At 37.7% G+C, this 487,156-nt stretch overlaps 7 protein-coding genes and 3 long non-coding RNA genes across 10 annotated transcripts; 4 read left to right on the top strand and 6 right to left on the bottom strand.

The window, feature by feature from the left end:
* Positions 1-35,879: 35,879 nt before the first annotated feature.
* On the bottom strand, positions 35,880-315,954 carry LOC134663419 (neuroligin-4, X-linked-like). The gene is made up of 15 exons (XM_063519789.1): positions 315,512-315,954; positions 88,203-88,320; positions 81,458-81,650; positions 79,657-79,775; positions 78,353-78,505; positions 77,419-77,613; positions 70,277-70,412; positions 69,191-69,436; positions 68,580-68,841; positions 68,016-68,250; positions 67,498-67,635; positions 55,668-55,851; positions 44,643-44,770; positions 37,351-37,430; positions 35,880-36,033 (listed from the first exon to the last, which is right to left on the bottom strand). The coding sequence occupies exons 2-15, from the start codon at positions 88,297-88,299 to the stop codon at positions 35,950-35,952; spliced, it is 2,250 nt and encodes a 749-aa protein (XP_063375859.1). The 5' UTR covers positions 88,300-88,320; positions 315,512-315,954; the 3' UTR covers positions 35,880-35,949.
* LOC134663422 (uncharacterized) lies at positions 70,825-71,419 on the bottom strand. The gene is made up of 2 exons (XR_010098139.1): positions 71,367-71,419; positions 70,825-71,283 (listed from the first exon to the last, which is right to left on the bottom strand). It is a non-coding gene; the product is annotated as an uncharacterized LOC134663422 (long non-coding RNA).
* Positions 75,674-76,980, bottom strand: LOC134663423 (uncharacterized). The gene is made up of 2 exons (XR_010098140.1): positions 76,216-76,980; positions 75,674-76,132 (listed from the first exon to the last, which is right to left on the bottom strand). It is a non-coding gene; the product is annotated as an uncharacterized LOC134663423 (long non-coding RNA).
* Positions 244,091-247,079, bottom strand: LOC134664092 (uncharacterized). The gene is made up of 4 exons (XR_010098204.1): positions 245,675-247,079; positions 245,433-245,584; positions 244,770-245,318; positions 244,091-244,409 (listed from the first exon to the last, which is right to left on the bottom strand). It is a non-coding gene; the product is annotated as an uncharacterized LOC134664092 (long non-coding RNA).
* On the top strand, positions 295,251-297,496 carry LOC134663346 (uncharacterized). Its single transcript, XM_063519708.1, has one exon. It carries the CDS (start codon positions 295,251-295,253, stop codon positions 296,496-296,498), a length of 1,248 nt encoding a protein of 415 aa, XP_063375778.1. The 3' UTR covers positions 296,499-297,496.
* A 36,203-nt stretch (positions 315,955-352,157) lies between the features above and the next one.
* On the top strand, positions 352,158-377,019 carry LOC134663345 (uncharacterized). Its single transcript, XM_063519707.1, has 4 exons — positions 352,158-352,226; positions 375,586-375,673; positions 375,862-375,929; positions 376,710-377,019. Exons 1-4 carry the CDS (start codon positions 352,158-352,160, stop codon positions 376,932-376,934), a joined length of 450 nt encoding a protein of 149 aa, XP_063375777.1. The 3' UTR covers positions 376,935-377,019.
* Positions 377,020-389,578: 12,559 nt separating this feature from the next.
* LOC134663344 (uncharacterized) lies at positions 389,579-391,256 on the top strand. The gene has a single exon (XM_063519706.1). It carries the CDS (start codon positions 390,045-390,047, stop codon positions 391,254-391,256), a length of 1,212 nt encoding a protein of 403 aa, XP_063375776.1. The 5' UTR covers positions 389,579-390,044.
* Positions 391,257-438,403: 47,147 nt separating this feature from the next.
* LOC134664077 (uncharacterized) lies at positions 438,404-441,994 on the bottom strand. The gene is made up of 3 exons (XM_063520667.1): positions 441,886-441,994; positions 440,297-441,341; positions 438,404-438,483 (listed from the first exon to the last, which is right to left on the bottom strand). Exons 1-2 carry the CDS (start codon positions 441,992-441,994, stop codon positions 440,302-440,304), a joined length of 1,149 nt encoding a protein of 382 aa, XP_063376737.1. The 3' UTR covers positions 438,404-438,483; positions 440,297-440,301.
* Positions 441,995-455,068: 13,074 nt separating this feature from the next.
* Positions 455,069-456,788, bottom strand: LOC134664091 (uncharacterized). Its single transcript, XM_063520678.1, has 3 exons — positions 456,494-456,788; positions 455,861-455,937; positions 455,069-455,249 (listed from the first exon to the last, which is right to left on the bottom strand). Exons 1-3 carry the CDS (start codon positions 456,618-456,620, stop codon positions 455,076-455,078), a joined length of 378 nt encoding a protein of 125 aa, XP_063376748.1. The 5' UTR covers positions 456,621-456,788; the 3' UTR covers positions 455,069-455,075.
* A 3,980-nt stretch (positions 456,789-460,768) lies between these two features.
* Positions 460,769-462,061, top strand: LOC134664090 (uncharacterized). Its single transcript, XM_063520677.1, has 3 exons — positions 460,769-460,984; positions 461,296-461,466; positions 461,805-462,061. Exons 1-3 carry the CDS (start codon positions 460,799-460,801, stop codon positions 461,994-461,996), a joined length of 549 nt encoding a protein of 182 aa, XP_063376747.1. The 5' UTR covers positions 460,769-460,798; the 3' UTR covers positions 461,997-462,061.
* The last annotated feature ends 25,095 nt before the right edge of the window (positions 462,062-487,156 follow it).

The raw sequence follows: 487,156 nt of genomic DNA, 5'->3' as shown, positions 1-487,156 counted from the left end.
GGATCACCAGTAGGAGTACTGTGGATGGCTTTATCTACGTGATAAATAAGTGTCACTTTAGAACACCAAAGTATTGAAAGACAAACACTTAATATCACGCTGTCACGTAGACAAATAAGACCATGATATCCCTACAGTGTGATATTATTGATTTCTCAAACTTTAAGCAACTTTTAAAAGTATGTAGGATGTCTTAAGTCTCAAGCACGCATAATCTACAAAAACTGAGTGATATTCGTCATGTTAAAATCAGATCTAATTAAAAACGAAAGTTTGAATGCAGCACATGAATGGTGTCTAATGAGGGCAAGTCTGGCTGGCCGCCAGTTTGGCAGCCACTGGCACGCTTGGCGGCGCGAGTGTTGGAAATTGTTTGCTTTTCACTTGAAGGTGGGAAGTGTTTTGAACATAGACTCTCTCAGAACGACTCTGCATTCTGAACAAAGTCTGTGGTTTAGCTGGTATTTTTTTTTATTCCTGGCCAGTTTGCCCATAGATTGTTAGTTATATATACAGACTTATAATACTGAAGTTAGTACATCTTAACCTAGGTCTTACAGTTTTTTAGTGATTTATTTGGGGCCTTGATACACGGGATGGTAAAAAGATGTCCAGTGGCTAAAAATGGACAGTCCCATCTCTCCGCTATATCTACCAGCATGCTGTTTTTTTATTAGCCTATTGTAGCGTCCCACTGCTGGGCAAAGTCTTCTCCCCTTGATTTCCACAACTCCCGCTGTAGTGCCTTCTCCAGCCAGCCACTGATGAAGGCGTCCAAGTCGTCCCGCCATCTCCGTCTGGGCCTGCCACGTCCGCGCTTCTTTTGCGGCATCCACTTGGTGGCTATACTAGCCCATCTATCCGGATGCATGCGGCAGACATGACCCGCTGCTGTTAAAAAACTTTTGTAATCTTTGCAAATAAAATAATGTATTGCATTACCCGCGTACTCTTATCGACGTCAACGCGTACTCTTATACAATATTAGGGCTTGTACATCTCAGTCGCGTAGCATTTGAATAGTCTCGTGAGAGAAGGGCCTTACCCTACAATACAAATAAATATACTAGATGCAACTGTTTGTTCAGTAATCAGGTAGCATTAGTTGTGCTTTCTCAAAATGGCGGAGTAAGCTCCCAGTTACGCGTGTTTGCTACCCATGAATAAGGCATACAGCTAAGGTGATCCCACACATGTCACAGGAGTGTTACTTCTAAGCTATAACGTTGCAACGACTTCAACGGAACAAAGCGAGGGAGTGCCATTTTAAAACTCATATTTTTAAAGAAATTCGTCAATAATGATGGCATTATCACATTTTCTCATTGCAAATGGCATGCAGAGTTAGCTTGGACCGACTTTAGCATGTTTGGTGACGCTTGATGAGTTCTTGGTAACACTAAAAAAGTAACTCCACGGAGACCCAAGCACAAAAATTAAATAACGTTAGTTTCTATTCTGATAATAATAATACATAAGGTAATTAATAAGAGAAATGAATCCTATATTTATAAAGGTTGTCTGAAAAAGATCGCTCTTTAGCGATAAGACCGCCTTTTGTTTCATGTATTATAGTCGCACCAATAAAAGTTTGCAGCGGATATGATAGCCCACGTAGCGTAAGAGTTATTTATACGACATAATTTCATAGAAGTTTGACGTTTAAAATGGCACTACGAGGGCTATCAAAATCACTGCAGACTTTTTACGGTCTGACTATATGTATGTCTCTCTGTGAATGTTTTATTCAGGTTGTGCAATAAAGAGGATTTTTATTTTAATGTAACAATTTGTTTATATAATATTGGGTAATGTTCTTATTATATTCCGAAAGTAATCCCTTAAAACACGCAAAAGTTTATTTTTTACTGCCGTAATATAGGTGTGGCATCGCCATAACCTCCGTAGCAAAGTGCATCTTGCCTTTTAAACGCAGCTAGAGGGATACGTCTCACGTCAGGCTAATATTTATCGAACTGTACATCGCCGTAGCTGGTACAGTCGGCGTTTTATGCTAAAATATTCGTATGATTCGACATTACTAAACATCTATTGTCTGTAGAAGGAAAAGTTAGGTATACGAGTAGGTACTCTGTCTAATTCTGCACGCTACTGCATTTTGTACAGAAAAATAATGAAATTTAAAATTTTCAATACTCGACGATACTTTATCGTGAGTCATATAACTTCCTTATTTAGCCATATAACTTATAAGCTAATTTTACGGTTAAAATCACGTGTTTTTAATCATTTGTGTGACATGTTTACGGGGAAACGCACGTCCGTCGTGATCACTATTAATCATGCACTGTTAGTGCTTGAAGATGGAGACCTAGGCTTTCCCAAACATGTCGCGTGAGTGACTAAAAACACGTGATTTTAACCGTTAAATTAATTTTATTTCAGTATTTTCAGTCGAGGCATACGTTAGAAAATAAAACATGAACTTAGTTACCGTTCCGATGCAGACCACACCAGCGTTACAACAGCAGTATTGCAATAAGTAAGGTTTCACAGTAATGTCTCGTGAATGAATTCGTGCAATCCCCGATATTGCATTCTGTTTGAGTCACCTGGTCTGCCATTGTCGTTGCTTGCAGGGCTTATTGTGCAGATCTTAATGCAGTTTCCCAATAAGGTCCAATCTCCTCAAATCGCAGCAAAGCATTAAGGGGCCTACTGATTGCCAGTCCGCTGGACGATGTCGACCTGTCAGTTAAACCCAACATTTGACAGCTCCGAACAACTGCCAGGCGAACTGGTAATCTGTGGGCCCCTTTAGGTAATTTTAATTATAATTTTATTATGATGTTCAAAAGACTTCTGTTGGTTTTTTTTTAATCTATATTGCATAAATAATGATATTTCGTGCAGACATGCTGTCAGAGATGTACGACAACGCTGCAGCTGGTAACTTTATTGCAGTCTCAATCCGAATATAACCTCTGAGGTAGCAGCGTAGATTCAATTTCGGAATTAATTTTCTAATCCCGACAGCAATACGGCAACTAAAGCACCGCAATTTATCTCCTTGGATATCACGGGCCTATAATCCCGGTTTTTTGATAGGCTTGCGTGGGGACACAGATCCAACACGTAGAGGCCCCTTGGAGAGCTTTAATGTCATGTAGAACGCCTGCTGGAACCCGTTCACAGGTGCAACAATAGACACCCATGAACCGGTCCCGGTATTATTTTTATAATTTGACAGTGTCATCATCCACCACGCTCGATTTGCAGTCACAAACGGAATCTACCTTAATAATAATGCATACTTCCAGCAGTTCTACATGACACTAAAACTCTCCAAGAGGCCTATAACGTGTTGGATATATATCATCTATATCCACACGCAAACATATCAAAAGACCGGCATGTATCTCGTGAAATCCAAAGAGATACAAATATATTTACTGGTTAGACAGAGGCGTAAAGTTTGTTAAACAAAAGAATAGCACCTGTGCACATGATCTCGTGGTTAACCTCCATGAAAAGATGCCACGAACACCTGGCAATCTCAAACGTGCACTTTATTACGTAGAGCGAGGAGAGGGTCAATGTTTTGGGGATTACTGTCTGGGAATTTTGATCTCTGTGCAACTTTGTATTGTCACAGTGAAAATAACATGAGATCCCCAGTATTAAAAACAGTAGCTTGTAGATGGCGATAATCGCTGCTCCAGTAGGTATTGCAGCGCGTCATTATTGCCGACTGAAATACTGTTCAAAATGTTATAATCTAAATTCCTGACTGATTATTGACATTTGCGGCAGCAATACAGCCGGAAGGAATGTCGCGCTGCAATACTGCTGCAGCAATCCAGGTGTAGTCTGGATCCGAACGGTGGATAAACTCAATTATTCTATGTTATATTTTCAAGATAGTTGAAATTCAACTTATGACTGTTTATGTTATGTTCAAATTTCAGTTCGATAGAAGTAATAAAAAGAAGAGTTGATTGGTAAAAGTAGTTAATAGGACTCGAAGGATTAACCATAAAGTACCTACAGTTATAATGAATCATGAATTAGCGGTGTATCTTAAAGTTCGAACCGGGCAGAATGTGTTTACCTTTCTCTTAAATAAAACAACAGCATAATATTCCTTTGACCTTTATCCAATAAAACATTCCACGAAATTCATAATTCATAAAAAGGGTAAGAAGAAAGAAAACTAAGGCATCGCTACACCAAACATTGGCTTACAGACCATTAGTCGCGATTCGTGTGTAAGCGCCCTTACAATAGGGCGAGCCATGCGGAAAAGTGGGGGGTGAATGTTATGTAGGGTTAGCCTGTTTTTGTGTTTGGGAAATATTGGAAGGTGTTCAATGAAATATTCAAGGCTATTTCGTCGGGTGACAAGCAAAAGTCACTAAGTACCATCAAAAAATTAAAGTAACAATGTACTTTATTACACTTGTAACACGGTTTATTGTCCAATAATTTTAATGGTGTTAGTTAGTGACTTTTGCTTGTCACCCGACGATTTTATTGTCCTTAAACTTTTCTTATTGTCAACATGACAACTATATTTTACCTTATTAAACAAAGTACCGCAAAATAGGATGAGTAGGGACAAAACTGACATTCAAACCTCGATTAAACTTTATTTCTACATATGGAAAACAGATTTTTATACATAATAAATGTTCCGGTCGTTTGAATTTTAGTTTTTTTTTACGATTTTGTGTAGTTCCATTTCACAACTTTAAAGATAAATACGAAATTTTAGGAAATCCCAGCTCACCCCGTAGTAGGGGTGAGAAGGGATTTCCTACTAAGGTTAATTCTGAACCGTTTGTCTTTATCTGTCATTTTGATTTATGTATTTATTATTGTTGATTAACTTTAAACTCGGGTAATTCCATTCGACCCTCTCAACAAATAAGGCCTGATTCGAATTCAATCTGCCAAATTGAAAACCCTATTAATGGTACTGAAGCTAGCTGAATCAAGATTTGTTTTTCCATAATTTATTGAAAATTTGTTTAAAAATTGTTATTTATAAGTAAATTCATCATTTTCCATTTCTTCCCGCTCCTGTCGTTAGTTTTGTTGTATGCCCTCCATCATACATCCGACAGTGTTTTTTGACAGTTTCTTAGTTTGAGTCCTATCAAGAACAATGTTTATTTTGAAATATTATATTGCATATAGTTTTTGTTGTTTTAACGAACTAATTCCTTGGACACTCCACTCCATACCGTTCAATAGGTCAATACTGTGGGACTTTGTTGAATCAAGTTTTTTGGTCCGATTTCGAGGGTACTGGCTTAAGCATGCTGATTGCCTCATAAACATCGTGGATCATCTCCAAATATTATCAAAGTAATATTGGAAATCCGCATTATTAAACTAAAGCTGCGAACCGTTTCTTTTAGTGATGTTGGTGTCGATTTCTCTGTCGAAAAGTAACCAATGCCCGGTAACTGACACCACATCGACGAAATTCCTGATACGCCAGATATTTGAAGATATGTCTAGATCCTCATTGTTTCATGGATATTGCAATGAAATTACCTTTCAGTATTGGTATAATATTAGGTAACAGGTTATGTTGGAAATTAGTTATGTGCAAGTTTCTTCCATACTTATCAAGTTTTTGACAGCAATTTGGCGCCTAATTAAAAAGACGGCGGCGTTTATTTGATTTTTTTGATCATCTTAGAATTGATAAAAAAAAAAATTTTTGGTATAATAATTTTGTGATTCTGATAATTATAATGTCGTAGTGTATATATAAAGTAAGCTAGAAAATATCCAAGAAAAATCACTCTGAATTTGTCAAATTTGTTTCGAATCAGGCCTTATCTACCCTATTACCTTTTCTTAATACCAAAATCGCATAATTTGACATATGAATTTACCTGAATTTGAAGTTAAGCGACGCAATTTTAAGCGACTATCAAAATCGTTGCAGGCTTGTCTTGGTATAATTCATATGTCGGCGGCCGATCGTAAGATCAGGCATATCGTGAAATTCCTAGGCATATCGTGAAACGTGAAAATCTTTGACTGGATCCCTGAGTCAACGGAGCCCCGCTAAGCGGGGCTCCTATATCTGGGCAGTTTGCCCTTCGGGCATCTGAAGCAACCTAACGAACCTATCTTACCTTTATATTGGTTTAATGTGACTATCCTCAAAACAATACACAAGAACATTACGATCTGCCTGATCTTACGATCGGCCGCCGACACATACATTACATTTATCAACCCGATCAACGCTTGAATTTCGTGGAATTTTCTCCTTATGTTTTAAAGTTTCGTATAAGTTTATCTTCTGTGTACGGGCTTACGATTAACAATTATCTCTATTCTATTATAATAGATGTGCAAAATTTAAATCTACAAACAGTGAAATCAAATAACGTTCTCATTATCGTATTACCAAAATAATAATCGCGATTAAAATGTAATTTATTTATCTACAGTAACCCAGCACGCTTAAACTAACATTTTACTAATTATAATATTTACGTGTTTGATTAAATAACACGGTTCGCTTCAGTACCGTCATTATGTTGGCGTGATGCTAATTTGTTTGGTTAGTACTCGCTACTGCATCTAAACAAAAAACTTTAAAGTATTTTTAACCGCTCTCGGTAACATAGGTAAGTATCTCCCTTATTCATAAAACTTTATGGACCTGATTTAGTTAAATTATGTTTTATCCTATTCTTACAAATACATTAGTCAAAATGACAGATAAATATTTAAGAGTCACACGATAAGACACCACTGTCTGTCTGTCTGTCACCAAGCTGTATCTCATGAACTGTGATAGCTAGCTAGTTGAAATTGTCACAGATGACGTATTTATATTGCCACTATAACTACGAAACCCTCGGTGGGCGAGTCCGACTCGCACTTGGGGCTTATTATGTCTGTAAAACATTTTTTCTCGCTTGATTATACAAGTAAATGAGGACTGTAGGTACTTTGGTACCTATTTAATTACTCTCTTAAAAGTTATAATCGCCGAACAAGTGCCAATGGCGAAAATTTAAAAAGGCCGGACATCCCCAACGTAATTAAGCCCGGGCTGAGCCGGGATAATTCTAATATCGCCGGCAAATCCCTCTATTACCTCACAACTTTTATCAATTAGGGGTAATTAACTTGCGAGTGTTTTTAATTTGATTCCGGGATTCGCTAATTGGGATTTTGAAGGCAAACATTTTTATGAGATTAATACGCTGGAATGTTTGAATTTCGTGATTGTGTTGGTAAATGGACCCTTTTCAGGTATTTTGAAGTAAGGTTTTTATCATTTTTGTTGGTACCAGTTAATATAATTTTCATTCCAGTCTAACATAATTTTGTTATAATTTTTTTTCGTGTGTTGAAATTTGGTGAAAAGATTCCCTACTACATCCTAAAAAATGCTCTGAATTACTAATGTAAGTAACAATTCGATTTTTTATCTTACATGACACACAATTTGTGTAAACGTCTCCAGTACGTCTTTAACTTCGTCGTCTCAACCTGTTTCTATTTCCGACGAAGTTTTTACATACATTACAAGTTTAGGAAGAGTTTAACTTGTCAAGGAAATTACTTGAGCGCTCCCTTTCTCGGCGGCGGCGGCGTATAAACTATGAACGAACTTGGCGTAGTTTTGACGTGTTTGTTGTTCATATGGCAGGGTATTATAGTCCTTACATCATTGGAAGAAGGTTTTAAATGATGTTAAGTGCGTCAATGGTGCTACCGAGTTTTTGTTCGTTTTAATAGGAATATTTTCTGAGCATAGTTATAATTATTATTGTTAAGGGTAGTACTATTAGTTATTCTGTGGTGATACGTTGTGCGAGGAAGTCGCCAGCTCTTAGGTTACCAGTTAGGTATGTCAACCTGACGCTTTGTAGTTTCTGAAAATATTTTTGTTTTAATACCGGGTGTTTGGTACATCGTTTGCCAAATTAAAACGGCAGATAGGTTGAGTCATTTGCTATGTACTCATGCCTAAAAAACAAAATTGGCCATGGTTTTTTTTACTACTATGCAAGTAATCATTTGAAATTTACGAAAAACTGGCATAGAAGTGAAAAAAAAAATTACGCCAAATTAAAAATTTTTAGGCCTGAGAAGATAGCAAATGACTCAACCTATCTGCCGTTTTAATTTGGCAAACGATGTACCAAACACCCTGTATAAGCGCCTTCTTCTAAATATTGGATGCATAGTTGTGACGCAATTCAAAAGCTCTCAATACAGTGGTCTGGCTTATGGTAACATTCCATTTCTAACCGCAGCTGCACTACCGGTACTGAACGCGTCGCTGTCATTGTCAATTTCCATAGTAAAATTGACAGTAATGAAGCTGCGGTTAGAAATGGAATGTTACCATTAGAAATTTCTAATATACGTGTAATCACACGTACTGATTGGAAACGATGCGTAAAATGTACCGGAGCCATGCCTGTATTAACGGCGTTTGCTTTGTCAATGCGCCATTGTTACGGTATGAAATTCCCGTACTAATGAAAATGGTTCTAGAGGTATGTATGAAGTTCAAATGATGCAGTCACATGGGTAAAATTTTGTCGCGTTTTGGTATTATTATTCACATTGATTCGCTTGGTACAACTTGGATCAAATAGAGCCAGGGACCAATGTACTTATTTTGACTTATTCAAAATCGTCAAAATACAAAAAAAATGACGTTCGTAATGGCTTCTCACACTATGTCACGTCAAAGTCATTGTTTAGATAAAGTAAGAAATAAACCGGAGAATCATAAAGAAGTTTTAAGTCTTGTTTGATGCATGATGGTACATTTTATTGCAATGCAGTCCACAATATTCAATAGGTATACCATCAACCAAATCTACTTAAATTTGACATCCCTACTCAAATTTAGAGACTCCTGACGAAAATAACTTGGAGATCAATTCGAACGACTTTTCGACATCAAAACATTTGAATGATGTCATTTTGTTTTCATTCGCTTGTACGTCTTGCATGCGACAATCTATGTAGGTAATACGTTCGAAATGCATGCGTATACCATAACGTCCATAACTAAAAGACATCATAACTATAAATAAAACAGAATTAAATAACTAACCTATAAAACTTAAAAACTAAATCTAAAAATAAATAATTACAAACTATTCCCCTGCGGAATGGCGCCGTAGATGCTGGCAGCATTTCCTCGCTGTATTGGAATACTTATTCTTTGTGCGAGGAAGCAGCCAGCTACTATCACCAGTGGCGTCTGCTATTCTTTCGGATAATTCCTTAAATAGCGTATACGCGTTCGGACCCCACGGACCAAGGGTCTCGACGCCAAAAGGTACGAAATCGTATTCGGGAAATCGTATATTTATTTAGATATCATGTTCATGTCAAAATATATGTTCGAATTGGCTTCCCGACGAAAATAACTTGCTTTATCTACTCGGATGACGTATGAGCCACGAGACACCGATATAAATTGATGTCTCCTTTGCCCCCGGCATAGTGAAAAGAGAAGTAGAAGACATTACGCCACTGAGTTACTGTTGAGTGTTGCATATTGATATATTTCAGTACATTTGCTACCTCCAAAACAGGAAAATAAATTTATAATTTAAACGTTTACCATTTTCATACATTGTTCCCGAAAATGGCACTTAATCTTAATCTAGGACGGTTTTGTCAGAGAAAGACTGGCTTAAGTTGACATCAACGTAATTATTTAAACTATATCACTCGGTCGTTGACCTCAGAAATTGACCGAGCAAACCTTAAACCTCATGGCTGAACGACGCTCGCTACAGTTGCAGTCTCCCGATGACGCGAAGTCATATAGGCAACTCAATAGACGTATATCTAAGTCCTTGCGACATGATCTGCGTCTCTTTAATACTAACCGTATTAAAGAGACTATTGAGCGAAACCAAGGCTCCAAAGTGTTCGCAAAGGACAAGTCTATTGGGCAAAGCCAGCTGACAAAGTTGAAACGGGAAGATGGCAGCATAGCGTCGAGCAAAGCGGAGGTTTTAGGTGAGATCGAGAGGTTCTATGGACAGTTATACACTTCGATCGCAAAGCCCGTTGACAGCTTGGTACGAGATCCAAGAGCCAAGCTGTCCCGACATTATACCGAAGATATCCCGGACATCAGTCTGTACGAGATTAGGATGGCCCTGAAGCAGCTTAAGAACAACAAGGCGCCGGGCAAAGACGGAATCACTTCAGAGCTTCTGAGAGCGGGTGGAACACCGGTACTTAAAGTCCTCCAGAAGCTCTTTAATTCCGTCTTGTCCGAGGGCATAACGCCTGAAACATGGAATAGAGGCGAGGTGGTGCTGTTCTTCAAAAAAGGTGATAACAACCTATTGAAGAACTACAGACCCATCACGCTTCTGAGCCATGTCTATAAGCTGTTTTCAAGGGTCATCACGAACCATCTCAAACACAGACTTGATGACTTCCAGCCTCCCGAACAAGCCGGTTTCCGAAAAGGCTATAGTACCATAGACCACATCCATACGCTGCGGCAAGTTATACAGAAGACCGAAGAGTATAACTTGCCATTATGCTTAGCGTTTGTGGACTATGAGAAAGCCTTCGATTTGGTGGAAACATGGGCGGTGCTTGAGTCTCTTCAGCGATGCCATATTGACTATCGGTACATCGAAGTGTTGAAGTGTTTGTATAGTAACGCCACCATGTCGGTCCGAGTACAGGAGCAGAGCGATTATTGCGAGCATTGCGAAGAGGCGTAAGGCAGGGAGACGTTATCTCTCCGAAACTGTTTACTGCCGTAATGGAAGACGCCTTCAAGCTCCTGGAATGGGAAGGACTTGGCATCAACATCAACGGCGAATACATCACTCACCTTCGGTTTGCCGATGATATCGTAGTCATGGCAAAGTCGATGGAGGAACTCAGCATGATGCTCGATGACCTCAACCGAGTTTCACAACGGGTGGGCTTGAAAATGAACATGGACAAGACGAAACTTATGTCAAATGCCAATGTTGTGCCCATCCCAGTCTCTGTTGGGAACTCGGTACTCGAAGTTGTTGACTCGTACATCTACCTAGGACAAGTAGTCCAATTAGGTAGGTCCAACTTCGAGAAAGAGGTCAACCGCCGAATCCAACTCGGTTGGGCAGCGTTCGGGAAACTACGTAATGTCTTTTCGTCCGACATACCTCAGTGCCTCAAGACGAAAGTCTTTAATCAATGTGTGTTACCAGTAATGACTTACGGCTCCGAAACGTGGTCTTTCACTATCGGCCTCATCTCAAAACTCAAAGTCGCTCAACGAGCTATGGAGAGGGCTATGCTCGGAGTTTCTCTACGTGATCGAATCAGAAATGAGGAGATCCGTAGACGAACTAAAGTCACCGACATAGCCCACCGGATTAGCAAGCTGAAGTGGCAATGGGCAGGCCACATTGCACGCAGAGAAGATGGCCGACGGGGTCGAAAAGTGCTCGAGTGGAGACCACGGACTAGCAAGCGCAGCGTAGGACGTCCACCCACAAGATGGACAGACGATCTTGTTAAGGTCGCCGGAAGACGCTGGATGCGGGTCGCTTCCAACCGGCACGTATGGAGGTCCAAGGGGGAGGCCTATGTTCAGCAGTGGACGTCTTATGGCTGAGATGATGATGATGATATCACTCGGTCGACACATACCTAACGATGTTTAATTGTGCACATATATGTGGATAAGATACTACATAAAATAATACGCAAATATATGAATTCGCGTATAATTCATATATTAATTATAAGTCCCATTTTGTTAAATTATAATAAAATAACCAAAGTTGCCAAAACTCTAGATGTCCTACTTTCCTCAATCCAGTACAACTGAACAATAACATTTTTACTCCCTCGTACATAAAACCTCGTATTTTATGCTCAGAAACAGCGCGTACATCCAAATATGGAGGGTATTTCTAATAGTAATCCGCTCTTGAGAAATTCCCGCGTTATATTCCCGACTTAACGAAATATTGCACAACTTTTTAGGTAATTAGGTTTCCGCTTTTTAGCAATAAGACCGCCTGTTGTTTAACCTCTTCTTACTGTATTATTTGTATTGTTTTCTGTAATGAGGTGTGCAAATACTCTTTAGTATTTGTATTGTATTGCATTGTAATTTAGGTATATGAATATTACTAAGTTTTTTTTTTATGTTTTGTTGATGATGTGTAGTATAAGTCCGAACGGTAACTTAATCTGTAAATTTCATTCGACAGGGTAAAGAGATGTATATTTTTGTATGGGATGAACAGTGCGCCAAGCGGTATGTTTTGGAAACTCTAATTCCCATACTAAATTATACGTGTGTCACGTCACGCTATCGAATGAAATTTACACTAGGGGTATAGTGAGTAATATCAAAGAGAATAGATAGTATAGAGGGCTAATGCCAAAGTAAATTTTGTAGTCACGGTACATTTACTGCCATCTATTGACACACGATTAAAACTAAATATAAAATTGAAAGTGTATAAATTAATCAAAATATGTTTACGGATAAATGATTTTTAATTTTTATTGTTCCATGCTGACCCATGTTCTTTCACTGATATATTGTGTTAAAATTGTTAAATTAAATATCAAACGGTGTCGTCAACGTCTAGCCGAGGATAGGCCAAAGGTGTGTGCGCCCCATCTATTCGAGAATGACTTTTTCTTGATTTCCGAGGCACGTTTTTTTCTCAGACTGTAGTTATCTTATACGGGATCTCTGGTAATATTAAACGTACACCCATATTGACGGCCAAGATACACTTGCGCAGTTATTATTAAATCAAGAACATCTGCGGACTAAAATGTAAATTTTCCTTTGACTACATGACTTTATTCAGCAATATTGGATAGTGCAGAGTGCATTTCGTTGCGTTTGAGCGTTGCATTGAAATGCAGATGCGTCGTGACGGCTTTTATTCTGCAACCGCTACGTGTCTTTTTATTTGTACTTTTTACCCGACAGAGCGGAGGTGGTGTATGCTTTTAGAGAGGCTGTTTGAGTCATTTTTTGTGTACAAAAAATATGCCAATTCTGATTTAACAATTTGTCATGGTTTTCATCTTGTTTCGATACGACCTTGACGTTGATTGATGTACGCGAAATGAAATCAGCCGGCCTATTATGGATGGCTTCATCCATCTTTATCCACGTTATAAAATAACTGTCACTTTTTAACACCATGGAATAGAAAGTGTCGGACACCGTTTTATCACGCTGTCACGTAGACAAAAACGACCGTCATATCCGTACAGAATCATGTAGTCAATAAGGGCGAGCGAGAGGCCTACAGGCCTACACCACACGACTAATAAGGATTACAATGGTACAAATAAAAAACCTCAGTGTACAACCCTCAGTAGACAATTATACCCGATCACAATGAAATTTTTGAAGTAAGAATGCCACTCCAGTCCAGAAGACAAATGGAAACCCCGGTGTCGTTCAACACCTTCTTTTTGCCGAGGACAGGCGAGAAAAGCTGGATTTGTACCGAAAAAGGTACAAAATGGCCGGGAAAGGATTTCCCCGTGTTAAACGAAGCAGGTAAGTAAAATAAAAGATTTAAAGCTGCTGCTGTCTCCAGGTAATGTTTCATTTGTAATGATTTCAAGGGATTTGTGTGTAAATGTGAAAACGAGATTTTTTTTCTACATCTACACTATTAGTATAGTTTTATTAAATCCTCATTGCTAGAAATAAAGCGCATACTCGACACATTTCTTTCACTTGTTTTATTTCATTTATTATGCGGTATAGTAACGTGGAAGCATGTAGCTATTATTTATTCCTTTGGCGCACAGCTTGACAGTAAAAACCTAGGAACAGTGAAACTACAATATAAAATACAATACAAAAAAATCTATATACATAAAAACAAAATACGCATTTTATAAACATTGAATTTGGGTGACGACGTTACAGCGTGGCTCCGTCGTAGCGTCGTCGGCGTTGAACGAATTCAACCTGAACCTGTCGAAACAGGTTGCCCCGGAACCGCCGAAACACCGCACCCTTCGGCTAGATGTCCACACAGTGCGCGCTTAATGATTGAATGAATCAATCTTGAAACACGTCTAACCATTTTTCATTCAATATCCAGCAATCCATCGTGGCATTCATGGCTATTTGTGAAGTCCAGCAACTACCTACCGAATAACGTAATGCTCTATAAGCAACTTTGAACTTTGGCGTAAACATCATAAAGGACCCCGCAGCAAACATAGGGAAAAAGTGGTTTCAGTTAAATCTCACGAAATTTTAGTATGATGTTAATTTGGCTCTCCTGATTATTTTTTTGTATGGGCACAACTCTCTCAGAAGTATACTTTCAGAAATAATCAAGTATATATTTAAGTATACTTCTGAGAGAATTGTGCCCATACAAAAAAATAATCAGGAGAGCCAAATGAACATCATACAAAAATTTGGTGAGATTTAACTGAAACCACTTTTTCCCTATGTTTGCTGCGGGGTCCTTTATTGGAAGCCATTTTTCTAAAAGGAAGTGTTGTTATAAACTGAAATAAAACTGAAACTGAAAGGAAGTGTTGTTGTACATTGTCGGTGAGCGCGACGTTTTGCTACCCAATTAATAGTTTGATTGCTTTTATTACGAGCAAATGAACTCGTTCGCTGTTTTATTTCTTACTCTCACGCCATTTCGCTACATTAATGGAAAGATGCCATAAGCGACAACTTTACGACGACAAGTTTATAATACCTATGTGGTCTACCTAGCTAATAGCAGAGATATATATAACTCCGTATAAGATAAATAAAGTCTAAGAAAAAAACGTGCCTCGGATGTCAAGCAAAAGTCACTGTCGAATAGATGGCGCCATATACCTTTGGTCTATTGTCGTTTAGATGGCGTTGGCGACACCGTTTGATATTTAACAATTTTAACACGTATCAGTGAAAGAACATGGGTCATTGTGGAACAATAAAAATTAATAATCATATATCCGTAAACATATTTTAATTCATTTATACATTTTCAATTTTATTTTAAGTTTTAATCGTGTGTCGATAGATGGCAGTAAATGTACCGTGACTACAAAATTTACTTTGACAGGACCCCTCTATACTATCTATTCTTTTTGCTAATAGGTATTACAAGTTGCAAATTTTAATGACAGGTATTAGGAAGTTTGCTATATCGATGAAACTCAAAGAATCGTTGTTACTTTGATCTTCGTTAAGCATACTTTCTGCCGGATTCTAACTTTAAGATACGTCAATTAATAGATCTAGAAACGATATGGATTAGATGTGTCAGTGTCAAAAGTGACGTATTTGTTTGAAGAAACGTCACATTTGACACTGACATATATCTAATCCATATCTTTTCTAGTTCTATTAACTGACGTATCTTAAAGTTCGAATAGGGCCGTTTGACTTTCGCCATAAAACAATGCTTTAGGTTCCCCTCCCCTAGTCGCTTATTACCTTTCCCTTCTGAGCATCGATACTGACGTGCACGCGACATACGCCTACCTAATGAGTTTTATACGTTTCCTTAAGGCCGATTTAGACGATGCGAGAACTCGCATGCGAGTTTCATACCATTGCGGGTTTTGATTGGTCGGTTGAATTGGACGTAATCCACAGTCCGTAATGTAACTAAAATCGCATGCGAGTTCACGCGCCGTCTAAATCAGCCCTTATTCACAGAAATCTAAATAGATTGACGTTATTGGATCTAATTTCTGCTGTTTTTTATTGATTTTACATCGTTACGTGAAGGAAAATGTGGGAATACAAATAAACTCTCTGCGAATGGGATGAGTTTTAAATGATAATGCTATTTAGTCAAAATTTACTTGGGTTATTGGGAATTGAAGTTTTTAAATACGTAAATAGTCAATCGTATTATTTTATGTACCTAAACTATTCTTCACATAATATCATCATAAACCCTCTTTGATGCGTTCAAGACAAACGGTTATATTATTACAACATATTTCCCATATTTTCTTAAAATCTCGAATATTGTGTAATATTAATGTCGACATCGATTTAATAATGATGTTCAAATATCGAATACCTCTGAAAAATAAAGGAATTTGATTTGACCTCATTTCTAGTATACATATCAGTCGAGAGGTCAAGATGAAGTTTTATTGAGTGTGCGATTAAATGCTGGCGGCCGTAACATGCGCTCCCTGAACACATTATAGAGAGCTTATAATATTATGTATGAGTAAACAGTGTACATAATTAGGTAATACAACATTTGTAATGATTTACTCGCTTTCAGCTCGTTTCATACATTCGTATTTTAATGCCTTTCATCATGTAGCAGTTGCATAAAATACTACAATATTACGAGTTACAGGTTGTTACACCCAAACAGAGATGGGCATTAATCGATTAACTTTTTAATCGACTAATCAATCGATTAAAAAAGTTAATCGTCAAAATTAATCGGCGATTAATTTAATCGCGATTAATTTAGTCGACCTAACATACGATTGAAATTGAATTAATCTTAATATTAATCGATTAAATTTCTCGATTAACTCTCGATTGAAAGTAGACAGGTGGTCATTTTTGTATGTAACTAAAAATCAAAACTTCTTGCGTACACATTAAAAACCATTCCAGTGTTATAAATGTGCTTCAATAATATAAGATGGTTACATTGGTTACTATAATAATGCGGATAACTTAGCGCGGCATCTCTATAGTTCGTTTTTTTAGCATTAGAAAGAACTTGCAAGAAGGTAAGCGATCTTGAAATGTCTTTTAATTGAAAAACGCTTTTTAAAAATCAGTAACTATTACTTACGAAAGCAGAAGAATATAGATGATCGTATTAGATTCATAATTGTTTCATATTTGCCGTAACTTATTTTTAAAATGTGTTTTTCAATTAAAAGACACATCAAGATTGTTTACCTAATTTCTAATGCTAAAAAAAACTAACTATAGGTAAGGGTTTAGGGCTTGTAGCGCAGGTATAAAAATTAGAAAGAGAACGACGTATGTGTATGAAAGAGCAAACACATTACTTACCTCTTATCAGTTGTTTTCTATAAGGTTTCAACTTGTCAATGCAGTAATTACTTACAATGTGATTTTGGGCACATTTTTCGGGGTTTGTAATAATTTTATATTTCAAGAATTTATCATAGGAATATCACAAATAGTATACCTTTCTGATGGCAGTAAGATTTTTCCTATATCTCTTACTAGTATGTAATTATATATTTACATAAAATATGATTTAGCCTATGCAACTTCCAACACTGATTTCGCACTTTCGCAGTAAAAATCGATGCTATATTTTTTTTACCATTTTTCCTAGAATCAGGAAACAATTATGTGATACATATATTAATTTCCGGCAAAAACACAAAATCATGCATTTAAGGGTTAAACACCTGGGTAAGTTGAGAAACTAATAACACGTGGCATATAATACAGTGACATAAAATACTAAGCATACGTACTCTTTGTCGGTTTGTTTTATTGTTTACACAGGACTAGAAATTGCAAAATAGATAACAATCCGTTTATCCATAATTTGCCATTGTTATACGACCTTAAGAACTGTCAACATAACCCGAGATAAGAACAACCTTTAACAAAAAAAATTGCCTACAGAGCTTAAAATGCCATTATTATATTTTCGTCAGCCGGTCTATATAATTCGCACAATAGTAAGTACCTTTCGAGAGCAAATGCACGTGTTTGTTTAAAAAAATGATAATTTTGCTTTAGGTATGCCTATAGCGATTTCAGTATTTTATTGATAACAAAATGGGACGAACTCTAAAACATCCCTTTTCAAACAAAAACAAAATTCGAAGACGGTCGAAATTAATAGTCTCCAAGTGAACATACATAAAAATTCGTCTGTTACTTATATTATTTATAAATGTTTCAGACGAATTAAAGTCGGTTAAAAAGACCATATTTATTGCTAAAATTAATCGAGAGAAAATTAATCGAACTAATTAATCGATTAAAAAAATTAATCGCCGGTAATTAGTCGACGATTAATTTAATCGTGACAATATTAGTCGGAGCTTTTCGACTAAAATTAATTAATCGTCACTTTTAATCGTTGCTCGCGATTAAGTCGGTTAATTTTAATCGTTAATCGTCAGTCGATTACATTTTGCCCAACTCTGCACCCAAATCAGTCTAGTCCCACAGCAAAAGCTTGTTGTGTTAGTTTATGTTTAGTTCGAGCCCCAAATCTCCATTTTTGCAGACAGGGTAGTATATAATAAAATTCTAAAGCTTTAAATTAAACAGGAATACTAGTCATAAAGCAAAATAAAGTAAAGTATGGCCTCAACACCAATTACACTGAGAACTTAACGCTAAGCCGAACAAAAAACCCCCATAATTCACTTAGGCTAGTCCTCCCCTTACTAATCCTAAGGCAGCAAATTTTCAAATTATCACCTATCTTAATACCCAATCTAAAATCAACCTTAACTTTGTAAGCCTAAGGTTTAAGTTCCAGTGTTTCAGTTCTGGCGTAGGGCCAAGTGTGTTTTGGACACTACATTCAGCTTGGGCCATTGCTCGGGATTATAATGAAGTTATTGCGTTTTAGTGTTCCGGTTTCTTTTGTCTCGCGGTTCATTTGTTTTCCTTGGATTCGGTTTGCTTAAGTGGGATAGGGAAATGGGGCAAGCCGCAAGATGATTGAGGCTATTTGAATGAATGGGATATGCAGAATTTTTAGCTTTTCTTTTGTCATCATCTTCCTTGCGTTCTCCCGTCATTTTTCCACGGCTCATGGGAGCCTGCGGTCCGTTTGGCAACGTTTTACGAAAGTGACTGCCATCTGACCTTACAACCCAAAGGGGAAACTAGTTACCTTGTTGGGATTAGTCCGGTTTCCTCGCGATGTTTTCCTTCACTGTAAAGCGAATGGTAAATATCAAATGATATATCGTAGGTACATTCGTTCCGAAAAACTCATTGGTACGAGCCGGGGTTTGAACCCGCGACCTCCGGATTGCCAGTCGTACGCTCTTACCGCTGTAGCTTGTTTTTGTAATACTTCCTTATTTATATGTCGACTAAATTTAAACAAAATTTTAAGGTGAAGAGGAGATTTTTGTTAATATTTCAAATTAAATTATTTTGCGGTAGGTACAGTTCCAAAATACTTAATATTAATTCACTTGTGAGAAATGTTTCAATGGTAAATTAGACAGATTAGACTGTTAAACAATCTTAACATTCGTATGTCTCACGATAGTTTAGGGCCCCCCCACATCTGGCGTCTTTCGAGCGTCGGCGTCTACAATTCTATGGCCGACGTCGACGCAACGTCGACGCAGCGTCGACGCAACTGCGCAGCGACGTCATTTTCCATAGCGCTGGACCGACGCCGACAGACGCCGACGCTCGAAAGACGCCAGATGTGGGGGGGCCCTTAAATGTGAACTATTCAAATCTTTGATCAGCCTCAGACCAAAAGGCAAAACTAGCAATTGCAAACATAAATTCAATATTAACTGTAATAATGTCAGTAAAACAGTTACCATAAACTAATGTTTATTACCATCCCCAGCTTAAGCAAGACTGTGATTGTGGTTCCCTTGAATTAATATCCACAGCTGGTCGCATAAACTTGAGGTTCTAGATAATTACTAGAGCAAACAATCTAGTGTTTACTGCTGTATAATATTAGACGGTTTCAAATAGAATCAATACACAGATCATAGTATAAAGCCGAAACCATGAAACTTATTTAAATATTTAAACTGCCGCCAGCATCCTTGGTACAATGCCTCAGGGGCCTATTTTAGATTTAAGCTAGTTATTGATTTCGTTTAGTTGTACCACTGTATATATATTGTATGTAAATAAATGATTTAAAAAAACTGTCGATGAATTGGTAGAGCACGCAACTGAGCAGCTGGGAAGGATGAAGCTAGGGTGGAGATGTGTGTATAGTAATAAAAAGTAAGATCTCAGAGGTAGGTTACGTTTATTTTCCAGGTATTACGGTAAGTCAATATTAACGATGAAGTGAACAATAGTATATAAACGACCTACTGTTTCTACGGGTTGTTTTTGTTAAGTATGAGACGTTTTTTTAAAACTATCATCCTCGCAGAGTGTAATAATCTAATAACGGTCCATTATTCAAACATAAGACCTATTTTAGAAATTATTAAATCTCATATTTAGGTACTTCTCTAGTACCTATAATCCTATTAAATAAACTGCTATTAGGCACATTTTACATTACATACTACGCAACTATGCTTACTTTTCTATATTAAACTACAAACATTTAATACTTATACATTTTGACCGAAATAAGTAAAATAACTTAAAAAGGCATCTACGCCATATAAAAACGTCTTAAAAACTTAATAAACTTGGTCGTCTTATTAAATTCCTACTTCAATAAATTTAAATTACCTTCTTAATATAGCTTGTAATCCAGAAAACCAATAAGTCTCAACGAGTTTCATATTTTCCCAGTAACCAGGCAACGAGCCGGCAATGAGGGCCCGATTCGGATTTTGAAATAGACATCTATTAGAATCTTTTAGTCATCACCAAGATACGATAACGATATGTTTAAGATCTAACCTGTCAAATTTGACATTTTCGCGAATCTGGAAATACTCTTGAACGTTTTCCACATGATATGACTTAGAGATCCAATTCAAATCGAATAGATATCTTACTCTATCTAACTTAAAAGTGACATCGGTTGCCCGAATTGTGCTGCAAATGAGAACTAGTTGATATCTAAACTATAACGTATCAATGGATCTAGTACGTGTCGTCTCTTGTGAATATCTTGAAGTTCGAATACGGCAGTGAGTTTTTACAATTTTATTTTCTAGGACCGAAGACATTGCCGGCTTTGGTGGATTCTGGGGTAGAAAATCTTTTTAGAAGATTTGTTGCAAAAGATGTAAAAGGTATAAGAATTCGACTAATGAAAAATTTTATGTGATGAAACTTATTATCGTTACTTTTATTGAATAAAAATAGTAGTAAGGTGACATTGGGGCTATAATTATAGTAGCCTTAAAATAAATATATCTATCAAATATACTGTTTTGTTTAGTCTCTTGGTTATCCATAACATTCTACGAAACAATAATACATTAAGTACCCTTATAAAACAAAGTCCCCCGCTGCGTCTGTCTGTGTGTTTGTTTGCATGTTCGCGATAAATTCAAAAACTACTGAACGGATTTTCATGCTGTTTTCACCTATCAATAAAGTGATTATTGAGGAAGGTTTAGTGTATAATATAATTTGTTATCCCGTGCGAAGCCGGAAGGGCGGGGGGGGGGGGGGGGGGGGGGGCGTCGCTAGTAAACGATAACCACCGGACGCCGGACGGTATCGGCCTGTCAGTTTGAACAACGGACAACAAATCAACGGGCCCCTTAAGCGTTGATTGTCCAGTCAGCATCAGTAGTAGCGGATAAAACAATGCTCCAGAATTATCTAGCATTCTCCCATTCTTTTCCAAACACAATTATTTTTCAAATTTCTATTTACTGATCAGGTTTTCTCTGCTTTGTTGACTATTTAAGCTCATTTCTCACCATTAATAATGTCAGCTGCTCAAACTGCCGGTGCGACGCTAAGCCACCAAGTAATGGCCAGATTACCTTAATGACCTATTTGGATATTCTGATGAATAGCATATAGAATGAGAATATCTAATTTTCATAATATTTTGATAGATCTTTGAGATAATAAGCAAAGTGTTTTAATAAAATTAATCTAGTGAAGTTTGTTTGGTTCGTAAATTTAGTAATATAAAAATTATAAAACAAGAAGAAAAACCTTAGAAATAGTTTATCCTTTTACCTGAATACTTAGGTTTGACTTTTGTTCTGTTTCAAAGTCGGATAAAATATAACTCACCTAATGTTTTTAAGTTCAAAGAATCACAAGTCTCTGAAATGTATTTGACCAATGCCGTGAAAAATAATATTTAGTTGGACACAAATATAGCACGTGTAAAAGCTTCTGTTGATTGATACACGTGTATTACTAGAGCGGATATTATCATATAACAATATCGTACATTCGATGTTACGTATATATACACGGTGTAAGATGAAGAAACCGAATAATTTTAAGAGCGTATTCCTGATCATATTTAGAGACAAAAATGTCCTTAAGTAAAAAAAAAAACAAGTTTTTACTGTTACATAGTGTTATAGGCCTTTTTGATGGTGATGTTGCTGCTATGGGACGTAGTCTAAATATCCTTATTGATAGATGTCAAAAAGTGACAAGTAACACTTTGCAAAAAGGTTTTACGAAAAAAAAATGTAAAAATCAATTTTAAGTGACATGTTTACCAATAACATTTATTTTTTATGCACAAATACATTCAGAAAATTTAAAAAACAAAACAAAAAAAAAAAATTGTGGCGAAATTTACCTAAACTCATATTACATTAATTCCTTCTTTTGACCTCAGAAATGAGTGGTTAAAATTATTCGGTTTCCTCATGTTACACCGTGTATTATTCAGAGTTCCATCTGTGATTTTGTTTAGGTATACGAGATAGGTAGGTTGTATAAATTTTCCTCCCCATTCCGATATTTTCACAACTGTCACAAGGCACTTAATTTCCTCAAAATAAATCACCGTTTCGGTCAATACTCGGCGAACACGAGACTTGTAATACACCGTTCCAATCGTTCCTAACCAACTGAGCAACCGAAGCTTACCAGATGGGTGCGAATTTTAGATTCCTTTCTTTTGTATACACGCCTCAGGGCTGCGCATAGCGTCACCTACCGTAAAAATTGTATATGTTAATCATTTATTTATCTTTAATTAGAATAAATCGTACAGCGTATGTTTGATACGTTGGACATGACTTAAGGTAAATGTTTCGGTTTTTGAACTTTACAAGGCATTTTAACATAATTACACGTTAGTTGCAGTGAGCAGTGGTGGCCGAGTGGATATGACGCCCGACTTTCAATCCGGAGGTCGCGGATTCAAATCCTGGCTCGTACCAATGAGTTTTTCGGAACTCATGTACGAAATATCATTTGATATTTGCCACTAGCTTTTCGGTGAAGGAAAACATCGTGAGGAAACCTGCATACATCTGCGAAGAAATTCAAAAGGTGTATGTGAAGTCCCCAATCCGCATTGGGCTAGCGTGGGGACTATAGCCCAAGCCCTCTCACGCATGAGAGGAGGCCTGTGCTCAGCAGTGGGACGTATATAGGCTGAAATGATGATGATGACACGTTAGTTGAACTAAAAGTTCAATCCTTACGTGTTAACCCGTAGGTGTAATAGAGGCATTAGCTAATTCTGATATACGACGTCAATTAATGCTGCCGTTATGACTGGCATAATGAACATAGATTACCGACACAGATTATATAATACTACAGACAATACGCTTTCAAAAACGGATTATCTTCACTTAAAAGTACATATACACAGTAAGTACATAATTATATAGTAAGTGTATAGTTAGCACGGTAGTGCCCCGCCAAGACAAGCCGAGCGAAGGGCACCACAATAATACAATACATATACAATACTACACAATACAATACTTTATTGCACACCTCAATAAAAGAATACAATACAAAAGAAAACAGAAATACAAGCAGAGGTAAACAACAGGCGGTCTTATCGCTAAAAAGTGATCTCTTCCAGACCACCTTTGGGTTTGGAGACCACCTGTTTTGTATCCTCGTAACTTGGGCTTGACGCTTTGTTTAGTGAGGCGAAACTGATTCTTTCGGGTATTCTCGGCTCTATTCGGCTACGAGCAATTTTTAGGGTTGGCTCAAAAACTGATTTTCATGCGATGTATCTTCTCTTGTTTTCTTGTTTGTTTGTTGTGTGTTTGTTCTTGTTGTTGTTTGTTTGTTTGTTTGTTGTTGTTGTGTTTTCTTTTCTTGTTGAAATCTTTTGAGTTTACCTAATTTACAGTTTTTGCTTACCAATGCACTATAATAATAAAAACATGTAAAAATATAGAAAACCACGTTGTTTATGTTTCCATACTGTTGCCCCGGAAACCATATCAAATTCTTATAATAAAATCAGCCTCACAGTTAAACATTGCCCTGTTGATCTAATACAAGCCATTAATTTCTCTCGAGCTCTAACAAAAGGCGTTCTTGCAAATCACCTCCGCTCCGTACATTTTTTCGCATTTTTCACTCACTCCCGTTGCAATATTTATGGGATAAGTTAAGGAACTCGAGACTGTTGCAGATGTTCATTAGTCCATTCTAAAAGGACTTAACTCCACTTAAATTTGTATAGACATAAGCTGTTCTGGAGTTGGTTGCAATGGTTCGTAGATTTAATTTTAAAAGGACGTAAGTCTAGTCATAAATGTATGGACTTATGATGTTTTGGGGTTAGAAGTATGGGAGTCGATATGCAAAGTCCTGTTACGGTGCTGAGGATTGGATTTATTAGGTTAAAACTTAGTTAGCCCTGTAAAGTGAGTAGTGACGCTCGCTCCAAAATGAAATAAGTTTTTAAATTAAGTATCTATTTTATAAGGCGACTAGCGGCTTCCCGCAACTTCGTCTGCGTTGAGAATTAGTACTTTTATGTTACAGTTCCCTATTAAATTCCACCCTCTTTTCACCCCCTTAAAGTATGATTTACAAGATAAAAACTACCTTATGTCCTTTCCTGGTACTCAAACTATTTCTTTGCCAAATTTCATATAAATCAGTTCAGCGGTTTAAGCGTGAAGAGGTAACAGATAGAGTTACTTTCGCATTTATAATTTACGTACTTACTATTAGAAGTAGGTATTAGAACAAATAAAATTATTTTCGGAATGTAGTTATATTTATTTCGGTATATTATTTATTTATTATTCTTTATTTAAGTAGTATGGAATACATAGTTAAGACGAAAGTGTAACACGCCCCGAAACTCGCCATACAAATGTATTGCACATTTCATCATCATCATCATTTCAGCCTATATACGTCCCACTGCTGAGCACAGGCCTCCTCTCATGCGCGAGAGGGCTTGGGCTATAGTCCCCACGCTAGCCCAATGCGGATTGGGGACTTCACATACACCTTTGAATTTCTTCGCAGATGTATGCAGGTTTCCTCACGATGTTTTCCTTCACCGAAAAGCTAGTGGTAAATATCAAATGTTATTTCGTACATAAGTTCCGAAAAACTCATTGGTACGAGCCGGGATTTGAACCCGCGACCTCCGGATTGAAAGTCGGGCGTGATATCCACTCGGCCACCACTGCTCCATTGCACATTTATTTACTATATAAATGTCAGTCACTTTCTCATGCCGTTATGAATGTATATTCCCTTAGTTACAAAAAACGAAATATTATGGATATTATAAAACAACAAAGTGCAAAATGTGGAACTGTTTTAGGCACGCTACATATAAGATATAAGCTATTAAAGGTACGCTTTAAAATATTCACAAAATGCACGCTAACCAATTATAATTTCATGTTCGACTAACCATCACAATAGAACCATGTCATGCCAACCTGCACTATATTTCGAAGTCAATTTGAGCAAGTTCGATCAATATGTTAATATGACTAGGTACTATTCAAATCGGGTGGGTGTACAATACATGGAAAATTGAATTTATACGGCGCCTACTGGTAGGCGTTAAACGTACGCAAACATAAATTCGATTGTGTATCTTGACTTTACATATCAGTGACCAGAGAGATCAGGATTATCACTTCACATACCCTAACACCATTCAGTAATAGTCAGGTACTTACTACTCGTACAACTGTGGTCCAGAAGTTTCACACTTACCTAGGTAATTTAGTACAAATAAAAATGTTATTTTTAGTTTTAGGACCATTGATTTTATTTTGTTACTAGGTATTTATATTAGATAAACTAACGAAATCTCCAAAACAATATCAAATACGCAATTTGAAAGATCTGGAATAAATATTTTTTGTATGACACTGTGCTATCTCATGTAAGTAGGTACCTACCTAATTTAAATAACATTCAAACTTTAAACAAGATAAGTTACTAGCCTTGTGCAATAATAGTAGGAAGTTTTTGACACCCTATCTATCAAGCAAAAGCTAGGCAATTTTTTTATTTAACAGTTCAAGTTTTTTTATTATGTTTTTAATTATGTTTATTGACAATAGAGACGATATACTATTTAAGCCTGTCATATCTGTAGGCTGTCATATCTGGCGCCAGCGACCCGCTCTGAAGTGCAGTGTCGATGGCGTGTGAGCTCCATTTCTCATCGACGCGGCAAGAGCGGGCCGGGGGCACAGTGGGCCACACTAGCTCTTATTAGCCATTTCTACTTATAGTATAGCTATCTATTATTGTTTAATATTCATGTATATAATTATAATTGTGTTTATAATAAAATAGATATATATATATATATATATATATATATCTATCCGAATGTAACGATCCGAAAAGCTAGTGGTAAATATCAAATGATATTTCGTACGTAAGTTCCGAAAAACTCATTGGTACGAGCCAGGATTTGAATCCGCGACCTCCAGATTGAAAGTCGGTTGTCATATCTACTCGGCGACCACCGTTTGTTGGACCCTGTGGCGCTATCCGTACCTAAAACACTTCAATGTTTTATTTATGACTAAAACTTTGTAAATCCTCCAATAGCTCCATCTATCACAACATCAATCATCTCTCTAACTTAAATAAGGTCTCAGTGCAACCTAACCCTAATTGCTTATCATCTTTCTCCCTCGCATCCGTTCTATACGTATCCCGTCTCGCTCTCTCTTGGTAATCCACAAATAATATCCCGATCATAAATTAAGTGCATCCCGCTTATAAAATGGATTATTCATTGGGTGTAATTGTTCGTAGTCTGATGGGCTCATCGGGTTGGGTGCTTTTGTATTAGTAGCTACTTAGTAGATGTTGAGTATGTTGTAGTAGATTACTAGTAGCTACTTACCTACCTAGTAGATTTGTTGAGTATTTTGTAGTAGATTAAATACTAGTAGCTACTTATTCGATTTGTTGAGTATGTTGTAGTCTTAGAGGATATAACCAACGGAGACGCCATGTCTAAAATTTCGGTACAAAATAGTCTGCCGTTTTTTGCGGGGAGGGGCACATCAAATGTATAGGTACGTCATGTCAGATAAACGTCAGTCCATACATATGGTTGACATGTGGTTGACCATTGGCCGCCTATTTTCGACAGAGGGGAACGCCTGTTAATGGCGGCTCCAGGTTGTAGTAGTGGATTAGATAAGGTACCGTTCGGATTCAGACGACACCTGCACTTCTTCAGTTTTGCAGTGTAAGGGTAACATACAATTTCTGACCGCAGCTGCACTACTAGTACGAACGAATACTGTTCATTTTACTATGGAAACGCGTCGCTGTCATTGTCAATTTCCATAGTAAAATGAACAGTATTGCAGCTGCAGTTGGAAATGGAATGTCACTCTTATTGTCAATTTGCTGACTGCATTGCTGTCGCAAATGTCAAAATCTCGGCAGAGACATTGATTTTGATTGATCTTTGTGGCAGTAATGCAGTCTGTGAGCATCCGAATGGGAAGTTTATACAAAAAAATAACGAAGCATACAAAACAACAGCATTTAAAGGCAATGTCTTCTCAGATTTGATTTTATCTAGCACGACGATCTAAAACGCCTCACTACTCAAACAACTTTCAAAACTGTAGTTATTCAACTCTGGCATACGCCGTCACTTTCCTATTCAGCCATAACTTTCCTGAAAAGAAACCGCCTCAAATAGTCAACAAAATTGCCAACAAAAAAACTCTAAACCCCCTTTCTCCCGCCGAACTTTTAATACTTCCTGAAGTTAAAATTACCCCCTCGCCGGGAAAATTATACTGATCTCCATTGTTCCATATTTTTCAGGGAATATTCTTTGTTATCTTTAATTCCTGAAGTTTGAAGATAAAGTATCTTTTAGAAAGTTGTGTATCAGGGTGACTGTGGAAGTGTAAGTTAATCAAGTAGAGCAACAATGGGGGATTTAAAATTGCAGCGTTAATCAGAAACGCTGACGTAATTGCCGCTATCTATTAATGGAGATACAGCAAAGAGGCAGCGTCACTAATGGATTAGGGGGCATAGGCTCAAGAGCCCAATGTATAGGAAATGGTTACATTAGTCACCTACTTACGGCCTAGGGAAGATGACATATTATTATAAGAAACCTATATAGAAACAAGCTTATTTTTCGATCGGAATTTTCAGTTATATTATTTCTAATCCAAGGCTCTTAGGTATTGATTTAGATTTTTTTTCGTGCATTGTTTTAGTGTCGCGTCACTTCCTTCAGGAATGACATATCCTGAATCGACGTGCCAGATTTCTCCAGTGGTTCTGTGTATTGGGTTAGGTCCAAAAATAATTTAATACAAAGCCGGAAAAAGACTAAAACACAGAAATTAATAATTTTAACAAGTTGAAGAGAATAAGGTTAAATGGTGAAGAAGTTGACCTTCAGTCGAAAGAAAATACTTACCACATAGGTATTCGTCTTTAAATTTTAAGATTAGAGCTGTGAGCTGGAGCAATCTCCAACTTGTTCGGTCATCTGCCAACTCCCTTAACCTTTTGATGACACCGCCTGAAGCTTTTCTTTTATTTGGTTGATTTTTTTTTCTCGGTCATCCTCTTCTTCTCTTTTCTTCTATTGTTTTCCTTCTATGTTCGTAAGGAACGGTTTCTATTGTCTTTATTATATTTCTTTTCTCTTAGAACCCTAATATTTGATATTTTTTCCGTCCAACTAATCCCTTCCATTCTCCGCCAACACCATAGTTCGAAGTTTTCCAATCTTTTTCTTCACCTATTTGTAATAACATACAACATCGAGGATCCCAAGTGTTCTGAAAAATGTTGCTCAATCTAGATAGGCGAAGATACTTCCACTCCAATTAGGCTGAGAGCTTCTTCGTAGCCATAATAGATTCCCTCCGAATCGCTCAATTTGTCCGTAGCCTACCTCAGGTCTTGATACCTGATGTTTAAATGTAGGTTACGGTAAAATTACAATACAAATACAAATAATTTATTAAAAAAATAATTTATTGAAAAAAACATTGTACAGTGGTTGCTCTTAACTAAATACTGAGAATTGTTATTAGAGAAAAGTGGTTTAGAAATAGGATTCCCTGTGTTTCAGATTGAGAGAAATTGATTTCAATCTCAGAAACTTTACATTTAAACTGAATATTTATCTAGGCCATTTTGTTGAAGCAACGATTTTTATGACCTTAGATGACGTCACAGTCGTTTCTTTTCTGCAGTCGTTGTTTTGATGGGAAACCTGAGACAGTTGTAGACAGAACGTCCAGTGTTAAATGCAGTAATTTAGCATGACTTCCGTTGTAGCCCGGAACTCCATAAGGTGATGGTACTAGTGCTTGACATGCTAATGCCCAATGCGGTGACACCCTGCTGTCACCGCTATTGAAAGTGTCTTAAGTTTCAAGATGAATAAGATGACATATGTACTGGGACCGCGTCAAGCACCAGTAACACCAAGTAATTGGTAACATTCCATTTCTAACCACAGTTGCACTACCGGTACTGAACGCGTCGCTGTCATTGTCAATTTCCATAGTAAAATGAACAGTTTAGTAGGGCAGCTGTCGTTGGAAATGGACTGTCACCTTATGTCAAGCACGATTTCAAATATGCAGTCGCGCCGCAAACCATGCTGAAAGTTAGCAATATTATCATCACAGCAACTTCTAGAAAAATATTCTGAATTCTGTTTAAAGCTGAATTGTGTTTGTTATCTGTGTTTTGTCAACCCGAAATGTCACTGTTAACAGCTGACAGATGATATCCGTAATAGTATGATAAGCTGATTATAACGTTCGAATTGCCCTCTGGACTTGGATCGGTATTGATTGCATTACAAGTTCCCTTGAGAAATTAAACTTCCAGTGGCATTTTTATGATGTCTCGTAACTCTATTACTGTTTACGACTTTTCGTCGAAAGTCTTACTTGAGCATTTCCCAAAATTACTGTAATAACTTTTTTCTGGAACTCTTTTTACTTTTTTTTCTTAAGAATCTTTGACGTTAATGATATAAAATGTAGGTACCATCGCCTACACTGTTAACTGTACATCGGTCGACCTTAATGCCTTTTGTAATACGGTTCACCGATGTATAGTTAGGAGTGTTGCTGTTTGTACTTACTGAATTAAAATATATCAATTTTTCCTTCAATTCTCACCTTATTATGGACTTGAGACGCACTGACAACAAAGTTTTGTATAAAGATATCTGCGTTTTTTATTATGTTATATATTTTTTATATCAAAACAAATAGGTAAGCATATTACAAGCATACTTCCCTAAAGGCCGTCTATTTACTCTTGAAAAGGAAACTCCTAAAAAGGATTCCTAAAAAAATAAATTTGGAAAACGCTCACGTACTATTACTTGGAGAAGAAGTTTCAAACGGCCAAGGAATGTGGTAAATTGAATTGAACGAATACCTGAGGTGTCCGGACGTACGACATTGCTGGACGTTGAATTCTCACGATGGACCAAAAAGGCTTCATGCTGAAAACGTGTACCGCAGGGGAGACCGAGGTGAGTTGTGACAGAGGAGAGTTGTGACATTGTCGATTTTTTGGAATCTAATAACTGTTAGCTAGCGCGCAACAATGTGCGTTTGTTAGCTCGTAACTTGAACTAACAAACGCGCATTATTGCGATGTAGCTTTTAGTTAAAAGATTCCAAAAAATCGATGATGTCATAACTCTCCTCTGTCACAACTTACCTCGGTCTCCCCTAAACCCCCATAAGTATAGTCCAGTATAACACTTTAAGCTCTCGCGTTTTGTACACATATTTAATTACACAAACGGGTCTACCGCTATATAATATCATTGTTTTTAACATTAATTCCGACGTTTCAGCTGAGTTGCACCAGCTGTGGTCACGGAAAGACTCTCGACTCTTGTCTAAATATAAAAGTCCAGTTTTAAATAATTGACCTGATTATGATACGGCTCTCGCGTTTTGTACACATATTTAATTACACAAACGGGTCTACCGCGATATAATATCATTGTTTTTAACATTAATTCCGACGTTTCAGCTGAGTTGCACCAGCTGTGGTCACGGAAAGACTCTCGACTCTCGTCTAAATATAAAAGTCCAGTTTTAAATAATTGACGTGATTATGATACGTTATGACTAAAATTCTTTGGTCAATAAAAACGAAACAGAGGGTTACGCCTTACGCGTTACGCTGTCTCGAGTTTAACATTTTTTCCCCACCTAAAAAAGTGCACAGCGCCGCTAAAGAAGTTTTCACTTCAATAATAAAATTATATCGTGGTAGATCCGTTTGTGTAATTAAATATAGTCCAGTACTACAACTTAATAGTCCATGATTTCACGATTTCAGATATCAATCCTATAGTGCAACATAAAATGGTAGTAATCAAATAAAATTGAAATAAAAATGATGCGTCAAAAATGTGACAGTTACGTAGGAAGTGGCGCCCTCAATAATTTTATACAATTTTTTGTCGGATGTTATGTTTGGTTTTATCAAGGTTTTTTCTACATTTCAGAAAAATATTGTGCCTTGGAATTACGACATTAAAAATAGTCACACCACACCTGAATGAATTATATTCGAATTCATTTTGGATCATAGTTGGGATCTGTTCCATGGATTTTCTCCAAAAAAAAATACAATTTGACACTATTCGCAGACTGACAGGTAAAACCTACGCAGGCGCCATCTGTAAAATACTTCGATAGCCAATCCTATTCAAATTGACATGAGAAATAATACAAATTGTTCAGGAAAAATGGTCTTTATTAAAACCTCTTTTCATCGAGTTCACAAATACCGACATTCTATTATGTACAGATTTATTCTAAAATCGATCTATTTACAGTACCACAGTATATTAATAGTAATTATGAGTTCGAAAATTGGGAATATTACTAGAAAAAAATATCTTTAACTTTTTTCTTTATCTTTCATCCTTTCGGAATCGAACCTATTCAAATTAGTATTTTGATTCGGATTCGGAATACTGGTTTGTTACAAAATTTAAGACTTGTCACATTTTAATCCATTCACACAGAACTAAGTATTCTCGTTGAGTATTTTCTTGAATAAATTCAAGTATTAGAGAAAAATGGGAAAGTATTTTCTTGAGTAAAATTAATAACTTTTCTAATATTTCAAAAGTAAAAAAGTTAAAGATACACTTTTTACGTAAACACCATTTTAAGTAAACAATTTAACAATTCTACTAAAGAAATTGAAAGATAACAAGAGGAGTAAACTCCGAACTAAAGTTCTGACTTTCTAACGATATTTAGTAAAGTGTATAATATAATTCAACTAGGATTAAATTCGATATATCTTTAACTTAACAATAGATGTTCAATAAACCATTCAACGAAGGCGATCATCTAATTTTTTAATAGCGTCTTGCTATTCAGAGTTGCTATAAACATCTAAAATGTTAAGCTAAAAATAAAAAGTGGAGTTGAGTAAAATAAGAAAACCAACTTAACAGAAGCCTTCGTTGATTGGAGTATCAGGTTGTAACTGAGACTAAAACCGTACATTTGGTCAGAGGTAGAAGTGCTCCGCACATACGGACATATAACGTACACACACACATACACACACACACATGCACGCAACTCTCGCTCAACTGGCTCGAACATACCACAGTAAAATGATTGCAGTAAGTAAGCACATCATTTTGCAATTTTGCACGAAGGGTTCGTCCTATAACGACACAACACAAAATCAATCAATATAATCAGTCAAACTTTACTTAGCTTTTTTGAGAAGTTCACATTAAATATACAGAAGAAGGCATTTAAGCTTGCATTATGCTTTAATATTTTCTTCTCCAATGTGACACTGGCTGAATTGTTATTAGACCCAGAAACTTCTGATTTTTAGTGTTCCGTACAAAACTTTGTTCACGGGACACTTATGGGATCAGTTTGGTCTTGCTTTTAAAGTAGTTAGGTGTTCATTTTATAAGCACCTCGTGCAAAATATGTTTGGTGTCGTAATATACATGTTTCTTAGGTTTAACCAGCTACCTAGAGATAGCTAAATCAAAAAATGCTCCACAATATTTAAAATCTTAATTATATTACAAAGTTTTCTCTGACAGGTTGGTTAAACTAATCCAAATTGTACGTCGTACACTGCATAAAATTTGCAAAGTAGATGAAAACGACAATATACCTACAGACATTCTGAATGTCTAATTTTACCAAAGTTAGTTATACAATGCATCCATATTTTTACATTTTGACACTTGCTATGCTAACTTACGTACACATTCGCCAATTTTATTATTGTTAATAAAACGAAAATCACGTATGTAAGATTTTCTATTTACAACATGTTCAAATACATTTACAAATAATGCTGCTTTTACAAATAATAAATATAAGAAAAAAACGTTGATTTGTATTCAAATTCAACTGATGATCTGTATTAGAAAATTAGTGTGAGTTACATTACATTACATTTAAAATACAACTTACAAGCTAAATTCTGACTGAGATTTGAGCCATCATAGTCTACATGTCACATTATAACGCATATCTAATCATGTTACTCACTGTCATCATAATAGTTATTAATTCGTAGTTGTTTTAATATAGAAATTTCATACCATACATTACATACCAAAATCGCAAATTTGTCGAATGATTAAAATTTTATGGTATTTTATTTATACAGTGAACAGAGGTATTCTAATTTTAACTATAGGATATATAGGTATGTCCTATAGTTAAAATCCTATAATTCGAATATATAGGATATTATATTCGATCCGGAATTCCGGATTAGATGTGTATTGGATTTGTCAGTGTCAAAAGTAACATTTCTTAACACTGACAAATCCTATCTAATCCAGATCGAGTTCATATCCTATATAAAATTTGAATACGCCTGTTGGTCAAATACCATTTTGATAATCGTCAATCATCAATGCCATCCAAAAAGAAAAAATAGGAGTTACAGATCCACACGAAAATCATATGATAATTTCTTATTTTCTTTTCGATAGACGTTAACGATTAACGACTGACGATTGACATGATTTTTTGTCGTGGTTTATTTGTTCCTAGGGGTCGTCCAGCAATCATGTGATCATATTTCGTCCATTTTTAGCCCAGGATTGGTGATAAAAAATTACACGTGATATATTTTTCTTACCCCCACCCCCCCTCTAACCGATCACACGATTTCTCGATGACCCTCTACCTACTGTTCGTATTGGACTGTGAAGAGAGTAACGGACCGTCCACCTGCGCCGCCGAGCAATATCAGCACGCCGCTTCCATCTCACTTCACAATTTCATTTTCACCCCACACTTGGACACTTTTATCTCTTACTACCCTCACTCAAAATTAGGTTGCGTCTGTCAAGGACTTTAAAAAGAATCCATTTTTGCATTGAAATGTGGACTTAAAGTTGTGTTAGATAAGTTATATTTTAGAAGATCGTTATTATGAAGTTCGTGTCAGAGTTTGGGCAGCTCAAGAGATTATCTGGAATATTCATCAAAACTTCGTCCCTGTTATGTTTGCAGGCTAAATTCTCCGTTTTAGAGGTACTTTTTAACCGGCTGCACACTGTAGGTTGAGTTATTTTACGCATATTTGAAAGTTTAACGTGATATTCCTTTTCCTTATGTTTTTAAACTTTAATTAAAATCGATGGGTTACGAGTATTCATTGGTCTAAATCTTCGTTTAGGCAAAAAGTCTTAATTGAACTTACAAATCGATGTAAATTAAATTTTGATCTCATTTTACCGTTTCTCGCCGATGAATTTAACTATACATTGGTGCAAGGGAGATGCCCTATGAGTAATAACTAAATAATCACAAATCAATAACAGATACGAAAAAATTTTTTTACATACGCGTTGTTTTACTGTGATGAGGTTTGGGCAAAAACCAATTAAATTTGACCTTTGTTTTTTCCGTTTCATAATAAAAAAAGCTTTGACAACTTGTCATAAATAAAAACGCCGGGTTGTTGAAAACGGGGGATTTTTAAAATTATCTGGTTATGTTTTTTATTCGATTTCCTCTATACGAATATTCCATTCATTTGGCTAGGTGTAAAGATTTTATATGTACAGTGGCGTTCAAAAGTGCATGCATAGATGTCCTAAACATAATATACAGAATCACATATAAAAATATGCAAGCTAGGTAAAAAAATGTATTTTTTTTTATAGGAATTTAATAGCTAAGAATAAATATACAATATAATAAATAATATCAATAAGTACTTGCCCAATCTAGGTTATTCATCTAATTTAGTATTAGTCCATTAAATGTCAGTATTGTATGTATCTTCACTATTCTTCACACACAGAGAGGTACACTATAATTTCTTGATGTGCACGCATTTTTTTATAAGTTCATTTAAATTTGACTTCTGTTTTTAATTATTTTGTCACACTGACACTTTTGAAATAGTTGTCCACAAATGTCTTTAAATCCTAACTTGTCACTTGTCTTAAAAAATTTGGAATCTTCCTAAAAGTCTTCTGGACTAAGCTCTCCTGGATTTGCGTAGCGCTCATAGGAGGCCTGTGCCCAGCAGTGGGACGTATCAGACACCTTCATGGAAGGCCCTTTATCCTTTTACAATTATTCTAGATTGAGTTCTCCTGGAGTCTGTATCGGTGCGGCACGTGGATCCTCCAGGGAAGCTTCAACGTACCTTCTGGATTCTTCTAGACTAAGATCTCCTGGATTTGGATGTATTCTTGCCACAGTGGCGCTCGGACCCTGCAAAGACTCTACAGTGGTCCTATCATTCAATCTTTCTAGAACTCTTCTAGACTGAGATTTCCTGGATTTGGATGCATTTTTGCCACCGTGGCGCTCGGACACTGCAGAGACGCTACAGGAGTCCTAACATTCAATCTTTCTAGAACTCTTCTAGACTGAGATCTCTTGAATTTGGACGCGTTTTTTTGCCGGCGCGGCGCTCGGTCGCTCCTTCAGTTCGGTTTCGCTGCTGCGCTGTTGGAATTTAAACATATGTTAGTAACACAACATAATATTGCAATATAACATAATTGTATATTAAAGGAAAAATATAAAAAATTATTCGCGCTAGACTCGAAATTGAGACTTGTTCTTCATTTTACATAAAAAAATGTAGTATCGATCGCAGTCGTATACGCTTGATAAAAATTAACTAAACATAGTTTGAAATTTAAAACTCAAAAGGTTAGGGAATCAAATTGCAAGGCGCATTGCGTAGAGGCACCAAAATTTTTGATATCGCTCAGGTGCCTATTAAAGTGCCTATAATTTTCATTTATTGGCAAAGCTAATACAAGGATTATTTCAAGTAGGTATATTATTCTTTGCAATAGTTTAGAAAAGCTTTGATGTCTAGAAAAATTGTTTTATATAAATAAACAAACGATAGTCGTCATAAAATAATATTCCACGACGTCAGACAGGTCGTAAATCCGAACCATTCAATAAAGGTTTTATTACATATGCAGCGATAAAAGTATTGACATGTCGGCACACATTCAATGTTGTCAACTGTTACTCTATGTAGAAAATGCTTTGTTCTGCAACAGAAAGTTTCTAAGCAGACGAGGTGTTCAAAATTACCTTGACACGCTCTTATTCTCTTTAAAATAAAGTTGCGTCAAGATCATTTTGGACACCTCCCCGGTTAGCAACTTCTGCTGCTGCTGACTGTACACTCACACTGTTAACTGTACATCGGTGGACCTTATGCCTTTTGTAATAAGGTCCACTGATGTACAGTTAGGAGTAGTTGCTGTTTGTACGAAATGTTCAATGGAAGTCAGTTCATGCTGTGGCATAAATTTGGACTTTTTCAGCCAATAATACGCCCTATGGGTATAGCCTCCTTTCATCATTCAAAAATAAAGGCTTGTTATTGAGGACTTTACTAATAGAGTTCTAATGAATAATTATTTTCCATCGTATTTTCACGGAAACGTACGAACGTGTCTTGCTATTTCAGTCAGTGTCGATACAAAAAGTACTGAGGTTGACTAAAGTACGAGTAGCATGACAAATACGAACGTTTCCGAGAAATTACGATGGAAAACAAACATTCACTACATTTGTACCTTTATATTTCAATAGTAAATTTTCTATTTTATAGGTTCAGTGATAATGAAAGTTTAAAAACCAATTTTTTCAAATATTTTGGACTTAAATACACACGTAATGTTGAAAAAGATAAAAGATTCGTCTCTCTTTGAAATTTTTATCTCTTTCAAGCAACCCTATTTTACTTAAAATGCGATTGTTGTACAAAATCACTTGGCAGTGTAATGATATTACCTTGAGGGTGCTTTTCCTCGGGGACGGAGCTATGGGGTCGCTGTTGAGGGACCCCGTGGCGGCGCGACTGCTGCAGCTTCCTATCAACAAAATCCATACTTAATATTATAAAGATTAAAGTGTATCTGTCTGTCTGTCTGTTACCTCTTCACGCTTAAGCAGCTGAACCGATTTAGTTGAAATTTGGTAAGTACCTATAGATACAGTTTGAGTCCCGGGGAAGGACATAGGATAGTTTTTATGTCGGAAATCATCCCTGAAGAGAGTACAAAGGGGGATGGAATTGAAAGAGTTAATTGCCTAATAATTGAAGTAAGCAATGCGCGAATTGAATGATTGCTATTAGCAATACCCAGGCGCTATACCTAGCTTTAGCTGCTGTCACTAATTCCACGCAGACGAAGTCGCGGGCAAAAGCTAGTAGGTGTATAATATAAAAAGTAATTTTTAATAATTAAATCCCGAAACATAACGCACAAAGTATTGAAGAGAGCTTGAAATTTTCCTCACTACCAAAAATCTCCCAAGTGAATGAAGATCTAAGCGCATTGAATTTGAATGTAAAATACGATAACATTAACTTCAGATTCAGGTAGGTTTGGTCTTAGTTATCACATCATTTATTTTTTTTCTGATGGAATTTAAGAAATTTATCAAAATACTTAAAAAGTAAGCTATATTACGACCAACTTAGCAAATTATAAAAAAAAAACATAAAAAGTAAGCTATATTTTTTCGAAATAAAAATTGTATTAATCACATCGGCCAGAACTGCCTGCATCATTGGTTCTTTGGCAGAACGAGCTCACAGACGAGTAGCTCGCAACTTAATTATTCAAACCACGTTATTTCCATTAATATATCGGTTATTACATTACAAATATAATATGTTTCGGAGTTGCCGAGTTATATTCACTTATGAATTTATTATAAATGATAATTGATAGGGAATCTTTTACATTGTAGATCTATCCTAAGCTGTTAGAGATTATATTTGATGATAAATTGATAATATTATGTATTTATCAAATGTTGTTAATCTCCACTAAAAAAATATTTTTCTGAAATTCAATCCCTAAGTTTCTGAAACGGGTGGTTGAAAGTTTTAACGAATACACGGGCGAAGTTGTAGTCTGAGGAGAATGTGCTATAAGTACTATACCATTAAAAACATTTTATAATGTGTATGGTGACCAAATACAATTGGGTTTAAATCATGTTTTTGTTGGTTCCAATCTCGGTAGTACTGTATCATCATCTCAGCCATAAGACGTCCACTGCTGAACATAGCCTATGTTCAGTATTACTGTATAGATAATAAAAATAAAAAAAACTGCTAAAAGATACCTAACTAAAAATTTGGCCACGATCCTTCTCATACGTACGTAGACAAGAGTTTAAAATACAAATGGATAATATATAAATATCTACTAAAATATTGACAAATACACCTAGTATCAGCCGGGCTAGCACATGATTGGCGCGACCCGTCCTCTTCTTAATATATGTAGGTAGAAAAAAAGAGTAGTCTATCTCGCCGCGAGATACTGTCGCGTCAGTCATGTGCGAGGCTTACAGCCAAGAAATATTTATTTATTTATTCACCAATATCAAAACAAATCTCCTCTCAATACAAAACGCATAATCGCAAACATCGTCATTATCATGACATGAAATTGAAAACATCAAAGACATTGATAAACACGCCCAAACAACCGTCAAACGTTGAATGTATCGTTAAATCCAACTTCAAAAGGCCCGTCAAAAACCGAGGGTCTTATAAAAGATACGCGTTGGTAGGGACAGCAGGCAAAACGGGAATTTTACATTTTACAAATTTATTAATGTGGTGTTGTATCTTTAGTATCGGAGTCTTCGGTTCATTGCGCCACAGCAGTAAATAAGTAAGTAATGTGGTGGAGGTTAATAAATTTCGCTGTGGCAATTTGTTAACATCGCAATTAAGATTTGTTGGGAGGCGAATCAACCCGCGATGCAGAGTTTTTTTTTTTGAAAATAGTAACTAAGCTAGAAATGCAATTGTATGTATGTTAAATTCTAAAGTTCTTTTTCAAATAAAATTGGTTACTTAGAAAAGGGCGACAATAGCCCCTAAATATGATGATTCGTACTTATCCGCACATGTATTGGCGCGAGCGTGATATATGTACTATAATTAAAAAAACCCGGACAAGTGCGAGTCGGACTCGCCCACCGAGGGTTCCGTACTTTTTAGTATTTGTTGTTATAACGGCAACAGAAATACATCATCTGTGAAAATTTCAACTGTCTTCGTGTTCAACGGTTCGTGAGCCTGGTGACAGACGGACGGACGTATAGCGGAGTCTTAGTAATAGGGTCCCGTTTTACCCCTTGGGTACGGAACTCTAAAAAATATATTCAGATATTATTCTGATGTCAGTGTACGGTTTTGATGATTTCGTGAAATACCAGCAGTTTAGAACAGAACACTTCATGATATGATTGTTTCAGATTTAATTTTTCATGATGTGGCCTAACTACGACACAAATATTTCCCTGCTGTCTGTCCTCGGGAGATCGGGAAGGATCGATGAGCACAGACCGCAGTGTCCCGGGTTGTGGCACAACTGGTAACTATGTGGAAAATGTGATTGCAAAATGTTTTGTCTGTTTTACGATCTCAAGGGTGGTAATGATGTTATACTTTACTTTTTAAATTTTTTATAATTTATTATATTTCTATAAGTGAGAACCTATAATTGACTCTGTGATTCTATTGTAATTTCTGGATATATAGCGCTGTTGGTTTTCCATGTACTAAAATAAAAATAAAATAAATAAATATGTATAAACTACGAGTAATATTTTTAATGTCATAACAACATGACAGCCATAGGTGCATTACATTTTTGTTATAATTACTTTTCATATATTACAGTTTGATATATCGTTATTTTGAATAACGTAATAAATGCCATACTAACGTAATACATATCTAACTAACGATATACATAATGTGATTGTTGGTATAACGGTCAGAAACTCATAAGGTGTAGTTAGCATCTAGGTCACTGCCAGAGGGCGTGGCCTAGGATTAAACTTGTATGACGGTGAACGCACATGTGCGTTGCTGGCAGTGAATGCGTTACTAAATAAATCGCCACAAAAAATTGTTAACATATTTTTGCGCCCTCCTTTAATGATCCAAATTCTGAGAACGTTTTCGTCCTGCGAACGGACAAAGGTTCGGTAAAAGGGTCTCGTTTGTCCTTTGGGTACCCACAGCTCCCTAAATAACTATGCTAAGCTGTTTTAATTAATCTTTCTGAAAAGATAATGTTATTGTTACCGCAAACATTCGATGTTTGGTATTTTCCTGACAAAAAAGCAATTACAAAGATTACCTCGGTGCCTTAATGACGTTGATGGAACGGCGGTAGTTCTAATGATGTTGTTGTAATGAGGTCATTAAAGACACAAAGAGTAGTCCCGCGAGATATATTAATGTTAATGTAATTGAAGAGAACCAGAAGTCTCTTTAAAATGGGCTTTAAAGTAAACTAGAGTTAGACCAAGAAAAGTCTGCAGCGATTTTGATAGCCCACGCATTGTAACTGTTATTTATACGTCATAATTTCATAGAAGTTTGACGTTTAAAATAACACTTGCACAGCGTGGGCTATCAAAATCGCTGCAGACTTTTTTTGGTACAACTCTAGCTGGTTATTTACATAAGTGTGCATGGTCTTCACATTACACATTGTTTACACACATTTATTGCGAGTTTTAATTTTCATTTTGGACATGGTCCGAAAAAATCTGTTGTATTGTATAAATTTACCACTAAACGCAAGAGCAAATGTATGAAGTCGCATAAATACAAATCAACATGTTGTGACCCCAATGTGAAAGCCAGCCACACTTACCTGTATTGAACGTACTAATTTTCAAAAGCGCGTCGTGAGGTACCTAGTCTACTGCCTTTATTATTTATTAGCCCCTAGCCGTGTAAACAAAAACACTAAGATCTTAGTGTTGTGGTGCCCCAACTTCGACGATCGAGGCGTCTGAAGTTGAACTTTATACTCAAGGGGCTTCGCAAATGTTATCGCAGCTTGAGCACACGATAGAGACGTTGTTACGCTATTTTAGGTTTCATTTAACTTTGGCACAGACAATTATTACAAGTTTTGTTTTGTTTTATTTCAGAAATTGAGTTTCCAAAACTTAAAGCCTGAGCTGATAGTTAATATTATTTTGATCTTCATTTATTTATGAAGATAAACGCAAAGCAATCGCAAACCGGCAGGAATATTTGATAGCGTTCACGAAAGATAAATCCTTAAAAAATTTAGTAAGTTTATTACGGGCAAAGAGAATTTGAAATAGAGAGTTACTGTCATGGTAACTTATGTAGCTCCGGTACCTGAACCTGTTAGAACGCCATTTGACTTTGATCATTATTCTTTCACTGATATGTATTAACTTATAATTCTTTTTAGTTTTCTACTACTATTTACTACCTTACCTTTGGCCTACAGTGCCAGTGGCGCCATCATTTATTTTCTACTACCTATTTTATGTGTCACTGTATAAACGTAAGTAGCACGTAACTACACTAAATTTACCCCGCAGTCACACTTAGCCATATGGACCCTATTCCAGTGATATCTGAACAAATTATACGACCTCTGCTAAATCCATAAACAGAATAATAAATTAATTCCTTAAAATGTAAATTAAAACCCGACAGTTTACATTAAATAATATATTATTAAAGTAAACATATAAACGAGGGTAAGAAATATGACAGCACTAAGAAATGTGACGGAAGCGGGGACGGGTGTGATGAATGGCCGCCATCTTAATTTCGTTGAGAGCGATGTTCCTTCGTGTTCGCCAACTGCATTTATTGCCGACATACAAATAATCTTATAAGATTTATGGTTATCGTTCTATTAGAGTATTAGACAAACTGGCTTAACCTCCTCTTATCTGTGTATCATCTGCGCAAAATAATGGGGCCGGTCTGGAGCTTCCGGCGTTTCGTTTTCTATGGAAAGCACCACGGATTACGGATCAGCCGTCACAGGAAATGACATGACGCCTCGGCCCGGGCCCGGCCCGGTCTAACATGAGTCATCTTTTACCCAGCAATCGTATAAACGCTCACAAAATGAGCTTTTTCCAGCCGTAATAAGAAGGGTCCATTAAGAGAACTAAAAACGCTTAGCAGAAAAACTGAAGGCCATTTCCCCTATAAATACCTTCTTAGTCATGCTCGGAAAGTTACGACTCACGGTGATATGGAAAAAGAAATTTTCTGAACGGATTTTTCTTCATAAAACGCTAACTGGTGAAATATTAACTAAGTAATTTTTCATTTTAAACGATTTGCGCACAAAAGAGCACGTTAGGTCTTTCAGAGCGATGCTTTGAATTTTTTACTCGTTTCGATGAAAAGCTGTTTTATGTTGGTGATTGTTATCGGCAATTTTAATCATTTATACCGTCCATAGTGATATAATTGAATATAGGTACATTAAATATTCTAAATATAGGGTAAGTACCTACGTATTAAAATTATACTGTTAGGTACCTATCTATGTAGATGCACAGATATACTTACTATGTGATTTTTTGCATAGTGCCTATTAATAACGATTTAGCACAAATACAAATAACGTTTTTTTTTGTTTAGGCAAAGATCGAATTTTTTTGTCTGTGTTACGTTTATAATTTTAAAACTGTGGTTATTTTTTAAAATTACAATACCTATAAATATACTTTTGTAATTAATTAAACAACAACCAAAATTTCATTATGTAACCACTTTGCTACAAAATGTTGATAAAATAATACTCCGATATTTCTAAAATTTCCGCCTGAATTCCGAATCAACGGGGCTTTAAATTTGATCACGTAATAAAAGACAAACATTCCATCTTGTGTAAATTATGACAGAAAGAATCCCCGTCATCTATTATAGCCTCGTGCCGCCCACCGTACAAAATTATAGCCAAGCAAGTTTGAATCTTGTTATGTTTTCAATTAGGTTGAATTTCATTTGCTCGAAAATTTTACGAGACAAATGAAATGCCACCTACTTTGTTTTTAATAAAGGTTGACATTCTATCGAAAATGAGTTTACATAGTAATGTACATTGGGCGTCACGAGGATAGAGTGGGGGCGCAATGGTGGGATCATAACTCATGGCACGCCCCTTCGTTTCGTACGATGGGTCTCAACTGCCGGGCACAGGCCTCCTTCCAAGCCATTATTATATGTATTTATTTACACACCCTACACTACAGAAGGCTGATTACTGATTTAGGAACATGGTAAGGCTTTGATATAATTTTGAAAATTCAAAGAATTTTGAGCTCTTAAGCTACCTACAGACCTCCTTCTTCTACCTAGCGTTATCCCGGCCTTTGCCAGGGTCCGCTTTCCTACTTGCTTTCCTCCACTTTGCGCGCTCCTGGGCGTCGTCTCGTATGAGCCCGTTCATGCTCATAACTGCTTTCACGACATCGAGCCATCGCTTTTTTGGTCTGCCTTGGGGTCGGCCGTGGCCTACCTACAGACCTACTTATATGAGAAAATTAGACCTAAGACCTAAGTCGCCGTGGCCCGGGTGACCGATCGGTCTATAGGCATCTGCCGCTAATGCAAAGGACGCTGGTTCGATTCCCAACCTGGGAACTGGATGCCTTGACAACTTTTTCTTTCGTATATGGTTGTAATTAATTTTGAAAATGGGTGCATAGCCAACATGCCAATCGTTTACGCTCTGTAACGATCAAAACGCAACTATGTCGTACTAATATAGAAGAGTGATAGAGAGACACAAAGCGTTTCGTTGTCGCAAGCGATTGTCACCTTGGCTAGGCACCCTGTTTCCCTTGACGCAAACGCTCGGTACGCGCGTCGAGCGATGAAAGAGCCATGCCGTTATCTCTTGTTGTTATTTGCACATAAACTTTTTATTTTGTAGTCCATTTGTGGTTGCAAGTAGGAGTAGGAACGTTGCAAACATGTAGACCTTATTTTGAGTTGAATTAGGTTCAAAATTGCTATAGTCGCACCAATAAAAGTCTGCAGCGGATTTGATAGCCCACGCAGTGTAAGTGTTATGTATACGTCATAATTTCATAGAAATTTGACGTTTAAAATGACACTTGCACTGCGTGGGCTACCAAAATCGCTGCAGACTTTTTACGGTCTATCTCTAAGCTAGTTTTTCTCGGTATGAATTTAGGTGTGACATTTATTTTGTTGTAATATAAATGTTAACAATGAAACTGACCTTCTCTCCTAGGCCTCCTCGTGGCTCTTCGTCGGCCTCTCTGCAGGTAGATCCCAGCAAATACCAGTACGTTCAAGGCGAGGAGGAAACAACCGGCACCGACTGTCACACCGAGCGCCACCGTGTAGCTGTGGACAAAAGTATAAATTAATATTGCGACTATCTGACAACAAAGATATATGTAACTCCATATACTCGTAAGATACGTAGAGTCTAAGGAAAAAACCTGACAAGAAGGAATTATGCTCGAATATATGGCGCCACATATTTGGCCTATAACCGCGTAGATGGCGTTGTCGACACCGTTTGATATTTAACAATTTTAACATATTTCTGTGAAAGAATATTATTTGTCAAAATCATAAGGCGTTCTAAAAAAAACGAAAAATAGAAATAAAAAATCATTTCTTATCCATATATAAGATACATTTTTTTTAAGTTTTATACATTTTTATTTTTAGTTTTAACCCTGTTTCGACAGTAAATTTACTGTGACTACAAAATTTACTATGACAATATTATAACTCTCTATATACTCTATTTACTTTGCTGACACGTTGTGTCATACATATCAAGCCGTTGATAATTCTTTTTTATTACTTTGATACCTAATTAGAAAACCCTAATCGTATTACCAGGGATAATCCCTCGCTTAGGCCAATCTAAAGCTGCTTAGGCCAAATTATATTTTGATGAAACTAATTAATTGAGTATTGAATTAAAGAAGTACATTTATAAAACATTACATTATGTTTTTATATTCGTTGACTTATTTTTTTCATTAGGAATTTAGTCACAAAATTACAATCGCATACTTTTTTGTATAGAGCTCCCAAATCTACCCTTAAAAATTTGGGAGGAGAGAACAAGAATTTAAAATGCTGAGTTTTGTTACAAGTTTACTACGAAAGGAAAAGAATATCATTATTGCATAGTGAAGTAGGTACAAACCAAAACTTATGAAAATAAAACAACCATAAAAATATGAACGGGAATCGAAATATCCATTAAACTCCTCGTTTTCAAGTTATAGCAAAACTAAAATCGACCCTCGCCATTAAAACTTATTAATGATCCCATAAAGCACAGAACTAACAACAACCTTTTAAAACTACAAAACTTTACGATTGTTAAACAAACCATACCAAATGCAACCTTAAAACAATGAGTTAAAGTTTAATTTCAAAAGGCATTATATTTTCACTTAAGTCCTTTCAATTGAAGGGCTTGTAAATCGCTGACAAAAATTACTCCAAATCCAGACGTAAAATGAGTGCATTACGGTTTAAAATCAAATGCACATCAAAGTACTTAATTCATATTAAATTGCCTGAGAAACAATGGATGAAATCCGCAATTACAAATTAATGACACAATAATTCCAGTTGACATTACCATTTTACGCTTTCCCGTTCCTGTTTTGCTCAATTGCCTGTTGCCTCCCTGTCACACTTACGTACGAATTACAAGTGCGACGGAGAGGCAACACGTGGAACGTGGTTCGCGGTAGGCACTCTGTTAAGCTCGGTTTTCAACAGGAAGCCAACACTCTAAACCGATTAGTGACGTTAATGGCGAATATTTAAGTAATTGTGAGAAATTTACAATTAAATCATTTTCAGTTGGTTTTGAAGACGGTAATTTAACGTTACGTCTTCTGAATTGTGAAATAAGACAGTGACCTTGAGATTCTTCATACCATCATAGCTTACGGCCTGATTCAAATTCGAAGATACGTCAAAAATTTGCTAAAGATACTACATGGATCGGATATGTTCAGTGTCAAAAGTAACGACGTAGCTATCTTAAAGTTCGAATTAGATCGTTAGACATCTATATAAAATCCAAATAAAATCCTATTAAAAGTTCACATAATTTTCGAACCCACCAAAAAATACGACCGGTATAAGTGAACAGTCGAACATACGAAATTTGTTATGAATTATGCGATCGACAACACAAACACAATTCTTCCTATTCGCGATTCCCATACAATATAGATTCCACACAACTGCAGTTTACTACATTCGTGATTCCACACAGTTGCTTTTTTTACGCAATCGAGTTTCTTCCTATTCGCGATTCTACACAATATTTTTTCAACGCAATCGCAGTTTACTACATTCGTGATTCCATAGGTACAAGCGTTATTTTAACGCAATCGCAGTTTACTACATTCGTAATTGCACTCAGTTGTTAGGTTGTCAGTTGAATAGGAAGAATCTCGATTGCGTAAAAAAAGCAACTGTGTGGAATCACGAATGTAGTAAACTGCAGTTGTGTGGAATCTATATTGTATGGGAATCGCGAATAGGAAGAATTGCGTTTGTGTTGTCGATCGCATAATTCTTTGTTATTACCTACCCAAGTTGAAATGGAGATGCTTTCTGAATCAGAATTGTTTATTGCACTCATATTAGTATACACTCTAAAAAAAATTTGGTTGGCCCTATCAATATCTTGATGGCCGTAATCAAGCATCTTGATTCCATACGAGCCTAACAAGAACTTAAACACATCAAACAAGGTAATTCTGATTGCTATTACTATTGTTAGGTAACTGAACCAATTAAGATCTTGTTCAATATTTACACGAAAAATAATTATGCTAACTAATTGATCCTAGTAAGATCAACTAAGGGCTTGATAATGAAAACAAACAAGTTAGTTTAACTAAGATGTAAATCAATGTTAACATGAAGAATTACTGTATTAACTATTTGACCCAAATAAGTTCAACTAAGAACATGATTACACCGACTTATGGCGTATTAGCCTGAACTAAGATATTGGTCAATTTGAATCTTAATTGTTTAATCATTTCAACTAAGATGTAAATCAATGTTAACATGAAGAATTACTGTATTAACTATTTGACCTAAATAAGTTCAACTAAGAACATGATTACATCGACTTATGCATCTTATTAGCCTGAACTAAGATATTGTTCAATTTGAATTTTAATTGTTTAATCATTTCAACTATGAAGCTTGTTTAGTACAATACCATTCTTGTTCAATTGTACTATGACTTACTTTGTCGCATTTACTAAAACATTTCTTTCGGATCTCTCGCCGTGCTGAATAATGCTGGGGGTCACTACTTATTCGTTTAAATTTTATAAATTTAAACGAATAAAATATAACAACAAAGAAAGGGATAAAACATAATTAAACTAAATCAAGCCCGTAAAGTTTTATAAAAAGGGGGTAAATGAATAAAACAAAATATATTATAATAGGATGTTATTTATTCATTTAGAAAGTAAACGTTTTGCATTTAAATTCAAATATCAAATATCAAATATCAACATTTATTCAGCAAATAGGCCACAAGGGCACTTTTACACGTCAACATTGAATTTACATAAAAGCAAAAATAATAACATCAACAATTTTATAAATTAAAACTAACAATTCAATCTAACGTATTACAATTACTAAGAGATGTATATGGTCTCTTAATGTCGAATTACATACAAAATACAGATAAAAAAACACACACAAAAAATCTATAATATTTAGAGGTGTAAATGTCTCTAGGTGTCAGAACTATAAGATTATATAGTTTATCAAGTTATCCTTAGAGATGTATAGGGTCTCCAAGAGTCAATATCCTGTATAATTAATACATTCATTAAAAGAAAAGAAACATACGAGAACAGAATGAGGCGTCTCACTGTAATTAATTAATAAAAGTTACTAAGTATAATAGCTCGTGTTAGCTTAACAGACCAGTCTCCACAAACAGCACCCGTTCACGAGTATGACGCGTATCTCAGCCATCGCCTCCCTCAACCTTCATTCGGGAAAGTGGCGACCCGATCAACAACGCCACCGTAAGCAAAGACTTTTAAGCGAGCATGACATGTTCAAGCTACCGGCCTATATTAATATTAAAATAGTAATAAAATGTAGCTGTAAGACACGGCATTTTGTGCTCATATGTTACATAAAAAGACAGTAATATAGCTTCACATAATTACTAGCCTAAGTTGACTTAGAGATGTAAAGGTCTCTAAGTGTCAGAAACATTAAAAATATAGGTAAGTATGTACAATCAAAAATAAAAATCAAATAAATAAATATGTACTTAGAGATGTATAAGGTCTCCAAGTGTCCAAAACTAAAATTAAATTAAACAATATAATCAAGCGAGAACATCATTGTCTCATGTGTCAATTCTACTGGACACTAGCATATTTAATTCAGTGTAAAAAAAAAAACAATATTTATTTAATTCTTATTATACTAATGAAACCAATCAAGCTACCGGCTTAAAAGCATCTCTATCGTTTATAAAATCATTTACAGTGTAGTACGCCTTACATAACAAGGAGTGCTTAATGTGCGACTTAAATTTGTGAAGTGGTAAATTCACTACATCAGTGGGGACTTTGTTATAAAAACGTGTACAGTTCCCGACGAAAGACGTACTAACCTTACGGAGGCGGTGGGCGGGCACGGCAAGTTTATGTTTGTTTCTAGTGTTATAGTTATGGATATCACTGTTAACCTTGAATTCGTGGATGTTTTTCCGAACATACATAATATTCTCTAGTATGTATTGAGATGCAACGGTAAGAATGTTAACTTCTTTGAATTTCTCTCTTAGGGATACTCGAGCGCCCAGTCCATAGATGGAACGTACAGCTCGTTTTTGCAGCACAAATATTGTCTGAATATCTGCCGCTTTTCCCCACAACAGAATTCCATAAGACATAACACTATGGAAGTAACTATAGTATACCAGCCTGGCCGTCTCTACGTTTGTCAGCTGTTTGATTCTCCTCACTGCATAGGCTGCTGAACTAAGTTTTCCGGCTAGAGTGCCTATATGTGCATGCCATTGCAGTTTGGAGTCTAAAGTGACTCCCAGGAAAACAGTTCGGTCCTCAAATTCCAGCGTATCACCTTTTATTTTAATCTTGCCGTTATTTACCTGCTTGACGTTAGGTAGCGTAAACTTGATGCATTTGGTTTTCTTGGCGTTCAAAAGCAAATTGTTTGCCGTAAACCAGTTTACAATGGTAGATAGCGCGTCATTAATGCTCTCGAAGCTATTTTCCTTTCTGTCCACTTTAAATATAAGGGAAGTGTCATCTGCAAATAACACTATATCATGTCTATCTTGCACAACTTTTGGTAAGTCATTAATGTATACCAAAAACAGGAAGGGACCAAGAATTGAACCTTGAGGCACTCCGAGGGCTACCGGGGACCCCGCCGATTGAGTTCCATTAATAACTACTCGCTGAGTTCTATCCGAAAGGTACGATGAGACCAGGTCAAGGGCACTAGCTTTTATCCCATAGCGGCTTAATTTTCTCTTTAAATTTTCGTGATCAACGCAATCAAATGCCTTTGACAGATCACAGAAAATTCCAACAGCATCTTGAGCTTTTTCCCAAGCATCAAAGATGTGTTTTAGAAGTACCGCACCGGCGTCAGTAGTTGATCGACCTTTGGTGAAACCAAATTGATTGCTATCAAGCAGTTTGTTTCTGTTGAAATGTGACAATAGTTGATTCAGAATAAGTTTCTCGAACACTTTGCTTAATGCCGGTAGTATTGAAATCGGTCTAAAGTTCGTGGGATCTGTTCTCGTTCCTGATTTAAACAGAGGGATAATTTTGCTATGTTTCATAATATCTGGAAAAATTCCAGCATCAATGCATCTGTTGAAAATCTCAGCTAAGTATGGTGTAATTGACTCAATGATGGAATCTAATACTTTGACAGACAGGCCCCAAAGATCTTCTGTTTTCTTTAAATTTAAAGACCTAAAAGTCTTAAGAACTATATTCGATGAGACATACGAAAATTTGAAGATTTCTGTACATTCTGCCACATTTGTCTTCAAAATTTCTTCAGCGACGTCTGGCGATGAATTAAGGGATCTTGTTGTTTCTACCGGGATATTCGAGAAAAACCGCTCAAAATGATCTGCTACTTCACGGTCGGAACTTACTAAAGTGTCAGCAATTCGTAGGTTGTAGTGCGGATCCTTCAGTTTACGTTTTCCAGTTTCATTACTGATAACTTGCCATACAGTTTTGACTTTATCGCTGGAATTTAGGATCTTTTTCGACAAATAATCGGCTTTAGCGGCGACACACAACATTTTAAAAGATTTAGAATAATTTTTGACGTACTCTAGAAATTCCGGGCTTTTATCAGTTGCCTTTAAATCATATAAGTCGTAGAGCCGGCGTCTTTTCTCGTGAATATCCGGTGTAGCCCAGTCGCTAAATTTAGTCTTAGCCTTGCCTTGCACCTTTTTCTGAATGAAACAGGCATCAAATTCCTTTTTAATACAATTAAACAACTCGGAACTCAAACAGTCAGGGTTTTCCTGGGTACATGAAAGACAACATAATTGTTTAGTAATATTACGATTGAATAAACCTAGGCGACTTTCGGAAATCGGCCTGCACAAAGTATCTTGAGGAATTTCTTCAGTTTTCCCGCTGAAAGAAGCTTTTAGTCCACAGTGGTCAGAACTTAGGTTGTTAATAACAGATTTACTAATCGCGTCATTATTACTAAAGATGTTATCTATACATGTAGCACTGGTTGCTGTGACTCGAGTGGGTTCACAAAATAAATTGACTAAATTGAAGGATTTAAAAGTATTTAGTAACCTTCCACATAATGGCGAATTTTCTAGCAAATTAATATTGAAATCACCACATACAATTATTTTTTTATGACTTCCAAAAACACTACTAAGTACTTCATCTATGACCGATTCGAATAAGTTATAGTCTGCCGATGGGGGCCTGTACACGCATATAATTATAAATTGTTCCAATTCAACACAAGAAAGTTCTATAAGGCGTTCCACTGACATGTCAACAATGTCTTTACGCTCCTTACTTTTTAAATTATGTTTTACCATTATCAATGACCCGCCGCGATTGCAAGATCTCCTAAAAAATGAACTTACTATACTATGATTATTGAAATTAAACATAAATTCATGATCTTTAAGCCAGTGCTCAGTTATACAGAGAATGTCAATATTCGAGTACTGTATAAACAAATCAATTTCGTGTTCCTTACAGGTAAATCCTTGGATATTTTGATGAACTAAGTTCAATAAATTGGTTCACACGCACGGATCCGTGTCTAAGCATACGAGGGGTTAACACTCGTTGGTCCAATCACGTTCACACTTGTTGGTCTATCCAAGCACACTACACTCACAGTGTCACTACACGAGTTTGATTCGGATGTCACTGGTTGTTTTTTAGTCAAACAAATCACAAGATTCCACACATTTGACAGTTTAAAAACCCATTTTCACGATTAAAATTGTTGTATTTGTGAATTAAGGCTTCTCTTACCAATCTTGGTATATAGTGGCGTGCTGTCGAAATGACCTTGGGACTATGCAGCTCGATCCAGTGACTTATACCCGACTCAAGGTGACTCTGAGCAATAGCTGACTTGCGAGCGCCGTTGTTCTTGACCGCAGCGATGTGGTCTTTAATTCTGCAGGCAATAGTGCGTTTGGTATGCCCACTGTACGAACTACCACAACTGCAATCAACTTTGTACACACCAGGTTTTTCCAGAGGAATAAGTAATTGAATGAGCTTAACGCAACTGCGTGCTACAGAGACTGACTGCTCGGTCGCACGCGCCACGAGAGGGGCGCAGGCGGGGCGGAGAGCGGGTGTACAGGCGATCCTCCTACTTATCTCTTGATTGATCGGATTAACCGATTATTTAATTTAATTATTAAGAAAATCGATTTAACAAATAATTCTTAGTAGAATGGAATATTAGTTTCGTAATCAATACAATAACTTGATCATAATGGGATTGAGTGTTTTATCTTCATTGTTCTAAATATTATATGTTTAGTTGATTCAACTAGCAAATCTTATGTAAATCAACAAAGACAAAATAATCAAATAAACTATTAAAATGTTCATAACTATTAACATATTTATCTGTTTTAATTAAATTGTTAAGGATTGAATTAACCTACGTTACATAATTATGCCAACAAGTTAATAATAGATGCAAAGTATACAATTGTTAGGATTAATAACATACCTACTTTATTAGTTCAATCACAGATACACTTATTGTTTTAAGTAATCAGCTTTCTTTGAGTTATATAAGATCGTTATTGTTGTAATTAACTTAACGTCAACTAAGAGAAAACTGCTCTTAGTTGGTCTTCATTTTTTAGAGTGTACAGTTCTTAAAAACTACTCGTACAGTTCCACATGAACCCTGTAAGGGTATTATTAGCTTTAATCAATACGTGTTTAAAAATATCTGTTATTCCGTTAAATTAAAAAAAATGCTACCCACGTATAACCTATTATTTTCGGACCGCTAGGCTCAAATGGCCGACTGGGCCGGTTACGTCTACCGCATGCATCCGGAGAGGTGGGCTAGCTTAGCCACCAAGTGGATGCCGGTAGAGGGACGTGGCCGCGGCAGGCCCAAACGGAGATGGCGGGATGACCTGGACAGCTTCCTGAACAACACAATCAAATCGGGAGTCGTGGAAATAAAGGGGAGAGGCCTATGCCTAGCAATGGGACACTCAGAGGCTAGGAAAAAAGGTGTAAATAAAAAAACAATATCATTCCTCTGTCATACACAATGTGGAGTAAGCGACCTTTTTCTAATTAATGTTCCTGATAAACTCTAATAAACAGTTAATAAACAAAGAGTAATTAAAACCTGCTTATCTCCCTAAGTACATAATGGGATGTGACCCTTACGTAACCTGGTTACGTTGTGTGTGCTTATGTGGCCACTAATGCGGACGGACCTTTTGTCCGAAATCGTATACTAATGCGCCATTTCCCGTATTTTTCCTTAACTGCCATTATTCTTAGTGTGTTTAGGGTTCCGTTAAAAGACAACGGAACCTTGTAGAAGTAGTTCATAATTGTTTTTCATCGTGTTTTCTCGGAAACGTTCGTATTTGTCGGGTTCCTTCAGTCAACCTCAGTACTTTTTGTACCGAGACTGACTGAAATAGCAAGACACGTTCGTACGTTTCCGTGAAAATACGATGGAAAATAATTATGGTAGTGCATAATCTGTAGTTTCATCACGGTCAGCTATTGGTCATTTTATTTTATTTTTACCTACTTAACTACAAATGACAAAATAATAGCATAGGTTAGGTAAGCAACTACGGTTCTTGCATTGCATGCGAATACCTATGAAATGACCACTAGTTAGAGTCAGACCAAGAAAAGTTTGCAGCGGATTTGACAGCCCACGCAGTGCACGTGTTATTTTAAACGTCAAACTTCTATGAAATTATGGCGTATAAATAATACACTGCGTGGGCTATCAACTCCGCTGCAGACTTTTCTTGGTCCGACTCTATCCCATTGTTAGTATGTAAAAGTGGCTAATTACAATATTTGCTCCCTAACTAGCCAGATGTGACCTCTATGAGATCAGAAGTGACCCGTAGTAACCAGATTACAGCAATACCGCTAATGTACGGAACCTTTGTCCGCAATCGTCTGTAATGCGCCATTCCTTTCCCCATCTGCGGGGCTCTGATAGTGGTAATGGATGGCGGGGGACGTAGTCAAATAAATACAGTAGGACTCCACGGACTTTGACAGTAGGTTAATAAATAAACCTACACTACAGACTCCGTTGGTTGGGCTACTTTGAGACAATGGTTGAAGATCGGAACGTGAAAAGACCATACCTCGGCCGTCCAACAGGAAGACGTCCTATCGGAAGCCCCAGATATCGCTGGTGCGACATGGTGGAGGCAGATCTGCGCGAACTTTGAGTCAAAAATTGGCGAGAGGTCGCACAGGACCGAGAAAAGTGGCGCTGTCTTGTGTCGGAGGCCAAGTCTCATATTGGGTCGCAGAGCCAACGGAGTAAGTAAGTAAATACATATTTAAATGAATATTACCCTCCTAAAGCTGACGGTCCTATTTATAGTAATTCTTCAGTTCCATGTTTAAATTATTTTCAACTGAAACAGAGTTTGTGTTGTTTGCATTTGTTTTGTTATAACTATAATGCTAATGTCCTTATCTGTAAGCTAAAATTTCACTAGCAAATTTTAACCTATAGATTCAGTCTTACTCATCGAAAATAGAACACACGATTGAAGTGCCGTATATGGGAAATATAATATATCCCTAAGCCTGGTAAAGGGCTTTACCAGGCTGACAGTTCAAAAATGACTATCGAATGTCAGCCTTACTGATCGAAAATAGAACACATGTTTGAAGTGCTGTATATGGGAAATATATATCCCTAAGCCTGGTAAAGGGCTTTACCAGGCTGACAGTTCAAAAATGACTATCGAATGTCAGCCTTACTGATCGAAAACAGAACACACGTTTGAAGTGCCGTATGTGGAAAATAGATATCCCTAAGCCTGGTGAAGGGTTAATAAAAGTGCGTGCCCTCAGTTACTTTCCTCGTTTCACTATGGCAGCTTCCGAATGAATTAACCGGAGTTTGCAGTAACGGAATTAACGGATGAATAATGAGCGTTATTTCTCCAACAACGCTGTTTTGATGCTTTTTATCTTTCATCTACGTGAGAAATGAGTCTGAACGTAGGGTTTTAAATTTGTCGCCCAAGGGAGATATGACGCGATTTATACTGTACATTATGGTGATGTAAATTATGCTTTTGAATATTCAGTAAAGCTAACAGATTTGTGAGACAGGGGTCGAAAAACAACCAAAAAATAACGTACTTAAGCAGGTAAGTATAGTAGAACTGTGAAAATGTCGCCCGTGGTATTTCTAAACCGATACGAACTTCAATAAAAGAGCATACCTACTCCCATAGTAAAAGTCGACGATGCACTTGCAATCGTAAATATTTATAGAAAGTGAGTGAATGTGTATCCCTGGTAATTAATTATTCTTATTTAGTCGTACTTTGTGGTGAAGACAGAGAGAGCGTCGGTTTCGCAATCGGCCTCTGGACTCTCGTCGGCCTCTAAGCGAAAAAATTTCCAAGATGGTCCAAAACCTCTTACACTTTGGTACTTACCTATAATAATGCGTGTCCATGGTAGTTAACGAGTCTTCTTTCGGCGTGGGTTGCGGTGAAGGTAGTGACAGCGCCGGCCTCGGCGAGGGTGAGGGCTCGCATTCGGCCTCTGACGTCTCTTCGGCCTCTGTGCTGTCTTCGTCGTCTAGGGCTGCTGTTGTGTAGAGTTCCGGGAAGATTTCACCTGAAAGAAAATGGTTGTAAGTACGCAAGTCATACAAAATAACTATAGAAACCTAAAAAGGGGCAAGTCAGTTTAAAAAAGGGGCAAATCGCTTTCGTAACGAGGTCGAAATGTATGAATTAATTCTGAGGAAGTCTGGCAACAATGCGTCTGCACAATGACGCCATGCTATTGTGCAGTGGCACACTTTAGCGGCGAAATTACTAGACGTATGGACAGAAAGAAAGACATACAGACAGATAAACATACAAAATGACTATGAAGCCCTAAAAAAGGGGCAAGTCAATTTAAAAAAGGGGCAAGTCGCTTTCGTAACGAGGTCGAGACGTATGAATTAATTCTGCGGAAGTCTGGCAACAATGCGCGCGCACAATGACGCCTTGCTATTGTGCAGTGGCACACTTTAGTGGCGAAATTACTAGACATACGGACAGACAGACAGATAAACATACATAATGACTATGAAGCCCTAAAAAAAGAGCAAGTTGGTTTAAAAAAGGGGCAAATCGCTTTCGTAATGAGATCGAGACGTATGAATTAATTCTGCGGAAGTCTGGCAACAATGCGCGCGCACAATGACGCCGTGCTATTGTGCAGTGGCGCACTTTAGCGGCGAAATTGTTGGACGTCAACAATGAAGTTACGTAACTAGATAGATAAGGTGCAATGGGGTTATGTCGTTAATGAGGTAAAGTTCGAAAGGAGAATGGGCCTAATATTTGATAAACATGTTACAACCCCTTGAGTCTCACTGTCATAATAAAACACGAATTACTGTAACATCTCAAAACAATTTTGGGAGATTTCAAGTTTTAACGTTACCAATAATGTATAGGGATGAAAATAAAACTCTCTTTGATATGATATCATATTGTAAAACTTAAGTCAATACTAAACCGGCAATAACTGTATAAATATTTTAAATTTAAACTAAAATTTATAACTAAACTAACTGTGTGTAAAATTATTCATACTGTTATAAACATGACACCTAACAAACGTATAGAGTATATATCCGTTGTAGAGAAATCGTTGCTTGTGACTTTCGCAATCACATTCTCCACTCACCCCAAAACATCTTAACCCCAACGCACCTCACAGCCACCTAGATAGGTATCGGAAACTTTTGGTAAATATCGTAGAACAAAAGCTTGCTTTGTGCGCCATTACGGCGCGTCCACAATGGCGCGCTTTGTTTGCGTTCGTTCTTCGCGCGCTCATTACGGCGCCATTCCTGAACGGACGGAGATAATTAATATCATTCACCCTTACCATAAGACCATGGCCTGCGCTGGTGAATGATCCAAAATGACGTTTAAGGTACCATTCAGATTCAGAAAACACCAGCATTAATAGCGTAAAAGCATTAATTGCGTAGCGTAGCTGTAATAGAGTAAGCGCCATATTTAATTACACAAACGGGTCTACATAGGTACACGAGGATTTCATAGTTTTTACATTTCAAGGTAAAAACAATGAAATTATATCGCGGTAGACCCGTTTGTGTAATCACGAGTAAATATGTGTACAAAACGCGAGAGATTAAAGTGTTACATGGCGTAAGCGCCAATCGCTATTAAGCCGTTTCGTACATAGGTAGGTATGCCATTTTGAAATGAGACCAGAGCGTAACTAAAAGGCGTATTATGATTTTAATGAATGAATGAATGAATTTATAAGTAATGAATTAGATCTTGTAGTAACAATAAATACTCTTTGTATGAGTAGGATTAGCCTATGGCCTTTTGTGACAGTTGTCAATGTTTGAAGTGTTTCAGTTTAGTTTTATGTTTCTTGCGAAATAAAAGTTCTTGTGTTTTGCATGATGGAGTATTAATTAATTACCCATCCACAAAAGTACAAATACAACAATCTGGCTACGAACAACGTGTGTTAACATAAATAATAGTTAAAAGTGAATGTGTTGAATTTCGAGTGTGTAGTTTTCAGGTTATGAAAAAAACAAACGACAAACGGTAATAGGCGAATTTATAAAATCCGGAAAAAAGCCTAGATCCAAACAAAAAAGAAAGAGGAATATCGATATTGCACTGCAGAAAAACACGCAAATTATAAGATGTACTTGATTTCGAACTTGGAAGTTTTTACCGGAGGCAACTGGAATGCATACAAAGAACAACTGGAGTGTTTCTTCATTTTAAATGACATTGATGCCAGTAAGAAAACACCACTACTTATCACAAAGCTTGGAGCGAGTGTCTACGAGCTTCTTACAATTATATGCACTCCAGATTCACCAGTGACTCTTACATATGAGCAAATTTGTGAAAAATTAGAGAAACATTACCACCCTGTTAAAAATTATGCACTGGAGCAAGCTGAATTCAGAAAGAGAAACCAGAAAAAAGGCGAAAATTTAGATAAATACATACTTGAACTAAAGAAGTTGTCCAAAAATTTTAATTTTAAAAATCTCAATGAAGAGCTCAAAGAACGGCTTTTAAATAGCACTTTGTATGAAGCAGTGAAGTTTGAATTGCTTAAACACGCAGACCTACCATTGGAAAACTTATTGGAAATTGGAAAAACTGTAGAGACCGCATATAATTTAACCTACAAGAGTCAAGAAAAAGAGACCCAATCACAAATGTTCAAGATAGAAAGGGACGGAGGCTATGGTCCGCGACATGAGGAGACCAAATTTAAACCACAGGCAAGAGAAAGCGCTGGAGTTTGTTTTTGTTGCGGAAAACAGGGGCACATGAGAGCTGAATGCACTTTGCGAGGGAAATTCTGTAGCGAATGTGGTATGAAGGGTCACATTTTCAAAATGTGTAACGGAAATAAAGGTAATTGGAGGATGAAAACCTTAAATATGGCTGATGAGGTAACGACTTATAATTCAACTGTTTATGAGGAAAAGTGTGACCAGAAAAATGACACTCCAGGACCGGAGCTCTATGACATGTTTTGTATTAGTGAACAAGAGAAGATTCCATCGTCAAAGTTATGTATGAAAGTGAGTGGCAATTTGTTGGAGTTTGAAGTTGATACCGGACCAGATGTAAGCACCATTACATGTTCTAATAAGGAGCAATATTTCCCAAATTTAGAAATAAAGCGACCAATTGTAAGTTCTACAAAATTTGACCAATCAACCTCAACGCCATTGCGTGCTTTGGAAGAGTTGAGTTTTTCGTATGAAACGATAAATGTAGAAAAACAAATATTTTATATGGTAAAGGATGGATTACCAAGAATTATGGGAAAAAAATGGCTCTCTGTACTTAAACTTTGTCTTTACTATATCATATTGTGTAACATCATTCAATTCTGTAGAGATGTATGGCCTGATAGGAATAATTTAAGACGAGAATATGATTGTTATTTTTCTAGAAAAAACGAAATTACCACGGACCAGGAACCTGAAGAAATAATGAAATATAGTAATGATAGTGAACTATTTCTGTACGGGGAGAAGGTTATGGCAAGGAACTACCACAAAAATAAAAAGAAGTGGTTGCTCAGTGTCATCACAAATGTTATTGTACCCGGTGTGACTTATGAGGTCGAAGTGGAGGGGCAAAGTTGGAAAAACGGCGTACCAATCGGCTAGTAAAATGTAGCCAGCTTTTAGAACAGTTATATTTACTTAAACATTTATTAACTATGTGGGGGAGAGTGTAGTAACAATAAATACTCTTTGTATGAGTAGGATTAGCCTATGGCCTTTTGTGACAGTTGTCAATGTTTGAAGTGTTTCAGTTTAGTTTTATGTTTCTTGCGAAATAAAAGTTCTTGTGTTTTGCATGATGGAGTATTAATTAATTACTCATCCACAAAAGTACAAATACAACAGATCTGAATACGTTATTTGTCAGTGTCAAAACTGACGTTTCTGCTTGAAGAAATGTCAGTTTTGATACTGCCAGACCTAATCCATAACAAATGTAGATCTAATTCATAATCTGTTATTAAAATCAAAATACGCTTGATTGTTTGGGGACGGCTTTTTGGCGGCGGTATCGACTGGTGCGAGCGTGACGTACTGTGAGTTTACGCAGTCACTAGCCAAAACAGTCGTAATATCATGGTACAGGGCCCTTTGCCCGCATTGAGGTTTATTCGATGTGATAACAGAACAGGCCATGATGTTTGGAAGTTGGAAAAGTCAAAGTTTTGTCTCAGGGTGAGCTCACATTTAGATTAGGGAATCGAGAGTCACAGAAATAATTGCTAGTAAATTCAGACAGCTTGATGATAGCAAACTTTCATTCATTAATTTTTCTGGAAATAAAACGCCGCTCAAATTCGATACAAGCATAATTTTATCGTGTGCTTTAATTATAAGAATATTCTTAAGTTTAACCTTAGGAGTAAAAAACACAAATGATAAAAAAACTCGATCTGTGTAAAAAATTGCTGTCCCGGCACACGTCCATATGTCGTTTCTTCTTTAATTTATAAAAATATTTGGCCTATATTTGGCTTACCTATCTGACTTACCTCATGCTCATAATGCGTCTTCTCAAAATTTAATTTGCCCCTTACATCTATCACTAGATACAATACTATAATCTTAAAATCAACATCCATACGTTGTTGTATTGGTTTATTTTCGTCAAGGGATGGGAATATCCATGGAATATCCCCTGGAAGTCTCGAGTATCACTTTACTTTCACCCCGACATTAGTATCACTTACAGAGGGACATAGGGATCAGCAGATTGACAGCTATCGATACAACTGTGCAATGTGAGCAGGGTTTCTTTTGTTTATCACTTACACTGCGTAGCTACATTACTTATACGGTAATAACGGTACGGTACGGTTAAAAATAGAAAAAAGCCCCTACGCTTTTTTGGCATAATGCCAAAATTATTTTATGTCAATAATGCAATTTACATAATTTTTTAAAAGTGCTGATTCTATTCCAACCGGGCTATGGTAATAATGTTTCATTCAAAAGTTATTTCGAACATATTCTTTACTGCGTGAGAACAAGGTATTTAATGGGGTTTTCTAAAACATTTGTTACATACAGTTTACATGCCGGTGGACACCGTTTGTATCCCAACGTCGAAAAATCGCAGTTCGTAACTCGCACAACATTGACACTCCATTCGGTTGTCTCTGGCGAATTGAATTTATTATATCCGCTGATTCTGACATACACTAAGAACTAGACCCGGAAAATAAATAATAAGACATTGGCTTGTGTTGTTGTTACTTTAAGGCAAAGATAATTGTATTTAATATATACAGACCTATTTATAACTATTTAAATAGATCTAAACACTCATGAGTCAGGGGTCCGTGCTCATCACACAAATAAATTCCCATACCGGGATTTGAACCCAAGACCATCGGCTTCATAGGTTGGGTCACTACCGACTTCACTAGGCCATACCGGTCGTCATGTTACATGTTTGTTATGATATCCTTGGAAAACGAGAAGACAATTCGCCTAACTGTAAGCAATTACCGTCAACGCCGTTAATATACTATTTATTTTGCAATGTTCTCGGTGTCGATTGGCTTACCTTTTATGTAGATATATTTGTTATTAAATTTAATTAAAATTAAATTTGTTATTAAATAAATAAATACATTTAGGTACAATTTTACGGTGCTAGCTCTTCGTCTAAAACGCGACCCTTTCTGAACTGTGCTCGATTTACCGACTGAATATATGCAAATCGAGGAACGCCCCATATCCTGCTGTAACTGAATATCGCGAGTGAGATTTGAATTTCGTTTTAAGGTAATGAATAGTGAGTTTTCATGAGATAATTATCATAATAGTAGTATGAGGGTACAGTCAGCTGTATGTTGACCCAAGTATAAGTTGACAAATAATTTTTAGGGATATTTTTCTTATTCACTAGTCTTTAACAATACTTTCCAACATTTTTAAAAACATCTTTGACTAATAAATGCAGTAAATGTCACATTTTGTTTCCTCTTCGCCAGCTGAAGAAGGATTTATACGGCTACCTGCGTAATAGATGATTAAACACCGTACTTTTCTCATGAATAAGAAATTTCCTAATGTCTTTTCCGAAACGAGTCAGACCTTGACCGTCCGATAAGGAAACAATTTGAAAAAAACTTTTATTTATTTATGGCCCTTTTTATTCACGCCTATCAGGTTTGCCTTTGTCTAAGAGGCCGGTTCTGTTTTGCCAATTTGAAATGAGTTTTTATCTTATTTTGATACGCGCTTGAGTCATCGTCGGGTATTTGTAGGAACTCGAGTCGTTTCAGTCTATCTTTGAAGAATTCGACTTGTTTTTACGAGACGATCCTAAAAAACCTTTCGGGTCTTTTAAGGCCCGAGGCGAGTAGGTACTTTATGAACTCTTTTTTTAAACACTACTCAAAAGGATCCCAGCTTCCATGTAACTAAAAACTCCGTCAACAATTTCATAGGCTAAATACTTGTAGCAGCAGGCGTGGCTCACTCCGCGATTTCGTCGCTTTGCTACAGGTACCTAGCTAAAAGCACATCCGTTCGACTCCAATTTTGGGGTTTGCCATAAGCCGCGCGTGGCGCTGTGTAAAAAAACATGAGTTCTCTAAAAAGAACAAGTCTCTACAAAAGACACGATTCTCTCTGTAGTTGAAAGAACTCTAGTTTTGACTTAATAATAGGAGTCTGAAAAACATAGTCAAATTGTAAAACAGAGGTCTTAATAAGGACTCTTAACCAACACAAGCGTGAGATGTTTGACGACACGACTAAAGGATGACTCACGTTAGACCGGGCCGTGTCCGGGCCGGAGCTTCCAACGCATCGTTTTCTATGGAGATCATCACGTGATCGCTTGTCATGTCATAGAAAAGTAAGCGCCGGAACGGTCTAGGGTGAGTCATCTAGGCTTCGGTCGTAACGAAATATGATGTAAATGATTTTAAATTCTTAATACAGAATCGGTGACGTCCAAGTTCTGATATCAGTAAAATCTGGACTACAGCTATGCATTCAGTATTAGATGAGTTTCTTTACGACCTTTTTAGGGCCGATTTTCCAAAAAATCCGCTCTTATCAAATGGTTGTGTCGTAAACCTTTTACGGGCGATAAAACTTCAGGTCCTAGATTTGGTTTGAGGATTGTCGAGTCAGACTCACGTGGCGACATAAATTATATCGCGGTCGACAAACGGCTTTAAAGTTTTATGTCGAACTATCCTTTAACCGCGATTTCGTTTAGATAGAAGTCGTTAAACTGCTTACAAAGAAATGGTTATTTAAAATTGAATTCCTTACATTTAATGAATAAAATAGATTGTATAAAAACTAAATTTAATACGTTAACGCAATATTTCAAAATCAAAATCGTAATTTTCTTGTTTTCCATTCTTCAAGAAGTTCAAAATAGCTTCAAGTTGATCGTGACGTCATAATCAAGTACCGGCTAGTACGAAGTAGGAGTATGATTTTCAGTAATTGACTAACATTTTTGACTTTTGTAGTGCTTAAAATGCACGTTGCCAAATAGACATCCTCAAAACAAACCTAATCGAGTGATACCAATAAATATAAAAACTTGTAATTAATATGCATCAGCCCATGTAAATCAGCACCATCATAATTATTATCAAAATACAATAAATACTACTATTATTTAATATTTTGTTTTGTATTTTGTGCTACTACGCATATAATATGGTTTTGCAGTTAAACCAAAACGAAAACAAAACTCATTGCAATATTTGCCCAAAATGCTAGTTACCTTTTGCGGTGACCCACATACCTGAAAGTTAAATTAATTAAAAGTTACATTCTTATTACATTTGTGTTCCAACTAAGAACAAAAGTACAAAAATGTCGCGCTCACTAAAATGTATGAGATTACTTCAACATTTTAATTTTACTTCGCTCGGCTGAGACCACAAAGGCTGCATATATTTGGGAGATGGCCGGGTGGGTACTATGGCAAACGCTTAGCGGGTTGATAGCTCAGAGGGCTTAGCCAAGTGACCACAACGACAATCTTAATGTATGTTGATCACATATACCATTATGGTATATACATTACGTTATTTTAACGTTCTACTGACTATCTGGCTTTTTGATAGGCGTTTGTCGAAGAACATTTGTCTTTGATATGGCCACATGCTCGTCAATATTTTTTTTTTATTTATTCTATACTAAAATCTTAAATTGAATCGAACAGAAAAAGTGCCGTGAAACCCTATCGGGTTTGTACCGACACGACATTCGTGGATACATTTTTCATTAAACATTGTTGTGATACATAGGATAATCAAAAGTTATATAAAATTACTAAGTATATATGAATAAGTAATATTTTTTGTAGAGACTCTGGTAGTAGAGAGTCCGAGGAGTCCTCTTCCTTAAAGTTTCACTCAGTTTTATTTACTCAGGTGACTCATGATTTATATATTTATTTATTTATTGAAAACACGTATACATGACATTACAGTGTATAACTAACGCGCCATGAACATGATTAAACTATAGTCCGCTTTCATATGGTAGACCTAAAGTTTTCAGAGTCCAGAAGACCATATAACTAGACATCATCATCGGTTCCAAAAGATTGGGCAGAGGAAGACCCCTTAAATATGACGTGGATAGAGGCCCAAAAATATATCTCGACGATCCAGAACAGATTAATGACGAGATTCGAACAATGTTTATAAGATGTCACAGCGATACGACACTGATATAACAGTGTCATTGACAAACTGTGCGAATGACTAGAAGAGCCAACCCCAAATGGAATGGAAAAAGGTTAGGCAAAGAAGACGAGCTTTATTAGCAGTTTGCAAGCTATTGGAATATACCGCTCGGCTTGAGAGACCGTTCAACCCCGCCTGGATTTCATTTGACTAATAGTTTGTTGTGCCGCCATTAAAGGAAGGAAATACCGTAGTGGCAGTGAAAAGAATTCAAGTAGAGTGGAGGACTGACGTATGTTTTCCAGTTGAGTACTCCTTGGGGATTAACAATGGTTATTTTAGAGGCAAATTTGTTACTTCTCGTGTTTATATGGAGATAGGATCAAACTTTGCTGCCAAGTAACACATTTTTCTCATCTCATCTTTAGTACAGTCACCTGCAATAATATGTTACTCTTTGAAGGCCGCAAAAATATGTGACACGCTCTTATGACTCTACAAATAAGATCGTGTCAGATATTTTTGCTGCCTTCGTTGTGTAACATATTATTGCAGGTGACTGTACCTATTGCAAATTAAACCTAAAATAATACTATTGAATTATCATTAAAAATATTAACTTAGTCTTACCAGGTTTCATAAAAAAAAACTGTTTTGCATAAATATAAAAAACTTTGCATATCTAACTGAACACAAAAAATAAAGAGAACCTTGTGGTGGTCAATGTATTTCCTAGATTTACCTATTTACAAACACTTAAAGCCAAAACAAATTATAAAAACCGGGCAAGTGCGAGTCGGACTCGCGCACGAAGGGTTCCGTATCATAATGCAAAAAAAAAACAAATAAAAGCAAAAAAAAAACGGTCACCCATCCAAGTACTGACCACTCCCGACGTTGCTTAACTTTGGTCAAAAATCACGTTTGTTGTATGGGAGCCCCATTTAAATCTTTATTTTATACAGAATAAAATAAAGATTTAAATGGGATTTAAAAACAGATTTTACTATTTGTTGTTATAGCGGCAACAGAAATACATCATCTGTGAAAATTTCAACTGTCTAGCTATCACGGTTCGTGAGATACAGCCTGGTGACAGACGGACGGACGGACGGACAGCGAAGTCTTAGTAATAGGGTCCCGTTTTACCCTTTGGGTACGGAACCCTAAAAAGGCACAAATAACGTTGACGAAATACAAATTATTTCCATATTTCAATAAACATTTTCAGAAAACACAGTAGCTTCGGTTTTTATCGGTGTCCTTTTGACCGCTGAACCGTTTCGATCACAGTCAATATTTTCATTTAATTCCAAGCGATTTGTTTGGTTAAAAAGGCTTTTCACCTCTCAGTACCTACTTTGAATATAATTTAAAATAAATTATTCTTCGACCAAGTAAACATTATTGTATAGCCAATTGAAAATGTGTATTTTGGTTAAGTAAACAGCCAACATGATTTATTTACTTGAAATTATGAGAAAAGAATAAAAATACTTTACTGGGTATTATTTTTTACTCAGTACAACTACTAAGATCTGTATCCCAACAAAAACATATATAGGTAGATGTGAAACGAGAGCCAAGTTCAATATTAAGAATACGACTGTGTCGTTGTTGACTCGCCGACAAAAGAATTGAAATCTATATGGGTGCCAAGTTCTGTGCTGTGTAGAAAATCCTGAAATTATTAAGGATTTAACAAGTAGCCAAGGCTAGTTACGGTTAGTATGCAATTACCACACTTATGGAAAACCCTGCAACTAGAGGGTAAAGGAAAGGGAGGGGAGAGGGGTTTTCTGTTTGGCTTTGAAAATAACAAAAGTTCTGCAAATGTTGACTTTACAAGTCGTTTAAATCATCAGAATATCGTTTGTTTACGAGTTTCATTCCCAACTTCCACCAGAATTGTTAATAACGCAAACAACCATGATCAACGTCCGACCATTAGCAACCAAATTACTGTTATTTGGACGCTTGTAATTAATTAATTACGCTCAATTAGAGTATCTCATAACCGGTGTTTTACTAATGGGCCTGAAATCAATTAATGGGGTATTAAACGAGCGTAAATTAATCTAAGAAGCGGAAAAAGGCATAATGTCCAGTGGACTTTATGGCTTTAGTAATAAGGTTTGAAGTCAATCTTCGGTGGAAAAGGGAAAAAAGTGGACAAGGAAAATGTTGTCGATGGCGAGCAAGCAATTAGTCGGTCAATTTTGGACATATAATCGATAGCCCTAAGAATCAAGTGGATATTCTCGACGTCAATTACTTACTTGTTTGAATTACATTATGAACGACACATTGATGATCAGCTTGAATTCTTAGTAGGTACGCCTACGCCTGACAACTTAGAGGATATAAGCAACGGAGACGCTATGACTATAATTTTCGGTACAAAATAGTCTGCCGTTTTTTGCGGGGGAGGGGCACATCAAATAACGTAAACATAGCCATGTCAGATAAACGTCAGTCCATACATGTGGTTGACATGTCGTTGACCATTGGCCGCTTATTTTTGACAGAGGGAACGCCTGTTAATGACCACTCCATTTGGTTATATTATCTAAGCCTGGCAATAAGCGTTCTCGTAGGCTATAGGGGGTGTAACTGCCGGCAAGGTCGGCCTAAGAGGACATAGCGGGACGACCTGGACACATTTCTCAGCAACTGGACAGATGCTGCACTTAATCGGGAGGATTGGAAGTTTAGGGGAGAGGCCTTTGCCTAGCAGTGGGACATGTTATTAACTCGTTAAAAAAATCTAAACCAAAATATTAGGTACTTTGCTAATCCAAACAACTAAGCAAACTTTGGATTAGAAAATTAATACATTCTATTCACAATTTACTTATTATTTTCTAAAACGAATTACCTACTAATACTAATTGAAGGATCCTATTATCTGACTTTGGCATAATGACAATAAAAATAAAATCTGTCCCGCCGTCTTCGAAAAATTGGAGAAAAGAAATTCAGAATCTGCTCCCTTTTGAAGGTGGTGAAGTAAAAGTAATTATTGTGTCTTCTTACCTGCAAACATATCAGGATGTATGGAGCGGAACTGGTGATGTCTTGGCGCCGCGCCCGGCCTGTGAAGCTGCGGGATAAGATGAAGCCAAAGCGCCATCTTGTGGCCTCTGTAGTGGCTCTTTACACGAAGTTTGGAACCTAGAAGTAATTCGTTTTTAGAATATGCTATACTTAAAGAGATTTTTAGGTTTAAAATTGTGGGACTAGTCAAGGTTATTATTCTTTGAAAACAATCACCACTTCGAATTTGGACATAGTGAGATCAAGAGCTGTGGATCTGGATGACTTAAACTGCTGTGAATTCAGCTCATATCTCGGACAGGCCACTGCCTCCTCATAATGTTAGCTTGGCGTCAGATCACCAGTCTTCAGGAAAGCCGCAAAAGTAACGCCACAGCAGACTCTGATATATGAAGGGGAGCCTTGGGAGAAGTTTCGGGGAGAGCAGGATATTCCAATCTTCTAGGAGAAGTTCAAGAAAACACTGGATTATTAGTATCAAATCAAAGTGCTCTTACTTATACTTAAATACTGTTGCGAATTCAGCTCATATCTCGGCCAGGACACTGCCCCCTCATGATGTTCGCTTGGCGTCGGATCGCCAGTCTTCGCGAACGCAGCAAGCAGGGCCACAGCAGACTCTGATACTCCAACATCTCCCCGGGAGTAGTTTCGAGGGGAATATGGCATCCCGCCGACGAGGGGGAGACCGAGGAAATAGGGGAGGGTTTCGCTGCTTGTGCTGCCGAGGCGCTGGAAGAATAGGTTAAGTTAATTTGTGCTTGTGAAGATCTTCATAATTCAATAACCCTTCAACTCCCATTTGAAAATTAAAATTTAATTAGTAATTTTCAAGGGGTTTTAATTGAAATACATTTCATGCTTACAAATATAGGTACCTACTCAATCACAAAAAAATATTTGACTTTAGTAAGTTACACTCCATTTCTGAAGTTGATTTAATGTTTTTCGAAACTCTTTGAGTGCACCACCTATATTTTCATTTAGATACTTTGTGTAAATTTGTAGACAAAGAAACGAGACAACAAAGCCTGTATAAATATAATGATTTTGTAAAATACCTGTGGATAATCAGCATCTTTGCTCTGATGCGTGAAATGCGCAAAGAATGTCCTTGCCCCTCTTCTCGCGTGCAACTGTGCTACCCTCAACGCCGGGGCAGCTACTGCGGCATCGCTTAGAGATTCCAACGTAGCGTCTCTAATATTGATGGGATGCTGTATAGGCTTCTCCCAGTCGGTGTATTCGTTGCGGATGGCGGCGAAGATCTCGTTGCGATGGTAGCGGTAGACGTTGCGGACGTAGGTGCGGAGGATTCGGTTCCTAAGAAAAGTATTGCATACAAAAAGCTGAGTATAGTAGCTATGAATAGATAATTTTAATTGCGTTCTTAAGATGTGCAAGTACGGCTAGTTTGATTTCAAGGTTTCATTTGATTTAGTCTCATAAGTAATGATTCTTGATTTTAAGAGAAAATATATCATGAAAAATTATAGTGGTTGGCTTAGGCTGAAATGGCTAAGTGGACCAGATTAATATGATCTATACACGCTGAAATTTAACAAGGTTGTATTCAGATTATTTTGAACTCTTTGCCTGCTTAGCTACATATCTACTAATAACTGTACTAGTATTATGAAGATCTTAGCCTGATGACAGAAAAAATTCTCACCTGTGATCTTCCTCAAATCCATGCCTAATATCATCTTCACTAAAAAACTGATAACTCTCCGTTGTTGACACCACCACCGCCAGCGCGCAGTCCAAGAATGCATCACTAGCATGGAGGGCCCTTGTGGGGGCCTGGTTGCCATCTTTGGAGGGGACTGAGGGGGCCCAGCCAGCGAGGAAGCGGGCGCGGGGGGCCTCGACTGCGAGCAGCGCGGCGAGGGGACGGGCGCGGATGCAGGTTACCAACCTAGAGATAACATTAAATTTAACCTATTTATTTTTCACTATAGGTATTTCGGTCACGGACGGAGCGATTATTTAGGTCAGTACATAAATTAACTGGAATTACTGTCAATAGTTTGGGACTTAAGGTGAAAGGTTCAGCTTGTGTAACAGATTATTCAACAATGGTTTCTTTTTATTTAGAAAGGACATCAGCTGTGCGCCGAAGCTTAATGCTTAAATGCTCCAAAGTTTAAAATTAACAATAAACATGTCAATTAGTGGAGAGATGGGTCACACTCAGTAATTAGCCGCACGTGACTCCTGTGGACATGCCTACTCAAAGTTAAGGGTTACAAAGCCAAATTCTTTCAACACCAAAGCCAATTTCTGTTGAGGGTATTCCTTTCCTGTTTACGTTAATTATGTGATAACCATGTTGATCTCTACTCATAGATGAGAAAGCAAGGAATAACAAAATGCCTTAAGGATATTTATTTTGGACCTATACTCGTAAAAGTATGTAGGTAAATTGTTCTTGCATAGGCCAAATAAAAAAACACGTAAATGTTGGGTCGTCTAACTAAGCGGTCAAAGAAAAGGTACTGGATAGTGTAGAGAGATACTTGGAAATTGCTCCAACAATACTTACATAAGTGTCCAACACCCAAACAGGTACAGTCGCCATCAGATATATCGGAGGGGCCAAGGTGCTCACAAATATCTGAGCACGCCTCTATTGTCAAGGCGTTAGAGTGCGTGTTCAGATATTGTGAACACCTTGGACGCTGCGATATATCTGATGGCGACTGTACACGATGATGAATGTAAGCAACTTTAACAAGTTGAAAGACATGAATGTTACCAGTGTTCTGTAGAAGACTCCTCAGGAACACATCTCAGCGCTTGCGCTGTGTGTTCTCTGGCTAGTGATGCATCCGGAGCCAGCGCTGCTGGACTTAGCGCTGAACCACTCAGTAGCAGCACTCGGGATATTAACCCTGTTTAAAAAAAGAAGCAATGATGGTGGTGAGATCTAAAAGGAGCCATTAATATTTAGTCTGGATTAGACTTTAATTTGAAATGACATACTACAAAAGAATAGGTGACCAAGGTTTTCAGTGCCCTGGGCTGGAATCACTTAACACGTTCACTGCACGTGTCCCGTATAATGGGTCACGGCAAGCTTCTATTACAGTCGTAAAGTTAACAATTCAGATTGAGACAGGGACAGTTAACGTGTTAATTAGGTATGTTGTAACACGGGTGTTTTGAAAGGGGGTAAAATAAATGAATGGAAAGCTCCGGCTTGTCAAAAATAAAAACAGCCATGTTAACAAAATAAAATTAAATAAAATAAACTAAATGGAAACCTTGCTGTAGGAAAGCTAGGAGGAGAAACAATTAAACAAATTTAAATCTAACAAACTTTATTAACCTAAAGTTATAGTGTAAAAGCTCAGTGGTATAGCTGGGTCGCTTCACAGGTTCATGTTATAAGGTTTACACCAATTAATTAATTACTAAAGACTAAATTTCGAAATACCTAAGTTTTATGCACCAGAACTTTCAAAACTTTAAATTAAAATAACTATTGCTCTAAATCACATTTTAAATTTGTAGCCGAGCGCAGACGCAATTTAAAAATTAAAGATGCATCGGACCGACCTCAAAAACTGCTACCGGACCTGGAGCGGCGGGGAGTGACCTCGCCTATCCCCGGGAAGCTGACTGCTAACCTGGTTGGAGCCGGCCAGTGCAGATGACGTGGGACAGATCCCACAGCATCATTTTAAAACTTCAAATTCGAAACATCTTGAAACTTCTATAAACATCAAAAGCTTCTAGAAACATCTAGAAACATCCCGGCTCCTGCAAAGCGAGAAAAGGAAATATTAGCCGATGCCCTTTATGGCCGCTAGAGAAAAAATGAAACAATTCGAAATTTAGCTCACCGCACTGGAAGCTGTTAGGACTTCTGGCGGAGCGCTCCCTTCCCTCGAGCAGGAGTCAACTCTGTAAAGAACCAAAACTTGGTTAAGAACAAACCCACAATGTTTCGCGCCATTGTGGAATTGATCACAACTAAATTCCATTTATACTTACTCAGTGGAACACACCGAAGGACTCGAACTGCTTCCACCATTTTGACCACCATGTGGAATGTGTGGTCTTATCACAAAATAGGGCTCATGCGAGCGTGCGTCCCCGGAGGGGTCCACACATCAAAAGTGCATGTCACCTCAGAATGACCTTCTCATATGTTGAGAACAAAAGGCAAAAAAACAAAAGTAGGGTGCCAATCCCCTGAAGACACAAATTCTTCGAAAATTCTGAACTGATTATTTAGACAAATTCACTCATGAGCCTAAGAAATATATTTTTATCATTAAATCTAATAAGGTTTCATTTCAGAGCCACTTTGTAAGTCTGTAATTTATATGTTTTGTTTTACATCAAACTTATTTTCTATCTATAAAAATCATACCTAAATCATACAAAGTTTTCCTGGAGTGACAACATAAATATCTCAAGTTTTAATTATTTTTACTCATATGACAACCCCGACAACAGATAAGCATCAAAAGGTGCATCTGAATGCAACAGATTATGCAAAGAAGTGCAATCAATCGAGTTAGTTTGGGATATTGTTAAAATCGTTGAAATAAGAAAAGGAATTCAACCCAAAAATATTAATTTAAAATCTAAGAAAATGTCTACGTTACAATACCCCCCTCCCCGATTTTAAGGTTCAACGTAGGTGAACCGCTCGCTGTCCTCAGCGACTTTCATCCTAAAACAAAATTTAAAACAAAGTGAAGGCAAGAAAACTAACCTATTCAAACTGATCTAGAAAACCTAGAATCTAAACAAAAAGTCTGACGCAACTTCGAGATTCAAAACATACCAAAAATGCTCTAAAATAATCTAAAAGTAAAATCATACTAACGTTAAACAATTTAAAAATACTGCTGTTCTGACCGAACAAAAAAAATCTAAATAATAATCTCGAACCCACGTCAGTACCACGGAAGGTGAAAAAAAAACTATGCGGCCAACTGCGCTGCACATAGAAAAAAACCTCAGTCTATCCTTCCAACCCGTAAACAAACCGTTGGCCTTCTCAGTACAACGCGACAAAAGCTTGTTGTGCTGAGAAAGCCAAAAACCAACCGCCAGGACCGATGTTCAGCATTCCTAAAATAAAACTCAGCTAGACCGGGCGAAAATGAGACCCATAATAGTCCCCTAACTATAAGCCTTCAACGAAAACCTTTTTTTGTAACCCTACCGGTTGAGGACACTAAGGCCTGTCCCAACCCTTCAGGTAGACAACAATCATCAAATTAAACCCAAAAAATCCAAAACGGCCCTTTGAGTTGGTGAGGCACACCTGTCCCCCCAACTCTCCGGAATCAAAAACCAAAACAAAAAAATGGTATACCTAAACAAAAACGAGGTATATAGCAGGTGAGTGGTTTGTCGTCCTTGGCGGCACGACGACTGGTACAAGACGAGGGGTCGTGCGTCCAAGGATAACTCCCCTAAACTCTAAAACCATAAATACTAAATCGAAAAAATTTCAACCATTTGGCTGAGTTGCATTGCGGTAGCAGGCATGTAAAAGGTGGCGGAGACACCGAGTGCCGTTCCAATGCCTTCAAAAATGGCTCATTGGATCGTCAACACGATAAACAAAAGGTACCAAACCAAAAGGGGTACCGCGGTCGATATGTCCAAAAAAGCAAGAACCCAATTTAAAACAGCCCCTCAAAAATGGTAACTGCTGGGTATGAACCCCATACCGACCAAATGCGTAGCCACAAATACGCAAAATTTGCACAAAACCGTGCTCGAGTGTGGTAAGCACTCGAAACCTACTACCGAAATACAAACCCTTGGCTATGTTAAGGACTCGCTCTGACCTTAAAAGTGAGCAAGTTGTTTCGCCCCATTTATACATCACGCACTTCACCATACCGTTCATATCTCATCTGTCGCCCCTACCATACTTCACGCATTACAAATCCCGTTCTTCCATCCCCGCAACAAAATTAGTAGTGAATACAGTCAGTGCTGTTCACCACGTACCGTGCATAAAGTCGTGATTGGATATTTTACCATAATACCCAACACTCCATACGAGACAACCGTGAAGCAAAACGTTCTCGTGTAGGCGAGGCCTTGGAAAACACCACCTTCTTGAAAACCTACCAAAATTTGTTTTAAAATCCAAAACATGCCAGCCTTATTCGAAATTCCCGCCAATTCTCAAACCGAGATTACAAACTGTATTCTTGGCGAAATAAGGTCTAAATAAAGAAAACTACTTCAAATTAATATATCTCATTAAATTTGAGTACTAAAAAACCAAATCTCGTAACGTTATACACCAAAATAACTATATTGTATTTACCTAAATAAATATCAATATTTAAACAAATTACAAAATAATTTTCAAAAAACGAGCGTTTTTATAAACGCTGAACTCGTTACGAAGTAAAGCAAACATTTCTAAAATTTACGCGTTTTCGAACGTACCCTTGTGACGTTTACTCTGTGTTAAAAAAAAACAATTTCATGACTTAACCTTACTTTGCACTTTAAACTACAAAGAACAAAACTTTGGTTGCAAATACCATTTTAATTTGGAAAACTACCATCTAATATGAAACACAAGTCTTACGTTGTGTGAAGTACCGTTAAAAACTCGAATTACGGTAAATATTAAATACGCTAAATCAGCGACTCAAAACTACACAGAGTTAACCGAAAACTACCAAAAATACAGGTAAAACACTAAATCTTGAGATCAGGAATCATCTTATTTCACACGATTTTCCCTCTCCCTTCAAAATCAACGCTAAATGTCATTTCAAAGTCAAATAAACTAAACTAACCCAAAAAATGTATTGCATACCTCAAAATTTAAGTGAACTTGTTACAGATTACATCAAAACCGTGCTGAATTTGGATATTACCACTACAAAACAAAAGGCATCCAGCCATTTCTACAACTGGACTGCCGAATCACAGGAATTTCTAAATTTGAAAATGAAATCATGTCAATTGTTCTGGAACTATAAGCGCTAGCACGCCGAAGAAGAATATCTTCATTCTTTAAGAAGTTAAATGATCATGAAACACCACAAGCATCTCGCCGGACACTACTGCCAGACCAGACTTCCATACTAAACTGTTTCCCCTGCGGCTATGCGGAGAGTTCTGAAAAATAAAATGTCGACACTGCTTCCACAGCTCCCTGGACCTAGGATGTGCTCCTGATCGGCTTGACCACCCTAAATAAATGTACCTATCCATAAGCTGTGAAATTGAGTGTTGCGTTTCAACTTTATTAAACTAAATATGCTACTGCATTGAAATTTCTGGTGCTTTATGTTTACAAAAACTGTGCTGTGTATAGAGAATAAAATAAAATAATGTTAAGATAACTATTGTTTTCTTTAACACACTTGAAATGTGGTGAAATTTTTATGCCTTCCGGCTTAATTGTTAAAACATAAAAAATTACAAAATTCATTATAAAACATTTATGAAAGTGCAGTTCCATCAAATCTATGAAAATCACAAAACAACATTCTACTAAAATTCACATATTTTCCTCCTAAATATGAAATTCTAAACCAAATATAGATTACTACAAGTGATCCCAAGTGGCAAAATTGTGTACTCTTATCATATGTTACAAAATACAAAATTCTTATTTTTTCATTGAAATTTAAATGTCAAAAGTGAAACCAAACGAAATTCTAGTGTCAAAACTTCAAAATAGTATCCAAATTTATTAAAAATACAACACGTGTTATTGACATCTGTCAAGTCAGCAAAATTTCATAACCTCTAAATGTATCATACAAAATTCTATGATTTTCGAAAATAATTACATGTAAATGTGCAGAAAACAGCATAAATGTGAGCAAATGCCCATATTACGGTATGCAATACCCAAAAAATCTTTGAAATGTAACAAAATACTCTACAAAAGGTGAGTTAAACAAAATTATTTTCTGGTGCATGAAAATAAGTCTAGACTTTTCCTGCAGCAAGTAATTATTTAGAAACCTGAAAATTCTTGGGCGCCATTGTAACACGGGTGTTTTGAAAGGGGGTAAAATAAATGAATGGAAAGCTCCGGCTTGTCAAAAATAAAAACAGCCATGTTAACAAAATAAAATTAAATAAAATAAACTAAATGGAAACCTTGCTGTAGGAAAGCTAGGAGGAGAAACAATTAAACAAATTTAAATCTAACAAACTTTATTAACCTAAAGTTATAGTGTAAAAGCTCAGTGGTATAGCTGGGTCGCTTCACAGGTTCATGTTATAAGGTTTACACCAATTAATTAATTACTAAAGACTAAATTTCGAAATACCTAAGTTTTATGCACCAGAACTTTCAAAACTTTAAATTAAAATAACTATTGCTCTAAATCACATTTTAAATTTGTAGCCGAGCGCAGACGCAATTTAAAAATTAAAGATGCATCGGACCGACCTCAAAAACTGCTACCGGACCTGGAGCGGCGGGGAGTGACCTCGCCTATCCCCGGGAAGCTGACTGCTAACCTGGTTGGAGCCGGCCAGTGCAGATGACGTGGGACAGATCCCACAGCATCATTTTAAAACTTCAAATTCGAAACATCTTGAAACTTCTATAAACATCAAAAGCTTCTAGAAACATCTAGAAACATCCCGGCTCCTGCAAAGCGAGAAAAGGAAATATTAGCCGATGCCCTTTATGGCCGCTAGAGAAAAAATGAAACAATTCGAAATTTAGCTCACCGCACTGGAAGCTGTTAGGACTTCTGGCGGAGCGCTCCCTTCCCTCGAGCAGGAGTCAACTCTGTAAAGAACCAAAACTTGGTTAAGAACAAACCCACAATGTTTCGCGCCATTGTGGAATTGATCACAACTAAATTCCATTTATACTTACTCAGTGGAACACACCGAAGGACTCGAACTGCTTCCACCATTTTGACCACCATGTGGAATGTGTGGTCTTATCACAAAATAGGGCTCATGCGAGCGTGCGTCCCCGGAGGGGTCCACACATCAAAAGTGCATGTCACCTCAGAATGACCTTCTCATATGTTGAGAACAAAAGGCAAAAAAACAAAAGTAGGGTGCCAATCCCCTGAAGACACAAATTCTTCGAAAATTCTGAACTGATTATTTAGACAAATTCACTCATGAGCCTAAGAAATATATTTTTATCATTAAATCTAATAAGGTTTCATTTCAGAGCCACTTTGTAAGTCTGTAATTTATATGTTTTGTTTTACATCAAACTTATTTTCTATCTATAAAAATCATACCTAAATCATACAAAGTTTTCCTGGAGTGACAACATAAATATCTCAAGTTTTAATTATTTTTACTCATATGACAACCCCGACAACAGATAAGCATCAAAAGGTGCATCTGAATGCAACAGATTATGCAAAGAAGTGCAATCAATCGAGTTAGTTTGGGATATTGTTAAAATCGTTGAAATAAGAAAAGGAATTCAACCCAAAAATATTAATTTAAAATCTAAGAAAATGTCTACGTTACAATGTATTATTTGTCGGATGGGCTCTCGAAGTAACTTTAAGGTGATTTAATTTTAGATGTTTGTGGGCAGCTGAATAAGGAGGACAACAACAAACGTGAACATCTGTAACTGTACCCTTTTCACGCAAATAAATGATTTATGATATATTTAGGGTTCTTAGTTTTGGTTTATTCATAGATATATTTAGTTCATTAGTTATTTATTTGTGTTGTTATTCGTTTTTTTCCAAAATCATGCAATAACTTATTAAATAAAATTTAACTACACGGGTTCTAACCCGAAAATAGTTCTTTTTGACTGTGTTTAGCACAAAGAAGGCCAAAGTAATAAGTAGGTACAAAAGCAGTGCAATTCCAAAAAACTTCAGCAAATTCATTTACCAACTAGTGTTAAATTTATTTGAAGGTTTCTCAAATATTTATAATTCTTACCCTTAGAGTCTGGTAACATAAGCAATGCATTAGCCAACGCAGCGCCCGCCGAGTGTCCAGCTAACGTGACCCTCTTCGGGTCCCCACCGAACGCCGCAACGTTCCGTCGGATCCACTGCAACGCTGCCGCAACGTCGAGCAATGCTGCGCCACCCGCTTGCTGGACCTCGTCTGAAGCCCCCGTAGTTAAATAACCTGTGAAAAAGAACCAAATGAGATCCATGTAGTGCAATTTTCTAACGTGACTCTGATGGTGTTCTAAAACAGTCTTCATGATAAACTGAATACAAGAATTCCTCGTTTAAAGGGTTAGATTTGAGCCAGGCGCGGATCCAGCCCTCAAAAAAGGTTGTGGTCACAGCCACTCCAAAATCGGCCAAGTGCGAGTCGAGGGTACCTACCTTTTGACGTTCATCAAACGATAATTCTACGAAAAGTAAATCAGCGAATCGATCAACTGACTAAGACTGTGCGTACTTATACCAATGAAATTCTGCCAAAGCGTCTGCGATACAAAAATCGGCGTAATTCTACTCGGGGAATCCATAGGGCACCCTATTGGGGTTGTGGGCATGCCCACCTTGCCACAACGGTGGATCCGCGCCTGATTTGAGCAGATGTCACTGAACTGAACTGAACACTGTAAGTAAGATATTTTCTGACTAAGCTTTAGTGAAACACTTTCTTGTTTAGAAGCCTTTATGAATTCATTCACCTTGACATATTAGGTATGTGAGTCACAATAGAGGGTAAATTTATTATCATATTCCTCAAGCGATTGCTCAATTTAGATATAATGACCCTATTTTGTGTGATCTCAAATTATTGAATCTCTGGTCTATTGTTAGATAGGTTCTTAGGCCCTGGGTACTTGTTTATAGCGATGACAGCTAATTCAATTATTTCTACTCTTGAAGACATTTTTCACAGTTACCTAATAGCCCTATCCTATAGTTGACAGTGACGACGAGTAGATGCGCCCGCGCGGCCAGCACAGACCCGTCCAGTGTGTTGGGCGAGCCCCACTCGTGGGACGGGGCTCCAACCCACACCACCACCGCGTATGGCGCCTCCACGCCACGCGCGCCTGAAAAATGTGCTGGGCTAAACAAAAAGAAACTACCGCCTCTTTAATAATTTAATACACCAATTGCAACAGTATTGCAGTGCAAGAGTTTCTGCAGAGTGCATTGCTGCTAAAATGTAAATTACGCAGGAGATAGAGATTGAAATTGACATTTACTGAGCAATGCAGGAGATAGAAATGCTGCAAACAACATTGATGCAATAATACAAGTTTTGCGTAGTTTGTGGCTAGATATGTGTAAGATTGTTACCAAATATTTATTTACTTCCTTTCTTTATTTATTAAAAGACTCCGAATATATTATTTGCTCACTACTTTAAAAGTAAAACATTGTCTTACCAAGAACAACCTTGTCTAGACAAACTTTGTCTTAAGAATATTGCATTTAATAATGTATTATAAAAACGCGACTTTTCAAGTCACAACGTACGACTAAGTACTTAGTACGTATCAAGTTTGTCCGTAATAAAACCTCCAAGTTCGCAGAAAAACTTCTTGAGCACGATAAATGCAAGTTTCGAAGAGTTAGAATTTTTCGTCATAAACTGGGATTCATCTTTCTCCTTTACTTTGCAACTGAAAGTTATCATTCTTTAACTTAGAAGAAAATTATGCTAATGTTAAGCACTGGATTTGTATAAAATTATACTTTTTAAATTAAATTATTAAGGCACATAGTGATTTTCCTGGTCGTCTCAGGCTTTAGTCTTTAGCCTATCTAGTAATCACATACCGAATGAGTGAATACCTTTAATGAAATAGAGTACATCTAAGTGATAAATGAGGCGACTGGTACATGATTTATGTAGGTCCAATGTAGGTGGGAAATTAGTAGGCAATATGTACCGGGACTAATATTTCTTGGAGCTGCCTTTATTTAAGATCAATCTGTTAAATCAGCGACACTATGTCAATTTTCTAAGTATGTACTACGCTATCCAGCAATATCCGGGGCGTTCAATAGTACCCACCTGCTAGGCGGATCAATTATGTTCTTTACACGAGATTCTTTATCCATCGAAATTGCTAGGCAAACGGAGTCTGTGGGTTTTTATCTCCCTTATGACAAATTAGGTTCGACCATCTCCACCTCGGTAGCATTGCTTACCTATAAACTAAAAAAAATTATAATGAATGGTTAAACTACTTACCGCTACCGGGCACATAGATGTTGAGGTAAAGGCAGTCTTCGCTCTGATTGGCTAGCAGCGGCAGTGTGGCCTTCAACTCGGTGTATGTGCCTAGCGGCATCTTTGACAATGCTGCGGTCCTGGTAATAGAGAATGTTTATATTATTACAAAGAAGAAGAAAAAATGGTCTTTGGGGCATATAAGTCTTAGAATGACGACCACGGGCAAGAAATGGCTCTGTATGGCCTTTGACAAGGGGTCCACTTCGTAAAGGTAATATTCAAATTGCAACAGCATTTACAGTTCAACATTGCTGCAAGAATGTCAACTATGTAGGGCAACGCTGCGCTTAAATGCTATTGCAGAATCTAACCTTTGGATTATTGGGAGCCGGTGGATGCTGCGCAAGACCACCTTGAGACATCCGCCGTTTCAGAAAAGCAGAGAGCTCATGCTGGACTGTAGTTTACAGACATACAAGGCTTAATTACTTACTGTCACTTGGCAGTGCATGGGATGTAGCTCTATAACTAACTGATCGTCCAATGTATGCCTAATTAATGCTGTCAATTACCTACACATCATCTCTTCACAAAAAGATCAATAGGGAAAAATGATTTCCAAATAAAAATAAAATAGTTCCTCATCAACGCAAATGAATACTGTCTCAACAAAATACATTATTCACAAAAAAAATCTAATGAGCTAGATAATGTTCCAACAAAACGATCTTCAAACAAATAAGTTCCCTCTGTTTCTATTATAGACTATTAAGAACTCCTAAGAGTCATTCGTGCCTATTAAATTCAACGTCTTTTGAAGTATATTAGAACTACCGTTATGAAGTTTGTCGAGAACTTTTAACAGGGTGGCAGATTCTGGTGCAATAATGTGGTACGGTTTTCATCAGCAGCCGCGTCCGTGCCGCAGCAGTAACGCCGCAACAATAATGCGGTTGCAGTTGCCATCCGAACGTCACCTTAAGGGTAACATTCCATTTCTGACCGCAGCTGAACTACTAGTACGAACGCGTCGGTGTTATTGTCAATTTTCATAGTAAAATGAATGGTAGTGCTGCTGTCGTTGGAAATTGACTGTCACCTTTAGTCGAATCATGGCATCTCACGCGTCCATAAGTGCGAGCGAATTTCCTATTGAAATGATTCCTAACGCCCCTTACACTGACTGGTGCTTACGGTCAAGGTCATATCAATTAAAAATGCAAACCGTATCAATTTTTAATACAGAATAGGCCTCAGGGAGAAGCATGTTGCGGGCCATGCGTCGCGAAAGTTGGCATGATTTAATATGTCCTTGTAACTTTGGAATGGCCTATTCATGGGTATTTTCGTGGTTTTCCTAATTTATTGGCCGGTTGGGATAAATGGGGAACTTAGTGGGATTGCTTTTTGTGTTTACAAGCGTAGCGTTATCGCTTATCACATTTCTTCTGTACTTCAAAATGTAATTAAAAAAGGGAATTTTGAGTAGCAAGGTAGATTCATATTCAACCTGCCTACTTTAATGAATGAATGAATGAATGAATATTTTTATTTAGTCTAACAAATGGACATTTTTATTAGTTGAGCTTACAAAGGAGTTAGTAGATACAGGAAATTTAATGATTAGTATTTTATAACCAGGGTAGATGGGCTTCAGACGGTACGAAGATGATGATGATGCGAGGGAGTGGCAACGGGGGTGACATAGCAAGCGAGTGAGTGACCGAATAATTACTGATTAAGTGACCGAGTGACTGGGTGAATTACATTGTATGAGACAAAATAAGTGATCGAGTTAGTGACCAGGGGAGTGCCGTACTTGTTGGATATGTCGGGTGCGCGCTGCGGGCAGACGGGCGCGAAGGCGTCGGCGAGCCGGGTGCCGGGCCAGGCGGGCGCCGGCGGCGGGGGAGCCATCCGCAGCGGCGCCCCCGCGTATGGCACCCCGCGGAACACCTCCACGGGCTCCAGCCGCCGGGAGGCGGGCTCCACGATGATGCCGCGGATGGCGCCTGGAACAAAGATAATTTTTAACACTTTTATTTAATAATTTAAAAAATGGCGGATACGGCCAAACCATTATCAACGGCTTGGGAAGTTTCAAAGATGTTTAAAAGTAGTTTCACAAAAGAAAACCTTATTTTCACGTCTACTGACAACGACATTATTTAAAAACTTTGAAAAAATGATCCATAAATTTGTTAGTTATTGCTTATCATTTATGTAAGTACTTAAATAACAACAGTAACTTAATATAATATTTAATAATTTATAAACAAAGTGACTTTGTCCGCTGACCCATTGATGATGTAGGTTAAAGTTGACATTTAGGTGATGTAGGTGAAACAGGCAGAAACAGCGGCACTCGGACGACTGCCTTTTACATGATAATACACGTGACACACACACGCGTCACACGTGTGACACATTTGACACGTGTACCTTAATAATGTAATTTATTTTCCACTTTCTTAGTCCTCTGTTTGTTTTGGTCAGCCAGGGAAATTTTATTGCCACCATAGAGATGATTCACGCTAGACCGGGTTATTTCCTATGACGGCTGATCAGTGGTCACGTGGTGCTTTCCATAAAAAAAGAAGCGCCGGAAGCTCCGGCCCGGCCCCAGTCCGGTCTAGTGTGTCATATAACAAAAAAGCAACGGGTTGCACTCCGGGAGTGCCGGCAGAAGTGAAAACTCAACGACATTGTAACTCAAAATATTAATAACAGGGCCATATAGTGCAAAATGTCTGCAGCACTATGTATATTTGAGGTTAACGCCTTCTAGCGTTGTATCGGCGCATTACTTGAAACCCCTAAGCACATCACTGTGAGAGTCATCACACCAGTTTGACGGACATGTCACACATAAAATAAGTCACGCAAGCGAAGAAGTTTTCACTTCAAAAATTATATATTTTTGTAATATTTTGTGACGAAGAAGTAAAATAATAAACTCCACCGTAAACATTACAGTTCCTTCACACCGCTGTCCGCAAACTTCCTGAATCTATTTACATATATTTCCCAAAGTTTATAGGAGCCGCCTACAACGTTCTCATGCATAATACTTTGCGAAATTAATTCCAATGTGCGGGCGAGCCATTATTACACTTAAGAGCGCTTAAAACGGGTAACTTTGTATTCAATTTCCCATATGAATTGACAATTTGCATTGCTCGTGTGTATTACTATAAATATTATATTATTTTAGTTAAGGCAAATCCTTTTCTCACATAGACTATCAAATTCAGACTCCGTATACAGGTAAACCTTATAGTAATTACTAACTAATAGGCAATTAAATACTTGTATAATACCGCGCTAGAGATCGGACGTTACCGTTAGCCATACCTCGTGCCTAACTCGCCACGTTCCTGAAGGCTTATACCTGAAGGATTATTCTGAAAGCTTTTAGAATCCTACGTTCTTTAACCATTTAGCTAAGTGTTTTATTTCAAGTGTTATTTTGATTTCTTATGTTTCATTAGAAGCTTACTTTTGTGAAATAAAGAAAGGATGTGTTGTTTTGAAAAGATGTGTCCCGCTGAGTTTGTTGCCGGTCCCATATTGGGCTAAATTTTCTCAGGTCAGAGGTGTAGGGTTGGAGCCGGCCTAACTTGAGTTGAATAAAGATTTGGATCTTTTTATTCTATTTATCATTTAGTACTGAAATATAGTAGGCGCTAGTATGGTTAACGAGTCCGAATGTTTATTTCATGGCTTCATGCATTGGCAGCAGTGGTAGCAGACTAATTTAGCTGTGAAGTCAATATATCGAGGTACTACGTCCACCGCCATTAGACCATCGTTTTCCGACATATTGATAATTGTAATTTATGTAAATAGAAAACTAAACTCACTTGAAAAGAGCCGACCCACTCTCATATATAATATATCTTTTAAACTAATTTACTTGCCCCGAACAGTGTTGTATAATATAAATACCTACAATTCAAATATTGCCAAAAATTCATAAAATTTGAAAAGATTAGATGGTACCTACTTAACTTATTACTCTTGTCTGTGTATGTCTATCTTGACTGAATTTTTAGTCATCATTTTGCACAACCGATTTGACCTCAAGATATTATGGACCACCAGACATAATGTATGAACGGTTCTCGTCCATTTGATCCTAAGATGTCAATTTTCTGGGTCGATTAGTACAAGAGCACCAATGTGCTGTCACACTGGTGACCTCGCCTTGCGTGCTGTATCTACTAAGCAGACTTTCTGTATTTTCTCCCTACTAATGCTCATTAAAATAAACTCACAGCTACCCTAAACCTTATCTTTATTGCGACTTAGCCCAGAAATGGTTGAAACCCCGGCCCCCCATAAGGGTTAAAATAACCCAACGAAACGGAGCTAAAATTAAATTACTCAGCTAAATGTTCTATGCCAAATATAATCACCCCGATTCGAGACATCGCGCTTCAAAGTTAACAATTAATGCCGAAATTGTATTTGAAATTAGTCTCCTTTAAAATAAACCCGGATTTTCTGAAATAATTAAGGTGAGGATCATTCGGTAATCTCGGGATATGTGATTTTGTATGGTTTTATATTTAAGATTTTATATTTATTTTATATTTAAACCTAGATTTTAGGTAGGTACCCTAAAAGCATCCAATTAAGGATGACTCACGCTAGACCGGGCCGGGGCCGGGACGGAGCTTCTGGAGCTACGTTTTCTATGGAATCACTATCTATCACTATCTAATCTAGCGTGAGTCATCCTTTAAATATAGTCCTCTACGGCTTACAATATGGCTCACAAAAATACGTATTTAAGTATTAAAACTAGTGTTATTTTTGGTTTCATCTGAGTTTTTTCTTTCATTTATACAAATAACATGCCTTAGATCTGACCGAAAATTTTTGACCTAATCCCATCGCTACACCCTTCCCCATCGCATGCGAGTTACATTTTTAGGGTTCCGTACCCGAATTGTATCTACCTACCAGAGCCGTTAATTGTATTGTCCAAACAAGTGACGTTTTTCTAAATAATATTTGGCCCACATACCGGGTGTGGCCTGTAACATGAGCAAATAATTAAAACGTAGATTGTACTCCTCAAACGGTGACACTTTTGTTCAACAACTTTTAAAAATTATGAAGTATTTAGACTACCTATTTTTCATACAAAATAAATATTATCTTCAATGGACGCCATCGCCACGCTAAGATATCATTGTGATTGACGTTGCTTATCAAGCCTTAAACATAACGAAATTCGCAATACATTGCGTCTTTTTTTTTATTATTATGAATGGGCTTACTCATGGCCACAGACTAGCCGAGGCGTAGACGTGGCCTACGATGGAGCGAGCTCGCCCAGAAGGTGCCTGTTCACTCTTGATTTGAAGGTTGCCGGGTTATAAGAACACGGAAATATAGACGCCGGCAAGGAATTCCATTCCTTGGCAGTGCGCATAAGGAAAGTAGAAGCAAAGCGCTTCGTGCGAATTGGTGGAATATCTACCAAGTAAGGATGGAAACCGGCCGTGCGTCCGATGGTAGAATGGGGACGGTGGAATAAGCTCGTGTAGCTCTTGGGCACACTCCCCGAAGTGCAACCTGTAGAATACCCTTTAACGTGAAGTGGTGTTTTAACTTTGAATAACCTTTAAAGTGTATTAATAATTTTCAAAAGTCGCTGAACAAATGTTGATCAGTATGAGGAGTACAGCCTACAGTTAAATTTTTTGCTCATATTACAGGCCACACCCGGTATATTATTTAATCAAATAATTTGATTTGGTTCCTAGTTTCCCTTTAGGGCAAACATAATCACTTTGACCCCGGGTTCAACACAAAGCGATGTCGTTTGCCGCCGAAATCTCAGGATTTCGCTCCGTGATTGGATTGTTGGGCTTAAGAGGAAAGTGGACTACCGCTTCCTCATACAAACGTAGTCCCTATTTTCCTCTCTGAATATTAGGATATTAAAAATACTTACTTCTCTTAGTATTATCACAGTAAATTCACAAAACTGTGCAAGTAAGGCGCTTGTCTTGTATGCCTATAATATTTCCGCCATTTTTAACTTTTTCCAAAAAACTAAACGACAGAAAAATTATATCTAACTATCGAACTTAATCACAAAATGTTACTGGAATCGATTGAGACATGCGTCCTGTAGAGAAGCTCATCCGGACATACTAAAGGCGTTTTTGCCCAAAATGCTCAAAATCAGAGACATTCGCTAACTCTCGTACAAAAAATCAAACGAGGGGTGATAGTTATAGTTAACTAGCTTTTGCCCGCGGCTTCGTCTGCGTGGAATTAGTGATAGCAGCTAATCTAGGTATAGCGCCTGGATAATGTTAATTAATAGCAATCATTCAATTCGCGCATTGCTTATTTCAATTATTAGGCAATTAATTAACTCTTTCAATTTCACCCCCCTTTGCACCCTCTTCAGCAAAAACTATCCTATACCCTTCCCCGGGACTCAAACTATATCTATACCAAATTTCAACTAAATCGGTTCAAGAGGTAACAGACAGACAGACACATTTTCGCCTTTATAATATTATATATAAGTTTGGATGCATCGCATTGTGTAAAGAATGTTCGATAATAATATTAATTATCAGAGGAAAATGAGAACTACGTTTGTATAGAGAAGCGGTCACCAATTTTCCTCTAAAAGCTACCTGCGTCGGAATATAAATACATGCGGTTAGGCCGCAATTTAAATATTAATGATTTAATTACTTTATGGATTTCGCTTGAGGCCAGTATTATATATGTATATGTATGCGATAGTTTCAACTCTCTAATGCGTTAGTGAAATTTGTATTTATAAGGTGTTTTTAGGTCAAAAACAATCCGGGATTCGGGCGGGGGTTAAAGAATTTTGTTTTAATGTGCCTATATGGATTTAGAACTAAAATAAGGTTTTAACTGCCTCTAAATCTATTTTAACCAATTATAAAACCTTTTATTCTGCATACCCAATCAAGGAACAATAATGAAAGCCATTGGGCTTTGATTTAAGGCCGAGCCACACCGGCTTGCATGTGCGTGACGTGCGCGTGTGCGTGCGCTAAAATGTTGGAGCCGCACACGCACAAGTCACGCAAGCGGTGTGCCATCTCTCATAAGGATCTGTATACTACAACGCCGCACGCGCACGTGCACGCCACGCACACGCAGCCGGTGTGCACAGGCCATTATTAGTAATACCTACTAACATTTATCAATCAAAAGCTATTCAGATCACTTTTCACAATTTTCTATTATATTTACAAGGAAAATAATAACAATTCTTATCAGGCGAATTTTTTTAACCGTCACGAGCATAAATAATGGAGGCCAATTTTTATATACATACCGCTTAAGCACAGTGTCTGAAAAGTGCAAGACTTGAGTTCGGTTTTCTTCATTAAAAAGTAAAATCAATAAATAAAAAATTGTGGAAAACGGTCAAATAAATACCCTTACCCAGATTCGAACCCAGGACTTCCAGCTTATAGCAAGGAAACTACCGACTAGACTAGAAGGCCGCTATACGAGACGTAAAATTATATTTTCTATTGTCTAGCGGCTAAGTAAATACCTACATATATTTAAACTAACTTAATCCACTACTATAAGCTTTATTTATAAATGGAACATATCTAACTAGTTAAATCCCCAATTTAAACTCCATTATAAACTACGGAACTAAACAAGGAAACCTGTCTAACTATGTTAACAGTTTATTAATATGCTATTAATTCCCTTGTCGATACCTGAGGAAAGGCCGCATGCCTGACGTTTTATAATGAAGTGTGAGAGTGCCGCGGGAAGGGGGAGAGGTTAATATTGTGCGTGTTGCAGATATAATCCTGAATTGCATGAGGCCTATCGTGCCAAAGAATTTTCCACCGCATATGCTATACCTGCGTGAGTGTGCACGATGCGCGAGCTGTAGCGAGGCCCCGCCGCGACCAGGGACGCCAGCACCAGCGTCGCCCGCCAGCTCCACACGCCATGCGCCGCATATGCTATACCTGCGTGAGTGTGCACGATGCGCGAGCTGTAGCGAGGCCCCGCCGCGACCAGGGACGCCAGCACCAGCGTCGCCCGCCAGCTCCACACGCCATGCGCCGCATATGCTATACCTGCGTGAGTGTGCACGATGCGCGAGCTGTAGCGAGGCCCCGCCGCGACCAGGGACGCCAGCACCAGCGTCGCCCGCCAGCTCCACACGCCATGCGCCGCATATGCTATACCTGAGTGAGTGTGCACGATGCGCGAGCTGTAGCGAGGCCCCGCCGCGACCAGGGACGCCAGCACCAGCGTCGCTCGCCAGCTCCACACGCCATGCGCCGCATATGCTATACCTGCGTGAGTGTGCACGATGCGCGAGCTGTAGCGAGGCCCCGCCGCGACCAGGGACGCCAGCACCAGCGTCGCTCGCCAGCTCCACACGCCATGCGCCGCATATGCTATACCTGCGTGAGTGTGCACGATGCGCGAGCTGTAGCGAGGCCCCGCCGCGACCAGGGACGCCAGCACCAGCGTCGCCCGCCAGCTCCACACGCCATGCGCCGCATATGATATACCTGCGTGAGTGTGCACGATGCGCGAGCTGTAGCGAGGCCCCGCCGCGACCAGGGACGCCAGCACCAGCGTCGCCCACCAGCTCCATGCGCACTCCATGCGCCATCACGCGACGCTGGCCTGTCAACAAAAAATATACATTAGAGAAGGAAATCAACCTAACTACCATTATAGTATTGATCAAATTCATTGTAGCTCACTAAAGTGTTGTATAATAAAACACAATAAACATCCCAAACGCGTCCATTTAAATCACCGTCAAACACAATACGTTAAAAGGCACCGACATTTATTCGCAAAAACTAAACCATTTTATTTCCAATGCACGTGAAACTCACGAATTATCACGTCTATTATAGTTCGTTTTTTTTAGCATTAGAAAGAACTTGAAAGAAGGTAAGCGATCTTGGCATGTCTTTTAATTGAAAAACGCTTTTTTAAAATCAATAACTATTACTTATGAAAGCAGGAGAATATAAATGATTGTATTAGATTCATAATTGTTACGTATTTGCCGTAACTTATTTTTAAAATGTGTTTTTCATTTAAAAGACACATCAAGATTGTTTACCTAATTTCTAATGCTAAAAAAAACGAAGTATAGTCCATCGCAGTCATCTATCACGGATAGCTGTAACCGAACGAAACGATGAATAAGTAAAATGGTTGGAAATATTAAGTTCAATATATTTTGTAAAAATATTTAACAGAGTACCTAATGTTATTCCCTCGATACTTTTATTCAATTAGTGTCGAGCTTTATGGATTTTTAAACTGTTTTAAACGAGTGCGCTTTCATATTATTATACTTAATACAAAATTGATACTGATAGTTCTAATGGCCCATTTACCAACCAATAATTCTACTTTTGTATGAACTAAAGTAATACAACAATTAGACAAATTGGTGCAATAGAACTTTTTTTGTGTTTCTGGGAGACAGGAGGACCGTTTCTCAAAAGCTTGTAACTTGTAATACAAGCGAATGTCAATTTTTGTCACCTTTTGTTAGAAAGGGACTTCCACTTGTATTACAAGTTACAAGCTTTTGAGAAACGGGTCTCAGGTGTAGTCAATCACACACACGCACACACACGTACGGGTTTAAAGAGAACAAGTTTTGGTGATAGCTGTCGCTTAAAAGCGATTTCTGTTACACAAAATTATGAAAATTTTTATCTAAGTAGAATTGACTGGTTTAGGATACCTCGTGGCATTAAGTCCGCCATTTGTACTTTCTTGCATTGTGCAATAAATGTTAAATAAAATAATTTCAAGCACGACACGCAACAATGAAAAGTGGTATGATGGTATCCCTTCATATAAAACGGTTTTCCATTAAAAATAAATAACCTAGCGAAGGACGTTCGTTACCCAAAACTCATCGTTACATCCACAAAATGAGCTGCAAAACTAAAAAGTCTTACAAACATTGAACCGGCTGCATTTTCGGTTGTTTCGACATCCGTGAAGAGATGTTAGCGAAATACATATACTAAAAAGACTTGTATTTAAGTGTAGAAACTTTAAGACTGTTTTGATATAGAGGAAGATGGGCGGAGAACGGGAGGAAATGAGTTCATTATTTAGCTTGCTTTCTGTGCGTTTCCATTATGGGAAATGATTTTCACAACTGGAGCTAATAATGTCTTAATGATATGGAATATGCACTTTACTTCGTAGTGAATACTAAGGTTATTACTATACTAAGGATACTAAGTAAATGGTTCAAATTTATGTTGAAAGATTTGAAACACACATACATAATACAGGGTGATTTCGGGGTCGTGGAGCAAGAGAGCCAGACATCATACAAAATCCAAAGATGAGCCTTATGATGTTGTTAATTATTGCAATTATTGTTTATCAAGAATAATGATGATTATTTTTCAGGTGACAAGTAGGAAAAAACACTTTTGCATAAAATTTGGTGACCCTAAAATTTGGTACTCAATGGGACGTCTTGTCGCTTTCCATACAGCGTATGTCAAAAGTCATAGGGTGACTATAATTACTTAGTAGGTATAACATTAATTTTACTTGAAAAATAAGAATAATTAAAGTAATTATGTTTTAATCAAATACTACCTTGTGATAATGTGGATCATTTACAGAGTTAGAAAAAGTGGTTCTGGATCACGACCCAGAAATCACCCTGTATATAACATAAATATACGCAGTCAGACTAAATAAAATAAATAACTCATTTCTACCTACACTATTATATTTCATACCAAAATTGCAATTTCCATCAAACTTACAAAAGGAATACACTCGACCCGGCCCCAAGATTCCATTTGAAAAGCAACATTAGCGACATAACGTTACAGGGGGTCCAAAAATCCCTTTTTGTGCCTGGAGACAAATAGTCCGCGATGTCACCCGCACGCGGGTCCGGTCCTCGAAACACTTTGTCTGAAGGGTCCATTGAGTGACCCTGTTTTCTGAACGGAAATAGATGTAGGAAAGATTTTCAAAGCAATTAGTAAACTCTTTGTAGCTCATACTTTTATAACTAACACGGAACGCCCAACTTTTGGGCTTAGTCCTATTGGACCGAATTGAGAATTTCTGTAGGAGTCTTTTAGGACTCTACCAAGTTCTTTAGGCTCTAGGTATTATCAGAATCTATACTAAATAGATTGATTCAATGTAAGAAAGTGTTCAATTTTTACTAGAATTTTATCAGGGCCAGAAATTCAAATATAATTGTAGGTCTTTTTTTTTTTGCTGGGACCCAATTCGACAATCACAAACACGAGTAACTTATCCCATAGTTATAACGTGGATATCAAAAGGATATATTTAAACTAGGAATTCTAGTTTTTCGAGCCTTGTATTCGCGCTCGGTACGTAATTGGACTGACAAAGGCGTGAACAAACCAACGCTCAAAGCGCGTCGCACAAAGGAATGGTTTAAAGTCCAGCGTACACTAGCACGGTAGTTCATTAAAATATTGAGAAATTTTGAGGATTCTTGAATGCTGGGGGTCTATGATGCCGAAAGATTCCACAGCGTATTTAAACATCACAGGAAAGCAAATGAGTTAGAAAAGTTACATTGAGAAATTAAGAAACAATAAGGCTACTTATAAAATGGTCCTTTTTAGTTAAATGAAAACCAATTTGTTGTCCATCAAATTCAAATTTTTTTTTTTGTTGAGAATATATATACGGTATATTTTGTACATACTAATATTCTAACAATGACAACCAAGCAGTCAAAAATTAAGCTAAACTTACACCATATCGTGATAAGGTATGAAAATCTTATTTCAAAGTGGAATAACTGCCCATTAAAAAAAGCGTGTAATTTCATGACCTTCTTTCTCCACTAGTAAGCGTCTATCTTTTCCAGAAATTGTCAAATTGAATGGCATTTACCACGTTCGGAGACACGGAGAGGAAATAATAGGTTTCCAATGCAGCCGTAACGTTCCGATTTGAGGAGTGAAAGAACGCCCCAATCGTGTCGCTGTCACCGGAAGTGGGTGCAAGAAAATAACAGTACGAAAGTGTCGGTTACAATTCAATTCGTAGTATAATGAATTCAACAAAGATTAATGAAATGCAACTTGTACCTATAGCTTAAAAGAAGGAAATGGGAGGTGTCACTGTAAATTTATCTTCTATAAAGTGGGTTGCTTTTGTTGCCGCATTGCTGTTGTTGTAGCAACGCTGCTGCTTTCTCAAATCCCTTCACCTTTAATTTCAAAGTTACAATCGGTTGGCACTCGCAGCAGCTTGCAACGTTACTACTGCAACTGCTAGTACTGTGAATTTCCTTGATACATGTGTGCGTAGATATTATTGCAGTATTACTAATTGCTATTAGAACCTTCAATTCGTTATTCATCAGTGATATTTATCACCAGCGTCAGTAACGCTATTGCAGTCACAATCTAAATATCAATTTATTTGAAAAACTTTCCTCAGTGTCATGACAACCTACAGGTGTGCTGTTCTTGAATATCTGATTAAATTAACTGACACGCTCTCGTATCTCAGAACTCTAAATGAGCAAAAGAACGAGTTCTTCAAAACGATACAAAAGCAAAGAACTACATTCTGTTTTACTGTTCCCACAATTACTCGCTGTGATCACAAGCGTGCTCGCCACTTTACAAAACGTACTCCGCGAACATTGCTCCAGTCATTCCAGTCGCTTCATGAATCAGCCACTTGTTCAAGGCTCTCTATTTGCACAATACTGTTAGCCTCTTATAGAAATAGTTTATTCGTGGCAAAGAAATAACAGATAAAAAAAGAGGAACAAAACATTTTTTAGTTTATTTATTTATTCCTTAAATTAACATTTACAGTCAAGTTACACATGTTAAAAGGAGTGACATTAAGAGTATAAACATTGAGAGTAACATTTTACTTAATACATTACATTACATTTTACGTAATTTACGTATCACCTCAACCTCACCTCACCTCTCGAGGTCAGGCTACACTGGATGTCCTTAAAACTAGACTAGTCCATGATTGTCTAGGCAATGATAATACATGAGGACTTAGAGCTAACAATGCGGATTATACGGACATAATTCAACAGTTACAAGAAAGCTATCACGAGTCCTTGGAGCTATCAGCTTGAAAATGTTATCGTCGATTTTGATAAGTCGTCGCACGTTTTCTTAGATGAAAATTATACTAGTTTACTCTATAGACAATCTTTTGTGCAGGTTAAAAATTTTGAATTGACGTTTGAAATTAGAAATTATGCAACTAATTTGAAACTAATAGGGATAGATTTAAAAGTAAAAGATAATTAGTGTAAATGGAAAACGTGATATTTGATGACCTGGAACTGCCGATGAAGACCAGAACGGGATACCTCAATGACACGTGTTTGACGTTTGGCGATATGCCTTTTTCGTTAAGCAAGTAAGGTTCTAAGACACATTTTTCATGGGGAATTGAGGGAACTTCTCAAATCTTGATGGATTCAAATTCAGACCTTTAGATTTGAAACTAAGCGTAGCGCGAAATTTTTGAGTATATTTTATTTTATCCTTTTTGGAGCCAGCGAAAAGCTGGCTGTTTTTTATTTGTCCAGTAGTAATGTGTGCACTCCATGTGCATTTTCTATCATTTTAGGCGTATTAGGATGTTTCCCCAAGAGTGAGCTGTTTTCTTTTGTTTATATTATACATGTTTCAAGACGCAAAACTGATGATTTACTTCCACTATCCAAGCCTGACCGGCCTCACAGCTTTGATCACGCAAGTTTTCAACAACACACATACTTATAGTTCCTGTCAAAACTTGTTCAAAGGGACTTAAGGGATAGTTGCCAACTTTCTGCCCAATTCCGTAAACATTCAACCTGTGGGATTTTCTCGTGAATTTGAAAGTTCTTCGATATTATGGAAATTTACATAAATATATTTATGAAGAGATTTTTTTGTTTATCCGGAAATCGCAAACAAATATAAGTACCTCCAGGGCTGGATTGCGAAATATGGACGCTTGGAAATACTAAAGTATCACAAGCGTATTGCTGAACCTTTGAATAATGGCATCTGAAGCCTAGGTAGTAGTGAACCCTGACTAAAAACTACTGCTGACTACTGGAAGTCATATGTTTGATTTCCGGTATGGACATTTCATATTATGTGCTGAGCACTGATGATTTTCCTGAATACGTGCTTTCTAAATTATACATTCCTTTATTTAATGAATAATCTATTATGCATAATTATCATCAACCAGTGTCAACAAGCCAATTTAATTTTCCAATGAATATAAAAATAAAAGTTCTGACGTTTCATTTTAAATTGCACGATAATCTTACCTAAATCCTCAACGGATATAACTTAGCAGACTTTGAACACAATGTATTACCCACAACACGCGTCCCCGACATACGAAAACCTCAGACTCTTAATTACTTTTATCGATAAAGCAATCTAAAATAAACTTTAACAAGTACAAGATAAGATCTCTTTCAGCGTGTCCGGGCTTTTTGTTGCTACCAGAAGTTATGTCAATATGAGACTGATTCTGATTTAATAAATTTTATTTTTCCATCAAGCTTGACCAATCAGCATTAGCTGGCCCCTATTTCACCATGATGACGGGTGCGACAAGACGACAAATGACACTGTTGCTGATGTCACAGGCATCCATGGGCTACGGTTACCGCTTACCATCGGGCGGGTTGTATTCCTGTTTGCCACCATCATTGTATTATTTAAAAAAAACTTTATTATATACAAAAATAGGTGTTTCTCTTGCGAAGTTTTTGATGATGATGATGATGATGACAGTTGTCACAAGATTTATAAGAATTTTCGGTAATAATTCTTGACAAGAAATGAGTTCTCTGTCGGTTTTTAAATGTTGGTGGCAAACAAGCACACCGCCCGTCCGATGGTAAACGGTTACCGTAGCCTATGGAGGCCTGTGACGTCAGGTAACAGTAATGTCGACAATTGTCGCAACTGTCACCGTGGTGAAATAAGGGCCTCACGCTGACACTGATTAGTGCTGGTGCTGACGAAATGCTATCAGGCATTCTGCCGTATTCGAACTTCAAGATATTCACAAGAGACGACACGTACTAGATCAATTCTAGATATGTTATAGTTTAGATATCAACTAGTTCTCTTTTGCAGCGCAATTCGGGCAACCAATGTCACGTTTACGTTGGATAGCGTCAGATATCTATTAGATGTGAATTGGATCTCTAAGTCATATCCTGTGGAAATCGTTAAGAGTATCTCAAGAATCGCGCAAATGTCAAATTTGACAGGTTAGATCTTAAACATATCGTTATCGTATCTTGGTGATGTCTAAAAGATATCTAATAGATGTCTATTTCAAAATCCGAATCGGGGCCATTGTCTCATAAGATATTTCGCCTGAACTGATTGGTACGGTTGAGATGGCTAGCCTAAAAGGGACCACAGATTACCAGTTCGCCGGACGATATCCGCCTGTCAGTTGTTCGGAACTGTCACCTTATGCGATTAACTGACATGCTGATACCAGTTTGCCACTGGTAATCAGTGGGCCCCTTAACACAGCTCGAGGTCGTATCAAAATAAGATAAAAACCGTATAAAATTGTTGTAGCGATGCTACGTATTTGCCTAGGATAAATACATGTTTTTCCATACAAGATAACCGGTACAACATGACTGTCGCATTTCCAACAAAATAACATACACCAGAGTATGACACTTAGGTAAAACTATAATGTACCTTCTCAGCTGTAGGTTGGTTGGCATATCCTGCCTTCTGGTTAGCTGGTTTCGAAGAAACAAGTCTAAAGAGTATGCCACTTGAACGGAACTTGTCACCCAAATTGCGCGGAGATTGGTGAACCAAACCTGGCTTCATGCATATCAAAATGATCCTCCTAGTCTACCTAAACTGCTCAAATAGGTCACTTCCTAATTTAATTAGTATTTTAGAATCATTTTCGGAATTTTTATGAAACATAAATAAGGTTGAAATTTTGACAGGAGAACTGTCAGAGAGTAGACTATGCGTTTAGTTACCGCATCGGAAAGAAGGTATTCTGAATGAAACAAGGTAGAAAACGTACGATAAAAATATAATTATTAGTAATTATTATTAACCACTTAAAATATTACAAGTATTAATGAGCATTGATATTTTTTCGAGAGTCATATGATTTGGAAAAGGTTTAAGTTGGTTTGACGTTTGATGCGTCGATATGGATCGAAACGGAGGGCTGGGGGATTTTTCTAGAATCGACGATGGATGTGTCAGTTGGTACTGGGGCACGCTAGCATTTATACAGTTCCTAATTGAATATCGAAATAAACCGCCTCGCCCCCTTCCGCCGCCTGCCCTGGCCGGTGGAAGATTGGGATATATGTAAAGTGCGCCGTGTGTGTGTGTGTTGTGCGCGAAAAGGGCGTAGCCCACCGAGTGCTTTCCGTGCCGCCGGCGAGCGCAAGCATGGCCGACGGTCGTGTTGCTCCGAGCGCCGTTGCGCGCTCCCTGATGTGCTGAGCGTCGTGGGGACGCTGGTTTTCACCGCAGGGCGCAGTTTCCAAGGCCTGTGGACTGCGTGCCGCCTGGCGATCCCGAGGTGCTTCACACAGGCCTCCCCTTCACTTGCGTGGCCTATCGGCTCCGAGGCGCATCACGTTGGCGCCACCATCAAGCCGTAGGGCACGGCCTTGACCCGCGAGCCGTGTGTCGGACAGCCTTGCCGCGGTCCGACGACCCCAAGGTCTCATCGCGCGGGTCCTTCTTGTGGAACTCCTGAGCGCCGCGGGTTGTTCTCGCCCGGGCTTGCCAAAGCCGGAGCTTGAGGAACGCCCGTCGCCCACCGTCAGCGATCCGCCTGCTGCGTTAAATACCAGCGGGCCTGTGGATGATAGCTACGTTCGGTACCCGTGAGTGCACTAGACTTTTATCCCAGGTTTTGGCCAAAACCCCGCGTCTCGTCCTTCTCGCGATCGTAGATTAAGGTTTACTATAGTGTCATCCCATAACCGCCGACAGTTTAGAGAAACCGACTGTATTCTGAGCAGCGCCCGCCCTGAAGCGGAGTGCATTGTAGTAGTTAGCGAATTGTATTAAATTGCATGTCGTATATTTGGTTTTATCTTTTCAACATCCTATCAAGTTCCCATTAACCAGGTTAGAGCAACAAGAGGACCCTTGCACTCCAAAAGTGAAATGCTTTACTACGGATCTTATCCGAGGCATCACTTCCATTAGTCATTTAGACATCTTAAAAACCTTATTATTTCTCATACAACAACAACATCATTTTTTATACACGACAATGGCGCCCGAAAAAAAGTTTTAAATATCAACCTGGTTGCTGTGAGCTTGGGAGAGCGATAAGATAAATGTATAAAATTAGTATCAGTTAAAAAAAAAAAGAATTAAATGCAATTATTGGTCTTAAAAAAATACAATACCATTTAATTTGTAACTTTACTTGTGACAGAGTAGCAAATTTATTATTTATTGTAATTATTATTAGGCTACACTATGAATAGTTAGCATAGCGCTTAGCCACAAATTATTTTTTCTACCACGCTCCAGTCGAGAGCATAGTGGTAGTGTACTTCAATACTTCATATATCTACCGAAGTGTTATTAGCTTATAATACTTAGGTGCACACCCTGACACAAGTAAAGCAGCAATCTTACCGACATGTCGGAGGAGGAAGGGGACGAATTCCATGACACAGGTGAGAGGGAAGGCAAACCCCCCACCACTACTCGTGAATTAACAGGATTCAATCCTTCGTATGTCAATACACGACCGCGGGGTGCTGCTGCAGACGCCCACCTACCCGGCCCATCCACGCCAAAACCACTAGAGTCTATTTTACCATATTTGGGGGCTCCGGGCCTTGTCCGTCAAACCAACTCAACCTTAACAGGGGCAGTCACTACAACCCCTACGACGGGGACTACAGGCAGTACAGAACGCATCGTGCATGTATTGCGCGAGGACCATTTGCGGTCGTGGAATTTGAAATTTTCAGGTGACTCAGATGTCACCGACTTCTTCCTTAGGATTGATGACTACAGACGTAGCCGAGACACTCCGGAGCGCAAAGTGCTTAAATGTTTTGCAGATTTACTAAGCGGTAAAGCCTTAGATTACTATAGGCACATACGCGACGGAGTCTCCTCGTTGTCGGAATTGCAAGATCTTTTCAGATCGTTTTTTACATCGATAGACAATGATTATACTTTAGAAAAAACTATTCGAGAACACCGACAATCACCAGGCCAGTCATTACATTTTTACATATTGGAGATGCAAACTATGAATGCGCGGCTGACAACAAAATTATCGGAAACAACCTTACTGCAGATAATTAAACATAACATTTTGCCATCATATGGGCACCTGTTGGCTGTCGACGACTCGAATAGCATCCAAAATCTTATTGCTATAGGCAAACGTTTTGAAGCTTATTCAGGCTTACCTGGGTCTACAAATAATTCCAAAACAACAAAACAAATAAAACAAATTAACGAAATTAAAACTTATAATCAGAGAAATTTCAAGAGCAATAATACACAAAGACAGGTAAATAATAAAAACAACCAACTTACTTGTAAAAAATGTAAAAAAATCGGGACATTCATACCAACAATGCCGCACTATTCCAGGCATTGTTTGCTTTCAGTGCGGTCAGAAAAATGTGCTTACAAGCACTTGCCACAAATGTAATCCTGCCAAGGGCAGACCAGCGCCGGAAGCAGACAATGTCCAAAAAAAACTAGATAGACCAGGAGCCATCAAAACAATATCAAACACACTATATTTAGGTGCGGTGACTCCTGGTGTAAAGGCGGTTGAAGGAGATAACCGAATTTACATTGATTTTGAGGTACGAGAACGAATATATACAGGTCTAATGGACTCAGGAGCAAATTTAAGTATAATAGGGAACAATTACCATAAACATTTCTTAAATTTAGGATTTAATTTAATAAATTACACTACAACTGCGACTTGTGCAAACCGTTCTGTCGTTGAGGTCATAGGTAAAATCCTATTACCAATCAATTTCAGAGGGATGCTTTATAATATCATGTTTATGGTAATCCCAGAAGTATCTGATGACTTCATTTTTGGCATGGATTCTATATTAACACTAGAATTAATAGATATTTTTAAATTAAAAGATATTCACCTTCTAAAAAGGAAAACATCACTTAGGCCGGAGTCACTAAAAACATTATGTGCCATAGTGCCAAAACATGATCTCTCTCCTCTCGAATCAATTCAATTGGACAAAGTAATAAATGAATTTAAGTCAATCAGTACAGAGGAGCGAGGTCTGGGTAAAACATCTCTAGTAGAGCACAAGATCACAACAACGGGGCCACCAATAAAACAACGATATTATCCGCTTTCACCGGTTAAACTGAAGGCTTTAAATGACGAAGTAGACCGGATGCTTCAGCTGGGCGTGATAGCACCATCTAAATCACCATGGTCTAACCCCGTTGTTATGACCCCAAAAAAAGACGGTTCCTGGAGATTTTGTTTAGACGCCAGGAAACTTAACGACGTCACAGTCAAGGACTCATATCCTGTACCATACATTAATTCAATTTTAGATAATTTACGTGGCACACGTTATTTAAGCTCAATCGACTTGTCGGCGGCTTACTGGCAAATTTCTTTATGTGACTCCGACAACGTCGACGGCTCCGGCACGTCATGTCAAAAATGTGCATTTGTGGTACCAAACCGCGGACTATTTGAATTTAAACGCGTCCCGTTCGGTATCTCGAACGCGGGCTGTGAATTACAACGTTTGGTAGACTCTCTTTTTCACCATAAATACGGCGAGAAGATATTTGCATATTGTGACGACCTTCTCATAGCCACCAATTCGTTTGAAGAGCATATCGTTATTTTAAATGACGTTTTTCAAGCTTTAAGCAAGGCAGGTCTAACTATAAATTTTAGTAAGTGCGAATTTTGTAAATCAGAGCTTAGGTACCTTGGATACATAGTCGGTTCACAAGGTCTACTAACAGATCCACAAAAGCTAGATAGCATTAAAAATTTCCCGCGCCCAACAACCGCTAAGCAACTACGCGCATTTATAGGGCTCTGTTCTTATTACCGACGATTCGTGGCAAATTTTTCAACTATCATAGCCCCGATGACAGCTTTAATTGGCAAGAAGAAGGGTAGAGACACCGTAGACTGGACAGTGGAAGCAGAGAGGTCATTCCTAGCGCTTAAAGAAGCCCTCACCCAGGCTCCGGTGCTCGCCTGCCCTGATTTTTCCAAACCATTCCAGATCCATTCAGATGCATCAAGCGTCGGCATCGGGAGCGTACTTATTCAGGAATTGAGCGGTATAGAACACCCTGTAGCTTTTTATTCTAGGTTGCTTACGAAAACCGAACGAAATTACAGCACAACCGAACGTGAACTCCTAGCATTAGTGGACTCAATAAATCATTTTAGACCGTACATAGAAGGTAGCCGCTTTGTGGTGGTCACCGACCATATGTCGCTAAAATGGCTCAAAACGCTAAACAACCCTTCAGGTCGTTTGGCGCGATGGGCAATGCAGTTATCTTGTTTTGACTTTGAAATTAGACATAAAAAAGGCTCCATGCACGTAGTACCAGACGTTTTGTCACGTATTGAGGCAGTAATATTCGAAGGAGGTTGCAGTTCTAAAGATAATTGGTATAATAAATTATTTAAAAATGTAGAAACAAACCCAGTATTTCATAAAAACTATCAAATAAAAAATAAAGTACTATTTAGATATTCAAAACCAATATCAAATTTACAAACCGAAAATAATTGGAAAATAGTTTTGCCTAGAGAATTAATACCAGAATGCATTAAAGAAAATCATGAAAAACTAACAGTACATCCTGGCACATTTAAAACTTTATCAAAAATTAAAGAAAACTATTTTTGGAAAGGCATGTATGCAGACGTGAAAAATTATGTGGCCACGTGTGAGAAGTGTAAAGCATACAAACACTCAAATCAGCCTCCACATGGGCACATGACAAACCAGAAAAAGGTTAATAAACCTATACACACTCTATCTATCGACCTAATAGGTCCTTTAGTACAATCATATTCTGGTCACGTCTACATACTATCTATAGTTGATGTATTTATAAAATATTGTTGGATTCACCCACTTAGAACTGCAACAACTAAAACAGTAACTACATTTATAGAATCAGAAATTTTAAATAAAGAGGGAATCCCATGTGTTTTAATCTGCGACAACGCAACAATATTCCAAAGTAAACAATTTAAAGATTTTTGTGCCACACACTCAATACCAAGGATATTTTATAACGCATATTACGCACCTCAATCTAATACAGTAGAACGCTTTAATCAAACTATTGAGACCTGCCTAGCTATTTTAGTAGGACAAGACCAAAGGAACTGGTCCAAGTACCTACCGCAAATCCAGCTATCTTTGAATAGCACTATTAATATTGTAACGGGGCATACACCATTCTTGTTGGCAAAGGGGCGAGAGATGATGACGGATGGCATGCTGCATTCCATTAGGGGCGGTATTCCAAATTCGTTAGACGACCTCCAAATTTCCAACCGGTCCGACAGAGCAACTGCTCTCAACGAGATGGCAGATATCTTCCAGCGCGTCACTGATGCTTTGACCAAAGCGTACAAACAAAACGCGGTACGATATAACCTGCGCCGTAAGGAACTGCGGCTAAGCGTAGGCGATATCGTATGGAGGCGTAATTTTGTACAGTCAAATGCAGCACACTTCTTCTCCGCAAAATTGGCACCGCGCTTCCTGAAATGCAAAGTCATTAAGAAGCATTCGGATGTCGTATATGATCTTCAGGAGATAGACACGGGTAAAATTGGAAAGTATCATGTCAAGGACATAATTAAAGTCCCACAAGGTGTATGTCACACGTAACAATTTATTTTATATTATTAGGGCATACTAAGATTTAGCCCATTCTTTTTTTTCAAGCATACATGCTTCTTTGACCCAACTGGTCAACATTTGTTCCAAGCATTTCCTAGGAAATCAAATTTTATAAGTAACTACATACCCTAAGGGCCCAGGGTGACTCAATTATGGTGGATATAATACACTAAGTAGGACATGGAAAAGAAAACCAAGTTTTTTCTTTTTCAATTAATGCAAGCCCATTGGCTGCATATTGGAGTTTGATTTAAGTGCGGGTTACAAGTAGCTTCCACTATTGCTAGTATAAGTAATAAATAAAAACTACCAACTAGTAACCACATTATATTAGGGTACTAGTGGCTTTGTATTTGTAGGAATATAGGCATAGCAGAGCATGCTATAGTAAAACATAACTATTAGTATATCAATAGGTAGCATTAAATTAGGAATAGAAATACATGTAATATACTAATTAATTAGAATAAATTAGCCTAATCAAAGATAACTAATATTTTTGTTAGCATTAAAAGATATCAATTAGCCTCAAAATGAGAGTTAGCTCATTATTAACTATAGCGACTACATTATACAACTTAAGACTATTTCAAAGGAAATCTAGGTTATATTTTTTAGTTGAGTAGCAGAAACCACAGTGTGGTGGCCACACGCTGTGATTTCTAATGTGAAACGTGTGATAGTCATGATCTGACCACAGCATAGTGTTAAGAGGTATACGTCTACGTTATAGTTCTAGAACATAATATAGGTAAATTAAAGATAAATATTAAGTAGCATACGAAACAAATAAATATAGGTTTAGTGTCAAACGATAATAAATATGGAGCGCATGTATATGTCCGCATGTATAGTTAACGTCCTACTGGACCAGATGATTTTTTGGGAAAAGATTTTTTTTTTCTCCGGTTACCCCGGCTGCCTCGGTTAAGCGGCGCTTAACCTCTTTGCCGAGAGAGGGGATATTGTAGCGATGCTACGTATTTGCCTAGGATAAATACATGTTTTTCCATACAAGATAACCGGTACAACATGACTGTCGCATTTCCAACAAAATAACATACACCAGAGTATGACACTTAGGTAAAACTATAATGTACCTTCTCAGCTGTAGGTTGGTTGGCATATCCTGCCTTCTGGTTAGCTGGTTTCGAAGAAACAAGTCTAAAGAGTATGCCACTTGAACGGAACTTGTCACCCAAATTGCGCGGAGATTGGTGAACCAAACCTGGCTTCATGCATATCAAAATGATCCTCCTAGTCTACCTAAACTGCTCAAATAGGTCACTTCCTAATTTAATTAGTATTTTAGAATCATTTTCGGAATTTTTATGAAACATAAATAAGGTTGAAATTTTGACAGGAGAACTGTCAGAGAGTAGACTATGCGTTTAGTTACCGCATCGGAAAGAAGGTATTCTGAATGAAACAAGGTAGAAAACGTACGATAAAAATATAATTATTAGTAATTATTATTAACCACTTAAAATATTACAAGTATTAATGAGCATTGATATTTTTTCGAGAGTCATATGATTTGGAAAAGGTTTAAGTTGGTTTGACGTTTGATGCGTCGATATGGATCGAAACGGAGGGCTGGGGGATTTTTCTAGAATCGACGATGGATGTGTCAGTTGGTACTGGGGCACGCTAGCATTTATACAGTTCCTAATTGAATATCGAAATAAACCGCCTCGCCCCCTTCCGCCGCCTGCCCTGGCCGGTGGAAGATTGGGATATATGTAAAGTGCGCCGTGTGTGTGTGTGTTGTGCGCGAAAAGGGCGTAGCCCACCGAGTGCTTTCCGTGCCGCCGGCGAGCGCAAGCATGGCCGACGGTCGTGTTGCTCCGAGCGCCGTTGCGCGCTCCCTGATGTGCTGAGCGTCGTGGGGACGCTGGTTTTCACCGCAGGGCGCAGTTTCCAAGGCCTGTGGACTGCGTGCCGCCTGGCGATCCCGAGGTGCTTCACACAGGCCTCCCCTTCACTTGCGTGGCCTATCGGCTCCGAGGCGCATCACGTTGGCGCCACCATCAAGCCGTAGGGCACGGCCTTGACCCGCGAGCCGTGTGTCGGACAGCCTTGCCGCGGTCCGACGACCCCAAGGTCTCATCGCGCGGGTCCTTCTTGTGGAACTCCTGAGCGCCGCGGGTTGTTCTCGCCCGGGCTTGCCAAAGCCGGAGCTTGAGGAACGCCCGTCGCCCACCGTCAGCGATCCGCCTGCTGCGTTAAATACCAGCGGGCCTGTGGATGATAGCTACGTTCGGTACCCGTGAGTGCACTAGACTTTTATCCCAGGTTTTGGCCAAAACCCCGCGTCTCGTCCTTCTCGCGATCGTAGATTAAGGTTTACTATAGTGTCATCCCATAACCGCCGACAGTTTAGAGAAACCGACTGTATTCTGAGCAGCGCCCGCCCTGAAGCGGAGTGCATTGTAGTAGTTAGCGAATTGTATTAAATTGCATGTCGTATATTTGGTTTTATCTTTTCAACATCCTATCAAGTTCCCATTAACCAGGTTAGAGCAACAAGAGGACCCTTGCACTCCAAAAGTGAAATGCTTTACTACGGATCTTATCCGAGGCATCACTTCCATTAGTCATTTAGACATCTTAAAAACCTTATTATTTCTCATACAACAACAAAATTATTTTTTATATACGACATTGTTGAAACAGAATCGGCTTAGTTAGTAGGTTGTTTTCTTTGTTCTGCTTCTGTTACCACTATTTTCTATCTCTTACGGCTGATTAATTGTTATTAAAATTAAATTGGGGGTAGCATTGATTGCCGGAACGTTTAAATTCGATAAGATGTGAGAGATCTTTGTTTGTGTTGAGCCTGATTTTTTTTGTTTCAAATTATTATACAGAATTAGACAGAGTAATCTGACAGTTTGAAAAGTATATTTGTTCTGGTCAACAGGCCCTTCGCTAACGCTCGGTCAAATATATAGTTTCAACAGCATGTAAAATTTTACAACATAATATTTATAGGAAACCTCCAAACAATTGAGCAGGTTTTCCTTTTTCGATGTTTCAAAGTAAGTGCGAAAATCATCTTAAAACTGTGTCTAAGATGGAAGCCTCATTTATGTTTCGCAATCTCGTCACAATTTGGAACGATTTCTTCATTCAAGGTGTGGGGAACAATTTGTGGCGATGGACGATGGATTCTGAAAATCAAATTTGCTAAATTCGGAAACGTGGTGAATTTACCAGCTATTCTGGAACGTGACTAATAGGCCAGTCGGTGGAAATTCGATTTACGAAGTGATTTTGGTGTGTCAACAAATAATCTAGGGGAAATTATTCCATTATGTTTTTGAGTAACTCCTCTTATTCCTATAGTTATAGGAGTAGACATACTCATAATCTACTCTTGGAATAACATATTTTTTATGTCATTTGCTAGGTAAGCTTGCCTGGGTGTAAAAAAATAATGATGGGATTTGCTTTAATGAAATCCACCACAAATCTATACTATTTCGTCATTTTAACACAATGGGATGGACACATTTGACAAGATTGCGGTTTTGACAATCCTCATTCAATTTCAAAAGCCAATTATAGTAATGAACATAGGTTAGATAGGTAATATAATATTTATACTTATAGATGACAAGAGGACCAAGAGCTCTTATCAATAAAAATCAATCCTTCACAAACTATTGTATCGTGTTACCGAAAAATTCAATAAATTTCAACTCTTCCAAAAGTACAATTTTACCAGTCCCCATTGCATTGCATCGCATTGTTGCGTGGAGATGTGTATTCACAAAACATCAGACGTCAAAAACATATCCGCATATATCTCAGTCATTATTGAAAGAAGATAACATTATAACAATATTCCCTTGACAAAAATAAAAATCCTTTATTTATCCAAGATAAATCAGTCGCCGTGTCATCTGATATTCTTTTGTTTCTTTATTACTTTATATTCTTATTTCCATTCGAAACAAAAGAAACCTTGACGAGTAGGATTTTCAGGGCCTTTAGTATTTTTGTGGAGCGCTGAAGAATACTAATAAAGTTGGTAACGGCGTGATTCAAATTTAGGATTGTAATAAGAACGGGTTATGATATCTAAAGGACTGCGATTTGGTGAATAAAAAAGCTATGAAGCAGACTCTCTTCAATCTTTTTATAGGCGGCATACGAGCAGATAACTTGACGACCGGTCTGGCCTAGTGAGTAGTGACCCTGCCTATGAAGCCGATGGTGCCGGGTTCGAATCCTGATAAGGGCATCTATTTGTATGATGATACAAATACTTATAAATAAATAAATTCATTTATTCGTGACCAACTTTGGATCAATAGTGTTAGTGACAATTTTATCTTAAGGCTAATGTTAGTCTATAATATACACAATTATTTACTTACTAGCTAATTAACTACTACAATATCATTTATTTCTAATATCATATCATATCATATCATATCATTTATTCAGTAATGGTCATACATTGTCATTTATATATACAATTCACTTAATGAACTAAGGATAGTAGAATTAACTAAAAAATTTACATGTCAATTTGCATAATAAAATATGGAATGTTCATATTTTTATATAAGTAAAAAATAAATGTCAGGTCTCATTGCCCTCGTTAATAACCTCATTTAGGGTTAATAAATAAATATACTAAACTTGTTCCTGAGTCATGGTTGTTTTCTATGTATTTAAGTCTTATATATTATTATATATATCGTTGTCTGAGTAGGTACCCACAACACAACTTCGTATCGGTCCGGAAATATCGCGGGCGACAAATTGTAGTATGACAAATATGAACGCTTCAGCTATATGTTATCTATCCATTTTTTTGACTGACCCTACTAACAACCATTTCACTTTTCATTTTTAGGGTTCCGTACCCAAAGGGTAAAACGGGACCCTATTACTAAGACTTCGCTGTCCGTCCGTCCGTCCGTCCGTCTGTCTGTCACCAGGCTGTATCTCACGAACCGTGATAGCTAGACAGTTGAAATTTTCACAGATGATGTATTTCTGTTGTCGCTATAACAACAAATACTAAAAACAGAATAAAATAAAGATTAAATGGGGCTCCCATACAACAAACGTGATTTTTGACCAAAGTTAAGAAACGTCGGGCGTGGTCAGTACTTGGATGGGTGACCGTTTTTTATTGCATTTTTTTCCGTTTTTTTTTGCATTATGGTACGGAACCCTTGGTGCGCGAGTCCGACTCGCACTTGCCCGGTTTTTTTTTATATTCACCCATATCAAATGACAATAGGTGTTGAAACTATCGGATAAATGATGTAAAAATTTGATGCTGCAGTTCTAAAATCTATATTTTAAGCCCGAAAGCTCGCGTAAGCCGATCTGCGATTCGGCATGATAATAGTTGTGTAGCAAACCTAGGGGCCGATTCCGTATCAACAATTCGATAAGGTTTTCATCTTGATTTGACATTGAATCAGAGGGCCTACCGCGAACCACGTTCGACGTGTTGCCTCCCTGTTAGACTTACGTACGAATTTACAAGTGCAACAGAGAGCCAACACGTCGAACGTGTTTCGCGGTAGGCCCTCAGCGTGAGCCGCTAAAGGTAACGTTCAGATTCAGACAGCGTTACTCCTGTAGTGTTGTAGCGCGACATTACTGCTCTATGCATTGCTGGCACAAATGTAAAAATCGATCTTGGTGCCCATGCAGTATAAGCCGCTAAGACTGTTTAGTCATCACGAAATGCAACCAGGCAGGGAGTCGTCGACGAGGACGACTCCCTGTCTCGTTCGTTGTTCGTTGTTGTTGTGTGTTGTTGTTCATTGTTGTTGTTGTTGTTGTTCGTTGTGTTTGTGTGTGTGTGTCTGGAGGAGGAGGAGGAGGAGGAGTAGGAGGAGGAGTAGGAGGAGGGGGAGGAGGAGGTGAGGAGGAGGATTGGTGTGCGTGAGATAACTGATGACATGGTTCACGTTCGAATCAAAACCGTATAAAAATGCTAAAACAAAATCAACTTTCTAATAGTAGTGTAGCGTTTCAAACCAATCACATTTGTAACTTATTTCTTTTTTTATGCGTGTTGGGTGGATTTTTTCCCTGAATTCAAATTGGCAGTCAAAAATTAAAAGATATATTTTAACCCACAGCCATATAGGGAGAGGTTATATTATATATATATTTTTTTTTTTATACCACATCGGTGGCAAACAACACGCATCTACTGAATAACAGTGAATTGAACGGAAATTGTGAAAAAAGTAGACTGTAGCAACTTTAATGTTGATCCAACTAGTTGATTTTGTAAATTAGGAGTTATTCTGGCAAAAGTGTTTCAAAAAACCCTCTTGTAAAATTCTCAAGCAAAACGAATAAAATAGAATAGAAAGGCATACCACGACCAGTACACCACCAGGCGTACTCGCATATTTAGTGCGAGCGAGACGTATAAACAGTAAATTACTTAGACGTTCGCGGTATAGGTATAGACTGTCAGCAAAGACCTATGTAACTTCGTATAAGATGAATAAAGTCTAAGATAAAAACGTGCCTCGGAAATCAAGAAAAAGTCATTCTCGGATAGATGGCGTACACACCTTTAGCCTATTCTCGGCTAGATGACGTGACGACACCGTTTCATATTTAACAATTTTAACACATAGATATGAATGAACATGGGTCAAAATGATACAAAAATAATACAATTTATATATATTAATTTTTTTGATAATTTTATACGTGTTTATTTTGAGTTATAGTCGTGTGTCGATAGATGGCAGTAAATTTACAGTGACTACAACATTTAGTATGACAGGACCCCTCCATACTATCTATTCTTTTTGCTGTCAGTGACTCATGGTACGGGCACAGAAAATATGTTTTTTCCAAGCCGCAAAGTTAATTTGGCAAAGTGGAAGCAAGCAACAAATAATATTAATAATTCCGTTCACAAAAAGGGCGCAGATAAGGGCATTGAATAAATAATGTCGTCGGAAGCGACAATATGCCATTGTCTTTGTCTAGTTACTCGGTCGGCCGGCAACGAAAAGAGGCATTCCAACTTTGTAAATATGATTTTGACGCAATATTTCTCTCAGTACATCTGAGCTATAACCGCGAAAATCGAAGTTCGCAAATTGCGGGGATTTTTCTCTGTCACTCTAATTACGCCTTCATTGGAGTAAAAGAGAAAGATCCCCGCAATTTGCGAATTTCGGTTTTCGCGGTAGCCGCTCTGACTCTTACTTATTGGATAATATTTAGATGCTTAAAGAGGCCGGTTACAAGAACCAGACTTGTTGGGCTGATCAACATCACTCAGCAGTGAACTAAGCATCCATACAAAAAAAATTGCGAGCGCTTTAAATGTGCCAACCGGTTTGGTATGTACGTGTTAACGACTTTTAAATCTATCAAAAGCATACGGCATACGCACTTTAGAATGTATAGTAAAATAGGTTATAGTTAAAAAGACCTAAAATTACAGGTTCTTTTTTATTCGTTATTATAGTTTAGACACAATAAAGATATCGGCCTTTTTGGCTTCCCACTACAGAACTACAGAAATATCAAATCAATATCCGATTTGTAAAGTGTCAATGCCGCCCGATGTCGATGCCAGTTTTCATTCGGAGGGTTATTGAGCGAAAGATTCTGTACAAACAATGATCTTGTGTATTTTATTTTTAGGAAAGGAAAAGATGCTTCCAAAGTTTGCTACCGTTTGTTGACAGAACCCTTAGTGCAAATTTCATTTGATAGCGTGGTGGGTGTTAGCGTTTGCGTTAAGTCTAATTTTGTATGGAATTTTGAACAGCGCACCAAGCGGGTCGTTTTGGAAACTCATAATCCCATACAAAATGACACTTGACAAATACACGTACGTCACGTCACGCTATCGAATTAAATTCACACTATTAGGCTTACTGATGTTCCATTTTTGACCCCGTTAACGTTTCAAAAATTTTATACTTAAGTACGGTTTTCGTATAAAATTTAGATAACAAGATGTCGATGATTATCAAACATTTCTTTCTTATAATTATCATCATTTTAATTATAGAAGTTATTCAGTATACACCGATTCACAACGTACAACTGCCATTATACGTACAGCCATTGAAAAAAAAAACAGTAAATTGCGTGCTGTAATCTAGCCCAGAAAAGTCATCGTAGTGGAACAATAATATTTACGGCCACCTCTGTAATGTAATCCTAGGCCAATAATCACTAACTTCCCGCTCCAGAAACAGCATGGACCAACCTACATCCATTTAAATCAAGCTACTAAACTTAACATCGGAAATTCAGTAGTTACAGGCTATTGTCTGAATGCTCGGTTTCATCGGTGTAACATTAAGGACACAATAGCTCCTAACGATAGGCAATAGATAGCTAAGTGGTAATGGTGAATGGGATGCATAGGCGGACCATTAAATAATAAATATCATAATCAAATTGCTAGATCATCGAATTAATAGATTGAAATACCTACAGCGTCTCAATTTCTGGGTAAAAAACTTTCTTACACATAATTATACGCTTTAAGCAGTTAATTAAATGTAAAGGGTCCATTATCAGTACTAAACGGGGCTTTAATCCTATTTATTATCTAAACAAATCCGTCAACAACAAAGAAACAACATTCGTAATACGTTATAAACAACAAAATGTCCAACCGTGAAATTCGCTACGGATACAAGTGGAATGAAATGTAAAACAGGCCGGGAACATTTAAATGGCTGTTAGCACGAGTTGCGAGTTACAGTAACTCTAAATCGATTTTGTCGCGAAGAGAGACAGAATTCTAATCACCTACCGAGTTGTCTCCTTCGATATTGAGATCTTGAAAATGATATAGAATGTTTGAGTATTTGATGCGACACGACCACTACTACACCACTACCATCCTCATCATCGAATATCACCGCCGTGACACATTTCTTTAAAACAATTTTTGAACCCAAGAGACACAAAGGTAAATTAAGGAAGCAACACAAATAAAAATACTGGAATATATTATGTAGCCTACTTACTCAATAATATAGGTATAATGCTGATTTATTTTGTGATACGAAAACTTTTTCTCAGACAAACAAACATTAACTACAAACATTGATTCCAGACATCCAAACAAGGGTAAAGTAATAAGCCCAAATATCCACGACAAATATGTTGGGAAAGGAAACGCGGGGAAACTCGACACTGCCGAAGCACTACAAAACCCGGCTTCTTACGTCACTAGGCCAGAAAGTATCGAATTGCAGGAAAATTCGCGGAGCGAACAAAAGAGCAGGAAGTCGATTCTGTATCAATAATTTGATATCGTTTTGATTCGATTCGAATTTCAATTCTAATTATTTATTCGTAAAATTTGCATTTTATACGTCATTATACAATTACAGATACGTAACATAACATATATACAATAAACCGATTTTATAATTTTGCCGAAACTGAGGCGTTCAAATCCGGCCCTGCGCATGGACTTATTTACTTTTTCAATTTATAATTTCTTAAGTCTGATCTGATTTTGAGTCGTATTTATCAGGTGAGAGCAAAATGCCTTATCGTGTGCCTACCCTGAGTTTTACGCGGCCTTAATCGCTAGCGACTGCGTCAACTCACGCGCAGTGAATCTCGTTTGCACCAATGTCGAGGGAGATGCAATGAGCTAGTTTATTCAGTCGCTAGCGAATTTCTCAGTGTCAACCTCAAGGTAAGAACTACGCATTGCATTTCGTCAGTACCAATCAACGAGTAGCTAACACTGATTAGTGCTGACTAGGGTTGCCAACCGTACTATATTATATAGTATTGTACTATATTTTGGCTCTCTGTACTATATACTTTTGGAAAAATATATAGTACGATAAAATACTATATTTCTGATTAAACGTATATTACACTCATGTTTAGTATTTTATCTAAAATGTACTATATATTTTTGAAATGTACTATATTTTTGATGCCTTATTCTGGAAAATACTATATTCCACTAAAAAAAAGTTGGCAACCCTAGTGCTGACAGTCCTGCATGGTCGTGTCAAAATAAGGTGAACAAGATAAGATAAAGATAAGGTAAATAATAGTTTATTAAAGTACAACATATCAAATTGTTAAATCAGAATAGGCATATAGAAGCAGCTTAATAAGAAAATGGAGTTTGAGTTTGGGAGTCTAGTATCAGTTGAACAAAGAACAGCGATTGGCCTCACGAGCTATATTAGGTTCGAAAAAGGCCCGATGGTGTATAACTGTATACGGCAAAGTAAAAGGTACTATTGTTTATCTTTTCTCTGGTAGAATAGGAAAAAAATAGAGGTTCATAAGTTATGTATAACATGATAACATTGTGTAAGTAATGTAATGAAATAAAGTTGTTTTATATCATTGATGATCAGCTCAGAATTTAAATCATTGATGCCTGATCAGAATTTAGTTGTTTTTTTTTTTACTATTTAATCTTACTTATTTGATATTTATTTGATAGTATTTAATCCTGTTTTATACTAACTCTTTGACCTGGATTATACAAACTCAACAGTGCGGCGTATTTATCCCAAACCTGAGATCGATCCCTATTGTGACATTCCCTTTGAATAGACATAAACGGTATTGGAGCAGGTATCGGAGCCGATCTGCATGGGAATGGGAACGGTTTGGCGTTCGGTCTTGCGGGTGTTGCGGGTTAGGGATGGCGATAAGGCTGTTGTTTGGGGCTGACTATTCGAACTGAATATAATGTGTTGTGTGCTCTGTTGTTTAAAATAAGGGAAGGATGTTTTTATCTGTGAATAAAGACGAAATTATCTAGTTAAATTTAAATTTCTGTTTCCGGAAGCGAAAGCCCACCGGGTCATTATAAACGTCAAACTTCTATAAAATTATGATGTATACATAACACTTACACTGCGTGGGCTATCAAATCCGCTGCAGACTTTGTTTGGTGCAACTATATTATAATGTTCGTAATCCCAAAGTGTCGATCGAACAATTTTCAAAACTCACCTTAGTAAGAAATCCCACCTCACCTGACTACGGGGTGAGCTGGGATTTCCTGCTATTTCGTATTTATCTTTAAAGTCATGAAATGGAACTACACAAAATCATAAACAAAGTAAAATTCAAACGACCGGAACATTTATTATGGATAAAAATTAGTTTGCCACGTAAAAATAAAGTTTTGGCGAGGTTTGAATGTCAGTTTTGTCCCTACTCACCCCATTTATATTATTTATATATAACGGTACCTAAATCATAGAATAAATAATAGTACTAGGTACAGAAGACTCACTCTCTAACAAAACGCGTGGCGCTAGGTGGCGACAGCGCCACTCGCGGCTTATGGCTTTCCCCAAAATTGGGGTGGAACGGATGTACTTTTAGCTACCTGTAGCAAAGCGACGAAATAGCGGAGTGAGCCACGCCTGCCTAAATGTAATATTTCAACATGTTTGTGTACCAAATTTACCAATCTAATATTTCAATACCGAGCCGAAAGTTGTGTAATATCCAAACGACTATACATTTAGGTAATGCCAGAATAAATCTCAATCAAACTGTATCTTACTTATAATATGTGATCCGTGAGGGGAGGTTGAAAGATCGCCACAGTGTAGGGATAATGACAGTAATCTATTTTATGCTATTTGAGGTTTCTTGGGAATTAACGCTTGGGTCTCATATATCTGTGGAAATCACGGAAGTTTTGCTGTCTTATATGTATACCTTTAAACGAGCAATTCTTGTATATTATATATTTGTATATTTCAGGGATCTCGGAAACGGCTCTAACGATTTCGATGAAATTTGCTATATGGGGGGTTTTGGGGACGAAAAATCGATCTTGCTAGGTTTTATGATAAGACTTATCTCTGGGAAAACGCATTTGTTTTAGTTTTTATATGTTTTCCAAGCAAAGCTCGTTCTCTCAGATATTTAACACTTGATTATCGTTCGGCATTCTAATTCAGAATGAGGCGATTACTTGTCTTGCCTTTAACTCAAGGTGGAAGTCGCATATAGGACAGGCGGATGATGGTAAAGTCAGACCGTAAAAAGTCTGTAGCGATTTTGATAGCCCACGAAGTGCAAGTGTCATTTTAAACGTCAAACTTCTATGAAATTATGACTTATAAATAACACTTACGCTGCGTGGGCTATCAAATCCGCTGCAGACTTTTATTGGTGCGATACTTGGTGCTTTTATTGGTGATAGATACTCTTGGTGTGTATTTTACCCGGACCTGTTGATCCGCTCACTGTAATTTAGCTCGAAGATGTATTACTCGATATAAATATTAATACTCTGGTTGAAAGATCGTGGCCGCTCGGTTATCCGCCATGTTTGCTCCAATTCCTACATCTGTCAGTAGACCGCAGACATAACCGATTGGGAATACCTAGTGTAACGAGAAAAACGTAACAGCTTCGTTGTAAATTGGTATTAGAATCTTAGTTTTATATTGAGTTATTTTCTGCAAGTGTGTGCCAAGATACGACTATTCTTTTTGACGATGGTAACCAAACCACTTGGTAATTGGGCCAAAACCAGAGGGGCTGCAAGGGCGTTGCTGGCTGTTAAGATGGGATGGGATGATACAAGGGAGAAAAATGTATATTTATAATTAAGATACAGAAAATAAAAGCTAGAGCTTACTTTTGCAAGGAAATTGATACCTAAATTTGGAATGAAGTTTTTTTTCTACAGACCTTCGTATAAAAAAAATAAGGGAATAGTAAATTCTTTTTTCGGTAGATATATATGTACTTGAGTATCAACTAAAGAAAACGGAATAATCAGAATAATAATTATACTATACCACAGTTGTTACAGTTTTATTGTATTTTACACTGAAGTGACCTTTTTTTTAAAGTAATCGTATAAAAAATAATATCTAATCCTCCGTTATATAAACCTATTTTACCCAGAAGTTCACTCAATAATGGCCTATTCTGTAATTTAAAACTGCCTTACTTCCATCTTCTCATTGTGCCCGAACCACAGATTAAACTCAGTGTAGTGGAACGGGGCCATCGTAGGTTGAAATATCGGCGACCAATCGCGGAGCGCCAATAAAAATAAATTTATTTGTGTGTGTTCACTGATACTGGAATGGCCATGAAATATCGATACTGTTATGTGCACAGGAGGCACGCCATTCGAACATTCAAAATGTGATTTAAATTTGATATGAGATGACACTGGGCTGGTCATGTCTGCCGAATGCCGGACGACTTGTGGGCCAAGTTAACCACAGAGTGGGAGCCCCACGAGTCTAACCGGGGAGCCGGTAGGCCTCGTCGGCGATGGCGAGATAACTTGGACTCCTTCTTGAGAGGCTGGTTAGATATAGCACTAAATAGAGACGAGTGGAGGAAGAGGGGGAGGCCTTTGTCCATCAGTGGGACACAGTGGGCTCTAAATAATAAATGACAATAATAATGAGATTCAAAATCGCGACGCTGTGTCAGTCCACCGTTATACCACTTGAGCTACCAAGACTTAAGCGTTGACATCGAACCTTATCCTTTATAAGTGCCTTATCAATGTGATATCGTTTGCAGACGTTCGTGTTTCATACAATTTATTTAAATTTATTATTTCTGCACTTCTTAGAGTTTGAGGCCGATTTCGTTTTCATAATTTCAGGTTTTCATATCATTATGATAAAACTGAGTCATGTCATCAGGTATCTCACGTGCACCGATAAGTGCGAGCAAGATGCCCTGTGAGACCATTAAATTGTTAAAAAATAATTTACTTCCTTGTCACCGTAGCGGCGTTACAGTCAATACTGTAGAGTGAATCATAACTACGAGCCAAGTACACTACAAGTCATGTCAAATAAATATCATATCAAGATCAGAGTTTTAAAGTTGGAACGGCAGTCCCGAAGGCATGCATGATATATGAAGTTTTGTGCAGTGGATTTTATTGTTTAGATTCTAGTTTATATTGAGTTTCTGTTTGAAAATGTCAGACATACCAGCAACCATATCTGCCGTATTATCCAACTTTCCTCTCGCTTTGTCCCGGCATTTTGCCTCGGCTCATGGGAGTCTAGGCTAGGGGTCCTCTTGGCAACTAATCCCAAGAATAGGCGTAGGCTTGGAATAAATTTAAAAGTTGAAAAATTACTACTGTCTTGGGTGAGACTTGAACTCACGGCATCTGGACCGTTACTCCAGCGCTGCCATCTGAGCACCAAGACCTCATCCATAGCCAGCAAATCATTGCACCACATGGATCTAGGGGACCCTAGCGTCATCTACCGTAAGTGTTACACTTCTTAAACTTGCAAAATTGGTGTACCATTTTTTGATAACTAGTATAACATTTATTGAAACTCATATAATGTAGAGGCCCTTCGGAGCCGACATGTCCCGTTTGATAAAGGTTCCTTTTAAAATACGTAAATTAAAAAAAAAAACACTTCTTAAACGGCTACCGGAGTTCCAAGTCATATGTTAGAAATTCACCAGTTACGATGTGCCACCATTAGTTCTGAAAAACTCATTAGCCGGGATTTGAAACCGCGACCTCCGAATTTCAAGTCGCGCGCTCTTACCGCTCTTAAGGGCAGCAGCGCTTATCCAACCAAGCCATAATATTATAAGTAGATGTTTACTTAGCTATGCATGACGAAGTTATCGAGTACGTAGGCAGGCGTAGAGCGTACGGTGGCTAAGACATTTATTTAGTTGGGTTCCGGGTTCCGTACCTGAAACAAAAGATAATGAGCTTAAAAAAATATTGCAAAAAACCGGGCAAGTGCGAGTCGGACTCGCGCACGAAGGGTTCCGTACCATAATGCAAAAAAAAACAAAAAAAAGCAAAATAAAGACCGGCTCCCATCCAAGTACTGACCACACCCGACGTTGCTTAACGTTGGTCAAAAATCACGTTTGTTGTATGGGAGCCCCATTTAAATCTTTATTTTATTCTGTTTTTAGTATTTGTTGTTATAGCGGCAACAGAAATACATCATCTGTGAAAATTTCAACTCTCTAGCTATCACGGTTCGTGAGATACAGCTTGGTGACAGACGGACGGACGGACAGCGAAGTCTTCGTAATAGGGTCCCGTTTTACCCTTTGGGTACGGAACCCATTCAAATTGCATAGACAAATTGCTAATATTGCTTATATTAACAATTATATTCCCACTTTTCACATATCAAGCAGTATAAAAGATGACTCACACTAGAATGGTCCGGGTCCGGGCCTAGCCTTCTAACATTTTGTTTTCTATTACAGATGATCGGTGATCATGTGGTGCTTTTTGTAGAAAACTGGAGTGTCGGACGCCTCGGCCCGGAACCGGACCGTTCTAGCGCGTCATCCTTACTTATTACAATTTTCAGGCGTAGTACTAATTTAAAACAATTAATTAAAAAAAAAATATTTAAATTACTGTGTAGTGTGTGTGTGTGTAAAAAGGTGTAGAACACGGACTTTAAGTAGAAAAAGCGATGTGATAATTTACAGTAAGCGTTAAAAACGTCGCCGGCGCCCATTAGGACAATTATTCATCCCGTTTGGGACCCAGTTCATATTTCGCAAGTCTAGTGCTCAGTCTTGTCCGGGCACAGTAATCCGCTTAGACACAGTAGGAAGCTACGCTAAATTTAATTACAAAAACATGAAAAATAAGTTACTTACCCTATTTTCGGCTCAAGATACCGTAGACATTCACCCCCTTATTCATAGATGTTAACTAAAGTTGACAAGCCGATAATAATCATTTATATCCATCCATAGTTTATATACGTTTATAGCCATCATACCAATACGTCGGAAAGGGACAAACGATTATTATCGGCTTGTCAACTTTAGTAAACGTTTATGAATAAGGGACTCAGATTACACCAACATTACTGCAGGAGTATTGCAGCGTGACGTAAATTTACTGTCGACTGTATTGCTACCGCAAATGTCAAACATCTGATATTTGGGTCAGTATTGCAGTCGGCAATAATGTCGCGCATAGTAATGCAGTCTACATTACTACCATAAATGTCAAATTCGATTTAAATTTTACACAATTAAACAAGGTAGCAAAAGGCAATTCTTATTTCATTGTTTTGATTCAACGTTAAAAACTATGTTTATATGCGTTTATACACCCTCATGGACAAATTTAGAGGATAGCAAAAAAAAAAGTTATATTACTTATATTGAATTAACTTTAGGAGCTGTTATGTAATCCAGTAATTAAACCATTTTTTGCGTTGTTCTTTTGTCCATTAAGCCTGAAGTACTGTTTCCCTACAGGCACTAAAACCGTGGTTATTAACGACCATGGAATAATGGCCGTTGAAAAATGGCCGTCTTTGTGCGATGGACGTGATGCATGGCCTCGTTATCTTATTGAAATCTTATCGAGATTATCTTGCTTTGAATATTAACTTTATTACTGTTCTATAATCTTAGTATCACTAAGCTTTGACTTTGACCGAGTAAAAGTTGTTGAACCCGCTGTACTACATTACGATATCAGGTGCTATAATAAGCACATTATGTAATTTCCTATCTCAACTAGTTTTTACCAAGGCTCTTTGCAAAAATCTAGTTTCTAATGAAATAAGTACATGTAGTTTTCTTTCACCGAGGCCTTATGGGAAATAAGTTTTAACTAGTGAAAATATGTTTTTTTGAGGCGATTCGGAAAAATAGTTTCAACTAGGGAAAGAGCATTTTCACTAAAATGGTTTTATGAAAACATATTTAATGATTAACCATAATCATACAAATAATCGTTTATTCATTGCATCCATCATAACATAAGTTTGAAATCGTATTTTATTGGGAAATACACAAATATGGTCCCACAGTAAACTCAACAAGACGTCGTTGTGTTCTCAATTCGTTATTTTAACCCTCTTTGAAGTTACAAAGACACCTGTAGCAATCCTAACCCTCCATAGCTATGCCAGCTCCGACCTGCTCAAATAAATTTCAATTTGGCGAATTTTGCGTTTAATTTGAGATCGCAATGAGACAAGGCTCGGAATCTGGAATAATTACTGCAAAGCGAGGCTTAGTGTTCCGACTGCCGAGAACGGGCGAGACGACAACTCTCAACAACCATTATTGCACATAAAATATGTTAAACTGTCCATGGGTGATATTTCGACACATGACCCAGCCTCCCGACACTGCATAGAAAGATTACAGGAGGGTTAACTAACCTGACTGCAGTTGACTGTATATTTGTAAGATTGCTCGATATATTTCGCGCCGAAACGAGGAGCTTCAACGAGCGTACGCGTTGGCCAACACAGACTTGTACGTCTGTGTGTGTAGTAGTGTAAGGGAATAGTCACGTGACTTTTATCCTCAGTAGCATTTGTCACCCGGATACATATGAATTTTTGTTTTATTTGGCGTTTATCGTCGTACGAGTGTTATCGGCTACGTCCCTGGTTGACCACTAGGTTGTCAACTACTGGGTGGATGTCGAGATTATCGAGGTCAACCAACACTGGGCTACCAATTCACCGACACGCGCAGTCAATGGGAACATGATCCTGGCCCGCGGCTACAGAGTGGCAGTGTCAATTATTGGGCTTGTGGGCTCTAGTTCCATAATGTTTGCGTAATGATGAGAGTAGAATAAGCTTAGAAATTGTCGGTTTGTTGGGCGAGAACTAAAGGGGAATTCGATTTCGCTAAGGATCGGTTAGGATTGATTTATGAGGTTGATATAGATGACTATGAAACCCCTTTCTTTCGTTTATTTGTTTTTATTTATCCGTGTTTTATAATAATTATAAATAGAATAATATCTTATATACTGACTGACAGAGCAGAACGTAAACCTTAAAATAAAGAGTCCAGAAATTAACATTTTTAATATATCAAATGAAATACAACCGGATTACAAATAAATTCATATTCTTTATTTGTATTGATCATAAATTGTCACAGATGCGTAAGTAATAACATTATATTCTTTTCAGTTTTACTGCACAAAAATAATTGCCAATCCAAAGCAACAACTCATTCAACAAGCTCATTCAGCATAAAAATGTAAAGCAACCAAAAATGCGACAACCCTAGATCGGAACAACTCTATCCAGCCAATCACGTTTCGTTATTCAAAAGTGGAATCCATTTCGCTTTTTGGCGTGTCGTTCACCGCTTTATAGGGCACTTTTCTGATGTCGCAAAACTAGGAACATTGGTGTAATGAATCGATGCATTCGTAATAAGGGAACTAATGAAAGAGTGGTGTCGAGAAAGGTGCGGAAATAGGTAACAATTCAATCTTGATCGGAAACCCAGTTAAGGTGTATTTCGTACGAGGATTTCTGCAGCTTTTTGGAGTATTTTGGGAACTTTTACATATTGATTTTTTTGTTTATTTCTATGAAAATCCTAAAATATGAGAAGTAGATATATTATTTGCGATTAAAGAACAACTTTGCCTCCTTGTAAAACAAATAACTATTTAGGTATATTTTGTTACAATCATTTAACTAAATCAAAACGTATTATAGGTATTTCCGTTTGTTAAAGTTAAGTATTTAGAATATACCGCATCATAACACCATGTTCTAAATAATTAGGGCTACTTGTACCACTCACTAACCCAGGATTAACCGGTTAAACTTGGAGCCATCATGTTTACCAGTACAATTTGACGCTGGGTTAACAATTTAACCGCCCAGGATAGCGGAATGTAAGAAAGTTAGATCTTGACCTTGAACTCAACTCGTGGCGCCACTAATGAGAACGCCATGATGGATTAAATTACAAGAAAGATTAGTTACTACGCAACTTGCTGAAGGTCATTACCATAGACTAGGAACCTAGACCGAGTTTAGAGCAATTATTTCATGCAACCGATGATGCCAAAAATGCGGGGGTGCGCGAGACGAGGTGAGCGAAGTCCCGTGCCGTGATTGGTCCGTTCAAAGATACGGACGTCACACAAAGACACTTTCGACTCGAACATGGAGTAAAATTACCGTATGCGTGGCAGAGGGGGTAGCGCGACTATGCTCAGTCTGGAGGATGTTTTGTCTGTGGTCATTACTTACATATTTATTAGGAATATTATGTTTCCTTCCTGTTATTTATCTACGCCAAAGTATTATTATTTACTTACCTGATCTTATTATTATTAACGCAAAGGACCCAGTCGACGCTGTCCTAGGGCGATTTATATTTTCTTGTTGATTGTTTTTGTTAGATTTGCCAGGCGTGGCTCACTCCGCGATTTCGTCGCGATGTTACAAGTACATGCGGCTACACCAGTTATGGTGTCTAGCAGTAGTAGTTGCCGTGCACCGCTATGGAACGGACGCCATCTAGCGCTTCCACTTGTATCTATATCTCGTAATAGACGCGTTTTGTTAGAGTGAACCTTCTGTACAGTCGACGTCAAAGATATGTTTACACTTTTGCATCTTACTCCTTTGTAATAACTTCACGTCGACTGTACCTAGTACTATTATTTATTCTGTGGATTTGCATAAATTTACGAAATCTCAATTTAGAGGCAAAAATAAAATGTGTGTTATTTTATGTTGGGTTACGAAAATAATAGATTAGGTACCTATTATGGTTTCGTAGCTTACTGGATTTTATTTAGACCATTCGGTGAAATTCTTTTTGTTATGTGTAGGTATAGGGAACTCTACACAACAAATTTTATCGAAATCTGACGAAAAAATCGACATAAAATGAAAATCCTCTGTTCCTCTAATATGTAACTAAAACCGTTAAAGACTAAAAATTATTAAACCGTAAAAGTAGTCATATATTTTCTCAAAAGATGCCTGTGACTTACGAGTAGGCTACAGTACCTACTTACCATCAGATAGTGAGTTAAAGTAGACATACATTCAATCGCTTAACTCAATATACTTACTGAAGTGAAATGAAAATGCAAATGGTCACCGTTGATGAGCATCGAATAATTTGATTGTCCTCTCGAGTTTCAGCTGTCCGTCCGAATAACACTCCATAATTGATGGTTTAAACGCATTTATTTTTCCCCACCTGGTTTTTGGGGTTCTGTTTCTGCACGACACTAACGGATTCATAATTATATTGCTCATAACATAAGCTTTTATATAACTTAGGTACTGTACTGTGAAAATGTAGATCAAATATTATTTATTTTAAATTGTATACCGTTAATTTTCACACCATATTCATTATCAGGCTAATTTGAACGCGCACTTGATATGATTTCAATGATTGAAATATCAGTCTGATGTCATTTACGTTCAAATTGGCCTGATAGCCGATGGATCTGATGAGCAAAATTTTATACAGGAGGGAGTATATATTTTGTGACTCATGAAGATAAAAGGCGATGGCCAAGTGTGTCGCAAGTTACGCGGGGCTAGCCATATCTTTTGTTTCCTTCTAATTTCCTGGCTTTACGCCATCTTAAGGAACTGTCAGATACAATACTTAGTTCCTCATCAGCTTATGTGTGCATATTGTAAATTCCTTGACAAAACCATTATCATTGTCTCTGCTAATAGTATTCAGAATGTGACCCAATCCCCCTCGGTACAATAAGGTCTTTGTGTCGCTCCGGGACAACCGGGCCCTTTGTCAAACTTATACACAATCGAGTTGCCTTTGAGATAATGTTTTTGATGTTGGAGATTCGGACAGCGTTGTTGAAGGTTTTTGATGCTTTATTAGCTTTTCAGTTTCATGATAGATGAAATTTTGACGCTTTATAGATGTTTTTTTAAGCTTTCAGAAGTTCTTGCTTTAGGCACACAGGAATATAGTAAGAAGTGTTCAGCTCGAGCGGAATTATCAGTAATAAGCAGTACTGATAATTCCGCTACTCGATGTTAGATGTCGACTACGAAAATAATAGTCATTTTGGTACCAAAACTGATGTATCGAGTGAGCATTCCATGTACTTTTTAGGGTTCCGTAGCCAAATGGCAAAAAACGGAACCCTTATAGATTCGTCATGTCTGTCTGTCTGTCTGTCTGTCTGTCTGTCTGTCTGTCTGTCCGTCCGTATGTCACAGCCACTTTTTTCCGAAACTATAAGCACTATACTGTTAAAACTTGGTAAGTAGATGTATTCTGTGAACCGCATTAAGATTTTCATACAAAAATAGAAAAATAATAATAAATTTTTAGGGTTCCCCATACATAGAACTGAAACTCAAAATTTTTTTTTTAATCAAACCCATACGTGTGGGTATCTATGGATAGGTCTTCAAAAATGATATTGAGGTTTCTAATATCATTTTCTTCTAAACTGAAAAATTTGCGCGAGAGACAATTCCAAAGTGGTAAAATGTGTGTCCCCCCCCCCTGTAACTTCTAAACTAAGAGAATGATAAAACTAAAAAAAATATATGATGTACATCACCATGCAAACTTCTACCGAAAATTGGTTTGAATAAGATTTGGTAAGTATTAGGGTTCCGTACCCAAAGGGTAAAACGGGACCCTATTACTAAGACTTCGCTGTCCGTCCGTCCGTCCGTCCGTCCGTCCGTCCGTCCGTCCGTCCGTCCGTCTGTCACCAGGCTGTATCTCACGAACCGTGATAGCTAGACAGTTGAAATTTTCACAGATGATGTATTTCTGTTGCCGCTATAACAACAAATACTAAAAACAGAATAAAATAAAGATTTAAATGGGGCTCCCATACAACAAACGTGATTTTTGACCAAAGTTAAGCAACGTCGGGAGGGGTCAGTACTTGGATGGGTGACCGTTTTTTTTTTTTGCATTATGGTACGGAACCCTTCGTGCGCGAGTCGGACTCGCACTTGCCCGGTTTTTTTCTTTAATACGTCATAAACCGTAAACCGCAATTTTATTATGATACTTGCTGTTACGGAACCCTTCATGGGCGAGTCCGACTCGCACTTGGCCGCTTTTTTCTCTATTAGCTTTAGGTACTACTTGCGTGAACGGGACTTAATTGCGTAGGTATAATGAACCTCTAAAAACCGTACATCGTGAGTGTTGTGTGCCGACCAAGTGTCAGCCCCAGTGTGCAAAACATTCAAGCAGATAAACAAACACAAGTGCATGTAGGTTAAAAACTCGCGCAACTAGAAGAAGATGTTGCTGTCGACCGCCACTGTAACTGATAACTGATTTTACCTGGGATTAAGGTGTAGGCAAAATATTGACTTCGGTTACCGCGACAGTTACTCATGAAATAAAACTATTGAAACGGATTATATCGCGTAGGTAGGTATATTGAATTCATACTACATCCCGACGTTTCAAACCCTTTACAGCGTTCGTGGTCAACGGGTGACTGAGGAAAAACAAGTGAATTGAAGTGAGTTTTAACAAGTGAAGTTTCGTTTTCACTGAGGCGATACCGAAAATAATCTCTTTGAGATGATCCTTGACTGCGAAATAACTCGGCAGATATCTACCCAGCTTGACGATAGCCAGCATGGGTTCCGCAAAGGTCGCTCTACTACTACCAACCTTAGCAACTTTGTGGACTATGTCACGATGGCCATGGATGGTCGACGCCAGGTGGACGCAGCATATTTTGATTTTAAGAAGGCGTTTGATGTAATAGATAATGACATCCTCCTTGAAAAATTTGCAATGATAGGATTTGCTCCAAAATTGTTGTGCTTCTTTGCAAACTACCTAAGCAATCGTAGTCAATTTATCCGGTTGGCAGGCTATAGCTCTCGGCCTTATTTTACCCGCTCAGGAGTGAGCCAAGGCAGCACTCTCGGCCCAACGCAATTTCTGATTATGATAAACGATTTGCCGAAGGTCGTCAGTGCTGCCAAATGCTTATTGTTTGCGGAAGATCTAAAATTTTTTTTAGATATTAAAGGTGCTTCTGACTGTGGACGGTTGCAGGATGATATCAATGCAGTCGTAGCATGGAGTGAAGAGAATCACCTTCTTTTTAACACCACTAAATGTAAAGTCATCACATTCTCTAGGGCAAAGCACCCTATCATTGAACCGTATCGCCTGAACAGTGCTGAGCTAGAAAGAGTTTTCGATATACGAGATCTTGGGCTTATTATGGATACCCAACTCGACTTCCGAAAACACATAACTGTGACTTGTAAAACTGCGTGCAAAACTTTAGGGTTCATCATTAGAACAGCTGCCCAATTTACAAGTCTTAGGCCAGCGTTGGCGCTCTATTTTGCCTATGTTCGGAGTCGGTTGGAGTATGGAGCTATCGTGTGGGATCCGCATGAGGCAAAGTATACGCTCGTGCTTGAAAGAGTGCAGCGCAAATTTGCCAGGTTTGCCTATAAAAAGATGTTCGGCTACTATCCCTTTCTCTACCCTTCCCGCTTTGTCTTGGGCATGGTCGGCCTGGACTCTCTGGAACTCAGACGCAAAAAGCTCCTCATAGCGCATTTCCACTCTTTGTTCTGGGGTAGGGTCGACAATCCTAGTGGGGCTAGCCGCGTGGGGCTTGCTGTTCCGTTACCCAGCTTCTGTCTAATGGAAGGGGATTCGGTTTCGGGTGGCGCACGTCCTGCACGAAGGCGTAGGCGCCTACTGGCTGGCAGGCCCTGTGACGCGGACTGTACGTGCGGCGAGCGCGCCCTCCGCTCGGGCCATCGCACTTATAAATAATCTGCTGATGCAGGTCCCGGATGCCGACATCTTTGCTGACCAGTTAGGTATTTTCCTAGAAGCTGTCATACCTGTTCTCGACTCTGTGTAAATGAATTGTTATTATTATTTTTATTGACTTATTTTTATTTGTTTATGTTTTATTGACTTATTTTTATTTGTTTATGTTTTATTGACTTATTGATAGTGACATTTATTTATTCTGTGATTTCTGTGTAATTAATTGGTATATTCTGTGACTTAATTTATTTTGTGACTTTATTTTTAATTTTTATTGTATGCACAACTGTTAAATTTTAAGTTTTTTTTGTACTATACCGTGTAAGCGTTTTGGTGAAATACTGTCAGCTTATATGTGGGAAATAAATGAAATGAAATGAAATAAGTTTTAACAAGGCAAAACTCGTTTTAGTAAAAAACCGGTTTTTACGGTACCTAACAGATATATCGATACCGGCCGGTGCTGGTGGTCCCATGTTACCAACAATGGTTCATGTTTATTCTATGCGAGTGGGTTTTATCCAAATGGCCGGATTATCCCTCGCGTGTTAAGTAATGTTTCTTTTGAATTGAGGTGTTATTTTGAGTACCTACGTTGAGCCATTTCGTATAAATTACAGGGTTTTGGAGTAAATGTAAAATATTTGTAGGTATATTTTTGCGTCATTTTGTAAGATTTTTTGTTGGCGAAAGTCAAAATATATTTTAATCAAGTACCTAAGCCTACCTACCAACAAGGACTTATAAATAGTTTATAAAAAATTATTAGGTAGGTACAACAAAGGAACAAAACATAATATGATCTTATATAAGATCAGCCTAAGATCAATTTACATCACTTATTTCACCGATGAATGACAAGCATCTTAAAGTTGTAGAATCCGCCGATCGGGTTAATTAATTCTAAATAATAGCTCAGAGACGACCTTTGTGAATAGACGGAACACCGTCACAATACCTACGGAACCCCAATCATGCAGGAATTAGGACGAGACCGCAGGGTTCCAGGAGTCCGTAATTGTATGTGTAGCTAATGTTTGATTGTTTTGCTTTGATAGTTCAGATTGAGGTGTTGTTGCTGTAATATGGGTTGGCGACATATCTACGTATAAGTCATTAGTCAACTCTACCTATAATATAAATATACAATTACGTCCCGATTCGAATTTTAAGATACGTCAAATATTACGTCTAGATACGATATGGATTAGCTATGTCAGTGTCAAAAGTGACGGTTCTTCAAACAAAAATGTATTATTATAGTATAATATCGTTATTGCAAGCCATGGTATCATACAATAATAGATGTTACAATGGAAATGGGTATGGATTAGTATTTTATAGGTACGTATTAGGTAGGTTTACGATAGGTATAGATCGTTTTTTTAGCATTAGAAATTAGGTAAACAATCTTGATGTGTCTTTTAATTGAAAAACACATTTTAAAAATAAGTTACGGTAAATATGTAACAATTATGAATCTAATACGATCATTTATATTCTTCTGCTTTCATAAGTAATAGTTATTGATTTTAAAAAAGCGTTTTTAAATTAAAATACTTGTCAAGATCGCTTACCTTCTTTGAAATTCTTTCTAATGCTAAAAAAATGAACTATAACAATAGACTGGATACACATTTTTAGAACTTTAAAAAGTGCAAACTGAAATACAAGTGCTTCGATATACACGGATACGGATACGGATGACACGGGAAGCCTTATTGACTCCAGTATCACATGGTCAACAGAAGAACCTGATATCCTACCGTCAGAAATTGATCAGGCCATCAAAGCTCTCAAGTGCAGGAAATCACCGGGCAAGGATACTATTACAGCCGAAATATTGAAAAACCTAGGTCCGCGAGGCACCAAGGGCATCACCGAAATCTGTAATACCATCTGGAAAACTGGAAGATGGCCAAAAGATTGGACAGAATCGGTGTTCATACCTTTACATAAAAAAGGCTCTTCAAAAGACTGTGGCAATTACAGGACTATAGCGTTAATATCTCATGCCAGTAAGATCCCCCTGCATGTGATTAATGAACGTCTTAACTACTTTCTAAGCCGACAGATACCAAGAGAGCAGGCAGGCTTCGTGAAGGGCAGAGGAACGCGGGAACAAATACTAAACGTTCGACAAATCATAGAGAAGAGCAGGGAATTCAACAGCCCCTTGGTTCTGTGCTTTATTGACTACAAGAAAGCCTTCGACTGCGTGCAATGGGACAAACTGTGGAATGTTCTACTCGAAATGGGAGCCCCTGAGCACCTCGTTGCTTTGATCAAGAGTCTGTACGCTGAAAACCGTTCGTTCATTAGAATAGGCACTGAATGCTCCAATATGTTCCAAACAAAAAAGGGAGTGAGACAGGGGTGCATCTTGTCTCCTGCACTTTTTAACATATATGGAGAATACATGGAGATTGGGGGGAAAAGGTTATCGAATCTCCGATATGCAGACGACACCATTCTTTTGGCAACATCAATGGAAGACATGGGTGAATTATTTCAAAGACTCGAATTAGAAAGTGGCAACGTAGGTCTCGCTGTGAACAGAGCGAAAACCAAAGTGATGGTGGTGGATCGAGCCGGGAAGTTAGCAAATGTCACCTGCAACATTCCTGGCATTGATATAGTCGACCGCTATATTTACCTGGGTTCCCAAATCTGCAATGATGGCAAATGTGTGTCCGAGATAAGCAGGCGAATCGGGATGGCAAAGGATGCTATGACCCGTTTAAATAACATTTGGAAGAAAAGGGGAATTGGTATCAAAACCAAGATCAGATTGATACGAGCACTAGTATTCCCTATCTTCCTGTATGGAGTGGAAACGTGGACTATCCTGGCCAGAGAGAGAAAAAGGATTGATGCATTTGAGATGTGGTGCTGGAGACGAATGTTGCGAATACCTTGGACGGCGAGACGTACTAATGCATCAATCCTAACCCAGCTCCGAGTGAAAACTCGTCTATCCACCATATGCCAACAGCGTATACTATCATATTTCGGACACACAGTGCGCAGAGGTGATAAAAGTTTGGAAAAACTGATAGCGATTGGACACACCGAAGGCAGGAGATCACGCGGTCGTTCACCAATAAGATGGACCGATCAAGTTAAAGACTCGTCATCCTCTGCTTTCTACACGGTCGTCAGAGACGCGTTGGACAGAAACCGGTGGAGACAGATCATCCGCTCCAGATGCAACCCTGATACTGACCACGATCCTCAGACATGAGGGACCGACCAAAGAGAGAGACGGATACGGATAAAAAAACAGATATAAAAAAGTCTAGGGAACGTAATGAAATATAACCATGAGTAATGAAAGAATAAAACTACCATTTTTCTTCTACCAACATACGAAGCAATATCGCACTCTGGCATGTTGTGACAAGCCGCCATTTGATAAGGAGCTCTTGAGTTAATTTTAGACGCATTAAGGGCTTTGCCTTTGCGGAATACTCGCTTATATTATTAATCCCACTGTGACGTATGAGATGGCAAGTAGGACGCATAATGTAAGTGTGTCAAGTATATTCATGGACAAGATAGGAACGCAAAAAAAAAAGGTTTAGTTTCAAAGTTAAGTAATTTCAAAATTAATAGTTAAACTTTCCTTTTGCGTTCCCCAGAATTTGCCCATGAGTGTATTTTAGTATATTATTAGTGAAATAATCACTTAGCCTTCTTTTTATTGGTAGGAACCAAGTAACAGAAGAAGGGATCTAACCATGTTTTTGTAAATACCTAATTATTAGCCTAACCTAACCGCGTAACACGTAAAATTATTTAAGTTGCAAAATTACCTTTCGAGGATGGCATTCTCGCAGAAAAACCGTCTTTATTTGAGACAACGGGCACAATGCTGCAATTGCTGCCACAAATATCAAAATCGATGTTGCTGCCCGGATTTTTGACTTTTGTGACAGCAATGCAGTAATGTCGCGCTGCAATACTGCAGTGATTAGTCTGAATTTGCACGGTAGGTACGCTACCTTAATAATAAAATTATAAACGCACACAGTGTCTTATTTCATCCTAATTCTTGTAGATACATTTGCAATCGCCAGTAATACGTGGAAAATCTGAGACGTCAAATACAAAATGTATCAGGAAAAGGCGTTTGAATACTTTTCCCGGCGGTGGAAAAACTCGCATTGTGCAAATACGATCACATTCGCGTCATTAGTGATACAAAAGGCAAGTAATGCGTGTTTTGTTTGCTTCGTTTCTTTTATTAAAAGATTTACATGTTTTCTTTTAACGTTGACATTTTTATCGGTTTTGCGTTGACGGGTACAAAATGAATTGAATCAGTCTGAAACCGTGTCTGTAAATACTCGTGTATTACTGGAATATTATGTTATAAATATGTATAATACTAAACAAAATATTACCAAGCCCTCGAGTGGCCGAGGCCGGCATCGAACCGGCGTCTTCAGTTTACGTGGCTAACGCCATTACTTCGAATCCACCCGGTCGGGTGATAATTTGTATATATGTAGTAGTGTGGATACTTACGGCCTGATTCGAACTTTAATATACGTCAAAAATTTGCGCTAGATACGGTATGCATCGGATATATTGTCACTTTTGAAGTTTTTGTTTGAAGAAACGTCACTTTTGACACTGACATATCCGATCCATATTGTATCTAGAGTCTAGAGCTAATTTTTGACGTATGTAAAAGTTCGAATCAGGCCGTTAAAAAAGTCAAGATATTTAACCCTTTACCTACGGGCTATTGAATCGCTCCGTCACCGCCCAATACGGGCATGTTTTGGCGAGAGTCAGCGGTGAGGCATAATTTCACTTACTTGTAACTTATGAAGTATTACAGCTTCACACTTGAAACTTCACACACACTATAAGTATAATGTGTTTAATCAATAAATAATCACTTGGAGTAATAATATTTACTATTTTTTCTGCTATCAAGCAATATACCAGTCACTAAGTAATTGAAGATTTTTAAGTTACTACTCGCGGATTTCACAAGTTTACGTTTAAAAACATTAGTTTATAATATACTTAACACATATAAACACTTAAAAAACGATAATTATGAAAATAAAGCATAAATATCAATCACGAAAAACGTTGCACTAAAACAATTTGCCACTCATGGAAAATAGTGATGTGCATCTATCGACACATTTGTCGATATATCGATAACCTAGTAAATGTAAAACTGAAATTTAACAAGTTATGATTGTGGTAAAATTATTATTAGGTACAATAGTACCTAATAATGATTTCATAACATGTTAAATTCCAATATTTGAAGCAAAAACGGTAAAAAACACTAATAATAACACTCTAAACACTCCCACGCCGTACTCTCATATCGACAACAAGTCGATGAAATGTGAAAACAACACTATTGTCCGCCATATTGAATTCAATTATTTGCATCTCTGCAGTACGGGTGTCAACTCCAGTTGCCAGCAAAAAAGCGGTAATTTTAAAATTATGTTTATGTCAGAGCCATCTACCGAAATATTATGATATTTTTTTCTTTGTATCTATGCTATACACAGTGCATAATGTGACCGCTATTACCAAGCCACAAGGTCTAGTTTTGTTTAAAAAAATGTTGAACTCGACCATTACTTCGATCAACTATAGTTGACACCCGTACTGCAGCGGTGTTGCCTTACTGGCAACTCTGGTTGACACCCGTAGGTAAAGGGTTAAAAAAATGACTCATGATCCGGATCTGTTATTATGCGGGACATACCCGGGACCTAAAAACTCAACAAATAATATTGCGAGTAATTAAATAATTTAACAATAGGTACGATAATAAAATATAATAATGCCGTTTAATTATTAAATACCTATACATATTACTTTAATTAACTTAATATAATAAATAATTGACACACATAGGCATTTAATTATACAGATTTAATATTAATTCCTTTAAATTAATATATGTATTAATTGTTTTCCTTTTATTTCAATAAATAAACACTGCATTATCAATAAGTGTTAAGTACCTACACCTACATTTCATGTACCTACCTAGTTATTTACTTATTTATACCTATTCCCTTGTTAAACCAGTGGTTATGTGTCATATCGGAAGCGCCAAGGAATGAGTCAAACCCTCTCATTTTAAGAGTCACACGATCCTCCGAAAAAACGACATGTTTAGAAATATTACACTCTGAAAGTTTATTGTTTACGAAAACGGGACTTAATCGCGTATAATTAAGTTTTAAAATTACGTCTGACGTTATACGCGAATAAGTCCCGTCTTTGTAAAAATAATATGTAAAATCGTGTTTAAATTTACACATCAGTGCAATCAGTTACAATCAGTCCTTAACATGAAACTTGAAATGAGCATTTATATTATCCCATATCAAAATCAAGTAGGTAGGTACTAATAGTTATTGATGGTAAAAAATTGTATGTAAATGTAAAACTCACACTCGCTCCATTATCAGTAATATAATTTGGAGCTACCTCGGCCAGAGAATAAGCCTGGCCATCCAAAAAGAAACGCTGCCAGCCTCCTGGGCACCATAACAAACGAAGATGATCTGGGGAACATTTTTTACCTATAAGTTAATTTAAGATCTGTTAAATGTTAGTTTTAATTTTAATGTTATTTTTATTATGATTTTGTTTGTTATTGGTAAATATACTTATTAATAATAAAAACAATTAAAATAAGAAGAAAAAAAAAATAAAGAAAAAAGAATATAGCAACAAAAACTAGTACAAAGCAAAAATAAAAGTTACTTGTATATGCATGTCAAATTTAATGTTACCTATTTCAGAATGACGTTTTAAAATGATGCATAACTTATTCTGTAGAGCAGACTAAATGGCTAGGTTCATCCTGACTCTTAATAAACAATACAATAGCAGGGGTGCGCCAAAGTTCATATAAAATTGCAAATTCGATTATTGAAACTCCGAAAATGTATCTCATACAATTTTACATCCTACTGATCATTATACATTTTCATTTTAAACAATACTCATTGGAACTTCGAATTTATTATATTCATAATGTCACTCTACATAAATATCTCTATTACTAAAATTTATGCATATATTATTACTCGACATATCGATTTCGACATATTTGATTTTATTTATAGCAGCATGCTCCTGCAATAGTAAATGCTAAATAAGAAAAAAAAGACAAAAATAAACAGAAAAGTAGGTCAAATCAGGTTAAAATCCTGCCAGAAAGGTGGGTTAGGTTAGGTTAGAACTGCGACCCTCACAGAACCGAAATGCTGCCAGAAAGGTGGGTTAGGTTAGGTTAGAACTGCGACCCTCACAGAACCAAATTTCTGCCAGAATAGAGGGTTAGGTTAGGTTAGAACTGCGACCCTCACAGAACCGAAATGCTGCCAGAAAGGTGGGTTAGGTTAGGTTAGAACTGTGACCCTCACAGAACCGAAATGCTGCCAGACAGGTGGGTTAGGTTAGGTTAGAACTGCGACCCTCACAGAACCAAATTGCTGCCAGAATAGAGGATTAGGTTAGGTTAGAACTGCGACCCTCACAGAACCGAAATGCTGCCTGAATGGTGGGTTAGGTTAGGTTAGGTTAGAATTGCGAACCTCACAGAACCGAAATCCTGTGACCCTCACAGTGAGCGAGCGTAGCGAAAGCAAATGGAGCCTTAGTCTTCGAGAAATTCTTACAAACAACATTATGGGCACAGATACATTCTCACTGACAACATTATGAGTAAAAAAAAACGGAATATGTATCGTTATGAATAATGTAGGTAGTAGTACAAAAAACTATAAAAAAAATATATGAGTAACAATTTTCGGAGAAACGATGATTATGACTACAAAGCGGTATTATTAGAAATATTCGAATAATAAATTGTATATGAGCCAATATGGACCCCAATAGCAAATATATAGGTTTAATCATTAAGGAAACTACGGAGCGTTGACTTTCCAGTCCTTTGTAAAGAACTGTTACAAACTGACGTGTCCCAATACTGTGAATATTATTTATGAAACTCATACAAATTATTTAAGAAACTGTACATTTAGAAAGTGTATCAACAAATTAGCATAAACAAAATGAATTCATCACTAAACCTAACTCAATTTCATGCGATAGACCACAATATTTATTCGCACATCAAAAATGTTGACTTGTCTAGACATCGCGTCATGGTGTCAATAATGACATTATACGGTATAATGACTCTTCTCTCTACAGCCAGTGTTATCTTCGGTATCATCTCCTGGATCGTATTGCCAAAATGGCGGATATTCCGGCATTACGTGTTCATCAACCTACTTCTAACCTTCTCGTTACCCGTACTTGGTGTTCGCCTATTAACGTTCATATGGCCTGTTCTGGGTTACTTTCTATCTAAGATTTTTACACACGCCTTTTTACATTGGCTGTTAGTGACTACAGTCATGTTCTACATCGATTTTGTGAATGTGTTCAGTGGATTTGAAACAATTGAACATATTTACCTCAAAGCTAACACTTTGGGTTGGATGCTTCCAATACTACGGTCTACACTTGAATATTTTATTAAACGTTTGTATTTTGCAGTTTTTATTGCAAGTATTATTCCGTTAGTGAATTTTGTGGCGTATTTAAGAGTGTTATTTGCTTTGTATAAGAACTCTCGTGTTCGCACTCACGGTGAAGCAGGTATTTGTAAGAAGGTACTATTATCTACTTTTGCATTTGTATTTACTGGAATAACGTTCTTCTTCGTATCCTTAGCCTTAACTATTTTGTATTTAAGAGATGTAATGTCTGTATCAAATTTGAAAGTACTGTTATACACGAGCTTCACATGTTTTTGTGTTACTGGAATTTCTATAAATGTATTCTTTCTCATGTTGAAGACGCATAGACAGCTGTGGTCTGAACGTAGACGCAGGCAGAACAGTATGACTAGTAATATTATATAGGATTAAAATTTTGTTAATGCAAATAGTGAAATTATTAAACGAAAAGCTGATGCATGATTGAAATTTATCCCAAGCAATCATAATAATATTTTATTTTGTGCACTGGACACTCCAAGTTTCATTTCACTTTAAAAGGTTTTTTATTAAACAGATATCATGCAAAGTGCTTGTTTTTTTCCAACCATTACGTATATTACATTGTCACCGTTCCACAACACACGTCACTGTGAGTGACATTTACCTATAATACCTGCCGTACCTTTTCTTGAGTTGACGTTGAAATTAAGTTGAGCCTGGGATATTACTTTTGGCTTGCTCCCCAAACGTAGTAACAGGATAACGTAATGTCGTGAAACAACGTTACGCAGATAATCAGCATCAGAGAGATATTGACTCTAGAATATCTGAAGTTTAACAAAAAATACCCTTGAGTTTGACAGTTGATTAAATTATGTCAAGTGGTAACTGACATTGTCAAAAGTAAACATTTGACAATCGGAACTACCGATACCGCATGTAGACTGTATATAGTTAGAAATCAGTGCATCAATAGTACTGGATGAGACTACGGTACGCTTTTAAACTATCTTCAATACTTTAAAAGCTTCATAAAAAGATTTACAGAGTAGCTGATTGTACCATCTACTTTCACTATTAAATTCAAAGCACGTATCAATCAATTTTTCTTAGAATTTATACATCTACTACTATTAATAGCTCTGTCATCTACACTACGAGTTTGATTACCTACGAATTACGGTATTCCTTTATACTCAACCTATAAACAAGATATAATTGTAAGATCCTTACCCTAATTCGGGTCAGTAAAACATTTCAACCGGCGAACTTTTGGATTCGCTGGCCGAGCGGAAATGTCACGTTAAATTCGGTGCTCGGCACAGATTGCTTTTAATTGTCACACAATTAAAGGGGTTGACCCCCGGTTTCGGTGACAAATACAATTTGGGGGAGTTTTCTTAGAACAGCTGACGGTGGGGAAAGTTAAAGATAAAATGAGCTATTGCAATTTTTCTCACTAACTACCATACCAGGTGGGCCCTAAAGACTTCATAATTGTTAAAAGTTGTTAAAGAAAAGGTTTACCGCTTGAGGAGTAGTTACACTATAATTATGTGCTCGTGTTACAGGGACCATCCGGTATATATAGGTATATAAAGTCAAACGAACGGACATAGGTATAGTTAAACCTTCGGAGAAGCGGTGGTTCACTAATCCTCCTAATTCCATCGAAATGCAGTGTATATTTTAATGTAGGTACAGTCAAGGAATTTAAATTCCGACCCATTTCGTACTTTGTCACAGTGACAATCAATATGAAAGCCGCTAGAGACCTCATACGGTTGTCACTGTGACAAAGTACGAAATGGGTCGGAATTTAAATTCCTTGACTGTACTACTAGTATGTAGGTACTCAAAATCATTTTAGATTACAATTTTGCATTACTTGTGATAGGTATTGAATTTCGGTCCATCCCAGACGTCGTATCCGAAGTTGGGAGTTTAAGCCCGGCCTGGCACCGTGCCCGCTCGTTATTGCCACAAGCGTTAGCAGGGTTAATGCCATGCATGCTGAATTATGCGGCTGCAGTGTTGATAGCCGCATATGCTGTTTTCAACTGAATAAATATGTCCAAATCCTGTCCCACAACGCTTAACAACCGTGTGTCAGATTTGAAAACTTGTTTGAGCGTTTACAGTTGACTGATAAAGCAGTTTTGTGCTGCAACGATAGCATTTGGGAAGCGGAAAATGTAGCCAAAGGCATGCTTGCGATTCTAGAGGCCAGGATACGATGCAGGTTGCAAATCAATTTGGAATGAAACGTATGCATTAATAAATTTTGTTTTCAAAAACTAAAAAATGAATATGTGGCTGTATATAAGTAGTGTACATCGTAACTAAAAAGTAACACTTAGGGCCACTTTCACCAACCATTAACCCGGGTTTAACCGGTTAAACCTGATGTTACCATGGTTACCAATACAATTTGATACTAGGTTAACGGTTTAACCGGTTAACTCCGGGTTAGTGGGATAGTGCAAGTGGCGCTTGATTGCACACTTGACCCAATAGCCCAATAATGTTTTAGTTTCACTTACCACTCAGTGATTTATTGTCACTCAACCAATCTCGGCAAACCAACTTCATTATTAGAATATTTATTGGTAGAGCTTTGTGATAAATAAAAGACGTGCGCTCGCGTTGGTAATTTTCACGACTTAGCCTATCGATACAGGAGCGAAAGAGACAATATGAACTAACCTAACAGGTATTTAATCATTTTAAAAATAAGAAAAGTTGTTCATAGGTCCAGAAACTCGAAAACAAACTACTAACAACTACTAACTAACAAAATCGAAAATGTATTTATCAATGTTAGTACTTACAGTCAAGAACACCCTCAAAACAATAGTTTTATCGTCGCCATATTTCGGTCAACCAACCATCCAATAAGGAGATAAGACGTTATCCTACAGTACGACACTGTATTGTATAAATTGAAGACAGAACTGGCCGCGTAGCCAACATGTCACTCGCTTAAGCTCCGTAGCGATCGAAACGCAACGGTCTATCGCACTGTGTACGGTCGAAAGTATTAATTTATGACCCATTTCGTACCTATCTCGTCACAGTGACAATCGATATGAAAGTCACTAGAGACCTCATTCATACCATTGTAACTGTGACAAGGTACAAAATGGGTCAGGAACTTTTGACTATACCATTAACGGCCGGTCAGCGCTTGGGTTTGACATTGACCGTCCCAAAACTGACGCTCAATGTCAAACCCGATACATTTTGTCAGGAATGTCACGGTTAGACGTTACTGAAACACGACTTTAAGTCGCGCTTTAAAGTACAAGTTAAAATGAAAATGCCCTAATCTGGAAGAGTGATAGAGAGACAGAGCGTTTCGTTGTCGTAGCGATAGCGATTGTCACCTTGGCTAGACCGACTAGACACAAACAGCCGTCCGTAATAAACTAGCCCCGAAATGGGACGAGAACGGCCTTCAGCTCAAGTGTGGCCATTATTCTGAATGTGTTTGTGGTTGGGCGTCAATTCGACGCGCACCAAGTCATGGTTAGCAGTTATATTGAATTACCGACTTGCATTTCGATCAATTTAGGGAATAGTAACTGGATGCTCTAATAATACAGGGGAAAATCCAAGTCAAAAGAAAACGTGTAAGAAGATGTGGCTCAAAAACTTCAGGCCCTGTAGACAACATGCCAATCGTTGACGCTCCGTAGCGAACGAAACGCAACTGTCACTGTCACACTAATATGGAAGAGTAATAGAGAGACACAAAGCGATTCGATGGCGAAGCGATAGCGATTGTCACCTTGGCTAGGCCGCCAGCTGGTACAAGATGAGCACCATATCAAAAGTGAAAATAGCCCTAATGATAGCTATGGTAATTGTATGATTTCTGTACCTAACCCGCAAATGATATATACACGAAGTCAATGTATTTTTTTTTAAATAAATTAAAGTTCTCTGAAAAGAATTCGTGTCTGTAGAAAAGACTCAGGTCTAAACAAGTTGAAGATATCATAAATTTCAAATAATTTATATGAGTCTGAAAAACTGAGTCAAGTCTTAAAATAGAGGATGCGATGGATTCGAGTCTTAGCCAACACTACGTCTGTAGCAATAAACGGCGAGCAATCTGGGCTGTCGATACGGGGCAACATTAATTGGTAACACAGAGAACATACTGTATATTAATACAGTGGTTTTACTTACAACAAGTGAAGAAATAGTGAAGTTTGAAGGGGAAAATTAAGTAAAAAAAAGTAGGTACATAAAAAGATGTACCGATCGCGTTCGTAAATAGATAGGTCCATTATAATTTAATACAGTGGTTTTACTTACAAGAAGTGAAGAAATAGTGAAGTTTTAATGCGGGAAAAACGTAACAAAAAATGTACCGATCCGGTATGTATATTTTGCAGTGGTTTTGGGACTAAGTATAGTTTTCACACAACCTTGACGATCATCTGCCGTATTCGAACTTCAAGATATTCACAAGAGACGACACGTACTAAATCCATTCTAGATACGTTATAGTTTAGATATAAACTAGTTTTCTTTTGCAGCGCAATTCGGGCAACCAATGTCACTTTTAAGTTAAAATAAATAAATTAATAAAATAAAATAAAAAATAAAAATCATTTATTTTAGACCTTGGTCCATACACTTACACCAAAAAACTAACTAACTACAAACTAAATTTAACTTAAAACAAAGTTTTGTACGGAACACTAATACATAATATGGTTAAATAGAGTAAGATATCTATTAGATGTGAATTGGATCTCTAAGTCATATCCTGTGGAAATCGTTCAAGAGTAGGTATCTCCAGAATCGCGCAAACGTCAAATTTGACAGGTTAGATCTTAAACATGTCGTTATCGTATCTTGGTGATGTCTAAAAGATATCTAATAGATGTCTATGGAGGCCTATGTTCAGCAGTGGACGTCTTATGGCTGAGATGATGATGATGATGAGATGTCTATTTCAAAATCCAAATCGGGCCCTTCATTTTGTTCGCGTAACGAAGCTTCAATACACACGTTCACTATTAATTGACCCCGTGCCGTAGACGTAATTTAATTTTAATTAGGCTCTTTGTAATTAAGCAGGGTAATTGCGAATGCAATAATCGCGGTAATTAAGTGCACATGACACGGAATCGGGATAGTGTTTGCTTGTTTACCGATAGCTAATTTAGCTGATTTCTGTGTTTTACGAATGTTGCTGTGATTTTGATATAATGATACAACTTCACTTCACTTCACTTGATATAATGAACTTTCTACATCAATAATGATTGTAATGGATACTCATTATATTAAAAATCTGCGCTTTAAGAAGAAAACAAGCTTTGCAAGATAATTCAAGTAAATTATTTTTTCCAAAGCACCTCAAATTTCAACCTCCAGAAGCCGAAGTAAAGCGAGGTCTTTTAACAAAAATAATAAGTTTCACAGAACTCGCTTCACTTCGGTTGCCAAGGAATAAAGTTACAGGTGCTTAAAAAATAATCGTTTTATTGGGTCTCAACTATCAGTTTAACGTGGAAAGCGGCTTGCTACCATCACAGAATGCAGCTTTTGGGCTAAAAAGCTCCATAATTAAGTATACTAAAATCAAAGAGAATTTAAACTGGAGGAATATTGCCAACGTAAATTATGTAGTCAGTACATTTACTGCCACACAAATGATTAACACTTTCAGAACGCCATTGGCAATATTATAATGAAACGTCTGTAGGCGTAAGTGGTCTGTATGATTGTCGGAAGGGTATTCTGTACGATTAAACCTACCACAACATAAGTGCTCTGAGATACGACATATGTGCACATATTATGTGGATAGTTATTTGAGCCTTGTGCCATCACGCCCCTAGTGTATACACTACTACATACTATAGGTATACCTATAGGCGGTTATTGGTCTTGCTCGCTCGCTTTGAGTAATATTCCTTAGTTGCATTATTCATTATACATACTGTTTGGGGAGTTTGTGACTTCCAGCAATATTTAATTTTGCGTATTTTACTTGAAAAGAGAATATTCTTTGAAAATGTGTATAATATGTTTGTCTGTTTCTTTTTGCGCTCTATGACATAGTTGTTTTATGAAATGGACCCCCATTTCATCCTTTAGATATCTTGCTCGCACTTGCTAACCAATAGCCAGCAATTTGACCCATATTCATCTGTGGTAACACACGTTTGATACTGAGTCGCTACGAGCCCATTTTGAGTTAGTGCCACACGTGTGATACTAGGGCGCTCCATGAGGCCAACAAAAAGAAATTCGCATAATGTGTGATTGCGGCTTTCGTTTTTTTAGGGTTCCTTATCTCAAAAGGAATAAACGAACCCTAATATATATAACTAGGATCACTTTGTTGTTCGTCCGTCCATCCCTCCGTCCGTCTGTCAAGTTCCTTTTTCATGACTGATGATGTTTTTTTTTTGAAATGACGTAGGTAGATCAGTGGCAATTCAAAAATGAATTTTCCATTTACTCACTAGCATTCAGCCTATAGCGAGCCTGCACTACAAGCGTGACCATATTTTTTTTATTAGGCTGTTAAATTACCACAGTTTGAACTTAAAACACTATAATACACACACATAACATTTATGGAACAGCGAAAAATCACAAACGAAGTCAAACCATGTAGAATGTTCACGAAATAACGCATTACGAACGCTTTCAAGAATCGAATTAGCATTTCACTCGAGCACAAAACAGATTACGAGTACATATCGTTCAAGGGGGGTAACTAGGGGGAAGGGGGATGTTGTGAGCCAATTCGGTGGAAATCTAGGTCGAACAATGATTAGGATATAAAAGGCTGGCGCTGCTTTCCGGGGAAAATATAAGCAATACAGGCGGGTAAGCAATAATCTAGGTAACTAGTTTTTAAAAGAACCTATAGGATTCATAAAATAGAACGGATTTTTTGTCTGTCTGTATATATCTTCGTAATTTATACGTTTATGAAAGGTCTCATAAAACTACGGGAGTTTTTTTTGGTAAGTTTAGATATATTATTTTCATTTTGTATATTTTTCTCTGTAGGAATTACATGAAATTCTGGAAAATTAAAAATGCTGATATTTTATCAAGTATTTAATATCGGTTTTCAAAACAATCACGAATAAACTCATATCATGGGTTGTATTTTGACCTAAACAAAAATACTGTTTTTTGTTTCTCAAGCCTAACAGATAATACTTAACTAACGCCTCACACTGACATTATTACCAATAGTCTAAGCAGCATATTTTGAGCAAATGCTCATACTAAAATATCTTGAATGCCCGTAAAACTAACTAACCCTCTGCAAAAATTTACCAAGAAAAACCGCAAAGCACACTCAAAATGCTTTAACAAAAAACACCCGCAGTAGCTTTTCCACTATTACTTAAACCAGCAACGGCAAAGCCTTACATAATAGACCTTTTCACTTCACCTAAGACTCAGTCAAGAAAAAAAGTAAGTCAAAATAACGAGTTAGGAAGTTCACTCGTGTGTGCGCGCTTTATCTCGCCTTGCCAATCAAAATACAACTTTAGTTTGATAGTGTTACGGTCGCTTGTAAAATGGATTACACTATTAAAGATGAAATATCAAAAGGATGTAAGTTATTAGGGAATGATGGGTAGTTATGATGTTTTGAAAGAGTAGTGGAATAGTTAAGGGTAACGTTGCCTGAATTATGAAGAGGCCGTGAAACGAACGATCTTGAGTATTGGATGTCATGTTAAATTTGGTGGAAAAAAATATACGCAGGATTTGAATAACAACACGCGTACGTATCCAACTATCCTACGACTTATCTAATGTAATCTTACACGCATATAGTTTATATGTTAGCTGAAAATAGATAGGTACTTATTGGATAATTTTTATTCCACAATTCATCCTTTTGAGACTTGGCTAGGTCATTTGAGTGGAAAAACGTACCTACGTGAAATACCTATTTCACCAAAAATAGGTACATAGCGTCCGCGAAAGCTACAAATAAGTACTACCGGCGCGATTCGAACTTTAAGATATTGCGCCGTTAGACATTCACTAGATATGAAATAGTAAATATATGTGACGTTCCACGGAAAAAGGTACCTTATGGCAGCTGGCGCTTACGCTTATTATTAACGCCGCTCCAATATTCAGTCGGGGCAATGGCACCTTTTGCCGTGGAACGTCACATATCTTTACTATATCTTATCTAGTGCATCTCTATTTCATTTCCCGAATCGCGCCGTACGTCTAATCATCAGGTAAGGAAAACAAGGATAATAATATGACATACTCTTCCAGTCAACTACCAATGTGTTGATGTTGGAGGCCTAGACTCATTTTGGGTCAACGCGCCAACCAAGTAAGTAAGTAAGTCTTCCAGTCAAAATTGAAACTTATAGCTTACCGCACCTACAATACCTTTATCCCACCACACGCCCTTCATTAAATATGAACCCAGCATAATCTCGTGAATCATGGAGGCTTCTAAATTAGTTCGTTATAAATAGAGGCCTGGAGCCCTGGAGGCCGATTCCGTCTTAACGATTTGATATGGTTTTGTTATCTTATTTTGATATCACCTTGACCATGGGCACCAATCAGCGTTAAGAGCGCTCTTACAAGAAAAGTCGAAATAATGCAAAATTGATGATACTAGTCGACGAAATTCAGGACTTTGTGCTCCTTATTAGAAACAATGAGTACTTGTTCCAGTAAAAGCGTCTTCTTATCTTTTTAAATATCGTTGTAAATATTAGAAAAAGGACTTATTAAATAAGTAATGAATTTTTTTCTGATGGTCGTTTCCGAAAAACCGCGTGAAGCACTGTACGGCAAGCTTTTATTTGGAAATGTTGAGAAGTTTTCTCTGCTAAACCTGGCTATTTTGTATTACTAATACCCTGTACTTTAAGCATATCAAACGATATTTTTCCTACATACCTTTGAGAAAGAGAAAATCAAAGTAAAACGAACTCAATTTTCTCTCCGAAACAAGTGTCAATTTCTACGAAAATCTACTTAATATCGAAGTCATTTTCATACTCAAGCAATCTGCAACGTTTGCTTATACTGTTGGTATACATTAGTGTTTATGAAATTCTACTATAATTTTTTGGCAATTTTTTGAAAACTACTCTATATTACCGATGACGCGCGCTCACCAGCTCAGTGCCGCGGCAGAGCTTGCACAGGCAGGACGTGTGTCGGTCGGCTCCGCACATTTTCAACGGCGACGACGAGGTTTTTTATCATTGTGTGCGGCGGGCGCCGTGTAAAACGCTATACTGTGTGCGTGTAAACCGCAACGAGAGACTTTGATCCTAGCACTGTTTTTATAGTATTATAATTTATAATGGTGCAGTTTAATAAACTACCGGACAGGATTAAAAATATTTGAAACGACCTGACATTCTATATGTATTTATTTGACTCAAGATAGTACTCAGGGTCTGATGATGGAGCCGGAAGGTGGTCACCGGTACCAATCAACCATGCAACTAAACCACTTCGTGTTTGGGCACGTTTGATTCGTCACAACAAGATCTTTGACACAAGATAGTACTCAGGGTCTGATGATGGAGCCGAAAGGTGGTCACCGGTGCCAATCAACCATGCAACTAAACCACTTCGTGTTTGGGCTCGTTTGATTCGGCTCAACAAGATCTTTGACTTAAGATAGTACTCAGGGTCTGATGATGGAGCCGGAAGGTGGTCACCGGTACCAATCAACCATGCAACTAAACCACTTCGTATTTAGGCTCGTTTTATTCGTCTTAACAAGATCTTTGACACAAGATAGTACTCAGGGTCTGATGATGGAGCCGGAATTTGGTCACCGGTACTAATCAACCATGCAACTAAACCATTTCGTGTTTGGGCTCGTTTGATTTGTCTCAACAAGATCTTTGACACAAGATGGTACTCAGGGTCTGATGATGGAGCCGGAAGGTGGTCACCGGTACCAATCAACCATGCAACAAAACCACTTCGTGTTTGGGCTCGTTTGATTCGTCTCAACAAGATCTTTGACACAAGATAGTACTCAGGGTCTGATGATGGAGCCGGAATGTGGTCACCGGTACTAATCAACCATGCAACTAAACCAATTCGTGTTTGGGCTCGTTTGATTCGTCTCAACAAGATCTTTGACACAAGATAGTACTCAGGGTCTGATGATGGAGCTGGAAGGTGGTCACCGGTACCAATCAACCATGCAACTAAACCACTTCGTGTTTAGGCTCGTTTTATTCGGCTCAACAAGATCTTTGACTTAAGATAGTACTCAGGGTCTGATGATGGAGCCGGAAGGTGGTCACCAGTACCAATCAACCATGCAACTAAACCACTTCGTGTTTAGGCTCGTTTTATTCGTCTCAACAAGATCTTTGACACAAGATAGTACTCAGGGTCTGATGATGGAGCCGGAATGTGGTCACCGGTACTAATCAACCATGCAACTAAACCACTTCGTGTTTAGGCTCGTTTTATTCGTCTTAACAAGATCTTTGACACAAGATAGTACTCAGGGTCTGATGATGGAGCTGGAAGGTGGTCACCGGTACCAATCAACCATGCAACTAAACCACTTCGTGTTTAGGCTCGTTTTATTCGTCTCAACAAGATCTTTGACACAAGATAGTACTCAGGGTCTGATGATGGAGCCGGAAGGTGGTCACCGGTACCAATCAACCATGCAACTAAACCACTTCGTGTTTAGGCTCGTTTTATTCGTCTCAACAAGATCTTTGACACAAGATAGTACTCAGGGTCTGATGATGGAGCCGGAAGGTGGTCACCGGTACCAATCAACCATGCAACTAAACCACTTCGTGTTTAGGCTCGTTTTATTCGTCTTAACAAGATCTTTGACACAAGATAGTACTCAGGGTCTGATGATGGAGCCGGAATTTGGTCACCGGTACTAATCAACCATGCAACTAAACCATTTCGTGTTTGGGCTCGTTTGATTCGTCTCAACAAGATCTTTGACACAAGATAATACTCAGGGTCTGATGATGGAGCCGGAAGGTGGTCACCGGTACCAATCAACCATGCAACAAAACCACTTCGTGTTTGGGCTCGTTTGATTCGTCTCAACAAGATCTTTGACACAAGATAGTACTCAGGGTCTGATGATGGAGCCGGAATGTGGTCACCGGTACCAATCAACCATGCAACTAAACCACTTCGTGTTTAGGCTCGTTTTATTCGTCTCAACAAGATCTTTGACACAAGATAGTACTCAGGGTCTGATGATGGAGCCGGAAGGTGGTCACCGGTACCAATCAACCGTGCAATGAAACCACTTCGTGTTTAGGCTCGTTTTATTCGTCTCAACAAGATCTTTGACACAAGATAGTACTCAGGGTCTGATGATGGAGCCGGAAGGTGGTCACCGGTACCAAACAACCATACAACTAAACCACTTCGTGTTTGGGCTAGTTTGATTAGTCTCAACAAGATCTTTGACACTGAAGATACACAAGGTTTGATTATGGAACTGAAAGGTGGCCATGGGTACCAGTCTATCATGTAACTGAACTACTTCGTGTTTAGGCACGTTTTATTCATCTCAACAAGATCTTTGACACAAGAAAGTACTCAGGATCTGATGATGGAGCTCGAAGGTGGCGACGCGACGGGTACCTGTCTATCACATAACTGAACCACTTCGTGTTTGGGCTCCGTGTTTGGGCTTCGTGTTTGGTTTATCACCTAGTGTCAAAGATCTTGTTGAGACGAATCAAACGAGCCTAAACACGAAGTGGTTTAGTTGCATGGTTGATTGGTACCGGTGACCACCTTCCAGCTCCATCATCAGACTCTGAGTATCACCTAGTGTCAAAGATCTTGTTGAGACTAATCAAACGAGCCTAAAAATGAAGTGGTTTAGTTGCATGGTTGATTGGTACCGGTGACCACCTTCCGGCTCCATCATCAGACTCTGAGTATCACCTAGTGTCAAAGATCTTGTTGAGACTAGTCAAACGAGCCTAAACATGAAGTGGTTTAGTTGCATGGTTGATTGGTACCGGTAACCAACTTCCAGCTCCATCATCAGACTCTGAGTATCACCTATATAGTGTCAAAGATCTTGTTGAGATGAATAAAACGAGCCTAAACACGATGTTGTTTAGTTGTATGGTTGATTGGTAATGGTGACCACCTTCCAGCTCCATCATCAGACCCTGAGTACTGTCTTGTGTCAAAGATCTTGTTGAGACGAATCAAACGAGCCTAAACACGAAGTGGTTTAGTTGCATGGTTGATTGGTACCGGTGACCACCTTCCAGCTCCATCATCAGACTCTGAGTATCACCTAGTGTCAAAGATCTTGTTGAGACTAATCAAACGAGCCTAAACATGAAGTGGTTTAGTTGCATGGTTGATTGGTACCGGTGACCACCTTCCGGCTCCATCATCAGACTCTGAGTATCACCTAGTGTCAAAGATCTTGTTGAGACTAGTCAAACGAGCCTAAACATGAAGTGGTTTAGTTGCATGGTTGATTGGTACCGGTAACCAACTTCCAGCTCCATCATCAGACTCTGAGTATCACCTATATAGTGTCAAAGATCTTGTTGAGATGAATAAAACGAGCCTAAACACGATGTTGTTTAGTTGTATGGTTGATTGGTAATGGTGACCACCTTCCAGCTCCATCATCAGACCCTGAGTACTGTCTTGTGTCAAAGATCTTGTTGAGACGAATCAAACGAGCCCAAACACGAAATTGTTTAGTTACATGAGAGACTGGTACCCGTGACCACCTTCCAGCTCCATCATCAGACCCTGTGTATCTTCAGTGTCAAAGATCTTGTTTAGACGAATCAAACGAGCCCAAACACGAAGTGGTTTAGTTACATGATAGACTGGTACCCGTGGCCACCTTCCAGCTCCATCATCAGACCCTGTGTATCTTCAGTTTCTTGTAACTTGTTTCTTGTAAATAAGCGAGTACCTATAATTTCTTTCGAGTAATATACGTTCATAAGTACGAGTATGGGGCTATTCATAAATTACGTCGTTTCAAATGGGAGGAGGGGGGGAGGGGGTCATGGACATCGGATGATAGTAGCATGACGTAGGAGGAAACAGAGTCATCCGAAGCATGATTTTTGGATGATTTGAGGGATGGGGGGGTCAAAAATAGACGACGTAATTTATGAACAGCCCCTATGTACATTTGCACTGCATTTAGTATTTTCGTACTTACCAAATAACAGTTTTAGGACTTTATAAGTTAAGTACAGTTAGTGTTGTTATGGTTGATTTCAATATGCTTCGCGAAGGATCAAGAATGTTTAATCCATCATTGTAGTGCGAGTGTGGTAGAAGGGATCGGAATACTGAGCTCGCACGGCCTGCCGCAGCGCGTAAAATACCTAAACTCGCTCAACCCCGAAATGTAATAGCACTCTTAAGGGCTTACTCTGATTAGTGCTGATGAAATAAAACCAGGAGTCGTGAATTGAAATACAGCAGCAACATCGATTTTGACATTTCTGGCAGTAATACTGCTGTCGACATAAAACGACAAAAAGGTAAAGACAAGTAATCGAGACATTAGATTTATGTTAAATTTGACATTTGTGTTCCATGATCATCGGTACCATCTTGCATCTGCTACCGACTGCAATGCAGCGCGACATTACCTACACTGCCGACTGAATTGCCACCAAAAATGTCAAAATCGATGCTCGGGCTTTTACATTTGCACCAGCAATGAAATGCACGTGCGATGCACTGTTAAATCGTGTCAAAGTCGTATCAAAACAAGATGAAAATCATATCAAATTTCTAGAGCACAATTGGATCCCTGAGCGAATGCGCGAATCCTTTTGTGTTTGTATCTCAAAGTGTTCTTTAGAAAGTGTGCTAACCTAGGGAAGTAATTTTGGTAGAACTTTGTTACTTAGAGTAGTTTATTGTTACTGTGTCGTGTTACTAAATTAGTAAAGTTTTTGACAGGACACGTATAATTGTATAGACAGGTTATCTGATGAGTTTATTAATACTGAGGACGACGCCAACAGGCAATCTTGAACATTGACATTGGACATTGGTTTACTGGTAAAGAATACCTTGAGTCAGTAACTCTGCCATTTGTAACTGTGTACTTCTTGTGAAATAAAGCTTAAACAAATAAATAAATATTACAATACATATGATCCTATTTTCCTGCACTAGTGCGTAAAATAACACTTTTCGTGCGATGTCTAAAGTTTAAAGGGCCATACCTATGTACTGTAAAACGTTGTACAATACACGTGCGAATAGGTAATTCGCCACTCGTTTCGAATTTCCTCTTTTCCGCACTTGTATCGTAAATAACTATTCTGTACCTGTAAGAAAACCTCCTAGCTCATTCCACAGTCTCTTTCGTCATTCTATTTTTTCTTTTATTTCATAAACGTCTGGTTTGTTTAATAAAGTTCAGGTTATAGTGGTTATGTTACAGATGTTCATAAATATGGAATATCCAGAGAGTTAGGGATACAATGTAGAAAGTTTACTGTTACGGCAGTTCTCAGTTTCGAGTAGGTAAATTAGGTCTTAAGGTACCGTTCGGATACACACTCCACCAGCATTATTGCTGTAGAAACGAGGCGCGACATTGTTGACTTGATTGATGCAGCAAATTACAAAGTTCTGAGCATCAACATTGTTTTGACATTTGCAACAGCAATGCGATCTGAAATGGAAAGGCGTCTTAAAGGATACAACGTAGAAATTTTACTGTTACGGCAGTTCTAAGTTTCACGCAAGTAAATTTGACTCGGTATTAGATAAGCTCCAGGTAACTTGACTTAGCATCACTTCACTTACTAGCTTCAGTATTGCAGCGCGGCATCACTGCCGATTTCATTGCTGCCACAAATGTAGTGGTAGTAGGGCAGTAACATGAATTTTAATATTTGTGTCAGTAACGTCACGCTAGAATACTGCTGCACTAGCGGTGTGAATTATGGACTCGTAACACCCATATCTATTAGACTACGACCGCCTCTACCACCAGGCAAACCGTGATATAAGTAAGATTTTGGCAAAAATTTCATTTTTTGTACAAGCTTTTATAGCGACTGTACTTTTCTTACGACAGACAACTTTACTAATACTCATCGAGACAATTCTAAAAACCCCTAACACAATTAGGTTGAGTTGTTTCATCACAGAGTTCCTATGGCCACCTCCTGTCTCCATCATCAGACCAGCTCGATGGTACCATAATATTGCATTGTCATCTGATTTATACATGCATGAAAAATTTCAGCTCAATCGGAAACCGGGAAGTGGATCAAATTTAACTTGCGAGATTTGATTACAGGCAACGGTCAGGTGAAACTAAATAAAAGCTTGTAAAAACAGGAATTAAACTCCTAAACTGACATTAAATTCTCAATTTCCTCGCCTCATTTTCAATCAGGATCGTAACCTAATTTCTCGTTATTGGCTGTAACGCCATTTAATGATGATTGAAATTCTAGAAACCTGAGATAAACGGATGATTAAATCCATTTACGAACTGTTGGAGGCCTTCGCTTTATACAGGGTGATTATGTCATGTCTGGCCATACTCTGAAGGGTGAATATGTAGGTCATACTGAACAGCTTTTAATATAGAGCCAACCACTAAATCGTAAAAAATCGTGTTTGTAAGACATAATAGGCATCCATATTGAACAAACACTGACTGCACCGTGAAAACCCAACACCAAACATAAACGCATATCGTTAAAGCAACACGCTCAATTATTCACATAGCGAGAATATAACGAGCGTAAAACAAACACTTTACGGTTACCCTTCGCCTAGGACCGCGTAGGAACGAAAAGTCGTAACGTGAGACATGAGAATCCGTTCATTGCAAGTGAGTGTCGAGATTTCGGCTGCCGGAGTATAATGAACTAGAGAGTATGCTGGCTGAAAACTTTTTTGAGAGGGAGATCTTTAGGACACGCAGGATAGGCCTTTCATTGACGTTAATGCCTTATTTAAGTACTTATTTAGGTACCTTATTCGGACTCGGACTACACCGCCATAACTGCATCAGTATTGCAGCGTGACATTACTGCCGACTGCAATACTGTCAGAAGGAACTGGACCACTGTGGTGTGAGGGCTGAAGGAATTATATAGCCAACTTACCAGTCTCACCACTTGTGCTTCAACGTCTACAACGACGAAATCACGGAGTGAGCCACGCCTGGTAAGAGTGGGGTAAGATCATCTGATAGGACAGAATAGGGGTTAAATAAATTGCGGTGCGAATCAATGATACTCTCAGAATAAGTAGCATAATGCTGGGCCGTGACTGCGCCTAGAGAGATGATGAACCTTTTTTATTAAATTAATTTACTTTTACTCGCTAGGCGATCTCAATAACGCCCCTCTACAAACATACGTCCTTTCACTTCAAGCGAATCAAGATTTCGGTCTTTGTTTAACCGAAATCCCCGATAGGGTTGAGAATATCGAATCACGGAATTCCGTAACGCAATTTCCGGATTGGACTTGTTGGAGGCTGATATGGGATTAGGAAGCAATATGTGATAAACAGAAATCTACGAGTTGAGTGTGAGTTTGAGGTTAAGATCAACTTTAATGAGGTGCCGTAAAACTACCTAACTATACTAGCACTGTTCTTCAACACCTTACGAGTATGACGCAATTAAAAAATAAACCAGTTGTTATCGCTACGGCAACAACGCTATCTTCGCTACAAGCAGTGATGTATAGAAATACAGCCCTGGGGGCCGTTTCTCAAAAACTTTAAATAGCGCAAAAGCCGCTAACATCGCTAGACGAATTAAGAGGGTTTTAGACGCGGGAAAGGACATAGGATAGTTTTTTATAATCATTATCAATCATCTTTCCACGCAGACAAAGTTGTTAATAATAACTAATACTAACACTAACACCTAGAGAGACTCTCGCTGGGTGGTTGGATCAAGGGTCAGATGCAGAAAGCGGTAATTTTGGACACGGCGCGTATAGTAAGTACGTCGGTTCCTCACTCTGCGGCCCTGACCACCGGCAGCTTGGGCCCTGCCCCGCTGACAGCGGCACCCTAGGTTAGGTTTTTTATAATGTGTTTATATGTAATTTTTATTGTTTTTTATGTGCTTTTGTATTTTACTTTTATATTCATATTATAAACAACCTAACTTAAGACGAAAAATAAATAAAAGGGACTAATTACTAATAAGTACTATGAAGTATAAGTTCGTTTAACTTGCAGATGGCCTGCGTTAATTTTTCTACATTGAAGAACAAAAGAAAGTCCGTCATCGCCAACTTTTTAATGAAATTACTCACAAACTGCGCAAGTGCTAAAAGATTTTAATATTTTTAATTCGCTAAAGGATATTTTAATAGTCACCTCTTCGTACTTGGCTGTATTTTTGCTGAAATGTCCAATTAAGTTAGCAAAGTTTTTCTTGATTTATGGTACCTAGTCGAGGGGTCCAGTGTACAGGTTATGAAAGTTTAGTTTCTCGGGACCCATACACAAAATAATATTAAATATTCGATCCACTGGAATAACTTCCAAATGAAAAGGAAAACATCGTGAGAAAGGTGCAATAGTGCCTTGAAACCGCGAATGCGCAAGATTTCACTTTTCGAACAAATTTAATTTGGAAATCTTTCGCTCGCTTATCAACAGGTATTAGAACGAGCACTTAAACACTAACTTTGCCACATGTAAGTAAAACAAATAACTACCTATCTATGTCAATTTATTAAAATCTAATCTTACCAGTTGAAACCACGTTTATTTTCTACATAGTTTTTCATAAAGATGTATGACATACCTGTGAACAAAAAACACACATTAACCATCGAATTAATTGGGTGATTCCACTTTTCAACGATATAAACTGCGATCACAAAAAAAAATCTTTAAATTTATTAAAAAATATTTACCAGTTGGTTTTTTTTTACTTATTCCTACAGATTTACAGAAACAGTATCTAGAATTATTATATAAAGCAATACGGAAATCGTCATAATAAGGAGAAACATCCTATATTCATTCGTTTAAAAAATGGCTTCCATCAAATTTTTGATGACGTCGCCAATGTCATATTAGAACAATGAACTAAAGTGCTTTTAGAAAAGTGATAGCTGGACGTGACAAATAGCTACGATGGATAGCCGGGTGATGACTAAAGAATGGTTTTAAACATGTTCCAAGATTAACTTCATTAGCTGCACACTTTTAAGTTAATAATAAAAAAAAAAAACTCCCATCTGCTGAACTTTTTGAATTTATCGCGAACAAACACACAAAACAGACAGACGTGGCAGGGGAATTATTTACAAGGTGTAGTGATACGAAGAATAAAATCCTTGATTGCGAAAAACTCTTCGCCTTCAAGAACGCTCCTAAACATAAATAAGAAAAATTACAGTTACCCACTGAGAACATTCCAAAATAAATGCTAGCCTTAAGAAAGCCGGGTCAACCCCGGCTTTCAACTAAAATTAAGTACTTAACATTATCCTAAACAAAAACTTAAACATAACTTAATCCTAAGCTACAAGGTACGAGTGACATTCTTAATTAAAATTCAGCTTTTGGAATTTTTAATTTAAATGGCTAAGGCCCGATTCAACTCGTTTTGATGAATGGTAACGCTGTTTATTATGTAGGTACACATAAAATGCTTAAAGCTAGATTCCAAGCGTGACTTTATTAATAAGTAACTAGTAAAATTTTATTAATATCACAGAATAAATAATAGTACTATGTACAGAAGACTCACTCTCTAACAAAACGCGCCTGTCACGATCAGCACAGATATGGCCGCTAGGTGGCGACAGCGCCACGCGCGGCTTATGGCAAAAGGACGTACTTTTAGCTACCTGTAGCAAAGCGACGAAATCGCGAAGTGAGCCACGCCTGCTAATATTTCAAACGTAAAATTTATAGTCATATTTTTACTTCTGTACGAACCACACCACAAAAACATGCACGCGTATTTTAAATGTAGGTATCAATTAACACCCGCAAACAAGCTTATATGCAGGGGATTAGTAGGTATTATTATAATATAATATCGTTATTGCAAACCATGGTATACTACAATAATAGATGTTACAATGGAAATGGGTACACTGGATAGTATCTTATAAGTATAGATCATTTTTTAGCATTAGAAAAAAGGTGAACAATCTTGATGTGTCTTTTAATGGAAAAACACATTTTAAAAATAAGTTACGGCAAATATGTAACAATTATGAAACTAATACGATTATTTATATTCTTCTGCTTTCATAAGTAATAGTTACTGATTTTTAAAAAGCGTTTTTCAATTAAAAGACATGTCAAGATCGCTTACCTTCTTTCAAGTTCTTTCTAATGCTAAAAAATGAACTATAGGTTAACCTCTAGCCGCCCATACGTCAAACCTTGCCAAGCAAAATTAAATTTTATTTTGTCAACACAAAGTTCAAATTAGAATGGAACAGGAGACCTTTTTATAGGTCTATGGTCGGCTAGAGGGTATGGCAATTATCCTTAAAACTAAATACATTCAGTGATCTCTGCAGCTTACTGTACATAAAACCCGCTTAAAACAATCACGTGTTTTTGATACATACTAAAGCCATCGCTTATACATCAGCGGTCGGCAACCAGCGAACCTCTCGCTTGCGGCCCGCGAACCTCCCTGGCTATTTTTATGTAGTACTGGCGATCGACAATGTCTGCTAAAGTCACAAATATTACCAAAGTGCGGCGTCATCTTCGTTAACTACTATGTGGCCCTTGGCTGCTAAAAGGTTGACGACCGCTGGCTTACACCAAACCAAGGCGCTCATAATATCTGAACACGCCTATATTGTCAAGGCGCTAGAGCGCGTGTTCAGATATTTTTGCGCACCTCGGTCACTCTGATGGCGACTGTACATAAAACCCGCATAACGTTGTGTGTGTGTTTGTGTTTTCGATACATATTAAAGGCACCGCCAACGACAAAGTCACCATATTGGAATGCATAGGAGCCAAGCAATTTAATCGCCACAGGACTTCAGCAAAAGGCTTTGACACAAAAGCGGAATTTTACGAAATAAGAACGCATTTTGTCGCTCAGCCGCTGGTTCGAGACACGGATTAAGGTCAAGCGAGCACGTTTCGGAGTTAATCCCATCGCTTAACCCAAACCAGCATCTCTGTGATCTTTGATTCAAAATATTTTACGTAACTTGCTAGGTTTTACATAAACTGGTGGTCATAGGCCGTTGGATATAAGTCAGAAGCCAGCAACAAAAGGCGATGGCTAAATATTTGAGGACCCGAATCGCGTCTAATTGAATTTTCGCTGAAAAAATAGAAGATTCACCCAAAAAGAGCTTAAGTATATAGAAGCCCAATAAAAATCATGTCTTTTGTGAGCTTTCGAAGAGCAACTTTAAAAACGGCGTAAAATCCTAGTAACTTCTATACATAGAGATGCTTTCTTTTGTGGGATCGAGCGTCTTTTGTCATTATTTCGATTGTTTATCGGGCGGGATGCCTCAAAAATTTATTTTAGATTTTGACATTCCCTTTTTGAATTTGATTTGGGAATAAAGGAACGTTTTCATGGGGAATTGAAAGGAAGTAGGACAATAGAAATAAGGAACAAATCACATTATTTTATTAAATATTTAATCCAGTGACTCTGTCGCCTTTTGTAAGGAGGTTTGTTGGCGTGTGGCGGTAAATAGTTCTGATATTTTTCAGATAAATAATCCAAGTTTGTGATTACGACCGCCGAATGAAACTTTGTCAAAATCTAAAAAACCGCGTAAATTTAGATTTCAGATTTAGGAGATTTAAATAACCCTGAAACTAGTTTTTAAAAGACGTTTTTAAAGTACAATATTTTTTCTACAAATCGAGACTATCGGCGTGATTCGGGAAATGAATTAGAGATGCACTAGATATGAAATAGTAAAGATATGTGACGTTCCACGGCAAAAGGTACCATGCCCCGGCTGAATATTGGACCGGCGTTAATAATAGCGTAATCGCCAGCTGCCATAAGGTACCTTTTGCCGTGGAACGTCACATATCTTTACTATTTCATGTTTAGTGCATCTCTAATTCATTTCCCGAATCGCGCCGTATAATTTTCTCTGTAGATCTAATAGTTTCCGAGATAAAGCCTTTCAAACTTTATTATTTTATTAAATTGAATTCGTAGGCTAGTAAAATTGGCGGCAAAATAGATAAATACCATCAGAGATAATGATACCTCTAAAGGATGACTCACGTTAGACCGGGCCGTGTCCGGGACGGAGCTTCCGGCGCATCGTTTCCTATGCAAAGCAGCACGTGATCGTCTGTCATGTCATAGAAAAGTAAGCGCCGGGAGCTCCGGTCCGGACACGGCCCGGTCTAACGTGAGTCATCCTTTAAATCGGGTAAAAACCGGGCAAGTGCGAGTCGGACTCGCGCACGAAGGGTTCCGTACCATAATGCAAAAAAAAAACAAAAAAAAGCAAAAAAAAAAACGGTCACCCATCCAAGTACTGACCCCTCCCGACGTTGCTTAACTTTGATCAAAAATCACGTGTGTTGTATGGGAGCCCCATTTAAATCTTTCTTTTATTCTGTTCTTAGTATTTGTTGTTATAGCGGCAACAGAAATACATCATCTGTGAAAATTTCAACTGTCTAGCTATCACGGTTCGTGAGATACAGCCTGGTGACAGACGGACGGACGGACGGACGGACGGACGGACGGACGGACGGACGGACAGCGAAGTCTTAGTAATAGGGTCCCGTTTTACCCTTTGGGTACGGAACCCTAAAAATCATGTCTAGTGACGGATTACCATTGTAACAATCAAGCGATGATCATCAAGGTTGTACAGTCACCTGCAATAATATGTTACTCTTCGAAAGCACCAGAAATATGTGACACGCTCTTATGACTCTACAAATAAGATCGTGTCAGATATTTTTGCGGCCTTCGTTGTGTAACATATTATTGCAGGTGACTGTACCAATACCATAACAAATTGTTAAATTCTAATGAAAGAGAGACGAGCACGTGAGAGAAAGAAACCACCTAACAGAATGTTTGTATAGACTGGATACTCCGTTCCGTTTGCTTGCATTGCTCCAGAGTGTATTTTCAAACTCAATTGTTCTTTATTGACTTTGTCCCTCTATAGCATCTCGAGATAATTCCTCTCGAGCGATTCAAGTATTTAACTGACAGAGCTGCGAGGATGCTTTTCGATAATCCATTATAAAGACTTGAAAATTATTCGCAATGGCCCAAAAATTCTTTTTGATGATCATTACAAGGGTATACAATATTTGAAATAATTTAATACGTATATACATATTAACTACTTCCCGAATTAGGAATATGATTTATGATTATGAACATTATTTGTTTGTTATTTTATTATTATATAACACTTACATAAATAGGAACTTACTTACAGATATTACTAAAATCATAGCCCGTCGTCAATATATACTTACAGAAAATAAATTCGAGTACATATAAAATGTTACCGGACGCGTACGGACGCAGAAAACAGTGTTGTTCTGCCAGTTCCCAATGTTCTATTTCATGGAACAAAATGCGGGCTCCAGGAAAATTGATCCTATTCGATGTGCGTTGTTCCATAGGATAAAAGGAAAAACTCTGTTTCTAGGGAACGTCGGGTATGTGATCAGAATGAAATGAATGTATTGGTTTTTAGTCCGAGAATTACTTTGAAAATGTAAAAGGGGGAGATTTTTTTAATTCTATCCCGTCGTCCAAGGATAATAGTGGAATAATTTGAAAGAATAAATATTGTATTGCGTTCTACTAACATGTTCACAAAAAATAGATCAATTTGAGCAGCAGCCTCTGGAAGACCTAGATGCTAAGCGACATATCCGCAAGACGACTTTGGACAACTCCGCTGTGCATCGTGTGACCGCCTCTTAATAACAAAGTTTGGGTTTACGAGCTACTATAGAGCGTTATGTAGGACAAAAATTGTTGATAGGGTCACCATTTCCGGATACGGCAAGGAAGAGAGACCGACAGACGTCTAAGGCCCATTATGTATGAACTTCCCAAATGAACAAAAAAGTACATGTTTGTTAAGGTAATACTTACTATAATATCAGCATCCTGAACACTAGTGCAAATAGACGAGGAAAAATTATTGGACACTTAATGCGACACTACCACTGCGAAACTACCATGGAGAGGAGGCGGATAGGACGCAAGCGGAGTAGAGAGAAACCCAGACGTATCTTTAGAACAAGTAAAAGTAGGGGTAGTGTATGTCGTATCAAAAAGTTAAAGAGTTGACGCAAGATAGGGAAAGCTGGAAGATACTCCACCGACAAGAGAATAACTCTTAAGTTAACGATGATGACGAAATATCAGCGTGTTAAGAATTGTTTTTCTTCTAGATAATATAATTATCTAACGGTAATTACAGTAACCATGACAATGACTGACACTAAAAAGTTGATTCCGCCTGCTCCACATTATTGAGGTAAATTTTTCCTTTGCTTCTTCAGTCTCAAAGAAATGGAACGCTAAAGCTCCAAATGCTTCGATGGCGTAAAATTATAATTATTAAGGAAAAGTGCTTTTGGACAATTTATTTTAACTCGAAGTGAGGATACTTGGGAGGTGACTTCCTTCCGTTTTTCCTTTAATGCGTTTGAGGAATGAAAACGTCTAATAATAATTTGAATTTTATATTTATTAGTAGCAGTTTTTTGCATTAAGATGATACAAAAAACACTGACCGTGATATTTTCATGGGTACTGAAAGCAATATAAACATAACTTTAATTTAAACCTACAATAAAAACAAGAAACCGAACTATCCCGAATCCCTTATTGTTCGCAGCGAAATTGAAAAAGTATTCACCGACTCACAAAGATACCTGCGACCCAACTATTCCCTTCCACCCGGGTACTGGGGTTACCAGGTATTCCCCGTTATGCAGGACAGCCTCATTCAAAATTTAGGACTATGGGTTAAAATATGTCAATATTTACGGACACACAGATTGACCTAGCTCCAAACTAAGCAATGTTTGTACTACACGTGACTATATTACTTAAATAGATTAATATATACTTCTTTGTGGGATTAAGTAGGCAAGAAAAGAAATGGAAAGAAATATATTAAAATTTGTATGATACTGGAAAAATAGCTTAAATGCACACTGGCGCCGCAACCAGATGCCACGCCAATTTATTTAATAATGATGTTAGGTTTTGGTACTTATGGTCGAATTTAATGACAATAAATCACCATGAATTTAATCCGATGAATTTAGAGACATGGACAAGCTGATAATCACCGTGAAGTGAAATCCCGTCAAAATCATTTAGTAATTTTGAAAGAGACATTTATATTTTTCTTCGGTCTACCGGTTGACCACGTGATGTGATTTTTGAAATTATCGGTTGTTTTCTTACATGCAACAAAAAGTCAGGACGTTTGGTCACCCTACAGGGTACACGGGTTACCCGGGTAAAGGGTATAGTCATAGTTAAATCCTTTCTGTCGTGACCTTAATTTTTGTCCGGGTCGCCGTTTCTGCGTTACCTGATAGTGGTTGAGTGGGGCCGAAACCAAGTGGAATTCAATCCTTGATAATATTATTATTGAGGGATTCTGTCTAATTTTAAATGGGTACAATTTCAAGTACCTTTGTGTCAGTCTCTATATTTATGCACAATTTCAGTGTCATCTGTTATTTTTAAACTAGTGGGGGGGATTAAGTGCAGTGAGTATGCACTTTTGCCTCAGACGACGCCCATTGGCACAATTACTCCTGATAGCTGATTATAATGACCTAGCTTAGAAATATACATAAAAGGTCAAGTTTGGTATCATTTTCATATCAATTAGGGACAAAGGAATCCATTTATGAAATAATGATCCCATCAAAAACATAAATGTAAAAAAGGAGAGCCAAGTTCAATACAAAAATTATGCTTGGCTGTGGGGTTCGCCGCAAAAAGAATGGAGATTTAAATGAGTGCCAAGTTCTATGCAAAATCCAAATATGTATTTATAGGAACAAAATAACATTATAAACAAGTATTAAACTCTATTTCTTTGCTTTATTGGATACCTATAACAATTGCTGTTATTTAAAAAAAATGCGAGATCTTAAAGCAGGTTAGATTTGACTTGGCCAGTTTTCATTACATCAATCATTTTATAAAGTTATTCAACATATATATTTTGTAATTCTGATAAAAACTGGCCAAGCCAAATCTAACCTACTTTAAGATATCACATTTTTTTTAAATAACAGCAATTGTTATAGGTATCCAATAAAGCAAAGAAATAGAGTTTAATACTTGTTTATAATGTTATTTTGTTCCTATAAATACATATGTGGATTTTGCATAGAACTTGGCACTCATTTAAATCTCCATTCTTTTTGCGGCGAACCCCACAGCCAAGCATAATTTTTGTATTGAACTTGGCTCTCCTTTTTTACATTTATGTTTTTGATGGGATATCAATACTTTTTGTAAAGAAAACTAGGCAGGTATTGAGATTTAATGTTTTTTCTTGTGTTTCCGCTGCATGTTTTTTACTTCTGTTCTTTGTATTAATTATGTGGTGCCACGCGCCGCCAACGACACACCGTGGGCCGGTTGTTTAGCGCGTATTACAGGTTTTTTGTATGGGGACCCCCCCTATTTTTTAACTTTTTTTATTTTTAGATTTTTTCCTACGCTTACACACAATTACCGAGCTGGATTCCAAATTTCATCCTTCTAGGTCATCTGGAAGTAGGTTAGGTTTAGGTACTATATGTCAGTCACAATAAAAAAGAAATTTGTATGGGAACCCCCCCTATTTATTAACTTTTTTTTGTTTTTAGATTTTTTCCTACGCTTACACACAATAACCGAGCTGGATTCCCAATTTCATCCTTCTAGGTCATCTGGAAGTAGGTTAGGTTTAGGTACCGTAACATCGGGGTACTTTAGCTCATGGGGGTTACTTTGTCCCAAAACGAAAAAAAGATTGAACTTCCCGTCACGCTGCACGTCAGGACCTATCGATGTATTTCGCGCTATTCATCGATAGATGACCGTATGGGGCGGTGGGTAGAAACAGTTTCACGTTAACAACGCTGATTGGTCAGTCCATAATTTCGGTCACAAGTTGTTACCTATAAACTACGCGATTCTATAATGTGCAAACTTTTTCTCGAAACAAAGAAAGCAAATAAGTTTAAGTGTTTGATTGTTATTAATCGTAACAGATATGTATCTAGGATCCTAATGTGATATAAATCATAGAATTTAAGACATTATTGTGAGAAGTATATGTTATTGAAAATCAAAGTATTCTTTGGCTATCGTTTTCGGGTTTCTTTGACCCATGGGAAAACATTTCCTTCAGAGAGAACAGCGACGCAGATATAGTCTCGCTTCATCTACTGAAGCTCTCATAACGGCACGAGATCAATCTGCTAACTAAGAAGACAATTTACTATTGACGCAGTTTATAAATCGCGATCCCAGGAACAGCAGCCAGTGGTTCGTCCTGTGCTGGAGCACTGGATGAACCACAGGCTCAGGTTTCAAAGACAGATTCTCTAGATTGTAATGGAATTAATGAAAACAAAGATAAAGAACATCTGCCGCATAAGTTTAATATCTTATAAAATGATTATCAATTTTTAAGACTGATTAGTTACAGTCGACTGTTAACTAGGTGCCTACCTAGTAAAATAATTCTATAGGAAAACTAATTTTTCATATGATAATTATAGTTATAGGTAGACGTTAACTATTTCTAATGATTATGATCGATAAGTTTAGAAGGTTTTTCTGATTGTTTTGGCAAAGTTTTTATTAAAAAAACCATGTTTAATAGATTTATTACTTTGTGTTGATTAGTTTGCTTTTTTAGTGTAATAAAAACAAATGAATCTTACTACTATGTCCTTATTTGATATACATGTGTATTGTGTAATAAATTTAAACAGCTTTCTTTGCGCTTTTATTGCAAACCGTTACGTTGTACTCAATGAAATATCGATGGCCAAAGAAACCCGCTTGAAAGCGCAACTTTAGCTCAAACTTTGCGAAAAATTAAAAAATATTTAGAGGTTGATTTATTAAGTTTTACGTATGTGCATGAGTTGATTATATCCACAATTAAATACCTATGACTACAAAAGTGTCATAATGCGATTAAAATTGAAGTGCTCAAACGAGAAGTAAAAAGTATCTTGATTTTGGGACAAAGTACCCCGATGTTACGGTACTTATATGTCAAATGTAAAAAATGGTTTTTTTGTATGGGGACCCCCCCTATTTTATAACTTTTTTTAATTTTTAGATTTTTTCCTACGCTTTCACACAATAACTGAGCTGGATTCCAAATTTCATCCTTCTAGGTCATCTGGAAGTAGGTTAGGTTTAGGTACTATAGGTATGTCAGTCAGTCTTAAAATTTACGACTTTTTGACCTTCATATCTTTATAACCGTTTGAGCTAGCTTCATGAAATTTGGGCTTCTAGATGTCCTTATGGATATAATTAAACACACGTAGTTTTATGTGTTTACGTTAAAGATGTTTTGAGTTATAGAAGGGTCAAAAGTGGCACCAAGTGGTTCGTGTAATATTACACTTGGCGCTGGCTAGCCAGTTCCTTTGCTTGAACTTGGCTTGACACGCTGCCGCGTGTCTAGATTCTACCTTTTCGTATAAAAATTGGATTTGTTCACTAAAAATGGAAGTTTCATAGTAGGTATTTGTCCACTAAGTATTTTGCAATTTACTAAATTATTTTAACAAAGGAATTACAATGAAACCTGGATAAGTGGGATCTCAAGGGACAAGCAAATTTGTCTCACTTAAAGAGGTTTTCCACTTACACAGGCTCCCAGTTAGCCAGGTACAAATAAATTTCTGTCTCATTTACAGAGGGTCCCATTAATAGAGGTGAGAATAGAGGATATATCTCAGTTATAGAGGTGGTTAATAAGGTATTTTGTAATTATCTTTAAATGTATAGGTAAAATAATCCTTGTCCCTAAATATTTTTTAAGTCGGTTTAAATATTTCTTTGAATTTATTTTGAATGATTTTCCAAAAAATACAATTTTTCAATTAAATTTGATACGGACTTCATTGCGTCTTAGAAATTTATTACATGAAAATTTGTTTATTCTTGTTACTTATCAAGATTTCAGCTTTCGTTTCGATAGTTTTAACTACATAAAGTAACTAAATGAAACTTAATGTCGTTTAGAGACGATTAGAGGATTGGATAGACTAAGAGTTAGTAAGAATACGGAAATAGATCAATAAAGTACAAGTTAGAGAGGTCATAGATTAACGTTATCTCAGATACAGAGGTAATTCGTATAAAATTCTAAAAAAAACAATTAGGAAAATGTAATCTTATAAATATAGTCTCAGTTAAAGAGGTAAAATACACTCACTATCTCAATTATAGAGGTAAATGTGACTATAAAATCACAACAACTAATCCCAGTTATAGAGGTTCGTTTTTTCTCACTAACAGAGGTAATTCAGTGCTAAAGTGTCGGGACCGCACCATGAGTCCCAGCTATAGAGGTTTCTCACTTATCCAGGTCCCACTTAACCAGGTTTCACTGTATATACCAAATCGATAATATTAAGCAATATAAGCAATTTCTTACCTAAAGTAAAATAAATTAAAGTTATCTAAGTCAGGAACCACATCAAGCCCCGCACTATTCAGGACTGATGAAATAATATTAGTGGTCGATTCGCAATGCAAATAAGGACATATGAGGTCCTCGGCTGATAACCCTCGGATATTATGCGGCGGCTTGGGTTACGATGCGGGATTAGGAAATTGTGAGGAATATATATGTGTAAATGTTTCAACCAAGAAAGCGACGGGTTTTGATCTATCTAAATGCCAGTGTTTAATCCCCAAAAAAAGTCCCAAAAGTGAGCTTTCTTCATCCATCAATATCACTTTTGACACTCACAGATTATAATCATAACAAATCCAGATCAAATATATACCTTCAGCCAGAATACGCATCGTAGTCCCATACTTAAAAGCTTTAAGGATTTGTGTTGTACAATAGAATTTGAAAATTATGTCCATCTCTGTCCCCAGTAAACATCTTTTTATTATCTGCCCACATAACCGCAAAGCAAAGGTAATTGAAATAGAAACTAAACCGATCCTTTCACAAGCCTTTGCGCCCGAAACTTGTCAAGCCTTCTGTAGCACAAAGCTCTTGTATGAAACAAAATAAATTAAATCAACGGACCTTTGATGGGCAGTTAGATCAATACGCGGCACAAAAGGGCCAATTTGGCAATGTGTGGCCGGCCGTTACCTGAGATGTGATTCCAATAGCTGACAGGTCACAAAACTACTATTCTGATACTTTTATCTTATAGCTATATTTATTTTATGTTTTACCTGTTTTTAGATACATCTATGCCTCTACCTAATGATTAGACAATTACCTGCGATGGAGGTCATAAAAGGGATAAAGTGTAAGTAAAACCATTATTTTGGGTCATATACCTATTATGGGGGTTTAAATATGTACCCCGTCCCCACGGGAAACTAAGCGACAGCTGACGTCCACAAGTCTTCATTACATATATAGCCCTTAACTATTACTTTACTATTAATGTAAAGGAAATCTGTTCTTGTACAATTTAAACATTTATTATAAATTTGATGTTACGTTCTATCTAATTCACTAATTCAACAATTAATTCGTCAACCTAATTTAATGTTATCATTCCACTTCAAATGTTTTAATGTAATAAACTTAAGAGCAGTACCAGATAAAATAATAACCGTTTATTACAGCTGTTTAAAACTAAAGAAATGTTCCAGGATTTCCACATTTTCACATTTTTATTCAGAAAACGGTTGCCAAAGTGAGATTTCGTCGACGCAGTTTGAAAATAGACATGCGCTGAAAATCGTCGCAAAATCTCTGCATTTTCTATTATTCTAGCATATTTCAGACTCGGATGTGCCGCGTGGACCGACTTTGAATACTAACGGTTATTAGAATTGGGTCTAGTGAAGCAAATATTGAGGCCAATTCTATTTTAACGATTTGGTCTGACCATATTCAAAGTTGAATAGATGGCAGCACCATCTCTCTCCCGGATTATCTCTCTCTATCGGGACGAAAGCTATGAGATATTTTGATTTTTAGTTATACCGGTGACGGCCCCTGCTCAAAAGACACACACACACACACACACACATATTGATGTGCTTGAGATATAGAAGTGCCCCCTGCGGCATATTTGCTGAATAAATGTTAGAGTTTAGAGTTTAAATATTCTAGTTTTAAAGTGAAAACCATTATCAAATTGTTTAATCAGAATAGGCTTTGTTTGCCAGATTGTAATAACAAGATATTTGAAACGGTATTTTGTTTTGTTATTGAATTCTGTAAATAGTTGTTTGATTTTATTTTTTTTATTCAATTAAGCTTTGTCAAATGGATTCTATCAAGTTGATGTTGAGAATTTCATCAAATATATAAATAGTTGAGAATTTCATCTTATTTGGCCTTGTGTGTTGCATTTTGTCACCTAGCACCCATAGTATAGTATGTCAAAGGACTGTCTCATTTCAAATATAGACAGAAATAATTATACTATCTTTGTCTTACACTAGTACTTTTGGACAAATTGGTCAATTGACCAACTTTACATACAAGCTTTGCTCTCTGTGAATAATGTCCCCTAATATACATATATTTATTTTATTTATTTATTATACCGATCTCAATGTATTTCCGTTAGTGGATTTACGCAAGATAACATCAGTCCAAGGCATAAATAGGGCCAATCATAGGTACACAAAATAAATACACAGATCGGCCTCCATTAGCCAGAAGGCAATCAATAGCTCTGTACCGCCATTATACAAACCCAGTTAACTATACTATCAGGTTACATTGGAGGCGGATATAATCCTAAATCACTGGCTATTGGTGTGGACCATGTGTGGACAGGACATACAGTTGTAGGTTTTGGTAAGAAATCTGATGTATGGAGTCAGCACTCTTTCCTTACTTATAATTATCTATGGCTCTAGTAAACTTCCTCAGTTTACCCTCAACCAAAAACAAACCTCCATCTTAAGCAGGTAATCGATAACAAGCATAAGTCGCAACTTGTCAAGTATCAGAAGAACCGAACACACGACTTGAGAAGTTGCAAACTGGAATCCTCCCGGGGAAAGTTTGGAAAGTCGATCCGGCCGGGGTCAGAAAATCCTCCCAATGGCTTACACAGACATATGTATCAACAGACGGTGCATGTGTGATTTTTTTCTGTCATCATTGTACGAAATTGCTGGGCAAGACACATGGCTTCATAATGTAGGAAATAAGACTATTTCCTAAAATAACTAATACTAACTAATTTAGTTGTTTTGCATGTTCTTATATTGTACTTTTCTTTATTGTTATCATGTGATGTCAGGTCCATGTATGTTGTGGGTATGAATAAAAATGTATCTATCTAAGTATCTATGTAACTTAAATGCATTTGGCAATTTTATTTTGAACTATTTGAAAAATACTTTTGTTATTTTGAACTTTGTCTATTAAGAATGGTCACTGGCAAAAATAGTATTTTCTTTTCATTTACTACCTACCTTAAAAATTGAGATTTTAATTTAAATTTCCATTTACCTACTTTTAATAGTCACACTAAATCCGCAACCAAAAAGCCGCTCGTATACAATCGAACTTACGCATTCATATTTAAGAGCTCATCAACGTGCATACTAGCGCCACTGCTAAATAATCGTGATTACTTAAATTTAACGAAATATATTTAAAAAGTGGGCCTCTACGTACTACATATGTTTTGTATTTAAAGGGGCCCACTGATTAACAGTCCGCCGGATGGTATCGGCCTGTCAGTTGTTCGGAACTGTCAAAATTTTGTTCTAACTGACAGGCCGTCCGGCGGACTGTTAATCAGTGGGCCCCTTAAGTACCTACCTTTTTAATACATCAAACATATTTGTATCGATATTTACGGATCTAGTTAGCTACATGTCTGCGGTTCCCGTAAGCCTGCCGGACCAGCTGCGCCATGGATCTTAATTACAGGACAGTGATAAAACTAAAACTACTTTCAGAGCGGATTGAAGTTTTTCTTAAGTTTGCGGAATAACGTAGGAAACGTGAAACTTGGATATTTTTACTGATTTAAATGCAGAGTTTAGTTTTCACCTGTATTTAGTAGCTTAAATAAACCAGATTAACTTTCTTGAGATAAAACAAGATGTTTAAATTATTTTTGTCTCTGAACTTTAATACCTCCTAAGACCCTGCGTACAAATTTTTCTACATGTACTTTTACAGTGTAGGTAACTAAAAAGTAGTTGTTTTATTTCAAGTAACTAAGAAGTAGTTGGTAGAAGAAGAATACAGAATATTATGGTACATATTTTTTTTTTCATTGTTCGCTTTAAAATTTGATTTCAAGTCGAGCATTAGCCATGTTCAAAAATATTTACCTTAACCGTCGTAAGATAATAGGGCCGTATTCAAAAGCACAATCTGGACAGTCCGGATTTCCTGATCGTCGGCCAAGACGGCCCAATTACGGAGCTATCTCCGCGCAGTCGGGTGAGCGGACGTGAGAAGCATAACTGAGGTGAATCGATTGTGTATATATTTAGTTATAGTACTTAGTTAGTAAGAAAAAATTGCATGTTTCTTCAAGAGAAATATGCGCATCAAAAATGATTTTTGCAAATAAATATCTTTTATCTTTGAGTTCGATTGCAAACTGGCAAACTGGTCATGTTATTTGTAACCGCCATTCCGTTCTTCTGTCTGCCACTGTTTTGAGCTCCTGATACCTACGTCAATACGTTGATTTTCTATTTTGGCCTGGTCCAATTATGCACGTCTCGGTCTCTTCCTCTACCTCTCTTGTTTTCTTTTCTTCCTTCAATTATACACTTTATGTATTTAAGTATCGTGCCGTAAAAATAATGCTCAATGAAATCTAACGAGAGAAAATAACTAATTAGAACAGTCATCATCAAAATTAACGGATCAGACTTCGCATAAAAGCATTCTCAGTTTACAAAAAGAAATAATTATGTAGAACAATTAGACTGAAAGAGATACTTTTGAACGCGATACGCTTTATACAATAAAATCAGAGTTTGTTGATTCCATTAACCTTTGCCCAATTTTACCCAGGCTTAAATCCAAGCGGCTTAAGTTATACCAACATTCCTCTGATTTGAGCTAGGTTAAGAGGAAAGGGGACGGCCGCTTCGCCATACAAACGCAATCCTCATTTTCCTCTCTGGATATTCAAAAATTGCCATAACAGAAAATATTTTTGCATAATTTGATGTATATTGACCACAGCTATGCCCCTACGTTTGACTTTTTTAGATTATTTTATTATTGTAAAAATTAGGAGCGAATACCAGATTTCATACAAAAATAACTCTTATTATCATCATCAACATCATCATCATCTGTATCATCATATCAGCTAGAGGACGTCCACTGCTGGACTATAGGCCTTCCCCAAAGAGTGTCACAATGACCGGTCTGGCGCCACCCGCATCCAGCGGACTCCCGCGACCTTTAACCGCGACCTAGTCATCAGTCCACCTTGTGAGGGGTCTACCCATGCTGCGCCTTCCGGTACGTGGTCTAACTCTTATATTACCTAAATAATAATCAAAAATTAAACAAAAGGGCTGCTGCGGTTGATATGCAACCAATTGTGTCAATATTTTCAATAATTTTAATACCCAGAGAGGAAAATGAGGACTGATGAGGAGGAGGAGGAGGCGGTGGGTCCTCCACTTTCGTCTTAACTATCGTTACGGCTTACGGCTTTATCAGATCTCTACAGAATAGCAAGATGGCTCCGTTGAACCCATTTGCGCACATTTTTAAGCTCGGATTTTCTTTTCATCCAAGTTATCTCTTTCTTTGGACGCTTTCCTTGAATTTAGAATTAATTTCACGGTCATTGAGCAACACACGAGTTTTTTCTCCACTTTTCCTACTTTGAGAGGAAACTTTCATTTAAAAGATAACACAGTACGGAGTTTAATGTATTTCTACGTAGGATAACCATTCTACGTATCCTTTGAATAATTCTCTAGTATTACTCGTATTTCAAGATGGTAAAACAAAATGACTCGTATAATTTGACCATAGTTTTGTATATTAAGTAAATTGTGTAACAGTAAATAGTCATATATGAATTTCCGGTGGATTGCCACGTTACCAGGGTAACTTAAATTAATGTAAAAGTTACATTACGGCCCGCCCAAAAAAATAGCTTTGAATATTTCGGTTATAAAAGATGCATTTCTATGTGCATACGAAATTTGGTTGTAAGCGCTCCTAATCTAGAAATACTACAGGCTCTTTACTTTTACAACCCCAGAAAGAACAATTTGCAAAGAGGTTTTTCTGGAACGGCGTATCGATCTTCGATTATGACAAGCGGAATTTTACGGCCCCGGAACGGGCGCCGTATGGCGAACGAGCGGCGTAAAACACACGTGAGCCATCTTCATCTTCGTTCACGAAACGTTTCATTCTGCCTGTCGGCGCGATTCGGGAAATGTATTAGATATTAACTAGATACGATACACATAGTAAAGATATGTGACGTCCCACGAAAAAAGGTACCTTATGGCGGTTGGCGCTTACGCTATTATTAACGCCGCACCAAAATTATTGCGGCGCTATGCGACGTAAACGCCGGCCGCCATAAGGTACCTTTTTCCGTGGAACGTCACATATCTTCACTATTTCATATCTAGTGAATCTCTAATTCATTTCCCGAATCGCGGCGCCAGCCGCCATAAGGTACGTTTTGCAGTGGAACGTCACGTATCTTTACTATTTCATAACTATCTAGTGAGTCTCTAATTCATTTCCCGAATCGAGCCGTGTATAATGTTGTGTTTCACTTAAGGTAGTTCATGATCTCTCAGTCTCACTGACTGAGCGAGATGGATGTGCGTATTGTGCGTGCTCGGGACCGACAGAAAATTAAAATTAATTAGGTTTTATAGGCGAAAAGTGTAATGTATATTGAAATAAAAATTATAAGTCGTAATACCTAAATATATAAGTATGAATCCACATCTATTGCGAGGCACGCAATCTAATATGTAAGTACCTACATCATTCCCTGAATGTTAAGATTTAACGCTAAACAAGAAAACAATGCAAGCAATCGTTCTTCCATTAGTTTCATTGACACTTGTCACAGTTACATTACAATTTGTCGTACCTACTCTTGAATATTTGATACCATCTTGACGGCAACATGAATCAAAGCTGACATCAAACGAAATAACTATAGGTGCCATTTAAAAGGACTCTTGAAACTCTTTAAATGAATCCTACCATTCCCACATCCAATGGTAGAGAGTTCAATATCCAACTAGAAAGAACTATTTCGCGAAAACTCAATTTCACTTTCTACGAAAAGCAATTTCCATTGACGTTTATTGATACGAATATAATTTGTTTCCTGCAAAAAATATTTTCATTAAATTATGTGGCGGCCAATTCTGTTTTAAAAATGTAACATGATTTTCATAATGTTTTGATACGACCTTGACCGTGAGCAGTGAGCAGCTTTGGTGACTCTCGATGATTGATGCTGATGAAATGCCCCCATACAGCGGTTGTAGCATGGTCGCATTTTAATCGCCTGTCACCATGCCTATCACATTCTAACAAGTATGTAAGTGCGAAAGTGACAGGCATAGTGACAGGCGATAAAAATCCTACCATGCTACCGCCGCATGAGACGTCTCACAAGGTATTTGATAAATTATGTCGCTGGTACATTATTAATGCGCGTGAGATACTGATTGATAATAATGATAATACGCAACACGACGACGGTAAAATTGTTGAGTTTCAGTTCTAAGTATGGGGAACCCCCAAAATTTATTGTTTTTTTTTTCTATTTTCGTGTATAAATCTTAATGCGGTCCACAGAATACATCTACTTACCAAGTTTCAACAGTATAGTTCTTATAGTTTCGGAAAAAAGTGGCTGTGACATACGGACGGACAAACAGACAGACAGACATACATGACGAATCCATAAGGGTTCCGTTTTTTGCCATTTGGCTACGGAACCCTAAAAACCATACTGACCATGACGGTTTAGTGATAGGTCGGCAGATATAGTGATCCTGTCTAGAAAGAAAGTCCTGGGTTCGAATCGTGGTAAAGGCATTTATTCGTGTGCTTATCACAGGTCATCTATTTAATTATATAATATTATCGAAGTGTAGTACCCACAACCCAAGCCTTATTAAGCTTAATGTAGTACTATGGCTACATACTAAAAGTTGAAGGCGGTATCCGGATCTTAACAATATTCACTTATGGGAAAGTATGTACTACTGTGGGACTAGGTCGATTTGTGTAAGATGGCCCATAATATAAATAAATAGATATTATATTAACTATATTATCGGTTATTATCTTTTCGGTGAAGGAAAAGATCGTGAGGAAACCGGACTAATCCCAATAAGGCCTAGTTTACGCTCTGGGTTGGAAGGTCAGATGGCAGTCGCTTTCGTAAAAACTAGTGCCTACGTCAAAGTCATAGGATTAGTTGTCAAGCGGACTCCCAGGCTCCCATGAGCCGTGGCAAAATGCCGGGATAACGCGAGGAAGAAGAAGATATCAAATCGTTAAAGCAGAATTAGCCTCTTGGTCGATACAAAACGGAAATCTAAAGCGAAATTTATGGGTATAGCGGTAATCCAATCACGACTTAGCTCCCGAGTTTACAAAAACAACCTGGCCAATCCGGCTCGAGGCAGTTTCTGAAAAACGAAAATTAATCGACGGAAGTAATGGAAAACAAGTTTGGGGTCAAAAATAAAAACTATATTATAGGCAGGTACTTAGACAATCTTACGCCTACGTCAAATCATGAGATTAGTTGTCAAGCGGACCCCAGGCTCTCATGAGCTGTGGCGAAATGCCGGGATAACGCGATAAAGAAGAAGGAGAGACTTAGACAATCTTACTGAATTATTTGATATAACTTGTGAAATTGGAAATATCCACCCGGGGTAAATACTCCATTTGGAATATCACAATAGGGAGTATTACTGCAATGTTCTGCCGCCAGAGTGCAGCACTAATTTGTTTAGTAAACCATAGAGTAACTTATACATACTAGGCCTTAAACCGTTTTTTGACAAGTTTTCACTATGACATATGATACCGCGAAACGCGAAAATCGAAATTTCTTTATCTGCCTCTCTATAGATCGAATAGGGAAGAGTAATAGAGAGGCAGAAACCGAACTTTCGATTATCGTATTTCACGGTAGGCCATATGATTGTCCTAATGATGCCCTTTACGCGGAGTTTTGCGTAATATCCCCTATTGAATGATTAATGATGCTTTATTTTGAGATTTTTCTTATGAAATAAATTGACATCACCTATGAGGGTGATATTATAAACAGAGAAAGGAGTGGAAATCGCATATAAACTGACAGCATTTATGCCCCTGTATAAGGATTTTGGCATTTATGTTTATCATTTGCATAACTTAAAACAGATAAAATAAACATACTAGTGCTCGACATGCTAATGGCCAATAAGATGACTAGCTGTCACCTATTGACAACGACTCAAGTTTCAAGATAACATGTACTGGGACCGCGTCGAGCACCCAGACTACTACCCCCTATTCCCTGGACTAGACGAGTCTAGGGAATGCTCCCGGTACTGAGTTTGTATGGCGAGAACCGGTAATTCCCAGTTCCGGTACTGTATTTGTATAGCAAACCAGTATCGAGGACACTCCCTAACCAGTACGTTTACCTTATCTTAAGTTTTATAAAGAGATATGAAGTCAACCGCTAGTTTGCCTGATGTAACGCTGACGGTAATCCCCGGGCAGGTTTCGCTTGTCCCCGGGCATCTCCGGTTCGAGATAATCCGGCAGGACTCAGGAGGTTAGGAGGTCGTAAATCATAGATATTTAGTGCCAAGTCTTTTTGTTATTATTTAGTTAGCCTCAATCTTGAAGAATAATAACTCCAAGGAAATCCGAGAAAATACTTGAGTTACGAAGAATAGTAATGACTACAAATGAATCTCCGAAAGGAAAAATGGTTTTCGTAATGTATAATATAATTTTTGAATAGATTTTTCCAACCCGGATTATATCTACGGCAAAGTGCCATTCTATGGGACTTGCTAACTATGTAAACAAAAGTCACTAGTAAATTCATCATTCAGAGACGATTTCAATATGACGGGTTTTTTACGTAGTTAGCAAGTTCCATGGAATGATTAGTGATAATTATAATATTTATGTATGTAAATATATTATATAACAACAGTGATAATTAGATTTTTCCATTATCTAAATAAGTATTTTTACTAAACAGTTTTTCATCTCTCCTGTTCGGAAAGTTCACCTTTCATAGGCTGATAGCCGGGTGGAAAATTTCATTTCCCACCCTAGGGTGGAAAGTAATTTTTTTTTTAATTTTTACTTCGAGTAACAGCATATTATTTACTTAAAAGCTCTCATATTAGCTTTCGCATGACTGAAATTGGCGCCGTTTACATTTTGATCGAAAAACAATCGAAAACCATAGATAATCCGATCTTAAATTGGGATGTATCTGAAACGGCCTTAATGTATACGCACCTTAAAAAAAGTTAAACTGAATGAATGAATGTAATGTAATGATAATATTACCAATAATTAACCTACATTTCTTGTGTTTGACTTTCCTCATAGTCGAAATGAAAAGTAGAGTGTTTAACTCGGGTAAAAGTAACCATCTCACCGTCGAACTATTGGCGCTCTCTCTTCGTTCGAGCGCCAAAATATCTCGGGTGAAACGGATCACTTTCCACCCTTGGTTAACAATCTACTATTGTTAAATAGATACCGACAGACCGAACACAGCCTAAACCTAAAGCCTCTGTAGATCTAGAGAGTTTTTATTTAACACCTATGGGGATTAAAATAAGATTTACATTTTAAGACTAGTACCGAGTTGAAGGTGTTGTTTGTGTTGGTATTTAGGTACAGTCATCATCAGATATATCGGAGCGGCCAAGGTATTCATAATATCTGAACACGCACTCTAACGCCTGCACAATAGAGGCGTGTTCAAATATTTGTGAGCGCATCGACCGCTCCTGTACAGTTCTCAGCTGTGTTTAGTCGTGAAGGCAAGTTTAAAGCCAGCTCGCAGTAACTGCGGCCAGCCATATAAACCAGGGGTGTAACCTCGGCTTTACGACGCACATAAGATACGGAGCTTGCAGATAGTGTAGACACCCTTTACTAAAACGCCGCTCAAACTTAAACTAAAAAAATATTTAGCAAATAGCTTACAAAGGCACTCTTACACGTTAAGATTCAATTTACATACAAACTTTTAAATACAGCAATGAATGGCCCCATAGTAAAAATTGTTACCTACTGATTTTTTTTTACTATTTTTTTACATGACCTGCATCATTCCCAGGGTATGTTCAGACAACACAATCACCTGCGTTTACTCGGTATAGAAGCCCATTACGTTCCCTTATGTAAACTGAGCCTCATTTTCCTAAGAAATAATTTTCTATAGCAGGTTGCTTTTAATCGAGCGTTAATTTACCCCGCACCTCGTCTCGCCTACTTTAATACTTAACTAGGGCACGCTGCGCAAACAAACTTACTGCACGCATCCGAGCGGCATTTAGATTATATTAATTTGATTTTGCTTTGATATTAATTCGACTATTTCATCATCATTGGCCTGTCACTTCAATAAGATGATGGTTTAAACAGCGTCTATATTAAGACTGCATCGAGCAAAATCAGCGAAAAAGGCAGTCACCGTTTAGTCGCTAGCGTTCACATCTCTTGATAAAAAAAATTATAATAAATGTCATTATTATCCCAAAGAGTGTGTTTACAACGAATCATCCTTTAAAATCTGAAATATTTTACAATATAATAAATACACTTATGCAAAGTTGTACCTAAAACGAGATGAACGAGTGTCAGCGTTTAGTAAAATTTGTATAAAAAAATCGATGCTCATGCTATAAAATCGAGTGATTTCGAAAGCCAGATAACTGGACTACAACGAATCAGGCTTTTCCTATTTTTCCTCTTAAAGGCTACAGAGAAATTCAATCGTAAACGTAAACTTTCGTAAAATTTCCATACATCCGCCATATCTGTCAAATTCTCCTTTCAATCAGATGCCCGCTGGGCTTGGTTCAAAGCGGACGCGTACCAGGATCTCCCAGTTTGACAGTTTGAAATTCATATCCGTATACGAATGATGATACCAGTGAAAAACTGTGTTCAAAATAAATAGGGTAAATAAATAACGTCACACGGAGATCTAGAGTCATAAAAATTTCGACATCTTTTTATTCACAAGTCATAATACTTAAAAAATATAACAAATTATTTAATAAAATATATGAATACAACCAAATCAGTGTAATTAGCTTCTTCCTAATTCACTTAAAATGAAAAAAGTTTGAAGATTTGTTATTTCTTATTGGAATAAATTTTCATTGTGCTGGTATTCATGTTACGTCATTTTAAAAACATATATGACATAATGTCAATATACTAGATAAACAATTTATCAACAAAATTCTTCACATTTTAGCCTAAGCAATATAAATTATTAAAATTTTATTTATGAAGACGGAGCAATGTTGTTCACATAACTTCAGCAATAAAATTCTTAGTTTCAACTAGTTCTGTTGCTATTCTAAGAGCTATCACGAGCTCTGAAAGTTAATTCAATGATATATCATCAAGAAATTGAAATCAAGACTCGACCTGCAGTCTCAGCGAGTTTTTGTGGCTATATTATCAGTTGAAAGAACGATATTTAAAGCCAATACCAGCAGTGGTCTGTTTTACGAGTACCTATATTGGTTTCATGTGACGATGTTTATATAAATGTATCTATCAAACAACAACGTGCTTTTATTTCATTGATATTCGGTGCAAAACGATAACTCAGTAACGAAATAAAATTATGAGAAATGCCTTTGGTTTATTTCAGTGAACGTTTATGTTTATGAGGTCGTTTATAGGTAAGGTCTTATGTCTTATCAGCGTGGCTTTGGCCTTTGGACATTTTTGTAATGCTTTGTAATAAGATAGGTGAGGTATCTACTTATATCCCTAATTGTAATAACCTTTTTTGAAATGAATTACAATTTAATTATTTAAATAAAAAAGTGATCCACAATAATATACATCCGTTCGGTCCGCTAAAATAATATAAGTGCCCTTCATAATATTAAGTAGGTATATTTAAGATTAACAATCAGTAAACATCATTAATTACAAATTGGGTGAGATATTTCCGACATAAAACCTAAAGGTAAAAGTACAATTTGCTAAGTAAACTGTCAATTTACATTAATTATTATAATAGATAGACTCTTAGAGGTCAGCTTACTGAAGATTATGAACAACATATAGGTACTTTCTAAATAAAATACAATTTGTTTTTCCATGACTCATGTAGGCCTTATTTTACTAGACCATTTAAATTAAAGATGAAATTAATTCATGATAAAAGGTAATAAGGCCCGGTAATATTCTCTGTTATTCTTGAACTTGTACTATGACTCAGACACTGACACTGACAGTGCAAGTAACAAGGCCCGGCTCCGAACCAACATGGTATGGTTTTTTTATAAAACGTGTATTTTTCAAAAGCGCCGGAATATTATTATAACTATTTTGGTATATGAAGAAACATGAACAAATGAGAAATCTATATTGAATTGAATTGGTAATAATATCCTGATTATTTATAAAACTATTTCAGTTAAAATAAAGGTGGGCCTTATATGCCTCACCTAACCCTATTCGTTCACATTTAGATCCTATAGCTATATTTGGTCACTTTGGCCGTCACTATCTATTTGATACCGATTGTACTAACAATTAAAAGTACAGCTCATATGTACTTTTTCCTGTACTGAAACTTATAAGGTATGCCCACCAAATACGCTCATAAGAACGATATATTCGATAGATATAGGCTATGAACTATCTAATGATATACAGGGTGTAATCGTTAAGTGTAGCCAGGCTATAATTCCGTAAATATAACAGATATCAGAAAACTTCAAATTGATATCAAAAGTGCGTTACCCAATGAGTAAAATTACATTAATAACTTTTTTTAAATAAAAACAGAAATATCCCAGACATTAACTCTACTCTAAGACATTAACTCACAAACCCTCCCATACATTTAGTACGACGACTCACCCTTCAAAGAACGTTGGTGTCGTAAGAGATAAAACTGCTTGAGATTCATTATTTGCGATGATAAACTGTAATAAAAACTGTGATAATAAATCTATTATTTCATAAACGGTAGTTTTATTATTTTATTACAGTGAGGGGTGAGTCGTCGTACTAAATGTATGGGAGGGTTTGACGTTAATGTTTGGGATATTTCTGCTTTTATTTAAAAAAGTTATTAGGAATCATCCATTAATTACGTCACATTAATTTCTAGGTTTTTTGACCCCTCCCCCCTCCTTGTCACACTTGGTCACATTTTGCAACTCCCTCCCCATCTGGTGTGACGTCACATTTTAGGTAATTTTGTTTTCAACGAAATGGGCAGTACTAACTCGGCATTATTTAAAAAAAAAATATTTTTGGTAAAATAAATATATATAATTTTATAACACAAAACCAATTAGGAACGAAAATTACCTACATACTTCCAAAACCTCATTATTTAAATGTACTGCGAATAAAAAAATATAAATTAATTTTCGGTTACTGATGAATAGTGATGAAGTTAAAGTGATGTCACAGTGTTTGTGACTCCCCCTCCCCATGTCACAACATGTCACATTTTCTTGACCCCCTCCCCCCCCAAACGTGTGACGTAATTAATGGATGACCCCTTAATGTAATTTTACTCATTGGGTAACGCACTTTCGATAACAATTTGAAGTTTTCTGATATCTGTTATATTTACGAAATTATAGCCTGGCTACACTTAACGATTACGCCCTGTATAAGTTACTTCGGGACGCGTCATGGTCATGGCCCAGAACCCATACTATCCGGGACACAGTTCTTTAATATTATGTGGGGCTAAAAAGGCCCTCTGTCAGTGCAGGTGACAAGGCCCGGTCCCGGGCCTTATTGAACGTATGAGATGGAATAGTAAATTTAAATATTTTAATATAGGTAATTATGAGTTTTTTGATTTCCCGATAAGTTTTAAGTAAGCATCACTTACTGACTTACAAAAGTCAAAAAAAAAAAAGCTTCAGTCTTTGGCCCATCGGCGGAAAGTCGCCAGCCTGTCGGTATTCTACAGGCTGCACTTCGGGGAGTGTGCCCAAGAGCTACACGAGCTTATACCACCGTCCCCATTCTACCATCGGACTTTTAGACGCACGGCCGGTTTCCATCCTTACATGGTAGATATTCCACCAATTCGCACGAAGCGCTTTGCTTCTACTTTCCTTATGCGAACTGCCAAGGAATGGAATTCCCTGCCGGCGTCTATATTTCCGTGTGTGTTCTTATAACCCGGCAACCTTCAAATCAAGAGTGAACAGGCACCTTCTGGGCAAGCTCGCTCCATCGTAGGCCACGTCTACGCCTCGGCTAGTCTGTGGCCATGAGTAAGCCCATTCATAATAAAAAAAAAAAAAAGTATAAGCGTAGTATACCTGCATTCTATTAGATGTTTTTAAAGCCTTATTATCAATAGAGCTTTAAAAATTAAGTTATAAGTAAAATATAATAAGCGTGTTTACTTGTAAAAAATATGTTACAAGACCTGTATATAACTAATGAAGGGATAATTTTAGATATAAGTAGTTCACTTCGAGTAGGTAAAATAGACGATTTCTTATATCTTTAATAATAAAACTCCTAGTTTTAATTTGGTCTATGTCTACAAACCGCATACCTACCATCGCACACCACCACACTGTTAACTGACAGTTCGTAAACCTTATTACAAAAGGTATAAGGTCTACCGATGGACAGTTAAGAGCGTCGCCGTTTGTACCTATCTTAATACAAAAGTCAACAACGAAAATAAATAATTACCTAATACGTCACATACCTATGACATGACATGAACAAACAAGGAAAGCTATATATAAAAAGTGTTTTTTCTCTGTCTTCTCACAAAGGAAAGTTTGACAGTTTTAATTCCTCAAAGGAGGTCAGTAATTAACACTAAACTCGAAACAGCACCTTTAAAAAAACATTAGGGGTCACTGACCTGTCCCAGTAAATTGAGGTAGTGTGCGTGAGCTGCGTTTGTGTGTGAAATGGGGTAATTTGACAGAATCTGAAAATGTACCCTCCTCTACGCCCTCTTAAGAGTGCGGCACTTCCGCAAATGACTATTAAGCCCAATGCGAGAGCGGCAGCACCGCATAGCTGGCAGGAGAATGCCGTGCTCGGTGACGAAGGTTCGACTATTTACTTTCACCTAATATAGCGTGTATTTTTGAAACGACCGCATAATCTAAAAGTTAGGTTATAATGTTTTTGGCAAAATGGCCCCTGGAAATAAACTTTTTAACAACTAATCCAAAGAGGTCCTAATTTTCCAATATTGGTGCATTTGGAATATACACCATATAATACCCTGTAGCGTTTTCATTAGAAGATGTGATTAGAGAGTTCTTCGGGAGACTTAAATTGTCGTTTCGAAGTAATTTCGGGCTATTTCTTGGAGCATTGGAATTAAAAATATAATTAAATTTGCATATTACTGAGCGCTGTGTTAATTTGGAATTTTCAGTGGATTAGAAAATGCTAGCAGGACTCGAGAAATGCTAAATAATGTTGAATATATCGTAAAGTATCAATTTAATGTATCAGCAAACTTTGGAATGGAAGGATCGGAATATTTATGGAAGTTTAGGGATACTATTTTTGTTCCATTAGGATCAAAAGAGAAAGATTCTGAAAACAAGTATAGTGTAAAACTTTGAATAAAATGGCTCAGAAAACAAATCATTTAAAAGCAATTATTCCAAAATCTGACACAACTCAAACGATTTACCAAAATTTGAATCAATCCCGCTATGATAAATTGTATCCAATTTATAAACGATATAGCTTTCTCGATTCCAATTCTTGCTTCCCCTAATCTTCAACAAAAATCTCATTTGGCATTGTGATACAGATGTGATACGGCAGATCAAAGGAGGCAATAACAAATTCTGTCCGATCAAAGTAGACTTAAGTATAACCTCTCCATCGTATTTTTGGAAGAACATTTCAAATCATTATATTTAATTCGGTTTTCAAAGTGTTTTGTTTTTGTACTATTTAGATATTGGAGTGCTTTTAGCAAATATTGGATTTTAGAAGACAAAATTTAACGTCAAGCAGGGTAGGGAGTGGCGCTCTCTTGTGTCAGAGGTAACAATATACATTTTTCATTTTCGTTTTCAACTTACAAACAAAACATAATAGCGATCACTATAGTTGTGTTTGCTCAGAGCAAAAAAAAGGTCAACCACTGCGTTGCATGAACAAGAGATTTCCTTTAGCAGGATTGGTCCTTAGGACCCAAGGATGGATTTAAGAAGTGGAGCCACCCAGATTTTGGATGCAGGTGGGGGGGTGGGGGGGGGGAGGGTGGTTTAAGCGTCTGCGACGTTTGAGGTTAATAATTATTTATGTTTAGGTTCTAAGTCAAGTTTAGTATAATTTTCAACAAAATCAAAGATGTAGACATAGATTTCATCGAAATCGGTTCAGCGTTTATTGATTTCCCATACAATCCTACACCTTACCTTTAATTTTTAATGTATTTTTTTTGAATAAAAACTATCCTATGTTCTTCCCTGGGACTCAAACGATCTCTAATACCAAATTTTATCTAAATCGGTTCAGCGGTTATTGAATCCCCATACAAATTTTCTCCTCCCTTTTCATATCCTTAAGGGATGATTATTGAGATTAAAAGTATGCTATGTTATTTCCTGGGACTCAAACTATCTCTGTACCAAATTTTTACTAAATTGGTTTAGCAGTTTAAGCGTGAAGAGGAATTTAAAAAAAAGTTTTTTTTTTCATATTTGATGTGTTTTTACTTCGGAATGGGGTCATTATGATATCAGAAATGAATTCGGCACCCCCGATTTATACGGAAACGATACCAAACTTGACTTAGTAGCTTAAATGATACAGATATCAAGATCAAGTTGAGATTTACAATTAAAAATTTACATCAAAAATCTCGGAGGCTCCACTTCTTGAATCCATCCCTGGGTCCTAAGGACCAATCCTGCCAAAGGAAATCTCTTGTTCATGCAACGCCGTATATTAGCTCCAGCGCCATCCGCTACTAGTACCTATATGGGAAAAGCATCGGTAATTGAGTTTGTTGATGGCGGAACTCCCCACCTGTTATAAATTAACTAATAAAATTTTAATCATATATATGGTACAAAAACAAGTCAAAAAACAATAAATAAAAATAACTTAAAATTAAACTTAAACTAAAATACAAACTATTCTAAAATAAAATAAAACTAATCTAAACTAAATCTAAAAAAGGCCCCTGTGGCAAGGTCCCCAAGATGCTGGCTGCGTTACCCCGCTGAACTGCCAGACTAAAGCGTTGAGCGAGGTAACTGCCAGCTCTCGGGTCCCCAGTTGCGTCCCTGAGTCTCTTTGAAAGGTTTCCAAAGAGACTCAAGGCGCCAGGACCCCACGGACCCAGGGTCTCGACGCCGAAAGGAACGAAAATGTATTCGGCGCCGAGACCGCGATACTTCCCAACCTTTGCGTTTTCGGCCGCCTCCGCAGCAGCTGCCGCCCTCGCAGAGGTTCCGTGGAGATGTGACGGGGCCAGCGTGTCTACGCAGGTTGCGTCCCACACTAGCACCCGCCCCATACTCCACGGAATCAAGGACATCCCGTCAGGTCTCTTGCCGTCACTTCTCAATATGCCGGTCGGCTCCAATAGAGCAGGCACATTGACCGACGCAAGAGACCGACGGATGATGTCGTTAAGGGCGGCATGCCTGGAGAAGCGGCCCGCGCTCCGCTGGCAGGAGAGACCGTGGTGGCCTAACTCGTCTACGTCCGCACCGCAGGGGCAACGATGAGGGGCACACACCGGGATACCCAAACGGAGGCAAATCGAGAGCCGGAGTTGTTACATTACATTACCTGTTATTACATTTTCGCCCATGACATCTGATATCTACCTTAGTTCTCAGAATTTCAGACTGTTATTCTATTTTGGTAGGGAAATTCTATTTTCGAAGTAAAACTGGTATGATATTCGAGCCATGAGCTTACTGAAACCAATAGCTCAACATCATCCTATTTTTTTAAGCCAGGCTTTACAACTACAGGTAGTCAATGAAAATATTCAGTATTTTGCTTTCGCAATATAGGGGTGTGCTGTCGTTTCTAACCCCAGGGGTATTTGAACAGTAGGAAAATGTAATATGATACTTATTGAATAAAACCAGACCATATTTTCTTATTTTGTACGGGTTGCTATGACAACTATACTATTAGTCAAAGAACATTAATAAAACGACAGAAATAAGAATATCTTACATGATTCGCTTATCTTCAGACTCAGGTAAATCCATTTATCAGATTATGCGATTTTCGTATTAATAAACGGTAAAAGGGTACATATTTGCTGGGAGATTCGAACCTGAGTTAGAACTTAAGCGACACACACAAGCTGAACACTACTAGTTCAGACGTACAATGAGCATAATATGGTCGCAATTTCAGTGTAAAAACTTCGCATAAGATAGTTTCATGAGGCTTTGGCAGTAATACTAGCAGCCTTTGTAGCCAAAACGCTTGCATCCTAGCAAACGAGCTGATTGCTCGCACACAGCTCTCTAATTAGTAAAATGCTCTGTCTGGCTCTGGGGAGTCGCTAAATATTACTTGAACGTTGCTTAGCAACACGGTTATAATTAGAATTGCATGTTAGATATAAATTAACCTAAGTAACAGGTGCTTTAAACTGCCACAAGCTGCAGTCCCTGCATGCGTAATTAAAACATTTAAGATCAATAAACTATAGTGAGACATATAAATAGAAGCCAATTTTATTGTAACTCTATTTCTGGTCTTGACTCTGAGGCCTGTTCGAATAGTAATTTGCTATTAATATGATCTGCGTGTCTTTAACCAGAAATGTCACTGTTGAAGTGTTGACAGCTGACTGATCATATTCATTACAAACTGATTACTTAACTATCGGAATAGGCCTCTTCGGTATCAACGACAATGACGATGCCTTTGTAAATTATATCTTTTATTTATTTCTTTCCAAATAATACTTATAAAATGTTTCTTAAAATTATCAAAGGTCTAACCTGAACATTAGTCGATAATTTGCAAATAAACTCACTCGAATTCCGAAATAGGATTCGGTCTCCGAAATTACCATAATTTAATGATGTTCCTTAAAGCAGAAAATCCGAATTCTTAAAATTACGTAAATATCGGAATTTCTTTGCTTCTATTTTACTTTAGGAATATTTGAAATATGCTAAGCGCTCGTCAAGGTAGCTTTAAAAAGGGAGGCCCTTGTGGATTCGTACAAAGAGGGGCTTCGGCGTTGACAGCTCTCGCGCCGACTGAAAAGTTAAATTGTTTGCTGGCACATGTAGCTTTTGGAGGTGGAATTGCTAGTAGGTAAAGTAGGGTTATTTGGAACAATTTTGAAGAAGATTCGTGACGGGAACAGTGTTTAAAATTAGTTGCATGACTCCATTGTTCCGAAAGTAGGAGCACGCTTGACAGCTTATAAAAATACTTATTTTACTCTTCCGACAGTATGTACTAACATCTTCATAATAGGTACTAAATTATGTTTACACTTTTGCACCTGTAGCCAACAACCACTAAACGAAAAACCAAAACAAAAAAAATCGACCTCCCCCCAAAATGAAATATTGAAATTCTCTAAAGTTCCATAGATTTAACTGCGTTTGAACATCAATATCAGTCTTGCACAAAACGATATATACAGTGTGGATGTCTTATACGGGCGATAAATTAAATCGGACATAGTATTCATTAGTGTAATCACGAAGTAAAAGGTTTTTTTAAGTTGCAGTTCATTACGACCCCATAATTAATTTTTTTTAAATTTCTCAGCAGCAATGTACTGTAAACATGGTTGCGGTACCGAAAAGTCAAATGTTCATTAGCAATACAACAATAGCATTTACAAACTTACCTATCTGGAGGAATATTCACAATACATGTTAGCATTACACTGCGTTTAATGTTTTGTAGTTATTTTGGTAGATAAAAGTACTACTAGGCGTGTTAAAAGATATTAAATCTTATTTATTTATTATGTTTATCAACAAGAAACTGACTTCATTTTAATTAGTCACGATGACAGCACTTGACGTGATTATTTCTAATCTGAGCAATAGACAAAGCACCTTTGACAGCACACCTTTTTTGAAAATTCATTTAATATCAGTATCTCATAAGTGATTATTGTGTATTTATTTCGTATTTAATTTGCCTGATTTTTTATACCAGGATGGCGGAAAATAAGCATACGGCCCGCCTAATAGTTGTACAGTTATTACCTACCAAAATTATTTCGAGAATTAACTAAACCGTTTAAACACCACAAAACTTGGTACATTGTGTGAAAACGTGGCAAACTCTTTGGTGGAGTTGCAAGTTTCTTATTTTATCTCAACTCTGATTTGACAATGTCAGTCTTTCGATTCAAAAGTAATCGTATGGTATAAAAATGCCTCGTTTATGCGTTTAACAACTTTTACTGCTCCTGAATTAATGGACATGATTTTAATTTACGGTGAAACACTACAAAATGGTCATCGAGCGCTAGCTGTGTACAGAGAGCGTTCCCTCATCGGGTTGTACTAAGAAACGCTCGAGTAATTATTGTAAACGCGATACAGCGAGCTCGCGAAGGATTGCCCGTAACTGAAAGGGTGGAGGGGGCAAAACTAAACTCAGGTTTCTCAGAATTTGTATTGTTGTAAATTGTGTTTTTTAGTTTTCTCTTTTAGTTGGTTTTCTTTAGGTAAGTATTTCAGCAACTTCAGTACATTTCAGTTGTAATTTCAATGGGTCGTTATTAAAATAAATAATTGCTTTAATAAGATTTTTTGATGTAATTTGATTTTAAACTAGGTAGTAATTTCGTCAGATAAAAAACATCATACTTATTTATTATTTACCCACTCATGACAGTTAATGACATTACATACGCAATAGGAGTTTTTGAAAGTAACTGTCAACGAGCGTTTAACGTGAGTGTTTGCATTACATTGCTGGCTGAATTATTTTGTATGGACAAAATTACTGTTGCAACTTTAATTAAGTAAATGTTATTTAATTACCTTTACTTTATCCTATACTAACCACCGTTAAGAGATTCGCCCGTATTAGACTTCCACACTGTATACCTGTTGTAGTGCCTTTGAAGTGAAGTTTAATTGATCAAGGGTCCCTTTGCTGTCTGTTCGATCGAATGGGATTGTCCGTCGTTTTGCGGTAACCACAGGGAAAGCTGCGGGGCAGTTTTAGATTGAATCTCGGCCTCATAGTCCGTCAAAGATAGGGTAACATTCCATTTCCAACGACAGCTGCAATACTGTTCATTTTACTATGGAAATTGATAAAGACAGCGACGCGTTCAATACTGGTAGTGCAGATGCGGTTAGAAATGGAATGTTACCATCATAGACTTATAAGGCATAGATTCCTAGTTCGTACACCCCCAGTGAAGCCATTTCAAGTGCGACGTCACGTCACACTCGTATCATCGTATTCGAACGGCCCTCGCAGTACTCGAAGTCAAATCGGTTTGTGTACACCTACCGTTTAAAAATCAAAAACTACAGGAAAGATGGTTGTTTGTACAGTGAATGGGTGTCACAACACATCATATAATATAAAAAAAACGCCTGATATTACATTTCACGCGTAAGTATCGAGATTAATGTGATATTTTTACATAATCGTAAATACAAAAATCCAAATTTTCGTCAGCCGCCATTTCTTCTAAATGTTGCCAGTGTAGTGAATATGTTTTCCTCCAAATGGGACATGACGTCTACATTCTAAAATAAATACGCTCAATTAAATTGCATTGTATAATTATAGAAAATTATAATTAAGTTAATTATTTAGGTAAGTATTTACTTTTTCCTTATTTTTATTTTGTGTCATGTTCGTTTCAGTTTTCTGACTGATCTACTTCTATCTGCGAGATGGAAGGAAATAAATAGACTAAATCGGAATGACGCAATATGAGAACATTGGAAACGGACTAAACACAGTCGAATATGCTCTGTCCTATTTAAATTTATTCTTATTATTTTATGCACATTTGTTAAATAAATAAAAATAGTAAAAACTTATCAGCTATTTATTTAATCCTTATTTCACAAAGTACAGAAATGCAACAAATCCCAAAATAAACAAACATCTTTTGCTAAAAAATCGAATCTACACACTTCCAAATTATTAATAACCAAGTGTGGATGTTGTTAAAATTCCTCTACTTTGAGAGAAGTAAATGAATACTGGCAACACATTTTGTATATATGTGTGTGTTTGGTGAGCGTAAAACACGAGCGTCCCACGCACACATCTATCGTGTTTCGGCTTCACTTTTGGCAGGTTAGCCGTATGGGGACTATCTGTCTATGCGTTATTAGTTTAAGGTTACCATAAGTTTTGTGACAGTGCAGTACTGTCAGCAACGTTAATATACCATGGAAATTGATTATGGTCACTTTGGAACTTACTCAAGTGGCAAAGATTTATTTACAATACAACGACCTACATATAATAACTACCTATTAAGCTCTAATTTAAGTTCATTTTTTGTTGTAGTTTCCCTCTTTTATTGTATGATTGTATTTTGTAATCTGTGTTGAAGTGCGTGTTGTCACTCGTCTAGTTTTAGTTTAGATGTAGATTAGTTTTAAGTCAGGTACCCACTGAAAATCAGCGTCATGGCTTGCCGTGGCATTATGCTGAGTGGGGATCCTGTTTTGCATCTAAGTATACCTCGTTTTTTTTAGCATTAGAAATTAGGTAAACAATCTTGACGTGTCTTTTAATTGAAAAACACATTTTAAAAATAAGTTACGGCAAATATGTAACAAATATGAATCTAATACGATCATTTATATTCTTCTGATTTCATAAGTAGTACTTATTGATTTTTAAAAAGCGTTTTTCAATTAAAAGACATGTCAAGATCGCTTACCTTCTTTGAAGTTCTTTCTAATGCTAAAAAAAACGAACTATAGTTTATGTAACTTGTTCTGTGTGTTATTCTATACCCAGATGTTAAATAAATGTATTTCTTCTTCTTCTATCATATTTAGGTCGTTGTATTGTAAATAACTACCTATTAAATAAAAGTCTGACTAGAGCTCAAAAATTACCTCATTAGAATTGTTCCGGGCAACTAAACCACATTGCGCGCTTTTACATATAGAATTTTCAGTCCTGACTTTTATCTACAGTATGGGGTCTACCTACAGTATGGGGTTCTTCAAAAAAGGAGTGTACAGGTTTTTAAAAGGTCGGCAACGCGCATGTAACGCCTCTGGAGTTGCAGGCGTCCATAGGCTACGGTGACTGCTTACCATCGGGCGGGCCGTATGCTTGTTTGCCACCGATGTGGTATTAAAAAAAACTTTCATACTTAGACCAATCACTACTTTTTTGATAGCGGAAAATGGTGTATCTGTTTGGGTATTAATATTACTTTCAAATAAGTATCAGTCATACCTATGTGTAGCTTAACTTCAAACTCGGGTAAATCCATTCAACCCTCTCAGCAAATATCTACTTACCTTATTACCTTTTCTTATTACCATAATATGACACATACATTCAGGTACCCGAGTTTGAAGTCATACATCCCGTTGCTGATAAAATAAACATGCTTTCACTAGCAAAACTGAAGACATGAATTCGGAAGTAGTTTTCTAAAGTACCTCCTGCAAATCAATACCGTTGACAAACGAGCATTGTATTTCAAGTTCGACACCCGTCTCCGATTCAGGATTATATAATATCCAAGTGTCCGTCTGTCCATCCATCACGGTAAGCCTCGTTAGCTACGGTTTAATCGAGTTTTTTTCTGTTGGAGTGGGAATGATAAATGATATGATTTATTGTCGGTAGACAAAGGGCAGTCGAGGAGCGATGACGCGGAACGGCGGATTGTCACAGGTACAAACTTTATGATACAATGTTATCATCTATCGTCTCATGCATCACTTATTTAGTTACACAAACGGTAGACCGCGGTATAATTTCATTGTTTTTACTTTAAATTCCAACGTTTCAGTTGAGTTGCACCAGCTCACGGAAAGACCGTCCCAGCAAATGTCAACGGAGATAAGTATAAATAAAACAACACGAAACTACCCGAAATTAGTTTATACCTATAAAAATGTTTATGCACCACTGTCACACTAAAGGTACCGTTTGGATTTAGACTACACCAGAATTATTACCGAAGTGTAGCGCGACATTATTGCTGCCGCAAATGTCAATAGTCTTGACATCAACATATAGGTTGAAATTTTCACCACCGTTCATACTGTATGTAGTGACTTTATAGGTCATACTGAACAACTTTTATCATGGGACCTGTAGTACTCACACACACAGGGAGACAAGTATATGGCACGTTACGTCACCAGTAGCTAGGATCGACACGTCCGCTCTCACCAACGGCTCTCACATTACTGTCGCCCCACCCCCACCACCCGTGAACTAACCGAGACTACGTCATCCCTACTATAGCTCAATAGCACAAACACTACAGGACCAATGTCGGAATCGAGAAAAAAAAAATTGGCTGTCCCTTTTAAATCAGCGGCATCAAATCAATTCGGCCGGAATGTATGAAACAGGCAAATTATTTTTTTGTTCCACAGCCATAAAGTTGTTCAGTCAACTATAAAGTAACTATACGTACGTAGAATATGAATATCGCACTGCAATACTCCTGCAGTAATGTAGCCGACTGCAAGACAATAATAAAAAGTGAAACGAAAACGTACAGAGCTGTCCTGCAGTTTGGCAGAAGAAAAAAGTTGTAAAACAGTATTTATTTCTCCTCAATGTTTTTTTTAGCTAAATAAAAACGGAGACTACGTTTGTATGGAAAGACGATAGTCTACGTATTTCTGTTAGCACAAAAGCCATCTTTGATGTCGTCCGGAGACTAGACAGTTACTTTACGGGTATAATAAAGTGACACAGTGGACAATGGAGACATTAAGAAAGGGACATTTTTCTCGAGGTGTCTAGAAAGTATCGGTTTACCTTTGTGAAATATCGGTATAAAGCAGTTAAAGTTATGAAGTTTTTAGGACGATAATACTGTGATATTCAAACGTATAAACATACTTCTAATTATAATATCTGGCGCAGTCAGTAGGAGGGCGTTTTTTAAAATAAATATCGGAAACCTGATTCTCACACATTCTGGTGTTTTTGGGTTCTTTCAACTCAGAATCACTAGCATATTCAATTCTGATCATAAAATAAAATGTCCTAAAAATTTGTATGAAAATTGTACGTTCCACTACGTCACGCACATACAAGTGAAAAAAAAATTTCATACTAAAACATGACGTAATGGAATGGACATTTTGGGAAATTTTTTTTAATGGCGAGATGGAGAATGCTGTCGATTCTGAGTAGAATGAGCCCAAGAAGATCCAGATTTGAAAGTACCAGGTTTTCAATATTTATTTTAGAAAACGCCCATGATCGTGATACATTCAATTGCCAGGAAAATTACGTATTTTTTTATCTACTTATTATTCCTGATAAGAAGGAATCCATGCCTTAACATAATAAAAACCTTTTACCCATAGATCACGGCAACTTTGTTTAACTATTCTGCCTAAAAGCCACTATCGTTGCCGTCTTTGTGTATTTATGGGCCTTTTAACGAGTGATCCATTCTGCCGGTATTCAGGTCACTGATGTCGTAAAAAACGGGAATTATTTTATATTCCTACTTTTTTGCGCGGTGATAAAGGGAATTATTTTTCCCTGAAGCTACTATTATTTTTGCTAATTAAATTTATTGCGCGTCTTGAAACCTGGTAATTAATTTCATTAAGTCAATCGCAGAAGTATGGGTATCTCATTCTTCTTGAAAATGCTTCCATCAATGATGATTTCACTAATATCAACACAGTTGTGCTTGTAAAGTACCTATGACGTTGTTTGGTAGTTCCTTTGATAGCTGGTCAACCCAGTCACATTTACAAACAGCCACGATTGATTGCCGAGTTTTGACAAAAGAATGGTTAACAGTGTTTCAAGATTAGTTCTATATTATCTGCACACCTCCACGTTATTTACGAAAACCCAAAAAGAAAATCCAGACGATTTCGCCATCTTGACGATCAAACGGAAATCCGTGCTAACAAAACTAGGGTATCGTCTTGGGTCGTCCCATTCGTTTTTCTTCAAGTTCTTAAAGTAGTCCTATTCTGATTTCGTCACGCATTCTACATTGAAAGCCACCGACGATTGTGACGAATGTAGAATGGGTGACGAAAGCAGAATAGGACTAATTTAAGAACTTGACGAAAAACGAATGGGACGACCCAAAACGATACCAAAACTAGAGCTTTGACTTGATGACTAGAGTGTAAATACTAAATAGAGCCCTTAAACACCTTAAAAATGGGGCCTACAAAAAGCTTTTACCTTGCCTAGTCTGAATCAGAAGTACCGTCCGATGAATCCATGAATTTCTTTAAACATGTTTCCAAAAGACGTCAAACATACCTATAAGTAAAAAACAAAATATTACAGTTAAATAAACTTTGCTCCCGAGCGAAACACAAAATGCCTCATTTTCAGCTAATGGTTATTGGTTCTGTATCCAAAGGGTGAAAATGGGACCCTATTACTATAACTCCACCGTCCGTCTGTCTGTCACCAGGCTATATCTCATGAACCGTGATAGCCAGACAGTTGAAATTTTCACAGATGATGTATTTCTGTTGCTGCTATAACAACAAATACTAAAAAGTACGGAACCCTCGGTGGGCGAGTCCGACTCGAACTAGTCCGGTTTTTTATTTCCACTATGAGCATAAAGGAACATTCCCGTAGGCACTGTTAACACTCCGTTCCACAGATAGTAAGCTTACGTGTAACATTAATAACCGCCGACCCGGCGATAAATTCCGCCCAACATATTTCAAACCTGCCGCGAAATAACGCGGGCGGAAATGTAAACAGACCCTTTACAGAGTATAATAGATAGTGAGTACTATAACTTCTGGACCATTTTGAAAAAAAAAAACCAACTATGAATGATTTAATAAAAGTTCAGCGACACAGTTCATTCTCATCTCATAGAGGTACACTGATCATTACAACTCTTAACCATGTATAAATTGCTGCATGTCACCCAAAGGTCCGACCTCTTGTCACCAGGACTTGACCCTGAAGTTTCTGAAGAATGGTTTAGCCAGTGTCTCTGTTTTAAATACTTCGATTATTATATTTGTATTTTACAAAAGGAACATAAGAGATTTGGATATGTAGTGAAAAATGTACAGCACTTTTCCCCATGACAATTTCAGTTTAAGGTTCACATTATGTAAATCTGGCCTATCATAACAAAACCTAGTTTTCCCCATGGAAGGTCAGGTCAATTCATAATTGCTATCGTAAAATGTGTGGCTATTTTGGATAGTAATTTTAAACTAAAACATGGTTAAATAATCTGAGATAAACTACTTCGTTTTATAAACTATGCCCACTCAATTACTACCTCTACCCTTGTACTTAAAGTAGAGGCTTCTACTCTGATTTAGTTATATTTTGGATCGGTTATGTACGTTAACTTGAAAACTAATTTCGAATGCTTGTAAGGATGAAAAATGTAAAAATAGTTAATAGCTTTTTGGCGGCAGGTTAGTGCCTTTTCAATAAATGGATGACGGCGCGATTCGGGAAATGAATTAGACATTCACTAGATATGAAATAGAAACGATATGTGACGTTCCACTGCAAAAGGTATCTTATAGCCACAATAATATTGGAGCGGCGTTAATAATAGCGTAAGCGCCTACCGCCATAGGATACTTTTCACCGTGGAACGTCACATATTGTTACTATTTCATGTCTAGTGAATATCTAATTCATTTCCCGAATCGCGCCGTGAGTTATACATGGTTTTACTGCTGTTACACGTGGTTAAGTAAAGTACGTCCTACGTTTCATATCAACGCGATAAATGTGATAAAAATAACTTCTCGCGTTTATATATCCAATAATTACTCGTAATTTCATCTTTCCTCAAAACAACACGAGAAAATTTTATACTTAAACACGTAATCAAGTAGAAAATTAAATTATAAGGAACATTTTCCAACAAAGTTTAATATCTCTTTGAGTTTTAAACTCAGTGGGCTTATTTCATTTTCTCTCTTCATATTAAATAATTTGTTTTAAACATAATTCCATGTATAAGGCAGGTATATTAAGCTGAGAGCATGTTTGCTTTTGCTTATTAATTCAAATTTTGATAACAGGTACCTACAATATATGTATTATTCAAATGTACTTACCTTCTAAAAACTTTCTCTTCTTCCTCGCGTTATCCCGGCATTTTGCCACGGCTCATGGGAGTCCGCTTGACAACTAACCCCAAGAATTGATGTAGGCACTAGTTTTTACGAAAGCGATTGCCATCTGACCTTTCAACCCAGAGGGGAAACTAGGCCTTGTTGGAGTTAGTCCGATTTCCTCACGATGTTTTCCTTCACCAAAAAACGCTTAAAGAATTTTAAAATTTAAAATCAAACGCGTATATTTTCTTGTATTTTTAACAAATTGTATGTATAGAAGTTCAGTTAATATTATTGTTAATATGATTGTCAAGCGGACCCCAGGCTCCCATGAGCCGTAGCAAAATGCCGGAACAACGCGAGGAAGATGATGACGAAAAATTTACGAATTAAATACCTGTGGTATATATAAAACATCACAAATGTATCGAAGCAGATATAAAACATCTAAATCTAAACATCAAACTATTTTTTTTCGTCAGACCGCGCTATGCATATGAGCTAATCGAGTCATTTTAGTATCTAGAATAAAAAACCCAGCATAACCAATAGTGGCCTGCTGACCGCTGTCGTTACGTGAATACTTTCATAGAGCGTTCCGTCCCTTCCACTCAATTACTTGTTGCCCTTTGTAGCGAATACAGATGTGCTCAGTTTACCTCACTGTAAACCACTGTACACCCTTATTGTGACGAGTTAAGGTTCATTATAGTGCGGATTTTGAGCGGTCAGGCAGTTGGGTGAGGGTTATTAGGTACAAACTGTAACCTTGAGTGAAACATATGAGGGCATTGACATAGATATCTCAGGACTGGCCTTACAGGCAATAATAATGAGGCATGACAGGGGCCAGTACAGCGGTGTGACACTGCTACAACGCGATTGGTTGATGAGTTCGCATAACCCACGCGATTGGTTGACGAGTTCGCATCACGCGCGCTATTGGTCGCAACTAGTTACGTTAGACTGCACGATTGGCTGGTATTCGTGAGTCACACCGCTAAACTAGTACCAGTTTTAGTGCCCGCAAGGCCAGTCCATAGATATATACGTTAATGTATGAGGGTAGTTAGCAATGATTATTTCTCTGGGAAACCGTTCTGTCCTGCCCGTGGAGGGTTTTAAGAAATTATGAACAAATGTGTATCGTGTAACTATATTCGATATTGTACCCAAAATGTATATGTAGGTAATAGTGAACTTATACTTTTTACATGTTTCCATGAAAACTGACGACTTGTGAGTGCAACCCCAATATATCCCCACATTTTAAGCGCTTGATTCAAGATTAAAAACACAGACTAGAATATTTTAATACAAACATTAAGATTAAAATAATCAAAAATCGTAATTCCTGGCTTTTACAGAGGAAAGTGGTCTACCACTTTCTTGGCTAGTACAGTCAGCCAAGAAAGTGGTCTACCACCTACATTTATTTTTTAGTTGGTTATTGACAAGTCATTTTACACAACACACATTGGTTATACCTACATAATAATATTTCTTACCAAAATAATATAATGTATATATAGAATAGAATAGAATATTATAGGACATTTTTACACAAATTGACTAAGCCCCACTGCTTAAGAAGGCTTACCGTGATATATTGATTTCCATTCGTCTCGGTTTTGAGCAATATCCGGCCCTTCGTTGAGATATGTGTCCGGTCATCCCGCTATCTCCGCCTGGGCCTACCCTGCTCCTTGCCCCTCTTGCGGCACCCATACGTAGCTATTTTGGCCCACCTAGAGCCTACTCAAGGTACCAGGCAGGTAGGTAGGTGCTAAAGTACCTATTCGTTATGTTAATATTTAAAACGCTGAGCCAACTACCGTTATTTTTATTTAGACTTTATGATTATTATTATAAGGCACACAATAAAACAAAAACAACCAGTTCATAGCAAAGTAAATGTAATTGGAATTGGAAATATTGAAGGGCTCGGATTACGAAGTTTCTTAGATTAGAAATCTCTTAAATGCCGAAGTTATTTTTAATATCGAAGAAGCTTTAGTAAATTACTTTGAAGTTATTAGATTAACACTGAAAAAAAAATCATAAATAATTTAGTGTTTTGATATATACCTACATTACTTAGAACATACTTAAATATGAAGGTAACAAATAAAACCTGTAGATATTAAACTAAAATAACAAAAAAAAAGATTAACACGAATATCCCTTCTTTCCCATTTCGAACTGAAATTTTTTAATGTGGTGACTTCGGCAACGGGACATGTCACTGTCAATTTCATTAATAACATGAGTGACGAATCGTCTTACGGTTCGAGCACCATTTTGACAGTCACGCCTCGTGATTAATCCTTTGTTTTTAGGGTTCCGTACCGCAAAAGGAAAAAACGGAACCAATACGGATACAAAATATATATTTACTATTATCTTCCACTGAACTTTGTTTTCGTTCACACTGCAACCCCTGACGCTTAAACAAACCTATTCTAATAAAAATGCGATTACGTATTACACAATAGCGTTCAGAAAACAATCGTCACGCCCCGGGCAACGCGTACAAGGAGAGAATAGTGACACGAGTACAAAATGTTGCCAGTTTTTCTGTAATTCTTTACACGCAGATAAATTGTTCAACATAAATCGATAACGATTGACAGTAGGAACCGGATGCACAAAGGTGGGGGGGGGGGAGTTTATAACTTAAGTATATAATTTGAATACTACATGTATAAGGTGTATATAATTAGGATCTTTGAGACACAGTAATTGGACTAGTCCAATTTCGAACAATTTAAATTCAAAATCTCGAACGCATTTGATTGCGCGACGGTCCGCGCGTTAGAAAACCTGCTTCAAATAAAATCTGGCGGTGGGACTAGCTAAGGTTGGTCTGTGTATAATATTTATTTATTTTATTTTTTGGTTGAAATTAAAATGCAAATAAACAAATAGACAAAATTTAAGGCAGTCGATCAAACTTTAGTAGCGCTACAAAAGGTAGTTAGTTTCTCACTAAATGCGGTATTGAAATCTGTATTTTCACGTGTTTTATAGTACCTAAACATAGCAACTCTAGCGCTAGAGGTTACTTATTTACAAATCCGTTCCAGAGATTGTGGCGGGCCCATTACACTGTACACATATTGGAACTGCGATCTCATGGTTTTTTCATGCAAATCCGAGGAATAAGGATTGTTTACCAACGATTCGCTCGAACGAAGCTATAGGAAAGCCATTATGGTGTTTGGTTTGAGAATAATATGTTGTAAAATATGCAGGCTTGCGGGCATTTCAGTACAGATTTTGTATTTGATAAAATTGAAATGTGTTTTAACGAGGAACCTAATATATATGTGGAGATATAAGGTTGCAAATATAGGTAAAAAAAAGTGTGTGGACTTGTGTAGTCTTCTCACAATCATTGATACATGTTTGAAAGGTTTAAGAGAGCCGTACAAAGTAACAAATGTTACCATTAAGTATCATGTACCAGCTTCGTTCTATATTTTAACCAAAAACAAAAAAGCATCAAACGTTCCTAAAGTCAATGCATCCTTCCATCTGTCTAAATAATATATATTGATAAAAAATAAATAAGAAAGATAAATAAAGAAAATAAATAAATAAATATTATAGGACATTCTTTACACAGATTGACCGAGTCCCACAGTAAGCTGAAGAAGGCTTGTGTTGTGGGTACTCAGACAACGATATATATAAATAATATATAAATACTTAAATACATAAGAAAACAACCATGACCCAGGAACAAATATCTGTATCACACAAATAAATGCCCTTACTGGGATTCGAACCCAGGACCATCGGCTTCACAGGCAAGCAATATTGGATACATATTTACTGCATAAATACGAAGTTATTATGTATTCTGTAGCATTCATTTATATAACTGTTACTTTAACATTCCTGACCCAAAACACTTATTTTCGGGATCCTTATCTGGATATCCAGTATGTCTAGTTCTAACAAGCGAGAAAACGTTATTAGATACCACTAAATTTCTAGGATTAAGTCAATACAACATGCTCAGAAACGCGAATAATAAAATACTGGATCTGTTATTCTGTAATACTCATTGCAAGATTACTCAACCTGAGATCGAGCTTTCTAATGTAGACAGGCACCACCCTCCTATTCAATTTTCGTTAGACTTTTCGACATCAAACGCATTCCCAAAGGTGCAAGTACCAAAATTTAATTACCATAGGGCTAATTATACAATCATATCCGATGAACTTAATAAAATCAATTGGGAATCTGAACTTTCTCATCTAAGCCCGGATGACGCTGTTGACCGTTTTTACATTCTCCTATTCGACATAATTGATAACAACGTACCGTTAGTAAATAATAAGTCATCTAAATACCCTACATGGTTTTCTCCGGCATTAAAAAACACCCTTAAAAGAAAACGAAAAATATGGCACCGTTGGAAAGTTTATGGCTCCTTAGCTGATTATTCTGAGTACTGCCTTCTCAGAGCTCGTTGTAAAAAATTGTTATCGCACTGTTTTAATGTTTATATTTCTAATACCGAGAAGTCTTTACGTAATAACATAAAACCGTTCTGGTCATACATAAAATCATTAAAAAGTCACTCATCTGAGTACCCACCCCAGATGCTCCATAATGACAAGATATCGGATTCTCCGGAAGAAATGGTGGAAATGTTCTCGGACTTCTTTAAATCGGTGTTCGAACCATGTCTCTCAATTGATTACGATGACCTTGAAAAAATACCCTTTTCTGAATCGGCCGTACAAGTAGCCGACGTAATATTAACTAAATCTAATATCCTTAAAAAGATCAAAACTATTGACGCCAATAAGGGCGCTGGGCCAGACAGAATCCATCCCTATCTTATAAAAAATACGGCTCATTCCTTACTTAGCCCCTTACACATAATTTTTAACAAATGTCTTTTGGCGGGCACGTTTCCACAGCGTTGGAAAGTTTCTTATGTAACTCCCATACATAAATCGGGCTCTAAAACACAGGTTTCAAATTATAGACCCATCTCGGTTCAATCTTGTATCCCTAAACTCTTCGAGGGTCTCGTACATGACATTGTCTACCCTTCCGTTGAAAGTACTCTTCTACCTGAGCAACATGGATTAATGAAAAATAAGTCCACTGTCACAAACTTGCTGCTTTACAGTAATTACTTGTTCAAGTCTATGGATGCGAGGCAGCAAGTGGATGTCATATATACCGATTTTCGCAAAGCTTTTGACAAAGTTGACCATCTGCTCTTACTGAAAAAGCTAGCCTTCAATGGTATTCGTGGTAACCTCCTTCGTTGGTTTATATCCTACCTATCCAATAGAACTCAAATCATTGTTGTTAATGGCTTTAAGTCGAGGGAAACTGACGTCACATCCGGTGTAATACAGGGATCAATATTAGGACCACTGTTGTATGTTATTTTTATTAATGACATCTTGCATTGCTTTCAGAATAGTAGCTTTGTTTTGTTTGCTGATGACCTCAAAATTTACAAAGCCATCAAAAATGAAAATGATTCCACCATGCTCCAAAGTGATTTAAACTCATTTCTCAACTATTGTCAGCGTAACAAACTGCAACTTGCTGTAGACAAATGTATGCAAATAACCTTTACTAAGAACCACAAAAACATTGTCAAGTCCGAGTATAGTATTGGAAATACCAAAATAAAGAAGGTAAATCAATGTCGTGACCTGGGCGTATTATATGACGATAAACTGCATTTTAATGTTCATGTTGATAATATTGTCTCCAAAGCTATGCGTATGTTAGGATTTGTATTACGTTTAACAAAACCTTTTAAGACTGCCTCGTCCTACCTAAAGCTCTATAAGGCACTTGTAAGGCCATATCTCGAGTACGCCTCCGTAATATGGAACCCCAAATATAACAAATATTCCAAAGCTATTGAAATGGTGCAAAAGCGGTTCCTGAGGTCAATGCACCGTAGACTAACAGGTAAAAAAATGTCCTACATTGCTCTTCTTAAAAAATATAACCTTCCAACTCTTGAAGCTCGGCGTAAAATGGCTGACGCGACAACGCTATTTAATATTTGTTCGGGCTGTTATAAAAGTTCTGAACTTCTTGAGGAACTTCACTTTAGAGTCCCTACACGTAGCGCGCGCTCATTGCGATCCCTCGCCTCTTTTGCCGTCCCGCTGTCCTCGAGCCACGCTGGCGCTCGCGCACCTTTGCACCGTATTTGTGATGAGTACAATAAATTGTGGGTTTCAGTCGACATCTTTAATAATAGTAAACTGCAATTTAAGAAAAAAATACTGAAATTGGCAATGGATAATTAATAAGAGATCTACCTTCTTACTTTAATGCATGAGTGAACATAGGAATACTACATACTTATAGTACCTATTGTACAATAGTCGTGTTAGTCGTTACTGTTTTTTTTTACTGTGTCTCTTCCTCTCTTAGTAACCACCATTCTGTTTGATAAGCTTAGCGTCTATGTAGTGTTAGTAAATTAACAATTGTATTTAGTACCTTAAGAGTAGTTAAGTGTAGTATATTTCTGTTATATATGTTTTAGTGAGAGCTGTTAAGGAAATAAGTGAATGTCCTTAGTGTGTCTCTGTAAACTTATCTCCTGCTCACTTATTTCTGTTTGCTTTCCAAATAAATAAATAAAAATAAAAAATAAAAAATAAACACGTCACATTGTGACTAGCACATGACATCTACGTTAACGTTTAATTTTCAAGACACATTTCGCTCCTTGAGAAACAAAATAATATGTGTCTGAAAATTCGACTTTTCAAAAATGGAACAACGTCACGTCAACATGTGAATGGTTTTTAATTTTGTATAGTGACACTATGTTTCTCAAGGAGCGATTTGTCTGGATCGAGTGGAAACACATATTATGAATTCCGAGCAGTCTTGTAGAACCTGTTTCCACTGTCACTGTTATTCGTGCGGGGAATTGTTTCTCAAGCTTACCTTGCACATGTCTTGGCTATACCAGTTTATGGCATCGTCAACTGGGGAAAATTCGGAGTTCGGGGTATTTTAATGAAGAAATTGACAATCAGTACTTAAATTGAAAAAGTAGACTGACTGAGCAGCTCGAAAATATTTTTATGAGATGAAGTAGAACCAAGTTACTTTAAGTCATAAATAGAAATAATAAAATGATAATGATGAATGATAAATCCTGTACTCAGGCGAGTGCAGGCCGGTCGGCAGAACAATAGGATAAGGAATTTTTTTTATATATTTACCGCTCAGTGCAGTAGTGTCGGTTGTTGTAATTTAAATGATAGATTAAATTGAGCATGTTATGAATATGTAAGTAGTTTCTTAAGTTGTTGTTAAAAGATATTTTATTGTTGTACAAAATCTACCGCGGATGGAGTATCGAGACAAACCTTACTGGTTTAACGATACTTTTGTAATTAAGCTTAGATATTGTGTTGTAATTACCTGAAAAAAAAAAAGATTGGTATCATCCCTAACCTTGCAACTTAAACCATCAGGCAATCCCAGCGTCTGCTTTTACAGCTTACATATACATAACAACCGTAAAAACAGTTAATTTGTTATTTATTACGTTAAAATAAGGTAAACAATTGACCTACCTACCTATTTATTAGCACAATACTCGTTTGTTATCTCGATATTAATCTTGTACTGGTATTGGTACTACGAGTATGATAGATAGATAGATAGATAGATAGATAGATAGATAGATTTATTGGTACTGATCATACACTGTCAACATGGGTTAATATTTACAATTTACAATGAGATTCAAGTGAATTACAATTAATGATTTCATAGTAGGTATATAAAAATTTCAATTAGATATCAATTCAAAAAATAATAATACAATAGCAAATCAAGTCCGTACAATAAAAATTACAATAAATTAAAATTAAAACAATAAATTTATAATAATAATAATGTCAATTATGTATTTGTATAGGTATTTTTATTCATCAAAGAACTCGTTTACTGTGTAGTAAGCCTTCATTAGACAATATATTTTCAGCTTGTTTATAAATTGGCGTTCGGTAGCAACGTCTTTAATTGCCTCAGGAATCTTATTATAGACTTTAGCACCCATTATCTTGATAGACTTGCCGGTTTTCTGTAGCCTGTGTGCGGGGACAGCCAGCCCAGGTTTCCTCCTTGCGGAGTAGCTCCTTACTATGGGGAATTCATCTGGGTTCCTTCTCACGTACTTACCCACCTCAAAAATATAGAGTGAAGGCACTGTCAAGACTCTGAGGTGAATGAAGAGCTGTCTGGCTGTCTCATCCGGAGGAACTCCGCATATTAGGCGGATCACTTTCTTTTGCAGCAGAAATGGCCTGTCCCTGTCAGCTGCTAAGCCCCATAAGTCTATGCCTCTGGTGAGGTGCGTGTGGAAGTAGGAATAGTATGCCGTTATTAGGTTTCGCTGTGTTAGCGTCCGCTTTAGACGGGATATAGCATAGTAGGCGGAGTTCAGTTTCATGCATAAGGCGTCTATGTGCTCTCCCCATTGTAAACCTTTATCAAACGTGAAACCGACATAACGACCATGGTGCATAGGTTCAATTCGATCACCATTTATGTGACGAGTGCTTGGTAAGTGTTTACAATACCAGCCCAAGAGTTTGCGTGAAATTCATTCCACACTTCCTGGGGCTATGTTTTGGCTAAAAGAGCCTTAGCGCCATACAACTGATATGTAAATACGTCGTTTTTACCCTTGCAAGGTACAGCTAACAACAAAGCGCTCACTTGACGTAATGAATGCCCGGGAACTAAAATGTGAGATGCATGTTCCATTGTTGTGGAGCTGGTTCCTGCAAACTTACCGTTTGGACCTACGAGTATATTGAAATATCCCGTGAAACTTACGGCCCGATTCTAACTTTAAGAAACGTCAAAATCGTCAAATATTACGACAAGATACGATATAAGTAGATTAGATATGTCAGTGTCAAAACTGGCGTTTTTGTTTGAAAAACTTTTGAGACTGACATATGTAATCCATATCGTATCTGGTCGTAATATTTGACGTATCTTAAAGTTCGAATCGGGCAGTTAGACATAATATTAAAAAAATAATATCGCGCAACATGTTTATCTTCGGAACGAAAAGCATTATCAAAATCCGTTCATGTTGGCTAACCGGAGCAAATACAGGCAGAGCAGCCGGGCTAGCACATGATTGTCGCGACAGTATCTCGCCGCGAGATAGACTACCCGTCCCTCTTTAATTAATACAGTTAGAAAAAGACGGGTAGTCTATCTCGCGGCGAGATATTGTCGCGACAATCATGTGCAGATTACTGGAAAACATATCAAATTATTATACGAAAATATTTTTGATGTGTGTTACATCAAGTAGAAACACTAATACATAACATAAATCATAAACTAAAATGAATGTCATATGTATAAGTATGAAAGAAAAAGGCCTTCAGTGCTCAGGGAAAATGTTTTTTAGGGTTCCGTACCCAAAGGGTAAAACGGGACCCTATTACTAAGACTTCGCTGTCCGTCCGTCCGTCCGTCCGTCCGTCCGTCCGTCCGTCCGTCCGTCCGTCCGTCTGTCACCAGACTGTATCTCACGAACCGTGATAGCTAGACAGTTGAAATTTTCACAGATGATGTATTTCTGTTACCGCTATAACAACAAATAGTAAAAACAGAATAAAATAAAGATTTAAATGGGGCTCCCATACAACAAACGTGATTTTTGACCAAAGTTAAGCAACGTCGGGAGTGGTCAGTACTTGGATGGGTGACCGTTTTTGTTTTTGCTTTTTTTCTTTTGCATTATGATACGGAACCCTTCGTGCGCGAGTCCGACTCGCGCTTGCCCGGTTTTTTTTGTTATTAATATTGAGGGCAATGCCATCTCTCTCGTAATTCCGCAATTACCTGAGTTGATTCCGATAGGAGGTACGAACCATATGGTCTACCTTAGAGTTGGCCAAAGGCGCCTTAATCCTTTAAGAGACTGCGTATAGTGGATAAAAATCTACCCAAACCATGACTCAGGTGGAGTGGTTGAGGCATCTGCCGCAAATACAGAAGACGTTGGTTCATTCCCAGCCCTGGGCACTGGGAGGCCTTGGTCACTTTTAATTTCGTATATGACATTAAGTATAGTTTAATATTCCTTTTTAAATTACTCTTCAAAAATTTTGATCATATCATTAAGAGGCGGTTCTTTGCAACTAGCGAAGCTGTACTTATCTGTAGCAACCCATTCTGTCAGCAATGACTCGTCTAATGGTTAGCGCCGATCGTTCGGACCCCTGATATATGGACCCCCAGACGGAACCCTCGGGGGGTCGAGATGAGACTCATTCACATGGGAATAAAGTCTTGGTATGCGCGTAATGTGCGGATTGTTACTTAGAAGAAACGAACAGGAAAAGTGGTTTTAGCATTTTGCGTATGCATTTTAAACATTTTTAATGATCTTACAGAAACAAGTAGGTAGGTATCTTAAAGGTAAGTACGTGGATAAAAATATGCTTTACTCATAAACAATATAAAGTATAAAGTTGACAGACAAGACAAAATATTTCGTTAATTTTTTTAGTCCCAAAAAAAGGTAAACTTGACACAAAATAACTTAACCTAATTTCAAAATTAGTAACCCTTAATATTTACTCATAAGCAGTCATAAGTATTAATTTTAACAACGCACCACATAGAATCGTAAGGAGGCCCTGGCCTGGGCCGCAATCACCATCAAATAATTTATTCAGCTAACAGCGCCCGGGGGTAGCCTTGGTGACGTCGACACAGTGCACTGCATGATAAGCTACACAAGTATTGTGTTCCGGGAAGTGAGAGATTATTGGAAAATGTTGTAGAAATTAAAAGTTTAAAATTATAAACGGAAATTGATGTCTGACAACTAGGCTAGACCGGTCACCCGGTGACCGGTTGGCCTAGTAGACCAATGGCCGATCGGCATTTCTTGTTGCAACGATCACAGACGTAGGGGCCCACTGATTAACAGTCCGCCGGACGGTATCGGCCTGTCAGTTGTTCGGAACTGTCAAAATTTTGTTCTAACTGACAGGCCGATACCGTCCGGCGGACTGTTAATCAGTGGGCCCATGGGTGGTACAGCAGCTTTGCGAATTCGTTCTTGCTTAAGTTGGTCCAACTAAAGTTAACAAATAAAATGTCAAAACAAATACATTTTCCAAAATGGCGGTGGTTCCTCTAGGTCCCCAAGCGTCTGGATATGAAAACGGGACCTTTTATTATATACATACCAAATTTAAGGACTGCCCTAGAGATTTCTAGCTTTGTCCTCGTATGACTGTCCTAGTGCGAGACGACGTCATCACCAAGCTTAAATGGAGTTGGGCGGGACATGTTGCTAGGCAGAGTGATGGCAGGTGGACCAAAATATTGACGGATTGGTGGCCGCTTTCGGATGAAAGACTAGACGCTTTTTTCCTTCCGTTCTTTCGTTGGGTGGACGACATTCGGAAAATCGCAGGGCAGACCAGCCCAGGACCGGGGTAAGTGGCGTACACGAAGAGAGGCCTATTCAGCAGTGGGCGACTGAAGGCTAGAATGATGATGATGATTGTGCTATTTTCTTACGCACTGTTCAAAGTCTAAGATAGGACCAAACATAGACTTGGTAAGATTACTCGTAGCGGGCTGAAGCTTAACAACACCGATGACAATAGACGCACCAACGCATACGCATGTACATGTACGTTCAAAAGTGCATGGAGATGTTTCAACCGTAATATTAAGGCATTACGGTCGACATCTACCCATGCACTTTTAAACGCCACTGTACATACAACAATCGCACGCACCTTTGTTCAAAGAACGCTCAAAGACAAAGGCACGCACTCGTCACCTTAAAAACAAAAGCGTAATCAGGCCCTGTGTGTGTGGAATGAGGCCCTCGGCTGCCCTCGTGGCCTTTTGTCACACACTAACACTTTGACTCGAAAACGGAAAAAAGAGAGATGTGGTGTAAAACCGAACCTTAAAATAGTTCCTGCATCTTAGGGAGTTATTCCAGCTGTCCAATATTATTTTGATCAAAGTATTTGCGTTTCATATTTTGCATAAAAAGAGAACTACATGAAATTAAATGCAGCAAGTTTTCTAGTTAATATTAAAATATCGTCAAATTTAAGACCCTCTTTATATTTTCCTCCCGCCCGTCTCACACACTAATTGAATTGAATTTACAACGATAAATTATAAGTGAAGTAATACTCATTACATCTAAAAGCTTTAACCTTCTGAATAGTATCGAAATTTCAACGTTTTTGGCCTAACGGGACCGACAATTGTCTCTTCATCTCTATCGCTCTTGATTCGAGCGATAGAGAGGCAGATAACGAATCGATGTACGCGGTAGGCCTCCGTCTTACCACTTTATCTCAACATCAGGATAATGGGAAACCTTTTGGCCCTGATTCGGATGTCGCGACATTGTCATTACAGCTAAACACTCGGCGTAGCTATTACCCCCCTCTCCCCTCGCACAGACATATAACCTCGTAAGGCCCAACGTCCTATTTTTAGGACTGAGAAATGTAGTCCTTCCGGCCCAAGAAACTATATTAATTTATCAATTAGCGGCCCAGAGTCCTAAAATTAGGTCATTCACTTCTGACACGTACCGATCCTTAATCCTTCCTTCAGCTAATAATATGCCAATTTCAGATTTTATAGCAAGTAGAAGGTCTGGGCCGCTATTATAAGTACCTAAAATTAGGCCGTTGGGTAGATATGATAAACGTCCTAAAAATAGCTTGGGCCTTACGAGGTTAAGACAGACAGTTCACATTATTTACAATAGACTTTTTTTACGTTACACCTGCAATGAGCAGACGAATTTCCCGATTGTAAGCAATTGCCGCAACTTCTTTGAACACGTGTCTCGAAGAGACGGAACATCCATATAACGGCTAGTTGTGCAAAGAAGAGTGGGAGGTAACAGTGCTAGAGGAAAATCGCCAATGAGATGGACCGAGCAAATCAAATGTCGTTAAACTAGCCGCTCAAAAATCTACATAATGGCCACGACTACTCTGTCAAGAGTGTAACGAAGAAGAAGAAGAAGCAATTACTGTCGCACCTGGAACTCCAGAGGAGATGCGTGAGTTGCTGGCCTTTGTGATGAGATGACAGCTCCTTTCTTGATGATTTGAAGGTCGTATCGGCATAAGAAATACCGCAGGCTACAGTTTAGTTGTACGCGGCAGGAAGTTTTTGGTTGACTATGTCTGTTAATTTTCATGAAGGTTAATAAGGCTTTACACCTATTCTCGACTTTATCTGTTTGCATAGTAAAATATTTAAGCCCTGTATACATTAGGCAACTTAATTACTAGGATTGGTTAAATCTCTGGTCTTAAGGATATAGATTTAGTTTTTAGATTTCTTTATTTCAAGATGAAAATTAACCTATAAATTTGCTAATTCATCAAAATTATGTTTATCATTTCAACATGCTCGATATAAAAACTATAATTATTTAGTATAAATACAATTAATGAAAAATAATAATAGGTAGGTACACTTGATAAAATGAGAGTTATACTTTCTAAGAAAGTTATAAGTACAATCAAAGGTATAATTAATGCTTGTGTTAGTTAAAACAACTTAGTTCAACAAGAAGGCTAACCTGTCAATAAGTCTTTGCAACAATTTGATACCCAAATGCAAGATATATAGCTAGTAAATGGAATCCCCAATGATAAACAGAACAACTGCTACTAAATTCATTTCTCCCCCTTAATCACTCAAATAAACCAAACAACTTACAGCATCAGCAAAATATGTTTCCCTTCACAAACAATCCGAAACATTAATAAGCGACTGTCATTGGCCAAATGATTTATCTGTTTTGCCGACTCTGTGTCCACATTCGATCCGCGTCGAGAAGTTTTACGAGTCAGCGATTCTGCTGACGAGAATATTGCCCCCCTCCCCCCTTTACTTCTAACTTCACCCCCTCTATTACGGAATCATCTAAACATCAACCGGCTTATATCTTTTATTCCCATAAATGAAATGAAAAAGATGGCGGACTCGAAACACCTCGAAATATAAAAAGCTTCTGATTTGTGAAAGATAAATGTTTTTTCCGAGTTAACTTCGTACATTAATATTCAGTGGATATAACTTTTCTTGGTAATATGATTTGTTATTTATATTGGCGCGGTCGGTGGGATCGGAGCTATTCTAAAATTTTAATTCAAATATACATATAAGCCGAAATATAAAAAGTCAAATGACAATTACTCAATTTTTTAAATCCTCGTGCCATCATTAAGTCTTCAGCCGACCTAAGATGTTAACAATTATATTTTCACCACACCAGCTCGGAAAGAATTACTTTGCACTTCAAAAACGAATAGCAAAGTTGCATTTTGTCCACATGTAAGGCAAAGTAATCAAATGCAAATTTTGAGTTGTTTTCTTATGTTTGCTGGTAGAATTGACTTTCAAATCATGATTTTGGATGATAAATATTTAATAACATTCATTTGGATTTGATTTTGTTTGATATTTAACATTTAATATTTGCTTCGGGTTGGTGTGGTTAAAAATTTTGTGTTTCACTCGGGGGCAAATTTTGTTTAACCCTCGTGCTTTGAAACCCTCGCAACGCTCAAGATTCCATTTTTCGAATCGTTTAATTTTGGAATCTTTCGCTTGCTCGGGTATCAATATTAGCACGAGCGGTTAAACAATAACTTTGCCCCCGAGTGAAACAAATAACTATTGTTGTAATCGTGCCCTTTACTTTACATACGTATTTATGTAAGTGCAAAAGTGACAATACGTTTTAATCGATCGGCGATGCAAGTGAAACCATCATATTTACTCGTAAGTGCGAAACTGACATATTAATTGATAGACTATGAAAAACTTCATAATTTCACATGGTTATTGAAACCTTTTTTGACCGTGATTTTATTTACTTATACATATCTTCTTCAAAAAGCTTTATTATGACTTAATCAGTTTGTATAAGAACGTCCTAAGTACTATTTTAACCTCGACGTCCCACGTTTTTAATACTAATAGGTACCTACCTACAAACTACCTTCAACTATGTCATTTTATAATGAAACGGAGTTCGGTTATAAAATAAAATAAATTCAATTTATTTTACTAATTTTTCTTATATTTTGGTGGGCTGCTAGAGATTAAAGGATCACGTTAGACCAGGCCGTGTTCGGGCCGGAGGTTCCGAACCTTAATTTCCTATGACATGACAGGCGATCACGATCCCTTCCCATAGCCTCGTGCCGCCCACCATACAAAATTATAGCCAAGGAAGTTAGAAGATTCTAACAAAACAATACAATAAGATTATTGTATTTTCAATTAGGTTGAATTTCATTTGTTCGGAAATAATACGAGACAAATGAAATGCTACCTACTTAGTTTTTAATTAAGGTTGACATTCAATCAAAACTGAGTGTACATCCTAATGTACATTGGGCGGCACGAGGATAGAAAACGATGCGCCGGAAGCTCCGGTCCGGACACGGCCCGATGTAACGTGAGTCATACTTAAATCAGCATGTTTAATCAAGTCGGACCGACTTAGAACATGTTTACACTAGTCCGGCTTAGCAGTGGGATTACACAACGTCATAATGTAGCATTGCGTCCACTATACACGAATACTATCGTTAACTAACATTGACTTGGTAATGTAAACTAGCTAGCCATTGATATAACAGCGGTGTTTACACGATCGAAGCTGTTACATGTATGATACGAAATGAACTAAAATACTTTTTACTGTAATATTGGTAGGTATATTTATTTATAAGTGGGGTGTTAAGTTCAGCGGCTGTGACTTTTGCATCGACCAGCATTGATCTATTGTGACGGCCCTTCAAAGTTCTTTACTAATGCCCGTTGCATCCACAAAATTCCAGATTCTTTGGGCCGTAATGTTCTGTACCCCATAGGGGTGCAATACGTGCCGAACTTAGTGGACATTACTTACATTACTTTTCTGACATTAGTGGTCCATAGGAACAGAAAATGTGTATTTGCATCTCCTCTGACTATTGATAGGTATACAAAAGATGGTAACTACATTGTTGTTAAGTAGCAATAAATGTTTAGGTGTGTTTGTGAATGTTTATACATTAAATTTGTGATAACCCAGATGTAATAATGATAGGCAAACTTTTGTATTACACTTATTTATTCCAATCCAGCAAAATTAAAAAAGTCGTACGTAGGCCATGGTGTTTTTTGCTAAAATAGCTTTAAAAATGCTGCACATATTTTCATACTCTTTGAAAGGTGCCTTTAAGATTTATTGGCCCCGGTTAATAAGTCGTGTAAAATGTTGTTTTATCTACCAGCTTTCTTTCCTATCCCCAACGCAACAAATGATGAGCCTTCATTCAGCCAGGAAATCATAGACAGAATCAGAAAACAATAACTCCTCCAAATAATAAGCAATCAGGGATGTGTTCCAAACGCTTGATCGATATATTTACCTATATCGATATAATGTAGAGTACTCAAAATTATTAAAATTTGTAAATAAATAACAAGCGGTCTTATCGCTAAAGAGCGATCTCTTCCAGATAATTTTGGAGTAGTTGTAAAATTTACAACTACTCCAAAATTATATGGCAACTAGCATTTAATGCGAAAAGTGCAATAAAAACAATGAAAAGTTAATATACCTAGTTAATAGTTTGTTTTTAATAAAATAAATAAGTAATCATATTTTGTCCATATTATCTGCTTGAATAACTTTTTTCACAGTCACGAACTATCATAACTTTTATTTTTATTAAAAGTTTTGATAATTCAATAATTCCGGTTTCTGCTAATAATGTATGGAATTAGTCACGTGGCTTTCCGTAGCAGCATTAGTCATCCCAATAGTACATTTTAAAAATTATGACCATGCGAATTTCGAACCTGTACAGTCGCCATCAGATATATCGGAGCGGTCAAGGTGCTCACAAATATCTGAACATGCCTCTATTGTCAAGGCGTTAGAGCGCGTGTTCAGATATTTTTGAGCACCTCGGCAGCTCCGATATATCTGATGGCGACTGTACCTATGTTTAAGCGTTGAGGACGGTGACGCGATCGGAACAGAAACCAACATATTGATGGTAGCGTCCATTAGAACATCCCGTCCGGGAAATAAATTAACCGCCGGCTATCCGGCGTCCGGATGATGGATGTTGCGCGGATGCGGTCCGGAAAAATGTGTTGGTGGCTTTACCCGTGTTTGAGGTAGGTTTTTAACAATGTAAAATGAATGGATTTAAGTACCTAGAGGAAGACGTACTCCCGATTCAAACTTTATGGATCTAGAAGTCGTCAATTATGTATTTGCGGCACTTGCAATTGAAACTCTCGGTCCTTGGTCGTCAGACACCAAAAAACTAGTTAAAGAAATTTCTACCAAACTGGTCTGGGTGTCTGGCGACCTACGAGCTGCCCCTTTTTTTGCACAAAAACTCAGCCTCGCTGTGCAGAGGGGGAACGCGGCCAGCGTCCTGGGAACAATGCCTCAGGCTAATTTAGGGCTAGATTTATGATTAATTTATTTTGTTATTTTAGTTGTAATACCTATTGAGCAAAAAACTTCAATTACTAGATATAGAAACAATATGGATTACATATGTTAGTGTCAAAAGTGACATTTCTTTAAATATAAACGTCACTTTTGACACTATTTGTTTTTGATCCTGTTTACTGAAAGTAGTGTGTTTGTGCCGCTTTTGGATCAGAACTTTTCCGCCAGAGGGCGACAGTATGTATGCGCAAGGTAGTGACAATTTAGTTCACCCTACTCCCCGCTAGATGGCGCCACTGTCTATGCGCAACGTTAATTCCAAAGGTCTCCGCTAGATGGCGCCACTGGTTAGTTCACCCTACTCCCCGCTAGATGGCGCCACTGTGTATGCGCAGCGTTAGTTCCAAAGGTCTCCGCTAGATGGCGCCACTGGTTAGTTCACCCTACTCCCCGCTAGAGGCGCCACTGTCTATGCGCAACGTTAGTTCCGAAAATATCCGCCAGCCCCGCCGGAGGGCGACAGTATGTATGCGCCGCTGGTTAGTTCACTCTACTCCCCGCTAGAGGCGCCACTGTGTATGCGTAACGTTAGTTCCAAAAATCCCCGCCAGCCCTGCCTGGGGGCGACAGTATGTATGCGCAACGTTAGTTCCAAAAATCACCACCAGCCCTGCGTGGGGGCGACAGTATGTATGCGCAACGTTAGTTCCAAAAATCACCACCAGCCCTGCGTGGGGGCGACAGTATGTATGCGCAACGTTAGTTCCAAAAATCCCCACCAGCCCTGCGTGGGGGCGACAGTATGTATGCGCAACGTTAGTTCCAAAAATCCTCACCAGCCCTGCCTGGGGGCGACAGTATGTATGCGCAAGGTTAGTTCTAAAAATCCCCACCAGCCCTGCCTGGGGGCGACAGTATGTATGCGCAACGTTAGTTCTAAAATTCTCCCGCCAGAGGGCGACAGTATGTATGCGCAACGTTAGTTCTAAAAATCTCCACCAGCCCTGCCTGGGGGCGACAGTATGTATGCGTAACGTTAGTTCCAAAAATATCCGCCAGCCCTGCCTGAGGGCGACAGTATGTATGCGTAACGTTAGTTCCAAAATTATCCGCCAGCCCTGCCTGGGGGCGACAGTATGTATGCGCAACGTTAGTTCTAAAAATCCCCACCAGCCCCGCCTGGGGGCGACAGTATGTATGCGCAACGTTAGTTCCTAAAATCCCCACCAGCCCTGCCTGGGGGCGACAGTATGTATGCGCAACGTTAGTTCCTAAAATTTCCGCCAGCCCCGCTGGAGGGTGACAGTATGTATGCGCAAGGTTAGTTCTAAAAAGCCCCCGCCAGAGGGCGACAGTATGTATGCGCAACGTTAGTTCCAAAAATCCCCACCAGCCCTGCCTGAGGGCGACAGTATGTATGCGCAACGTTAGTTCTAAAATTCTCCTGCCAGAGGGCGACAGTATGTATGCGCAACGTTAGTTTCAAAACCATCCGCTATGAAATGAATAGATGTCTCCACTTTGTATGTGAGTTGTTGAATCGCTTAAATGAATAGATATCCCTAGTGGCGCCTTCGTCGGTGGACACCGCTAGTTAGTTCCAAAAATCCCCGCCAGGCCCGCCAGAGGGCAACAGTATGTATGCGCAACGTTAGTTCCAAAAATCCCCGCTAGCCCCGCCTGAGGGCGACAGTATGTATGCGCAACGTTAGTTCTAAACTTTCCCCGCCAGAGGGCGACTGTATGTATGCGCAACGTTAGTTCTAAAACCATCCGCTATGATATGTATAGATGAGCAGCCGTCTGAGTATTTCTAAAAAAGTCCGCAGAGTCAGAGGGGGTTCATGGTAAGTTAATTAATCTTGGTCAAGCAAATCTAGTCAGTAGAAAAAGGCGGCAAATTTGAAAAATCGTGGGCTACCAACACTACGTTTGAATAGTTCGAAAATCGTGTGTCATTTATATCTTATCTGTGGAACTGTTTTGTTTACATTTCATCGCTGTTCGATGTACATTCCTGCCTTTTGTTCGTTTCCTAGGGTTACCATACTTTAGTTTGCTTTACATTGCTTCTGACATATCCGGCTTGACAGACTATCGATTCGCTTAACAATATAGATGTCGCTAGTGGCGCCTCGTCAGTGGACACCGCTCGTTAGTTCCAAAAACATCCGCTATGAAATTGCAAAAAGGCCCATAATGTTTGTTTTAAAATATGAGACATATATCGGCGTTTTTTTTTTAATACCACGTCAGTGGCAAACAAGCAGACGACCCCGCCTGGCAGTAAGCAGTCACCGTAGCCTATGAACGCCTGCGAATTCTATAGTTTACACGGATGCACTTTTATTTGCGGTTGGTTTTGTCGCTTGTGCTTATCAAATGTATGGAGTTTGTAGTTTACCAACCGTAAAGGGGTTTTTCTTTTATTATACCACATTGGTGGCAAATAAGCATACAGTCCGTCTGATGGTAAGTTGTTACCGTAGCCTTTGGACGCCTGCAACTCCAGGGTGGATACAAGCGCGCTGCCGACTGCCCAAAGATTCAATAACTTTGTTTTAAAATATGAGGCTTATATCGGCGTTTTTTTTAATACCACGTCAGTGGCAAACAAGCAGACGACCCCACCTGACAGTAAGCAGTCACCGTAGCCCATGGACGCCTGCGAATTCAATAGTTTACACGGATGCACTTTTATTTGCGGTTGGTTTTGTCGCTTGTGCTTATCAAATGTATGGAGTTTGTAGTTTACCAACTGTAAAGGGGTTTTTCTTTTATTATACCACATTGGTGGCAAATAAGCATACAGTCCGTCTGATGGTAAGTTGTTACCGTAGCCTTTGGACGCCTGCAACTCCAGGGTGGATACAAGCGCGCTGCCGACTGCCCAAAGATTCAATAACTTTGTTTTAAAATATGAGGCTTATATCGGCGTTTTTTTTAATACCACGTCAGTGGCAAACAAGCAGACGACCTCGCCTGACAGTAAGCAGTCACCGTAGCCCATGGACGCCTGCGAATTCTATTGTTACCACGGATGCATTTTTATTTGCGGTTGGTTTTGTCGCTTGTGCTTATCAAATGTATGGAGTTTGTAGTTTACCGACCGCAAAAAGATCTAGATTTTTTTTTTTATATACTACGTCGGTGGCAAACAAGCATCCGGCTCACCTGATGGTAAGCAGCCACCGTAGCCTTTGGACGCTTGCAAGTTCAGACTTTTGAAACCTATACATCATCATCATCATCATCATCATTATTATCATTAGACCCTCAGGAAAACGTCGACAGGGGACACCTCCGGCCCCCCTGCTCATGTAGTATTTAGGGTTTCTAGCACACTTATTTACGGTTGATTTTGTCTCTTTTGGTTATCAAATGTAGTTTGTAGTTTGCAGACTGCAAAAAGGCCCAGATTTTTTTTTTTTAATAATACGTCGGTGGCAAACAAGCATCCGGCTCACTTGATGGTAAGCAGTCAACGTAGCCTATGGATGCCTGCAACTTTAGAGTTGTTACATGCGCGTTGCCGACTGCAAAAAGGTTCAATAAGTTTTTTTCTTTTTTTATATACCACGTCGGTGGCAAACAAGCACACGGCCCGTCTGGTAGTGAGCAGTCACCGTAGCCTATGGACGCCTGCAATTTCGAGATGTTACATGCGCGTTGCCGATCGTTGAGATGTAGACCGTGACGTTCGAAAACAAAAAGTCGTATGTGACTGTAAACTTCCATTCACCGTAGAATTTGACAGATAGAGAGAGTTTGAATTAAGTATTGTAACCTTAGTCAGATAATGAAGCTTATTTGAAAGATTATTAACTCTAAGTACTAGAAATAAAGTAGATTTTACTAATGCTGTAATTCTGTAATGCGACATGGTCATGAAACTCGTGCGATGTTGGGGGTATACTCTTCAATCTTTTCAATCGGAATGGTCAGAGGTCAGAGTTCAGAGGTCAGAAAGTCCGTGAGGGACAGAACATACGCAAAGTGAAGAAATTGAAAACACGTTTTAATATACCTGACAACATATCAAGCATAACCTACGTAACTTGGTCGGGTTATTTGTTACCTAACATAAACCATACTAAATTCACTGTGGGGAACTAAAAAAAAAATGTGAGAATGTGACAAGGACAAACAATAATAACGCTTTCTCTGCTACTCCTACTGAAAGATTACATAAGACTATCTCGTTTGGTCATTTCCCCCTCCCCCTCCCCCTCCCCCCCCAGTTCCAATTATAATATCATAAATGAGATCACAATACCTGCAACCTGTAACTGACGCATACGCTTTCTAAAATTAATTAAAAAATCAGAAAATAACAATGGAGTACGTCATTGAACTCGTTGCGAGGCTTTGGTTTAGTAACAAGGGGTTAGGGTACAATTATAAATGTGGAGATAGCGAAGAAACAAATATTGCATTCATCTCATCAATCGAGGCGCTGGCACCTGACGTGGACATTTACAAGTGGGAGGCGGCCCGGATCGATCTCAAGAAGCTGATCAAAGAACTTCTGGAGGAGAGGAGCATCCTTCAGTTACACTCGGGATACCATGCGGAGGGGCTTTTGCTGGAGGTGCTAAGAAAACACAACATTAGATCATTCCTCTCCGTGCCTCTTAAACAGAAAACTTTAATCTGGAAAGACGCGGGGGTGTGGTTCGTAGAGGTGACCAACCCGAAAATCATCAAGAGAACTTATGTGTTTTTTGACTTCGAATAAGTGTACGTCGGTGTATGTCTGAAATAAAAAAATGTTTAAAAGTGAATGACTATTTATTTATTTACCAATCATTTAGATATTTTATAATGTTCCCAATGCGAGTACAAAAAAAATGCAAAAGCTGGTTTTTCAAAATTCGTTGTTAAGGGGGCTCCTTGGCGCTAATGACATTCGATCTGAATCCTTTAGTTTTCTAATGTTTTTAAAGTGAGAACTTCTTTAGCGGCGTTGGGCACTTTCTGAGACAGCGATCACGTGATCGTAACGTTTAGATGGCCACTCAAATAGATGGCAATTAAATCAATAAAGAAAAACTCAATGACATTACATGAAAAAGGTTCTAATCTTGTACGGGTTGAAATACGAGGATCTCACAGTTACATTCAAACTTTATATCACTCAAATATAATTCAATAAAGCTACATCTTGATGAAATCGCTAATAAAAGTGAACTCTAGTAATGGTGAATAAAACTCAAAATATCATGATCAAATATATTTAGATGCGAGATCTGCAAGGTAACTTTACAATTTCTATTCGAATTTTAAAGAATTAACTGTACAAATTTGAATTTTAAACAAGCTCACTGACCAGCAATTTCGGACTAAAGTTTTTCAATAGAAAGGAGGATACATAGTGCTGCAGACATTTTGGCCTAGTCATTGAGTTTTCACTTCTGTCGGCACTCCCGGAGTGCAATCCGTTGTTTTTTTGTAGCTATAATAGCAACGACTTTTAGCAATATAGTATACCATATTTACTTCAAAGTTCATTGTCTTCGAGATATTCGACATCAAGTTGAACAATTTTAGGCCAACAACCTGGTTTTCAGGCCATAGCTTTTGTGTTAATTATTTTAAAATTTACATCTCTGACCAGTTTTTAGAGACGTCAAAGACAAACCCAAATATGCAGATTTCGTACATGTAAGATCCTTCACAGCAATCCAGCTACGAAAAAAGTGTTATTTTTAGACAATGTTTAAAAAAATCATAAAAAAATAAGTATTCATTAGTTTCAAAATCCGGTAGACAAGAATGGAGATTAAAGATTGAAGAATCGGTAGCCATTTGTCTTATAATTCTATCTGAAGTGTAAATGTAGAAGTAACGGCTCAAACCTTGTCAAATATCGATGAAAACCGCGGGGAGCCCCTTAAGGTGAGGTTGTGTAGAGCAATGTTTCAGAGTTACTAAGCGTGTGTCATCATCGTCGTTAAAAATATATCAAGTTCGATTTCAAACAAAAACAAGACCTAACCTAATCAAAGCAAGTGCTATACCATCTACATATTATGCATAGTAGGTTCTGCCATCTTGTGGGTCCCATTGGAAGTATAAACGTCACATTTACGTCTCGCGCCAAAAATCAGATGGCTCCTATGCTGTATAGTTCATGCATGCTCCCTATTGTCAGTTCAGTACGGTGGCGCTTAAGCAATGTCAATGTGAAAACAAATCCGTTTAAAATTACAAGGAGGGATTTCATATCATCGCTAAGTAGGCGAAAGTGTGTCTGTCTGTCTGTTTGTCTGTTACCTCTTCACGCTTAAGCCGCTGAACCGATTTAGTTGAAATTTGGTATAGAGATATTTCGAGTCCTGGGGAAAATCAGGGATATCATTCCTGAAGAGAGTGCAAAGGCGGGTGGAATTGAAAGGGTTAATGGCATTGCCTAATAATTGAAGTAAGCAATGAGCATATTGAATGATTGCTATTAGCATTATCCAGGCGCTATACCTACTTTAGCTGCTGTCACTAATTCCACGCAGACGAAGTCGCGGGCAAAAGCTAGTATTTCAATATTTTCGCTAGGATTTTTTGATTGTTTAGTACAAAAATCAACTTTACTTAAATGTAATAAGGTTGACATCTGTTGCGGGGTAGCAGAACTTCTGTGATTGTAGCTCAACTATGCGACGCTAGATGGGCTACTCGTATCTTCAAAAATAAAAATCGTAGATGCAATTTCGACATAATTTCCTTTACTGTAAAGTTCAAATTATTGTAATGGGCTAGGGCTCATAGGATAATCTCTTTCGAAATAAGAAAATATGGTCAATCATCCTTTAGATAGCGTTGCGTTTGTAGTAGTGTGCATGTTGACGACATAGGTTTCCAGACCGCAGGGAAGCATCATATATTTGTTAATGCCTGGAAGATTGAGGCCTGTCTGCCCATGCTGATGCTAGCTCTGAGCTTATTGAATTGCCTTTCTTGGAACTCTTCAACGTACTTTCGGTCATTGGTTCATTTGTCTTAAGAGTTTGGTAAAATGACATTCGGTGTATATGTTCAGTGGGCATGCTAAGGGTTATATTTGCAAAAACCCAGGTGTTGAGTTTGGTTAATGCTTGAGAGCTCCATGTGCATTTGGCCTGTTTGTTATTTTTGTTAACAGAATGGGTATGGTACTACGCGTATCATAGAGCATTGACTGAATATAATAAACAAATATGGGAGGCAAAAATAAGATAATGGAGAAGGTTCCGTCTAGACAGGGCAATCGTACGGGGTGCCTCCTGATATTGCCCAAACTCATAAAGGAGCATGAACTTACATAATACTCTCCAAGACACCAACCAACTATCTCGGTCTCCTTAAACACTAGATGGCACATTTATGAACACGGAAGAGGAACTTGCTCAGAGACACCCACTTCCCCGGTTCATACTCAACCAGTAATAAACACAGCTTTGCGCCCATAGGAATCCTCGAATCCACAGTGGCACGCAATATCGACTGGAATATAGCAAGAAACATCTTTAGACCAAACTTTTTGATTTAAATCAGCGGCGCTTTTACAGCAATCTGCATCTGGCCATAATATTCAGAGCAAGTTTCGCGTGGTGAATCGTACCAGATAATTGGACTCGGGTCAAGGTAAACTTCATAGCAAAAGCAGGGAAAAAGGACTACTGACAGCCTATATCCGTCAGTCCATTATTAGTCTAACATCGTTTCTACCCAAAACTTCTTCTTCCACACGATATCCAACCTAATGCAAAGAGCTCTAAAGACAATATTCAAATGGTGGCAAGCAGTGCGTCTGCATAATATGGACACTAAACAGGCCAAATGCACATGGAGCTCTCAAGCATTAACCAAACTCAACACCTGGGTTTTTGCAAATATAACCCTTAGCATGCCCACTGAACATATACACCGAATGTCATTTTACCAAACTCTTAAGACAAATGAACCAATGACCGAAAATACGTTGAAGAGTTCCAAGAAAGGCAATTCAATAAGCTCAGAGCTAGCATCAGCATGGGCAGACAGGCCTCAATCTTCCAGGCATTAACAAATATATGATGCTTCCCTGCGGTCTGGAAACCTATGTCGTCAACATGCACACTACTACAAACGCAACGCTATCTAAAGGATGATTGACCATATTTTCTTATTTCGAAAGAGATTATCCTATGAGCCCTAGCCCATTACAATAATTTGAACTTTACAGTAAAGGAAATTATGTCGAAATTGCATCTACGATTTTTATTTTTGAAGATACGAGTAGCCCATCTAGCGTCGCATAGTTGAGCTACAATCACAGAAGTTCTGCTACCCCGCAACAGATGTCAACCTTATTACATTTAAGTAAAGTTGATTTTTGTACTAAACAATCAAAAAATCCTAGCGAAAATATTGAAATACTAGCTTTTGCCCGCGACTTCGTCTGCGTGGAATTAGTGACAGCAGCTAAAGTAGGTATAGCGCCTGGATAATGCTAATAGCAATCATTCAATATGCTCATTGCTTACTTCAATTATTAGGCAATGCCATTAACCCTTTCAATTCCACCCGCCTTTGCACTCTCTTCAGGAATGATATCCCTGATTTTCCCCAGGACTCGAACTATCTCTATACCAAATTTCAACTAAATCGGTTCAGCGGCTTAAGCGTGAAGAGGTAACAGACAAACAGACAGACAGACACACTTTCGCCTACTTAGCGATGATATGAAATCCCTCCTTGTAATTTTAAACGGATTTGTTTTCACATTGACATTGCTTAAGCGCCACCGTACTGAACTGACAATAGGGAGCATGCATGAACTATACAGCATAGGAGCCATCTGATTTTTGGCGCGAGACGTAAATGTGACGTTTATACTTCCAATGGGACCCACAAGATGGCAGAACCTACTATGCATAATATGTAGATGGTATAGCACTTGCTTTGATTAGGTTAGGTCTTGTTTTTGTTTGAAATCGAACTTGATATATTTTTAACGACGATGATGACACACGCTTAGTAACTCTGAAACATTGCTCTACACAACCTCACCTTAAGGGGCTCCCCGCGGTTTTCATCGATATTTGACAAGGTTTGAGCCGTTACTTCTACATTTACACTTCAGATAGAATTATAAGACAAATGGCTACCGATTCTTCAATCTTTAATCTCCATTCTTGTCTACCGGATTTTGAAACTAATGAATACTTATTTTTTATGATTTTTTTAAACATTGTCTAAAAATAACACTTTTTTCGTAGCTGGATTGCTGTGAAGGATCTTACATGTACGAAATCTGCATATTTGGGTTTGTCTTTGACGTCTCTAAAAACTGGTCAGAGATGTAAATTTTAAAATAATTAACACAAAAGCTATGGCCTGAAAACCAGGTTGTTGGCCTAAAATTGTTCAACTTGATGTCGAATATCTCGAAGACAATGAACTTTGAAGTAAATATGGTATACTATATTGCTAAAAGTCGTTGCTATTATAGCTACAAAAAAACAACGGATTGCACTCCGGGAGTGCCGACAGAAGTGAAAACTCAATGACTAGGCCAAAATGTCTGCAGCACTATGTATCCTCCTTTCTATTGAAAAACTTTAGTCCGAAATTGCTGGTCAGTGAGCTTGTTTAAAATTCAAATTTGTACAGTTAATTCTTTAAAATTCGAATAGAAATTGTAAAGTTACCTTGCAGATCTCGCATCTAAATATATTTGATCATGATATTTTGAGTTTTATTCACCATTACTAGAGTTCACTTTTATTAGCGATTTCATCAAGATGTAGCTTTATTGAATTATATTTGAGTGATATAAAGTTTGAATGTAACTGTGAGATCCTCGTATTTCAACCCGTACAAGATTAGAACCTTTTTCATGTAATGTCATTGAGTTTTTCTTTATTGATTTAATTGCCATCTATTTGAGTGGCCATCTAAACGTTACGATCACGTGATCGCTGTCTCAGAAAGTGCCCAACGCCGCTAAAGAAGTTCTCACTTTAAAAACATTAGAAAACTAAAGGATTCAGATCGAATGTCATTAGCGCCAAGGAGCCCCCTTAACAACGAATTTTGAAAAACCAGCTTTTGCATTTTTTTTGTACTCGCATTGGGAACATTATAAAATATCTAAATGATTGGTAAATAAATAAATAGTCATTCACTTTTAAACATTTTTTTATTTCAGACATACACCGACGTACACTTATTCGAAGTCAAAAAACACATAAGTTCTCTTGATGATTTTCGGGTTGGTCACCTCTACGAACCACACCCCCGCGTCTTTCCAGATTAAAGTTTTCTGTTTAAGAGGCACGGAGAGGAATGATCTAATGTTGTGTTTTCTTAGCACCTCCAGCAAAAGCCCCTCCGCATGGTATCCCGAGTGTAACTGAAGGATGCTCCTCTCCTCCAGAAGTTCTTTGATCAGCTTCTTGAGATCGATCCGGGCCGCCTCCCACTTGTAAATGTCCACGTCAGGTGCCAGCGCCTCGATTGATGAGATGAATGCAATATTTGTTTCTTCGCTATCTCCACATTTATAATTGTACCCTAACCCCTTGTTACTAAACCAAAGCCTCGCAACGAGTTCAATGACGTACTCCATTGTTATTTTCTGATTTTTTAATTAATTTTAGAAAGCGTATGCGTCAGTTACAGGTTGCAGGTATTGTGATCTCATTTATGATATTATAATTGGAACTGGGGGGGGGAGGGGGAGGGGGAGGGGGAAATGACCAAACGAGATAGTCTTATGTAATCTTTCAGTAGGAGTAGCAGAGAAAGCGTTATTATTGTTTGTCCTTGTCACATTCTCACATTTTTTTTTTTAGTTCCCCACAGTGAATTTAGTATGGTTTATGTTAGGTAACAAATAACCCGACCAAGTTACGTAGGTTATGCTTGATATGTTGTCAGGTATATTAAAACGTGTTTTCAATTTCTTCACTTTGCGTATGTTCTGTCCCTCACGGACTTTCTGACCTCTGAACTCTGACCTCTGACCATTCCGATTGAAAAGATTGAAGAGTATACCCCCAACATCGCACGAGTTTCATGACCATGTCGCATTACAGAATTACAGCATTAGTAAAATCTACTTTATTTCTAGTACTTAGAGTTAATAATCTTTCAAATAAGCTTCATTATCTGACTAAGGTTACAATACTTAATTCAAACTCTCTCTATCTGTCAAATTCTACGGTGAATGGAAGTTTACAGTCACATACGACTTTTTGTTTTCGAACGTCACGGTCTACATCTCAACGATCGGCAACGCGCATGTAACATCTCGAAATTGCAGGCGTCCATAGGCTACGGTGACTGCTCACTACCAGACGGGCCGTGTGCTTGTTTGCCACCGACGTGGTATATAAAAAAAGAAAAAAACTTATTGAACCTTTTTGCAGTCGGCAACGCGCATGTAACAACTCTAAAGTTGCAGGCATCCATAGGCTACGTTGACTGCTTACCATCAAGTGAGCCGGATGCTTGTTTGCCACCGACGTATTATTAAAAAAAAAAAATCTGGGCCTTTTTGCAGTCTGCAAACTACAAACTACATTTGATAACCAAAAGAGACAAAATCAACCGTAAATAAGTGTGCTAGAAACCCTAAATACTACATGAGCAGGGGGGCCGGAGGTGTCCCCTGTCGACGTTTTCCTGAGGGTCTAATGATAATAATGATGATGATGATGATGATGATGTATAGGTTTCAAAAGTCTGAACTTGCAAGCGTCCAAAGGCTACGGTGGCTGCTTACCATCAGGTGAGCCGGATGCTTGTTTGCCACCGACGTAGTATATAAAAAAAAAAATCTAGATCTTTTTGCGGTCGGTAAACTACAAACTCCATACATTTGATAAGCACAAGCGACAAAACCAACCGCAAATAAAAATGCATCCGTGGTAACAATAGAATTCGCAGGCGTCCATGGGCTACGGTGACTGCTTACTGTCAGGCGAGGTCGTCTGCTTGTTTGCCACTGACGTGGTATTAAAAAAAACGCCGATATAAGCCTCATATTTTAAAACAAAGTTATTGAATCTTTGGGCAGTCGGCAGCGCGCTTGTATCCACCCTGGAGTTGCAGGCGTCCAAAGGCTACGGTAACAACTTACCATCAGACGGACTGTATGCTTATTTGCCACCAATGTGGTATAATAAAAGAAAAACTCCTTTACAGTTGGTAAACTACAAACTCCATACATTTGATAAGCACAAGCGACAAAACCAACCGCAAATAAAAGTGCATCCGTGTAAACTATTGAATTCGCAGGCGTCCATGGGCTACGGTGACTGCTTACTGTCAGGTGGGGTCGTCTGCTTGTTTGCCACTGACGTGGTATTAAAAAAAACGCCGATATAAGCCTCATATTTTAAAACAAAGTTATTGAATCTTTGGGCAGTCGGCAGCGCGCTTGTATCCACCCTGGAGTTGCAGGCGTCCAAAGGCTACGGTAACAACTTACCATCAGACGGACTGTATGCTTATTTGCCACCAATGTGGTATAATAAAAGAAAAACCCCTTTACGGTTGGTAAACTACAAACTCCATACATTTGATAAGCACAAGCGACAAAACCAACCGCAAATAAAAGTGCATCCGTGTAAACTATAGAATTCGCAGGCGTTCATAGGCTACGGTGACTGCTTACTGCCAGGCGGGGTCGTCTGCTTGTTTGCCACTGACGTGGTATTAAAAAAAAAACGCCGATATATGTCTCATATTTTAAAACAAACATTATGGGCCTTTTTGCAATTTCATAGCGGATGTTTTTGGAACTAACGAGCGGTGTCCACTGACGAGGCGCCACTAGCGACATCTATATTGTTAAGCGAATCGATAGTCTGTCAAGCCGGATATGTCAGAAGCAATGTAAAGCAAACTAAAGTATGGTAACCCTAGGAAACGAACAAAAGGCAGGAATGTACATCGAACAGCGATGAAATGTAAACAAAACAGTTCCACAGATAAGATATAAATGACACACGATTTTCGAACTATTCAAACGTAGTGTTGGTAGCCCACGATTTTTCAAATTTGCCGCCTTTTTCTACTGACTAGATTTGCTTGACCAAGATTAATTAACTTACCATGAACCCCCTCTGACTCTGCGGACTTTTTTAGAAATACTCAGACGGCTGCTCATCTATACATATCATAGCGGATGGTTTTAGAACTAACGTTGCGCATACATACAGTCGCCCTCTGGCGGGGAAAGTTTAGAACTAACGTTGCGCATACATACTGTCGCCCTCAGGCGGGGCTAGCGGGGATTTTTGGAACTAACGTTGCGCATACATACTGTTGCCCTCTGGCGGGCCTGGCGGGGATTTTTGGAACTAACTAGCGGTGTCCACCGACGAAGGCGCCACTAGGGATATCTATTCATTTAAGCGATTCAACAACTCACATACAAAGTGGAGACATCTATTCATTTCATAGCGGATGGTTTTGAAACTAACGTTGCGCATACATACTGTCGCCCTCTGGCAGGAGAATTTTAGAACTAACGTTGCGCATACATACTGTCGCCCTCAGGCAGGGCTGGTGGGGATTTTTGGAACTAACGTTGCGCATACATACTGTCGCCCTCTGGCGGGAGCTTTTTAGAACTAACCTTGCGCATACATACTGTCACCCTCCAGCGGGGCTGGCGGAAATTTTAGGAACTAACGTTGCGCATACATACTGTCGCCCCCAGGCAGGGCTGGTGGGGATTTTAGGAACTAACGTTGCGCATACATACTGTCGCCCCCAGGCGGGGCTGGTGGGGATTTTTAGAACTAACGTTGCGCATACATACTGTCGCCCCCAGGCAGGGCTGGCGGATAATTTTGGAACTAACGTTACGCATACATACTGTCGCCCTCAGGCAGGGCTGGCGGATATTTTTGGAACTAACGTTACGCATACATACTGTCGCCCCCAGGCAGGGCTGGTGGAGATTTTTAGAACTAACGTTGCGCATACATACTGTCGCCCTCTAGCGGGAGAATTTTAGAACTAACGTTGCGCATACATACTGTCGCCCCCACGCAGGGCTGGTGGGGATTTTTGGAACTAACGTTGCGCATACATACTGTCGCCCCCAGGCAGGGCTGGTGAGGATTTTTGGAACTAACGTTGCGCATACATACTGTCGCCCCCAGGCAGGGCTGGTGAGGATTTTTGGAACTAACGTTGCGCATACATACTGTCGCCCCCACGCAGGGCTGGTGGGGATTTTTGGAACTAACGTTGCGCATACATACTGTCGCCCCCACGCAGGGCTGGTGGTGATTTTTGGAACTAACGTTGCGCATACATACTGTCGCCCCCACGCAGGGCTGGTGGTGATTTTTGGAACTAACGTTGCGCATACATACTGTCGCCCCCAGGCAGGGCTGGCGGGGATTTTTGGAACTAACGTTACGCATACACAGTGGCGCCTCTAGCGGGGAGTAGAGTGAACTAACCAGCGGCGCATACATACTGTCGCCCTCCGGCGGGGCTGGCGGATATTTTCGGAACTAACGTTGCGCACAGACAGTGGCGCCTCTAGCGGGGAGTAGGGTGAACTAACCAGTGGCGCCATCTAGCGGCGACCTTTGGAACTAACGCTGCGCATACACAGTGGCGCCATCTAGCGGGGAGTAGAGTGAACTAACCAGTGGCGCCATCTAGCGGAGACCTTTGGAACTAACGTTGCGCATAGACAGTGGCGCCATCTAGCGGGGAGTAGGGTGAACTAAATTGTCACTACCTTGCGCATACATACTGTCGCCCTCTGGCGGAAAAGTTCTGATCCAAAAGCGGCACAAACACACTACTACTGAAATAAATGTTTTTTTTTAAGAAGACCTTTGTAACCTTCGAGCAACACCGGCTTCCGACACGTCGGAAGGGAGGGGCCCAAGCGATATCTCGCCGTACAAATCTTTCTGCCATTTTTCGCGGGGGGAAAGGTGCACACAGTCGCATTTCTCACACACTTACATACAAAATCCAATCTGTAATGATGACACAAATACATAGAAAATGACACACGTCAAAGACAAATCTTGCAAACCTCGATCTCTTTTTGTGTACGGACGAGTGACTAGTGTCACAACACGCACACTAACACATTTTCGTTGAAGTATGTCATTGTATTCTGAGATATGTGAAGTCGGATTTGTCGCTCGACCGATCCGCAATTTGTACTGAGCGAGCAAAATCGATAAATCCAACAATTACTTGAGACTAAAATATAATAATTGTATTTGAATGTAATTTAACGTATGATATGTAAAAAAAAAATATTACATGTGAAATGTAACACTTTCTTTTTGTAAATTTGATGTCCCCGACCTCTTTTTATAACAAAAAACCGAGCTAACAGCCATTTTTGTGCAGCAGTGTTCACGCGCGCGTCTGGACTCGGTCTAGTGAAAAATCCAAGTGCAACAAGTACCCGCGCTAGATTAAATTGACGCGCTAATCTTGTACCTCGGCAGAGGGGAAATAGTGCGAATGCCGCCTCCCTTCCGTGTTGCTCGAAGTTTGTAACTTTAACATATTTTGGCTTCAACTTAACCCCTAAACGAATGGGTATCACACGAGTTTAATTCAGAAGAGCTATTAATATCATTTCCCTGGCCCTGACCCGAGCGAATGATCGAAACCCAATTACGGGTCGGTGCCACGGAAAAATGACGAGCGACCATCGAGATAAAATGGCCACTGAGGAAACACATTTTATTTTATATAAATGTTTTTGATTTGGATGCTGTAGGCGATTTAATCCGTTGGATTAAATAAATGTATAGTAGGTACACTTCCATGAACGAGTACATATCTAGGTAATTTTAATGTTCTTTATTTTACTACACCTAGTAGCTTGTGTAAATATTTAAACGCCTATACACTCTTTTTTTTACACTTGCGCGTAGTTTTTAAAAAAGCGACTTAAATTCACATGAAATTAGTTCAGAATTTTTGATTCATTTCATTAACAGCATTAAAATGACTCAAAACTTAAGCACAATTTTTCTTATAGTAGGTATGCTTTATTTGTTCGCATCTTTTCTGTAGACAAGTTTCTTTAAACGTTCCCTTATATATATCACCATAACCAGAGTTTTTAACATTTATTGTATTGTCCACAGAAGTGACCTTTTTCTAAAATGTGTTTGGGACAATTAACTCGTTACGTTTTAAACTCACCAAGATCAGACTCAGATCGCCAGATCCTTTCAAGATTTGCACAAGCGCGTCCCGGTAATTGGGAAACAACCGTTTTGCCAAGCCGTCGTTACTTCAAGGGCACTCAGTCCTCTCACGATTATCAAATCGTAACGAGGAATTTCCTCGAGAACCCTAAATTGTCAGTGTCTATTCAAAGCTTTCAGGTTTCTTAGGCCGATTCTGTTTTCTCAATGGTATTGGCCGGTCGAAGTATTTTACAGATGGCGCCAGCTTAGATTTTTCCTGTTAATCCTAGGACTTGTTGGGTTGTATAATCTGGAGGACCTTGCTTAATCTCTAAAAATAAAACTGGAGACAGATAAAGCATATGCTGGCGCTATCAATAAAAACCTGACAGGTGGCTAACCCCGTTTCATAAAGTAACTAATATTGATCTCATTTTGATTTGACCTTGAATTTTATCACCAGGCATCTCACGCGAACCAATCATTGCGAGCGCTACGCCTTATGAGACGACACAAAGACCTTATTAATCTATTTCGTCAACGTGAGAAAATTAAATACATATGTATTGTATGTTAGTCTGTAAGGCCTTGTTGCCTGATTTAAAATGAAGAAACAAATAAAAAAATCCGGGCAAGTGCGAGTCGGACTCGCGCACGAAGGGTTCCGTACCATAATGCAAAAAAAAACAAAAAAAAAAAACAAAAAAAAAAACGGTCACCCATCCAAGTACTGACCACTCCCGACGTTGCTTAACTTTGGTCAAAAATCACGTTTGTTGTATGGGAGCCCCATTTAAATCTTTATTTTATTCTGTTTTTAGTATTTGTTGTTATAGCGGCAACAGAAATACATCATCTGTAAAAAATTTCAACTTTCTAGCTATCACGGTTCGTGAGATACAGCCTGGTGACAGACGGACGGACGGACGGACAGCGAAGTCTTAGTAATAGGGTCCCGTTTTACCCTTTGGGTACGGAACTCTAATAAGGTGACATTCGGATGCTAACTTCAGCTGCATAAATGCTGCATTACTGTTATGACGTATCTGCACTTATTAAAGTATATAAATAGCAGCAGTAATGTCGAAAAATATAAAGTTCGGGTCTCTATTGTTTCCCAAATAGTTTTAAGCCATAATGTATTGTTTGTCCGAATTTTCGTTAGTCATAATTGGTTTTTCTCAGAAACGCGTAACTTTTCAGGATTGCCATAAAACAAACCTAACCTAACCTAACCTATCTATAGAATAACCTTACGAAAATCCCGAAAAGTTAACGGTTTCAGTTTTATGACTAACGATAATATGACAAACGTCACATTATGACTTAAAACTTTATGGGAAACAAAACCCCATAAAGTTCATATCAAATAGTGAAATTTGAATCAGCCTCCGGATCTCCAGAAATTACCTTTCTTTGTGATAAGATTTTCATCAAACTTCCGATGCCTTCAAAAGGAATAGAAAATATTGAACAAGTGCTTTTCCTGTTGTCGTGTCAGTCAGAAGTGCTCTTTTGTATAACTTGAGATTGTTCCTGTATCAATATCAAGAACTGTCAATTTTCTTTTAATGTAATACAACAAAATGATGTTTTAAAAATCGTAAACGAAATGATTTTTATTAACGGTATCTGTTTTATATTTTTACAATTCTTTTGACAAAAACCCAAACTCTACTGAAAAAAAATCTGGTAAAAATATAATTCGTAGTATTAGTCTCATTTAAATACACGATGTTACAAAAATAGTGGGGTTCCGTATATCTGGTTCCGTACCTGAAACAAAAAATAATCATTTAGAAATTGCAAAACGTGTGACAATTCAGGATCAAAATACTAAGCACTTAAGCAGCAGGAGAGGCAAAGTACAAAAAGACTGAGTCTTTGTTATCGGAGGTTCAGATCCACTTCGGGTCGTCGCGCCACAGCAGTAAGATACAGGCTAATTCGAGTTTTAAATAGTTATTACATTTATTTCCAATATAATACTGTCCTGTCAGTATCAAAAGTGACATATCTTCAACGAAACACGTCGATCACTTTTGACACTGACATTTCAGTATCATATTGGAAACAGATCTAATAACTAAAACTCGAATTGTAGCCTGTAAGTGTACGCAGGCGCTAAATTGCATGACCACTTTATGAGTACAAGCAAACTAATGTATATTAAGAGGGGGGAATACTACAAACTACGTACTGGTCCATACAAAAAGATAAAAATAAATAAAAAAACCGGGCAAGTGCGAGTCGGACTCGCGCACGAAGGGTTCCGTACCATAATGCAAAAAAAAAAAAACAAAAAAAAGCAAAAAAAACGGTCACCCATCCAAGTACTGACCCCTCCCGACGTTGCTTAACTTTGGTCAAAAATCACGTTTGTTGTATGGGAGCCCCATTTAAATCTTTATTTTATTCTGTTTTTAGTATTTGTTGTTATAGCTATCACGGTTCGTGAGATACAGCCTGGTGACAGACGGACGGACGGACGGACGGACGGACAGCGAAGTCTTAGTAATAGGGTCCCGTTTTACCCTTTGGGTACGGAACCCTAAAAACTTCTAAATATTTTTCATTCACACAATGAAAGTCTAGGTTTATAGGTTTTTCAAAAAGTGTTTTTTTTTTATATTTCGAAAGCGTACCTAACCAATAAACCTAGAATACGAGTATATTATGCTGAAGCAATCGACAGCAAAATCAAAGTGATATGATAAGATTTAGTTAGTGGAAATCGTTTTCTCGTGAAATGGAAATTTCATCAAAAAAATACGTAAATGTTGTCAGTACGAGTAGCTATTCTTTATTCCCTCTTAATTAAACAAACTTACACAAACCAAGTTGGCCTTAGTAACTGTAGGGATTTATATAGGTACCTAAACAAACCTCAAGGGTTTAAGGCCCATTTTCCAACATCTTTAACAAGCCAACCCTTCTCCAGTCGGACATTTATTTTCCGCTCCACGTTTTCATTGACGAAAATTTACACGAGCATGAAGCTTGGCCCATTTTCAAAGGGTATACTATAACTTATTCACGTGCAGACCGCTCGGACTAGTTCATAATAAAGACTGCTAGTTCCCAGGATGCTCCAATATCTTTGTCCAATGTCAGTGCGTCTCACTCTCTCATTAAAGCAAAATGTGTAATTGTGAGACGAAATACACATTGGACAAAGAAATTGGATAGGTGGAAAACCACCCTTACACAGGTGATTGTTAAATCAAATGAATGTTGTGTCAAAAAATTGTGTAATAATATGTGAATTTAGATGATCTTTGCGTCTGGAAGGGCGCGGGATGGGTTGTTTGACTAAGTTCTAAGTTGCGATATGGTTAAATTTAGTTTAAATTGGAAGTCAATTTTAACGCAATGTATTAATTTAATGATTGGAAATATTTAGGTATAAGTTTTAATTTCTAATAGGATTTAAAAAAATTGATCATATTAATATATTTTCGAAAAAGACGTGACGTGACGTTCCTTGGAAGTGCGGATTTTAAAAAATATGACATTAATTAAATCGCGGTACAAAGTTCGCCAGGACCGCTAGCGGAATCGGAATCCAAAATGGAAATGTATACTTAAAAACCAATCTGCAGATTTGCTAGAGTTACACCACGAAAAGTCTGCAGCGATTTCGATAGCCCACGCAGAGTGCTGCTTATACGTCATAATTTCTTTGACGTTTGACGAAGTTTGACGTTTAAAATAACACTAGCACTTCGTATACTAATAACACTAGCACTACGAGCACCACTTTCTACAGTTAAAATTTTAATAGTCTTTATTATTCATGTCTATGGTAGCTACAGTAACCGTGTATACACTCGTAAATTAATGGATGGCGGGTAATGAAGTAATGAGGACGGAGTCTTGAATACTTCATCTTCATGTACATACATGTATGTTTGGGGAAGTGAGATGTTTTGATATGTGGGGAAAGGGTCGTTGGGTAGTTGATGCTATAAAACTTAAAGGCCAATATTTGTCGTAGGTATTTGTGTGTGTGTGTGTGAAGGGGGAGGCCTATGTTCAGCAGTGGACGTCTTATGGCTGAGAAGATGATGATGATGATGATTTGTGTTTTGGGATTTTAATTACAGATAGTACTAACAGGTACCTGTAAAATAAGAGATTAAATAGTGTTAAGTAAATGGGTTGATAAAACTGAGTGTTAATGCGCCCTGCACTGTATAGGTTCTTGTGGGCTTGGTTTTCGCAACTTGACGTCATATTATTGCGCCTATTTTGCGTGGTGGGTTGGCGGCACTATTCTTACCAACCCAACTCTACCAAGAAGCCTAGCAGACCCTTGACGTTGCCGACGACTTTTGGGGGAGACCCCGATATTCTGCCACCCCTGGGCATTCGAGAATGACGTGGGTGGCTGTCTCCTCTGCCTCCCTGCATGCTCTGCAGAGGGGGCTATCTGTAACTAAGTATATCTATTCTGTAAATTTTCTTCATAAAATAAATGACCCTCTCTTCCGTATTACTGCCACAATTATGACGATCTATCTGTCACCCACTTTATATCAAGAACTTTATGTTACTGCGCTCGTAAACAATACAAAAGGTAACCACTGTCCATATCCCAGTCGATATAGTCTACATTTTTATATACGTCAAAAAAGCGATCGAAAATAAAATTCCATTCAATAAAATAATACAGTAGCATCGTTTGTACCGCCCGAAGAGTCCTCAGGCCTCAGTTTCAAATCAAATATTGGACCAATCTTTTCCGATTTGCATTTTAATTTTGTCGGTTGAAATTTTTGAATAGTTATCAGACTCTCCTGTTTGGAATTGGCTCTGGGAAATGGTAATTCGGCTTTGAGACTTGAATTGTAAGATTTATTTGGATTGGTTAGAAATGTGGAAGACATCGAGTCTAAAATTATCACTGCAAATACAGAGACTTAACATCTTGTCTTGAGATAAAGAAAGTTTTAGTAGTACTTAGTAATATTTTAAATGCGAAAGTAACTGCACCTATATGTCTGTCTGTTACCTCTTCACGTTTAAACAACTAAACCGATTTAGATGAAATTGGGTATTGAGATATTTTGAGACCCGAGCAAGGACATAAGATAGGTTGTAATCAATCATCATCATCATTATTCCAAGCTGACAAAATCGCAAGCAGAAACTGTGCTATTTAAGTATACTTTTTCATATTATTTTCTTCGAATTTATTCAAATAAACAACTCTCCTCTTGATTTCAACAAAACAGTTTGCGACTTTACACGGTTGTCAACATTAGCTGCTTATCGTGAAGTATAGAGTTATCAAACATCAAAGAAACATGACACTCCTCGAGAGAGCGGCACGTGTTTGTGTCATACGAGTAATATACATATCGTCGGCCTAAGTCGCAAACCTCGTAACTCCCCCGGAGGAGTTACGAGGTTTGCGACTTTAAGTATTGTTGTTCAAGGTAGCAATTACTAATTTCCTTGAAATGGAGTTTTGCAACTTAGGTCGACGATATGTCTTACACTACTTCACATTTCATAAATTTATGTGTGCGTAAAACGAGTAGCTACCTACACACATAAGCAAATATTCTATAAACAAATCATACGATTTTAAGCAAACATGCTATTTGCTGAGAAAAGTGGCGCTATCTTGTGTCGGAAGCCAACTGCCGTATTCGAACTTCAAGATATTCACAAGAGACGACACGTACTAGATTCATTCTAGATACGTTATAGTTTAGATATCAACTAGTTCTCTTTTGCAGCGCAATTCGGGCAACCCAATGTCACTTTTACGTTAGATAGAGTAAGATATCTATTAGAAGTGAATTAGATCTCTATGTCATATCCTGTGGAAATCGTTCAAGAGTATCTCCAGAATCGCGTAAATGTCAAATATGACAGGTCAGATCTTAAACATATCGTTATCGTATCTTGGTGATCTCTAAAAGATATCTAATGGATGTCTATTTCAAAATCCGAATCGGGCCCCAAGTCTCATTTTGGGTCGCTGAGTCAACGGAGTAAGTAAATATGTATGGTATATGTATATATGTATGAGATTGCTACCTACTGGTAGCCAAACCAGTTGGCAGATTCATTATAAGTAATTATTTTCATTGCAAATTAAAAATAATCGCCGATCAACTCAATTAAGTTTTTACCACCGGCATCTCATTACATTACGTACGAAACCAATTACTGCGTTATGGCTAATTAAGCTACGAGATACTCCGAATATTACTGATATTCATTAATGAGATGAAGTTTACAATTATTGGTTCAAGAGGCCAATCTGAACTTACATTCTGATGTCAAAATGATATTATTTTGTTGTCATTCTCCCGTGCGTTTCGCTCTCGTCAATACATATACGAGAATACGAACAAGTAGGTACGAGCGGAATGCATGCGCCAAACGATATTGAAATGGCGTCATTTTGATATCAAAATATATATTCGAATTGGCCTTGCTTAACGTTTTTATGCAAATAGTCGGAAATGTTGGAATGCTTTTATAAAAATGTGTAAAATTTGGGCACCATTAAAAATATTAATAATTCTGCAGTTTGTGCTTCCACATTTGCTTTTTCAATGCCTATTTGAGTTACAAATATTTTCATAACCCACTAGTTTATTTATGTGTATGTAACTCAATTATTAAAAAGTTATTACTAAGAAAAACCTACTTATTAAAATAGCCGCGCATTCTTTCCGCAATGTAGCGAAACACACCTATTGGTCACTACGAGCAGAGAACCCGTCTAATCGGTTGTATCTGATGGGCAGTGAATGTTTTGAACTCACTAGGGGAGAAATACATATACGTAGTTTTTAAGTGCACTGTTAAAAAAGTGGCTGTGACATATACGGACAGACATGACGAATCTATAAGGGTCCCGTTTTTTGCCATTTGGCTACGGAACCCTAAAAAGATGTTATGATGCTTAAATAAGTAATTTTTGCGTAATAAATAAAAATATACAAACGAATTACGTCCCCGTACCCCACTTTAATATTAGCGACAAGAGCTTACATATTTTAAAACTTATTTTTTTATATTTAAATACCTATTGCATTTATACAATTTTATTATCGTCCTTCCAATCGTATGACAACAGAACGTTCTGGTTGATAATTAATAATTTAATTATCATTAACAATCCGAATCCCAGTTAACAAAGGGTAAATGAGCCGGTATTTGGACACCCGCGATTCCGACATTTTATTTATTAATCAAATTTACATCTTACAAAACCAACTTTTGGAAATTGCCGTTTGTTCCGACTTCAATGGGATCGGAACGGTCTTAATATCTTTGCCTTGAAATAATCGGAGACATTATATAAATGAAAAAGCATTTATTTGTTATGGAATACCTACCTAATTTTGAAAGGCTATCGTCAAATTATTGCAACATTTAGGATTAGGTACCTAAGAATAAGGTTAGAAGAATTGTCCGAAATATTTTAGAGAAACTTTTTTCATATAGATACGTAATAATTGTTGTGCGTTAGATGTGTGAAAATCTAGAAAAGATATAGTGGAAAAAAAGAAAAATGGTGAGGGAGCGGTATAATTTTTCTAGAAAACTTTCCAATGTAGGTAGAAGCCAAGGATAAAATTACAGTTATGTAAGGAAAACTCGACGGCCATAATTGTGTTCGTAATCCGCGGGGAGACGAGGGTTCATGGACGACGGAAGCGTATCCCGTTTTATTTGCGATACAGAAGTAAATAAGAAAACAAGGTCACAAGAATTGTCCAAAATTTACAATACCTACAAAACTAATCGTGAAACATTAACGCAGATTCCTAGTAGCCTAGGGTGACTGGTACTTATTGGCCACTACATAGTAATTGGCCACTCTTTAGTCTTTACAATAAGACTACTTTTGGCTTATTTCTTTCTGATGTGTTATGAAAGGCCAGTTACTATAAGTATGTAGTGGCCAATGACTATAGCAGTCACCCTATGTCTGGTTTAAGGACCCCTGTTCATACTGTTTCTTTTATTTATATGTATAAGTATCGTTGTACGTATGCCTGCAGACTTAACTGTATGCTCCCACTGTTAAACCCATTTTTTTTTTCATGTAACCATTTCATTCAACTACCAAAGTATAATTAAAATTAATTACTATGTTCAACTAATAATATTTACAATTATATTTTAATGTGAGCGATTTCACGCAGCATATGCTGTCAAAATGAGATATTTTTTTAAATAAATATGACACTATACACTGAATGATAATGTTGAAAAAACATTAACTCATCTGTTCGGATTCCAACGTAATATTTTTATCAATAGGAACGGCTTGCCTCTCGCTTTACTAATTAAGGCAGGTCAAGTTACCACGCGAACAAAATTTTCGATATATCCATTTTTCCGGCGTACCTATCTATAGCTAAACACTGATTTAAACTTTCACGATATTTACACATTATTAAATTGTACTACGGGACTTAATCGCGTATAATAGTCTTCGAAACGTCGGAGGTAAATCTTTTATAACTTAAATACTCGATTAAGTCCCATTGTACAATTTAATAATACCTATATCCACTCCCTAAAACACTCAGGCTCACTTTAATTCCTCCTAAAAGTAGCTGTATGTAAAGAATGAAACCACTTCAAAATTGTTTCTCCATATAACATCCATTTTTTAATAAACTTGCGATAAGTTCGCCTTTGTACACATTTACTGTATTCTCTCTGTGTTATGTACTTGTTTTGTGCAATAAAGTGTTTACTATTGTACTACTACTACTTACAAATTTTTCTCTCTAAACCAAAGTAAACAGGCAACAGTCTGCCCATTCATCACCACTAAGAGACAAGGTTCCAGAGGAACATAACAACCCTTTCGGATTAACGGGGGCTCCAGGGAGATGTAACTCTTTAATTTATCGTGTCACGTAGCTGGTGGGAAGCCGGACGCCATACAAAAGGATAGTGCACCAACAATATCCTAAAGAAATACACCATCTTGAAGGAGCAAGCAGCTAACTAGCTGTATAAAGGCTAAGGGCTCGATTCAAACTTTAGGATACGTCAAATATTACGGCTAGATACGATATGAATTAGGTCAGTGTCAATCAATCAATCTTTGGGTAATATGGCTCCATCGATACTGTCGATGATTTCGCCAACGTCAAAGTGGATCCCACGTGGGATCGAATTAATATTATTTGTAATAAATAAACTTTAGCCAGTGTACGGTATAAAACTATCAAATTATGGCCTCTAGGGCTCTAGCCAGCCACGGTTAGAGGTAGAAATACCAAATGCTCGTAGAGCACGACGTTGTTCGGTATTAGGGTTATGAGCTCTTGTAAGGTGATAGCTGGACTTTACAAGGACCCTCGTGGGCTACCCGGCGTTGACGCCAGAATGGTGGTTAAACGCGTTTCATGATTAATTTTTCATTATCTGCACACTTCCACATTAATTTACTGCATAATACGCTATCAATATTACACTTTAAACAACATTAATGAGCAAAAACAAATACAAACAAAAAACATATCGAATCCATATCGTATCGAGCCGTAATATTTGACGTATCTTAAAGTTCAAATCGGGCAGTAAGACTTACGCAAAATTTTGCAATGGTTCTTTAAAATCAGAAGACAAACTTTAGTAGTGAATCTGCCATTACATTTAAAATTAATTACAGAAAGTTACGCGAAAAAGTAGTTCTAAAAGTTGTTAAAATTAAATTAAATGGAGTCTAATGGAGATAATAACTTTTCCCAGAGTTCTTGTACGTGGGCAAAGCGGGCATGTTCCACCTTGGCTGCAGTAAGTATCTGAAAAACATTAACCAGGTAACTGGCTAAAGTTGCTAGAAGTTACAGTCTTTTATGAGTCTTTCAGTGAGTATTTTATTTAATACAATAAATAAAATATTACTGGATATTTTCGGGGCGATGAGGTTGATGCGGACTTGCGCGATCTTTAAGCCGATAACTGGCGGGAGATTGCGCGGGATCGAGACAACTGGCGCTTACTCGTGTCGGAGGCCAAGACTCATTTTGGATCGCTGCGCCATTAAGTAGTAGTAGTAGTATTACTGGATATTTGTTTGTCAAAAAATGTGTTGCTTGCTATGGATTTATAGTTAAAAAGTGTTAGCTTCTGTCTAAAGAAAATTACAGACAAAAGTTGGTACAGAATTGTACTTATATGAAAACGTAAAATCATTATATGCTAATATTTTCAGTATTCACGAGTAAAAGGCTCAATTCTCTACAGTAAACTCAAAGTAAGAAGAAATAAATGTACTTAGTTTCGATTTAAGCCGTGAAGTCTACACATTAGGGTAAAGTCTTAAAACTATATAAGGCTTATAAATATTCAAGTCATTGCCAACACTGAATCTAGCACGTTTAGCCAGCTAATCTCTGTGCATTATTTAGACGCAGACTTGTGCCTAAGTTTTAGGCATAACTTTGCGACTTTACAACGACTTAAAGCTTACAGCTTGGTACATTGGTAAGTACAATATACCGGGTGTGGCCTGTAACACGAGCAAATAATTAAAACATAGATTTTACTCCTCAAACGAAGATACATTTTTTCAACAACTTTTAAAAATTATGAAGTATTTAGACTCCCTTTTTTTCATACAAAATAAATATTATCTTCAATGAACGCCATCGCCACGCCATATCATTGTGATTGATGTTGCTTGTCACGCCTTAAACATAACACAATTCGCAATACATTGCGTCTTAGTATAAACTTTAAAGTATATTAAAAATCAAACCACAAGTTATTTTTAAAAGTCCCTGAACAAATGTTGGTCAGTATGAGGAGAACAGCCTACAATTCAATTTTTTGTTCATATTACAGGCCACACCCGGTATACAATCGCAGTCACAGACCCAAAATAAGCGTCCAAACATTTATCCTCACGGCGAAAATGTTTGAATACTGAGATGTTATGTTATATTATAACAATGGGCTATACGAATGGACGTACTGTATCTCTTGTATACCTATGATATAGCTCTAAGTTGATATGTACATACGAGCCAGCACAAGAATTATACTTAATTGTCAAAATGTTTTTAATAATATCGCGCCAGCTTTTGTGAATAATTCTATATATAAGAGAAAAAACGGTTTTGAATTAAGCAGTTCGTAGTAATCCATAAACACAGCCCAATAAGGCCTATTAAAAATCAACTCAACTGGTGAGTTAAATTTTATAACGCGCGCAAACTCGTAATATTTCTCTTTTTCCTCATCTCACTTAATTCCGTTATTTTCCCATTTGTAAACAATATAATATTCATTTGTAAATTTCACAATACGCCATGACGCGTCAGTGGAAAGCCGTGGGTGTGACGTGTGAGTTTACCTGAACACAAAGCGTTAAGGGCCTTTCAAAAGAGCTTGAATTTTTGTGCTTTTGATTAGAATATTTACTCTTTTCATGTCAGAAGCTCTGTATTAGAAGAGCCACGTGTAGATTTAAAATCTATTTAGAATCAGCCGTCAAAATTCTATTTTAGCTACAGACAGCAGCAGAAGTTACTAAGCGGGCGAGTTGTTTAAAATCATCTTGGTACGCTCTTATTCGCTTGCTTATAAAGTCGCGTCAAGATCATTTTGAATACCTCGCCCGCTTAGCAACTTTTGCTGGTGACTGTATATAAATTTGGTTTGATATTAGATTTGATCAAATATATTAGCCACAAACCGAAATAGACGTAAATTCTTTTCCACCTTTCTTCTTTATTAGCAAAGACATCGATGTCTCACTTTCAAAAGATGTCTATGCTTTTGAATGATTTATAGACGAACTTTTGTAATCAAAAGCTACAAGTTAAGTTAGTTAAAGTACCTACCTAATGTACTTTATTCAATTTTGTCGTTCAATCGACCGAAAAATTTCTTCCTATTTCGTGTGCTAGATGAATTGTATACTACATATTATATTTATAATTATTATACTTCTCTCTGCCGATAAATAAAAACCTATTTACCTACTTTTTAGCGCCATTTTTGAGTTGCAATTTTAAAACTGTGGGACAACACACAGTGAATCCCGAATAGGGTAAACCCTCCAGTGAATGAACACCCCCCAGTGAATGAACAAAATCACGTTTTTCGTCTAAAATAAGAAATATAGCAATTTCTTCCACTTGTCTTATTTTTTTTCTTATTAACAACTCTATTTCCTATGCAATGACAACCCGTAATAAATTTATTTTCGACAAGTTAGGATGTGACTGGCGTTTGAAGTTTACGTGTTTCTGGATTTGAAGTTTTGTATGAAAATATTAGATCCCAGATAAGAACAGTGTACGTTTGGAGCAACATATGAAGTGCTTATTTAATTTTTACCAGTACAAAGTTTAGTTATTTGTTTAGATTAAGAGTTGAACCTTCTATTTATGTACAATTTGTCGGCGTATTATGCGATTAAGTCTTTTTTTTTATAGTTCCATTACTGGCTCATCAAATGTTCTAAAACCAGTAAATGAACAGTGTGTTCATTTACTGGTGTCGCGTAAATTTCATTTTTTTTCCCAAATGTATATGTAAACGCAATCGTATTGAGCTTGTTTTTTGTGATTCTGCATAGGAAACGATTCTGATTCATTTAGCCAGTATTGGAACAAACCAAATTTCTATAGTCCATTTACTAGATTTGTCATGCCTATGTATGAACAATACAAAATTTGGCTCGTTCATTCATTGGATTTCTACTAATTCTATGTATGAACAGTGTAACCACGAACAATGCAGAGACAAGTTTATTATTTTAAGCATTATTTGGTGAGCATGACCCCTTTTCATCAAAATATGCACGTTGGTTCTTGTTTTAATGGTTGATTTTATTTTTTCCTATTAATATGTAACGGGTTTGTATGTTATTGGTGAATAACCATCATTTTATTACATTCTAATCGATTCGAAGTCAATATGGAGGGATAAAAAGATATAAACGCTATCGCTATACCTATTAAAATAGAGCTGGAAACGGTGTATTATGTGATAAAAATGATTTTATTATGCTAATTAAAAAGAGTTAAATAATGTTCATTCACTGGGTTTTTCGGTGTTCATTCACTAGTTTTTATGTTCATTCATTAGGTTTTTGGGTAGTTTTTGGTAAATTCTGGTATAACTCAAAAACTATGAAAGTAATTAAAAATCGCAGATATTACTTTCTTATTTATTAAATGAGGATTGATTAAATTGCAGTTAATTATTCCAATTATTAATGAATGCTGAGCAATGATTTTTCAAACTTGGATAATTGCTTAAGTGTTCATTCACTGGTGGTCTTACCCTACGATATTGCCTATTTTTTGGCATCATCCAAATGGCACAACAGTAATCTGTGTGTCAGTTACGTTACATAGGCACAGAATAAATAATAGTACTAAGTACAGAAGACTCACTCTCTAACAAAACGCGTCTGTTACGATCAGCACAGATATGACCGCTAGGTGGCGACAGCGCCACGCGCGGCTTATGGCAAACCCCAAAATTGGTGTGGAACGGATGTACTTTTAGCTACCTGTAGCAAAGCGACGAAATCGCGGAGTGAGATACGCCTGAAATAGGTAAGTACTGACAGACAAAGCACAGCTGGAACTATTACGGATAATACTTGAAATATGAAACGTAATTTATTTAAAAAGTTGTCAATTCCACTAAGAATTAAATTCTGATAACTTGCTGCCTAAGGGGAAAAACTGATAACTTACTGCCTAAAGGGAAAAAATAGAAAAGTACTTAACTACTTCTACGCACGAAGTCACAAGCATAAGCTATATCTAGCTATAAAATAGCCAAATTCTACGGTCCATTAGGACCGATGACTGGGCTTTAATGCGGCAAAACTTGTAGGGTAGCCGGGGGAAGACAGGCCCTTCGGGGAGTTTTTGCTACACGCCGGATTTGCGTGAAGGTGTGCCGCATTTGTAGCTTGTCAGCCTTTAAAGGGTTTGGCAACGTGGTGTTTTGAAATATGCCTCTTGGTCATTTTTTATAACAATCAAGCCAGAGCGGCTACCGCGAAAACCGAAATTCGCAAATTGCGGGGATCTTTCTCTTTTACTCCATCCTCGTAATTAGAGTGACAGAGAATAATCCCCGCAATTTGCGAACTTCGATTTTCGCGGTTAAGCCCAGATTTGACAAAAACTTATAATCTGCTAGCATCGCATTATTTTGCTATTATGTCTGTTACGCGACTCGCCCTGGCTTCGCACGGGTTACTCCTAATTATACACCTAAACCATTCTCAAGAATCAGTCCGTTGATAGGTGAAAGTTGCATAAAAATGTTGAGTTTATCCCGAACATACATAAGTACATACAGACAGACGCGGTGGGGGACTTTGTTTTACAAAATTTATATTATATAAGTTCAAGTACAGTGAAGTCAGCATCAATCTGCGCCCTCGAATATTTTTTCATATCGAGGTACCTGTCCCGACATGTCGAGTTCTCTGAAGTTTTTTTTTCTATGTGTATAGAGACATATCTCATCGTTAAGCAGTCCGAGAAATCAAGAATAGAGAAAAACTTTTTAATCATAGTCTGATACGCTACTTTTCATGTTGATTGTACTACCTGCACTGGAGTCAAAAAGTTGAAATTTTTTTAATGTGTCTATTGGTTTAATAAAAAGAAACTACAATACAATACCTATTTATTCATACCAATCCCAATGAGAACACTAAGTGCGTATTTAATAGTGCCTACAGGAATATTCTATTCAGTATTCCCAACGAGCAAACTGCTATCATTGCTGGCGATAACCTTTGCATATCTAAAGCATGTTGCTTTGTAGAAGGAATATGTAATACATTGAAGCAATATCACGGTTTTCTATTCGGAATAAACTCTTTAGTTCATACAATGAACTTGATAGCAAGCGGTTTAAATTGGCTCATTTACTACTCGAAAACATTTTATATGTAAATTATTTTGTATCAATAATGAAGCCTACGAAAATACATTGAAATAACATGTTTTTCGTTTACAATGTAAAATAAGTATTCATAAAAATGGTGTCATGTAAACTCACATAAATTATTCATTGCGACGTCATGGGTCCGGTTTGCTTTAACTTTTCAAATAGTGTTGCCTTTTCTAGTTAATAAATAGCCTTTTAAATTGCTACATTTAAAAGATCAAACTAAAACTTAATTAAATACTCTGGTACTTAATTAAAGACACTTTCAACCGTTTTTTCGGTTTCCTTCCGTTTCGATCACAAGTTTCACTTCGCTTTTTCTCAACTCTACACATCTGTTCCAAACCCCTAAGCTTAAAAAGCGGCCGTATACCAAACAACCTCTAATCAATATTCACTCTAAACGAGACTGAAGTAACTTAAGTGTGAAACTCGGAATTCTCGGCAGGGCATTTTGTTAGCGGCCAGCTTACGGAGGCAAGACGCACGACGCCCCGGAGGGCACTTTTCGAGGCTGCACTCGCATCCAGAGTAAGATTGCTTTTCTACTATTTCTGTTTCTTTGCATATTTTGTTTATGTGTTTATTATTTCTTTTGAAGTTGTTTCGGAGTATGAAATTGTGTATTCAGATGAAAGAAAGTCGGGATCATTATAAAAGCAATCCTAAAAATCTGATTTCTAGTGTTTATTTGTCAGTAAACAACCAGTCAATTATTTTATATTGGTTCAGCTTTTGCAGTCGCTTTTGTAATAATAATTAAAGCAACATAATTTAAAATGAGGCTTTTTGCGGTAGTTGCAATTTAAACAAAAAAACATTCGTTTATTCAATTCCATTTAAACTTGCTGTTATTGCGTTATAAGTCAAAAACTGAAATTAAATTCATTATTTACAGTCATCCTCCATCCAAAACCTTTCAGAAGCTTTAACAAGTTTCACGAAAACATACGAAATGTTCCGGTTATTTCATTGTACAATTACCCATATGAAAATTAATTGGTGAATGGTAGGTATTGTTTAAAATAAAACCATTTCTGCCATCGTGCGTCATTATCCATTATTTTATTATGTCACACTAACGAAAAGCAGCTATTTATAATCAATTTTTGCGATATAAAGCAAAACTATGTGCCCTCAATTAAAGAGAAAAGTCACTGCATCTATTACTTGAGTTTATGTAGAATCCTGGTCACGGCACCAATTGTAACTGCTGCGGCATAGTGGCAACAACAGTTGTAAAAAAAGGGTTGACACAAAATGTGATGTGTATGTAGACACATATAATATGCTTGTGTTTGTCCGGAGTTCTACTGCAATTTTTTTAATTAACGTTCAATACAACTGCCACTTACTTTTAAATGTAAGAAAGCAAACACAACCTAAGAAACTCCACGTGTCTATAGACTCATTTAAAACTGAAATGCAATATGAGTGATGTTGTCAAACTGACTTTAAATCGTTTGAAAAACAATTGCCAAGCCTTAACAATTATTATACTCATATCAGGTGTTAACCAAAAAAATACAAAATTATGGTATCACGCAATACTAATCCGAGCGAGCCTCGAGCAGTCATGCTATCGCCGCGTAAAGTTAATGCTCCGAAGACACCTGTTCGCCTGTCGCACGCGAGCACAGCACGCGACCAGGCGCCATTCGAGATAGTTTATTGAGAATTTTGCATCTGAAATGTCACTAAAACAGCAGTAGGTAGCAGTTTTAAACAATTTTTATTTCGTTAAATTAATTTTTAGAAAAGTGTCTGGGCTCATGAAATTACACTGTATATGCTAAAAGATGAAGCTATTTTTATTTATCCACAGAAGATTATAATTCCGACACTTCCTTAATTCATACTACAACATATAAATAATAATAAATAAATAAATAAATAAATAAATATTATAGGACATTCTTACACAGATTGACTAAGTCCCACAGTAAGCTCAAGGCAATATGGCTTGTAAAATTGACACGAAATGATTATAAACTATTTAATCAGAATAATAATTTATCATGATATGGCAAGTTCTTAGTAAATTATCTCGAATACCGCCCTATGCTTTTACGAGTTCAGCGAGGCGGCTAAACACGTCAGTCATTATAAAAGTTGCGGTTGTTTGTTTCCTTTCCGACTATTTACACGCTCCATTTTATTTTTTGGCCAGTTTTCACACTATAGTATATGTACATACAGTCAGCAACAATAGTAGCTAAGCGGGCGAGGTGTTTAAAATGATCTTGACACCACTTTATTGTTAAGAGAATAAGAGCACGTCAAGGTAGTTTTGAACACCTCGCCCGCTTAGCAACTTCTGCTGCTAACAGTATATGTATACTATAGGTATTAACGGCGGTATTAATTAAACTGAGAGTAATCCGGTACGAAGGATTACTTAATTTCGTTGCTACGTAACCAATTAATTCGTCATTAAGAATATTGCGTGTTGCTCAAATTTATTTGCCCTAATGCCCTTATCGGGATTCGAACCCAGGACCATCAGCTTCGCAGGCAGGGTCACTACCCACTAGGCCCGACCGGTCGTCACTTCTGTTCTTCACTTCACCAACCCAAGCCCTAAGTTCACTTATTGGTTATTAGGTACTACTTATACGGATAGTCTATTTATTCGTTTATACCTAGGGAGTTTATGCCCAACATTTACATACTGTATGTTATTAATTATGTTAATATTGTCGTGTCCACACCTTGCCTCGACTCACTACATAGAGTCCGTCTAAGCTAACTTCGCACCGACTTGAACGGAACAAAGTGAAATAGTGTCATTATAAACGTGATATTTTCGTAGAAAATAGACATTAACGATAACAATAATATACTACCTATGTCATTGCAAATTTTTTATTTTATTTATTGAACACAATGTAAGCTTACAGTTATAGACCAAATCACTTACACGCTAGAAAAACAGATACATTGTCAAAATAGTAACAATTAAAAACATACAAAAATATAAAAACATGCGCATAAAAATGTCATACAAATTAAAATTATAATTTTACGTACACTCTAAGAAAACAAGAAATTAAAATCAGAAATAGGGTAAAACAATAAAAATAAAGTAAATTTAATGTCAAATCAGATTACAATACATGTTACCAGCAATGTCACATGCCACATGCTGAGTTAGTTTGGTCCGACTTTAGAAGAAAAAGAAGAAGAAGAATAAAGACATCCCATAAAGCACACATACACAGGACAATAACATGAAAGAAATAAGATAAAGAGAAAATAATATGTAGAACAGGAAAGCAATATAAAATTATGTACACATTAAATTACGCACTTGGGTCCAGCAATGTGTGCAGTAGCGATAAGATCCCGTCTCAGCATATTGTTCCAATTTGCAAACGAGGGGCAAATACTATAGTAAAATTAGCATGAAAAGGTTTTCGTCATAATTTAAAACAGTGTTTCTTAACCTGTGGTCCGCGGACCCCTGGGGGTCCGCGAGTATATGTACGGGGGTCCGCCGCAGTCTCACCTATTCTCACCGGTCTGAAGTATATTGCTGGTTTTTAGGGTTCCGTACCCAAAGAGTTAAACGGGACCCTCTTACTACACTGTTAAAAATATTCAGGGAATTTTACATAATTTTAGGGCAACTTTCGTTGCCCTAACTTTTCTGTATTTTTACATAATTATGTAATTTTACAAGGCGTATGTAATTTTACATATCGACCTGATTTCATTATTATGTAATTTTACATTTATGTAATTTTACATAATCAAACAAATTGACGGTTATGTAAAATTACATTTATGTAATTTTACATAATCATACTGTCAGATATGTAAAAATCTCACTTATGTAATTTTACATAATCTGTAAAATCTCATTTATGTAATTTTACATATCCGTAAAATTTCACTTACGTACTTTTACATTTTTTTCGGTAATATTACAAGGTAATTGTATGTTTTGTTACAAATTTCGTATGTATAAATACATAAAGTTTGTGTATTAGTAATGATTTTTATGTATGATTACATTTTATTCAGTAATATTACCGAATTATTATGTATTTTGTTACAGATTTCATGTGTGAAGAAAATGTTTGTTACTGACATTAATTATAGTTAGTTTTTTTAGCATTAGAAAGAACTTGCAAGAAGTTAAGCGATCTTGACATGTCTTTTAATTGAAAAACGCTTTTTAAAAATCAAAAACTATTACTTATGACTTCCTTCTTTAGGATTTATTTTAATAAAAATATACCTTTGTATAAATTCTAATGTGTTTTGACAGTCCACTGGATATTCCATATTCAAGTTGCAGTAAGCCGCCATCAATAGTTGTAACGACGTAGGCAGAATCTGTTTCGCTAACAATCGTTTTTTCTACCAGCAAGTAATATAATTATATTTTCATTATCTGTGGACAAAAAACATAATGGTTAAAACAGGTAATATAATAGGCCCCCAAATTTAATACTTCCTCCTCAAATAAGATAATTTATCGTATTACGTTAAGTGGCACTACTAGTGAGTAAGGGTACAAGTCTCGGGCAGCGCAGTTTTAAAAGGGTGTAAGTTCCATGCCCCTTTTACAACTAAGCTGCGCGACACTTGTACCCTTTTTCACTAGGGCCACAGGTTTATTCAATACATTTACGTTTTAACACTGTATGTTTCATATAGATTATATTATGATTAATTATAAATTATATGAAACATACAGTGTTATGCTTCGCAGGTAAGGCATTTTATCATTGTAATAATAATTAAGTCTCACCTAAAAATACAATGTTAGGCGCAGCTATTTCGGATAGCTCTGCAACTTGAACCCTGGTTAATGGTTCCTGGAAAAGAAAAAGTTAATAAGATTAGTAAATGGAACTACTATATTTAGGATGGTACCTCATCTGGAAGAAAATGGATTATGAATTATATCTTGGGTATTGCTCTCCCTCTATGTGACGGATGATCAAAATAGCGTGGGCCTATGTTGCACCAAACCTGAGTTCCACTAGGTACAGCCAGGGTTCAGCATCAGCTCTATCTTGTCAACTTCAAGCGTCAAATTTTTAAATTGACATCATACTGCAAAATAAATGTGGTTTGAGTCAGCACATTAATGCTTAACAGTAGGTATCCAATTATAGTCTATTCTACAATACACTACATTCTACAATTACACAAAAAATATTTCATTACGAAAAGTCAAATTAATTTAGATTTACTCACCTTTTTCAATTATATTTTTTAAAGTTGGGTCCATTATTGGAACAGCTTTCTTGATTGTTTGGTCTACTGACCAAATTTTAATAACGGGCATGTTTTACTGTAAGAGAATAACACAATTTATTAGTGTTGGTGACTATTTAATTAACCTACACAATCAAGCATGTACTAATATCGTTTTAAATTTAGATGTACTTAGCTAATAAATACTTACATTTTTTTAATGGCATACGACGAAAGCGGCTGCTCCAAGATTTTGTAGATCAGGTCTGATCCACCCTGGACGTGGACAGGACACGATATCAACTGGACTTTGTAAAGGACGCCGAGGAAACCGTTACAAAAAAGGTGAACCGCGAACCCTTTCTGGAAGTACATAACGTTTTGAGGTCTAATGCAGATTTCACTAGATATTCGATGCAAGAAAGTAAAGGTATATCTAATACTTATATTTACCTGTTTTCTTGTATGCTATCTCCAATTTATTTACACGTTTACACAAGTACTACGTTCTACGCACAGCGAGTGAGCGAGCGCCATTTTGATGTGAACTCATGAACTGCGCAGCGCACAGCGCAGCTACGGGGGGGGTGCGCCTGACTAGCGATCGCGTGATCCATGTAGCTCGCGCGCCATTGGCGCGCGTTATAATATTGATCCGTGATTGGGTGTGTGCTAGTGCCGCACAAAATTCGTCCAATCCGCGAGTGCTAACGGATATGAATTCATATTTGAAGATTTATAGTTTATTTTTCGAAATTAATAATTAGGTACACAATTTTACCAATAATTGCTGACATTGGTACATATAAATAACATCGTAAGTTTTGTTGCTTCCAACTTTGATGCTGTAATTCACATTAAGGGGTTCCCTGGAGCCAATGAATGACCTATCTGAATCCCTTAGTTTTCTAATTTCTTTTTGGAGCTTATCATACGGTAAAGTTGAAAAGAATTTATGTACGAAATAGGTATCATTTGATATTTACCAATCGCTTTTCGGTGAAGAGGAAAACATGGTGAGGAAACCGGACTAATTCCAACAAGTTTCCTAGTTTCCCCTCTGGGTTAGAAGGTCAGATGGCAGTCGCTTCTGTAAAAACTAGTGCCTACGCCAATTCCCGGGATTAGTTGCCAAGCAGTTCCCAGGCTCCCATGAGCTGTGGCAAAAAGCTGGGATAGCGCGAGGAAGATTTATTATCATAGGGTAAAGTGCCCTATTACCAGCCACCTGCATTAATCGTTGAATAACTTTTATAATATGTCCAAAACTACACGGAATGTTTGTAAGTATACACGGTGTAATATGAGGAAACCGAATAGCTTTAACCACGCATTTCTGAGGTCAAAAGAAAGAAAAAATGTAAGATGAGTTTAGGTTATACTTCACCAAAAAAAAAATTTTTGTTGTTGTTTTGTTTTTTCAATTTCTTGAATGTACATGTACATAAAAATAAATGTTATTTGATGTTGATTGGTAAACTTTTCACTTAAAATTGATTTTTACATTTTTTTTTCGTAAAACCTACTTTTTGCAAAGCGTTACTTGTCACTTTTTGATATCTATCAAGAAGGATATTTTAGACTACGTCCCATAGCAGCAACATCACCATCAAAAAGGTCTTTTACACTGTGTAACAATAAAAACTTGTTTTTTTTTAATTAATATTATCTCTGAAACTAGGCGAATTTCAAAAAAGTTTATAGGACATTTTTGTCTCTAAATATGATCAGGAATACGCAGTTAAAATTATTCGGTTTAAAATATTTCGGTTTCCTCATGTTACACGGTGTATTTGTCCGCGATTATCTCGCGTTTAGCTGAACCGATTTTGATGTGGTTTTCAGAAAAGTGTTTGTTACATTCGGGAGAAGGTATTAGTATACATAGAGCTGAGCTGATGCTGAACCCTGGCCGTACCTAGTGGAACCAGAAAAGACAAAACTGTGGAAAAATACAATTGGACAGCGCGGCAATGCCGCCAGCCTTCTTGGCACCCTGCCCAAAGGCACAGAGCTGGAGCCAGGTTTTTATTTATAATTTTAGTTTATATTGTAGTTAGTTGTAGTTTTATGTAGTTTTTAATTACATGTAGTTAATAATTTTTTGTAACATATTTGCTGTGACTTAATTTTTTAATAAAAAGAGACGTCATGATCGATTACCTTTTTTCTAATTGGGGCATTTTACCCTATCCCATATTTACTTAAAAATTAATTGGGAGGAAAACTAACTTTTTATCCCGCCAGGTGGTGGTGGCGAATTAGCGACTTTACCTCGCTTTGACATAAAAACTGTCAAACCACATACATTTTTTGTAAGTTATTCTATTCTTGTAAAATTTTCTCAAAAATGCCTATGTCTGATATGAATATTTGACATATTTATTTTTAGAGACGTCAAAGACGAACCCAAATAAATAGGTACCTACCTAGATATGTATGTAGATTTCGTATTAAGTAACTAAGTATTTCTATCTTTACATAATATGAATGAATCTATTTATCTTTAAGTAGGTATTAGTAGTAACGATGTGGTGTGAGCACAAACCGATTTTGCCTAAAATTAATTAGGTAAGTACAGTCACCTGCAATAATATGTTACTCTTCGAAGGCCGCAATAATATGTGACACGCTCGTATGGCTCTACAGATAAGGTCGTGTCAGATATTTTTGCGGCCTTTGAAGAGTAACATATTATTGCAGGTGACTGTACCTACTTACTAAGTAAGTACCTAAGTACCTTCTTAATTTCGACCGCACGGGCGGCATTCTCAGCAGGTTAAAACTTGTTCACGGAATTGTATTAGGGTATTCCACCTGTCCAGTTTCTGTTTCTTTGTCCAATGTGTGTTTTGTCTTTTGACATTTTGCTTGAGAGAGAGAGTGAGATGCCATGACATTGGACAAACATATCATTGGACACATTACCGCACCGCACCAAGGTCATTGCGACGCACCCATAAGTAAGACCTTGACAACAACCTTGACAATGTCCTTGGTGCGGTGCGGTAATGTGTTAGCACTGTTAGCAGCTTTATGGTAACATTCCATTTCTAACCGCAGCTGCACTACCGGTACTGAACGCGTCGCTGTCATTGTCAATTTCCATAGTAAAATTGACAGTAATGCAGCTGCGGTTAGAAATGGAATGTTACCATTAGGCATTAAGTAGTTTGTGTTCTATTATATGTATGTAGGTAAAGGATAACTCACGCTCACGTTAGACCGGGCCGCATCCGGGCCGGAGCTTCCGGCGCTTAGGTACGTTTCTATGACATGACAGGCGAACACGGGATGCATTCCATAGAAAACGATGCGCCGGAAGCTCCGGCCCGGGCACGGCCCGGTCTAACGTGAGTCACCCTTAATGGGTACTCGTATGTTACCAGACGAACTCGCGGGCAAGAGCTAGGAATTCATAAATGTGAAAAAAACCGGACAAGTGCGAGTGGGACTCGCCCACCGAGGGTTCCGTACTTTTTAGTACTTATTCTCTTTATTTATTTTTCTTCTTAAGTTAGGTTAATTATAATATGAATATAAAAGTAAAATATAAAAACACTTACAAAATAATAAAAAAAAGTTATAAACACACAGTACTTATTTATTGTTATCACTCACACTTAATAATGAGAGAGTGAGATGCACTGACATTGGACAAAGAAATTGAATGCAAATTTGACAGGTGGAATACCACCCTAAGGGCCCCTTGCACCATTCCACTAACCCGGGGTTAACCGGTTAAATCTGGAGTTACCTTGGTTACCAGTAGGTACAATTTGACACTGGATTAACGGTTTAACCGGTTAACCTCGGATTAGTGGGACGGTGCAAGTGGCGCTAAGTTAGTTAAGTAGTAGTTTGGTATTTTTACTTTTATGCTGTTTAACTTGTTTGAAATAAAATAAATAAAAATGTAATGTAAAGACACACATTGAAATAGTAAATTTGCAGAAAATTAAAGAAATATTGGAAAATTTCATTGTATTGTTTTTAATTTTACTGGCATTTTTCTGAATATTGCATAATAGATAAGTAAATTTACATAAAAAAAAATTCACGAAAGTAGGTAAAATCACGACACTTTTATGTAAAGTTCCCCGCGGTACGCGTGTTGTTTGCTGTTGGTGCTGTTGTTGATGTGTTGTTGTTGGTAATGTTGTTGTTGCTGTTGTAATTGTGTAGTAGTTTGTTTTCCAAAGGGAAAAAGAAATAAAGTTGTACTTTTGCTAGGACAAAAAGATCCGCTTGCGAGCACTTCATTCCTGCAGCTCGGCCTTCGGCCTCGCGTGTTTGGGAAATCGAAAAGGACGCTCCGGGCCTTCGGCCCTACGCGGAGCTCGGCCTTCGACCTTCGCTCTGCCGTGTCACGCCTAACTCCGTTAACTCGAGTTACATGAGTTACGAATAACCAGTCTAAATCGTCTTAAAAACCATTAAATATATATCTTCTATAAGAAAATTTTGAAAATCTTCATTATTTACTGAGAAAAGCATATGGCTAACTCATGTAACTTCATTTTTTTGCCGATGGCGTCAGGCACAACTCAGTTAACTTAAGTTGTATGACTGACACAACCAAAATATCAACATCGTTTCTTAAGTTACCGGAGTTAGGCATGACTGGCCGAGCGCTTGATTTATACGACAACAATATTCCTATAGTAATACGTGTCACGTCTGATCACGCGAATGTCATGTAACTTGACTTACATGACTTCGTGTGACCACTATAGTATGGAAGAGTTGATCATGCGGAAACATTTAATTCGAATAAAATGAAAACTATTCAATTATGCGAAACAAAAATTAAAGGGCCCAGTCTGTGACCATATTTCCTACATGTAGATTAGATAAAATAAAAAAATTACGACGAACCGTCAACGATAACAGCATTTGAATCTTTAAAACTTTAAACGTAATTATCTCGAAACTCGACTTTTAAAGTTACATGAGATGCGCGTGACACGGCAGCGCTGGGTTTCGAAGCTCAGCGCCGCGTTAAAAACTGCCAGGGTCCCTCTATGACATTTGGTCGAGCACCACCTAGGTCTGACCGTTTGGCCGGCCCGTCCAACATTTTTCTGACCGGAAGCGGTAGACCAAAAGTCGGAATTTTCTGGAGATCACGAGACCGCCCTCTATATGAAACTGTCAAAGTCTAACACACCACGAACCTCCTTCTGGGAGAACAATTGTGTCATCAGTCAGTCGTATTGCAGCTTTATATAATATAGAAAAATACGTAGATAATAAAATTATTTTTGTCCCTGACATTCCATGTAATTTTACAGATTTTATGTAAAAGTCCATTGTCTTAGTGATTACTATACAATACATATTGAATATGTAAAAAAAAACATATTCACGGCCTCCTTAGCCTATTAGTTGATAGTGACCCTGCCTATAAAGCAGGACGTCCCGGGTTTGCATCCTGGTCAGAGCATTTATTTGTGTGTCTATTATCACGTAATATATTTGTTCATCAGGAGTTATGGATGTTGCCTATGTATTCAAGAATGTATCGATTATACATTTATACCTAAAGTGCCCACAACACAATCCTTATTGAGCTTACTGTGGGACTAGGTTAATTTGTGTAAAATTGTCCTATATATTATTTATTTATTTTACCAGTAAATTTACAGAAAATATGTAGGTATACCATTAAGAAGATATTGGTAAATTTCATTATATTGTTTGTAATATTACTGACATGTTTCGGAATATTACATAAGACTTAAGTAAATTTACATAAAAATGTATTTTTCAAAAGAAATAATAAATTTGCGAGATTTTTATGTAAAATACCCGTTCCAATTGTTAAAAATCAAGTGTAGTATTACAGATATTTATGTAAACGGGCATTTCTTAGTGACTATTACATATGTATCGTGTAAAAAGACCCATTTGAACAGGAAGTTTACAGAAAATTTATAAAATTAAAAAAATGTTGGGAAATTTCATTATGTTTTTTGTAATTTTTCTGATATTTTTCGGAATATTACATAAGAAGTAAGTAAATTGTAATAAAAATGTGTTTCTCAATAAAAAATGGTAAAATTACGAGATTTTTATGTCAAATTCCCGATTTAATTGTTAAAAACACATTAAAAAAGTATTTGTCCCAAAAGTTCCATGTAATTTTACAGATTTTATGTAAACGTTCATCTCTTAGTAATTATTACATATTTATTATGTAAAAATACCATTTAAACAGTAATTTCTACAGAATATATATGTAAAATGAAGAAATGTTGGGAAACTTCATAATGTTTTTTGTGATTTTAATGACATTTTTTGGAATTTTACATAAGACGTGAGTAACTTTACACAAAAATGTAATTTTCACAAAATTAGGTAAAATTATGAGATTTTTATGTAAAATACCCATTTTAATTGATATAAACACATAAAAAAATGTATTTGTCCCAAACATTCCATGTAATTTTACAGATTTTATGTAAACTTCTATCTCTTAGTGATTATTATATATTTATTATGTAAAGCGACACATTTAAACAGTAAATTTACAGAAAATATGTAAAATTAAAGAATTTTTTGGAAATTTTATATTATTGTTTGTAATTTTCCTGACATTATTCCGAATATTACATTACACGTAAGTAAATTTACACAAATATGTAATTTGAAAAAAAATTTGTAAAATTACGAGATGTTTATGTAAAATTCTCTTTTTAATTGTTAAAAACACATAAAAAAAAGTATTTGTCCCAAACATTCCATGTAATTTTACAGATGTTATGTAAACTTCCATCTCTTAGTGATTATTACATATATGTTATGTAAAAAGACCATTTAAACAGTAAATTGAACAGAATATATGTAAAATTAAAGAAATGTTGGGAAATTTCATAATGTTTTTTTGTAATTTTACTGATATCTTACGGAATATTACATAAGACGTAAGTCAATTTACATAAAAATGTATTTTTCACGAAAATAGGTAATATTGCGAGATTTCTAAGTAAAATTCCCTCTTCAATCGTAAAAAATACATACCAAAATGTATTTATCCCGAACATTCCATGTAATTTTACAGATTTTATGTAAATATTCATGGCTTAGTGATTATTACATAATTTTTATGTAAAACTACATAAAAATTATTGATTTTACCGAAAAAATGAAAAATTTACGAGAATTACGTAAAATGTCATATTTTTCCGTAAATTTCCCAGATTTTTCGGGAATTTTACAGGATTATGTAATTTTTTTGCATGTAAAATTACATAATTTTTAACAGTGTAAGACTTCGCTGTCCGTCCGTCCGTCCGTCTGTCACCAGGCTGTATCTCACGAACCGTGATAGCTAGACAGTTGAAATTTTCACATATGATGTATTTCTGTTGCCGCTATAACAACAAATACTAAAAACAGAATAAAATAAAGATTTAAATGGGGCTCCCATACAACAAACGTGATTTTCGTGATTTTTGACCAAAGTTAAGCAACGTCGGGAGTGGTCAGTACTTGGATGGGTGACCGTTTTTTTTTGTTTTTTTTTGCATTATGCTACTGAACCCTTCGTGCGCGATTCCGACTCGCACTTGCCCGGTTTTTTTTATTAAGGGGTCCTTGGACTTGTGCTTTATTTCCTAGAGGTCCGTGGATAGAAAAAGGTTAAGAACCGCTGATTTAAAAGAATACCTTTTGTTGATTGAAACCTAACTTTGTATTATTCCCCTATTTTCCCATCACTAAGAAAGTAGGTACATCACTAAGGGCTTATTTAGACGGCGAGCGAACTCGCATGAGATTTTAGTTACATTGCGGGCTGTTCAACCGACCGATTAAAACCCGCAATGTAATGAAACTCGCATGCGAGTTCTTGCATCGTATTTATATGAGCCCTAACGCACATGTCGGCTACACGGCAGTATCTGGCAGCGATTGCGGAACTAAATAACTCCCGCGACTGCCAGAATAATTCATTAGTCGGACTCGGACCGGCCGCCTGCCACGGACAATACCGGGGACAACTACAATTATAGGTAGGCATATAGACAGACTGGCGTTTGGCTGAGAAAACGCTGGTTTATTCTTGGATGGAGATGATTAGCGAGTTCTTTGCTTCAAACTATTCGTCTTGTCATTCGCATCGTTTTTTATGAAAACATAAACGAGCAGAGGAATCGCAATGATTGTTGCTCATGGACACCTATAACACCAGAGGGGTTGCAAGTGCGTTTTCAGCATTTAAGATGGGAGTACACTGATTTGTTTGAAAGTTTAAGGTCGTGTGGGAATGTGTAGGTACATGGCATAGCAGGCATGCACTACTACAGCATGCATGGTAGAGAGGTGAAGTATAGAGATAGATAGTCTAAACTGGTTGAAATCATGCGACACTGATCTTTCGTTAGGTTATGTAATAAAAAATAAATAATATTAAATGTAGTACGTACTCGAGTCAAAACATATCAAAGTCCGAGCTATAACCGAGAAAATCTAAATTCGTAAACTTCCAGCAACTATCTTTATCACTCTCATTACGCCTTCATTGGAGTAACAGAGACAGATGCCCGTGCGAACTTCGATGTTCGTGGTAGGCCCTCAGGTATGCCTATTTTATTAAAATATACCTACGTTTTCAATTACAAATACCTACAGCAGCTAGAATCGCTGCCAAAATTAAAGCAAATTAGAAAAGCAGTAGAAATTACAGTCCTCCAACTTCCATCCATAAATTGTGAACTACGCGCGTTTGTTACCAAAGTGGCCGCGCTGTTCAACGCTACAACAATACCTGAAACTGCGAACAGTTTGATAAACTAATTAACAACTGGACAGGCCAAATAAATTGCGTTCGCCGGCAAATTGAGCCCGCTGTCGGTACAACTTCTGTTACTATAATTGAATCTGTTAAATGATTATTCTCATTTTTGTGTCGAGCTGGCTTTGAATGAAGAAATTAACAAAATAATATTATTCTTTGTATTTATTTCATGTTTTATGCGCGAATGATTACGATATTTTTTAAGTGAGAGTTTAAATTGTTTAAATACAGTTTTCAAGCATTTGAGTTCTAGTTATTTCAAAGGTAGCTTTTAAAAGAATTGTTTATTTCATGTTAAATTTTATGCAGACATTGCGAATTACAGCATATTTTATTTTATTTATTAGGCTAGGTACCAAGTGAATTCGTTGCTTTAAAACCAAAGGTTTATTAATTTAATATAAATGAACAATAATTTTATTGATTTATTTATGTAAAACCTAGGTAGCAAGTTGTTATATTTTCGTAAAGCTGGGTTCAGAAAATATAACCATCAATACAATAAAAAACAGTGTCATATACACACTTTTTCACTGTAAAGGGCTACCTTATTCCAACTCTAGCATATTTTTATAGTACAGTCACCATCAGATATATGGAGCGGCCGAGGTGGTCAAAATATCTGAACACGCACTCTAACGTCTTGACAATAAAGGTGTGTTCAGAGATTTGTGAGCACCTTGGCCGCTCTGATAATATCAGAGCAATAATCAGAGCAAATATATTATATATGTGAATGCGACCGTCAGTCAGATATATTACTCTTCGAAGGCCGCAAAAATATGTAACACGCTGACGCTCTTATGGTTCTACAAATAAGATCATGTCTGATATTTTTGCGCCCTTCGTTGTGTAACATATTATTGCAGGTGACTGTACCTACTGAAGTATATAAAGCCCCTAATGGCTTATTTCCCCCGCGGCCCGCTTACAAAGAAGCGCACTTAGGTAGCTTCGGAGATGGAATTACAATTGGGAGTGTACGAGGTTTTTTATGTAGTGTGTGCTCGAGAGCAAAGAAAATGGGTCACTTGGTACAGAAGTTGGGTTGGTTGGTTGGTTGTTGGTGGCTGGTTGGTTGATGAACGCAGCAAAGATGATGATGAACGCAGCAAAGATGATAATGAACGCTGTCTTAACCAAATATTACCTTAAAGGATGACTTACGCTAGACCGTGCCGTGCCCGGGCCGAGGCGACCGACATGTCATTATCTATGACGGCTGATCGGTGATCACGTGTTGCTTTCCATAGAAAACGAAGCGCCGGAAGCTACGGCCCGGCCCCGGCCCGTGTGTGAGCGTGAGTCAACCTTAAGGCTTCTGTTGTGGGAACTAGACGACGATACATATAATAAATCATCATCATCATCACCTCAGCTATAAGACGTCCACTGCCGAACATAGGCCTCCCCCTTGGATCTTCATACGTGCCAGTTGGAAGCGACCCGCATCCAGCCCAGCGTCTTCCGGCGACCTTAACAAGGTCGTCTGTCCATCTTGTGGGTGGACATCCTACGCTGCGCTTGCTAGTCCGGGGTTATATAATAAATAGATAAAGATAAATACTTAACTGCATTGAAAACATCTAAGATAACTCAAGAACAATCACAAATATTTATCCAATGATAAACACACAAGCAAATGCCGTTACCAGGATTCGAACCCGGGACCTCTTGCTTCGGAGGCAGGGCCCCAATCATACTAGAACACCGATAACATCAACAAAAACATTGATTAAACTTTGAAACTTTATTCCTATCAAAATATACCATTTATATTGCCGATGAAACTCCGAAACCACAAGCAAACCCCCAATCTTGAAACTCTTCCATTGCAACATTACAATCCCATTGTCCAAAGACAACTAAACAATTGAAACTCAACAACTTTTAAACTCATCAACGAGCGCCATTGCGGCGACCGGTACCGGTACCGGTATAACGGTACCGGTACAATGTACCGGAATAGTTCAGTGTTAATGGACGCGACGGGGTTAACGAGTTTCTAGCTCCTTTATTAAAACTGGATGCTATTCTCGTAGCTTTTATAATAATTTCAGAGAAACCGATATTGACTAGCACGTTATCGTAATATTTTTGGTTTAAATTGAAACCGATATTGTTTTATTATAAGTAAAATTCACTATACTGAGGTCAATTTTAATTTTACATTTTGTTATGATTTTGCACGCAGAAAATAATATTTTATTTTATTTAAATAAATGAATATAAATATATATATTTATTTATTTGCATGTGATATGAAAACGTTTTTCCACTTCTGAATATTTTCCATATTTTTAGTAGGTATGTTAATGACTCGATGAAAAACTAGGTTTAAAGGTTTTAGTTTTCAAAATTAAGCGAACGACATCAAAATCAAAATGATATGTTAAGATTTAGTAAGTGAAAAACGTTTTCTCCTGAAATGAAAATTTATGAAAAAAGTACTTACCTTTTGTCAGTAAATAGCTATGGGCCCGATTTGGATTTTGAAATAGACATCTATTAGACATCTTTTAGACATCACCAAGATACGATAACGATATTTTTAAGATCTAACCTGTCATATTTGACATTTGCGCGATTCTAGGGATACTCTTGAACGATTTCCACAGGATATGACTTAGAGATCCAATTCACATGTAAGAGATATCTTACTCTATCTAACGTAAAAGTGACATTGGTTGCCCAAATTGCGCTGCAAAAGAGAACTAGTTGATATCTAAACTATAATGTATCTAGAATGGATCTAGTACGTTTTAATAACAAAACTTCCGTGAGACACAGACATATTAAATATATTAAGAACGGGTCACTCACGTATTTTAAGTCGAAAAACGCTCGACATGTTTCACTCCGTACCACCCCTCCTGCCTAGCCGAGTCATCGGGCGCGGAGAGCTGCGGCCCGCAGTCTGCGCCGGTCCGTCACCGTAAACGCAAGCTCCTGATGACACTCCTCGGTACGGAGTGAAACATGTCGAGCGTTTTTCGACTTAAAATACGTGAGTGACCCGTTCTTAATATATTTAATATGGATCTAGTACGTGTCGTATCTTGTGAATATCTTGAAGTTAGAATACGGCAGTATACTTTCCTTTTACTGAAGAACAATCGATCGGGCCGGTGTTCTGAAAGGTCGCAAGTTCGAGCCTTCACAAAACGACTGCGTACTTTCAACAAGGTCATCTTATACTGGTCTCTCATCTCTCTTAAGCCTTAACGGTTAAGAATTACAGGCTTGGACTCTTTTAATCGCTAACTTGGCGTCCGCTTCAGATTTATTCATTAAAATTGTTCAGTAACTCTTGCATAACTTTTTATACGCAAAGTTTTGTTCAAGACGTTGACAAGTTTTAGATCTTGACTAGATCTAGACTAGATATAGATTCTAGATTAACAGGGGACTTAGCCAAGATGTTGTCCTTCCGGATCGTTTGCACCAACTGGGAAAGGGAGGCTGAAGATCGCGACCACTGGAGGAAAACCCTGGGTGAAGGGGTAGTTGCACACGATGAAGAGTGGTTTAGCCTTCCTCACACCAGGCAAGAACTGATACACCAGCGCACCGCTCTCCCGCCTTCGTCACCAGGCACGGCATTCTCCTGCCAGCTATGCGGTTGCGGCTGCCGCTCTCGCATTGGAATTAATAGTCATTTGCGGAAGTGCCGCACTATTAATATAGACGCTGTTTAAACCATCATCTTATTGATGTGACAGGCCAATGATGAGCCAAGATGATAATTTTTGATTTAAAACGCTAATAGAAACTTAAATAATGCATCAATTTTGCCAACACTACTCCCAGTAAACTACTAAACAACGTTTATATCTAATGCATTCTTATTACTCTGCCGTCGAGTCTTAGTTGTTCAATTATTACTGTTCCGCTCTCGAGACACGACTCCAAAGGCGACTTATTGCCTACAGAGGCATTCGGACTTTAATAAATCTGACACGTCGGAGGTCAATCTTAAAACTTAAATACGCGATTAAGTCCCGTTGTGCGATTTAATAATGTTTAAAAATCGTGGAAGTTTAAATCAGTGTTTTATAAATCTGATCATGAAATAAGTAGTTATACCGGGTGTGGCCTGTAGCACGAGCAAATAATTAAAACATAGATTGTACTCCTCAAACGGTGACACTTTTGTTCAACAACTTTAAAAATTAACTACTATTAATAAACTATTTAGACTCCCTATTATTCATACAAAATAAATATTATCTTCAATGGACGCCATCGCCACGCCATTATCATTATCACTGACGTTGCTTGTCATGCCTTAAACATAACAAAATTTGCAATACATTACGTCTTAGAACAAACTTTAAAGTGTATTAAAAATCAAACCAAAAGTTATTTTTAAAAGTCGCTGAACAAATGTTGGTCAGTATAAGGAGTACAGCTTACGGTTTAATTTTTTGCTCATATTACAGGCCACACCCGGTATACCGACACTGACACTGACTAACATCTTATGCCAAGGGTCAAAAATCTCGTAAAGAGCAACAAGTTCAGGATAATGAGGCATTTCAAATAAATAAATAATACCTCAGCCAATAATAGTCACCTTCTACCATTAGAGTGACATTCCATTTCCAACTGCAGCTGCAATACTGTTCATTTTACTATGGAAGCGCGTCGCTGTCATTGTCAATTGCCATAGAAAATGAACAGTATTGCAGCTGCAGTTGGAAATGGAATGTCCCTTTTATGAGGAAATGTGGACAGATGTTTCGTAGGATTTTTTTTAACCAGGGCAAGTTTGATAATTATAGTAGACAATGTTAACAAATAATACTATATGGAAAAATTGGAAAATAATATTTCAACATTTTACATAATACATAAGGTGGTTGTTACGGTGCTCGACGCGGTCTCAGTACATGTCATCTTGACTAGAGATGCAACGGATAGTTGTTTGGCCGGATACCGGATACCGGATATCCGGCCTGGACACTGGCCGAATATCCGGTATCCGGCCGCCGGATATTCGGCCGGCGGAACTATACCTACATTTCGGTTTTTCAGATGCGCATTCTGCAGGTTGGACCTGTTTCCTAGTAAACGTTCGCGCGGACTCATTTCTAGGTTCGAAATGAGTGTGCGTGCAAGTCAGTGGTATGATTAAATTGTTTTAAAATAATAAACAAGTACGATTATGACCGTGTCTGTTTCTTAAATCCAATTTGTTTACTCCGAAATCAAGCAATGTTACTATCCGGTATCCGGCCGGATAGTAAAATGATGGCCGGATAGGCCGGATACCGGATAGTAACCGGATATCCGGTGCATCTCTAATCTTGACACTTAAGTCATAGTCAATAGAGGTGACAGCAGGGTGTTATTTATTGGGCATTAGCATGTCGAGCACTAGTACCACCACCTTAGTTTAAGCATAATAAAATTTGTCTGTCATGTTTCTTTTGCTATTGGTGAAATATTTGTATTATATTGCATGAAAGCAAAGTAAGTTACTTATATCAAAGGCCCCCCTAGCGTCTTTACCTATAAGCATGAACGAGATGCTCAGCGACTTGTCAAATCAATATCCGACATTTAAAGTTTAGAGGTCTCCCCAATGTTGTACCTAGAATTGACCCTGCCGGGGGCAGTTGTATTATTCTAAGTTTGCCTTTTTCTACCACAATCTGATTATTCGCGTTCCTTTATTACTCGCTGCAACTTAGAATTGCTCCGCAAATTGATTTAAATTAAAATGTCCGCCTGTTTTCTGCAATAACCGTTGCACAAGTTTTCTTAGCGAGCGTTGACAGTTCACAATGTTCTCAAATAAAGGTTCTGGAAGTATCGCTGCTGAATTTTAATTGGATACTTTTGTAGTGCCAAGGACTTTTGTGTATTGTTAAGCAAATATTGTCTTCTTGTCAAACTTATCCCTGATGTTTTTAAAATGAAACTTAATACAAACGGAACGCGGAATAGCAAATACAAATCCGAACCCCTAGTGTAAATTTAATTCGATAGCGTGACGAGCGTTCGCGTCTGCGTATCTGCCCGATTCGAAATTTAAGATACGTCAATTAATAGATCTAAAAACGATATAATAATATTATGGATTAGATGTGTCAGTGTCAAAAGTTACGTTTTTGTTTGAAGAAACGTCACATTTGACACTGACATATCAAATCCATATCGTTTCTAGATCTATTACAGTTAGACCGTAAAAAGTCTGCAGCGATTTTGATAGCCCACGCAGTGCAAGTGTCATTTTAAACGTCAAACTTCTATGAAATTATGACGTATACATAACACTTACACTGCGTGGGCTATCAAATCCGCTGCAGTCTTTTATTGGTGCGACTATAATTGACGTGTCATACACAAAACACATACATAGGGCATGATGTCACGATCCTCAGCATTGAGGGAACGACTGATGATGATGATAATTGACGTATCTTAAAGTTTGAATTGGGCCATGAGTACATTTTTATGGGATTTTGGAAACTCAAAATCCTATATAAAATGAGACTTAACGCAAATGCGTACGTCACGATATCGAATGAAATTTACACTAGGGGTACCGAACGGCACCTTAATAGAAGTATCAGTTAACCAATTATTTCGAAGTGTAATAGTACATTATTGTCGAGGCTCGGAAGTAGCTACTTGCAGGCTGAGGATTCGTTTTAAACGGACGACCTTGGGAGTCCGTTTAATTGAATCCGAAGCCAGCAAGTAGCCTTCCAGCCGAGTCATATATAGTGCTTTTCTCAATAATGGTGCAAGAAATATAAATATCATAGAAATATTTTACAAAACCAACGTTCTTACGTATATATTTTCACAGAAAAAAGCCCTTGCCGCCTTTTTATTTTTTTAATAAAAAAATAGAAGTGTATTTTTCTGCCGAAAATACGCCAACCTATTTGAGACAACTAAATAGTCGCGGTACTAATCATCTGTTTGGCTGTTTAATGGGCCTGTGCCTTCATTTAATATGGCCATATCAAATTTTAAAAAGTTTGGAACTCGACAAATAATGGAATTTGTATGCAACATTGCAGTCCCAAAAGCGAGACTGCAATGTTTTTAACTTTTTAATTTTTGAGTGACCATAAACTACGCGCTTCGCGACCTATTTTTTAGACGGCAAAGTCGACCTTGCCGTCCATTTTTGAGAAAAATAATTATCCCTCTCACCTGAACTTTAGCGGAATAATTATTTTACACGAGTAAAACTTTAGGGTGTTACTTGGAAAGAGTTTGTTAGATTTTGTGGGAAACCAGGCCCTTGAAACTCAAAATAAATCTTTTGAAGCATAATTTATGCCGATATTATGATGGTAGCAGCTAAATTACATTTTTATTAAATTTAAAGCTTTTTTACCGCAAAGCAAAACTTTGATCTTAAGCAGGCCCCTGACGAGCCTTCCAAATGGATGCCGTTACAATGGATTCATCCAAATAGACGGCATCCCAATATTAAACATTGTACGTTTTTGACATTCACGGACCGATTTTGGATTGCAGCCACGCTATTTGGACTGTTGGAAGGCTCGTCAGTGGCCAATTTAGTAATGCAAAATGCAACTTCTTTTCAAAAACTGTATCATTTTGTTTCAAAATATAGATACCTACGTTTAGTTAAACATAATAGGTAGGTATTTAACGTACCGTATCAGCACCTATATCAATAGTTATAGATTATGTGAAAAGTTTTATCCTATCTCCCATGATTAAAATAGGTAACAAAAATAATCATTATAAAAACGCAATTTGGTGATACGTAATTGCTTCAACTTCAACATTTAATAGTATTGTTCATTTCAATCTCATTATCTAAATAATTAGTACAAGTTAATTATACATAAATTATTTTACTGTGTTTTCCGGACTAATAATTGGCAGGACTGATAATTATGTATAATAAAATAAACAGCAGCTCATGTATAATGTAAATAAAAAAAAAACTTTCTACTACCATAGAGTAATAGAAGTAAAGAAAGATTTGTAACTGCGTACATCAGTTTTTTTACCAAAACGCGAGTTATTTCGTAGTCGATATCTTCTGCAATTTCAATTACTTATAACTCCAAAGAGAACATTCAACTGCAGTTATAACTCCAAAGAGAAGTCACAACCGAAAGATTTAAATTCCAACGGACATCAATTAACTAGAAAAACAAATCCACAGCTTAGCACGGTTAAGCTAGCGCACAATGCCTTTTTGCCGATCGAGCAGTCAATGTTGACCCGCAAACAAGGAGGCACAGAAGTGCTCAGCGGGAACGGTTGTGTGGCCTCCAGATTACGTGCGGCTCATTGGCTCTGTATACTCTGTATACAGTTGCGTTGGTTCAAAGAAGTGGCAAAAGGCAAACTAAAATTGTATAATAGATATCGTTTTTTGAGCTAATAGATGCTGTATAGATTTATTTATTTGATAATACAGATCACATTATAAATTGCAGGCAAATCAATCTACAAGAATTCATATTATGATCGTCAAAACAAGGATGGTACAAGGATATAATCAATAAAATATGAAATTAAAAATTAAATAATTACAGAATGATAAGATTTCAAAATAATGTCATAATAGTATCTGTGGTGGATCATCAAAATCTATACATCATTCATAAAGTCACTAACAGAATACAACGGTTTATCCAACAGAAAAATCTCTTAATCGGCGTTTGAATGCTTGATCACACAATTCACACAGTTCATTTCTTACAACAGCCGGAAGTCGTTCATAATGGGTAGGTCCTTATGACACGAGGGTTTTTCTGTGCTAGGAGGGCCATACGGCGAGGAACCGTTCTTAGCCGTCCCGTGGAATGGACGTTTATACCCTCAACGTAAACCCGTTTTAATTCAATTGTATTGTTTCTCACGTACATTATGATTTCAAAAATATACATATAAAGAAATAAAAGTGCGTCATAATGTGATATTCTACGAACAGATTACTGCACGAGTGTCTAGTAATCACTCCAGCCAAAATGCGTAATATAGTTATGTACATAGAAAATACCTAACCTAACTCAGCAACAAACTTTTAATAATAAACACACAAATATTACCCTTCCCGTACTAGGATTCGAACCCCGGACAGGTTCCTGTTGTTCCGGTCTCAAATGCGTAAATATTAAGAAGAAATACCTAAATAGAAGCACCAAAGTCTGAACAAAACTGCACAGAACCTAAGCTAAAGAGCCCATTAATTCCCCGTCGATCCAACCCAAACTGTTGCTTACCAAAGCTGCGTGAGCTTTCGAAAAGCTCGATATTAACGAGCTTAGTGTTAACTCTTTAGTCTCACCTCGAGCTTTGCACCGTAAGCTCGGCAGTGGCGACGCAACGGTAGCGATCAATCTCATTTGCGCCACCTGATGCTGTCGACTACAGAATATGTACAACCTGCTAGCGTAAACATCCCAATAATCGACATGTTAAGTTCCAATATTCAACACCGTGCTGTCAACTTTATTGCTATGATATTATGATTGAAAATGTCGATTATTGGAGCAGTGTCGGGCACTGGAGCCTCTACTTTATAATGTGACGTATAATGAAGGGTATATATATGACGACCCTTACCGTTTTTTTTCTGATATGTGTTAGATACATTATAAAGTGAAATAGATGTCATACACTAAAGAAAAAAGTGGCCAAGACAACCGCTGACCACTAGACCACTCGGCTCAGTGGCAGTGTGACTATTTAGAAACACAAATCAAAAAATATTTAATAAAATAATTAGATTTGTTCCCTGGTTGTGTTTGATCCATTGACTTCCACTGAATACATAATTATGTACCTACTTCTAGCACCCGATCTCTAATATGGGATTAGAACGAAATACATCTTCAAGATAATGTTTGACGTTACAAAAACTTTCTTGACCAACTTTCGTATTGGAAACTAACAGAATTTACCAGCAACACCTTCTTACAAGTTATGTCTAAGTTTGTGCTAGTTTGGTAGTCTAATCCTGAGAGCACTTGTTTCAATTTGAGCTGATGCGAGCTAAGCTGTTCTAGTACTCAACTAGGTGGCTGCACCGGCGTTTAGTGATGTGATATTGCTGAGAATTTTCCCAAGACGAGGAATTTCCCGGTAAGATTACCCACTCGAAGTAATTGGGTAATATTGAATTTGTGTACGTACGTTAATGTACAATACATTAACTTTATCATCATCATCATTATTCTTAAGAGTCTAGCTCTTGTCGGTGGAGTACTCGTAGTCGCCATTCCGTTTTTCTCTCTGCCACTGTTTTGAGCTCTTGATAAGTCACTACGTGAATTTTTTCTTTGGCCTGGTCAATATTTGCACGTCTCGGTCTTCCTCTGCCTCTCTGTTTTTCTATTCTACCTTCTATTATAGACTTTATGTAGGTATCGTGACGTATCAGGTGCCCCAACATGTTTCCCCTTCTGTTTTCAATTGTTCTTTAGCAGAGATCTTTTCTCACCTACTAAATTTAAGGCTACCGTATTGGTTTTCTTCTCTTTCCAGCTTACACCTTCCATGCTTCTCCATGTCCACATTTCAAAAGCGCTCAATCTGTCTCTATCACGCTGAGTTAATGTCCACTGTTAATGTACATTAACTTAGTTTAAAAGTCACTCTTACAGACTCAACATTTCTGCATGACTTGTAAGTAAACGAAATTTAACATGTGTCATTTTATAAAGAAAATTTCGGAAGTTTCCATTAAATTTAGCAACATTTTTGGGAAACTGAGATGCTAGCGAGAGCGTTATCATGAACATTGTCCAGGTTTATAATACGTACCTAATATAATTATATACCTGAAGATAGGCAGTCCATTGACTATATTCTTCTATTTCATTTGGAGTAAATATGCGTTAAATTGCATAAAATTTCGCCAAATTTACTTAATAAGGCAAGTTAAAATAAATGCTTACATAGATTTCAGCTAGTTTGCTAGTTGAATCCTGCTATTAAGCAGAGAGCAGTAGCTTCTATTTAGACTGTTGTAGCAAGCTCTGATGATATACGGCTTACAGCAATCCGGCTGCCCTAAGCAGAAAACAAGTAACTCGAAAATTTTCAAAAACGTTTTTTTTGGATTTTCGGAATCTACAATTTCAGGCGCATCTTTTACCAAAAAAATAATAGTAAAATAATGCGTAGTTTTTAAAATATTCAAGTTTTTAAAATCCAAGTATCTTTTTAAGACCCTGTCTTCTACGCTAAATTCAAGTATATGTCCCGTTTCTACGCTAAATTCAAGTAACTAAACAGAGATACTTGTAATTCATATAGATCACCGAGATACTTGAGTTTAGCGTAGATGTTCGTAACTGCGAATCGGTTTATTACAATGGTAAAACAAGTATCTCCCAACAGAATCTGCAATTTAGGTTAGAAATTAGTAACATAGTTATATAGAAAGTACTTTGTTTAAAGACATACAAAGAAAACAAATTTGCTTAGCAATATTCGTGTCAAAGGTGAAGGGTCTGTGAGATTTAAGTTTAAACAAAAACCGGGCAAGTGCGAGTCGGACTCGCGCACGAAGGGTTCCGTACCATAATGCAAAAAAAAAAAACAAAAAAAAAGCAATAAAAACGGTCACCCATCCAAGTACTGACCCCTCCCGACGTTGCTTAACTTTGGTCAAAAATCACGTTTGTTGTATGGGAGCCCCATTTAAATCTTTATTTTATTCTGTTTTTAGTATTTGTTGTTATAGCGGCAACAGAAATACATCATCTGTGAAAATTTCAACTGTCTAGCTATCACGGTTCGTGAGATACAGCCTGGTGACAGACGGACGGACGGACGGACGGACGGACGGACAGCGAAGTCTTAGTAATAGGGTCCCGTTTTACCCTTTGGGTACGGAACCCTAAAAAGTACAGTAATGAAAACAGAACACTAGAATACGCCAAAGAAAGAGGAAATCATAATTATGCCGTATCCGTGCCAAAGGTTTTGGAACAAAATAGAAACAAACAACAACTGACTGGATTCAATTGACCAAAAGGGAAATATTTAATCTAGGAATAATGCCAAAATTTGAATTTTTATAAAGACACTTATTATGTGGTAAAGTGAATCATCTGAGGTCAATCTCGAGAAGTCTATTAGTAGAGTTAGACCACGTAAAGTCTGCAGAGATGTTGAGACCACACCAGTGCCAGTGTTATTTATGTTATCATTTCATAGAAGTTTGACGTTTAAAATAACACCTGCACTGCGTGTGCTGTCAAATGTAGTTTTGTGGAGCATTGTATGTAACAATAAAGTTGTAACTTCTAGTATAATAAATAACTAAATAAAAAAAATCTCTACAGACGTTTCTTGATTTAACTCTAGCCACTAAATAGATCCTTATTCCTTCCTATCCTATCCTTACCATATTAATAGGAGTACCTATATCAGCCAAATTTCAAATCGATATGGTTTTATAAGAAATAGGTAAAACTGACTTGAAGGATTTAATTAGATTTTTACTTTGTTACAAGTAAAGTTAAATAGTAAATAAAGTAAATATGTAAGTACCAAAGTATGTATTTATATGTATGTATATCGTCGCCTAGTACTCATATTACAAACTTTGCCCAATTTGGGGGTCAACTAGTGCAAGATTGTCCCCAAATATTGTCAAATATATTTGTAATAGGACTAGCGTTAGCACCGAGCGTTCCTTACAAATATTCTTTATTCTTTTCCTTTTTATAGTTTTCAGATTCTTCCCTGTACTTATAATGTAATACAATATTACTTGCCAAATTTCATAGTTCTAGATCAACGGGACTTCTCGTTGACCTAGCTACCTACTACCTACCTACTTAGGTACCTACCCTTTTAATTTTGAATACCTTGAGAATGTCGAAATATACTTACGTATTTTGGCATAAGCGACCGTATCTTTTTTTTACGTTAATGTAGATGTTAGATGTTTTTTTACAGCTTTAAGGGAATGTAGACCTGAGTATATGGTTTTAATTTCAACTCGATACCTCCACGCGTTTCTGAGATAACAGATAGACAAATTGACTGAGGACGGAAGGATAACAAAGTGATTTTGTAAGGGTTTCGTTTTTTCCTTATGAGGTATGGAACCCTCAAAAAGAAAAGTTCGGAAGCAGGATCCTATAGGTACCACCCATCCACGAAGACAAATGGTTTGTTGAAGGAATGGGACAGTCATCGTATCACAAAATAATCTCTGGAAATAAATAAAATCGATGAAATAGATAGCAGTTTCCAAGTGTCAGAAGGTCCGAGGATGGCAACATCAACTACAAATTAAAAAAAGTCTATTTTCCAATAGAAAAGAACTTTTAAATATATAACAAAAAGGGATTTTGAAGTCGATAAACCTGTAAGAAATAATAATGAGTTTTTGGTAGCTTATGTTATTAGCTTTCATTTGATACCATTTTCTTCAGAATTGCATGAAAATTGGAAAAGTTATTGAGCGGAGAGCCAAATATGTTTAGTATTTAAGAAGCTAAAGTGCTCGCTATTTCCAAGCTAAACACGAGATACTTGAATTTGTGTAGAATGGTTCTGAGATTTTCGGGCAGTAAACTACACAGAAAACATTTTATGCCTGTACAAAGTTTAATATACAAGAATAACAAAAAATAAAGTCTGTATAAGCTTAATTTTACCGCCCTTAACATAATGGTATAAACAGATGTTACATTTTAGACCAAATACCTAACAAAACTGACAAATTACGTTTTTTTGCTCTCCTCAAAAATTTGTCAAAACCGAGTTACTTGTTTTCTGCTTAGGGCAGCCGAATCACTGCAATGGCCGCCAGGTAATCTGTGCTGACGTATTAAATATCGAAAACGTATTGATCGCTCGCTCGCTCTAAAGCACAGTCGCAAAAGTGTGAGTGAAAAGCAGTGATGTTCATATAATTTAATAACATATAACATTGGTGTTGGATCGCAAGTGAATAAGCCACCAGGTGCCATGAGGTTTACTGAATGGGTTATGGCCGGATCAAAAGAATTATATGACTTTGATGACTTGCTAGAATATTCCATAGATAAACTGGATATATAATATGTATATTGATTATGATCTTATATGTATACTTAAAAAAGTGCACATGGCCAGTGCACACAGCACAACGCTATAACGTCTACCTAGGCTACCCGGCCATGATGATACCCATCCCAATTTCCTGGGAACCCAATTTCCATATTGGGAGATGGCGCTGCCGTCAACGCTTACGCATCGGCTCCGAGAAACTTTTTGTTATTGAAATTGTTTATTTCCATTTATACGGCCGAAACCTACCTAGAATGGCGCAGCAGGTCGAAGATCAGCTCTGGTATTGTTATCTTGGCGCGAGAGTCCGCACAGAAGTCAGAAGACCAGGATTTGGATTCTCAATGATACAGTGACAAATGTGATGTAAACAATAAATAAAAAAGTTCAAAAGTGCCGGGCGGAGTAAGAATATCAAGCATTTCGGAATACTTACAAGGTGTTGTTCAACAAAAGAAAACAATGCAAGTGCAAGTTGTGGCAGAAAAGGAATTTTGTGTATTGGAATGACAATTACTATGGAATGCAGTTTTTGTGGGTGCTTAAATTTTTACTTCGAGGGTGGAATCATTTTATGACGGACTTTATTTACGTTAAAAGACTCTTAATTTCGTCGTGTTGCCAACTGGGAGTTTGGTCTAGGGTTTCGAGAAGAATTTTTGGCTCCGACAACACTTATGTCCTAAGTTCGATCCCCGGCGCGGCAGCATCTTTTTGTATTTATTTTAATATTTAAATTTTTTGGTTTTTTTTATTTAAAATTTTAAACTTAATTTTATTTTTTATCTATTTTTTTGTGTTTGTATACAATATATAATTTTTAATAATTTAATTTAAATGAATTTTAATTCGTTATAATGGAATAATGTTTTAGATTTTATACGTTATACGCGCCACCAGCATGTGTATCCGAGGCACACGCCACCGTTTTAAGTCGACCGCCAGGTGGCTTGGGTTCGACGACGGTGCTGCCCTTCCACACATCGATTGAAACCACTTTTCTACCCTACCCACATATGTATTACCTAACCCTTTGCCTATGTACTTATGATTGTTTTAATGTAATAAATTTTTGTTGATAAATTTTAATTCGTTATAATGGAATAATGTTTTAGATTTTTTAAGTTGCTATTTTTGACATAATATTATTTTATAAGGTTTTTTTTTTATGTACACAATATAGAAATTTTTATAATTTAATTTAAATCAATTGAATTCATTTTAATATAAATAATGTTTTAATTTTTTTTAGGCATTTATGACATAATATTATTTTATAAGGTTTTTTTTTGTATTTACGATTTTGACATGTTATTTTAATTATTTAATGTTGTTGTTTTTATTTCGTTTTTACTAGGAACAAATTTTATACCGTTGTGACCGGGTTGTGACAATTTACACATTTTGGAAAATATTCTGTTTACACTTTCGCGCATTGTATCTTGTAAATATAATATAATTGTGACATTTATTTTAGAATATGAGTAGCCCAGCTAAGGCTACGTGCCCGTATTGTCCGGGGTCGCCTAAGCTATATGTTGTACCTCGGGGTCTTAGTATTCACATAAGTAAGGTTCACAAGGATGTGGCCCAGACTGCTAGTCTAGCGGTTCCTGATGTAAATTTCGTGAATACTGTATCTCAGGCGGTCCTGGGTAATACAACAGCTCCACCGCAAATGCAGGCAGTTAACTGGGAGGTTTTGCCAACCTTGAAATCGAGCGTGCGTGTTTTAAGGCATATTCCGAAGGGCGCAAGGAGTCAAGCTGAGCGTAGACTTTGTGAGGTCGTACGAAAAGTTTTAGACACAAACGATGTTTACGACTGGTTCACCTTCCTAACTTTTTCTTTCACAGCTCTGAGAGTACCAGAAAGCAAGTCGGATAGTCGATCTTTGACCACCAAAGTCAAGGAAAACATCGAAAGTGCGAGTTTATGTTTTCCTGATGACAGTGATGACCATGAAATTCGCGTATTGGGCTCTAAATATCGCGCTATAGAGGCTAAAGTTTACGACGGTGATGTGAGGGGTGCAGTACGGTTGCTTCTGTCTGATTCTTCGCTGGCACCAGTGGATCAGGATACTTTGAACTCTTTACGAGAGAAGCATCCATCTCCATCTAGGCCGCTGTGTTATCCTCCGGAACCAGATAGAAATAGCACCTTTTTATCAGTAACGTCCCATGAGGTTGCTAAGGCACTGGGCTCATTTTATAATGGTTCTGCATCCGGACTGGACGGTTTGCGTCCACAACATCTTAAAGAGCTTACTTCTTCTTCTGCGGGTGATAATGGTCGACGTTTATTGGATTCCCTTACCGATCTGTGCAACTTCCTGTTAAAGGGTATGCTAAATTTGGAGGTGAGGCCCTACCTGTACGGCGCCTCGTTATGTGCACTCTCAAAAAAGGATGGCGGCATACGACCGATTGCTGTGGGTAGCGTAATTCGGCGTCTGACTGCGAAGTTGGGCTGTCGTGCTGTTCGAGATAGAATGTCTGAGCAGTTGCAGCCACAGCAGGTTGGTTTTGGTACAGCGAGGGGGTGTGAGGCGGCTATACATGCGACTAGATCGTTTGTTTTAAGTAACGATAACTCTAATAGTGTCCTTGTCAAGATTGATTTAAAAAACGCGTTCAATTGTGTTGACAGGGACGTTATTCTGAAGGAGGTTTTAGATTTGGCGCCGTCTCTCTACCCTTTTGCGTATCAATGCTACTCGGGTGCTAGCAACTTGTATCTCAAGGACAGCTTAATCTTGTCGCAAGTTGGGGCTCAACAGGGCGATCCTTTGGGTCCTTTGATTTTTTGCTTGGCGATACAAAAGGCCATTGTCGCATTAAACTCGCCTCTTAATGTGTGGTACCTTGACGATGGTACCATTGGTGGATCGCCTGAAGCGGTAATCGAGGACCTAAAGAAGTTTATACCAGCTTTGAGGGAGATTGGGTTGGAAGTAAACCCAACAAAATGTGAGCTCTACGCTTGTGGTCTCTTACCGGATGCCTCGTCAAGATGTCTGGAAGAGTTGCTACCAGGTATTAAGAAGGTCAATAAAGCTTCTCTTTCTCTGCTGGGGGCGCCAATATTTCCTGATGGGGTCAGTGCGGCTCTGCAGACTAAAAAAGAGGCTCTTGAAGCAGTGCGGGGTCACTTGGGGAATCTGTCGCCCCATGTCGCTTTAACATTGTTGCGAAATTGTTTTGCCACTCCGCGGATGACTTATATTTTACGGACGTCGCCATCGTGGCTTTTTGTCGACGACGCGAGGGAGTTAGATGGACAGCTGAAGTTGACCTTGGAGCTAGTTCTGAACGTGGAGCTCAGTGAAGCACAGTGGGTTCAAGCGGCACTCCCTGTTCGGTACGGTGGTTTGGGGATTCGTCGCGTGGAGGATGTGGGACTAGCGGCGTTTCTTGCGTCTTCGTTTGGAGCTGAGGGTCTTGTCACTCGCATTTTTTCTTTGAATGGTGGCATTTCCCCGGTCCCATTCGTTGCTGAAACGCTGGCAAGATGGTCGGTCACAGTCCCGGGCGATTTGCGGCCTCACAACCCTGCCGTACAGCGGGAATGGGACGACGTGCGGAGCAAACATGTATACAGCTCATTGGTGTCTGGTGCCTCGGGAGCAGATCTGGCGCTTCTCAAGGCCATCGCGGAGCCAGAATCAGGGGCGTGGCTCCATGCATTGCCCTCACCTCAACTGGGTACCATGCTAGACAATGACTCGCTGAGAATAGCTGTGGCACTCAGATTGGGGGCAAAGGTGTGTGAGCCTCACCGCTGTGGCTGCGGAGCATGGGTGGCGGAGAACGGGCATCATGGCTTGAGTTGCCGACGATGCGCTGGCCGTTTTCCGAGACACCACTCTATAAATGAGATTGTGCGGAGGGCCATGGTTTCGGCAAACGTTCCCTGTGTGTTGGAGCCGCCGGGTCTCAGTCGCACGGATGGGAAGAGGCCGGACGGCCTTACGTTGGTTCCGTGGCGGAGAGGACGCTGCCTCTTGTGGGATGCAACTTGCGTGAGCACGTTTGCTGCATCCCATTTAGGGCAGACCATGCGTTGTGCTGGTTCGGCGGCGGAGACTGCTGCCAAGCAAAAGCACGTTAAATACTCCGCACTGGCATCCGCTTACGATTTTGTGCCGGTAGCACTGGAGACAGCGGGGCCGTGGGGAGTCGAAGCTCGCCGACTTTTTGGGGAAATAGGCCGGCGTTTGCGGGAGAGAGGTGGTGATCCTCGCTCTGGGTCGTACTTGGTTCAACAGGTCTCCATAGCAGTTCAGCGGGGGAACGCTGCAGGCATTATGGGGACCTTTGAGCCAGGTACGATGCAGGGTGGGTTATTTTAAGCTTTGTGTAGGTTAAGTTTTATTTGAATTATTTTTAGGGTTTTTTTACAATAATTGTATTAATGATGTGTAATATTATGATTGTATAAAATGAATAATAAATGATTTAATTATTTATTTCCATATCAAACATTTAACCTCGTGCCGCCCAAGAAAAAAAACGCAAGATCAGCTAAACGCCCAGTGTGCAATATATGAGCCATAATATTTTGAAGTCGTAACTGCCCACGCACTTAAAACATTTTTTTTTACACAAAACTCGAGCAGGATTTTTTTTATTTTTTTCTGGGTATAAGTGAATAAAAATGAATACAGTAAACTGAATTCCACCTTCGTATCTTTTGTTCATTTAAATGCACATTGGGTTTTTGATTGACGTTATAAAGTAATAAAATATTTTTTTTAAATCAACTTTAAGGCACGTAATTGCGATAACGTAGCCTCTGACTATTATTATTCTGCTTAAATAGTTACATAATAAGCCACGTAAGTCAAAAATAATTAGAAAAAAAAAATTGTATTGGGCTACTTTTTTATGTATGTTAACATTCATATTTGACATCGAAATGCTTTATAACAAGGGCTGAAAAATTGTTAATAAACTTCCTTAACATGCAACTTAATATCCTTCTTCATTATATATGTATAAGTTATTGTATGTTTGCTGTGTTTCAGTATCACTGCCTTCGAAACTTTATTTTTCACTAAGACTGTAAATATCTGGTTCATCACCAGAAGGTTAGTATCCAGGATCACAAATTTTATTGTGTGATTGCAAAAAGTCTTCCAGCTTGTATTCAACAAGTAAATCATCATGCAGACCTAAAATAAACTATCAAAAAAGAACCTTCAGTTGTAGGTTATATTATGTATTTTTATAACAGTAGTGCCCAATGTGCAATATGATGAACATAATCTTACGATTAAGAAAAAAAAATGTTTATTTGTGCCTTTGTAAAAAAATAACAGTATATTTCAATAAAACAAACATTTAGGATAATTTTTATGTCACTCTCTAAACGATAAAAGCCATGTTTCATTTAATAAATTAAGATTATATACCCATGTGTCGCGCGTGTTTGAATAATTGCGGAAGTACAACACTTGTCTATGAATATCTGTCAAACCTCAGCTGTCAAAATGATCGCCACTGAACCGACCATTCACGACCTCTAGGTAAATTCGAATTATGCGCGAAAATTTAAAACTTACATCTGATAAACTTTTATGTACAGCGTATTGTACACTGGGCGTTTAGCTCTGAATTTAATTTCTAAAGTCTGGGCAGTTATGCTGAGTCTCACTTTGTACGATGTATTGCACATTGGGCGGCACGAGGTTAAATATTACATATTAACATTACATATGAAATATTTTTCGACAACAAATGCCTCGTATTCGTACTAACTTTTCTTTTTTCTTAAGTTGTATTTTGTCCTGTCAGTTTCTAATCCTCTATGAGATATTTAATTATATTCCTTATTATCTTTTTAGAAGTTCTTGTGAGAAAATAATCCTCGATTATATTTTTTCAGCAAAAGCATAATTTTGTGCCATGAAAGCGAAATTTCCGAACAAAATGCACAATTTTCTCTCACTCAATCACCAAGCATACAACTCCAGCTGGTAAGTCTCGCAATCACGACGCTTACTGCAGTTATTGTTTCTTTCTTAATCTTAAGTTTGCATGGAACAATGCGCCTGGAGAGCGGCCAAACAAACTTGCTTGCTATTCTGATTGGTTAACAAACCGTCTCAGTAAACCAGCATTTTGTGTAACTTTTATTTCTATCGGACCATAAGCCAGCAACAGAATTTTAGTATGACCTTTAGCTTCTGCATTAGTAAATCGACGCCGTCCAGTAGTTGGTCATCCTAAGAGTGATATTCCATTTCCAACTGCAGCTGCAATACTGTTAATTTTACTATGGAAATTGACAATGACAGCGACGCGTTTCCATAGTAAAATGAACAGTATTGCAGCTGCAGTTGGAAATGGAATGTCACTTTAAAGGTGACAGTCCATTTCCAATGACATCGACAGCTGCACTACTGTTTACTATGGAAATTGACAATAACATCTACATGTCGGAGAAGTAGTGCAGCTGCGGTCAAAAATGGAATGTTACCTTTAATATCGTTGTGCAGATAGACTGGAGGCAGATCTCCGTGAGATCGGCTTCGGCGAAAGCTGGCGTGATACCGCTCTGGGCTATTACCGCGAAAATCGAAGTTCGCAAACTGCGGGGATTTTTCTTTGTCACTCTAATTACGCCTTCATTGGAGTAAAAGAGAAAAATCCCCTATTGAGGTATTATTATATTGAGGATGCCAGCTATTAATAAAAAATGCTAAAGAAAAAAGAGAGAAAAGACCTTTACCTTGATGTGGGACATATGAGGCAATATTAATAACTTATATACGGAATAAAGTTATTACTATTGACCTCGAGGTCACAACCTATACTGGTGCACTCCGTAAGTTTCGAGAATAACAGCACTAAAGTCAGAGATATAAATCAACGTCGCGGTGCGCCTGAAAATTCAATAGCGAACCCGACAGCTTTATGAGTAAGGAGCGTAGCAGGGAATAGTAAATATGGAGTCTAAACATTGCAAATGCTCTGTTTGTCCGGTCGTTTATTAAAGTTACATGGTTTCCTAGTTCAATTTTGTAAATGGGATTTTTCTATCCGATGTTAATATTATGGAGTTCCAGTCGAAATACTTGATTAATTCAATTCAGATGTAGTTTGTAGAATACTGTTTTACATTTCCTACTTGGAAGCTTATAAACAACAATGAGAAATAAACACTTTCCTATTTGGTAACCGGCTACCACATAGAAATTTAAATTTCACATTTCAGCGATTTTGAATTTGTTGTCTATTTTTTTTCTCGTCAGTTTTCAGTAATATTTGGTGGATGGATTTGGATACAATTTCAGCGTATGTCCTGAAAATTTACGAAAACCTATGAGTATTCTATTTTCGTAACTCAAAGAAATTTTTTTTAGAAATGTTTGATTTCGTACGTACATGTACAGTCACCTGCAATAATATGTTGCACAAAGAAGGCCGCAAAAATATCTGACACGATTTTATTTGTAGAGCCATAAGAGCGTGTCACATATTTTTGCGGCCTTCGAAGAGTAACATATTATTGCAGGTGACTGTACCTAACGAATAAAAACATTCGTCAACAAAATCAAAATCGGCACATTTTGTAGCTCCGTAAGGACTTGCTAATGAAACAACGAAGTGTTCTTTATTCGTAAAGCGCTATCTCACTCTTACTTAAGTGTTTATACGGGTACACTACACAATTCCGAAATATTTTATGCCGAATTTTAGAATATCGAATTTTATTATTCCGATTTTTAAATGCTCGATCCATCATAATTCCGAATGTCGTAATTACCGAACGATGAAAATCACGAAGTTTTATATTTCCGAATAGCAAAACCGCCGATTTTCTAAAATTCCGAACCACATAATTCCGAATATTACAATTCCGATAGTGAAAAATACCGAATTTAACATTTACGATTGTTGAAATCACGAATTCCGAATTGTCATTATTCCGAAATTTTGAATTCCGATTTGACGTGATTCCGATTTTTAAAATTCCGAATAACGAAATTCCGAATTTGTTCATAATAAATAATGGTACCTACGTCGTTAAAGTAAGCAGAAATACCTTTTAAAATTTCCTATTTTACATAATATTATAAGAGTTACTCACAAACACAATTTTTCAACATAATTATGTATTATGTATGTTTCTACATAATTGTGTATGTAAGCGCCTCCATAAACTCGCGAACTAAATTGACATGAGTTTGACAAATAAAATGATACCAGGAATAGCAAAGAAAAAATAGTCACGGGTATATGTCGATAAAATGATATCGATAAGTAAAATATTGCACTTACTACCCATGTCATAAATATAAAGGGGTCACAAACGATTTCGATTAATATGAATGTGACGAGAAAAGTGGTTAATTCGATTGTAAGATTGTGTCGTTACCAATCAAATCAGGAGGTGCGGATGAGAAACTGACAAATTTCAGTGTCATGTTAGTGTGCAACAACTTGCCGTTCTTTACTTCAAGAGCTCAGTTGTCGCCATAAATCTAAAATTGGTGATTTAATTTTATACATGTGGCCGGTAGATGAGATTGATCCATAATTATTTATACTTGGTCAAGCAGATCTTGTCAGTAAAAAAGGCGGCAAATTTGAAAAATGAAGGCGCGATGGGATATCGTCTCAAAGTAAATTTGAATTTCGCGCCTTTGTCTACTGACAAGATTTGCTTGATATTGACCTAATTGTCAACTTAAACGTCCAGTTTAGGGACTGGTCTTCACAATCGAAGCCATAGGGATACCGAGGCGATTTAATTTTTGCGTCCACACCACTCGAATTAAATGAGAAATTAATCACATTATAAGAAATATTTCCCCGTCTGGGCCGGCCTTTTTTGTATTTTGAGCCAAAATCACTTTTTCTATGTTATCACCTACAACTTAATTGTTACTCTAGCTGTAAGTTTTCCTAACAAATAAAACAAAATAAATATTATAAAATATTTATTTAATTACAATACAAGCGCTGGTGGCTTAGCGGTAAGAGCGTGCGACTTTCAATCCGGAGGTCGCGGGTTCAAACCCCGGCTCGTACCAATGTGTTTTTCGGAACTTATGTACGAAATATCATTTGATATTTGCCTGTCGCTTTTCGGTGAAGGAAAACATCGTGAGGAAACCGGAATAATCCCAATAAGGCCTAGTTTCCCCTCTGGGTTGGAAGGTCAGATGGCAGTCGCTTTCGTAAAAATTAGTGCCTACGTCAAATCATGGGATTAGTTGTCAAGCGGACCCCAGGCTCCCATGAACCGTGGCAAAATGCCGGGATAACGCCAGGAAGAAGAGAAGATTTATTTAATTACAATATGTTTATTAAATATCCTTGTCTCTATTAGGTACTATAAAATTGCACAATTTTGGAAATACCGACATTCTCTAATTCAAACTTTTTTGAAAATATCGATATGAACAACACTGGCCAAACTGTGGTATCATTTGTGCACATTGACCTGTCAATTTAGTTCGCGAGTTTCTGGAGGCAACTAGTTAGTTCTGTTTCTGAAAACACTTCTTTTCTGTGGGGGGTTACAGTTCTAACCTAACCTAACCCGCTTTTCTAGGAGCGGTTAGTTTCTGTAAAGGTCGCAGTTCTAACATAACCCAACCCATTTTTCTAGTAGCAGCTGGTTTCTGTAAAGGTCACAGTTCTAACCTAACCTAACCCACTTTTCTAGCAATAGTTGGTTTCTGTAAAGGTCGCAGTTCTAACCTAACCTAACCCATTTTTCTAGTAGCAGTTGGCTTCCGTGAGGGTCGCAGTTCTAACCTAACCTAACCCACTTTTCTAGTAGCAGTTGGTTTCTGTGAAGGTCACAGTTCTAACCTAACCTAACCCACTTTTCTAGCAACGGTTGGTTCCTGTAAAGGTCGCAGTTCTAACCTAACCCACTTTTCCAGTAGCAGTTGGTTTCTGTAAAGGTCGCAGTTCTAACCTAACCTAACCGATTTTTCTAGTAGCAGTTGGTATCTGTGAAGGTCGCAGTTCTAACCTAACCTAACCCACTTTTCTAGCAACAGTTGGTTTCTGTAAAGGTCACAGTTCTAACCTAACCTAACCCACTTTTCCAGTAGCAGTTGGTTTCTGTAAAGGTCGCAGTTCTAAACTTACCCATTTTTCTAGTAGCAGTTGGTTTCTGTAAAGGTCGCAGTTCTAACCTAACCAATTTTTCTAGTAGCAGTTGGTTTCTGTGAAGGTCGCAGTTCTAACCTAACCTAACCCACTTTTCTAGCAACAGTTAGTTTCTGTAAAGGTCGCAGTTCTAACCTAACCTAACCCACTTTTCCAGTAGCAGTTGGTTTCTGTAAAGGTCGCAGTTTTAAACTTACCCATTTTTCTAGTAGCAGTTGGTTTCTGTAAAGGTCGTAGTTCTAACCTAACCCACTTTTCCAGTAGCAGTTGGTTTCTGTAAAGGTCGCAGTTCTAACCTAACCTAACCCAATTTTCTAGTAGCAGTTGGTTTCTGTAAAGGTCGCAGTTCTAACCTAACCCACTTTTCTGGCAACAGTTCGTTTTCTTGGGGGTTGCAGTTCTAACCTAACCTAACCCAATTTACAGACAGCAGTTCGTTTTCTTGGGGGACGTAGTTTTAACTTAACCTAACCCACTTTTCTGGCAACAGTTTGTTTTCGTGAGGTCGCAGTTCTAACCTAACCTAACCCACTTTTCTGGCAACAGTTTGATTTCGTCGGGTTGCAGTTCTAACCTAACCTGAGCCACTTTTCTGGCAACAGTTGCTCCGCAACTGCTCCGGCGCTGCGGGCATAGCAGCCTCTTGGCCCTTGCGTAGCAAAGCGCAGGCACTAATGCTCGCCTCAGCCGCTTCGGCTGCTCTGCGCTTTGCTACAGCGGGCGTGCTTCCCCTCCGCGCCTCTGGCTTTTTATATACACTCTAGGGGTAGGACAGACAAGACGACGTAGATAGTGGGGTGCTCCGATTCGGATTTTAGTTAGTGAGACTTAAAAAAATGTGAGTTTAAATCTTATTTTGAAAATCACAAATTTCATTATTCCGAATTCACAAAAGATCGAATTTCTGGATACCGAATTACTTTATTTCCGATCGGTCAATGATTTTTCGGAATAGACAAATTCGGGAAAAATATTTTCGGATTTTTTCTAAATCGGAATTTTAAGCTTTCGTCCATATGAAAATCGGATTTTAAGTTTTCGGAAATAACAGAGTCGTGATTTTGTTCTTTCGTGGTTTTCAAAGTCGTAATTTCGATATTTCGGTCATGTAAAAAATCGGGATTATGAAAATCGAGGTTATGAAAGTCGGAAAAACGTATTTCGGAATATTTGGGTGTTCCCTGTTTATACATATGTCTATCATTATTGCTCGAATGAGGATATTATGGTTCGACCTAAACATCGACTTTGCCCTTACGGCTCGATAGTCACATTTGATCATATTAAGTTAATCATATTGTATACTAACTAGTTATTACTCGTAAATATTTATTACCCTGTTACAACAAGCCACAAAGTAAATATTATACGAATTAGTAAATATTAAGTATACGAACCAATTTATTAATTTTTTTTTTTAACGTTTTACATAATGATTTATCATGATTTCATTAATTAGATCGAGATCCTTTTCTCCACATCCAGTTACTTATTACCTAATTATGATTAACTTTCGTCATTTTCCTGTTCGTTATTAATAAAATAAACACATTTCATTAATTAGGTAGGTATAATAGTGTTTTTAAAGATTCAATCATTAGGTATTTCTTCTTTTAAATCAAAATAATATAGCTAAACTAAATTTTAACCTTTAATTAACCTAACTTAATTTAACCAAGTGAACGTGAAGTGAAGTGTAAACAAATTATGAACACCTAACGTAATTCAACTGCGTAAAAACATATATATTATAATATAAGTCAATATTATGTTTAGGTATGAGTACATTTACTGACAAATGAAAAGCTTTTCTTTTATATGTCCATAGATTATATGTTCTGCAATTGTTACCTGCATCATGCCATTTTATGAACTCATAAAACAAAATTCAATTTATATTAATATAATTCACGCCCAACATGTTTCAACGGCGGCGTTCCATTAATATTTGAATTGGGATCCACATAATCAGAACATAAATCAAACATTAAATATGAAATAGTTCGCGTCAAGAAATATTCGTCACAATATTTTCCGTTTTGGGGCAATAAATAATTCAAGGCACGTCAAGAATGACAGCCTCTTGGCTGCCTAGTGATGTGGTATGCGGATATTTTACCTCTAGCCAGGCGTGGCTCACTCCGCGATTTCGACGCTTTGCTACCAGGTGGCTAAAAGTACATTCGTTCCACACCAATTTTGGTGGCTAGCCTTATGGCTTATGCCGCGCGTGGCGCTGTCGCCACCTAGCGGCCATACCCTGTCCTGATCGTAACGGACGCGTTTTGTTAGAGAGGGTCTTCTGTACTTACATATTACTATTATTTATTCTGTGCTCTAGCCTAAAGGGATAGGTACCTTAGCAGACATGCTCGTCTTAGGGATTTTCCCAACTTAATCTTAAATTATCTTAGCATGTAAAAATCATAGATACGAGTACAATATTAAATTAAAACTGAGTTATTTAACCTAAACACTTTTCTTTAAAATGCGAGTACGCTCTTTTCTTGAGGGTTTGAATTTATATGAAACATTACACAATGACGTCCCGGTCAACTCACACTTGATATTTCAATCAGAGTTATTAAATAGATGTTGTGTTTAAAAATAACTGCTATCTTTGTCTTTCCAATAATTATCTGGTGCTTTATTTCATGCATGGTGTGAAATAATTTATTTTAAATACATTCAAGGAAATTCCCGCCTAAAGATTATTCGGTAGACGCCCATCACTACGGCCTCAGACTCGCGGGAATATATCTTGAAAGGGGGGGGTTTATGAAGAGGGGGAAAGGTGGGAATTTAATTACTGGACGCAAGAAGACAGTCTTAATGATTTTGACGAACGGGCGAGGAAATAAGAAACAAGCTATGTAAAAAGTCGCTTTATTGCAGGTGTTTGTACTAAAGTTGTAGTTAACTTCTGTGAAAGTAAGCCATATTAAATAGGTACCAGATCCTGTTTGCAACTTCATCGACGTAGACTGATGAATTGATGATTTCGCTGATCGATACTTTACCATGTATCGTAAAATGGGGTGAGTAGGGGTTACGAGGGCAGTTGGATTATGAATGGGGTGAGGAGGGATGACAGAGGAGTGAGTTGGTTTTTACAGGCTACTGCAGCGGAAAAAAAATTCTAATAACAAATCAAGCTATTATAAATGTTAAAGTGTCGATGCAACTATTTTCAAAACTCACCTGTAGGGGAAAGGAGGGATTTCCTACTATTTCGTATTTATCTTTAATGTTATGAAATGGAACTACACAAAATCATAAAAAATACTAAAATTCAGACGACCGGGACATTCATTATGTATAAAAATCAGTTTGCCACTAGTAAAGTTTTATCGACGTTAGAATGTCAGTTTTGTCCCTACTCACCCCATTTTACGAAACTTTACTTTCGAGTTTATGATTTTCACAAAGAGGAGCATTATCAAGAGCCAACGTCTATCGATAAAGCTCTTTTTAACTTTTAAACGTGAATGATATTTTTAATTATGTGTTTTCTCGCAAAGCTTCTAAACTTTATCTACTAAAAAGCCCGGCTAAAACTCCTACTGGCTCTCTGCAAACTTGGTTAAGAAGGCTTCAAGTTTTAAGTAGGGAACGGTTATTTTTGACCTCTTCTACTTACTGCGCTCACTGTCCAAAACTTTTTAATTCTTGATTACTGCTACGCTATTTTAAGATGATCATGAGAATACAGCTTTTGTTACCCATGTGTGATATTTCATAAGATTTCAAGAATAAATTATAATTATTTTATGTGAGTTATGTTAAACTTATGGCATTCAGTGGGTAGTGATTAGAAATCTGATTTGTGTTTACCCGAATATTTGTTAATTAATCTGTCGGTAGTCGCAAAAATGACCCTTCTCTCCTACCCGCCAATTCAAATGATGAAAAAGTATAAATGTAACTTACCATGGGATGGAAGGGGTATTCTCGCTCTGGTGCTTGAACCGGTAACATTGAGTAGGAAGGCTTACTGCTTGTTAAATTAAGAATGTCGAAAGTATTTAAGTAAGAACTTAGAGTAAAATAAAGGTAATTGATTGCACGAAGGACTTTGATTCATCACAAGTCAGAAGTGGTAATAAACTGCGCCCATAAAAGGACCAGAACGTGTGAGTACCTAGTATATCTACATATACATATTTTATATGCTCTGACGTCATGGTAGTAAGTTTTAAGTTGTTTAATGCTTATAATCTAAAACCTGATTAAATAATATGCAGATACGCGATCATGGTCAAGTTGAAGTAAATTAAAAGAGTCATGTTACGATTAGTGTATACAGTGCAGTAGTATGCTATTTTTATTTTTGGGTAATATCAATGTCTAGCAAAGATGAATACAATGAATACGACTTGGATAAATATTTAATGAATCCGTTAACAATTAAAATACAAACATGTACTGTACGTGTACCATTAAAGGCAAGTACGTTTATTGTCATTAAAAAGGAGCAATGTTATTTAACTGAGAGAGGTTTTAAATTTTAGTATGCCCATATTGTGAAGACATGCAGAAGTTCTCGGTTGATATGCAGATTTATTTGAAATACGTACTGTCGTTAAATGAAAGTGTTTACATATATTTACATCCTATGTTTGAGTTTCGAGTACTGAACCTAATCCATTAAATAGTATGTTTAGTATGAGCTAAATTATCCAATAGCAAGTCATGCTTGATAAACTGCTCTGGTTAGTTTTGAAATGAATATATATATATTTTAACCAGATCATGTTACAGTTGCATATGTAGATAGGTAGAGGCGTAGCTATAGTCACCATGTAGATGGTGTACTATAGTCGGACCCCTAATGTTTCTGGTTATCTATGTATGTATGCGGACTATGTTATTAAGTAAGATATCATGTAGGTGGTATCATGCTTATAACCAGGTCTAATGTTTAGTTACCTAAGTATGTGGGTAAAAGTGTAGTTAGCAAATAGTTAGTCACCATGTAGGTGGTGTACTATAGTCAGACTCTAATGGTTGTAGTTGTCTATGATACCATGTAGGTGGTATCATATAACCGGGTCTAATGTTTAGTTACCTATGTATGTGGGTAAAAGTGTAGTTAGCAAGTAGTTAGTCACCATGTAGGTGGTGTACTATAGTCAGACTCTAATGGTTCTAGTTGTCTATGATATCATGTAGGTGGTATCATATAACCGGGTCTAATGTTTACAGCCATGTAGGTGTGCTGTTTATGAGTGCGGCCATGTAGGTGAGCTGCTAGAGTATACAGCCATATAGGTGTGCAGTTTATGAGTGCGGCCATGTAGGTGTGCTGCTAGAGTACACAGCCATGTAGGTGTGCTGTTTATGAGTGCGGCCATGTAGGTGTGCTGCTAGAGTATACAGCCATGTAGGTGTGCTGTTTATGAGTGCGGCCATGTAGGTGTGCTGCTAGAGTATACAGCCATGTAGGTGTGCTGTTTATGAGTGCGGCCATGTAGGTGTGCTGCTAGAGTATGAGTACGGCCATGTAGGTGTGCTGCTAGAGTATATGAGTGCGGCCATGTAGGTGTGCTGCTAGAGTATATGAGTGCGGCCATGTAGGTGTGCTGCTAGAGTATATGAGTGCGGCCATGTAGGTGTGCTGCTAGAGTATATGAGTGCGGCCATGTAGGTGTGCTGCTAGAGTATACAGCCATGTAGGTGTGCAGTTTATGAGTGCGGCCATGTAGGTGTGCTGCTAGAGTATACAGCCATGTAGGTGTGCAGTTTATGAGTGCGGCCATGTAGGTGTGCTGCTAGAGTATACAGCCATGTAGGTGTGCTGTTTATGAGTGCGGCCATGTCGTGTGCTGCCAGGGAGTCCATATATGTTGTATTTAGTACGGGTTTGCCGTTACAGTTGAAAGTCAGAGTTAGGATCTTAAAGAGTTTAAAGATCTTAAAGAGTTTAATTTGAGTTTGAAGAGTTTATTTTGAGTTTAAAGAGTTTATTTTGAGTTCAAAGAGTTTATTTTGAGTTTAAAGAGTTTATTTTGAGTTTAAAAAGTTTACTTTGAGATTTTGTGTTTCAAGAGTTTAAATGAGTTTAAAGAGTTAATCTTGAGTTTAAACAGGAAAAAGCATTGGTATGCTGGTGTAGGGTGAAAGAAAGTTTAACGACCAATCATGCAGCGCACTGAAATTTAATTACAGGGTAAAATGGATTCCGATATTGACACCCCGAGATCATCTAGACTGCCGTCACGAGCAAGACTGATGCAGAGTCGCGGTAGACGCTGGAGGTCAGCGACGGTCTACCACAGAGGACGCTGTGGACTGCGACAGCCGAGCGTGAGGAGCCTGAAGACGGATGTCGTCACCACAGCAGGCGCTGACGACGAGGGCCTAGCTCAGATGACCCGTACGAAGAAGGACCGCGGGAGTCAAGGCGACGCTCAAGAAGGACCTACAGTGGAGGACGTCATCAAGCATGTAACTAGTATTGTAGTGAAAAAAAAAGTTTTATTTCAGAGAGAAAACATTATAACAGTTGCAATTATCTAATGTTTTCTCTCTGAAATAAAACTTAATTACAAACCTGATTAAGCCATTAATGTAATTACGTAGCTTCCCATTAATAGCTCCTACATTTACCATAAAAGGTCAAAAATTTTGATTATTGATGTCAGTTATTATTGCGGTAGTTGTCTTTCTTCTTATTCTGATATAAATTATATATAATATTCTGATATAATATTCTGGCTAAATTTTATTGCTCGTACCATGTTTGTTATAAATAGAACTTAATTGAAAAGAAGTATGTTACAGTGCTAAAATCAATGCAATAAAATTTGGGCTTATTCTATAAGTACGAGCCTATAATAATGTCTGCAATCCTGCGTGTAATTAGCTAAATTAACAAATCGTATGGGGTTGACAGTGTAGACGATGTATTTCGTGAACGTTAACATGATCATTAGGTATAAGTAGGTATTTAAATAGGCATCCCTTTTTTATGTAACTAGTTGAAGAATGAATACAGTTTCCATCTGCAATACCTGATACCATGAGTAAATTAAATAACTTGAAGTTTACCTCTACTAGAGTTGCTGTAATTCTTTGTATTATTTTATAGTATTTTGGTGTACAATGAAGAGTACTGGTATTGTATAAACAGACTAACTATGATAGGATTGAAAAGGCATTGGGCAACACGGCCGAGTGTGATATTATTGTTGATCGTGCACCGGAGGTAGCACGCAGTCGGATGGCCGAGTGTGATATTTCATAAGATTTCAAGAATAAATTATAATTATTTTATGTGAGTTATGTTAAACTTATGGCATTCAGTGGGTAGTGATTAGAAATCTGATTTGTGTTTACCCGAATATTTGTTAATTAATCTGTCGGTAGTCGCGAAAATGACCCTTCTCTCCTACCCGCCAATTCAAATGATGAAAAAGTATAAATGTAACTTACCATGGGATGGAAGGGGCATTCTCGCTCTGGTGCTTGAACCGGTAACATTGAGTAGGAAGGCTTACTGCTTGTTAAATTAAGAATGTCGAAAGTATTTAAGTAAGAACTTAGAGTAAAATAAATGTAATTGATTGCACGAAGGACTTTGATTCATCACACATGAAATAGTAAAATCATGTAAACGGCTTATATCGCGTGTAATGAATTTAAAAAAACCGGGCAAGTGCGAGTCGGACTCGCGCACGAAGGGTTCCGTACCATAATGCAAAAAAAACGGAAAAGAGAGCAAAAAAACAACGGTCACCCATCCAAGTACTGACCACGCCCGACGTTGCTTAGCTTTGGTCAAAAATTACGTTTGTTGTATGGGAGCCCCATTTAAATCTTTATTTTATTCTGGTTTTAGTATTTGTTATTACAGCGGCAACAGAAATACATCATCTGTGAAAATTACAACTGTCTAGCTATCACGGTTCGTGAGATACAGCCTGGTGACAGACAGACGGACGGACGGACGGACTGACGGCGAAGTCTTAGTAATAGGGTCCCGTTTTACCCTTTGGGTACGGAACCCTAACGAGTCCCAAGTTTTCCTACCTACAACGTTCGTGTAACTCGCTTAAGTAACTCTAAAATCTTCCTCGCGTTGTCCCGGCTTCTGTCACGGCACATGGGAGCCTGGGGTCCGCTTGGTAACTAATCCCGAGATTTGGCGTAGGCACTAGTTTTTACGAAAGCCCGCCATCTGACCTTCCAACCAAATTAGACATTATTGGGATTAGTCTGGTTCCCTCACTATGTTTTCCTTCAACGAAAAGCGGCTAGTAAATATCAAATGGTATTTCCTAAGTTCCGAAAAAATCATTGATACCTACAACTGCGGCTCGTACAACGACAAGGGTTCGAACCCGCGACCCCAGGATTGAAAGTCGTACGTTCTTACCGCTAGGCCATCAGCGCTTAAGTAACTACTAACGTCCATAATTCTTACAGTACTTTTCTATGCAAGTCGGTCGCTAACTTACTGCCGAAACGTGCTCGCCTTAAACGCCTTGTATATCTGTCAGAGACCTGCCATTTACAGACAGCCAAGCGACTTTAGGCTCTATTCTCGTTCGCTAAGAACTGTTTTATTCACACAGGCAAGCCAAGGGATTATAGCCTCTATTCCCTTTCTGAAAGCAGTCACAAAGCCACGGTACAGTCAGTCACGAACGTGACATGCGCCGCCGGTTCATACGATACGTGTCGCACTGTGTATTCATATTGGAAACGCGAGTAACGGCGAATTATGTCACTTTATTGACTACATTCCTATAATATTTATTGAGAAAAAATACGACATTCTCATACCTCGGTTTGACGGGTCTAATTTGGTTTGCCGTTCAAAAAGCGCGAGGAAAAGTGACGTACCGGCCTATTCGGATTTCGAGATAATCACAAGATCTTGAGACGATTTAGAGATCAACTAGATCTACATTAGATATCGACTAGATGTGACTTGGATATCTAAGTCATAACTTGTCGAAATCGTTCAAGAGGACCTTCAGAATCGCGGAAACGTCAAATTTGACATATCTATCTTACAAATATCTTTAAATTATCCGTATCGCAACTTGTTGAAGTCTAGTAGAAATCTAATTCATTTTCCAATCGAGCCGGTACTGTAAGTAGATGTCGATGTCGGCGGCCGATCGTAAGATCAGGCAGATTGTAATTTTCCTGTGTATTGTTTTGAGGATAGGCACATTAAACCAATATATAGGTAAGATAGGTTCGTTAGGTTGCTTCAGATGCCCGAAGGGCAAACTGCCCAGAAATAGGAGCGTAGCGGAATCGTTGCGGATTTCCTATTTTTCTAATGTAGTAAATAACTATTACGATACAAGTGCGGAAAAGAGGAAATTCGAAACGAGTAGCGATGAATTAAGATGCGAATTACCTATTCGCACGTTTATCGTACAACATTTTACGGTTATATATGGCTCTTTAAACTTTTGACATATGCACGAAAAGTGCTATTCTGTTGATGGAGATTATACTGGTTTTCGAGTGATCAACTCGTCCGCTCAACTAGCAAATGTAACAACAGCCTGTATACAGAGCTGCTCGAATTTTGAAGTTAATCTGATATTTAGGTTTGAACGTGGAGCATTTTCGAGAGAGCTTGTCACGAAAGCTAGTTAAGGTTACTAGCCGTTACAGAAGAGGTCATTTTCTGGACACTGATTACGTCATGCACGTAAATGTTTTAGTTTGCAAACAAAGCTTATTGTTTAGATTACGAAAATACCAACACAGTTGCATAATATGTTCATAAGTAACTACTCATGGATAAATTTAGAGGAACGCAAAATAAAAGTTTAGTTACTAAGAAATTGCTTTAGGTGCTGTAATCCAGTAAACCTCAGTAGTAGCAAAGAGAATAGAGTGTATAGAGGCGGATTGTCAAAGTAAATTATGTAACCACTGTAAATTTACTTTCCTCTTTGGACAGAAGATGAACATTGTTAGAACGACATTTGGCTTTGATCCTTATTCATTCACTGAAAATATCTTAAAACTTTAATTTCAATTTTGATAGCCCTTTTTACCTCATTTGCTTGGATTTTAGAATGGCAACTATAGTGATCAGCATTGGAACAAATATTTATTTCAATTCAAATATCCTGTAAGCCAGCAACGAGCTAAAAATAGGGAAAAAATATCTTGGTGATAAAACCGACATTTACATTCGTAAGACAGAAATACCCATTTTAAATAAAAGAAAACGCTTCTATTATTAAATCGTTCCAAATTTAATGGGCTGCCGACCCAGCACACTCCGAAATTAAAGTATCCTCAGGTCCTTAGAGACCTCGCGTTCCCGAGCAACCCCGAAGATGGAAGATTCCTGAAATGTGCGTTTGTTTAACTCTGTCGGTCCCATTCGAACAATGCTTATAATAAGTCACAGCGGTACGATACCGATCTGTCAGAGTCAAATGTGACGTTTTTGGTTGAATAAATGTCACTTTTCACACTGACATCGCTGTGACTTATAAGCAAATTGTTCAAATTGGGCTGTATTACAAGTTAGAGCCTCCTAAAGGCCCAGCCATATAAATGAAAAATCCGGAATTTGCCACTGAAGTTTGAATCTTTAGTGCAGGGAATAGAGTTGATTTTGATTTTGAACGAAACAAAAGAAATGCGGCTCTGTTCCAATTGAATATGATTTCAATTTCATCAAACTGAATAAGTCCTATAGGTAGGACCTTAGGCCTTAGGGGGGTATGGGACCTTGTTATTTCACTTGAGCGTTTACTTTCTTGTTGTTAATCAAAACTCGCATTGCCCGAGGAATGTCACTCTTCACTTCGGATGTACAATTACTTCCATTGTAATTATACAACGAATAACGGGTATTTAGTCGTTATTCCAAGCTATAAATTAACTTGTAATGTTGGTTTGTTCCTAATTATGCACAAGATTAATGATTGTACCAAAGAGAATTTGAAATAGAGAGTTACTGTCATACTGCTAAAACTTTTCCCCATTAGGTCGTTTCCCCCTCCAGTGCCTCTTTATGCAAAGGCAACTCATTTTCTTTGCCAGTTTCGCGACATAATTAAGCAAGCTTAACGCCGATAGCTTTAGACCGTCGAGCGTCTGAGGTTGACATAACTAGTATAAGTACTTTGTCTAGTGTTAGGATATTTAATAACTCTGGAGGTTTATTCCGATTATAATAATAGGTTATAAATTTGTTTTTGATATAAACTATGTCTAGCTGTCAAAAGTTACATTTCTGGTTGAAAATAATATGTTACTGCTGACAGCTGGCAGATCATAATAATATGTATAACGAATCCAGATCAAATTTATAACCTATTATTACAATCAAAATACGCATCCGGAGCGGCGTGCAAATCCGCAACAGTGTGATTGATAAACGAGTAAAGGATGACTCACACTAGACTGTATCGGGTCCGGCCCGAGCCGGTTACAGGCCAGGCCAGGCGAGCCAACTTTTCCAGTTACGTCAAAGTTACGAGTCATAACACAGCTAATGACAATGTTTTAATAATGTATCTTTATATGTTATCAGATCTGTAGTTGCATCACCCAATCCCTACGGAAGACCAGCGCTGGGATCATAACGAGAGATGCTGAGTTAGGGCGAAGTTTCGTGATGCAAAATTAAGTTCTGTAATTTCTGTCCACACTAGGAATCCTCTAGACCGAGTTTAGAGCAATTATTTCATGCAACCGATGATGCCAAAAATGCGGGGGTGCGCGAGACGAGGTGAGCGAAGTCCCGTGCCGTGATTGGTCCGTTCAAAGACACGGACGTCACACAAAGACACTTTCGACTCGAACATGGAGTAAAATTACCGTATGCGTGGCAGAGGGGGTAGCGCGACTATGCTAAGTCTGGAGGATTTTGTCTGTGTTTCTGTCTTTGTTGTATGTAAATGTATTGTGATTATCACCTACACAAATTATTAGGTACTTAAGTGCCAATCTTTGTTTCTTTTTTCATAAGATACAGACACATTAACATTAGAGTGACCGTCAAACAGCAAATCATAACTCGCTCCGCCTCTTCCTGCTCTTCCTCCACCTCCATCCGTCCGCAATGAGCCACTTCCGAGCCTCGGTGATCACGTGATGTTTTCTATAAAATCGAAGTTTCGGACGCCTTGATCCAGTTGATCCGGACCCGGATTGTTCTAGCGTGAGTGATCCTTAATAGTATGAGTATTTTATATTTGTATACACGGATCAAGGGTTAAGCCTAACCGCGCTGTATCGAGTTTTGTAATCCGTGGGGATATTTTAATGCACGCTAAAATGTATGTACGAGCTAATGCCTGGTTCGGTGCCGATAACGGGAAAATATGTACAACATTTATTTATCATTGCGCATAACAAAAGCCTTTATTATTATAATAAGCGATTTGTATAAGGCCGAAAAGTGCTCGTACTAAGTAACATCACCGGCGTAAAAGTACCGATAGTTATGGAACGAAACATGTTGAGTAATATTCGACCTAAAATATATGCGAGTGACATGTTTTAATATTTATAAAATTTTAGATTAATTTTATTCTAAGTTTGTTTTTAATTATATTTATATATATTACGTATGTATGTGTCTCACAAAAGTTTTGTTATTAAAATATCCCCTATAAGACTAGTCCCCTCTCAATTGGAGACCGAATTTGAGAAATATGTGACCGGCAACAAATGCCCGCATTTATATGGTCAACAAGTTCTATAGGTACGTGTTTAATTATAAGTATCAATGGGTTTTTGGGTCTGTCAGAGTATTTTAATCTAAAATTAAAAATATTTTGTCATAGAACCACGATATTTATTCAAATAATAGTCGCAATGTCGCGAATGAAGAAATTCTAGTTTATTTTGGATCAAGGTTGATTTTACGCTATGAAATGTTTTACCCTGAAAATAACTTTCACAGCTTAAGCGAGGCTAGACAAAATAAACTAAGTGCTAGCACTGTTGTCGGTAATTCAGGAGGGTAATTTAGGCTCCGTTGGGTTTAGTATTAAGCTTAGTAAATGGAAGGTATGTTTAGTAGCTTAGCAAAAGAGAAGGTATAATTAGGGAAAAGGTAAACATGTTTAGCTGTAATTACTCATATTAGAAAACGTGTTATTAGTAATATTTCGAAGTGAGCAATGTAAGTTTCATATCACAGTTATGAGGGTTGATGATTAACCGTTTCGTTTTTTTGGGCATTTTTGTAATGTTTTACGTTTATACGCTATCTATCCGAGAATGACTTTTTGATTTCTGAGGCACGTTTTTTCCTTAGACTTTAATCATCTTATACGGAGTTACATACGCCTTTGGTCGTGCGTAACATTATTATTTAAATGTATTTAGCTTTAAAAGCTACCGCAAAATTATTAATTGTCTAAGTTGCGCATCAATCACCAAAACCATCGTTAAGATCGTCAAAACCATTTCAAAAACGTAACAAATTGTTATATCCGAATCTGGTTCTCGGCCCCAACAAGTCCGCCTCTGTGCGAGTAATCTGTATGCATCTGCTTACTTATTTAGACTTGAGCGCGGACAAATGGCGGACTTAATGAGAAACAGTAATCTCCACCAGTGAGCGAAATGAATGTGGGATTAAGGCGTTAACACGGTTGTTTATTAAACTTGCATGGCATATTAGTAATAACACGTAGGTGAATGTGGATATATCCGTTTTAATTTATACAAGAATATTAAAGTATGTCATCGTCATCAATATTTAAGAGCTATGCTCTTGTCGGTGGAATAATCGCCACTCCTCTTTTTGCTGGGCCAGCCTTTTAACTCTCTCGTACAACACGACAGAAACTGTATCTCTTATTTGGCTGAGATATTCAATTAAGTATGTCAAATAGCAAAATATAAGTAGGTATTTACTAAACTGGAAGCACTTTCTACTGTAGCAATACGCAAGAAACTTTGATAAGCATACCTATATGCTAACGTACAGTCACCAGCAGAAGTTGTTAAGCGGGCGAGGTGTTCAAAATTACATTGACACGTTCTTATTCTATTAACAATAAACTCGCGGCAAGATCATTCTTAACACTTCGACCGCTTAGCAACTTCTGCTGCTGACTGTACCTATGAAAAGCTTCTGGTTTTATAGATATTTGCCGCTTTCTAAATACCCCGCTTTCAAAGTTACCCAAATTATCCACCTTTCGTATTTTACCGCTAAAAAGTATATGTTATGTACCACACACAACCTTTTTAATAGATAGGTACACATAATCTAGTTTAAAAACTTCTTATAAACAACACAAAAAATTAAAACAAAGCTAACATTAAATTAAAATGCCTACACCAGTATTTTCTAACGCTGCATAATTTTCCGGTTCACCCTAAACCTCAGTTAAAACAAACGACTGCCTTAGTATAAACGAAGCCACGGAACATGAGGCAAGGCTTGAAATTTACGGTACGTCAAATATTACGTCTAAATACGATATAGATTAGATATGTCAGTGTCAAAAGTGACATTGTTGTTTGATGAAACGTATATACTTTGACGTATCTTAAAGTTCGAATCGGGCCGAAACAGACGAACAATATCCTCAGCATCTGACAACTGTGCCATAAAGCGGGTTTATATCGCAACGACCCCCTTTCTCCCCGGATTGAAGCATTAGGGTAAAATTTTAAAACAGCGAGTTTTATGAACGTTGCTCGGAGGCTGATTCTGATATTAACTATTGGATATGGTTTTTTATCTCATTTTGATACGACCTCGAACCCTCGTCATATCCGCAAGACGCGACCTCTATAATCCCTCCTGCACATACACCCGCAACTCGACTGGACAACTCCATTGCGCATCGTGTGACCTCATCTTCAAGACAAAGTTTGGTTTTGCGAGCCACATTAGAGCATTTGATAATCCGGATAAGAATTATTGATGGAGTCGCCATTGCCGGATACGGCAAGGAAAGGAGAAAGGAGAGAGAGAGAGAGAGTCATCAGGCATCTCACGCGCGACAATAAAGATACCGTTTGGATACAGTTGATTGGTGCTGAGTGCTCACAACTGCAAACGGGAGTTTAGGCACGTCGACGCTCAAACTTGGGGTGCCGAATGGATTCAGAATTTCTGACTGCACCAGCGTTACTGTAGGAGTAATGCAGTGCGACAATACTGCCGACTGCATCAACCATTTAGAAATGTAGTTCAGGACACATATTAAAGCAAGTGTCCTGAACTCGTCGTATTGTAAAATTTATAAAACAGAGCCGGCCTCCAGGGAACTGGTTTGAATTTAATTTTACGAGACCTTGTACCGTTTAAAAGTTCTGCTGCATTAAAATATCATTAAGAAGCGCTGCGGGTGTTCGCGGAACTTGAGGAACATAAGGAATGGCGTTTCTCCGCGAATAGCGGTACTGGAATACTTCGAAATTTTACAATGATGAGGAAATAAACTTGATATAGCTATTAGCTATAACCCAATGAAAGACAAGCCAACGCACTTAGCGCCAATGAAAGTAAATTTTTTGATTAAATTCAGTTTTATTTGATAGTAATTCCCTTTTTGTGTTAAAAACGTGAGAACCAATAAGTAAGGTGAGGAACTTTAATAAATTGAAATAAATTGTACTGAATAATCCTTCCCCTTAATTACAAACAATATATATACAGTGGTACAACTAAACGAAATTAATAACTAGCTTAAATCTAAAATAGGCCCCTGAGGCATGATTGTACCAAGGATGCTTCCTTCCCCTTATGTTGGACGTAGTTTTGGGATGACGTGCCACTACAAGTAAACTAGACTGACGACACCTTTAAGGCGCGTCACGGAGCTCTAGCGTTACTCAACGGAAGTCCAACGCTATATCCTACGCGTTTCTAGACTTGTATAAATTCATCACTTTAGACAAAGAGGTAGTGTCAGTTTCAACCAATTCACACAAAACCTTAACATATTATTGATAAGTGAAAACCGCATGAAAATTCGTTCAGTAGTTTTTGGTCGAATTTAAACTGTGAGATACACGGCCGTTGTGAACACTGCTCGCACTGTTAGTGCTTTAAAAAGGAGACCTAGGCTCTCCGAAACATGTCGCGCGAGTGACAAAACAAGTGAGTCCAAGTAGTTCTTGAGTTTATCGCGAACATACAGACAGACGCGGCAAGGGACTTTGTTTTAATACCTAAGATGTAGAGATGTTGAAATTAAATTCACATCAAACACATAACGGTGGTGACATATTTTTTGTACCTGTTCAAGTGCTCACGCTTAAGAAAATGTGTAAATACAAATATGCAGTTTACAATAAGTATAAAATAAAAATATAAATTCAGTGAATTCATACATGTCATTAAAATAATTGCAAGATCAGAAACATCAATATAACAGTAATAAATATTACCAAATGAGTTTACCCCGCAAAAACTTTGCACCTAGTGGCTTAAATAAATTATTGTCCACCGTGATAACGGACCCAATAAATAACGCTATATCAGTTATTTACATCCGCGCAAAACAAAACATTGTGACTGCAATTATTTAATGAATTTATAGTCCGCCGCGCCATTAGGTTTAAATTTTAAAACGGACCGAGTTTTATTTGGCCATGGCCGTAAAGTTTTACGGGCCGGGAATGAAGGCGTTGTTGAAATAAGACGTTATTTATGGGGCTCTCAAGCTACGCCGGATTGAGGGCTTGTAGTACTAAATATTGGAAAAATATAACTCTGCAATTGAAGGAAAGGAATTAGGTAATGTTGTAATTTTAAATGTAGGTTAAGCCGCTTTTATATCTGTTGGCAACAATCAAGAAATGCCACTGACTGCAGCTTCCGGTGGCGGTATGGCGCGTAAGCGGTGGTTCCGGTCGACAGAGGGCGCCACTCCGTTGAATAAAACCGGTCTGCTCGACGGTGCGCGCTCTCTTGCGGGGTTGGCACTCGACACGAGAACATCGTCCACACTCTACTAGAATTGCGATTGTATCACTTGATTTTAATGTATACCTAATTGTAAATTAATATAGTACAATAAAATAACTTTATACTTTGGGGTTCTTGGTTTCATTAAGTTATCTACCGGCAGTTTTCATCAGAAGTGTTTATCCACGCGTCATGGGGAAGCATAAGAAGAAAAGTCGTAAACATAAACGCGCTAGATCAGTCAGTAGTTCTAGTACCGTCAGAAGTTCTGACAGTGAGAATGCCCGAACCCCGTCACCTCTGCCTCCACAACGCAAGAAGAGCAGGAGACTAGATCGGTCAAGTAAGCCTTTACGCATAAATGGACCCGAAACTGTAAGTCACAACAATACGCCTACTTTGTACAACATTATACCCGAGTTTGACCCTCTGAAAGATGACATTAATGCATGGCTTAGAGTGATTCAATCTTACGCAAGTACATTTTCTTGGTCTGACGAGATCACCCGTTATCAGGCTTTGAATAAACTGAAGGGCTCAGCTAAAGTATGGTATGACTCGTTGTTACGCACTGATCACCAATGGCCGTCATGGAAATGGTCTGATTGGCATACTAGGTTGTCTGTTAGCTTTCAAATTCAAAGGAACATGTTTGAACTTTTGAAGGAGATAATAGAACGAAAACCAGCTGAAAATCAATCTCTGTATGAATTCTATTTCGATCAGAAATGTAAAATTGACCGGTTACGTTTAAACTTTTCGGATCAAGACGTCATTTCAATAGTTCTTGGAAATATAGGCGACGGAAATATTGAATCCAATACATTTAATTCGTGTGATCAGTTCGCAAGTTATTTGCATAGTCGGACATACAAAGCAAAAAAACAAACAAACGTTTCACTTCCAAAGGCAAATCACGTTCAGTCACCTGTCGTTAACACTTCTAGTAATGCAAGCGTAGCTACAACGACAAGTCGAGCGGTTGCGTCGGGTTCTGTCGGTTCCGTTTCAAACGAGAATAATTCACAGGCGCGTAAAACAATCAAATGTTTCTTATGCGGCGGAAATCATAAGCGAATGCATTGTGACATAAAGTGTGAGTTTTGCGGGATAAGAGGACATATTGAATCTACATGTAATCGAAAGAAAAATGTTAAAACGGAACAGAAATCTGAAAAACCCGATGTAAAATTTGTGTCATCTTCAAATTCTCGAAACAAGTTCGTGAAGAAGGTAGTTCTAAATAATGTTTTGGTTCACGATGCATTCATAGATCCGGGAAGTAGCTGTTCGATTATATCACAGTCATTAGTAACGAAACATTGTTTACAGACAGCCGAGTTGCCCTCGCCAGTGACTTTGAACGGGTATAAAGAACATTCGTCAAAAAGGCTCAGGACCGCTTCGGCCTCAGTTTCATTTCGGCAACTTCTTAAGTAGTTCTCATTCGCATTTGGTCTACTGTTCCGATTCGCCAGCATTCCTATATCGTCACTTTCTTATCTCGCCCGCTTTCTTACGTGGGCCACTGTAGTAACTTGGTTATATTCCTAATTAGACTACAGTGCCGATTCGTCAACACTCCTAATTCGTCCATAGTGCTTACTCGTCAACATTCCTATTTAGACCACAGTGCCAACTCGTCAACTACATAGCAGCCCTAATAGTACATCATCATTATCATCAAAGTTATCTTTATGGTTAAGGACAAGTGTGACAACAGCAAATACTAATTGTAACTGCCGCATACTAGCTGGAAAATAGCACTTAAGAAGATATGAAGTGCACATTGACATTAATTTTATCTATGATTCAATGACACACATAAGTCAATTCAGTCAGTCGCTGAATCAAAAACTTCCAACAGTAAAATGTCGAATTTATATATTACTAAATCTCAGAGAGGCCGTGATTTGCTTGTTGTAGGCAATAAATACACGTACACTAAAAGTTCAGAGAATGTAAATTCTTCAAGGTGGAGATGCACAAATAGATGGGAATGTTCAGCGTCATTAACTTTAGATCGAGATCAAAAAAGAATTATGCGTGAAAGCCTACATATGTGTCGTCCAGATAAAACAAAATTAAAGGTGCGACAAATGATTGCAACTGCCAGAGAAGAAGTTTGCCAGAATTTAAAGTCTGTACAAGCAGTCTACGAAGAGATAGTGGAAAAAACGAAACACGACATTTCTCCGCAGCATGTTCCACCATATATGTCCGTAAAAAGCAGTTTATATAGAATGCGTAAAAAATATCTGGAAACTGATAAACTTATCTTTAGACATTTAAGCGAGGTAAAAGTGCCAAAAGGAATGGATAGCAAGTTTCACGTGATAGAGGATGGTGATGATGACAAAATTATCATCTTTTGTTCATTTCTTTCAAAAACCATTATAGAAACGAAAGTAAATGGTTCCTATTTCGGGGACGGTACGTTCAAATCTGCCCCAAAGCCCTTTTATCAACTGTACATCATTCATTTAGACTATTGTTCGGACGAGAAACGCGTGTATATATTTCCAATAATATTCGCAATGTTGCCCAACAAAAGGCAAGATACGTACATACGCTTGTTTCATTTAATTAAAAATGAACTTGGCATTTCCATTGGTAGTTTTAAATGTGACTATGAAATTGCACAGTTTAATGCAGCTCGAGCAGTATTTCCGGACGCCGTGATCACAGGGTGCTACTACCACTTCAATAGAGCTGTGTGGAAGTGGGCTGATAAAAAAAAGGTCACGTCAACACCTGAAGGAAGAAAGGTAACACGATGGTGTGCGAATTTTGTTTTACTTCCACCAAACTTCATGCCAGAAGCTTGGGATGCTATAATACGCGAAGCACCAAATACCACAGAATGTAATATTTTCAAAAAATATTTTCTTGACCAATGGTATAAAAAAAGTCACAATTTCTTGAGTTGCTCTAACGATATCCACCGGACGACCAATTCAGCAGAAGGCTACCATCGGAGACTAAATTCAAAGTTGCATGGCAGTGAAAAACCAAATTTTTTTTTTATCTGCAAGCTGATAATGCAAGAGGCCAGTCATTTTGACTGCAAAATTATGAGGAGTGCATTTGGGCCGTTTCCAAAAAATAGGAGCAGTAAAGACATTTACTTCGATAAAAAAATAATGTCGTTGCGGAGGAAACTCACGGTGACAGAGATATCTGCTATAGATTTCCTAAAAAAAATGGTATACATTAAGATGGCGTGTTAACTGATGGTGTTGACCCTTTTGTGCCTTTCGGGGAAGGAGTTCAGATTCTACTTGTGTCTGTTTCACAGCACGTCTGTTTCTTACTTTACCGGATTCTTGGCTGGATTCTTCTTTGGTCGGTTTCTAATCAGGTCATTTTGTTAGGTTGTCAAATAACAGACCTATTAAGATTCTGATAATCAAATAAGAATTTGATAATCTAATAAAATGACATGCTTAGAAACCGACCAAAGAAGAATCCAACCAACTAAGAATCCGGTAAAGTAAGAAGACGTGGTGCGAAACTGACACAAGTAGAAACTGACCTCCTTCGCCGAAAGGCTTCTGTGTATGAAGTAGGTTTGTACGTATTATTATTTAAATATTGAAGGATTATTTATTTTCATAAGAAATTTAGCTAAGAAAAGTTCTTTTTTTAAGTTTAAAGCGTAATTTTTTTAAATTATGTAATTTACTCTAGTAAATTACACTTTTTCAAAACCTGCGTTGTAATTGTAAAATATAAACAAGTGTACAGTGTTGTCGTGTTTTTTTCTATATAGAGCGATTTTCGATATAGATGTCGGATTCTTTCTGGAAAGATTAGCATGGAAAGGCTCGCTTTTTAAAACGTAACTTTGGAGTACACTCAGTACCGTTAGAATGTATTTCTGTTTTTCATTTAAGTCTGAATTGTTTTGTTGCATAAGTATTATTAAAAAAATACACTAATTATTTTATACTCTGATCGTAGTTTAATTATTTTATGGTGCTCCCACACTGGCTGTTATAAATGTTATATAACACAGTGTAACAAGGATAGCGTTATAAATGTAACATTGTTAAGATGAACAGGGAGAGTTAATGTTATATAACATTTATAACTATGTGTGGGAGCACCATACGGCCTTCTGGAATGTTCTATCTACTACAGAAATATAACTTTAACGTGCACTTGGTCACGATATTTGCTTCTAGCGACTACTACAAATAAAAACCATTCATCAAATTAGACAACATTTATATTTGTAATGACAAAAAAACTGAACGCACTATACTCTAATACCAACTTAAACATAATACATTTGCATACTGCTCCTGTGTTCTTTAAAACATGGGGTTATTTACACTCGATATTGTAAAATGTATGAAATTCAAAGCTTGCTTGAATATATTTACTATATCCAAAGTATGTGTTTCGTCAAAATCATGGTAGACTGGGCCTTCTCTCAATGTGATCCAATGGTTTTCTTGTAAATGTTCTTGACATACTAGGCTCTCCGAAGGTAAATATATGTTGTGGTTACATAACAAATTCAGTCTTATAAAATTATTAACCTTTGAGAGGTGAGTAATTGAGCATCCTATAAAGATGCAGCTATTTCTGTCAGTATAGACTCGCACCAGATCTAGGTGGTGGGAAGTATTTTGTTCTGTATTAATTCTACATTCTCAATTCAAATAAAAGAACGCGGACGAGTTGGCACTTTGGTCGAAATAGGAACGTAGACAAAAATGGTATATTGACGATATCAGATATTGGACGAGTTGGCACTATGGTCAAAATAGGAATTTAGACAAAATGGGGTATTGACGATATCAGAAAGTAGGCAAGTTAGGAAGGTGACGATTTAGGAATTGTAGGCTGACGACATGGCACTGTGGACGATTTATGGAGATGACGAAATGAAACTGAGGCCGAAGCGGTCCTGAGCCACAATTTACCACTGTTTTGAAGGCAAATTTAAAACTTGACTCGGTCGAAATAAACAATGTGGAGTTTTACATAATGGATGATCTGGTAGGTTGTGACATTTTGATTGGACGGAATGTGACGGAACGGCCCGACTTGATGTACTCTCGGATAGGTGAAGTTTTAAAGTTTGATTATGTTAAAACGTTAAATGAATTTTGCAATAGTATTGGTGAGACTGAACTTGATGCCGATTCGAACCATGCAGAATTAATGACATTGTTTCGAAAATATAGTGATTGTATAGCCAGGAATGTGAAGGAATTAGGCAAAGCCAATAATCATGAAATGGTTATCAATGTAACAGATCCGCGTCCAATTCAATGTAGACCTTTTAGATCGTCTCCATCTGATAGGCAGGTTATTCGGGATATGGTCGATGAGTTATTAGCTAACGATATAGTGCGACATAGTGATTCTCCTTATGCGAGTCCCGCGCTGTTAGTAAATAAGAAAAATGGAGAAAAGCGACTTTGCATAGATTATCGCGCTTTAAACAAGGTCACAGTGAAAAACAAATATCCTATGCCCCGGATTGAAGATTTAGTGGATAGGTTACAAGGAAATGAGTGTTTTACCAGTCTCGATTTAAAAAGTGGATACTACCAGATATTAATGAGTTCAGAATCAATACCTAAAACTGCTTTTATTACGGAAGATGGTCACTATGAATTTCTAAGGCTCCCGTTCGGTTTGGTCAATGGTCCATCCTGTTTTCAGGAAATGATGAATAAGGTGTTAGGAAATTTGAGATTTGGGATCGTCCAGGTAAACAATAATGTTTACCTGGACGATGTATATTTAGTTACCAAAACAGTCGAAGAGAATCTCAAATTACTTGAGGAAGTTCTAGAGATTTTTCGTAAAAATGGATTAACGCTTAATTTAAAAAAATGCCATTTTTTTAAAACACAAATTGAGTTTCTGGGTTACAAAATTAAGCCAAACGTAGTTATGCCTAGTGATGCCAAATTAGAAGCGGTGAAATGCTTTCCAACACCCAAAAATATTCACCAACTTCGCTCATTTTTGGGGTTAACAAGTTATTTCCGAAAATTTATTAAGAATTTTGCAATGATATCGTCACCTTTGACGAGGTTGCTGAAAAAAGATTCTGTTTGGGTGTGGGAAAACATTCATGAACAAGCATTTCTCACTTTAAAAGAGAAATTGATCTCTGGCAATGTTCTGTCCATTTTTGATCCGTCAAAAGATAAAATTTTGTATACGGATGCTAGCCGAGAGGGTGTAGCTGGCATTCTTATGCAAGTGACTGATGAAGGCGAAAAACCCATCCATTATTATAGTAGGCAAACTTCAGAGGATGAAAAACGTTATCATTCTTTTGAACTTGAACTGCTTGCAATTATTGCGTCATTACAAAAGTTTAGGCTTTACTTACTGGATTCTCCATTTAAAATTATAACGGACTGCAATGCTGTTCGATATGCGCTAACAAAAAAAGAAATAATTCCTCGTATCACACGATGGGTATTGCTAACACAAGAATTTGCTTTTGAAATACAGCATAGGGAGGGCTCGCGTATGCAGCATGTTGACGCGCTAAGTCGAAATCCGGTACCATCTGGCGAGAGAGACGAATCGGAAGTAGTGCTATCTATAACAGAGGCCGATTGGTTAATGTCTGTGCAATTACAGGATCCGGAGTTAGTTAGAATTAAAGCGATATTGGAATCAGGACAGGCCGAGGAAAATAGGGATATTTTTAGTAAATATGAAATGCTAGGTAACAAAGTTTACCGAAGAACAACCCGAGGTCGTCGATGGGTGGTACCGAAAAACTGTATCTGGCAGATTATAAAAAGTAACCACGACGATTTGGGTCATTTTTCGGTAGATAAAACGGTGGAGCGTATCGAAAGCTTATACTGGTTCCCAAGAGTACGACATACAGTAAAAAAATATATTAAAAACTGTATCAATTGCATCTATTATAAAATAAAAGGCGGTCCCAAAGAAGGAGAGTTGTATCCCTTACCGAAATATGCCCAGCCATTCCATACGCTCCACGTCGACCATTTAGGCCCCTTTGTAAAATCAAAACGCGGCAATAAGTATTTATTAGTCATGGTAGACTCTTTTACCAAATTCGTTTTTATATCTGCAGTAAAAACAACGAATTCAGCTGAAGTAATAACCGAGTTAGATCAAATTTATAAGCATTTTGGAAATCCCAGGCGTATTATAAGTGACGCTGGTACGGCGTTTACTTCCAAAGATTTTACGCAATATTGTATGTCTAAAAATATTCGTCTGCATACAGTTGCAACCGGTATGCCTCGTTCCAATGGTCAAGTTGAAAGATTCAATAAAACCATTCTAGATGCCATGAGAACCTTAGGTGCCAATAGCGATGAGGATTGTTGGGATCAGTACGTTACGGCGTTACAACAGGGCTTAAATAGTACAATTCACAAAACCACAAAAGCTGTTCCAAGCGAAGTTTTCTTTGGGTACCGCTTGAGAACCGATACAGATAGTATTATAGGATTAGAGCTTGATAACGGGGACTTAACGGATGTGACCAATTTGCGTAAGAATGTGGATGAACATCTAAAAGCCAGTGCAATTAGTCAGAAAACGAGGTTTGACAATTCGAGGGTAAGAGCAAGAAGATATTCAATTGGTGATCTTGTACTTATCAAGATTCAGAGTAAGAATAACGAAGGGCAAAGTACAAAATTGATGGCAATTTTTAAAGGGCCATTTCAAATAAAAAGCGTACTAGGCAATGATCGATATGAGGTGACGGATCTACGAGGGTCTGAACGTAGTAATAAGAAATATACGGGCACGGCAGCAGCCGAAAATATGAAGCCATGGATTAAAATCGATGATTGGGCTTCTGAATAAGTATTGTGAGATTTGTGAGTATTCCGTGTTGGCATAAATAGGTATTATATCCGCTAATCTATAATATTTTAAGTAACAAGTCCAATAAATAAATTAAGTAATATTTAAATTTCAATGCAGTTTTTTTTTAATTTTGTTAATACAGGTACATAATTATGAAATAAAAAAAAGCAGGTTAACTATATAACGATTTTATTTGATACATTAATAGGTATTATTTTGAAAAAGTTTGCTTTGCGTATGGGACAGTTATACTATATGTGTGTTTGGAGTGTTCATGATATGCTTAAGTGAAGCGGTTCGCTCTTTAGGTGTGTATGAAACTCTAAACATGCATATGCAAAATTAAGCAGCTATGGTGGTGCTACTGAATCAACTCGGTCTCTCAAGTGAAGCATTTGCTCTTTGGGTGCGAGGGTTCGGTGTTCGATATAGCGCTAGTTGGCTCATACGCAAAACAAGATTACAAACATGTAACGACCATTCATCACTGTTTCATTAAAATAACACATGTAATTTTTAACATTCCATAATATGTTTCAGAGTCATATTATTGGCATGTGTGGTGTCAGGCGCTGACACCGTGCAGCATGACCGTGTTGGCAACAATCAAGAAATGCCACTGACTGCAGCTTCCGGTGGCGGTATGGCGCGTAAGCGGTGGTTCCGGTCGACAGAGGGCGCCACTCCGTTGAATAAAACCGGTCTGCTCGACGGTGCGCGCTCTCTTGCGGGGTTGGCACTCGACACGAGAACATCGTCCACACTCTACTAGAATTGCGATTGTATCACTTGATTTTAATGTATACCTAATTGTAAATTAATATAGTACAATAAAATAACTTTATACTTTGGGGTTCTTGGTTTCATTAAGTTATCTACCGGCAGTTTTCATATCTGTTAATTTTCTTAAGTTAGGTCAACAGATCAAATAGTGCCGTCACCAAAAAGATACATTGGCGTGTAGAAATATAAAATGTTTTATTCTTATTTCGTTTTTGATGCAAGATTTTACTTCTGAATGCACTTTTCTTTTAACTACCATCTTCTATTCATTAAAATAATTCTAGAGTAATCCCAAACTCAAATAGGTTATATTGTTAATTGCCATAATATTATCGGATGTTACGTACCTAGATCTTGCGACAGTTGCGACCATATTGACCGACCAATCGGTCTTAGTTATTAATTATTTGTGTGATGACACAGATATTTGTTCCTGAGTCATAGTTGTTTTCTATGTACCTACTATTTAAGTATTTATATATTATATGTATATATCGCTGTCTGAGTACCCATAACACAAGCCTTCTTGAGCTTACTGTGGGACCTAGTCAATGTACGTAAGAATGTCCTAAAATATTTTAATATCGCTTGCAGACGTATCCGCTTAATAAAAATGGATTAATACTTGTAATATTCCATTTTCAATAGTCTCTTCATTTTACTTATACCAAACAAGAGCCCAATTGAAGTCGGAAGTCATTTTCAATGTAGATATACCTATCTTCAAATATTTAACCATCACATACTAAGTAACTAAAACGACAAATATAATAAAACCCAGTAAAAAGAACGTTGAGGTCATAAAGATATAGAAAACTATAAACTGTAGCCAGCACCCTCAAAAAAGGCTATCGTTAACTTTATTTTTCATACCTTACATAAAATGTGGCGTGGGAGGGTATTCTTTTACGTAAGGCAACCATTTAAAATTCAGAACAGTCAGTTGGCAAATAAGGTTTGTTATTATTTCATTAGCCAGAACAATTAACGGGTTAAATTAAAAACAAACCGTTTTTAATTAAATGTTATGAGTATTGTCGGTCCGAATGAATAAATATTGCCGTTCTATTTTTGTTGTGCGAGTTTATGGACGGAGTTCTCCCCATCAGAACCCCTAGTGTAAATTAATTTCATTCGATAACGTGACGAGCGTTCATGACGTAAATGACGAATGTCATTTATTTTTCACATACATCGTTATCTGTATCGTGTCCATATTACCCTAGTTTCTCCCCTCCCTACAGTTCTGTGTCATGCAATCTTTTCTAGATCAGAAATTTTACAACAGAAATTTTATTCAAAATAAAATGAAACGAAATACATATTCCAGCGACATTGCATAAATACATGCTGCAGTATATAATATATTTCTCGAAGCTCGAGGAAGCTTCGCAAAAGTTTAAATAAAGCACAACTGCGAGCTTCACGGGTCGCGCCTTTACGACACAGATAATGAGGGACGAAACTGTGACGTAAAACAGACGGGAAATAATAATAATGCCAAAATTGTATGCTAGAGAGCGCTGGTGGCCTAGCGGTACACTGCGACATAAAATAGTAGAAAATAAACGAGTCGCATTTTTGACGTAAAATGCTTAAACATGGCAACAATCTTGAATGGAAATTGTTAAGTTTCAATGCATTTTATTTAATTACTACTCTTTCATGTCGCACTGTAAGTAAGTGCCTTTCAAACCGGTGTTTGCGGGTTCCAACCCTGGCTCGTACCAATGGTGTTTTCGGAACTAATAGCCGACATATCGTTTGATAATTACCAGCCGCTTTCCGGTGAAGGAAAACATCGTATGGAAGCCCACTTAAGGATGACTCACGCTAGACCGGGCCGGGCCCGGGCTGAGGCAACCAACATGTCATTTTTTATGACGGCTGATGAAACAAAGAGCCGGAAACTCCGGTCCGGCCCCGACCGGTCTAGCGTGAATAATCCTTAATGCCAATAAGACTCATTTTCTCGTGGGACGACACATGGGGACCCTAGCGGTCCCTTTCAGTTGCCAAGCGAATCCCAGGGGAATAAGTCGTGGCAAAAAAGCCGGGCAATAAAAGTAAGATAATGATGATTAACATGGAGATTCGTTATCGATAATTTCTTTCATAACATCTTTGTTTTACAAGACACATTTATTTTTATGGCAAGTACTTGCGCAAAGAAGCTACTAACTTATAAAATACTAGACATGTCCAAACTACTCGAATTTAAATAGGAATATTCTCTCACTGATGTTATTCTGAGCGTGCCAAAGGAACGGAAAGTAACTGCAATATGAAGCTTATATAAAACTAGCATTTTCTTGACTTGCAAAGCGAATGCAAAATTGGAACTTTACGTACACGAGGAATATTTGTATCTTGCCTTGTTTCCAGTTTGCTATTACGTGTTAAAGCTAGGTGCTAGGAGCTATAAAAATTTAAGACACACCGGTTTTGTAGCTACAGAAGTTTCATTTTAAAAGTAACTTTCCATCTATGACAGCATTGCAGTGTAGCGTTACTGTTTACGTCATTGCTGCAAGAAATGTCATCCCTTGGCATCGATACCTATTAAAAAAAACAAAGTGAGAGTCGGACTCGCGTTCCAAGGGTTTCTGTATATTACACTATTTATAACATTGTATTTTTTTATGTGAAAATGAAATGTCTTTAATAAACCGGTAGGGATTGAATCAAAAACTAAGTAATTAAGTTCGACTCACGCTTGACTGCACATTTCTAGTGGATTATCCTGTTATTTTATGTAGACCTATTTTGTGTACTTGTATTTATTATTTACTAATATAATTCATAGAAATTTGAGAATAATCCTGTCGAAAAGTACAAAAATCTATACGTGTATCATATTCCAGCAAAATATCGGTGAAAATAAAAATACTTTTAACCTCAGCTCACCTCAGGAGCGCAACGGATATCTCGCATCTAAACATAATCCGACTACTTCACATTATTGAAATTTGTAAAATACCTTTACATCGATAAATTCTGCTGTGGGTGCACGAGTTGCACACAAAGGAAGCACTAGTTCGGAATTTAAAGTAGTGGATAAATATTACTAACCTACTCGACTACATAAAAGTTAGCTTGATTGAAAATTTAATCGAAAAGTTGACCTAATAACGATCAGAGAACAATATTAATCGAGTCTTATTTCGTGAACATTTTAACCGATTAAAAAATTAACGACCCTTTCGCTATAAAATTTGGTTTTAATTATACGAGTATATTTTTTTTGGTATAAGTATCTTAAGCAATCATTTCTTAACTCTAAACAGGTTCATCCTTCAAAATATGATGTTTTTCTGGTACTTTAGAATTTGTAAACATCAATAGGGTAAATCAATATGACTCGCGTTAGACCGGGTACTCGGGCCGAGGCGTCCGACATGTATCTATTTTTCTATGATATCTGATCGGTGATCACGTGGTGCTTTCGATAAAAAACGAAGCGCCGGAAGCTGCGGCCCCGGTCCAGTCTAGCGTGAGGTATCCTTAAATTGACAGCCTACCCTACAGTGAGCTGCGAAATCACATAGAGAAATTATGAATGAATTCATTGATTAAATTCATACCCTTTTGCGGCTGATGATACGCCCGTTGATATTATATTATACGAATAAATGACGTGACATGCTTCAAAGGAAAAGGAAAATTAGTATCATGATTTATTTAGGTTCGTTTGCTAATATAATTCAGGAGGGAATAAAAAAGATGTAATTAATTTGGGACATGTTTAGGCGAGCACGGAGCACCCGCGGACCCGTGTCGGTGTTCGTACGCAAAAAGCCGTATGGGGACGCATTCACAAGCTAAATGTTATAACAATATCCATTGACCTAATTTATTGCTAATGAATATTCAGAACCGGCACACAGAACCAGTATTTTGTGCCATGAGATGATGTGGTTTTGACACCAAACCATAGAAGCGGTGAGTGATCGAGTCTCGCGAGTCGCGACCTAAACGCGTAAGCGCCATGAATTTTTACAGCGCTTTGCTCGCGCGGTATAGGTTGCCATTGCAAATAATATCTCAATGACAATACGGAAATTTAACGATTCCTAATAAAATAGTTACCTACTGGCCGAATGCTGAAAATAGATGTTACTAAAGAAAACAGTGATCAAGCCCTCCAGTGGACAGTGGATGAGGCCGGATTCAAATCGGCGTTTTCAGCTTCGCGGCTAAGTAATGCCCCGGATCTTTAGGCTACACATTCATATGTATATGGCCTATAGAATAGGTACTCGCTTTCAGCTCGTTTCAAAAGCTAACATTCGTATTTTAACGTCTTTCATTATGTAGCAGTCACATAAACTGCTATTAATTTATCGGAATATGGTAAGCGAATGAATGGGTTTTTGGAAGGGTTACCGCATAGTGGGGCAGAATCGTGAAATGATATTTTATTTATACTAAATCGAATTGAGTCTGAATTGAGTCCCGAGTCTAGACGGGATTTAACGGACAACATCGGCCATTTGTTCCCGTTTTGTTACCAAGTTTCGTTTACCTCTACGTGTCTTTGGAGTCGACGTGACCGCACAGAACGGGGATAAGTCATGTCTTGGATACAGGATAAGTTAATAGTAGATTGTAACATAACACAAAGGAGCAAAATGACATTTTACGGCGAGAGCGTACATTGATTCCTGAGCGTTGCGAGGGATACTAAAATAAGCGTAGGAAATCAAGTGCTACCGCCCAAGTTGGAAATAATTATGCTATCGTGTGACACATACTGCTTTTCACATCGTGCGTCACTGCGTGTCCCTATATAGGTAAGGCTATGCTTGTGAGGAGGTAAGGCAAAGCGGGTTTTTGGAAATTACTTTTGTCAGACCTATCCCTATCCAAAGTATCCAAAGAAGGTAAAGGTGCCTAGTTGACTACTGGACCCTGAAAAGCAATAAAATATCTAAGTGAATTATTCCGACAAATAAAAAACTTTCTGAACTCAATTAACGACATTTTGTGTCACCACTTTGGTTTTGTGATTGCATTAGGTAATATTTACGCTCACTAGCTTAAATTGACTATCATAGCTAAGTTATGTATGTTATGTTTTTTTTTTCTTAAGTGAATTATTGTTATTCTTTTGAGAAATAAAGATCTTTATCAAAAAGCGACAACTGTATTCTTTTTATTCTAACGAGTAAACGACAAAGCATAGTGTATTCGTATTCCAGAGGCCAAAAGAAATGTTTAATTACGCTAACTCCCGGGACTGAGGCTCGAGAGCCCTCGCCGAGTTACTGACGGACAAAGAACGCTTTTGTTGCGAGGGAAACTTTTATCGCCAACCCTTTAATGTCAAAAGTGAGCCCTTTAAAAAGATAACCGGCCCATATACATTTACGATCTGTGTTGGGTGAGGAGATGAAGAAAAAAGTCAAGACAACGTTTTTGGTTTTTCTTTTAAATAATAAAAAAATAAAATTTGTTTATTTCAGACCATTTGAGCCATATTTTTGTTAGTTAATCAGAAAATCTTACATCCTATGTTAGTACTTACATAAAAACACTTATAACAATAATATAAACTATTAACTACCTTAACATTACTACGTGCAGAGAGGAACATGGGGCAAATATAATGTGAATGTGTAATTAAAATGTGTTTTTTTTTTATTATTATGAATGGGCTTACTCATGGCCACAGACTAGCCGAGGCGTAGACGTGACCTACGATGGAGCGAGCTCGCCCAGAAGGTGCCTGTTCACTCTTGATTTGAAGGTTGCCGGGGGGTTTGCTATGATGATCAGGGTTCACTTGATAATGGGCCATTTTGTTTTAAGTATTACAATATATTTTTTAGTTGTGGCATATTTTATTTTCACTTAGAATCACGAACTTTTTTGATCCTAATTGCAAAAAAAAATCACCATACATTTTATTTTTTCCATTCCGTTAAAACATGGTAGCCGTATAAAAATAAATCTCTTGGGACGGTTTTTCTCTCATTAGAATCGAAAGAACTCGTGATTCTGAGTCTAAGAGAAATAACCAACGGAGACGCCATGTCTATAATTTTCGGTACAAAATAGTCTGCCGTTTTTTGCGGGGGAGGGGCACATCAAATGTATACGTAACATCAACATAGCCGTGTCAGATAAACGTCAGTCCATACATGTGTTTGACATGTGGTTGACCATTGGCCGCCTTTTTTCGACAGAGGGGAACGCCTTTTAATGACCACTCCGTTGGTTATTTTCTCTAAGTTCTGAGTGAAAATAGCATAATAAAATATGCCATAACCAAAAAATATGAATATTGTAATAATTTAAATAAAATGGTCCAAAGAATCCAAAAAGATTGACATTCATAATGTCATCATTACACTTTGTCATTGCATATGGCTTGCAGAGTTAACTTGGTTATATTCTATCACAACATTTGATACGAGAGAAATGCAAAATATGAATTCTCTCTACAAAGTACTCCATATTTTTTTTTTTGTTCTTTTGAATAAATATTATGAAAATACAAACTCACTTCATAATAATAATGCTTTTATATGGAATGCAAGAACGTATAGTGAGTTAAATTAAAAGCAATCAAACAGCATTCTAACGGCAACTTGTATACAAACTGCTTGATTTCCATACAAATTGCGTTGTCTTTGTATATAGAACTCAAACAAAGGAGTTATGGGTTTGACCTCTGAACCAATTTTGATGAATGTTATGGAACGATATATCATCTGACAAGATTTGCCACTGTGTATATTAAAAAGGTAGGTACAAATCAAATATCGGAAAAAACATCAAAATTTAATATTTGGTTGTAAAAATAAACATAAAATTAGTTTTGATTATGATTATGGTAAACGCGTTCTTGAGTGGAGACCGAGACTTGGCAAACGTAGTGTAGGACGCCCCCCGACCAGGTGGGATGACGATCTGCGAAAGATTGCAGGCAGATGCTGGATGCGGCAAGCTGAAGACAGGGCGCTATGGCGCTCTTTAGGGGAGGGCTATGTCCAGCAGTGGACTGCTATAGCCTGATGATGATGATTATGTTTATCACTCTATTTCAGTCAATTTATTGCAGAGTAAAAAATATCCAGTGACAAAAGGCGGACTTACTTAATGCTGCCCGGCATTCTTTACCAGTCAACCTTTAGGCCAAACAAAGAAGCAAAAAAATCACAAAAAAATGTTATTAAAAATTAAAACTACGATCATTTATTAAAACCAAAACGTATATTGTCCTCAAAATATTTTTCTCTAACTTTGATACCCAAACGCAGACTTTTGTTAAAACTATAAAAATATGCTGCAGTTGTTAACGTCAACGTATTTTTTGGGGCTTCCAGTGAGTTAACAATTTACTTTTCCCAGAACCAAGCGTGAAATCCCTACATTTCTCCGTACTAGATATTTCATCACCAAAGCTGGCAACTCTATACATACGGAAACGACTACATGCGTGCCAACTTATCATACCTACTAAAATTTTAATCTCCTTCGCATCATGCGAAACTGAATATATAGTAACACAACTTAGAAGTTACTCAAGGGCCGTATTAATATTTAGCACTTTTGCATGCACTTGACTGAATGTTACACTAAAATTAACAAATATTCGAAAGTATATTTTTTTTGTAATTTCTCGTTCTGTATTTCGTTTCCATCATCATACTATAATATGACCAGTAGGTACCGAGTACGATATTACTTGTTAGCAAGAGTGTTAACAAATTGTATGGATAAATTATCCATTGCCTCTAAGCGGTCGACTAAGAAACTATTTTTAACTCTTACAATCAATAAATACATATTAGCAATATATATTATATGGAAAAAAACAATATTCATATACTATTACATATACCTATTTATAAAAAATTAACGAACATTGCAATTTGGTACCTAATAAACCTTAAATTATTTTACAATAATGTCTCGAGTTTTTTTTAAAATAATAAACAACACAAATACGTAATATTAAGCTGCGAAAATTTTCTCAAGAATTCCTCAACTCAAAGAATAAGAAAGGATCTCAAGAAGTGTGTCGAAATGATTTCTTTACATAGAGACGTTCCATAACGATATAATAAGGAAATTCATATGCGAGATAGAAAGGCATCTTTCTCGAGCAAAATGAAATGTACGAGGCAATGCAGTCGTGTTCATACGAATGTTCGTGCTCATGCGAATGTATGGAATAACAGGGGTATATTTCAGACACATGAAATGTAATTTTCACCACACTAGCTCGGAAAGGCTTACTTTGCACTTAAAGAACTGATAGCAAAGTTGCATTTTATTCACATGTGAGGCAAAGTAATCAAATGCAAATATTGAGTTGTTTTCTTATGTTGGCTGGTAGAATTGACTTTTAAATGATGATTATGGATGATAAATATTTAATAACATTCATTTGGATTTGATTTGGTTTGATATTTTACATTTATTATTTGCCTCGGGTTGGTGAGGTGAAAAATTTTGTGTTTCACTCGAGGGCAAATTTTGTTTAAGCCTCGTGCTCTGAAACCCTCGCAACGCTCAAGATTCCATCTCGCTACGCTCGTGGTTCAATTTTGGAATCTTGTCGCTTGCTCGGGTATCAATATTAGCACGAGCGGTTAAACAACAACTTTACACCCTTGTAAAACAAATAACTATTAAATTTGTTGTTGCAGACTCTTTAATAAATAAATAAAACCTGCAGTAGGTATCAGACTTATAAATTTATCTTTTATAATATTATTATAACAAATTCAAAAATTCCGGCGAGCGTGTTATGAGGTATGTTATGAAAGTGAAGGAAGCGAAAAAGGTATTTTCAGGATCGTGGCAAGTGGAAATCCGTGGTCTCTGCCCCTATCCCTCCGGGAAAATTAGCGTAATTATTATGTATATATATCGCCGTGTGCCTGCTATACGGCCACAATGAAAAAAAATTTAATTTTATGGATTATTGCAGATACGTATTCAAAATTGTTCAATTTACGACCTTATTTCGAGAGCCATAGCAAAACAGGTCTTTAAGAGCCTTTTTCTCACAAGTGGCCTTATGGATTTGACCATAAATTGTCAGACGATTCCCTGCAATACAGCCACTTACCAGTCTGCCGCCTGCTCCCGCGGCGTTTGCACATGAACTGAGGGACTACCGCGAACCACGTTCGACGTGTTGCCTTCCTGTCACACTTACCTACGAATTTACAAGTGCGACAAAGAGGCAACACGTCGAACGTGGTTCGCGGTAAGCCCTCAGACGGCCCTTTTGGGTTGTGGCTATATAGCACACGTTTTAATTGAAGCTTTTGTGTTGCGTCCTAGAAAATAATAATTAGTTGAGTTACACATATTATCGCGTACAGTGATCTTGTTCCTATCAAAAATGATAAAACAAAGGGATTTTAACTATTTTGGTGTTTTTATTTATATTTGCATCGTAACCTTTATCCAATAATTTTGTGTTTAAATTTGGCCGCATCCCAAAATCTTTAAAAAACGTTTCTGCAATACGCCCACAACTCTAAATACCTGTCTTTAGGGCCTTGTGCCTTAAAAAATATACATTTCTTTTAAAAAGTGGCGTGGTCATAAGGAGGGTTATATCATTCCGAGTAAAAAAAGCTAAATTTTAAATTCATAGACCTAAAACTAAAGGAGTAAGATCCTATTAAACACCCTGAACTATACTCTCACAACTTTGAGACGCGATTTCTCGAAAAAATGGTTTTTTGAGATGTGGCAGTGTAGCAGGCACACGGCGATATGTTTACAATTTACGTTAAAAAAATATTAATATGGTATTTTATTGTACACGTCTGAATATGCCCATTTATACCGCTCATGGCGCTCATAGCTACGTAATTTGGAAACGTACCTACCTAATTTTCGAATAGGTCGAATTTCCTCTTACCATTTGATTTGTATAGAAGCCTGACGGCGCGATTCGGAAAATGAATTAGAGATTCACTAGATATGAAATAGTAAAGATATGTGACGTTCCACGGCAAAAGGTACCTTATAGCGGCTGGCGCTTACGTCGCATAGCGCATAATATTGGAGCGGCGTAATAATCGCCAGCCGCCATAAGGTACCTTTACCCGTGGGACGTCACATATCTTTACTATTTCATATCTAGTGAATCTCTAATTCATTTCCCGAATCGCGCCGTGATAGTTGCTAATGTACATAAATAAATTACTTTAGAAGTACATAAATAGGCAGTTATGTAAAGCATAGATTTATAAGGCATAGATCCCTAGTCCGTACACCCCCAGTGAAGCCATTTCAAGTGCGACGTCTCGTCACACTCGTATCGTCGTATTCGAACGGCCGTCGCAGTACTCAAAGTCAAATCGGTGTGTGTACACCTCCCGTTTAAAAGTACCGAGTTTAAAGTGATATTTTTACATAATCGTAAATACAAAAATCCAAATTTTCGTCAGCTGCCATTTCTTCTAAATGTTGCCAGTGTAGTGAATATTTTTTCCTCCAAATGGGACATGACGTCTACATTCTAAAATAAATACGCTCAATTGAATTTCATTGTATAATTGTAGAAAATTATAATTAAGTTAATTATTTAGGTACTTAGTTTTTTCCTTATTTTTATTATGTGTAATGTTCGTTTCAGTTTTCTGACTGATCTGCTGTCTGCGAGATGGAAGGAAAAAAATTAGACTAAATCGGAATGACGCAATATGGAAACATTGGAAACCGACTAAACACAGTCGAATATGCTCTGTCATATTTAAATGTATTCTTATTATTTTATGCACTTTTATTTTGTTGAATAAAAATAAAATAGTAAAAACTTGTCAGCTATTTATTTAAACCTTATTTCACAAAGTACAGAAATGCAATAAATCCCAAAATAAACAAAAAGCTTTTGCTACAAAATCGAATCTACCCACTTCCTAATTATTAATAACCAAGTGTGGATGTTGTTAAAAATCCCCTACTTTGAGAGATGTAAATGAATACTGGCAACATATTTTGTATATATGTGTGTGTTTGCTGAGCGTAAAACACGAGCGTCGCACGCACACATCCATCGTGTTTCGGCTTCACTTTTGGCAGGTTCACCGTATGGGGACTATCTGTCTATGCGTTATTAGTTTAAGATGTAAAGTATACATTCTCAACATTAGCTACATGTATCAAGAAAATGTGCCTGCCGAGACTATGTCTGTATTTAAATAAAATTAAACAAAATCTACCCTCAAATGGTTCCTTAAGCCAGTTGAGGCAAATAATGTAGGTTGGTCAGGTTGTTCAGTGACAAATCCAGGCGGTTTTGTATTACTTGGTTAGGCAATAAATGTTATAACTACCCGAAAATTTACAAATTATTTGATTACTTTTGTTTAAATACCTAAAGATACAGAATTGAGCGTTGGATTTGTTTGTCAGGAGTCAACATATGTATATGAGTTATAAACTCAAATGTATGTCATATACCTCCTTAAGAAAAAGTGACCTAGCCCTCCAATGCCGAAAGCTGGACAGCCTTGAGGTCTAGGGCGTTAGCAGAGGAAACTGAAGATGCCGAATCCAGCTCCACCATTGGAGGGCTTGGTCAGTTTTAATTCAGTATATGAAATCTTTTTCGGTTTATCTTTTATACATTTTAGGAGAGTCAAACTGTTCGATCTAAAGTTAGTAAAATACGATCCTGTTAACGTCAAGTTTCTGCATAAAGGAATACAAGTTTCTGCCTAATAAAAAATAAACCTGAGCGAACAAACATCCCTGAAACGTACACGAGTTCCTAGTGTGTTAAGTTATTTTTGAGTTCTGTACGTCACCAATCCTGCGTCAAGAACCCCTAATTTAATAACTTTAATAATTACCTCGCGCAGTGCCGGCTGTCTCCCCGCTTTACACATTCACACACATAACACAACACTCCACTTCACCACCACCGTCCACTATATCGGACCACTCGGAAAATACTACAACACGCTATACGTCTGCCTCGCTCGACGCTCGACGCGGTACTGACGGGTTGGCTGGGCTCAGCTCATTTTTTTTTCATCTTAAAGGCAACGGAAACTCGTTAGACTGCCAAAGTTTTTTTTTATCAATTGTTTTATGCTGGATTAGACTTGCAAGTTTAGTGTCAAGTAATGATTAAGCGATGACGGGGCGGGAAGATTAATTAGAGTTGTTATCGCGTTTCACAGTTGTGTTGCTCATTGAATAATGATTAACTAATGAAGAATGATTATACGTCAATTTAAGACAAGAATTACACCATATGATGAGAGTTAGGGTTGAGTTTATGACATTTATCGGAGCGGAAAACTTAGTAATATTAATATACGCGAAATTGAGAGCGCCGGTGGCCTAGTGGCAAGAGCCTGCGACTTGCAATCCGGTTTCAAGTTCAAACCCCGGCTCGAGTTTTTCGAAACTTATGTACGAAATACCATTTGATATTTTACCAGTTGCGGTGAAGGAAAATATCGTGAAAAAACCGCACTAATCCCAATAAGGCCTAGTTTCCCCTTTGGGTTGGAAGGTCAGATGGCAGTCGCTTTCGTAAAAACTAGTGACTACGTCAAATCATGGGATTAGTTGCTATGCAGACCCCAGGCTCCCATTAGCCGTGGCACAATGTTTTACGGATGTTTTATATCACGTTATTTTAATTACTCGCGTGACGTGTAATATTATTGACTATGTTCCAAAGGTTGTGTTTTTTATGTTTTTATAAGGTAGGCATCTAAATAAGAAAAGTACAAAACCCACTCCCAAATAGAAGTGAAATGTTTAAGAAACTTCTTAAAGATATTCATAATTTTAATAACATAACTTTCGTGAGACACAGACATATTAAATATATTAAGAACGTGAACGTGAATACGTGAGTGACCCGTTCTTAATATATTTAATATATTCATAATTGCCAAGAGTTGAATATTTAATGCCCTTAAAGGCCGGGATCTCATTAGCTTGGATACACTCGAGAGTCTTACTGTTGCCTTAAGTACTATTTTTGCTTGCTTTTGCACTTATTTATTCAGTGCTTAGTCCTTTCTAATCCTGGTTTTAAAGCTTAAAATATGTACGTTTAAAAAAAGGTTAAAATAAAATGACATTTTAAAGTCAGTAGTATAAATTTCATTCGGTATAGTATCTAACGTGACGTACGCGTTTGCGTTATAAGTGTCATTTTGTATTGGATTTAGAGTTTCCAAAACGTCCCGCTTGGCGCGCTGTTCAAAATCCCACACAAAAATAGACATAACGCAAAAGCGGCATACAAAAACATTGAACTTGTTACTTAAAACTTAGCTTATTTTTGGGAGCGATGTTTATGCATAAAGGCTTGTCATGTCTGACAAGCCCTTCATTTATCCTTGTTTGTCATTTTGACATTATGTTTGTTAGCAAGTGACTAAAATTTACAATGGTTTATAATAAGGGGGTTACGAGTGAAGAATCGTCCATACAAAAAGAGAAAACGGTTTTTCACTTTTAAACATTTTCTATTCTGCATGATTTTTTTATTACGTTATATTGACACAATGTCAGATTAGGTTTATAGGTTTTCCTGTGTTTAAAATTTGCACAAAAAAAATAAAGCGAAACAATAAACCTTTATGCTGAAGCGATCGACATCAAAATCAATGTGATTTGTTACTAAATATATCTTAACATAATTAAAATGTCTGTTTCTCAAGGAAGTTTTGTGATTTGTTAATATTTAGTCAGTGGAAACCGTTTTCTCCCAAAATAGAAAATTCACCAAAAAAGTAAGTATCTAGGATCGCAAAACGAGGTATTCTTCCTTATTAAAAGTTGACAGGTTAAGAGTTTGTTAGATTTGTGTTTTGGTTCGGTTAAGGATTCCTAGTAAAAAAGCGGAACAATACGAACGAGTACGATATTGATGACTTGAATTAACCTTACTTTAATTGTCTCAATTAAACAATACAAAGTCGCAAATAGGCGACCATCTTGGACAATGAAGCATAATGTCGATAAGCGCCATCCGAGCCTTTGTGAACATTAGAATAGGATCCGAATGCAAATTCTGGCGTTATCGCGAGGGTCGGGTTATCGGCCCACCATCAATTATAAGAGAATTCGGTATTCCTATCGAAGAATCTGTGAAACCAGTCTAGCCGTGATTTAAAAGCTGTATTGGAATTTAGAGGTGAGGTGATTATCTATAGGTATATATGAATCGAACTTGTCAGCTTCAAACTTGACGACTTGGTTAAAGAAATTGTCACTTTCGACACTAACGGATCTGATCCAAATCTAAAGGTCCATTTCCAACGAGAGCAGCACTACCATTCATTTTACTATGGAAATTGTCAATAACACCGACGCGTTCGTACTAGTATAGTAGTGCAGCTGCAGTCAGATATGGAATGTTACCCTAATCCAAATCGAATTCACATATAAATTCATTAAAATCAAAATACCTACACCTGTTCTTATGAATTAGATACATACGGCTCGATTCGGGAAATGAATTAGTGACTAGATATGAAATAGTAAAGATATGTGACGTTCCACAGAAAAAGGTACCTTATGGCGGCCGGCGCTTACGTCGCATAGCGCCGCAACAATATTGGAGCGGCGTTAATGATAGCGTAAGCGCCAACCGCCATAAGGTACCTACCTTTACCCGTGGGACGTCACATATCTTTACTATATCGTTTCTAGTTAATCTCTAATTCATTTCCCGAATCGAGCCTATACCCTCTTACGCTGGTCCATTGGAAACTTTGCTCCCGATCTCGCTAAGCATTTGAACCACTCCGTCCTATCGGAGTCTGCGGGAGATGTATGGCTCATTCTGATCACGTAAGCACTAATTAAATTCTGATATTCGATACCGATGTACGCGAGTTCGTGTTCAGTTGATTTCCTTGTTACCTATTCAAGGGAAATTAGATTGTTGAAAAATTGTAATATAAGGCAACTAAATAGACAATAGAATTACATTTACCTACATACACCTAAAGATAATAGGGAATAATGCAATGTACTGCCGTCAGAAGCAGCATTAGCACAAACTTCTCAATCGGTGCAGCGGTTTAAGCGTGAAGAGGTAACAGACTGACAGACAGACAGAGTAATTTTTGCATTCATAATATTTAAGTACCTATTAGGCATTTTGGTCAATTCCTAATTTCGTATTATTAAAAAAGTTAACTAGAATCTGAAAGAGACTTTTCCCAAACGATTTAAATTCTTTGTCAAGTACTCAGGTATTTATTTTTTGGAATACGTTTTGACTTTAACCTTCTTATATTTAAGTTCACAGACAGTTCCTAAGTACTTATTTTAAATATATATTCGAATTTAAAGTCCTGTAAACAAGCAGATACATTTGACCCAATTCGAACAATACTTATAATATATCACAGCGATTCGATACAGATCTGTTAAGATACAAACTCACTTAAGTAACTAATTGAAAGTAGAGTCTGTGCGAAAAGTGAAGAGTCGTGAAATGTAGGGGAGCCCATACATTCTACGACTCTTCTCTTTCCGCACAGAACCTAACAAAATCAAACAAATGTTAGATGACTATGATTTACCTAACATACATAATTATAGTACATACCTATATTTCAGGAGTTTGTAAATTTCCTTCCATTGTCATTACACAGTAAGACTAAAGATAAATTTAACCCCTCAACTGCGCGCGGCTATCGCAGCGGCGGCGGTGTTGACACAGGTCTGTTTGAACGGGCTGTTTGGGGTTAGCTGTTGAAGCTTAGTGTTTTGTATGACCAGTTAAGTTAGAGCTATAAATGGTAAGTATTTGCAAAGCATTGAAATACTTATTTATTTATAAAACACCGTCGTTCCATGTTAAGTTAAAACTCATTTTGCGACAAAAAAAACTTTTCGGAATAGATTCAATGAAATACGAGTATAACGATTGAAACGGATTATTTATTTAGAAATTTAATTCAGGCTACAATAACAATAACATTGACAAAATCCGCAACGAGTACATGCGAGGCAGCCTGGGCGTGCGTGACATCGCCGACAAAATGCAGGAGAGTAGGCTGCGATGGTATGGCCACGTTAGAAGGAGACCACCAGACTACGTCGGAAATTTGGCACTACGACTTTCCATCCCCGGTAAAAGAGGCAGAGGTAAACCGAAAACAAGATGGAAGGACGTAGTGCTAAAAGATATGATTGAGTGCAAAGTGTCCGAAAACGACGTCGAGGATCGGCGGAGTGCTGACCTCATCACCATGTGGGATATATATAGCTCGGAAGAGAGAGAGAGAATTCAGGCAACAAGGTATAATATTTTAATTATAATAACTCCTCGGCCGATTCGGCCACGGCGACTGCTATCAACTCCGTTGCTGTCTCTGGTGCGCTTATTAATTATATTGCGTATGTTGAATTCATACTACATCCCGAAGTGTCGAAGCCTTTACAGCGTTCGTGGTCAACGGGTGACTGAGGAAAAACTACACTGTGCAAAAACTACCCACTTACAAAACAATGAACCATCATAAACCATAGTCTAATAAAACATGGTCTTCTCTTCCCAGAGTGACACAGGCCTACGTCACAAGAACATGGCCGCTATATATAGCGCTATCGCATATTATCATATAGCGCTGTCGCATGATGACGTAGGCTTGTGTCAGTCAGGTGACCTAGAAAAGACGGGAAGAGAGTACCAGGCGGAGTATATTATTATACCATGATCATAAACTATAAATTTTAAGGCCAGTTATACATGCAAAATTTGTTCATAAGGCTAGCTATATACGCGATATAATCCGTTTCAATAGTTTAATTTCATGAGTAACTATCGCGTTAACCGAAGACAATATTAATAGATTCAGGGCCCAATTCGAATTTTGAAATAGACATCTTTTAGACATCACCAAGATACGATAACGATATGTTTAAGATCTAACCTGTCAAATTTGTCATTTGCGCGATTCTGGGAATACTCTTGTACGATTTCCACAGGATATGACTTAGAGATCCAATTCACATCTAATAGTATCTTACTCTATCTAACGTAAAAGTGCCCGGTTGCCCGAATTGCGCTGCAAAAGAGAACTACTCGTCGAGAACTATAGCGTAATGAAATGAAATGAAATGAAATATGTTTATTGCGAGAACATAGAGTTTGATTGATACAATCGTATCTAGAATGCATCTAGTACATGTCGTCTCTTGTAAATATCTTTAAGTTCGAATACGGCAGTCAATATTTAACCGCGTCGGGGCTCGGAGCGGGGCGCGGCGATAAACACTATTTTGCTTACCGTCGTCTGTTTTAACTTTCGTTTGTTTTGTCTTCAGGTTTTTAATACACACTAAAGAACGGTCCAACAATTGCGAGTCCTATACAATACCATCATAGGATTATTGCGATAGAGATAGTGCTGCCATCTATACAACTTAGGAAAAAAATATTTTATTGTTTATTTTTTTAAATACTTAATAAAATAATTTGATTTATTCCATAACGTATAATAATATATTATATTGTAAAACGAGGATAAGTACCCTATATTACAATCTCCTAAGTATCACCAACATTTTTTAACAAAAACGTCCATTGATAGAAAGTCTTTGTACATAGGGCTTTCAGCGGCGACGTTTCTAAAGACTTGAATTCATAAGCTTGTCAAAGCCTCTTTCATAATGAATCAAGTTACTGTATCAATATGAACGGTCTCGCGGGCAATTAGTTGTGCGATGAAGGTTGAAGCAGTGAAGTGAATAATGTTGCCAGTATTTCCCATAGATGATCCATCTTAAATAGTATTTTATACAATCGTGATATAATAGAGAACTTTTCAATCGAGTACCGTGTTTAGGCAACGAAGCTTGTTGAGTAATGTACAACCTATAAAAATGAATAATTAATTTGAGCTATGGTTTTGTTTCGTCCTCTTGACCGCGGCGAGCAGTGGTCAATTTCATTATAGTTGATTAAGCCGTGTTGAATTGAATATTATAGTTGAGTTGGGAGCTCATACATTAAAAGTATCCAATTGCAGTATGGTACACGAAATTTTTATTCAAAAATTACAATCGACGAGTAGAAAAATATTGAGTGCGAACGAGGCAGACTACAAATGACAAACGACTACTTATGAGATTCATAGCGGCCGCTAGCGACTGCTTAAATATACCAAAACTTAAGATTAGCGGACTGAAAAATATGAAGCTGCAACAGAATACACCGATCGATAGAAGATAATCATGCATTACATCTGTAGTTGAGTATTCCACGGTAGCAAATACTTTTGAAGCGTTTGTTTCATCCGCTTTTGACGCTGACTGTACCTACAAATGCTAACAAATCACTTGTCCTAAGCAAACAGCGCCAATTACGGTACGATTCCACGCGAAGGTACCGAAATTACTCTGAGAACTTTGCCAGCAAAAACGAAACAAACATGTGAAGACAAATTATTTGGGTAGGGGAGACTGGAAATAGGTAGCGTACTTTGATTTGCTTACTCTTTTGACTTTGGAAACTACCAACATTTACTTAACTATAGATCCATACTTTATATAATATATATATTAATATTATAAATGCGAAAGTGTGTATGTCTGTCTCTTTCTGACTGTTTGTTACCTCTTCACGTTTAAACCTCTAAAAAGATATAGTTTAAATTTGGTATAATAGAGATAATTTGAGTCCCGGGGAAGGACATAGGATAGTTTTTATGTCGGAAGTCATCCCTAAAGAGGATAAAAATGGGGACGGAAATGAGAAAATTAATGAAATGCCTGTTAATTTATGTAAGCAAAGAAGCATTTAGTTTAAATTTGGTATAGAGATAATTTGACTACGTGCGGTGTTTAAGAGTAAAGAGGACGACCGTTTCTCCATACAAACGTAGTCCCCATTTTCCTCTCTGGATATTGACATTATGGTAAATACTTTTATATAATTGGATGTATATTAACCATAGCTATGCCCCTAAGTCTGACTTTTTTCGATCTTTTGATTATTGTAAAAATTATGAGCAAAAAATCGATTTCATACAAATTTCAAAATGCTCCCAACTCTTATAATAATTAAAAATTCCAAAATCAAACGTAGAAAATTCAGCTTGTGGTTAATATACAATAAATTAATATACTTACAAAATATTTCCAATAATGTTAATATCCAGAGAGGAAAATAAGGTGTTCCAGTTTCGTCTTAATATAACCGCCACTTCAAAGTCATTCATTATTATTATTATTCAGAGCCCACTGTGTCCCACTGCTGGGCAAAGGCCTCCCCCCTCTTTCTCCACTCGTCTCTATTTAGTGCAATATCTGGCCAGCCTCTCAAGAAGGAGTCCAAGTTATCCCGCCATCGCCGACGAGGCCTGCCGGCTCCCCGGTTAGACTCGTGGGGCTCCCACTCTGTGGTTAACTTGGCCCACAAGTCGTCCGGCATTCGGCAGACATGACCAGCCCAGTCCCATTTTAACTTGGCCGCTTTCCGAGCTACGTCTATTATTCGAGTTTTAGAGCGCAGCGTGGTGTTTCGGACTCGATCCCTTAATTTTACACCTAATATGCTGCGCTCCATAGCTCTCTGGCAAACCCCGAGTTTGGACTTCTGAGCTTCCGTCAATGACCAGGTCTGAGCACCGTAGGTGAGAACTGGAAGTACGCACATGTCCATGAGCCTACGCTTGAGTGATAGAGGTGGGTCTCCCTTCATCAGGTGTTTCATTGACCAATAGCTCTTCCAGGCGTTTTCGGTGCGTCTTTGTCATTCATTCATAACATCTCATATATTAAGTTTAATGATTTAAGTTCATCTAAAGTAAAGATGTAAGACGAGAAACCGCAGTCTTTGTCGAACGTAATGTAATTGAAAATCCACTGCCGTATTCGAACTTCAAGATATTCGCAAGAGACGACACGTACTAGATCCATTCCAGATACGTTATAGTTTAGATATCAACTAGTTCTCTTTTGCAGCGCAATTCGGGCAACCAATGTCACTTTTACGTCAGATAGTGTTAGATATCTATTGGATGTGAATTGGATCTCTAAGTCATATCCTGTGGAAATCGTTCAAGAGTATCTCCAGAATCGCGCAAATGTCAAATTTGACAGGTTAGATCTTAAACATATCGATATCGTACCTTGGTGATGTCTAAAAGATATCTAATAGATGTCTGTTTCAAAATCCGAATCGGGCCCCCAGTCTGCGGCTCTCATGTTATTAAACAAATTAATAATTTACTTGAACTGTTTTAAACTTTATCAATTTTCTCACGTTAAATTCGTGACATGTTCGACATCTGTGACATTGGCAATTCAATCTACTGAGTACAGTTGACGTCAAAAATATGTTTACAATTTTGCACCTTATTCCTTGGTAATAAGGCAAAAAGTGTAAACATACGAGTATCTTTCATTATTTTATTTCTAACCTATTTCTTTTGACGACCGGTCTGGCCTAGTGGGTAGTGACCCTGCCTGTGAAGCCGATGGTCCTGGGTTCGAATCCCAGTAAGGGCATTTATTTGTATGATGATACAGATATTTGTTCCTGAGTCATGGTTGTTTTCTATGTATTTAAGTATTTATATAATTATATATGTCGTTGTCTGAGTACCCACAACACAAGCCTTCTTGAGCTTACCCACAGTAAGCTCAAGAAGGCCTGTGTTGTGGGTCTTAGTCAATCTGTGTAAGAATGTCCTATAATATATATTTTATTTTTATTTTTTATTTTTATCCTTGACGTCGACTGTACAAGCAGACGGCCCGATTCGAACTTAAAGATACGCTAAATATTTGGCCTAGATACGATATGGATTAGATATGTCAGTATCAAAAGTGATGTTTCTTCAAACAATATCTGACGTATCTAATCTTTAATGTATCTAGAAGTTTGAATTACCTTCCGGCGCGATTCGGGAAATTTATTAAAGATTCACTAGATATGAAGTATGTAGTAAGAATATGTGACGATCCACGGCAAAAGGTACCTTATGGCGGCCGTGATAATATTGGAGCGGCGCTAATAATAGCGTAAGCGCCAACCGCCATAAGGTATAATTTGCCGTGGAACGTCACATATCTTTACTATTTTATATCTAGTGAGTCTCTAATTCATTTCCCTAATCGCGCCGTTATTGTTCGAATTGGACCATAAGGGTAACATTCCATTTCCAACGACAGCTGCACTACTGACAATTTTACTATGGAAATTGACAATGAAAGCGACGCGTTCAGTACCGGTAGTGCAGCTGCGATTAGAAATGGAATGTTACCATAAGTCTGTACATTGTACAGTATTGGAACATTTACCTCGTCTCCGCTTACAAAGAAGCGCACTTAACACCCTCGCGAGCGGAATTACAATCCCTCTGATTGATCCATACGAACTACGGGATGCGAGGTGCTACGAAGCTACGAGACTACGCCGTAGAGCCTCTACGCGGCTGCTTCCTATTTCTAAGTAATCGTTATATTACCGTAGAAACCCATTTTCTAGATACATTCGTTTCAACAAAAACCGTTGCTTTTGACACTCGGCCGTATTCGAACAATGATATACGTCAAGTATTAGATATTGAAACGATATGGATTGGAAATGTCAGTGTCAAACAAGTATCAATAATGACGTTTTTGATTGAAGAAACGTCAATTTTGACACTGACATATTTAATCCATATCGTTTCTAGATCTATTAACTGACGTATCTTAAAGTTCGAATCGGGCCGTAAAGATACCATTTGTGGATTGTATATGTCAGTAAAACAGTGATTTTTTGTTTGATGAAACGTCACATTTCACACTGAATTATCCGATCCACATCGTATAGTTACAGGCGTATCCGGGAAACGAGATAATTGCAAGATTAGAGACGAACTAGAGATTTTTGGGATCTACATTAGATATCGACTAGATGTGACTTGGACATTAAGTCATAACTTGTGGAAATCGTTCAAGAGGACGTCCAGAATCGCGGAAACGTCAAAATTGACATATCTACCTTACAAATATCTTTAAATTATCCATATCGTAACTTCTTGATGTCTAATAGATATCTAATTCATTTTCCGAATCGAACCGTGTGACGTATCAGTTCTAATCAGGCCGCTTGGCTTCCTTCAATATAAATCTCCTACAGTTTAAGTGAAACGGGAATCACCCATCCCCAATGCGTTCACAAGTAACTTATCTCCCAGAAAAACTATCTCGGAGGAAATGTGCCGGGATAGAAACAATATTTATGTGAGTTTTAGGGAAAATAAGGTCTACCTGCGGATCCCGGGATGTTTGCGGGGCCTGATTACTGGTAAATTGGATGAAAGTGAATTCTGGGCTGTGTTTGTATGATATGTTATTGTTTACGAATCCTATGTTAATAAATCGTAACTTAGATTGATTCCTTATGTAAATAATAATTTTGCCCTTCTTTGTATCGCAACAACAGTAAGTTAAAAGATCTCAAATGTTTGATATCTACTGCCGTATTCGAACTTTAAGATATTCACAAAAGACGACACGTACTAGATCCATTCTAGATACGTTATAGTTTTGATATCAACTAGTTCTCTTTTGCAGCGCAATTCGGGCAAGCACTGTCACTTTTACGTTAGATAGAGTAAGATATCTATTAGATATGAATTAGATCTCCAAGTCATATCCTGTGGAAATCGTTCAAGAGTATCTCTAGAATCGTGCATATGTCAAATTTGACAGGTTATATCTTAAACATATCATTATCGTATCTTGGTGATGACTAAAAGATGTCTAATAGATGTCTATTTCATAATCCGAATCGGGCCCCTAATCCATGTCGTAATACACAGTATGTAACTAAACGAAAAGCAATTACTCAAACCCTTCAGGTCATACTGAGCAACTTTTACTATGGAACCAACCCCGAAAACGCGGAAAAATCATCATCATCATCATCTCAGCCATAAGACGTCCACTGCTGAACATAGGCCTCCCCCTTGGACCCCCATTCGTACCGCAGCATACACACACAGCGCACACAGCACAGCACAGCGCAGCGTAGGACGTCCACCCACTAGATGGACGGACGACCTTGTTAAGGCCGCCGGAAGACGCTGGATGCGGGTCACTTCCAACCGGAAAAATTATGTTTCATACAGTTTGCTGGTCTGATGATGAAATTTCCTATGGGAGAGTCAATTTTTTTTTCGCGACTTCAGGGTGGGTCCCATAATAGTAAAAGTTGCTTAGTATGACCTAAATATTAACGGGTTTGAGTAATTGCATTTCGTTCAGTTACATTCCGTATTTGACGTATTTTATAGTTCGAATTGGGCCGTATGTCTTGTAAGAGTATTATCTACCTAGTCAAATATTGAACCAAGCAAACGAAATCATTCCGACAAATGACGTCAAGCCCGAAATTACGTGTCGGCACGTGCTTCTTGTAAGATACAAGTATGATTGTCATTAGCAACAAGGTGACTCGGGGCTACTGTAGCTACGGGGTTATTGTGTCTTCAAATAATACTAGCGACCCGCCCCGGCTTTGCATGGATTAACAAATACACCTAAAACCTTCCTCAAAAAACACTCTATTGATAGGTGAAAACCGCATGAAAATCCGTTCAGTAGTTTTTGAGTTTATCGCGAACATACAAACACACAGACAGATGCGGCGGGGGCTTTGTTTTATAATAAGGTGTAGTGATTAGGTATCTTTCATAATAGTGTTTTTTTTTACCAATTGTTGTCCTGGAATCCATATTATAAATGCGAAAGTGTGTCTGTCTGTCGGTTACCTCTTCACGCTTAAACCGCTAAACGGATTTAGTTTAATTTTGGCAAAGAGATTGAGCCCCTGGAAAGGATATATGATAGTTTTTATGGGGTGGATATGAGAAAATGTATAAATTATTAATTATTCATTGGTGTAACAAACAATTAAGCATGTTATACTCAAAATTACATGGTACCTCTAGTTAATAGTAGCCATAATGAACCCATAATAGATAAGGTTGATTTTTGTTTAATATTTTTTAGTAATTAGCGAGTTTTGGTTGTCACCAGACGATATTATCTTTCTATAATATCCCCATGTCACTGTGAAACGACATTTTATGAGCGGTAGTAAAAATAAATTATTTTTTATACGTAGGATAAAGATAAGGAAAACGTAGAGATTATGTTTACATATATATTACAATGATAACAGAAAAAAAGATATATTCATTATTCAACTCAGTGGCAGGCGTGCGCGGAGGTTTTACCAAATCATTATGCGTCCTCAGGTGTGGTTGAGATTTGAGAAAAGGAGGAAAGACGGTACAGTGATGAAGTTAAGAATACAAGACTTGCCGCCGGGCCGGAGAGAAGAAGCTGCTGATCTTATGGTGAAGTACTTCGCGAGAGATGAACCTTTTCGAAAGGCAGCAGGTCAGTTTGGCTCGGGCTCGGAAACCGTTTTATTTTCCAAACCGGTTTCGTACATTCAATTTCGATTCCGTTTGCGCATAGATGCTGCTGGCGCTGCGGCTTCCTCGGCCGAAAGCCTCAAGCGCCGCAAATATGCCGCTCAGGGAACTGGGAAGCAGCTATCGGCTCGATTCGGAAAATGAATTAGATCTCTACTAGACCTCAACAAGTTACGATATGGATAATTTAAAGATATTTGTAAGATAGATATGTCAAATTTGACGTTTCCGCGATTCTGGAGGTCGTCTTGAACGATTTCGACAAGTTATGACTTAGATATCCAATCCAAGTCACATCTAGTCGATATGTAATGTAAATCTAGTTGATCTCTATATCGTCTCTAGATCTTGTGATTATCTCGTTTCCCGAATACGCGTGTATATAGTTGCGGCGTTTGGTGTCGAAACTTTGGGGCCATGGGGGCCAAATACGCGTTCAGCTGTACAAAGACTTGTTGGCGCGCGCAATATAGGCTTCTGGTGACCAGAGGACTGGCCACTATTTCGCCCAGCGTATTAGTATCGCCATTTAGCGCGGAAATACGGCCAGCCTTCTGGGCACCTTGCCAGTTGACGGCGATCTGGGCCAAATTTAAACACGGATAAACACGGCTATTATAATTTTTTTGGTTTACTAATATGTGGCCGAAAATTGTATGGCAAATTATCACTTCCCAAACTATTTTTCCCATAGTATCATTTGGCAAAACTATCAGATGGCAAACCAATGTTTCGCATATATAAAATGTCGCAAATGATTATTTACAATATTATTGTATGGCAAAATATTTAGTTGGTCATGTTTCAAAATGTCTTTTATTGTTATGTCTAATGTATTGATAGGCATAAATTATTTTTCGCCTAATATTGTGATGCATACTACTAAATACCCTAATAATATAGTACTCAACTACTCATGGTACAAATTACAGTAGCATTTTATTTCGTTACGTAGGTAGTTTTTTCGAGATGTGCAGTTCAATGATGGAGGTAGTAATTTTGTTTACTACATTTCTGGCAACAGTTTGTTTTCGTGGGGTCGCAATTCTTACCTAACCTAACCCACTTTTCTGGCAACAGTTCGTTTTCTTGGGGGTCGCAGTTCTAACCTAACCTAACCCACTTTTCTGGCAACAGTTTGTTTTCGTGGGATCGCAGTTCTAACGTAACCTAACCCACTTTTCTGGCAACAGTTCGTTTTCTCGGGGGTCGCAGTTCTAACCTAACCCACCTTTGAGGCAACAGTTTGTTTTCGTGGGGTCGCAGTTCTAACCTAACCTAACCCACTTTTCTGGCAACAGTTCGTTTTCTTGGGGATTGCAGTCATCTAACCTAAAACATGTTGGTACAGTCATCAAATCTATTAGCGTAGTGGCACCCGTCCATGGAAATATGTAGATACGTTTGTTAAAAAAAAAGCCACCAACAGGTCAAATAGCCATCAAAATATATTATGAAAAGTAAGTATAAATAAAGCAAACGTTTTTTGACAATTAAGAGTTAGCTAAGTTGAAACATTTGCTCAGTGACTATTTGTCTTAATGAATTTTGGTAAAATGAACATCTACTAAATAAAATTGTGATCAAATAAAAAGTATGCTAAGTTTCAATTTTGGCAAACGTTATGTAACAATAAATAGTTAGGTATAATAAAACAGTTGCTTAGTGACTATTTTTCTAAATAAATCGTGGTAAAATGAACATCTGCTAAATAAAATTGTGGTCAAATAAAAAATATGCTAAATAATAATATGCTAAGCATTGGTTTGCCAACTAAAAGTACTGCAATAAGTTGGTTGGGAAGTGAAATTAGGCGAAAAATATTTCGGCGAGATGGCAGTACACCAATTTTTTTATCTAATTACTAATATCCTATTGACTTTTGTAAGCTAATTGGCTCCAGGTTAATTAGATGAAAGCTTCAAATAACAATGTTCCAGGTTTCTCAAAGAATCCAGAAGCTCTTGAAGAATATAAAGAATATGTAAATAAAACACTACAAGATCCTGCTACTCGTACCGTCATATGTTGTGCCGACACTGATGATGATGATGAAACTCCGGATATAATGGGTATTTCGTCTATAGCCGTAGAAACAAAATGGGCTTGGGATACGGTTGGTAATATACTCGAAACATTGCCTTATGTGTTTTAAGTAGTTTCTTAACGAAACTTTTAAAATATGACATTTGACTTAATGGCAACTGAAGCTCAATTTCAGGACATTAGTACTGCATTAAATTCATATTTACATAATTACACAAAAAGGTCTACAGCGATGTAATCACCATGCGGAGTTGCAGGTTTCCGTGACCACAGCTGCTGTAACTCAGCTGAAAGTCGGAATTTAAGGTAAAAACAATGAAATTATATCGCGGTAGACCGTTTGTGTAATTAAATTAATAGGTATGTGTATAAAAGGCGAGAGTTTAAATCCCGTTAAATTCGTCACTCACTTTTCAAGGTAATTATCATAGACACATTTAAAAAAACGCTGCAGCAGTAATACCACGAATTTTGCATTGATTTACCGAATGTCACTGTTTAAAAGAAGTTTGATAATTCTATATTATTTTTCGCAGATTGATAGCCATAGAACGGAAGAAAGCACAAAGTTAAACGAAATGTGTGTGGAAATACTTGCAAATTTAGGATTTGACCCATTGAAAAAGTTTAACCTGACATCGTATTATGCCGACAAATCATTGCTAGTATTGCCAGAATACAGAGGATACGGTATATCACAGCAATTTTTAACGGTCAGGTAAAGGTTATGTTAATTATATATTCTCTAGGGCTGATTTTAGTTAGATTGCGGACTGTTGGTTACGTCCAATTCAACCGACTGAACAAATCCCGCAATGCTATGAAACTCGCATGCGAGTTCTCGCGTCGTCTAAATCGGGCTTTAGGCCTAATTTAGACGGTGCGAGAACTCGGATGGGAGTTTCATTACATTGCGTTTTTGATAGGCCGGCTGAATTGATGTAACCTCAATGGTCCGCAATGTAACTAAAATCGCATGCGAGTTCGTGCGCCGTCTAAATGAGCCCTATAAGTTATCTTAATAGCTAACATGAAATTAAAGAATGATATTGATTTCAAAGTACCGTTAAATACAGCCAGAAAACTCTATTACGAGTATACAACAATATTATGATAACATAGAGCTTATCTAATGATGGTTCATGGGAACTCTGTAACAAAACAGTGAAACCTAGGGGTCACTTGCACCATCCCACTGACCCGGGGATAAGCGGTTAAACCGTTAACCCAGTGTCAAATAGTACTGATAACCATGGCAACTCCAAGTTTAACCGGCTAACCCCGGGTTAGTGAATGGTTCAACAGGCCCTAATTGTGTTTGGATTTGTTAAAATTGTCTCGATGAGTATTAATTGCCCGTGGAAAGAAAAATACAGTCAGCGAGAAAAGCTTGTACCAAAAAAAAATTTTTAGCCAACAACTTATTACTAATGTAAATCTAATCTGTGTCTGACGCGTGTGTTGTCACTCGTTTAGTTTAGGCTAGACTAGGAATCCTCTAGACCGAGTCTAGAGCAATTATTTCATGCAACCGATGATGCCAAAAATGCGGGGGTGCGCGGGACGAGGTGAGCGAAGTCCCGTGCCGTGATTGGTCCGTTCAAAGACACGGACGTCATTCACAAGAAGACATTCACAAGATATATACATATAGTAAAGATATGTGACGTTCCACGGCAAAAGGTACCAGTGGTCCGGCTGAATATTGAAGCGGCGTTAATAATAGCGTAAGCGCCAGCCGCCATAAGGTACCCGTGGAACGTCACATATCTTTACTATATCATATCTAGTGAATGTCTAATTCATTTCCAGAATCGCGCCGAAACACACTTTCGACTCGAACATGCAGTAATATTACCGTATGCGTGGCATAGGGGGGGGGGATGCTCAGTCTGGTGGATGTCTTGTCTGTGCCGTGGCATTATATGCTGAGTGGGGATCCTGTTTGCAAGGCATCTACGGCCCGATTCTAACTTTAAGATACGTCAGTTAATAGATCTAGAAAAGACATGAAATAGATATGTCAGTGTCAAATATGACGTTTCTTCAAACAAAAACCTCACTTTTGACACTGACACATCTAATCCATATCGTTTCGAGATCTATTAATTGATGTATCTTAATGTTCGAATAGGGCAGCAGTTTGTTTAATTAGTATTGTGTTATTCTATACTTCAGATGTTAAATAAATGTATTTCTTCTTCTTATACTATTATTTTCTTTATTTCAGACGAATTATGTGCGCTGTACACGGCATACCTATGACGGGAGCATGGATGTCAGCTCACGCTACTCAGATCTCCGCTGAGCGGGATGGTTGGGAGACCCTTTACGAACACAAGTTCGAGGATATATCACGGAAATATGGCTATACCTTCGACGATGTTCCTCCTACTGAGAAATTCATGGCAGCTGGGCCCCATCCGGATTACTGTGCTACTAAGGCTCTCTCACATCAAACGTAATCGTGAACTGAAGAACAGGGTGTATTCGGGTTATTTGAAAGATAATTTAGAAAATTAGATGAAAATCATCCAAAAATTCCATCATAATAAGAGTATCTGTTCAGGATTAGTCGACAGTTTTTGAATTTCGAATTGCCCCTTCAAATTAAATTTTTAGGTTTAGTTATCTGGCGGTCTAGCATAAGTTGCGTCCTCGCGCGCGAGTCCATACGATGAGGTCGCGCTTGATGCATGGAGTCGCGTGTATGAATTTACATTAACAATACAATACAAATACTTTATTGCACGTAGTCATCTTCATTATAGAAAACACTACAAAGAACACAAACATTCTCAACTTCTTCAACTTCAACCTCGATCTTCGACTTCCTAACTTAAAAACTGTCTTCAAATAAGGATCATATCGATATTTTTGAGTATTATAGGGATGGAGGATAGATACATAGTGAATGTGTTTTAAGCTTCAAAATTTTAGTAGTGATTTTCTTGAAACATGAACTGAGACAGTTTACTTGCTGAGGAAGTCGCGGGTAGGTTGTAACTTACTTGTAAGGGTGCGGCCTCACACATCGGGATTCGGCGAATATTCGTATAGGCGTCTGTCGCTACCAGAGGAAAATGAAAGAGACGCCATCACGAACATTCGCCAAATCTCTGCAATCTTCATGTATACACCGTGAAATTTTAGTGGTTGTTTTCCCGCGGCAGGGCGATTTGCTATCGGTAGTACTTTCGAATTATGATAGACAAACTTATAAATAAACTGTTTTCCAAAAAAAAAATTACAAAAAAAAATACCTAAACTCGAACAAGCGAAAAACAATAGTAACACACTAACCCCCTTATTCATAAACGTTTGCTAAAGTTAACAAACCGATAATAATCGTTTGTCCCTTTCCGACGTATTTGTATGATGGAAAGGGACAAACGATTATTATCGGCTTGTCAACTTTAGTAAACGTTTATGAATAAGGGGGTAAAACTGCAAGTCGACGACAGTTCCCGATATTGTAAACAGATAAACAAATAAACATGCACATGTTACTTTTTTTAAACTGTGTAACAGGCTAGAGTGCTTTACTGTTTGACAACTGAAATTAAAATTTACTTAGACTGTTCCTTCACAGTTGAAATAAAACCTTATTAGTTTGATGATTGCCATTACGTTGTGTCAACTTTGGTAAATCGAATAATTCCATCCTCTTCGCTTATTAAACTAATGTGATAACAGATCCTGTCAATGTCATCACTGCTATTTCTAGTAAAATGGATCGACATTACGAATATTCTAATTTAGAGTACGTCGCGATGGTGCAGCTGTACGCTAGGGCTAACTACGACTCCCACGCCGCCCGGCGACTTTACGCGGAACCGGACCATTTACAGTCGTTGCGTCTTCGGGGGATTTTAAACCCCCAAGTTCCACACGGACGAACAATAAAATTGTCGCCGCAACACAGCGGCTGCTTAACCACGGGCAGTTTCAAACGCCAGCACATGCACAGGGCAGAGGTGATTGTGTATTGAATGACTCGGATTGCAGTTCGAACAATTATTGCGGTATCGGGATGTTTAAGTGTTTGTTTAAGTTTTTGATCATTAAAAGCTTGATCTTAACTTGTTATGTTTACTTTTAAGGATCTGCAAACTAACTGCACGTAAAATGTGTGAAGGAAAAATAATTGGAACTACTTTTTAGGTTATTTTGTTTCATTCACTCAAAAGAATTAGGTAGGTACTACTGCAGTGCTACTACTGGTGTTAGGTCACTTTCGAGTTTCGTTCGACACATTTATAAATCTGGCATTTCTTAACATTATTTTAAAAAAAGATTAAACGTCGACTGTATATCGATAGCAGAATCATTTCGTTGCGGGAAAACAACCACTAAAATTTCACGGTGTATAAAAGTACCGCACCATATAAAAGTAACTTTCGCTTCAGAGGCCATAGAACATAGAGGGATTTCTATGAAATACCTATAAAAAGTACCAGTTTAACCTACCTTTAAATCTTCTCGAGGCAGAAGTGTAGGGTTGGAGCCGGTGTAGCTTAATTATTTGACGTTCATAAGCGCATTGTAATATGCCTACTTGAATAAACTATTTTTTATCTTTATCTTCAAGGTCGTATAAAAATCAGTTCAAAACCGTAACAAAATGTAAAATCTGAATCGTGCTCCTTTCCACGGTATTCGCGAATGGAAATTCCTCAGAAACCGCTCCCATACAATACTTAACCTAAGAAATTGGCTTGTTGATTCGTACATAACCTTTGTCAGATCTGACAATAAGTCCTCGACCCTCTAACTATTGCCGAAACCCACAATATATTTGCAATCAATATTCAATCCTCTCAATTTCATTGTGTACCCAAATCCCTTGCGCGGGCGCAGAAGGACGCAAGTCCTTCGTAATACTAGGGTATGTGAGCTGTTTTGTGATCAGACATGTGTGTGTAAGTCACCCGGCTCTGAAGTAGGTAGTGATGTGATGTGATTAAGGGGTCATCCATTAATTACATCACACGTTGAGGGGGAGGGAGGGGGGTCAAGAAAATGTGACATATTGTGACATGGGGGAGGGGGGAGACACAAATGTTGTGACGTCACTTTAACTTCATCAGTAACCGAAAATTTATTTAAATTATTTTATTCGCTGTACATTTAAATAACAAGTTTTTAAAACGATAATCGTTTTTATTCGTTTAATTTTCTTTACTAAGCAGTTTTGGGTTATAAAATTACTAATATTTATACCGTCAAAAATATTTTGATAAAATATTAATAATACTTAGGTACTTACTTAATTCGATTTGGCGATTTCGTAGAAAAAATGTGACGTCACACTAGGGGGGGAGGGGTTTGCCAAATGTGACCAAGTGTGACAGGGGGGGGAGGGGTAAAAAAACCTAGAAATTCGTGTGACGTAATTAATGGATGACCCCTAAGGGGCATTCCCTGACCCAGGGATGTATTATTACAGATGAAATTTAATGTTCCGTTCGGTTTCAGACTAAACCAGTATTGCTGCTGCGGTATTGCAGCGCGTACTGCCTACTGCATTTCTCGATCGATTTAGATCGATCGATTTAGACATTTGACAGTAATGTACTGCTGCAGTAGTGGTGTGTGTGTGTGTGTGTGTGTGTGTGTGTGTGTGTGTGTGTGTGTGTGTGTGTGTGTGTGTGCGTGCGCGCGTGTGTGTGTGTGCGTGCGTGCGTGCGTGTGTGTGTGTGTGTGTGTGTGTGTGTGTGTGTGTGTGTGTGTGTGTGTGTGTGTGTGTGTGTGTGTGTCAAAGAGATTATTTTCACCGCACCAGATCATAAAGGCTTTCTTTATTTTACTGACTGATGATAAAGTTGTTTTTTATCCACAAGAGTGGTAAATTAATTTAATGCATATTTAGAGGTGTTTCCTCATGTCAGCTAATTGAAATGATTTTAAATTAAGTGATGATTTTTAATGATAAAATTAATACTATTAACATTTGAATTGTAATTTTTTACAGCTAGCATTTTTCTAGCGTTCATGCGGTGAAAACTTTAGTGATTTACTCGCCAGGAAAGGTACTCGTGCCTGGTTCCACTGTTCGAATTTTTCGCTACGCTCGTATTTCAATTTTGTAATCTTTCACTTGCTCGGGTATCAATAACAACATAGTGCAATGTTCTGCCGCCAGAGTGCAACGTAAGCAAGAGTGTTACAGAGGTTAGATAACGAAATTTCGATTTTCTTGTTTCGCGGTAGACCCCCAGATTGTGACGGATAGTGGTAGTAAGTGGCGCCTCCTACGCAGAGTTTCGAGTAATGTTCCCTATTGCCCAAATCCCGGCACAGTCAACTACACAAGCACACACATCACTAAAAGGTTAATTATAAACACGGTTATGTAATTCGATCTTGTTTCCAAGTTAGTTGATTTGTGTGTGTTATAATATTGTTTCATAATTGGTTCGTCGTCCCTTGTTAATTATTGTATGATGTGTTGAGCCTTGCGGTTGACAAGTAGTTTGTGTAACATGAAGGGTTGCAACTGAAGTTTAATTTGTCTTTAAGTACCATTCGGATATAGAGTACGTACACCAGCATTGGTGCAATGCTGCAGTGTTGCAACTCGACATTACTGCCGACTGCATTAGTTTCGCAAATTTCAAAAAGACGATCGATTTCGACATAATAAAACCGGACAAGTGCGAGTCGGACTCGCCCACCGAGGGTTACGAACTTTTTAGTATTTGTTGTTATAGCGGCAACAGAAATACATCATCTGTGAAAATTTCAACTGTCTAGCTATCACGGATGGACGAACGGACGGACAGCGGAGTCTTAGTAATAGGGTCCCGTTTTACCCTTTGGGTACGGAACTCTAAAAAGACTATCGCATCATCTCTATTGCAGACTATACAAAACAGTGTCAGGCGGGGCGACAACGTTTTTCATGGCTGTATTTATAAGCCAATACGTGAGCGGCAACCACGACCGAAAAACAGGCAGGAGCGAGGCCCCTTCGGGCACAGTGAAAGAAAAGGGCCTCGCAGATGCGACTTCGCTCACGTCTAGATTGGTTCACGCTACGCCACTGGTGTGCCCGTGGCGAACAGATGTCGCGCTGATGACGCTTGGCTCGCTTACTTGCGAGCGTCTTAAATCAAGCGTCATCGTGGATTTTACGACCATCGAATACTAGTTTGCGCCACTTATCTCTGTCCTCGGCAAGCTCCACCCATTTATAAACCGGGATGTTAAAATTAATCAATATTAAAATGAACTTCCACGGGCAAGTTTAAACACTGGCAAGGAATAACAAACTAGTGGAAGTTACAACAAATAGCTCGGAACAGAGTTGCAATAGCTGGAAGTAACTGGGAATAACTGGAAAATACAAGTTCTGTTAACGAGCTAGGGAAAAGAAGTTTAACAGGGTGCTGTTGTGGTTGCTTGGCGAGAGAGGGCGGGCAGTAAAGTGTCATTCTATGGAACTTGCTAACTATGTATGTAAACACAAACCGCCATATTGAAATTGTAAAAATACGATGAATTTACTACATAGTGACTTTTGATTACATAGCAAGTTCCATAGAATGACACTTTAGGTCATGCCTCGCCGCAGAATTGCTGCAGTAATGCTGCCGATTTCATTTATGCAGGTAACGTCAAATTGAATAATATTTCGATAAAAATGACCTTTTTTAGGGTTCCGTACCTCAAAAGGAAAAAACGGAACCCTTATAGGATCACTCGTGCGTCTGTCTGTCTGTCTGTCCGTCTGTCACAGCCGATTTTCTCCAGAACTACTAGACCAAACAAGTTGTAATTTGGTACACATATGTAAGTTTGTGACTCAAATACGGACATGTAACGTAAACAAATGAATTTTAAACATGGGGGCCACTTTTGGGGGGTAAATGAAAATATTTGAAAATATTTTTTTTTTTTCAAACTATATCATGTTACATATCAAATGAAAGAGCTTATTGTAAGGATCTCAAATAATTTTTTTTATAATTTTCGAATAAACAGTTTAGAAGTTATTCAAGAAAATAGGCAATAAATTACCATTCCCCCCCCCCCCTTTATCTCCAAAACTACTAGGTCGACCCCTACGGATTTTTTAAAGAGATTTCACTCACGTTTCACATTAAAAATGCATTGTTAAAAATTGTGTAATATACGGAACCCTTGAAACGCGAGTCCGACTCGCACTTGGCCGGTTTTTATTTCGTTTCCCGTAGCAATTCAGCATCAGGTACTAAAAGCGGTATTCTTATGATATGACCTTGACCACTAAGTGCAAGCAAATTTCAACTGTCTAGCTATCACCGTTCCTGAGATACAGTCTGGTAACAGACAGACGGACGGGACGGACAGACAGACAGACGGACAAAGGAGACTCAGTAGTAGGGTCCCCTTTTTGCCCTTTGTGTACGGAACCCTAAAAATCAGAATACCGCTCCAAGCGACGGGAACACGAGGGCTAGGAACACGGTCTGATAAGACTGTTGCCAAGTTAACTCATTCACTTGTTTTTCTTGCAACGCTTTTGTGACGCTTTAGGCGTGCACAAGTGTCATCGTCTCTAAGTTGATTGTACACACTCGAAAGGAACGGTTACGAGTGACTTTGAATGGAAAATATTATTTCAGAAAGGTACACAGATAACGTAGGATAACAGATAATAAATAATAATAATGTATATCTTTTTTATATTAGTTTGTGTAAGCTGTGTAATTTATTTGTCGGCTTATTTTATGTTCCTTTTTTTGTCTGTTACCTTCCGTGATTTCCCACTTGATGGTCTCATCGGAAGATCAGCGCTGGAAGTCGCCAGCATGCTGAGATGACGCTTTTTCGTGACACTTTATTTTCACTTGGTATGTTCTTGTTATGTATGTCTATTATCTGTATCTTTACGAATAAAAACTACCTATTATATTATATTATATTCTTATAATAAATAATAATAATAATAAATTCTTTATTTGACAGGCAAGAAACCCAAAAAAATTAATACAATACAATATAATAAAAGGTGTAAAAGTAAATATAAAATACAGTAAAAATAAAATAATGGTAAAACTTACAACCTAAAACAATGAAATAAAACATTTACAAACTTTTGTACTAAAGGTGTCCGTTCTCAGACCGGTGCAGTTTTCGCCAATGTTTGTTAAATTCGTCACTGTAGTCTTTAGCTACTAGTGACAGAATTTCATTGTCAGAGGCTAGCAGTCTCGCCCGGAAGGCAGCCGACCTGGCTCTCAGAATGGCGAAGAAGTCAGGGACTCTCGCGTCCGCAAACATACCCTTCGCACTGCAGAAACGCGGTAACTTCAACAAAATACGAAAGGCGTTGTTGTACTGAACCCTTAGCGCGTTGAAGGAGTGCCTGGTGTACCTATTCCAAAGCTGACAAGTATAAAAACATTGGCAAAAGGCTTTGAACAGAGTCACCTTTACCTCACTCGAGCAACGCGCAAAGCGTCGAGCCAACATGTTGCACCGAACCGCGAGAGCCCTGCGCTCCCTCTCCATATCGGCGTCATCTTTCAAGTACTCGTTCAGGATATGTCCCAAGTACTTGAATCTCGTTACAACCCGAATTGGCGCACCACTCATACACACCGTAGGTATCACCTCCGGACCCTTCCCTGACCTAAAAACGAGCATTTCCGTCTTAAGCACGTTATATTTTAGGCCATGCGTACCGGCATACTGTTCGCAGATCTTAAGTAGCTTTACAAGACCGTTTATCGAGGGGCTGAGAAGCACCATATCGTCTGCGTAGCTCAGATTGTTAACACATACGTTACCAATATGGCAACCGACGTTAGAGCCTCTCAGCTCCCCGATAAGGTCGTTGACATACAGATTGAATAGGTCCGGAGATGTCAACCCACCTTGGCGTACTCCACAGTTTAGCCTGTAGTCGTTAGACTGTGTGTCACCCCATTTTACATTGTTAGTTTGGTTCTCGTACCAGAACCTCAACAGACCTACAACCTCGGGAGGTGTTCCAGACGTAAAAAGCTTTTTCCACAGCAAATCATAGTTGACTAAGTCAAAAGCGCGGCTGAGATCTAAAAAGCACGCGTACACTGACGTCTCCCTTTTGACATAGTGATTCACTGTGTACTTCAGACCTAATATTGCAGAATCTGTTGAAAGTCCTGGGCGAAAACCAAACTGTGCCTGATCAATTTTAAGATTCCTGGTCAATTCGGGCTGTAACAGCCTCTCGAGCACTTTGCCGATTATCGTAGCCAAAGAGATAGGCCTGTAGTTGTTAAGACTAGACAGGTCGCCGGTTTTATTCTTAACAATAGGGACAACTATTGTTTTCATCATGTCAGGAGGAAGGTAACAATGGGCTAGGCATGCATTGAAAAAATCTGCTAGGACACGATATAGCTCGTCACTACCGTAGAAGATGTGCTCCACGCTAAGTCCATCGTGCCCCGGGGACTTCCCACGCTTCATATTTTTTTACTACATTGGCAATATCTCTTATTGTAAAAACGAGCTTATTGTCGTGAGGAATCACCGGAACCGAAAGCTCCGACGGGGGCACACCTTCCACGGTCAAGGGCGTAACCTTGAAATGAGAGGCGAACATATCCGCTATCTGCTTGGGTTCACTCACATTGTTGACTGACGCTGGCAGCCCTTGTTTACTATTAAGAGCCTTTGTCGCTTTCCAAAATTTTGAGAAATTATTATTCGCGCGATTTAAAGTTAAAATATTCATTTTTATTTGTTCCTCATTCTTCTGGCACCATTTTAATTTATTTTTAAACACTTTACGGCTGCTTTGCATATTTTCGTAATAAACGCCGGAACTAGGGTTGCCAGCTACCGCCCAACATTTATAATGCATTTTAGCTGTCTCATGAGATTCCCTGACATGATGATTCCACCCGGCGACCTGACTCCTCCTTGTTGAACCGGGTTGAGAACGGCGGTGGCAGGTACGAACGGCTGCATTCTGTAAAGTCCTCACTATCTCATTATATCTACCATCTAATATTAACTTATAATTATTTAAATTATTACTTATGCTAATATCACAGGCAATACAATGACCAGGAGAAATTACATTTTTAAATTGATAATAACACGTTTCTGTATACTTATACGACTGCTCTTTACTTTTGTTGTTCCAAAGTACTTTACTTAGATCATTAGAAGGGTATTGGTTAAGTTTTGTGATCATAACAGTCATGTCAAGTACAATATATAGCGGAAAGTGATCCGACCAGCACACGTCGTTGTCCACACGCACACACTTAATCAGTTGGCACGCCGCAGAGGTAGTCACGCAGTGGTCGAGCCACCGGCGCGCGCCACTCGCCTCGCACAAGTACGTGTATGTATCGGGTTGACCACCTAAGAATTTAACATCAGCGCATTCCCATTGTTCATCCCTACAAAAATTATCGAGTTCTTGACCAAACCGTGAATTCGGGTGTGCATTATAAATATTATGGGGACATTCTTACACAAATTACTAAGTCCCACGGTAAACTCAAGAAGGCTTTTGTGTAATTGTGTGTGGTTAGATAATGGAAAACTCAACACTGCCCTCCTAAACTAAAAAGCGGTATTTGCATTAAGTTTTCATTGAAATTACGTCCTTTTAGCTTAGGAGGGCAGAACAAGCATACGTCATAATAGCCACTTACACTCACCTCACTCGAGCCAAGTTTGACTTTGCCGTAATCTGGGCACACAATGCTTTGGCTGTAGTAGTGATGTTCGTTCTCGGAAATATTGCGCAAGCTGGAAATATTACCAACAACAATTGCCATTTTAGCCTTGTTTGCAGTGACTCCGCATGATGATTTTTTAAAAACAGAATATTCACTAAGTAAACCCATTTAATTAATACATTTAAAGATATGTCCACCACATAGCGATCGAACACAAATATCGATACCAAGACGTAATTAATAAAACATTTTGATAATGTGCATGGTTTGACCACCTAATACTGATATATAATACCACATAACTAATCCATTGAGTGGTAACATAATATATTATTTCATTTGAAAAAAAAACTAGGTACAGACAACACTATAATTATGTAAACAAGGGACTACGGCTATCAGTGTAAACGGCGTGCTTAAATTGATCAAGTAAAAATCAAGTCGTTATTTTTATCGGCAATAAAACATGTGGCAGTATTCCCCGGTACCTAAACAAGAAGGGCGCTTACTACGCTACACGGTAAACAACTCGAGTGCAGCTGCTTTGCAATTCTCGTTCACCGTGTTGGTCAGCGGACTTGGCGGTGCAACTTCCGCGCTCCTGGAAACTTGGTGATATATGGTTTAAGCGTGCACAGTTTGCTAAATATAAACTTGGCCAAGTTTGTGAAAGGAGTTAAAGAACAGAATTAAGGATGACTCACGCTAGACCGGGCCGGGGCCGGGCCGAAGTATCCGGTGCTTCGTACTATATTTCTAAAAAAAACCTAGCAAACAGGAACCACGCTAAAATAGGTACCTATAGATGGTCTCAAGCAAATCTTGTCAGTAGAAAAAGGCGCGAAATTCAAATGTTCTATGAGACGCTATCCCTTCGTGCCTACATTTTTCAAATTTGCCGCCTTTTTCTACTGACAAGATCTGCTTGACCAAGTATAGGTACGCTATTTCTTTTTTAAGGTAACATTCGAATTTTGGTTGCACCCAGTCTCACTGCTGCAGTTTGAATCCAAATGTTACCTTTACAATGAAGCTCTGTTAAGTTCATTTTAATCACCTCTCCACCTTAGCTTCTGCTAATTACTAACTCAAGTAGTAGGCCGTTAAAAAAAATCATTTCTTTATTTATTTAATCTTTTATGCTCAATACATGAAGGTACAAATAAATAGCGGACTTAATGCCTTAAGGCATTCCCTACCAATCAACCAATAGGTTAAACCAGAAATATTAAGTAGGTGCAGTCTTTTAAAGTAAATTGATTTACAGTCCGTTTTTTTTAGCATTCGAAAGAACTTCGCAGAAGTAAGCTTGTGGTTCCCAATGCGGCATTTTTAGCGGTAATAATTTGAAGTAAATTACATGTATTGACCATGCTACATTAGACAATTCAATAATTATTAACAATTAAAGAGCCTGATAAAAACTGCACGCTTGCTTCTGTGGAGTTCTTTCTAATGCTAAAAAAAACGAACTTATAGAAGCAACACCAAAAATAATGAGACCAAGAATAAAATAATGAGACCAAGAATAAAATCATGAAATTTTTAAATCAGTAAAAGTCCATTGTTGTAAATAAAGATGATAATTGCCTCCGACCGGAAGTACATTTCAGGTTTTCGCGGGGAACCTCTAATTTCCGGTGCGGAAAAAGTGACAAAAGATATAATTCTTCCAATCGGGGCCGTCGCCCTCACAATTTCCTTAAAAGCTAACTTAATCGTGTTCTGGCAGTTCGAAGAAATCAGCAGATTTTCGCTGAAAGAACGTTTTTAGGGTTCCGTACCCAAAGGGTAAAACGGGACCCTATTACCAAGACTTCGCTGTCTGTCCGTCTGTCTGTCACCAGGCTGTATCTTACGAACCGTGATAGCTAGACAGTTGAAATTTTCACAGATGATGTATTTCTGTTGCCGCTATAACAACAAATACTAAAAACAGAATAAAATAAAGATTTAAGTGGGGCTCCCATACAGCAAACGTGATTTTTGACCAAAGTTAAGCAACGTCGGGCGTGGTCAGTACTTGGATGGGTGACCGTTTTCTTTTTGCATTTTTTTCAGTTTTTTTTTTGCTTTATGGTACGGTACCCTTCGTGCGCGAGTCCGACTCGCACTTGCCCGGTTTTTCTATTTCATGTTTATTATCTTACAATATGAGAAACATTTCCACATCTACGCTAAGTTGCCTAAAATATATGAGAAGTTATTAATAATCTTAGTATTAATAGTAATATTGCTAAATAATTAGATACCTACTTACTTATTTTTAATAACTAATTAATTACAGTCACCTACTTAAGTTGTTTTCAACCCGGAACTCGCGCAGATCAGCACAAATGACGAGAAATGGCACAGGACCGGGATCAGTGGCGAGCAGTCATGTTGGAGGCTAAAGGTGATAGTCCATTTCCAACGACAGCTGCACTACTGTTCTTTTTACTATGGGAATTGACAATAACACCCTGCCGTATTCGAACTTCAAGATATTCACAAGAGACGACACGTACTAGATCCATTCTAGATACGTTATAGTTTAGATATCGACTAGTTCTCTTTTGCAGCGCAATTCGGGCAACCAATGTCACTTTTATGTTAGATAGAGTAAGATATCTATTAGATGTGAATTGGATCTCTAAGTTATATCCTGTGGAAATCGTTCAAGAGTATCTCCAGAATCGCGCAAATATCAAATTTGACAGGTTAGATCTTAAACATATCGTTATCGTATCTTGGTGATGTCTAAAAGATATCTAGTAGATGTCTATTTCAAAATCCGAATCAGGCCCTAAGACACACTTTGGGTGGCTGCGCCAGAGGAGTAAGTAAGTACTTAAGTTGTTAGAAACATGTTCATAACTAGTCATCTAAAATCGCTTGAGTGATCAGTTATTAATTATGCTATTTAAAAGTTAGGTTTTGCATGTAGGTACCGCAACGTAACTGCAATTTAAATGAGATAGAGTTAGACCAAGTGAAGTCTGCACTGCGTGTGCTATCACAATTGTTGCAGACTTTTCTTGGTCTAACTCTACATAGGTACCAAGGCATTCGTTTAAACAAACTATGTTTTTTTTATAAGGTGACATTGGTGAAGTTATTCCGATTACCCAACATACCTAGAAAATGGCGTAAATATGATATCATCAAGCAACAAGCAATTATAGCCTACAAGCTTGTGAGTAAAAGCGCGACAAACAAACACTAAAACATTAGCACTGCTTCACCACACTCCCCTCAACCAATTATCTCCCCTAATTCCTCGCAATAGAGTCTAAATTCAAACTGGTTTTGCAATGGCAGTTACGTCTGTTATGCGTGGTAAGCGGCTGATGTGCGGGTCGCGTGACCCCGCACATTAGTTGCGTTCGGGGAAAGAAACGTTCGTTAAATAGGCTGATGTGGTGCTAAATGCTATCTCAGCTATCTGCGATTATTCTACGCAGAGATAATGCCACGCGTACAATCTTTGTTTTCTGCCGCACACACTGATTGATAGTCGAAGATCTCAGAAATGAATGTTTTACCTTTTCTTAAATTGAAATAAAGAAAATATATTTATTTACGTCAACCAACCAGTTAAATTACAAATTTTATATCGACACATAGACGTTAAATAGGACCCCCACTCAGCGTAATGCTACGACGGTAAGCCGCAGCGCTGATTTTCGGTGGGGACCTAACTTATCACTAACTTAAAAATAATAAGGAGAAAATAAATATAACTGAACTAAAAGATAACAAATGTGTTGAGGCCTACCGCCATAAAACATAACAAAAACATGAGGATATAGTAAGAAAAAGTTAAGAGTAAAGAAGAAGTTAAATGTTTAAATTGGCCTAGTGCGAGAAAGAAAGAAATAAGGGTAGTTGATGCTATTAATGTTGCCGCTAAATTGTGTTAATAAATTTAGCCTAAGTCATTCGGGACCAGTTTCGAGTATACATACATACATCACTGGCTCAGTGACCCAAAGAGGATCTTGGCCTCTGACACAAGAGAGCGCCATTCTGCCCTATTCTGCGCCACTTCACGCCAGTTGGGTATTCCGAGGGCGGACAGGTCTTTTTGGGCTTCGTCACTCCAGCGGTATCTGGGACGCCCAGACGGACGTTTTCCGTTTTGAGTTTCGAGTATAAACAAGTTTTAATTCGAATACCGCGTATTCGAATGTAAATGGTGCTTAAATGTGAATTGCGTCTTTTTTCCAAATGTGAGACGTAAATACACATTAGAACAGATAAATGGACAGCTGGAATACCAACCAAAGGGGTGAAAGAAATTGCACATAGACACAATGAAAAACATTATCCTCTCTGAGTTCTTTGGGTACCTAAGCAGGAGATAGAATCAGGTTCCCTGATAATATCGGTTAATAAATATTCCCTGCCGTCAGGTAACTGGGGATTTGCATATTACAGCGCCGGTGGTTAATAATTGCTTCACAGGGACACTTAACTTTGCTAATTTTACAAGCTTTCATTAAACTCCGCGTTTATTGGTGAGTTATTTAGCATACAAATAAAATAATCACATTGGTTCTATTCTATTCTATTTTATTCTAAAATCAATTTTGATGATATTTAGTATGAAGATTGAGGCCCGAGGAAGGAAACAGGATAGTTTTTGTTTTATCTATAATCATCATCATCAGACTGTTAAATTGTACAGAAAACACACCAAGCAACAGCCAAGGCGTCTCCAGTTACTGAATGCTCTAAGCTCACGACAGTCTAAATTCGATTACTTGTAGGTAGTTTTTAATGGATTGGAATATACTAATGGAAATACTTCCATACATACATACTTTAAAATTACAAAAAAGTATTTCGCTTTAAAGCCTCTTAGATAAATCACCTTTTCGTAGCCAACAGGAAAAACCTCCGTGTAAACACCCCGCACCGCACCGCCCGCCGGCGTTACGTAATTTTTAAATCCCGACACACAACCATGCCAATAACTTAAGGGAAGCGTCAGCGAAACAATTTGCACCCCGTGGCGGCACAGGAAAAATAAATATAGCCTTAAATAACCCGATTTCCTTAAACATTCACAAAGCTTTCGGATACCTACCTGTATCATGTAGGTACGGTCAATACCGTAGGGGCCTGGCCGGAGCTTCCGGCGCTTCCTTTTCTATGCAAAGCACCACAAGATCACCGATCAGCCGTCCCGATCATACATACATTTGTCACTAACACAAGTAAGTAGCAAATTAAGCAAATGTATGAACTCGCAATAAAATCTAGAGTCGGATCAACATAGTCTACAGGCGTTCAAGTCTTTTTCCATTGCTGCCTCGGGTTTCCTACATCTTAAGGAGGCCTTTTTTAACGCTAAGACTATGATGATGATGAAATCAAAGGGTCTAATTATGCTAGGAATGATTGGGACATGGAAATGTTTGGTGAATAGCCGGGGCTTTGAATAAGCCGTTGCATAACATTAGGATTCCGAACAGATAATAATATAATATGTAGATTTATTTTTGGGGTGCCGGATTTTTGGTATGAGGGAGAAGTGGAAGTGGGAGTTGGAAGGGGTAGACCTCGGCGGACTTTCTCTGATCAGATCAGGGAAATCCTGAAGAAAGGCCAGGTCAAGAGCACCCTAAACCGGCAAGCGTGTATGAGGAATGTTATGAATGTGAAGGAAGCGAAAGAGGTATGTCAGGATCGTAGCAAGTGGAAATCCGTGGTCTCTGCCTACCCCTCCGGGAAATAGGCGTGATTATATGTATGTATGTATGTATGTATGTATGTATTTTTGGCTGTTATTTAATGTGTTGGCGGGAGCATGCACAAATCCGTGACGAGTTCTTTTTTGAAGCAGTCGAACTACGGTTACATCCTCGTAGGACCCAAGCAAATTTTTTGAATTTGGAACTTTCTTTTATTTCTATTTAAGAGTTCATAACATGAATTTAATTTGTACTTTTACAAGTACGCGGGGACATGCGAGGCTAAATAAGTATTATTACCTACCGACCTATATCAGCTTATAGTCGCAGACAGGTATTAATCCCATCAAAAACATTACATGTAGGTACCTAAAAAGATGCAAGTCTCGCAATGCAATTCTTCTACTACAAAAAAACTTTTGAGATGTAATGTGAAACCAAGTCGATTATTTTAGTCAGTGCCAGGGGGTGTTTATCATTATCTTGGGCCAAATAGAGAGCAAGTGAGCGTGAGGAAAAGCACCCACGAGATGGTCTGATGTTGTGAAGAGGGTGGTTGGTGGCTACATGCAGTGCGTGGCCCATATGGCCTATGATCGCTCACTGTGGAGACGTAGCATACACGGTCGCCAACCTCAGCAGTGAGGGACCGAGGAAGAAGAAGAAACAAATAATTAAATCTGTTTTGACCACTTACTGCATTTAGTAAAAAACATTTGTTTTAATTTGAACTTTAATAGCTGTTAAATATCATATCCGCCATATATGGCTTCGTATGGGGTAAAGGGTTAAATATTATTGTAAAGTCTCTTGGCCCTCAATTGTTCTTACACTACACGTATACAACTAAAGCCTTTTGTCTCGCATTGTTTACGGAGTTGGCGAACTTTGCCGTCTGCCCCCGATAACGTGTTCATTAAGCCTTAAAGCCTTGCTGACGGAAGTTATTAGAGCGTAAGAAAATTATATTGTCATAAACATGCTAGGTTCCGGCAGAATACCAGCGCTGTGGCAGCAATGCTGCAGCATATGCTGAGTCGGCGCCTTTTCGCGACTACACAGTCGTGACAAAAAAAAAACCTAGTATGTAGTTAGTAATTAGTTTAGTATAGTACTTAGACATAAGTTTTAGTTTTATTCTTATCATAAGTTCAATTTTGTATGTCACGATAATGTTTTTCAATAAAGTTTTTATCTATCTATCTATCTAACATAGGTTGACTGGTAGAGAAGAGCTTCATGGCATTATGTCCGCCTTTTGTACTTAAGGTGTCCTTTTGTACAATAACGGTTAAATAAATAAATATGTACTTACTTGCAGTAATGGCGTGCTGCAACACTGCCGACTGCATTAAAAGGAAACGTTTTCAATATAAATGTCTCGATATTGCAACTTTTTTGAAGTACTTTCCTGCAGTAATAGAGCCGGCAGCAGTATTGCAGTCCGATATTACTGCCGACTGCATTTCTGCCGCAAATGTTGAAACCTATGTTGCTGTCCGGCTTTTTGACAAAATAAAATCTAGCCCTCACAGCTGTTATCCTGTTTTACGTTATTTTTAATTTTTTTATTTAATGCGCGATTGATGTATCATCGATTCAGTGGTTCAAGCGTGACAGACATACTTACTTCACATTTTTAATATTAGTAAGGATTTATTTTAAGGTTCGTTTTAACAGGAAGGAATTGCTGATCACTAAGGGCTCGGAGAGGCATTCAAATTTTTTTTAAATCTCTTGTTTTGATATTAGTCCCATACCACACTAAAGTGCGGTGTAATAGGTGAGGGTGAGCTCTGGATATAGAGAAAATTATATTTTATATTTTTAAGACGGTTTCCGCAAACGGAAACGCGTTTCCATGAAGTTTAGTGGTCCAGAACCCCCAAGATCTACCTACTTAAAAATTCAAAAATGCTTGCGGCTAACTACGGGCATAGATAGGGTCGTGGTTTCTGCCACTATGGAGTGAGAATAGATATCCAAATATTTAAAATAGGACGCCAGGATATTATACTCATCAAACGTATGACATATCCAAATGAAAATACACTTTATTTACTAAATACTTTTATTCACTTTGCACCACAATAAGACCTGCTACGGCCTCGAGACTTAACATTTAAATTACGTACCGTAACTATTACTAATTAAATTTAACTTAAATACATCTCAGGCATATTTGGGCCTGTAATACACACAAAATCCTACTTAGGAATTACAGGTTTCATATTAATAATAGACTTTTTCTACTCGTCGACTATAATTCTTGAATTAAGATTTCTTATACCAAACTTCAATTGGGTGTTTTTAATGTATGGGCTTCCAACTCAACTATAATATTCATATCGATACAGTTTAGTCAACTATAATGAAATTGACCAATCACAGCTCGCCGCGATCAAGAGGACGAAACAAAATCATAGCTCAAATTAATTATTTATTTTAGGTTGTATAGTAGAAACAATTGGTTCATAAGTCAGAAACTCGCATGTGACACCCTTGATATAGCAACATCCATAGACTACGAAAACCACTTAGTGTTGCTTGTTAGTCTCCATAGGCTACGGTGGCCAAAATCGAGAAAAAAACTGTCTAAAAATTAAATTTAGCGCGGAGCAAGTACCAGGGCCTCATGAGTTACGAGAAGGTATCGTTGACCATGGCGCCGGGCGCGGCGGCCGGGGCGCGTAGTATGATTGATTAAGGTATCGCGGCTGCTCGCGTACCATCTACATACTTTTGGTTTGGTTTGTTTGTATGATTCTACTAGTTTAAAGTATTATTTTTGTTGACTCATAGAAAAAGTATTGTATACAATAGTGATATAATCAAGCTTTTCAATCTCGTACCTGAATTAGGCAACTCAGCAAGCTGCGTTGCCTAAACACGGTACTCGACTGAAAAGCTCTCTATTATATCACGATTGTATAAAATACTATTACCATGTAGAAAGTTCACGTTAAAAAGAAATTCAGACTTAAATATTGTTTATCCTTTCCAACAAAGGAACACAGTCACTAATGTAAATATAAGTTTTTAACTCACAGTTTTATCGAATAAACACTTCACCTCGAGTCCAAAAATTAAGTGGAGAAGACGGCTTCCCAACTAGCATGGTGCGACACCACCCTAGATCTTCCAAAAGCCATAGGGCCAAGAAGGGACCAAGGAGGGACCAAGGGCCAAGGGCCACGCCAAGGGGCAGAATGGACGAAGGGACCCTAGAAACAAAGAAAATGTTCTAGGTTTTAGCGAGGTTATGTTATAAAAAATATATTATATTTTTAATTGGGACAAAGCGCGATTTAGCTTGCGGACATAATGAGATTAAAAATCCTTACCGGTTTCTAAGCCGAGTCCCTTATATTAGACACCAGCCGTGGCGACGTATGCCCACGCGGTGAAACAAGATGATGTCTCATCTTTGTCAAGGAATTGCTGGAAATTCACACCAAAACACGACATTAGCCAATTGCAATTGACAATAAACAACTTCGCCTTTCCTTCCGTATATTTAGAAAGTGTGAACAACTCACCAAGTTGGTTTGAAAGAGGTGAAAAAGTTATGCCGCCATTACAGGTGCATATGAAGCTAAGTTAAGCATATTTTGGGCCAAGCTGGAACAAAATATATCAACGATTACAACATTGAACACCGAATTAAACAGAGTTTTAGGAAATACAATCTTTAAATAAAATACATACCCCATGAATTAATTACCGACAATGTCCAAATTACGTCTTACATCTTGTCACGAAAGATTCCGTGATAAAGCGAAATTGAAATGGCAAAAGCCACAGACAAAGTGGTGAATGGAATACCTCCCATTCAATGACATCGCAACTGACCGGATCCAATTTACAGAAAACCGAAGTCACCAAAAATAAAAAGAATTACTAATTTCGAAAGCTAAAAATAAGGACATTATTTATAACTACGAATTGCAAAATATAAAAGAACACATACTAAATGTTTATTCATAAATACTCTTTATGTATGACTGATTGTCTGTGCCAAACCATAGACAACAAACCAACTGACATTGACAGACGTCAATGTTTTTACTGCGACAATAAACAACACCGATTCAACCCGTTTTACCAAGTTAAAGCTATTTCCACGTAGTATTTCCATGTTACAACTGTATTTCAATTGTGAAATGTGTATGCCACAAAGAAAACAAAGTGATTATGTCCCAGCACAACGCAGGAACGAGAAATGGATGCGCTAAATGCGACGATTTATAGATGATAGTTGACCTACCATTCCGGTAAGTTTTATCCTCTAAATATAGCCAAAAGCGTATATGTGAAGATTAAAAACAACATTTCTGGTCTCCGACCTTGACCTATCTACTCTAATACCCGTGTAGAACGTATATCAACCACCAAATTCTTATCAAACAAACATCTACTTTTCTAACCTATAAAGTATCTATCTATAATAACATTCAGACGTTTATAACACTGGGTGCCTACCCTAAAGTGTTACAAGTTATTCTGTGCCACAATTTAAAAAAAATCATTTCATCGTGGTTTTATTTGTAGTGAAAAACGAATGCTGCAGTAACACCGCAGCAGTAACGCTGCAGTAACACCGCAGCAGTAACACTGCAGCAGTAACGCTGCTGCTGTCCTCATACGAATGTCATCCTTCGAAGCGCAACAGCAATGACCGCAACACAATTCATCAAGGATATCAACTGTGACATCGGCCGCCTTAACGCTGCAGCAGTAAAGGTGACGTTCATATTTCAACTGCAGATGCATTATTGCCCATTTAGAGGGTCCGAGAACTCGCATGCGAGTTACATTACATTGCGGTATTTGATCGGTCGGCTGAATTGGATGTAACCAATGTAATGAAAATGGCATACGAGTTCGAGCGCCGTCTACATCAGCTGTTACTGTTGCGGTGTCACCTTTGTACATCTTGATGAAACGAGTGACAGAATGAACATTATAATCAAGCAGCAATGCGGCGGCGAAGGTCACTCATTTTAGCAAAGAAATGGTCATATAGGTACAATAAAGTATACCGATGGACAGAGCTGTGTGGGTGATGGTAAATACCTACCTACTTCACTCCTCATTAATATGTACTTATATGAGTACGCAAGAGACGCATTGCGAGTAACGTTATACAATATCAAATCAAGATAGTTTTAATATTTAGCGGAATTTCGCTCGCTATTTTCGCTGAGTACACGGTCCCTTCGCGCCGGGTGCGCCCTTCCGGGGTCGCTATCCACACAGGAAATGGCGAAAAATAAGCACTTTCTATGTTATCCGTTTTTTGATAAACTATGTATTCTATTACTAGCTTCTGACCGCGTCTTCTTCTGCGTGGAATTAGTATTTTCATTTAGGGTGTTGTTTATTTCGTCGAAGTTAATTTGTTCTATGTCTCACCCGCTTAAATTATTATATTATTATGGGGCATTATCTATGAAAAGGGACCTTATTATTGTCGTTGGCGCTTACGCCGCACAGCGTCGCACGGCATTGTATTTATATCGGAACATCGTTAATAATGGCCTAAGCGCCATCGACAATAAGGTCCCTTGCTATAGATAACGTCACACGTATCACTAAAAAACAAATGTGGATATTTTTCAGAATTTTTATGTTCGTTTTAGGGGTCGCTACCGAATTTAGAAAATGTCGATCCTTCGTACAAGATGTTTTTTTTTTTCGTTGTACCTATTACCTAGTATGGTGTATTCGGGTAATACCGAATGTCGGATAATTCCGAAATTGATCCGTAATGAAAATCACCCTAAATTCCATCATAATAAAAGTCTCTTTTCGGAATTATCCGACAGTTTTCGACATTCGGAATTACCCGAGTAAACCTTACCTATTGTAAAAATTGTATAGCAGGTTGTATCTTTATTATTTTGTTACCGTATGAGTGCCAAACTGATTACAGTCTTAAGGTGACAGTCCATTTCCAACGACAGCTGCACTACTGTTCATTTTATTATGGAAATCGACAATGACAGCGACGCATTCAGTACCGGTAGTGCAGCTGCGGTTAGAAATGGAATGCTACCATTACGCTGACTTTAAACTCGATATAATATTGTGTACATAAAGAAGCTTTTCAGCAACTAATTATTTGCAACAAATCTAGAGGAATCAACGAGTCAATCAAATTGCACTCACCCATTCGTATCACCCGCTAATTACCGCTCATTCACTCATTCACTCCAAACCATTCACTCGCTCACTGCGCCCGATGAATTGAGCATTGTTTGCTCCATTTAGAATAGTCTCGGTGATCTACGTGCAGTCAATATCATTTGAAGCCAATATTAAATAGCATTTCGATTTAAACGTCCATATTCTAACATTGCTTCTGAGAGATCACTGCGATACGACGATCTGTCAGTGACAAATGTGACATTTCTTCAACCAAAAACTTTTTGCATTGTCAGATTGGTATCGTCCCGCAGTGATCTCTTAGATCTCTTGTATGAATTGGGCCACCATAGGAAGTTACAATGTTTTGTGCCAAAATTACATTTTTGACGTTTCCTGCAGTCATGCAGTCGGCTGTATTACTGCAGCAGTTTTTCTGATGTAGTCTGAATCCGAACGGTACCTTTAAAACAACATTAAGATGTGACATAACAAAGTCCGTAATTTCTCTCTGCATTTATTGAAATAGTAGCACAGCTAATAATGCACCGAGAAGAAGTTTCTTAAGTTGCAAAACTTCTATGGAGAATATTCTCTGGAACTTAAATTTAATAAACAATCTAATCGTGTCAAGACCAACGTAGACACATGCCATTTTAAATGTTTCGCCTGCCCGCTTTACTGTTATATAGCGTGTAATATTTTATATTACACAAAACGTTAAAGTTCTCATGGGAACATTCTCACAGAGAACTTTCAAAGTTTCTTTCATGTAATTTTTCTGAAATTTCCGTGAACATTTCTGCAATTTCTGCAATTTGTACATTGCTAAGCACAGCTAAATTATTACCATCTAGGCTTCAACTCCAAGTTCCCTAAAACTAACCAAATCCTAGTACTTCTCAAACTTTTGACATCGATGCTTAACGCGTCTTGTTGCCACGTCCGTCTGTATTCTAATTATTTGACGCGTCATGGTTGGTCCAAACACCGTACTTGCTACTTGCGGTCCGCCTCGGCTTCCTCAAATATTATTCTATTGACATAGTTCGTTTTTTTAGCATTAGAAAGAACTTCGCAGAAGTAAGCTTGTGGTTCCAAATCCGGCACTTTTAGCGGTAATAATTTGAAGTAAATTATATGTATTGACCATGCTACATTAGATAATTCAATAATTATTAACAATTAAAGAGCCTGATACAAACTGCACGCTTGCTTCTGTGGAGTTCTTTCTAATGCTAAAAAAACGAACTATAGGTGAAAACAACAGTATAATGAATAGAATCAGGCGTTACTTTGCGGAAATCCATAATTATTAATTAAAACCAAAATATTACTTTGCTTATCCGCGAAGCGATAACGTACTAATCAATAAGTGATAACCCGTATACTTACTTGCGTATTTTTTACATGCAATTAATGTTCCCATCCGTAGCTCCGTCATCATCTCCTGAGGATGCCTCGCAGAGAAACGAAACACGTGTCGAGTTGGTGGTTTGTTAATTCTGTTATAATAATATTTATTTGCGTATTAATTTTTGCGGTTTTCCAGGGTTTTTTCTCGTCTTACCTCAATTGTATTGCATAATTTCGCGGTAATAAACGCCTTTTTTGACTCTGGAAGCTGCTGCATAATTACCAGCAATTGTAAAATTAAGTTTATGCAACCCTGTGACTAGAAAAAAGGTTGACTCACGCTAGACCGGGCCGCGGCCGGGCCGGAGTTTCCGGCAAAAGCATTCTATGGAAAGCACCAAGTGATCACCGATCAGCCGTCCTAGAAAATTACACGTCGGACGCTTCGGCCCCGGCACGGCCCGGTCTAGCGTGAATCATCCTTAAAGCAAGAAGAGTTCACTACCGGTCAGCAGACCTTTGGAATAGCCACCAATGCAACGAGAAACTTGCAGCAAGTGTCCGTTGTCGCACCTCGAGAGTGACTGCAACTTCGCTAGACTAATCTCGAGGGGACTAAGGTATTGAAACTTGGTAATTGTAGGAAATGGCTACAATAGGGTATTTGACTGTATTTAAAATAAATTATTGCACACCATGCATGAAATAAAATACCTAGTTCTACAATAATTCTGATTAAACTGTTTTTCTTTTTCTAAGTGCGTGTAAGCCAGAAGTGTGAACTCCGCATGGTAAAAAATGAGCATGCGAGTTCGCATATTCATGGTGCATAATCGCTATCGCGTATGAATATGCACGGCAGACTCCGCACGGGTCGGGCAAACAGATTAGCGCGAAGACACTGCACTTTGCATATATACACTTCGCAGTCTTCCAATAGATCTAGTTTATCTTTTAAGGCCGGTACACACCGACAGGCGGGTGCAGCACGGCTTCGACTCACTTCACTCACGCTTCATGTCGCTTACGTTCCGTAGGTAGGTAGGTATCGTAATGAATTTTACAATACAAATGGTGCCAGGCGTGTACCAATATTTGTAGGTAACCCTCTTGTCTGAAAACCCTCGCTCAAGATTCCACTTTTGGAGCAACTTGTAACGTTCGTGGATCAATTTTTGAATTTCGCATTTGTTCGGAACCAATATTATGACGAGGAATTAAACAAAAACTTTGCCCCTTGTAAAACAACTAGGTACCTATTATAAAACCCAAATGAGTAAATCTTCAGCTAAAAATGAAGTAGCTGTCCTATAAGCTGTGATCACATAATCTACGCTTAACTACGCTTTAGTTTTAATGAAGGGAAAACTAAGCTAAGCTCAAGACTGCAGCGTACACTTCACGAGAATGGCTCCAAACTTTTTACGCCCCTATTTGGCCTGTAGGTATTCATTACAGTGAGGTTTCGCGCGTTTGAATATATTTCCCAGATTTTAGGAAACTTTTAGATAGAGCTGGACCAAACTAACCATAAATCATATGTAGATAGTTGTAGTTTATCAGGAAGTACCCTATAAATTGTGATGCTCCTGAGTGTCGAAATATTATACGTTTTTTGTGGCATAAACGGCTGTATATTTCTTTATGTTAACTTGGAAAATTGATATTTTCGATGCTTAAAGGGGCCGAGTGGACACCAAATATAGTGCGGCGTCACGGCAGACCCAGAAGGAGGTGGCGGCACGATCTAGACGTCTTTCGGAAAGATTGGCCTAACATTGCCATAGAACGAGACGCGTGGAAGAAAGAGAGGGAGGCCTTTGCCCAGCAGTGGGACACAACAGGCTAGCAAATAATAATAAATAATAATAAAGGCTGTACATCTGAGTGTATGGATTTAATTTCAACTTGATACCTCTAAGTGTTCCCCATTATAAAGGGTCTTGTATGTAAACCTATCACAAATTTTCATGTAAGTGCCTACTTTCGTGACATAACCAAAAACAATACCTACTTACAATTACATACATAAGGTTTTCGATTCTCAACTTTTATGTCAAACTCCAGTTAAGTACTTCCTCGACGCCCGTCTTGCGGATTGCGGCTTTCTCATTAGATTACCGACACCCCCTCCCTCCCCTCTCCCTCCCCCTTTACCGTCCGCAACTCATAATTTGATTTCATAAAACATCTTGTACTCGTTTTAGTGCAAGACGCTTCAAGTTTGGACGCAGTCAGGATAAAATATCCAGTACGTAACCCAAGTAACACACAAGCAGGATAATAGAGTAAAATTATCATCTTATTCAAATTAAGATTGCATAAATTTTGTGTATAAGCGGTGGAAATTACTAAATTCGGAATAAGAAAATATGTGGGCCTTTATACCAATAAGTTCTTCTTTTTTTTATTAAATGTATCCCGAAAAATTTATGATGATTTCAAGTAGGTATATCAAAACTGTACTCGTAGAGTGTCGTTTAGGATGACTCATACTAGAACGGCCCGGGCTCGGGCCGGGCGCCCGACACTACTTTTTCTATGACAAGTGACGGTGATCACGCGACGCTTTCTATAGAAAACTGAAACCCGGACCGTTTGTAGCGTTATTCATCCTTTATTCGGTAGTTACTTTTAGTAAAATCATAACTGGGTTTTGCATTTGCAAAATAGACCGACCGACCAGCCACGATAGATTGCTGGAATTGAACGAAAGAACGGTTAAATACATTTCAATACCAATTCTTAATTAGCTGCACACTTCCACGTTAGTTCCAACAAAGATTCGCATAATCAATAATCATTTGTATACAGTATTTAAATTTCAATTAACAAATTTCAGAGTCTAATAGTTACCAACAGGCCAATTTTAGTTCTAGTTATTTTTCATTCCAATATGATACTGAACTGTCAGTGTTGAATTGACCTGTAGGCCAAGCGGATACCATTTTAATGATTTACATTCCAAAACAATTCTTTTGCAATTAAAACAAAATTGATTTATGAACGAAAATGTAAAATATATACCTACAATTTTCAGGTTATGAATGACCTAATAAAGAACACATACCGTTATTTTCTGTGTGCCGCGGGGGCGAGTCGCAGCGGAAAATGAGAAGTAATTCGCGGACGAGATGAAAATAGTAAATATCATATTGTGCGGCGGCAGGCCTGTCCGCGACGGGCCCGCGAGCGCCCAGCAGCCCTTATTTTACTTGCGCCCGGGTGTAAAAATACGGCTACGGGATCCCTTGCCTGTCGTAAAGGCGACTAAAAGGGGTTCTCGGGGTCGGAGACGGTCGCAACTAGGGACCAGCTGAAAAAAGAGGGGACCCACAAAGAGGCATAACGCTAGGACGGCACTGGCGCATGCATTGGAGATCCCATCGCCGTCCGAAATGCGCCGAGGAGGACAACTGGGAAGCTTTTAGTCGGTGAAAGTCCGACATAACCTCCGCGCTGTCCACGCGGTGCGGATTCACTTATCCATAACGGATTTTCCCCCCAATAAAAAAGGTCTTATTTTACTAATACTGATATCCATGCCATCAAGCCTGTAGTTGTTGGTCAGCACTACCCTCCATGGGCCAAAGGACAAAAACCGAATGAAGCAAAGCAATCAAGAAACATCTTCGGAGGAGTCAGGATCCTCGAGGTAACGACATTTAAAAAAACCTAGAATCTAACACGAGGGAGGTATACTCTTGAGTTTACGATTATACAATTCATCAGTCGTATACAATTTTCAAGCCCGTCCCGGACTCTGTCGGACCGTATTAGGAGCAGTAAACGAATCTGAGTGTGTCCCGGCTTTAATTTCATCGCCGGCCCTTTCATCTCGGGCGATCACTGCGCGAAGCATTGAGGCTGCGATGAGATTGTCAGGACAGTGGATGCTGGATACTAGTATCTTGGAGACCAAGAGACCAATTCGGACTCGGATTCTCGCGTGCATTAGGTATCGCTTGTACTTGTAATTTTAAACTCTTCTTCTTTCTCTCGCTTCTCGATTGCTGACACTGCACTGTAGGTACTGTAGGTAGGTACCCCTAATGAAAATTTCATTCGATAGCGTGAGGTGACGCGTTTGCGTTAAGAGTCACTTCATATGGGATTTTGAGTTTCGAAAACGTCCCGCTTGGCGCGCTGTTCAATGTCCCAAACAAAATGAGATTTAAGTAACGAAAACGCATAGGTACGTCCGTCACGCTATCTAATGTAATTTACAAATAGAGGTTCTGATTGGTGCGCGAAACGCAATCACAGTCTCATTCGTACCGAGGTGGATTCTGGTTTAAAAGTTTCATGATTGTGACCAATAAGCCTTATTGGTGCGCTTGATATACCTATGGCGAGATTCAAGGTCGTATCAGAATATTATCACAATCTTATAAATTTTTTAAATCAGAATCCACCTCTAAGAAGTTGTTGAGAGGTATTGAAAGGCACTTCATCTTTTCAAATCGCGTTCTAAAGGACAGTAGGTAGTATATTACATGATATTCGTTTTTAAGAAACTACTATACTGTACTGTTGGATTTCTTTAAAATGTTTTATACATGGCAGCACCTTCAGATTTTCTATCAGATATAATTGTGTTAAATTGTTGGGTTCAAACAAATGTTGTATTCGCACGGTGGTAAACATTTGAGCCTACTTTAATTATGCTGTATTCACAAATAGTTAGATGTTTGCCTTCAGTCGGGTGACTGAAGGCAAACATCTGCTGAGCATAGGTCTGTCTTCGTGTACGCCACTTATCCCGGTCAGTCGCATCCAAAAGTGCCCACCGATTTTCCGAATATCATAAACCCAGCGAGCCAACTAAACGGACGCCAGGCGCTTCTTTCCGAAAGCGGCTACCAATCCAATCCAATGCTATACTAAAGAAAAAGTATCCAAGTCCATCGGTGGCCGAGGCTGGAATCGAACCGGCAGCTTACTTGGCTAACGTGCTGACTACTAACCACCCGGCCACGGCGATACCCTTCTCGAATACTCTAGTCTACTCGTATCCTCTATCCATCTAATTGAATACGTAGCTACAACACCGGTCATACTCTTTTTTCTAGACAGTAGAAACGTATTTTAACAGGCAACAACTAACAAAATAGTAGAACTAACCGCGACATCCAATATTGTCCGACGGTTCCGTTAGACCGGAACCGGAACGTTGGTAAGTAGTACAGCCTTTTCATGTAACTACAAAACGTCAAGCAAATTCCATTTTTTAAACTCTGTAGTTAAATTGGAGCGTTAACCCATTTGATAGTGCAACTTTAGATATTACAATATTATAGCAAAAACGCCCACGCTACAACGGCCATGACATCATCAATTCATCAATTTGTATTTTTCTTATGGAGGATTTTTCATGCTTTTAGGAGGCGATGTGTATTTGAATCGTGTATTATTTTAAATCTTGACCGTTAGTCCGCGGGTTAGTTCTTCTTAATATTCGGAGATGATGATAGGCCGGAGCCATAGCACCGCTAAAGACTAGGTAAAATATACTTAGCTGCCTGCCAAGCTTCGCCCGAGTCAAAGTTATCTGTGCGATGCAGTTTTGACTACTCCAATAATAGCAAGAAAAGGGCTGTACTCGTGCGAGCGAGAAAACCAATGAAATCACAACCGTATCAGAGGACTGATGACTTTTGCGCAGGTATAATACCTATAATATTAATTGAATAGTATAATGCCTATAATTATCTATAATATTTATTTACGAAAACGAGCAGAATTTGTAATTGTGGAAGGGCTGTGCCTCACTGGCCACTGACCGCAGGTTTTCCCGTATGTCGTTCGCGCAGAAATAACTACTCACTGCCAGTGCAATTATAACCCGCTTATAGTTTGTGGCTAAAACTGGCAGAAATGACCACATTTTAGACATTGTACAATCCATCCACGCTAGGTTCAAAATATGTCCCAAACGTAAAAATTATTTCTATGTTCTTTAAATTATCTTCTACTAGATATAAATATAATTAATTAGTTAATAAAGTAGCGCAAATGGCACCCCAGGGGCAAAAGCTTTTATCGCTACTTTAATTGTAATTTATTTATTACTCAGTCTCCTGAGAGCATCGGATTAGTGAAATTAAGAAATACTAGCATTGCTTAAAGCTTTCGCAGTTGTAGTAGTAGTTTAAGTGGATTAATTGTTATAACCTTTTCATCTCGACCAACAAGCTTAAGTTTTTATTTTAGTACTTAAATATTTTACAAAGGAGCAAAGTTGTTGTTTAACCCACGTTTAAACCCTCGTGCTAATATTGATACACGAGCAAGCGAAAGATTCCCAGAAATCGCTACGGTCTTGGAATCTTTAGCGTTGCGAGGATTTCAAGAAATGAAGTTTAAACCAACTTTGTAAAATATGTATTATTATTTATTTAATAAAGTTACAACCCTCTTAGTGATCGTCCTTGGATAAACGACTGGCGTCTTACAATTAGCCAAACCAAATTATTTTATTGAAATAATTTAATTAGTGTTTTATTTATCCTACTACATACATTTTAAACTAAAAAATGTTGTCATGTCATAAGCATAACGATAGATAAAAATTGTCAAGAAGATAAAAAAACAATTGATAGAACAAATCAATCGAAAGATAATATGTATAATGAATGGGACCCTATTTAATAGATAAACAATGGAGTGTGGTCTATGAATTGTATTGATAATAATCCCCGCGGACCACACTGTACCGAGGCCTAAATTACGCGGTCTGGCCTAATGAGCTGGAATCCAGATACGGTTTACAACTATTGGCGATTTCGAAACGGTCGAGGTATTTTTAACGTCACGGAAAATACATAATGAATTTAATAATTGCAGCTATATAATAAGGCATTAAAATACGGCTGTGGGTTTATGAAACTAGCTGTATGGGAGGTACCGCAATTATGAGGTTCATATCATAAGTTATGATAACACTCATTTTATCAATCAAATTGACAGAATATATAAGTAGGCAGTGGCACAACAACGCCGCAACAGTAATTGCGGCTGCAGTTAAAATCCGAATGTCACCAAGAAAACGAACTTTATTGAGCTTCATATGAGGCTTACGGCGCGATTCGAACTTTAAGATATCGCGCCGTTAGACATTCACTAGATACGAAATAGTAAAGATATGTGACGTTCCAAGGCGAAAGGTACCTTATGACAGCTGGCGCTTACGCTTATTATTAACGCCGCTCCAATATTCAGTCGGGGTAATGGTACCTTTCGTCGTGGAACGTTACATATCTTTACTATATCTTATCTAGTGCATCTGTAATTCATTTCCCGAATCGCGCCGTTAGTCAATTTGTAAAATAATGTCCTAACAAAATTCTTATTTATTTTAAATCTCATATATATTTAATCCAATCCTTGTTCCATGTTTCAAATCTATTAACACGAGAAAACTTTACTTTGTGATATAAGGGATTATAATCTATCTAAATATTCCAAACATCAGGCATATCGCGTAAACATTTGTATTAAAAAGTCCTAAGAGACAGAGTACCGGGTACAACATAGGCTCTTTCTTATCTAGGCTATGTAGGTACATTAATTAACACGCGGATGCCATATTAGCGGCAAACTTATGGAGTAATTAAGAAAGATTAAGGCTCTATTACGGAAGCCAGACAACGAGGAAATGAACAAATGCTGTATTACTCGTATAACATACCTTTTCGATTTAATAGGTATCTATTATGAATACGAAAGTAGGTAGCTATCGGCCCGATTAGAATTTTAAGATACGTCTAATATGGTCCTTATATTAGGATTCGTAGCATAATTTCTAAAATCAGCTATCCTAAATACGAAATTGGGTAGCTAATCTCAGAATAAACACTCATTTTAACCGTCCGCGGGAACCTTACTATCCAAAGGGGTGGAAGAAAGAATTGATTTCAGAGCCATCTAACGGAATATTTCGGCATTATTTACTAATTCTCTTGATGCGACAACGTAGCCTAACTAAATAGTTGGCTCTAAAAAAATTTTGATGGCAGTGTAGTTATAATTTTTGTAGAAAATTGTGAATGTGCTGCGCGGGGCGTTCGTCGCTAAAAAAACCCGGACGGTTGACAGGAAAGCAGTCTCGCGGGCCGGACGGTTGAGTGGTTAACCGTAAAACATGCATCTTTAGGAATTTTGTACATTAGACATCGTGATTTTCGATGTTATGTGTTTAGGAATTTAGTACTTAGGATATTTGATTTTAGAAATTTCGCTACAATACCCAAATATTACGTCTTAAGGCCTGTGCACACCGGCTGCGTGTGCGTGACGTGCAGGTGTGTGTGCGGCTCCAACATTTTAGGGCACGCGCACGTGCACGTCACGCACACGCAGCCGGTGTGCACAGGTCTTTAATGAGATATGGATTAGATAAGTCAGTGTCATAAGTGACGTTTTTGTTTGAAGTAACAGTAACGTAACCTTTATTATTAAGTCGTCAAAGTGCAAATTCAAATAATTTTGGTCAATCCAATGTTATATCTGATGGTGGCTGTATTTATTTAAAAGGCTTTCAGACCATTAAGCCCACGTTTACACCAGCGCCATCTGTGTGATTAAAAAAACATTTCTTTCAACGAATCACTATTTAATCGGGACAAATGGTAACAGAGAGGCGTGTTTTGATTTTAATAATAGGTTATAAATTTGATCAGGATTTGTTATGGATATGAGATCTCAGAGTCAAAAGTGAGGTTTTTGGTTGATCATGTCTACTATATAAACCAATTGATCAAATTCATAACCGGTTATTACAATCAGAATACGCCCCAGGCTATGATTTTACTTTTCAGGTTTTATTTCACTTCATTTGCGATATATACTGTATTTTACATTGTAAACAATGTATTTTTATGTCTCTTTCGATTCTCACCGTTATTAATACAAGGGCCGATATAGACGGACTGCAACCCAACTGTAATTTGCAACGATGCAGTTAGCGTGCAGTTCCCGTACAAGTTGCAGTCGGGTTGCAGTATGTACCGGCCCTAAAGTACCTACACATTATAATTGCCTCAGTTGACGATACTAGAGTATCTTCCAAATTATTTTTCGGTGGCTAAATAATAAACTTAAATCCCTTAAATGAAATTCAACCACCTTTTTAATTAATTTTAGTATGGCAGCAAAATCCCCGTACCAAAAGAGCTGGTTAAGCTGCACTAAACTATGCAAATAATAGTACATTATTGCAGAGGCCGGGAAAGGGCAATTCGTGGATGAGTTTCGATTTTGTCGGACGACGCGAAGCGGAGTCCGACAAAGAAGACGAATCCACGAATTGCTATTCCTGCCGAGGCATATATAGTGCTTTTCTCCAAACATGCGAGGAAATAAGCTAAAATAATTATTATTTAAGCATCAAGCATCACTCAAATCAAACCTTCACATCCAAAATGTCAAAAACAATTTCCCTCTTTAATTAATTTTTAAAAGTTAAAGGCACAAACTTATTTTGCCATTCAGTACCATTCAATATTCGTTCATTCAATATAATTGCGCAATATAGTTTGTCAAACCAACTTTTCAGTAAGTAAGAACCAGGAAAACTACACCCATCCTTTTCTTTTGGGTGCTAGTACTAGTGTAAGACAAAGATAGTATGATTCTCTTTATCTATGTTTGAAATGAGAAAGTCCTTTGACAAACTATGTAAGCTTTATGAACACGGATGAGATTTAAAAAAAATATAAAAATAATCTTTGATTTTATTAAGCAGTATTCGCACGATCATACACGTGAAATGATAGCTGATCGGGTCGTGTAGAAGCGGCTCGCGGCAATAATAATTGGCTGTTTGCGTTTTTTATTATTAAAAAGTAAAAAACACTACAGTAATAAGTTATTACTGTAGTGTTTTTTTACTTCCCGTCCGCTAGAACAGGACAGCGATAGTTTGATGTTTTTTAGTTAGAGTTTGACATTAACGAAGAACTTCCCGTACTATTTTTGCTACAGTAAGGTGAACATTTCCGAGCATATTGGAGAAAAAGACTAAATATACCGTCAAAGGCCTGAAAATGGGAGAATATTTAATGAGTAATTAACGAACAAGCAGTGAGTCGGTACAGTGAGTTAAGTGTTATTTTCGAGCTCATTAAAGGAAGGGAAAGGAAACGGGAACAGTCGAGAGCGGGTGACCGCGGGAGTGGACTAACAAAGGGGAGAGAGTAGGTATTGTGTATACCGACTTATTTGTGCATACCTAACCTAACCACAAAATATCCCGTCAAGTGTGCAGTGACATTACTGTCGCGTTACCATTATGGTAACATTCCATTTCGAACCGCAGCTGCAGTACTGTCAATTTTACTATGGAAATTGACAATGACAGTGACGCGTTCAGTACCGGTAGTGGAGCTGCGGTTAGAAATGGAATGTTACCATAACGACCCGCTTCGAACTTTAAGATACGTCAAGTATTACGACTAGATACGATATGGATTAGATGTGTCAATTTCTTTATACAAAAACGTCACTTTTGACACTGACATAATATTATCTAATCCATATCGTATCTAATCGTAATACTTGACGTACAGTCAACGATAAAAATATGGGTGTAGACAACTTACTCAAAAATATGTCCCATAGTACTTAATTCACTGACATAAGAGTTATGGGACATATTTTTGAAATGATTTGTACGCCCATATTTTTACCGTTGACTGTAACTATCTTAAAGTTCGAATCGGCCGTTATTGTGGTGCAGTCTGAATCCAAAAGTTACCTTTTCACTTTATTTTGCATGCACCAATCAGCGAGGGCGATCTTCAAGATCGTATGAAAACCCGTTCAAAACCATAATCCTTTGTTAAATTTGAATCAGGATCCGTGTCTATCATGCACCCTACAACTCTTTTTAGGGTTCCGTACCCGAAGGGTAAAATCGGGACCCTATTACTAAGACTCCATCACTCCACTCAGACAGCCGTCCGTCGGCCTGTATGTGTCTGTCCGTCCCGTGAACCGTGTTATGTTATCTCATAAACCGTGACAGCTAGATAGTTGAAATTTTCACATATGATGTATTTCTGTTGCCGCTATAACAACAAATACTAAAAGCAGAATATTTAAGTGGGGCTCCCATACAACAAACGTGCTTTCTTTTGCGTAATGGTAACATTCCATTTCTAACCGCAGCTGCACTACCGGTACTGAACGCGTCTCTGTCATTGTCAATTTCCATAGTAAAATGAACAGTAGTGCAGCTGTCGTTGGAAATGGACTGTCACCTTAATGGTACGGTACCTTTCGTGCAGAAGTTCGACTCGCACTTAGTTTTTTTTTTCTATTTTGCTCTGAGTTATCGCCAGTCTTCTTTGCGCATCAGAAAAAAACTTACAATCCAAGCTTAATTCAAGTTAGCGTTAAGGCGATATTTTCCTTGTTAACCTCTCAAATTAGTTTGTATGCAAACAAAGGGCTTTGAGCTCCATTTGGAGCTGGTTACCAGCTGTCGCCCTTATTACTAAGGCAATAGAGTTCACTGAATTCAAGAGTGGTTAACTACCATTCCTCTCATTTAATCCCGTCCAAGGACGAACTAATTCCTTGACTAGTGATGTCTGAAGTTATGTTCCCCATGAATTGCCAGGAATATTCCCGAAATAAGAAAACGGATGAAGGAGATACACAACCGGTCGTAGTGTAAATGTCGGCGGCCGATCGTAAGATCAGGCATATCGTGAAATTCCTAGGCATATCGTGACACGTGAAAATCCTTGACTCGTTCCCTGAGTCGACGGAGCCCCGCTACGCGGGGCTCCTATTTCTGGGCAATTTGCCCTTCGGGCATCTGAAGCAACCTAACAAACCTATCCTACCTATATATTGGTTTAATGTGACTATCGTCAAAACATTACACAGGAACATTACGATCTGCCTGATCTTACGTTCGGCCGCCGACATAATCATTCGGAGAAATGTTGACAGTATATATTTTTAAGCTGATATGTGTAATAACGATGTCAATGATAATATTTATATCATTATTAAAATTTTGGAAAGTAATTTTTTGTGTAAGGATAATTTATAACAAAAATTAAACACTACCTATCCTATAATACAACGTTTGTACATAACCCTTCGGGTGGCAGCACCTCCGGTTGAACGGCAGGAGAAATGGCGCGGCCATTTTTTAAATATGCCTTTGCGTGGCAGAGGCCGCGAGAAGGTTCGGTCATAACAAGCCCGTAATTGGCAGAGACCGTCTCGCGGCATCTGTGCGACGCTGCATTTCGCGCCTAAAATAAAACCGTTAAAACTATGCCTTTCTTTCTCACTCTTGCAAGATGCTTTCATCAATAAACAAGGATAGTATTCCCTAACGGTCGAATTCCCGCGTAAAACAAAGTCACGCGCCAAATTCGCGATGATCACCCATTGAGGCCCCGCCACTTGACGTATATTTTTCCAAAATGGCTGCGCCACTCAACGGGCTTGTTATGTCTGTCCTCCTCGCGGCCACCGCCACTTACCGTAGAGACCTCGAGGAGGACAATGCCACTCGAAGGGATAATAAACTACACAGAAACACGTTAAAATATGATTTAGAAACTGATTTATTTAGTAAATATTTATTTCAAAACGGAACAATATACATAGCTGGAAACATTTAGTATAGTGACTTCATTTAATTTATTATTAACATTTTAACAAATACCAATAACCAATAGAATCATTTCATTTACCCATCTTCGTACAGAGAAGCTTTTGTCGACAATTTTCTATTAGTTCTTAACAAACACACTTTACTTCGCATCCGCACTCCTCTGGTAGAAACACAGCCCTAAGTTAAAGTCAAATAATTTATTTGCTATAGGTATAGAAGTATACATGCTAATATACAATAAAACAGTATTAACATTTAAAATAAGTAGCAGTCCAACCTATATTTGGCCTAAAAAACCTATTGCTAATATTCCCTTGCAAAAAATGTTGACTGCGTTCCGGGAATGTTCCCATCCTTAAATTCCCAGGTTCGTCTCATCCCTAACCCCTCAACCCGGGCCATTCAGCCGTTCTTTCATCCTCGAGGCTCCACCCTGAATGCAGGACTTAATTTCACCAGGAATTCGTCTCAAGAACGTGAATTTTAATTTTGAAAGACGAAAGACGTCTGTTGTGTTTAAGTTTTAAAATGAAAGGGTGGAATGTTTTAATATAGTTCTATAGGAATTAAGATGGTTAAGATATAAATCATAGGCATTGTTTGTATTATTCATATTTATACTTCTTTGTATGAATATGAAAAAGTTTGTTAAACCGTTAGAAATATTAACGTGATAAATAAAGAAAAATAAACATTCATTCATTCATTCATTCATTCATAAACAATTCCCCGGTTGCATAAAATGCCCTCGTTCTGTTCCCCCGATATAATATATGTATAGATGTTCGTCGATGCAGTATATATTTTTTTTCATAATGGCGTAGCTATGATGGTTTATAAGGTCTACAGCTAACAAATGCACTGAGTTAGACCAAGATAAGTCTGCAGCGATTTTGATAGCCCACGCAGGGCAAATGTTATTTATACGTCATAATTTTAACTCATAATTTCATAGAAGTTTGACATTTAAAATGACACTTGCACTGCAGACTCTTGGTCTAACTCTACTAGTAATGTGCTTTAGTTTCAGAATACCAAGGCATATGCTGCCTCTCTATTAGTGTACCGTCCTCCGATCGGTACTCCGATGATGGTTAATTAATCACGAAAGTACCTAATAAACGTTAATGAAGGCAACTCGGGGACGCGTAGAACAGGGACGGGAATGGAGTCGACTCGCGTCGATTTTGATAAGATAACATGCAAATGTTATTGTAAGATGATTTAAATACTACAAGGGAAAAACTAAAAACGGTTTCCACGCATTTTCTTGTTTTAGAAATTACATTATTTTCGATTTAGGCGTCCTATTGCATCGTTACTCCGCCAAAAAGGCGACAATTATGCACTCGTACGTAATATTGGCAAATCTTTATAAACTTGATATTTGTTACGCAATAATATGTTTTCAAATTAATTACTAAATTACTTTCAGTTGTTATACACAGTACTGTGAAACTGAAAATATTATGTACATTTAAGTGCTCGTTCGTCTCATAAAATTAAATACTAATTTAAAACGCATTAAGTGAGTAGCTTACATCACTTAAGTAGTTAATCTCCTGCAATTTACTGAAAACTTAAGCAGAAAATTCGAATGTGCACTGCCATCAGAATGATATCTGAATAATGTCATTTAGTTATCGTGCGTCCCGCTCGCGCCAATACATGTACGGACCAGTACGACCAAAAATCATTCTGATGACAGTGCATTCGAATTGGCCTGTGAGTGATCCAAAGAAAACCAATTTATCAAGTAGTTAACTTTGCAAATGGCGGCTGTTTATTTTCCCTGTTCTTGTACAGAATTTAGTATCACTACCATAATTATGTATAAGACTGTCAACTGGCGAACCAACAGGACTTTGGGGTCTATTCGACTTGTCAATGTCGCAGCTGTGACGTGGATACGTGGATACTTTGTTTTAAACTAAAATGGAAAGTTGAACCTGAGATAGGGACAACAACAAACAATTATACTGGATAAAATACTCGTAACACAGGTACAAGTAAATAAAAGACCCTAAAGATTTAAAATAGATTTAACGTAACTTTCAAAATGAAAAAAGCACTTTACCTTATATACTTTACACAATTACACAACAACACCATTAGAGATTTGGATGAGCTTTCTATAATGTGAAGAAGCCTGTGCTGCGGATCTGAATGGTATGCTTTTGTTTGGTTAGTAAATTTTCATATTATATTAGAAAAGTCAAGTACGATTCGATATTACTGAGTGACTTGTCCATTTACAATTTCAAGATAAGTTGCCTTAGGCAAATCGTTACTTTACTTAATGTTCGCAGTTAAATGATAAAAGTAAAACTTTGACTTAGTGGCCGGGGTATATGCAATGCTCTTGGATAACATACCAGCGGGCCTAGCCAACGTGACAATCGCTTGCGTTGCGCTTCGCCATCGAATCGCTTTGTGTCTCTATCACTCCTCCGTTTAGTGTAACAGTGAGAGTTGCCTTTCCTTAGCTGCGTAGCATTAGCGATTGGCATGTTGTCTACGAGACTGGTCCTGTATACTTGGCCCTTTCGTTTGTCTAAAGCAGGCCACTGACGAGCCTTGCAAATGGATGCCGTTACAATGGATTCATCCAAATGGACGGCATCCTAATATTAAACATTGTACGTTTTTGACATTCACGGGCTGATTTTGGATTGCAGCCACGCAATTTGGACTGTTGGAAGGCTCGTCAGTGGCCATCACCTTTAAGTCTTTTTTTTCGTAGGTTATTTAATAGGTAGGGTATTTGATATTTGCCAGTCGCTTTACGATGAAGGAAAACATCGCGATAAAACCGGACTAATCCCAATAAGACCTACTTTCCCCTCTGGGTTGGAAAGTCAGATGGCAGTCGCTTTCGTAAAAACTAGTGCCTACGTCAAATCATGGAATTAGTTGTCAAGCGGACCCAAGGCTCTCATGAGCCTAGGCAAAATGCCGGGATAAAGGAAGAAGAAGATAATATTCAACGCAAGCTGAAAGATTGCTCTGTAGGCTCTACTTTTCTACCTTCACTACGCTTTTACCTGGAAAACGAATGACGTCAAACAAAATAAACGAAACGGCAACTCGAATTTGTCAGTTCGAGTCAAGCCTGTCTGGCACAACTTAAGGGGGAGGTTAGGTAAAAGGGGGGGAGATAAAACGTTCCTTGATCCCAAGGGTACCGCGGATCAAATGATAATCCACGCAAACTCGTATTTTAACGAAAACTTCTTTTAAACTGAACCTTGATAAGAGCAGATAAGGTTGTTTTTACTATGGCTTTGGGGTTAGATGAGAGGTTTAGAAGATTAAGATATATATCACGCGCAAAATTGTTTACTTAAGTGTGTGCGTTTGAGTTGCGGCAAAAGTTGTATTGAGATTATTTTATGCTAATTTTAGATAGGTAATCACAAAAATATCAACATATTTACAATGGTTTAATAAAATATGAAAAATAATACGGACCAGGTTTAGGTTGCAGGTTTTATCCATTAATAAAAATTGACTTTGTAAATAAATCAATAAATAATAAAGTAAGTAGGTATTCCATTTATTCACTACCTACAAAAAACATTCAATCCTATAAGAGAATAACAAGAATATGAAAATGAAAACCAAGTACATACAATATTAAAAATATGGGGTCTAAATTACAAATACCATTCCGCTGGCGCTTGGTAGGTGTGCCCACAAGACTGGCCGCGTTTCCTCGCTGCATGGCAATGCCAATGCGCTGAGCGAGGAACGAGCCAGACCTGCGATCACCAGTGGAATAGCGGATATTTTCGTTTTTAGGGTTCCGTACCCAAAGGGTAAAACGGCACCCTATTACTAAGACTCTGCTCTAAGAAAATAAAGATTTAAGGGGCTCCCATACAATAAACGTGATTTTTGACCGAAGTTAAGCAACGTTGGGCGGGGTCAGTACCTACTTGGATGGGTGACCGTTTTTTTTTGCCTTTGTTTGCATTATGGTACGGACCCTTCGCGCGCGAGTCCGATTCGCACTTGCCCGGTTTAAAAAAAAGTTTCAGTGCCTCCGCCCCCCAATAATCTAATTGGACTTGGTCATAAAGCTACACACGAGCGAATAAATTAACTTAATATTTTAAACACCGTGAGAACATAATAATATAATAATAATTTGATTTGTTCCATAGTTGTAACACGAGGGAAACTGATTTTAAATTATCAACGGTTGGGCATCGATTTAATGAAATGAAATGAAAATATTATTTTTAAATGCTCATTATTTTCTACATAATTAATATAATTACCAAACAATTGATCATAGTGTGACCAACGCTCTTGCATATTGTACTAATGTTAATCAGTTGGGTCGAAATGCGTCTAAATTATAAGGGCAAAGGCATCAGTTTGAAGCAAAGACATATGTAACTTGGTATAAGATGAATAAAGTCTAAGAAAAAACGTGCCTCGAAAATCAAGAAATTCTCGCTTAGATGCCTTTAGACACCTTTGGCCTATGCTCGGCTAGATGGCGTGACGAGACCGTTTCATATTTAACAATTTTAACACATGGATATCAGTGAATGAACAATAGAACATGGATCAAAATAATAAAATAATTTATCCTATACATAAATTTTTTTGATAATTTTATACGTTTTCGTTTTAGACGTGTGTCGATAGATGGCAATAAATGACTACAAAATTTACTATGACAGGACCCCTCCTTACTATCTATACTTCTTGGTTTGAAGTAATTTACGTTTTAACTTCTGAGTTCAGGATTGGCTTAATTATATTATAATGATTATCAGATTTAGCAATGTTAGGTATTTAAGTATAAACAAAGACGATTCTAGGCTAATATTTTCATACACGAAGTAATCAGTAAAAAAATCGAACCCCCTGAGAGGAGGAGGGAAGGGTAGCGTACCGTATTAATAAAAGTCTAGTACGATATATATTATCTTAGCAATTCATTAAACTAATTGTGCATATCTGAAGTTCCTCCTTTCTTAAAACTATTAGCCAAAATATACAAAATAGGCTGGCTATTAATCACTCGCCACTACTGATGCATTTACCCTTTAAAACAATAAAATTAAACATAGTCGTTACACGTGTTATTGCATGGCTAATTAAATCAATCTTAACTGACCAACAGTGAAACTTATATCCATGCAATAAGGTTAAAAAACGGTCATTAAATAGTTATGCCCGATGGTATGACGTCATTCGTAGCGGGCTTATAACGGAGTCGGCGTGGACAGCAAGCCATCCACGCCGCCGCCGCCGCCGCCATGTCCCCGCTCACTAGTGCCTCTACTATCAGTTGGCAGAGTATTTTTCACTTACTTTCAGTGAATAAACGTGCCGTGTGTCACGTTTTACGTTTCTTTACGGTCTTATGTACCTAACTTCACTCCACTCCAAACGATGTTGTCCCTTTCTAAGTATACTATAAAACAGAGCAAGAGTTATATCGGAGTTTTATACAGCGCCTCTAGGATTCACCTATAGAACTAAATAACAAAATTGACACATTCTCACGTCTACGTAATTTACTATCTATGCATCTCGCTCTCGCAAATTAGTGCAAGTGAGATGCACAGAAAGTAATGTTACATATACTGATGGTAGCTGTAAATATGGAGGGTAGAGGTAAGGAGAATCCTTTATGACTTTATGAGAAAACTCCTTTATGGGAGAATATTTGCAAAAAGTGGGCACGCTGTCAGCTATTATAATTTTTCTAAATCTCTCCAGAGTAGCGAAAAAAAGAAAACCCATAAACCTAGTTTTTCATTGTATCAATACCGTACTAAAAATCATGGAGAATGGAAGATATCGTATTTACAAGTGGAAAAACGTTTTCTCTTTTTGTATGGACGATTACGTAGTATACTTCCCTCTTAAGGTTTTTGACGGACACTTTTTCATTATTAATTACATGGAGATTGTATTCCTTACCTCTACCATCCACTAAGAGCATTTAGGAGGGACATGTCATCGCTGTCATTTTCTTTACAAAACAGTCTGCCGGTTTTTGCGGGGGAGGGGACGTCAAATGTATTGCTATTTCTACATGATTTGTACGTAACGTACAAATAGCCATGTCAGTCCATACAAAAGTTTGCACAATTGTGTTTTTCGGCAGAGGGGTAAGTAATAATGTCAACAAAAAAATAAAGAGTATACCTACGAGACTACTACGACTATGATATTTGATTTATTCGGTTGTCAATATAAAACAAATGTAGATGTTCTTTCTTCCCGTATGAGATGCCATTACTATGTAGTTTTGCTTGAGATTAATAAACATTACCTATATGGTGTTAAAACAAGCTTTTCTTTCCTGCTTGGAACCCTAATCCTAAATCCTAACAGTAAGCACTCAATGGCCACTCCAGTTATTAAATGCTCTAAGACCAATTTTGTCACTTTGTTACTGACTCAACCTTCATTCTACAATTTTTTAAAGATTTGACGTTGCCATAGTTACGAAAATAATAAACACATCAATGTTAGTAAACAATGTATAAATTAAAATATATGTATTCCAGACAAAAATTGCAAAATATGATAATTACGTAAACATCATTAATAATCGAGTTAAAATTATGACTTTGCGTGTTAAAAAATAGGAAGCAAAGTATACGGCGCGATTATACAGGCTACTTTTGGCTACATATTTATTACGTTTGATGAAAATAGTATACACATGAGAAGAAATCTTAAAATATTAAAATAGGTATGTATTATAATGGTCCGCTTCAGTCCGCACCGCCTACTGCTAAGTAACATTATCTAATAGAGTGTGCGGAAAGAGAAGAGTCGTGAAATTTAGGGGAGCCCATACATTATACCTACGACTCTTCTCTTTCCGCACAGACCCTACGACCTACGTATGACCTTAATAGCGATCTTAATTTTATAGTACCTATATGATCTCGAGTATTTTTCAGTGCCAAGCGCCCCATTTCCAATACAAAATGAAGCCACGCAGCGGGTTTTTGGCAATAAATGTGTTTTAAATTTTCAGATTCTGAACCACCAGCAAAAGTTTTTGAAGAAAGTTTTATATTTCCTGTTACCAAGTTGACATGAAAAACGAGTACCTACCAAACACAATAATTTGAACAACGGAAAATAAAATAATACTTACTTAGTAAAGAAAAATAAATAAACTCACAGAACATTTGTATGTTTTATTTTATTTAAGATAATAATGCTTAATAAAATACATAGCAATTCTTGTGTAAATATTCTTACTATGTGTTATGTGCACCCAGCAACAAAAACAGCAACATGTCTATGTACCGCTCCTTGTATTGAGCCTTAATTCTTAATACATATATAACTTCTACATGCATACGCATGCATACATGATGCAATCCGGGTTTTCAGGGAAATGTTGTTTTCAATCAGCTTCTTGCTTAAAACCAAAAACTGCTCGTAAGCAATGTGATTTTCGCAAATGTAGCAGTAGAAATAGGAAAATATGATGTCAAGTATAACTCATTACCTTTGTACTAAATCAGCCTTTTATCGAACTATTAATTGATTTATCCCTTAAAGTTTTGCTTGAAGTTCACATACTGTTATAAATTTATACATATTACGTTGAAAATTGCATTAATATTCGTGAAAAATCTGCGTATTTGTTGTGTTTATAAGTTGACAGAAATGTCACGTTGGAAACGCACGTATTTTTCCATAACATCTGTCACGTTTACTCGCGTAAAGTATTTACGCAGAATAATTCTGGCTCAGTTTTCATTATATAATTAGAAAGAGAGCGTTTTAGGTGTGAAGTTAGGCAAGTATGGAAAACTCGCGTAAATACGTTTGTAACTCATGGTACAAATTGAATTTTTTAGTTCTTTACGTGACCGGTAGAGGCACTGTACAATTACTCCATACATTTTCCTTAACTTTCTCACTATCTTCACTTCTCACTGTCATTCACGGAACTCATAGTAGAGCTACTGCTTTCTGCTCGCACTTGCTCCGCTGCTCGCCGCCGCTCGCACCTATGATCCGAAGTATTGCGACCTCAAGCTTATACGAGGTACGTATTAATTTCCAATTTTACATTATGTTTCGTACATATTGCATTTTTTCACAATTTAGCAAGATATAGGGTGAACAAATGATATTTCAAATTGTATTTTTTAAAGTTCTTTTGGAGTTGGCAACATTTGTAAGCCATAGTCTATCAGGGTAAGAGGGGAATATTTATTATAATATTTTTTACAGGACTTGAAACTGAGGAATATATTGATTTTAATATAATCACTCCTGATGGCCTTGTTAACATTGATGATGTAAGTCATAGATTTTAAGATTGACTTTGAATGTACCTACTAATAATGTTTATGAATTAATAAAACTGTGATCTAGTCATAAGTAAAATAAGTTACTACTTATTATCTAGACGATTCTACCAATTCCATATTCTATGAGGTTGAGTTGTTTTACAGTACATATTGTGCTACTTTACCGCCCTAGTGCGGTAACTAGGAAATTTAAAGGGCCATTATGTACTGTAAAACGTTTTACAATACAAGTGCGAAAAGGTAATTCGCATTTTGTGTAGATTTAAAACACTTCTTTCGGTCGCAACAAGCAAATTATCCTACTTAGTATAATATCCTACTTTTCGCACTTGTATCGTACCTAATGTCCTATTACCGCACAGATCCAACGCCCACCCGGAGGTAATATTATGATGACATCAAGCCAATTTGATAATATATACCAGAGTAATTAATATCAAATCAGCTTGATATAACCATAAGATTGCATAATTACCAGTTTTTTTTTATAAATATGCCAAATGTCAGCTCAAATGCAACGAATGGTTGACTTTACAGGTGTTATTATTGGCAAGACCTAAATTTACCTTTGATTTGCATAATTTATGATACAGTCACCATCACATATGTCGGAGCTGTCGCAGTGCTCAAAAACATCTGAACACGCTCTATTGTCAAGGCGTTAGACTGTTTAGTAAAGTGTTCAGATATAATCTATTTCTGAGCACCTTGGCCGCTCCCGTATATCTGTTGGCGACAGTCTAAGATTTTTAATTGTTTCATAACCAGAAATGCAGCCGAGCAGGAAGAGAGTTGGTGGGCGAGGATGTCGCCGTGTGCAATTACCCATTTTCTAAGCCCATAATTAGTACGCTTGTTGGCGCCGATAATCAGTTCAAGACAGTGAGCATAGACTGTCCGAGTGGTATCCCTGGGTGCTCGCACCTCAATGTAAACGTGAGGCAGTATTGCAAAATGGTGACACCGCCTGTTACTGTACGGGCATTGCAATGATGCAAGTTGGTAATATTATTATATATGGTAATTCATTTATAAGTATATTATATTATATACAATATATGTCACTGGATTACATACAAAAAAAGAAAAAAAAATGTATACGTATGTACTTGTTTAGAATTTCTATGTATGAAAGTATATATCGATTTATATATAAGTATCTATATCGTCACCTAGTGTCCATAGTCCAAGCTTTGCTTACTTAATTTGTGGCTAGGTCGATCTGTGAATCGATCGATCGAAGGTCTCCTTATTATTTATTATTATTTGTTATAAAATATAATTTTAAAAATATATACCTACATACATTTAAAATCACGCCTTTTTCCAGGAGGGGAAGGCGCAGGGACCACGGATTTCTACTTGCTACGATCCTGACATACTTCTTTCGGTTCCTTCACTTTCATAACATTCCTCAGATTATAAAAATAATCATTTAAATACTTTGGCACAATTATTCGGAATATTTTTTTTTGATGTGTGGCACATTAAACAATGAAATTCGTTTGTTTTCTTTTATTTTCCTTTTCAAAAGATACTACATCAGATCATCGAAAATATTAATAACAAAGTAAAGATCACCGTCGTGACTGTGAGCTAATTACAGATCGGCATTTAGACGAAATCTACTCATTATAGTTTCATCCCATTTTTTAAATAGAAATTGTGTCTGCCGTCTAGGTTTTTCAAATGTTTTTCTGGATTTATTTCGTGCATGATGTGAAATAATTTATTTTATATATGTAGGTATGTACAGTCAATATCCCTATACTTAATGTAAATAACGGAGTCGGCGTCAACAGCGCGCCATTCTCGCCGCCGCCGCCGCCGCCATGTCGCCACTCGCCCGCTGGCTCGCCGCGCTGCTTAGCTCGCCTCCGCCGACGCAAGTTCTATAACTTTTTACAGCTTTCTGATGACAGATAGTAGTTTCTGATGACAGTTAGCAGAGTGACAGACATATAGTAGTTTAATTAATAAATAATTCGTGTGGAAAGTAAAAATCAGAAATATTCATAAATATTTTTGGCGGGCTGTTTATCTTTTGAAAAAGTTATCATTTATATTATGAAAAAGTTATATTTGTTCGGCAAACATTGTTCAAATATATTATTAGCATTTTATATTCTGTACTACTTTTATATTATATAGTATTATTTCAAGCTTAACAACGTAACGGCTTAATAAAACAATATGGCTAATACAGTGTACCAACATAAGATGATTGTAATATTAGTTCTAATGACAGTTATTGAAAGCCCGCCAAAAGTATACTTTTAAACGTATAGGACTAATATATGTTATCTGTGACACTAGACTTTGCCTGTCAACTGGTGAAGTATTGCCGCTAAATGAGAAACCTGCTTTGTAAAACTAATACTAATTATAAATCTGTCAAGAAGAACATCGTTTTTATATTTGGAAGCACCATAAGAATCCCCAGGACGAGGCCCACAGGGTGGGCTAACAATATCTACAGCCTATACAAGAAACATCATCTCAAAGAAAAAATAAATACATGTCAACAAATAAACAACGAAGCGTTCGCGAACAAAATATCTTGTGCTCGTGTTTTTATGAGCCCTATTCGACACGTTTTATTTACGACTAGTGATATAAGTCTACCGTTTAACTGAGGCGGTTGGTATTTAGTTATTTATGTCAGCTACGGACTGGTCGGAGGGTAGGTTGAATTAAAGTTATTTGTACATGTTAACCCTTAAGTTCATAGCGGTAACATACTTGCAATCATAATTAAAACAAAAACGCATCTCAACAATAATAATTACGGTTTGAAATCGAATGACTAGAAAGGAATGTCAAATGGTTTAAAGGTTAAGTAAGTAAAAGAAATGTCTATTCTCAAAATTTAGCTCTACAGTGAGCTAATCACTAGGTAAAACAACAGTTCACAGGCACCTATTATAAGATACGTATTAAATTATAAAACTTCTAGACGTTCTATTTGGTTAGTATTGAAAATTTTAGCAACAAAAGCTAATACTAGTGTCTCTGTGAGGCTATAGACCTCGCAAGCATATGTATGTACGGCGCTGCCATTTTGAAAAAAAAAATCAAAACCGTATCGACGAAAGACTATTCATTAACCTGTTCAAAAAAATTCACGAAAGTCGGTTGACTTGCGACCAGTGGAGGAGATTAGAACATCCGGACATACGACAGCGTCTTCGCTAACGCTCGGTCAACCAGACATAAATAGATAATATGTCACTTCAATGTCTATGTCAAGTTTCATGTTACCAGCTTGTTGTCTTAAAATTAGAGCGTAACACGTAGAGGTATTTTCTTGGCGGAGTTTAATAACACTTAATTTTTTATAAATAAAAACCGCAATGTGACAAGTCGATTCAAAATAACATCGAATAGCGTCTTACGGCTATACGAGTTACATCGGAGTTACAAATGGATTCCTCGTATGGGAGATAGGCTGTTTGCATCATGTTCGACTCCCAATAAATTGTTTATCTGACTTACGGACATAAAACAGGGGTTGGGTTATGGGTTGGCTTAAAACAATAACACGGATTTGATGTGCAAAAGTCATGTTGATGTAGAGCCTGAATAGAAATATATGATCATTGTCAAGAGGCCGCTATTTTTCTCTTTTATATGTTAACAGTTCACCTAGTATGAAAAATATAGTTCCAATCATAGTCTAATAAAACATGGTCTTCTCTTCCCAGAGCGACACAAGCCTACGTCACAATAACATGGCCACTATAAATAGCGCTACCGCATATTATCATATAGCGCTGTCGTATGATGACGTAGGCTTGTGCCTGTCACGTGACCTAGAAAAGACGGGAAGAGAGTACCTACCAGGCGGAGTATATTATTATACCATGGTTCCAATGAAATTTCGCAACATGGGGCTTTAGAAAAAGGTGGTATTTTGTATTTTTTGTTACAAGTACATACTTATAATTTATTTGGTTTGAAATAATGCTATTTTATACAGGTTGTAGGTAACTAAAATAGTGGGGATCCATTTAAGGCCATCATATTTGGTATTGTGTTCTGGATAGAAATATTAGAAGAACATTTTTATGACATTCTATTTTTGTATCGTTTTCGAGCTTCCACGGTAATCACACAACACAGCACGCAAACACGGTAATCACTGTTCATATCGATCGGTCACGGATCACGGCCGATATAACTGCCGTATTCGAACTTCAAGATATTCACAAGAGACGAAACGATCCATTCTAGGTACGTTATAGTTTAGATATCAACTACATAGTTCTCTTTTGCAGCGCAATTCGGGCCACCAATGTCACTTTTACGTTAAATAGAGTAAGATATCTATTAGATGTGAATTAGATCTCTAAGTCATATCCTGTGGAAATCGTTCAAGAGTATCTCCAGAATCGCGCAAATGTCAAATTTGACAGGTTAGATCTTAAACATATCGTTATCGTATCTTGGTGATGTCTAATAGAAGTCTATTTCATAATCCGAATCGGGCCGTAAGGCTAGTGAAACTAACCGTGAATCATTCAAAACTGTAGCACCTGTTCTGTGCAGCCCATCTCAACGAGGTGTCTCAATTAAGTGGTATTTTCTATGTAATGTATAAATAATTCGAAATATTTACCGCTCACACCTTCTAACTTTTTACGTTCAATGGAAATTGATACTTATAATTAAGTTGATAAGGTCCATCATACACTGCTGTGGTTGTTAACAAGACGCGCCTGATGCAAGAAGCTTAGAAGTTTGGAACTTGCGATTATGCAGCATAATAATATACAACTAGTGCACCTTGAAAAAACGCTAGATAATGGACCCACGAGGGTGAAAAGACGTCTTCTTATTTTTAACTTGGATGGACGGTATTTGGGAAGCTGTGTAACAGTCCTATCCAAAATACTGTTATGTTTTAAAACAATATATTTTAAGGTTTAATAAGCACACAGGCAACACTCAAAAAAAACTTAAGTACAATAATACCATTCCTACTAGACTAGAGGCCTATCTAAGATGTCAATCCTGCATCGGCAAAAGCCGGTCGAAAAAAACATCAGGATGACAGTTGCTACGAAAACTCACATGGTCATTTCCATACATTACTTCACTTTCGATTGGCGTATTCTATCAAAGATTGTCACTTGGCTAGACCTCGTGGGTAGAAGATCGTCATCTCACATACCTATACGTACGAGCACACGGATAGTGTTATAGTTCGTTTTTTTAGCATTAGAAAGATGTTAAGCGATCTTGACATGTGAGCAGACGAATATAAATGATCGTATTAGATTCATAATTGTTACATATTTGCCGTAACTTATTTTCAAAATGTGTTTTTCAATTAAAAGACACATCAAGATTGTTTACCTTTTTCTAATGCTAAAAAAACGATCTAAAGCTAAAAAAGCATATCTCGGCTGCGTGACTTATGACTGTCTCCGCTGTTGTAAGCCGTGCCTAAGTTTTAAGTCGCCCAACACGTAGCTAAATTACGTTGGTGGGAATTACTGACGAAGCTTAAAACAAGGGGTGACTATTAAAACGTGTCTGAACATGTTTATCTTAGGTCCTACCTACTGCCTGGCATAACTACGCATTACTGAACCCCTACTAGTGTAAAGTTCGATATCGTGACGTGACGTACGTTATTTCAAACAAAAACGTCACTTTTGACATTGACATATCCGAACCTTAAGCGAATTTTTGACGTACCTTAAAATTGGAATCAGTACGGATATGATGGTCGTATTTGTCTACGTGACAGCGTGATAAAATGGTGTCCGTCTCTTTCTATATCGCAGAGTTAAAAAGTGATAGTTGTTTTATCACGTGGATAAATGTGGATAAAGCGATCCATAATAGGCTTGCTGTACGGCTATGATGGTCGTTCTTGGCTACGCGACAGCGTGATAAAACGGTGTCCGTCACTTTCTATCCCACGTTGTTAAAAAGTGACAGTTATTTTATCACGTGGACAAAGATGGATAAAGCCATCCATAATACGTCGGCAGGCCGTATTTTAATAAAATGTTTATTCTTATATGGTACAAACAGCAACACTTCTAACTGTACATCGGTGGACCTTATTACAAAAAGCTTGAGGTCCACCGGTGTACAGTTTGCCACAGTACAGTGTGGGCGATGGTACCTAAATGTATTCTCCACAAAAAGGCCGCTTTCAGAACCTTTTGAACATTAAGGGGCCCACTGATTAACAGTCCGCCGGACGGTATCGGCCTGTCAGTTGTTCGGAACTGTCAAAATTTTGTTCCAACTGACAGGCCGATACCGTCCGGCGGACTGTTAATCAGTGGGCCCCATAACTGTAGAAGCGCAACAATTTTTAACTTCGCAATTTACTAATAACCCTGGCCTGTACAATATGATATTTCACCGACACCAGAACTCAGTGGGAATTGAAACAAAATTAAAATGTGGCTAGTAATAAATAAAACAAAAACGCGCAGTGTAAAAATGTGGGTAGTTATACATAAAATAACAGCGGTCGTTTCGAGCACCTGCCGCGAGCAGCATTGCAAACGCTTAACGAGCAATCATCTCAAAGAATCTACGGCTCGGCCACGACATTGCGCGACCTGCGACGGCGGCAGCGATAACCATAGGTGATGTACCTGTATTCTTCTCTTCCGTACAATAAAGTGTTACTTACCATAGGTTGGAGCGAGACACAGCGATCGGAGCTTTCGTTCCCACCTATGGTTGTCGCTGCCGTCGTCGCTAGTCGCGTAATGTCGTGGCTGATCAAACATTCATTCATTTGCAAAAATATAGTAACATAAGGTTTATAGAAAATGCCAAATTGAACGAAACCAAATTAATGTATGGTCATGTAAATAGTCATGTGACTTCCTGCCGTATTCGAAATTCAAGATATTCACAAGAGACGACACGTACTAGATCCATTCTAGATACGTTATAGTTTAGATATCAACTGGATGGAGAGCACTACAGCACAGAGCGACTTATGGTGGTCACGACCCTCAGACGTGAGGATTCGACTAGGAAGAAGAAAATATCAACTAGTTCTCTTTTGTAGCGCAATTCGGGCAACCAATATCACTTTTACGTTAGATAGAGTAAGATATCTATTTGATATGAATTGGATCTCTAAGTCATATCCTGTGGAAATCGTTGAAGAGTATCTCCAGAATCGCGCAAATGTCAAATTTGACAGGTTAGATCTTAAACATATCGTTATCGTATCTTGGTGATGTCTAAAAGATATCTAATAGATGTCTATTTCAAAATCCGAATCGGGCGCTTCGTAGCATCTGCCACCCCGATACGTTTTAAAGCAGATAAAATATTCAGGTTTCTCAAAGGTCGGAAACGCATGAGTGGTGCTTATGTCCATGTGCGAGGATGACCGCTTCCTAATTACACTATCACATAGGTATCTATATACCTAGACCCTATATTGTGACCCTGAAACCACTATGGGTTTCAGGGTCACACTATCACTGGACTGAATCCCTTACGACATCGTCGACATATAAGGTATACCGATATATTATGTCAGTATACCTATAATGAGAAGAGCTTAATCTAAGACTTATAAAGATCTTAACTTTCTTGAAGATTAATGTTCATTACGTCTATTCTAACTTAAGAAAAGGATTAAGGTAGGGGTTTTAGTTTTAAGGTATTTATCTATGGGCCAATAGTTGCCTGAAAATAAATGTTTTCATTTCATTTGTTTTCATTTCATTTCATTAAGTCAATACCAAAACAGCATAACTGATCCTGAAAGAATATGAAGATAATACTTTTTGTTACTGTCAGCCGTATTCGAACAATGAGATACGTCAAATACTAGATATTGAAACGATATGGATTAGATATGTCAGTGTCAAACAAGTGTCAAAATTGACATTTCTTCAAACAAAAACGTCAATTTTGACACTTGTGTGACACTGACATATCTATTACATATCTTTTCAATATCTAGTATTTGACGTATCTCATTGTTTGAATACGGCTGTGTGTCCTGTAGGGTCGCCACGCGTTGTTACTTTTTAATGGATATTGGGTTTGATCGTATTAATTATTCAGTAGACCCCTGTCTTGACTTTAAATATATAAATTTGCCTCAAAACTAAACTTTATATTTAAGTCAGAAGGTCGAATTTTAAATGCGCAATATACATAATGAGGATCAAAAGTTCATGTCTAAAAATAGATTTACTAGAGAGATTGGTCTGAATTTGGTGTAATCGATATTCCAACATGTGTGTTACCTTAACACAATATAAACAGGTAGAGATAAGGCGAATAAAGCATTACAGCCGTATAGATAAGACTTCATATGGTCTGGATCTTAAAATAATACTATAGAGCGTACTTCCTTCATGATTTAGGGGGCAAAGAGCAGACAAATCGCCTGATGGTAAGCAATAACCGTCGTCCATGGAGATCTGCAACATCTGAGGGGTTGCAAGTAAGTACCTTGCCGGCGTATATTAATATTGTTATAGGCTTAACCTAATGTATGTAAGACTAAATAAAAAAACATATTTATTATTGATTTATTACATAGGTAATCAATCGAGTGTCTATTGTTTCCCATAAAATTTAAGTCATAATGTATTGTTTTTCCGCATTTCGTTAGTCATAATTCGTTTTTACTCAGAAACGCGTAACTTTTCAGGATTGCCATTATACAAACTTAACCTAACTTAACGTATCTATAGGATAACCTTACAAAAACCCTGAAAAGTTAACGGCTTTAGAATTATGACTAATGATAATCTGACAATCATTACAAAAAACAAAATTATTTATTTGTCCAACATAGGTTACAGAGTGTTACAGATCAGTCAGTTTCACTATGTGGCGCCTTACGCCATATTGAGAGCATGCATGTCAAAATATAACTACATTACAACTTTACATAACACCAACATTACATTATGACTTTCAATAATTATGTCAAACAAAGGGATCCGTAAGCAAACCGACTAGTTTTTTCACAGTACTGGCGCAGTCAGCGCGGATGTATGTGTATATGTATAGCCAATTCAGTGAACGGCGCTAGATAAAGCCTGATAACGAGCTGTCTGGGCCACGAGCCAAGAACCGATTTACTTGTTTACCGGGATTTAGCTTTTCAAGGGCATTAACCTACTTAGCTAAGTTAAGGACCTAATGTGAAAAGAGATTCGGATTTTATTTTACGGCGCACTTCGCCCCGCAAAAGCATCTGAGACATCTAAGTCCCTTTATGAAAAAACTTAGGGGCCCTTAAATAAGCCCTCTGTCCTCAATTTAGCGGCAAAGTTACTTTGTACCAACAATGTGGACAATATACTAATATATCGCAATCCTCATTTCACACACATCTCACACACATTTCCTAGTAACATACCGACTTAAGTGCTTTGAGTCCTCGGATCTAAGACTAGACTTAGTTTTTCGGTTTCTATGTTGAAACTTGAGTTTTCGTCGAGACCTGAAACTGTATCGTTTGTAAAAACTACAGTCCAGTCCTATAAAGAGAACTCTCATATGTACAAGTTTTCTAAAACGCAATCTCTCCACATGAAATTCGTGGGTTTGTTACACATCATTCGATAACGCCTTTTATCCATATCCATAAAATTTTTGACGAGGCTCGAGTTAATTTGCGATAATTTGCGCATAAAATACTCAATAAAAGACTTGACTCGAGTTTTTTAGTCGCTTTTCAGATTTAGACTCTAAAGATTCGAGTTCCGGCCAACACTATGCGGCTCATTGTGTACATTTCTACGAATAATAATTCAGAGAGATCAAGCGACATATGACTTCGTGGAATGCACCGGCCCAATCCGAAAAATGCATCTAAGAATTCACTGCGGCACGATACCGATGTGTCAGTGACAAAAGTGACGTTTTTGGTTGAATAAATGTCAATTTTGACCCTGACAGATCGTTATCGTACCGCAGTGATATCTTAGAAGCATTGTTCGAATACGGCCGTTCGTGGAATGCACATTCAGTGCATCGCACCGTGGCTTAATTTGTCACCGCATGAGATAGAGTGTTAGGTACGGAAATAGGCACTGAGTGTTGATTACAAGGACTACTTACTTACAGACTAGGTATGCTTTAAAGCCAAACGCTTTATCGGCCAAAACGCTGCTCGAAGGACGTTGCAGCATCGTTTAAGGTGTCATTTGAGTGGCAAACTGCAGCTGCATTACCGTGGCGGCATAATATTGCGCCGTAGACGCGGCCACTGTAACTGTAAATTTCTGAAATGTCACCTTAATAGTCTGTTCGAGGTACGGAAAACGGTGAAAAATATAGATAATACTCCTAAAAATATGTGTGATACCTCATTAGATTCGTAATGATGTCTAGAAAAATGTATTCGAAGCGCGTATTAGCACACAAAAAATTAAAAAAGTTATTAACAAAAAAAAGGGAGAAAAAAGTAGATTTGTCTTTTCCCAAATATCTCAAAAAGTATTAATATTTAAGAAACCAAAAATTTATTTAAACCTTATTCCACAAAATATAGGTATACCAACACCATTGTACAAAGGCGGTTTTAATGCTGTGTGTTGTGTAAGTAGGTAAAATCAAGTGGGTAAGTCATCTTTGGCTGAGTAATAAGAATTTGTGCAAATATGCACCGAGTCGAGTGAGCACTAAGCATTCCTACAATGCGATGCGCGGAGATAGAATCCTGTGCGGTGTTTAACTTCAGATACCTAACACAGCTGTTATAAGAATGATATGAACATTTTCATTACCAGATGTAAGCTGCAGATAGATATTACAATTTTGGGAACGAATAAAATTATTTTATTAAATATTTTGGTGTGTTTTTTAAGTAGTCACACTACAACTTTGATTAAATTATAAACCTAACTTCAATGGTTGCCGCGGCTGTGCAGGCTCATACAGGCAGACTAAGCTGTTGCGTTAAATTATACATACATCGCGTCTGTATCGATACTGTTTCACAACTGGATTGCGACTACCAATGCTGAGTAGTGGCTGTATGCTGTATAGTGACTCTAGCGATACTGTATCACGATAGTAGCTATGTAGAAACGTATTTACGTGTGCAAGGGTAGGTATATAATTAAGACCAGTCACAGCATCGCTACTGAATCTCTGCAAAACTCGTCGTGTGCCTAATGTATATAAAACTAAATACAAAGAGCTCTAAATTTTAAAATAGATTCATCAAGCTTCCAAACATTGCCGACGTATGTTAGTAGCCAAGTAAAACGTAGCCTTTCTAAATATTTGACCTTCAACTGTTTAGGCCAGAAGGTATCCCAGCAATTTCACGGGCGTCTCACTTTACGACGTGGGGGTAGTTGCCTGTAGTCAGTTCGTAAACTTCATTTATGGGCCACAATGTTGGGATGGCTTTATAATGGCTGAATTATGGTGGAAACAGTACTCGTATTCTGTCTAGCGTAATTCAGAGTTACTTTAACCGTTGAAGGTAACAACGACTATCGACAAAAGTGTATGTTATTTTTAGACAAATACCTACGAAGAAACTAATCTTAGAGTTAGACTAAGAAAAGTCTGCAAAGATTTTGACAGCATACGCAGTACCAGTGTTAATTAATTATAAGTACGTCATAATTTTATAGAAGTTTATAGCACAATTCTTTTGACCCTTTTAGGGGCATTTTAGAGCTCTAATAAAATTTCTAGGTATAGTTATACTAATTCGTTGCCACACCCCACGTGACATCTGTAACAGTCATTCGAAATCCAATTCAACTTTAGAATTTTCTGCGCCAGAATCGGGATACTATTAACAATTGAAAAAGTTTGAGTACCATATAACAGTTGCTATGCGACCTATGCTATGCGTGGCGGTAATAGTGGTCATATAAAGGTCGCATTAAAGTGTTAACGACTTAAGTTCGAGCGTAAACGATGCATCATCTCGAGGGTAACCCTTCAAATATATATTGTTTCATTATCTACCTTACAGTTACAGATAAAGCACATTAAATTTTCGCCCCTTCCCAGAGAGGCTATATTTAGAATTGATAAATTTAATTAATAAATTTGAAATAAATATTTTTGACTTCAAAATATTTAAAAAGGTATGAAGCCAAGCAAATAAAGACTCCCAAAACGAATACATAACAATCAAAATACAATATAAATACACGGGCAAATACATTTCTAGATTGACACTCATGTGTCCATGGCATTTAAAAACTTCAATAAAATTTCGCTTAGTAAATTAAATATTCTATGTAAATACTAAATGTTGGTCATGTGAAATGTAAATTTCAAATAGGCTGAGGCCAGGTATGTACCTACATATCAGGTTACGATACAAAATGCCTACAGGCTTTCATGCCTCAAGGTACCTCTTAGGTATGCACGGTACCTACCTACTGTGCAAAATATCGATAGAACTTGAAAGCCTCAAGACACCTGCTACAATGCCAAGTATTCTTAGAGTAAGCCTCAAGACACCTGCTACAATGCCAAGTACTCTTAGAGTAAGCCTCAAGACACCTACTACTATGCCAAGTATTCTTAGAGTAAGCCTCAAGACACCTGCTACAATGCCAAGTATTCTTAGAGTAAGCCTCAAGACACCTGCTACAATGCCAAGTACTCTTAGAGTAAGCCTCAAGACACCTACTACTATGCCAAGTATTCTTAGAGTAAGCCTCAAGACACCTGCTACAATGCCAAGTATTCTTAGAGTAAGCCTCAAGACACCTGCTACAATGCCAAGTACTCTTAGAGTAAGCCTCAAGACACCTACTACTATGCCAAGTAAGTTTCAAGGTACCTATTATAGGTACCTAACCGTATCGGTAACCGTGTTGTCGACATATTAATACACCCCTCGGCTAATGTGCGATCACCGCAACTACGGGATCGCATTACGCATGCATGAGCCACGAAAATAATCGGCCCAATTTACTCTCTGATTTACATTTAAATAAGGTGATAGTTTTATGCGATAGTGTCAAGGTGAATTAATCTGAATTAATTATTTTGTGTTTGGACTTGTTTTCAATGGTAGTGTTGACTTGGAATTTAGTAAACTTACATTGAGTTTGATTAGACATTGATGGTTTAGTAGATATATATGCTATAAGTTAGAAAGTTCGATCAGGAAAAATATATAGGTAGTAAAAATTAGACTTGAACTCTCCTAGGATTACGATTACATATTAGAAGATATAATATTTTAACTTTCGCGTTTTGAATACATATTAACTCACATTATAGATGGGTCTAACGCGAATTATATTCAATTACCTTGATTTACCGACGTTTCGACACAGGTTTCACTGGTCGTGGTCGCGGCTGACTGATGTCCCAGTGTAGTGTATACTAGATATAGTTATGTACGTAGTTCATAGGATATATATAAGGACCATGTACTCATGTATTTAGTGCAGTAATAAAGCATCATTTAAGCTGAACACTCGTTTCTACTCGACTCCGAATCCTCACCTTACATGGCGATCCTGCCATATACGGTGTCGCGCGTGCGGTCAGTCACCGAGTGATATTGAGAGCTCAATTAATTACAATGTAAACATAGCTCAAGTGGACGATTAATAGAACAATTAAATAACGTAATGCTGTTTCTCACGGTTAAGTGGTTATGCTGTTGCTGAGTCAAAGTTTCATCATGGGGGCTACAAAATCAAAAGAAGAGGTTATCATCGCACAAACTGCGGCCGGAGGTGACAATAAGGCTTCTGCGGGCACCGACGAACTTCGATTCCACGCAAGTACCACTAATATTATCCTGGGTATAATGCTCGTCATATTCGTCATTGGAGGAGGCTACGCCCTGTACAGAAGGTGTAAGAAAACCCACAAGAAATGGATGCGCCAGGAGGTCGCTCTAGCTGAACTGCAGCGTGCTGCTCGTACGGCTCCTATAAGTGTTTGAGTGAAGTGTTAACGGATAGCGGGTATCGTGAAGTGTGTGTTATCGGATTTTTTTTTTGTGATAGAGTTTCAACGGACTGAAAAACAATTGCTACTAAGTGATATAGTGAACAAAGTTTCATATGAAGCAATCTAAGGACAGTAATGTGACGCCAATGTAAGTTAAAATAGGTATATTAAACTAGTAGTTATAATTTTGTGATGGCAGATGAATTATTGAAATGTTACGAAGAGTTAATCGTAATAAGAAAATATTTAGTTAAAAAAGGGAAATCAAGGTTTGAAGGTAACATAACAAAAAATCAACTGTCAAAAGTTAATGATATTATCAATAGGTGTAATAATTTTATTGCACAGTTTTCCCAACTAAAGGACGTAAAATCAGGAGTTATTGAGGAGACCAATAAATTGTATGCTAATATTAGTAGTTTGCATAACGAAATATTAGAGTTATGTTCAAAGCCTGAGGCAGAAGGAAATACAAGTAGCGATAGCGAATATAGTGAATTTGACACCATGGAGTTCGATTTAAAGTCAGCGTGTAGTCTTATACCACTTATGGATGGTACTGAGGAAACAACAAAGAGATTAATAGATGCTGTTGACATGTATTCGGGTATGTTGAACGAGCCAGGTAAAAAGTCGCTAATTACATTTGTGTTAAAAGGAAGGTTGTCTGAAAGTGCGAAATTACGTATGTCAGATACATATACGACCGTAGAGCTACTTATAAGGGATTTACGTAACTCACTTTTACCGAAAAAGTCTTTTACAGCAATCCATTCCCGACTTCAAAATATAAGTCAGGGCTGGCGTAGTATAGATCAGTATGGATCCGAAATAGAGAAACTTTTTTCTGAGTTGACTATAACTCAGGCAGAAGGTAATTCGTCGAGTTATGATGTGCTTAAGCCGCTGAACGAAAAAATGTGCATTAAAAAGTTCACAGATGGTTTGAAGGATCCAAGGCTCAGCACCATCATTGCGGCGCGGAACTTCAGCAGCTTGAAGGATGCTATCCAGGCTGCGCAGGACGAAGATGTATCGAGGCCGACAACGTCCAGCCAACCGGAGGTCATGGGTATGTACCGCTCACAAAACTCATTTAACAGGTACCACAGAGGCTTTGCTCACAACTCGTACAGAGGCCATCGACATCGTAATCAAAGGGGTCCGCGACAGTACTCCTATGGTCGATATCCTCAACCCCAACAAGGCAACTCGCGAGGAGGCAGCCGTGGATACAAGTCACGAGGCAGGCCGGCACGAGGGGGTTCGTATTTCGGGTCCCGTGCCCGAGGGGTCACCGCTCGTGGCAGCCTGCACGTGATACGGCACGCCGAGAATGGCTCGGCCGGTCAACACCCGAGTGCCCCAAATACGGAATCGCTGAATCATTTTTTTCGAGACTGATGTTATTTACACGTGTAATGATTTAAATAGGGTAACCTTAAATATAGGGAAAACCGCTTACAATTGGCTATTGGATACGGGAGCATCTTTATGCGCGATAAAGTATGAAATCATACAAAATTGGGACATTCCGTTCCATAATAAGAGATTATGTGTCACAGGTATAGGCGGACAAGTAACATCTAACGGATATGTAATGTTAAAATTAAATTACAATGGCTGTGAGTTCGAACATTCATTTTTTGTTTTTGAGAATTTATCATGTAGCGCAGATGGTATTTTAGGTCAAGATTTCTTTGCAAAGCATAAAGCCAATATTGATTTTGAAACAAATACTTTACGATTACTATCGCAATGCGGACAGTTAGCTAAAATAGGGTTTAGAAGCTCATCAGAATCGGCAAATAGTTATTTAACTATACCCGCTCGTAGTGAAATCATACATTACATGGATACTAGTATTACGGAGGATTTTGTAGTAAATAGTCAGGAATTATGCGAGGGAATATATGTTGCGAGCGCTATAGTTAAACCAATTCAGGGTAAAATACCCATTAAAATATTAAATACAAGGGATAGCGACGTAAATTTAAGCCGTTTTACAATTAATAAGAGTAGATTGAGCGATTTCTTTATTTGTGAATTCAGTAAGCCAACTATGAATGCCGAAAGGGTGAAGTCGTTGTTTTCTGCATTAGATTTGAGTAAATTAAACGAAGAGGAACAGAAATCCATTGAGAATATATGCGCAAAATATCCGGATGTCTTTTTCCTACCAGGTGATAAATTAACCACCACAATGCTTTATAACCAGACGATAGAATTAAAACCGGGTAGTTCACCAGTTTATGTAAAACCTTACAGATTACCTTACTCGCAAAAGGCTGAAATTGATAGGCAGATTAAAGGAATGTTAGATGATGGAATAATTGAAGAGGCGAGAAGCGCGTGGTCGAGTCCGTTATTGTTAGTTCCCAAAAAATTTGATTCCTCGAAACAGAAGAAATGGCGCGTGGTCATCGACTACAGAAAGTTAAATAATCAAATAAAAGACGATAAATTCCCACTTCCTAATATAACTGAGGTTTTAGACTCCTTATCAGGCTCTATATATTTTTCGCATCTAGACTTGTATCAGGGATTTTATCAAATAAATTTAGATAAATCAAGCCGCCCCCTTACAGCTTTTCAAACTAGTAAAAATCAGTATCAAATGACCAGACTTCCCCAAGGCTGTAAAACCTCCCCTAACGCTTTTTCACGGATGATGACCGTGGCCATGTCCGGCCTAAATTACGAACAGTGTCTAGTATATCAGGATGACCTAGTTGTTTTCGGAAGAAGTTTAGCTATACACAATCAAAACTTATTAGACGTTTTCAGTAGATTAAGGAAAGTAAATTTAAAGCTCAACCCTGCCAAATGCCAATTTTTACAAAAAGAAATACTATATCTGGGTCATGTAGTTTCAGAAAAGGGTATTTTATCAGATCCCGAAAAAACTAAAGTTCTAAATAATTATCCTACTCCTCAGAACGCCGACGAAGTTAAACGTTTCGTGGCATTTGCTAGTTACTACCGTAAATTCATTGTCAATTTCGCAGATAAAGCATATCCGCTCAATAAGTTGTGCTGTAAAGATGTACCATTTATATGGACCCAAGAGTGTGAACAATCTTTTCAAATATTAAAGTCTGCTTTAGTTAAACCACCAGTACTTCAATATCCAAATTTTTCGGAGGAAAACCAGTTTCTTTTACAATGTGATGCGTCAGGAAAAGCTTTAGGATCAGTTTTATGCAACGATGATGGTCGACCTGTAGCTTACGCTAGTCGAAGTCTTAATAAGGCAGAATTAAATTATCCTACAGTTGAAAAAGAGTTATTAGCGCTAGTGTGGAGCATTCGCTATTTTAGACCCTATTTATACGGCAGAAAATTTAAAGTACAAACGGACCACCGACCACTAGTGTATTTGTTTACTATGAAAGACCCTACCAGTAGATTACTAAAGTTCCGATTACAATTAGAGGAGTATAATTTTACGGTCGAGTACTTGAAAGGTTCTAAGAATTCCGTGGCAGACGCTCTGTCTCGCATAAATATTACGTCAGAGGATTTGAAACAAATGAATGAGCAAGTTATAAATGTGATGACACGAGCGCAAAGACGAAAGATTGAGAGTATGCAAGGTACAGACAGTACAAGTTCTTCGGTTGTTAATATACCCACTAATTCGAGGCCTGATCACCCAAGAATTGTGGATATCATTAAAAAACCGGGCAATTTTACTGAGTTATGTGTTACGTCATGTAGGGATTACAAAAAAGCTATGAGAGAGAATTTCGTGAAAGAGACGTCTAAATATTTTAGTTACGTGCCCAGCAAATCATGTGTATATTTCAATTCAACATCTCAATCGCTACTGTCGCGAGCCGAATTAGCGAGAGATTTGGATTCAATTTGCAAGAAAATAAATGTAAAAGAGTTATGCATAATAAGAAATGAATTTAATAAAGATTTTATTGCGGGCTTAATACAAGAAATAAATAGCTATGACGTTTGGTCCGGACCGCGAATATGTGTTTTAAGTAATATACAAAGAATAAATAATTTACATGATAGACGCGTAATAATTAATGACTTTCACCTACTTCCCACAAGTGGCCACGCGGGGATTAGGAGAATGTCTAATAACATTAAAAAGCACTATTATTGGCCTAGTATGGAAAAAGATATACGAGATTTTGTGTCAAAATGTACTCAATGCCAAAAACAAAAATATTGTGTACCGACTAAACAGCCAATGGAAATAACAACTACTGCCAATAGCGCTTTAGAAAAAGTTTATTTAGACACAGTGGGTCCTTTACCAAAAGATGAACATGGTTATTGTTACGTGCTGACCCTACAGTGCGAACTGTCAAAGTTCGTAGAAGCGTATCCTTTACGATCCAAAGATACAGTTACTGTAGCTCGATCATTCGTAGAGAACTTTGTACTAAGGTATGGAATTCCATTAGAATTAGCCACCGATCGAGGAACCGAGTTCATCAGTAGCACTATGAAAGAGGTATGTGATTTACTAAAAATTACTCATTTGCCCTCTACAGCGTATCACCATGAGTCAATCGGTGCTCTAGAGAATTCGCATAAAACTATGGGTGCTTATTTAAGGATACAATGCGAAAATAAACCGAATTCTTGGAGCGACTGGTTGCCTTACTGGTGCTTTACGTATAACAACACCGTGCACACGGAGACGAAGTACACGCCTCATGAATTAGTTTTCGGTAAGTTATGCATGCTTCCTAGTAACTTAAGAAATGGTAACGTTAATCCCTTATATAATCACGGTAGTTATCCTTTAGAATTAAAGTATAGATTAGAGCTAGCACAGGCAGATGCTCGTACTAATTTAATAAACAGCAAACTTAAAAGGAAGGAGAAATATGACTCCCATTCAAAGCCTGTTAGCTATAGCAACAATAGTTACTTATGGTTAAGAAATGTATCGGATAATAAGATGCAAAGCATTTATGTAGGACCTTATTTAGTTTTAGAGGATTTAGGATGTAATGTAAAAATACTTAAAAATGGAAAAGAAGATGTGGTGCATAAAAATCGCACCAAACCATGTATTTTGTAGGTATTTTATATGCATACTTATGTTTTTGTAGTTTTTTATTTTTCTATAACTTAGAATATTATTAGTGTAAGTAACTTGTTAACATTTTAGGTAAGTATAGTTAGTAATTATAAACAAAAAAAAAACAATGTTTATTTTTTTTTTAAACATGCGATGGATGGTGTAGTGTATACTAGATATAGTTATGTACGTAGTTCATAGGATATATATAAGGACCATGTACTCATGTATTTAGTGCAGTAATAAAGCATCATTTAAGCTGAACACTCGTTTCTACTCGACTCCGAATCCTCACCTTACACCAGCAAAATGTCAAAACAGAGATTTGTGCATCTACCCGACCAGTACCAGTGAAACCTGTGTCGAAACGTCGGTAAATCAAGGTAATTGAATATAATTCGCGTTAGACCCGTCTATAATCTGAGTTAATATATTAGAAGATTACATATCTTACCTAAAACTCAAGAAACGTTTATTTTTCATAATTCAAATTAACGAATGGAAGGAACATAATCTGACGAATCAGAATAACTAAAACTCGAATTGGCCTGGTACAAAGTAAAAAAAAATCATGAAATCATGATATTAGTAAATTATTTAACCATCATATACCTAACAAATTCGAAAGACCTAGGTAATAAAGCATCATATACAATAAAGCTCAGTATTTCGTTAATGTTATTTACGGAGGTCTCTATACAATTGTTTAAGCTTAGTGTGGCATAAAGCGATTCATCGCGTATGTGTTGCATTATAACCTGCCACCACATCGTGTATGACATAAAGCACGGAATTAGTAACAGTTGATTTGGCTTCATGCGATAATATGTACCTATGCTTATCCAGGGAAACCTATTTAATACGAAAACGTGACAAAGTCACACGGGTAATACATGTGCTAGTAGTATAGTTACCTACTTCTATGTCAGGTCAAATTCATATAATAACATTACGCGTTACGTTACGACATATCACTTTATAAATAGATAAGAGTAGTATATCCTTAAAAAAAATACTTACAAAAATGTTATTATTGCATGTATTGTCGTTAAAATAATGTGACAAGAAGGCAAAATCAAATGGAGCTGATTATTCTTATGTATACTTAGTAGTTTTATTTCTTCTTATTGATAACAATTTGCTAAGTCTAAAAAGCTCCTAATTCTGAGTGGAATAAACATAAAAAATGCTAATTAGGGACAAATAAACATTTACGTAATTTACCGTTGAGTTACAAAAACATCATGTACGTTTTAGTATCCCATGTTGTACAGAATCGGAAACTCTATAGGTCTAACTGTCTACCGGCTTTTTTTCAGTTCACTTCATTTTTGTTTTTGCATTGCAATATTTTCGCATTAAGATAAGTTTAAATACCTACATGTAGAAGTATTTTTCAATTACCTACTTTTCTGTAATTTGTATATAATTATTATGTATTTTAAAAGCTCCTTCCAGTACATTAATTCCATAAATCGAACAATATCACGACACACTGTAGTACACTGTATACAGTAACAATACTACATTCATTCATTGTGCACTTCTGAATAGAGCCATCCATGTTCATTATAAAAGACATTAAATACATTAAAATGTTCACCGTCAATTTTCAGTTTTTAGCAAATGTTGGAATTTGATATAGGAAATCTAAAAGCATGAATTAAGACCTAAAAGCCCCGCAGACTAACTTAAAGTGGCTAAAGCTGGTTGGGAAAGAGATTTTTTATGAACCGGTTGATTTAAATGCAGGTTAAAAGCCTTAAGGTGACATTCGGATGGCGACTGCAGCCGCGTTATCGTTCCAGCGTTACTGGCTGTCTGGCGGTGAAATTGAGAGATAACACCGAAATCAGGATGAAAAGTTTAAGCTCCTTTTAAAAAGATAACCATCTATCATCGAAAGTGCGGGAAAAATCGACGATAACTGTCTACTTATCTCAGAAAAAGTTGGCTACTAAAACTTATACTTAATCTTTTAAGTAGTTGAGTTTTTGAACGAGTCGTTATTTGATCAAATGTCACGAAGGAAAGTTTTCAAGTAAATTTGTTTCAAAATGAGTTCAATTTGGTCTACAAGACCTTATGGGTCTTAAGACTCTTAAGATACAGCTGCCCAAAATCGTTGGAGTTATTTCAATAAGTACCCAATTAAACATAGTTTAGGTGTGGTAAACAGAACCGACTTTGAATATTTTGCTAAGCATGATCTCAAAAAACACTTAGAAAGTAGTAGTGAGAGAGAAAACTTCTTGAGTAAAGGATGACTCACGTTAGACTGGGCCGTATCCGGACCGGAGCTTCCGGCGCTTCGTTTTCTATGAAAAGTATCACTTGCGGCTCGATTCTGAAAATGCATTAGATCTCTACTAGACCTCAACAAGTTACGATATGGATAATTTAAAGATATTTGTAAGATAGATATGTCAAATTTGACGTTTATGCGATTCTGGAGGCCCTCTTGAACGATTTCGACAAGTTATGACTTAGATATCCAAGTTACATCTAGTCGATATCTAATGTAAATCTAGTTGATCTCTATATCGTTTCTAGATCTTGTGATTATCTCGTTTCCCGAATACGCGTGTTGATCGCCTGCCATGTTATAGAAAAGTAAGATCCTGAAGCTCCGGCCCGGACACGGCCTGGTCTAGTGTGACTCATGCTTAATGCCGTCATCAAATGCCTGGCGACTTATTAGAAATAGGTATTAGTAGTGCAAATTGCAACCTAACAGTTGTAGATTGCACGTAAATGCATGACACCACCCGTTTAGGCAAAGTATAAAATAAAATAAAAACTGTTATAAACTGGCTACCGGCGCGATTCGGGAAATGAATCAGACATTCACTAGATATGAAATAGTAAAGATATGTGACGTTCCACGACAAAAGGTACCTTTATGGCGGCTGGAGCTTGCGCTATTATTAACGCCGCTCCAATATTTATCCGGGGCAATGGTACCTTTTGCCATGGAACGTCACATATCTTTACTGTTTCATATCTAGTGCATCTCTAATTCATTTCCCGAATCGCACCGTAAATGTCAATCCTCACTTTTAAAACCGTTCCTAAACGGCATTTAGCTCCAAGCTGGAGCGTGCACGCGCACGTGCATATTTGCATACGTTAATATCGCGCTGTCGCATTATGCGCCAGATGCTAATAAAACTGCATAGCACGCTGCATCGCATGGAAACTGCACATTTTTACAACTGACTGAAAAACTGGTATAGAACGGAGATTTACGGCGCGATTCGGGAAGTGAATTAGAGATTAACTAGATACGATATAGTAAAGATATGTGACGTCCCATGGGTAAAGGTACCTTATCGCGGTTGGCGCTTACGCTATTATTAACGCTGCTCCAATATTATTGCTGCGCTATGCGGTACCTTTTTCCTTGGAACGTCACATATCTTCATTTATCATATCTAGTGAATCTCAAATTCATTTCCCGAATCGCGGCACCAGACGCCATAAGGTACCTTTTGCAGTGGAACGTCACATATCTTTACTATTTCATATCTAGTGAGTCTATCTAGTGAGAATTCATTTCCCGAATCGGGCCGTTAGCCACTGCCGTCATTTTAGTTGCAATAATAATTCGGCCCCACGCTAGCTTAATGCGGGTTGGGGTCTTCACATACCTACACCTTTGAAGTTCTGATGTATGCAGGTTTCCTCACGATGTTTTCTTTCACCGAAAAGCTAGTGGTCAATATTAAATAATATTTCGTACTTAAGCTTTGAAAAACTCATTGGTACGAGCCAAGATTTGAACCCGCGACCACCCCGCGACCTTCGGATTGAAGATCGAACGTCATATCCAACTACCAGCTACCACCTACCAACGTGCTACCATCGTTCACAGTTTACTCAGTCATTTGCAATTTCTATTCAATCCACTTTAGCTTTCATTACATCAAGATATCAAAACTATAACATTTATTTCAATCTGAATAGACCTGCTGAGTGACAGCTCCATTGTACTTACATTAAAATGGCGAAAACCCGATGAATAACAGCGAAAACGCCAGAAACGTGCTAGTTTTTTCATCACGCAATGGTTTTCAGCGTTTTAAAAGTTGATTTAAATAAGCCCTTTGTTTCGTTTTTTCGCTTTATTACGCTACGTGCGGACTGTCATACGGTGTGATTTATAACAACATTCATATAAAATACGTACGTTTGCAATTATGAGAGTGGGAAAATGTGTACTTTAAAGTGACTGTGGTAGTGCCGCTATAAATTGTGTGTGAAACTGTGAACGATGTTTATTAATTATAGTATTCTGAGGTTAAATATTCCACCTATAACTTAGGTACTACAGATGGAATTAAATGAGGTAATAATTATAACATACTACAAAATAATGACCAAATTAAATAAACTAATAATCATTAAAACTAAACTACATAATAATAAAATAATAAATATTAAAGTAAGCTTACAAATAAAAAATGCTCCCCAGCGGGCGCAGCATGGTTGCATTTTTATCGCCTGTCGCTATGCCCATACTTGTTAGAACATGATAGGCATGGTGACAATGACAAGCGATTAAAATGCGACCGTGATATCGTCGCTAGTCACTTTGAATAAATATTTAGTAACTGGACAAACTCACGTCACCTTTTGAGTAGTGATATTTTCAGTGTAACTAATTGACTAATTGTATTCGTTTAAGAAATCTTATGAAATAAATCAATTGCTCCCTTTCCTTAACGGAAAGTGTTGTTTTAATAAACAGCCCTTTAATTGGGGCAACAATCTTTAGAGCGAGCTACACTTCCGACTGCCCTTGTTATTTTGTAATCACCGGGAGATTGAACTCCAATTTAGAGTTACAACATTACATAATTTTACTTAGATACTTATATACCGCGGTGTGGGAGTTGGAGGGTCTGCCATCTTGTGATCTGAATTGGACACATAAACATGTAGTTACATTTGACAGTTCACGCCAAAACAAGTGCTGCCATCTACCGTTCTCCTACGTTTTCTTGTGCATATGTACTATATGTAGTAGGTTCTGCCATCTTGTGGGCTAATACATCGGAAGTTTAAACTTAACATTTATTCCTTGCGCCAAAAATCTGACTCCTGTGCTGCCCCCTACAGTTCATGCACACTCCCTATAGCGTGATCACAATAAATTTAGGCGAACCCTACACGTCAATAAATATTGTGATAATTATCATGATATTTATTATGTATCTTGGATCGGATCACAGCACACCCTACACCATCAATACGGATCGCGTCAGTATGAAGGGTTCTTTGTACGAGGCAGACGTGATGGACTCTAGACAGAGAAAAATTACTGACGCGATAAATATCAAACGCGACACTACTCGCAAGATAAATATCACGATCCAGGATCTAGTATCTGATCACAAGCATTTCCAGAAATCCAGCGAAATATTGTGATCCGTCAATTGATACACGTCAATAAATATTGTAATCCGTCAATTCGTCGTCAATTGACGGATCACAATATGGATCTTGCGAGTAGGGTTCGCCTTAAAACATAGAACGATATCGATATACATAATATGTATATTATGAACGTATGGCGATTCGGTCTTCTTACACTTAATTCTATATTTAGAATGACGAATTGTCGCGCAATTACCCTTAACGAAAAAACATTAATTGGACAATTTAATTGTCCAAGTGCCTGCGGCTGGAGGCTTAACCCTTTGTCGATCGTTTAATTTTAATTGTGGGATTTACAATCGCGGGCTGGAATAATTGCTAACAAGTTTGGACGATTTAAGGACAAGACAAAACATTAAGCAGGGTGAAGAAACTTGCTATAAGTATAGTATAGGTTTACAGTATGTAAGCCTTTGTGGGTAAGCACTTTTGCACCTCGCTGTACCTAAACGAAATATTTTATTGAATTCTCTTGAATAATATGTACGGCAATTCGGTTTAAATTAGGTATATTTGGTCCAAAAAGTTTTTTTAATTAATCGTCAAGTTAGTATACAGGGTGTGTCTGACCATGGGGCTTTAAATCCAGGGCTCGATTCTACTCGCTAAACTATATTATGGCACCAACGCCGAAAACCCCGAAAAAATTTTACTTTTTCATACATTTTGACTGATCAGATGTCGACATTTTCTATGGAAAAGCCAAAAAAATCCCCGATTTTAGGGTTGGTCCCATAGTAAAATTTTAAAATTTGTTAATAACATTTCGAATAGAGAAGCGACAAAAGCATGGAGTTTGAAATTAGAACAGGGACCTAGAGTGTTCTGGTCGGTTGGACTGATTATAATGATATGCAACATTGAAGCTCAGTGCATAGTTGCGGCCACTAACTTAGCGGGCCCATAAGACTAAGAGACAGCGGAGAACTTAGAATAGTTTGATCGGTTGGACTGTGTCAATAATGATGTAAATTATTGAAATTGTGTGAAGATAATTTTATATCCTAGCTTACATTTTTGCAGTTTGCTTTTCGAGTAATGTTGGTCCTAATATGGCCTCTCGTAGTAACACTATAATCTCTGTAAGAGGATGCATTATGTTAACGGTATGCGACCAAAACTTGTATCTTAACATCCTTATACCGGGTGTGGCCTGTAATATGAGCAAAAAATTAAACTGTAGGCTGTACTCCTCATACTGACCAACATTTGTTCAGCGACTTTTAAAAATAACTTGTGGTTTGATTTTTATTACACTTTAAAGTTTATTCTAAGACGCAATGTATTGCGAATATTGTTATGTTTAAGGCGTGACAAGCAACGTCAATCACAATGATATGGCGTGGCGATGGCGTCTATTGAAGATAATATTTATTTTGTATGAAAAATAGGGAGTCTAAATACTTCATAATTTTTAAAAGTTGCTGAACAAAAGTATCACCGTTTGAGGAGTACAATCTATGTTTTATTTAATTATTTGCTCGTGTTACAGGCCACACCCGGTATACCTAATAATACCTAAAGGATCTACAATGCACTTATAACCACTGGCGGTGAGCGTTGATAGGCGTAGGCGGCAGTGCATATTTTTGCCGTGGTACAAAAAAAGTCATAGGAATATGTTTGAAAACCAATTACCTATTAATTTGGTGGTATAAAAACATTACAGAGTACCTTTTTCACCTTTTTAGTTTTTATTTTATTTTTCCGCTATGAAATCCGCTGTTTCTGTGGCCCCATTGTAAAGACATTCCGCCGACAGCGTCTCAAGACAATTGCGCGTCAATTACTCGCCTCTAGCAAATCCTGCGGCTCCGCTCGCCCTGGGGAAATTCGATAACCCAAATGCAACCATTTACTACTATACAGATAAATACCTACCTATATTATGTTAATACTATTGGCTATGTGAGAAGTTGGTGGTGGAGTATGTACAAGCAACACCAACGCACAACGTGGTGAAAATACCGGGGGTGGCCTGTAATATGAGCAAAAATTTAAACTGTAGGCTGTACTCCTCATACTGACCAACATTTGTTCAGCTACTTTTAAAAATAACTTGCGGTTTGATTTTAGATACACTTTAAAGTTTATTCTTAGATGCAATGTATTGCGAATTTTGTTATGTTTAAGGCGTGACAAGCAACGTCAATCACAATGAAATGGCGTGGCGATGGCGTCCATTGAAGATAATATTTATTTTGTATGAAAAATAGGGAGTCTAAATACTTCATAATTTTTAAAAGTTGTTGAACAAAAGTGTCACCGTTTGAGGAGTGCAATTTATGTTTTAATTATTTGCTCATGTTACAGGCCACACCCGGTATATTATGAACTTTCATAGGACGACATCTTCATACTATACGTAACGAGTACGATACGAAGGCGTAATTGGTACAGAGGGCCTCCCGCGAACCACGTTGGACGTGTAGCCTCCCTGTTACACTTACATAAGAATTTACAAGTGCGACAAAGGCAACACGTCGAACGTGGTTCGAGGTAGGCCGTCTGGTTGTCAGCAGTTAATAACTAAATATTTTTTTTTAAATAGGAAAATCTCGCAGTTACGTTAAACTTAAAATGTAGGCAAACCGGAAATAGTTCATCTGCTTTTCTTCGATTCCTGTAGGTAGTACTCAACCTCAATAAATTAGGCCACAGCTGTTTTAAAAAACCGGTCAAGTGCGAGTCGGACTCGCCTACCGAGGGTCCCGTACTTTTAAATATTTGTTGTTATAGCGGCAACAGAAATTATACATCATCTGTGAAAAAACTGTCTAGCTATTACGTTTCGTGAGATACAGCCTGGTGACAGACGGACGGACGGACAGCGGAGTCTTAGTAATAGGGTCCCGTTTTACCCTTTGGGTACGGAACCCTAAAACTAAGCTTTAGCTAACCTATAGCGCCTATTGGTAGTTCAAAGATTTTCGGTCCCACCCTGTATTACATTTATGAACCTACATAGACCGATCTAATCATCAATTAATCATAATCAAAGTTCCAGCAACAAGTTGCTGATAGCTTCCGTAAACAATCCAGCTGGGTAGTTGGCGAGAGCAGACGTTGCTGGCCCTTATTGATTGACAGATCCGAGTTGAGACCGGAATTCAGAGGATACAGCGAACCTTGGAAATTGATAAACAGGCCAATCACTTCGAACTTACGAGTATATTCATTAAGATATCGTGTCAGGTACTTATTTAGTTCGTAAAAACAGCAACACTTAACTACGTCTCACGTCGCGTCGTCGTCGAAACGTAGGTAAATAAAGGTAAAGTCAACTGTAAGAATATGGGTGCACAACTCATCTCAAAAATATATCCCATAGCTCTTATGTCAGTGAATTAAGAACTATGGGACGTATTTTTGAGTAAGTTGGCTACACCCATATTTTTACAGTTGACTCTACCTAATACAATAAATTCGCGATAGACCCGTCTATAAATGTGAGTTAATATGTAACACTCTTAACTGTCCATCGGTGGACCTTACGCCTTTTGTAATAAGGTTTACGAACTGTCAGTTAACAGTGTGGGCGATAGTACTTTGTCTGTAAGTACATGTATTGCCACGGGCGAGGCGCACGACAAGTAACATGATTCAAATATCATTATGATATCAGTGTAGGTACGTTCGAATTGGTCTGAAAATATAAGACATGATTTATTTGTGACGATCACAAAGCATGTTAGAACATTAAGGTAATTTTACGGTTTAGACTCACTTGGTTTTAGTCACTCGCGCGACATGTCTCGGAGAGTCTAGGGGCCCGATTCGGATTTAGAAATAGACATCTATTAGATATCTTTTAGACATCACCAAGATAACGATAACGATATGTTTAAAATCTAACCTGTCAAATTTGACATTTGCGCGATTCTGGAGATACTCTTGAACGATTTCCACAGGATATGACTTAGAGATCCAATTCACATCTTACTCTATCTAACTTAAAAGTGACATTGGTTGCCCGAATTGCGCTACAAAAGAGAACTAGTTGATATCTAAACTATAACGTATCTAAAATGGATCTAGTACGTGTCGTCTCTTGTGAATATCTTGAAGTTCGAATACGGCAGTGGGTCTCAATTATCAAGCTCTAACAGTGCATGAGTGTAAGAATATGCACAGACATCAAAAGCAGAACAGATAGAACATATTTTGTTAATGTTCTGTTTTTTAGGGTTCCGTACCCAAAGGGTAAAACGGGACCCTATGACTAAGACTTCGCTGTCCGTCCGTCCGTCCGTCCGTCCGTCCGTCCGTCCGTCCGTCCGTCTGTCACCAGGCTGTATCTCACGAACCGTGATAGCTAGACAGTTGAAATTTTCACAGATGATGTATTTCTGTTGCCGCTATAACAACAAATACTAAAAACAGAATAAAATAAAGATTTAAATGGGGCTCCCATACAACACACGTGATTTTTGATCAAAGTTAAGCAACGTCGGGTGTGGTCAGTACTTGGATGGGTGACCTTTTTTTTTTTGCTTTTTTTGTTTTTTTTTGCATTATGGTACGGAACCCTTCGTGCGCGAGTCCGACTCGCAATTGCCCGGTTTTTTTTTTTAAATTGCCTTTTGTAGGCTTCGTATAATTCCTATCACAATATTAGTCTAATCGAATGTCCCGTGAGCTTAACTCAAACTGACTTTTTACGATCAAACTCCTTTCTGAGGCAGCTGAGAAAAAATGAGTTAAGCCCACTCCGATTATGAGGTAGATACTTACAAGAGTCAATATTTATTTCCAAAATTGCCTTGAGTCTTCCAAAAGTTTCTGAAATATGAAAGGGAATTCGTCTTCAATAAATAATGAGGTGGAGATTCAAAATAACGTAATCAGGCCACACGATGAGCTGCCTATTCGACGTGCGTGCAAAGTTCTATGATGCATTATTGGCAAATTCCTGTTTTCTCTTAACTTAAGTACATAATTAATTAGTGTATTTTATTATGTAGTTTTTTTCGCTAGGATTCGATCATTCATATTTGGCGAATATATAGAAATTCCTATTCTGTACAATATAAGCGCAATTTTACTTTATGTTACTACAAAACCTAATTGAACTTGAACTTCAAAATTTTTGAAGTCAATTTTTTTTTAATATTTTTAACACCAGGTTTCAAACTTTAATTAATAACCATAAGCAAAATCAAAAATTTTGAAGGCAACATTTTACTGACACTATTTTATTGAACACACGGATTAGGTCGATTTGTGTAAGTTTGTCTAATAATATTTATTTATTTATTTTACTCATCATCATCATCATTACTGGCCTTGCAACATCAATAAGTTGATGGTTTAAACAGCGTCCATAAGAGTGCGGCACTTTCGCAAATGGCTATTAAGACCAATGCGAGAGCGTCTATAATATATGTATAATTATTATTGCCTTTGTTCGCATCTCAAATATAAGCAGTATTCTCCATTTGTAATGTCGCTCAGGTCGTGCATAATTCTCAGCTTATTTTAAGCGGCGAGCCGATGGTTCGGCATAAACTTGAAAAAATTCGAGTGGTCGGGGATTTTAGGCCCTAACTCAGGGATGGTGAAAGTACGCTTCACCGAATGCTTAAGACCTAGACTTACGTTTCTTTTTTTAATTACTTCTGGTATTTGCATACGAATATGTTCAATACTAAAATTGAAACTTAGATAAATTTGTCCTCATTTAAACATAACTATAAATTACTGAAATGATTGGACGTATATTAAAAATATTTTTAAAATAATTTGTTCCAGTTTCCTTGTTTGTACCATTTACCGAACTAAGAAACGTGATTTGCACATTATACTGAATAGGGAGGCCGCATTACCGAACTAGGAAATAATTGTATGAAAATATGGTGTTGAGTGGTACCCAAACTTTAGTAGTTCAGTATTAAATCCCTACTATACTTTGTTTTTTAGCATTAGAAAGGTGGTAAGCGATCTTGACGTGTCTTTTTTATTGAAAAATACTTTTGAAAAATAAGTCATCCCAAATAGGTAGGTATGCAACAATTATCAAACATGTACGTATATGTATAAAAAAATTTGGCTGTTTTATGCATTTTGTCTCGTCCATTTTCTAGGGAAGGTTAACACGTTCGCGGACGCGGATTGCATAGCATTCGTTTTTGTACTCCTCCTGGTGACGCGCCTGCTATTGCATCCGTTATTCTTTTTAAATTTCTTCGTTGAAATGCTTATCAATCCGCTTAACCACAGTATAATATTATTCATTAACTTTTCCTCTACCAGTCACCAGAGTCAAATAATGCGTACTGCCATATTACATAGTTTTATCGAAGTTAAAATTTATCCTGTGACGTCTCCAAATTGGCCCCCCTTTCTGTGACGCGGATGCTATAGCATTCGTCTTTGTATGGCAGCTCTCTTAGTAGCCCGGCAGGTGCGTCTGGGAGTGGACACATGTAATTTGGGTCAATTTCGTGCGCGATAGCGATTTTGACGTATTTTTATAAAATCGTAATTAATGTTTTTCTTACAATTTCTTTAAGTTTGTAGTATTGTGTTTTAATAAACAAACGTGTTTACTTGCTGTTAATTACACTACAGTAAAATTTTGATAACGATTAATGTGAAAAAGTAAGGCATGAATGTGTATACCTATTATTGAAATAATTTCGTTACTAGTCATAGTTCTGGTCATATAATTGTGAATTATAGCCTGTTGGCGCTCGATGATCACCTCCCACAAGGTAAGCACCTTATGACACGCATTTGTGGTATCATTCTGTGTATATTTCATGCCTTGTATTTGGTGCAGATGCATCCGAAAAAGAATATAAAGTTGGGTGAATCATCGCTTGGCAGGAAAAGTGGTGGACGCTTTACGTCCAGAACTTAACGCGGCGGTGCGTTACAGGGAACTGAAAAAGTGTAATGCGGTACATATTGTCACTTTTGAGAAGTAGTGTTGGCGTAAAATGCTGCGTATACCTTGGACAGCTAGAAGAACAAACCTCTCATTTTAAGAGAGCTCAACATTGCAACTCGGCTCTCTACAACATGCTATGAGACCCATGACTGGGCCTTTAGATTAGAGCCGGTCTCCAACGCATAATTTGTAGGTAGTATCACATAATTTGAGGTCGAATGAACAGCGAACGTGCTTGGCATGGGGCATGTATGAGATGGACTCAATATTACAATGATAAGCAAAAAGGGAACAAAACAGAAGAAGAAAATTGTTTGAAGAGGTCAGCAAATGAGTCTTTAGAGCAAAAATCGCGCCCTTAGGAAGTCAGCAGTCTCAGCCATCAAGTCCATCGAGCACGATGTATGAATGCTATAACATGCGATGTCATATAAAATCCCATCTTGACTACGTCATGTGACAGACATGCTTATGCATCCGAATTGTATAGCATTTGTTGTCACATAGCGTATAAAAAATATACTTCATATTGACGCGGATTGCATAGCATTCGCCTTGCATAGCATTACGCGTCATATACAAACCTAAAAGATATATTTGTAGTGACAGGAATGCTATAACAGTCCCAATATTTCCATACAAAATTTAGGTGTCCAACTGGTGTGACTGAGCGTCCGCGAACGTGTTAAATAACAAAAGTTTGAAGTTTAAAAAGTCAAGTTTAAATCGCCCCACGACGTACGACGTACGACGACGACGAGACGAATCTAAAAAAAATGTTGGTGGTCTAGGTTTGGACCATCCTGTATAAAATATTATTGCTTTATTATTTTTATTATCAAATTGAGTTTTTTTGTCCACATTCCGAGACTATTATCAGGCGTCCAATAAGTATGTCTAAAGTTTGAGAAGGGCTGGCATTGAAATTATGGTCACAAAAAATTAACATATAAATATAGACCTAGTCGTTATAATAATAAGGATGATATTCTAATGAACGTCGTATAGAAACATGGTCAACTCAAACGTGAGTTCGGTAGCAGAGACCATGGGTACCATTCACCGAACAGCCGTTCGGTGAACGAAACATGGAAAATATGTGGAACCTATTTCGCGGACAGATTTTGAATATAGCATTTAAATCGTAATCAATATGGTATAACTACAAATCTATCAATTAATTTAATACTTGAATCCATTACTAAACCGTACATGTATAAAGTTCTCGCCAATACTGGCGTAAAATATCTAAAATTATTGTTTGATAATAGTCTTGCCAAAAACCTTATTTTGATGCCAAATAGTCGTAAAACATGAACATTTCAAACGCAGTTTTATAATAATCTATATAGGTTATTGTTGTTCGGCAATTGCTCATAAAATTACAAATACATTAATTTATTTGTGAAATTAGGTAGTTAATCTAAATAGTTCGTAATCAACCACTAGAAAAATAATTTCAAAAACATACGCTTTTCCTGATTCCGGACGCTGTTCGATAATACCTTCCAATCAAATTGTCGGTGTACTCATCACCGAACTCACATTAAGCTTAATTTCTGATAATATGACTGCACTAAATTAATTAAATTTACTAAATTACACAAACTAATTAGGTAATCACACTGTAAAACCATACTTTGAAACACAGAAATAAATTAAAAAGGTTTTATGGCCTTAAGAAATATACGCAACTTCTTAACGATTTCTTTAAGGTTGCCCATACAAAGTGGCAATCGGCAGCGACGACCTGTTTCGATCAATTGCCACGTCCCAACTGCGGCACAAATTGGCCGACTCTGAGGCCTAATGGAAGGGACAGGTATTTAACTCGTGAAAAAAAAATACGCAAGTAAATATCAGCTGTAAGTAATCGACTTATAGCCTAAAATAGAAGAAATTCGGTGATACGGACGGATTCAGAGCGTTCGGTGAAGCGTACTTTTACCTTGTAAGTTTGTCTAATAATATTTATTTATTTATTTTACTCATCATCATCATCATTACTGGCCTTGCAACATCAATAAGTTGATGGTTTAAACAGCGTCCATAAGAGTGCGGCACTTTCGCAAATGGCTATTAAGACCAATGCGAGAGCGTCTATAATATATGTATAATTATCATTGCCTTTGTTCGCATCTCAAATATAAGCAGTATTCTCCATTTGTAATGTCGCTCAGGTCGTGCATAATTCTCAGCTTATTTTAAGCGGCGAGCCGATGGTTCGGCATAAACTTGAAAAAATTCGAGTGGTCGGGGATTTTAGGCCCTAACTCAGGGATGGTGACGGAATTATAATCACCTTTTTAGCTGGAGGCTTTGTTTTAAGTAGCTCTTTGGCAGTAAAATTTTGATGTTGTTTTGTGTGTTTTGATATTATTGTGTACCTACCTAAACAAGGTAATTTTTATTTAATTACACAAACGGGTCTACCGCGATATAATTTCATTGTTATTACCTGCCTTGTGTTTGTGCTCGGGACAATAAACATTAAACTTTAATGGGGAGCTGCAATTTCATTGTCTATCCCGAACATTCTTATAAACTAATTTTGGGTAGTTTAGTGGTGGTTTTTTGGTATCACCGTTTGACATTTGTTGGGACGTCAGTCTTTCCGTGACCACAGCTGGTGCAACTCAGCTGAAACGTCGTCGGAATTAAAGGTAAAAACAATGAAATTATATCGCGGTAGACACGTTTGTGTAATTAAATATGTGTATTTAAATAATTATGTACCTATATATTCTGCTGTGTGTATTTATAATTTTATCAATAAATATCTCAATCAATCAATCTCAAAATGCGAGAGTTTAAAGTGTTAGGTATACGGTAATTTTAAATCTGCAAGTGTAGGTTATGTACAGGTAAGTAGGTAGGTAGGTTACCTAACCTATGTACCTATCGAAAACTTTCACTGTGTGACTTCTTACACCACTTTATTGTAGAAGTTTACCCCTCCGAACCGTACCGGTCCGGTCCGTCCGGTAATGGCACCGTTCGGATTCAAACTACACCAGCATTACTGCTGCAGTGTTGTGACACTACATTGCTGCCGTCTGCATTAGGTACCTACTGCTACCGCAAAATTACATTTTTTTTCGATAAAATGCCGATTCGGTGATGTTGCTGCGAAGTTGCGACTCGTTCGCACTACGACAACGAAACGCTTTCTATCTCTCTATCACTGCGATATATGCGATGGAGACACAGATAAAGTGTCATTGTCGTAGCGCAAACGATTGGCAATTTGGCTAGGCACCCTGTTCGAAATTTAGACATTTGCGATAGCAATACAGTCGGCAGTAATGTCGCGCTGCAACTCTATCACGCAAGCAGTAATAATGCTGGTGTGATCTGAATCTGACCAGTACCTAGCTTTAAACTGTGACTTTCATTTAAAAAACCGGTCAAGTGCGAGTCGGACTCGCGTTCCAAGGGTTCTGTACACAAGTCCGACTCACGCTTGACTGCACATTTCTAATAGGTTTTCCTGTCATATGTTTATAGGTAATGTACTACTTTGTGTATTATTTTATAAATTTTAGGCCCAGTAGTTTCAGAGATAAAGTGGGGGGAATGGTCGGACAGACAGACAAACGCACGAGTGATCCTATAAGGGTTCCGTTTTTTTCCTTTTGAGGTACGGAACCCTAAAAAGTGAATAAAATTAGCACTGCGTTAGATAAATTTAAGTTGTATTCCAGGTTAATGGGTGCCGATGGTGAAAAGAGCGTTGGGAAAATATTTACTCATTAAAAAAGCAATTAGTTGATGGAGGATGATATTGAATACGATTTTAAAAAGGGGTCAATGGATGGTTGATCCTGGGTAAACTAAACGCTTTTTATAATTAAAATGGTAGTCGAATGATAGGAGAAATGTAGTACAGATTTTTTTACGTAGATCCACAGTAAGCTCAATAAGGCTTGTGTTGAGGGTACTAGACGACGATATTATGTGCCTATATAATATACATAGAAAACATCCATAACTCAGGAAAAATATTTGTGATAAACACACAAAATAAATAATATGCTCTACCACGATGCGAGGTCTTATTGGTCCGAAAATACCGCAGTTCATATTTTATTTCGCAGTTTAGCTGAATTTTAAGGTTGATTTTGGTACATTATTGATTTTTAAATGATACTAATTCATATTATTATAGGGATTCAAAGACAGTATTCAAATAAATTGTCAGACCGATTCGATATAATAAATAAAAGAGTGAACGAATCACGGTCCAGCGTCGCCCGAATTGAGTTTAGTTCGGCCGCACACTCGTGACGTGATTAGGTTAGCCTCGCACTATCACACGGAATACGTTATGCCAAAATCTGGTCGGATAGACAGAAAATTTTGTTTTGGATTTAAATGTCGTATACATTTTTCATTTATTTAAAACGGGTAATTATTTATTTGAAGGCAGATAATATGATTATAAATAGGTAAATGACACACAGAAACAAAACAGACAGACAGAAATAAAATGTCTAAAGGTACCTTGCGGATTCAGACTGCATCCGCATTACTGCTGCGGTAGCACTAGGCCAAGCAATAAGAAGGTATAGAGGGAAAAGCTAGGAACAGAATTTTTGACTCCGTAACTTTGTTTATACTAGTTAGGAGGTGAACATATCAAAAGTCCCCGGCCGTAGCCCCGGTACTGGGGGGTAGAGGGGGGAAAGAAGGTCTCATTTTTCGGTTTTTCACTTATATCTTGGAAACTTTGCGTCTTAGCGACATGACTACTAAGACAAACCAAAAGCTGATAAAATTTGTTACAAGTTTTATTTAGCCAAGTCTTTCGATATCTTGCTTCGGCAATCTGTCCGAGCATGACTTCACGTGGAAATCTGTCAGGGTCCATTCTATGAATGTGTCCCAGCCAACGGAGTCGTCTCTGTTTCAGCATGGCCGTTATGCTGTTGCATTTGGTCTTTGAAAGAACAGCTTCATTAGTTACCCGATCCTTCCAGGTTACTCCTAATATGGTTCGGAGACAACGCATTTCACATGTTATTTACAATAGATATATTCATATAACAAATTTAATGTCATTTATTAAACCCGATAAAAAGCCTTAATTCCGAAAATGGACGATGAACAAAACCAAGGTTCTATTATTAAACGCCGGGACATTACTTATCTTTTTGCCGCACCCATGCACCCTTGTAGAACTGATTAAATTTGCGATCAAGTCCCGAACTGTCCCTAAAGCGATCCAAAACTCATCGGTGGCGCACAGAACGGAACAGTAAGTCAAGGTCTATTATCAACGGAATCTATTGTTACCTGTTAGAGTGTGCCACTGCTGGGCAAAGGACTCCCCTCTTTCTCGCCATTTGGTTTTATATATAATGTAAATTATAATTGCAATTCTGATAATGTGACGTGTAAAATTATCACTTTAAAATTTGTGTAATATTTAATGTCCAATAATATTTATTTAAGTATTTATTTGTTTAAGATGTTATCTAACTTTCATTAAGCTGTTTGTGTTTTATTGTAATAATATATGAACATTGAACATTGAAATTATTCTCAATTGTTATTACACAACTACTGTTAGTTTAATATAATATATGTTCATATCTAGAATATAAAAAAAAATATTGTACATTAAGTTATAAATATTGTACTTAAGGCTTGGTAAGTTTAAGTATATATATAGGTAGTAAAATTAATCATGGAGTACCATGGAACTATGATGTAAAAAGTTCCTTACTGTTTTACCTTATTTACTGTGCCGCAAGAATCCATCGGATAATGAGTCCCTTTTTTAATTATGCCTAAACTCTTTCGCGTGAAATTAAATTCTGCCCCGCGAGGTATTCCATTGTCAAGTTCCAAGATGGCGGCGGGATGAATGATCGTTATATTTGTTGTCTCCAGATAAAGGGCTTCAGCCAGCTAAACTGTGGAGTCTGGGCCCGATTCGGATTTTGATGTAGATATCTATTAGATATATTTTAGACATCGCCAAGATACGATAACGATACGTTTAAGATCTAACCTGTCACATTTGACATTTGCGCGATTCTGGAGATACTCTTGAACGATTTCCACAGGATATGACTTAGAGATCCAATTCACATCTTATAGATATCTTACTCTATCTAACACTCTTACTCTAACTGACATTGGTTGCCCGAATTGCGCTGCAAAAGAGAACTAGTTGATATCTAAACTAGAGATGCCCCGAATAGTGAATTTGGCCGAATACCGAATATTCGGCGACCGAATATTCGCCATGACATGCGAACATTTTGAGTCACAATTATTACGAAAACTATTCGCCAACAAAGCACAACGTTTGCTAAGATATATTTTTATGATGAACAGAATTAATGAATGTAGTTAGAGTCAATCAAGTCAGACCCATGATAAAAATAAAATATTTTGGAATCAATAAATGCTCAAAAACGTGCGTTCGTATTTAAACACTTTCCAATAGTACATTTTAAATATTAAATATACCTAGTTCTTGGTTCTTTTGTTGTGTAATTTTTCTTTTTATGTAGGTGTAACAGATATTCGGTATTCGGCCGAATAGTAGGCAACATTCGGCCGAATACCGAATATTCGGCAAAATGGCCGAATAGGCCGAATACCGAATAGTTGCCGAATATTCGTGGCATCTCTAATCTAAACTATAATATATCTAGAATGGATCTAGTACGTGTCGTCTCTTGTGAATATCTTGAAGTTCGAATACGGCAGTCTGTGGATTGAACTGTCGCCTACGGTATTTCCGAACCGATGCCACCTTCAAGAAAAGAGCACATTCCCATCTTATATGCTGGCAACGTACTTACAACCCCTCTGGTGTTGCAGGTGTCCATGGGCGGCGGTAATCGCTTGCCATCAGGCGATCAGGCTACTCATTTGCCTCCTATATAAAAAAAGGTAATTTAAACTTTCACGTTTCTAATAACAAGTATATAAAGACTCAATTCAGAATTAGCTAATGCTACACAGCTTATAAATCCTAAAATGGCACGGATTTAGTAAACCTAGCCCTTTTTACTGTAAAAACAGCTCAGATCATTATTCATACAAGAGGACCCATTTAACATTACAACTGGTACAAGAGGACGCTTTACGTTATTTGCCTAGGCGGCCAATTCTGTTTTAACAATTTGATAAGGTTTTCTCCGTATTTTGATACGACTTCAAGGCGTCATCAGCATACTCCGGATTTTTGGGTAAGAGAAAGATTTCGTGAATTTATAACTTAAAATATTGTAAAATAGTTACTAAACTATGAGTTGAAAATAGGTATTAAGTACGGCTACCATCAGTTTGGCATTGACATAAACGCTATCGTGAATGTAATTTACTTTCTATGCATCTCGCTCGTTCTGACATATTAGTGCGAAAAAGATATATAGAAAGTAAATTACGTAGTAAATCCAAATAGTATCCGTTTATAATTTTTACCTATATTTTGGCAACCCAAAAATCCGGGGAATGGTCGTCAGGCATCTTACAACAGCAAGCGAGACGTCTGAAGGTGCCAGTCCAATTCAGACTACACCAGCATTACTATAGTTCGGCTGCCCTAAGCAGAAAACAAGTAACTCAGTTTTGACAAATTTTTGAGGAGAGCAAAAAAACGTAATTTGTCTGTTTTGTTAGGTATTTGGTCTAAAATATAACATTTTTTTATACCATTTTGTTAAGGGCGATAAAATTAAGCTTATACAGACTTTATTTTTTTATATTCTTGTATATAAAACTTTGTACAGGCATAAAATGTTTTCTGTGTAGTTTACTGCCCGAAAATCTCAGAACCATTCTACACAAATTCAAGTATCTCGTGTTTAGCTTTGAAATAGCAAGCACTTTAGCTTCTTAAATACTAAACATATTTGGCTCTCCGCTCAATAACTTTTCAAATTTTCATGCAATTATGAAGAAAATGGTATCAAATGAAAGCTAATGACATAAGCTACCGATAACTCATTGTTGTTTCTTTCTGATTTGTCAACTTCAAAATTTCTGTTACATAATAAAACGCTTGAAATAATTATATATTTTTTATATATATTTAAAACTCATTTTATATATATACTTTTATATACTTTTTTTATTAGTAATTGATGTTGCCATCCTCAGACCTTTTGACACATGGTTATTGGTAGTTATTTCAACGATTTTATTTATTGTCAGCGATTATTTTGTGATACAATATCCCATTCCTTCAACAAACCCTCTGTCTTCGTGGATGGGTGGTTTCAAACTTCTAAATTAACGTAAAAAAAGATACGGTCGTTTATGTCAAAATACGTAAGTATTCGGCAGTCTCAAGGGAATCAAAATTTAAAACTGGTAGGTAGTAGGTAGCTAAGGAAGTCCCGCTGACCTAGAACTCTGAAATGTAGCAAGTAATATTGTCTTGTCTGACACTATAAGTAGAGGGAATAATTTGAAAACTATAAAGTACCTACAAAAAAAGAAATAATTTAAATTTGTAAGGTGGGCGAGTTCGACTTGCAGTTGCATTTTTTATAGTCCTATTTGACAGATGTCTTTGATAGGAATGAGGCTGGTGCATGGTATGGATAGAGCTGGTGAGTCCATAAATATCTATATTTGGGGACAATATTTCACCCGTTGACCTAGCCCCAAAATTAAGCAAAGTTTGTACTATGTGTACTAGGCGACGATGCCGACGATATACATACTTGCATAGATAAATACTTAGGTACATAATTACTTTATTTACTACATATTTAACTTTACTTATGTAACAAAGTAAAAATCTAATTAAATCCTTCAAGTCAGTTTTCCCTATTTCTTATAAAGCAATATCGATTCTTGGCTATGTTACCTATTAATATGGTAAGTAATTGGTGGTTCTCTTTAGTGGCTTGGGTTAAACCAAAAACTGCAGAGATTTTGACAGCACACGCAGTCCAGGTGTTATTTTAAACGTAAAACTTCTATGAAATTATGATATAAATAACACTGGCACTGAGTGTGCTCTCAACATCTCTGCAGACTTTTCTTGGTCTAACTCTACCAATAGACTCCTCGAGATTGATCTTAGATGATTCACTTTACCACATAATATATTTCTTTATAAAAATTCAATTTCTGGATTATATATTTCCCTTTTGGTCAATTGAATCCAGTCAGTTATTGTTTGTTTCTATTTTTTTCCAAAACCTTTGGCATGGATACGGCATGATTATGATTTCCTCTTTCTTTGGCGTAGGCGTCTGTCTCATGCATTCTAGTATTTTGTTTTCATTACTGTAGACAATACAGATAATTTTAAACAGACTCTTCAAGTGTTAGCCTTTGACACGAATATTGCTAAGCAAATTTGTTCTCTATGTACTCGTAAGTATATGTTTAAACAAGGTACCTTCTGTATAACTATGTAACTAATTTCTAACCTAAATTGTTGATTGTGTTGGGAGATACTTGTTTTACCATTGTAATAAACTGATTCGCAGTTACGAACATCTACGCTAAACTCAAGTATCTCGGTCATCTATATGAATTACAAGTATCTCTGTTTAGTTACTTGAATTTAGCGTAGAAATGGGACATATACTTGAATTCAGCGTAGAATACAGGGTCAAAAAAAGATACTTGGATTTTAAAAACATGAATATTTTAAAAACTACGCATTATTTTACAATTATTTTTTTGGTGAAAGATGCGCCTAAAATTGTAGATACCGAAAATCAAAAAAACCCGTTTTTGAAAATTTCCGAGATACTTGTTTTCTGCTTAGGGCAGCCGAGTTACATCACTGTAGTAGTATTGCAGTGTGTCATTATAGCCGACTGCATTGGTGCCGCACATGTCAACATCGAAGTTGCGACCAGAAATTTTAACCTCTTCGATAGCAGTACAGTCAGCAGTAATGTTACGCTGCAGTACTGTGCTGCAGTACCTAATGCAGTAGTTTTAAGAGAGAGTTTCTTATTTTAATTAGCACCAAGCATCACTAGTACCTCACACTGATTGGTGCAGCGGCGCACACTTACTAGTCGTATCAAAACAAGACGCAGATTATATCAATTGTTAAAACAGAAGCGGCTCTAGTCTGTCTGTGTAATCCTTATTCTAATCTAGACCCGGGATTTTCTTTTACATTTAAATGAACGCCTTTTCGCCCCGACTCAATGGTAAAATGGGGTGAATGGGAACAGTCAAGCAGTGTTAAATATAATAAAAGTTAAGGACGAAAATTAAGTATCATTATATAAAATAATATGTAATATATTTTTCCTTTTTATTTATGGGCCTATATACATATATTATATTACATTGTTAGTGACAAATCTCTTAAATTTTTACTAGCCTTTAGAGAATCGTTCTTACCTTGTTTATTCTCTCTTATTTATTCTTTGTTGTTGTTTATTCTCCCTGAAAAGTATTGTCTTAATTGGCAAAAGTTTGTTGTTTAAATTAAGTGCCTATTATGAGACTTCCTCTCCTTTGGCTTTTGATTCCCAACGGTTTATTTTTTTTATGATACCTAACCTTTTTGTGTTTTAAATAAATTTTACCAAAGTATCTACAAAGCTTAAGGTAGTTTAAATTGTAAAAAATTGGGCTACACCGCTTTGTAAAATGTTGATGCGCCGTTTGGATGACTCACGGTCGACCGGGCCGAGGCGTCCGACATGTCAGCTCAGCCTGGCCAGCCACATTAGGGCTCAGGCTAAACAACGTCAATAATGTTTATTTAGGGTCATAGTTTAGATGTGCTAGATCAGTTATTGCGAGTAAACAATAAAATATCCTGAGGTATTTCCTTTGCGCTACGACATGGGATTCTTCAAGAAGCGGGTATTTTGGGGTTCTCAAGGGTCGGCAACGCTTAAGTGGCTCCTGTGATGTTGCTTATGTCCATGGGCGACGATGACCGCTTCCCATCAGGCGGCTCGTCTGTTCGTTTGCTGACTATCACATAAAAAAAAAACTATTCCACTGGAGGGCTGTGTCACTTTTTCTTTAATATAATGACATCTATTTCAGTTTATAATAAAATCTTATTAAATATCCCTCACCATCATGCCAGCAGTAAAGCAGTGGTGGCCGAGTGGATATGACGCCTGACTTTCAATCCGGAGATCGCGGGTTCAAATCCTGGCTCGTACCAATGAGTTTTTCGGAACTTATGTACGAAATGTCATTTGATATTTACCAGTAGCTTTTCGGTGAAGGAAAACATCGTGAGGAAACCTGCATACATCTGCGAAGAAATTCATGGGTGTATGTGAAGTCCCCCATCCGCATTGGGCTAGCGTGGGTACTATAGCCCAAGCCCTCTCACGCATGAGAGGGGGCCTGTGCTCAGCAGTGGGACGTATATAGGCTGAAATGATGATGAATGATGATGATCATAATGCCAGGATTAAGAACAGTCCAACGTGAACTTTCCAAACTCATCCCGAAGCAATCTTGTTAATTCTTTAACCAAAATAGTGGTTCAATCAACGCCGATACGCACCCGTCGCTAAGTAACAGTTACTACGTGATCTAATTAACGGGTATAGTGATGGGACCTTGCTGTATCCTGAAGAAAAAGAACCGGAATAATGAGGCCTAATTTGTGGGTCTAAATTGGAACTCATAATTTTTCCTTGCCTTTTTTCACTTCGCATAATAACTCGTATAGTTCGCATAGTAAATTGATTATCCATATTTTTGGCGCATAGGTATATGCTTGTTTCGCCTAAGAGTTATCTGTCCATGTTAAATGTTATAATTTAATTATATCGAATTTTTCTATACGCATAATCACTAATCAGTATAGCCTAAATGTGAATTTATGGGAAAAAGATGGCGCCCCTATTTTGCCTTTGGAAGTTTAGATGGCCCTCTCTTTCATAATTATATTTTTCTACTCGTCGACTATAATTCTTGAATTAAGATTTCTTATACCAAACTTCAATTGGGTATTTTTAATGTATAGGCTCCCAACTCAACTATAATATTCATATCGATACAGTTTAGTCAACTATAATGAAACTGACCAATCACAGCTCGCCGCGATCAAGAGGACGAAACAAAACCATAGCTCAAATTAATTAATTATTTTGGGTTGTACCTATAGTAGAAACAATTGGTTCATAAGTTAGAAACGCGCATGTGACACCCTTAATATAGCAACATCCATAAACTACGAAAACCACTTAGTGTTGCTTGTTAGTCTCCATAGGCTACGGTGGCCAAAATCGAGAAAACAACTGTCTAAAAATTAAATTTAGCGCGGAGCAAGTACCAGGGCCTCATGAGTTATGAGAAGGTGTCGTTACCCAACGCGCCGGGCGCGGCGGCCGGGGCGCGTAGGTAGTGTGAATAAGGTATCGCGGCTGCTCGCGTACCATCTTAGCTGCATAGTGCATACTTTTGGTTTGGTTTGTTTGTATGATTCTACTAGTTTAAAGTATTATTTTTGTTGACTCGTAGAAAAAGTATTGTATACAATAGTGATATAATCAAGCTTTTCAATCTCGTACCTGAATTAGACAACTCAGCAAGCTTCATTGCCTAAACACGGTACTCAACTGAAAAGCTCTCTATTATATCACGATTGTTTAAAATACTATATTATAATTGCGTAAACGTAGTAACTATAAGTAAAGAAAATCAGTCAGAGTCAGAAATTACTCACAATGCAGTTATTTCTTCTTTACTGTTACTGCATCAATATTGTAGCTGGACATTACTGCCGACTGTATTTCTGCTGCAAATGTCAAAAACCCGAGCAGTAACATCATTCACAGCAGTAATGTCGCGCTGTTATACTGCTGCACTAATATGGCCGACTAACATTGCTATATTTTATTATAGCCGATGGCAATACTACTTTTATTTACGGACTGTATCAGACGGTATTTGTTTAGTGGTACATCTCTAGTGGTTACGGATTCCGCCCGCCACGGCCGATAACGCGACGAACGGCAAACGTTTTGAACTTGTTTTTGCTTAAATTACACCTATTTTGCCTTGATGCTAAGGTACTCGTAATGTGACTTCTATTACTCTTCTTCTTCTTCTCCTAAGCTTTTTTCCCATCATCTGGGGTCAGCTCTCCTTGTCTGTCTTTTCCATTTTTCTCTATCCTGCGCTGTTGCTGCGTCCATCTCGGTCTCCTTCAGATCTCTCTGGACCGTCGTCAGCCAGGTGGCGGGGGGTCTTCCGCGGCGACGCGTCGTGGTGGGTAGGCTTAACGCTACGTTTACCATGTGGTCTGTAGGGCGGCGAAGTATATGGCCATACCATCGCAAGCGACGTTCCTTGACCTTGTCAATGATGGGAGCGACTTTGTAACTGCCTCGGATGTGTATGTTTCGGACTTTGTCTAGAAGTTTTTTTTTTTTTTTAATTTATTTAACAGAACACAAAGTACAGTGTTACCTATAATTAAAGTTTCGCCAAACTGTAAAACAGTTTGTTGGCGATGCGCTCAACTAAACTAAAAACAACAATAGTACTTAGGTAGGTAATAGATATCAACAACACACAACTGCCTGCCAGCCTGTAATAAACCCTATTTCGACGCAATACGTACCTACTATCGTTCGGTAAGTACTTGCGCCGCACGGCTCGCGCTAAACGTATTGTCACCATTTGTTATAACGATTACGGTCTCTTTCAGGTCAAAATAGGGTTCATTATTGGATGCAGTTCATTAATTAGTGCACGCAGGTGCGTGAGTAGTCCTTATTTACATAAATTTTAGAAGTTACTATATTATTAAAATTATATTATAATTATGTTATGTATGTTAGTTTATATGTAGTTTTAAATGCATTCGTTTGTTTTAGGACTAAGTTTTATGTATTTGAGATCTTATACTTATCTAGTAACAGTTTTTTGAGTTGTAATTTCAAACTGCCTATTCTTAACTTATTTTCATCTAGCAATAGTGGGTATTCATTATAAATCTTTGGAATAATATATTCTCTTGTTCTTTTTCCGTAGTAATTTTTAACTGAAGGTTGCAATAGCTTAATTATTTTAGTTGATCTAGTAGTACGTTTACTTATTCTTTTTACCTTACATTCTTCACTATAATAGCTACACAAAATATTCAAATATACGACCTTACATTGCACGGGAAGAATACCACATGTTGAAAAAAGTAGATCGTAATTATACCTATGCCTTTGTTTAGTGTTTTTATCAACCAAATATTTAATTAATCTCAACTGCAGTTGCTTTATTGTATCCAGATACGATTTAAAGGTAAGCCCATAGCAACTGAGACCATAGCTTATCAATGCGTCAGCGAGTGCATGGTAGACAATGTGCAGTGTGCGTCTATTAACTATTCGATTTAAATGGTAGAACTGACCCAGTATAGAAGTTAGTTTGTTGCATACTTGATTAATGTGTAATTTCCAGTTAAAGTGTTTGTCAATGAAAAGTCCTAAATATCTAAATTCGTTAACTAATTCTATTTTATTACACGTGCAATTACATTTATTTAAATATAAACATTGATATGAATGTCCTATGACGTTAATATCGCTAGGCAATATAGTTTTCGCTACTTTATTATATGGGGAGTGTAGAATCATACATTTCGTTTTACTGATGTTTAAAATTATTCCATTGTCATGCGCCCACCTGGTTATATTCTCAAAGTCCTCCTGCACTTTGTCCACCATGTCTGTGACACATCTGCCGGCGAACAACAGGCACATGTCATCCGCGTACATAACGACTTTACAGTTTTTGATGACATTCGACACGCTGTTCACATGCATGATATAGCCGACGGGCCCGTAAACCGAGCCGGTCGGCACCCCGAGGCTGACGCGGGCTTCGTCTCCGGCCGTCCCATTGATGATAGTGCGCAGGGTCCTGTTCTTTAGGTATTCACGGAACCACTGGTTTGTGGGGCCCCTGATACCACATTCGTCCATGGCCTGCAGCAGCTGTTCATGGTCCAGCGTGTCGAATGCTTTTTTGAAATCAATAAATACGACCATGACCTGTTGTCCGTCGCCGAGATAGCTATTTACATAATTTGAAAACTCATTCAACGCAGTGTTGGTGCTCCGACCTCTCCTGAAACCATGCTGTGCCCTTGAAAGTACACTGTGATGCTCTAAAAAATTGTTTACCTGTTCTGTTACAACTTTTTCTACTATTTTGTTAATTACCGGTAATATAGCAATTGGCCTGTAATTAGTGTAATTCATATGGCATCCTTGTTTAAATATCGGTCGAATTAGTGACTTTTTTAGCTGATCGGGGTATATACCTCTTGACACACATAAATTTACAAATTTTACCAAAATTACACTTAACTCTTTTTTAACAAATTTTATATCTCGGACTCTAATTTTATCAATTCCTGGCGCTTTGCTTACACTTAGATTGTCAATAATTTTTTCAACATCGCTACAATTGACCTTCTTAAACCTAAAGGACACATTACTCACATTGACATAGGATTCTCTGTTTAAAAATTTGTGATTACAATTATGCTTAATATTTAAAATTTCTTGGGTAAATGTATAAGAAAATTGATTACTAATGTTTAGATCACTATCCGATTTCCCCAAATATTTCGCAATCGTACTGTCAACATTACCCTTGTTTCGACCTAACCACCTATTTATATTACCCCATATCTTTCTAGAATCCCCCTCGCATTTTTTTATTTCATTTTGCCTAAAGTTATTTTTAGCAACGTCTATAATTTTATTAACTCTATTTCGGTACCGCGTGTATTCTAACCTTAAGGTCATACTTTTAGGATTACGCTTCCAAGTGTTACGCCCGCTGACCAGCGTAGCATGCGCATTTCTGTCACATGAAGTTTTGACAGATGTTGCTGTGTAGATGCCCAGCATTCTGTACCGTAAAGTATAGCTGGTCTTATCGCTTATTGACGTCGCGATTTTGTAGAGCTGGAATTGTGAAAAACTGAGATTATGAAGAACTTATAAAACACTAGGCCTAAAGGAGCAGTCAATGTTTAGGTATCTATACCTACCTAAATTTTATAGCTTCCTAAAGACTATGTAGTTAGGATAAAGACGTTGTAGTCAATCCATTCGTGGTCGTCATCTTAATCCGTTTAATTATTATTTTATGAAAAGTTTGACATTTACGAGCATGGGATGCCAGCTGCTGTTACCACATATAAGATGACATTTAAGTAGATGGATACTGCAGCAGTATTGTTGGCGCAGCGATATAGCGGTGAGAAATGACTGATGCTGTGTTGCCGCGATTAGAATATTCAGTTAGACAGAAAATTCAATTATTAATTTTATCAAAAAGAATGACAGTGATATTAACATTATTAATCATTTCTTGCGCTACATCCTTTTGCGTATATCGTATCCGTATTCGCTGTCTTCGAGTTAAGTATCGGTAGCCCAGTTGGCAGAGCGATGGGCTAGTGGTCCAGAGTCGCAAGTTCGAGCGTCGCCGAGTGAATTTTTCCACTCCTAATTTATTTCTAGGCTTAACAGCCAAGCAGCTGCAATCACAAGCTGCACGAAACCTTATGGATTATTACCTGGTAAAGTATAATAAACTGTAATTAGTGTAAACGCCAGTGTTTATTTCACCCAGTTATTAGCCCTCTTATTTGTACACTGCATAAATATTTACAAACGCGATATTAAGGTAGACAGGCAAAATGGAGCTCATTTTATGCGGTTGCCATTTCATTTTGTAAATACTCGTCATAAGGTCGAACTTTTAAATTGATATCAGTATTTTCGCAGTTTCATTCTCTCAATTACTTAACTTTTCACATAACGTTATTCCATTTACTACTATTAATATCAGTTTATTAGTTTTTATTCACGTTTTGCATTCATCTAAAGGACTAACCATTCGGATTCAGACTTCACCATCATTACTGCAACAGTATTGCAGCGCGGCATTACTGTCGCCTGTATTGCTGCCGCAACTTAAAGGGTAACATCCGGGAAACAACATAGGTTTTGAATACTTTTGATATTTGCGGCAGTAATGCACTCAGCAGTAAAATGACGCTCTGCAATATTGCTGCAGTAATGCAACAGACTTCATTGCTGCTTGAAACGTCAACAAGGTCATTTTATCGAGAACATTATTTATAAAACTTAATTCTTTCAATCAAAGAAGAAGCTTTCAAAATTATTTCAGCGGATTTCAAGAAATTAAGGAAAATTAAAAAAATAAATACTTAAACAAAACATCTAGATATATGTTAAAAAACAACGGGTTGCTCTCCTGGGAGTGCCGACAGAAGTGATACTCAATGACTAGTCCAAAATGTCTGCAGCACTATGTATAATTGACTCATCCTCCTTTCTATTGAAACACTTTAGTTCCGAAATTGCTGGCCAGTGAGCTTAAATTTATAGCGTTAATTGTTTAAAATTCGAATAGAAATTGTAAAGTTACCTTGCAGACCTCGCATCTAAATATATTTGGTCATGATATTTTGAGTTTTATTTACCAGTACCTACTAGAGTTCACTTTTATTAGCAATTTCATCAAGATGTAGCTTTATTGAATTATATTTGAGTGATATTAAGTTAGAATGTAACTGTGAGATCCACATATTTCAGCCCGTACAAGATTAGAACAGCTTTATTGCTTAATATAAAAGTCCAGTTTTAAATAATTGACCTGATTATGATACGTTATGACTAAAGTTCTTTGGTGAATAACATTGTCCGTGACACATGACGTCAGCGTTACGTTACGCGTTACGCTGAATCGAGTTTATCATTTTTTCCCCACCTCAAAAAGTGCCCAGCGCCGCTAAAGAAGTTTTCACTTCAAAAACCTCCTTTTCAAAGTCGGTCAAAAAAAGATTTCACAAAATGCGGCAAGTAGCCTAGCACACACGGCTGGCCAGACCTTTGAGCCGTTTATACATATTTGAGGATAACTCAGATCCAAGGATGAGGCTTGAGCCGACTTCGATATTTTCTAGTGCTTTAGACGGTATGTTCCTATTTGTCGAGCGAGTGAGTTAAAAACCAGGGTATCAAGACCCCAAGAGTAACACTAACAACTTAAGATGACGTTCGGATTCAGATTCCACCAGCAATACTGCTGCAGTATTACTGCTGCTAATGCCAAAGCCGAAATTATGAACTTTGACGGAACGTTAAAATTAACGTGCGACAGAAAATAGTAGAAATTAAATAAAATGGAACAAAAAAAAGTCCATACCAAATTGTTGCATTTTAAGTCAAAACTCCTGTTGTGTTGTGTCCTGTTGGTCAGCCTAAATATAGTTGGGCAGATAGATTGGAGGCAGATCTCCATGAGCCCAGCGTCGGCGAAAGCTGGCGGGATACCGCTCTGGACCGGTTAAACTGACGTGCCAAGTGTTGGAGGCCAAGACTCGAATCATTTTGGGTCATCGCGCCAACCAAGTAAGTACCTCAAAAATGTGACAGTCGAGTCCAATTTCTTGTCGGATTATAATGAATACATTATGAAATGAAAAACAAAACAAAAGCTATCATGAGGCCGCGTCTCTTTCTCTTCTTAGTAACCACCAAGAACTTGGTCTTGAAGTTGTGTTCTGCTTGAATTTTTGATGCCACGATATAAGTTCGCGAGTGGATTGAATGTGAAATGTTGTTGGTTAGATTTAACTTCATCTTTTTCTGAGAATGATTCATCTCTGGAGCTTGTAGTTTCAACTTGTGATATTTCATAATAATAAAAAAATTCGTTAAATAAATTACTCTATGAAATTAATCAATGGGAAATACGAGTAATAGAACACATAATCAATCTACTCTTTCTTTAAAACTATACGTTGCTAGATGTCACTGGGTTTTTCGGACCGATACTACCGCAACCTTCAAACGTTTAAGAAATGACTGTACTCCCATCTTAAATGTCGGCAACGCACCTACAATCCCACTGGTTATAACATCAAGTTTCAGAACTAAGCGTGATGACAGACTTCAAGAACCACAAATCATTTAAAAAGTACCTACTCAAGTATAAACTTAACTATCTTAGTAACTTTAAATTAGGTCATAATACTCATAATGAAATTCCGTTCTATCCTAACCTACAAGAAATGTCAATAAGCCTTTCAACATCTAAACACAATTAAATAAATCATTTGTCCTCGTCACCTTCCCCCCCTCCCCCCTGGGGTGATCCACTTGACCTCCAGACTCTACGTGTAGAATTGTACTGGGTTACTTGATACCCGATTTACATACAAACGGGCATTCTCATAACACCCATAACAGCTGTTGGGAAACCGGTTTGAATTTGAATCTTATTACCAAAGAATACGGTATTTAATTGAGTGTGTATTCTAATGGCTTTTATGAGCAGTATGGCAGTAATTTTAGGTCTCGCAATTACTGTTTGGGTTTTGCGATTAGAGATATTTTATATCTTTTAGCTGTAGGGCTTGTTTTAGGTCATCCAGTCTGACCTGTGTAGGTACAATTTTCGTATTATATGACTCAGTAAGCTAAATAAATTATAAAATAATAATTTATTTTGTGAATAAGATGTTTGGACTACACTGTCGGCTTATGGTCGTTTTTAGTGTTCCGTACAAAACTTTGTTCACGGAACACTTATTTATTTATATAATATAATTAGAGAGGAAGTCATTATTTAAATTGCACAGCACTTTTTTTTTATATCATAAATTAGTTAAAATTTCGTGAAAGAATACGCTTATAATTTAACATACAATAATAACATTTGTAACAATAGAAATTAATAAAAAAGAGGTAGTTAAAATAATTATGTTAAAATGGAAGTGTACCTAAATTACCTTGGTAATAAAAATGCCATGAAACCAAAACTCAACTTTTTACTGGATTGAACATACAAGAATGATTTCCTTTTAAACAAACAATTTAAAACTAAATGCACGGCACATTTTATTCTTCACTTTTATTCAGACGAATAAGCAATTGTTTATTGAATAATAATCTGCTATACGCGGAGTGCAGTATTTTTTTTTCACAAATATAATAAATAAAAGTGGTAGCTACGTGTTTGATAATCTCTTTGAAACTTTGAATTTAGATTAAAGTAGATGCCCATACACAATTACACATGGCCAGGATTCGAACCCAGATATGTTTTGATAGCACACGTAGTGCAAGTGTTATTTGACGAAATTATGACGTATAAATAACACTTGCACCGCGTTTATGCTATCAACATCGCTGCAGACTTTCCTTGGTCTAACTCTGTGCACTGCTGCAGTTGCTATAAACCTAGTATAAACTAAAACGGCCAAGTTAGGACTTATAATGACATGAAGTTTTTTTAATGAAAGCTCCTATGAGCGTTAGTGAAATTCAGTGATTCTGTGAAAGGCGAAGTTTTCTTCCGAGTTTGGGTTAGGATTTCAAAGCTTGTATAGTGTGTTGTGAAAAGTATTATAAAAGACCAGAAGAGCTCGGAAAAGCTTCGGAGTTTCATTTCAAGTTTGAAAATGTCATAAAAATGTTCTTTTGGATTTAATTCTTTAGAAAAATACACCCTGAATCTTAGATTTTAAGGGATCCACATTTTATCAGATAAACTTGAATTTCACATACTTAAGTATAGTCTATACTTACTCGTATAGATACCTAAATAAGTAGGTCGCTTCATGGAAATATTCCGCGTAACCAAAAACCTTATTAATGTTATTAAAATCCAACCGCAAATAATATTAAAATATTATATTTCAATGAGATTATCCAATAATTATCGTCGGTAACTCGGAGTAATTAACAATGGAGCCGCCATTAACAGGCATTCCCCTCTGTCGAAAATAGGCGGCCAATGGTCAACCATATGTATGGACTGACGTTTATCTGACATGACGTACCTATAACATTTGATGTGCCCCTCCCCCGCAAAAAACGGCAGACTATTTTGTACCGAAAATTTTAGACATGGCGTCTCCGTTGTTAATTACTCTGAGGTCGGTAACGAATAACAATTTCCAGAGCCGATATATATTGCTTGCACATTTTGCAAATATTTAAAAACTCGTTGACCCGTTTGCTTTTTAAAGCATCGGAATTTATCGAGAGATATTTTTGAAGGAAAAATACATTAAATACTAGATGAAAACCCGGCTTCGCTCGGGTAAAATAAATAATAGTAATAGGTAATACTCATTATGAATTAAGTAATTATTTACTTTTAGACTTCAAACCTTCATCAAGGCGGTTACAAACCTATCTCATCTCAGAAAACTTTAAATCCGTAACATTAACTCGAAAAATTTACTATTCCGATATATCTAAAAACAAATATGTAATTAAAAAAATCTCATCTGCTTTTTTGGTAGCAGTTCGGTTCTGTAAGGGTCGCAGTTCTAACCTAACCTAACCCACTTCTGGTTGCAGTTTGGTTCTATAAGGATCACAGTTCTAACCTGACCCACTTTTCTGGTCGCAGATCGGTTCTGTGAAGGCCGCATTTATAACCTAGCCCACTTTCCAATCTCAAAAGAGGGAACCCTTTTGTACCTACCCTTCATGGCACTAAAGTGAAAGTATGGAAATTATGACTACTATTTCATTCTTTAATATTAATGCCTATCCGTTAATATTAAATTCGTTAAAAAAAAAAACTGGATAAGTGCGAGTCGGACTCACCCATCAAGAACGGAACACTTTTAAGTATTTGTTGTTATAGCGGCAACAGAAATATATCATGTGTGAAAATTTCAACCTTCTAGCTATGACGGTTCATGAGATACAGCCTGGTGACAGACGGACAGTGGAGTAAACTGAAATAAAGGTTCCGTCACACCGGCGCGTTTTCAGAGCCAGGCCTGAGCGTTTTATATGAAAAAGCGGCACGCCCCGCTCACGCGCCGCACGCGAAACGCGCCTGTGTGACGGAGCCTGAAATATCAAACCGGTCAAGTGCGATTTGGGCTCGCGCACGAAGGGTTCCATACTTTTTAGTATTTGTTGTTATAGCGGCAACAGAAATACATCATCTGTGAAAATTTCAACTGCCTATCACGGTTCATGAGATACAGCCTGGTGACAGACAGACAGACGGACAATGAAGTAAAACTGAAACAAATGTCATATACCTACTAAGAAAAACCGGCCAAGTGCGAGTCGGAATCGCTAATAGGTTCCCGTTTTTAGTTACTCTTCAGGTACGGTACCCTAGTATGGTACGGTACCCTAGTCAGGTACGGTACCCTAGTATGAGTGTAATAGATTTGTAACCGGTCAGCAATGTGAGTCCCTTGGAGAAGCAGAGGTCTAGTCTAAACTCCCACTTACCATCGGCATTAACAGCCTTATATGCTTGTTTGCCACCAATATGTCATATTAAAACATATTAATAAAAATTTACTCGGTCAACAATGTGAGTCCCTTGGAGAAGCAGAGGTCTAGTCTAAACTCCCACTTACCATCGGCATTAACAGCCTTGTATGCTTGTTTGCCACCAACATGTCATATTAAAACATTAATAAAAATTTACTCGGTCAGCAATGTGAGTCCCTTGGAGAAGCAGAGGTCTAGTCTAAACTCCCACTTACCATCGGCATTAACAGCCTTTGTATCTTGTTTGCCACCAACATGTCATATTAAAACATATTAATAAAAATTTACTCATTTCATTGGCCCCGCTCAAATATTTCTTTAATTTGTTTTTAGTATTTGTTGTTATAGCGGCAATAGAAATACATCATTTGTGAAAATGTAAACTGTCTAGTTAATCTAGTTATCACGGTTCATGAGATCTTGAGATACAGCCTGGTGACAGACAGACGGACAGCAGTCTTAGTATTTAATAGGGTCCCGTTTTTACCCTTTGGGTATGGAACCCTAAAAAGTGACCAAGGCCTCCAGTGCCCCAGGCTGGAATCAAAGCAGCGTCCTCTGCTATTGCAGCAGGTGCCTGTGCCATTCTGCCACCGGGCCATCCACGGCGGCATATGTCGGATTTTTCCAAGTATACTTATGCACTACTTACTGAAGGCTTATGGAGCCTCGGAGGAGGAGGAGGAGGAGGAGGAATTAATGTTTTTTTTGTTGTCACCTGTCAAATTAGAATAGAATAGGATAGAATAGCCTTTATTGCCCAAAAAATTAAATTTCAGTACATATTACATTTAAATAAATTCACATTTCATTTATATCAATTACTTTTTCAATATTTTTTCCTTAGTAACTTTATTAAATAATTTTTATGTCATTGCTTTTTAATAATTATTTCAGTCTGCCTTCTTGGCATAGGCCTCCCCCAGCTCTCTATCCCTTGCCGTCCCTATCCAATTCGGCTCCGCATGCTTCTTTATGTCATCCAACCACCTCATTATTGGTTTCCTTCTCTCCTTTCTCCATCTCTATACCATTCCGCTACCTCTCTATCCCACTTATCTTTACCTTCCCTTGCCATATGTCCAGCCCAACCTTTTGCAGTCAAAAGTGTGAACTGGTCAAAAGAACTTTTAACCAACAAAAACAGGCAAAACTGCTTTTGACTGAGCATGTTGGTCAAAAGTAGTTTTACCTGAAAATCATACCTATTTCTGGCAGCAGTTTCGTTTTTAGGGCGTAGCAAAAAAAAATAACCCTAACCTACCAAACTCTGGGAACAGTTTCATTTTTTGAGCGTAGCAAAAAAAAATAACCCTAACCTACCTATCTCTGAGAGTACTTTTGACTGATAGTAACAGTCACAATTACTATTAACCAATGATTTTCAGGTAAAACTACTTTTGACCAACACGCTCAGTCAAAAGCAGTTTTGTCGGTTAAAAGTTCTTTTGACCAGATCACACTTTTGACTGCGACATATATACTATCTATATATCTTATTATATTTAATCTTATATTCAACTTACATTGACACCGGAGATAACTTATTAGCTTTTATTCACTTTCCAATTCACCGATACACCTCAAATTTGATTCATAGTCTAAACTAAAGCACAGTCCAAAATATGTCCACAATACACTGTAGCTTTTTCACTGTTTCACACTGTTTACAGTCAGCTGGCACTTAAACTCAAAGTTTCTTTGAACAACGTCATTTTCATCTCGCTCACTTATTAGTTTATCACAGCTGCTTCAAGGTTGCTTTCACTTGCATTTCCAGGTAGCTAGTAGTGCCTTGACATGTAAGAATATTTGGAACCATTCTGAAATATTAAAATACAACTGAGAGACCGATGTTTATACTAAACACAATACTCCCATGGAACGCTTTGAAGTTCAAATCTCGTTATGTTACGATGGCGTTTGTACTTTGCACTATGTTCGGTGACTATTTTTTTATTGTTAACACACACAATACACTATTTAACAGGTTTTTATCACGTCTGGAGTACCGGATAAAGTATTTTCGAATAACAGCCGTCGTTGACGTCTAGTCAGTGTTGCTATCGTCTTAAAAGCCGTAACAGACTATCGCACGTTCTGGCTTAAAAAAAAATTATGTAATAATTATACCGGTATACATATCCATATGAAACGAAACTTAATGCAAATAATAACCATTATACATACCGGAGTTATCAAATAAACAGTAATATTCGTCTTGCTTTTTATTTAAAAAAAAAACGACCAACCTAACTTGTAAGCATGTTTGAAGTTTCTAAACGCAACAAACGCTGTCAAATGACAACCAACAAATTGAACATTTGCATTCTTTGTCGAAATTTTTTCACTTTTAAATGCAAAATACTCGACAATACGAATTTTGCGGATACATGTTCTCGATTCAAAAGTGATATTTTTTCAAGCTCTTTCGATTGAGCATAATTTCATTCGGTTTTACCGTCAGAGCCGCTCGCGTTTATATATAAAGATGTTGGTATTTTAAACAATTTTATGAGTATAACGTATACCTATAACTACTGGTTAATTTAGTTATAAATCTGAATGTTTCGGATTGGGTAGTTTAATATGAAATTTAATCAAACTTTGCTTATAAACGGATTTCACATTTATATGTATCGGTTTCATGTATATGTATTTATATTCAGGCATTCATGTCCTTCCAACTCCAGTTCCCTGGAATTCCTTAAATTTGGAATTCCTTAAAGTATTGTACACCAAATTCTGGCTGATTGTGATGTAACCAAATACTAACCCTACCACCATTTATAACCACTCACATTCGTTTGAATGTAATATAATAATTTGTATTTGTATTTATCCAAGTTACTAACTGCCGTATTCGAACTTCAAGATATTCACAAGAGACGACGCGTACTAGATCCATTCTAGATACGTTATAGTTTAGATATCAACTAGTTCTCTAGCGCAATTCGGGCAATCAATGTCACTTTTACGTTAGATAGCGTAAGATATCTATTAGATGTGACTTGGATCTCTATTAAGTCATATCTTGATGAAATCGTTTAAGAGTATCTCCAGAATCGTGCAAATGTCAAATTTTACAGGTTAGATCGTTATCGTATCTTGGTGATGTCTAAAAGATATCAGATAGATGTCTATTTCAAAATCCGAATCGGGCCCTAAGAACGCTTATTTAATAGGAATGTTAAGCATCTATTTATTGTAAATCTTTGATCTAAAAAACTTGGGTTATTCGCGGACGGTCTAGAACGCAAAATTACTAGTGTAGCATTTTGCCTATATCGCACTTAGTCTACATCGCGAACGGTCCAGAACGCAAAATGCCTTCATTAATATTATATATTTTATCTGTTTAATACAAACAAAGCGTTTAATTTCAGTACGAGTAAATAACGCAATCCCAGTTGTATATATCCTTAACAGCGAATAAAAGGATACAGCCGTAGACAACATAACACCACACGTCGAGGGATTTTAATTTAAAACACCTCATACAAAGGGCCAGCTACCACTTTAATCTGCAAACCTACACTCGAAAATGCCCCTTATATCTAAACTCAAAAGGTTCTCAACAACTGCATGTAATAATGTGGTTGTAGCTGGCTACCACTTTAAATATACAGACACCCAAAATTACACCTTATGACGGTATACGTAAGGTTCTAAGGGAATGCATAGAAAATCTGGTAGCCCGCAATGATTGCACGTTTGTCCAAATAGGCGGGAATTACAGCAAAAACTGTTTAATTTGTAATTTCCTTGCGAAAGGGTAAACCCTTTTAAAGGGTTTCGTTGATTGTAGTTGGAATTACATGGTAATGAGGCATGGCAGAGCACTTGCGTGAATGTAAAGCGTTGGGTTGGGTTTTTAAGGGCAATCAAAATGGATTTACTAACCACTTAAAATTAAGCATTCATTTCGCCATTTGTATTTCTTTTACTGTGCAATAAAGTTAAAAAAAAAAAAATTAAACCAGAGTCTAGTAAATTCAGAAGAATCAACCCCCATATAATGCCACGAGAATCAGTAATATTGTAAATTACATTACATATTATTGTTAAATTTTTCATTATAAATAAGAATATACAATATACCTATGCCTAAAATGCTTTTAATTGTACCCTTTCTAGGCAAAAAACCTAATTGCATAACTTTTGTTACAGTTATGATTATGACGGTATAAAAGACAGTGGGTAAAATAGTATTTAGTAGGCCATTTGCTTGCTTATTAAACCCGTTCATACCGTTCACGCATATTAGTGGATATATTCAATATACTCGTACTGTAGCTGCGTAATGTGTAGATCGTATGGTTTTATGTTCTAATATAAAACCAGACGGCCTATCGCGAAAAACTAAACTTCGAAAGCATACATCTTCATACATAGGTACTTCTAAACTTCCAAAGTTTATATTTTTGGTTTTTGGTGTAGGTCCTCTTTTATAAAGTAATGTAACGTGCGTTATTTTACAATAGTAATGTACTCGTATCATACAAACCATTGATGTTTATACATAACTAATATAAAAATATAACCTTGCTTTCATTTTAACTTCAGTCACGCTCACAAAACCCTAAAGACGCCTTCAAACGACGTACGATTTATGCCAATCTCCAGAACAACTACCTCACACCCCTGAACCTTATCACCATGCCTTAAGAACCAGAATCCTTTGGCTGGGTGTTTTGTTTTCCAGTTTCGTCGCGCCATTTTTCAAAGTGACCAAATTAAGCAGGGACGGAATGTAATGGTGTCTAAGGCGTTCTAATTAGATGATTGTCCTTGTTTTTAAGGCTTAGATTTTAAGGTTAAACAAACTTACCTGAAGTGAAGTTTGACCATAATTATACGAGACGTTACATCCGAAAAGATTTATTGTCACTCTGTAGTTCACTCTCAATGTATCAGGCATTGCACATAGTTTAAAGCTAGAAAATAGAATAAAAAGTACTAAAATGACTACTTTCCCCCACTCCTGCCCCACCGTCACCCGGTTCTTGCGCCCGAGTTCGTGTCATTGTTTTAGAGATACTTAAGTGCCATTTTGCGACAGTTTTGGGTATCATTTTTTGAGACTCGGAGAAAAAAATGCAGGGCAGGGCGGGTGATAAATCTTTTCGGATGTAACGTCTCGTATAATTATGGTCAAATTTCACTTCAGGTAAGTTTGTTTAACCTTAAATTATACTACGACGTTACATCCTCAAGATTTATTGTCACTCTGTAGATGTTTAGCGCCAAGCAAAACTGGCACTTAAGGGAAAGTAGCAAGACCGAATAAAATAAATGTATATGTGTAATCAAAAATTGTATTTTCGAATTTGGCATTAATTCGTTAAATTACATACTGTGCCTATTATAGTAAGCTAATACTAGGTATTTACTAATCAACGATTTACAGTATTTAAATGCTATTTTAATCATTGTCCCTATTACATACGGCCTCTGCAAAAATGTTGCTATCTTCTTCAATTACCGGCCTATTATAAAACTTTGCGAATACCAGAGAATTCTTTGACCAGCCAGCTGACTTCTTGATAAGGTCTACAGATACCCCTTTTCGACTAGCTGCTGATGTAGAAGCATGACGACAACTGTAGGCCGAAAAAACTGAGGTATCTATTCCGCTTGCTACCAATACAGACTTTATCCAACGGCTAATGGTCGAAGGGCTCGCGTTGTGGACTGGACTTTTTGTTGTTAAAATCAACTTGTCTGTTTTGGTTAAATGTCTAAATTGAGTGGTCTTTTCCATATATGCAATTAGGCATTTAGCGGGACATATCTCGACCTTATGAGGAAAAAATGGAATAATTAGCCGGGGAATAGATCTACCCGGAGCTGAAGTTTTAATTAGGTCATTAATTACAATTTCAATATTCTTTTCATTTATCTTGATATTGGATAAGCTAATAAGGGCTAGCGTCTGCATACGTCGCCGTGTGCCTGCTATACTGCCACAATTCAAAATTTTTGATTTTCTGGATTATTGCAGATTCGTATTCAAAATTGTTCAATTTACGACCTTATTTCGAGAGCCATAGCAAAAAAGGTCTTTAAGAGCCTTTTTCTCACAAGTGGCCTTATGCATTTGACCATAAATTGTCAGACAATTCCCTGCAATACAGCCACTTTTGAGTTGTGGCCATAAAGCACACGTTTTAAATGAAGCTTTTGAGTTGCGTCCTAGAAAATAATAATTAGCTGAGTTACACATATTATTATTATCGCGTACAGTGATCTTGTTCCTATCAAAGTTGATATAAGTTCAAAAACTAAAACCCGACTACTGCAAATCGCGCTCTAAAAAGTATGAAACAAGATAGAATTCTTATCTGAAGTTATCAAACAGGAAATATTATAAATGTTATAATTTTTTAAATAAAAAAATACAACGTAATAAAATATATTACATTTTTGATATATTTACAGAGATATTCAAAGGATCGCCGTGCATGGTCGTATGCCACGATTATAAATTTTAAGGTAAAGTGGCATACGACCACAGCTATCCTCTGAATCTCTGTAAAAATATAAATAATGTAGTAAATTATACATATTACGTTGTATTTTTTTATTAAAAAAATTATAACATTTATAATATTTCCTGTTTGATAACTTCAGATAAGAATTCTATCTTGTTTCATACTTTTAGAGCGCGATTTGCAGTAGTCGGGTTTTAGTTTTTGAACTTATTTTTTATTTAATTAATTTTGGGGTCATGACTTCGTTACTAACTACCTATTCGAAGTCACTTTATATTACTTTTTCGAGGGCATCCCCAGTACAGAAATACACGCAGAGCGCCACATATATCGGGCTGCGCTATCCTTTGGCATGGAGGCGCTTTCGGCGCCCAGCTTTGGAACGTGTACAGTGCGCCTCCTACGTCGGGCTACGCCCGACTCTATTACTATGAGGGCGCCGAAGGCGCCCGGCTTTGAAACGCGTAGAGCGTGTCTTGTACGTCGGGCTACGCCTGACTCTTTTAGTATAAGGGCGCCAAAGGCGCCCGGCTTTGGAACGCGTAGAGCGAGCTTCGTACGTCGGGCTACGCCCGACTCTTTTAGTATGAGGGCGCCTTCGGCGCCCGGCTTTGGAACGCGTACAGCGAGCTTCGTACGTCGGGCTACGCCCGACTCTTTTAGTATAAGAGCGCCCAAGGCGCCCGGCTTTGAACGCATACAGTGCGCCTCGTACGACGACGGGCTACGCCCGACGCGTTGAGTATGAGGGCGCCGAAGGCGCCCGCCTTTGGAACACGTACAGCGTGCCCGCACGTCTTTTGTACGGCTGTTTCATGCATTTGCCCGGATTTGGTAAGCGTCCAGCGTGTCACGTATGTCGACACTTTTAGTATGAGAAAGTCGAAGTCGCCTGGCTTTGGATTGCTTGCAGCGCGCCACGTACGTCAGGCTACGCCCGACTCCTCTAGTATGAGGGCGCCGAAGGCGCCCGGCTTTGGAACGCGTACAGCGAGCTTCCTACCTCTCTTTTACGGCTGTTTCATACATTTTGGCTGATCTGGACTTCTATACCTATTCACGTTATAAAATATTGCAGGTCATTAAAAAAAACACTATGTTTATAGCGGCCAAACAAATTTATTTTGCAAATACCTTCTTGTATCGCCGTAGTCGGGTAATACGCGGATAGAATCCAGAGCGCTTGTAGATTCGTAGTTCGAATTACCTACCCGATAAATTAATGTTTCATCGGGTGCATGCAAGCAAAGCCGGTCGCAAAAGCTAACAATATTTATATATTTGAAATGTGCTAACTGAGCTCTTTCAAATGATATACATCACGTAATCATTACTTATTTTTATTTTTTTCGTTCGTGACTTTATGACCTCTAGAGGACGCCTTGTTCATTCTTTTGTGACTTCATATAGCCTATAACCAGCGGACGATTAAGATAATTCGAATGACATATCGTTTGTCAAATTATAATGTGTACTTTAGAAGTTATGAGGGAACAAATGAACATCCATACATACATACATACATACATACCCACATACATACCGGTCAAAATCATAACCCTCCTTTTGCGTTGCCGTAGTCGGGTAAAAATAAAGGGATTTTAACTATTTTGGTGTTTTTATTTATATTTGCATGGTAACCTTTATTCAATAATTTTGTGTTTAAATTTGGCCGCATCTCAAAATCTTTAAAAAACGTTTCTGTTATACGGCCACAACTCTAAATACCTGTCTTTCGGGCCTTGTGTCTTAAAAAATATACATTTCTTTTAAAAAGTGGCGTGGTCATAAGGAGGGTTATATCATTCCGAGTAAAAAAAGCTAAATTTTAAATTCATAGACCTAAAACTAAAGGAGTAAGATCCTATTAAACACCCTGAACTATACTCTCAAAACTTTGAGACGCGATTTCTCGAAAAAACGGTTTTTTGAGATGTGGCAGTGTAGCAGGCACACGGCGACGTTGTCCTGTAGACAACGCAAGAAGAGCTACCAACTTTTTTGTAATTTTTTCTAGAGGCAAGTCCTCATTCGGATGCCAATTACTGACTTGGTCTAATACTAGATTAGGGTCCCAGGTTGACTGATATTTTGGTAACGCAGGTTTTGTTTTAAAAACACCTTTTAGGAACCTAGCGACCCTTTCGTCATTACTGAATTGTTTGCCCAATATCAAGGAAAGTGCAGAACGAAGTGTATTTAAAGTGGAGTAACTTGCACCGGCGTTATATTCAGCCGTAAAAAACGCAAGAATATCGGGAATGTTGGTGGAGTAGATACTTATGTTATGTTTTGAACAAAACGTCCACCACTTTTTGTATCCGCCATTATACTGATTTAAAGAGTTCTTTGATAAAGATGATATTAAAATATCTATTGTGTCTAGATTTAGATTTTGTCTTCTAAATGCTTCCCGGATAATAGTGATGCCACCAGGGAAAGGCGACTCCAGAGAGGGTGTCTCTTCCTGAAAGGAGAAAGAAGCAACTGAGGCTCAGGATTGAAATATATCGGTTTTTGTTTGGAGAGCTTCATGAAAATTGGGTACCAGGGTTGACTGGGCCAGTCAGGAACGACCATTACACCTGTAGCTTTTTCATTTATGATTTTTCTCAGACTTTTGAGGATAAGTGAGAAAGGCGGAAAAGCATAAAAGAAAAAGTTAGCCCAGTTTTGCGTAAATGCGTCAATATCAAATGCCTCAGGGTCGCGTTTCCAGGAAATGTACTTGAGGCATTTATTATTTAATCTGGACGCAAACAGGTCAATTTCAGGAAATCCAAAGCATCGTGTAATTTTTTGAAATGCTAAGGGAGATAAGCTCCATTCGGTATCAATATTGCGATGACGAGATTCTTCGTCTGCCTCAACGTTGTCTTTGGATTTAATGTATGACGCATATATGTATGTATAACTGGCGTGACTCGCACCACTGCCATATCTTTCGAGTAATATTATTTAGGTGAATATACTGCACCCCGCCAAATTTGTTTATGTATGATATGGCAGTGGTATTGTCAATGCGTAGTAATATTTCTACGTTGTTAAGATTCCGAGCAAAACATTTTAATCCATTAAAAGCTGCAAGCAGCTCGAGGAAATTTATGTGTCTTTTAGCCTCCTGTGGGCTCCAAAAACCTCCGGTTCTTTCACCGTTACAATATGCTCCCCAGCCTGTCAAGGATGCGTCTGAGAAAATTTCTAAAATATATTTGCCTTCTCGGATTTGGTTATATGAAGTTAAAATTTTATTTTTCCACCATGTAAAGTCAGGATTAAGGTGAGCACCAATACTAATAAGACTATCATAGTTGTCTCCCGATTGTTGTAAAGCAAGAAATTTTTCACGCTCTAAGGGTTTGGTATAAACCTACCCATAAGCAATCGCTGGACAGGCTGAGCATAATTGACCTAAAAGCTTGGCGAAATCACGTATCGTGATTGATTTTTTATTGTGGATATATTTGAGGCAGTCTAAAATTTTTTGTCTTTTCTTTTCTGGTAAGCCTAGACGCATATTAACAGAGTCTAACTCAAAACCGAGATAAGTCTGAACTTGACTAGGTATTAATTTACTTTTAGTCTGGTTTATTACAAAACCTAGATTTTTTAGTATATTAACGGTTTCCGTAGCGCAAGTTAGGCATTCATTATAAGTACCGCCTAAACATATTATATCATCTAGGTAAATAGCTAGTATGTAGCCTTTGCTTCTTAGAACCGCCGTCACTGGTTTGAGTAACTTGGTAAATATATATGGCGCCAAGGAGAGACCGAAAGGTAAACACTGAAATTCGAAGGTATTTCCCTGAAATTTGAACCTCAGAAACTTTTTGCTCTTATTATTCATTGGGATCAAAAAATATGCGTCTTTTAGGTCTATGGTGGACATAAAACAGTTTTTGGTCATGAGCTTTGTCACCGTTCGCACATCTTCCATTTTAAAATGTTGATGTGCAATGTGTTTATTTAGGTTTTTAAGATTAAGTATGAAACGATTAGAGCCATCTGGTTTTGGAGTAAGGAAGATACTAGATAAAAACTGTCCAGGTATATATTTACAGTCTATCAATGCGCCTAAGTCCTTTAATTTTTTAATCTCGCAATTGATTTGCTCAATTTCTAGAGGACTAAAATTGTTATTTGCTGGAAACACATTTTGCATGACTGGACTATTAAAAGTCTAGTCCTTTCACATAGCTCAAAACTACCTGATCGTCAGTAATATTACGCCATTTTTTATGGAAATATTTTAGTCTACCCGCATGGGGTACATTTACCTCTATTAGGCTTTTGGGGTCTTGTTGGGCGGCTTGCGCGTCGATTGGGCTTGACGATCGGGAACTGGCGGACGGTACCGGTATTGCTGGTGAGGGTAGCGCGGTCTCGGCCCACCCTGTCTCGGTGCTCGTTGAAAATGTTGTAATTGGTATTGGTAGTATGTTCGGGGTGGGCCCCTCCAGTTTCCCTGGTTGGGATATTTCCTAGACGTAGATGCGATAGCGTTGACCTCTTTACGCTTCACTTGTAGCCCTGATGTTTCCGCTGTTTTTGTGGCTTTTATTTTTTCTCCTAGGTTTTCGCCAAACAGGTAGGTATCCCTTTTTACGTCCGATATTATATTGACAAACTTTTTGTCAAGAGTTGTGGTTATGAGCTTTCTTCTCCTAGTGGTCTGATCGTGATGAAGGTCTAGGAAAATCTGGCTAGCTTCAGAAAGTTTCTTTAGTATTTCGACTTTATCTAAGTTTTCTTTGATTACCGCTGAAGCTAGATTTGTGAGCTCAGAAATGCCTAGACCCAGTTGGTTTTGCTCTTTTTCTAATAATTTGTCACGATATCTGACTGATTCGTTGAGCACCGATATAATCTCAGGATTTAAAATAGGGGCTTTAGCTAAACGAAAGTTATCTGGTATCAGGTGCTTTTCAGGCAGTTTTTGCTTTACATCTTTCTCTAGGCCATCAACGAGTACCCGGCCCCAACGTTTAGAGATTTCATCAGTTATTTTTGGCCCATATATTTCTTCTTTTCCCTTCGGGTCCCCGAGGGCCTCTAATATATCAGACGGCAATGTTTGTGATGTATCGGTCTCGGTGCTGATACCGGGATCAGCCGATACCGTTTCATTGACGTTACTGGGTACGGCGGAATTAAGAACTGGGTCCGCTATCGGTGTAGGTTGCATGATCACCGATTTAGGCGTTGTATCAGGAATCGAGTGTTCCGAATCAGACCACGGTATTAGGGGCACTTCGTCGTCACTACCTGGATTGTGAGGGTAATCGTACTGTTCTGAGTAGTACCGATCATAATCATTGTATTCTGTAAAGACGATAAAAAACAATTTTTAAGTCTCTGAACATAGGCTCGCTATGCTGCTGGACTAGTGTTTTTAAGTCACTGGGTATAGGCTCGCTATATCGCTGGACTGAAAGTTTTGAGTCACTGGGCATAGGCACGCTATGACGCGGGACTGCTTAGTTGGCATACCTAGGCTTAGAATCGCTCGAGTGTATACCTAGCCTTTTAATACTTTTAATAAGTAATGTCATAATATCTGATATTCATGTTATTCGATGAAAGTCTTTCGTTTACATAACCATTACTACCTAAAATGTTAATTTTAATAAAGTAAACAACGAACCTTGATGATCCGGTAACAGTACAAAAGACATAAAAAAAGAATCTTTGTTTATATATGTTTGTTCGAGTTTGAATCGAAGCATTAATTTTTTCTTCAATTTAGGAGGGTAGATTCAATTTATTACGCATTCCACAGCATTTTGTCGTAGTGAAACATAATGTATGATAGTTTGTATTCCTTAGGTACTTACTATTGTTCTATTTAGACAAAAAAGACACTAACCTTCGTCTGTTGCCGAATCTGATGATGAACAACGGTTGAGTCGATCTTCTAATCGCCTAATTTTTTCTTTTAAATGACGATTTTTATCCTTACGTTTACGTTTTCCCATTATCACTACTTTGTGCGATCCAAAGAAAAGGATACGATATTTCGGAATGACAAAGTTACGTAACACGATGTTGCAATGCCCGCACAAAGAAAGAGAATGACACGAACTCGGGCGCAAGAACCGGGTGACGGTGGGGCAGGAGTGGGGGAAAGTAGTCATTTTAGTACTTTTTATTCTATTTTCTAGCTTTAAACTATGTGCAATGCCTGATACATTGAGAGTGAACTACAGAGTGACAATAAATCTTGAGGATGTAACGTCGTAGTATAATTTCTGGTTTTTGTACAGAATAAACAAGTAGGTAGACGTTTGGTTTCTGTACAGAATAAACAAGTAGGTAGACGTTTGATTTTCCTAACCTAACTATAATGACAGTACTTATTTTTTTGTACTACCAGGCGTGGCTCACTCCGCGTCGCTACAAGTACATGCGGCCCACACCAATTTTGGTGTCTAACCATAGTAGTTGCCGCGCACCGTTACAGAACGGACGCCTGTTCGGGCTTGCGCCACCTAGCGGTCATATCTGCCGTAATATACGCGTTTTGTTAGAGAGTGAACCTTCTGTACCTAGTACTATTATTTATTCTGTAGTAAGTACTACATATATTTTTATTGCTCTTGATACCTAAAATGAGCCTAAAATAGGTACATGCGCATTTATTAAAACTAAGAGACCGATTATTACCTACTAAAAATAACCCAACAAATATTATTTTGAGTGACATTTACTCTCCAAGGAAAGTTGGACAGTTTTATTAAAAGTGTTAACACTGACATTAGTAGTTCCATAAATCAATATACAAGGTTTTGTTACTCTGCTGGTTAATTGCGGTGCAAATTTACGACCACTATACCCCATGCATAACAACCGTAACTGTCTTTCGAAAACTCATTCAATTGTCAACCGTGTCCTCGTGTATTAGGGTTCAAATTCGAAGTAGTTTAATGTCTCTTACGGCTGTTATAAGAGGTGTGGAATGCGGTTTTATTGCGCTTTTCGAAGCACGTGATTAGTGGCAGTGCTGATATATTTATTAGAGAAATGTTCAGAAAATATTAACATGCCCTTCTATTCATATCCGTTAGTTGTTGGACCTAAACATGAGGGTAATATTGTTCAAATATGGGTGAAAATGTACTAATAATTTTTTTCTTATTCATATAAATCTACATTTTAAAATTGTAAAATTTAATTAAATGAGCTGTCAGATTTGACAATTTGTAACGCGTTTGATCTTATGTTGATACATAGGCACCCTAGGTTAGGATTTTTAATAATGTATTCATATTATTTTATTATATATATGTTAGCGGCTTTCCAAAAATAAGAGTAATAATACCGCATTTTTATTTACTTGTGTTCATTTATAAAAAGTAAGGTGATTGAACTTGGCAATTTTACTTTAGTTAAAATAATTAAACAATTGTGACGTCACTACCGGTCAGCCCACCCTCACCTGACGGACAGGTGGAAGTGGTCGAGATTGGAGGGGCGATGGTCTAATAAAAGGCCTTGCACCTCATTAAAGCGACGATTATTATCTGAGCAGCCTTAGGAGTAAGACTTTAACAGCCTATGCTGACAAAAAGTGCCCTAAAAGTGTATTTTTATTATTTATTGTACGATGGTGCTATTAATATTACTATAAATAGTTAAAATGCTGATAGTTTTAAAAGTGTGCTGTGTAAAGTTATAAATAAACGATAAATATGAGTATTTTACAACGAAGTTTCTTTTCTACAACGAAGACCTCAAGCCCTCCTACTACGAGTTACCACGATTAGCGCTCAAAAGGAAGCCGAGCCCTAACATCAGAAGTGCGCGAGAGAACCTGAAACGCCATGTGGATTGGATGAGCAACAAGTTATATTTGCTGCATACATTAAAACACAATTCAACAACCGAAGAAGAATCAACGTGTTGCCAATTATCGGTGGCCAATTTTCGACACGAGCAGTTACTCATCATTTGGTGAACGTTTTAGTAAACGTTGTTGTACACAATATTATCTGGTGAGACGCTTTCATTTTGACAAAATTTAAGTTTGAATTGATTTATTTTAGAAGAAAATAATGCATGTGCAATGAGCGTTTTGATTAAATATACTTAAAGTAACCACAAAAATGGTCCTAGGACATCTTAATACTTATCTACACAAAGAAAACTTACTAAAATCATAGCCAGTGGTTGTTATTCTTGTAATGCATTCTAAATTCCGTATAAACACAAAAAGTCACACAGTAATCGAGTAATAAAAGCAATCAAAATCTTTCAAACAGTCATTTAATGATAAAAAGAGATAATGTAACTTTATATCACTACATCGCCAGCCACTCACATTTAAGTAAACATTTAACATGGAATTATGAATGCACATAGCGCAAACAAGTTATCTACCCACATGATCCTAGAATTGCTAACTTGAATGATAATAGTAAAGTAATACCTAATCAATCTTAATTGTAACTGTGATTACAAGCTTTTTGATTATTATTTTTTATGAATGACATTAAGATAATTTAACGGACAACTTTTAAATATTTATTTCGAAACCAGTTTTTATGATGAGGGTGATGAAGAAATTAAACATATTTTTTTGTTAATAAATATCATTTATTCTATACAACGCTAACAAAATATTTATTCTACGTGAATTAATATTATATTACGTTTATTAGTAATTCGCCATACTTTACGAGCGAAATCATTGCATAATTATGAAATTTTTTCGCATATTTTCAAACCAATTTATTAAGTATGAATTTTGAAAATGAATCCACAAAAAGTAACATAATATCAAATTACATAACTGATACATATTTATTATACCGCGTAAATCAATATCTCCCAATAAAATCCATCAGAATACAGCTTGAAAGTCAAACGTTTAAATAAAACGGCACAACCAAAACGTACGTAGAAATGTCAAAATTCTGCTTATTTCATTTTGCTGAACTACGATTCATTTCACGCTGTAAGTAGCTGTACTGTTGTTGAAAGTTATCAAGTCCAAATACTTTTACTTTGATATATGGCAATGTTATGAATATCATTATGCATTTCATTCATATAAAAATATATAAGAAAACAAAATGTCTAAAATGTATATACCTGTAATCAGTATTAATCATACTTTATTTGTATGTACGGTAATAACATTAGTTGTACCTTAAGTAAATAATTAATATTTTATTAACAGAAATAACATGTGTGATAAATAGTAGCCTCAGCTTTCTGTGTTTTGTTGTAGAAGTACGTGTTGTTGTGGCGCCGCCCTGCTTTTGGATTCTAACACACAGGATTTACAACAGAAGGAAGCCGATTTAAATACAAAGACGCAAAACAGACATTAATTTACGAGTGTTTAAAATTAACGTTATGTAAGTACGTATTTAAGTAGCAATGATTCAAGTAATCAGAGGAGACATAATGATATGTTGTACTTGTGATTTGTGATTACTTATCTCGTATTATTCAACTACACTAGGTACTAAGTTACAATAGTAGTACTTATCAAGTTACAAATTATCATGAAGCCAATCGAAATCTGACAGACGTCCTTTACGTGGTAACTCAAAATGACAAATCAAAAATCGATTCATTAAGGACAAAGTACAAAACCACAATATTGTCATCTCTTTAAAACACGCAATCTTTTGCTATAATGATACTTATTACAAAAAAAATGTAGAGACCATTTAATGAAGAACACCGTTTATTACAAGTCATAACTTGTCAAAATCGTTCAAAAGGACCTCCAGAATAACGGAAACGTCAAATGTGACATATTTATCTTACAAATATCTTTAAATTATCCATATTGTAACTTGTTGAAGTCTAGTAGATATCTAATTAATTTTCCGAATCGAGCCGTTAGGTAATATTAATTCATTATTATTATTGGTTATTTAGGTTGCCATGAATGAAAATATGAAAATTCCACCCAAAATAAAAATCCGAACAGAGTGATTGAGTGAATACCACTTTTTGAACGTTTACTACCTATTGCATAATTTTTGCAAATTCAATTTAAGATCCTGCGCTAACAACTATCTATAAAAACAACCACGTTAAGTAATGTGTGTGCCACTTACTTAGATTCATCAGAAGGATCTAGTCTAGTAACGGGGCTATTGAAAGATTTGAAAGTATAAACAGTTGCCACTTGTTTGGATGGTTCAGAGGGACTACTCCAACAACTGGGCCATTAAAAGGATAAAAGTTGCCACTTATATGGATGGTTCAGAGGAATTAATCCAATAACTGGGCCGTTCAATAAATGGGAACCATAGTCTGCCGGTCACTTGCTGTAATGAATCTGAAGGGCTTCAGTGACTGGGCCGTCCAACTAACTGGTTCCCTAAGCTCAGACTTTATTTTATCTGCCACTTGTTTGGATCGGTCATACAGATTTAGTACAACAACTGCATTCCTTATTTTTATACCGATTACTCGAGCACGAGTTTCGGGTCATCAATTGATCCTCCTCATCTTAAATTCAAATTAATCTATGTTTAACAACGTTCAAGACAGGTTCAACTTCGTGTTTGGTTTTCATGTGTTTAATATGAGTTAAGAAATAAAGTCCAGAAATTTAAATAGCATAAACAATAATACGAACAATCTATCATTTCAAACATCAAAGAAATACTATAGCTTTCATTTGAACTTAAACAAATTAATAACAGCATCTATTAGAAATTATTAAAAATAGCTTTTATGATAATATAATATTACATTAAAAGCATGTAAACTACCCCATCGTGCAAATCCGATGTGTTCCTTTTCTTAATTTTTTTAATTGATCATTAGTTTCGTCTAGTCAATTGATTTCAAAATATTACTAACGCTTTTTGGATAAGGTGGAGACTTAAAACCACTATAATTTTTTTTTAATTCTCATCTTATGTTAAGCTTATGATGCTTACCTAATCTTTGTTTAGAAGCGTTAAACTTCATGGTTGGTTCTCATATATATTAAAGAGTTATATTGAATCAATAATGTCCATAAATAAAATTCCATAAACAAATTATGATCATTTAATCACTTCAGATACCAAAGAACTAATTTTAAAGAATTTCACTTACCTTTCGTAAATAAAAAGTATGCTGCGTAATGTCACTAAATATAAGTAAACCCAAGATTTACAATTCAGCAAATTTAATCAATCACAATAATCGGTATTAACCAACAAAATATGTCAAAACATAATTAACTACACTTTCATAAAAATTTAACTGAATGCATTATAAAAGAAGGCAACCTGGAGGTTTTTCTTGGCGCTTTTTTCCACCAGAGCCTTTCCGAAGCGTCGGTAAACTGATTTTTCCTTTGGCAAAAACAAAAACATACAAAAAAATATTAAAAAAAAAAACAACATTAATTTAACAGACATGGATAGACGACCTTGTTAAGGTCGCCGGAAGACGCTGGATGCGGGTTGCTTCCAACCGGCACATATGGAGGTCCAAGGGGGAGGCCTATGTTTAGCAGTGGACGTGTTATGGCTGAGATGATAATGATGATGAACATTAATTTAAAGGTTCAAGCAAGTAAATTTATTTTTTAAAGTACTTGTGAATTAAAATGGATTAAAAATAATTAAAACATTCAAACCCCCAGGATCAATTCTATTATTAAATTATCACTTGATGTCAGAATGACCGAAGCAAAACAGTCATAAATAGCCGTGTTAGCGGGAACTAATCAATAATTATATTAGACTGTTTAAAATACATTTATTTTTTATTTCAAAGTATAATTCATTTACAGTTAAATGTAGCATTCATCTAAAATCATAAGAACTAATCATGATCGTACATAAGACAGAAACATTAATTATGTTGAATCTTTGTTAACATAAGTTAAAATTATCGATAATTCATTAGAAAAAAAAATAACAATATGATACCTGCTGTATCTGACATAAAAATCAAGCAGTAAACTCATTGATCTGTTGTAATTGTTTTAAATCAATCTGTACTTTTATTAATTAAAACTTAATTAATACGAACACTTTAAGTGTCTCTGAGCACGAGCCACTGGTCAGTATGGCCGTGTTAGCGGCTTTCCAAAAATAAGAGTAATAATACCGCATTTTTATTTACTTGTGTTCATTTATAAAAAGTAAGGTGATTGAACTTGGCAATTTTACTTTAGTTAAAATAATTAAACAATTGTGACGTCACTACCGGTCAGCCCACCCTCACCTGACGGACAGGTGGAAGTGGTCGAGATTGGAGGGGCGATGGTCTAATAAAAGGCCTTGCACCTCATTAAAGCGACGATTATTATCTGAGCAGCCTTAGGAGTAAGACTTTAACAGCCTATGCTGACAAAAAGTGCCCTAAAAGTGTATTTTTATTATTTATTGTACGATGGTGCTATTAATATTACTATAAATAGTTAAAATGCTGATAGTTTTAAAAGTGTGCTGTGTAAAGTTATAAATAAACGATAAATATGAGTATTTTACAACGAAGTTTCTTTTCTACAACGAAGACCTCAAGCCCTCCTACTACGAGTTACCACGATTAGCGCTCAAAAGGAAGCCGAGCCCTAACATATATGCATAATTGTAAAAAATTGTACCTGAGAATATGATGAATAAAATATGAGCTTAAGCTCTTTGATTAAAGCAACATAAAGTAACAGACACACTTGACCACAGTCGTAAAGCACTATGAAACCCGGAAATACGGTTAAAGCGCGCCGGACCAACGCGGCGCTTATTTAATTTTATTACAGTGATAATTTAACTTAATTTTCCGCGCTTTTACAACTGTGTCAACATCGCGTAGAATTTTAAAGTTATGTTTGACCTTTTAGTTAGTTTTTGTAATGCTTATTAAACGTGAGACCTATTTCTACATACAATAAATAGGTACGAAGGTAAGTAGGTAGGTACAGAAGAGCTAAGATGGCCGGCACTTTATCATTTGTCACCATGCCTAACACGTTCTTACAAGTATATAAGTGCGATAGTGACGCATGACATGACAGGTGGTAAAAACGCGACCATGATAACGCTGCGGTTCTAGAATCATGTAGGTATATCTACTTACCTTGGGATTTGGACAGACGATTGACAATGATTGATGAAATGTACGTCATAATCGGCACAGTAACGCAGCGGTGAACGTCACTCTCTTCTCTTCTCTTCTTCCTGGCGTTATCCCGGCATTTTGCCACGGCTCATGGGAGCCTGGGGTCCGCTTGACAACTAATCCCATGATTTGACGTAGGCACTAGTTTTTACGAAAGCGACTGCCATCTGACCTTCCAACCCAGACGGGAAACTAGGCCTTATTGGGATTAGTCCGGTTTCCTCACGATGTTTTCCTTCACCGAAAAGCGACTGGCAAATATCAAATGATATTTCGTACATAAGTTTCGAAAAACTCATTGGTACGAGCCGGGGTTTGAACCCGCGACCTCCAGATTGAAAGTCGCACGCTCTTACCGCTAGGCCACCAGCGCTTAGCGGTGAACGTCACTCATTTTATGGAAATTGACAGATACATCGGCGGCAACAGCGACGCCATCTGTAGTATATAATTGTTTTTTAATACAGTTGCTCAAAAAGTGCTACTTTACGTAGCTGTTTAGCGTGCGGAAAGTTGGTTATCTCGAACTAGTGCTTTTTACTTTTCCAATTTTTTTAAATTTATACTTGTTCCAATTCACGACTACTTATTGATGAGTGTTAATATTAGTTTCCTTTAAACGTCGTAATCAGCATAAAAACCTACCGTTAATGTAAGAATACGAAAAATATTACATATTTCATATTTAATTACTTACCTCTTCATCATTATAACACGTTTATTTTTTAATATTCTATATTGAAAATTCCGTTCTTAATAAGTTGACTGAATGGAACGGAATAGCTGCCAAACGCCCATAGATATAATATACTTAATAAAGACGACGTCTAACCGAGCTGTCACTGTCACCACTTTTGTTTAGTGTACGATTAACAATGTTTTTCTTATTTTTTCGCAACTGTATTAAAAAACGTCGTTCGTTACACGTGCGGAAATGTCATTCTTCACTCGTCCCGAGTCTTGCCACTCGCCTGCGGCTCGTGGCAAGATATCTCGGTACTCGTGAAGTAATGACATACCTTCCGCACTAGCATCGAAATGTACTATTTCCATCGTATTTTCTCGGAAACGTTCGTATTTGTCATGCTACTTCAGTCAACCTAGTACTTTTTGTACCGAGACTGACTGAAATAGCAAGACACCTTCGTACGTTTCCGTACAAATACGATGGAAAATAATTATGCACTCCATCTGTAATAGTAATGCAGCTGCACTTTACATCCGGACGTCACCTTAATCCTGCTGCAGTCACCATCCAAATGTAACCTTTATTAATCTGATTTATAGAAACCAAGATTTCTTTCAAGGTTAAACAACGACGCCATTAAATGTATATATTATGACCATACCTCGCAATTGAATCCGCAAAACCGTAGCAGTTGCACATTATTTAGGGTTGACGCATTTATACGTATTTACTACGTCAAATACAAAAACTATGTTTTAAATTAATTATTTAAGATCTGTTTGCGTGTGATTACGCTAAATAAGGTATTTACATCCTTATGCTATACACTCATCATTACGTTATAAGTAGATAGAATTTATTTTGGACTTCAGATTAAGAGTAAACAAATTATGATCAAATAAACAAAAATTTAAAGAAGTAATTTAATAATTTACTTTCCAGAGACACAAATTTAACTTTAAAATAAAAAATAGTAGCTATGTTATCATGAGCCATGATGATGATTCGTGGCATATGAACCTAACCTAACCTTTACATTCAACTGTCATTTGCTACGGGTTCGCCGAATCGATTGCGAGGTATGATTATGGCTCACTTAAATAACCAGGATCAATTCCCGTGTACATTATCCGGCGTACTTGTCGGGTCGTGCCGGATGTTACCGGAACCGGCTTTAACCGCCTCGTTACCTTTACGACGTTACGCCGAATTACTTTAACCGGTACTGCGAACAGTACGTCAACTTAGGCAGACAAAAATTTTTAGAACACTGATTGAGCACGTTCGAATTGGCCTGTCAACTATCATATAGTTAGTAAGGGTCGGCAATCCGCTGCTCGCGAGTGAATATTTAAACCATTCAAATTTTTATATTCTAAAACTTGTAATCTCTAAAACTGAGGTTTTTATTGTGTTACTATTTCTTCAATACTTTTCCGACCCTTCGATTTGTGCCTCCACAGGTATTTTTAGGGTTCCGTACCTCAAAAGGAGAAAACGGAACCCTTAATAGGATCACTCGTGCGTCTGTCTGTCTGTTTTTAACTTCATCACAATCACATCACAATCATTAGGTGTAGGTATTTAAAATCGCGATGCGGTCATAAACTTTTTAGACCAAGCTAGGCTCGCGATTTAACATCTATAACCCGCTTTAAGGATGTCTCACGCCAGACCGGCCCGGGCCCGGGCCGAGGCGTCTGAAATGTCATTTTCTACGACGACCGGCCCGGTCTAGCGTGAGTCCTTTATACTGTTTTAACACTATCCACTGTCACAGGCCTCGAATTACAGTATAATAAAACTTTAACGTCGCCCGGTGACGATTGGGCGCGATGCTTTATAGCGCGATAAGCGATATAACCGCGACATGGAGGGTTATGGCGAATTAGCCCAAATTGCCGCTATAAAAATATCGGTACCTCGTGATGGTTATTGCAGGTCGACGAACCGATAGGTTGACACATATTATGCGGGATGATTTACCCTTTAAGGCATCCGTTTTCGTATAGAGTTTGTACCATATCAAAGTAGGATAAGGTTCAAAATACCTGGTCAAATATAAGGTTACCAAAGAGGGATAAGTAGGTACTTGAGTTGAGGGCTTTAAAAAATTCAAACGTGTTTTTAAGAGTACAATCAGCATCAAATAGATCGTGACGGTCAAAGTGGCCAAATATTCCTGAACACTTCCTTAATTCTATGGTATCAATTGGTATGTTACGAAATAGGTACATATTTGAACATATTGTTGGCTGTCACTAACTACATGATTAAAACCAACGCAAAAGCTGTGGTGAATTCGAGTCTGTCCCGAGATTGTGAGTTTTGCTTTTATTACTGTTTACTAAACTGTAAAACGTAATTCAAGTTTCAAGACCAAAAAAAGTAAGAAATGTTGCCACTTTTTTACTAGCGCTTCTTGTATTTATGTAAAAATAAGTAAATAAAAGTACTTTTTAAATTGCAGGAGTAAAATTACTAATAAATAAATTATCTTAGCGTGATTAATTATCAAAAGGAATTTACTATTTTACTAACAAATTATTGCAGTGGCCACATTGTCTTACTTTTTTTGGTCTTGAATTACGTTTTGCAGTATAAGCATTGTGGTATAAAATTTATTTAGATATTCTTCTTTAGGAGATAATTAAATTTAAAGGTTCCGTCAATGATTTTGTCCACGGGACCCTAACAAGCCCTAAATTTAACACAAGCATCCATCTCTCGTAACAAATTGACGCGAAAATGAGCCGCCTAAGTAATAACGACGCATCACTCACGCTGTATTATTGTTCCGTTTTTTGTCACACTTTTTAAAAAAGAGGTGTTATTTCACGCAGGCGTATATAATAGTCAGTTCAGTTATATACCGGGTATACTAATACCCGAGGGAGTTAGATTGTTAAAATGTTTCACGGTTTACTTGGGGCCTGGGGATCGCTCGGCAAGAATCGGCTAATCACAAGAATTGCCACCGACTATTAAAACTAAACTAGCCCCGGTTTTTAGAGTCTGTGCGGAAATAAAAGTGTCGTGGAATGTATGGGGCCCAATACATTTCACGACTCTTCTCTTTCCGAACAAACTCTAACGATGTTTTATTTTGCCGAAAAGCGATTGATAAAGAGAATACAGAGAGACGGAGTCACTTTAAGCGGAAAGCGGACCCTGGCGCTAGGTTTAAGAAGAGTATAGGTACGACCATGAAAAAATTTAATTATCAGTAACATTTCGAACTTTGTCACAGTGACAATCATTATGAAAATCACTAGGGACCTTATACTATTATTGTCATTGTGACAAGGTGCGAAATGGTACTGAACTTAAATTCCTTGACCGTACCAAGTATTATAGGCATTACAGCTTGATATAATAATATCTTCGTCGTTACGCGTCTCTAAAACATGAGATACGACGTCCCCGTCGAACATGCCAATCGCTAACGCTACGTAGCGATCTGTCACTGTCACACTAATGTGGAAGAGTGATAGAGAGACACAAAGCGATTCGATGGCGTAGCGCAAGCGATCGTCACCTTGGCTAGGGTAAGCTCCACTACCGGCATGATACAAACTTTAAGATACGACATAAATTTTCCTAAAGATACGATACCTATGGATCGGATATGTCCATGTCAAAAGTGACGTTTTTGTTTGAAGAATCCTTACCACATCCATATCGTATCTTTAGTAAATTTTTGACGTACATAGGTATCTTAAAGTTATCAAACTGCACAACGGGACTTACGGCTCGATTCTGAAAATGTATTAGATCTCTACAAGACCTCAACAAGTTACGATATGGATAATTTAAAGATATTTGTAAGATAGATATGTCAAATTTGACGTTTCCGCGATTCTGGAGGCCCTCTTGAACGATTTCGACAAGTTATGACTTAGATATCCAAGTGACATCTAGTCGATATCTAATGTAAATCTAGTTGATCTCTATATCGTTTCTAGATCTTGTGATTATCTCGTTTCCCGAATACGCGTGTTAATAACGTATTTAAGTTTGATAATCTTTAAAAATCGTGAAAATTTAAATCAGTGTATCTTAAAGTCGGAATCATGTCGGTAGTGTAGCCTCCCCTGGCGGGATACATTTTATTTATGGCTCAATTTGGGAGGAATTTATCAGACGTTATAAATTCCGCAGGTAACCTATAAATCAGGACCCTCTGAAAAACGAGATCTCTTTTTCCCTTTCCCTCCTTGGTAGTGAAAGGTAGGAGAGAAAAAGACTGAAAGTATGACTGAAATTATTTCCCATTAAAGTTTTGTAGGATGGATGTTACGAGGGATCTAAAATGATTCGAAGGTTATCTTTAAGCTGTATCCACACTTTATTATTTATTTACTGACTTAGAAGAAAGTAGATATATTATTAATATTATATCAAAGTGTTTTGAACAAAAACTGGTCTTAGTTTAATCCGAGAATGCACTGCTTTAAACATTTTCAAATGTTCATTTTACGGTACACAAGCTTATTATAATTATGTAAGGTCAATGTGGCTAAATCCGTCATAGGGACTATTCCGGCCACTAGCGTTTTTCTTGAACTACAAAAATCATTGATAATTTCGTCGACAAAGCAGCGATTGCTTTTAGTTTCAGTAATCAAAGGCAAACTGTTTTTTTCCTACGATTGAAAATCAAAGAAATATATAGGTACGCTCGTAGACGGAATAGGGCCTATGACGGATTTAACCACATTGACCTTATAATGTTTAGAAAAAATTATGTACTGCTCAATTGTGATTTTAATCGTAGGCTAATTAAACGTTATTTACAGCCCACAAAGTAATCTACTAAAAAATACATAATATTTTGACATTAAGGTTAAGAATTTTACAATTTACAGATAGTTACACATTACACAACATACATTAAACTTTATTAATAACGAACAAAATAAAAGAAAAACTAAACATGTATTACATATTATTATTAACAAAACTGTGTGATATTGACCCTAATATTATCCTTGCAGGTAGTGTAAGGTCCTAGAGGAGTGCAGGTGACGCTGATGCTCTGGACCGTCCCGGCGATGTGGGGCGCGCGGTCGTAGTACGCGTTACTGGCGGACACTTGGGCGCCCCTACATATTATTATTAACAAAACTGTGTGATATTGACCCTAATATTATCCTTGCAGGTAGTGTAAGGTCCTAGAGGAGTGCAGGTGACGCTGATGCTCTGGACCGTCCCGGCGATGTGGGGCGCGCGGTCGTAGTACGCGTTACTGGCGGACACTTGGGCGCCCCTACATATTATTATTAACAAAACTGTGTGATATTGACCCTAATATTATCCTTGCAGGTAGTGTAAGGTCCTAGAGGAGTGCAGGTCACGCTGATGCTCTGGACCGTCCCGGCGATGTGGGGCGCGCGGTCGTAGTACGAGTTACTGGCGGACACTTGGGCGCCTCTAGGAACGGTGGAGCGACAGTACTGTGAACAAATAATGCAAGCAAAGTTACACAACTAAGGATCACTTGCACCATTCCACTAACCCGGTTAAACCTGGAGTTACCATGGTTACCAGTACAATTTGATGCCAGGTTAACAGTTTAACTGGTTAACCCCAGGTTAGTGGGATAGTGCAATTGGCGCTAATTGTTGTAGGGCTATTAATATCTGAGCGTCGGGGCAATAAATCATTTTTATCGGACTCTCGCTCGCACTCGTGTGGGGCTTATGGCGAGCGCAAGTGATGCATGTGTGGGGAAGACAAACAAATGATAGCCAGCATTCAATGAATGTAGTATGATACCTTTGGGTATGGTGCTTTACGCACACTAGTTTCCCTTCCCCTCCCGCTGACGCAACCCCCATTTTAGCATGAAATAACCGGGACACCGGTTGACGGTGGTTTTATTTAAAAACCTGTCTAACCTGAGGGCCTACCGCGAACCACGTACGACGTGTTGCCTCCCTGTCACACTTACGTACGAATTTACAAGTGCGACAGAGAGGCAACACGTCGAACGTGGTTCGCGGTAGGTCCTCTGTCTAACTTAGTCGCCACTTCTGAGTTGAAGTAAAAATTATGATTTTCTTACATTTTTAGGTTTTATAAAACCTCCCTGTGGGCTCAGCGTCACTTCATTTAGTCTGATGAAATGTGGCGAATTAAGACCTGCAATCAATAATGGATTTTTTTTTTATTAAATCTGTCTTTTTCTTTTCATTTTACCAAAAAACATTCGATTACCAATATTTGTAATAAGTTGCTGTGTAGACCTCTAACCCTCAAATTATTAAACAACGTATACGTAGAGACTAGAGAGACCCTAGTCTTTTGAGCGTCGGCGGCGTCTAGCCAGAGCTGAGGCTAATAATTCGGTCAAATTGTGTTTTATTTCTTACCTTGACACTTTTTTCTCTAATACTTTTCTTAAAAATAAAAAAAAACCGTAAACCGGGACATATTTCATGCTAAAAGGGGGGGTTGCGTCAGGGGGAGGGGGAGGGACGCTAGTGTGCGTAAAGCACCATACCCAAAGGTATCATACTACATTCATAGAATTCTGGCTATAATTTGTTTTTCTTGCCCATACATTAGAACATAATTTAACCGAATTATAATGATGTCGCTGCGCACTGCGCAGTTGCGCCAACGTTTCATCGAGCAGCAGCCATAGAGTTGACTAGACGCCGATGCTCTAAAGACGTTAGTTTACAATTTCTCTTACCAAACAATACTTGTTCTCTGCCAGCGTCGGCGGCGGCGAGCAGCGCGGCGAGCGCGAGCAGCGAGCGGGCGAGCGGCGACATGGCGGCGGCGGCGGGGAGGGCGCCCTGGCAACGCCGACTCCGCATATAGCGCGTAGTTCCAAGACTCGCAAATAAAAGCAGATGAATTATATTATAATTAAATCGAATTTGATAACTGCAGCTCTTGACTCTGCGCAATTAAGTAGGTACGCGCAAGATTCACAATTAACTTGAGATTAACCAACTATTGAGAGTGACCAATCGCTGAACATAACTGTATAAATATAATCGATTAATCGATCAGATTAGTTTTCTTTTAATTTCATAATACGGCTATTCTGTTATTTTAATTTTAAATGCGGGTGTGGTAGGTAAGGTACATTTACATTATGAAGAAGAGGTTTGAAAGAGCGCGGCGCGCTCATTCTTTCTTCCGTGGGTTTGAAAATGTGTCAGATAAGCGTCAATCATACGGACCATCGGGCTTTTTAGCGATAAGACCGCCTGTTGTTACCGGGTTCTATTGTAACACTAAAATTTCTTTGTAATTTTACATGTATGTAAGATGTATGGTTATTGGTGCAATAAAGAATATTTACTTACTTACTTACTTACTTACCATTTTTTCAAGTAAAAAACGTTGAGAGCTTTGTCAATATATTTGTTCTACGAAATTCCGTCTAAGATAGCTAGAGATATAAGTAGGTATAGACAGCAACACTCTGTAACTGTCCGTCGGTGGACCTTATGCCTTTTGTAATAAGGTTTACGAACTGTCAATTAACACTGTAGGCTATGATACTAGTGTAACCGTCAGATCTGTCCAGTACATTTATCTGAACACATTGACCAGATGGAGTGACATCTTACATATTTGCACTTGTATCGCTACAATAAGTACCCCTACGTGACGGTATATTCGAATATAGGAGAATCGCCCGAGCATAGAAAATGCATTCCAAATTGAATTTCTGTTCCGCTGACTATTCGCTGTAGATAAAATTGATACGTTTCCAATGTCCTGTGAAGGTCAAACATGTCACAAAAATATTCTTACATACAGTGGACCTTATTATAAACGGCATAAGGTCCACAGATGTACAGTTAACAGTGTAGGCGATGGTACAGTAATCATCATAGTTTTATAAATATAATTATGTTTCTAGATTACTTTTTGCTGCACTATCACATTGGACAACTGTTATGATATGTACCGTTATTATCAATTTAAAAAAATCCAAACGGAACGAAGGAAGCGAAGCGGTGGTGGTCGAGTGGACCTGACGTTCGACTTTCAATCCGGAGGTTGCGGGTTCAAATTCTGGCTCGTATCAATGAGTTTTTCGGAACTTAAGTACCTACCTACCGAACCGAACATCATAAATATTTACTACTTGCTTTTCGGTGAAACAAAACCTCGTGATGGAACCTGCATATGCATTCTTTAGAGAAATTTAAAGGTGTGTGTAGTTCCCAACCCGCATTGGGCCAGAGCGGGGACTATAGGTACTCCAAGCCGCCTCACGCATGAGTGGAAGTCTGTGCAGCCCAGCCCAGCAGTGGGGCATATGTAGGCTGAATTATTACTAACATTTAGAAGTTTCAAAGAGTGACAATGTTTATGCTCTAATGTTTCTGTATTACGTACGAAAATCTGTCACGAAATCTAGCAGAGACTTGCAGAAAGAAACGTTTCCTATTTTACTTAAACATGCACTTTTCAAAACACTTCGCTGTTTGAAAGCTAAAATTGAGGCTTTAAATTAATTTACTGGCGCGCCTGAAAAACTGAACCTTCTCGTTCGGAAAGGGTGTAAGTCCGGAGAGTGTCGATATGTTTAGTTCCTTTTATTTTGGAGAGCTTCGTCTAAAAGCGCACGAGTCGTTCTCGATGCAGCTGCTGTTTGGATTCAGAGAGCACAGTCTTCTCACGTAAAGGATGACTCCCGTTAGATCGGGCCGTGTCCAGGCCTTACTTTTCTATGACATGACAGGCGTTCACGTGATACTTTCCATAGAAAACGATGCACCGAAAGCTCCGGCCCTAACACGGCCCGGTCTAACGTAAGTCATCCTTAAATGGGTAATATCTGGGAGACTGAGCTTTAACATAAATAATTTTTAAGAAAAAAAACCGACTTCCATGGGGGCCGATGAAAGATTACTGTAGATGGTACACTATGTAGAAAAGGAGGTAAAACCACCCACTTTTCTACTAGCATTTCGCTTCTGTATAATGTCCGGATCCCAGACCGGATCCGAGTCCGGTTCCGAGTCAGGATCCGACTCCGGGTCCGAATCTGGATCCGTGTCCAGGTCCGGGTCCGGGTATGAGTCCGAGTCCGGGTCCCAGTCCAAGTCAAAATCGAAATTCGTTATCACCAGACGTGTACCATGCGTCGTTGAAGAGTTCTGTTCTGGTCACCATCAGCAGTTCCACTTCATCAAATGCGACAGTTTTTAATGTAAATGCTTGATTTTATGATGAAAATACAGAAAATTCCGTATACGTATGCCTTTAAGATTTGAGGAGTTCCCTCGATTCCTTATGGATCCCATCATCAGAACTCGAGCTTGACAAACGTGTGGCTTAAAAACTTAACTTGCTTAACGAACATAACGAAGAGGAAAAATCGCCAAACGTGAACTATGCGTCGTTGAAGAGTTCTGTTCTGATCATCATCAGCAATTCCACTTCATCAAATGCGACAGTTTTTAATGAAAATGCTTGATTTTCTGATGTAAATACAAAAATTTCTATACGCATGCCTTTAATATTTGAGGAGTTCCCTTGATTCCTCATGGATCCCATCATCAGAACTCGAGCTTGACAAAAATGTGGCTTAAAAACTTAACTTGCTTAACAAACATAACGAAGAGGACAAATCGCCAACCGTGAACTATGCGTCGTTGAAGAGTTCCGTTCTGATCATCATCAGCAGTTCCACTTCATCAAATGTCACTTTTTTGGATGTATATGCTTGATTCGTTGATAAAAAACCAAAAATCACTATGTGTATGCCTTTAAGATTTGAGGAGTTCCCTCGATTCCTCATGGATCCCATCATCAGAACTGGGTTTTGACAAAAACGGGACCAATCTGTATGCATATACATTCAATCAAAAAAAGAATTTTCAAAATCGGTCCAGTAATGACGGAGTTATGGAGTAACAAACATAAAAAAAAATAAAAATAAAAAAAATATAAAAAAACATACAACCGAATTGATAACCTCCTTCTTTGAGATTTGGAAGTCGGTTAAAAATGCGCGTTTCCCAGAGATAAGACCAAGCTAGATTGAGTTTTCGACCCCGATAACCCCTAAATAGCAAATTCCATCGAAATCGGTAGAGCTGTTTCCCGATTCCCGAAACATATAAACAAGAATTCCTCGTTTAAAGGTATTAGATACCGAAAACACGCCAAAAAATTTCATACTAAATGTATATACATACATGTATTACATTTATATCATTGTGTAGGTAAGTACCCACAACATAATACTTACTGACCTTACCGTGGGAGACTAATATTGTTCTAGAATATTATATTTATATTATTTATTTCTGATATTTATTTATTTATAATATAAGGGATCGTACACTGACATCAAAATTATGACCGAATTTAAAACGAATTTCGTACCTCTTCTACTAAAGGTACTTAATTAAATTAATAGGTATAATTAATTATTAGATATTAAAGGTACTTAAAGGTTCTTAGGTCTTTAAGGTTATTAAGGTACTCTTTGAATGATTCGTAGTGACGAGGCTGCTCCATCTGGCCCAGCGCTGAAGTGCCCTCAATATTCATAACTGGAGTTAAAATGCCGATGGAAACCCAGGCACACCGCCTCGGCTGTTTTTTGGGGTTCCGTAGCCAAAGCTGCACCTTTTAAATTTAAATATACGTTGTAAATATATCTATTCTACGTGTCAAATTAAAATTAGTGAACTTTTAAGGTAATTTACGAATGGTGACTGCAGCAGCATTGTTGTTGCTGAATTACTGCTGCAACTTTACCGAGGGCTTTTGCATGCAGTCTGTCAATTCACTTGATAAAGTACGTTGCTGCATCTTTCAACGTTCAATGTTTTACCAAGACGACTTTTTTTTAATCCGTTGCAATATTTCTTTTCTACCATGAAATCATCATATTATACAAAAATAATTGAACTATAAAATTGATCTAACTTGTTCAAGTTAGCCACGGATTGCATTTTATTATCACGATATATAACCGCGACGGCGGCGCCGACTCCCCATTCCCGCCGACTCCATCATGTCGCCGCTTTTTTACCTGCTCTTACTCGCCGTACTCGCACTGACTGTGTCGTCCCAGGAATTTGTCCCGAACGTGCCAAAAGAGTGTCAGAAAACGGGCTTCTGCGAGGACTTACCGGACTATCCGACAGAATGCGTCGACGCTATCATTGAAGAACTGGGACCAGCTCTCGACAAATACGAGGTTAATGCTCAATGCTCATACCCGCCTATCAACCACCTACTCACAGCGACCCGTACGAGATCATCCGCCCATCACACTGCGCTTTCCTATTCGTGGCCGCCACTCTAGGACTAATCACTGAAATAACGTGCTAGTCAATAAGTTTTCATTTCCAATATCTCCTGATAAGGCCTCATAGAGAGCCGAAACACGTGTCGAGCAGCGCGCTATTATTTCACGGATTAGCAAAGTGGCATTTTTATTTTAACTTTCATTTTCAATTTCAATTTCAGCAAAGTAATGCTTCACTCTAATAACTATTTAAATACTAGGTTGAGGATCTTGACGCCTCCGAAACGTTGTCCAGAGCAGGAGATGAGGATCAAGATCTCTGCGAGTCCAGGCGCAGGACTATAGTGCCGCGTGCGGCTCGGGACAAAGATGGTAACTGGCACTACGTTCTCAACCAAAGGACCAAGCCGGTGCAAAGCTTCGTTGTTGAGGTAAATCATACAAACAGCAACACTTATCAGTCCATCGGTGGACCTTATGCCTTTTTTAATAAGGTTTACGAACTGTCAGTTAACAGTGTGGACGATGTCACAACGCATCTCAAACTCATTCTCAAATACATATAATACATATTTATTTCATGTTATTAATATAATGTAAATGACCCGATTTTTATTTTGTACTCGATTTTTTTCCAATAAACTTTGTCTGGTTTGAAGGGCTTCTCATTTTGGCCAAGATGAATACGAAATCAGAACGTGTCGCGAATAACATGTACCTATTGTAATGTAATTTTTCCTCGAGTTACAAAAGCACATTTTCGTTTTAGGTATGCAATCCAGTCGATTCGCCCTGCGCTAACGTAGCCCACTTCTACACCGGTTACGAAGCTAGCTGCAAGCAGAAATTCATTTATCGCAAGTCGCCGACTTTGAACGCCGGCGGCGCGATGGTTGAAAGACAGTTACTATTCCCCAGCTGCTGCTCGTGCCAGTATCGACAGACTAATGAATCATCATAATTAAATTAAGGTAACATTCGGATTGTGACTGCAGTTGCTGTTGCGGTATTAGGTACTGCTATTGCACGAACGGTACTTTTTCCTTTATTTTCGTGTGGCATGTGGTTTTAATGATTCTAAAGTCCCTTTATTTTATACCTGACGCAAAGGGGTGACGTAATAAAATTCAAAATGGTGAAGCTATGGGGATTTGCAAAGTTTACAGCTTAGAGAGCTACTATTTTATAAATGTAAATAGTTGTTAATTGTTAATATCCTGTACCTTTTCCGTGTCTATGTACCTATAAATGTATTTTATGACCTGTACCTACAGCGAAAGTTTCCCGTGTCTTTGGGGAAGGCCGGGTAATAACGAACACCTAAGGGAGTTTTGTAATAAATTAAAGGATAGAATTTGCAGGTTAACGGTATTAACATACTTGAATCTAATAAAATCCTCAGTATTAATTTGTTTTTATGTACCTAGTCGACTTTTATGACAAAAACAAAACTACTTAGTGTTCGTGATTGTCCAACCAGTGTCGGGTAAATGAATCAATTTAAATCATTTACAACTGACTCAGACTAGTCTATAAATGAGATAATGTACGAGTACGACAGATTAGTCAGAAATAATGTTAAATTGGTAAAACGTTCATACTGCCCGGAAAAAATCGCAACGTTAGCCGTGTCCTTGGTTACCCGGCCTTCCCCTCCGTCGGCGGACTGAGCTACGCCCAAATAAGCTAAACTCCACGTACAAACAACATGATAATAATGACAAACCCAATCAGCAGCCAATCAGTTCCGTTTCTATCGGATCGGAAACAACCCCACTCATTAGGATGAACATTGCTCATCCGAGAAACCTTCGTTTGTTTGAGTTTGGTTCATTCAGAGTAATTCAGACGCATCTGCGAACCAAATTCAACTGAAGTATTTTCTACTACTTTAAGTTGAATCTGGTTCATTCATTAACACTAGTGTAGTGTAAATTTCATTTAATTTCAAGTGTCGTACACGTTTGCATTAAGGTCATTCAGTATGGGATTTTGAGTTTCCAAAACGTCCCGCATGGTGGTTCAGATACAGGTCGTCTTAGCACCACTTATTTCAGATAAATAAACAAAAAAATAAATATTATGGGTCAATCTCACACAAATCGACTTACTCGTATGTTGTCGTGCTGGTGTTGTAGGTAGGTATATAGGTACTAGACGATGAAATAATATACCCTGAGTTTTTGGGTAACATTCCCTTAGTTGCGGGTTCCTTGCTCGACAAGATGGAAGGCTTACGCAGGCTTTGACAGGCACTTTGTTACAGAAAGTGTCATTCACGGTGACGCGCAGATTTGCCAAAACTTTAACTCTACAGTTAACCAAATAATTTGACAATATGAACCAAAGCACGCGTCTTTGTCAATGAATCAGTCTTTACTTTAACCAAGAATTTCCTCTAGCTTCCACACAATATAGAACCTAGGTAATCATTATGCAAACGCAGTATCCACACGGACCTTGCTGAAAATCCGTAGACCTTTCAGCTGGTCCTCAGGGAGAGCTGTTCGAGCTCGATATATCCTGAGGTATCACGAAGATCGATGGGTTATGTGGTGCAAGTCATAAGAATTTGTGGGCTAAAATGGGTTACGTGATTGGAAACTAAAATTATGGATTAAAGTTGTACCTAGTCTGAATTCAGGATGGGTTGCAATTTCATCGGCAAGTATTAATAGAATTTAAATCAGATCTACAGTTCTACATCCACCTCGTGTCATCAATACCTACTACCCATACTAATAGTTAAAGTGGTTACCTACATAATTATATCAAATACATATGTATAATTCGGCCTTTATTATTACATTTTCTAAGCTAAACAGCAGAACCGAATACGAGTATTATGAATTTGTCATGCAATAAGTGAAAGCACTAGAGATGGCTTGAAAAACTGCAATTCACCCTCTGAAGCGAGAATGGTGAAATAACACAGCGGCACTCGCTGTGTTATTTCACCATTCTCGCTTCATCCAGATTTCCAGATACATATACTTTAATTTACATTTTCATTGGCATTTGTTAATATACCTACAACTATCATAATTGGTTGCGGTCAGCTTGCCCATTCTATCTCCCATTTTCCTGATATAGGTACTGAGTCGCTTTTTGCCACTTATGAATACTATTACCTCTTATTACTCGTCCTTGACCCCGGTGACGGCCCGCCGCGCGCCGCTGGTGCTCGGATCCTCTATTTTGACCCACGCTATCTCCTATTTCTTGATATTTGCCATCGCCATCATGCTGCCTGTGATTAGTTGACGCCTGTATTGTAGATAATATAACCTCACCGCGGGACTAGCGTACATCACTTGTCGCGGTATCGCCCCGCTGGCGTCCTATGTCTCGTCCCACGCTATCTCCCATTTGTCCCGATCGCAGTCCCCGCTTTGTCCCCGTTGACTAATGCCTGTATCGGCTACGCTAAGCGATATAGCGTTCATCTTTGGTTGCATGTTCGACAAATTTATGTTTGTTTACTGAACGCTTTGGCCTCTGTTTCGCTTTCTTTTGTACATTGTTGTGGAATTTCGCTCTGTGAGTGTGTCCGCATTATTTTAATTTTAAAGCGAATTTCTAATGTCGACTGCAGCTGTGTTAAGTATGACTCACGCTATACCGAGGCAGGCCCGGGCCGAGGCGTCCTACATGTCATTTTCTATGACGGGTGATCGGTGATCACGTGGTACTTTCCATAGAAAACGAAGCGCCGGAAGCTCTGGCCTGGCCCCGGTCCGGTCTAGCGTGAGTCATGCTTTATGATGTTCATTCCATCTTTCAATTTATCAAGGAAATTGACAGCGGCAGCAACAAACGACGCCGAAACAGTAATGTAGGTAGCTGAAGTTGCGATGAAGTTTTAAAATGGTTTATCTTCACAAATATCAACTATATTCCATTTCAAACCATGCATTTACGAGAATTAATACCAATTCAGATGGCCAGATTTAGATGCCAATTTTGGCACTGCAATCCGTCACGGTCCTATATGCTCTGCTAGAAGTGGTTAAAACAACAGCCGCCATCTTTGATTCATGAGGCCTGAGTCCCCGTCGTAGATTATTTGCACAGTAGACGAAGCATGTAAGATCGGCAACAAAATTTAATTAGTGCAACCGCTTATTTTGGTACATTGAAGATCTTTGCGAGGCGATTGCATGTTAATAATGCATTGAAAGTTTTAAACCAACTAACAAATTACATCCTATCTAAGTACCTACCTACAAAATGATATGTCTTTATAGTCATAGTCATAGTCATAGTATTTTATTCATAAACAATACAGGATTGTGTTTGAAAATACATTTTACACATAAACTTAAAACTAAACAAAAACAAGTAAATCAACACTTGAGACTAAACAATATCGAACACTTCATCTACAGTATAAAAACACCCTCTCAATAAAAACAGTTTTAATTTGTGTTTAAAGATATTACTTTCTGATATTGTTTTAAGTTCTACAGGAAGTTTGTTAAACAATTTAACAGCCTGGTGTCTTACACAGTGTTCCTCTATTTTTGATGATGGGCGGAAATTAACTTTTATATTTTTTGTGCGCGACGCTTTACGCAACTCCTGTTCCTCATCAGTTTCAAATCTTGAGCTATGTTTAACGAGATCCGTGAGTAATAAGAGCACATAAAGACTAGGCACCGTAAGGATGCCAAGTTTTTCAAAATATTGCCTGCAAGACGTCCTTTGTGGGATGCGAAACATGATTCTAATCGCTCTTTTTTGAGCGATTAGAGCTCTATTGATGTTATATTGGAAGCTGTTTCCCCATAGCATAATACTGTACCTCAACTTGGACTCAATCAGGGCATGATAAACTATTTTAAGATGTTCTATATTAATTTCATCTCTGAGCGTTCTCAGGGCATAGCATGCTGAACTAACTGCGTTCTCAATACCATCCAGCTCTTGTGTCCAGTTTAATTTGGAATCAAGACGTATACCCAGAAATTTTACAGCATCAACTATTGCTATAGATGTTCCATTCATAACGATTTGAAGCTCGTCATTTTTCTTAGAGTTTTGTTTGAACAGAATGATTTGGGTTTTATCGGTATTTAGGCATAAATTATTAAATGTAAACCATTCATAAAAGGAAGATAATGCAAGATTGATTAATTCATTGAGCTCTACTAAGCTTTTAGCGTGTACAACAGCATTAGTATCATCAGCATACATTATTAAATTACAGTTTGGTACTACATTAGATATAAACTTAACAAGATCATTTGTAAATATAATAAAAAGTACAGGGCCTAAAATGGACCCCTGCGGGACTCCTCGTTTTACTTCCACTGGTGCAGACTTAATGGATCCTACGCAACCATGACTTGTATCTTTTATTTCTACGTATTGGTTACGGTTTTCGAGATAGTTACGTAAGAGACCGTAAGTTTTGCCCCTCACACCATAAAACTCCAGCTTCTTCATAAGCAATTCATGGTCCACTGTGTCAAAGGCAGAACTGAGGTCTAGAAATAAGCCTACTACTCTATTTTTACTATGGATCTTTGAGATGACATCATCTATCAAAAGATTAATTGCATCTATAGTGCCTACATTCTTTTGGAAGCCGAATTGTCTTGGGTTAATTATATGATTGTGTTGAAGGTGTTGCAAAAGACGGGTTTTAATAAGCTTTTCGAAAATCTTTGACAGTACTGGAAGAAGTGATATGGGTCTATAATTATTCGTCTATTTTTTGTACACAGGCACAACTTTGGCTACCTTTAACTGATCAGGGAAGATTGATTCATCATAACATTGGTTAAAGAATTGTGCAAGAGGTTCTGAGAGAATATCTATAGATTGTTTAAATACAAAAATTGGTATTTCGTCAAAGCCGTAAGCTTTTCAGTGGCAAAAGGTTATTGAACTCCAATCCTCCTCCTCCTTGCTTCGTTCTCCACAGTCCTGAGGGTCGTGACCTCCTAGTGGAGCACATGATTCTGGATTGCAGATTTCCAGCCTATCCGATCCCTTGCGACTTCAAAGGCATCATGGACCTTCATGGATAGCGATTTGCTAATCTAGTCGGACCATCGCGTTGGACTGCGGCCCCTTCTCTTTCCTTCCACCGAACCTGTGACCATTAGCTTTTCCAGGTTGTCCCCAGTCTTCCTGGCTATGAATTGAATAAATATGTTAGATCGTTAGCGCGCGTTAACTTCGCGCAAACTTGGGATAATCGCGTTGTATGAGACAGGGGATGCTCCCTGATATTATTCTCGTGTATTGTATTGTAACCGTGAAATTCAGGGAAGTCAATGCATATAAAAAAAATTACATACGTAGTCCATGGGTGTAACTCCTCAGTCCCGACACTCGAAATACATAATTCGTCGCGGAGTGGCCGGCTCATCCATATTTACTCGCAGGTATCAAAAGTGAATTAATTCCCCACATTTGCATGCACCGTCTAAAAACATGCTTTTAGGACAAACTTCCAGGTAATCAACGTGAATTTTAGTCAGTCTTTGAGAGATATTTTGGTGAAACGCGTTGCTCAGAAATGTGTAATGCCTAATGGAAATGATCATGAAAGGAAACTATTTCTGTATTTTAATCAATAAAACCGACGTGTTTGGGAGAGCCTATTAGGTCGCCATATTCAAAGCAGTGGTGGCCGAGTAAGCAGTGGTGGCCGAGTGGATATGACGTCTGACTTTCAATCCGGAGGTCGCGGGTTCAAATCCTGGCTCGTACCAATGAGTTTTTCGGAACTTATGTGCGAAATATCATTTGATATTTACCACTAGCTTTTCGGTGAAGGAAAACATCGTGAGGAAACCTGCATACATCTGCGAAGAAATTCAAAGGTGTATGTGTGTATGTGAAGTCCCCAATCCGCATTGGGCTAGCGTGGGGACTATAGCCCAAGCCCTCTCGCGCATGAGAGGAGGCCTGTGCTCAGCAGTGGGACGTATATAGGCTGAAATGATGATGATGATGATGATTCAAAGATTGAACCCACGAAAGTTCACATTCTTGCAATGCCCAATTTGCACACGTACGTTTCAATAATAAATGCAGATATTGTATGTAAGTACCAATTGGCCGAAGACCGTCTGGACGCCCTAGGTACCACTGTATCCAGAGTCCAGACTGGAGAGACGAAGTGTAAAATATATTAGCTAACTCGGCGCCGTCGACTGGACCAAATATTATAACAAGCGTAATCTATAACAAAACTATATCGCAAGGCAAAGTTACAACCATTTCTATATACTATTGAAATGGGAACCAATGGCAACGACAACAGAGCTTGTTACCGAGAAAGTTCGCCGCTAAATGAAATTAATCCAGCAAGTTAGATTAGCAGGAAAACTGGACGAACTAAATGCCCTGTTAATATCCTTGGCTATATCTGGTTTGGATTATCGTATTTCTACTTAGGGCCGATACAGACAGACAGCAACCCGACTGCATCTTGTATGGTAACTGCACGCCCACGTGGCAGTTCCCATACAACTTGCAGTTGGTTGCAGTTAAGTACGTCTGTATCAGCTCTTAGCGCTACCAAAGAGTCTTTGGGGTGTTCGGAGAATCCATCGAGACTTAACAGTTTTTTTAGTGCAAAAGGCCGATTAGAATCATATTGAACGTAAAATAATTTTAATTTGACATCACTCGCTCGTGCATTTCGCTCGTACCTATTAATAAATATTATTATGTATATTTAGGCAGGTTCGCGAAATTAGTCTAATTTCGCGAATGATATCAAATTAATGTCTGATTTTATAAGTTTGAATAGGTACCGAAATTATATATTTTTTCATAGAGAAAGTTTTCAACAGCGTAGGTACTTTGAAAAACTATGTGCAATCAATATATTTAAGAATATCCAAACGACAATTTTCATTTACAGTTACATTTCATGCTGTAGTGGCGAGACCTTGTTGTGCTGCCAATCCACTTGCCTCGAGTAATGTCAATTTATCAATAATATTGACATTTTCATTTCTCACGATGCAATCTACACTCTCTACAGCAATGCAGTCGTAATTGGAATTTAACCTTTAAACTTCAAATCGTCGAATTTTCCAAACGCTTTACCGATCCATCCACTTAGGAATGGTAACAATCTCAAAGCCACTTACTTTCCCGTCAGCAGATAATGGAATCAAAGCGGAAGCGCAAATCGGCGTCGAACATAATCGCGAAGTTGGACAATAAACTGTGGCTAGGCTGGGATTCGAACCGGGTAGCGGTGTAGCATAGAGAGGACACAGTTCGAGAAAACCAGTACACACAGATATATTTCACGTTTAGATACTTTAAAGATTATTTACAAAATGAAATAAGTAGGCGAAATAAATATAAATCAAACTCATTTCTGAATGCGTTTATAAAAGGTGTGGACGGCAATTGTAGCTGCATTGCTGTTACGACATTACTACTAGTCAATTTCCTTGATAAATTGAGTCACGGCATGTTTTCCGCCGTAGTATAACTGCCGCGATTTTGACGTTAAATCTATCACTCATGCCGCGCCTATTGTCGCCACAGTAAGCGCCACTTGCACCATCCCACTAACCCGGGGTTAACCCCGGGTTTAACCGCTTAAGCGGTTAAACCGTTAACCCAGTGTCAAGTTGTACTAGCAACCATGGTAACTCCCGGTTTAACCGGTTCACCCCGGGTTAATGGATGGTGCAATAATTAGTCATACGTATTATGAAAACAAAGCTGCACTTTAAGGTGGAAGCAAGCCGCTTTGCATGGTGATAGTAGACGACAAAGTAAGCGATTTTTTCCGAAGCACCCAAAAATTCACCCCTTAGGAGCCGAGATTTAGCGAGGTCTATTAGGAAAAAGAAAAAAATTCCACAAGTTTCAGGGAACAACAAATATTGAAAAAAATGATATCATTTGAAAGAAAATCACTTTTTTTAACGTAAAAAAAAATAAATACAAAATCTTTTCAAAGAATATTAGAGTCAAATTATTAAAAACCATTTTTTTTCTCTTTTGCGCTTTATTCTTGCAAATAATGTCTTCAACTTTGAAGAATGTCTAAATATAAATTTTTGGTTAAAGTTAAATATATTTCTTACTAAATGACGAAAACCGCATCAAAATCGGTTCGGCAGTTTTTGAGATACAAGTTTCAGAAGTTGGCTTACTTTTATTTATATGGGATTTTTCGTCTTATATAGTCCAAAAGGCGAGTAAGTCATAGTAAATTATACGTAAATTAGAAGGTACTTAATTTATCTACATTAGAGATATGTATATAATATATATTTATATGTGGAAAACTGCCATAGTCACCATCTTACATAAAAAAGGAGATATATCGAAGCCGAATTTTCCCCCATAAGCCTCCTTTCCCATACGTATAAACTATTTGCAAAAGCTTTATGCAACCGCCTAACTTGTATCCTCGTTGAATGCCAACCTCCCGAGCAGGCTGATTTCTGGAGCGGATTCTCTACAATCGACCATATACATGCGGTAAAGCAACCGGACCCTGTACATGGCCTTCGTAGATTACGAAAAATCCTTCGACAGTGTCGAGCATTGGGCGGTGTTTGACTCTCTCCATCGCTGCTCAATCGACAATCGCTACGTGGATCTGCTCTAGGAGCTACATATATACCTCGGCAAAAATACAAGTTTGGCTTTACAAACTTAGTAACCCAATATCTATCGAAAGGGGATACCATTTCAACCAAGTTTTTTACGACAGTGCTAGACGACGTCATAAAAACGCTTGCATGGGACAGAACTGGTATCAATATCCATGGGTCTTCTTGTCGCACCTGCCGCCTTTTTTGTTTGCCGAGTCCCTGGAAGATCTTCAAGGCATGGTTGAAACCCATGCTTCTTTGAATAGATCTTAAGCTGAATACGTCCAACACTAAAGTTATGACGAACATATCTAGTAAATCGATTCCAACCATTACGGTTGGGAACGAAAGACAGGAGGTGGTCGAGAAATACGTGTATCTTGGATATATTCTATCATTTGACAAAACACATCAGCAAAAGGAGATCTCCAGGAGAAGCCAGCTGGCTTGGGCGGCATTCATTATACAAGCGGACATCCTCAAACCCGTTAACATTCCATAATGCCTGAATTTCGCCTCTTTAACCAATGTGTCCTACCTACCATTACCTACAGTGCCGAGACATGAACGCTCACTAAAGAGGCTGTGTATAAAATCCGAGTGGCACCGAGAGCCATGGAGCGCGCCATGCTCGGCATCAAATTTCAAGACCGAGTGAGGAATGTCGAAATCCTACGCTGCACCAAGATGTCGGATGCGTCATCACCAAACTTAAATGGAGCTGGGCGGGACATGTTGCCAGGCAGAGTGATGCCAGGTGGGCCAAAATGTTAACGGAATGGTGGCCGCTTACAGACGAAAGAAGTGCGCCTGGCGTCCGTTGGCTCGTTGGGTGGACGACATTCCGAAGATTGCGGGTCACTTCTGGATGAGATTGGCTCAGGACCGGGATAAGTGGCGTACTCGAAGAGAGGCCTATGCTCAGCAGTAGGCGATTAAAGGCTGATATGATGATATTATATATTTACAAGAAGATTATTCATCTTCAGCTTCATTCATACTGGCTAAACTGGTTAAACTAGAGGATGAAATAAAATGTAGATCTTTTTTACAGATAAGTAAATATACTTTATATTGAAAAAGCAATATTTTTATAAAATTATATAAGTTATTATACGTACTTTAACGTACCTACTAATTTAAAACTTTGATTTGTCCAATATTCGGTAGGGATTAAAGTACTAATCCTACTTTTAAGCACAATGCCTCATAATTTGTTTAATGAATTTGAAGATATATGTATAAATGTTTATATAACACATAGATAAAGATGTGTTTTACATTAATAAGAAAAGCACAACATAGTTAGTACTTAATACGGTACTTAAAAGTAGTCACTAATTATAAATCATCATGTCAATAAAACTAGGCCAATTTCTGGAACATGAATCTTATGAACTACTTAACCGATTTTGATGCGGTTTTCAGTTTCTGATAAGAAATATGTTTGGCTTTATTATTAAGTACTTATTTGCAGACATTTTTTAATGTGGAAGACACTAATTGAAAAATAAAACGTAAAAGGTTTTTTTTAATAATTTTACTCTAACACTATATTTCTTTAATATAATTTTATGTATATTTTTTTTACATCAAGAAAAGATATATTCTTTCGATTGACACCAAATTTATCTTAATCGGACGATCCGTGAAACTTGTAGATTTTTTTTTCTGTTTTTAACAGACCTCGCTTTTTCTCGGTTCCTAAGGGACGAAATTACGGGTGCTTCGAAAAAAATCGTTTTATTTGGTCTCCACTATCATCGTGCAAAGTGGCTTGCTTCCACCCCAAAATGCAGCGTTACGGCAAAAAAGCTCCATAATTAGTAAGACTAAATAAGGCAGCTCCAGTTGACATCCGAATGTCACCGACGGCGCGGCGCTGCAGTAGTGCCGGGACAGTGCAGCTGCGGTCGCAAATGGAATGTCACCTTAACTCTAACCAAAACGCATAGTTGCACTGGACTATAGTTTTTTTTTTATGATATAGGAGGCAAACGAGCAGACGGATCACCTGATGGTAAGCGATTACCACCGCCCATGGACACCCGCAACACCAGAAGGGTTGTAAGTGCGTTAACGGCATTTAAGATGGGGATACGCTCTTTTCTTGAAGGTTTGAAGGTCGTAGGTATCGGTCGGTTGTATTCCTTTACTGTGTTCTTCTTCCTCGCGTTATCCCGGCATTTCGCCACGGCTCATGAGAGCCTGGGGTCCGCTTAACAACTAATCCCATGATTTGACGTAGGCACTACTTTTTACGAAAGCGACTGCCATCTGACCTTCCAACAAAATACAAATACAAAATACAAAATATTTATTGATAACACCAATGTTACATGTCAAAGGAATTAGGTATACATTGTATAACTATAACATAATTATGTTGTTACATAATTTAAATTAATCATTAATTATCAGAAAATAATCCAATGTCAATAGTAATTTATTACATAATTTATGTGCATGGTAACTCAAAAAAGTCTCCCACGCTGTACAAAGTTAAATCAAGCAGCCACTTGCGTAGCCTAGTTCTAAATGCTGCGGTGGAAGCTGCATCTCGGATATACTGAGGTAGCCTATTGTACACCGGCGGGCCCATTATGTAGACTGACCGTATCGACTTCGACAGCTTGTGATTCGGCGTTATGAGGCGGTAGTGGTACTTGTCTTTACGGAGAGGACGGCTAGCATTTCGACCTTGACGCTTAAATAAATGAATATTTAAGTGTGTGAATAATGCCACTTGGTATATGAGCTCGCCAGGCAGTGTTAGAATTCCTAGGTCCCTGAAAACGTTCCTACAGGAAGTGTCGCTGGATATTCCCACTACTGCTCTTACTGCCCGCTTTTGCATACGGAACACACGTAGAGAGTCTGCGACACGGGCCCATAGTTCCGCACCATAAGTCAGTAGGCTGTGGACGGTCGCGAAATAGCAGGATCGGACTACACTGCGCGTTGCAGTCTTTGCTAGCCTGCCTAACGCGAAGCACGCTCGTCCTAACTTCGAGCAAATCTCCTCTATGTGGTCGTCCCAGGTCAGAGAACTGTCTATTAAAAAGCCCAGCAGCTTAGTGGATCGTACTTGTTGTAGTACGATACCACCGGCACTGACCTTGAGTGGTGTCTGCGTCCTTCCGTTTAGGGCGAAGGTCATAAAACATGTTTTTTCTCTGTTTAACGCTAGACCGTTTGATGCGAACCACCACTCGAGTTGCTGGACCACAGAGTTCAGATTATGCTCAAGGATGGCGTCTGAGGGGGCCGTTATAACCGCGGCCACGTCGTCGGCGTACATAAAAATATCTGCGCCAGTGACGGCGGTGGGCAGGTCGTTCAATAGGAGGCTGAATAGCGAGTTGGACAAGCACGAGCCCTGCGGAACACCTAGAATATTCTGCATCTCCGTTGAAGTGACCTGTCCCGCTTCCCCCACCACGACTTGTGCTCTATTCGCCATGAATGACGAGAATAGGGAGAGTACCGGTCCGCGTATTCCATGAAATTGGAGCTTATCTGCTATAAGAGCGTGGTCGGCGGTGTCGAATGCGCGCGAGAGGTCGCAGCACAATAGCGCCACGCATAGCCCAGCTTCGCGCGCACTCAGCACGCGCCATACCACTTCACGCACGAGGTCTGTAGTCGCGCGGCCCGCGCGGTAAGCATATTGCCTATCTGATAATATGTCGCGGTCCGCTATAAATTTTAATAGTCTTGTGTTGAGTCCTACTTCGAAGATTTTGCTGATCGCTGGCACAAGTGATATTGGGCGGTAGGATTTCGCGTCAGATCTCTTACCTTTACCTTTGTACAGGGGGCTTATCTTAACCCTTTTTAAAGCGGTTGGGTAAATCCCCTGTCGGGCGCTAGCGTTGCATAAGTAGGAGATCGTGCCGGCTAACGGTGTAATAATGGACTTTAGTGCATTCGCGGACAGACCGTAGTAGTCCGTACTAGTTTTGGGCGCAACGCGTTTTGTCATAATATTTATGACCTCTGAGGGTGTGAATGACACTAACCTTAGTGACACATCACTAGCGCGCGCGTCGACCGCGAGCGCGGCGCGGGCGCGCGGCAGACTGGCTGCCGGGGCGCCGCATCTGCTCGCAGCGGTTATAAACTCAGCGTTTAGCGCGTTTACTAGCGTTTGTTTACTATCAAACGGTTTACCATCGGCGTCTTTGATGTGGTCGGTGTAGTCTACTCGCTCGCGGGTTTTGCGGCCCAGTTCCAAATTGATGACTTTCCACATTCGCTTCGACTTGTTAGGGTCGTTGCGAATTTGTTCAGAATAAAACAGGGTCCGCTTGTGTTTCAATAACAGGTCATATCGAGTGGAAAGGCCTACGGCGAAATTACTTAACTCGGTATTAGTTGGGAACGTCGATTTCAAGTGAAAAGTATCGTATAAAAGATGTTTTAAGTTTTTTATCTCTTCGTCTACCCAATTATTTGAAAATGTGGAGTTTGGCAGTTTTTTTATCGGGAAACAAATGTTAAGTTTGCTAACAATAATGTTAAGGAGGGCTTCCGCTAGCTGGTTACAATCGTGCTTGGACTTGTCTACGACCTCTAGCCAATCAACGGACTCGATAGCGGCTTGAAAATTCATCCTGCTAGCAGCATTAAAACTGCGCCGGTGAGAGAACGCGTCTGGGCGCTCGGACCCGTGCCAGATGGTCAGGCGCTGGGCGTCGTGATCGCTCAGGTGCGTCCTGACGCCAGACACGCTCGCGACTTGCTCAGTGGGGATGTTTGTGTACGCGTGATCGATCAGCGTGCTGCTCTCACCGTCGACACGGGTAGAGAAGTCTATCAACTGTTTGAAGTTATATACTGCTAGGAGATCTAGTAGCTGTTTTTTTGATGATGAATTGTCAAACAAGTTGATGTTGGTATCTCCCATGATGACGGCGTTGAGCCTATCGCGCGTTATTTTATCTAAGAGTTTTTCGAGCAGACTCAAATACTCAACGTGGCTAGTTTGATTGGAATGGTAGATTCCAACGATCAGCAAATTCTCGTTAGACAATTGCACCGCGCAAATATCGAATATCTGTTCGTGGGCTAGGTCGCAATAATCTTGTTTGTTGCTACACTTAACGCCGGCGCGAACATAGATGCAGCTACCACCGTGCGCGACGTTCGGTCTACAGTACGATGAAATTAAATCATAGTTAAGCAAAGTCACAGAAGTTATTTGATTTTTTCGCAGCCAATGCTCCGTCAGGATAAGTATATCGCACATTAACTCTTTTTTTAATAATACTTCGAGCCTACTTGTTTTATTATTTAGACACCTAATATTTTGATGACATATGGTGAGTTCGGTCTTCCTGGCTGTACACTTCGTGGCAAGGCTTTTATTCTTGAGACGCTGTGGCCTATTATCGAACGCGCGTATATTTCTGTTACATATGTTTGCCTCGCGCGGTGCATCGGGGCCATAAAAAGCACTGCGCGCGGGTAGATGAACTCCGCTGTTGTGCCTACGCATCGGTGGTGGCCGGTAGCGGTGCGTCAGAGTGACGTCGTTGTTGTCCCCGCGCGGCGCGGGGGCGGCCACGAAACCACTCCGTGAATCTTACGCGCGGGGGCCACACAGCGGGCGAGTTAAACTTGTCGAATAGATTATCTGGAATGCCGATCAAAAACGACGAATGTCTATTTGTTTTTATTTCTCTTTTCTGTACTACATAGTCGTCTGAATACTCCGTCTCTTTTAGAAAGTTTATTATATTTTCTGTAGTCGTTTCAGGTCTGAATGACCAGGCTTGAATGTACCTTAGCTGTTCGACGGCTTTAATACTTTCATGATTTGAGCCTGAGCCAATTACGATATTGCTTCTCCACTTGTTTTTGCGTTTTCTCGAGCCAGCAATCTCCCATTTGTCTCCATCTGTAGCTACCAAAGTTGTCGAAGTTTGTGCGTCGGGTTGTTCCGCGGATTGCGTGGCCACACCTGACAGCGCATTCGGCGTGGACTCGGGCTCGTTCGTTCGCGGGTACGGCGCTGGCGCAGCTACCTGTTTACTCACAGGTGTGACAGTGACGGGTGCAGCGATCGGGGGTGGCGGGTGCGAAAGAGACTTACGCGTTGCATTGGGTTGTACGTGCTGATTCCTCGCATTCGCACGCGCAGTGCGTGCCGATGTTGTGGTCGCAGCTGATGCTGGTGACGTACCTGGCAGGCGGTTTCGTGCTGTCTTCGGAGCCGGATCGTTCAACTTCGGGACCTGCGGAGTGCGTTCTTGTTCGGCAGCTTTGTCGCCATCTTTACCGTGTGTCAGTTTGGATGTTGGGATTTCCGGATTTAATTTGGCTAAAACCGCTTCGATTTTAAGGTTTAATTCCGATATTTTCTGCTCGATAGGCTCTACAGCTTTTTGAATGAGTTTTTCAATAGCCTGTAGCGTCACTTTTGCCATATTTACTCGAAAATTAAAAATAATTTACGAGAGCTCTTTGAGACGACCGTTCGCGGTAGAGGCGCGGGGGCAGAATGAACCCAGAGGGTAAACTAGGCCTAGGGTACCTATTCCTTTACTGTGTTATTATGTTCTATGTGGGCGCAGTCCGGCACCCGGCGCGTTGTTTCCGTAGTTTGCGACCGCCGTAACCAATTAAACCTGCAGCCAATTTATCGGAAACGGCAACACCCTAACTTCACTACATTCCATTTCTAACCGCAGCTGCACTACCGGTACCTACCTACTGAACGCGTCGCTGTCATTGTCAATTTCTATAGTAAACGTGACAGTAGTGCAGCTGTCGTTGGAAATGGAATGTTACTTAATTACTTATAACAAAATAGTACATTTCGATGCTAGTGCGGAAGGTATGTCATTACTTCACGAGTACCGAGATATCTTGCCACGAGCCGCAGGCGAGTGGCAAGACTCGGGACGAGTGAAGAATGACATTTCCGCACGTGTATCGAACGACGTTTTTTAATACAGTTGCGAAAAAATAAGAAAAACATTGTTAATCGTACACTAAACAAAAGTGGTAACAGTGACAGCTCGGTTAGACGTCGTCTTTAAGTATATTATATCTATGGGCGTTTGGCAGCTATTCCGTTCCATTCAGTCAACTTATTAAGAACGGAATTTTCAATATTGAATATTAAAAAATAAACGTGTTATAATGATGAAGAGGTAAGTAATTAAATATGAAATATGTAATATTTTTCGTATTCTTACATTAATGGTAGGTTTTTATGCTGATTACGACGTTTAAAGGAAACTAATATTAACACTCATCAATAAGTAGTCGTGAATTAGAACAAGTATAAATTTAAAAAAATTGGAAAAGTAAAAAGCACTAGTTCGAGATAACCAACTTTCCGCACGCTAAACAGCTACGTAAAGTAGCACTTTTTGAGCAACTGTATTAAAAAATATATTTAGCCTTTTACAAAGCTAAATATGGTTGAAATACGTGAGTTAAAAAACCGTAGATGCAGTTATACCCTCTCAGAGTTAAGCCACGAAAAGTCTGCAGCGATTTTGGTAGCTAGGGAATGCAATACCGGGATACCAGGATCCCGAAATACCGGGATCCCGCATGCAATTTGCGGGATTAATCCCGCTCGTAAATTAAGCGGGATCCCGCGGGATTTGCAGGATCGAAGAGCGACGTGTTTCTTACGTGTTACTACAAGGAACACAGGCTCGGGCACGTGCCTACTGGCGAAAATTCTTCACGGAGCCTAAATGCATCTATGGAGGAAAGGGGTAATGACACGGAAGAGCATTTTGCCCGAATTTGTCTATTTATTTCATCACACTTTCTCGTAAAAGGTGTTATTTTACGTAGGCGACGCGGTCCGTAAATCTTAAATTTGTACCCAAGGAATTTTGTTATGTAGGTACGTCCGAAATTAGGCAGATTTTTTATTGTTTTCCCTCTTTTTTCCTCACAGGTGTGATGAAAAACATTGTGTGTGCCACGAGTGGTACAGGACTTACGAAATCGCGTTAATTAAGCCTTTACACACGTTCTTAAATTCTTGATTACTGTCATTATACCGTATTCTTTTAATACAAAATGTACTATTTCTAATTTTAGTTTACCCTTTGTAACCTTCAAATTTAGTACTAATTCGTAAAATTGTATACTAACTTGCGGAATCCCGCAAATACCGGGATCCCGCGGGACTTAAAATGGCAATCCCGCGGAATACCGGGATTGAGTTCCTCATGCGGGATTGCATTCCCTATAATGGTAGCCCTCGCAGTGTTATTTTATAAGTACGTCATAATTTCAAGAAGTTTGACGTTTAAAATAATAGGACTGCGTGTGCGTGGGCTATCAAATATGCTGCAGACTTTTCTTGGTCCGACTCTATTCATAAACGCGCTACAAACCTCAATTAGCTAATAATCGTATGTCCTTATCTGTCAGTTTGCGCTTATGTATTTGTAAGAAAAGAAAAAAACATAATTTAACTACTTAAATCAGGGCTGTAAAGTTTTAATAAACACCAATTGCACCACCCCACTAACCCGGGGTTAACCGGTTAAACCTGGAGTTACCATAGTTACAAGTACAATTTGACACTTGGTTAACAGTTTAACCCCGGGTTAGTGGGATGGTGCAAGTAGCCCTAAGGGGGGATAGTGCATAATTATTTTCCATCGTATTTTCACGGAAACGTGCAAACGTGTCTTGCTATTTCAGTGAGTCTCGGTACAAAAAGTACTGAGGTTGGCTGAAGTAGCATGAGAAATACGAACGTTTCCGAGAATGTACGATGAAAAAACAATACATACACACTACACCTATATGATTATACACTACATCTATAGTTAGTCTATCTACCTAATGTCGATCTTGAATCTAAAATCATAAAGTTAAGCAAAACAAGGCCAGGTACAAGATAACATCAGTCTAAATAAAACTACCTTAAAAAGCGATACTCTCATGTCAGCTAATTATACAATTACAAACACAACCTTAATGTTAACGGCATAGAGTTCTCTTTGCACTAACACGCAAAAGTAAGGTACGAGGAAAAATATGTATGTGAATAGAAACAAGCTTTCTGTGAAAACGGCATTTTTCCGCAAACACAAACAATGTATTTTCCACGTGTGCGAGTCTCAGTTTACAAGTGTGCTAAAGCAGTACCATAAGTAACTCTAATTTATGGTAACATTCCATTTCTAACCGCAGCTGGACTACCGGTACTGAACGCGTCGCTGTCATTGTCAATTTCCATAGTAAAATGAACAGTAATGCAGCTGTCGTTGGAAATGGACTGTCACCTTTAGGTACAGGTACAATCAATCCACTCTGCAGCAAGCGCTGGCGGCCTAGCGGTAATATCGTGCGACTTTAAATCCAGAGGTCACGGGTTCAAACCCCGGCTCGTACCAATGAGTTTTTCAGAACTTATGTACGAAATATCATTTAATAGTTACCAGTTGTTTTTCGGTGAAGGAAAACATCGTGAGGAAACCGGACTAATCCCAATAAGGCCTAGTTTACCCTACGTCAAATCGTGGGATTAGTTGTCAAGCGGACCCCAGGCTCCCATGAGCCATGGCAAGAACCCGGGTTAACGCGAGGATGAAGAATCTATCCACTCTCCATCTGCAACGTCGGCGTGCAGTTCCCATACAAGTTGCAATCAGTCTGTACCGGGCCTTAGAGGAAAGAGGGTCTCCCCACACCTATATAAAAATAAAAGAGAGCAAAAATGACGTCACTTAACACGCGACGCATCTTTTTCACTTTGCGTAGACATATTATTATTTGCTTTATTTTGTATCCTGACGATCGTTATACGATAAGTAATTGCTTCTGTATTATTTTACATTAACTATGAAAATTGTATTGAGATATCAATAAACTAAACTATTTCCGATTGGACGTCGATAGGTGTGAGGAGACCCTAACTGTAGTTTGCATGGAGTTGAATTACTGCTTTAGCACACATGTGTTCTGTGTCGTCCTCTGCTGTCCACTGGCGCGGAAATTTTTATTTAAACGGCGACAAACAACGAAACGAGGACGAATGGAACTGTAGATAGAATGTTATCTTATCTTATCTTATCTTAAATGTAGAATATAATAAGTGATAGAAATAAAGTCAATTTTATACTAAAACTCTGCTTGTTAGCTGATTAAGGGCGTCCGCTAGCTGGCGCGCTTGCACGAAACGAAAAATATTATGAGTAAAGGATGACTCGCGTAATGGTAGGTACTTAACATTCCATTTCTGACTGCAGCTGCACTACTAGTACTGAACGCGTTGCTGTTATTGTCAATTTCCATAGCAAAATGAATAGTATTATTAATAGTAATGCAGCTGTTCTAGGAAATGGACTGTCACCTGAACTGAACATACATCGCCACATGACACTTTCACACACACTTTTAGATCGGAACAACCGTGATCACATTATGGATGACTAATGCTAGACCGGGCCGGTGCCGGGCCGGAGCTTCCGGCGCATCGTTTTCTATAGAAAGCAAGCAACCTGTCATGAGAAGTGTTCATGAAAAGTAAGCCCCGTAAGCTCTTATGACGGCTGATCGGTGTTCACGTGGTGCTTTCCATAGAAAACGAAGCGCCGTAAGCTCCGGCCCGGCACCGGCCCGGTCTAGCGTGAGTCATCCTTAATGTGATCACGGTTGTTCCGATGTTAAAGTGTGTGTGATTGTGACGTAGCGATGTTGTATGTTCAGTTAGGGTCAACATGACCTACATATTTAGCTCACAGAGTATCTGCCCGATTCGAACTTTAAGATACGTCAATTAATAGATCTAGAAATGATATTATTAGATGTGTCAGTGTCAAAAGTGACGTTTTTGTTTGAAGAACCGTTATGGCTCCTCTACAAGATGGGCCGGCGCCGGCCACTCCAAGCGACGCATTTATGCGTTAGAGGGAGCAAGTGATATTGCTATCTCATTCTACCGCATGGCTGCGTCCCTTGGAGTGGCCGGCGCTGGCCCATCGTGTAGAGGAGCCATTACATTTGACACTGATTGCATATCGTTTCTAGATCTATTAACTATCGTATCTTAAAGTTTAAATTGGGCCGTAGGTAGGGTTGCCAGATGGTCAGGATTTGGCGGGATTCTCCCGATTTTTAGCATGTGTTCCCGATTCCCGACAAAGTGTAAACTGTCCCGAAAAACAGCTTCACGTTATAAAACAATAATTTCAAGTTCCGAACTGTCGTCGAGCGAGCGAGCTGACGTAGTGCCAATAATGTAAAATATCGTTGCTTTTAATACAATTACTTTAATTTGAATGTATTTTTTTTTTCCGACATATGTCCCAAAATCCCGAAAAATTTATATTGTTTCCCGATAATAGCGCCTTTCGATCTGGCAACCCTAGCCGTAGGGCTAAAATATACGTCGAACAAACCCCCTAAAGCTGCCCCGTCGCGTAGTTATTGCACGGCGGTGTAAGAAAACAATGCTGTCAATTTGTACGCTGTAATCCTGTTTATATATGACCGAAAACTAAAAAAATGTTTAAGATACTCTGAGCCTTGCCCAGATAAGAGTTAATGTGATCACGATTGTTCCGATGTCAAAGTGTGTGTAATTTTGATGTGGCGATGTTCAGTTAGGGTCAACATGACCTTACATATTTAGCTCACAAAGTATGGCTAATATACGTCGAAAAAACCCTCTAAAGCTGCCCCGTCGCGTAGTTATTGCACAGCGCTATGAGTAGGTAATCCTGTTTATAATTATGCTCAATAGGTGACCAAAGACTAAAAAAAATGTTTAAGATACTTTGAGCCTTGCCAAGATAAGGGTTAATGTGATCATGATTGTTCCGATGTCAAAGTGTGTGTGATTGTGATGTGGCGATGTATGTTCAGTTAGGGTCAACCTTACATATTTAGCTCACAAAGTATGGGCCCGATTCGGATTTTGAAATAGACATCTATTAGACATCACCAAGATACGATAACGATATGATCTAACTAACCTGTCAAATTTGACATTTGCGCGATTCTGGGGATACTTTTGAACGATTTCCACGGGATATGACTTAGAGATCCAATTCACATCTTACTCTATCTAACGTAAAAGTGACATTGGTTGCCCGAATTGCGCTGCAAAAGAGAACTAGTTGATATCTAAACTACTTATAACGTGTCTAGAATGGAGCTAGTACGTGTCGTCTCTTGTGAATATCTTGAAGTTCGAATACGGCAGTATGGCTAATATAAGTCGAACAAACCCCTAACGCTGCCCGGTTGCGTAGTTATTGCACGGGGCGTGAGTAAACAACGCTGACAATTTGTCCGCTGTAATCCTGTTTATTTGCGGACGCCGGAATTCTCGGAACGCAGGTGTTTATTAACATTTGCTGTTTGTAAGTTGTAACGTAGTTCCCAAATGGAGAATGGAGCTTATATTGAACCTAAATGTTACATGGTGAATTAATTATGGGTTATGAAAATAAAAAACCGGCCAAGTGCGAGTCGGACTCGCACACGAAGGGTTCCGTACCATTATCTAAAAAAACGGTCACCCATCCAAGTACTGACCCCACCCGACGTTGCTTAACTTCGGTCAAAAATGACGTTTGTTGTATGGGAGCCCCACTTAAATCTTTATTTTATTATGTTTTTAGTATTTGTTGTTATAGCGGCAACAGAAATACGTCAACTGTGAAAATATCAGCTGTCTAGCTATCACGGTTCGTGAGATACAGCCTGGTGACGGACGGACGGACGGACGGACGGACAGCGGAGTCTTAGTAATAGGATCCCGTTTTACCCTTTGGGTACGGAACCCTAAAAACAAAATTTCCTAAAAAACTCCTATGAAACAAACAAAATTTAAAAAGACATCAACGCGTGCCGACTGAACCTCATTCACTTTGATTACTATACAACACCTTATCTTAAGTACCTACTATTTAAGACTAATGCCTTGAGCATAATAACGAGGACCATCAGCATTTATCAAATCGCGCCGCACCGCGGTCACAACGAGATCGCTTACATAGGACACTTCTATGGGCATCAAAGGATTGATTGAGCCGCCTCGCGCCGCGTCCCGCCGTTTCGCTTCGGGATCGCGCGATGTTCGCCTACATAAGACGCTGCGTAAGCAAGATCCATATTTATTAAAAAACTTTCAACTTTCAAGATTCTTACAGATTCTGTCAAACAACATCCCATTTGACAGTATCTGTCAACAATAATACTTAAGTAATTTTATTTTATACTTAACCATGACAAAATATGATCTTACACTAAATTTGACAAAAAAACTGTCAAATTTGATAGTTTGACAGATCATGTCAATATACACTGGGACACTATAACATGTCACTTTGTACCAAATATTCCCATACGAAACCCAAAAAGTCGCCCAAAAATATATAAGCACAGCGATCACTGGGGCTGCAAGTGCGTTGCCGGCCCTTAAGATGAGAAATGCAGTCTACAAAAAATTACCCAACATTGACATTTAGTACTAAACTATGACAAAATATAATACTTTACACTAAATTTGACAAAAACGAACAAATTTGACAGTTTGACAGATTATGTCAATATACATTATGCCATGTCATTTTGTACTAAATATTACCATACACATAAATGCATGTATATAAGTAGCGTACACGAAGAGAGGCCTATAGGTCAGCAGTGGGCGACTGAAAGCGAAAATGATGATGATGATGATTACCATATAATTACCTATTCTATTCTATTCTATTCAATAATAATATTTAATTAATTTTATTTTGTACTTAACCACGACAAAATATGATCTTACACTAAATTTGACAAAAACTGTCAAATTTGACAGTTTGACAGATCATGTCAATATACACTGGGACACTGTAACATGTCCCTTTGTACCAAATATTCCCATACGAAACCCAAAAACTCGCCCAAAAATACATACGCACAGCGATCACTGGGGCTGCAAGTGCGTTGCCGGCCCTTAAGATGAGAAATGCAGTCTACAAAAAATTACCCAACATTGACATTTAGTACTAAACTATGACAAAATATAATACTCTACACTAAATTTGACAAAAAAAACAAATTTGACAGTTTGACAGATTATGTCAATATACATTATGCCATGTCACTTTGTACTAAATATTACCATACACATAAATGCAGGTATATAAGTGGCGTACACGAAGAGAGGCCTATAGGTCAGCAGTGGGCGACTGAAAGCGAAAATGATGATGATGATGATTACCATATAATTACCTATTCTATTCTATTCTATTCAATAATAATATTTAAGTAATTTTATTTTGTACTTAACCATGACAAAATATGATCTTACACTAAATTTGACAAAAACTGTCAAATTTGACAGTTTGACAGATCATGTCAATATACACTGGGACACTGTAACATGTCCCTTTGTACCAAATATTCCCATACGAAACCCAAAAACTCGCCCAAAAATACATAAGCACAGCGATCACTGGGGCTGCAAGTGCGTTGCCGGCCCTTAAGATGAGAAATGCAGTCTACAAAAAATTACCCAACATTGACATTTAGTACTAAACTATGACAAAATATAATACTTTACACTAAATTTGACAAAAAAAAACAAATTTGACAGTTTGACAGATTATGTCAATATACATTATGCCATGTCACTTACTAAATATTACCATACACATAAATGCATGTATATAAGTGGCGTACACGAAGAGAGGCCTATACTCAGCAGTGGGCGACTGAAAGCGAAAATGATGATGATGATGATGATGATGATGATGATGATGATGATGATGATGATGATGATTACCATATAAATCATGACCCGAACTTACAAACCCGAAATTACAAAAAAAAAATCTATGTAAAACGGTCAAGTGCGAGTCGGATTTCAATATATCCATACAAAAAAGTCATCAGCGCCTGATGGAGTTAATAGCAAAGTTTTTTCGTAAATTCGTACCTTCAGAACGATATATCTCGAAAACGGTAAGAGATAAAGCAAAATGGACTTCAGTTTTGAGCTGTCGTTAGTACTAAGTACTAAACGACTAATGCATTTCCGTATACATAGACCTTTTTTGGGACCGATTTGGACAAAAAAAAAATCAAAAAATTAAAAATAAAAATTTGACCCGGGTCTAAAATCTTTATTTTTAGAGCTAGAGAGATGAAAAAAAAAACCGTTTCTGTAAAATTTTAATATCTTTTGTTCAACCCCAAATCCAACCATATAGTCTTGTAACTTTAATTTTAAAAAAAATAACTGGTCAAAAATCACGTTTGTTGTATGGGAGCCCCATTTAAATCTTTATTTTATTCTGTTTTTAGTATTTGTTGTTATAGCGGCAACAGAAATACATAATCTGTGAAAATTTCAACTGTCTAGCTATCACGGTTCGTGAGATACAGCCTGGTGACAGACGGACGGACGGACGGACGGACGGACGGACGGACAGCGAAGTCTTAGTAATAGGGTCCCGTTTTACCCTTTGGGTACGGAACCCTAAAATTCGACCGTAACCTTTTCTTCGATATTTGACTATAATAAGTTTTTGGACAAAATTTAATTTTTGGTACAAGCTTTTATCGCTGACTGTACTTTTCTTACGACAGACACCTAATACTCATCGAGGCAATTCTAAAAACCCCAAACACAATAAGGTTTCGTTGTTTTATCACAGAGTTCATTTGGTCACCTCCGGTCTCCATCATCAGATCAGCTTAATGACACCATAATATTGCATTGTCACCCGACTTACGTTGTATGCCAAATTTCAGCTCAATCGGAAACCGGGAAGTGGATCAAATTTAACTTGCAAGATTTGATTACACACAGACAGACAGACAACGGTCAGGTGAAAGTAAATATAAGCTTGTAAAAAGGGGTCGGATTGAAGCAAAGAATATAGCGAAGTGATTCAGAAGGCACTATAACCAGTACACAACCTCGTTTGATCTCGTCGGTTCTAGTCCCTACAGGACAGTATATCACCCGTTGTGACTGCTCTACTGCATAAAATGCTGTAAAGATTTATACTTCTCACAGGGGAAAGCTTGGTCTTGTACTATGAATGCAATTGAGAATTCAAAATGGCGGATTTTATTGTATAATTAATTCGGGCATTTAACAGGGAATAAAATATTGCTAGTTAAAAGGAATAAAAACAATCAGCTTATATATACGTGCCACTGCTGGGTAGGTACAGGCCTCCTCTGATGTACAAGAGGGCTTGGGCTATAGTCCCCATGCTAGCCCAATGCAGATTGGGGACTTAACATATCTACATCTTTGAATTTCTTCGCAGATGTATGCAGGATTCCTCACAATGTTTTCCTTCACCGAAAATCTAGTGGTATATAAATATCAAATAATATTTCCTACATAAGTTACTTAAAAAACCATTGATACGAGCCCGGGATTTGAACCCGGATTGAAAGTCGGACTTCATATCTACTCGGCCACTACCGCTTATTTAAGAGGAGAAATACAACAAGAAAATCTTCTCAAAATAAAATCCAACCATAACGTTCCCGTCTTTAACATCAATCTTATCGTTAATTT

The sequence above is a fragment of the Cydia fagiglandana genome, chromosome 4 (assembly GCF_963556715.1).
Source record: "Cydia fagiglandana chromosome 4, ilCydFagi1.1, whole genome shotgun sequence".
Lineage (NCBI taxonomy): Eukaryota > Metazoa > Arthropoda > Insecta > Lepidoptera > Tortricidae > Cydia > Cydia fagiglandana.
This window is presented reverse-complemented; position numbering and strand designations above follow the sequence as displayed.

Excerpts from the sequence above, each read along its gene's own strand:
- LOC134663419 (XM_063519789.1), bottom strand. The coding sequence starts at position 88,299 with ATGGAGTGCGCATGGAGCTGGTGGGCGACGCTGGTGCTGGCGTCCCTG. Across the intron at positions 81,651-88,202 it reads CATCGTGCACACTCACGCAG|GCGCCATCCGCGGCATCATC; the intron begins GTATATCATATG and ends TCTTTGTTCCAG. Across the intron at positions 78,506-79,656 it reads CATCTATGTGCCCGGTAGCG|GCGCGCGTGGCGTGGAGGCG; the intron begins GTAAGTAGTTTA and ends CACATTTTTCAG.
- LOC134663346 (XM_063519708.1), top strand. The coding sequence starts at position 295,251 with ATGGGGAAGCATAAGAAGAAAAGTCGTAAACATAAACGCGCTAGATCA.
- LOC134663345 (XM_063519707.1), top strand. The coding sequence starts at position 352,158 with ATGACCGCAACACAATTCATCAAGGATATCAACTGTGACATCGGCCGC. Across the intron at positions 352,227-375,585 it reads TTAACGCTGCAGCAGTAAAG|AGCTACTGCTTTCTGCTCGC; the intron begins GTGACGTTCATA and ends AACTCATAGTAG. Across the intron at positions 375,930-376,709 it reads GCCTTGTTAACATTGATGAT|AAATGCAGCCGAGCAGGAAG; the intron begins GTAAGTCATAGA and ends TTTCATAACCAG.
- LOC134663344 (XM_063519706.1), top strand. The coding sequence starts at position 390,045 with ATGGCAGATGAATTATTGAAATGTTACGAAGAGTTAATCGTAATAAGA.
- LOC134664077 (XM_063520667.1), bottom strand. The coding sequence starts at position 441,994 with ATGGGAAAACGTAAACGTAAGGATAAAAATCGTCATTTAAAAGAAAAA. Across the intron at positions 441,342-441,885 it reads AGATTCGGCAACAGACGAAG|AATACAATGATTATGATCGG; the intron begins GTTAGTGTCTTT and ends TCGTCTTTACAG.
- LOC134664091 (XM_063520678.1), bottom strand. The coding sequence starts at position 456,620 with ATGCGGAGTCGGCGTTGCCAGGGCGCCCTCCCCGCCGCCGCCGCCATG. Across the intron at positions 455,938-456,493 it reads CAGAGAACAAGTATTGTTTG|GTCTTAATTCGCCACATTTC; the intron begins GTAAGAGAAATT and ends TATTGATTGCAG. Across the intron at positions 455,250-455,860 it reads GTTTTATAAAACCTAAAAAT|TACTGTCGCTCCACCGTTCC; the intron begins GTAAGAAAATCA and ends ATTTGTTCACAG.
- LOC134664090 (XM_063520677.1), top strand. The coding sequence starts at position 460,799 with ATGTCGCCGCTTTTTTACCTGCTCTTACTCGCCGTACTCGCACTGACT. Across the intron at positions 460,985-461,295 it reads CAGCTCTCGACAAATACGAG|GTTGAGGATCTTGACGCCTC; the intron begins GTTAATGCTCAA and ends TTTAAATACTAG. Across the intron at positions 461,467-461,804 it reads TGCAAAGCTTCGTTGTTGAG|GTATGCAATCCAGTCGATTC; the intron begins GTAAATCATACA and ends TTTTCGTTTTAG.